Consider the following 459,406-nt stretch of genomic DNA (forward strand, 5'->3'; position numbering starts at 1 on the left):
ATGCATCACATAGAACGGGTGTTCTCTATGAGAAATCAAATAAATTAGTTTGGAAAGCAACCTGAAAAGCTGCTCATTTTCGATGTCTCTGAGCACTGCCTGCTCCGCTCTGGACACTACCCCCGCTACATAGGCTGAGTCTGTTACCAAGTTGATTTGCTCTCAGAAGTTCTCAAAGGCTCTCACAACTGCTGCCAGTTCAGCTATCTGGGGTGACCCCTCCGCAAACTCAACATCCGCCTCCCAATGCTGAGTCTTGGGATTTTTCCAAGTCATCACTGACTTTTGGGACACCCCAGATGCATCCGTGAACACTGTGAGATCTTTGAGTGGTCTCTGACTCCTCTTCTCTTGAGGAATGAGGTGGAATTCCTCATTAAACAGCTTGTGAGAAGGGGCATGGACTGATATTTGTCCTCTGTAGGTGTCCAGGGCTAATTGGAGACTGGCATTGCTCTGGAGCAAGTGCTCAAATATCTCTTTAGTCAATCTTTCAGGAGAGTTCCGTCTCTCCTCAGACAGTTTAACAAGGAGGTGAATACATGTGAAGTCACAACCAGCTAGTTCATACAGTCTCATCCTTGCTTTCTGAATCAGCTGAGCTATTAACTCTTGTGGCTTAGTGATAGTTTTGGATCTTTGGTGGGAGAGGAAGACCCACTCTATGATTAAGAGTGACTCTCTCTGCAGCTGGCTCCATTGGAATATTAACTTGTGTAAGTGTGGTAGTTTTCCTCGGACAATGAATTTGAAGGGCAGATTGGGCTGATAACTGCGAACTTGCCTCTCTCCTAAAGTCTTTTGTACCTTTTCGATTTCCGTCTTTGCCTCTGGGGTCAGTTCCCTGGGAGAAAGCATCTCTCTCTCCCCCTTCAATACATTGAAGAGAGGTTCTAGGTCCTCATTACTGAGGCCTAGCCAGGGCCTAACCCAATTCAATGACCCACACAGGGAATGGAGATCTGCTAAGGTTTTTGGATTACAATTAATTTCCAATTTCAGCAGAACAATGGTCCGTGCAGTAATTTCCAAGCCCAGGTACTTCCAAGGTGGCATCCTATGGACTTTGTCCTCCGGCAATTCAAATCCAGCAGAGGTTAAAACTTTAACCACTAGGTCAAGTGTGTCTTGGAGTAGAGAGTTATCGGGGGCACACACACTCTTGGACTTTTTTTTTCACTCGATTTCCTCTTTCAGTAAAATGCCCTTAAGTATCACTTTGCTCCCCACCTGGCTTTTTTTTTTCAATGACACCTTTTCACTGTTTCGTGTTGGGCCTTTGCTTCTTCAAGTCCAGCAGCCTCCTTGTCTGAGCATTATGGAGCTTTCTTTACAGCTTCATCACTATGCAAAAAGCCATAAATTACTGTGTTCCATCTCACATACCATCAAGTATCACACTAATATTCCCTCTGCTGAATAGCTGATTGGCTTACATAGACCAGCCAAATACCAGGAAATCTAGATGGCAACAAGAATCTTGTAGACTACTCCCGCTGTTCATTGAAACTCTGGAGAAGTCACGTGAGGTATCACATTCTCTTGAAAGAAGTGTATATCATCTCGGACATTCTAGAATGGGCTATTAATATTGTCATGAGTTTCTGGCTAGAATTTTTCGTATGCAAATTCAAATTCAAATGATCTGAAATGATAGAACTTCAAGAAATTTTTTTTCCTAGAATCGAAGTATGATGGAGTTACATAGGGAGAATCTTAGTTATTCTATTCCATCTCACATCATGGCTGGGGGCAGGGAGAAGGGAGTATCTTTGGGGGAAAATGGGTTCCGGTATAGTCAGTAAGTGGGGTAGAGGAGCCATCAGGTATTGTCTGTTGTTGGGGGGGCGGATTTCATGTGAACTCATCCTTTCTTGTACCCTGCCACTAGTATTGTTGCTAAAATTGTTTGTTTTCTCATCCAAGTGACAAAATCAGCACACTTAATGAGGGATGAAGAGGGAGCAGCGACCTCAGAACAGGAGGAAGAAGAAGCAGAGCCTGCTGTCCTCCAGAAGAAAAAAACACTACCAGCCAACTTTGCATCATCTGTGAACTTCCTGGGCGTGTACTCCATTCCCTTGTCCAGATCACTGAAAAAGATATTAAACAGGACTGGGCCCAAGACTGAGCCTTGGGGACCAGCTGGATGAACTCTATTTCCCACCACTCTGTGGGCCTGGCCATCACCCAGTTTGTCACCCAGCAAACAGCCCACCCATCCAAACCATAAGCAGACAGTTTCTTTAGGAGAATGATGTGAGACTCATTGCAAAAAAGATCAGGGAGATGCCTAGGAAGAGTCTCAGGTGAATCCAGGAGACTATAGTGGAGGACTATTCAGTTTTCCAATCAATTTGCGTAAAAAACTCTACAAAACCCTTAATAAAAAACCAACCAAACAAACAAAAAAAGCAGACCAAAGAAACACACAAAAAACTCCAACCAATTATCCCCAAAGAGACAAAAAATCCCACAAAAAAACCCACCCAAAACTGAAAAAAAACTCCAAACCCAACACATCAAAAAATCAGGGTGAATGTTTTTAGTAACTTCAAAAATAACAAAACAAAACAAAAAAACCCCAGAAAGTCACATTTCTAAAGGTGCTGTCCCAGCCTCTTCTCTCAGCAGGGAGGACATCCTGAAGTGGAGCCAGTTGGAAGAAAGTGGGACAGGGCAGCACCCGGGCCATTGTCACAGGACGGCCCTGTGGCTGCCCCATTGCCAAAACCTGGTCACATAAATCAAACACAGGTATGCACATGTGCTTAGACACAGCAAAAATATATTTGTCTGAAAAGAATACTGGTCCATTTATATCACTGGAAAGAGCATAATGCCTCATCTCAGCTTTCTTTTCAGTCATTACAAATGTTTGGAAAATATAGGAGTGCAGAAAATGGAAATATCCAAGATCAACATGAGGACCAATAACAAAGATTCCATTTTTGAAACTGCATTGGGAATCCTCTGCAGAAATTGACTCAGAGCTCTAAGATTTACAAAAAAGACCAAGAGTATTGGAGTCAATACAACACAGTGTCTGGAGAATTCAGCTGGTTGCCTTGATTTCTCAAATATGATGGAGGAAGCACCTTAGCAACTACAGCTGCCAGTTCTCTCAGGGCCCTGACATGCCTCTGGGTGGGTCCCATGGTCTTGCATGCTCAGGTTCCTCAAGTGGTCTGAAAGCTGACCTGCTACTATGGCTTAGAATCAAGTCCACCAGTCCAATAACCTGAGAGATGTGGAAATGGTGACTGGCAGTAAAAATTGAGACCAACACTTGTTGAGAACTTCTGCCTTCTCCTTGTCTGTTGTCACTAGTCCTGTCTGGCTTATGGGGGTGGGGGTTAATAGGGGAGGTGTGATAGGTTTCTTTTCATCTTCCTTTTCCCACTAAAATACCCGTAGGTACTTTTATTATTCTTATTCTTAGCATGCTTTTCCAAATTCAGATTCAACTGAGCCTTAGCTATACTGATCCCATCCTCACACACTCATGTGTTACCACTGTATTTTTCCCATGATTTGTCTCGCTGTGTATTGTCTGCATATTACCTACTTGCATCACATCTATTAATTTTTAATAACCTTCTGGCTTTAACTTGTTTTCAAAAAAAAACCTTTTGAACCTTTTCACCTCAGAAATTCACCTGGAAAACACAAAATCCCCAAAATTCACCCCGAAGTCCCCCCTGGGATGCCCAGCACTCACCTTGCAACTCCCAGAACTCCAGAAATTCACCCCAAAAATCATGGGGGACCACCAAATCCCAGGGCTTCACCCCAAAATCCCACCTGCAACCCCCAAAATCCCTCAAATCACCCCTGAGGCCCAGTCCCCCCAACACCTCCCAAATTCACCCCAAAATGTCTCCAATCCCCCTCAAAACCCACCCAGATACCCCCAAATACACCAAATTCACTCCAAGACCCAGCTGGGACTCCCAAAAATCACTAAATTTCACAGGAAAATCCACCTGCATCACCCCAAATTCATCCCAGAATTCTGCCATGACTGCCAAATGCTCACGTGGATACCCCAAAATCGACAGAATTCACCCCAAAATCAGCCTGGCATCCCCAAAACTCACCTGAGAACCCTAAAAATCACATGTATACCCTAAAATTCACCAAATTCCCCCCCCAAATTCCCCTGAGCTTCCTAGAATTCCACAAATTCCCCCTACAATTCAACTGGGACTCCCCTCATTCCAGAAATTCACCCCAGTCCTGTGGTACAATGCAAAAATGTGTATTCTATCACCATCTGTTAAAATGTGGGAGGGGTGGTGATCCTTATCTCTGTGGGAGATATCCTCTGCTGATGTATTGGGAATCCAAATCGCCCTGGGATTCTGGAAATAATTACAAACTGGCCTGAAGGTGAGAGTTTTGGATTGTCTTCTGAAGAAGAAGAGGAGCAAGTGGCACGTGCTGAGGAAGCCCCAACATATAATGAGCTACCGGAGACTGAAAGACGATATGCCCTCTTCACTGATGGTTCCTGCCGAATTGTAGGCACTAACCGGAAATGGAAAGCTGCAGTAGGGAGCCCCACACGACAAGTTGCACAAGCTACCGAGGGACAAGGTGGATCGAGTCAGGTCGCAGAGCTAAAAGCCGTCCAGTTGGCTTTGGATATTGCTGAACGAGAGAAGTGGCCAAGGCTTTATCTCTACACTGACTCATGGATGGTAGCTAATGCTCTGTGGGGATGGCTGGATCGCTGGAAAAAGGCCAACTGGCAGCGCAGAGGGAAACCCATCTGGGCAGCTGAGATTTGGCAGGACATTGCTGCCTGAGTAGAGAAATTGACCATAAAGGTTCGACACGTGGATGCACATGTACCCAAAAGCCGGGCTAATGAAGAACATCACAACAACGAGCAGGTGGACCGAGCTGCCAAAGTGAAAGTATCACAGGTGGATCTAGACCGGCAGCACAAGGGAGAATCATTCCTAGCTCGTTGGGCCCATGATGCCTCTGGTCATCAGGGGAGAGATGCAACATACCGATGGGCCCGTGACCGAGGGGTGGACCTTACCATGGACAGCATCTCACAGGTCATCCACGACTGCGAGACCTGTGCTGCAATCAAACAGGCCAAGCGGGTGAAGCCTCTGTGGTACGGTGGACGATGGTCAAAGTACAGGTATGGGGAAGCCTGGAAAATTGACTAAATCACCCTTCCCCAAACCCACCAGGGCAAGCGCTACGTACTTACCATGGTGGAAGCAACTACAGGATGGTTAGAAACCTACGCTGTGCCTCATGCCACTGCCCGGAACACCACCTTGGGCCTAGAAAAACAAGTCCTTTGGAGGCATGGTACCCCTGAGAGAATTGAATCAGACAAGGGAACCCATTTCAAGAACGGCCTTATCAACACCTGGGCCAAAGAACATGGTATTGAATGGATATATCATATCCCTTACCACGCGCCAGCTGCCGGGAAAGTTGAACGGTCTAATGGACTCCTTAAGACTACTTTGAAAGCACCAGGTGGTGGAACCTTGAGAAATTGGGAAATTAACTTGGCCAAAGCCACCTGGATGGTTAACACCCGAGGGTCCATCAATTGAGCCGGTCCTGCCCACTCTGAACCCCTGCACACAGTGGATGGAAACAAGGTCCCTGTGGCACACATGAAAGGTATTTTAAGAAAGACTGTTTGGATTAATCCCACCACAGGCAAAGGCAAACCTATCTGTGGGATTGTTTTTGCTCAAGGACCTGGTTGGACTAGGTGGGTAATGCAGAAAGATGGGGAAACCCGTTGTGTACTGCAAGGAGACCTAATTTTTAGTGAGAACTGTATGTAAGGTTTCATTTTGAATTATATATCTGTAACAGGGTATTGGTTTGGGTATGATGTAGATGGTAATAGAATAAGGGGTGGATTATGTCCTTGGGTACAATGCAAAAATGCGTATTCTATCACCATCTGTTAAAATGTGGGAGGGGTGGTGATCCTTATCTCTGGGAGATATCCCCTGCTGATGTGCCATCTGATAAGATCAGGGGGATGATCATCGTTATCTTTTCACAACCCATCCTTTCTCCAAAAGATATATTCTGTTAATGGGCCATTAAGTCCTCTTGTGTGAGTGATTACATCATCCCATTGGGAGATGCTCCAGCCAGGGGGAGGAGCCAAACATTTCCTACCAAGATAAAAACTGAGATTTGGAACACCAAGGCTGTCCTTTCCACTGGATCCCACAGGAAAGTCGGACCTTTTTCCACATCATCGCTGGATCTTCAGAGGAAAACTGCACCTTCTACAGGAGCAATGCTTAAATTGAACCACATCTGCCATCCAGGAAGACTGCAGCCACGATTTATACGGACTGCTACCAACACCCTGACTGACAGGGTGTCAGGTTGTATTTCTGACTGTGTTGGTGGTTGTTTCTTTTATATTATTGCATGTATTTTATTTTTTTTCTTTTCTCCTATTAAATTGTATAACTGACTTGGAGTCTCGCACTGCTTTTACTTTCAAACCAACACAACCCCAAGCCTCGCTACCCGGGATCCCCCATAATTCCACAAATTCTCCCCCAAAATCAACCTGGGACCCCTCAAAACTCACCTGGATCTCCCCGAATCCCCCCCGCCCCAAATTCTCCTGGGAACCCCCAAATCCCCAGAATTCAAACCAAAGTTCACGTGGGACCCCAAAAACCTCCAAATTCACACCAAAATGATTGGCAACTTTACACACTCCATTTTCCCACAAAAGGATCTAGAGCTGAACCATTAAAAAACCCCGTATAATCACGGACAAAGACCCTCTAACTAATTAAAGTTAGAAAGTGGTATGTTTATTCACCAGCGGGCAGCACAGGAGTCACCTCCGAAAGGCATGACGGCCCTGAACAAGGTTCTTTGCCATCTATTTATTCCCCAAGATCTTACATACAATACATATGCATAACCCCAGCACATCCCATCCCATATTAAAACGAGCCCATTAGTCCTTTACGCGTGCACAGCTCTTCTCTTGAATTGGGTCGGTGGTCTCGAAATGGGTCAGTGGTCTCGAAGGATGAAGTCAGGAGAGTCTTCATCAAGTCTCAGTGACCCTCTGGCACGATCCAAGGCTCCGTGCTTCATGGTTAGCAGTTTACTTATTTTACGTTCTTCTGTACAGAACTTTATAATAGCAGATAATTACACCAATTAGCTCTAGCCTAAGCATCTAGTAATTATTAACCTACCATTTACCTACCTAAGTTACATCCTGGCCATGGAAATTACTTCTACTCTTAGCAAAAACCTTAACTTTTTAAAACCATGATTCAGAGCCCTGAGTGCTTCATATACAAACTAAATGGAAAAAAACTTTCTATTCATTCTCAGCAAAAAGACTTCCTATTCCTCCTTCTTTTGGACAAAACTGCCTTCACTTTCAAACTTATTCTCTTGCTCACTTAGCTGCATAATGCTTAGTCCCTGTTCTCCATGCTTATTTTATTCACTTTTACAAGGAATCCTCTCCTCATCTACTTCTTCCTCTGCTTCTTCCATTTCCTGTGCCAAGATCACCTGTTTCTCTGTTAGATTTGTTTCTCCAGCTGGTTTTTGACAACTGTGCCGAACTTGTGGCACCGCTCGCTCGAGAGAGGTGATTGCCCTGCTCTGCTCTGGGCTGGGACTGCGCTCTCTTCAAGCCCTGGGGGCAATTTTGGATGCCACAACGTCAGAAAGACCTCAGGCTATTGGAGAAATGTCCAAAGGAGGGACACAGAGATAGAGAAGGGGCTGGAAAGGAAGCCATACGAAGAGTGGCTGAGGGCATTTGGTTCAGCTGCAGAGAGGACACTGAGCTCACACCTCACTTGGGACCTCAGCTCCTCTCAAGGGCAGCACAGGGACAGCTTTGCTCTCTGCTCTCTGCGACCAGGGACAGGAGCCAAGGGAATGCCAGGAGCTGTGTCAGGGGACGATTAGGCTAGCTATCAGGGAAAGGTTTTTTTCCTCAGAGGCTGGTCAGGCACTGAATAGGTTCTCCAGGCAATGGGCACAGCCCCAAGGCTGCCAGAGATCCAGGAGCGTTTGGCCAACGCTCTCAGGGATGCAGAGGGTGGGACTGTTGGAGTGTCTGTGCAGGGCCAGGAGTTGGACTTTGACGATCCCTAGGGGTCCCTTCCGACTCAGGAAACTCTTACCATTTTCCCCTCTTTCCTCTCCTTGCACAATGCTCTCAGCTTACTGTTCCACCGTATGTTCCACTTCTGAAACCTCCGCTACTTCTTTCCAGTTCAAGCACAGTTCTACTGGGTACAATCCAAAGATATACCGATTGAAAAACAACCAAAAAAGAAACACCGGCTTGGAATGTCGTGGTCTTATTTGGATCTCGAACTATGAAGTCGATTGTGCCTTGCAAGTTCTAAAAGCTAAACAACAACCAAAAACACCCACCACACCGTTTTAACATAGGGATTTGCTTTCTTCTAAGAAATCCATATCCCTTCTCAAAATGGATCTATTTCAGTAAGAGATCATCTTGAATAGATCACTTACTATCTAAAGAACCTGGAACACTCAAATCTGTAATGATAAGCCTGTTACCTTGTCGTTTTCTTTTCCAAAGGCAAATGAATTTGCTCAAGTGCCGTTTGTAACAAGGACAGAGTGCAAAGTGTGTCTCTGAGAAATGTTTTGGTTTCCCTCTCCTATCTCTGTCAAAAGCATTCTTCAATGGCTGAAACAATACTTGATATAGACTGAATTTTAAAGGTCATGAAAATTTTCTCAAAAGTGAAAAATTAATATAGCAGTCAGGTTTTAAACCAATGGGAATTTTTGTTTTACCTATTTGAAGATTTCCTTCACACTAAAATGCTGGCTGATGGATACCTAGAAGGAATCAATTCCCACAAAATGCTTCCGGGTAAGCCATTACGTCATCCATTACAATTTGCTTCAGTGCCCCGTTCCTGTCCAATTGAAGGTCCCTATTTAAGAGACTCAAGTACGGGGAGAAATAAAATTAAATATGACTACAGTGCCTTTAAAGCTAAATCGAACTTCCTGATCAATCTCATAAAACCTTTAGGCTAAATGTTGCCATTGATCTGTTTCTTCTGAACACAATCACGTCCTGGCTTGTTAGAGATTAGTTCATTACAAAGAAAGAAATGCACAGAAGTTAAAATATTTCCAAAGAGGCATTTGACATCCTTCCTTTTGGATGGGGAACCATTCCAACACTGCTTACATAAGAGGTCAATTTACTGTCTTCCATGTTAGTTCTGCACTGTGCTCAGCGAAGCCTTTCTGGTTTATTGGCCTTTGACTTGGACATAAAGCTGAGTCTTGATTCAAGAAAAATCAATATTCACACTTGTTTTCATTTACACCGACATTGGCTTGGTCTCCTAAACAAAGAGAATGATGGGGAATTTATGTAGGTGTTTAGATAGGTAACATTCTCTTTGTGCAACATGGCATTGCATTTTCACTTGGTCTGTTACCTCGGGCTTTGTTTTAACAGCTCAAATTATTAGGAAGAGTATCAAACCTCCAGCTCTAACCACAGTCCCACTGCGAGGTGTGTGAAGGTATGTGCATCTGCCCCTCAGGTCCATACTGCTCTTCTAATGTGCCTCAGATCGAGCAGGTAAGAAAGACCTCCTGGGTGTGTGAACAGTGCTGCTTCCTCTATGGCTTCAGAGCTGCTGCTAAGATCTTCAGGAAGGAGAGCGGTATTGTACCAATTTTTAGATTTTTTTTAAAGTTGCCAGTGCTTGGCTATCTTAAATGTCTGAGTTCCTAGAACTTTGAATGAGATCAAATCTAGGAGTGTAGAGATGATGGTGCAGAACAACTTCTGAATCCGGTGATCCAAGAATCTGCGCTGCTAATTTAACCTTCTGAATAAGGAATGGAGGTGATGGTATGCACTGTAATACTGATGTGCTATGGTTTTTGAATGATAGCAGTCTTCCTTTGTCCCATTCCTAAACCGTGGGCATTATTTGCCTTAACCTTGTTCAGTAGGGACATTATTCTATATTCTTACGTGAAGTGAAAAGCACTCTTTTTCCATACCTTCACACAACAGCATTAAAACAAGGCCTAAGTAGTGCAACCAATGATCAAAGACGATCGACCGTTTAAGTTGACTATACAAAATTCATACCTTGTTCTAATTTGATCTCAAGAAGAAAGGGTGTTCTCCAAATACTCCTTCAGCTCTTCCTCACAGCTCACCATTTTCCTTTTTTCTAAAATTGTATCCAGATCACTTTCATCATCTAAGGCCACATAAAAAAGCTAGTAAAAATGGCTGCGTAGATGCTAAAATCTCCCCAACTATTTAGGATTCAAGGAAGTTAATTATGCACATATATTCTACACCCAGAAGAGAAAGCTACCTCAGCAAAACTCATCGCCTATGAAAATCTTCCTAGATAATGAACACCTCTGACACTGCCACCCCAAGGTGCTTGTTGAAACAATGAGAACCTCACATCCAGACTCTAGACCTGCACAAGATCTCGTAATAGCAACTTGCAGCCACTTTCTACAGAAAGCAGCAGTGATCTCTATCACTGTTGCCATACCAAGAATAAGACAGGACTGTCCATTCAGCGTGAATCAAGCAGTTAGCAAAAATGCACCTGACAGAATGAAACTGAAGAGTAGAAATTCCCATCTAAAAGTCAAAGATCACATTTTTAATTTTATAGCAGGTATTTTGAATTTCAGAGGGCTCTTTGCATTAAGAAGTCCTGTCTTTATAGCACACCCTTGTTTTTATGTTTCTACCTGAATTATGGCCATTTAGCCGTCTCCTTAAAATCACTCCAAAGAAAAACATTCAAGTGAACAAGTTCTTTCTAAACTGCTGGAAGGTGAAATGAATGAGTAAGAGGATATGTAACATGATAAAAGGCTGTCTGGAATTTTACGACTGGTATCCAACATGGCGTCTTCTATCTGGAGAGTAAAAAATAACAGTCTCCAAGGAAACTGCTAAGAACGCGGATTATCCAAACTTCTGTTTATTCTGGCACCATAAAGCACAAAATCACATTCTATAATTTATCCCTTTAGAAACAACCGCCCGACTTTTTTTATGTATAGAAAAGATTGGAAGACATTTGGGAGATCATTTCCAGCTATTCCTAAGTCTGATCTTAAAGAGGCTGGGCCATATGTCATTCATCGCTATCATATGTATTTCAGATAAAAATGATCATAAAAATACAATCTATTTATATTACAAATAATAAACACAAGAATTATGAACACTTCCACATGAATCTCTTCCACACCAAACTGTTTCTTTGGAGTATTTTGTCACACTATTGACCTCTTTCTAAGGGGACATCAATAGCCTACCACGCAGAAGGCATTGCAGGTGGGAGCACAGGAAGAAGAGACTAATCCCAAGGAGTGATGAAAATACATGTCATCAAATAAAAGAAATGTACATCCACGTGCTCCACTTCTTCTTCAAACCTACATTGTAGTTTTTCAGTCATCTGAAGCATGTTGGAGTACACGACTTCAGAATCTTCTGCTGTGCAAATGTTCATATCCAACAGGGTCATCTGAAGGAAAAGAAGAACAAATTATTGACATGCACAGAAGAAATACTGATTTCATGTAGGACAGCAATCCCTTCATTACCGGTATGTGATACAACTTTTCCACATTTCAAGTACAAATACCAACTACTACTTTGAAACCAAACGGATGGCTAACTTTTTGAACAGAGTAAGGCAGAGGTTAAAAAGGAATTCCACTCGTTATCTCAATGTTTGGTGCATCCTCAGACGCATTTTACTCGAATGACACATTGGACCACGGCTATCACAGCCAAAAGCTGTGGCACTCAACTTGCACATCTGCCCTTTCTCCTGACATTTGCCCTCGACCAGCTCATACTGGATGCTCATTTTCTCCACACACTCCACATTAGGGCTGTCTGAATGCTATGGAGCAGACCACAGTCAAAATTCCCATCTTTCATAGTGCAGTGTGACATGGAAACATGACAGAGGCCATGTGCTGAATCTCAGCACACGGAACAGATCCCAGCAGTGCCTACAGACCTTTGCCTACAGACACCAGACACTACCAGCCAAAGAAATCGAGACATTTTCATACACAGCTCTTTAACATTATGCTTCAAAGTAGCAAGGTACTTACAATCGCAACCAACTTCTTTGCTACCATACAGGCTACAAACATCCCAACAGGATGTGCTCTGGAGCAAGAGAAGGCAGACACAGAGAGGGAAGGCATGCTGCAAGGACACAGAGAAAGGAAGTATCTCCAATACTTCCCCTCTTCTTCTCATACTTCCCCTCTTCTTCTCCAAGAGTTAAAAAGGAGTATTTTTGTATGATTGAGAAGGGATCCATGTCAAAATTAACTTTTGCTTTCCCCCAGATTCATTCTAACTGAGCCAGTTCCTGATAGATCTCACCATGCACAGGTGTTTGTACTGGCCAAAGGAAAGCCATGCCACAGGCACCTTCTTTGGCTCTTACTGCCACCTCCAAGCAACTGAGAAGGTATGTGGGAACACACGGAACAAAGAATAGAGCAAACATGCACTCTCAAAGCAACTGTCTGCCTCATCGTTGCCCGGGAGAAAAGAAAATATTGCTTGAATTCCAAACTGTTCTCAGGATTTCCCGACCTACCTAGACTTTTGTTTCAATTCTCCAGAGTTCTGCACCATTCGTTTCCATCAGATTTGGCAAGTGTTGGAGGCAACAAGGTGCTATCAAAGTAGGAAACAAGAGTCAGGTATCCTAAAATACAAACCACTCAGTACTTCAAAGATAAAATTATGAATCCGAATATCCATACTGCTGGGCTTTCTTTTATTTACAGCCATCGTGGCAATGAAAATAAACCTGAGATTGTTGTTGTTCAAGGCCAACTGTTTACTGCCCAATAAGGAACTAACTGTCATCTACCTTTTTCCTACATCCACCGTAAAAAACCTCCCTGTAAAGATCATAATGCATTGCACCCACACCAATGCGTCTTGTGTTCAGGATGTATATTCAAAGGTAGCAATGTTAGATTTCTATCCAGACTCCTCTCTTAATTTATTGCGCACATAAAATCCCACGCCATGGAGAAAAAATGCCTTGACAAAAGCTCCAACTTCTAGCACTCCACCCATCTTTGCCCATTTCTACTATGTTTCAAGATTTACTTCTGCATTCCTCCATTTTTAGAGCCTGGTCGCCACCTATTAAGTGTAGCTGGGGCACTGAAAATCAAGAATGCGTTTTCTCCATTCAAAAGAGCTGTGCAGATATATATGTAGCCCCTGCCTTATTGCTGAATTTAGCAATCACACATTGACAGGAAGCAAAGTGCATTTTGTAGCCACGTCCTTCATTAACTCCAGCAACAATTGTTTTCCTTTATGCTATACCCTCTTTTGCCATACCCGATATATTGCAAAACCTTCAGTCTCTGTTCACTGAGTACCAACTGCTCCTTTATCAACTTTTCCATTTCCATATTCACAGTTGGGGGATTCTGTATTTCTTCACTTGCCATAAATTCTCTGCAGGATGGAAAGTAGATATGTAGAATGGAATCACATGATATATGTGATATCATACGTGATATCACGTAGAAAGAAAAAATGACCAAGTATTTCTTTGATAGAAACCAAAGGCGAACACAAGCCACTTTGTGTTGCCCATTGTCCAAAAGAAGACTGCCACATTTCTGACCTGAAACTCGGAACTACGCTTTACTTTTGCATGAGCTTCCAGTCCTTGACTCTCCCTTGCCATTTCAGTTGTTGCCATTTTTGTTTCTCAAGCTCTGATTTCGTTCGATTCAAGAGTAGCTTGGCAGTTGCCATCTCACTATCCAGCAGTGCTCTCTTTACATTCTGTGTATTAAAAAATAAAACCAGAAGTAGAAGCAGCATTCGACATGCAAAAACAAACACAAAATTGTCTCTTCTACAGAAAATGAGGGGAGAAAAGAACACAAATGATAACCAATACGCTGCCAAGTAGAAATTTCTTCTATATTTCAGTGATTGATAGGCATTAAAATTGGATTTCATTTGGGGAAAGAAAGACATTCTAGGAATATTCATACTGCTATCTTGCCCCAGGTAAAACATTTACCATGGCCTTAGCGTTAATGAGCTTGTGAACATCAGCTGCCAAGAGGAAGGACATTTCCTCCAGTTTCACAGAATACTTGGTCAGTACATCTGCTCTCTGTGCAATCAAAGAATACAGAAAAGCAACAACAATGAAAAGTAGAACTCAAAGATCAATTTCCCAAGTTAAAATCTACATGAACAAGACAATTTTTCCATTCAAGTGAATTCGATTTAATTAATTCATTAACTACATAAGTATCATTCTCACGTTCAAGAATAGAATTCAAAGAATCAACGTTGCTTCTTCTGAGATATTGAAGCCTCAATAGATCCCAACTTCAAATCTATTAGGACGGCATGAAAGCAATACCTGCTATATTTAGTACATGTAAACTACAAAGACATCTAGAACAGCTCTAAAAGATGAACAAACCCATGAACTTTGAAGGAGACGCTAGCAAGAAATGTGGAAATAGGCTTTATCTGCCCAGTGCTTTTCCCAAAAGCTTGGGCACTCCTTGGCGTCAGTGAGTGTCTCTGTCTCATTATTCAGCAGCTGTCTTAGGGTAAAAAAAGATGCATGCAATCACTTCATTCCTGTTCATGACATAAACTTACTGCATGATCACAGAAGCCATTTACTTGGAAATATAGCCTAAAAAATAGGTGTCAGACTGGGTACATATGTAGATTGCTATAAGCAAAACCAATTTCTTTTTAACAGGAAAGCCATACAATATGCCTGCCATGGCAAATATTAGTCTACTAGCCCTGCACTTCAACGGGCAGTGAGCAGTTCATTACACCAAATTTACATTTGGCAAGGAGACAGTCTGTTTATTACAAGCCCCTAGTTCTAGAACCAAGAATTCAGGAGTTGCTCATTCCCAATGAAAATCTGTCCATTTCATACCTTTGGGGTTTTATGCTTCTGTTCTTTGCTGGTCTTGAGTGCGGCTTTCTTGTGAAGTCACTGATGGGTGTTTTTCCAACACATTTCTGCTGATTACACGGTAATTGCATGGCATCAGCAGACATCTCTGAATGTCTCTTTAAAGTATGCTTTTTACTCTTCTACAAGCTGGGAGCCAAGAGATACAACACTTCACTTGGAAAAGGGCCTTCCATGAATCCTAGAATCCCAGAATTGTTTGGACTGGAAGCGACCTTAGAGATGATAGATTCTCTTCTTCCCACATCCTGACATGGGCAGGGACACTTTTCCACTAGTCCAGGTTGCTCCATGTCCGCTCCAGCCTGGCCCTGGACACTTCCTGCCATGGGGCTCCCACACAGCCTCTTTGAGCAACATGTGCCAGGCCTCAGCACCCACACAAGGAAGAATTCCTTTCCAATATCCCATCTACCCCAGCCCTCTGGCAGTTTGAAGCTATTCCCCCTTCTCCTGCGAGTCCAGACCCTTTTCCAAAGTCCCTCCCCAGCTATCTTGGAGCCCCAGCAGGCACTGCAAGGGGCTCGAAGGTCTCCCTGGAGCCTTCTGTTCTCCAGATTGGACACCCTCAGCTCTCCCAGTCTGTCCTAGAGCAGAGGAGCTCCAGCTTTCAAAGCAGCTTAGCAGCCTCCTACCCCTGAAACTCAACACCACCGCAGGTCTTCCAGGCTCTACGGATATAGCTTCCGGTGTCGCTCGTGGTCACTCCCAGCTCTCGCCCCGCCCCCCATGGGGCCCTCAGGTGATGCCGCTCGGACGCCATTCCTGCAGCTGTCAGACCAACGGTGGCGGGGGCCCAGCCCAGCCTCATCCACAATCCACAGTGTCCTCGGAGGCTGCTGCGGCCTCATGGCGGCCTGCACACCCGGAAGCATACGTCTGGAACAGAGGATCATAGCCCCACATTTGTGTTCGTCTCTGCAGAAGGCAGGCCAGAAATGCCATGCCCAGACTTTTCAGTTCAGCACGAGAATGGGAATACACAAGCGTCATGGGGGAGGAAACCTCTAAAGACTCCCTCATATGTGGTCTCTCCACTTAATGCCTAGGCACTTGCCAATACTGAGGCTACACTAACACCTTTTTTACCTAGTGGGTAAGAAATGCCATTGTTCTGGTGTGCAGCTAAAGGCGCAGCAGAGGCAGGCCAGGCCAAAAACGGGGGCAGTGCCCTTCCTCACACATTCACTGTGGTGTTCTCCATGCTGCTAGAGAGAAGTGAGAAGGGCCCGAGGAAGAAGAAGGCGTTCTTAAAGTAGCCCGCTGTCAGCAGCCCTGAAAGGATGCATAACACACGGCATCTCGCTGCCCTCCATTCTACATACTCGCAGCTCCCTTTGCCGACTTGCAAAAGTTGCTACCAGAGTAGAGAAGGCCAGATTGAAGAGGAAGTGCCTAGGTTCACCTTCTACTCAGTGCACGTAAGCCCCCTCCAGCTCCTCGCGGCATTCTGTATTTCCCTTCTCCGCGGCATTTACCGTGGTGCTGTCTGCAACTCGGCGCCTACAAGTGACCGCCAATGTTTCCACAGAGGGCTGCAAGGGAACCAAGGAGCAGCACAAGCAGCAGTGCTTCAGCTTGCTCCTTCGGACTGCTAAGGGCACTTGGGAAGGCAAGCGAGAGGCAGCCACAGTCCTCTCCTAGTAGCCTGTAACGTGGTGTGTGAGGATTCTGGGGACCTCCGGGTGCCTCTTGTGCACCCACACTCTTAGGCTACTTCTTCTTTTATGTAAAAAGCAAAGCAGCTAATAGTAGCTGTAAAGTTATTTATTTCCGAAGCACATCAGTCTCAAATGCAGAGTCAAAGCTAACAAAGTCCATTCCAGGTTCTAGCTCAATCCCAAACAGAAGCAGAAGCTCCCCGTGGTCCCAGCAGGGCCGGAGGAGCCTGGCAGCTCCTATCTTCTTCTCGGGTCTTGATTTCAGCGGCGAAAACAAAAGCAGAGCAAAAGCTGTGGAATAAAAGCAATGGCTAAAAGCAATGTCTCTTTCCAAGCCTCTTCTTTTATAGAAACTTACGAGCAAACTAAGACGTAGAATCAGACCAGACTCGGACCACTACTTCTTAACCTATTAGAATTCTAATTTCTTAACACGCCAAGCTACGTATAAATTACTTTCATGGCCTATCTTGTTCTAACTGAAAAATGTCAGCAATTTTCTTAACTCTAACTCTATTATGTCTAAAGCTAAATTCTTGGAGCCTCTAAGAAAACACTAGCATGTTTTTCAACCTTCACTAGAACATGTTCTACTTCTTTGTCATCCAAGACCTTTTGCTCACTAAAAGCACTTAAAACTTATTCCATTTACTTACTTATTTTCCTTCTCTTATGTTATAGCTTAAGTCTACACCTCTGCCTTATAAGAGGCCTAATATACTTCAATCCATCCAAAGGTTTCAACTCAATCCCTGCATTCTGATCTCTCCCTGAAGGATTCAGAGAAACTCCTGACTTACACAGCGAGACAAATCATGGGAAAAATACAGTGGTAACACATGAGTGTGTGAGGATGGGATCAGTATAGCTAAGGCTCAGTTGAAGTTGAATTTGGAAAAGCATGCCAAAAATAAGAATAATAAAGGCACCTACTGGTATTTCAGTGGGAAAAGGAAGATGAAAAGAAACCTATCACACCTCCCCTATTCTCCCCCACCCCCATAAGCCAGACAAGACTAGTGACAACAGACCATGAGAAGGCTGAGGTACTCAACAAGTGTTGGTCTCAGTTTTTACTGCCAGTCACCATTTCCACATCTCTCAGGTTATTGGACTGGTGGACTTGCTCCTAAGCCATAATAGCAGGTCAGCTTTCAGACCACTTGAGGAACCTGAGCATGCAAGACCATGGGACCCACCCAGAGGCATGTCAGGGCCCTGAGAGAACTGGCAGCTGTAGTTGCTAAAGTGTTCCTCCATCATATTTGAGAAATCAAGGCAACCAGCTGAATTCTCCAGACACTGTGTTGTATTGACTCCAATACTCTTGGTCTTTTTTGTAAATCTTAGAGCTCTGAGTCAATTTCTGCAGAGGATTCCCAATGCAGTTTCAAAAATGGAATCTTTGTTATTGGTCCTCATGTTGATCTTGGATATTTCCATTTTCTGCACTCCTATATTTTCGAAGCATTTGTAATGACTGAAAAGAAAGCTGAGACGAGGCATTATGCTCTTTCCAGTGATATAAATGGACCAGTATTCTTTTCAGAAAAATATATTTTTGCTGTGTCTAAGCACTTGTGTATACATGTGCTTGATTTATGTGTCCAGGTTTTGGCAATGGGGCAGCCACAAGGCCGTCCTGTGACAATGGCCCAGGTGCTGCCCTGTGCCGCTTTCTTCCAACTAGCTCCACTTCAGGATGTCCTCCCTGCTGAGAGAAGAGGCTGGGACAGCACCTTTAGAAATTTGACTTTCTGGTTTTTTTTGTTTTGTTTTGTTATTTTTAAAGTTACTAAAAACCTTCACACTGATTTTTTGATGTGTTGGGTTTGGAGTTTTTTTTCAGTTTTGGGTGGATTTTTTGGGGGGCTTTTTTGTCTCTTTGGGGATTTTTGGTTGGGGTTTTTTGTGGGTTTGATCGGTCTGCTTTTTTTGTTTGTTTGTTTGTTTGATTTATTATTACTGTTTTGTAGAGTTTTTCAAGCAAATCTATTGGAAAACTGAATAGTCCTCCACTATAGTCTCCTGGATTCACCTGAGACTCTTCCTAGGCATCTCCCTGATCCTTTGTGCAATGAGTCTCACATCATTTTCCTGAAAAAACTGTCTGCTTATGGTTTGGATGGGTGGGCTGTTTGCTGGGTGGCAAACTGGGTGATGGCCAGGCCCACAGAGTGGTGGGAAATAGAGTTCATCCAGCTGGTCCCCAAGGCTCAGTCTTGGGCCCAGTCCTGTTTAATATATTTATCAGTGATCTGGACAAGGGGATAGAGTACACGCCCAGGAAGTTCACAGATGATGCAAAGTTGGCTGGTAGTGTTTTTTTCTTCTGGAGGACAGCAGGCTCTGCTTCTTCTTCCTCCTGTTCTGAGGTCGCTGCTCCCTCTTCATCCCTCATTAAGCGTGCTGATTTTGTCACTTGGATGAGAAAACAAACAATTTTAGCAACAATACTAGTGGCAGGGTACAAGAAAGGAAGAGTTCACATGAATCCCCCCAGAACAACAGACAATACCTGATGGCTCCTCTGCCCAGCTTACTGACTACACCAGAACCCACTGTCCCCCAAAGATACTCCCTTCTCCCTGCCCCCAGCCATGATGTGAGATGGAATAGAATAACTAAGATTAAGATTCTCCCTATGTAACTCCATCATACTTCGATTCTGGGAAAAAAAATTTCTTGAAGTTCTATCATTTCAGATCATTTGAATTTGAATTTGCATACGAAAAATTCTAGCCAGAAACTCATGACAATATTAATAGCCCATTCTAGAATGTCTGAGATGATATACACTTCTTTCAAGACAATGTGATACCTCACGTGACTTCTCCAGAATTTCAATGAACAGCGGGAGTAGTCTACAAGATTCTTGCTGCCATCTGGATTTCCTGGTATTTGGCTGGTCTATGTAAGCCAACCAGCTATTCAGCAGAGGGAATATTAGAGTGATACTTGATGGTATGTGAGATGGAACACAGTAATTTATGCCTTTTTGCATAGTGATGAAGCTGTAAAGAAAGCTCCATAATGCTCAGACAAGGAGGCTGCTGGACTCCAAGCAGCAAAGGCCCAAAACGAACCAGGGAAATGGTGTCATTTAAACCCAAAAAAAACGCCAGGTGGGGAGCAAAGTGATACTTAAGGGCATTTTACTGAAAGAGGAAATCTGGTGAAAAAAAAAGTCCAAGAGTGAAGGAATAAGAGGGAAAATGAAACTAAGGAAGGAAATCAATCTCAGCTCATCATTTCAGAAGCTAACAAGTTGTCATTGCAATGATGCATAAAGTGAGAAATAATAAATATGTCTGCGCCAAAATCTGAAATATGAACTTTATTGCATTCTGTCTTTCACGGAATCATACAACAGTCTGTGATTAAAGATCATCTAGTCCAACTTCCTTGCCAGGTAGATCTTACAGTCGATCAAATTACTCAAGACTAGCCAAACTGATAAGGAGCACTCTCAATGATGGGGCATCCACAACTTCTCTGGAAGACCCGTTTGAGTGTCTCACCAGCTTCATTGTAGAAAAGTTTTTCCTTTTAGCCAATCTATACCTAGTCTCAGTTTGAAAGCATGGCCTCTTGTCCCGTCTCTGCAAACCTTCCTAAAAAGTCTTTCTCCATTTGTCTTATACCCTCTTTACATATTCAAAGGCCACAATACTGTCTCTCCAGAAACCTCTCTTCTCCAGGCTAAAAGATCCTACTTTTCACAAGAACCAAGTCATAAACTGAGATGGATGACATCTCAGGAGATCACATCATCCAACAGCTCAGCGTAAGCATAACTCTGAAATCAGATCAACTAGCTTAGGGCTGTGTCTGTTTGAATTTTGAAAATTACCAGGAATTGAAATGCTTCAAGGAAGAGAACTCTGTGTGGCTCCAGAAACAGCCTGAGAAACTGGAGCAAACTCGAAACCTCAGAAACTACCACTGCTTTCTCTCCCTCAGCCCAAGCAGTCACAAAGAAGAAGTGTTCCCAGCAGGCTGGGATAGCACACGTATACACTACATATACATGACAGGCATCGCCAGCAGCCACATCCTGCTCCTTTCTGTGGCTGGCAAGAGTGAGACTGGATGTTTACATGTGAGCAAACTGGGTCCCTCCAGCAGCTCAGACACTCAGCCTGCCCAGTGACCCCACTGAATTCCAGTATTCGCAGTGTCCCAAGGCCACAGCACTACTCCGCTTGCTGGCACAGACCATCACACGCCTCCTAAATCAGTCAGGACTCCCCTGGTCCCACAGCCAGCACCCCACTTGCTCTCCCCCAGGCCACTGCCATTGTTCACCAACTTCTCCACTTTGATCTTTGCTGGTGCTCTCAACACTGGCACAGCCAGATGTTCTGCAGCTGTTGTCTCCTGGTGGAAAGGACTTGTAAAGCCATGTTTCCTAACAGGACTTCCACAACCTTTCAAAGCAACCTTTTCTGGGGTATGAACAATCTCATTCAAATGGCAGCATTTCTTTTCCCATATGTGAAATCAGAATTTCCTTCTTCCGGGCATGCCCAAAACAAGGCACAAACTACATTGTGCCTTCTGTTTCACATGTTGACTTGTTTGTAAACAATGCTAGGAGAATACCTGTTTTGATCCAAGCTAATATCTGGCCCTTATAGTGCTTTTGCTAGTTAGTTTTGCTTTGCTATTTACTTGATGTCCCATTGAATTCTTGAATCATAAACAGACTATCTGTCTGTATAGCAGCATAGCAGCAATGAATAAATTCAAGAGAAGGGGCAAGGTGATTGTTTGCTTGACTCTTCCTAGAAACTGAGAAATCTGTTACTTAATGCTGACCACAGCAGATGGAAGAAGCATCCTACATGATGTCAAAGCAATGAAACTGTAATGACTTTTATGATTACAGTCAAGGCACTGCTTTTGCCGCCATAAGTGGAGTGCAGGGAATCTTAAAAGATGACACTGTAACTGTTGTCCGTGCTCACTGAGAAAATAAGGCTTTTACAGCATAGCAGGTCTCACCGCAGCTAAATCATGGCTTCAACTGTACACCGCCTTCAAAAAAGCCCACAAAAACACAAATGAAAGGATTTGGAACCCAAGGGAATCTCCGATGGTGACATCAGTTCACTTATGTTTCTTTCCAAATTCTCAATTCCATTTTCTTCCTAGCCAGTTATCCCACCTAACCTGAGATGTAATTTATGGATTTCCAACACATCTAGTTACTTTAGAATTGGATTGCCACTAGGCAAAAAGACAGGAACAAGCAGTTAATTTCAGACTGAAACCAAGGGTGTTTAGAAGAGCAATACTTGGAAGTAACTATTTTTAATAAAACCAAAACTTTTAGGACTTACCCATGAAATTTTTGGAGTAGGAAAAAGTTTTACATCCAGAAATCCCTTGGGAGTTCTCACTCAGTGCAATGTGCCTGGAGAGGTGCTCTCGCTCGTCATTAAAAAAACGATTCGTCACAGCAGAGGCAGCAGGAGCACAAGATGGCCGACGAGAAGGGGCAGTGTAGAACTCTCTGTCTGTCTCTGTCTCTACTCAGTGTAGAACGTCTCTGCCCTGGCACATTTTCGCGTGCTCTATGTCCCTCCAAGTCCTTGGTCCTTGCGAAGCTCTATGTACTGTGAGCGCTGCTACTTGAAGGTGAACCTAGGCACTGCCTCTTCAATCTGACCCCCTCTGCTCTGGTAGCAACTTTTGCAAGTCGGCAAAGGGAGCTGCAAGTATGTAGAATGGAGGGCAGAGAGACGCCGTGAGTCATGCGCCCTTTCAGCACTGCTGACAGAGGGCTGCTTTAAGAACGCCTTCTTCTTCCTCGCGTCTTTCTCGCATCGCTCAAGCTGCATGGAGTACACCACAGCGAAGGTGTGAGGAAGGGCACTGCGCCAGCTTTTCCCCTGGCGTGCAATGGCTGTGTGCTACTTTTCCAAGCAGCAAGATCACTGAGAAGCGAAAGCGATTCTGAAGGAGCTCTTTGTCGGCTTGTGTGCTCTTCGCTGTGATGCGCTCGATATCCCGGTGCCCTGTGGCTTCATTATTCGCCTTCATTAGCATTTAAAGCGGATTTGAACACCTTGTAGACTGGTGGGGTGAAGTGCAAAATTACGAGATGGGTTGGGAGAAGATTTCACCTGCTGCCTCTTCCTCGCAATAAGTACCATTATTGAAGTAGCCCCAGAAACACACACTTAGAGTCCGATAGCTCTGAATCCATTTTGCCATCTTCCAGAGAAAATTAAAAATCCATGAATTCCTCAACTGATCAACCCACAAAATGAACCCAATAATAGCCACAGTAACCTTGGTTATGAGACTCATGGTTAAAAAATGGCTTGCAAATGGGAGAGATATTGCAGTGAACACATGGAGGCCAATCCAGGGTAAGCTGGACAGCATGGTGTCACCTACCACAAGCTTGGGTAATTCAAGAACTGTTATCCGCTTTTCTACCCCTCTCTCAATGCCCTCAGGCAATGCCTCACGTTCCGGGAGCCAAAATCTGGCTTGGTTTGAAAGACAGGTATGGTCTAAGGAAAGGTAAGAGCCCGTTTCCTGCGATGCAGAATGCAACCCTCCTCCCTTTTAATTACTTTAGGTACAAATGAGAGGACTTCATGCAGGAGATGTGGGGATTAAAAGAACAGTTCTTTTCTGATATCTAACAAGGCAGAAAACGACAGCTATAAAAATTGACAACAGAACAGACCAGTATCACTCAGTTCCAGTCCCTTTTGGCCTCAGGCCGCCTCCCTGTGCTCAGTTACAGCTGCTGTGGAGGCAGGTAAGGTCTCGCGCAGTTGAGGAGGGCTGGAGTGACAGAGGCAGAGGCTCAGTGGTGAGAGGGATGGGGAAAGTGACTCCCTCCGCACGGTGTCGGTTGTGGTGCTCAGCAGAGTGTCTGGAGGTAGTATGGTGAGGTGGGAGAGCAGCAGAGCGATGTCCAAAGGCAGGGAATGTGGATCTCAGGGCTGGGTTGGCAGGGAAGATGCCAGATCGGAGCCCAGGCTGTCTTCCCACTCCACGATCCAAGAGAGAGAGCCCGCCCGCTCCAGACCCCCAGTCCCACCTTTCCTTTTCCGGTTCACCCCCTCCCCCTCCACCCACCCCCCTATGTGAGAACATTATCTATTGTTTATGCCTGTGTTATGCCCCCTTTCAGGGCTGGTGACAGGGGGCTACTCTAAGAACGCCTTCTTCTCCCTCGTATCCTTCTCGCTTCGCTCTAGCTGCATGCAGTACACCACAGAGAAGGTGTGAGGAAGGGCAGTGCCCCAGCTTTTGCCCTGTCGTGCAATGGCTGGGTGCTACTTTTCCAAGCAGCAAGAGCACTGAGATGTGAAAGTGATTGTGAAGGAGATCTTTGGCAGCTCGTGATGTCTTTGCTGCACTGCGCTCGCAAGCGGCTTCGTTCTTCGCCTTCTGCCTTCTGGACAGATCTGAAGTCCAGTGGTCAGTTTCAGCTCTGCCCAACAGCTTGTTCTCAGTTCTGCGGGCAAGCACGCCCTGTTGCCTTGGCTCCCAGTGCAAAGTCCCTAGCGAGCTCTCACTCAGTGCAATGCGCCCAGAAAGACGCTCTCGCTCGTCTTTCAAGGAGCGATTCCTAACAGCAGAAGCAGCAGAAGCACAAACTGGATGACGAGAAGGGACAATGTAGAACACGTCTTTGTCCTGACACATTTTTGTGTGTGATATGTCCCACCATTTCCTCGGTCCATGCAAAGCTCTATGTACTGTGAGCACTGCTACTTGCAGCTGAGAAGGACCGTGGAGCTAGCAGCGAATTCGGAGAGCACTGAGCATGTAGTCAAGGAGCGAGAAGTGCCCCTGCAATGCGGTGTTAATACCAGCTTCCTCGCGTTGGGGGCGAGCTCTGGCCACAAGACCTTCTCGTCCTGGCGACAGATCTCTGTGAAGGGCGTAGGGTAAAAGCTTTCGTTTTCCATTCGAACTGCGAGAGAGGCAGACTGTTGCACGGAGCTCAGAGAACAAACGTTCACGCCCTAGGCGGGCTTGGGCAGAAGCAGCGTTCTGGAGCGCTTGGCTGCCGGCACACTGCTGGCTGTGTGGTGCCGCTTCAGCGGTTTCTGGCCGCCGGGGAGTGAAAGCGGCGCCAGGCCCTGGGGCGAGTGGTGAACGAAGCCGCACAAGTAACGTGCTTGTGTGCAGCACTGTTGGAGTCAGTAAGTCAGGAGATTCTCTGAATCCTTCAGGGAGAGATCAGAATGCAGGTATTGAGTTGAATCCTTTGAATGGATTGAAGTATATTAGGCCTCTTATAAGGCAGAGGTGTAGACTTAAGCTATAACATAAGAGAAGGAAAATAAGTAAGTAAATGGAATAAGTTTTAAGTGCTTTTAGTGAGCAAAAGGTCTTAGATGCCTAAGAAGTAGTACATGTTCTAGTGAAGGTTGAAAAACATACTAGTGTTTTCTTAGAGGCCCCAAGAATTTAGCTTTAGACATAATAGAGTTAAGAAAATTGCTAACATTTTTCAGTTAGAACAAGATAGGCCATGAACGCAATTTATACGTAGCTTGGCGTGTTAAGAAATTAGAATTCTAATAGGTTAAGAAGTAGTGGTCCCAGTCTGGTCCGATTCTAGGTCTTAGTTTGCTCGTTAGTTTCTATAAAAGAAGAGGCTTGGAAAGAGACATTGCTCCCTCCTAAGAACTTGTTTTTCCAGGCCCAAGATGGTGTTCCAAGCAGTGGCATCAGCCACAGGGTAGGTCTCTAACCATCCAGTGGTGGCTTCCACCATGGTCAGTACATAGCACTTGTCCTGGCGGGTTTGAGTCAATCTGCCAGGCCTCTCCATACTTATATTTGGCCCATCGCCCCCCTAACCAGAGGGGCTTCATCCGCTTGGCCTGCTTGATGGCAGCACACATCTCACAGTCATGGATAACTTGAGAAATACTGTCCATGGTTAGATCCCCCCCTTGGTCTCGTGCCCACTTATAGGTGGCATCTCTGCCCTGATGACCTGAGGCATCATGGGCCCACCGAGCCAGGAACACTCTCCCTTGTGCTGTCAATCTAAATCTATCTTCGACACCTCTATCTGTGCAGCCTCATCTACCTGCTCATTGTGTCGGTGTTCCTCATTAGCCCGACTCTTGGGGACATGTGACGTTTCTTCCACCCACTGCCCACCTCACCTGGGCTATCGGCTAGCTCCGGGAAGCCTACGTCGGTGAGTGGCCCCTCCCCGGCACCACTCCAGGAGCCGCAGCAGGGGTGTAGCAAGAGCTACGCCTGGGCGAGTCGTCAGGGAGGGATAAAGAGTCGCAGGAGAGACCTTTTACGGTTCTGGGGGAAGGGATTTATTGAAGGAAAAGGTAACAAGTCCGGAGGTTGGGAGGGGGAACCGCAAAAGGCAGTTAGACGGGGTTCTACACAGGCTTAAGTACGGGGGAGGAGCAAGGGGATGGCACAAAACTCTGGCCAATAACGGTTAACGGGGAGAGGTACAGAAGGCGGGGAAAGGCGTACATTGAGCCAATAAGGCAAACCGAGGGTGGGGATACATACAATATAACCAATCATGAATACAAGAGGGAATGCTTGACACAGAAACTTCTAGAAAAAAGGGATGGGCTACAAAGGATTGACATCCCGTGGGGCAGGGTTTAGGGTGAGGGACAGGGAAGGTTCCAGATAAAGGGGAGGGGTTTAGGATGACTGACTAGGACAAGGGCCGGTAAAGGGAAAAACCATTATGTACTTAACTTAGGGGAAAGAAACTGCGATGAACCATCAACACAGAAGGAAAATTAAAATTAAACAACATAACACAACAGACATGGGCATCTACTTGACGGACTTTCAGAGGCAGCTTCTCTACCCGGGTGTCAATGTCTTTCCATTCATTGGCAGTCCAGATTGGTTTTCCCCTACGTTGCCCGTTAGCCTTTTTCCACCTTTCCGGCCAACCCCACAGAGCATTGGCTACCATCCATGAATCAGTGTAAAAGTAGAGTTTTGGCCACTTCTCTCTTTCAGCAATGTCCAGGGCCGGCTGAAGAGCTTTGAGTTCAGCAAGTTGACTCGATCCACCTTCTCCTTCGGTAGCTTGTGCAACCTGTCGTGTGGGGCTCCATACGGCTGCTTTCCACTTCTGGTTCATCCCCACGATGCGGCAGGAACCATCAGTGAAAAGAGCATAGCATGTTTCATCTGCTGGCAGTTGGTTATATGGTGGGACTTCTTCAGCCCAGGTCACTTGTTCCTGTTCCTCTTCGTCGGCAAGACCAAAGTCTTCCCCTTCCGGACAGTTGGCAATTATCTCCAAAATCCCAGGGCGATTCGGGTTTCCAATACGGGCGCGTTGCGTGATGAGGGCAATCCATTTGCTCCATGTGGAGTCAGTGGCATGGTGGGTTGAGGGAACCTTTCCTTTAAACATCCACCCCAGCACTGGCAGTCGGGGTGCCAGGAGGAGTTGTTTCCGTGCCAACCACATCTGAGGCAGCTTGAACCCCTTCATAGGCGGCCAAGATCTCCCTCTCCGTTGGAGTATAGTTGGCCTCGGACCCTCTGTAGCTTCGACTCCAGAACCCCAGTGGTCGGCCACGCGTCTCACCAGGCACCTTCTGCCACAGGCTCCAGGACAGACCATGGTTCCCGGCTGCAGAGTAGAGCACGTTCTTCACATCTGGAGTCCCGTCCTGACTGGGCCAAGGGCTACTGCATGAGCAATCTCCTGCTTGATCTGGGCAAAGGCTTGCTGCTGCTCGGGGCCCCAGTTGAAATCGTTCTTCTTGCGGGTGACCAGGTAAAGAGGGCTCACAATCTGGCTGTACTCAGGAATGTGCATTCTCCAAAAGCCTATGGCACCTACGAAGGCTTGTGTTTCCTTCTTGCTGGTTGGTGGAGACATTGCAGTGATCTTATTGATGACCTCACTGGGAATCTGGCGCTGTCCATCTTGCCAGTTTACTCCCAGGAACTGGATCTCTTGGGCAGGCCCTTTGACTTTGCTCTTTTGAATGGCGAAGCCGGCTCCCAGCAGAATCTCAATGATCTTTTCTCCTTTCTGAAATACCTCCATTGCCCTGTCCCCCCACACAATGATGTCATCAATGTACTGCAGATGTTCTGGAGATTTGCTCCTCTCCAGTGTAGCCTGGATCAATCCATGACAGATGGTGGGGCTGTATTTCCACCCCTGGGGCAGTCGATTCCACGTGTATTGCACACCCCTCCAGGTGAAAGCAAACTGAGGCCTGCACTCTACTGCCAGAGGAATGGAGAAAAATGCATTGGCGATGTCAGTGGTGGAGTACCACTTTGCTCCCTTGGACTCCAGCTCATACTGGAGTTCCAGCATGTCCGGCACAGCAGCTCTCAGGGGTGGAGTCATTTCATTCAATGCTCGATAGTCCACGGTTAATCTCCATTCTCCTTCAGATTTACGCACAGGCCAGATGGGGCTGTTGAAGGGTGAGTGGGTTTTACTGACCACCCCTTTGCTCTCCAGCTCACGGATCATCTTGTGGATGGGGATCATGGCATCTCGATTCGTCCCGTACTGCCCGTCGTGCACTGTTGAGGTAGCAATTGGCACCTGTTGCTCTTTCACCCTGAGGAGTCCCACTGCAGATGGGTTTTCTGATAGCCCAGGCAGGGTGTTCAATTGCTTAATGCCCTCTGCCGCCACAGCAGCTATTCCAAAAGCCCACCTGAGTCCCTTTGTGTCTTTGTAATAGCCGCTCCTGAGGAAGTCTAGGCCTAGGAGACATGGTGCCTCTGGGCCAGTCACAACTGGATGTTTCTGCCACTCTTTCCCAGTCAGGCTCACCTCAGCCTCCAGCAAAGTCAATTCCTGACATCCCCCCATAACCCCAGCAATTGAAACAGGTTCCTCCCCGACATATCCCAATGGTATTAATGTACACTGTGAACCAGTGTCAACCAATGCTCTGTGTTCCTGTGGCTCTGATGTGCCAGGCCATCGGATCCACACCATCCAAAAGATCCGGTTTTCCCGTGCCTCTCCCTGGCTAGAGGCAGGGCCCCTCTAGCCCTGGTTATTATTTCTCTCCTGGGCATACATAGTGGAGGTTCCTTCAAGGGTATCTGACAGATCATCTTCCCTTCTGTAATACCCTGCACCTTGGTCATGGGACGCTGAGGCTACCTTCACTTTAGTGGAGTTCCCTCTGTTAGTGTTCCCCTCCCTGAGTGGGCGCACCCGTGCTGCCAGGACAGAAGTCGGTTTCCAATCCCTCCTTCTCATGTCTTCCCCGTGGTCACGTAGAAAAAAACACAGGTCAGCACGTGGGGTGTACCCTTTCTCCCTAGCTGGGGGGCGTTGGGCTCTGCTTTTGGGGTCCATGACTCGCACTGGTGCTGCACTGATCTTCCTCACCTCTTCCCTTATCTCCTTCATCTCCTCCTTAAACTCCTCTCTGAGGTCCTTAACCACAGCAGAGACATGAGCCTGCATTGGGCCAGCCATCATACTCTGATAATTCCTGAGCCTTTTGGCAACAGAACCCACTGTCACTTGGTTGGTATCAGCATTAATCATTGCAATAAAGGGTGTATATTGAGATGGGCCCAGGTTTGCCAGGTTCCACAACCTCTGCCCTGTGCACCTGACCTTGTCAGGGTCATTGTCATGCTGTCCATCCCTCCCAAAGAGCACCTCCAGTACTGCCACTTCTCTCAGCTGTTGGATCCCTTCCTCAAGGGTATTCCAACGTGTTCTCTGGTGGTGCTCCTGCATTCTTTCCCTGTGGACAAATCTCTCTCTCACACTCATTAAAAGTCGCTCCCAGAGGGAAAGGAGACCTGTCTCCCTTACAAATACTTGGTCCACACCTGAGTCCTGGGTCAAGGCTCCCAAATTCCTTGCCTCAGTACCATCCAGTTGCACACCTGTGCCCATAAGGCCCCAGACCCGCAGTAACCAGGTTGTAAAAGGCTAACGGCCCCGTCATACAATGTCTTTTCGCAGGTTACGGAGACTCTCGTATGACGGGGACTCGGTGATGATCTCAACTTCTGGCTCCCCAGCTGGTTGTGAGGGGCCCCCTTCCTGACCCTTATTATCTGGGTGCCTTGTTTTCATCTTAGACTTCCTAGTTTCCACAGGGGTAATTGCTGCTGCTGAGCGCCCTTGCAGTTCAGCTGGAACCTGGACAGATGTAACGTCTGTGGGTCCCACTGCTGCACCATCAGAGTCTCCCTCTTTAAGGTAGGGGGAGGGTTTCTCACCAGCTGCGGAGAGGTACTCCTTCAGAATCTGGCCCATCTCATGTATCTCCTTCGATAGCACCCCCACCCATTATGGGTGGTTCCTTTCCAAGGTGGGCTGTGGGGCAGGGTCAAATGCTGGGTTAATATCTGTAGTCTCTGGAACAGGGTCAGTCTCTGGGGTAACCTCCCTAAACTCATAAACAAGATCAGGCTCTTGAGTAACATCCCTAGCCTCTTGGATAGGATCAGGCTCTGGGGTAACATCCCTAGTCCCTGTGGTAGGTATCAGGGTCGTTATCCAAGTCAATCTCCCCTTATCTCTGAATGTTAGATAGAACAGGTTTAACAGGGATATAAGCAACACTAGCCACAGTATAATGTCATTAGCATTTAAAGCGGATTGGAACCCCTGGAAGACTGGTGGGTTGAACTTCAAAAACCGTGTGATGGGTTGGGAGAAGATTTCCCATGCTGCCACTTCCTCACAGTAAGTACCATTATTGAAGTAGCCCCAGAAACACACACTGAGATTGCGATAGCTCTGAATCCATGTGGCCATCTTCCAGAGAAAATTAAAAATCCATGAATTCCTCAACTGATCAACCCACAAAATGAACCGGATAATAGCCACAGTAACCTTGGTTATGAGACTTATGTTTAAAAAAGGCCTTGCAAATGGGAGAGATATAGCAGTGACCACATGGAGGCCAATCCAGGGTAAGCTGGACAACATGGTGTCACCTACCACAAGCTTGGGTAATTCAAGAACTGTTATCCCCTTTTCTACCCCTCTCTCAATGTCCTCAGGTAATGCCTCACGTTCCGGGCGCCAAAATATGTCTTGGTTTGAAAGACAGGTATGGTCTAAGGAAAGGCAAGAGCCCCCTTCCTGAGATGCAGAATGCAACCCCCTCCCTTTTAATTATTTTAGTTCCAAATCAGAGGCCTTCAGGGAGGAAATGTGGGGATAAGAATAACAGTTCTCTACTGATATCTAACAAGGCAGAAAACAACAACAGCTATAAAAATTGACAACAGAACAGTATAACTCAGTTCCAGTCCCTTTTGGCCACAGGCCATCTCCCTGTGCTCAGTTACCGGTGCTGTGTGGGCAGGGCAGGTCCCGCGCAGTTGAAGAGGGCTGGAGTGACGGCGGCAGCGGCCCAGGGGTCAGAGGGATGGGGAAAGTGTCTCCCCCCTCACGGTGTCGGTCGTGGTGCTCGGCAGAGTGTCCGGAGGTAGTAGGGTAAGGTGGGAGAGCAGCAGAGCGATGTCCAAAGGCAGGGAGCGTGGATCTCAGCGCTGGGGTGGCAGGGGAGATGCCAGATCCGAGCACGGGGCGTCCTCTCCCTCCACGAGCCAAACGAGAGAGTTTTCCAGCCCGCTCCCGAAACCTGTCCCACCCTTCCTTTTTCCAGTTTCCCGCCCGCCCTCTCTCCACCCACCTCCCTGCAAGAGAACATTACCTTAAGGTGTAGCCACTTAGCATAACAATGGGAGAAATTCCACAGAAAGAAAAGGGAAGCATTCAACCCCCAACAATGGAGTACACCACAACGAAGGTGTGAGGAAGGGCACTGCCCCAGATTTTGCCCTGCCGTGCAACGGCTGTGTGCTACTTTTCCAAGCAGCAAGATCACTGAGAAGTGAAAGCGATTGTGAAGGAGCTATTAGACTGCTTGTGTGCTCTTTGCTGCACTGCGCCCGCAAGCCTGGTGCCCTGCGGCTTCGTTCTTCGCCTTCTGCTATCCAGACAGGTCTGAACTCCAGCGGTCAGTTTCAGTTCTGCCCAACAGCTTGTCCTCAGTTCTGCGGGCAAGCACGCCCTGTTGCCTTGGCTCCCAGTGCAAAGTCCCTAGCGAGCTCTCACTCAGTGCAATGCACCCAGAAAGATGCTCTCGCTCGTCTTTCAAGGAGCAATTTCTAAGAGCAGAAGCAGCAGAAGCACAAACGGGATGACGATTAGGGATGATGTAGTACACGACTCTCTCCTGGCACATTTTCGTGTGCGATATGTCCCTCCAGGTCCTCGGTCCATGCGAAGCTCTATGTACTGTGATCACTGCTACTTGCAGCTGAGAAGGACCATGGAGCTAGCAGCGAATTCGGAGAGGGCTGAGCACGTAGTCAGGGAGCGCGAAGTGCCCCTGCAATGCGGTGCTAAGAGCAGCTTCCTCGTGTCGGTGGCTGTAAGGGTCGGTCCGAAGTTCCCCTCGATTTTGCCTCCTGAGCCTGGAAGGAGAACTCGATGACCCCCACCCAGGCTGAATCTGAACAATGGTTTCCTGGCCCGGCCAAGGTGGATGCTCGTGACTGTGTGCTGGTGTATTGTGTTCACTGGACTGTGCTGTCATGGCACCAACCAGAGGTTGTGTTGTACCACCAACTGAGGAGTGCTTCACCGTACTTGTCTCCTGCAGCACCACACAATGGTCCATAAATCTTCCCACCTCTTTGCCAGAGGCCACTCGCTTTGGAGAAGGACTATAAAAGAGCGATCCTCTGAGAAAGACCCTTTGAGATCTCTCCACTGATGAAGACCCGTCTATCCCCTGGAGAAGACCCCTGAGATCTCCCCACGGATGAAGACTCGTCTATCGGATGACCAGTGAGGACGCCCGTCTCATCTGTTGGTAGCTATTTTCCCATCCCTTTCTTTCCTTCCCCTCTCCCTATACTTTGTTTCCTATACCTCTCCCCCTTACCGTAACTGAGTTGTTGGCATTTGATGAAATGCATTGCTGTTGTTGAATAAACTGATTTTCTGCTGTTGAATAAACTGATTTTGTCCCCTGCACTTTGCCTGTTTGCACCTTTAAGATGAAAAGAACCATCATGACCCCTGCTCTGTATTAATAGTGGATCGTGACATTAAATTGGCGTCACGGACAGGATATTCTGGCAGACAGAAGGGATGCAAGGTTATGTGTAGTCTGTATCAGGGGAAGGAAGTCTTACTCCAGCCGCACCTAGCTGGCCACCTTGAATGGGTGAGCCTGTCTAGAAAGCAAGGGGGGTTTTTCTGATTTCCCGCAGACTGCAGACACCTTGGTGTGGAGCATCCCCAGACTCGCTTGGGGGCTCTGTCGTCAGAATTTCACAAAAGATCTACTGGTGCAAAAGGCGGTACACTGTTTTTGTTGTTGTTGTTGTTGTTGTTTATTACGATGTTTTTGATACTTGGTGTAGTGAAGAGACAACCTGGTGTTTTGTAACTAAGGAGTGCCTCCCAAGTAGTTTGGTCTCTTCATCCGCGAAGGGGGGCACACAGCTGAAGCTGTTTCGTTGTGTGTGGTAACTTAAGCAATAGACCTCCCAGTTGTGGTTTTTACTTATCCCTTCACAAAATGACTGAGAATTCCACTGTAACAGATAAAGGTGCATTTTATGCTCTATTAGCTAAGTATAGCGCCAGACCGTCCTAAGGTGGGGAGGAATGGGCGAACAGTAATTGGTTTAATCTGGAGAATGTGACTGATAGAATATATTCTTTGCAACATGAATCAAAGTTCAAACTGGGCAAAAATAAAGCCATACTCTGCTCAGTTTTGGGAGCTTGTCTTACGGCAGACATAGAAACTCAGTCTAAGCGAGTTAGTGAAGAAAGTACAATTATAGATTCTTTGCAAAATCTTGTTCAAATTCTGCAAAAACAATTAGATCAAGAAAGGAACGAGAACCGTTTGTTGCGAGATGAAAATCATTTGCTACAGGCTGCCCTAAGAGAAGAAAGTACCAAGAAAGTAAGACAGAATGAAACACACGCAGAAACAGAAGAGAAGGAGATTGTTCACATTAATCAAATTTATCCCCAAAAGGAGTTAACTATAATGAAAAATCTTGTGGAACACTGCTGTCCGAAGTTGAGACCTATGGTTAAAACACAATATGCTAATCTTGGTCCTGATGATTTTGTACCAAACTTTTCTACAAAAGAAATCCCATATTCTGCCACTGAATTAGCAAAACTGACAAAGGAATATGGGCGACTCCCTCATGAAACAGAGACTGAATATGTATTTCGAGTGTCTCTTACTGGGGGAGATGAGATTAAATTATCAGAAAGTGAAGCTAGTGGGTATCGGGGACATGGGGTCTTCTTAACAACCGGAGATAAGAGCTACCCATGGTCCTTGACCCAACGTGCAGCTTTTTGGGCCGGGGGGCTTAACCCCCTGGAAAGGGGAGACCCTATAGCTTTAGTTGGTACTCCCGACCAACTTTTGGAAAACATTCACAAAGCTGCTTGCCTGCAAATGATACATGAGAGAAAACTGACTACCACCTATGAATCACCTATGCAATTGCCTGTAATGCCTGAAATCATGACCCCTTTAATTCGTGGTCTCCCAGAAACACTCAAATCTACCGCAATTCTCCTTCAAAAAACTATCGCATCCATGACACCTGTAGAAAGATTAGATCGATTTCTTGGAAACTCACGTGAGCTATCTGGTTCCGTGGACTCTTTCCCTCCCTATGAATCCCCCTCTAGACGGACTCCAGAATCTCCTGACAATAACCGTAAAGTTTGGACATGGAGCGAAGTTGCAGAGGAATTGTTGAATTACAGCAGGAAATATGGACCCGTAAAAGTCCCAGAGGATAAAGTGGAGAAAACTAAAGGTGTTAGACACGTTGTTTCTCCTAGTGATAAGCCAGAAAAGGGGAAATTGAATACTCCCCGTCAGTACTGGTTGTCGTTGGGATTAAAGAAACAAATTCCTAAAGATGTTATGGATGGCTTACCACTTGACAAGTTGATAAAAATTGTTGTGAATTGGCATTGCCCTAAGATCCTTACATCAAACTCTCCTACTGTCCAGCCTAGTGCACCTCCTCCTCCACCGGTTGTGGTCAGTGACTCAAACTTAACCCCTCCACAGATTCTGGGCAGTGAGCCAAATCAATCTCCTCCACAGGTTCTGAGAGCTGAGTCAGAGTTTCCTCCTTCTCAGTTTTTGGGAATGGAACTGAAACAGCTTCAGAAGCAGGGAAACTAGAAACCCCGTCTCTCGTGGGTGGGCAGAGGCATGGGGGGGGGAACTGGTTATTCATTAGAACGCTCACCAGAAATCCTAATACTGGGGACCTCCTGATAACAGCAATGGTTGGCCCTAAAAGGTCACCTGTTACCTTTGTGGTTGACACTGGAGCCCAAATTTCTGCACTAACAAGAAAAGCTGCGCAGAAATGTGGAGTTGTTCCAACAAGGAGACAATGCTTTGTTCTCAATGCCTTGGGGACCACAGAAGCTATGGATATAGCTCTGATAAAAATCTTACTACCTGGAGAGGAGAATTTGTTACTTATCAAAATTGTAATTGGAGATATTCCAAATGATTTATTGGGAATGGATGTCCTTGCTGGAAGACAGTGGGAAGACGAGGAGGGTTGTCTCTGGTCCTTTGGCACACCACGTTTTAATATTAATCTGCTTCAATCCGCACCTTCCTTACCTTTCAGTAAAATTACTAATGTGAAACAATACCCACTTCCCACTGGTGCCAAAGAAGGAATCAAGCCAGTTATTCAGGACCTGAGAGATCAGGGAGTGATAATTGACACTCATTCTCCCTTTAACTCTCCAGTGTGGCCAGTCCGTAAACCTAACGGAAAGTGGAGGCTGACAGTAGATTTTCGCAGACTAAATGCAAACACAGATCCTCTCACAGCAGCTGTCCCAAATTTAGCTGAACTTATAACTTCAATTCAGGAGAAGGCTCATACAATCATGGCAACTATAGATGTCAAAGACATGTTCTTTATGATACCTATACAGCCAGAGGACATGGACTGTTTTGCCTTCACGTGGGAAGGACAGCAATACACCTTCACTAGGCTTCCTCAAGGGTACAAACACTCCCCTACTCTAGCCCACCATGCTTTAGCACAGGAATTAGAAAAGATACCCAAACCTGACAATGTAGCTGTCTATCAATACATTGATGATATTCTGGTGGGGGGAGATGAAATAGAAGTAGTGGGGGATAGCCAACAGAAAATAATCTCTCATCTGGAAAGCCTTGACTTACAAATTCCCCCAGAGAAAATTCAGAAACCTTCTCAGGAGGTGAAGTTTTTGGGGATTTGGTGGAAAGGAGGTATGACATGCATTCCACCTGATACCCTAACCTCCCTAGATCAAATTAAAATGCCTGGATCCAGGAAAGAGCTTCAACAAGCTCTGGGATTATTAGTGTTTTGAAGAAAACACATCCCTGATTTTTCAATTATTGCTAGACCTCTTTATGACTTGCTGAGGAAAAAGGTAAAATGGGATTGGACTCCTTCTCAGGAGGAAGCATTACAACTGCTGATTTTTGAAGGAACTGCACATCAAGCTCTAGGCCCTATTCATCCCACAGATCCTTTCCAGGTAGAATGGGGATTTGCCACCTCTGGGTTGTCAGTGCACATATGGCAACAGGGCCCAGAAGGCCCTACAAGGCCTGTTGGTTTTTTTTCTCGTGGTTTTAAAGATGCTGAAAAAAGATACACTACCTGGGAAAAGGGGCTTTTTGTTGTCAGCATAGCTCTCATAGAAGTGGAGAAAATTACACGTCAGCAACCAGTTGTATTAAGAGGCCCTTTTAAAGTTATTAAAACAGTCACCAGCGGGACCCCTCCCCCTGATGGGATGGCCCAGAGATCCTCAGTTAGGAAGTGGTATGCCCAGATAGAACATTACTGTAACATCTTCTCTGTAACAGAAGGAGCTGTAAAAAATCTGGCTATACAAGAAACTGAGAACTTGGCTAGCAGCCACGATAAACCTGCCTCAGTAATTAAAGTGGCCCCTCCTTTCTCCCCTGAACAATCAGTGAATTCTTGGTTTACTGATGCTTCTGCTAGACGAGAAGGAAAGGTGTGGAAATACAGGGCAGTAGCTCTCCATATTTCATCTGGTGAACGAATTATTACTGAGGGAGAAGGCAGTGCTCACGTTGGTGAGCTGATTGCTGTATGGAGTGTTTTCAAGCATGAGGTACATAATACCTCTCTTGTTTGTATTTACACTGACTCCTATGCTGTGTTTAAAGGATGTACAGAGTGGCTTCCTTTCTGGCAGCAAAATGATTGGGAAGTTAACAGGATCCCAGTATGGCATAAGGAAAAATGGCAAGAAATTCTAGATATAGCCAATCAAGGAAACTTTGCTGTGGGGTGGGTGGCTTCTCATCAGACAGATGGAAATTTAGCTAGTGAGTGGAATAATGCTGCTGATGAGTTAGCAAGACTAAGTCCCCTGAAAAAGGAACAAATTACAGAGGATTGGGAGCACCTGCTAGAATGGCTGCATATAAAAAGACAACATACAGGTGTGAAAGATTTGTACAAAGAAGCCCTTGCTCGTGGCTGGCCTGTCACCAGGGAAATGTGTAAAACATGCATATCAGCTTGTGAACAATGCCGCAGACGACTAGAAAGGCATCCTTTGGAAGATGACCCTTTGCACTTAAGGAAAGGTAAAGGCTTATGGGACGCGTGGCAGGTAGATTATATCGGTCCCTTTAAGAAGTCTGGTGGTAAACATTTCGTGCTGGTAGGAGTGGAAATAATATCAGGGTTAGCTCAAGCTGAAGCCTTTAACAGAGCTACGGGAGAAAACACTGTTAAGGCATTACAAGAATGGTTTGGAACTTTTCCAAAGCCACAGGAGATTCAATCTGATAATGGGTCTCACTTTACTGCTAAAGTAGTACAGGAATGGGCAAGGGAGGAAGGAATAAAGTGGACTTTTCACACCCCCTATTACCCTCAAGCCAACGGGATTGTAGAAAGGACAAATGGTCTTCTGAAGCGACTCCTAAAACCACATGAGGGAAGTTGGGATCTTCGATTATGGCAAGCTGTAAAAGGTATAAATGATAGATGGGGGGTAAACGGGTGTCCCAAAATAACTGCTTTTTGTCCAAAAGCCCCAAGCATCATTCCTGCACTACAGGGACCTAATGATCCTAAAAATCCAGCCCATTACCCTGGGCAACCTGTTTTAGTAAACCTCCCTACTGTAGGAGAAGTACCACTGGTACTAAAAACTCCTCTGAATAAATATGCATGGGTAGCCACCAATGCTCTGGGAAAGGAGCATCGGATAAGTACCCGTTGGATTGTTCCATCATTTTGACCTCCTGCCTCTTGGTGGCAGACTCTGTTGTGTTTACTTTTCACAGAAGAACGCCCAGGGACATGGGAACCGGACATACCATGATGACCTTTTTGATACTTCTCTGTATCCTACCACAACACCATGGCCAAAACTCGGCCGAGTGGCCGTGGTCTGAAGCTTCCATCAGATATACCAGTGCTTTAGGACCCTACCCCAGAGATCGTCACCCAAGCCTTGCGACCACAGTACTGCAGGATTTTGAGGCATACCGTTCAAGTGACTGGGGTTGGGACAAAAAGGACTGGGCTAGGGCACTAATAGGAACAATTGGTGAAGAAATCAAGGTAGGATGCAGAAAAGGGGAGAAATCCCTTCATGAGAAAGCCACTACCATTGCAATCGCCGGGAATTACTTAAAATCAGATATAACTAGAAGCTTGCACCCTAACATCACGGCGAGTCTCTGCCCCATGACAGTATGGACATGTAAAAAGCAAGTCCCCCTAATACTGTGCTGTGGCCAAAGGAAGGTTGGTAACTATACCTTGGACCCTGACGCCAACAACGTCGAAGTTACAAAGCTTTGTGCGGATGAACTTACTGACTGTTGGCATAACTTTACTTTAACCAGACCAACCTATGTAACATGCTCCTGGCAGAATAACACAACAGAGGAGTCCAGCTTGAAAGGTCTGACCTATAGGTTCAAAATAAATGCCATAGAAAAACCCACACTGACCGCAGTAATTGCATACCATGGTGTAAGCACCCCCTTAGTGTTGGATGACAAAAACAAGGTTTTCCCTCCTTTCATGGTGACGCAAGGTGATGACATCACAATAACTTGTAAATTAGTGGCTGGATCCGTCACCGAACCTGCATACAGTTATGGCATAGGACCCCATGGCCGGACTTTATATTGTAGAACCCAAAATCAAGACTGTTGGCTAAATTTAACTGCTATACAATTTTCCTATAAACTCATGTGTGGAAAAAAAAATACAAAATTCTGGGGAGAACTTGATGTTAATGTTGTAACACCTGCCACCCAACCACCGGTTGTGTTGAGCCCTACGATTTTAGAATTTGGGCCATACGTAATTAGAAAAACTGGCCAACAACAAATATTGTTTAATCCGGCATGGTCTCTCAAACAAATCAAATTGCTGATGCAAAATAATGTCTCAGAAGTTCAGCCAGCTTGTTCACCCTTTCTACAGACTTCTTTTGAGGGATGGACAACCTGGTTGCAGAAACGGAATCCTTCCAAAATACGAATGTCAAGAGACATAACCGGTGTTGTGGGAACAGGATTGGGAATTTTGAATAGCATTGATTCAGAAGTACTAATGAATAAATTGGCTACCACAGCTGGAGATGTAACCAAATTACAACGGCCCCTGCAAACTGCCTTAACAGCTTTGGGGACCCAAGAATGGTTGTTATCAAACATATTACCAAGTTGGGAAAAGGTAAATGTAAATGACCACAAATTGATAATCGATGCACTTGGTGCTACTCAAAATAACATCTCTTTGGCTCTCAGTTGTATCCAGGCCCAGTTGTGGATGCAGTCGGTTGCTGCTTTAATTATAAGATAAGGTGAGGAAGGCACTTTTCCCACTGAAATTCGAAAGATAGTCTGGGACAGTGCCACTGATTTTGAAAAAGAATTCCAGTCCTGGTGGAACTTAGTAAATTTTACCTATGATCCCAGCACAAACACTGCCACAGCATTTGTACTGACAATACGTAATGCTTCAGTACATTCAATATTCCCCATCATTGCATTAGGGTTGAACCATGACGGAGCTATTCTCTATCCTTTCGAGCATAGGGAATGGGCCCGTCAAATTGGTGGGAGGTGGCAAACTGTCAATTTGGAAACTTGCATTTTCCGGGAATAACAAGGATTTATCTGTGAAAGTAATGCAATTAGAACTCAAGATATCTGCTTGGACACAGAACAGAACGTTTGCAATTTTGAAATTCATCCAAACGAGATTCCTGAAACAGTACTGGTATATGTAGGCAATGGGTGTGCATGCTTTAGAACTGCTTGTGATAGTGTTTTCATAGAAAATTTGGTAGTGAATACTAAGAATCATTCAAACTTTTGTGTCTGTAACTTTACTAGGATTTCAGGATGTGATTTTTCCTATGTAGCCCCAGTTACTTGTCACCATCTTTTGCAGTCAAATTACACACTGATCCACCATCTATTGCCCACTCCAATTGGAATGAACCTCTCTCTGGTGAAGCAATTGTTGCTCCACCAAGATCTGATCGAAATTTTGGAGAAGATCAAGAAAAACGGACAGAAAACTCTAATAGCTGTTCATCACAATGTGGAAAAAATACATCGTGTTTTGGAAAGGGTAAAGACAGATGCTGAACACAGGTGGTGGGATACTCTATTTGGGTGGTCACCTACTGCTACAGGTGTCCTGAACAAATTGTGTCATCCCACCATTGTTCTCTTGATTTTGGATTTAATTGGTTTTGTTTTATCAGCAATCCTATACATCGTGAGTTTTAGAATAATGAAACGGTTAGCACAATTGGCATCTGTGACAAATGTATCCAGATCGGTTACTGTTGGCATCCCTAGGGTTATTGACACAAGGTTTTAAATAGGATAAAATATGATTTTTAACTAGAATTGATAATCTTCAAATTGCAATTAAAATTGTTTAATCAAAATTTTGCTTTAAAAATTTGATTTATTTCTAATCAAAAATTGAAAAATTAAAGAATTGAAAAAATTGTTTAAGATTGTTAGTAATCAAAAATTAAATATAATTGATCTGTTTTGTTTTCCTTTTTTCTCCTTTTCCTTATCCTGTCCCTTATCTTTTTCCTACTTTCCTGTCTCTGTTTTCCAGGATATGCTACCAACTTGGACGAGTCCTGAAGACACCACAACTGAAGACTCCACCACGACTGTACAAAGGGGTGCTCTTGACAACGATCGTGAGTCACGGGGTGGTGTAAGGGTCGGTCTGAATTTCCCCTCGATTTTGCCTCCCGACCGTAGCAAGGAGACCTCGAGGACCCCCACCCAGGCTGACTCTGAACAGTGGTTTCCTGGCCTGGCCAAGGTGGATGCTCGTGACTCTGTGCTGGTGTATTGTGTTCACTGGACTGTGCTGTCATGGCACCAACCAGAGGTTGTGTTGTACCACCAACTGAGGACTGCTTGACCGTACCTGTCTCCTGCAGCACCACACAATGGTCCATAAATCTTCTCACCTCTTGGCCAGAAGCCACTCGCTTTGGAGAAGGAATATAAAAGAGTTACTCTCTGAGAAAGACCCTTTGAGATCTCTCCACTGATGAAGACCCGTCTATCCCCTGGAGAAGACCCCTGAGATCTCCCCACGGACAAAGACTCGTCTATCGGATGACCCGTGAGGACGCCCGTCTCATCTGTTGGTAGCTATTTTCCCATCCCTTTCTTTCCTTCCCCTCTCCCTATACTTTGTTTCCTATACCTCTCCCCCTTACCGTAACTGAGTTGTTGGCATTTGATGAAATGCATTGCTGTTGTTGAATAAACTGATTTTCTGCTGTTGAATAAACTGATTTTGTCCCCTGCACTTTGCGTGTTTGCACCTTTAAGATCAAAAGAACCATCATGACCCCCGCTCTGTACTAATAGTGGATCGTGAAAGCGGCGCCAGGCGTGGGAGAGGGCGGTGAACGAAGCCACACAAGTACCGTGCTTCTGTACACCACGTTACAGGCTACTAGGAGAGGAAGGTGGCTGCCTCTCACTTGCCTTCCCAAGTGCCCTTAGCAGTTGGAAGGAGAAAGCTGAAGCACTGCTGCTTGTGTTGCTCCTTGGTTCCCTTTTAGCCCGCTGTGGAAACATTGGCGGTCACTTCGAGGCGCCAAGTTGCAGAGAGCACCACGGTAAATGCCGCGGAGAAGGGAAATACAGAGCGCAGCGAGGAGCTGGACGTGGCTTACGTGCAATAAGTAGAAGGTGAACCTAGGCACTGCCTCTTCAATCTGGCCCCCTCTGCTCTGGAAGCAACTTTTGCAAGGTTGCAAAGGGAGCTGTGGGTATGTAAAATGGAGGGAAGCAAGACGCCATGTGTTATGCGCCCTTTCAGGGCTGCTTGACAGAGGGTTACTTTAACAACGCCTTCTTCTTCCTTGCGTCCTTCTCGCTTCGCTCTAGCTGCATGGAGTACACCACAGCGAAGGCGTGAGGAAGGGCACTTCCCCAGCTTTTGCCATGACGTGCAACGGCTGTGTGCTACTTTTCCAAGCAGCAAGAGCACTGAGAAGTGAAAGCGGTTGTGAAGGAGCTCTTTGAGTGTTCATGTTCTCTTCGCTGCACGGCGCTCAGAAGCCCGGTGCCCTGTGGCTTTGTTCTTTGCCTTCTGCTATCCAGACAGGTCTGAACTCCAGCGGTCAGTTTCAGTTCTGCCCAACAGCTTGTCCTCAGTTCTGCGGGCAAGCACGCCCTGTTGCCTTGGCTCCCAATGCAAAGTCCCTAGCGAGCTCTCACTCAGTGCAATGCACCCAGAAAGATGCTCTCGCTCGTCTTTCAAGGAGCAATTTCTAAGAGCAGAAGCAGCAGAAGCACAAACAGGATGACGATTAGGGATGATGTAGTACACGACTCTCTCCTGGCACATTTTCGTGTGCGATATGTCCCTCCAGGTCCTCGGTCCATGCGAAGCTCTGTGTACTGTGATCACTGCTACTTGCAGCTGAGAAGGACTGGGGAGCTAGCAGCGAATTCGGAAAGAGCTGAGCCAGTATTCAAGGAGCGAGAAGTGCCCCAGCAATGAGGTGCTAATATCAGCTTCCTCGCGGCGGGGGAAAGCTCCGGCCACAAGAACTTCTTATCCGGGCAACAGATCACTGTGAAGGGCGTAGGCGAAAAGCTTTCGTTTTCCATTTGAACTGCGAGAAAGGCAGAATGTTGCAAGGAGCTCGGAGAACAAAATACACGTCCTAGGCGTTGGTCTGACAGCAACAGGAGTGGCGTCCAAGTGGCATCACCTGAGGGCCCCATGGGGTGTGGGGATAGAGTCGGGAGTGACCCCGAGTGACACTGGAAGTGATATCCGTAGGTCCTGGAAGGCGAGCAGTGGAGTGGAGTTTCACGGGTAAGAGGCTGCTATGCTGCTTTGAAAGCTGGAGCTCCTCTGCTCTAGGACAGACTGGGAGAGCCGAGGGTGTCCAATCTGGAGAACAGAAGGCTCCAGGGAGACCTTCGAGCCCCTTGCAGTGCCTGCTGGGGCTCCAAGATAGCTGGGGAGGGACTTTGGAAAAGGGTCTGTACTCGCAGGACAAGGGGGAATAGCTTCAAACTGCCAGAGGGATGGGGTAGATGGGATATTGCAAAGGAATTCTTCCTTGTGTGGGTGCTGAGGCCTGGCACATGTTGCTCAAAGAGGCTGTGTGGGAGCCCCATGGCAGGAAGTGTCCAGGGCCAGGCTGGAGCGGACATGGAGCAACCTGGACTAGTGGAAAAGTGTCCCTGCCCATGTCAGGATATGGGAAGAAGATAATCTATCTCTAAGGTCGCTTCCAGTCCAAACCATTCTGGGATTCTAGGATTCATGAAAAGCCCTTTTCCAAGTGAAGTGTTGTATCTCTTGGCTCCCAGCTTGTAGTTGCCAGTTCTTCTGGAAGCAGGCCTCGCCAAGCAGCTGTGATGTGCCATGGGTTCTCAATAGGACGAGTGTGATATATTTGCAGAGAGGAAGGCTGCAGACAGATCTTCAAGGCCCAGGTAAAACAAGCAAAGGATTGAATAAAAGACAAAGGTTGGTTGTGTTAGTCAGTTTTCTGGCTGTTGAAATGGCCCCAGGTCATTTTCAACATTTCTAATTTGGATTTGTTTGAGTAAAAAATGAATGTGTTACCTCCAGCATAGGCTCTCCAATGCATCTCCATGTGCTCGCATCTCTTTGTTGTATATCAGGTTCTATTGACTGAAGACAGAATCATAACACAGTAGTAAAACATTTAGAGGTGTAGTTAGCCAGCTTCAAGAGTTTTCAACGCTGCTGTTGACTTTTCTGGTAATTGTAAGCAAGGCAACACAATCCAGTTACTCCACTTTTCCTCTCTGAGGAAAAGATGATCATTTTTTTTTCTCAGTTTGAAAATAGCCTCGAATGAAGAGAGTTATGCATGTGGCATGTAGGATTCATTATTTTACCTTTCTCTTCTGCTGTCTTTCGCGTACTAGTTTTTTTAAGTTTTTTTTCGCTCTTCTCCATTCAGTAGGTTTGAAAGAATTCTAATTGTTGAGAAGATGGTTCTTTGAATGTTGCGTTTCCTAAATACATTGTAAATGGTACATCCCGTGACCCCTGCTGTGCCCGGTATCTTGGTCCCTTTCCCCTCCTGGGCACACAGAGCTGGCTGGGATCCAATTTCTCCCCGCCCCCCCTTTCCAGACCCTAGAAAAGGTCAGTACCCGCTGGCCTCGCTCTCTTACCCTTTTCTCTTGCCCCCGCTCCCTTTTTCCCCCGCTCTCTTCCCTCTTACCCCGCACTTTTCTCTCTTTTCTCCCCACGCTCTTACCCTGATCTTCCCCCTCTTTTCTCTTCCCCCACTCTTTTCACTTCCCTTTTCACTCACTACCCACGAGAAATAAACCTGTAACTTTATTAGGGGAAAGAGCCTCTTTTGATATCTTAACTACGTCCATGCGGCTAGGGCCCAGGGGAATTTCACCCTAACACCTGAGCTAGACCGGAGGAAGGGTCAAAGACCCTGTTTTGGGCCGAGAAAAAGCCGACATTTGAAGGCTCACTTAGCCCACCTTTTTGGTGAAGGAAAGAAGAAGACAAGTTTCTCTAAGAAGAGTAAAAAGCATACTTTAAAGAGACATTCAGAGAAGTCTGCTGATGCCATGCAATTACCGTGTAATCAGCAGAAATCTGTTGGAAAAACACCCATCAGTGACTTCACAAGAAAGCCACACTCAAGACAGGTAAAGAACAGAAGCATAAAACCCCAAAGGTATGAAATGGACAGATTTTCATTGGGAATGAGCAACTCCTGAATTCTTGGTTCTAGAACTAGGGGCTTGTAATAAATAGACTGTCTCCTTGCCAAACGTAAATTTGGTGTAATGAACTGCTCACTGCCCGTTGAAGCGCAGGGCTAGTAGACTAATATATGCCATGGCAGGCATATTGTATGGCTTTCCTGTTAAAAAGAAATTGGTTTTGCTCATAGCAATCTAGATATGTACCCAGTCTGACACCTATTTTTTAGGCTATATTTCCAAGTAAATCGTTTCCATGATGATGCAGTAAGTTTATGTCATGAACAGGAATGAAGTGATTGCATGCATCCTTTTTTACCCTAAGCCAGCTGCTGAATAATGAGACAGAGACTCTCACTGACGCCAAGGAGTGCCCAAGCTTTTGGGAAAAGCACTGGGCAGATAAAGCCTATTTCCACATTTCTTGCTAGCATCTACTTCAAAGTTCATGGGTTTGTTCATCTTTTAGAGCTGTTCTAGATGTCTTTGTAGATTACAAGTACTAAGTGTAGCAGGTATTGCTTTCGTGCCCTCCTAATAGATTTGAAGTTGGGATCTATTGAGGCTTCAATGTCTCAGAAGAAGCAACGTTGATTCTTTGAATTCTATTCTTGAACGTTAGAATGGTACTTATGTAGTTAATGAATTAATTAAATCGAATTCACTTGAATGGAAAAATTGTCTTGTTCATGTAGATTTTAACTTGGGAAATTGATATTTGAGTTCTACTTTTCATTGTTGTTGCTTTTCTGTATTCTTTGCACAGATAGCAGATGTACTGACCAAGTATTCTGTGAAACTGGAGGAAATATCCTTCCTCCTGGCAGCTGATGTTCACAAGCTCATTAACGCTAAGGCCATGGTAAATGTTTTACCTGGGGCAAGATATCAGTCTGAATATTCCTAGAATGTCTTTCTTTCCCCAAATGAAATTGATTTTTTCTGCCTATCAATCACTGAAATATAGAAGAAATTTCTACTTGGCAGGGTGTTGTCACGATCCACTATTAATGCAGAGCGGGGGTCGTGATGGTTCTTTTTATCTCAAAGGTGCAAACAGCCAAAATGCAGGGGACAAAATCAGTTTATTTAACAGCAGAAAATCAGTTTAATCAACAACAGCAATGCGTTTCTTCAAATGCCAACAATTCAGTTATGGTAAAGGGGAGAGGTATAGGATAGGGAGAGGGGAAGAAAAGGAAGGGATGGGAGAATAGCTACCAACAAACGAGACGGGCGTCCTCGCAGGTCATCCGATAGACGAGTCTTCATCCGTGGGGAGATTTCAGGGGTCTTCTCCAGGGGGTCTTCATCAGTGGAGAGATCTCAAAGGGTCTTTTCCAAAGGGTCGCGCTTTTATAGTCCTTCTCCAAAGCGAGTGGCTTCTGGCCAAAAGGTGGGAAGATTTATGGACCATTGTGTGGTGCTGCAGGAGACAGGTACGGTCAAACAGTCCTCAGCTGATACAACGCAGTCTCTGTTTGGCGCCACAACAGCACAGTCCAGTGAACACAATACACCAGCACACAGTCATGAGCATCCACCCGGCCCGGCCAGTAAACCATTGTTCAGAGTCAGCCTGGGTGGGGGTCCTCGAGGTCTCCTTGCGACGGTCGGGAGGCAAAGTCTAGGGGAACTTCGGACCGACCCTTACACCACCCCGTGACTCACGATCATTGTCAAGAGCACCCCTTTGTAGAGTTGTATTGAAGTCTTCAGTTGTGGTGTCTTCAGGACTCGTCCGAGTTGGTAGCACATCTCAGAAAACAGAGACAGGAAAGTAGGAAAAAGATAAGGGACAGGATAAGGAAAAGGAGAAAAGGGAAAACAAAACAGATTAATTATATTCAATTTTTTTTTTGATTGCTCAAACGATTTGTTCAATTCTTTAAATTTTTTCAATTTTTATTAGAAATAAATCAATTTTTAAAGCAAGTTTTTGATTAAAAAAAAAATTCTAATTGAAAGTAGAAGATAAAAAAAAGAAAGAAAATAATCATTTTTTATTTTATTTGAAACCTTGTGTCAATAACCCTAGGGATGTCAACAGTATCCGATCTGGGTATATCTGTCACACATGCCAATTGTGTTAATCATTTCGTTATTCTCCAAGTCATGATGTATAGAATTGCTGACAAAACAAAACCAATTAAAACTAAAATCAAAAGAACAATGGTGGGATGACACAATTTGTTTAGGACACCTGTAGCAGTAGGTGACCACCCAAATAGAGTATCCCACCACCTGAGTTCAGCATCTGTCTTTACTCTTTCTAAAACATGATGTATTTTTTCCACATTGTGATGAACAGCTATTAGAGTTTTCTGTCCGTTTTTCTTGATCTTCTCCAAAATTTCGATCAGATCTTGGTGGAGCAACAATTGCTTCACCAGAGAGAGGTTCATTCCAATTGGAGTGGGCAATAGATGGTGAATCAGTGTGTAATTTGACTGCAAAAGATGGTGAGAAGTAACTGGGGCTACATAGGAAAAATCACATCCTGAAATCCTAGTAAAGTTACAGACGCAAAAGTTTGAATGATTTTTAGTATTCACTACCAAATTTTCTATAAAAACACTATCACAAGCAGTTCTAAAGCATGCACATCCATTGCCTATATATACTAATACAGTTTCAGGAATCTCATTTGGTTGAATTTCAAAGTTATAAACATTCTGTTCTGTGTCCAAGCAGATATCTTGAGCTCTAATTGCATTACTTTCACAGATAAATCCTTGTTATTCCCGGAAAATGCAAGTTTCCAAATTGACAGTTTGCCACCTCCCACCAATTTGACGGGCCCATTCCCTGTGCTCGAAAGGATAGAGAATAGCTCCGTCATGATTCAACCCCAATGCAATGATGGGGAATATTGAATGCACTGAAACATTACGAATTGTCAGCACAAAGGCTGTGGCAGTGTTTGTGCTGGGATCATAGTTAAAATTTACTAAGTTCCACCAGGCCTGGAATTCCTTTTCAAAATCAGTGGCACTGTCCCAGACTATTTTTTTCAAATTTCAGTGGGAAAAGTGCCTTCCTCACCTTATCTTATAATTAATGCTGCAACTGACTGCATCCACAACTGGGCCTGGATACAACTGAGAGCCAAAGAGATGTTATTTTGAGTAGCACCAAGTGCATCGATTATCAATTTGTGGTCATTTACGTTTACCTTTTCCCAACTTGGTAATATGTTTGATAACAACCATTGTTGGGTCCCCAAAGCTGTTAAGGCAGTTTGCAGGGGCCGTTGTAATTTGATTACATCTCCAGCTGTGGTAGCCAATTTATTCATTAGTACTTCTGAATCGATGCTATTCAAAATTCCCAATCCTGTTCCCACAACACCGGTTATGTCTCTTGCCATTCGTTTTTTAGAAGGATTTCGTTTGCCCAGCCAGGTTGTCCATCTCTCAAAAGAAGTCTGTAGAAAGGGTGAACAAGCTGGTTGGACTTCTGAGACATTATTTTGCATCAGCAATTTGATTTGTTTGAGAGACCATGCCGGATTAAACAATATTTGTTGTTGGCCAGTTTTTCTAATTACATAAGGTCCAAATTGAAAAATCGTAGGGCTTAGCACAACCGGTGGTTGGGTAGTAGGTGTTACAACATTAACATCAAGTTCTCCCCAGTATTTTGTATCATTTTTTCCACAAATGATTTTATAGGAAAATTGTACAGCAGTTAGGTTTAGCCAACAGTCTTGATTTTGGGTTTTGCAATATAAAGTCCAGCCATGAGATCCTATGCCATAACTGTATGCAGGTTCGGTGTGGGATCCAGCCACTAATTTACAAGTTATTGTGACATCATCACCTTGTGTCACCATGAAAGGGGGAAAAAACCTTGTTTTTGTCATCCATCACTAATGGGGTGCTTCTTCATGTCCCTCCGTGTTCTTCTGTGAAAAGTAAACACAAACAGAGTCTGCCTCCAGGAGGCAGGAGATTAAAATGATGGAACTAACATGTGTGTAGCGTGGACTGGAATTCTGTTAACTTCCCAGTCATTTTGCTGCTGAAAAGGAGGCCACTCTGTACCTCCTTTAAACACAGCACAGGAGTCAGTGTAGATGTAAACAAGAGAGATATTCTGTACCTCAAGTCGGAAAACACTCCAAACAACTGTCAGCTCATCGGTCTGAGAGCTGCCTTCTCCCTCAGTAATAATTTGTTCACCAGCAGAAGTGGGGAGGGCTACTGCCCTGTATTTCCCCACCTTTCCCTCTCGTTTGGCAGAGGCATCAGTAAACCAAGAATTCACTGATTGTTTAGGGGAGAAAGGAGGGGCCACTTTAATTACTGAGGCCGGTTTATCGTGGCTTCTAGCCAAGTTCTCAGTTTCTTGTATAGCCAGATTTTTTACAGCTCCTTCTGTTACAGAGAAGATGTTACAGTAATGTTCTATCTGGGCATACCACTTCCTAACTGAGGATCTCTGGGCCATCCCATCAGGGGGAGGGGTCCCGCTGGTGACTGTTTTAATAACTTTAAAAGGGCCTCTTAATACAATTGGTTGTTGACGTGTAATTTTCTCCACTTCTATGAGAGCTATGCTGACAACAAAAAGCCCCTTTTCCCAGGTAGTGTATCTTTTTTCAGCATCTTTAAAACCACGAGAAAAAAAACCAACAGGCCTTGTAGGGCCTTCTGGGCCCTGTTGCCATATGTGCACTGATAGTCCCGAGGTAGCAAATCCCCACTCTACCTGGAAAGGATGTGTGGGATGAATAGGGCCTAGAGCTTGATGTGCAGTTCCTTCAAAAATCAGCAGTTGTAGTGCTTCCTCCTGAGGAGGTTTTTGAATTTTCTCTGAGGAAATTTGCAAATCAGGGTTTTCCAAATGAGAGATTATTTTTTGTTGGGTATCCCCCACTACTTTTATTTCATCCCCTCCCACCAGAATATCATCAATGTATTGATAGACAGCTGTATTGTCAGGTTTGGGTATCTTTTCTAATTCCTGGGCTAAAGTGTGGTGGGCGGAAGTGGGGGAATGTTCAGACCCTTGGGAAAGCCCAGTGCAGGTGTACTGCTTTGGCTCAACTCCCAGAGCCTGTGCAGGAGATTGATTTGGTGCATTGTTCAGAACTTGGGGAGAAGTTTGCTCTGGTACACTGCCCAGAACCTGAGGAGAAGGTTGCTCTGGGGGTGCATCACTGATATAATCATATTCTATTTTAATCACAGGTTTCAAGTTGGGGCAGCAGTGTTGCCCACAATTTTTCATCAAAATTGGGTCTTTTGGAGAGTACATTGGATTAATGTGAATAGCTTCCTTCTCCTGTGTTCCTTTTGGTGAATCAGCATGCTTTGAATTTTCGTCCTATTCTTCTCTTAAGGCAGCTTTTAACAAATTATTTTCATCTCGCAACAAATGGTTCTCATTCCTTTCTTGATTTAATTGTTTTTGCAAAATTTGAACAAGATTTTGTAGAGTCTATAATTGATCTTTCCTCATTTCTGCACTCAGAGCGAGTTTCTATAGCTGCCGTAAGACAAGCACCTAAAACCGAGCAGAGCATGGTTTTATCTTTGCCCACTTTGAACTTTGACTCATGTTGCAGAGAATATATTCTATCAATCACATTCTCCAGATTAAACCAATTACTGTTCGCCCATTCCTCCCCACCTTGGGACGGTCTGGCGCTATACTTAGCTAATAGAGCATAAAATGCAGCTTTATCTGTTACAGTGGAATTCTCAGTCATTTTGTGAAGGGATAAGTAAAAACCACAACAGGGCGGTCTATTGCTTAAGTTACCACACACAACGAAACAGCTTTTGCTGTGTGCCCCCCTTCGCTTCCCTCTGTGGGTGAAGAGACCAAACTACTTGGGAGGTACTCCTTAGTTACAAAACACCAGGTTGTCTCTTCACTGCACCAAGTAGTCAAACATCATAAAAAACAACAACAACAACAACAACAACAACAACAACAACAACAGTGTACCGCCTTTTGCACCAGTAGATCTTTTGTGAAATTCTGACGACAGAACCCTCAAGCGAGTCTGGGGATGCTCCACACCAAGGTGTCTGCAGTCTGCGGGAAATCAGAAAAACCCCCCTTGCTTTCTAGACAGGCTCACCCATTCAAGGTGGCCAGCTAGGTGCGGCTGGAGTAAGACTTCCTTCCCCTGATACAGACTACACATAACCTTGCATCCCTTCTGTCTGCCAGAATATCCTGTCCGTGATGCCAATTTAATGTCACGATCCGCTATTAATGCAGAGCGGGGGTCATGATGTTTCTTTTGATCTCAAAGGTGCAAACAGGCAAAATGCAGGGGACAAAATCAGTTTATTCAACAGCAGAAAATCAGTTTAATCAACAACAGCAATGCGTTTCATCAAATGCCAACAATTCAGTTAGGTAAAGGGGAGAGGTATAGGATAGGGAGAGGGGAAGAAAAGGAAGGGATGGGAGAATAGCTACCAACAAACGAGACGGGCGTCCTCGCAGGTCATCCGATAGACGAGTCTTCATCCGTGGGGAGATCTCAGGGGTCTTCTCCAGGGGGTCTTCATCAGTGGAGAGATCTCAAAGGGTCTTTTCCAAAGGGTAGCTCTTTTATAGTCCTTCTCCAAAGCGAGTGGCTTCTGGCCAAAAGGTGGGAAGATTTATGGACCATTGTGTGGTGCTGCAGGAGACTGGTATGGACAAGCAGTCCTCAGTTGAGACAACACAGTCTCTGGTTGGCGCCACAACTGCACGGTCCAGTGAACACAATACACCAGCACACAGTCATGAGCATCCACCTGGCCCAGCCAGTAAACCATTGTTCGGAGTCAGCCTGGGTGGGGATCCTCGAGGTCTCCTTGCTACGTCGGGAAGCAAAGTCGAGGGGAACTTCGGACTGACCCTTACAGGTATTGGTTATCATTTGTGTTCTTTTCTCCCCTCATTTTCTGTAGAAGAGACAATTTTGTGTTTGTTTTTGCATGTCGAATGCTGCTTCTACTTCTGGTTTTATTTTTTAATACACAGAATATAAAGAGAGCACTGCTGGATAATGAGAGGGCAACTGCCAAGCTACTCTTGAATCGAATGAAACCAGAGCTTGAGAAAGAAAAATGGCATCAACTGAACTGGCAAGGGAGAGTCAAGGACTGGAAGCTCATGCAAAAGAAGTGTGTAGTTCAGAGTTTCACGTCAGAAATTTGGCAGTCTTCTTTTGGACAATGAGCAACACAAAGTAGCTAGTGTTCACTTTTGGTTTCTATCAAAGTAATACTTGATCATTTTTTCTTTCTGCGTGATATCACACATGATATCACATATATCATGTGATTCAATTCTACATATCTACTTTCCATCCTGCAGAGAATTTATGGCAAGTGAAGAAATACAGAATCCCCCAACTCTGAATATGGAAATGGAAATGTTGATAAAGGAGCAGCTGGTACTCAGTGAACAGAGACTGAAGGTTTTGCAATATATCGGGTATGGCAAAAGAGGGTATAGCATAAAGGAAAACAATTGTTGCTGGAGTTAATGAAGGACTTGGCTACAAAATGCACTTTGCTTCCTGTCAATGTGCGATTGCTAAATCCAGCAATAAGGCAGCGTCTACATCTATTTCTGCACAGCTCTTTAGAATGGAGAAAATGCATTCTTGATTTTCAGTCCCCCAGCTACACTTAATAGGTGGCGATCAGGCTCTAAAAATGGAGGAATGCAGAAGTGAATCTTGAAACATAGTAGAAATGGGCAAAGATGGGTGGAGAGCTAGAAGTTGGTGCTTTTGTCAAGGCATTTTTTCTCCATGGCGTGGGATTTTATTTGCGTAATAAATTAAGAGAGGAGGCTGGATAGAAATCTAACGTTGCTACGTTTGAATATCCATCCTGAACACAAGACGCATTGGTGTGGGTGCAATGCATTTGGATCTTTACAGGGAGGTTTTTTACGGTGGATGTAGGAACATGGTAGATGACAGTTAGTTCCTTATCGGGCAGTAAACAGTTGGCCTGGAACAACAACAATCTCAGGTTTATTTTCATTGCCAAGATGGCTGTAAATAAAAGAAAGCCCAGTAGTATGGATATTCGGATTCATAATTTTGTATTTGAAGTACTGACTGGTTTGTATTTTAGGATACCTGACTCTCGTTTCCTACTTTGATAGCACCTTGTTGCCTCCAACACGTGCCAAATCTGATGGAAGCGAATGGTGCAGAACTCTGGAGAATTGAAACAAAAGTCTAGGTAGGTCGGGAAATCCTAAGAACAGTCTGGAATTCAAGCAATATTTTCTTTTCTCCCGGGCAACAATGAGGCAGACAGTTGCTTTGAGAGTGCATGTTTGCGCTATTCTTTGTTCCGTGTGTTCCCACATCCCTTCTCAGTTGCTTGGAGGTGGCAGCAAGAGACAAAGAAGCTGCCTGTGGCATGGCTTTCCTTTGGCCAGTAGAAACAACTGTGCATGGTGAGATCTATCAGGAACTGGCTCGGTTAGAATGAATCTGGGGGAAATCAAAAGTTAATTTTGACATGGATCCCTTCTCAATCATACAAAAATACTCCTATTTAACTCTTGCAAAAGAAGAGGGGAAGTATTGGAGATACTTCCTTTCTCTGTGTCCTTGCAGCATGCCTTCCCTCTCTCTGTCTGGTGTCTGTAGGCAAAGGTCTGTAGGCACTGCTGGCATCTGTTCCGTGTGCTGAGATTCAGCACATGGCCTCTGTCATGTTTCCATGTCACACTGCACTATGAAAGATGGGAATTTTGACTGTGGTCTGTTCCATATCATTCAGACAGCCCTAATGTGGAGTGCGTGGAGAAAATGAGCATGCAGTATGAGCTGGTCGAGGGCAAATGTCAGGAGAAAGGACAGATGTGCAAGTTGAGTGCCACAGCTTTTGCTGTGATAGTCGTGGTCGAATGTGTCATTAGAGTAAAATGTGTCTGAGGATGCACCAAACATGGAGATAACAAGTGGAATTCCTTTTTAACCTCTGCCTTACTCTGTTCAAAAAGTAAGCCATCCGTTTGGTTTCACAGTAGTAGTTGGTATTTGTACTTGAAATGTGGAAAAGCCGTAACAAATGCTGGTAATGAAAGGAGTGCTGTCCTATGTGAATGTGGAAGATGCAAGGAGCCTCAGACCTTGTGCTAAATCTGTCTTATCTTGGGAAAGAAATTCCACCTCTGCCTCGATTTCTCCCTTTGTGTCCAACCAGATGGTATTGTTTACTAATCTAATATGGCATGTAGGAGGTTGAATCTATCTCTGTCCATCACAAGAAAAGAAACACTACGTTTAGCCAGGCTCTCTGAAAGCCACACAGTATTACTTCTGTGCATGTCAATAATTTGTTCTTCTTTTCCTTCAGATGACCCTGTTGGATATGAACATTTGCACAGCGGAAGATGCGGAAGTTGTGCACTCCAACATGCTTCAGATGACTGAGAAACTAAAATGTAGGTTTGAAGAAGAAGTGGAGTACGTGGATGTATTACGTTTCTTCCACCCACTGCCCACCTCACCTGGGCTACCGGCTAGCTCCGGGAAGCCTGCGTCAGTGAGTGGCCCCTCCCCGGCACCGCTCCGGATGCCGCAGAAGAGGCGTAGCAACAGCTACGCCTGTGCGAGTTGTCAGGGAGGGACAAAGAGGCGCAGGAGAGACCTTTTACGGTTCTGGGGGAAGGGATTTATTGAAGGAAGAGGTAACAGGTCAGGAGGTTGGGAGAGGGAACCTCAAAAGGCAGTTTGAGGGGTTCTACACAGGCTTAAGTACGGGGAAGGAGCAAGGGGATGGCACAAAACTCTGGCCAATAACGGTTAACGCGGGGAGGTACAGAAGGCGGGGAAAGGGGTACATTGAGTCAATAAGGTTAACCGTGGCGGGGATACATACAATATAACCTATCATGAATACAAGAGGGAATGCTTGACACAGAAACTTCTAGAACAAAGGGAGGGGCTACAAAGGATTGACACCCAGTGGGGCAGGGTTTAGGGTGAGGGACAGGGAAGGTTCCAGATAAAGGGGAGGGGTTTAGGATGACTGACTAGGGCAAAGGCAGGAAAGGGAAAAACCATTATGTACTTAACTTAGGGGACAGAAACTGGGACCAACCATCAACACAGAAGGAAAATTAACATTAAACAACACAACACTACATCTCCCCCTTTCTTTTTAAACAGAAGTGTCATTTTCGAAGTCCTCGCCAGAGGTGAGCCCATCCTTCTCTTCCTCAACTGCTTTCATGTCTTCACCAGTTGGGGGATCTTCGAGATCCCAATCCAGTATAGGCCCCACCTCTGCACGGTTAACTTGGGGTGATGGGGAGATGTTGCGGACAACTAAGGTCTTAATAATGGGGATAGCAATACAAACGAGAATAATAACAAGGACAATAGAAATAATGGTTTTGACAACTGAAGCCAGCCAACCCGAAAGTCCCCAGCCTTTAAAGATGTTTCTCAGCCAGTCTTCGGATTCCTCCTTGATGTTCGTGACAAGACTTCGTATTTGCTGTATCTTGGAGTGGACACTGCTGCTCCGAGATGACAAGTTGAGACAGCAGAGGCCTTTGAAGTCCTCGCAGACGTTGCCATGCGCAAGCAACAGGAAATCTATTGCTGCCTGATTTTGTAGGGTCGCCTGCCTGGTAATTTCCTCATCTGCTAGGAGGTCGCTTAAGGCCGCTGACGTAAGGTTTGCCTGTTTCGCTACCCAGCACTCTAGGTGGCCCAATTCACCTAGGGCTTTAGCCGCTGCCACCCACGGTAAAAAAATGGAGACAGCAACTCTTTTGGACTTAGACCAATGAAAAACATCTGCATTGCAATTTTCGTCCAAATTATGAGCTTCTCTCTTTTGGATTGCCGATTTCGTGTTTTTAGATTTCCAATTCGAAATTTGGGTATGGTTAGGCGAAAACAGGGTCAGTTGTCCAAGGGTGCACAGCCCTCCTATCAGGCGAGAGGAGATGCCTGCCCACGCCCGGTCGCCACAGATCAAGAAGACCCCCTTACCTAGCTGACGAGGTTGGTCTACAGGGGTCCCCTCAATCTGGGCTGTGGCGTTGCACCACGCGGCAGCTCTATAGTCAAGGTTGGGTTGGATAACGTTTGGGTATGATTTGGGGTTGGACCATCTATAATAATTCTGAACACAAAAAGGGGATGGGGCTGAACCAAGTAACTCTAATTCCTGAGGTTCCTCGGGTGCTTTGGGAAGGTCTTTAGACCACTCCCGCCACACCCAGAGGGGGTTGGTCATAGGATAGGAGGCATAGGACGGGTGCCACCGCCAGGGGTTAAAATCATCCCGCGTGTTGATGATTGTCTTGGGATATTCGTCAGGCTGAAATGGGATCCCCACCAGGCAGGTTGAAAGTGGATTCCCTGTTGCCGCAGTTGATAAGCAGAGATGGTCCTGCTGCATTGCCTGGGCCAGGGTGACCCACACGTTCTTCCTCGGCTGCGGGACTATCCACTCCACCGAAGACTGGCAGAGGCACGCCCAGATGACAAGGGCGTACCACATCCTGGGGCTCCGGGTGGCTGACTAAAACAGAACAGGAAAAGGGAATGGGTTACTCAAATAAGTCCTGAACTTCAGGGGGAGGAAACAACTTGGAGAAGGGGCTGTCCCGCCCTCTGGGGGACCCTTGGTGTTCCAGGGAGGGGCGCCGGCGACGACGAAGCGCTGCATATTTGACATCTCTGCAGGTTGGCCCTGACAGATGTCCCTGACTGGCAGTATAGGGCCGGACCCACCTTTGAGGGACCCACCTCAATCCAAAGGGCGTGGATACGCAAGCGTACCCACGACCCCAGGTGACTAACTCATGTGGGCCCTCCATATTACCGGTCTCCGGGTTCTTCACCATCACGGGAGGGTGTTTTCTCAACCGTAATGATGAAGAGTTCGCGTAGTGCCTCACAATGGGAGGACTCAGCACTTCCAAGGAGCAGTTAAGAAAGTTGATGGTAAAAAGGGCTTTATGCAATTTAGTATGAGGTGTATCAAATTGAGTATCATCCTGTTGCTGCTCCAGGACCCGTTTGAGCGTTTGGTGGGCGCGCTCAACCATGCCCTGTCCTGCGGGGGAATAACGGGATGCCAGTCTTATGTTTGATTCCCCACCTCTGCAGGAACTCCCGGAAGGCCGTGGAAGCATATGCTGGGCCATTGTCCAATTTCAATTCCCTTGGGATCCCCAACACAGAGAAGGCCTGTACAAGGTGTTTCTGTACGTCCTTGGCCTTCTCCCCTGTGTGGGCAGAAGCGAAGACTGCCCCGGAAAAGGTGTCCACACTCACATGTACATATTTCAACCTGCCGAATTGCGGAACGTGGGTGACATCAATCTGCCATAACTCACAGCTCTCAAGGCCTCTAGGATTGACGCCAGAGCTCAGGGTTGGCACCCCGAGCTTCTGGCACTGGGGACACGTGGCCACAATGTCCTTGGCCTGGTCACGGCTTAGTTGGAATTGCCATACCAAGCCAGGCGCATTCTGATGGAATTTCTGATGGCTCAGCTTTGCCTGTTGGTAAATATCAGGAATCCTGGCCATATCAGCTGGTGCGGCCAGGGTGTCCGCTCTCTGGTTACCCTTGGCGATAAAGCCTGGCAGGTCTGTGTGCGATCTTACGTGCATCACGAAGTATGGATGTTCTCAGTTGGAGACAGCATATATCAGCTTCGAGAGCAGACCGTGGAGGTTCAGATTAGAGACTTCTTTCAAAACAGCGTTCTCTGCCCTTGACACCACACCCGCCACATAGGCCAAATCTGTAACCATATTAAGTAGCTCTGAGAACCTCTCGAAAGCTCTAACGACTGCATCTAACTCAGCAATTTGAGGGGAACCCTCAACAACCTTAACATCTGCCTCCCACTGCTGAGTCTGGGGGTTCTTCCAAGTCATGACTTAGTTGTGCCAAGCCCCAGATGCGTCTGTAAAAACAGTTAGAGCTCTGAGTGGCACCCGGCTCAATTTTTCTTTTGGGACCAGATTGAAATTTGAATTAAATAATTTATGACTTTGGTGTTGGACAGATGTTTGTCCTGTGTAGCTATCAAGGGCAAAGAGAAGAGTCTCATTCTCCTGGAGCAAATGCTCCAAAACCTCCTTAGTCAGCTTGCCTGATGATAAGGCAAGTGGTACTCGGATGAACGCAAAATCGCAACCTGCCAGCTCTCGCAAACGGGCTCTGGCCTTCCTGATCAGCTACGCCATCAGCTCCTGTGGCCTGGTGATACTTTTCGACCTCTGATGACTGAGGAACACCCACTCTATAATCAAGAGGGGGTCCCTCTGGTCCTGGTCCCACTGGTAAATGAAGCCGTGGAGGTGCGGCAGCCGTCCCAGGATAATAAACTCAAATTGCAGGTTCGGCAGGTAGCGATGGGCTTGTCTCGTCCCCATTGCCTTCTCTACCTTTTCCAGAGCTGCCCTCGCATCTGGGGTCAGCACCCTAGGAGAAAGTAACTCATCTCCCCCTTTCAATAAATTGAAAAGGGGAGCTAGGTCCTCGGTGGTCAATCCTAGACAGGGTCTAACCCAATTCAATGACCCACACAGCTGGTGGAAATCCGCAAGTGTTTTTGGCTTGGTGTTAATTGCCAATTTCTGTGGGACAATAGTCCTGCTGTTAATTTGGAGCCTGAGATACTTCCACAGGGGCATACTCTGAACTTTCTCCTTCTGGAGCTCAAACCCTGCAGAGATCAAAACCTCGATGACAAGGTCAAGGACATACTGCAGTATGTTGTCCGTGGGGGCACAAATTAGCACGTCATCCATATAGTGCAGGATGACGGCCTCCCCTGCCTTGGCGCGGACAGGAGACAGCAATGAGGCCACGTACTATTGACAGATACTGGGGCTGTTCTTCATGCCCTGAGGCAGTACCCGCCAATGGAAGCGCCTCATTGGGGCTTCCCGGTTGATGGATGGAACCGAGAAGGCAAACCGTGGTGCATCCTCGGGTTTGAGGGGAATTTGGAAAAAACAATCCTTGATATCTAGGACTGCCAGATTCCAATTTTGCGGCAGCATTGAGGGTGAGGGCATACCTGGTTGCAGAGACCCCATGTCTTCTATCTTTTTATTTATTTCACAAAGGTCGTGAAGGAGCCGCCACTTGTCCTTCCCCGGCTTTTTGATGATGAAGACCGGAGAATTCCAAGGGCTCCAGGTTGGCTCGATGTTACCTTTGGCTAACTGCTCCTCCACGATTTCGTTGAGCGCCTGCAATTTCTGTTTGTTAAGCGACCACTGATCTATCCATACTGGTTCATCAGATAGCCAATTCAGTTTCTGGACAGGGCGCTCCACAGTGGCCACTAAGAAAAATCCCGCGGGGTTTTCGGGATGTCAATACGAACACCCCATTGCGACATGGCATCTCTGCCCCACAGGGGAGCTTTATACTCCATAACAAAATGGCGGACATTAGCCACCTGCCCTTCAGGTCCCTCAATTTTAATTACGCTTTTTGACTGCCGAGCCAATTGGGCCCCCCTGACTCCTTGTATTCTGCCAGCCACGGGTTGCAACTCCCAATGTGATGGCCAATTCTCGGTTGGTATAATTGTCACATCTGCTCCTGTATCGAAGAGTCCGTCGAGGTAAAAGTAGTCTTCACCCCGACGGAGTCCGCATCCAATGATTGGTTTATCCTCACCAATGACTTCCGCCCAATAGACGCAGGGATTAGCCGGTTTCGCCACGATGGTGTTGGGCACCGGAATCGCCTGCGCTACTAGTTGTTCCTTTGGCAGGAAGTATGGTGGCTGGATGCACCGTGCCAGGAGAGAGAAACGGTCCGGACACAAAAGCTGCGTCTGCGGCACGATTTCAATCTCCGGAGGGGTACCCATTGTATCCCCAAGCACGACATACGTGCAGTCGAGTCCAGCGAACAAACCCTGTGATGTGGGCTTCACCGACACCAACCGCCAGTCCTGTGTTTCAAAATAAGTGTTATCTGTCAGGACCAAGCTCAGGGGAGGATGAGGAGTCCACCCTGGCGCTATTCGTCGTGTTCGGTAAATGTCGGATCCGGTGGGAATGTCACATCCGGTATTAGTTTTGTCCCCCCCAAGGTCCCCCTTGGGCTCTCCTCATTTTTGTTTTCACGCGAGGCGGGGTCGCTCTCCCCAGTTCATTTTTTTTTGCTTGTTTCTTTCCTCCCACCTCCCCCTGCCCCTGCCCGTTATCGATTTTATTTTTAAGAGGGCACACGAGTGCGATGTGACCAAGCTGGTTGCAGAGGAAGCAGCGCACAGGGAAAGTCTTTGCAGCTGTAGTCATCGCCGCCATCTTCACTCCTCCTCTGGTGGGAATAGGTGGCGCTGTCACAACTGCGCACTTGACACAGGCCTCCACTATAAGCTGGAGAGACGGCTCAGGGTAGAGAGGTAGAGATGTTATAACCTGTTTACATGCATCGTTAGCATTTAACTTTATCATTTCCATTATTAGTTCTTCTAGGGTGTCCTGGTTTTTCACTTGCTTTTCAATATCTATCTTTAGCCTCTTCACGAACTCAGTGATAGGTTCCGCCGGCCCCTGTTTGATGGAGGCATAGTGGACACGGGGCTCGGTGGTCGGCATCACCATGAATGCCTTCTCGGCAGCAGCTTGAATTTTTAAAATCACAGGCTTTGGGATTTTTTTCTGCCTGTGCTTCTGCCTGGGACCACTGCCCTTCGCCTCACAAATGATCCATCGTGATCGGTTTTTTGTCTGCGTCAATGGCACACTCGGGGGTCTATAAGAGCTCAGGCAGGAGTTCCCCTAGCATCCTTTTCCATGTGTCCTCCCACAATCTGTACTCAATTGATAGGAGGAGACATTTAAACAATCCTTTCAAGTCGCTAGGGACCACGATATTGGAGGAGAAAGTAGCTTCCAATAAGCCTTTAAAATATTCGCTCTTTCTCCCGAACTCCTTCTGTGTCCTACAGAGCTCCTTTTTATGGGAGTATTCAAATAGCCGCCAATTTGGAATACCCCTTTGCCAAGAATAAAAAACCGGAGAGGCAATGAGTGTGGTCTCCGGTTCCGGGTTCCGATCCCCTGGCCTGTCACTTCCGGTTTCCGGAGCGTGGGAACCGGAAGGAGGGGCGTGGGAATCGGAAGTCGGAAGCGGAGGGGCAGGACCGCTTACCGAGGAGGAGCCAGAACACTGGCAACATTCATGGTGATGGGTGGGACCTGTTGAGCTTGGGGGCTGCCTCTCTGGGGGTGGAGTAAGAGGAGGAGTTTTAGTAGGAGGAGGAGGAGGAGGACCCTGGGGAGGACGAACACCCCTCCCGTGGGAGGAGACAGGGGCAGGACATGGGGAAGGAGGCGGGAACAGAAAGGGGTTGGGACACGGGGTAGGGGGCGAAGCCACAGTCGGAGGAGGGTACTAATCAATGAGGAAGGGATTCTGGGAAGTAAAAGGAGCCAGAGCACAAGGGACCAACCACACCATGTGGCCGGGGCCATCTTGTGTGCCGGAGTCCAGGAGGCTATTTTGTGGCTCCGGGGGGGATGACTGGAACCTGACTGACTTTGGGATTTTTGGGGTAGAGCCTGGGAGAGGAGCGGGGGAGGGTTTTCGGGGTACATTTACAAACTTTACAACTCTTTAAAACAGTTTTCAGGGTAGAACTCGGGGTGCAACTGGGAGAGACGGAACTGCGGGAAGAGGGATTAGGGGAAGGCTCCCTGACGGCTGGCGCCTTGCCGCCCCGGCTAGGGTATCGGGAGGACTGAGAGGGGCCAGGCGAGCAGCGGCTGGTCTCCCTGGCCGGGCAGGTGTGCAATCGTTGCCGAGCTGCCCGTCTCGGATCCCCCGATGCAGGGGAAGAGGGATTGGAATGAGGGTTAAGAGAGGGGGGAACAACTGGAGGAACCTGGGATGGCTTGCTTCCCTCCCCTGCCCTCTCCTGGCGGGGTGGGGCCGGGCGCGCGCTCCCCGCCTTTTCTTTTACAGCTGTAGGAATTTGAATGTATAAACTGAAAAGCCGATCCACGGAGGTGTCGTCCTGATTGCTCAACGCCATGAGCCTTTGTCCTACTAGTTCCCAAAATTGGACCGACTCCATTTTCTGGGGTGACACCCCGGGGAATTGGGAAGCAAGCCATTTTATGAACTTCTTTAACGAACCCCGTGAAAACTTTTTTTTCCCTCCCTCCAGGGTACCCACAACTTGGAAAAACATCTCCCGCTGCTGTGTGGACAGCTTTGCACCCATTATGGTGTGCCTACCCACACAGCAGAACTCACTCTATCACTGCAGCAAAGGAAAACTGAAACAACTGAGAATAAGGGTCCCAGGGCCAGTGAGTCCCCCACCCTCAGGGACTAAAGGAAGGGGTGTTTTTACGGGCCCCCACACCTAGGGCTGGACACCCCGCCCCGCCTAATGGTAAGCCTCCCTGCACCCCGTTGGGGGATACTTACCGGCTCCATCGGCCTCTGGAACAGGAGCTGCAACAGGAGGTCCCTCCCTCGAAAGTGGTCCTCCGGGCGCAAAGGTTTGCCACCTTCTCCCCGGGAGCGCTGCCGACCTGGCCTGCTCCGACCAGAGTAGTCCACGCCCAATGCCTCTGATCCTCAGATCTAAGAGGCTCTTCGTGGGGTCACCAGCGAAGTGGCCCCGCGGTGAGCGCCAAACTGACGTTTCTTCCACCCACTGCCCACCTCACCTGGGCTACCGTCTAGCTCCGGGAAGCTTGCGTCAGTGAGTGGCCCCTCCCCGGCACCACTCTGGGAGCCGCAAAAGAGATGTAGCAACAGCTACGCCTGGGCGAGTCGTCAGGGAGGGACAAAGAGGTGCAGGAGAGACCTTTTATGGTTCTGGGGGAAGGGATTTATTGAAGGAAGAGGTAACAGGTCAGGAGGTTGGGAGAGGGAACCGCAAAAGGCAGTTTGAGGGGTTCAACACAGGCTTAAGTACTGGGGAGGAGCGGGGGGAGGGCCAATAACGATTAACGGGGGGAGGTACAGTAGGCGGGGAAAGGGGTACATTGAGCCAATAAGGCAAACCGAGGGTGGAGATACATACAATATAACCAACCATGAATACAAAAGGGAATGCTTGACACAGAAACTTCTAGAACAAAGGGAGGGGCTACAAAGGATTGACATCCGATGGGGCAGGGTTTAGGGTGAGGGACAGGGAAGATTCCAGATAAAGGGGAGGGGTTTAGGATGACTGACTAGGGAAAAGGTGGGAAAGGGAGAAACCATTATGTACTTAACTTAGGGGAACAAAACTGGGACCAACAATCAATACAGAAGGAATATTAACATTAAACAATGCAACACAACAGATGTATGTTACTTTAACTGGTGACATATATTTTCATCACTCCTTGGGATTAGTCTGCTCTTCCTGTGCTCCCACCTGCAATGCCTTCTGCGTGGTAGGCTATTCATGTCACCTTAGAAAGGGGTCCATAGTGTGACAAAACACTCCAAAGAAACAGTTTGGTGTGGAAGAGTTTCACGTGGAAGTGTTCATAATTCTTGTGTTTATTATTTGTAATATAAATAGATTGTATGTTTATGATCATTTCTATCTGAAATACATATGATAGCGATGAATGACGGATGGCCCAGTCTGCTTAAGATCAGACTTGAGGAATAGCTGGAAATGATCTCCCAAATGTCTTCCAATCTTTTCTATACATAAAAAAAGTCGGGCAGTTGTTTCTAAAGGGATAAATTATAGAATGTGATTTGGTGCTTTATGGTGCCAGAATAAACAGAAGTTTTGATAATCCACATTCTTAGCAGTTTACTTGGAGTTGATTTTTTTTACTCTCCAGATAGAAGACGCCATGTTGGATACCAGTCATAAAATTCCAGGCAGCCTTTTATCATGTTACATATCCTCTTACTCATTCATTTCACCTTCCAGCAGTTTAGAAAGAACTTGTTCACTTGAATGGTATTTTTGGAGTGATTTTAAGGAGATGGCTAAATGGCCATAATACAGGTAGAAACATAAAATCAAGGGTGTGCTATAAAGACAGGACTTCTCAATGATAAGAGCCCTCTGAAATTCAAAATACCTGCTATAAAATTAAAAATGTGATCTTTGACTTTTAGATGGGAATTTCTACTCTTCAGTTTCATTCTGTCAGGTGCATTTTTGCTAACTGCTTGATTCACGCTGAATGGACAGTCCTGTCTTATTCTTGGTATGGCAACAGTGATAGAGATCACTGCTGCTTTCTGTTGAAAGGGGCTGCAAGTTGCTCTTAGGAGATCTTGTGCAGGTGTCCTGGTTTTGGGCAAATTTGGGGGGAAAACCTCCAGAAGGAGCCCCCAGACAGCAAACCCCACGACTCCTCCCCCCCCACCCCACCGGGTTCGGGAAGAATTTCCTCGGAGAAGAGTGGGAGAAAAAACCTGTTTATTTAACAAGCAAGACACTCCCCAGCACAGGGAAAAAAGACAACACCAGCTGACAAAAAAACTCTTTCACCGTTCCGAAGGGATGACAAACTCAGTTTCTCTGGCGAGTGGTCGCTCAGTTATCAGTCTCTGGCGCTGGGGATGACTGCTGCCGGTGACAGAGTGTAGACTCCCGGTGTTTCTTGGGGTTTCCCAGGTCCCCGTCCGGAACAGGTTCAGATGGTATCCAGGAGAGGGAGGGGACGGGGTGGAAGAGAAAACAGTCCAGGGAAAAGGTTGGACTGCCTAGCTGAACTAACTAATAAGGAAAAAGCAAGGGCAAAGCGAAGGAAAGAAAAAGAGGCAGAAGCGAGCAAGCAGGCAAGCAAGCAGGCAAGCAAGCAGGCCGAGCTAAAACCTCTCCTAAACATACACCATGGGGGAGGTGAGCCGGCTGATAACAAGAAAAAACAAAGCTTCACTCTCAGACTCAGTCCTGGAAGCACAGGACATAATACCAAACATAATCAGGACACACGATTGGAGATACAAACACCATAACATCACCCTAGGACAGCAGGTCTAGAGTCTGATTGGATGTGTTGTTTCAACAACCACCTCGGGGTGGCAGTGTCAGAGGTGTTCATTATCTAGGAAGATTTTCGTAGACGATGAGTTTTGCTCAGGTAGCTTTCTCTTCTGGGTGTAGAATATATGTGCATAATTAACTTCCTTGAATCCTAAATAGTTGGGGAGATTTTACTAGCTACGAAACCATTTTTACTAGCTTTTTTATGTGGCCTTAGATGATGAAAGTGATCTGGATACAATTTTAGAAAAAAGGAAAACGGTGAGCTGTGAGGAAGAGCTGAAGGAGTATTTGGAGAACACCCTTTCTTCTTGAGATCAAATGAGAACAAGGTATGAATTTTGTATCGTCAACTGTGTTGGTTTGAAAGTATAACCAGTGCAAGACTCCAAGCCAGTAATACAATTTAATAGGAGAAAAGAGAAAAAAAATAAAATACATGCAATAATATAAAAGAAACAACCACCAACAAAGTCAGAAATACAACCTGACACCCTGTCAGTCAGGGTCTTGGTAGCAGTCCGTATAAATGGTGGCTGCAGTCCTCCTGGATGACAGATGTGGTTCTGTTGAAGCAGTGCTCCTGTAGAAGGTGCAGTTTTCCTCCGAAGATCCAGCAATGATGTGGAAAAAGGTCCGACTTTCCTCTGGGATCCAGTAGAAAGGTCTGCCCTCGGGTCCCAAACCCCAGTTTTTATCTAGGTAGGAAAGGCTTGGCTCCTGCCCCTGGTTGGGGCATCTCCCAATGGGATGATGTAATCTTATCAGTCACACAATAGGACTTAATGGCCCATTAACGGAATATATCTTCTGGAGGAAGGATGGGTTGCGAATAGATAACGATGATCATCCCCCCATCTTATCAGATGGCACATCAGCAGAGGATATCTCCCACAGAGATAAGGATCACCACCCCTCCCACATTTTAACAGATGGTGATAGAATACACATTTTTGCATTGTACCCCAGGACATCAACGTAAAAGGTAGAGCATCTTTGAACATTGGTTGTACTACTTAGGCCTTGTTTTAATGCTGTTGTGTGAAGGTATGGAAAAAGAGAGCTTTTCACTTCGTGTAAGAATATAGAATAATGTCCCTAGTGAACAAGGTTAAGGCAAATAATGCCCACGGTTTAGGAATGGGACAAAGGAAGACTGATATCATTCAAAAACCATAGCACATCAGTATTACTGTGCATACCATCACCTCCATTCCTTATTCAGAAGGTAAAAGGAGTAGCGCAGATTCTTGGATCACCGGAATCAGAAGTTGGTCTGCACCATCATCTCTTCACTCATAGATTTGATCTCATTCAAAGTTCTAGGAACTCAGACGTTTAAGATAGCCAAGCACTTGCAACTTTAAAAACCATCTAAAAATTGGTACAATACCCCTGTCCTTCCTGAAGATCTTAGCAGCAGTTCTGAAGCCATAGAGGAAGCAGCACTGTTCACACACCCAGGAGGAAAGAGAATGTTACCTATCTGAACAACGACATAAATTCCCCATCATTCTCTTTGTTTAGGAGACCAAGCCAATGTACGTGTAAATGAAAACAAGTGTGAATATTGATTTTTCTTGAATCAAGACTCAGCTTTATGTCCAAGTCAAAGGCCAATAAACTCCGCTAAGCACATCGCAGAACAAACATGGAAGACAGTAATTTGACCTCTTATGTAAGCAGTGTTGGAATGGTTCCCCATGCAAAAGGAAGGATGTCAAATGCTTCTTTGGAAATATTTTAACTTCTGTGCATTTCTTTCTTTGTAATGAACTAATCTCCAAAAAGCCAGGAAGTGATTGTGTTCAGTAGAAACAGATCAATGGCAACATTTAGCCTAAAGGTTTTATGAGATTGATTAGGAAGTTCGATTTAGATTTAAAGGCACTGTAGTTATATTTAATTTTTTTTCTCTCCGTACTTGAGACTCTTAAACAGGGACCTTCAATTGGACAGGAACGGGGCACTGAAGCAAATTGTAATGGATGACGTAATGGCTTACCCGGAAGCATTTTGTGGGAATTGATTTCTTCTAGGTATCCATCAGCCAGCATTTTAGTGTGAAGGAAATCTTCCAACAGGTAAAACAAAAATTCCCGTTGGTTTAAAAGCTGACTGCTATATTAATTTTTCACTTTTGAGAAAATTTTCATGACCTTTAAAATTCAGACTATTTCAAGTATTGTTTCAGCCATTGAAGAAAGTGCTTTTGATAGAGATAGGAGAGGGAAACCAAAACATTTCTCAGAGCCACACTTTGAACTCTGTCCTTGTTACAAACGGCACTTGAGCAAATTCATTTGCCTTTGGAACAGAAAACGACAAGGCAACAGGCTTATCATTACAGATTTGAGTGTTCCAGGTTCTTTAGATAGTAAGTGATCTATTCAAGATGATCTCTTACTGAAATAGATCCATTTTGAGAAGGGATATGGATTTCTTAGAAGAAAGCAAATCCCTATGTTAAAATGGTGTGGTGGGTGTTTTTTGTTGTTGTTTTGCTTTTAGAACTTGCAAGGCACAATCGACTTCATAGTTCGAGATCCAAAGAAGACCACGACATTCCAAGCCGGTGTTTCTTTTTTGGTTGTTTTTCAATCTGTATATCTTTGGATTGTAACCAGTAGAACTGTGCTTGAACTGGAAAGAAGTAGCGGAGGTTTCAGAAGTGGAACATACGGTGGAACAGTAAGCTGAGAGCATTGTGCAAGGAGAGGAAAGAGGGGAAAATGGTAAGAGTTTCCTGAGTCGGAAGGGACCCCTAGGGATCGTCAAAGTCCAACTCCTGGCCCTGCACAGACACTCCAACAGTCCCACCCTCTGCATCCCTGAGAGCATTGGCCAAACGCTCCTGGATCTCTGGCAGCCTTGGAGCTGTGCCCATTGCCTGGAGAACCTATTCAGTGCCTGACCAGCCTCTGAGGAAAAAAACCTTTCCCTGATAGCCAGCCTAATCGTCCCCTGACACAGCTCCTGGCATTCCCTTGGCTGCTGTCCCTGGTCGCAGAGAGCAGAGAGCAAAGCTGTCCCTGTGCTGCCCTTGAGAGGAGCTGAGAGGTCCCAAGTGAGGTGTGAGCTCAGTGTCCTCTCTGCAGCTGAACCAAATGCCCTCAGCGACTCTTTGTATGGCTTCCCCTCCAGCGCCTTCATGGTCACTATGTCCCTCCTTTGGACATATCTCCAATAGCCTGAGGTCTTTCTGACGTTGTGGCATCCAAAATTGCCTCCAGGGCTTGAAGAGAGCGCTGTCCCAGCCCAGAGCAGAGCAGGACAATCACCTCTCTCGAGCGAGCGGTGCCACAAGATAGGGACAGTTGTCAAAAATCAGCTGGAGAAACAAATCTAACAGAGAAACAGGTGATCTAGGCACAGGAAATGGAAGAACCAGGGGAAGAAGAAGATGAGGAGACGATACCTTGTAAAAGTGAAGAAAATGAGCATGCAGAACAGGGACTAAGCATCATGCAGGTAAGTGAGCAAGAGAATAAGTTTGAAAGTGAAGGCAGTTTTTTCCAAAAGAAGGAGGAATAGGAAGTCTTTTTGCTGAGAATGAATAGAAAGTTTTTTCCTTTTAGTTTGTATACGAAGCGCACAGGGCTCTAGATCCTTTTGCGGAAAGGTGGAGTGTGTAAAGTTGCCAATCATTTTGGAGCGAATTTGGAGGTTTTTGTGGTCCCAGGTGAATTCTGGGTTGAATTCTGGGGATTTGGGGTTCCCAGGTGAATTGGAGGGGGGGGGGGATTTGGGGAGATCCAGGTGAGTTTTGAGTGGTCCCAGGTTGATTTTGGGGGACAATTTGTGGAATTTTGGGGGATCCCGGGTAGTGAGGTTTGGGATTGTGTTGGTTTGAAAGTAAAACCAATGCGAGACTCCCAGTCAGTAATACAATTTAATAGGAGAAAAGAGAAAAAATAAAATACATGCAATAATACAAAAGAAAAAACCACCAACAAAGTCAGAAATACAACCTGACACCCTGTCAGTCAGGATGTTGGTCGCAGTCCGTATAAATGGTGGCTGCAGTCCTCCTGGATGACAGTTGTGGTTCAGTAGAAGCAGTGGTCCTGTAGCAGGTGCAGTTTTCCTCCGAAGATTCAGCGATGATGTGGAAAAAGGTCCGACTTTCCTCTGGGATCCAGTGGAAAGGACTGCCTTTGTATTCCAAATCTCAGTTTTGATCTAGGTAGGAAATGTTTGGCTCCTCCCCCTGGCTGGAGCGTCTCCCAATGGGATGATGTAATCTTATCAGTCACACAATAGGACTTAATGGCCCATTAACAGAATATATCTTCTGGAGGAAGGATGGGTTGTGAAAAGATAAGGATGATCATCCCCCTGATCTTATCAGATGGCACATCAGCAGGGGATATCTCCCACAGAGATAAGGATCACCACCCCTCCCACATTTTAACAGATGGTGATAGAACACACATTTTTGCATTGTACCCCAGGACAGGCATGAATTTGTAGAATGAGGGGAGTCCCAGCTGAATTTAGGGGGAATTTGTGGAATTCTAGGTATCTCAGGGGAATTTTGGGGGGAATTTGGTGAATTTTAGGGTATACATGTGAGTTTTAGGGTTCTCAGGTGAGTTTTGGGGATGCCAGGCCTATTTTGGCGTGAATTCTGTTGATTTTGGGGTATCTAGGTGAGCATTTGGGAGTCATGGGAGAATTTTGGGATGAATTTGGGGGCATGCAGGTGGATATTCCAGGGAATTTTGGAGATTTTTGGGAGTCCCAGATGGGTCTTGGAGTGAATTTGGTGGTTTTGGTTGTATCTGGGTGGGTTTTGAGGGGGATTGGAGAGATTTTGGGGTGAATTTGGGAGGTGTTGGGGGGACTGGATCTTGGGGATGATTTGAGGGATTTTGGGGGTTGCAGGTTGGATTTTGGGGTGAAGCCCTGGGATTTGGGGGTCCCCCGTGAATTTTGGAGTGAATTTGTGGAATTCTGGGAGTTGCCAGGTGAGTGCTGGGCATCCCAGGGGGGACTTCGGGGTGAATTTTGGGGATTTTGGGTTTCCCAGGTGATTTGCTGGGGTGAAAACGTTCGAAAAGGTTTCATTTTGAAAACAAGTTAAAGCCAGAAGGTTATTGAAAATTAATAGATGTGATGCAAGTAGCTAATATGCAGACAATACACAGCGAGACAAATGGTGGGAAAAATACAGTGGTAACACATGAGTGTGTGAGGATGGGATCACTATAGCTAAGGCTCAGTTGGTGCTGAATTTGGAAAAGCATGCCAAAAATAAGAATAATAAAGGTACCTACGGGTATTTCAGTGGGAAAAGGAAGATGAAAAGAAACCTATCACACCTACCCTATTCTCCCCCACCCCTTAAAGCCAGACAGAACTAGCGACAACAGACAAGGAGAAGGCTGAGGTACTCAACAAGTGTTGGTCTCAGTTTTTACTGCCAGACACCATTTCCACATCTCTCAGGTTATTGGACTGGTGGACTTGATTCTAAGCCATAGTAGCAGGTCAGCTTTCAGACCACTTGAGGAACCTGAGCATGCAAGACCATGGGACCCAGCCAGAGGCATGTCAGGGCCCTGAGAGAAGTGGCAGCTGTAGTTGCTAAGGTGCTTCCTCCATCATATTTGAGAAATCAAGGCAACCAGCTGAAGTCTCCAGACACTGTGTTGTATTGACTCCAATACTCTTGGTCGTTTTTGTAAATCTTAGAGCTCTGAGTCAATTTCTGCAGAGGATTCCCAATGCAGTTTCAAAAATGGAATCTTTGTTATTGGTCCTCATGTTGATCTTGGATATTTCAATTTTCTGCACACCTATATTTTCGAAACATTTGTAATGACTGAAAAGAAAGCTGAGATGAGGCATTATGCTCTTTCCAGTGATATAAATGGACCAGTGTTCTTTTCAGATAAATATGTTTTTGCTGTGTCTAAGCACATGTGCATACCTGTGTTTGATTTATGTGTCCAGGTTTTGGCAATGGGGCAGCCACAGGGCCGTCCAGTGACAATGGCCAAGGTGCTGCCCTGTCCCGCATTCTTCCAACTGGCTCCACTTCAGGATGTCCTCCCTGCTGAGAGAAGAGGCTGGGACAGCACCTTTAGAAATGTGAATTTCTGGGGTTTTTTTGTGTTGTTTTGTTATTTCTAAAGTTACTAAAAACCTTCACCCTGATTTTTTGATGTATTGGGTTGGGGGTTTTTTCCAGTTTTGGGTGGTTTTTAGTGGGCTTTTTTGTGGGCTTTTTTGTCTCTTTGGGGATTTTTGGTTGGGGTTTTTTGTGTGTTTGTTTGGTCTCCTTGTTTGTTTGTTTGTTTGTTTGTTTGTTTGTTTATTATGGTTTTGTAGAGTTTTTTAAGCAAATTCATTGGAATACTGATTAGTCCTCAACTATAGTCTCCTGGATTCACCTGAGACTCTTCCTAGGCATCTCCCTGATCCTTTTTGCAAGAAGTCTCACATATTTCTCCTGAAGAAACTGTCTGCTTATGGTCTGGATGGGTGGGCTGTTTGCTGGGTGGCAAACTGGGTGATGGCCAGGCCCACAGAGTGGTGGGAAATAGAGTTCATCCAGCTGGTCCCCAAGGCTCAGTCTTGGGCCCAGTCCTGTTTAATATCTTTATCAGCGATCTGGACAAGGGGATAGAGTACACGCCCAGGAAGTTCACAGATGATGCAAAGTTGGCTGGTAGTGTTTTTTTCTTCTGGAGGACAGCAGGCTCTGCTTCTTCTTCCTCCTGTTCTGAGGTCGCTGCTTCCTCTTCATCCCTCATTAAGTGTGCTGATTTTGTCACTTGGATGAGAAAACAAACAATTTTAGCAACAATACTAGTGGCAGGGTACAAGAAAGGATGAGTTCACGTGAATCTCCCCCAAACAACAGACAATACCTGATGGCTCCTCTGCCCAGCTTACTGACTACACCGGAACCCACTGTCCCCCAAAGATACTCCCTTCTCCCTGCCCCCAGCCATGATGTGAGATGGAATAGAATAACTAAGATTAAGATTCTCCCTATGTAACTCCATCATACTTCGATTCTGGGAAAAAAAATTTCTTGAAGTTCTATCATTTCAGATCATTTGAATTTGAATTTGCATACTAAAAATCTAACCAGAAACTCATGACAAGATTAATAGCCCATTCTAGAATGTCTGAGATGATATACACTTCTTTCAAGAGAATGTGATACCTCACGTGACTTCTCCAGTATTTCAGTGAACAGTGGGAGTAGTCTACAAGATTCTTGCTGCCATCTGGATTTCCTGGTATTTGGCTGGTCTATGTAAGCCAACCAGCTATTCAGCAGAGGGAATATTAGTGTGATACTTGATGGTATGTGAGATGGAACACAGTAATATATGGCTTTTTGCATAGTGATGAAGCTGTAAAGAAAGCTCCATAATGCTCAGACAAGGAGGCTGCTGGACTTCAAGCAGCAAAGGCCCAAAACGAACCAGTGAAAAGGTGTCATTGAAAAAAAAAGCCAGGTGGGGAGCAAAGTGATACTTAAGGGCAGTTTACTAAAAGAGGAAACCTAGTGAAAAAAAAAGTCCAAGAGTAAAGGAATAACAGGGAAAATGAAACTAAGGAAGGAAATCAATCTCAGCTCATCATTTCAGAAGCTAACAAGTTGTCCTTGCAATGATGCATAAAGTGAGAAATAATAAATATGTCTGAGCCAAAATCTGAAATATGAACTTTATTGCATTCTGTCTTTCATGGAATCATACAACAGTCTGTGATTCAAGATCATCTAGTCCAACTTCCTTGCCAGGTAGATCTTACAGTCGATCAAATTGCTCAGGATTAGCCAAACTGATAAGGAGCACTCTCAATGATGGGGCATCCACAACTTCTCTGGAACACCCATTTGAGTGTCTCACCAGCTTCATTGCAGAAAAGCTTTCCCTTTTAGCCAATCTAAACCTAGTCTCAGTTTGAAAGCATGGCCCCTTGTCCTGCCTCTGCAAACCTTCCTAAAAAGTCTTTCTCCATTTGTCTTATACCCTCTTTACATATTCAAAGGCCACCATACTGTCTCTTGTGATAGGTTGACTTAGGAAGAAGAAACTCAGAAGAGATTCTTCCTAAGGGAATTTCCTCTGTGGGGGTTGGGATACCTGCAACAGCCAATTAGAGAAAGTTAGTTCGCTCCGTGAACACACATTTTGAGGAAGGTAATCCGGAATTGACCCTCTTTGTCTTCCGGCGGCTGAGCAGGTAACATCAACCCGAGCATCCACCTCCCTCATGTGGGGGGGGAGGCTCGGGAGGCCGCTTGGGCCCCGTTTGCCAACGAGGGGGACCCGATGGCCGGGGGGAGAAAAAGTTGTGTGATAAGACCTTCACGGCTTTTTCCTCCACGGGCCTGCGGCTCTGGCGTGGGGGGAGGCCGATTCTTGCTGCTGCCGGACGGGCCCGGCCTGCCCGGGTGGCAATGAGCAGTGTGGGGCTGCAGCCCAGCCCCAGAAAGGCTGATTAACACCTCGGCTGCCTCCCAGCTTGGCCTGAGCCTGGCCCAACTCCTGTAGTTGTGTTAAACTTTAACTCTTTAGTGCTCAGATAAGATTTGCAAAGCCTCCAGCCTTTCCTTTGAATATGAAAGGGAATAAGAAGATTTCTGAACTCAGTGATGTAAGAGCTAAGTTTTTAAGATGGAAGGAGAATGAGAAGATGCTGAAATGGCTGAAAATCTTTTTGTGAAATTGTAGGAATGAACTGATGTACTGAATATTCCTATAAACCATGAAAAGAGACATGGGGGGATGGAAATGTTCCATTTAATAGATGATTTGACTAAAGAGCACCTGTGTTGAAAATTTCTGTCCTGAGAAAAGAAGGGTATTTTGGTTTTCTGAAGATGAAGCCTGAGCAGAAAAAAGGAGACAGAAAGAATCTTTGCGGTTGAACATTTCATTCTTAAAAGTAATACCCCATGGAGCAGACATGGCCCACATCTACAACTTTGGGACGGCTGTAGAGTTGGGAAGAGCGTCACGGATGCAGGTTCCCGGGCGGATGCAAATCCTGAAAGATAAAACCACAAGAGAACTGTCTTTTTCCTTCTTGTGGGAAAAATCCCGACAACTTCAACAAGAAGAAGCTTCTCTCTCCAAGACTGAACTGAGAAAGACTATATTAGACACTGACCTAAGTATTTGTTATATGTTTGTTTTGTTGTTATGAAGATTGGGAGAGGGAGGGAAGGAGTGATCTAAAAAATCTTATTCTGAAATTTTTTTTTCCTCTCTTTTTGTTTGTGTAGTTAATAAATTTTCTTTTATACTCTCTCAAGTTTTAGGCCTGCCTTGCTCTTTCGCTCCTGGTTCTGTCTCACAACAAGAAAAATAAGTTTATTCAAATTGGCAACTCAAACTCAAGACATTAATTTGGTGCGTTGGCCGGGAAAGTCAAAATTAAACCAACACAGTAGCGAGGGCGCAGAGGGTGCCGTAGGTTCCGGGGGTGCAAAGGAAGGCACATTATGAACATCAGTAGGGTCCCAGGGTGGTATTAAATCATCATAGGGCCACGGGCCGCAGGGGCTGACACGTACGCGGGTGGGACAGTAGCAGACTCTTGGGTGAGTTTACCAGCTACGGCAGTGACTATGGTCTGTGCTGTGAGTTCCAGCTCAATTTCAGCACCCATTTGTTCAATTAACAAGCGCAGCTGCCGGTACGTAGGAGCTAAGGATTTTACCTCCTTATACCCAGTTTGTATAGCTTCCCACAAATCTGCCCCGACTTCTTGCCAAGTAGTCTCTTTAAAAACATCGGTAGAGTCTTTTAAAAAAACACGACGTCTAGCCCAATACAGTAAATTCACGAGCGAACACCGATCAACAGTCTCTCCTTACTTTTGGGCAAGTTTCATTAAGGCATAAGCAGTAGCCTTCTCGATAGCTGATACCGTGTTTCCCATCCCGCAAATTTTTTACAGCCGTCTAAGGCTCAGACTCACCGGTCGACAGTGGCCACTCGCGCCTCTCTCGGACGCCCAGAGGCAACCGCTGCGGGAAGTGAACGTTCTCCTAGGGGGCACGCACAGACACCCTCCACATAAAAGTCCGTCTGTTAAGCAATCTGGCCCCTTCAGATCATCACGTCGGGGTCACCAAGATGCTGGGGTTTTCATGCTGGAGAACAGGAATCAATAACACGCACTCAATATGAATGCAAAGAGCAGAGTCTTTATTTTTAACAAAGAGATTATTTTTATACGTTTTCAGTGGTTACTTAGAGTTTGTTACAAAGAGTACGATTGGTTACACAAAAGGCGTATATATGTTAATAGTAATTCTATTGGTTCATCTAAGATCTATCTTTCTACAGTCTAGTTATTGCGTAAGATACTCTTTGAAGTGGACATGGTATGTCAACTAAACAGGATCTTGCTTCCCCAGATGTCTTTTCCTTTGTTCTTGCTTATCTAAACTTTAAAATTGATGATTTTGTTTTTCTCCTATAGTCACGCCAAGGACACGGTAACCTTGAACAGGCCTTTAACAAAACTAAGGTAGTTTTCTATAGACAGACTGCAGAGCCAGAGCTCCGACTAGGCCGCCAACAGTGTTGGAATGGTTCCCCATCCAAAAGAAAGGATGTCAAATGCTTCTTTGGAAATATTTTAACTTCTGTGCATTTCTTTCTTTGTAATGAACGAATCTGTAACAAGCCAGGACGTGATTGTGTTCAAAAGAAACAGATCAATGGCAACATTTAGCCTAAAGGTTTTATGAGATTGATCAGGAAGTTCGATTTAGATTTAAAGGCACTGTAGTCATATTTAATTTTATTTCTCTCCGTACTTGAGTCTCTTAAACAGGGACCTTCAATTGGACAGGAACGGGGCAGTGAAGCAAATTGTAATGGATGACGTAATGGCTTACCCGGAAGCATTTTGTGGGAATTGATTTCTTCTAGGTATCCATCAGCCAGCATTTTGGTGTGAAGGAAATCTTCAAACAGGTAAAACAAAAATTCCCGTTGGTTTAAAAGCTGACTGCTACATTAATTTTTCACTTTTGAGAAAATTTTCATGACCTTTAAAATTCAGACTATATCAAGTATTGTTTCAGGCATTGAAGAAAGGGCTTTTGATAGAGATAGGAGAGGAAAACCAAAATATTTCTCAGAGCCACACTTTCAACTCTGTCCTTGTTACAAACGGCACTTGAGCAAATTCATTTGCCTTTGGAACAGAAGACGACAAGGTAACAGGCTTATCATTACGGATTTGAGTGTTCCAGGTTCTTTAGATAGTAAGTGATCTATTCAAGATGATCTCTTACTGAAATAGATCCATTTTGAGAAGGGATATGGATTTCTTAGAAGAAAGCAAATCCCTATGTTAAAACAGTGTGGTGGGTGTTTTTTGTTGTTGTTTTGCTTTTAGAACTTGCAAGGCACAATCGACTTCAAAGTTGAAGATCCAAATAAGACCACGACATTCCAAACAGGTGTTTCTTTTTGGTTGTTTTTCAATCTGTATATCTTTGGATTGTAACCAGTAGAACTGTGCTTGAACTGGAAAGAAGTAGCGGAGGTTTCAGAAGTGGAACATACGGTGGAACAGTAAGCTGAGAGCATTGTGCAAGGAGAGGAAAGAGGGGAAAATGGTAAGAGTTTCCTGAGTCAGAAGGGACCCCTAGGGATCATCAAAGTCCAACTCCTGGCCCTGCACAGACACTCCAACAGTCCCACCCTCTGCATCCCTGAGAGCATTGGCCAAACGCTCCTGGATCTCTGGCAGCCTTGGAGCTGTGCCCATTGCCTGGAGAACCTATTCAGTGCCTGACCAGCCTCTGAGGAAAAAAACCTTTCCCTGATAGCCAGCCTAATCGTCCCCTGACACAGCTCCTGGCATTCCCTTGGCTGCTGTCCCTGGTCGCAGAGAGCAGAGAGCAAAGCTGTCCCTGTGCTGCCCTTGAGAGGAGCTGAGAGGTCCCAAGTGAGGTGTGAGCTCAGTGTCCTCTCTGCAGCTGAACCAAATGCCCTCAGCGACTCTTTGTATGGCTTCCCCTCCAGCCTCTTCACTATCTCTGTGTCCCTTCTTTGGATATTTCTCCAATAGCCTGAGGTCTTTCTGACATTGTGGCATCCAAAATTGCCTCCAGGGCTTGAAGAGAGCGCTGTCCCAGCCCAGAGCAGAGCAGGACAATCACCTCTCTCGAGCCAGCGGTGCCACAAGATAGGGACAGTTGTCAAAAATCAGCTGGAGAAACAAATCTAAAAGAGAAACAGGTGATCTAGGCACAGGAAATGGAAGAACCAGGGGAAGAAGAAGATGAGGAGACGATACCTTGTAAAAGTGAAGAAAATGAGCATGCAGAACAGGGACTAAGCATTATGGAGGTAAGTGAGCAAGAGAATAAGTTTGAAAGTGAAGGCAGTTTTTTCCAAAAGAAGGAGGAATAGGAAGTCTTTTTGCTGAGAATGAATAGAAAGTTTTTTTTCCGTTTAGTTTGTATACGAAGCGCACAGGGCTCTAGATCCTTTTGCGGAAAGGTGGAGTGTGTAAAGTTGTGTCTTGGGGTGACTGTATGATGCCTATATCCCCAAATCGTCTGTTCTGTTGGTGTTGAATATTAAATTCTGCAACTTTAAGACTGGTTCCAGGAGTGAAAGGGCAGAGGGGGGAAGAAGAAGAACTGCAGAGTTTGTTATCAGAGACTGCACTGGCTCCCCGGCATTCCTGCTCTCATACCGTGTTGTCTGCGGTGGACAGCGAGAGAGAGAGCTCTCCTTTGCTCTTGGTTAGTTTTTTGGCTAGCTGAGGCAGAGAAGCCCCCTGGATTATTTTTTTTGTTTTTTTTGGGGTTTTTTTTCATTTTTTTTTCCTTCTATTTTCCTGGAACTGTTTGAACCTGCTTTGGACTGAAAACCCAGAAGAGCACCGGGAGCTCACACCTGTGGCCCACCGGGCCTGGCCTGGGCCGCGGCATCCCCAGCACAGGAGGGACTGAGAGCAGACTGAGTGAGCCGGACAGCCACGGAAAGAACTCTTCTAAATCTGCCGTCTCTTCGGAACAGATAGAGGTTTTGCTGTTTGATATTGTTCATTGTTGTGCTGGGAGGTGTGTTGCCTGTTGAGTAAACAGTTCTTTTTTTTCCACTTCTCTCCAATTTTTTTTTCCTTTTTCCCGAGGGACCTCATTCAGAGGTTTCCTCCCAAATTTGCCCTAAACCAGGACAAGTTGGTAAAAATTTTGGAGCGAATTTGGAGGTTTTTGGGGTCCCAGGTGAATTTTGGGTTGAATTCTGGGGACTTGGTGGTTCCCAGGTGAATTGGGGGGCGGGGGGGGGAGGGGTGATTTGGGGAGATCCTGGTGAGTTTGAGGGGTCCCAGGTTGATTTTGGGGGAGAATTTGTGGAATTTTGGGAGATCTCGGGTAGCGAGGTTTGGGGTTGTGTTGGTCTGAATGAAAAACCAGTGCCAGACTCCAAGTCAGTAATACAATTTCATAGGGGAAAAGAGAAAAAATAAAATACATGCAGTAATATAAAAGAAAAACCACCAACAAAGTCAGAAATACAACCTGATACCCTGTCAGTCAGGGTGTTGGTAGCAGTCCGTATAAATGGTGGCTGCAGTCCTCCTGGATGACAGATGTGGTTCAGTAGAAGCAGTGGTCCTGTAGCAGGTGCAGTTTTCCTCCGAAGATTCAGCGATGATGCGGAAAAAAGTCCTACTTTCCTCTGGGATCCAGTGGAAAGGACTGCATTGGTGTTCCAAATCTCAGTTTTTATCTTGGTAGGAAATGTTTGGCTCCTCCCCCTGGCTGGAGCATCTCCCAATGGGATGATGTAATCTTATCAGTCACACAATAGGACTTAATGGCCCATTAACAGAATATATCTTCTGGAGGAAGGATGGGTTGTGAAAAGATAATGATGATCATCCCTCTGATCTTATCAGATGGCACATCAGCAGGGGATATCTCCCACAGAGATAAGGATCATCACCGTTCCCACATTTTAACAGATGGTGATAGAATACACATTTTTGCATTGTACTCCAGGACATAATCCACCCCTTATGCTATTACCATCTACATCAGACCCAAACCAATACCATGTTACAGATATATAATACAAAATGAAACCTTACATACAGTTCTCACTAAAAATTAGGTCTCCTTGCTGTACACAACGGGTTTCCCCATCTTTCTGCATTACCCACCAAGTGCAACCAGGTCCTTGAGTAAAAAAAAATCCCACGAATTGGTATGGCTTTGCTTGTGGTGGGATTAATCCAAACAGTCTTTCTTAAAATACCTTTCATGTGTGCCACAGGGACCTTGTTCCGGTCCACTGTGTGCAGGGGTTCAGAGTGGGCAGGACCAGCTCCATTTATGGACCCTCGGGTGTTAACCATCCAGGTGGCTTTGGCCAAGTTAATTTCCCAATTTCTCAAGGTTCCACCACCTGGTGCTTTCAAAGTAGTCTTAAGGAGTCCATTAGACCGTTCAACTTTCCCGGCAGCTGGCGCGTGGTAAGGGATATGATATATCCATTCAATACTATGTTCTTTGGCCCAGGTGTTGATAAGGCCGTTCTTGAAATGGGTTCCCTTGTCTGATTCAATTCTCTCAGGGGTACCATGCCTCCAAAGGACTTGTTTTTCTAGGCCCAAGATGGTGTTCCGGACAGTGGCATGAGGCACAGGGTAGGTTTCTAACCATCCTGTAGTTGCTTCCACCATGGTCAGTACGTAGCGCTTGCCCTGGTGGGTTTGGGAAAGGGTGATGTAGTCAATTTGCCAGGCTTCCCCATACCTGTACTTTGACCATCGTCCACCGTACCACAGAGGCTTCACCCGCTTGGTCTGTTTGATTGCAATACAGGTCTCGCAGTCGTGGATGATTTGTGAGATGCTGTCCATGGTAAGGTCCACCCCTCGGTCACGGGCCCATCGGTATGTTGCATCTCTCCCCTGATGACCAGAGGCATCATGGGCCCAACGAGCTAGGAATGATTCTCCCTTGTGCTGCCAGTCTAGATCCACCTGTGATACTTTCACTTTGGCAGCTCGGTCCACCTGCTCGTTGTTGTGATGTTCTTCATTAGCCCGGCTTTTGTGTACATGTGCATCCACGTGTCGAACCTTTATGGTCAATTTCTCTACTCGGGCAGCAATGTCCTGCCAAATCTCAGCTGCCCAGATGGGTTTCCCTCTGCGCTGCCACTTGGCCTTTTTCCAGCGATCCAGCCATCCCCACAGAGCATTAGCTACCATCCATGAGTCAGTGTAGAGATAAAGCCTTGGCCACTTCTCTCGTTCAGCAATATCCAAAGCCAACTGGACGGCTTTTAGCTCTGCGACCTGACTCGATCCACCTTGTCCCTCGGTAGCTTGTGCAACTTGTCGTGTGGGGCTCCATACTGCAGCTTTCCATTTCCGGTTAGTGCCTACAATTCGGCAGGAACCATCAGTGAAGAGGGCATATCGTCTTTCAGTCTCCGGTAGCTCATTATATGTTGGGGCTTCCGCAGCAGGTGCCACTTGTTCCTCTTCTTCAGAAGACAATCCAAAACTCTCACCTTCAGGCCAGTTTGTAATTATTTCCAGAATCCCAGGGCGATTTGGATTCCCAATACGGGGGTGCTGAGTGATGAGGGCAATCCACTTGCTCCATGTGGTGTCAGTGGCGTGATGTGTGGAAGGCACCTTTCCCTTGAACATCCAGCCCAGCACTGGTAGTCGGGGTGCCAGGAGGAGTTGTGTTTCTGTGCCAATCACCTCTGAGGCAGCTTGAACTCCTTCATAGGCGGCCAAGATCTCCTTCTCTGTGGGAGTGTAGTTGGCTTCAGATCCTTTGTAGCTTCTGCTCCAGAATCCCAGTGGTCAACCCCGAGTTTCACCAGGCACCTTCTGTCAAAGGCTCCAGGACAGACCATGGTTCCCGGCTGCAGAGTAGAGCATTTTCTTCGCATCTGGTCCCGTCCTGACTGGGCCAAGAGCTACTGCATGAGCAATCTCCTGCTTGATCTGGGCAAAGGCTTGCTGCTGCTCAGGGCCCCAGCGGAAATCATTCCTCTTGCAGGTAACCAGGTAGAGAGGGCTCACAGTCTGACTGTACTCAGGAATGTGCATTCTCCAAAAGCCTATGGCACCTAGGAAAGCTTGTCTTTCCTTCTTGTTGGTAGGTGGAGACATAGCGGTGATCTTATTAATTACCTCTGTTGGGATCTGACGACGTCCATCTTGCCACTTGACTCCTAGAAACTGAATTTCCTGAGCTGGTCCTTTAACTTTACTTCGCTTAATGGCAAAACTGGCTTTCAGCAGAATCTGGATAATCTTCTCTCCTTTCTCGAAGACTTCCCCTGATGTGTTGCCCCATACAATGATGTCATCGATATACTGTAGATGTTCGGGGGCTTCACCCTTTTCCAGTGCAACCTGGATCAGTCCATGACAGATGGTGGAACTGTGCCTCCACCCCTGGGGCAGATGATTCCAGGTGTACTGCACGCCCCTCCAGGTGAAAGCAAACTGAGGCCTGCATTCTGCTGCCAGAGGAATGGAGAAAAATGCATTGGCGATGTCAGTGGTGGCGTACCACTTTGCTGCCTTGGACTCCAGCTCGTACTGGAGTTCCAGCATGTCCAGCACAGCAGCGCTCAGCGGTGGAGTCACCTCACTCAATGCACGATAATCTACGGTCAATCTCCATTCTCCTTCAGATTTACGCACAGGCCAGATGGTGCTGTTGAAGGGTGAGTGGGTTTTGCTGACCACCCCTTGACTCTCCAGTTTACGGATCATTTCATGGATGGGAATCACTGAGTCTCTGTCAGTATGGTATTGCCGACGGTGTACTGTTGTTCTGGCGATTGGTACCTGTTGCTCTTCAACTCTCAGTAGTCCCACTGCAGAGGGGTCATCTGCAAGACCAGGCAAGGTGTTCCGTTTTCTAATATTGTCTGTCTCTACCGCAGCTATCCCGAAAGCCCAGCGATATCCTTTTGGGTCTTTGAAGTATCCATTTCTAAGATAGTCTATGCCAAGGATGCATGGGGCCTCTGGGCCAGTCACGATGGGGTGATTCTGCCACCTGTTCCCAGTTAAACTCACTTTGGCCTCCACTACAGTCAGCTGCTGGGATCCTCCTGTTACCCCAGAAATAGAGATGGATTCTTCTCCTACATACTTTGATGGCATCAGAGTACATTGGGTGCCGGTGACAACCAAAGCCTTATGTTTTTATGGGTCGGATGTGCCAGGCCATCGGGTCCACACAGTCCAATTGATCCGATTATCACTCTCCTCTACCTGGCTAGAGGCAGGGCTCCTCTATTCCTGATCTTGGTACATGTCGCTCTCTTCCTGTAAATAGGTTCTTGAAGTCCCTTCAAGAGGATCAGTCATATCATCATTCTGATACTGTCTGGAGTTCTGTACACGAGAGACTGGAGCAGCATTGACTCTAGATGAGCTTCTTGTGGTAGGTGTCCCTCTTTTCAGCTCACGTACCCGGGCTGCTAAAGAGGAGGTGGGTTTTCCATCCCACTTCCTCATGTCTTCTCCATGCTCCTGAAGGAAAAACCAGAGGTTACCTCGTGGAGTGTGTCTTCTCTCCCTGCCTGAGGATTGCCGGCTCCTAATGGCAGAAACTCTTGTTGGTTCTGGAGAGATCTGGTAGTTGTTTTCCTTAAGTTCTTTTTTTAGTTTCTGATGGCCCTCTTCAATCAAGCTTCGGACTTGCTCCACCAGCCTTGTTTCCACTGATGAGACATGGGTACGAAATGGGGCTGTGACAGTGTCCTCATAAATTCTTAGTTTATTGGCCAAGACGCCTACCATGTCCTCACCTTCCCTCCACTGCAGCATTGCCAGGTAATGGGAATACATCTCTGATCTAAGCCATGCAAATCTCAACCACATCTGTGACGTGCACCGGACACAGTCTAGGCTCTTAGGAAATCTCTCATCTTCTGAGAAAATAATCTCCAGCACGGCCAATTCCCTCAGGCATCGGATACCTTGTTCTATTGTGCTCCATTTTCCTTGGTGCACCTGGAGATCTTCTTTACAAAGCTATCTGTCTTTCACACTTGTCAGCAGTCGCCTCCAGAGGCTGAGAGTTTCTTGGGTTCTCCCAATCCCCTGGTCAATGACCACATCCCTGGACAGAGATCCCAGTTGCCTGGCCTCACTTCCATCCAGAATGGTGTCATTGGCTGCAGCGCCCCGGTGCGGGGCAGCCAGATCAAGATGGACTCATTTGTCTGGCGGGTGAATTCCCTCCGCAGGTCACGCAGCTCACCCAGGGATAGAGAGCGAGTGATGATTTCTGTCTCTGTCTCTTCCGCTGGGTCCGAAGGTCCTGACACGTCCTCGTCAGTCACTATGTGGACTGATTTGCTCTTTGATTTCTTCTTCTGAACGGGGGCAACTGCTACTGGTCTAGGCTGTTCTGCTGCAGTGATGGTTTGTGTGGAGATGCTGATGGCGCTTCTGGCTTTTTTTCTCCTCTGTGGCAGTCTGCATAGACACGGACACTGTTGCTTTGCTTTTGGCTTTTTCCTCCTCTGTGGCAGTCTGCATAGACACGGACACTGTTGCTTTGTGTTTGGTTCTTCTCCTCTTTGTGATATTGCGTGCAGACGTGGACGAAGTTGATTTGTTTCTTCTTCCTCTTCCTCAAGAATACGCAGCAATACACCATGTAGTGTTTTATTTCTAAGCATGTTGTAGGCTGTGCAGAGGAGACAAAGCAGAACTAACAACAATATTATGCTGTCCTTAGCATCCAGCGGGAACTCAACATTTCCAAAAACTACTGAATCAGGCTGGAAAGATTGGAAAAATCATTCTTTACCCCTCCCCCGAAGGGCTGGGTGTGATTGTTAAAACCCCGGATGTAGCAACCTGGACTAGGACAAGCAAACAAAGTCGAGTGTATATTCCGAATTATGTTCATTTCCTCAGAGGTTATCATGCAGTAGACATAATAGGCCAATAAAGCAATTTTTATACCATATCCTGGTCTACACAGGAGCATTACAGCTGGCAGATAGTTCCCCATGTGCGGAAAAATATAGAGAACAAGATATAAAACCCATGTAAGCATGTTGAGAATCATGGTGAATACAAAATTGTAATACTGACCTTTCTCAGTACCCTTCGTGCCCCACGTTGGGCGCCAATAAATGTGTTGGTTGGAAAGTAAAACCAGTGCGAGATTCCAAGTCAGTAATACAATTTAATAGGAGAAAAGAGAAAAAATAAAATACATGCAATAATATAAAAGAAAAAACCACCAACAAAGTCAGAAATACAACCTGACACCCTGTCAGTCAGGGTCTTGGTAGCAGTCCGTATAAATGGTGGCTGCAGTCCTACTGGATGACAAATGTGGTTCAGTTGAAGCAGTGCTCCTGTAGAAGGTGCAGTTTTCCTCCAAAGATCCAGCGATGTTGTGGAAAAAGGTCCAACTTTCCTCTGGGATCCAGTGGAAAGGACTGCCTTGGTGTTCCAAATCTCAGCATTTATCTTGGTAGGAAATGTTTGGCTCCTCCCCCTGTCTGGAGCGTCTCCCAATGGGATGATGTAATCTTATCAGTCACACAATAGGACTTAATGGCCCATTAACAGAATATATCTTCTGGAGGAAGGATGGTGTTGGGGGTTGAATGCTTCCGTTTTCTTTCTGTGCAATTTTCTCCCATTGTTATGCTAAGTAATTGCGGCTACACCTTAAAACGACAGATAATGTTCTCTCGTAGGGGGGTGGGTGAAGGGGGAGGGAGGGGGGAAACCGGAAAAGGAAAGGTGGAAGGGGGGCTGGAGCAGGCGGCTCTCTCTCGCTTGGCTCGTGGAGTGGGAGTACAGCCCGGGGCTCCGGTCTGGCATCTCCCCTGCCATCCCTGCACTGAGATCCATGCTCCTTGCCATTGGACATCGCTCTGCTGCTCTCCCATCTCCCAATACTATTTCCAGACACCCTGCTGAGCATAACGAACGACACCGTGAGGGGGAGTCACTTTCCCAGCCTCTCTCTCCCCTGGGATGCCGCCGCCATCACTCCAGCCCTCTTCAACTGTACGGGACCTGCCCTGCCACAACAGCACCGGTAACTGAGTGCAGGGAGACGGCCTGCCGCCAAAAGGGACTGGAGCTGAGCTATACTGTTCTGTTCTGTTTTCAGTTTTTATAGCTGTTGTTGTTTTTTCTGCCTTGTTAGATATCAGTAAAGAACTGTTACCCTTATACCCACATCTCCTGCCTGAAGGCTTCTGATTTGGACCTAAAATAATTAAAAGGGAGGGGGTTGCATTCCGCATCTCCGGAAAGGGGCTCTTGCCTTTCCTTAGCATATACCTGTCTTTCAAACCAAGACAATAATACAACATAATATAACATAACAAGGTGATTTTAAACAGAATTATTTAATCATATAATTTCCTTTATCTAGTGTCCATGCTTCACTTCAGAGCTTAGTATTCTGGTTTATGCAAACCCCAATGCTTTTGTGATTAACACGAATCTTTTATCAATTGTCACAATTTCCCCACTTCTCTTTTTTTATCCCATTGATTCATGTTCTGGTTTCAAATTTTGTCAGTACCTCTTGTACTGACATTAATTTTGTTGCCTTCTCAGGGTCTACTGGTATTGTAGCAACTTGCATTCCTTGAACCACCGACTGGATTAGTCGAATGAAGCATGGAACAAGACAAGGGATGAACAGTAGTCCTAATAATGCACATGTTAACATAAATCCTAATTTCTTCCACCAAGTTTCCCCCAAGAGGTTATTCTGTCAATTATCATTAAGCATAGAGTTCCCGGTTTGTACAGGTACATGGGCTATTCATTTTATTTCTTCTGCAATTTTAGTAATTACTTCACCATTATCATCAATTTCTAAGCAGCATTCAGAATTATTAAACTTTCCACACACTCCCCCTTCTTCAGCTAACAGATAGTCTAGAGCCAGTCGGTTTTGATATACTGCTGCTCTAGTTTGGGTAAGTTGTTTAGCTATCAATTTCATTGCTCGGACTGTCCGGTTTGAAGTAATTTCTACCACGGCTTGTAGCCTGATAATTCTATTTAGCATATAAATTGGAGTGTGATAGCCCCAGCTCCCATCCTGAGCCCAGGTAGCTGGTCCATAATATTCAATAATTCGTTCTGGGGGCCATTCATCATCCTTCCAGATTTGTGTTCCCCCTATGCCTCTGCTCCTTTTATTTCGATACAAAGTTTCATATAAGGGAACTCCTGACACTCTATTACCCTTTTCCTTTGGTAATGTAAAAAACGCAGGCTGGATAATCCCTAGAGTACATGTCCCTCTCCACCTTTTTGGTAGGGTATTATAAGCTTTTTTCCCACAGATCTAAAATATTCCATCTGGGGCTTTCCAGCTTAATTTAACTGATTCGGGTTGTTGCCAATAGGTCCTTACACTTTTTACTTCTTCATATGGGTTGGCTCTATTTTTATTATACCAGCATAGTCCTGTAAAATTGTTCTTTATACAATTACCTTTACTTAACTTTCCCCAATATCCTTCTGGAGCTTTGGGCCACCAAGACTGTTTGCTTGCATTTGTAATCAGGATAGTCTTACAGAGGGTGTGCCCCACATATTGGGTAAAGTTAGTTCCCTGACATGTTATACATACCTCTCCTATTACCTCGTGACTTAGAACCCACCCTTCAGGTCTATTGACTCCCCTCGATATTTCCGTTTGATTCCACTGTAACAACTGCTCTGGGCCCAATCCCTCCCCCCTCCATGGCCATTGTTCAGTCATTTGCATTCCTCCACAGATCCAACAGTGAGTTCAGTTCAGTTCAGTAGTGATTTCTTTCATTAATTCTACAAATAAATTTTTTCCCAAGGTGGGTAAGTCCCGTTCACTGAGTTGTTGTTTTGTTTTCTCATACAAGTTAAAATTTCCCCCATGGTTTGTCTTTGTTCCTTTGAACACCTTAGTTATATTTTTTATCAATTCTTCCTTGTAGTGATCTTGCACTCCTCCCTGATCTGAATATCCCCACATACCTTCTTTTGTGAAGCAGAGGTGTGTCTCTCCTACTGGACAACTTTGGTATGCTGATGGAGCCCACCCTCCTTTTCCCAAATTGGTGGTTACCCAGTAACTTCTTCCCATAATAGTGCAAGTTTCTAACTTGTGTTTATTATAGCAGGCCGAATTGATATGTGTATGGAAGGCAAGGGTGGATACCGTGCGTCTGCCATACTTAATTGTCTGGTAACACTTGGAACAAGCATCAGCACTATTTCCTTTTATCATCATTAGCAATAGGATGACTCCCATGACCATTTTCATCCCTCTGCCTCCCTCAAGGCCTACGGGGTTGCTGCCAGTAGCTGAGGTTTGTTTAATCTTCTCGGCAGCAGGGAATATGTCCTGGGGTCTCCCACATTGTGTTTCTCTTTTGGTAGTGTTTCTTAATTTTGTCCCAGCTTTTAGCTTTAACATTCCAGTACAAGGTACAGCAGTAACAGCACAGTATACACAACCCTTCTGACACTTTCTTGTCAATACCTCTGCTCTGGCTCTCTTTGTTTTCCTTATTCCTCCCACCAGTTATGATCATCAATTTCGATTTCTCCTTGTGCTGATAGGGTATTAATACTTTAATAGATTTCCTTACATTCATTTCTTCTGCACTGGACACATAATGCGAATGGGGGATACCCACCATAGGAATAACACCACAACAACTCAGTACAATATGGACACCTTTTCTTGATGAACAGGCTACACCCGGGTTTGGGGCAGGTGACTTTCAGTCCTGATTAGGAGACCTTTGAGACGAATTGATCCGGTATTGACATCAAGTCTTCCGAATTCGCACTTTGAGGTCTCCAGGCTCAGATGTCACTGTCCAACCTGCAGTAGGAGGGGTTACAGGACCCTTGCCTCTACTCACGTGTCCATCCCTTTTCAGCTGTCCTCACAGCTGTTTCAGTCGTTAACAGAACTAAATACGGTCCTTCCCATTTTGGAGCTAGATTTTCTTCTTTCCATACTTTCATTAACACATGTTGTCCTGGCTTAATTTTATGTATGGTAAATCCTAGAGGGACAGTTTGAGCTAAAATCCCCTTCTCTCTTAATTCTTCCAAGTTTTTGCTGATTGTTATTATGTAATTCTGAAGAGAAGGGTCCTGAACTAAGGTCGGATCAAGGTGTACTCCTTTAGGGTAAGGCATACCATACGGCATTTCATATGGTGAAATCCCTGTTTTTGAATTTGGCATTGTTCGTATATTAGACAGGGCTAGTGGGAGGCGCTTTGTCCATGGCATTTTAGTCTCAATCATTAATTTTGACAGCTGTTGTTTTAATGTTTGATTCATCCTTTCAACCCTCCCAGAACTCTGAGGGTGCCAAGGTGTATGATACTCCCAGATGATGCCCAGCGCCGAGGTCAGTAACTTAAGCACCTTTGATGTAAAGTGCGTCCCCTGGTCTGAGTCTATTGCTCGAACCAGGCCATACCTTGGGATTATGTGTTCCAACAATATTTTGGCTACCACTTGTGATGTGGCCCTAGCTGCAGGGTATGCCTCTACCCAGTGGGTTAATTGGTCTACTCTCACTAGTAAGTATTTCCACCTTCCTATTTTTGGTAATTCTGTAAAATCTACTTGTATTCTTTCAAAGGGCCTGTAAGCAGTTTTCCGTCCTCCTGACGGACCTTGTCGCATACCTTTTTTATTAATTTTCTGACAAGTTAAACAACCCTGTACGCTCTGCTTTGCAATATCAAAAATGCCGATGCATCCAAAAAATTTTAAAAATTGGTCTGCTAGCGCTCTGGTTCCCCAATGTGTTTGTTGGTGTAATTGTTCAATAATTTGTCTGGCCTGGGTCTTAGGTAAAATTTCCCTGCCATCTGGTAAAACCCATTTGTGCTCATGCTGTTCTGCCTGTAATTTTTTTATCGCTTCTTTTTCCTGAGGAGTAAATAGCTTCTGTAATTCCTGGTTGGGGCTGAGATCTTTAACTGTAGTACTTAATACAGAAACCAGTTTTTGCTCCAATGCTGCTTTTTTTGCTTCTTTGTCAGCCAGATTATTCCCCCTTGTATGGTAGCTTGTTCCTTTTTGGTGCCCTCTTATATGGACCACAGCAATTTCAGTGGGGCCCCTAAGAGCCTCTAGTATTCTAACAATTAATTCTTGATATATCAACCCCCATCCTTGAGTGTTAATTAACCCCCTTTCTTCCCAAATTTTACCAAATGTGTGGACTATGCCATAGGCATACTTAGAATCTGTATATATCATCCCTTTTTTACCTTCTAAATAAGATAATGCCCTATAAAGAGCAAGTAGTTCACAAGCCTGAGCGGACCATGCTGCGTTTAAGGGTCCGGATTCTACTAATTTCAATTCTTCTCCTCCTACTATGGCATATCCCGATTTTCGTTTTCCTTCCACCACTCGAGAAGATCCATCTATAAACAATTTTACTCCATCCTTAAATTCAACTTCTCCCAAGTCAGGTCTAATTTTTGTTTGTAATTCTATAACATCCACACAATCATGTTCTAAATTTTCTCCTGGTTCCCCATATAGGAATTGTGCAGGACTTTGAGCAGTTGTTGTTTTTAGCTCCAAATCTGGGGAAGTGATTAGAATAGCTTCATATTTTAATATTGGGGCATCGGTTAAGCATTTCTCAGCTTTTTGATTCAGAATTCCCCTTGCGTTATGAGGGGTGTGGACCACTAGGGGTGCCCCAAAGGTAATTTTTCGGGCTTCTTCAATTAAAAGTGCTGTGACCACTAGGGCCGGGAGGCATGTGGGCCAACCCCGACTGACAGGGTCGAGCAGTTTAGAATAATATCCCACTGGCTTTCGACTGCCTGCCCATTCCTGGATGAGTACCCCATATGCTGTTTGATCAGAGGTATTTACAAAAAACTGAAATGGCCTCTCCAAGTCTGGGAGACTGAGTACAGGGGCTTGAATTAAAGCATGTTTGACCTTTTCAAAACTTTTATCATCCTCTTCTGTCCATTTTAGGCGATTAGTGGTAAGTTTTTCATATAGAAATTTTACTTTCTCACTAAATCCCTCTATCCATTGGCGACAATATCCCAGCAATCCCAAAATTTTCCTCACGTCTTTTTTGGTTTTTGGAGGTCCCAGACTTAATATTCCAGAGATTCTATTAGGATCCAATTTCTTTTTCCCTTTACTTAGCCAATGTCCCAAATATTTTACTTCTGGTTCTGTGAACTGTAATTTGGCTTTGGATACCTTCAATCCCTGTTGTCCCAAAAAGTTTAAAAGTTTTATAGTCCCATTTCTAGTAGATTTCTCATCCTTTCCTGCTATTAATAGATCATCTACATATTGTAACAATTTCACCCCATCTGGTGACTCAAAAGACTGCATTAATTCTTCTAGGGCTTGTCCAAAGAGATTAGGGAATTCTGTAAAGCCCTGAGGCAATACTGTCCAAAGCAGTTGTTGTTTCCTGCCCTTATCAGGATCTTCCCATTCAAAGGCAAAGTAATCTCTACTACTTTCTTCTAATGGGCATGCCCAGAAGGCATCTTTTAGATCTATTACACTATACCAAGTGTAGTCAGGGGACAACTGGCTTAAGAGTGTGTAAGGGTTTGCTACTACGGGAAATTTGGTAACAGTTTGCTGATTTATAGCTCTCAAATCCTGTACCAATCTGTAATTCCCGTCTGTCTTTTTGACAGGCAGAATAGGAGTATTATGTGGGGACATACATGGTTCCAAAGCCCCCTGTTGCAAAAGGTTTTCTATGAGAGGCTTAAGGCCCCATCTCCCTTCCAGAGATATTGGATATTGACGAACTCGGATAGGCAAATTGGGATCAGTGATTTTCACTTTGATAGGTTTCATTTTTAACTTCCCTATTTCTCCAGGGGTGTACCACACCTCAGGACATATTTGCTCCTCGTCCTTTTGAGTTAAAGCAAAAATTTTAAGCTGACCTTAGGATACTTCAATTTTCAAATCCAATGCTATTATTAAATCCCTCCCCAATAAATTGTTTTCTGCCTCTGGCAGTAACAGCAGATCTTTTAATTCACTTTTGGTTTGGGTCTCAATTTGCACATTTTTAATAATAGGGACCCGAAATGGTTCACCTTTTGCTCCAACCACGAGTGCTGTTTCTCTACTAGGTTTACACCCTTTTGGTAGGTGTTTAATTGTGGATTTTTCAGCTCCTGTATCTACTAAAAATTCCACCTCCTCCCCCTGGGGACCAATCTTTAAATTTGTCAAGGGCTCTTTGGATGGTATGGTCCCTAATACATACAGCCCCTGACACCCCTATACATCTTCCTGGAACATTTTTTCATCCCGTATCCGTTCTTTACAATTTTTCTTTATATGACCTTTCTTGTTACAGTAAAAGCAGGTTCGCCTTGGTGAATTATTTCCTGCTTCATTTCCTTGTTTTGGTGGGGGTTTTCGTGGTTTCCCTCCCCCTTTCTGCTGGGTTTCTTTCTGTGTTTCACGAACTGCAGCTATAAAGATTTTTGCTTTTGCTTTCTGCTTCTCTTCATCCCTCCTTACATAAACTTTTTGTGCTTCTCTTAGCAATTCTTGTAACCCCCGATCTTGCCAATCATCTAACTTGTCTAATTTCTTTCTAATATCATCCCATGATGGAGCAACAAATTGGGTTTTGAGGAGTGCCTGACCCACTTGTGTATCAGGGTCTATCCCGGAGTACATTTGGAGATCTTTCCTCAGCCGCTCCAACCAGTCAGTCGGGGATTCATCCTTTTTTTGTTGTTCACTGAAGGCTTTATTAATATTTTGTCCTTTAGGAACTGATTCTCGGATACCTTTAACGAGTATCCATCTTAAGTCCATCATATTCTGGCAATGGACATCATTCTGATTATCCAGTTAGGATTATTTAATGGCCCTTTCTGGTCTCCCCTAGGTCCAATCTGATGCTCCCGGTCCCATACCCTCATTCCAGCCTGTCTGATCATTTCCCGTTCTTCCGTGGTGAATAGGATACTTAATATAGATTGTAATTCCATCCAAGTATACATACTTGGTCCGAGGAATTGATCTAGTCTCTCTGATACCCCTATAGGATCTTTTAATAGTTTTCCCATTTCTTTTTTAAAGTTTCTCACTTCCCCTGTGTTCAAGGGAACATTTACAAATCCAATTAAGCCAGCCTGTTGTCCTGCTAATGGCACTTCCCACAGGGGGTAAAGGCTAGCCTTTGTATTGTTATCTCCCTCCTCTCTGGTGATACTATCTCTCCTGGCATTCCTTTGACTGGAGCGAGTTCTTAGAGCTATGGGAGTACCAGGAGGAGAAGTGGGTGAGTGGGGGGGGGGGGGGGGGTCTCATGTATTTTCTGTATTATACGGAGGTGGGAGATTATCGAGGGGTTCCCAGGTAACCTTTTTTTTTATCTTCATTCTCTTTTTCTTTTAAAGTATATATCAAGGATGGCTTGGACTGTTTTTCCCACAGGGCAGCATACTCACATTCCTCTCTGTTAAATGGTTCTTTATGAGCCACATATGTGTTTAATGCCCGACAAATCCAACCCTCAAATGATCCGAACATGGGCCAGTATAGGTTATCTTTAGGGATCATTTCTCTGGTCCATTCCACCATGCAATATTGAATCAATTTTTCTTTACTTTTTCCTCTGTATACCACCCCTGTGTCCCAACATTTTAATATTACTCCCAAAGGGCTGCCTGGTGGTATTTCTGGCAACCTACTTGTCTTGTCTTTATTTTCCCAGTCTCCTTGTGGACCAAATGAACTTGAACCTCTTCGTGGGTCCCTGGGACTCAGAATCTTACTCCCTCTTTTTCCCATTTTTACCTCAAAGGACTGTCTTGAGGTGTTTGTACTCCCCGATTTGTTCTGCCCGAACCCCTGCCTCTCCTTGGGTCAGGATGGACTGGAACCCGCCTCTACCTGGGCTGGGATGGGAAAAGCAGCTTTTCCCTTCTCCCTCAGTGACTGGTGTGTTGCAATCTGCTTTTCTTTTCCTCCCCCTTCCCCCCTCGCCCCCCCCCCCTTCCCAGGTACTGCCTTAGCCTGGACTAGGATGGGAAGGACCTAGCCTCTACCTGGACGAGGATGGGAAGGACTTAGCCTCTACCTGGGCTAGGACAAGAAAATCTGTCTCTCCCTTTGTGCTCACTCACTTCGTTCGGTCACCGGCCAGGTCCCTCGCGGGATGCTGGAAACGCAGATAGAAGGACTCCACTCTCGCTTCGCAGCAAAGGCCACGTCTCATTCAGACAAACACACAGTCATCCCCACCAAACCAGACAGATACTCACAGTCTGATGCTCCTGTCTGGGTCTTCGTGCACAAGCATTACAGGTGATTTTGCCGCGGTCTTCCGGGGAGATTTTCCTTGCTCAGTCTATATGGTGCGGTACCTCGATGGGTACCGAGAATCACTAACGAACCAGGGCCAGAGCAGTGGGTCACCTCCCCGAAATCGCAGAGCCTCTCAGGGCTCCAAGGACGCCCCGGGGTTCGGCACCAAATTGTTATAAATGAGAGACAAAAGTCTCGATATTCAGCACAATTTTGGATTGCTTTATTTGATATAGAAAGAGCATGCAGCTCGCTGGGGAACACGAGGGGTCACCGCCCACTCCACGCTCCACCGAACCTTGGTTTGCAGCCTCTTCTTACACTGTGGTTCCTCGTTGTAATCAATAATTTTTGGGTTTTTTTTGCTGTCATAATTTTGCCAGGTAAGCAGTGGTGGACGAATAAACATCCTTACACAAATTCACAAAGCCACCGGGCGATAATCAGACACAGATAGCCATCTGGTCCTTGTAGATAACCACCAGAGAAGTTCTGGATGTCTGGTCCTTGAGATAAGCAGTATTGATCAGACAAAGACAGGAAGGGCTTTTTGGGTGGTCCGATTTCGCAAGCTGGTAGACGATACAACTTATTTGATAAACATAACATCATATAACATAATGTAATGTAACATAATACAATATAATATAACATAACAAGGTGATTTTAAACAGAATTATTCAATCATATAATTTCCTTTATCAAGTGTCCATGCTTCACTTCAGAGCTTAGTATTCTGGTTTATGCAAACCCCAATGCTTTTGTGATTAACATGAATCTTTTATCAATTGTCACATCTGCTTCCGGGTGTGTGGGCCACCATGAGCCTGCAGCAGCCGCCGAGGACACTGTGGATTGTGGATGAGGCTGGGCTGGCCCCCCGCGCCTCGTTGGTCTGACAGCGGCAGAAGTGGCCTCCGAGCGGCATTTCCTGAGGGCCCGATGCGGGGGGGGGGGGGGGGGGGGCGGGAGAGAGCCGGGAGTGACCCTGGGCGACACTGGAAGTAATATCCGTAGTGCCCGGAAGACCAGCAGTGGCGTCGACTTTCGCGGGTAGGAGGCTGCTAAGCTGCTTTAAAAGCTGGAGCTCCTCTGCTCTAGGACAGACTGGGAGAGCAGTGGGTGTCCAATCTGGAGAACAGAAGGCTCCAGGGACACCTTCGAACCCCGTGCAGTGCCTGCTGGGGCTCCAAGATAGCTGGGGAGGGACTTTGGAAAGGGTCTGGACTCGGAGGACATGGGGGAATAGCTCCAAACTGCCAGAGGGCTGGGGTAGATGGGATATTGGAAAAGAATTTTTCCTTGTGTGGGTGCTGAGGCCTGGCACATATTGCTCAAAGAGGCTGTGTGGGAGCCCCATGGCAGGAAGTGTCCAGGGCCAGGCTGGAGCGGACATGGAGCAACCTGGACTAGTGGAAAAGTGTCCCTGCCCATGTCAGGATGTGGGAAGAAGATAATCTATCTCTAAGGTCGCTTCCAGTCAAAACCATTCTGGGATTCTAGGATTCATGGAAGGCCCTTTTCCAAGTGAAGTGTTGTATCTCTTGGCTCCCAGCTTGTAGTTGCCAGTTCTTCTGGAAGCAGGCCTGGCCAAGCAGCTGCGATGAGCCATGGCTTCTCAATAGGACAAGTGTGATATATTTGCAGAGAGGAAGGCTGCAGACAGATCTTCAAGGCCCAGGTAAAACAAACAAAGGATTGAATAAAAGCCAAAGCTTGGTTGTGTTAGTCAGTTTGCTGGCTGTTGAAATGGCCCCAGGTCATTTTCAACATTTCTAATTTGGATTTGTTTGAGTAAAAAATGAATGTGTTACCTCCAGCGTGGGCTCTCCAATGCATCTCCATGTGCTCCCATCTCTTTGTTGTATATCAGGTTCTATTAACTGAAGACAGAATCATAACACAGTAGTAAAACATTTAGAGGTGTAGTTAGCCAGCTTCAGGAGTTTTCAACTCTGCTGTTGACTTTCATGGTAACTGTAAGCAAGGCAACACAATCCAGTTACTCCACTTTTCCTCTCGGAGGAAAAGATGATCTTTTATTTTTTCTAATTTTGAAAATAGCCTCGAATGAAGAGAGTTATGCATGTGGCATGTAGGATTCATTATTTCACCTTTCTCTTCTGCTGTCTTTCCCCTACTAGTTTTTTTAAATTTTTTTGTTGCTGTTCTCCATTCAGTAGGTTTGAAAGAATTCTAATTGTTGAGATAATGGTTCTTTGAAGGCTCACTTAGCCCACCTTTTGGGTGAAGGAAAGAAGAAGACAAGTTCCTCTAAGAAGAGTAAAAAGCATACTTTAAAGAGACATGCAGAGATGTCTGCTGATGCCATGCAATTACCGTGTAATCAGCAGAAATGTGTTGGAAAAACACCCATCAGTGACTTCACAAGAAAGCCACACTCAAGGCAGGTAAAGAACAGAAGCATAAAACCCCAAAGGTATGAAATGGACAGATTTTCATTGGGAATGAGCAACTCCTGAATTCTTGGTTCTAGAATTAGGGGCCTGTAATAAATAGACTGACTCCTTGTCAAACGTAAATTTGGTGTAATGAATTGCTCACTGCCCGTTGAAGTGCAGGGCTAGTAGACTAATATTTGCCATGGCAGGCATATTGTATGGCTTTCCTGTTAAAAAGAAATTGGTTTTGCTCATAGCAACCTAGATATGTACCCAGTCTGACACCTATTTTTTAGGCTATATTTCCAAGTAAATGGCTTCCATGGTGATGCAATAAGTTTATGTCATGAACAGAAAATAAGGGATTGCATGCATCCTTTTTTACCCTAAGCCAGCTGCTGAATAATGAGACAGAGACTCTCACTGATGCCAAGGAGTGCCCAAGCTTTTGGGAAAAGCACTGGGCAGATAAAGCCTATTTCCACATTTCTTGCTAGCATGTCCTTCAACGTTCATGGGCTTGTTCATCTTTTAGAGCTGTTCTAGATGTCTTTGTAGTTTACATGTACTAAATGTAGCAGGTATTGCTTTCATGCCGTCCTAATAGATTTGAAGTTGGCATCTACACAGGCTTCAATGTCTCAGAAGAAGCAACGTTGGTTCTTTGAATTCTATTATTGAACGTGAGAATGTTACTTATGTAGTTAATGAATTAATTAAATCGAATTCACTTGAATGGAAAAATTGTCTTGTTCATGTAGATTTTAACTTGGGAAATTGATATTTGAGTTCTACTTTTCATTGTTGTTGCTTTTCTGTATTCTTTGATTGCACAGAGAGCAGATGTACTGACCAAGTATTCTGTGAAACTGGAGGAAATGTCCTTCCTCTTGGCAGCTGATGTTCACAAGCTCATTAATGCTAAGGCCATGGTAAATGTTTTACCTGGGGAAGATAGCAGTCTGAATATTCCTAGAATGTTTTTCTTTCCCCAAATGAAATTCATTTTTTCTGCCTATCAATCGCTGAAATATAGAAGAAATTTGTACTTGGCAGCGTATTGGTTATCATTTGTGTTCTTTTCTACCCTCATTTTCTGTAGAATAGACAATTTTTTGTTTGTTTTTGCATGTCGTATGCTACTTCTACTTCTGGTTTTATTTTTTACTACACAGAATGTAAAGAGAGCACTGCTGGATTATGAGAGGAGAAGTGCCAAGCTACTCTTGAATCGAATGAAATCAGAGCTTGAGAAAGAAAAATGGCATCAACTAAAATGGCAAGGGAGAGTCAAGGACTGGAAGCTCATGCAAAAGAAGTGTGTAGTTCAGAGTTTCAGGTCAGAAATGTGGCAGTCTTCTTTTGGACAATGAGCAACACAAAGTGGCTAGTGTTCACTTTTGGTTTCTATCAAAGTAATAGTTGATCATTTTTTCTTTCTACGTGATATCACGTATGATATCACATATATCATGTGATTCCATTCTACATATCTTCTTTCCATCCTACAGAGACTTTATGGCAAGTGAAGAAATACAGAATCCCCCAACTGTGAATATGGAAAATTTGGTAAAGGAGCAGATGGTACTCAGTGAACAGAGACTGAAGGTTTTGCAATATATCGGGTATGGCAAAAGCGGGTATAGCATAATGGAAAACAATTGTTGCTGGAGTTAATGAAGGACTTGGCTACAAAATGCACTTTGCTTCCTGTCATTGTGTGATTGCTAAATGCAGCAGTAAGGCAGGTTCTACATCTATTTCTGTACAGCTCTTTTGAATGGAGAAAATGCATTCTTGATTTTCAGTGCCCCAGCTACACTTAATAGGTGGCGATCAGGCTCTAAAAATGGAGGAATGCAGAAGTAAATCTTGAAACCTAGTAGAAATGTGCAAAGATGGGTGGAGAGCTAGAAGATGGTGGTTTTGTCAAGGCATTTGTTCTCCATGGCGTGGGATTTTATTTGCGTAATAAATTAAGAGAGGAGTCTGGATAGAAATCTAACGTTGCTACGTTTGAATATCCATCCTGAGCACAAGACACACTGGTGTGGGTGCAATGCATTCCGATCTTTACAGGGAGGTTTTTTACGGTGGATGTAGGAACAAGGTAGATGACAGTTAGTTCCTTATCGGGCAGTAAACAGTTGGCCTTGAACAACAACAATCTCAGGTTTATTTTCATTGCCAAGATGGCTGTAAATAAAAGAAAGCCCAGTAGTATGGATATTCGGATTCATAATTTTATATTTGAAGTACTGAGTGGTTTGTATTTTAGGATACCTGACTCTTGTTTCCTACTTTGATAGCACCTTGTTGCCTCCAACACATGCCAAATCTGATGGAAACGAATGGTGCAGAACTCTGGAGAATTGAAACAAAAGTCTAGGTAGGTCAGGAAATCCTAGGAACAGTCTGGAATTCAAGCAATATTTTCTTTTCTCCCGGGCAACGATGAGGCAGACAGTTGCTTTGAGAGTGCATGTTTGCTCTATTCTTTGTTCCGTGTTTTCCCACATACCTTCTCAGTTGCTTGGAGGTGGCAGTAAGAGCCAAAGAAGCTGCCTGTGGCATGGGTTTCCATTGGCCAGTACAAACACCTGTGCATGGTGAGATCTGCCAGGAACTGGCTAGGTTAGAATGAATCTGGGGGAAATCAAAAGTTAATTTTGACATGGATCCCTTCTCAATCATACAAAAATACTCCTTTTTAACTCTTGCAGAAGAAGAGGGGAAGTATGAGAAGAAGAGGGGAAGTATTGGAGATACTTCCTTTCTCTGTGTCCTTGCAGCATGCCTTCCCTCTCTGTGTCTGCCTTCTCTTGCTCCAGAGCACATCCTGTTGGGATGTTTGTAGCCTGCATGGTAGCAAAGAAGTCGGTAGCGATTGTAAGGACCTTGCTACTTTGAAGCATGATGATAAAGAGCTGTGTATGAAAATGTCTTGATTTCTTTGGCTGGTAGTGTCTGGTGTCTGTAGGCAAAGGTCTGTAGGCACTGCTGGGATCTGTTCCGTGTGCTGGGATTCAGCACATGGCCTCTGTCATGTTTCCATGTCACACTGCATTATGAAAGATGGGAACTTTGACTGTGGTCAGTTCCACAGCATACATACAGCCCTAATGTGGAGTGCGTGGAGAAAATGAGCATCCAGTATGAGCTGGTCGAGGGCATATGTCAGGAGAAAGGGCAGATGGGCAAGTTGAGTGCCACAGCTTTTGGCTGTGATAGCCGTGGTCCAATGTGTCATTAGAGTGAAATGCGTCTGAGGATGCACCAAACATTGAGATAACAAGTGGAATTCCTTTTTAACCTCTGCCTTACTCTGTTCAAAAAGTAAGTCATCTGTTTGGCTTCACAGTAGTAGTTGTTATTTGTACTTGAAATGTGGAAAAGTTGTAACAAATGCCGGTAATGAAGGGAGTGCTGTCCTACATGAAATCAGTATTTCTTCTGTGCATGTCAATCATTTGTTCTTCTTTTCCTTCAGATGACTCTGCTGGATATGAACATTTGCACAGCTGAAGATGCTGTGGCCATAATACAGGAAGAAACATAAAAACCAGGGTGTGCTATAAAGACAGGACTTCTTAATGCAAACAGCCCTCTGAAATTCAAAATACCTGCTATAAAACTAAAAACGTAATATTTGACTTTTAGATGGGAATTTCTAGTCTTCAGTTTCATTCTGTCAGGTGCATTTTTGCTAACTGCTTGATTCACGCTGAATGGACAGTCCTGTCTTATTCTTGGTATGGCAACAGTGATAGAGATCACTGCTGCTTTCTGTAGAAAGTGGCTGCAAGTTGCTATTACGAGATCTTGTGCAGGTCTAGAGTCTGATTGGACGTGAGGTTCTCATTGTTTCAACAACCAGCTTGGGGTGGCAGTGTCAGAGGTGTTCATTATCTAGGAAGATTTTCATAGGCGATGAGTTTTGCTGAGGTAGCTTTCTCTTCTGGGTGTAGAATATATGTGCATAACTAACTTCCTTGAATCCTAAATAGTTGGGGAGATTTTAGTAGCTACGAAACCATTTTTACTAGCTTTTTTATGTGGCCTTAGATGATGAAAGTGATCTGGATACAATTTTACATAAAAGGAAAACAGTGAGCTGTGAGGAAGAGCTGAAGGAGTATTTGGAGAACACCCTTTCTTCGTGAGATCAAATTAGAACAAAGTATGAATTTTGTATCATCAACTTAAAAGGTAGAGCATCTTTGAACATTGGTTGTACTACTTAGGCCCTGTTTTAATGCTGTTGTGTGAAGGTATGGAAAAAGAGTGCTTTTCACTTCATGTAAGAATATAGAATAATGTCCCTACTGAACAAGGTTAAGGCAAATAATGCCCACGGTTTAGGAATGGGACAAAGGACGACTGCTATCATTCAAAAACCATAGCACATCAGTATTACTGTGCATACCATCACATCCATGCCTTATTCAGAAGGTAAAAGAAGTAGTGCAGATTCTTGGATCACCGGAATCAGAAGTTGGTCTGCACCATCATCTCTTCACTCATAGATTTGATCTCATTCAAAGTTCTAGGACTTCAGATGTTTAAGATAGGCAAGCACTTGCAACTTTAAAAACCATCTAAAAATTGCTACAATACTCCTCTCCTTCCTGTAGATGTTATCAGCAGCTCTGAAGCCATAGAGGAAGCAGCACTGTTCGCACACCCAGGAGGTCTTTCCTACATGCTCCATCAGAGGAACATTAGAAGGGCAGTATGGACCTGAGGGGCAAATGCACATACCTTCACACACCTCGCAGTGGGACTGTGGTTAGAGCTGGAGGTTTGATACTCTTCCTAATAATTTGAGCCGTTAAAACAAAGCCAGAGGTAACAGACCAAGTGAAAATACAATGCCAGGTTGGGGAAAGAGAATCTTACCTATCTGAACACCTACATAAATTCCCCATCATTCTCTTGGTTTAGGAGACCAAGCCAATGTCCGTGTAAATGAAAACAAGTGTGAATATTGATTTTTCTTGAATCAAGACTCAGCTTTATGTCCAAGTCAAAGGCAAATAAACCAGAAAGGCTCCGCTGAGCCCAGTGCTGAACTAACATGGAAGACAGTAATTTGACTTCTTATGTAAGCAGTGTTGGAATGGTTCTGCATCCAAAAGGAAGGATGTCAAATACTTCTTTGGAAATATTTTAACTTCTGTGCATTTCTTTCTTTGTAATGAACTAATCTCTAACAAGCCAGGACGTGATTGTCTTCAGTAGAAACAGATCAATGGCAACATTTAGCCTAAAGGTATTATGAGACTGATCAGGAAGTTCGATTTAGATTTAAAGGCACTGTAGTCATAATTAATTTTATTTCTCTCCGTACTTTGAGGCTTTTTCTTGGCCCCAAAATGGGGGTTTTCACCCTTCCTCCGGTCTAGCTCAGGTGTTAGGGTGAAGTTCCCCTGGGCCCTTGCCTCATGGACGTAAATAAGATATCAAAAGAGGCTCTTTCCCCTAATAAAGTTACAGGTTTATTTCTCGTGGGTAGCGAGGGAAAACGGGAGGGGGAAAAAGGAAGGAAAAAGAGGGAAAAAAGAGAGCGAGGCCAGGGGGTACGGACCTTTTCTAGGGTCTGGAAAGGGGGGGGCGAGGAGAAATTGGATCCCAGACAGCTCTGTGTGGCCAGGAGGGGAGAGGGGCCGAGATACAGGGCACAGCAGGGGGCACGGAATATACCATTTACAATGTATCTCGGAAACGCAACAGTACTTGAGTCTCTTAAACAGGGACCTTCAATTGGACAGGAACGGGACACTGAAGCAAATTGTAATGGATGACGTAATGGCTTACCCAGAAGCATTTTGTATGAATTGATTTCTTCTAGGTATCCATCAGCCAGCATTTTAGTGTGAAGGAAATCTTCAAACAGGTAAAACAAAAATTCCCGTTGGTTTAAAACCTGACTGCTATATTAATTTTTCACTTTTGAGAAAATTCTCATGACCTTTAAAATTCAGACTATATGAAGTATTGTTTCAGCCATTGAAGAAAGTGCTTTTGATACAGACAGGAGAGGGAAACCAAAACATTTCTCAGAGCCACACTTTGAACTCTGTCCTTGTTACAAACGGCACTTGAGCAAATTCATTTGCCTTTGGAACAGAAAACGACAAGGCAACAGGCTTATCATTACGGATTTGAGTGTTCCAGGTTCTTTAGATAGTAAGTGATCTATTCAAGATGATCTCTTACTGAAATAGATCCCTTTTGAGAAGGGCTATGGATTTCTTAGAAGAAAGCAAATCCCTATGTTAAAATGGTGTGGTGGGTGTTTATTGTTGTTTTGTTTTTAGAACTTGCAAGGCACAATGGACTTCGTAGTTCGAGATCCAAATAAGACCACGACATTCCAAACAGGTGTTTCTTTTTGGTAGTTTTTCAATCTGTATATCTTTGGATTGCAACCAGTAGAACTGTGCTTGAACTGGAAAGAAGTAGCGGAGGTTTCAGAAGTGGAACATACGGTGGAACGGTAAGCTGAGAGCATTGTGCAAGGAGAGGAAAGGGGGGGAAAATGGTAAGAGTTTCCTGAGTCGGAAGGGACCCCTGGGGATCGTCAAAGTCCAACTCCTGGCCCTGCACAGACACTCCAACAGTCCCACCCTCTGCATCCCTGAGAGCATTGGCCAAACGCTCCTGGATCTCTGGCAGCCTTGGGGCTGTGCCCATTGCCTGGAGAACCTATTCAGTGCCTGACCAGCCTCTGAGGGAAAAAACCTTTCCCTGATAGACAGCCTAATCGTCCCCTGACACAGCTCCTGGCATTCCCTTGGCTCCTGTCCCTGGTCGCAGAGAGCAGAGAGCAAAGCTGTCCCTGTGCTGCCCTTGAGAGGAGCTGAGGTCCCAAGTGAGGTGTGAGCTCAGTGTCCTCTCTGCAGCTGAACCAAATGCCCTCAGCCACTCTTTGTATGGCTTCCCCTCCAGCCTCTTCACTATCTCTGTGTCCCTCCTTTGGACATTTCTCCAATAGCCTGAGGTCTTTCTGACGTTGTGGCATCCAAAATTGCCCCCAGGGCTTGAAGAGAGCTCAGTCCCAGCCCAGAGCAGAGCAGGACAATCACCTCTCTCGAGCGAGCGGTGCCACAAGATAGGGACAGTTGTCAAAAATCAGCTGGAGAAACAAATCTAACAGAGAAACAGGTGATCTTGGCACAGGAAATGGAAGAAGCAGAGGAAGAAGTAGATGAGGAGAGTATTCCTTGTAAAAGTGAAGAAAATGAGCATGCAGAACAGGGACTAAGCATTATGCAGGTAAGTGAGCAAGAGAATAAGCTTGAAAGTGAAGGCAGTTTTGTCCAAAAGAAGGAGGAATAGGAAGTCTTTTTGCTGAGAATGAATATAAAGGGTTTTTCCGTTTAGTTTTCATACGAAGCGCACAGGGCTCTAGATCCTTTTGTGGGAAAATGAAGTGTGTAAAATTGCCAATCATTTTGGAGCGAATTTGGAGGTTTTTGTGGTCCCAGGTGAATTATGGGTTGAATTCTGGGGATTTGGGGGTTCCCAGGTGAATTTGGGGGGGGGGGGGTTGTGGAGATCCAGGTGAGTTTTGAGGGGTCCCAGGTTGATTTTGAGGGAGAATTTGTGCAATTTTGGGGGATCCCGGGTAGCGAGGTTTGGGGTTGTGTTGGTTTGAAAGTAAAACCAGTGCAACACTCCAAGTCAGTAATACAATTTTATCGGAGAAAAGAGAAAAAATAAAATACATGCAATAATATAAAAGAAAAAACACCAACAAAGTCAGAAATACAACCTGATACCCTGTCAGTCAGGGTGTTGGTAGCAGTCTGTATAAATGGTGGCTGCAGTCCTCCTGGATAACAGATGTGGTTCAGTTGAAGCAGTGCTCCTGTAGCAGGTGCAGTTTTCCTCCGAAGATCCAGCGATGATGTGCAAAAAGGTCCGACTTTCCTCTGGGATCCAGTGGAAAGGACTGCCTTGGTGTTCCAAATCTCAGTTTTTATCTAGGTAGGAAATGTTTGGCTCCTCCCCCTGGCTGGAGCCTCTCCCAAAGGGGTGATGTAATCTTATCACTCAGACAATAGGACTTAAGGGCCCATTAACAGAATATATCTTCTGGAGGAAGGATGGGTTGTGAAAAGATAACGATGACCATCCCCCTGATCTTATCAGATGGCAGATCAGCAGGGGATATCTCCCACAGAGATAAGGATCACCACCCCTCCCACATTTTAACAGATGGTGATAGAATACACATTTTTGCATTGTACCCCAGGACATAATCCACCCCTTATTCTATTACCATCTACATCATACCCAAACCAATACCCTGTTACAGATATATGATACAAATTGAAACCTTACATACAGTTCTTACTAAAAATTAGGTCTCCTTGCTGTACACAAAGGGTTTCCCCATCTTTCTGCATTACCCACGAAGTGCAACCAGGTCCTTGAGCAAAAACAATCCCACGGATCGGTTTGCCTTTGCCTGTGGTGGGATTAATCCAAACAGTCTTTCCTAAAATACCTTTCATGTGTGCCACAGGGACCTTGTCCCCATCCACTGTGTGCAGGGGTTCAGAGTGGGCAGGACCGGTTCGATTGATGGACCCTCGGGTGTTGACCATCCAGGTGGCTTTGGCCAAGTTCATTTCCCAATTTCTCAAGGTTCCACCACTTAGTGCTTTCAAAGTAGTCTGAAGGAGTCCATTAGACCTTTCAACTTTCCCGGCAGCTGGCGCATGGTAAGGGATATGATATATCCATTCAATACCATGTTCTTTGGCCCAAGTGTTGACAAGGCCGTTCTTGAAATGGGTTCCCTTGTCTGATTCAATTCTCTCAGGGGTACCATGCCTCCAAAGGACTTGTTTTTCTTGGCCCAAGATGGTGTTCTGGGCAGTGGAATGAGGCACAGGGTAGGTTTCTAACCATCCTGTAGTTGCTTCCACCATGGTCAGTATTAGCGCTTGCCCTGGTGGGTTTGGGGAAGGGTGATGTAGTCAATTTGCCAGGCTTCCCCATACCTGTACTTTGACCATCGTCCACCGTACCACAGAGGCTTCACCTGCTTGGCCTGTTTGATTGCAGCACAGGTCTCGCAGTCGTGGATGATTTGTGAGATGCTGTCCATGGTAAGGTCCACCCCTCGGTCACGGGCCCATCGGTATGTTGCATCTCTCCCCTGATGACCAGAGGCATCATGGGCCCAACGAGCTAGGAATGAGTCTCCCTTGTGCTGCCAGTCTAGATCTACCTGTGATACTTTCACTTTGGCAGCTCGGTCCACCTGCTCTTTGTTGTGATGTTCTTCATTAGCCCAGCTTTTGGGTTCATGTGCATTCACGTGTCGAACCTTTATGGTCAATTTGTCTACTCAGGCAGCAATGTCCTGCCAAATCTCAGCTGCCCAGATGGGTTTCCCTCTGCGCTGCCAGTTGGCCTTTTTCCAGCGATCCAGCCATCCCCACAGAGCATTAGCTACCATCCATGAGTCAGTGTAGAGATAAAGCCTTGGCCACTTCTCTAGTTCAGCAATATCCAAAGCCAACTGGACGGCTTTTAGCTCTGCGACCTTACGCGATCCACCTTGTCCCTCGGTAGCTTGTGCAACTTGTCGTGTGGGGCTCCCTACTGCAGCTTTCCATTTCCGGTTAGTGCCTACAATTCGGCAGGAACCATCAGTGAAGAGGGCATATCGTCTTTCAGTCTCCGGTAGCTCATTATATGGTGGGGCTTCCTCAGCACGTGCCACTTGCTCCTCTTCTTCTTCAGAAGACAATCCAAAACTCTCACCTTCAGGCCAGTTTGTAATTATTTCCAGAATCCCAGGGCGATTTGGATTCCCAGTACATCCGCTGAGGATATCTCCCACAGAGATAAGGATCACCACCCCTCCCACATTTTAGCAGATTGTGATAGAATACACATTTTTGCTTTGTACCCGAAGACTGGGGAGAAATTGTAGAATGTGGGGAGTCCCAGTTGAATTGTAGGGGGAATTTGTGGAATTTTAGTGATCTCAGGGGAATTTTGGGGGGAATTTGGTGAATTTTAGGTTATACATGAGAATTTTAGGGTTCTCAGGTGAGTTTTGGGGATCCCAGGTGGATTTTGGGGTGAATTCTGTCAATTTTGGGGTATCCAGGTGAGCATTTGGGAGTCATGGGAGAATTTTGGGATCAATTTGGGGGCACGCATGGGGATTTTCCAGGGAATTTTGGTGATTTTTGGGAGTCCCAGCTGGGTCTTGGAGTGAATTTGGTGGATTTGGGGGTATCTGGGTGGTTTTTGAGGGGGATTGGAGACATTTAGGGGTGAATTTGGGAGGTGTTGGGGGGACTGGGTCTTGGGGGTGATTTGAGGGATTTTGGGGGTTGCAGGTGGGATTTTGGGGTGAAGCCCGGGGATTTGGGGGTCCCCCGAGAATTTGGGGGTGAATTTGTGGAATTTTGGGAGTTGCCAGGTGAGTGCTGGGCATCCCAGGGGGGACTTCGGGGTGAATTTTGGGGATTTTGCGTTTCCCAGGTGAATTTCTGAGGTGAAAAGTTTCAAAAAGGTTTTTTTTTACAACAAGTTAAAGCCAGAAGGTTATTGAAAATTAATAGATGTGATGCAAGTAGGTAATATGCAGACAATACACAGCGAGACAAATCATGGGAAAAATACAGTGGTAACATATGAGTGTGTGAGGATGGGATCACTATAGCTAAGGCTCAGTTGAAGCTGAATTTGGAAAAGCATGCCAAAAATAAGAATAATAAAGGCACCTACGGGTATTTCAGTGGGAAAAGGAAGATGAAAAGAAGCCTATCACACCTCCCCTATTCCCCCCCCCCCTTACCCCCATAAGCCAGACAAGACCAGTGACAACAGACAAGGAGAAGGCTGAGGTACTCAACAAGTGTTGGTCTCAATTTTTACTGCCAGTCACTATTTCCACATCTGTCAGGTTATTGGACTGGTGGACTTGATTCTAAGCCATAGTAGCAGTTCAGCTTTCAGACCACTTGAGGAACCTGAGTATGCAAGACCATGGGACCCACCCAGAGTCATGTCAGGGCCCTGAGTGAACTGGCACCTGTAGTTGCTAAGGTGCTTCCTCCATCATATTTGAGAAATCAAGGCAACCAGCTGAAGCCTCCAGACACTGTGTTGTATTGACTCCAATACTCTTGGTCTTTTTTATAAATCTTAGAGCTCTGAGTCAATTTCTGCAGAGGATTCCCAATGAAGTTTCAAAAATGGAATGTTTGTTATTGGTCCTTATGTTGATCGTGGATATTTCCATTTTCTGCACTCCTATATTTTCAAAACATTTGTAATGACTGAAAAGAAAGCTGAGATGAGGCATTATGCTCTTTCCAGTGATATAAATGGACCAGTATTCTTTTCAGACAAATATATTTTTGCTGTGTCTAAGCACATGTGCATACCTGTGTTTGATTTATGTGTCCAGGTTTTGGCAATGGGGCAGCCACAGGGCAGTCCTGTGACAATGGCCGAGGTGCTGCCCTGTCCCGCTTTCTTCCAACTGGCTCCACTTCAGGATGTCCTCCCTGCTGAGAGAAGAGGCTGGGACAGCACCTTTAGAAATGTGACCTTCTGTTTTTTGGGGTTTTTTTTTGTTTTGTTTTGTTTTGTTTCGTTTTGTTTTGTTATTTTTAAAGTTACTAAAAACATGCACCCTGATTTTTTGATGTGTTGGGTTTGGAGGGTTTTTTTTTTCAGTTTTGGGTGGGGTTTTTTGTGGGCTTTTTTTGAGGCGTTTTTTTGTCTCTTTGGGGATTATTGGTTGGGGTTTTTGTGCGTTTGTTTGGTCTGCTTTGTTTGTTTGTTTGTTACGGTTTTGTAGATTTTTTTAAGCAAATTGATTGGAAAACTGTATAGTCCTCCACTATAGTCTCCTGGATTCACCTGAGACTGTTCCTAGGCATCTCCCTGATCCTTTTTGCAATGAGTCTCACATCATTCTCCTGAGGAAACTGTCTGCTTCTGGTTTGGAATTGGTGGGTTGTTTGCTGGGTGACAAACTGGGTGATGGCCAGGCCCACAGAGTGGTGGGAAATAGAGTTCATCCAGCTGGTCCCCAAGGCTCAGTCTTGGGCCCAGTCCTGTTTAATATCTTTATCAGTGATCTGGACAAGGGGATAGAGCACAAGCCCAGGAAGTTCACAGATGATGCAAAGTTGGCTGGTAGTGTTTTTTTCTTCTGGAGGACAGAAGGCTCTGCTTCTTCTTCCTCCTGTTCTGAGGTCGCTGCTCCCTCTTCATCCCTCATTAAGTGTGCTGATTTTGTCACTTGGATGAGAAAACAAACAATTTTAGCAACAATACTAGTGGCAGGGTACAGGAAAGGAAGAGTTCACATGAATCCTCCCCCCCCCAAAAAAAATAGACAATACCTGATGGCTCCTCTGCCCAGCTTACTGAGTACACCGGAACCCATTGTCCCCCAAAGATACTCCCTTCTCCCTGCCCCCAGCCATGATGTGAGATGGAATAGAATAACTAAGATTAAGATTCTCCCTATGTAACTCCATCATACTTCGAATCTGGGAAAAAAATTTCTTGAAGTTCTATCATTACAGATCATTGGAATTTGAATTTGCATACTAACAAGTCTAGCTAGAAGCTCATTACAATATTAATAGCCCATTCTAGAATGTCCGAGATGATATACACTTCTTTCAAGAGCATGTGATACCTCATGTGACTTCTCCAGAATTTAAATGAACAGCGGGAGTAGTCTACAAGATTCTTGCTGCCATCTGGGTTTCCTGGTATTTGGCTGGTCTATGTAAGCCAACCAGCTATTCAGCAGAGGGAATATTAGTGTGATACTTGATGGTATGTGAGATGGAACACAGTAATTTATGCCTTTTTGCATAGTGATGAAGCTGTAAAGAAAGCTCCATAATGCTCAGACAAGGAGGCTGCTGGACTTCAAGCAGCAAAGGCCCAAAACAAACCAGTGAAAAGGTGTCATTGAAAAAAAAAAGCCAGGTGGGGAGCAAAGTGATACTTAAGGGCAGTTTACTAAAAGAGGAAACCTAGTGAAAAAAAAAGTCCAAGAGTAAAGGAATAACAGGGAAAATGAAACTAAGGAAGGAAATCAATCTCAGCTCATCATTTCAGAAGCTAACAAGTTGTCCTTGCAATGATGCATAAAGTGAGAAATAATAAATATGTCTGAGCCAAAATCTGAAATATGAACTTTATTGCATTCTGTCTTTCACGGAATCATAAAACAGTCTGTGATTAAAGATCATCTAGTCCAACTTTCTTGCCAGGTAGATCTTACATTCGATCAAATTACTCAAGACTAGCCAAACTGATAAGGAGCACTCTCAATGATGGGGCATCCACAGCTTCTCTGGAACACCCGTTTGAGTGTCTCACCAGCTTCATTGTTGAAAAGTTTTTCCTTTTAGCCAATCTTAACCTAGTCTCAGTTTGAAAGCATGGCCCCTTGTCCTGTCTCTGCAAACCTTCCTAAAAAGTCTTTCTCCATTTGTCTTATACCCTCTTTACATATTCAAAGGCCACCATACTGTCTCTCCAGAAACCTCTCTTCTCCAGGCTAAAAGATCCTACTTTTCACAAGAATCAGGTCATAAACTGAGATGGAAGACATCTCAGGAGATCAGATCATCCAACAGCTCAGCGAAAGAAGAGCTCTGAAGTCAGATCAACTAGCTTAGGGCTGTGTATCTTTGAATTTTGAAAATTACCAGGAATTGAAATGCTTCAAGGAAGAGAACTCTGGGTGGCTCCAGAAACAGCCTGATAAACTCGAGCAAACTCGAAACCTCAGAAACTACCGCTGCTTTCTCTCCCTAAGCCCAAGCAGTCACAAAGAAGAAGTGTTCCCAGCAGGCTGGGATAGCACACATATACACTACATATACATGACAGGCAGCGCCAGCAGTCACATCCTGCTCCTTTCAGTGGCTGGCAAGAGTGAGACTGGATGTTTACATGTGGGCAAACTGGGTCCCTCCAGCAGCTCAGACACTCAGCCTGCCCAGTGACCCCACTGAATTCCAGTATTGGCAGTGTCCCAAGGCCACAGCACTACTCAGCTTGCTGGCACAGACCATCACACGCCTCCTAAATCAGCCAGGACTCCCCTGGTTCCACAGCCAGCACCCGACTTGCTCTCCCCCAGGCCACTGCCATTGTTCACCAACTTCTCCACTTTGATCTTTGCTGGTGCTCTCAACACTGGCACACCCAGATGTTCTGCAGCTGTTGTCTCCTGGTGGAAAGGACTTGTAAAGCCATGTTTCCTAAGAGGACTTCCACAACCTTTCAAAGCAACCTTTTCTGGGGTATGAACAATCTCATTCAAATGTCAACATTTCTTTTCCCATATGTGAAATCAGAATTTCCTTCTTCCAGCCGTGCCCAAAACAAGGCACAAACATGATTGTGCCTCCAGTTTCACATGTTGACTTGTTTGTAAACAATGCTAGGAGAATACCTGTTTTGATCCAAGCTAATCTCTGGCCCGTATAGTGCATTCGGTAGTTAGATTTGCTTTGCTATTTTCTTGATGTCGCATTGAATTGTTGAATCATAAACAGACTATCTGACAGTATAGCAGCATAGCAGTGATGAATAAATGCAAGTACCATCTGCTCCTTTACCAACTTTTCCATTTCCATATTCACAATTGGGGGATTCTGTATGTCTTCACTTGCCATAAATTCTCTGCAGGATGGAAAGTAGATATGTAGAATGGAATCACATGATATATGTGATATCATACGTGATATCACGTAGAAAGAAAAAATGATCAAGTATTACTTTGATAGAAACCAAAAGTGAACATTAGCCACTTTGTGTTGCTCATTGTCCAAAAGAAGACTGCCACATTTCTGACCTGAAACTCTGAACTACACACTTCTTTTGCATGAGCTTCCAGTCCTTGACTCTCCCTTGCCATTTTAGTTGATGCCATTTTTCTTTCTCAAGCTCTGATTTCATTCGATTCAAGAGTAGCTTGGCAGTTGCCCTCTCATTATCCAGCAGTGCTCTCTTTACATTCTGTGTATTAAAAAATAAAACCAGAAGTAGAAGCAGCATATGACATGCAAAAACAAACAAAACATTGTCTCTTCTACAGAAAATGAGGGGAGAAAAGATCACAAATGATAACCAATACCCTGCCAAGTAAAATTTTCTTCTATATTTCAGTGATTGATAGGCAGAAAAATTGAATTTCATTTGGGGAAAGAAAGACATTCTAGGAATATTCAGACTGCTATTTTGCCCCAGGTAAAACATTTACCATGGCCTTAGCGTTAATGAGCTTGTGAACATCAGCTGCCAAGAGGAAGGACATTTCCTCCAGTTTCACAGAATACTTGGTCAGTACATCTGCTATCTGTGCAATCAAAGAATACAGAAAAGCAACAACAATGAAAAGTAGAACTCAAATATCAATTTCCCAAGTTAAAATCTACATGAACAAGACAATTTTTCCATTCAAGTGAATTCGATTTAATTAATTCATTAACTACATAAGTATCATTCTCACATTCAAGAATAGAATTCAACGAATAGACGTTGCTTCTTCTGAGACATTGAAGCCTCAGTAGATCGCAACTTCAAATCTATTAGGACGGCATGAAAGCAATACCTGCTACATTTAGTACATGTAAACTACAAAGACATCTAGAACAGCTCTAAAAGATGAACAAACCCATGAACTTTGAAGGAGACGCTAGCAAGAAATGTGGAAATAGGCTTTATCTGCCCAGGGCTTTTCCCAAAAGCTTGGGCACTCCATGGCGTCACTGAGCGTCTCTGTCTCATTATTCAGCAGCTGGCTTAGGGTAAAATGGATGCATGCAATCACTTCATTCCTGTTCGTGACATAAACTTACTGCATCATCACGGAAGCCATTTACTTGGAAATATAGACTAAAAAATAGGTGCCAGACTGGGTACATATCTAGATTGCTATGAGCAAAACCAATTTCTTTTTAACCGGAAAGCCATACAATATGCCTGCCTTGGCAAATATTAGTCTACTAGCCCTGCAATTCAACAGGCAGTGAGCAGTTCATTACACCAAATTTACGTTTGGCAAGGAGACAGTCTATTTATTACAAGCCCCTAGTTCTAGAATCAAGAATTCAGGAGTTGCTCATTCCCAATGAAAATCTGTCCATTTCATACCTTTGGGGTTTTATGCTTCTGTTCTTTACCTGCCTTGAGTGTGGCTTTCTTGTGAAGTCACTGATGGGTGTTTTTCCAACACATTTCTGCTGATTACACGGTAATTGCATGGCATCAGCAGACATCTCTGCATGTCTCTTTAAAGTATGCTTTTTACTCTTCTTAGAGGACCTTGTCTTCTTCTTTCCTTCACCCAAAAGGTGGGCTAAGTGAGCCTTCAAAGAACCATCATCTCAACAATTAGAATTCTTTCAAACCTACTGAATGGAGAACAGCCACAAAAAAAAATTTAAAAAAAAACCTAGTACGCGAAAGACAGCAGAAGAGAAAGGTAAAATAATGAATCCTACATGCCTCATGCATAACTCTCTTCATTCGAGGCTATTTTCAAAATGAGAAACAAAAAAAAAATCGTCTTTTCCTCCGAGAGGAAAAGTGGAGTAACTGGATTGTGTTGCCTTGCTTACAGTTACCAGAAAAGTCAACAGCAGAGTTGAAAACTCCTGAAGCTGGCTAACTACACCTCTAAATGTTTTACTACTGTGTTATGATTCTGTCTTCAGTTAATAGAACCTGATATACAACAAAGAGATGGGATCACATGGAGATGCATTGGAGAGCCTATGCTGGAGGTAACACATTCAATTTCTACTCAAACAAATCCAAATTAGAAATGTTGAAAATGACCTGGGGCCATTTCAACAGCCAGCAAACTGACTAACACAACCAACCTTTGGCTTTTATTCAATCCTTTGCTTGTTTTACCTGGGCCTTGAAGATCTGTCTGCAGCCTTCCTCTCTGCAAATATATCACAGTCGTCCTATTGAGAACCCATGGCTCATCACAGCAGCTTGGCGAGGCCTGCTTCCAGAAGAACTGGCAACTACAAGCTGGGAGCCAAGAGATACAACACTTCACTTGGAAAAGGGCCTTCCATGAATCCCAGAATCCCAGAATGGTTTGGACTGGAAGCGACCTTAGAGATAGATTATCTTCTTCCCACATCCTGACATGGGCAGGGACACTTTTCCACTAGTCCAGGTTGCTCCATGTCCGCTCCAGCCTGGCCCTGGACACTTCCTGCCATGGGGCTCCCACACAGCCTCTTTGAGCAACATGTGCCAGGCCTCAGCACCCACACAAGGAAGAATTCTTTTGCAATATCCCATCTACCCCAGCCCTCTGGCAGTTTGGAGCTATTCCCCCTTGTCCTGAGAGTTTAGATCCTTTTGCAAAGTCACTCCCCGGCTATCTTGGAGCCCCAGCAGGCACTGCAAGGGGCTCTAATGTCTCCCTGGAGCCTTCTGTTCGCCACATTGGACACCCTCAGCTCTCCCAGTCTGTCCTAGAGTAGAGGAGCTACAGCTTTAAAAGCAGCTTAGCAGCCTCCTACCCGCGAAACTCGACGCCACTGCTGGTCTTCCGGGCCCTACGGATATCGCTTCCGGTGTCGCTTGGGGTCACTCCCGGCTCTCTCCCTGCCCCCCATGGGGCCCTCAGGTGATGCAGCTCGGACGCCACTCCTGCCCCTGTCATACCAACGCCTAGGGCGTGCACCTTTGTTCTCAGAGCTCCGTGCAACATTCTGCCTTTCTCACAGTTCGAATGGAAAACGAAAGCTATTTGCCTACGCCCTTCACAGATATCTGTTGCCAGGACGAGGTCTTTTGTTCGGAGCTCGCCCCCGCCGCGAGGAAGCTGCTATTAGCACCGCATTGCAGGGGCGCTTCTCGCTCCTTTAATACGTGCTCTGTGCTCTCCAAATTCGCTGCTAGCTCCACGGTTCTTCTCAGCTGCAAGTAGCAGCGTTCACAGTACATAGAGCTTCTCATGAACTGAGGACCTGGAGGGACATATCGCACAGGAAAATGTGCTAGGAGAGTGACGTGTACTACATCATCCCTAATCGTCATCCAGTTTGTGCTTCTGCTGCTTCTGCTCTTAGAAATCGCTCCTTGAAAGACGAGCAAGAGCATCTTTCTGGGTGCATGGCACTGAGTGACAGCTGGCTAGGGACTTTGCACTCGGAGCCAAGGCAACAGGGCGTGCTTTCCAGCAGAACTGAGGACAAGCTCTTGGGCAGAACTGAAACTGACCGCTGTAGTTCAGACCTTTCTGGAAGGCAGAGGCGAAGAACGAAGCCACAGAGCACCAGGCTTGTGAGCGCCGTGCAGCGAAGAGGACACGAACGCTCAAAGAGCTCCTTCACAGCCGCTTTCATTTCCCAGTGCTCTTGCTGCTTGGAAAAGTAGCACACAGCCGTTCCACGCCATGGCAAAAGCTGGGAAAGTGCCCTTCCTCACACCTTTGCTGTGGTGTACTCCGAGCAGCTAGAGCGAAGTGAGAAGGATGCGTGGAAGAAGAAGGCGTTCTTAAAGTAGCGCTCTGTCAAGCAGCCCTGAAAGGGCGCATAACGCATGGCGTCTCGCTTCCCTCCATTCTACATACTCTCAGCTCCCTTTGCAACCTTGCAAAAGTTGCTTCCAGAGCAGAGGGGGCCAGATTGAAGAGGCAGTGCCTAGGTTCACCTTCTACTTATTGCACGTAAGCCACGTCCAGCTCCTCACTGCACTCTGTATTTCCCTTCTCCGCGGCATTTCCCGTTGTGGTCTCTGCAACTTGGCGCCTCAAAGTGACCGCCAATGTTTCCACAGCGGGCTGCAAGGGAAGCAAGGAGCAACACAAGCAGCAGTGCTTCAGCTTGCTCCTTCCAACTGCTAAGGGCACTTGGGAAGGCAAGCGAGAGGCAGCCACCTTCCTCTCCTAGTAGCCTGTAACGTGCTGCACACAAGCACGGTACTTGTGCGGCTTCGTTCACGGCCCTCGCCCACTCCAGGCGCCCCTTTCACTCCCCGGCGGCCAGAAGCCGCTGAAGCGGCGCCACACAGCCAGCAGTGTGCCGGCAGCCAAGCGATCGAGAACGCTGCTTCTGCCCAAGCTTGCCTAGGGCGTGCACCTTTGCTCTCAGAGCTCCATGCAACAGTCTGCCTCTCTCGCAGTTCGAATGGAAAACGAAAGCTTTTCGCCTATGCCCTTCACAGAGATCTGTTGCCAGGAGGTGAAGGTCTTGTGGCCGGAGCTCCGCCTCCCAGCGGGGAAGCTGCTATTAGCATTGCATTGCAGGCGCGCATCTCGCTCCTTGACTACATGCTCAGCGCTCTCCGAATTCGCTGCTAGCTCCACGGTCCTTCTCAGCTGCAAGTAGCAGCGCTCACAATACATAGAGCTTCGTATGTTCCGAAGACCTTGAGGGACATATCGCCCACGAAACTGTGTCACGACAGTGACGTGTTCTGCATTGTCCCTTCTCGTCATCCAGCTTGTGCTCCTGCTGCCTCTGTTGTGATGAATTGTGCCTTGAAAGACGAACGAGAGCTCCTTTCCAGGCACATTGCACTGAGTGAGAGCACCCTAGGGACTTCTGGATGTAAAACTTTTTCCACCTCCAAAAATACATGGCTAAGTCCTAAAAGTTTTGGTTTTATTAAGAATTGTTTCGTCCAAGTATTTCTGTTCTATAACACCCTTGTTTTCAGTCTGAAATTAACTGCTTATTTCTGTCTTTTTGCCTAGTGGCAATCTATTTCTAAGGTAACTAGATGTCTTGGAAATCCATAAATTACATCTCAGGTTAGGTGGGATAATTGGCTCAGGAGAAAATGGAATTGAGAATGTGGAAAGAATCCAAAGGGAGCTGATGTCACCATCTGTAAGGGTCAGTCCGAAGTTTCCCTCGATTTTGCCTCCCGAATGTCGCAAGGAGACCTCGAGGACCCCCACCCAGGCTGACTGAACAATGGTTTCCTGGCCGGGCCAGATGGATGCTCATGACTGTGTGCTGGTGTATTGTGTTCACTGGACTGTGCTGTTGTGACACCAACGAGAGGTTTTGTTGTATCAACTGAGGACTGCTTGACCGTACCTGTCTCCTGCAGCACCACACAATGGTCCATAAATCTCCCCACCTCTTGGCCAGAGGCCACTCGCTTTGGAGAAGGACTATAAAAGAGCGACCCTCTGGGAAGAACCCTTTGAGATCTCTCCACTGATAAAGACCCCCTGGAGAAGACCCCTGAGATCTCCCCACGGACGAAGACTCGTCTATCGGATGACCCGTGAGGACGCCCGTCTCGTCTGTTGGTAGCTATCTTCCCATCCCTTCCATTCCTTCCCCTTTCCTTACACCTCTCCCCTTTACCGTAACAGAATTGTTGGCATTTAATGAAATGCATTGCTGTTGTTGAATAAACTGATTTTCTGCTGTTGAATAAACTGATTTTGTCCCCTGCATTTTGTCCCCTGCCTGTTTGTACCTTTAAGATCAAAAGAACCATCACGACCCCCGCTCTGCATTAATAGCGGATCGTGACACCATCCGAGATTCCCTTGGGTTCCAAATCGTTTCATTCGTGGTTTTGTAAGATTTTTTGAAGGCGGTGTACAGTTGAAGCCATGATTTAGCTGCGGTGAGACCTGCTCCACTGTAAAAGCATTATTTTCTCAGTGAGCATGGACAACAGTTACAGTGTCGTCTTTTAAGATTCCCTGCACTCCACTTATGGTGGCAAAAGCAGTGCCTTGACTGTAATCATAAAAGCGATTACAGTTTGATTGCTTTGACATCATGTAGGATGCTTCCTCCATCTGCTGTGGTCAGCATTAAGTAACAGATTTCTCAGTTTCTAGGAAGAGTCTAGCAAACAATCACCTTGCCCCTTCTCTTGCATTTATTCATCACTGCTATGCTGCTATACGGACAGGTAGTCTGTTTATGATTCAAGAATTCAATGGGACATCAAGTAAATAGCAAAGCAAAACTAACTACCGAAAGCACTATAAGGGCCAGATATTAGCTTGGATCAAAACAGGTATTCTCCTAGCATTGTTTACAAACAAGTCAGCATGTGAAACAGAAGGGACAATGTAGTTTGTGCCTTGTTTCGGGCTTGCCCGGAAGAAGGAAATTCTGATTTCACATATGGGAAAAGAAATGCTGACATTTGAATGAGATTGTTCATACCCCAGAAAAGGTTGCTTTGAAAGGTTGTGGAAGTCCTGTTAGGAAACATGGCTTTACAAGTCCTTTCCACCAGGAGACAATAGCTGCAGAACATCTGGGTGTGCCAGTGTTGAGAGCACCAGCAAAGATCAAAGTAGAGAAGTTGGTGAACAATGGCAGTGGCCCGGGGGAAAGCAAGTGGGGTGCTGGCTGTGGGACCAGGGGAGTCCTGACTGATTTAGGAGGCGTGTGATGGTCTGTGCCAGCAAGCTGAGTAGTGCTGTGGCCTTGGGACACTGCCAATACTGGAATTCAGTGGGGTCACTGGGCAGGCTGAGTGTCTGAGCTGCTGGAGGGACCCAGTTTGCCCACATGTAAACATCCAGTCTCACTCTTGCCAGCCACAGAAAGGAGCAGGATGTGGCTGCTGGCGATGCCTGTCATGTATATGTAGTGTGCATGTGTGCTATCCTAGCCTGCTGGGAACACTTCTTCTTTGTGACTGCTTGGGCTGAGGGAGAGAAAGCAGTGGTAGTTTCTGAGGTTTCGAGTTTGCTCGAGTTTATCAGGCTGTTTCTGGAGCCACCCAGAGTTCTCTTCCTTGAAGCATTTCAATTCCTGGTAATTTTCAAAATTCAAACAGACACAGCCCTAAGCTAGTTGATCTGATTTCAGAGCTATTCTTACGCTGAGCTGTTGGATGATCTGATCTCCTGAGATGTCTTCCATCTCAGTTTATGACCTGGTTCTTGTGAAAAGTAGGGTCTTTTAGCCTGGAGAAGAGAGGTTTCTGGAGAGACAGTATTGTGGCCTTTGAATATGTAAAGAGGGTATAAGACAAATGGAGAAAGACTTTTTAGGAAGGTTTGCAGAGACTGGACAAGAGGCCATGCTTTCAAACTGAGACTAGGTGTAGATTGGCTAAAAGGAAAAACTTTTCAACAATGAAGCTGGTGAGACACTCAAATGGGTGTTCCAGAGAAGTTGTGGATGCCCCATCATTGAGAGTGCTCCTTATCAGTTTGGCTAGTCTTGAGCAATTTGATCGACTGTAAGATCTACCTGGCAAGGAAGTTGGACTAGATGATCTTTAATCACAGACTGTTGTACGATTCCATAAAAGACAGAATGCAATAAAGTTCATATTTTAGATTTTGGCGCTGACATATTTATTATTTCTCACTTTATGCATCATTGCAATGACAACTTGTTAGCTTCTGAAATGATGAGCTGAGATTGATTTCCTTCCTTAGTTTCATTTTCCCTCTTATTCCTTCACTCTTGGACTTTTTTTTTCACCAGATTTCCTCTTTCAGTCAACTGCCCTTAAGTATCCCTTTGCTCCCCACCTGGCCTTTTTTTTGTTTCAATGACACCTTTTCACTGGTTCGTTTTGGGCCTTTGCTGCTTGAAGCCCAGCAGCCTCCTTGTCTGAGCATTATGGACCTTTCTTTACAGCTTCATCACTTTGCAAAAAGCCATAAATTACTGTGTTCCATCTCACATACCATCAAGTATCACACTAATATTCCCTCTGCTGAATAGCTGGTTGGCTTACATAGACCAGCCAAATACCAGGAAATCCAGATGGCAGCAAGAATCTTGTAGACTACTCCCGCTGTTCTTTGAAATTCTGGAGAAGTCACGTGAGGTATCACATTCTCTTGAAAGAAGTGTATATCATCTCAGACATTCTAGAATGGGCTACTGTCGGCTTTTTCTCGGCCCAAAATAGGGTCTTTTACCCTTCCTCCGGTCTAGCTCAGGTGTTAGGGTGAAATTCCCCTGGGCCCTAGCCACAGGGACGTAGTTAAGATATCAAAAGAGGCTCTTTCCAGTAATAAAGTTACAGGTTTATTTCTCGTGGGTAGTGAGTGAAAAGGGAAGGGAAAAAGCGGGGGAAGAGAGAAAAAAGTGCGGGGTAAGAGAAAAAGAGAGGGAAAAAGCAGGGTAAGAGAAAAAAGACGGGGTAAGAGATAAAGGATGGAGGTAAGAGAGCGAGGCCAGCGGGTCCTGACCTTTTCTAGGGTCTGGAAAGGGGGGGCGGGGAGAAATTGGATCCCAGCCAGCTCTGTGTGGCCAGGAGGGGAGAGGGACCAAGATAGAGGGCACAGCAGGGGTCACGGGATGTACCATTTACAATTTATCTAGGAAACGCAACATCTCCCGGTTTTTTGTTTAACAAAGTTGAAAGAAGGATATTGGTATCATTCAAATTACGATTTTGCCCACCACTTGTAGCTGGCGGGAGGGTTAGATTGTTTCAAGTCTTTCATTTCTATGTGATTGACTACTGAGGTAGAGGGAATGAGACTATGAATAGCCTTGAAAACCAAGTGACGTAGGATCCCGAATGCCATTATTACAAGGAAAAGAGTAACAAAAATTAACATAATTGTTTTGACTATAGATGTCCACCACCCTGTGAGTCCCCAGCCTTTGAACAGTCCATTGAACCAATCTTCAGATTCTTGCTTCACTTGTCCGATTAAGTTGTTCATGTTTCGGAGGGCAGCATGGATGTTAGGAGCTCTCGAGGTCAGGTCCATACAGCAAAGTCCTTCAAATTCCTGGCACTCATGTCCGTGTAGTAGCAAGAGAAAATCTATTTTGTTGTTGGAGCGTCTGTGCCAGGGTCACCCAGATGTTCTGACGTGGCTGAGGGACAATCCATGCAGCTGCTAGACTGTTCAGTGTTTGCAGGAAGACAGCTTGGATGGGGTTCATTACGGGACTGAGAGAAGAGAAGCTTTTCTCTAGAAGGAAAAACAAACATTATAAAACCTATTAAAAGTCTCTATCTGCCGGAATGCCACCTTCTATGAGGATTTCTTTTCCTTTTTTCCGGCGGCGTCTTCTTTTTGAAGCCACAGCTACCTGCTCCTCGTTCTCCTCAGTTGGAGCAGGATGTTTGGGAACAAACGGTTTCACCCACTTTTGGGGAATCCACCGAGGGCCTGAGGGAGTGGATACACACGCATAGCCACGCCCCCAGGTAACAAGCTCATAGGGACCTTTGATTTCCCAGGTTTCTGGGTCCCTAATCAAAACTGGAGGATGTTGGGATAACTTGAATTGTTTACTACTATAAAAGTGACGTACCACAGGTGGACTCATGTTTTCAAATGAACAATTCAGGAAATTGATAGTAAACATGGCTTTGCAGAGCTTCTGCTGTGGAGACATCCACGCATTTGAACTGCTCTGTTTAGCCAAAACCTGTCTGAGCGTCTGATTGGCTCGCTCAACTACACCTTGGCCTGTGGGGGAGTGGGAGGTGCCAGTTTTATGTTCCACTCCCCACTGCTGGACGAATTCCAGGAACTCCTTGGACTTATACGCTGCGCCCTTATCAGTTTTGATTTCCTTAGGGATCCCCAACACTGAAAAGGCTTGCACTAGGTGTTGTTTAGCATGCATAGCCCTTTCTCCTGTGTGGGCAGAGGCATAGACTGTGCCTGAATATGTGTCAATGCTAACATGCACATATTTGAGGCGACCAAAACTAGGAATGTGTGTGATGTCTGTCTGCCATACCTCACAACTGCCAAGACCTCGGGGGTTAACCCCCATGCCTATTGAGGGCATGGTGTGCAGCTGACAGTTGGGACACGTGGCCACAATGGCTCGAGCCTGACTCCGTGTTAGCTGGAACTGACGCATTAGACCTGGTGTATTCTGGTGATACTGCTGGTGGCTCAGCTTTGCCTGTTGGAAGATGACAGGAAGGCGTGCTTGTTCTGCTGGGGTTGCTTGTTCTGCTGGTGTTGCAAGGGAGTCTCCCTGACAGTTCCCTTCTGCAATTTCGCCTGGCAAATCTGTGTGTGATCTCACATGCATCACATAGAACGGGTGTTCTCTATGAGAAATCAAATAAATTAGTTTGGAAAGCAACCTGAATAGCTGCTCATTTTCGATGTTTCTGAGCACTGCCTGCTCTGCCCGGGACACTATCCCCGCTACATAGGCTGAGTCTGTCACCAAGTTTATTGGCTCTGAGAACTTTTCAAAGGCTCTCACGACTGCTGCCAGTTCAGCTATCTGGGGTGATCCTTCCACAAACTCAACATCAGCTTCCCAATGCTGAGTCTGAGGATCTCTCCAAGTCATCACCGACTTGTGGGATGCCCCAGATGCATCCGTGAACACTGTGAGAGCTTTGAGTGGTCTACGACTCCTCACGAGGAATGAGGTGGAATTCCTCATTGAACAGCTTGTGAGACGGGGCATGGACTGATATTTGTCCTCTGTAGCTGTCCAGGCCTAATTGGAGACTGGCATTGCTCTGGAGCAAATGCTCAAACATCTCTTTAGTCAATTTGTCAGGAGAGTTCTTTCCCTCCTCAGACACTTTAACAGGGAGGTGAATACATGTGAAGTCACAACCAGCTAGTTCATACAGTGTCATCCTTGCTTTCCGAATCAGCTGATCTATCATTTCTTGTGGCTAAGTGATAGTTTTGGATCTTTGGTGGGAGAGGAAGACCCACTCTATCATTAAGAGTGACTCTCTCTGCTCCTTGATCCATTGGAATATTAACCCGTGTAAGTGTGGCAGTTTTCCTAGGACAATGAATTTGAAGGGCAGCTCGGGCTGGTAACTGTGAGCTTGCCTCTCTCCTAAGGTCTTTTGTACCTTTTCGATTGCAGTCTTTGCCTCTGGGGTCAGTTCCCTGGGAGAAAGCAGCTCTCTCTCCCCTTTCAATAAATTGAAGAGAGGTTCTAGGTCTTCATTAGTGAGGCCTAGCCAGGGCCTAACCCAATTCAATGACCCACACAGGGAATGGAGATCTGCTGAGGTTTTTGGATTACAATTAATTTCCAATTTCTGCGGAACAATGGTCCGTGCAGTAATTTCCAGGCCCAGGTACTTCCAAGGTGGCATCCTTTGGACTTTGTCCTCCTGCAATTCAAATCCAGCAGAGGTTAAAACTTTAACCACTAGGTCAAGTGTGTCTTGGAGTAGAGAGTTATCGGGTGCACACACTAGCACATCATCCATGTAATGAAGGATGATGGCCTCCCCTCTCTGGGCACGCACCTGGGACAGCAATGAGGCCACATACCACTGGCAGATGGAGGGACTACATTTTAATCCCTGGGGCAGTACTCTCCAGTGGTAGCGCTTCATTGGGGCCTCCCGATTGATGGTAGGAACCGAGAAGGCGAACCTTGGGGCATCCTCTGGGTGTAGGGGAATATGGAAGAAACAGTCCTTTATGTCTAGAACAGCCAATTGCCAATCTCTGGGAAGCATTGTTGGAGAAGGCATTCCAGGTTGGAGAGACCCCATCCATGACCTCAATTACTTTGTTTATTTCCCGGAGGTCGTGGAGCAGCCTCCACTTGTCTTTCCCTGGTTTCTTTATCATAAAAATCGGGAAATTCCACGCACTTGTGGTCTCTTCTATGTGGCCTTTAGCCAATTGTTCCTCCACAAGCTCCTCAAGCGCCTTGAGCTTCTCCTTACTCATCGGCCACTGTGCTACCCACTTTGGGGTATCATGTAGCCATTTCAACTTTTGGGTAGGTGTGCCCCACAGTGGCCGCATCTAAAAATCTTGAGGAGTTTTAGGAATAATCAAATTCACCCCCCACTGGGACATGGTGTGTCTCCCCCATAGAGGGCATTTATAATCTGTAACAAATGGACGGATGCTAGCCAATTTTCCATCCGGCCCCTCAATTTGTACGATGCTTTTTGATATTTTTGCCAGTTTTACTCCTCCTACACCTTAGATTCTGCCTGCCACAGGCTGAAGTTCCCAATGTGACGGCCACATGCTTTCGGGTATGATAGTCACATCAGCACCTGTGTCCAGTACCCCCTCCGCATGGAGGTGACCTGATCCACGGGTTAGGATGCACGCCAGAGAGGGCTTGTCCTCACCCACCACTTCTGCCCAGTAGACTTCAGGTGATTTTCCATCTACTGGGAACTCCTGTGGAACAGGAATGGCCTGGGCAAGGATTTGTCCCTCAAACAGGTAATATGGTGGTAGAGGACATCGTGCCAGGAGAATGAGGCCAGTTATGCTTCCCTTGATGGTCATGGGAACCACCTCAATCTCTGGGGGTGTGTGTGCTGTGTCACCGACAGCAAAGTACTCACTGTCCAGTTTCATGTGGTTTAACGTCACGTCCTGTGTACTGTTAGGTAAGTCCACTGTAATGACTGTCCAATCAGGTGACCTGAAATGAAAACCTCAGGTAGTCACAAGCCTAAAACGGCCTAGTGGCTTCCAAACCTTGTTAATTGAACATTTGATATTTTCATTGCCATACATCCTCACACCCTCTATCCCATCCTCCCCCTTTTTGTTTATTAAGAGAGAGTCTTTTGCGAGTGTGGAGCCCGCACTACTTATAGCCGAGCGCGCTATGGTGTTAATGGCGGGTACGCGCTGTAAAGCTAGTTTTTTTGTTTGTTGGTCTTCTTCTGTTTCTGGTTGTGTGGACAGTCCCTGGCAAAGTGTCCTGGCTGCTTGCACTGGAAGCAGATGATGTGCTGCAGTTGCTCTGGTGACATTGGTTGCTTCTTGGCTTCTGGTGTTACAGCTGCCATGGTTCTTGGGTGTGCCACTCCTGGATTTCTTTCGTGTCCACTGAACAGTTCTGCTTTTCTGGAACAGGCTTCTATCATCTGTGCTAAGCTAGGTGCTGGCTCCAGGGGAAGGCCAAGGATAACCCTACGGCAGGTTTCATTAGCATTCCTCTGAGCCATTTCTTTAATTAATTCCGCTTGTAATACTGGATCAGACACTTGTCTTTCTACTTGCATACAAAGGCGGTCCACAAACTGTAAGAAATTCTCGGAAGTTAACTGTTTAATGTTAATATAACTGCCTTTAGTATCTACTGTTGGTAATTGATTAAAGGCTTTTTCTGCAGCATTGCATATTTTATCTCGGACAGACTTAGATAGTACTCTGGTTTGGTTTTCAGGGCAATGCCAATCTTTTTCCCCACATAGGTGTTCATATGTCATATCATTTTTATCAGCATCTTTTGCATTATCTGAGCTTTTTAAAAGCTCTTGTAAAAGCACTTTTAAAGATCTTTTCCACAGGCTTTCCCATAGATCATATTCTGAAGGAGTTAACAGACACCGGAAAAGCTCTTTGATATCATATGGAACCAGTTCGTTTGAGTTAAAAGTGGCTCTCATCATGCCTTTAAAAATTTCACTATTCCTACCAAATTCTCTTTGTACTTTACAAATTTCTTTTTTATCTTGATAGGACAAAGGTTGATAACTTCTTTTTCTGTTTCTCTTACCAAGATAAACTACAGGAACAACTGATGGTATATACTCTTTCTCCTGGTGTTCACTTTCAGGGTTGGGCATCCCCCATCCCACCCGGCCCGGGAGGCTCGCCACCCCCCCCACCACGGGAGCACCATCCATCCCCCAGGGGCTGTGAGCTGATCCCTCCCCACCCCCACCCCCACCGGCACTGAAACTAGCAGGGGCTCCACTGCCCTCCCCCACCCCACAGCAGCTTGGAGGGAAGGAATGTGAAACCGGAGAGGGGGAGGGGTGGTGGAATCCAGGGTTGCAACACCTGTGGGCGGGGTCGCCAGGTACCGTGCAGGGCAGGGTCTTGGAGGGGGGAGGGGGCGGTGGAGCCGAGGGCAGGGATGAGTTATGGGAGGGGACAGGCTTAGGGGCTGGGACTGGAGGGTAAAGGGGGTTGCGGGATGAAGGAGGAGACACGTGGCTGTCACCATATCGGCCCCCCCCCACTCCCTGAACCGCATGTCCTGAGCTATCTGGGACCCCGACCCTGACCTGTCCAGATACGGCCACGTGTCTGTGGCCCGCGGGGGAAGGGAACAAGGAAGGAGAGCTGATAATTTTCGAAAAATTGTCAGAACCGGGATACTGGGGAGGATTTGGGGGTTCAGAACAGTTACAGCCGTGCTGGGCACCGTGCATTTCCAAGGGAGACCCAAGGGTGCTTTCCAGGTTATGGTTATAGGGATTTTTGGAAAGGGAAGGTGAGTTTGAATCATTTTGCTGCTGCTGTCTGTTGTTTTCTGTCTGAATTAAAACCTTCCGAATTTGTAAGAATATTGGGAGGAATACAGAGGCCATTGTATCTCCATTTTCTACTTTTAAAGTTAATAAATCCCCTATTTCATCCCAAAATGAAATCGAATTTATATTTTGCAATTCCAGGTCAGATATTTCAACAGACAGCCAGCTGGCAAAACGGGCTAATTTTTTATTAGATATTAAAACATTTCCTGAACTTAGTATTTCCTTGAGTTGTTTTGTTATACTCTTTTGTAAGGCAGATTGCTGTATGCCCATGGTATTAGCAATTTGCACTATATCTACCCCACTACAGTTAAAACACAGGAAAGGAGTTAGTTGTTAAGACGTGCTAAGTACACTACGGTTTTCAGGCGTTACTAGATGCGGAACCGATGTTAATTTCACCGGTTTTCGTCAGCAAAACCTATGTGGCGCCCGCGCCGCTGTAGGGATCGCCCCCGCCGCAAAAACCCGTAAAAACCGCAAAAACTGCAAAAAAACTCCCTGTGCCGCAGCCTTGAAACCGATCAAAGCTGCCTGCCTGCCGCGCCGCGCCTGGGGTGGCCGCGTCCAGCCCCCCCCCAGCCCCCGCGCCGCACCACGTGGCCGAGGGCTTCCGAGCCGCGCGCACGCTGCAGACACACCCGCTCCGCCTCTCCTCCCGAGAACAGTGCAGGGCCGGCAAAATGCCACCGGTGAGACCCCCCCCGCGGAGCTCCGGGAACCACCCGCCGCAAAGGGATGCTTCACTCACCTTTTCTCTTGCAGGAAGAGACGTCTGTGTACACGGTAGTGGATCCACGTCCCGAACCGACCTGTCTGGGCACCTGACAGGCTGCCGGTTCGTGCTGAAAAGTCTTCGAATTGCACAAAATGCCTCTTAAAGAAATTTGAGCTAGTTGATCAGCTCCAATGCTGGTCGAATCCCGAAAATAGGAGTCACAGCGAAACGTGGGTGCTTTGTAGAAACCACGCACGTGGAGCGCAAACTGTCGGCTTTTTCTTGGCCCAAAATAGGGTCTTTCACCCTTCCTCCGGTCTAGCTCAGGTGTTAGGGTGAAATTCCCCTGGGCCCTAGCCACAGGGACGTAGTTAAGATATCAAAAGAGGCTCTTTCCCCTAATAAAGTTACAGGTTTATTTCTCGTGGGTAGTGAGTGAAAAGGGAAGGGAAAAGAGCGGGGGAAGAGAGAAAAAAGTGCGGGGTAAGAGAGCAGGGGAAGAGAGAAAAGTGCGGGATAAGAGAAAAAGAGAGGGAAAAAGCAGGGTAAGAGAAAAAAGACGGGGTAAGAGAAAAAGGACGGGGGTAAGAGAGCGAGGCCAGCGGGTCCTGAACTTTTCTAGGGTCAGGAAAGGGGGGGCAGGGAGAAATTGGATCCCAGCCAGCTCTGTGTGGCCAGGAGGGGAGAGGGACCAAGATAGAGGGTACAGCAGGGGTCACGGGATGTACCATTTACAATTTATCTAGGAAACGCAATAGGCTACTAATATTGTCATGAGTTTCTGGCTAGACTTTTTCGTACGCAAATTCAAATTCAAATGATCTGAAATGATAGAACTTCAAGAAATTTTTTTTCCCTGAATCGAAGTATGATGGAGTTACATAGGGAGAATCTTAATCTTAGTTATTCTATTCCACCTCACGTCATGGCTGGGGGCAGGGAGAAGGGAGTATCTTTGGGGGACAGTGGGTTCTGGTGTAGTCAGTAAGCTGGGCAGAGGAGCCATCAGGTATTGTCTGTTGTTCTGGGAGGATTCATGTGAACTCTTCCTTTCTTGTACCCTGCCACTAGTATTGTTGCTAAAATTGTTTGTTTTCTCATCCAAGTGACAAAATCAGCACACTTAAGGAGGGATGAAGAGGGAGCAGTGACCTCAGAACAGGTGGAATAAGAAGCAGAGCCTGCTGTCCTCCAGAAGAAAAAAACACTACCAGCCAATTTTGCATCATCTGTGAACTTCCTGGGCGTGTACTCTATCCCCTTGTCCAGATCACTGATAAAGATATTAAACAGGACTGGGCCCAAGACTGAGCCTTGGGGACCAGCTGGATGAACTCTATTTCCCACCACTCTGTGGGCCTGGCCATCACCAAGTTTGCCACCCAGCAAACAGCCCACCCATCCAAACCATAAGCAGACAGTTTCCTCAGGAGAATGATGTGAGACTCATTGCAAAAAGGATCAGGGAGATGCCTAGGAAGAGTCTCAGGTGAATCCAGGAGACTATAGTGGAGGACTATACAGTTTTCCAATCAATTTGCTTAAAAAACTCGACAAAGCCGTAATAAAAAAACAAACAAACAAACAAACAAAGCAGACCGAACAAACACACATAAAACCCCAACCAATAATCCACAAAGAGACAAAAAAGGCCCCAAAAAAAGCTACAAAAAAACCCACCCAAAACTGAAAAAAAACCTCAAAACCCAACACATCAAAAAATCAGGGTGAATGTTTATAGTAACCTAAAAAATAACAAAACAAAACAAAAAAAAAAAAAACCCAGAAAGTCACATTTCTAAAGGTGCTGTCCCAGCCTCTTCTCTCAGCAGGGAGGACATCCTGAAGTGGAGCTTGTTGGAAGAAAGCGGGACAGGGCGGCACCCGGGCCATTGTCACAGGACGGCCCTGTGGCTGCCCCATTGCCAAAACCTGGACACATAAATCAAACACAGGTATGCACATGTGCTTAGACACAGCAAAAATATATTTGTCTAAAAAGAACACTGGTCCATTTATATCACTGGAAAGAGCATAATGCCTCGTCTCAGCTTTCTTTTCAGTCATTACAAATGTTTCGAAAATATAGGTGTGCAGAAAATGGAAATATCCAAGATCAACATGAGGACCAATAACAAAGATTCCATTTTTGTAACTGCATTGGGAATCCTCTGCAGAAATTGACTCAGAGCTCTAAGATTTGCAGAAACGACCAGGAGTATTGGAGTCAATACAACACAGTGTCTGGAGACTTCAGCTGGTTGCCTTGATTTCTCAAATATGATGGAGGAAGCACCTTAGCAACTACAGCTGCCAGTTCTCTCAGGACCCTGACATGCCTCTGGGTGGGTCCCATGGTCTTGCATGCTCAGGTTCCTCAAGTGGTCTGAAAGCTGACCTGCTACTATGGCTTAGAATCAAGTCCACCAGTCCAGTAACCTGACAGATGTGGAAATAGTGACTGGCAGTAAAAATTGAGACCAACACTTGTTGAGTACCTCAGCCTTCTCCTTGTCTGTTGTCACTCGTCCTGTCTGGCTTATGGGGGTGGGGGGGAATAGCGTAGGTGTGATTGGTTTCTTTTCATCTCCCTTTTCCCACTGAAATACCCGTAGGTGCCTTTATTATTCTTATTTTTGGCATGCTTTTCCAAATTCAACTTCAACTGAGCCTTAGCTCTATTGATGCCATCCTCACACACTCATGTGTTACCACTATTTTTCCCATGATTTGTCTCCCTGTGTAAGTCAGGAGTTTCTCTGAATCCTTCAGGGAGAGATCAGAATGCAGGGATTGAGTTGAAACCTTTGGATGGATTGAAGTATATTAGGCCTCTTATAAGGCAGAGGTGTAGACTTAAGCTATAACATAAGAGAAGGAAAATAAGTAAGTAAATGGAATAAGTTTTAAGTGCTTTTAGTGAGCAAAAGGTCTTAGATGACAAAGAAGTAGAACATGTTCTAGTGAAGGTTGAAAAACATGCTAGTGTTTTCTTAGAGGCTCCAAGAATTTAGCTTTAGACATAATAGAGTTAGAGTTAAGAAAATTGCTGACATTTTTCAGTTAGAACAAGATAGGCCATGAAAGTAATTTATACGTAGCTTGGCGTGTTAAGAAATTAGAATTCTAATAGGTTAAGAAGTAGTGGTCCGAGTCTGGTCTGATTCTACGTCTTAGTTTGCTCGTAAGTTTCTATAAAAGAAGAGGCTTGGAAAGAGACATTGCTTTTAGCCATTGCCTTTATGCCACAGCTTTTGCTCTGCTTTTGTTTTCGCCACTGAAATCAAGACCCGAGAAGAAGATAGGAGCTGCCCGGCTCCTCCGGCCCTGCTGGGACCACGGGGAGCTTCTGCTTCTGTTTGGGATTGAGCTAGAACCTGGAATGGACTTTGTTAGTTTTGACTCTGCATTTGAGACTGATGTGCTTCTGCAATAAATAACTTAACAGCTACTATTAGCTGCTTTGCTTTTTACATAAAAGAAGAAGTAGCCTGAGAGTGTGGGTGCACAAGAGGCACCCGGAGGTCCCCAGAAACCTGACACACCACGTTACAGGCTACTAGGAGAGGAAGGTGGCTGCCTCTCACTTGCCTTCCCAAGTGCCCTTAGCAGTCCGAAGGAGAAAGATGAAGCGCTGCTGCTTGTGCTGCTCCTTGGTTCCCTTGCAGCCCTCTGTGGAAACATTGGTGGTCACTTCTAGGCTCTGAGTTGCAGACAGCACCAAGGTAAATGCCGCAGAGAAGGGAAATACAGAGTGCAGCGAGGAGCTGGACATGGCTTACGTGCAATAAGTAGAAGGTTAACCTAGGCACTGCCTCTTGAATCTGGCCCCCTCTGCTCTGGTAGCAACTTTTGCAACTCGGCAAAGGGAGCTGCGAGTATGTAGAATGGAGGGCAGGGAGATGCCGTGTGATATGTGTGCTTTCAGGGCTGCTTGACAGAGGGATACTTTAAGAACACCTTCTTCTTCCACGCATCTTTCTTGCTTCGCTCTAGCTGCAGGGAGTACAGCACAGCAAAGGTGTGTGGAAGGGCACTGCCCCAGCTTTTGCCCTGGCGTGCAACGGCTGTGTGCTACTTTTCCAAGCAGCAAGAGCACTGAGAAGTGAAAGCGATTGTGAAGAAGCTCTTTGGCTGCTCGTGTGCTCTTCGCTGCACTGCGCTTGCAAGCCCGGTGCCTGCGGCTTCGTTCTTCGCCGTCATTAGCATTTAAACCCGATTTGAACACCTTGAAGACTGGTGGGGTGAACTTCAAAAACCGTGTGATGAGTTAGGAGAAGATTTCACCTGCTGCCACTTCCTGACAGTAAGTACCATTATTGAAGTAGCCCCAGAAACACACACTTAGAGTGCGATAGCTCTGAATCCATGTGGCCATCTTCCAGAGAAAATTAAAAATCCATGAATTCCTCAACTGCTCAACCCACAAAATGAACCGGATAATAGCCACAGTAACCTTGGTTATGAGACTCATGTTTACAAAAGGCCTTGCAAATGGGAGAGATATAGCAGTGACCACATGGAAGCCAATCCAGGGTAAGCTGGACAGCATGGTGTCTCCTACCACAAGCTTGGGTAATCCAAGAACTGTTATCCCCTTTTCTACCCCTCTCTCAATGCCCTCAGGCAATGCCTCACGTTCTGGGCGCCAAAATCTGTCTTGGTTTGAAAGACAGGTATGGTCTAAGGAAAGGCAAGAGCCCCTTTCCTGTGATGCAGAGTGCAACCCCCCTCCCTTTTAATTATTTTAGGTGCAAATCAGAGGCCTTCAGGCTTGGGAATGTGGGGATAAGAATAACAGTTCTCTACTGATATCTAACAAGGCAGAAAACAACAACAGCTATAAAAATTGACAACAGAACAGAACAGTATAACTCCCTTCCAGTCCCTTTTGGCCGCAGGCCATCTCCCTGTGCTCAGTTACCGGTGCTGTGGGGGCAGGGCAGGTCCTGCGCAGTTGAAGAGGGCTGGAGTGACGGCGACAGCGGCCCAGGGGTGAGAGGGATGGGGAAAGTGACTCCCCCCTCACGGGGTCGGTCGTGGTGCTTGGCAGAGTGTCCCGAGGTAGTAGGGTGAGGTGGGAGAGCAGCAGAGGGATGTCCAACGGCAGGGAGCGTGGATCTCAGCGCTGGGGTGGCAGGGGAGATGCCAAATCCGAGCACGGGGCGTCCTCTCCCTACACGAGCCAAACGAGAGAGTTTTCCAGCCTGCTCCCGACCCCCGTCCCACCTTTCCTTTTTCCGGTTTCACCCCCCCCCTCCCTCCACCCACCTCCCTGCGAGAGAACATTACCTTAAGGTGTAGCCACTTAGCATAACAATGGGATAAATTCCACAGAAAGAAAAGGGAAGCATTCAACCCCCAACAATGGAATACACAACAGCGAAGGTGTGAGGAAGAGCACTGCCCCAGCTTTTGCCCTGGCGTGCAACGGCTGTGTGCTACTTTTCCAAGCAGCAAGAGCACAGAGAAGGGAAAGCAATTGTGAAGGAGCTCTTTGGCTGCTCATGTGCTCTTCGCTGCACTGCGCTCGCAAGCGGCTTTGTTCTTAGCCTTCTGCCGTCCAGACAAATCTGATCTCCAGCGGTTAGTTTCAGTTCTGCCCAACAGCTTGTCCTCAGTTCTGCGGGCAAGCACGCCCTGTTGCCTTGGGTCCGAGTTCAAATCCCATAGCGAGCTCTCACTCAGTGCACTGCACCCAGCAAGACGCTCTCGCTTGTCTTTCAAGGAGCGATTCCTAACAGCAGAAGCAGCAGAAGCACAAACTGGGTGTCGAGAAGGGACAATGTAGAATACATCTCTGTCCTGACACATTTTGGTGTGCGATATGTTCCTCCAGGTCCTCAGTCGATGCGAAGCTCTATGTACTGTGAGCGCTGCTACTTGCAGCTGAGAAGGACCGTGGAGCTAGCAGTGAATTCGGAGAGGGCTGAGCATGTAGTCAAGGAGCGAGAAGTGCCCCTGCAATGCGGTGCTAATAGCAGCTTCCTCGCGGCGGGGGCGAGCTCCGGCCACAAGACCTTCTCATCCAGGCAACGGATCTCTGTGAAGGGCGTAGGCGAAAAGGTTTCGTTTTCCATTCGAACTGCAAGAGATGCAAACTGTTGCACGGAACTCTGAGAACAAAGGTGCACACCCTAGGCGGGCTTGGGCAGAAGCAGCGTTCTCGATTGCTTGGCTGCCGGCACACTGCTGGATGTGTGGCGCTGCTTCAGCGATTCTGGCTGCCGGGGAGTGAAAGCGGGGCCAGTCGTGGGCGAGTGCTGAGAACGAAGCCACATAAGTACCGTGCTTGTGTGCACTACGATACAGGCTACTAGGAGAGGAAGGTGGCTGCCTCTCACTTGCCTTCCCAAGTGCCCTTAGCAGTCGGAAGGAGAAAGATGAAGCACTGCTGCTTGTGCTGCTCCTTGGTTCCCTTGCAGCCCGCTGTGGAAACATTGGCGGTCACTTCTATGCACCGAGTTGCAGAGAGCACCACGGTAAATGCCGTGGAGAAGGGAAATACAGAGTGCAGTGAGGAGCTGGACGTGGCTTACGTGCAATGAGTAGAAGGTTAACCTAGGCACTTCCTCTTCAATCTGGCCTTCTCTACTCTGTTAGCAACTTTTGCAAGTCGGCAAAGGGAGCTGCGAGTATGTAGAATGGAGAGCAGCGAGACTCCATGTGTTATGCGCCCTTTCAGGGCTGCTGACAGAGGGCTACTTTAAGAATGCCTTCTTCTTCCTCGTGTCCTTCTCGCTTTGCTCTAGCTGCATGGAGTATACCACAGTGAAGGTGTGAGGAAGGGCACTGCCCCAGCTTTTGGCCTCGCCTACCTGTGCTGCTCCTTTAGCTGCACACCAGAACAATGGCATTTCTTACCCTCAAGGTAAAAAAGGTGTTAGTGTAGCCTAAGGATTGGCAAGTGCCTAGTCATTAAGTTGAGAGACCATATATGAGGGAATCTTTAGCGGTTTCCTCCCCCATGGCGCTGGTGTATTCCCATTCTCTTGCTTAACTGAAAAGTCCGGGCATGGCAATTCTGGCCCGCCTTGTGCAGAGACGAACACAAATGTGTGGCTATTATCCTCTGTTCTGGACCTCTGTGTTATTAATGAGAGACAAAAGTATCGATATTCATCAAAATTCTGGATTGCTTTATTTGATATAGAAAGAGCAAGCAGCGCGCTGGGGAACATGAGGGGTCACCGCCCACTCCAAGCTCCACCGAACCTTGGTTTGCAGCCTCTTCTTGTGCTGTGGTTCCTCGTTGTAATCAATAATTTTGGGGTTTTTTTTGCTGTCATAATTTTGCCAGGTAAGCAGTGGTGGTCGAATAAACATCCTTACACAAATTCACAAAGCCTCCGGGCGATCATCAGTCACAGATAGCCATCTGGTCCTTGTAGATAACCACCAGAGAAGTTCTGGATGTCTGGTCCTTGAGATAAGCAGTATTGATCAGACAAAGACAGGAACGGCTTTTTGGGAAGTCAGATTTCGCAAGCTGGTAGCCGATACAACTTATTTGATAAACATAACATAATATAACATAATGTAATGTAACATAATACAACATAATATAACATAACAAGGTGATTTTAAACAGAATTATTTAATCATATAATTTCCTTTATCTAGTGTCCATGCTTCACTTCAGAGCTTAGTATTCTGGTTTATGTAAACCCCAATGCTTTTGTGATTAACACGAATCTTTTATCAATTGTCACAATTTCCCCACTTCTCTTTTTTTATCCCATTGATTCGTGTTCTGGTTTCAAATTTTGTCAGCACCTTTTGTACTGCCATTAATTTTGTTGCCTTCTCAGGGTCTATTAGTATTTTAGCAACTTGCATTCCTTGAACCACCGACTGGATTAGTCGAATGAAGCATGGAACAAGACAAGGGATGAACAGTAGTCCTAATAATGCACATGTTAACATAAATCCTAATTTCTTCCACCAAGTTTCCCCCAACAGGTTATTTCACCAATTATCATTAAGCATAGAGTTCCCGGTTTGTACAGGTACATGGGCTATTCGTTTTATTTCTTCTGCAATTTTAGTAATTACTTCACCATTATCATTAATTTCTAAGCAGCATTCAGAATTATTAAACTTTCCACACACTCCCCCTTCTTCAGCTAACAGATAGTCTAGAGCCAGTCGGTTTTGATATACTGCTGCTCTAGTTTGGGTAAGTTGTTTAGCTATCAATTCCATTGCTCGGGCTGTCCGGTTTGAAGTAATTTCTACCACGGCTTGTAGCCTGATAATTCTATTTAGCATATAATTTGGAGTGCGATAGCCCCAGCTCCCATCTTGAGCCCAGGTAGCTGGTCCATAATATTCAATAATTCGTTCTGGGGGCCATTCATCATCCTTCCAGATTTGTGTTCCCCCTATGCCTCTGCTCCTTTTATTTCGATACAAAGTTTCATATAAGGGAACTCCTGACACTCTATTACCCTTTTCCTTTGGTAATGTAAAAAACGCAGGCTGGATAATCCCTAGAGTACATGTCCCTCTCCATCTTTTTGGTAGGGTATTATAAGCTTTTTTCCCACAGATCTAAAATATTCCATCTGGGGCTTTCCAGCTTAGTTTAACTGATTCGGGTTGTTGCCAATAGGTCCTTACACTTTTTACTTCTTCATATGGGTTGGCTCTATTTTTATTATACCAGCATAGTCCTGTAAAATTGTTCTTTATACAATTACCTTTACTTAACTTTCCCCAATACCCTTCTGGAGCTTTGGGCCACCAAGACTGTTTGCTTGCATTTGTAATCAGGATAGTCTTACAGGGGGTGTGCCCCACATATTGGGTAAAGTTAGTTCCCTGACATGTTATACATACCTCTCCTATTACCTCATGACTTAGAACCCACCCTTCAGGTCTATTGACTCCCCTTGATATTTCCGTTTGATTCCACTGTAACAACTGCTCTGGGCCCAATCCCTCCCCCCTCCATGGCCATTGTTCAGTCATTTGCATTCCTCCACAGATCCAACAGTGAGTTCAGTTCAGTTCAGTAGTGATTTCTTTTATTAATTCTACAAATAAATTTTTTCCCAAGGTGGGTAAGTCCCGTTAGCTGAGTTGTTGTTTTATTTTTTTCATACAACTTAATATTTCCCCCATGGTTTGTCTTTGTTCCTTTGAACACCTTAGTTATATTTTTATCAATTCTTCCTTGTAGTGATCTTGCACTCCTCCCTGATCTGAATATCCCCACATACCTTCTTTTGTGAAGCAGAGGTGTGTCTCTCCTACTGGACAACTTTGGTATACTGATGGAGCCCACCCTCCTTTTCCCAAATTGGTGGTTACCCAGTAACTTCTTCCCATAATAGTGCAAGTTTCTAACTTGTGTTTATTATAGCAGGCCGAATTGATATGTGTATGGAAGGCAAGGGTGGATACCGTGCGTCTGCCATACTTAATTGTCTGGTAACACTTGGAACAAGCATCAGCACTATTTCCTTTTATCATCATTAGCAATAGGATGACTGCCATGACCATTTTCATCCCTCTGCCTCCCTCAAGGCCTACGGGGTTGCTGCCAGTAGCTGAGGTTTGTTTAATCTTCTCGGCAGCAGGGAATATGTCCTGGGGTCTCCCACACTGTCTTTCTCTTTTGGTAGTGTTTCTTAATTTTGTCCCAGCTTTTAGCTTTAACATTCCAGTACAAGGTACAGCAGTAACAGCACAGTATACACAACCCTTCTGACACTTTCTTGTCAATACCTCTGCTCTGGCTCTCTTTTTTTTCCTTATTCCTCCCACCAGTTATGATCATCAATTTCGATTTCTCCTTGTGCTGATAGGGTATTAATACTTTAATAGTTTCCTTACATTCATTTCTTCTACACTGGACACATAATGCGAATGGGGGATACCCACCATAGGAATAACACCACAACAACTCAGTACAATATGGACACCTTTTCTTGATGAACAGGCTACACCCGGGTTTGGGGCAGGTGACTTTCAGTCCTGATTAGGAGACCTTTGAGACGAATTGATCCGGTATTGACATCAAGTCTTCCGAATTCGCACTTTGAGGTCTCCAGGCTCAGATGTCACTGTCCAACCTGCAGTAGGAGGGGTTACAGGACCCTTGCCTCTACTCACATGTGTCCATCCCTTTTCAGCTGTCCTCACAGCTGTTTCAGTCGTTAACAGAACTAAATACGGTCCTTCCCATTTTGGAGCTAGATTTTCTTCTTTCCATACTTTCATTAACACATGTTGTCCTGGCTTAATTTTATGTATGGCAAATCCTAGAGGGACAGTTTGAGCTAAAATCCCCTTCTCTCTTAATTCTTCCAAGTTTTTGCTGATTGTTATTATGTAATTCTGAAGAGAAGGGTCCTGAACTAAGGTCGGATCAAGGTGTACTCCTTTAGGGTAAGGCATACCATACAGCATTTCATATGGTGAAATCCCTGTTTTTGAATTTGGCATTGTTGGTATATTAGACAGGGCTAGTGGGAGGCACTTTGTCCATAGCATTTTAGTCTCAATCATTAATTTTGACAGCTGTTGTTTTAATGTTTGATTCATCCTTTCAACCCTCCCAGAACTCTGAGGGTGCCAAGGTGTATGATACTCCCAGCTGATGCCCAGCGCCGAGGTCAGTAACTTAAGCACCTTTGATGTAAAGTGCGTCCCCTGGTCTGAGTCTATTGCTCGAACCAGGCCATACCTTGGGATTATGTGTTCCAACAATATTTTGGCTACCACTTGTGATGTGGCCCTAGCTGCAGGGTATGCCTCTACCCAGTGGGTTAATTGGTCTACTCTCACTAGTAAGTATTTCCACCTTCCTATTTTTGGTAATTCTGTAAAATCTACTTGTATTCTTTCAAAGGGCCTGTAAGCAGTTTTCCATCCTCCTGACGGACCTTGTCGCATACCTTATTTATTAATTTTCTGACAAGTTAAACAACCCTGTACGCTCTGCTTTGCAATATCAAAAATGCCGATGCATCCAAAAAAATTTTAAAAATTGGTCTGCTAGCGCTCTGGTTCCCCAATGTGTTTGTTGGTGTAATTGTTCAATAATTTGTCTGGCCTGGGTCTTAGGTAAAATTTCCCTGCCATCTGGTAAAACCCATTTGTTCTCATGCTGTTCTGCCTGTAATTTTTTTATCGCTTCTTTTTCCTGAGGAGTAAATAGCTTCTGTAATTCCTGGTTGGGGCTGAGATCTTTAACTGTAGTACTTAATACAGAAACCGGTTTTTGCTCCAATGCTGCTTTTTTTGCTTCTTTGTCAGCCAGATTATTCCCCCTTGTATGGTAGCTTGTTCCTTTTTGGTGCCCTCTTATATGGACCACAGCAATTTCAGTGGGGCCCCTAAGAGCCTGTAGTATTCTAACAATTAATTCTTGATGTATCAACCCCCGTCCTTGAGTGTTAATTAACCCCCTTTCTTCCCAAATTTTACCAAATGTGTGGACTATGCCATAGGCATATTTAGAAATCATATATATCATCCCTTTTTTACCTTCTAAATAAGATAATGCCCTATAAAGAGCAAGTAGTTCACAAGCCTGAGCGGACCATGCTGCGTTTAAGGGTCCGGATTCTACTAATTTCAATTCTTCTCCTCCTACTATGGCATATCCTGATTTTCGTTTTCCTTCCACCACTCGAGAAGATCCATCTATAAACAATTTTACTCCATCCTTAAATTCAACTTCTCCCAAGTCGGGTCTAATTTTTGTTTGTAATTCTATAACATCCACACAATCATGTTCTAAATTTTCTCCTGGTTCCCCATATAGGAATTGTGCAGGACTTTGAGCAGTTGTTGTTTTTAGCTCCAAATCTGGGGAAGTGATTAGAATAGCTTCATATTTTAATATTGGGGCATCGGTTAACCATTTCTCAGCTTTTTAATTCAGAATTCCCCTTGCGTTATGAGGGGTGTGGACCACTAGGGGTGCCCCAAAAGTAATTTTTCGGACTTCTTCAATTAAAAGTGCTGTGGCCACTAGGGCCTGGAGGCATGTGGGCCAACCCCGACTGACAGGGTAGAGCAGTTTAGAATAATATCCCACTGGCTTTCGATTGCCTGCCCATTCCTGGATGAGTACCCCATATGCTGTTTGATCAGAGGTATTTACAAATAACTGAAATGGCCTCTCCAAGTCTGGGAGACTGAGTACAGGGGCTTGAATTAAAGCATGTTTGACCTTTTCAAAACTTTTATCATCCTCTTCTGTCCATTTTAGGCGATTAGTGGTAAGTTTTTCATATAGAAATTTTACTTTCTCACTAAATCCCTCTATCCATTGGCGACAATATCCCAGCAATCCCAAAATTTTCCTCACTTCTTTTTTGGTTTTTGGAGGTCCCAGACTTAATATTCCAGAGATTCTATTAGGATCCAATTTCTTTTTCCCTTTACTTAGCCAATGTCCCAAATATTTTACTTCTGGTTCTGTGAATTGTAATTTGGCTTTGGATGCCTTCAATCCCTGTTGTCCCAAAAAGTTTAAAAGTTTTATAGTCCCATTTCTAGTAGATTTCTCATCCTTTCCTGCTATTAATAGATCATCTACATATTGTAACAATTTCACCCCATCTGGTGACTCAAAAGACTGCATGAATTCTTCTAGGGCTTGTCCAAAGAGATTAGGGAATTCTGTAAAGCCCTGAGGCAATACTGTCCAAAGCAGTTGTTGTTTCCTGCCCTTATCAGGATCTTCCCATTCAAAGGCAAAGTAATCTCTACTACTTTCTTCTAAAGGGCATGCCCAGAAGGCATCTTTTAGATCTATTACACTATACCAAGTGTAGTCAGGGGACAACTGGCTTAAGAGTGTGTAAGGGTTTGCTACTACGGGAAATTTGGTAACAGTTTGCTGATTTATAGCTCTCAAATCCTGTACCAATCTGTAATTCCCGTCTGTCTTTTTGACAGGCAGAATAGGAGTATTATGTGGGGACATACATGGTTCCAAAGCCCCCTGTTGCACAAGGTTTTCTATGAGAGGCTTAAGGCCCCATCTCCCTTCCAGAGATATTGGATATTGACGAACTCGGATAGGCAAATTGGGATCAGTGATTTTCACTTTGATAGGTTTCATTTTTAACTTCCCCATTTCTCCAGAGGTGTACCACACCTCAGGACATATTTGCTCCTCGTCCTTTTGAGTTAAAGCAAAAATTTTAAGCTGACCTTAGGATACTTCAATTTTCAAATCCAATGCTATTATTAAATCCCTCCCCAATAAATTGTTTTCTGCCTCTGGCAGTAACAGCAGATCTTTTAATTCACTTTTGGTTTGGGTCTCAATTTGCACATTTTTAATAATAGGGACCCGAAATGGTTCACCTTTTGCTCCAACCACGAGTGCTGTTTCTCTACTAGGTTTACACCCTTTTGGTAGGTGTTTAATTGTGGATTTTTCGGCTCCTGTATCTACTAAAAATTCCACCTCCTCCCCCTGGGGACCAATCTTTAAATTTATCAAGGGCTCTTTGGATGGTATGGTCCCTAATACATACAGCCCCTGACACCCCTATTCATCTTCCTGGAACATTTTTTCATCCCGTATCCGTTCTTTACAATTTTTCTTTATATGACCTTTCTTGTTACAGTAAAAGCAGGTTCACCTTGGTGAATTATTTCCTGCTTCATTTCCTTGTTTTGGTGGGGGTTTTCGTGGTTTCCCTCCCCCTTTCTGCTGGGTTTCTTTCTGTGTTTCACGAACTGCAGCTATAAAGATTTTTGCTTTTGCTTTCTGCTTCTCTTCATCCCTCCTTACATAAACTTTTTGTGCTTCTCTTAGCAATTCCTGTAACCCCCGATCTTGCCAATCATCTAACTTGTCTAATTTCTTTCTAATATCTCCCCATGATGGAGCAACAAATTGGGTTTTGAGGAGTGCCTGACCCACTTGTGTATCAGGGTCTATCCCGGAGTACATTTGGAGATCTTTCCTCAGCCGCTCCAACCAGTCAGTCGGGGATTCATCCTTTTTTTGTTGTTCACTAAAGGCTTTATTAATATTTTGTCCTTTAGGAACTGATTCTCAGATACCTTTAACGAGTATCCATCTTAAGTCCATCATATTCTGGCAATGGACATCATTCTGATTATCCCAGTGTTATAGGTTGACTTATGTCAGGAAAATTAATCCACAAACACCAGAGGTTTATGTCCAAAAAGGAGACAGAGGAGTCCTTTTTGCTTTATTCGAATAAAGGGAGAGGCCATGGGACATTCCCCTGGGATCTCTCAAATTTTCGGAGGACGCAGCCTCCTTTTTATCCTATTTTCCCGGCCGCATTTCCCTCTCTCTTTCCCCATTGGCTTAGGTACTTGAGAGGCACAGACTTCCCGGAACGCCTGATACCTGAAATTCCCCTCTAATGTATAACCCTCCCTTTTAATTTTTAATTCTTATAGAATTCATAGTTTTCCCCCCGTTGCTTCTTTCATCTTTCGATATCCAATTTCATTTATCAGCAGCCCTACAGTTTGTTTGTAAAGGCAAATATCTCTTTCCATTCATCAATCAGTGGAATCCATCCCATTGTTTCTTTTATCTCTCAGTGCTAGCCTTATCTACAGGCTGATCCACAACTCATTTGTAAAGACAAATTCAACATTCCTCTCAATCCCTCCTCTTTTATTTTTAATAATTGTCTTTACAAACTTTAGCTATCATTTACTTAATATTTTGTTCCTGAGTCTTTTTTTTTTTTTTGGTTTTGTAATTATTTGGAGTGACATCAATTTCTATCCTTTTGTAATCATTTCTGGATCAGTAGGCGTGGCTGTTACCTGCATCCCTTTGAGCACATGTTGAATAAGTTGTACTAAGCAAGGGATCTTGCATGGTAAAAAGATTAGAGTTGCTACAGCACATAAGAGGAAAAAAAAGCAATTGTTTAACCTATAGTCCACCAGGTAGCCAAGAAAACATGTCCCATTCCCATAAAGGTTTTTGCTACTTTTTCTCCTAAGATAAAAACAATTATTTTCCCATTCTTGGCTCCAACCTAACTGATAATATAAAGGTAACATTATTAAGAGAAACATTCTGATTGTGTAATCTAATTTCCTGACTTAATTTTTACTTTCACGTTGTCTTTCACAGCACTTGTGGCGAGTGAAGGCACAGAAACAGCTTAACATAAAGAAAACAATGACAGCAAGGGTTGGCCCCCAGTGACTGGAGATCTGAGAGGAGGGATGCCCACACAAACTATTTCAGCAGGCACTCTGTGGGTGGGCACACGAGGCTTCCCCCGATGTCGACGCACTGGCTGCTGCTCCAGTCCACTCCTGCGGAGTGTCAGTCGCGGCTTCCCGTCCTTCTCCTCCAGCTGAGATGTCCAAACCTCTGGGGCTGCAGAGACCTTGGCCCGAGTGTGATGGGTCCACCCGTGTTCAGCTGTCTTGACGGCTGTTTCTGTGGTCAGCAACACCTGGAAAGGTCCACGCCACTTGGCCACCAGTGGTGCTTCTTTCCACTCCTTAACTAGGACCCAGTCTCCCGGTTGGATGTTGTGAACAGCAAAGTCCAAAGGCAGGGTCTGTGCCAGCTGAGCTTCCTGTAGAAGAGATTTCACAAGAGACAGTATCCGAGCCACATATTGTTTCAAATACACATCACTTATCTCTATTCCCGCACTCGGCTGAGAATTACAAGGGTAAGGAATTCCAAACATCAATTCAAAGGGAGATAATTTAATATCTCCCCTGGGTCTGGCTCTTATCCTTGCTAAAGCCAGGGGCAGGAGCCGTACCCATGGCATTTTAGTTTCTATCACCAGCTTCAGGAGATGTTTCTTTATTTTTCCATTCATCCTCTCAACCTGGCCCGAACTCTGTGGGTGCCAGGGGGTATGGAGGTTCCACCGTATTCCTAAAGCAGTCATAACTCCTTGAAGAATTTTTCCTGTAAAATGAGTTTCCCTATCTGAATCTATCGCTTCCACCATCCCATATCTTGGAATTTTTTGTTCCAAAAATATTTTAACAACTGATCCTGTAGTTGCTGACACAGTTGGAAATGCTTCTGGCTACCCGGTTAATTGACATACTATTACCAGAAGATATTTAAATCTTGCCACTCGAGGCATTTCAGTAAAATCCACCTGGCATCTCTGGAAGGGACTTACTGCCCAACGCCTCCCTCCCCTGGCCAGTTTCTTTGTAACTTTGTTGTTGGTTTTAGCACAAGTCAAACAGCCTTCAGTGGCTCGCTTTGCCAGGCTAAAGAGACCAACAGCAGTGTTTATTTTGAGGAAGGCTTCTGCCAGTCCTCGGGAGCCCCAATGACTCCCTTCATGAAGCTGTTTTAACAATTGTAAGGCTAGAGCTTTTGGTATCCACTGCTTACCATCCCTTGTAAACCAATTATTTTCTCTTTCCTCTGCCCCACTCTTTTTAATTATTTCAAGTTCTTCTGGTGGAAAAGAGAGTTTTTCTGGCAGCGGTGCAGTTACTGGGAGCATAGGCAGGATCTTAGAGACTTCTGGCAACAATGCAGCTTTCCGAGCTTCTTCATCAGCTAGTCGGTTTCCTATTGCCTCCTCCGACATCCCGCCTGATGCCCCTTAATGTGGATTATCGCCACCTTTTTTTGGTAAATTCACTGCCTCTAATAGGGGAGAGATTAAGTTCTCGTGAGCTAATGTCGTTCCTTTGCAGCTTAATAAACCTCTTTCTTCCCATAGTTTTCCAAATGCATGTATTACCCCATATGCATATTTAGAATCAGTAAAGATATTTACTGTCTTGTCCTGGTATAATTTACAGGCTCTCACAAGCGCGTACAGCTCTGCTGTCTGAGCTGACCAGGTGTCTGGTAACCTCCCCCCTTCCTTTAATTGCTTCCCACTCACGATAGAGTATCCTGTAAATCGTTTCCCTTCTACCACCTTGGAGGACCCATCAATGAACACATTCTCTCCCTCAGGCCAGGGAATATCCCGTAGATCTTCCCTAACCCGTGTCTGGAGGTCTATAACCTGGATACAATCATGGATTTCTTCCTGGCCCCCCTTTTCTCCAGGGCCATTTAAATAAGAGGCTGGATTAAAAATTTCCCCACCTTTAAATTCTAAATCCTCCTGTTCCATTAAACAAGATTCATACTGTAATAATCGAGCACTCGTCATCCACTTAGAGGCTCTCTCAGTTAACAAAGCTTTAATCTGATGTGGGACTTTAACAATGAGATACCCTCCCCTTGTCAGCTTTCGGGCTTCAGCCACCATCAGAGCTGTGGCTGCACAGTTCTGCAGACAATGGGGCCAGCCTCTGGCCACCGGGTCTAACAATTTAGAAAAATAGGCAACAGGCCTCCGTGTTCCCCCATGCTCTTGCACCAAAATTCCTTTAGCATGACCCTGTTTGACATCCACATATAGCTGAAATTCTTTTTCTGCATCTGGAAGAGCCAAGACTGGGGCCTTAACCAATTTGTCTTTTAATTTCTTAAAGCTCTTCTCTCCTTCTGGTGTCCATACCACGACATTAGGACTGTTTTGAGTTAAAAAGTTATATAAAGGTCTGGCCACCACAGAAAAATCCTCGATCCATGCTCTACAGTACCCCACCAACCCTAAAAACCGCTGTAACTCCTTTTTAGTCTGGGGTAATGGTACCTGTAAAATCCCTTTTTTGCAAGAAAATTAAGCAGCTTTACAGTAGCCTCTTCAACCACCTTTTCCTGTTCCCCTGATAAGAGCAAATCATCTACATACTGCAACAACTTGACTCCTAAGGGTGGAGTAAACTCTCTTAATATTTTCTGCAAAGCTTGCCCAAACAGAATTGGTGACTCTGTATATCCTTGAGGGAGTACTGTCCATGGCAATTGTTGTTTTATCATTTTCGCTCCTTTCTCTTGTTCCCACTCAAAAGCAAAATACTGTTTACTATCTTCTGTGATTGGACACCCCCAGAAAGCATCCTTCAAATCCAGTACAGAATAATACTGATGTGAAGAAGGGATTTGATTCAGGATTGTGTATGGATCTGGAACTGTAGGATGCCTTGGTTTGACAATATTATTTATTATTTTTAAATCCTGCACCATTTTGTAGGTTTCATCTGGTTTCTTAACCGGCAGGATAGGAGTGTTATAGGGAGACATACACGGGTTTAAAAGACCTGCTTTTAGCAGGGACTCAATAACAGGCTGTAACCCCTTCTTTCCCTCCCTTGAAAGAGGGCATTGCTTTTTAGACACCACTTGTCCTGGTTGCTTCAAAGTAATTTGGAGAGGCTCTATGTCCAGTTTCCCATATTTCCCTGGAGCTGCCCATACTTCCGGATTTATTTTAGCATAAGCCTTTTCAGACATTTTACACAAAGATATCACAGTTTCGGACTCCGTGTCACTTCGTACAATACTAATTTGCATTCCCATTCTAGCCATTAAATCTCTTCCCAGTAAATTACAATCACAATTAGGAACAAACAAGAATTCATGCAGTTCAAATCTGTCCCCCACATCTATTAACAGCGGTTGAATAAAATGCACTCGCCCATCCTTCCCGCTTACTCCTTGAATAACCAAGGATCTTTTTGACAATTTCCCCCCCTTAGGTATAAAATTTAAGGTGGACCGAGACGCCCCCGTGTCTACTAAAAAACACACCTCCTCTCGATCCGGACCCACCTTAAAAGTTATCAAGGGCTCTTGAGTGGTGGGTCTTTGGTATAATAGGAGCCCCTGACACCCCTAACAATCCATTTATATTATTCTCTGGACTTCCTCCTCCTGAGGGTCCAGTTGTTTTTGCGGACACTCGTTTTTCCAATGCCCTTCTGCCCTGCAGACATCACACTGGTTCTTCCCCAGCCGCTGTTTGGGTCGGCTGTCCCCTGCCGAGGAGGGAATCCCTCTGCCCCTTCCTTGTGGCCGACCCCGTCCCCTCTGTCGCTGGGGACCCCTTGGACCCTGCGGTTTATTCCTCCGGGGTGCAAAAACTCTGCCATCATCCTTACTTTAGCTTTTGCCTTTTCCTCATCCCTTCTTACATATATCTGCTGTGTTTTTCTAACCAATTCCTCTAGAGGCTTATTTTGCCACTTTTCATCTTTCTGTACTCCTTTCCTTATATCAGGCCAGGCCTTAGTAACAAATTGCACCTTAAGCAATGTGTTGAAGGCTGGCCCTTCAGGATCCATCCCCCTGTGCTTCCTCAAGGCATCCCTAATCCTCTCCAACCAATGAGGGCTTTCCTGTTTCTCCTGTTCTAACGACAGAGCCTTAGCTCTGTTGTTCGTTCTGGGAGCCACTGACTTGATTGCCCTAATCAAATAAGCACGGTAATCACGGTGAGCCAGACTGGCCTGGTTATTTGGGTCCCACTGGGGGTCTGCCTGGGGGATGGCATCACCCACTGTAGGTGCATTGGGTCCAGCCCCCCCTGCTGCTTGTGGATGTTCATCCTCCCACAGCTGCCGAGCTTTTTGCAAAATCATTTGTTTCTCTGATGACTCAAACAAAATTCTCAAAAGAAAATCCCAATCCTTCCATGTATAATCCGCATTTCCCAAATATTCCTCTATCTTTTCCCCCACCCCTATGGGATCATCCAAATATGGGGGTAATTCTTTTTTCAACCTTCTTATATCCTGGGTAGTAAGTGGTACAATTACAAACCCAAATCCTCCCCCTTGACCCCCCAAAGGAACTTGACGGAGTGGCATCTGGTGTACCCCTGTCTCTTGGGGGGCTTCTGATGCCCTAAACTGAGTTCCTCTTCTAGTTCTGGGGGGTGATACAACATGCTGCTCCCCTCCCCCTACACCATTATCCTTCTCAGGTGGGGCTGTAGGAATAACATTTCCCTGATCCCCTTGCTCTGAAAGTTGAGGATACAGACGACCTGCAGCTGGCTCTGAGTCAGCTAGCAACACTGGAGGACAAGACGGGGAAAGGTGCTGAAAAACATTCCAATCCTCACCACTTTCCTCTAAATACCTTCACAAAATTCGACACAAATGAATTTTATCTGTTCCATAAGTAGCCATATAAGTCCCCTTGCCAACTTATACTCTGGCCACACAAAATAACAATATTTTACCATAATTTCCATAGTTACTTCTGGGTGAATATACAATCTCTCCCAAGACCTCAGCATTCACCCCAAGGGACTCTCCGGGGGTATTATGGGATCGTCATCCCATTTGTCGGGGCCCCTTCGCGGCTTCACCTTTCCAACCCTCTCTGGGTGCCCCGTTTTACCTGTGCTACCCTCCATGGGTGCCCTCTCAGGTTTACCTGTGCTACCCTCCATGGGTGCCCTCCCAGGTTTGCTCCCCGAAGATCCCATTTTACTCAGCGGTGAGATTTTCAGTAGTCCTTCCCTGCGGACTCTTCATGGATCCCCCTGGTCCGCCACTCGTCTGTCTCCTGGACAGTCTCGGGAACCCAATCAATCGCCCGGTGCTGGCCGGCACCAAGGGGAGCTGATCACCGAAACTGGGTGAGGCGCCTTCAGCTCCGCTCGCCGCCCGCCGCCCCGGACGGTGGAAAGATCCCGGACGAGCCCCCAAATTGTCAGGAAAATTAATCCACAAACACCAGAGGTTTATGTCCAAAAGGAGACAGAGGAGTCCTTTTTTGCTTTATTCGAATAAAGGGAGAGGCCATGGGACATTCCCCTGGGATCTCTCAAATTTTCGGAGGACGCAGCCTCCTTTTTATCCTATTTTCCCGGCCGCATTTCCCTCTCTCTTTCCCCATTGGCTTAGGTACTTGAGAGGCACAGACTTCCCGGAACGCCTGATACCTGAAATTCCCCTCTAATGTATAACCCTCCCTTTTAATTTTTAATTCTTATAGAATTCATAGTTTTCCCCCCGTTGCTTCTTTCATCTTTCGATATCCAATTTCATTTATCAGCAGCCCTACAGTTTGTTTGTAAAGGCAAATATCTCTTTCCATTCATCAATCAGTGGAATCCATCCCATTGTTTCTTTTATCTCTCAGTGCTAGCCTTATCTACAGGCTGATCCACAACTCATTTGTAAAGACAAATTCAACATTCCTCTCACTTAGGAAGAAGAAACTCACAAGAGATTCTTCCTAAGGGAATTTCCTCTGTGGGGGTTGGGATACCTGCAACAGCCAATTAGAGAAAGTTAGTTCACTCCATGAACACACATTTTGAGGAAGGTAATCCGGAACTGACTCTCTTGGTCTTTCCGGAGGCTGAGCAGGTAACATCAACCCGAGCTTCCCCCTCCCCCATGCGGGGGGGGGAGGCTCGGGAGGCCGCTTGGGCCCCGTTTGCCAACAAGGGGACCCGATGGCCGGGGGGAGAAAAAGTTGTGTGATAAGACCTTCACGGCTTCCTCCTCCACAGGCCTGCGGCTCTGGCGTGGGAGGGGAGGCCGACTCTTGCTGCTGCCGGCCGGGCCGGGCCTGCCCGGATGGCCATGAGCACTGTGGGGCTGCAGCCCAGCCCCAGAAAGGCTGATTAACACCTCAGCTGCCCTCCCCAGCACGGCCTGAGCCTGGCCCAACTCGTGTAGTTGTGTTAAACTTTAACTCTTTAGTGTTCAGATAAGATTTGCAAAGCCTCCAGCCTTTCTTTTGAATATGAAAGGGAATAAGAAGATTTCTGAACTCAGTGATGTAAGAGCTAAGTTTTTAAGATAGAAGGAGAATGAGAAGATGCTGAAATGGCTGAAAATCTTTTCGTGAAATTGTAGGAATGACCTGATGTACTGAATATTCCTATAAACCATGGAAAGAGACATGGGGGGATGGAAATGTTCCATTTAATAGATGATTTGACTAAAAAAGCACCTGTGTTGAGAATTTCTGCCCTGACAAAAAAGAAGTGGATTTTGGTTTTCTGAGATGAAGCCTGAGCAGAGAGAAAGGAGACAGAGAGAATCTTTGTGGTTGAACATTTCATTCTTAAAAGTAATACCCCATGGAGCAGACATGGCCCACATCTACAACTTTGGGACGGCTGTAGAGTTGGGAGGAGCGTCACGGTTGCAGGTTCCCGGGCGGATGCAAATCGTGAAAGATAAAACCACAAGAGAACTGTTTTTTTCCTTCTTGTGGGAAAAATCCCTACAACTTCAACAAGAAGAAGCTTCTCTCTCCAGAAGTGAACTGAGAAAGACTAAATTGGGCACTGACCGAAGTATTTGTTATATGTTTGTTTTGTTGTTATGAAGTTTGGGAGAGGGAGGGAAGGAGTGATCTAAAAAATCTTATTCTGAAATTTTTTTCCTCTCTTTTTGTTTGTGTAGTTAATAAATTTTCTTTTATACTCTCTCAAGTTTTAGGCCTGCCTTGCTCTTTTGCTCCTGGTTCTGTCTCACAACAGGAAAAATAAGTTTATTCAAATTGGCAACTCAAACTCAAGACATTAATTTGGTGCATTGGCCGGGAAAGTCAAAATTAAACCAAGACACCCAGTTAGGATTATTTAATGGCCATTTCTGGTCTCCCCTAGGTTCAATCTGATGCTCCCGGTCCCATACCCTCATTCCAGCCTGTCTGATCATTTCCCATTCTTCCGTGGTGAATAGGATACTTAATATAGATTGTAATTCCATCCAAGTATACATACTTGGTCCGAGGAATTGATCTAGTCTCTCTGATACCCCTATAGGATCTTTTAATAGTTTTCCCATTTCTTTTTTAAAGTTTCTCACTTCCCATGTGTTCAAGGGAACATTTACAAATCCAATTAAGCCAGCCTGTTGTCCTGCTAATGGAACTTCCCACAGGGGGTAAAGGCTAGCCTTTGTATTGTTATCTCCCTCCTCTCTGGTGATACTATCTCTCCTGGTATTCCTTTGACTGGAGCGAGTTCTTAGAGCTATGGGAGTACCAGGAGGAGAAGTGGGTGCGTGGGGGGGGGTCTCCTGTATTTTCTGTATTATACGGAGGTGGGAGATTATCGAGGGGTTCCCAGGTAACCTTTTTTTTATCTTCATCCTCTTTTTCTTTTAAAGTATATATCAAGGATGCCTTGGACTGTTTTGCCCACAGGGCAGCATACTCACATTCCTCTCTGTTAAATGGTTCTTTATGAGCCACATATGTGTTTAATGCCCGACAAATCCAACCCTCAAATGATCCGAACATGGGCCAGTATAGGTTATCTTTAGGGATCATTTCTCTGGTCCACTCCACCATGCAATATTGAATCAATTTTTCTTTACTTTTCCCTCTGTATACCACCCCTGTGTCCCAACATTTTAATATTACTCCCAAAGGGCTGCCTGCTGGTATTTCTGGCAACCTACTTGTCTTGTCTTTATTTTCCCAGTCTCCTTGTGGACCAAATGAACTTGAACATCTTCGTGGGTCCCTGGGACTCAGAATCTTACTCCCTCTTTTTCCCATTTTTACCTCAAAGGACTGTCTTGAGGTGTTTGTACTCCCCGATGTGTTCTGCCCGAACCCCTGCCTCTCCTTGGGTCAGGATGGACTGGAACCCGCCTCTACCTGGGCTGGGATGGGAAAAGCAGCTTTTCCCTTCTCCCTCCGTGACTGGTGTGTTGCAATCTGCTTTTCTTTTCCTCCCCCTTCCCAGCGCCCCCCCCCCCCCCCCCCCCCCGCTCCGTTCCCGGGTCCTGCCTTTGCCTGGACTAGGATGGGAAGGACTTAGCCTCTACCTGGGCTAGGACAAGAAAATGTCTCTCCCTTTGTGCTCACTCACTTTGTCCGGTCACCGGCCAGGTCCCTCGCGGGATGCTGGAAACGCAGAGAGAAGGACTCCACTCTCGCTTCGCAGCAAAGGCCACGTCTCATTCAGACAAACACACAGTCATCCCCACCAAACCAGACAGATACTCACAGTCTGATGCTCCTGTCTGGGTCTTCGTGCACAAGAATTACAGGTGATTTTACCGCGGTCTTCCGGGGAGATGTTCCTTGCTCAGTCTATATGGTGCGGTACGTCCAAGGGTCCTGAGAATCACTGATGAACCGGGGCCAGAGCAGTGGGGCGCCTCCCCGAAATCACAGTGCCTCTCAGGGCTCCAAGGACGCCCCGGGGTTCGGCACCAAATTGTTATAAATGAGAGACAAAAGTCTCGATATTCAGCAAAATTTTGGATTGCTTTATTTGATATAGAAAGAGCAAGCAGTGCGCTGGGGAACACGAGGGGTCACCGCCCACTCCACGCTCCACCGAACCTTGGTTTGCAGCCTCTTCTTATACTGTGTTTCCTCGTTGTAATCAATAATTTTTGGGGTTTTTTTGCTGTCATAATTTTGCCAGGTAAGCAGTGGTGGTCGAATAAACATCCTTACACAAATTCACAATGCCTCCGGGCGATAATCAGTCACAGATAGCCATCTGGTCCTTGTAGATAACCACCAGAGAAGTTCTGGAAGTCTGGTCCTTGAGATAAGCAGTATTGACCAGACAAAGGCAGGAAGGGCTTTTTGGGAAGTCAGATTTCGCAAGCTGGTAGCCGATACAACTTATTTGAAAAGCATAACATAATATAACATAATGTAATGTAACATAATACAACAGAATATAACATAACAAGGTGATTTTAAACAGAATTATTCAATCATATAATTTCCTTTATCAAGTGTCCATGCTTCACTTCAGAGCTTAGCATTCTGGTTTATGCAAACCCCAATGCTTTTGTGATTAACATGAATCTTTTATCAATTGTCACATCTGCTTCCAGGTGTATGAGCCACCATGAGCCCGCAGCAGCCGCCGAGGACACTGTGGATTGTGGAGGAGGCTGGGCTGGCCCCCCGCGCCCCCCCTTGGTCTGAAAGCGGCAGGAGTGGCGTCCGAGCGGCATCGACTGAGGGCCCCATGGAGGGGGGGGAGAGAACCGGGAGTGACCCTGAGCGACACCGGAAGCGATATCCGTAGGGCCCGGAAGGCCAGCGGTGGCGTCGAGTTTCACGGGTAGGAGGCTGCTAAGCTGCTTTTAAAGCTGTAGCTCCTCTACTCTAGGACAGACTGGGAGAGCTGAGGGTGTCCAATCTGGAGAACAAAAGGCTCCAGGGAGACCTTGGAGCCCCTTGCAGTGCCTGCTGGGGCTCCAAGATATCTGGGGAGGGACTTTGGAAAAGGGTCTGAACTCACAGGACAAGGGGGAATAGCTTGAAACTGCCAGAGGGCTGGGGTAGATGGGATATTGGAAAGGAATTCTTCCTTGTGTGGGTGCTGAGGCCTGGCACATGTTGCTCAAAGAGGCTGTGTGGGAGCCCCATGGCAGGAAGTGTCCAGGGCCAGGCGGGAGTGGACATGGAGCAACCTGGACTAGTGGAAAAGTGTCCCTGCCCATGTCAGGATGTGGGAAGAAGATAATCTATCTCTAAGGTCGCTTCCAGTCCAAACCATTCTGGGATTCTGGGATTCATGGAAGGCCCTTTTCCAAGTGAAGTGTTGTATCTCTTGGCTCCCAGCTTGTAGTTGCCAGTTCTTCTGGAAGCAGGCCTCGCCAAGCTGCTGTGATGAGCCATGGGTTCTCAATAGGACGACTGTGATATATTTGCAGAGAGGAAGGCTGCAGACAGATCTTCAAGGCCCAGGTAAAACAAGCAAAGGATTGAATAAAAGACAAAGGTTGGTTGTGTTAGTCAGTTTGCTGGCTGTTTTAATGGCCCCAGGTCATTTTCAACATTTCTAATTTGGATTTGTTTGAGTAGAAATTGAATGTGTTACCTTCAGCATAGGCTCTCCAATGCATCTCCATGTGATCCCATCTCTTTGTTGTATATCAGGTTCTATTAACTGAAGACAGAATCATAACACAGTAGTAAAACATTTAGAGGTGTATTTAGCCAGCTTCAGGAGTTTTCAACTCTGCTGTTGACTTTTCTGGTAACTGTAAGCAAGGCAACACAATCCAGTTACTCCACTTTTCCTCTCGGAGGAAAAGGTGATCTTTTTTTTGTTTCTCATTTTGAAAATAGCCTCGAATGAAGAGAGTTATGCATGTGGCATGTAGGATTCATTATTTTACCTTTCTCTTCTGCTGTCTTTCGCGTACTAGTTTTTTGTAAATTTTTTTTTGTGGCTGTTCTCCATTCAGTAGGTTTGAAAGAATTCTAATTGTTGAGATGATGGTTCTTTGAAGGCTCACTTAGCCCACCTTTTGGGTGAAGGAAAGAAGAAGACAAGGTCCTCTAAGAAGAGTAAAAAGCATACTTTAAAGAGACATGCAGAGATGTCTGCTGATGCCATGCAATTACCGTGTAATCAGCAGAAATGTGTTGGAAAAACACCCATCAGTGACTTCACAAGAAAGCCACACTCAAGGCAGGTAAAGAACAGAAGCATAAAACCCCAAAGGTATGAAATGGACAGATTTTCATTGGGAATGAGCAACTCCTGAATTCTTGGTTCTAGAACTAGGGGCTTGTAATAAATAGACTGTCTCCTTGCCAAACGTAAATTTGGTGTCATGAACTGCTCACTGCCCGTGGAAGTGCAGGGCTAGTAGACTAATATTTGCCATGGCAGGCATATTGTATGGCTTTCCGGTTAAAAAGAAATTGGTTTTGCTCATAGCAATCTAGATATGTACCCAGTCTGACACCTATTTTTTAGTCTATATTTCCAAGTAAATGGCTTCCGTGATGATGCAGTAAGTTTATGTCATGAACAGGAAGGATGTGATTGCATGCATCCTTTTTTACCCTAAGCCAGCTGCTGAATAATGAGACAGACTCTCACTGACGCCAAGGAGTGCCCAAGCTTTTGGGAAAAGCACTGGGCAGATAAAGCCTATTTCCGCATTTCTTGCTAGCGTCTCCTTCAAAGTTCATGGGTTTGTTCATCTTTTAGAGCTGTTCTAGATGTCTTTGTAGTTTACATGTACTAAATGTAGCAGGTATTGCTTTCATGCCGTCCTAATAGATTTGACGTTGGCATCTACGGAGGCTTCAATGTCTCAGAAGAAGCAACGTTGATTCTTTGAATTCTATTCTTGAACGTGAGAATGATACTTATGTAGTTAATGAATTAATTAAATCGAATTCACTTGAATGGAAAAATTGTCTTGTTCATGTAGATTTTAACTTGGGAAATTGATATTTGAGTTCTACTTTTCATTGTTGTTGCTTTTCTGTATTCTTTGATTGCACAGATAGCAGATGTACTGACCGAGTATTCTGTGAAACTGGAGGAAATGTCCTTCCTCTTGGCAGCTGATGTTCACGAGCTCATTAACACTAAGGCCATGGTAAATGTTTTACCTGGGGCAAGATAGCAGTCTGAATATTCCTAGAATATCTTTCTTTCCCCAAATGAAATTCATTTTTTCTGCCTATCAATCACTGAAATATAGAAGAAATTTCTACTTGGCATGGTATTGGTTATCATTTGTGTTCTTTTCTCCCCACATTTTCTGTAGAAGACACAATTTTTTTGTTTGTTTTTGCATGTTGTATGCTGCTTCTACTTCTGGTTTTATTTTTTAATACACAGAACGTAAAAAGAGCACTGCTGGATAATGAGAGGGCAACTGCCAAGCTACTCTTGAATCGAATGAAATCAGAGCTTGAGAAAGAAAAATGGCATCAACTGAAATGGCAAGGGAGAGTCAAGGACTGGAAGCTCATGCAAAAGAAGTGTGTAGTTCAGAGTTTCAGGTCAGAAATTTGGCAGTCTTCTTTTGGACAATGAGCAACACAAAGAGGCTAGTGTTCACTTTTGGTTTCTATCATAGTAATACTTGATCATTTTTTCTTTCTACGTGATATCACGTATGATATCACATATATCATGTGATTCCAATCTACATATCTACTTTCCGTCCTGCAGAGAATTTATGGCAAGTGAAGAAATACAGAATCCCCCAACTGTGAATATGGAAATGGAAAAGTTGGTAAAGGAGCAGATGGTACTCAGTGAACAGAGACTGAAGGTTTTTCAATATATCGGGTATGGCAAAAGAGGGTATAGCATAAAGGAAAACAATTGTTGCTGGAGTTAATGAAGGACTTGGCTGCAAAATGCACTTTGCTTCCTGTCATTGTGTGACTGCTAAATGCAGCAATAAGGCAGGGTCTACATCTATTTCTGCACAGCTCTTTTGAATGGAAAAAACGCATTCTTGATTTTCAGTGCCCTAGCTACACTTAATAGGTGGCGACCAGGCTCTAAAAATGGAGGAATGCAGAAGTAAATCTTGAAACATAGTAGAAATGGGCAAAGATGGGTGGAGAGCTAGAAGTTGGTGCTTTTGTCAAGGCATTTTTTCTCCGTGGCGTGGGATTTTATTTGCGTAATAAATTAAGAGAGGAGTCTGGATAGAAATCGAACATTGCTACTTTTGAATATCCATCCTGAACACAAGACACACGGGTGTGGGTGCAATGCATTACGATCTTTACAGGGATGTTTTTTACGGTGGATGTAGGAACAAGGTAGATGACAGTTAGTTCCTTATCGGGCAGTAAACTGTTGGCCTTGAACAACAACAATCTCAGGTTTATTTTCATTGCCAAGATGGCTGTAAATAAAAGAAAGCCCAGTAGTATGGATATTCGGATTCATAATTTTATATTTGAAGTACTGACTGGTTTGTATTTTAGGATACCTGACTCTTGTTTCCTACTTTGATAGCACCTTGTTGCCTCCAACACGTGCCAAATCTGATGGAAACGAATGGTGCAGAACTCTGGAGAATTGAAACAAAAGTCTAGGTTGGTCGGGAAATCCTGAGTACACTCTGGAATTCAAGCAATATTTTCTTTTCCCCGGGCAATGATGAGGCAGACAGTTGCTTTGAGAGTGCATGTTTGCTCTATTCTTTGTTCCGTGTGTTCCCACATACCTTCTCAGTTGCTTGGAGGTGGCAGTAAGAGCCAAAGAAGCTGCCTGTGGCATGGCTTTCCTTTGGCCTGTACAAACACCTGTGTGTGGTGAGATCAAGCAGGAACTGGCTTGGTTAGAATGAATCTGGGGGAAATCAAAAGTTAATTTTGACATGGATCCCTTCTCAATCATACAAAAATACTCCTTTTTAACTCTTGGAGAAGAAGAGGGGAAGTATGAGAAGAAGAGGGGAAGTATTGGAGATACTTCCTTTCTCTGTGTCCTTGCAGCATGCCTTCCCTCTCTGTGTCTGCCTTCTCTTGCTCCAGAGCACATCCTGTTGGGATGTTTGTAGCCTGTATGGCAGCAAAGAAGTTGGTAGCGATTTTAAGTACCTTGCTACTTTGAAGCATAATGATAAAGAGCTGTGTATGAAAATGTCTTGATTTCTTTGGCTGGTAGTGTCTGGTGTCTGTAGGCAAAGGTCTGTAGGCACTGCTGGGATCTGTTCCGTGTGCTGGGATTCAGCACGTGGCCTCTGTCATGTTTCCATGTCACACTGCACTATGAAAGATGGGAATTTTGACTGTGGTCTGTTCCATAGCATTCAGACAGCCCGAATCTGGACTGAGTGGAGAAAATGAGCATCCAGTATGAGCTGGTCGAGGGCAAATGTCAGGAGAAAGGGCAGATGTGCAAGTTGAGTGCCACAGCTTTTGGCTGTGATAGCCTTGGTCCAATGTGTCATTCGAGTAAAATGCGTCTGAGGATGCGCCAAACATTGAGATAACAAGTGGAATTCCTTTTTAACCTCTGCCTTACTCTCTTCAAAAAGTGAGCCAGCCGTTTGTTTTCAAAGTAGTAGTTGGTATTTGTACTTGAAATGTGGAAAAGCCGTAACAAATGCTGGTTATGAAGGGAGTGCTGTCCTACATGAAATCAGTATTTCTTCTGTGCATGTCAATAATTTGTTCTTCTTTTCCTGCAGATGACCCTGTTGGATATGAATATTTGCACAGCAGAAGATGCTGAAGTTGTGCACTCCACCATGCTTCAGATGACTGAGAAACTAAATGTCGGTTTGAAGAAGTGGAGCACATGGATGTACGTTTCTTTTATTTGATTACATATATTTTCATCACTCCTTGGGATTAGTCTGTTCTTCCTGTGCTCCCACCTGCAATGCCTTCTGCGTGGTAGGCTATTGATGTCACCTTAAAAAGAGGTCCATAGTGTGACAAAACACTCCCAAGAAACAGTTTGGTGTGGAAGAGTTTCATGTGGAAGTGTTCATAATTCTTGTGTTTTTTATTTGTAATATAAATAGATTGTATTTTTATGATCATTTCTATCTGAAATACATATGATAACCATGAATGACGTATGGCCCAGCCTGCTTAAGATTAGACTTTAGGAATAGCTGGATATGATCTCCCAAAGGTCTTCCAATCTTTTCTATACATAAAAAATGTGGGGCAGTTGTTTCTAAAGGGATAAATTATAGAATGTGATTTGGTGTTTATGGTGCCAGAATAAACAGAAGTTTTGATAATCCGCATTCTTAGCAGTTTACTTGGAGACTGATTTTTTTTACTCTCCAGATAGAAGACGCCATGTTGCATACCAGTCGTAAAATTCCAGGCAGCCTTTTATCATGTTACATATCCTCTTACTCATTCATTTCACCTTCCAGCAGTTTAGAAAGAACTTGTTCACTTGAATGTTTTTCTTTGGAGTGATTTCAAGGAGACGGCTAAATGGCCATAATACAGGTAGAAACATAAAAACAAGGGTGTGCTATAAAGACAGGACTTCTTAATGCAAAGAGCCCTCTGAAATTGAAAATACCTGCTATAAAATTAAAAATGTAATCTTTGACTTTTAGATGGGAATTTCTACTCTTCAGTTTCATTCTGTCAGGTGCATTTTTGCTAACTGCTTGATTCACGCTGAATGGACAGTCCTGTCTTATTCTTGGTATGGCAACAGTGATAGAGGTCACTGCTGCTTTCTGTCGAAAGTGGCTGCAAGTTGCTTTTAAGAGATCTTGTGCAGGTCTAGAGTCTGGATGTGAGGTTCTCATTGTTTCAACAAGCAACTTGGGGTGGCAGTGTCAGAGGTGTTCATTATCTAGGAAGATTTTCATATGGGATGAGTTTTGCTGAGGTAGCTTTCTCTTCTGGGTGTAGAATATATGTGCATAATTAACTTCCTTGAATCCTAAATAGTTGGGGAGATTTTAGTATCTACGAAACCATATTTACTAGCTTTTTTATGTGGCCTTAGATGATGAAAGTGATCTGGATACAATTTTAGATAAAAGGAAAACAGTGAGCTCTGAGGAATAGCTGAAGGAGTATTTGGAGAACACCCTTTCTTCCTGAGATCAAATTAGAACAAGGTATGAATGTTGTATTGTCAACTTAAAAGGTAGAGCATCTTTGAACATTGGTTGTACTACTTAGGCCTTGTTTTAATGCTGTTGTGTGAAGGTATGGAAAAAGAGTGCTTTTCACTTCATGTAAGAATATAGAATCATGTCCCTAGTGAACAAGGTTAAGGCAAATAATGCCCACGGTTTAGGAATGGGACAAAGGAAGACTGCTATCATTCAAAAACCATAGCACATCAGTATTACTGTGCATACCATCTCATCCATGCTTTATTCAGAAGGCCAAAGTAGTAGTGCGGATTCTTGGATCACCGGAATCAGATGTTGGTCTGCACTATCATCTCTTCACTCATAGATTTGATCTCATTCAAAGTTCTAGGAACTCAGAAGTTTAAGATAGCCAAGCACTTGCAACTTTAAAAACCATCTAAAAATTGGTACAATACATCTCTCCTTCCTGAAGATCTTAGCAGCAGCTCTGAAGCCATAGAGGAAGCAGCACTGTTCACACACCCAGGAGGTGTTTTGAGGCTTTTTCTCAGCCCTAAAATGGTGTTCTTCACCCTTTCTCTGGTCTAGCTCAGGTGTTAGGGTGATGGTTCCCGGGGCCGTTGCCGCATGGACTTAAATAAGATAACAAAAGAGGCTCTTTTCCCTGATGAAATTACAGGGTTTATTTCTCATGGGTAGCGAGGAAAAGAGGGAGCAAGAGAAAAAGAGACAGGGGACAGGGGGCACAGATCTTTTCTAGGGTCTGAAAAGGGGGGCGGGGAGAAATTGGATCCCAGCCAGCCCTGTATGGCCAGGAGGGGAGAGGAACCAAGCCACAGGGCATAGCAGGGGGCACAGAATGTACCATTTACAATGCATCTAGGAAATGCAACATCTCCCGGTTTTTTGTTTAACAAAGTTGAAAGAAGGATATTAGTTTCATTCAAATTATGGTTTTGCCCACCACTTGCAGTTGGTGGGACTGTGGTTAGATTGTTCGAAGTTTTTTATATCTATGTGATTGACTACTGAGGTAGAGGGAATGAGACCATTAATAGCCTTGAAAACTAAGTGACGTAGGATCCCGAACGCCATTATTACAAGGAAAAGAATAACAAAAATTAACATAATTGTTTTGATTATAGATGTCCACCACCCTGTGAGTCCCCAGCCTTTGAACAGTCCATTGAACCAATCTTCAGATTCTTGCTTCACTTGTCCCATCAAGTTGTTCATGTTTCGGAGAGCAGCATGGATGTTAGGAGCTCTCGAGGTCAGGTCCATACAGCAAAGTCCTTCAAATTCCTGGCACTCATGTCCATGCAGTACTAAGAGAAAATCTATAGCAGCACGATTTTGTAGTGTGGCCTGTGTGGTAATTTCCTCGTCTTCTAGGAGGGAGCTGATTGCGGTGTATGTTAAGTTTGCCTGTTTGACTACCCAACACTCTAGGTGGCCCAATTCGCCTAGAGCTTTAGCTGCTGCAACACACGGAAGAAAAAGGGAAGCAGCAATTCTTTTGGACTTGGCCCAATGGAAAATTTCAGAATCACAGTTTGGGTCCAAATTGTATGCACTTCTTTTTTGGATTTTATTACCCGATTTGTTTTTGTGCATCCAATCGTTAATTAAGGTTTCGTTGGGTGCCAACAGGGACAACCGACTGAAGGTGCATGGCCCTCCTAAGAGCCGAGAAGGGATCCCTGCCCACGCCCGGTCTCCACAAATTAAGAACAATCCCTTTGGGAGGCTTTTGGGGCTTGAATAAGTTGGGGTATCAGCTGCAATATGGCTTATAGTATTGCACCACCTTTTGGCAGTGAATTCCCCACGATATTGCATTATGTTGTGGAATTCTTTTATGCTAGAAGGTTTTGGGAAGATCCTAAAGTGAATGCAATATTGTGCTGGGTAGGAACCTAATAGCTCTAATTTTTGGGGTTCCTGAGTTGATTTGGGCAAACTTGGCAGCAACTCCTCTATGGGGTTTTTACTTACTCCAGCTTGCTGCCTATGATTTTTGTGTGATGAAATGGTGTGTGACTCAGGAATTTCACTGGATATTTGTGTTTCAAAACTGGCTGAATATTCTCCAGCCTTCAATGGGATTCCTACCAGGCAGGTGGACATAGGGTTTGCTGTTGCTGCTGTGGACAGACATATGTTTTCTTGTTGGAGCGTCTGTGCCAGGGTCACCCAAATGTTCTGACGTGGTTGAGGGTCGATCCATGCAGTTGCCAGACTGTTCAGTGTTAACAGGAAGACAGCTTGGATGGGGTTCATCACGGGACTGAGAGAAGAGAAGCTTTTCTCTAAAAGGAAAGACAAACATTATAAAACCTGTTAAAAGTCTCTATCTGCCGGAATGCCATCATTTGGGAGGATTTCTTTTTCTTTTTTTCCGGTGGAGTCTTCTTTTTGAAGCCACAGCCACCTGCTCCTCATTCCCATCAGTTGGACCAGGATGTTTGGGGACATACGGTTTTACCCACTTTTGGGGAATCCACCGAGGGCCTGAGGGAGTGTATACGCACGCATAGCCACGTCCCCAGGTAACGAGCTCATAGGGACCTTTGATTTCCCAGGTTTCTGGGTCCCTAATCAAAACTGGAGGATGTTGGGATAACTTGAACTGTTTACCACTGTTAAAGTGACGTACCACAAGTGGACTCATGTTTTCAAATGAACAATTCAGGAAATTGATAGTAAACATGGCTTTGCAGAGCTTCTGCTGAGGAGACATCCGTGCAGTTGAACTGCTCTCTTTAGCCAAAACCTGCTTGAGCGTCTGATTGGCTCGCTCAACAACACCTTGGCCTGTGGGGGAGTGAGAGGTGCCAGTTTTATGTTCCACTCCCCACTGCTGGATGAATTCCAGGAACTGCTTGGACTTATATGCTGGGCCCTGATCACTTTTGATTTCCCTAGGGATCCCCAATACTGAAAAGGCTTGCACTAGGTGTTGTTTGGCGTGCATTGCCCTTTCTCCTGTGTGGGCAGAGGCATAGACTGCGCCTGAATATATGTCAATGCTAACATGCACATATTTGAGGCGACCGAAACTAGGAATGTGTGTGATGTCTGTCTGCCATACCTCACAACTGCCAAGACCTCGGGGGTTTACCCCCATGCCCATTGAGGGCATGGTCTGGAGCTGGCAGTTGGGACAGGTGGGCACAATGTCTCTAGCCTGACTCCGTGTTAGCTGGAACTGACGCATTAGACCTGGTGTATTCTGGTGATACTGCTGGTGGCTCAGCTTTGCCTGTTGGAAGATGTCAGGAAAGTGTGCTTGTTCTGCTGGGGTTGCAAGGGAGTCTGCCTGACGGTTCCCTTCTGCAATTTCGCCTGGCAACTCTGTGTGTGACCTCACATGCATCACATAGAACGGGTGTTCTCTAGGAGAAATCAAATAAATTAGTTTGGAAAGCAACCTGAAAAGCTGCTCATTCTCGATGTCTCTGAGCACTGCCTGCTCCGCCCTGGACACTACCCGTGCTACATAGGCTGAGTCTGTTACCAAGTTGATTGGCTCTGAGAACTTCTCAAAGGCTCTCATGACTGCTGCCAGTTCAGCTACCTGGGGTGATACTTCCACAAACTCAACATCAACTTCCAAATGCTGAGTCTGAGGATTTCTCCAAGTCATCACCAACTTGTGGGACGTGCCGGATGCATCCGTGAACACTGTGAGAGCTTTGAGTGGTCTCCGACTCCTCTTCTCACGAGGAATGAGGTGGAATTCCTCATTGAACAGCTTGTGAGACTGGGCATGGACTGATATTTGTCCTCTGTAGGTGTCCAGGGCTAATTGGAGACTGGCATTGCTCTGGAGCAAGTGCTCAAACATCTCTTTAGTCAGTCTTTCGGGAGAGTTCCTTCCCTCCTCAGACAGTTTAACAGGGAGGTGAATACCTGTGAAGTCACAAACAGCTAGTTCATACAGTCTCATCCTTTCTCTCCGAATCAGCTGAGCTATTAACTCTTGTGGCTTAGTGATAGTTTTGGATCTCTGGTGGGAGAGGAAGACCCACTCTATGATTAAGAGTGACTCTCTCTGCTCCTTGATCCATTGGAATATTAACCTGTGTAAGTGTGGCAGTTTTCCTAGGACAATGAATTTGAAGGGCAGCTCGGGCTGATAACGGTGAGCTTGCCTCTCTCCTAAAGTCTTTTGGACCTTTTTGATTGCCGTCTTTGCCTCTGGGGTCAGTTTCCTGGGAGAAAGCAGCTCTCTCTCCCCCTTCAATAAATTGAAGAGATGTTCTAGGTCCACATTAGTGAGGCCTAGCCAGGGCCTAACCCAATTCAATGACCCACACAGGGAATGGAGATCTGCTGAGGTTTTCGGATTACAATTAATTTCCAATTTCTGTGGAACAATGGTCCGTGTAGTAATTTCCAAGCCCAGGTACTTCCAAGGTGGCATCCTTTGGACTTTGTCCTCCTGCAATTCAAATCCAGCAGAGGTTAAAACTTTAACCACTAGGTCAAGTGTGTCTTGGAGTAGAGAGTTATCGGGGGCACACACAAGCACATCATCCATGTAATGAAGGATGATGGCCTCCCCTCTCTGGGCACGCACCTGGGACAGCAATGAGGCCACTTGGCACTGGCAGATGGAGGGACTACATTTTAATCCCTGGGGCAGTACTCTCCAGTGGTAGCGCTTCATTGGGGCCTCCCGATTGATGGTAGGAACCGAGAAGGCGAACCGTGGGGCATCCTCTGGGTGTAGGGGAATGTGGAAGAAACAGTCCTTTATGTCTAGAACAGCCAATTGCCAATCTCTGGGAAGCATTGTTGGAGAAGGCATTCCAGGTTGGAGAGACCCCATCCATGTCCTCAATTACTTTGTTTATTTCCCGGAGGTCGTGGTCCAGCCTCCACTTGTCCTTCCCAGGTTTCTTTATCACAAAAACCGGAAAATTCCATGCAGTTGTGGTCTCCTCTATGTGGCCTTTAGCCAATTCCTCCTCCACAAGCTCCTCAAGCGCCTTGAGCTTCTCCTTACTCATCGGCCACTGTGCTCCCACTTTGGGGTATCATCTAGCCATTTCACCTTTTGGGTAGGGTGCTGTACAGTGGCCGCTTCTAAAAATCCCGACGAGTTTTAGGAATAATTGATTTCACCCCCCCCGGGACATGGTGTTTCTTCCCCATAGAGGGCATTTATACTCTGTAACAAATGGACGGATGCTAGCCAATTTTCCATCCGGCCCCTCAATTTGTACGATGCTTTTTGATATTTTTGCCAATTTTACTCCTCCTACACCTTGGATTCTGCCTGCCACAGGCTGAAGTTCCCAATGTGACGGCCACATTCTTTCGGGTATGATAGTCACATCAGCACCTGTGTCCAGTACCCCCTCCACATGGAGCTGATCTGATCCACGGGTTAGGTTGCATGCCAGAGAAGGTTTGTCCTCACCCACCACTTCTGCCCAGTAGACTTCAGGTGATTTTCCATCTACTGGGACCTCCTGTGGAACAGGAATGGCCTGGGCAAGGATTTGTCCCTCAACCAGGTAATATGGTGGTAGAGGACATCGTGCCAGGAGAATGAGGCCAGTTATGCTTCCCTTGATGGTCATGGGAACCACCTCAATCTCTGGGTGTGTGTGTGCTGTGTCACCGACAGCAAAGTACTCACTGTCCAGTTTCATGTGGTTTAACGTCACGTCCTGTGTACTGTTAGGTAAGTCCACTGTAATGACTGTCCAATCAGGTGACCTGAAATGAAAACCTCAGGTAGTCACAAGCCAAAAACGGCCTAGTGGCTTCCAAACCTTGTTAATTGAACATTTAATATTTTGATTGCCATGCATCCCCACACCCTCTATCCCATCCTCCCCCTTTTTGTTTATTAAGAGAGAGTCTTTTGCGAGTGTGGAGCCCGCACTACTTATAGCCGAGCGCGCTATTGTGTTAATGGCGGGTACGCGCTGTAAAGCTAGTTTTTTTGTTTGTTGGTCTTCTTCTGTTTCTGGTTGTGTGGACAGTCTCTGGCAAAGTGTCCTGGCTGCTTGCACTGGAAGCAGATGATGTGCTGCAGTTGCTCTGCTGACATTGGTTGCTTCTTGGCTTCTGGTGTTACAGCTGCCATGGTTCTTGGGTGTGCCACTCCTGGATTTCTTTCGTGTCCACTGAACAGTTCTGCTTTTCTGGAACAGGCTTCTATCATCTGTGCTAAGCTAGGTGCTGGCTCCAGGGGAAGGCCAAGGATAACCCTACGGCAGGTTTCATTAGCATTCCTCTGAGCCATTTCTTTAATTAATTCCGCTTGTAATACTGGATCAGACACTTGTCTTTCTACTTGCATACGAAGGCGGTCCACAAACTGTAAGAAATTCTCAGAAGTAAACGGTTTAATGTTAACATAACAGCCTTTAGTATCTACTGTTGGTAATTGATTAAAAGCCTTTTCTGCAACATTGCATATTTTATCCAGGACAGACTTGGATAGTACTCTGGTTTGGCTTTCAGGGCAATGCCAATCCTTTTCCCCACATAGGTGTTCATATGTTATGTCATTATTATCAGCATCTTTTGCATCATCTGAGCTTTTTAAAAGCTCTAGTAAAAGCACTTTCAAAGATCTTTTCCACAGGCTTTCCCATAGATCATATTCTGAAGGAGTTAACAGACATCGGAAAAGCTCTTTGATATCATATGGAACCAGTTCGTTTGAGTTAAAGGTGGCTCTCATCATGCCTTTAAAGATTTCACTATTTCTACCAAATTCTCTCTGTACTTTACAAATTTCCTTTTTTATCTTGATAGGACAAAGGTTGATAACTTCTTCTACCATTCCTCTTACCAAGATAAACTACAGGAGCAACTGATGGTATATACTCTTTTTCCTGGTGTTGACTTTCAGGGCTGGGCATCCCCCCCTCACCCGGCCCGGGAGGCTGCCCACCCCCCCCCCCCACTAGGGGAACACCATCCGTTCCGCAGGGGCTGTGAACTGATCCCTCCCCACCCCCACCCCTACCGGCACTGAATTCAGCAGGGGCTCCACTGCCCTTCCCCACCCTGCAGCAACTTGGAGGGAAGGAATGTGAAACCGGAGCGGGGGAGGGGTGGCGGGATTCAGGGTTGCAACACCTGTGGGCGGGGTCGCTGGGTGCCGTGCAGGGCAGGGTCTTGGAGGGGGGAGGGGGAGTGGAGCCGAGGGCGGGGATGGGTTATGGGAGGGGACAGGCTTAGGGGCAGGGACAAGAGGGTGAAGAGGGTTGCGGGATGAAGGAGGAAACACGTGGCTGCCACCATATGGGACCCCCCCCTACGAGCAGTATCACATGGCCAGAGCTATCTGGGCCACCGACACCTTCAGGTGTAGCCACGTGGCCGTTGCCCAGAGGGGAAGGGAACAAGGAAGGAGTGCTGACAATTTTCAAAAAATTATCAGAACCGGGATACCGGGGAGGACCCAGGGACTCAGAGCAGCCACAGCCGTGCTGGGCGCCCTGCACCCCCCAGGGAGACCCGTGGGTCCCCTCCAGGTCCGGGTTATAGGGTTTTCGGGGAAGGGAAGGTGAGTCTGAACCATTTTGCTGCTGCTGTCTGTTGTTTTCTGTCTGAATTAAAAGTTTCCAAATTTGTAAGAAAATCGGGAGGAATACAGAAGTTGTTTTATCTCCATTTTCCACTTTTAAAGTTAATAAATCCCCTATTTCATCCCAAAATGAAATCGAATTTATATTTTGCAATTCAAGGTCCAATATTTCAACAGACAGCCAGCTGGCAAAACGGGCTAATTTTTTCTTAGATATTAAAACATTTCCTGAACTTAATATTTCCCTTAGTTGGTTTCTTATACTCTTTTGTAAGGCAGATTGCTGTAATCCCATGATGTTTATCAATTTGCCACTATATCTAGCCCACTACAGTTAAAAACACAGGAAGAGAGTTAGTTGTTAAAACGTGCCAGGTACACTACAGTTTTCAGGCTTTACTGGATGAGGAGCCAATGTTAATTTCACCGTTCCTGTCGGTAAAACCCACGTGGTGCCTGCGCTGTGGTAGGGACTGACCCCGCCGCAAAAACCCGCAAAAACTGCAAAAAAACGCAAAAGAACCTCTGTGGCACTGCTTTGAAACTGATCAAAGATGCCTGCCTGCCGCTGCCCCTAGGTGACTGCGTCCAGCCCACCCCAGTCCGCTCGCTACACCTCGTGGCCGTGGGCACACAGAGCCAGGTGCACAATGTGCACACTCCCGCGCCGTCTCTCTTCCCCAGAGCTGCGCCGCGCCGGCCAAATGCCGCTGGTGAGACACCCCCGGGGATCACCAGGAACCCACGAACCGCGAAAGGAGGCTTCCACTCACCTTTTTTTTTCTTGCAGGCAGATGCGTCTGAGTAACTGCAGTGGGTCTACGTCCAGAACCGACCTGCCTGGGCTTCTGACAGGCTCCCAGTTTGTGCTTAAAACTCTTCGAACTGCACAAAATGCAGCTTAAAGAAATTTAAGCTAATTGATCAGCTCCAAGGCTACTTGAATCCTGAAAATAGGAGTCACAGACAAACGTGGGGTGCCCTGTAGAGACTATTCACGTTGGGACGCCAAGTGAGGCTTTTTCTCGGCCCTAAAATGGGCTTCTTCACCCTTCCTCCGGTCTAGCTCAGGTGTTAGGGTGATGGCTCCCGGGGCCCTTGCCTCATGGACGTAAATAAGAGAACAAAAGAGGCTCTTTCCCCTGATGAAGTTACAGGGTTTATTTCTCGTGGGTAGCGAGAAAAAGAGGTAACAAGAGAAAAAGAGACAGAGGTCAGGGGGCACAGATCTTTTCAAGGGTCTGAAAAGGGGGGCGGGGAGAAATTGGATCCCAGCCAGCCCTGTATGGCCAGGAGGGGAGAGGGACCAAGCTACAGGGCATAGCAGGGGTCACGGAGAGTACGATTTACAATGCATCTAGGAAATGCAACAGTCTTTCCTACCTGCTCGATCAGAGGCACATTAGAAGAGCAGTATGGACCTGAGGGGCAGATGCACATACCGTCACACACCTCGCAGTGGGACTGTGGTTAGAGCTGGAGGTTTGATACTCTTCCTAATAATTTGAGCCGTTAAAACAAAGCCAGAGGTAACAGGCCAAGTGAAAATACAATGCCAGGTTTCAGAAAGAGAATGTTACCTATCTGAACACCTACATAAATTCCCCATCATTCTCTTTGTTTGGTAGACCAAGCCAATGCCCGTGTAAATGAAAACAAGTGTGAATATTGATTTTCCTTGAATCAAGACTCAGCTTTATGTCCAAGTCAAAGGCAAATAAACCAGAAAGGCTCCGCTGAGCACAGTGCACAACTAACATGGAAGACAGTAATTTGACCTCTTATGTAAGCAGTGTTGGAATGGTTCCCCATCCAAAAGGAAGGATGTCAAATGCTTCTTTGGAAATATTTTAACTTCTGTGCATTTCTTTCTTTGTAATGAACTAATCTCTAACAAGCCAGGATGTGATTGTGTTCAGTAGAAACAGATCAATGGCAACATTTAGCCTAAAGGTTTTATGAGATTGATCAGGAAGTTCGATTTAGATTTAAAGGCACTGTAGTCATATTTAATTTTATTTCTCTCTGTACTTGAGTCACTTAAACAGGGACCTTCAATTGGACAGGAACGGGACACTGAAGCAAATTGTAATGGATGACGTAATGGCTTACCCGGGAGCATTTTGTGAGAATTGATTTCTTCTAGGTATCCATCAGCCAGCATTTTAGTGTGAAGGAAATCTTCAAACAGGTAAAACAAAAATTCCCGTTGGTTTCAAACCTGACTGCTATATTAATTTTTCATTTTTGAGAAAATGTTCATGACCTTTAAAATTCAGACTATATCAAATATTGTTTCAGCCATTGAAGAAAGGGCTTTTGATAGAGATAGGAGAGGGAAACCAAAACATTTATCAGAGCCACACTTTGAACTCAGTACTTGTTACAAACGGCACTTGAGCAAATTCATTTGCCTTTGGAACAGAAAACGACAAGGTAACAGGCTTATCATTACGGATTTGAGTGTTCCAGGTTCTTTAGATAGTAAGTGATCTATTCAAGATGATCTCTTACTGAAATAGATCCATTTTGAGAAGGGCTATGGATTTCTTAGAAGAAAGCAAATCCCTATGTTAAAACGGTGTGGTGGGTGTTTTTTGTTGTTTTGCTTTTAGAACTTGCAAGGCACAATCGACTTCATAGTTCGAGATCCAAATAAGACCACGACATTCCAAACAGGTGTTTCTTTTTTGGTTGTTTTTCAATCTGTATATCTTTGGATTGTAACCAGTAGAACTGTGCTTGAACTGGAAAGAAGTAGTGGAGGTTTCAGAAGTGGAACATATGGTGGAACAGTAAGCTGAGAGCATTGTGCAAGGAGAGGAAAGAGGGGAAAATGGTAAGAGTTTCCTGAGTTGGAAGGGACCCCTAGGGATCGTCAAAGTCCAACTCCTGGCCCTGCACAGACACTCCAACAGTCCCACCCTCTGCATCCCTGAGAGCATTGGCCAAACACTCCTGGATCTCTGGCAGCCTTGGGGCTGTGCCCATTGCCTGGAGAACCTATTCAGTGCCTGACCAGCCTCTGAGGAAAAAACCTTTCCCTGATAGCCAGCCTAATAGTCCCCTGACACAGCTCCTGGCATTCCCTTGGCTCCTGTCCCTGGTTGCAGAGAGCAGAGAGCAAAGCTGTCCCTGTGCTGCCCTTGAGAGGAGCTGAGAGGTCCCAAGCGAGGTGTGAGCTCAGTGTCCTCTCTGCATCTGAACCAAATGCCCTCAGCCACTCTTTGTATGGCTTCCCCTCCAGCCTCTTCACTATCTCTGTGTCCCTCCTTTGGACATTTCTCCAATAGCCTGAGGTCTTTCTGACGTTGTGACATCCAAAATTGCCCCCAGGGCTTGAAGAGAGCGCAGTCCCAGCCCAGAGCAGAGCAGGACAATCACCTCTCTCGAGTGAGCGGTGCCACAAGATAGGGACAGTTGTCAAAATTCAGCTGTAGAAACAAATCTAACAGTGAAACAGGTGATCTAGGCAGAAGAAATAGAAGAACTAGGGGAAGAAGAAGATGAGGAGAGTATTCCTTGTAAAAGTGAAGAAAATGAGCATGCAGAACAGGGACTAAGCATTATGCAGCTAAGTGAGCAAGAGAATAAGTTTGAAAGTGAAGGCAGTTTTGTCCAAAAGAAGGAGGAATAGGAAGTCTTTTTGCTGAGAATGAATACAAAATTTTTTTCCGTTTAGTTTGTATATGAAGCACCCAGGGCTCTAGATCCTTTTGTGGGAAAATGGAGTGTGTAAAGTTGCCAATCATTTTTGAGCGAATTTGTAGGTTTTTGGGGTCACAGGTGAATTTTGGGTTGAATTCTGGGGATTTGGGCGTTCCCAGGTGAATTGGAGGGGGGGGGGGGGAATCTGGGGAGATCAAGGTGAGTTTTGAGGGGAGCCAGGTTGATTTTGGGGGAGAATTTGTGGAATTTTGGGGGATCCCGGTTAGCGAGGTTTGGGGTGAATTTGTGGAATGTGAGCACTACCAGTTGAATTTTAGGGGGAATTTGTGGAATTCTAGGGATCTCAGGAAAATTTTGGGGTGAATTTGGTGAATTTTAGGGTATACATGGGAATTTTAGGGTTCTCAGGTGAGTTTTGGGGATGCCAGGAAGATTTTGGGGTATATTCTGTCGATTTTGGGGTATCCAGGTAAGAATTTGGGAGTCGTGGGAGAATTTTTGGATGAATTTGGGGGGATGCAGGTGGATTTTCAGGGGAATATTGGTGATTTTTGGGAGTCCCAGCTGGTTCTTGGAGTGAATTTGGTGGATTTGGGGGTATCTGGGTGGTTTTGAGGTGGATTGGAGACATTTTGGGGTGAATTTGGGAGGTGTTGGGGAAACTGGGTCTTGGGGGTGATTTGAGGGATTTTGGGGGTTGCAGGTGGGATTTTGGCGTGAAGCCCTGGGATTTGGGGGTCCCCCGTGAATTTTGGGGTGAATTTGTGGAATTCTGGGAGTTGCCAGGCGAGTGCTGGGCATCGCAGGGGGGACTTCGGGGTGTATTTTGGGGATTTTGGGTTTCCCAGGTGAATTTCTGAGGAGAACAGGTTCAAAAAGTGTTTTTTTTGAAAACAAATTAAAGCCAGAAGGTTATTGAAAATTAATAGATGTGATGCAAGTAGGTAATATGCAGTCAATACACAGGGAGACAAATCATGGGAAAAATACAGTGGTAACACGAGTGTGTGAGGATGGTATCAGTATAGCTAATGCTCACTTGAAGCTGAATTTGGAAAAGCATGCCAAAAATAAGAATAATAAAGGCACCTACGGGTATTTCAGTGGGAAAAGGAAGATGAAAAGAAACCTATCACACCTCCCCTATTCCCCCCCACCCCCATAAGCCAGACAAGACTAGTGACAACAGACAAGGACAAGGCTGAGGTACTCAACAAGAGTTGGTCTCAATTTTTACTGCCAGTCACTATTTCCACATCTGTCAGGTTATTGGACTGGTGGACTTGATTCTAAGCCATAGTAGCAGGTCAGCTTTCAGACCACTTGAGGAACCTGAGCATGCAAGACCATGGGACCCACCCAGAGGCATGTCAGGGTCCTGAGAGAACTGGCAGCTGTAGTTGCTAAGGTGCTTCCTCCATCATATTTGAAAAATCAAGGCAACCAGCTGAAGTCTCCAGACACTGTGTTGTATTGACTCCAATACTCTTGGTCTTTTTTTGTAAATCTTCGAGCTTTGAGTCAATTTCTGCAGAGGATTCCCAATGCAGTTTCAAAAATGGAATCTTTGTTATTGGTCCTCATGTTGATCTTGGATATTTCCATTTTCTGCACTCCTATATTTTCGAAGCATTTGTAATGACTGAAAAGAAAGCTGAGAGGAGGCATTATGCTCTTTCCAGTGATATAAATGGACCAGTATTCTTTTCAGACAAATATATTTTTGCTGTGTCTAAGCACATGTGCATACTTGTGTTTGATTTATGTGTCCAGGTTTTGGCAATGGGGCAGCCACAAGGCCGTCCTGTGACAATGGCCCAGGTGCTGCCCTGTGCCGCTTTCTTCCAACTGGCTCCACTTCAGGATGTCCTCCCTGCTGAGGAAGAGGCTGGGACAGCACCTTTAGAAATGTGACTTTCTGGTTTTGTTTTGTTTTGTTTTGTTTTGTTATTTTTAAAGATAATAACAACATTCACCCTAATTTTTTGATGTGTTGGGTTTGGAGGTTTTTTTCAGTTTAGGGTGGATTTTTTTGTGGGCTTTTTTTGGGGCCTTTTTTGTCTCTTTGTGGATTATTGGTTGGGATTTTTTCTGTGTTTGTTTGGTCTGCTTTGTTTGTTCATTTGTTTGTTTGTTTGTTTGTTATGGTGTTGTAGAGTTTTTTAAGCAAATTGATTGGAAAACTCAATAGTCCTCCACTATAGTCTCCTGGATTCACCTGAGACTCTTCCTAGGCATCTCCCTGATCCTTTTTGCAATGAGTCCCACATCATTCTCCTGAGGAAACTGTCTGCTTATGGTTTGGATGGGTGGGCTGTTTGCTGGGTGACAAACTGGGTGATGGCCAGGCCCACAGACTGGTGGGAAATAGAGTTCATCCAGCTGGTCCCCAAGGCTCAGTCTTGGGCCCAGTCCTGTTTAATATATTTATCAGTGATCTGGACAAGGGGATAGAGTACACGCCCAGGAAGCTCACAGATGATGCAAAGTTGGCTGGTAGTGTTTTTTTCTTCTGGAGGACAGCAGGCTCTGCTTCTTTTTCCTCCTGTTCTGAGGTCGCTGCTCCCTCTTCATCCCTCCTTAAGTGTGCTGATTTTGTCACTTGGATGAGAAAACAAACAATTTTAGCAACAATACTAGTGGCAGGGTACAAGAAAGGAAGAGTTCACATGAATCGCCCCCCCAACAACAGACAATACCTGAAGGCTCTTCTTCCCCGCTTGCTGACTACACCGGAACCCATTGTCCCCGTCTCCTAGGGTGATGTTATGGTGTTTCTATCTCCAATCATGTGTTCTGATTATGTTTGGTATTATGTCCTGTGCTTCTAGGACTGTTTCTGAAAGTGAAGCTTTGTTTTGTCTTGTTATCAGCCGGCTCACCTCCCCCATTGTCTATGTTTAGGAGGGTTTTAGCTCGGCTTGCTTGCTTGCTTGCTTGCCTGCTTGCTTGCCTGCTTGCTCGCTTCTGCCTCTTTTTCTTTCCTTCACTTTGCCCTTGCTTTTTGCTTATTAGTTAGTTCAGCTAGGCAGTCCAACTTTTTCCCTGGACTGTTTTCTTTTCCACCCCGTCCCCTCCCTCTCCTGGATACCATCTGAACCTGTTCTGGACGGGGACCTGGGAAACCCCAAGAAACACCGGGAGTCTGCATTCTGTCACCTGCAGCAGTCATTCCCCAGCGCCGGAGACTGATAACTGAGCAACCACCCGACAATAAAACTAAGTTTGTCATCCCTTCAGAACGGTGAAAGAGTTTTTTTGTCAGCTGGTGTTGTCTTTTTCCCTGTGCTGGGGAGTGTCTTGCTTGTTAAATAAACAAGTTTTTTCTCCCACTCTTCTCTGAGGAAATTCTTCCCGAACCCGGTGGGGGGGGAGGAGTCGTGGGGTTTGCTGTCTGGGGGCTCCTTCTGGAAGTTTTCCCCCAAATTTGCCCAAAACCAGGACAAATATATTGGCGCCCATCTTGGGGCTTGAGAAAGTGGGAAAAAACCCCTGTTCTAATAATAATTAGGTTCAAATTATTTTGTGTTGGTATAAAGCAGTTATTGGCTATGTTGTTGGAATTCATGTCTTTTGAGGTGGAGGCCTGCATGGGTTTTTGGTCCTAAGGGTTTTTTGGGGTCTTAATACCTTAAAAGCTTTCATTTTCCATTCGAACTGCGAGAGAGGCAGACTGTTGCACGGAGGTCTGAGAACAAAGGTGCACGCCCTAGGCGGGCTTGGGCAGAAGCAGCGTTCTCAAGCGCTTGGCTGCGGGCACACTGCTGGCTGTGTGGTGCCGCTTCTGCAGCTTCTGGGCGCTGGGGAGTGAAAAAAGCGCCAGGCGTGGGTGAGTGCAGTGAACGAAGCCGCACAAGTACTGTGCTTGTGTGCACCACGTTACAGGCTACTAGGAGAGGAAGGTGGCTGCCTCTCGCTTGCTTTCCCAAGTGCCCTTATCAGTGCAAAGGAGCAACCTAAAGCACTGCTACTTGTACTGCTCCTTGGTTCCACTTGCAGCCCGCTGTGGAAACATTGGCGGTCACTTCTAGGCGCCGAGTTGCAGAGAGCACCACGGTAAATGCCGCGGAGAAGGGAAATACAGAGTGCAGCGAGGAGCTGCGCGTGGCTTACATGCAAAAAGGAGAAGGTGAACCTAGGCACTGCCTCTTCAATCTGGCCCCCTCTGCTCTGGAAGCAACTTTTGCAAGGTTGCAAAGGGAGCTGCGAGTATGTAGAATGGAGGGCAGCGAGACGCCATGTGTTATGCGCCCTTTCAGGGCTGCTGGCAGAAGGCTACTTTAGGAATGCCTTCTTCTTCCTCGCGTCCTTCTCGCTTCGCTCTAGCTGCATGGAGTGCACCACAGCGAAGGTGTGAGGAAGGGCACTGCGCCAGCTTTTCCAGTGGCGTGCAATGGCTGTGTGCTACTTTTCTAAGCAGCATGAGCACTGAGAAATTAAAGCGATTGTCAAGGAGCTCTTTGACTGCTCATGTTCTCTTCGCTGCACTGTGCTCGCAAGCCAGGTGCCCTTTGGCTTCATTCTTCGCCTTCATTAGCATTTCAAGCGGATTTGAACACCTTGAAGACTGGTGGGGTGAACTTCAAAAACCGTGTGATGGGTTGGGAGAAGATTTCACCTGCTGCCACATCCTCGCCGTAAGTACCATTATTGAAGTAGCCCCAGAAACACACAGAGTGCGATAGCTCTGAATCCATGTGGCCATCTGCCAGAGAAAATTAAAAATCCATTAATTCCTCAACAGATCAACTCACAAAATGAACCGGGTAATACCCACAGTAACCTTGGTTATGAGACTCATGTTTAAAAAAGGCCTTGCAAATGGGAGAGATATAGCAGTGACCACATGGAGGCCAATCCAGGGTAAGCTGGACAGCATGGTGTCACCTACCACAAGCTTGGGTAATTCAAGAACTGTTATCCCCTTTTCTACCCGTCTCTCAATGCCCTCAGGCAATGCCTCACGTTCCGGGCGCCAAAATCTGTCTTGGTTTGAAAGACAGGTATGGTCTAAGGAAAGGCAAGAGCACCTTTCCAGCGATGCAGAGTGCAAACCCCCTCCCTTTTAATTATTTTAGGTCCAAATCAGAGGCCTTCAGGCAGGAGATGTGGGGATAAGAATAACAGTTCTTTGCTGATATCTAACAAGGCAGGAAATCAGCAACAACTATAAAAATTGACAACAGACCATAACAGTATGACTCAGTTCCAGTCCCTTTTGGCCGCAGGCCGTCTTCCTGTGCTCATTTACCGGTGCTGTGGGGGCAGGGCAGGTCCTGCGCAGTTGAAGAGGGCTGGAGTGACGGCGACAGCGGCCCAGGGGTGAGAGGGATGGGGAAAGTGACTCCCCCCTCACGGTGTCAGTCGTGGTCCTCGGCAGTGTCCGGAGGTAGCAGGGTGAGGTGGGAGAGCAGCAGAGGGATGTCCAAAGGCAGGGAGTGTGGATCTCAGTGCTGGGGTGGCAGGGGAGATGCCAGATGGGAGCAGGAGACGTCGACTCCCTCCATGAGCCAAACGAGAGAGTTTTCCAGCCCACTCCCGACCCCCGTCCCACCTCTCCTTTTTCCGGTTTCCCCCCTCCCCCTCCCTCCACCCACCTCCCTTCGAGAGATCATTACCTTAAGGTGTAGCCACTTAGCATAACAATGGGAGAAATTCCACAGAAAGAAAAGGGAAGCATTCAACCCCCAACATTATCCACCCCTTTGTTTCTCCCATACTAATATGCTATATCAAATTAAACCGTTACATTATATATACATACATGCAGTTAGAGACATAGGCACAGTACTATAGGTATTTCACCCTAAAACAAGGTCTCCTTGGGGTATGCATTGGGTCTCTCCACTCTTTTGCATCACCCTCCAGGTGCAACCTGGTCCCTGAGCGAATACAACTCCACAGATGGGATTGTCTTTGCTGGAGGCAGGATTCACCCAAACAGTTTTTCCTAGCATACCTCTCATGTGTACCACTGGAACCTTATCTCCATCTGATATTCCCAAGGGCTCAGATTGGGCAGGGCCTGCTCGGTTAGTGGAACCTCGGGTGTTCACTAACCAGGTGGCCTTTGGTAGATTAATCTCCCAGTTCTTCAAAGTTCCCCTACCCAGTGCCTTCAAGGTGGTTTTAAGCAGGCCATTGCACCTTTCAACTTTCCCTGCAGCTGGTGCATGGTAGGGGATATGGTACACCCACTCAATGCCGTGTTCTCTAGCCCAGGTGTGTATAAGGCTGTTCTTGAAATGAGTCCCATTGTCTGACTCAGTTCTCTCAGGGGTACCATGCCTCCCAAGAACTTGTTTTTTCCAGGCCCAAGATGGTGTTCCGAGCAGTGGCATGAGGCACAGGGTAGGTCTCTAACCATCCAGTGGTGGCTTCCACCATGGTCAGTACATAGCGCTTGCCCTGGCGGGTTTGAGGCAGTGTGATGTAGTCAATCTGCCAGGCCTCTCCATACTTATATTTGGCCCATCGCCCCCCATACCAGAGGGGCTTCACCCGCTTGGCCTGCTTGATGGCAGCACACATCTCACAGTCTTGGATAACTTGAGAAATACTGTCCATGGTTAGATCCACCCCTCGGTCTCGTGCCCACTTATAGGTGGCATCTCTGCCCTGATGACCTGAGGCATCATGGGCCCATCGAGCCAGGAACAACTCTCCCTTGTGCTGCCAATCTAAATCTATCTTCGACACCTCTATCTGTGCAGCCTCATCTACCTGCTCATTGTGTCGGTGTTCCTCATTAGCCCGACTCTTGGGGACATGGGTATCTATGTGACGGACTTTCACAGGCAACTTCTCTACCCGGGTGGCAATATCTTTCCATTCATCGGCAGCCCAGATTGGTTTTCCCCTACGTTGCCAGTTAGCCTTTTTCCACCTTTCAAGCCAACCCCACAGAGCATTGGCTACCATCCATGAATCAGTGTAAAGGTAGAGTTTTGGCCACTTCTCTCTTTCAGCAATGTCCAGGGCCAGCTGAACAGCTTTGAGTTCAGCAAGTTGACTTGATCCACCTTCTCCTTCGGTAGCTTGTGCAACCTGTCGTGTGGGGCTCCATACGGCTGCTTTCCACTTCTGGTTCATCCCCACGATGCGGCAGGAACCATCAGTGAAAAGAGCATAGCATGTTTCATCTGCTGGCAGTTGGTTATACGGTGCGGCTTCTTCAGCCCAGGTCACTTGTTCCTGTTCCTCTTCCTCGGCAAAACCAAAGTCTTCCCCTTCCGGCCAGTTGGTAATTATCTCCAAAATCCCAGGGCGATTCGGGTTTCAAATACGGGCGCGTTGTGTGATGAGGGCAATCCATTTGCTCCATGTGGCGTCAGTGGCATGGTGGGTTGAGGGAACCTTTCCTTTAAACATCCACCCCAGCACTGGCAGTCGGGGTGCCAGGAGGGTTGTGTTTCCGTGCCAACCACCTCTGAGGCAGCTTGAACCCCTTCATAGGCGTCCAAGATCTCCCTCTCCTTTGGAGTATAGTTGGCCTCGGACCCTCTGTAGCTTCGACTCCAGAACCCCAGTGGTCGGCCTTGCATCTCACCAGGCACCTTCTGCCACAGGCTCCAGGACAGACCATGGTTCCCTGCTGCAGAGTAGAGCACGTCCTTCACCTCTGGTCCCTTCCTTACTGGGCCAAGGGCTACTGCATGAGCAATCTCCTGCTTGATCTGGGCAAAGGCTTGCTGCTGCTCAGGGCCCCAGTGGAAATTGTTCTTCTTGTGGGTGACCAGGTAAAGAGGGCTCACAATCTGGCTGTACTCAGGAATGTGCATTCTCCAAAAGCCTATGGCACCTACGAAGGCTTGTGTTTCCTTCTTGCTGGTTGGTGGAGACATTGCAGTGATCTTATTGATGACCTCACTGGGAATCTGGCGCCGTCCATCTTGCCACTTTACTCCCAGGAACTGGATCTATTGGGCAGGCTTTTTGACTTTGCTCTTTTGAATGGCGAAGCCAGCTCCCAGCAGAATCTCAATGATATTTTCTCCTTTCTGAAATACCTCCATTGCCCTGTCCCCCCACACAATGATGTCATCAATGTACTGCAGAAGTACTGGAGATCCACCCCTCTCCAGAGTAGCCTGGATCAATCCATGACAGATGGTGGGGCTGTGTTTCCACGCCTGGGGCAGTCGGTTCCACGTGTATTGCACACCCCTCCAGGTGAAAGCAAACTGAGTCCTGCACTCTACTGCCAGAGGAATGGAGAAAAATGCATTGGCGATGTCAATGTTGGCGTACCACTTTGCTGCCTTGGACTACAGCTCGTACTGGAGTTCCAGCATGTCCGGCGCAGCAGCACTCAGTGGTGGAGTTGTAAGGGTCTGTCCAAAGTTCCCCTGGATTTTGCCTCCTGACCGTCGCAAGGAGACCTCCAGGACCCCCCACCGAGGCTGACTCCGAACAATGGTTTCCTGGCCTGGCCAAGATGGATGCTCGTGACTGTGTGCTAGTGTATTGTGCTCACTGGACTGTGCTGTCATGGCACCAAGCAGAGGTTGTGTTGTAGCGCCAACTGAGGACTGCTTGAACGTACCTGTCTCCTGCAGCACCACACAATGGTCCATAAATCTTCCCACCTCTTGGCCAGAGGCCACTCGCTTTGGAGAAGGACTATAAAAGAGCGACCCTCAGGAAAAGAACTTTCGAGATCTCTCCACTGATGAAGACCCATCTACCCCTTCTAGAAGACCCCTGAAATCTCCCCACGGACGAAGACTCGTCTATCGGATGACCCGTGAGGACGCCCGTCTCGTCTGTTGGTAGCTATTTTCCCATCCCTTCCTTTCCTTCCCCTTTCCCTATACTTTGTTTCCTATACCTCTCCCCACTACCGTAATTGAATTGTTGGCATTTGATGAAATGCATTGCTGTTGTTGAATAAACTGATTTTCTGCTGTTGAATAAACTGAATCTGTCCCCTGCACTTTGCCTGTTTGCACCTTTAAGATGAAAAGAACCATCACGACCCCCGCTCTGCATTAATAGCGGATCGTGACATTAAATTGGCGTCACGGACAGGATTTTCTGGCAGACAGAAGGGATGCAGGGTTGTCTGTAGTCTGTATCGGGGAAGGAAGTCTTACTCCAGCCGCACCTAGCTGGCCACCTTGGATGAGTGAGCCTGTCTAGAAAGCAAGGGGGGTTTTTCTGATTTCCCGCAGACTGCAGACACCTTGGTGTGGAGCATCCCCAGACTCGCTTGAGGGCTCTGTCGTCAGAATTTCACAAAAGATCTACTGGTGCAAAAGGCGGGACACTGTTGTTGTTGTTGTTGTTTTTTATGATGTTTTTGATACTTGGTGTAGTGAAGAGACAACCTGGTGTTTTGTAACTAAGGAGTACCTCCCAAGTAGTTTGGTCTCCTCACCCGCACAGGGAAGCGAAGGGGGGCACACAGCGGAAGCTGTTTCTTTGTGTGTCGTAACTTAAGCAATAGACCTCCCTGTTGTGGTTTTTACTTATCCCTTCACAAAATGACTGAGAATTCCACCGTAACAGATAAAGCTGCATTTTATGCTCTATTAGCTAAGTGTAGCGCCAGACCGTCCCAAGGTGGGGAGGAATGGGCGAACAATAATTGGTTTAATCTGGAGAATGTGATTGATAGAATATATTCTTTGCAACATGAGTCAAAGTTCAAACTGGGCAAAAATAAAACCATGCTCTGCTCAGTTTTAGGAGCTTGTCTTACGGCAGCTATAGAAACTCGCTCTGAGTGCAGAAATGAGGAAAGAACAATTATAGACTCTCTACAAAATCTTGTTCAAATTCTGCAAAAACGATTAGATCAAGAAAGGAATGAGAACCATTTGTTGCTAGATGAAAATAATTTGTTAAAAGCTGCCTTAAGAGAAGAATGGGAGAAAAATTCAACGCAGGGTGTAACACCAAAAGAAACACAGGAGAAGGAAGCTATTCACATTAATCCAATACACTCTCAAAAAGACCTAATTTTGATGAAAAATTGTGGGCAACACTTCTGCCTCAACTTGAAACCTGTGATTAAAATAGAATATGATTATATCAGTGATGCACCCCCCAAGCAACCTTCTCCACAGGTTCTGGGCAGTGTACCAGAGCAAACTTCTCCACAAGTTCTGAACAATGTACCAAATCAATCTCCTCCACAGGCTCTGGGAGTTGAACCAAAGCAGTACACCTGCACTGGCCTTTCCCAAGGGTCTGAACATTCCCCCACTTCAACCCACCACACTTTAGCCCAGGAATTAGAAAAGATACCCAAACCTGACAATACAGCTGTCTATCAATACATTGATGATATTCTGGTGGGAGGGGATGAAATAAAAGTAGTGGGGGATAGCCAACAGAAAATAATCTCTCGTTTGGAAAACCCTGATTTGCAAATTTCCTCAGAGAAAATTCAAAAACCTTCTCAGGAGGTGAAGTTTTTGGGAATTTGGTGGAAAGGAAGTATGACATGTATTCCACCTGATACTCTAACCTCCCTGGATCAAATTAAATTGCCTGAATCCAGGAAAGAGATCCAACAGGCTCTAGAATTATTAGTGTTCTGGAGAAAACGCATCACAGTCACTATTGAGACCCCTCCCCCTGACGGGGTGGCCCAAAGATCCTCAGTTGGGAAGTGGTATGCCCAGATAAAACATTCCTGTAACATCTTCTCAGTGATAGAAAGAGCTGTAAAAAATCTGGCAATACAAGAAACTGAGAGCTTGGCAAATAGCCATGACAAACCTGCCTTGGTAAGTAAAGTAGCCACTCCTTTCTCCCCTGAACAATCAGTGAATTCTTGGTTCACTTATGCTTCTGCCAAACGAGAGGGAAAGATGGGGAGATATAGGGCAGTAGCCCTCCCCACTTATGCTGGTGAACAAATTATTACTGAGGGAGAAGGCAGCTCTCAGACCGGTGAGCTGACAGTTGTTTGGAGTGTTTTCCAACTTGAGGTACAGAATATCTCTCTTGTTTACATCTACACTGACTCCTATGCTGTGTTTAAAGGAGGTACAGAGTGGCCTCCTTTTGCTGTGTTTAAAGGAGGTACAGAGTGGCCCCCTTTTCAGCAGCAAAATGATTGGTAAGTTAACAGAATTCCAGTCCACGCTACACACTGGATAGTTCCATCATTTTAATCTCCTGCCTCCTGGAGGCAGACTCTGTTTGTGTTTACTTTTCACAGAAGAACACCGAGGGACATGAAGAAGCACCCCCCTTAGTGGTGGATGACAAAAACAAGGTTTTCCCTCCTTTCATGGTGACACAAGGTGATGATGTCGCAATGACTTGTAAATTAGTGGCTGGATGCCTCACCGAACCTGCATACAGTTATGGCATAGGACCTCATGGCCGGACTTTATATTGTAGAACCCAAAATCAAGACTGTTGGATAAATCTAACTGCTATACAATTTTCCTATAAAATCATGTGTGGAAAAAATGATACAAAATACTGGGGGGAACTTGATGTTAATGTTGTAACACCTACTACCCAACCACCGGTTGTGTTGAGCCCTACGATTTTTCAATTTGGACCATATGTAATTAAAAACACTGGCCAACAACAAATATTGTTTAATCCGGCATGGTCTCTCAAACAAATCAAATTGCTGATGCAAAATAATGTCTCAGAAGTTCAGCCAGCTTGTTCACCCTTTCTACAGACTTCTTTTGAGGGATGGACAACCTGGTTGCGGAAATTGAATCCTTCCAAAAAACGAATGGCAAGAGACATAACCGGTGTTGTGGGAACAGGATTGGGAATTTTGAATAGCATCGATTCAGAAGTACTAATGAATAAATTGGCTACCACAGCTGGAGATGTAACCAAATTACAACGGCCCCTGCAAACAGCCTTAACAGCTTTGGGGACCCAACAGTGGTTGTTACCAAACATATTACCAAGTTGGGAAAAGGTAAATGTAAATGACCACAAATTGATAACCGATGCACTTGGTGCTACACAAAATAACATCTCTTTGGCTCTCAGTTGTATCCAGGCCCAGTTGTGGATGCAGTCGGTTGCTGCTTTAATTATAAGAGAAGGTGAGGAAGGCACTTTTCCCACTGAAATTTGAAAAAAATAGTCTGGGACAGTGCCACTGATTTTGAAAAAGAATTCCAGTCCTGGTGGAACTTAGTAAATTTTACCTATGATCCCAGCACAAACACAGCCACAGCCTTTGTACTGACTATACGTAATGTTTCAGTGCATTCAATATTCCCCATCATTGCATTAGGGTTGAACCATGACGGAGCTATTCTCTATCCTTTTGAGCATAGGGAATGGGCCCGTCAAATTGGTGGGAGGTGGCAAACTGTCAATTTGGAAACTTGCATTGTCCGGGAACAACAAGGGTTTATTTGTGAAAGTAATGCAATCAGAGCTCAAGATATCTGCTTGGACACAGAACAGAACGTTTGCAATTTTGAAATTCATCCAAACGAGATTCCTGAAACAGTACTGGTATATGTAGGCAATGGATGTGCATGCTTTAGAACTGCTTGTGATAGTGTTTTCATAGAAAATTTGGTAGTGAATACTAAGAATCATTCAAACTTTTGTGTCTGTAACTTTACTAGGATTTCAGGATGTGATTTTTCCTATGTAGCCCCAGTTACTTCTCACCATCTTTTGCAGTCAAATTACACACTGATCCACCATCTATTGCCCACTCCAATTAGAATGAACCTCTCTCTGGTGAAGCAATTGTTGCTCCACCAAGATTTGATCGAAATTTTGGAGAAGATCAAGAAAATGGGACAGAAAACTCTAATAGCTGTAAATCACAATGTGGAAAAAATACATCGTGTTTTGGAAAGGGTAAAGACAGATGCTGAACACAGGTGGTGGGGTACTCTATTTGGGTGGTCACCTACTGCTACAGGTGTCCTGAACAAATTGTGACATCCCACCATTGTTCTCTTGATTTTGGTTTTAATTGGTTTTGTTTTATCAGCAATCCTATACATTATGAGTTGGAGAATAATGAAACGGTTAGCACAATTGGCATCTGTGACTAATGTATCCAGATCGGTTACTGTTGACATCCCTAGGGTTATTGACACAAGGTTTTAAATAGGATAAAATATGATTTTTAACTAGAATTGATTATCTTCAAATTGCAATTAAAATTGTTTAATCAAAAACTTGCTTAAAAATTTTTTTGATTTATTTCTAATCAAAATTGAAAAAATTAAAGAATTGAACAAATTGTTTGAAATTGTTAGGAATCAAAAAATTGAATATAATTAACCTGTTTTGTTTTCCCTTTTCTCCTTTTCCTTATCCTGTCCACAATCTTTTTCCTACTTTCCTGTCTCTGTTTTCCGGGATGTGCTACCAAATTGGACGAGTCCTGAAGACACCACAAGTGAAGACTTCACTACAACTCTACAAAGGGGCGCTCTTGACGACGATCGTGAGTCATGGGGTGGTGTAAGGGTCGGTCCGAAGTTCCCCTCGATTTTAACTCCTGACCGTCGCAAGGAGACCTCGAGGACCCCCCACTGAGGCTGACTCTGAACAATGGTTTCCTGGCCCGGCCAAGGTGGATGCTCGTGACTGTGTGCTGTTGTATTGTGTTCACTGGACTGTGCTGTCATGGCACCAAGCAGAGGTTGTGTTGTAGCGCCAACTGAGGACTGCTTGAACGTACCTGTCTCCTGCAGCACCACACAATGGTCCATAAATCTTCCCACCTCTTGGCCAGAGGCCACTCGCTTTGGAGAAGGACTATAAAAGAGTAACTCTCTGAGAAAGACCCTTTGAGATCTCTCCACTGATGAAGACCCGTCTACCCCCTAGAGAAGACCCCTGAGATCTCCCCACGGACAAAGACTCGTCTATCGGATGACCCGTGAGGACGCCCGTCTCGTCTGTTGGTAGCTATTTTCCCATCCCTTTCTTTCCTTCCCCTCTCCCTATACTTTGTTTCCTATACCTCTCCCCCTTACCGTAACTGAGTTGTTGGCATTTGATGAAATGCATTGCTGTTGTTGAATAAACCGATTTTCTGCTGTTGAATAAACTGATTTTGTCCCCTGCACTTTGCCTGTTTGCACCTTTAAGATGAAAAGAACCATCATGACCCCCGCTATGCATTAATAGTGGATCGTGTAAGCGGCGCCAGGCGTGGGGGAGGGCGGTGAACGAAGCCGCAAAAATACCGTGCTTGTGTGCACCACGTTTCAGGCTACTAGGAGAGGAAGGTGGCTGCCTCTCGCTTGCCTTCCCAAGTGCCCTTAGCAGTCGGAAGGAGCAAGCTGAAGCACTGCTGCTTGTGCTGCGATTGGTTCCAGTTGCAGCCCCCTGTGGTAACATTGGCAGTCACTTCTAGGCTCCGAGTTGCAGATTGAAGTATATTAGGCCTCTTACTTATAAGGCAGAGGTGTAGACTTAAGCTATAAAATAAGAGAAAGAAAATAAGTAAGTAAATGGAAGAAGTTTTAAGTGCTTTTAGTGACCAAAAGGTCTTAGATGACAAAGAAGTAGAACATGTTCTAGTGAAGGTTGAAAAACATGCTAGTGTTTTCTTAGAGGCCCCAAGAACTTAGCTTTAGACATAATAGAGTTAGAGTTAAGAAAATTGCTTACATTTTTCAGTTCGAACAAGATAGGCCATGAACGTAATTTATACGTAGCTTGGCGTGTTAAGAAATTAGAATTCTAATAGGTTAAGAAGTAGTGGTCCGAGTCTGGTCCGATTCTATGTCTTAGTTTGCTTGTAAGTTTCTATAAAAGAAGAGGCTTGGAAAGAGACATTCTTTCAGCCCTTGCTTTTATGCCACAGCTTTTGCTCTGCTTTGATTTTCGCCGCTGAAATCAAGACCCGAGAAGAAGATAGGAGCTGCCCAGCTCCTCCTGCCCTGCTGGGACCACGGGGAGCTTCTGCTTCTGTTTGGGACTTTGAGCTAGAACCAAGAATGGACTTTGTTAGCTTTGACTCTGCATTTGAGACTGATGTGGTTCTGCAATAAATAACTTTACAGCTACTATTAGCCGCTTTGCTTTTTACATAAAAGAAGAAGTAGTCTGAGAGTGTGGGTGCACAAGAGGCACCCGGAGGTCCCCAGAAACCTGACACACCACGTTACAGGCTACTAGGAGAGGAAGGTGGCTGCCTCTCGCTTGCCTTCCCAAGTGCCCTTAGCAGTTGGAAGGAGACAGCTGAAGCACTACTGCTTGTGTTGCTCCTTGGTTCCCTTGCAGCCCACTGTGGAATCATTGGTGGTCACTTCTAGGCACCGAGTTGCAGAGAGCACCACGGTAAATGCCGTGGAGAAGGGAAATACAGAGTGCAGCGAGGAGCTGGACGTGGCTTACGTGCAATAAGTAGAAGGTGAGCCTAGGCACTGCATCTCCAATCTGGCCCCCTCTGCTCTGGTAGCAACTTTTGCATGTCGACAAAGGGAGCTGCGAGTATGTAGAATGGAGAGCAGCGAGACTCCATGTGTTATGCGCCCTTTCAGGGCTGCTGACAGATGGCTACTTTAAGAACGCCTTCTTCTTCCTAGCGTCCTTCTCACTTTGCTTTAGCTGCATGGAGTACACCACAGTGATAGTGTGAGGAAGGGCACTTCCCCAGCTTTTGGGCTGGCCTGCCTGTGCTGCGCCTTTAGCTGCACACCTGAACAATGGCATTTCTTACCCACAAGATAAAAAAGGTGTTAGTGTAGCCTCAGTATTGGCAAGTGCCTAGGCATTAAGTGGAGAGACCACGAATGAGGGAGTCTTTAGAGGTTTCCTCCCCCATGGCGCAGGTGTATTCTCATTCTCGGGCTGAACTGAAAAGTCTGGGCATGGCAATTCTGGCCTGCATTGTGCAGAGACGAACAAAAATGTGGGGCTATGATCCTCTGTTCCAGACGTATGCTTCCGGGTCTGAGGGCCGCCATGAGCCAGCAGCAGCTGCAGAGGACACTGTGGATTGTGGATGAGGCTGGGCTGTCCGCCCCCCCCCCCCCCCCCCCCCCCCCGTTGGTCAGACAGCGGCAGGAATGGCGTCCGAGCTGCAACACCTGAGGGCCCCATGGGGGGCAGGGAGAGAGCCGGGAGTGACCCCGAGCGACACCGGAAGCGATATCCGTAGGGCCCGGAAGGCCTGCGGTGACGTCGAATTTCACGGGTAGGAGGCTGCTAAGCTGATTTGAAAGCTGGAGCTCCTCTGCTCTAGGACAGACTGGAAGAGCTGAGGGTGTCCAATCTGGAGAACAGAAGGCTCCAGGGAGACCTTGGAGCCCCTGGCAGTGCCTGCTGGGGCTCCAAGATAGCTGGGGAGGGACTTTGGAAAAGGGTCTGGACTCAAAGGACAAGGGGGAATAGCTTCAAACTGCCAGAGGGCTGGGGTAAATGGGATATAGGATAGGAATTCTTCCTTGTGTGGGTGCTGAGGCCTGGCACATGTTGCTCAAAGAGGCTGTGTGGGAGCCCCATGGCAGAAAGTGTCCAGGGCCAGGCTGGAGCGGACATGGAGCAACATGGACTAGTGGAAAAGTGTCCCTGCCCATGTCAGGATGTGGGAAGAAGATAATCTATCTCTAGGTCGCTTCGAGTCCAAACCATTCTGGGATTCTGGAATTCATGGAAGGCCCTTTTCCAAGTGAAGTCTTGTATCTCTTGGCTCCCAGCTTGTAGTTGCCAGTTCTTCTGGAAGCAGGCCTGGCCAAGCAGCTGTGATGAGCTATGGGTTCTCATTAGGATGAGTGTGATATATTTGCAGAGAGGAAGGCTGCAGACAGATCTTCAAGGCCCAGGTAAAACAAGCAAAGGATTGAATAAAAGCCAAAGACTGGTTGTGTTAGTCATTTTTCTGGCTGTTGAAATGGCCCCAGGTCATTTTCAACATTTCTAATTTGGATATGTTTGAGTAAAAAATGAATGTGTTACCTCCAGCATAGGCTCTCCAATGCATCTCCATGTGATCCCATCTCTTTGTTGTATATCAGGTTCTATTAACTGAAGACAGAATCATAACACAGTAGTAAAACATTTAGAGGTGTAGTTAGCCAGCTTCAGGAGTTTTCAACTCTGCTGTTGACTTTTCTGGTAACTGTAAGCAAGGCAACACAATCCAGTTACTCCAGTTCAGAGTTTCAGGTCAAAAATTTGGCGGTCTTCTTTTGGACAATGAGCAACATAAAGTGGCTAGTGTTCACTTTTTGTTTCTATCAAAGTAATACTTGATCATTTTTTCTTTCTACATGATATCACGTATGACATCGCATATATCATGTGATTCCATTCTACATATCTACTTTCCATCCTGCAGAGAATTTATGGCAAGTGAAGAAATACAGAATCCCACAACTGTGAATATGGAAATGGAAAAGCTGATAAAGGAGCAGATGGTACTCAGTGAACAGAGACTGAAGGTTTTGCAATATGTCGGGTATGGCAAAAGAGGGTATAGCATAAAGGAAAACAATTGTTGCTGGAGTTAATGAAGGACTTGGCTGCAAAATGCACTTTGCTTCCTGTCATTGCGTGACTGCTAAATGCAGCAATAAGGCAGGACTACATCTATTTCTGTACGGCTCTTTTGAATGGAGAAAATGCATTCTTGATTTTCAGTGCCCCAGCTACACTTAATAGGTGGAGATCAGGCTCTAAAAATGGAGGAATGCAGAAGTAAATCTTGAAACATAGCAGAATTGGGCAAAGATGGGTGGAGAGCCAGAGGTTGGTGCTTGTGTCAAGGCATTTGTTCTCCATGGCGTGGGATTTTATTTGCGTAATAAATTAAGAGAGGAGTCTGGATAGAAATCTAACGTTGCTACGTTTGAATATCCATCCTGAACACAAGACACATTGGTGTGGGTGCAATGCATTCCGATCTTTACAGGGAGGTTTTTTACGGTGGATGTAGGAACAAGGCAGATGACAGTTAGTTCCTTATCGGGCAGTAAACAGTTGGCCTTGAACAACAACAATCTCAGGTTTATTTTCATTGCCAAGATGGCTGTAAATAAAAGAAAGCCCAGTAGTATGGATATTCGGATTCATAATTTTATATTTGAAGTACTGACTGGTTTGTATTTTAGGATACCTGACTCTTGTTTCCTACTTTGATAGCACCTTGTTGCCTCCAACACGTGCCAAATCTGATGGAAACGAATGGTGCAGAACTCTGGAAAATTGAAACAAAGGTCGAGGTAGGTCGGGAAATCCTGAGAACAGTCTGGAATTCAAGCAATATTTTCTTTTCTCCTGGGCAACGATGAGGCAGACAGGTGCTTTGAGAGTGCATGTTTGCTCTATTCTTTGTTCCGTGTGTTCCCACATACCTTCTCAGTTGCTTGGAGGTGGCAGAAAGAGCCAAAGAAGCTGCTTGTGGCATGGCTCTCCTTTGGCCAGTACAAACACCTGTGCATTGTGAGATCTAGCAGGAACTGGCTTGGTTAGAATGAATCTGGGGGAAATCAAAAGTTAATTTTGACATGGATCCCTTCTCAATCATACAAAAATACTCCTTTTTAACTCTTGGAGAAGAAGAGGGGAAGTATGAGAAGAAGAGGGGAAGTATTGGAGATACTTCCTTTCTCTGTGTCCTTGCAGCATGCCTTCCCTCTCTGTGTCTGCCTTCTGTTGCTCCAGAGCACATCCTGTTGGGATGTTTGTAGCCTGTATGGTAGCAAAGGAGTTGGTAGCGATTGTAAGTACCTTGCTACTTTGAAGCATAATGATAAAGAGCTGTGTATGAAAATGTCTTGATTTCTTTGGCTGGTAGTGTCTGGTGTCTGTAGGCAAAGGTCTGTAGGCACTGCTGGGATCTGTTCCGTGTGCTGAGATTCAGCACGTGGCCTCTGTCATGTTTCCATGTCACACTGCACTATGAAAGATGGGAATTTTGACTGTGGTCAGTTCCATAGCATTCAGAGAGCCCTAATGTGGAGTGCGTGGAGAAAATGAGCGTCCAGTATGAGCTGCTCGACGGCAAAAGTCAGGAGAAAGGGCAGATGTGCAAGTTGAGTGCCACAGCTTTTGGCTGTGATAGCCGTGGTCCAATGTGTCATTCGAGTAAAATGCGTCTGAGGATGCAAGTGGAATTCCTTTTTAAACTCCACCTTACTCTGTTCAAAAAGTAAGCCATCCCTTTGGTTTCACAGTAGTAGTTGGTATTTGTACTTGAAATGTGGAAAAGCCTTAACAAATGCCGGTAATGGAGTGCTGTCCTACGTGAATGTGGAAGATGCAAGGAGCCTCAGCCCTTGTGCTAAATCTGTCTTATCTTGGGAAAGAAATTCCACCTCTGCCTCACTTTCTCCTTTTATGTCCAACCAGATGGTATTGTTTACTAATCTAATATGGCATGTAGGAGGCTGAATCTATATCTGTCCATCACAAGAAAAGAAACACTACGTTTAGCCAGGCTCTCTGAAAGCCACACAGTATTTCTTCTGTGCATGTCAATAATTTATTCTTCTTTTCCTTCAGATGACCCTGTTGGATATGAACATTTGCACAGCAGAAGATGCTGAAGTTGTGCACTCCAACATGCTCCAGATGACTGAGAAACTAAAAAGTAGGTTTGAAGAAGAAATGGAGCACATGGATGTACATTTCTTTTATTTGATGACATATGTTTCCATCACTCCTTGGGATTAGTCGGTTCTTCCTGGGCTCCCACCTGCAATGCCTTCTGCGTGGTAGGCTATTGATGTCACCTTAGAATGAGGTCCATAGTGTCACAAAACACTCCAAAGAAACAATTTGGTGTGGAGGAGTTTCATGTGGAAGTGTTCATAATTCTTGTGTTTATTATTTGTAATATAAATAGATTGTATTTTTATGAACATTTCTATCTGAAATACATATGATAGCGATGAATGACGTATGGCCCAGCCTGCTTAAGATCAGACTTTAGGAATAGCTGGAAATGATCTCCCAAATGTCTTCCATTCTTTTCTATACATAAAAAAAGTCGGGCAGTTGTTTCAAAAGGGATAAATTATAGAATGTGATTTGGTGCTTTATGGTGCCAGAATAAACAGAAGTTTTGGTAATCCACATTCTTAGCAGTTTACTTGGAGACTGATTATTATTACTCTCCAGATCGAAGACGCCATGTTGGATACCAGTCATAAAATTCCAGGCAGCCTTTTACCATGTTACATATTCTCTTACTCATTCATTTCACCTTCCAGCAGTTTAGAAAGAACTTGTTCACTTGAATGTTTTTCTTTGGAGTGATTTTAAGGAGACAGCTAAATGGCCATAATGCAGGTAGAAACATAAAAACAAGGGTGTGCTATAAAGACAGGACTTCTTAATGCAAAGAGCCCTCTGAAATTCAAAATACCTGCTATAAAATTAAAAATGTAATCTTTGACTTTTAGATGGGAATTTCTACTCTTCAGTTTCATTCTGTCAGGTGCAATTTTGCTAACTGCTTGATTCACGCTGAATGGACAGTCCTGTCTTATTCTTGGTATGGCAACAGTGATAGAGATCACTGCTGCTTTCTGTAGAAAGTGGCTGCAAGTTGCTATTACGAGATCTTGTGCAGGTCTAGAGACTGATTGGATGTGAGGTTCTCATTGTTTCAACAAGCAACTTGGGGTGGCAGTGTCAGAGGTGTTCATTATCTAGGAAGATTTTCATATGGGATGAGTTTTGCTGAGGTAGCTTTCTCTTCTGGGTGTAGAATATATGTGCATAATTAACTTCCTTGAATCCTAAATAGTTGGGGAGATTTTAGTATCTACGAAACCATATTTACTAGCTTTTTTATGTGGCCTTAGATGATGAAAGTGATCTGGATACAATTTTAGATAAAAGGAAAACAGTGAGCTCTGAGGAATAGCTGAAGGAGTATTTGGAGAACACCCTTTCTTCCTGAGATCAAATTAGAACAAGGTATGAATGTTGTATTGTCAACTTAAAAGGTAGAGCATCTTTGAACATTGGTTGTACTACTTAGGCCTTGTTTTAATGCTGTTGTGTGAAGGTATGGAAAAAGAGTGCTTTTCACTTCATTTAAGAATATAGAATAATGTCCCTAGTGAACAAGGTTAAGGCAAATAATTCCCACGGTTTAGGAATGGGACAAAGGAAGACTGCTATCATTCAAAAACCATAGCACATCAGTATTACTGTGCATACCATCACATCCATGCCTTATTCAGAAGGTAAAAGTAGTAGTGCAGATTCTTGGATCACCGGAATCAGATGTTGGTCTGCACCATCATCTCTTCACTCATAGATTTGATCTCATTCAAAGTTCTAGGAAATCAGACATTTAAGATAGCCAAGCACTTGCAACTTTAAAAGTCATCTAAAAATTGGTACAATACTGCTCTCCTTCCTGTAGATCTTAGCAGCAGCTCTGAAGCCATAGAGGAAGCAGCACTGTTCGCACACCCAGGAATTCTTTCATGCCTGCTCGATCTGAGGCACATTAGACTAGCAGTATGGACCTGAGGGGCAGATGCACATACCTTCACACACCTCGCAGTGGGACTGTGGTTAGAGCTGGAGGTTTGATACTCTTCCTAATAATTTGAGCCATTAAATAAAGCCAGAGGTAACGGACCAAGTGAAAATACAATGCCAGGTTGCGGAAAGAGAATGTTACCTATCTGAACACCTACATAAATTCCCCATCATTCTCTTTGTTTCGGAGACCAAGCCAATGTCCTTGTAAATGAAAACAAGTGTGAATATTGATTTTTCTTGAATCAAGACTCAGCTTTATGTCCAAATCAAAGGCCAATAAACCAGAAAGGCTCCGCTGAGCACAGTGCACAACTAACATGGAAGACAGTAATTTGACCTCTTATGTTAGCAGTGTTTGCTGGGGTCTTCATGCTGGAGGACAGGAATCAATAACACGCACTCAATATGAATGCAAAGAGCAGAGTCTTTATTTTTAACAAAGAGATGATTTTTATACGTTTTCAGTGGTTACTTAGAGTTTGTTACAAAGAGTACGATTGGTTACACAAAAGATGTATATATGTTAATAGTAATTCTATTGGTTCATCTAAGATCTATCTTTCTACAGTCTAGTTATTGCATAAGATACTCTTTGAAGTGGACATGGTATGTCAACTAAACAGGATCTTGCTTCCCCAGATGTCTTTTCCTTTGTTCTTGCTTATCTCAACGTTAAAATTTATGATTTTGTTTTTCTCCTATAGTCACGCCAAGGACACGGTAACCTTGAACAGACCTTTAACATAACTAAGGTAGTTTTCTATAGACAGGCTGCAGAGCCAGAGCTCCTACTAGGCCGCCAACATCTCCCCCTTTCTTTTCAAAAATAGCATTGGCCATACGTCGAATTTGAAAGGAAAAACACTGGATGATGCAAGTTCCCATACATAACACAGTTACTACAATTAGTACAATAATAATTCCTATCTTAAGGATATCTTTTACCCATGCAGAAATCTCAAAAGACATTAACCCGTCATCAAGGGGGTTGTGATTGACAGTAATCTTCTTAGCGTGATCTTGAAGCCATTCTAGCTGCTGATGGATTGAATCACTATGATCGGACAAGTTAAAACGACACATTCCTTCAAAATCTTCACAGCCTTTACTTTGGGCCAACAAAAGGTAACCAATAGCTGCTCTGTTTTGAAGAATAGCTTGTCAGAGACTACTCATATCTTGAGCCATTTGGGACAGAACTTGTGTAGTGACATTGGCCTGTTTAGCTGTCCAGCACGCTAGGTATTCCTTGCCAGGCTCTATCTCCACAGATTAAATATAGACCTTGAGGTAGGGAAAGGGGCTTAGAAATGTCTAAGTCAATATGACCTGAACCCCACCCATAGGGGGATGATCCACAATGTTCACTACTATTGTAAAACTTACGAGGGGTTAGCCAGACTTGTTTTTTAGATTCGTTAATGTTCCAACTAGTCTGCCCAAAATACACACATCCGGAGTGATTTGCTTTTTGGCTGTCTAGTAAATTTAACTCTTGAGGATCCCATGGCAGGGTTGTATTTAGAGATTTGAATATTTTTGCCAGGCAGTGACTGTTGTTTTTACTTCTGAGCAATTGATAGGGGGGGCTATAGTGATTTCTTGTGGTTGTACCGGTGACCCAATGAGGCAAGTTTTAAATGGGTCAGTGGCTGCACTAAGATGTAAACAAAAATTTGTGTTACCAGTTTTGCTGGCCCAAGCGATCCAGAAGTTCTCTTGAGGGAGGTTGATTGATTGCGAAAAGCACTGGGTAAGGGTCAAACATAGTGTTAGTAGCTTAATTAGCATCATTATTGCTATGGATTTTGCAGGCAACAGTATATTGGCTAGATATAGTAATAGTACACCAAGCAGTCTCAACTAGCTTTGTATAATTTAAAATATACCACGCATACAATGCTAAATTCCTTTCTTCTATTGATTCAAATAGGCTTATAGCTTCACTAACAGTTAAGTCAAGCAGTTTTAACCACTTTCTAAGTGATTCTAAAGGTCTTACTGATTGGCGTTCCTGACATTCCTTACATCCCAAAAAGCAAGTATAAATATCACTGGAGTTATACTCCCTTTTACAATTTCCACATAAGAAAGTTCCTAATTTCCATACTACACAACCGCAACGAGGAAATAATACTTCTTGTATTCTAGACCTAAGATATTTCTGTACTAGTCTACGCAAATCAATCACATCTGGAAAGTCTGGGATATTAGGGTGTGTTCTTATTGGTTCCTTGAGAATAATGATTAGGATCGGGATAAGATCTTGCACTCTATTCGTCCACCGTTGAATTTGGCTCTGTGTCTTCTCCAGTTTCCTCAATCTTTGATATCCAAGGCTTGACCCATTTGGCTGGGATCCAATTAGGTTTAGCACCTGTTAATACACAAGCATAACCCCGTCCCCATGTCAATAATTGGTGGGGACCAGTCCATTGTTGTGATTGGGGTTCCCATACAGATACTTGTATCTTATGAACAGTCAAAGATTCATCCTTGCAAAAATGCAGTGTAATGGGCAACATTTGGGTTTTTAGCTCAGGGCGTTCCATCCACATTTTCCAATTGTGGACATACAATGTTTTTGCTACGATTTCTTGTGGAGAGAGGGTGACATTCCCCTCCCTTTGTAAAGCAGAGAAAAGGCGTTTAAGGTCTTGATGTTTGCGTTCTACAATAGCTTGCCCAGTACTATTGTGAGGTACTCCTGTGACATGGGTAATGTTCCATCTACGTAGGAACTCATGTGAAGTAGAACTAACATAATTAGGACCGTTATCTGTTTTTATTTGTTGTGGGACACCAAGCACTGCAAAAGCTTCTAACCAGTGTCTGCAGGTTGCCTTACTTTTGGCGTTTATCATAGGCGTTGCCCATACTAGTCTGCTACAGGTATCAACAGTGACATGTACATGTTTAAAGCGTCCAAATGATGGCACGATTGTGACATCTGATTGAAACAATGTTCTAGGGTGGAGGCCACGAGGGTTCACTCCTTGTGACTGGATTGGGGGTAGTTTTGCACAATCAGGACAACATGCTATGATACCTCGTTCCTCTCGTTTTGTTAGATGGAATTCCTTCTGTAGGCTTAATGCTGACTGGTGAAAAAAGGCATGAGAGGCAACGGCAAGGTCAAAATTACTGAGTCCAATGGCTGGTGAGGATACGATTTGGTCAATTTTTGCGTTTCCTTCTGATAAAAACCCTGGTAGATTGAGATGGCTGTGGATATGTGTTGAGAAAAAGGCATGGTGCCTGATATTAATTACATTTACTAGAAGAACGAGTTCATGATAAATTAAGGAGTTTGAGATTCGACCTATTAATGCGTCCTCAATTCTTTCCAAGATAGAGGCAACATACAAGGAATCGCTAACGAGATTAATTTCTTGAAAGTCAAAGTGTTGAAAAGCTAAGGTTACAGCCTTGAGTTCAAGTAATTGTACTGATCCTTCCGGATGTTGGTAAACTACGACATCCCAGTTGCCATTTTTCCATATTGCATATCCGAACCTTTTGGTCCTTCCACTGGCATCAGTAAAAACAGTGATCGCATTGGGAACTGGCTTAGAGTTTCGCAATGTTTGACCTTTTAGTGGGAGGTTAGTGGAAAACAAGGCATGTGACAGATAATGATTGTCAAGTTCTAAGCCAATAGTGGCTGTAGCGAATGTATACGATAGTGATTGCCATTCAGTGCAAAGAGACAAATTATTTATGGGCATATAAAGAGAAGATGCATCAACTCCAAAAACAGTACGCACTCGTTGGAGTGCTTTTAGAATTAAGGAACCTAAATGATCAATACATCTTGTAACAGAGGAAGTGGGGCTACATGCTAAAAACACCCATTCCAATAAGAAGAAAGTCTTGAATGATTCCTGCCCAATTATAGCAATTTGTTCAGCAGGGTAGTTAATGATATAAAGGTTTATTGGTATGGTAGGATCAAACCTAAAAGCAGTTGTACAATGCAACTTTTTAGCAATTATTTGTAGTGCTTGTTTCCCTTCTTGGGTTAATTCCCTTTTTGATGTGTTATGTTGTTTAATGTTAATTTTCCTTCTGTGTTGATGGTTCATCCAAGTTTCTTTCCCCTAAGTTAAGTGCATAATGGTTTTTCCCTTTCCCGCCCTTGTCCTAGTCAGTCATCCTAAACCCCTCCCCTTTATCTGGAACCTTCCCTGTCCTTCACCCTAAACCCTGCCCCACAGGATGTCAATCCTTTGTAGCCCCTCCCTTTGTTCTAGAAGTTTCTGTGTCAAGCATTCCCTCTTGTATTCATGATTGGTTATATTGTATGTATCCCCACCCTCGGTTTCCCTTATTGGCTCAATGTACCCCTTTCCCCACCCTCTGTACCTCCCCCCGTTAACCGTTATTGGCCAGAGTTTTGTGCCTTCCCCTTGCTCCTCCCCCGTACTTAGGCCTGTGTAGAACCCATTCTAACTGCCTTTTGCGGTTCCCCCTCCTAACCTCCGGACTTGTTACCTTTTCCTTCAATAAATCCCTTCCCCCAGAACCGTAAAAGGTCTCTCCTGCGACTCTTTATCCCTCCCTGATGACTCGCCCAGGCGTAGCTGTTGCTACACCCCTTCTGCGGCTCCCAGAGTGGTGCCGGGGAGGGGCCACTCACTGACGTAGGCTTCCCGGAGCTAGCCGGTAGCCCAGGTGAGGTGGGCAGCGGGTGGAAGAAAGGTCACCTTTTATCATTAATGTCCTTTGAACCTTGTAACAATTTTCTTAAAGGATCTAAGTCTTGATTTGAAATACCTGCCCATGCACGTATGCTTTGAATATCTCCTAGAAGCTTTTGCACATCATTGACTGTTTCAATATTTGCATGTAAAGTTACCTTTTGAGGCACAAAGCGAGCTTGTGTTATTTTAAAGCCCAAGTAAGACCAAGGGTCGGAGAATTGCACCTTTTTTTCTGCCACTTTCAATCCCCACTTTTCTAATTCTAGCAATAATTCCTTTTGTTTTAAGTGGGGTAATGGAAATTCACTTGCGACTAAAATGTCATCCATATAATGATATGTTAGAAAATTTGGATTATTAAGTCTCCATTGATGTAAGGCTTGGTCTACAAACCATTGACAAATTGTAGGACTATTTTTCATACCTTGAGGGAGTACCACCCACTCATATCTTTTCATAGGTGCACTGTGATTAATGGAGGGCACACTAAATGCAAATCGTTTGGTATCTTCAGGGTGCAACAGAATGCTAAAAAAGCAATCTTTGACATCAATAATAAACAGGTGATAGTTTTTTGGTAAACCAGCTGGCGATGGCAAACCTGGTTGCAGAATTCCTAAAGAGTGCATTTGATTATTGACTGCCCTTAAGTCATGTAAAAATCTCCATTTTCCCGACTTTTTTTGTATAACAAAAACGGGGGTATTCCAGGGACTCATAGAAGGTTGTAAATGACCAAAGGCTAATTGTTCCTGTACTAATGAATGGAGATGCTCTAATTTATCTTTAGTGATGGGCCACTGAGCCACCCATACTGGTTGGTCAGATTTCCATGTTAGTTGTATAGTGGGTCGAGCACCTATTGGCTCAGTGGCCGCCCCTGAAAATGTTGGTTGGTTAAAATGACATTCCATTGACTAAGCATGTCTCTACCAAGGATCCAAAGAGGAGTGTCTAGTACATAAGGTTTTACTACAGCCTTGTTTCCCTCTTTATCAGTAATTTCTACGAATTCCTAACTTTGTAAAGTACGGGTGGTTCCAGCAACTCCTAAGATTTGCTCATTTAAGAGTGTAGTGGGCCACTGCTGAGGCCAAGCAATTAGTGGTATTATGGTGACGTCTGACCCAGTGTCTAGCATCATTGAATGTTCAAGCATTTTGGAATCATCGATATTATCAGAATACAATTTTACGGTTACTTGCCGGGTCGGTCTATCACTAGTCATGACTTGAGCAAAGGCAATTAAGGGTCCGGTACTACCAAAACCACCAGATCTTTGTGAATTAGTAGCTGTTGGAACCTGGGGAAGAAAAGGAACAAGTTGAGCAATTACACTACCTTGTGGAATGAACATTGGTGGGGAAAAGACTTTCACTACTATTCTGATAATACCACTATAATCAGCATCAATTACACCAGGTAAAACGAAAATGCTGTCTAAAGTGGCCGACGATCTCCCTAGCAATAATGCGGCCATACCGCCACCTAGTGGACCTTTGGTAGTACTATCGATGACGGTATCAGAATCATCAAAAATAGTCACGGAGTCTCTAGTTACCAAATAGACTCCAGCGCTCCTTTTTGTGGCGGGGAGCATGTTGTAGAGACAGCCATGGCTACTGAGGGGTTCTTTTTGTTCGCCGCCCCCCCTTGCGGCTCATCTCGTTTCCCGCCAACGGTGTCCCATCCTTTTTAAATTTGGATCGGCATTCATTTGCCTTGTGGCCAAACTTTTCGCATCGGCGGCAAGTGCCGACAAATGATGTAGATGTGAGGTTCGTATTGTTATTTTGTTGTTGTTTTGCCAAACTTGAAGGACAATGCTTTCTAATATGTCCGGTATGACCGCAATTATAGCATGTATTGGGAGGGCCTTTGTCCCCGTTCCCTTGCTTGTGTGCTTGAGTAATGGCTGCAGCTAAAGCAGCAGCATGAATTCGAGCTTTCTCCTTTTCAATTTCTAAAGGGGCTCGTGAACATTGTTCAATCATTTGTATTATTGTCATACGAGCTGGTAATGCTGCTAATAATCGCTTGCAGGTGGCATTTGCATTTTGCATAGCTATTTCTTTTACTAAAGTATCTTTCATATCAGGAGGGACATCTGGTGCTGCCTCTACTCCTTCTGTAATCCTGTCCACAAAAGACAAAAAGGATTCATCTTCCTTTTGCTGAATATGTAAATAAGGTTGTCGAGGCTTACCTACTTGGGGCAAGTTGTTAAAAGCTTCTAAAGCAGCAGACTTGCTTTGAGCTAAAATGCGAGCCCCTAACATTGCCTGTCTTTGTGGATCGATGAATTGACCATTTCCCATAAGCATATCTAGCGTGGCAAAGCGTAGAGGATCACCTTGCAGCAAATTGACATTATCTAATTGTTTAAGCGCCAATCTTTGTTGCCACTTTGCTAAAAATAACATATAACTAGTAGGTCCTAGTATAAGCTCAAACATAGCCTTAAGGTCGGCAGGGACGAGTTCTTGATATTTTAGCAATGCTTCTACTTGCCGCCTTACCAAGCGATTATCAACACCGTAGTCCATTACAGATTTTTGAACCCTTGCTATCATTTGCCAGTCTAAGGGCTGCCAAGCATTATTACCACCAGTTCCTCGCACCACCGGAGCTGAGACAAACTGAAAATCTCCCGTCAACTCAGCATTTGTTACCACTCCTTTCCACCTCTTATTCATGTCAAAAGAAGGGTCTTTGGGGATGGAAGTTTTGTCAGGACCTTTCCCTGAGCCTCCCAAGCCTCCCGAGCCTCCCAAGCCTCCCGAGCCTCCCGAGCCTCCCGAGCCTCCTTTGTTCCACCAATGCTGAAAAGAGTCATTAAAGGTAGTTAACAATCCCGTCCCTTCCTTTTCTGTAGAATGAGAAACATTTGTGTTTTCAATTTCGGAAAGCATTATTGGGGGTAAACCTTTAGATGTTAGAAATTGATTTGCAGTAGGCATATCCCACTCCCCCGCCTTAACCAAATTGATAATGTTCTGTCAGCATTGAGATGTAGAAGTATTCGGTGCAGAAAAAGAATTTTCCTCTAAAGTTTTGAGGCTAGAGAGAAAGGCGTTATGGGCCTTTTTATATGCTTCCCCAATCGTTTTACTTTTGGAACCCTTATCAAGCCGCTTCATTTCATCTAACAGTTCAAGCATGGTTTCGGTCTGCTTTTGCAGTGTGGACTGTAAATCGTCCCTGTCCATTCCTGTTTCTTTGGGAAGAGGCACAATCGCTGGGTCGAAAGTGGGAGATGAGGGCAGATGTAACACGGGGTCAGTATTAGTGGGATTAGCGGGCGCTACGCTCATTGTTACTGGGGGTGCCGTAGGTACCGAGGGCGCAGAGGGTGCCGTAGGTTCCGGGGGTGCAAAGGAAGGCACATTATGATCATCGGTAGGGTCCCAGGGTGGTATTAAATCATCATAGGGGCCACGGGCCGCAGGGGCTGACACGTACGGGGGTGGGACAGTAGCAGACTCTTGGGTGAGTTTACCAGCTACGGCAGTGACCATGGTCTGTGCTGTGAGTTCCAGCTCAATTTCAGCACCCATTTGTTCAATTAACATGCGCAGCTGCCAGTACGTAGGAGCTAAGGATTTTACCTCCTTATTCCCTGTTTGTATAGCTTCCCACAAATCTGCCCCGACTTCTTGCCAAGTAGTCTCTTTAAAAACATCGGTAGAGTCTTTTAAAAAAACACGATGTTTAGCCCAATACAGTAAATTCACGAGCGAAGACCGATCAACAGTCTCTCCTTACTTTTGGGCAAGTTTCATTAAGGCATCAACAGTAGCCTTCTCAATAGCTGATACCGTGTTTCCCATCCCGCAAATTTTTTACAGCCGTCTAAGGCTCCAACTCACTGGTCGACAGTGGCCACTCGAGCCTCTCTCGGAAGCCCGGTCAGAACCGCTGCGGGAAGTCAACGTTCCCATAGGTGGCACGCACAGAGACCCTCCACATAAAAGTCCGACTGTTAAGCAATCTGGCCCCTTCGGATCATCACGTGGGGGTCACCAAGATGCTGGGGTCTTCATGCTGGAGAACAGGAATAAATAACACACACTCAATATGAATGCAAAGAGCAGAGTCTTTATTTTTAACAAAGAGATGATTTTTATACGTTTTCAGTGGTTACTTAGAGTTTGTTACAAAGAGTACGATTGGTTACACAAAAGATGTATATATGTTAATAGTAATTCTATTGGTTCATCTAAGATCTATCTTTCTACAGACTAGTTATTGCGTAAGATACTCTTTGAAGTGGACATGGTATGTCAACTAAACAGGATCTTGCTTCCCCAGATGTCTTTTCCTTTGTTCTTGCTTATCTCAACGAGAAAATTTATGATTTTGTTTTTCTCCTATAGTCACACCAAAGACACGGTAACCTTGAACGGACCTTTAACATAACTAAGGTAGTTTTCTATAGACAGGCTGCAGAGCCAGAGCTCCTACTAGGCGGCCAACAGTGTTGGAATGGTTCCCCATCCAAAAGGAAGGATGTCAAATGCTTCTTTGGAAATATTTTAACTTCTGTGCATTTCTTTCTTTGTAATGAAATAACCTGTAACAAGCCAGGACGTGATTGTGTTCAGTAGAAACAGATCAATGGCATCATTTAGCCTAAAGGTTTTATGAGATTGATCAGGAAGTTTAATTTAGATTTAAAGGCACTGTAGTCATATTTAATTTTATTTCTCTCCATACTTGAGTCTCTTAAACAGGGACCTTCAATTGGACAGGAACGGGACACTGAAGCAAATTGTAATGGATGACGTAATGGCTTACCCGGAAGCATTTTGTGGGAATTGATTTCTGCTAGGTATCCATCAGCCAGGATTTTAGTGTGAAGGAAATCTTCAAAAAGGTAAAACAAAAATTCTCGTTGGTTTAAAACCTGACTGCTATATTAATATTCCACTTTTGAGAAAATTTTCATGACCTTTAAAATTCAGACTATTTCAAGTATTGTTTCAGCCATTGAAGAAAGTGCTTTTAATAGAGATAGGAGAGGGAAACCAAAACATTTCTCAGAGCCACACTTTGAACTCTCCTTGTTACAAACGGCACTTGAGCAAATTCATTTGCCTTTGGAACAGAAGACGACAAGGTAACAGGCTTATCATTACGGATTTGAGTGTTCCATGTTCTTTAGATAGTAAGTGATCTATTCAAGATGATCTCTTACTGAAATAGATCCATTTTGAGAAGGGATATGGATTTCTTAGAAGAAAGCAAATCCCTATGTTAAAACGGTGTGGTGGGTGTTTTTTGTTGTTGTTTAGCTTTTAGAACTTGCAAGGCACAATCGACTTCATAGTTCGAGATCCAAATAAGACCACGACATTCCAAACAGGTGTTTCTTTTTGGTTGTTTTTCAATCTGTATATCTTTGGATTGTAACCAGTAGAACTGTGCTTGAACTGGAAAGAAGTAGCTGAGGTTTCAGAAGAGGAACATATAGTGGAACGGTAAGCTGAGAGCATTGTGCAAGGAGAGGAAAGAGGGGAAAATGGTAAGAGTTTCCTGAGTCGGAAGGGACCCCTAGGGATCGTCAAAGTCCAACTCCTGGCCCTGCACAGACACTCCAACAGTCCCACCCTCTGCATCCCTGAGAGCATTGGCCAAACGCTCCTGGATCTCTGGCAGCCTTGGGGTTGTGCCCATTGCCTGGAGAACCTATTCAGTGCCTGACCAGCCTCTGAGGGAAAAAACCTTTCCCTGATAGCCAGCCTAATCGTCCCCTGACACAGCTCCTGGCATTCCCTTGGCTCCTGTCCCTGGTCGCAGAGAGCAGAGAGTAAAGCTGTCCCTGTGCTGCCCTTGAGAGGAGCTGAGAGGTCCCAAGTGAGGTGTGAGGTCAGTGTCCTCTATGCAGCTGAACCAAATGCCCTCAGCCACTCTTTGTATGGCTTCCCCTCCAGCCCCTCCATGGTCTCTATGTCCTTCCTTTGGACATTTCTCCAATAGCCTGAGGTCTTTCTGAAGTTGTGGCATCGAAAATTGCCCCCAGGTCTTGAAGAGAGGGCAGTCCCAGCCCACAGCAGAGCAGGACAATCACCTCTCTCGAGCGAGCGGTGCCACAAGATAGGGACAGTTATCAAAAATCAGCTGGAGAAACAAATCTAACAGTGAAACAGGTGATCTAGGCACAGGAAATGGAAGAAGCAGGGGAAGAAGAAGATGAGGAGAGGATTCCTTGTAAAAGTGAAGAAAATGAGCATGCAGAACAGGGACTAAGCATTATGGAGGTAAGTGAGCAAGAGAATAAGTTTGAAAGTGAGGGCAGTTTTGTCAAAAAGAAGGAGGAATAGGAATTCTTTTTGCTGAGAATGAATATAAAGGTTTTTTCTGTTTAGTTTGTATATGAAGCACCCAGGGCTCTAGATCCTTTTGTAGGAAAATGGAGTGTGTAAAGTTGCCGGTCATTATGGAGCGAATTTAAAGGTTTTTAGGGTCCCAGGTGAATTTTGGGTAGAATTCTGGGGATTTGGGGGTTCCCACGTGAATTGGGGGGGGGGGTTTGGGGAGATCCAGGTGAGTTTTGAAAGGTCCCAAGTTGATTTTGGGGAATAATTTTTGGAATTTTGGGGGATCCCAGGGGGCGAGGTTTGGGGTTGTGTTGGTTTGAAAGTAAAACCAGTGCAAGACTCCAAGTCAGTAATAGAGTTTAATAGGAGAAAAGAGAAAAAATAAAATACATGCAATAATATAAAAGAAAAACCACCAACAAAGTCAGAAATACAACCTGACACCCTGTCAGTCAGGGTGTTGGTAGCAGTCTGTATAAATGGTGGCAGCAGTCCTCCTGTGTAAGGCTTTTTCTCGGCCCAAAACAGGGTCTTTCACCCTTCCTCTGGTCTAGCTCAAGTGTTAGGGTGAAATTCCCCTGGGCCCTAGCCACAGAGACGTAGTTAAGGTATCAAAAGAGGCTCTTTCCCCTGATAAAGTTACAGGTTTATTTCTCGTGGGTAGTGAGTGAAAAGGGAAGGGAAAAGAGCGGGGGAAGAGAGAGAAAAGAGGGGGAAAAAGAGCACGGGGGAAGAGAGTGGGGGGAAAAAGAGAGAACGGGGGAAGAAAGGAGCGGGGGCAAGCGGACGGGAGAAAAGCGCGGGGGAAAAAGAGTGGGGGGAAAAAGAGAGAACGGGGAAGAGAGCGAGGTCAGAGGGTCCTGACCTTTTCTAGGGTCTGGAAAGGGGGGGCGGGGAGAAATTGGATCCCAGCCAGGTCTGTGTGGCCAGGAGGGGAGAGGGACCAAGATACAGGGCACAGCAGGGGTCACGGGATGTACCATTTACAATGTATCTAGGAAACGCAACACTCCTGGAAGACAGATGTGGTTCAGTTGATGCAGTGCTCCTGTAGAAGGTGCAGTTTTCCTCCGAAGATCCAGAGATGATGTGGAAAAAGGTCCGACTTTCCTCGGGGATCCAGTGGAAAGGACTGCCTTGGTGTTCCAAATCTCAGTGTTTATCTAGGTAGGAAATGTTTGGCTCCTCCCCCTGGCTGGAGCATCTCCCAATGGGATGATGTAATCTTATCAGTCACACAATAGGACTTAATGGCCCATTAACAGAATATATCTTCTGGAGGAAGGATGGGTTGTGAAAAGATAACGATGACCATCCCCCTGATCTTATCAGATGGCAGATCAGCAGGGGATATCTCCCACAGAGATAAGGATCACCACTCCTCCCACATTTTAACAGATGGTGATAGAATACACATTTTTGCATTGTACCCCAGGACATAATCCACCCCTTATTCTATTACCATCTACATCATACTCAAACCAATACCCTGTTACAGATATATGATACAAATTGAAACCTTACATACAGTTCTCACTAAAAAATAGGTCTCCTTGCTGTACACAAAGGGTTTCCCCATCTTTCTGCATTACCCACCAAGTGCAACCAGGTCCTTGAGCAAAAACAATCCCACGGATTGGTTTGCCTTTGCCTGTGGTGGGATTAATCCAAACAGTCTTTCCTAAAATACCTTTCATGTGTGCCACAGGGACCTTGTCCCCATCCACTGTGTGCAGGGGTTCAGAGTGGGCAGGACCGGTTCGATTGATGGACCCTCGGGTGTTAACCATCCAGGTGGCTTTGGCCAAGTTCATTTCCCAATTTCTGAAGGTTCCACCACCTGGTGCTTTCAAAGTAGTCTGAAGGAGTCCATTAGACCGTTCAACTTTCCCGGCCGCTGGCGCGTGGTAAGGGATATGATATATCCATTCAATACCATGTTCTTTGGCCCAGGTGTTGATAAGGCCGTTCTTGAAATGGGTTCCGTTGTATGATTCAATTCTCTCAGGGGTACCATGCCTCCAAAGGACTTGTTTTTCTAGGCCCAAGATGGTGTTCCAGGCAGTGGAATGAGGCACAGGGTAGGTTTCCAACCATCCTGTAGTTGCTTCCACCATGCTCAGTACGTAGCGCTTGCCCTGGTGGGTTTGGGGAAGGGTGATGTAGTCAATTTGCCAGGCTTCCCCATACCTGTACTTTGACCATCATCCACCGTACCACAGAGGCTTCACCCGCTTGGCCTGTTTGATTGCGGCACAGGTCTCGCAGTCGTGGATGATTTGTGAGATGCTGTCCATGGTAAGGTCCACCCCTCGGTCACGGGCCCATCGGTATGTTGCATCTCTCCCCTGATGACCAGAGGCATCATGGGCCCAACGAGCTAGGAATGCTTCTCCCTTGTGCTGCCAGTCTAGATCCACCTGTGATACTTTCACTTTGGCAGCTCGGTCCACCTGCTCGTTGTTGTGATGTTCTTCATTAGCCCGGCTTTTGGGTGCATGTGCATCCACGTGTCAAACCTTTATGGTCAATTTCTCTACTCAGGCAGCAACGTCCTGCCAAATCTCAGCTGCCCAGATGGGTTTCCCTCTGCGCTGCCACTTGGCCTTTTTCCAGCGATCCAGCCATCCCCACAGAGCATTAGCTACCATCCATGAGTCAGTGTAGAGATAAAGCCTTGGCCACTTCTCTCGTTCAGCAATATCCAAAGCCAACTGGACGGCTTTTAGCTCTGCGACCTGACTCGATCCACCTTGTCCCTCGGTAGCTTGTGCAACTTGTCGTGTGGGGCTCCATACTGCAGCTTTCCATTTCCGGTTAGTGCCTACAATTCGGCAGGAACCATCAGTGAAGAGGGCATATCGTCTTTCAGTCTCCGGTAGCTCATTATATGGTGGGGCTTCCTCAGCACGTGCCACTTGCTCCTCTTCTTCTTCAGAAGACAATCCAAAACTCTCACCTTCAGGCCAGTTTGTAATTATTTCCAGAATCCCAGGGCGATATGGATTCCCAATACATCAGCATAGGATATCTCCCACAGAGATATGGATCACCACCCCTCCCACATTTTAAGACATGATGATAGAATACACATTTTTGCATTGTACCCCAGGACTGGGGTGAATTTGTAGAATGTGGGGAGTCCCAGTTGAATTGTAGGGGGAATTTGTGGAATTTTAGTGATCTCAGGGGAATTTTGGGGGGAATTTGGTGAATTTTAGGGTTCTCAGGTGAGTTTTGGGTATGCCAGGTGGATTTTGGGGTGAATTCTGTCAATTTTGGGGTATCCAGGTGAGCATTTGGGAGTCATGGGAGAATTTTGGGATGAATTTGGGGGGATGCAGGTGGATTTTCCAGGGAATTTTGGTGATTTTTGGGAGTCCCAGCTGGGTCTTGGAGTGAATTTGGTGTATTTGGGGTATCTGGATGGGTTTGGAGGAGGATTGTAGAGATTTTGGGGTGAATTTGGGAGGTGTTGGGGGGACTGGGTCTTGGGGGTGATTTGAGGGATTTTGGGGGTTGCAGGTGGGATTTTGGGTTGAAACCCTGGGATTTGGTGGTCCCCCGTGAATTTTGGGGTGAATTTGTGGAATTTTGGGAGTTGCCAGGTGAGTGCTCAGCATCCCAGGGGGGACTTCGGGGTGAATTTTGGGGACTTTGGGTTTCCCAGGTGAATTTCTGAGGTGAAAAGGTTCAAAAAGTGTTTTTTGAAAACAAGTTAAAGCCAGAAGGTTATTGAAAATTAATAGATGTGATGCAAGAAGGTAATATGCAGACAATACACAGCGAGACAAATCATGGGAAAAATACAGTGGTGACACATGAGTGTGTGAGGACGGGATCAGTATAGCTAAGGCTCAGATGAAGCTGAATTTGGAAAAGCATGCCAAAAATAAGAATAATAAAGGCACCTACGGGTATTTCAGTGGGAAAAGGAAGATGAAAGGAACCTATCACACCTCCCTTATTCCCCCCCACTGCCATAAGCCAGACAGGACTAGTGACAACAGACAAGGAGAAGGCTGAGGTACTCAACAAGTGTTGGTCTCAATTTTTACTGCCAGTCACTATTTCCACATCTCTCAGGTTACTGGACTGGTGGACTTGATTCTAAGCCATAGTAGCAGGTCAGCTTTCAGACCACTTGAGGAACCTGAGGATGCAAGACCATGGGACCCACCCAGAGGCATGTCAGGGCCCTGAGAGAACTGGCAGCTGTAGTTGCTAAGGTGCTTCCTCCATCATATTTGAGAAATCAAGGCAACCAGCTGAAGCCTCCAGACACTGTGTTGTATTGACTCCAATACTCTTGGTCTTTTTTATAAATCTTAGAGCTCTGAGTCAATTTCTGCCGAGGATTCCCAATGCAGTTTCAAAAATGGAATCTTTGTTATTGGTCCTCATGTTGATCTTGGATATTTCCATTTTCTGCACACCTATATTTTCGAAACATTTGTAATGACTGAAAAGAAAGCTGAGATGAGGCATTATGCTCTTTCCAGTGATATAAATGGACCAGTATTCTTTTCCGACAAATATGTTTTTGCTGTGTCTAAGCACATGTGCATACCTGTGTTTGATTTATGTGTCCAGGTTTTGGCAATGGGGCAGCCACAGGGCAGTCCTGTGACAATGGCCCAGGTGCTGCCCTGTCCCGCTTTCTTCCATCTGGCTCCACTTCAGGATGTCCTCCCTGCTGAGGAAGAGGTTGGGATAGCACCTTTAGAAATGTGACTTTCTGGTTTTTTTTGGTTTTTTTTGTTTTGTTATTTCTAAAGTTACTAGAAACCTTCACCCTGATTTTTGATGTGTTGGGTTTGGGGTTTTTTTTCAGTTTTGGGTGGGTTTTTTTGGGTGCATTTTTCAGGTTTTTTTTTTGTCTCCTTGGTGATTATTGTTTGGGGTTTTTTGTGTGTTTGTTTGGTCTGCTTTGTTTGTTTGTTTGTTTGGTTTTTTATTACGTTTTTGTAGATATTTTTAAGCAAATTGATTGGAAAACTGAATAGTCCTCCACTATAGTCTCCTGGGTTCACCTGAGACTGTTCCTAGGCATCTCCCTGATCCTTTTTGCGATGAGTCTCACATCATTCTCCCGAGGAAACTGTCTGCTTATGGTTTGGATGGGTGGGCTGTTTGCTGGGTGACAAACTGGGTGATGGCCAGGCCCACAGAGTGGTGGGAAATAGAGTTCATCCAGCTGGTCCCCAAGGCTCAGTCTTGGGCCAAGTCCTGTTTAATATCTTTATCAGTGATCTGGACAAGGGGATAGAGTACATGCCCAGGAAGTTCACAGATGATGCAAAGTTGGCTGGTAGTGTTTTTTTCTTCTGGAGGACAGCAGGCTCTGCTTCTTCTTCCTCCTGTTCTGAGGTCACTGCTCCCTCTTCATCCCTCATTAAGTGTGCTGATTTTGTCACTTGGATGAGAAAACAAACAATTTTAGCAACAATACTAGTGGCAGGGAAGAAGAAAGGAAGAGTTCACATGAATCCTCCCCCCCCAAAAAAAACAGACAATACCTGATGGCTCCTCTGCCCCGCTTACTGAGTACACCGGAACCCACTGTCCCCCAAAGATACTCCCTTCTCCCTGCCCCCAGCCATGATGTGAGATGGAATAGAATAACTAAGATTAAGATTCTCCCTATGTAACTCCATCATACTTCGATTCTGGGAAAAAAAATTTCTTGAAGTTCTATCATTTCAGATCATTTGAATTTGAATTTGCATACTAAAAAGTCTAGCCAGAAACTCATGACAATATTAATAGCCCATTCTAGAATGTCTGAGATGATATACACTTCTTTCAAGAGAATGTGATACCTCACGTGACTTCTCCAGAATTTCAAAGAACAGCGGGAGTAGTCTACAAGATTCTTGCTGCCATCTGGATTTCCTGGTATTTGGCTGGTCTATGTAAGCCAACCAGCTATTCAGCAGAGGCAATATTAGTGTGATACTTGATGGTATGTGAGATGGAACACAGTAATTTATGCCTTTTTGCATAGTGATGAAGCTGTAAAGAAAGCTCCATAATGCTCAGACAAGGAGGCTGCTGGACTTCAAGCAGCAAAGGCCCAAAACGAACCAGTGAAAAGGTGTCATTGAAAAAAAAAGCCAGGTGGGGAGCAAAGTGATGCTATAGGGCAGTTTACTAAAAGAGGAAATCAAGTGGAAAAAAAAGTCCAAGAGTAAAGGACTAACAGGGAAAATGAAACTAAGGAAGGAAATCAATCTCAGCTCATCATTTCAGAAGCTAACATGTTCTCATTGCAATGATGCATAAAGTGAGAAATAATAAATATGTCTGCGCCAAAATCTGAAATATGAACTTTATTGCATTCTGTCTTTCATGGAATCATACAACAGTCTGTGATTAAAGATCATCTAGTCCAACTTCCTTGCCAGGTAGATCTTACAGTCGATCAAATTGCTCAAGATTAGCCAAACTGATAAGGAGCACTCTCAATGATGGGGCATCCACAACTTCTCTGGAAGACCCGTTTGAGTGTCTCACCAGCTTCATTGTAGAAAAGCTTTTCCTTTTAGCCAATCTAAACCTAGTCTCAGTTTGAAAGCATGGCCCCTTGTCCTGCCTCTGCAAACCTTCCGAAAAAGTCTTTCTCCATTTGTCTTATACCCTCTTTACATATTCAAAGGCCACCATACTGTCTCTTGTGATAGGTTGACTTAGGAAGAAGAAACTCAGAAGAGATTCTTCCTAAGGGAATTTCCTCTGTGGGGGTTGGGATACCTGCAACAGCCAATTAGATAAAGTTAGTTCGCTCCGTGAACACACATTTTGAGGAAGGTAATCCGGAACTGACCCTCTTTGTCTTCCGGCGGCTGAGCAGGTAACACCAACCCGAGCTTCCCCCTCCCCCATGCGGGGGGGGGGGGGGGTTCGGGAGGCCGCTTGGGCCCCGTTTGCCAACTAGGGGGACCCGATGGCCGGGGGGAGAAAAAGTTGTGTGATAAGACCTTCATGGCTTCCTCCTCCACGGGCCTGCGGCTCTGGCGTGGGGGGAGGCCGACTCTTGCTGCTGCTGGCCAGGCTGGGCCTGCCCGGGTGGCCATGAGCAGGGTGGGGCTGCAGCCCAGCCCCAGAAAGGCTGATTAACACCTCGGCTGCCCCCCCCAGCACAGCCTGAGCCTGGCCCAACTCCTGTAGTTGTGTTAAACTTTAACTCTTTAGTGCTCAGATGAGATTTGCAAAGCCTCCAGCCTTTCCTTTGAATATGAAAGGGAATAAGAAGATTTCTGAAGTCAGTGATGTAAGAGCTAAGTTTTTAAGATGGAAAGAGAATGAGAAGATGCTGAAATGGCTGAAAATCTTTTTGTGAAATTGTAGGAATGACCTGATGTACTGAATATTCCTATAAACCATGGAAAGAGACATGGGGGGATGGAAATGTTCCATTTAATAGATGATTTAAGTAAAGAGCACCTGTGTTGAGAATTTCTGTTCTGAGAAAAGAAGGAGATTTTGGTTTTCTGAAGATGAAGCCTGAGCAGAGAAAAAGGAGACAGAGAGAATCTTTGCGGTTGAACATTTCATTCTTAAAAGTAATACCCCATGAGACAGACATGGCCCACATCTAAAACTTTGGGACGGTTGTAGAGTTGGGAGGAGCGTCACGGTTGCAGGTTCCCGGGCGGATGCAAATAGTGAAAGATAAAACCACAAGAGAACTGTTTTTTTCCTTCTTGTGGGAAAAATCCCTACAACTTCAACAAGAAGAAGCTTCTCTCTCCAGAAGTGAACTGAGAAAGACTAAATTGGGCACTGACCGAAGTATTTGTTATATGTTTGTTTTGTTGTTATGAAGTTTGGGAGAGGGAGGGAAGGAGTGATCTAAAAAATCTTATTCTGAATTTTTTTTTTCCTCTCTTTTTGTTTGTGTAGTTAATGAATTTTCTTTTATACTCTCTCAAGTTTTAGGCCTGCCTTGCTCTTTTGCTCCTGGTTCTGTCTCACAACAAGAAAAATAAGTTTATTCAAATTGGCAACTCAAACTCAAGACATTAATTTGGTGCGTTGGCCGGGAAAGTCAAAATTAAACCAAGACACTCTCCAGAAACCTCTCTTCTCCAGGATAAAAGATCCTACTTTTCACAAGAACCAGTTCATAAACTGAGATGGAAGACATCTCAGGAGATCAGATCATCCAACAGCTCAGCGTAAGAATAGCTCTGAAGTCAGATCAACTAGCTTAGGGCTGTGTCTGTTTGAATTTTGAAAATTACCAGGAATTGAAATGCTTCAAGGAAGAGAACTCTGGGTGGCTCCAGAAACAGCCTGATAAACTCGAGCAAACTCGAAACCTCAGAAACTACCACTGCTTTCTCTCCCTCAGCCCAAGCAGTCACAAAGAAGAAGTGTTCCCAGCAGGCTAGGATAGCACACATATACACTACATATACATGACAGGCATCGCCAGCAGCCACATCCTGCTCCTTTCTGTGGCTGGCAAGAGTGAGACTGGATGTTTACATGTGAGCAAACTGGGTCCCTCCAGCAGCTCAGACACTCAGCCTGCCCAGTGACCCCACTGAATTCCAGTATTTGCACTGTCCCAAGGCCACAGCACTACTCCCCTTGCTGGCACAGACCATCACACGCCTCCTAAATCAGTCAGGACTCCCCTGGTTCCACAGCCACCACCCCACTTGCTCTCCCCCAGGCCACTGCCATTGTTCACCAACTTCTCCACTTTGATCTTTGCTGGTGCTCTCAACACTGGCACACCCAGATGTTCTGCAGCTGTTGTCTCCTGGTGGAAAGGACTTGTAAAGCCATGTTTCCTTAGAGGACTTCCACAACCTTTCAAAGCAACCTTTTCTGGGGTATGAACAATCTCATTCAAATGTCAACATTTCTTTTCCCATATGTGAAATCAGAATTTCCTTCTTCCAGGCATGCTCAAAACAAGGCACAAACTACATTGTGCCTTCTGTTTCACATGCTGACTTGTTTGTAAACAATGCTAGGAGAATACCTGTTTTGATCCAAGCTAATCTCTGGCCCTTATAGTGCATTCGGTAGTTAGTTTTGCTTTGCGATTTACTTGATGTCGCATTGAATTGTTGAATCATAAACAGACTATCTGACAGTATAGCAGCATAGCAGTGATGAATAAATGCAAGTACCATCTGCTCCTTTACCAACTTTTCCATTTCCATATTCACAGTTGGGGGATTCAGTATTTCTTCACTTGCCATAAATTCTCTGCAGGATGGAAAGTAGATATGTAGAATGGAATCACATGATATATGTCATATCATATGTGATATTACATAGAAAGAAAAAATGATCAAGTATTACTTTGATAGAAACCAAAAGTGAACACTAGCCACTTTGTGTTGCTCATTGTCCAAAAGAAGACTGCCACATTTCTGACTTGATCTCTAAACTACACACTTCTTTTGCATGAGCTTCCAGTCCTTGACTCTCCCTTGCCATTTCAGTTGATGCCATTTTTCTTTCTCAAGCTCTGATTTCATTCGATTCAAGAGTAGCTTGGCAGTTGCCCTCTCATTATCCTGCAGTGCTCTCTTTACATTCTGTGTATTAAAAAATAAAAGCAGAAGTAGAAGCAGCATACGACATGCAAAAAGAAACAAAAAATTGTCTATTCTACAGAAAATGAGGGGAGAAAAGAACACAAATGATAACCAATACCCTGCCAAGTAGAAATTTCTTCTATATTTCAATGATTGATAGGCAGAAAAAATGAATTTCATTTGGGGAAAGAAAGACATTCTAGGAATATTCAGACTGCTATCTTGCCCCAGGTAAAACATTTACCATGGCCTCAGCGTTAATGAGCTTGTGAACATCAGCTGCCAAGAGGAAGGACATTTCCTCCAGTTTCACAGAATACTTGGTCAGTACATCTGCTATCTGTGCAATCAAAGAATACAGAAAAGCAACCACAATGAAAAGTAGAACTCAAATATCAATTTCCCAAGTTAAAATCTACATGAACTGACGGCTTTTTCTCTGCCCCAAAATAGGGTTTTTCACCCTTCCTCCGGTCTAGCTCAGGTGTTAGGGTGAAATTCCCCTGGGCCCTAGCCTCAGGGACGTAGTTAAGATATCAAAAGAGGCTCTTTCCCCTAATAAAGTTACAGGTTTATTTCTCGTGGGTAGTGAGTGAAAAAAGGGAAAGGAAAAAGGGAGAAAAGAGCGGGGGAAGAGGGAAAGGTGCGGGGTAAAAGAGAGGGGGAAGAGCGCGGGTAAGAGCGTGGGGGGGGAAAAGAGCGGGGTAAGAGAGAGAAAAGAGGGGGAAGAGAACGGGGGAAGAGACCGGGAGAAGAGCGCGGGGGAAGAGAGCGAGGCCAGGGGGTACTGAGCTTTGCTAGGGTCTGGAAAGGGGGGGCGGGGAGAAATTGGATCCCAGCCTGCTCTGCGTGGCCAGGAGGGGAAAGGGACCAAGATACAGGGCAGAGCAGGGGTCACAGGATGTACCATTTACAATGTATCTAGGAAACGCAACATGAACAAGACAATTTTTCCATTCAAGTGAATTCAATTTAATTAATTCATTAACTACATCGGTATCATTCTCATGTTCAAGAATAGAATTCAAAGAATCAACGTTGCTTCTTCTGAGACATTGAAGCCTCAGTAGATCGCAACTTCAAATCTATTAGGACGGCATGAAAGCAATACCTGCTACATTTAGTACATGTAAACTACAAAGACATCTAGAACAGCTCTAAAAGATGAACAAACCCATGAACTTTGAAGGAGACGCTAGCAAGAAATGTGGAAATAGGCTTTATCAGCCCAGTGCTTTTCCCAAAAGCCTGGGCTCTCCTTGGCGTCAGTGAGAGTCTCTGTCTCATTATTCAGCAGCTGGCTTAGGGTAAAAAAGGATGCATGCAATCACTTCATTCCTGTTCATGACATAAACTTACTGCATCATCACGGAAGCCATTTACTTGGAAATATAGCCTAAAAAATATGTGTCAGACTGGGTACATATCTAGATTTCTATGAGCAAAACCAATTTCTTTTTAACCGGAAAGCCATACAATATGCCTGCCATGGCAAATATTAGTCTACTAGCCCTGCAATTCAACAGGCAGTAAGCAGTTCATTACACCAAATTTACGTTTGGCAAGGAGACAGTCTATTTATTACAAGCCCCGAGTTCTAGAACCAAGAATTCAGGAGTTGCTCATTCCCAATGAAAATCTGTCCATTTCATACCTTTGGGGTTTTATGCTTCTGTTCTTTACCTGCCTTGAGTGTGGCTTTCTTGTGAAGTCACTGACAGGTGTTTTTCCAACACATTTCTGCTGATTACATGGTAATTGCATGGCATCAGCAGACATCTCTGCATGTCTCTTTAAAGTATGCTTTTTACTCTTCTTAGAGGACCTTGTCTTCTTTCCTTCACCCAAAAGGTGGGCTAAGTGAGCCTTCAAAGAACCATCATCTCAACAATTAGAATTCTTTCAAACCTACTGAATGGAGAACAGCCACAAAAAAAAATTTAAAATAAAACCTAGTACGCGAAAGACAGCAGAAGAGAAAGGTAAAATAATGAATCCTACATGCCACATGCATAACTCTCTTCATTCGAGGCTATTTTCAAAATGAGAAAACAAAAAAAAAATCATCTTTTCCTCCGAGAGGAAAAGTGGAGTAACTGGATTGTGTTGCCTTGCTTACAGTTACCAGAAAAGTCAACAGCAGAGTTGAAAACTCCTGAAGCTGGCTAACTACACCTCTAAATGTTTTACTACTGTGTTATGATTCTGTCTTCAGTTAATAGAACCTGATATACAACAAAGAGATGGGAGCACATGGACATGCATTGGAGAGCCTATGCTGGAGGTAACACATTCAATTTCTACTCAAAGAAATCCAAATTAGAAATGTTGAAAATGACCTGGGGCCATTTCAACAGCCAGCAAACTGACTAACACAACCAACCTTTGGCTTTTATTCAATCCTTTGCTTGTTTTACCTGGGCCTTGAAGATCTGTCTGCAGCCTTCCTCTCTGCAAATATATCACAGTCGTCCTATTGAGAACCCATGGCTCATCACAGCAGCTTGGCGAGGCCGGCTTCCAGAAGAACTGGCAACTACAAGCTGGGAGCCAAGAGATACAACACTTCACTTGGAAAAGGGCCTTCCATGAATCCTAGAATCCCAGAATGGTTTGGACTGGAAGCGACCTTAGAGATGATAGATTATCTTCTTCCCACATCCTGACATGGGCAGGGACACTTTTCCACTAGTCCAGGTTGCTCCATGTCCGCTCCAGCCGGGCCCTGGACACCTCCTGCCATGGGGCTCCCACACAGCCTCTTTGAGCAACATGTGCCAGGCCTCAGCACCCACACAAGGAAGAATTCCTATCCTATATCCCATTTACCCCCGCCCTCTGGCACTTTGAAGCTATGCCCCCTTGTCCTTTGAGTCCAGACCCATTTCCAAAGTCCCTCCCCAGCTATCTTGGAGCCCCAGCAGGCACTGCAAGGGGCTTGAAGTCCGCCCTGGAGCCTTCTGTTCGCCAGATTGGACACCCACAGCTCTCCCAGTCTGTCCTAGAGCAGAGGAGCTCCAGCTTTCAAAGCAGCTTAGCAGCCTCCTACCCGCGAAACTCGACGCCACTGCTGGTCTTCCGGGCCCTACGGATATCGCTTCCGGTGTCGCTCAGGGTCACTCCCGGCTCTCTCCCTGCCCCCCATGGGGCCCTCAGGTGTTGCAGCTCGGACGCCAGTCCTGCCGCTGTCATACCAACGCCTAGGGCGTGCACCTTTGTTCTCAGAGCTCCGTGCAACCTTCTGCCTTTCTCACAGTTCGAATGGAAAACGAAAGCTATTTGCCTACGCCCTTCACAGATATCTGTTGCCAGGACGAGGAAGCTGCTATTAGCGCCGCATTGCAGGGGCGCTTCTCGCTCCTTTAATACGTGCTCTGTGCTCTCCAAATTCGCTGCTAGCTCCACGGTTCTTCTCAGCTGCAAGTTGCAGCGTTCACAGTACATAGAGCTTCTCATGAACTGAGGACCTCGAGGGACATATCGCACAGGAAAATGTGCTAGGAGAGTGACGTGTACTACATCATCCCTAATAGTCATCCAGTTTGTGCTTCTGCTGCTTCTGCTCTTCGAAATCACTCCTTGAAAGACGAGCAAGAGGATCTTTCTGGGTGCATTGCACTGAGTGACAGCTGGCTAGGGACTTTGCACTCGGAGCCAAGGCAACAGGGCGTGCTTTCCAGCAGAACTGAGGACAAGTTCTTGGGCAGAACTGAAACTGACCGCTGTAGTTCAGACCTTTCTGGAAGGCAGAGGCGAAGAACGAAGCCACAGAGCACCGGGCTTGTGAGCGCAGTGCAGCGAAGAGCACACGAGCAGTCAAAGAGCTCCTTCACAGCCGCTTTCATTTCCCAGTGCTCTTGCTGCTTGGAAAAGTAGCACACAGCCTTTGCAGGCCATGGCAAAAGCTGGGAAAGTGCCCTTCCTCACACCTTTGCTGTGGTGTACTCCGTGCAGCTAGAGCGAAGTGAGAAGGATGCGAGGAAGTAGAAGGCGTTCTTAAAGTAGCGCTCTGTCAAGCAGCCCTGAAAGGGCGCATAACGCATGGCGTCTCGCTTCCCTCCATTCTACATACTCGCAGCTCCTTTTGCAACCTTGCAAAAGTTGCTTCCAGAGCAGAGGGGGCCAGATTGAAGAGGCAGTGCCTAGGTTCACCTTCTACTTATTGCGCGTAAGCCACGTCCAGCTCCTCACTGCACTCTGTATTTCCCTTCTCCGTGGCATTTCCCGTTGTGCTCTCTGCAACTTGGCGCCTCGAAGTGACCGCCAATGTTTCCACAGCGGGCTGCAAGGGAACCAAGGAGCAGCACAAGCAGCAGTGCTTCAGCTTGCTCCTTCCAACTGCTAAGGGCACTTGGGAAGGCAAGCAAGAGGCAGCCACCTTCCTCTCCTAGTAGCCTGTAACGTGGTGCACACAAGCACGGTACTTGTGCGGCTTCGTTCACGGCCCTCCCCCACGCCTGGCGCCGCTTTCACGATCCACTCTTAATACAGAGCAGGGGTCATGATGGTTCTTTTGATCTCAAAGGTGCAAACAGGTAAAGTGCAGGGGACAAAATCAGTTTATTCAACAGCAGAAAATCAGTTTATTCAACAACAGCAATGCATTTCATCAAATGCCAACAACTCAGTTACGGTAAGGGGGAGAGGTATAGGAAACAAAGTATAGGGAGAGGGGAAGGTAAGAAAGGGATGGGAAAATAGCTTCCAACAGACGAGACGGGCGTCCTCACGGGTCATCCGATAGACGAGTCTTCATCCGTGGGGAGATCTCAAAGGGTCTTTCTCAGAGAGTCGCTCTTTTATAGTCCTTCTCCAAAGCGAGTGGCCTCTGGCCAAGAGGTGGGAAGATTTATGGACCATTGTGTGGTGCTGCAGGAGACAGGTGCGGTCAAGCACTCCTCAGTTGGTGGTACAACAGAAACTCTGGTTGGTGCCATGACAGCACAGTCCAGTGAACACAATACAACAGCACACAGTCACGGGCATCCACCTTGGCCGGGCCAGGAAACCATTGTTCAGAGTCAGCCTGGGTGGGGGTCCTCGAGTTCTCCTTGCGACGGTTGGGAGGCAAAATCGAGGGGAACTTCGGACCGACCCTTACACAACCCCGTGACTCACGATCGTCGTCAAGAGCACCCCTTTGTACAGTCGTGGTGGAGTCTTCAGTTGTGGTGTCTTCAGGACTCGTCCAAATTGGTAGCATATCCTGGAAAACAGAGACAGGAAAGTAGGAAAAAGATAAGGGACAGGATAAGGAAAAGGAGAAAAAAGGAAAACAAAACAGATCAATTATATTCAATTTTTGATTACTAACAATCTTAAACAATTTGTTCAATTCTTTAATTTTTCAATTTTTTGATTAGAAATAAATCAAATTTTTAAAGCAAAATTTTGATTAAACAATTTTAATTGCAATTTGAAGATAATCAATTCTAGTTAAAAATCATATTTTATCCTATTTAAAATCTTGTGTCAATAACCCTAGGGATGCCAACAGTAACCGATCTGGATACATTAGTCACAGATGCCAATTGTGCTAACCGTTTCATTATTCTCCAACTCATAATGTATAGGATTGCTGATAAAACAAAACCAATTAAAACCAAAATCAAGAGAACAATGGTGGGATGTCACAATTTGTTCAGGACACCTGTAGCAGTAGGTGACCACCCAAATAGAGTACCCCACCACCTGTGTTCAGCATCTGTCTTTACCCTTTCCAAAACACGATGTATTTTTTCCACATTGTGATGAACAGCTATTAGAGTTTTCTGTCCGTTTTTCTTGATCTTCTCCAAAATTTCGATCAAATCTTGGTGGAGCAACAATTGCTTCACCAGAGACAGGTTCATTCCAATTGGAGTGGGCAATAGATGGTGGATCAGTGTGTAATTTGACTGCAAAAGATGGTGAGAAGTAACTGGGGCTACATAGGAAAAATCACATCCTGAAATCCTAGTAAAGTTACAGACACAAAAGTTTGAATGATTCTTAGTATTCACTACCAAATTTTCTATGAAAACACTATCACAAGCAGTTCTAAAGCATGCACATCCATTGCCTACACATACCAGTACTGTTTCAGGAATCTCGTTTAGGTGAATTTCAAAATTGCAAACGTTCTGTTCTGTGTCCAAGCAGATATCTTGAGCTCTAATTGCATTACTTTCACAGATAAACCCTTGTTGTTCCCGGACAATGCAAGTTTCCAAATTGACAGTTTGCCACCTCCCACCAATTTGACGGGCCCATTCCCTATGCTCGAAAGGATAGAGAATAGCTCCGTCATGGTTCAACCCTAATGCAATGATGGGGAATATTGAATGCACTGAAACATTACGTATAGTCAGTACAAAGGCTGTGGCTGTGTTTGTGCTGGGATCATAGGTAAAATTTACTAAGTTCCACCAGGACTGGAATTCTTTTTCAAAATCAGTGGCACTGTCCCAGACTATCTTTCGAATTTCAGTGGGAAAAGTGCCTTCCTCACCTTCTCTTATAATTAAAGCAGCAACCGACTGCATCCACAACTGGGCCTGGATACAACTGAGAGCCAAAGAGATGTTATTTTGTGTAGCACCAAGTGCATCGATTATCAATTTGTGGTCATTTACATTTACCTTTTCCCAACTTGGTAATATGTTTGATAACAACCACTGTTGAGTCCCCAAAGCTGTTAAGGTTGTTTGCAGGGGCCGTTGTAATTTGGTTACATCTCCAGCTGTGGTAGCCAATTTATTCATTAGTACTTCTGAATCGATGCTATTCAAAATTCCCAATCCTGTTCCCACAACACCGGTTATGTCTCTTGCCATTCGTTTTTTGGAAGGATTCAATTTCCGCAACCAGGTTGTCCATCCCTCAAAAGAAGTCTGTAGAAAGGGTGAACAAGCTGGCTGAACTTCTGAGACATTATTTTGCATCAGCAATTTGATTTGTTTGAGAGACCATGCCGGATTAAACAATATTTGTTGTTGACCAGTTTTTCTAATTACGTATGGCCTAAATTGAAAAATCGTAGGGCTCAACACAACCGGTGGTTGGGTGGTAGGTGTTACAACATTAACATCAAGTTCTCCCCAGTATTTTGTATTGTTTTTTCCACACATGACTTTATAGGAAAATTGTATAGCAGTTAAATTTAGCCAACAGTCTTGATTTTGGGTTCTACAATATAAAGTCCGGCCATGGGGTCCTATGCCATAACTGTATGCAGGTTCAGTGAGGGATCCAGCCACTAATTTACAAGTTACTGCGACGTCATCACCTTGCGTCACCACGAAAGGAGGGAAAACCTTGTTTTTGTCATCCAACACTAAGGGGGTGCTTACACCATGGTATGCAACTACTGCGGTCTGTGTGGGTTTTTCTATGGCATTTATTTTGAACCTATAGGTCAGACCTTTCAAGCTGGACTCATCTGTTGTGTTATTCTGCCAGGAGCATGTTACATAGGTTGGTCTGGTTAAAGTTATGCCAACAGTCAGTAAGTTCATCCGCACAAAGCTTTGTAACTTCGACGTTGTTGGCGTCAGGGTCCAAGGTATAGTTACCAACCTTCCTTTGGCCACAGCACAGTATTAGGGGGACTTGCTTTTTACATGTCCATACTGTCGTGGGGCAGAGACTCGCCGTGATGTTAGGGTGCAAGCTACTAGTTATATCTGATTTTAAGTAATTCCCAGCGATTGCAATGGTAGTGGCTTTCTCATGAAGGGATTTCTCCACTTTTCTGCATCCTACCTTGATTTCTTCACCAATTGTTCCTATTAGTACCCTAGCCCAGTCCTTTTTGTCCCAACCCCAGTCACTTGAACGGTATACCTCAAAATCGTGCAGTACTGTGGTCGCAAGGCTTGGGTGACGATCTCTGGGGTAGGGTCCTAAAGCACTGGTATATCTGATGGAAGCTTCAGACCACGGCCACTCGGCCGAGTTTTGGCCATGGTGTTGTGGTAGGATAGAGAGAAGTATCAAAAAGGTGATCATGGTTTGTCCGGTTCCCATGTCCCTCGGCGTTCTTCTGTGAAAAGTAAACACAACAGAGTCTGCCACCAAGAGGCAGGAGGTCAAAATGATGGAACAATCCAACGGGTACTTATCCAATGCTCCTTTCCCAGGGCCTTCTGGGCCTCGTTGCCATATGTGCACTGACAACCCCGAGGTGGCAAATCCCCATTCTACCTGGAAAGGATCTGTGGGATGAATAGGGCCTAGAGCTTGATGTGCAGTTGCTTCAAAAATCAGCAGTTGTAATGCTTCCTCCTGAGAAGGAGTCCAATCCCATATTACCTTTTTCCTCAGCAAGTCATAAAGAGGTCTAGCAATAATTGAAAAATCAGGGATGTGTTTTCTCCAAAACACTAATAATCCCAGAGCTTGTTGAAGCTCTTTCCTGGATCCAGGCATTTTAATTTGATCTAGGGAGGTCAGGGTATCAGGTGGAATGCATGTCATACCTCCTTTCCACCAAATCCCCAAAAACTTCACCTCCTGAGAAGGTTTCTGAATTTTCTCTGGGGGAATTTGTAAGTCAAGGCTTTCCAGATGAGAGATTATTTTCCGTTGGCTATCCCCCACTACTTCTATTTCATCTCCCCCCACCAGAATATCATCAATGTATTGATAGACAGCTACATTGTCAGGTTTGGGTATCTTTTCTAATTCCTGTGCTAAAGCATGGTGGGCTAGAGTAGGGGAGTGTTTGTACCCTTGAGGAAGCCTAGTGAAGGTGTATTGCTGTCCTTCCCACTTGAAGGCAAAACAGTCCATGTCCTCTGGCTGTATAGGTATCATAAAGAACATGTCTTTGACATCTATAGTTGTCATGATTGTATGAGTCTTCTCCTGAATTGAAGTTATAAGTTCAGCTAAATTTGGGACAGGTGCTGTGAGAGGATCTGTGTTTGCATTTAGTCTGCGAAAATCTACTGTCAGCCTCCACTTTCCGTTAGGTTTACGGACTGGCCACACTGGAGAGTTAAAGGGAGAATGAGTGTCAATTATCACTCCCTGATCTCTCAGGTCCTGAATAATTGGCTTGATTCCTTCTTTGGCACCAGTGGGAAGTGGGTATTGTTTCACATTAGTAATTTTACTGAAAGGTAAGGAAGGTGCTGATTGAAGCAGATTAATATTAAAACGTGGTGTGCCAAAGGACCAGAGACCACCCTCCTCGTCTTCCCACTGTCTTCCAGCAAGGACATCCATTCCCAATAAATCATTTGGAATATCTCCAATTACAATTTTGATAAGTAACAAATTCTCCTCTCCAGGTAGTTAGATTTTTATCAGAGCTATATCCATAGCTTCTGTGGTCCCCAAGGCATTGAGAACAAAGCAATGTCTCCTTGTTGGAACAACTCCACATTTCTGCGCAGCTTTTCTTGTTAGTGCAGAAATTTGGGCTCCAGTGTCAACCACAAAGGTAACAGGTGACCTTTTAGGGCCAACCATTGCTGTTATCAGGAGGTCCCCAGTATTAGGATTTCTGGTGAGCGTTCTAATGAATAACCAGTTCCCCTCTGCCATGCCTCTGCCCACCCACGAGAGACGGGGTTTCTAGTTTCCCTGCTTCTGAAGCCGTTTCAGTTCCTTTCCCAAAAACTGAGAAGGAGGAAACTCTGACTCAGCTCTCAGAACCTGTGAAGGAGATTGATTTGGCTCACTGCCCAGAATCTGTGGAGGGGTTAAGTTTGACTCACTGACCACAACCGGTGGAGGAGGAGGTGCACTAGGCTGGACAGTAGGAGAGTTTGATGTAAGTATCTTACGGCAATGCCAATTCACAACAATTTTTATCAACTTGTCAAGTGGTAAGCCATCCATAACATCTTTAGGAATTTGTTTCTTTAACCCCAACGACCACCAGTACTGACGGGGAATATTCAATTTCCCCTTTTCTGGCTTATCACTAGGAGAAACAACGTGTCTAACACCTTTAGTTTTCTCCACTTTATCCTATGGGACTTTTACGGGTCCATATTTCCTGCTGTAATTCAACAATTCCTCTGCAACTTCGCTCCATGTCCAAACTTTACGGTTATTTTCAGGAGACTCTGGAGTCCGTCTAGAGGGGGATTCATAGGGAGGGAAAGAGTCCACGGAACCAGATAGCTCACGTGAGTTTCCAAGAAATCGATCTAATCTTTCTACAGGTGTCATGGATGCAATAGTTTTTTGAAGGAGAATTGCGGTAGATTTGAGTGTTTCTGGGAGACCACAAATTAAAGGGGTCATGATTTCAGGCATTACAGGCAATTGCATAGGTGATTCATAGGTGGTAGTCAGTTTTCTCTCATGTATCATTTGCAGGCAAGCAGCTTTGTGAATGTTTTCCAAAAGTTGGTCGGGAGTACCAACTAAAGCTATAGGGTCTCCCCTTTCCAGGGGGTTAAGCCCCCCAGCCCAAAAAGCTGCACGTTGGGTCAAGGACCATGGGTAGCTCTTATCTCCGGTTGTTAAGAAGACCCCATGTCCCCAATACCCACTAGCTTCACTTTCTGATAATTTAATCTCATCTCCCCCAGTAAGAAACACTCGAAATACATATTCAGTCTCTGTTTCATGAGGGAGTCGCCCATATTCCTTTGTCAGTTTTGCTAATTCAGTGGCAGAATATGGGATTTCTTTTGTAGAAATGTTTGGTTCAAAATCATCAGGACCAAGATAAGTATATTGTGTTTTAATCATAGGTCTCAACTTCGGACAGCAGTGTTCCCCAAGATTTTTCATTATAGTTAACTCCTTTTGGAGATAAATTTGATTAATGTGAATAATCTCCTTCTCTTCTGTTTTTGCGTGTGTTTCATTCTGCTTTACTTTTTTGGTACTTTCTTCTCTTAGGGCAGCCTGTAGCAAATGATTTTCATCTCGCAACAAACAGTTCTCATTCCTTTCTTGATCTAATTGTTTTTGCAGAATTTGAACAAGATTTTGCAAAGAATCTATAATTGTACTTTCTTCACTAACTCGCTTAGAGCGAGTTTCTATGGCTGCCGTAAGACAAGCTCCCAAAACTGAGCAGAGTATGGTTTTATTTTTGCCCAGTTTGAACTTTGATTCATGTTGCAAAGAATATATTCTATCAGTCACATTCTCCAGATTAAACCAATTACTGTTGGCCCATTCCTCCCCACCTTGGGACGGTCTGGCGCTACACTTAGCTAATAGAGCATAAAATGCAGCTTTATCTGTTACGGTGGAATTCTCAGTCATTTTGTGAAGGGATAAGTAAAAACCACAGCAGGGAGGTCTATTGCTTAAGTTACCACACACAGCGAAACAGCTTTCGCTGTGTGCCCCCCTTCGCTTCCCTGTGCGGGTGAAGAGACCAAACTACTTGGGAGGCACTCCTTAGTTACAAAACACCAGGTTGTCTCTTCACTACACCAAGTATCAAAAACATCATAAAAAAAAACAACGTGTTCTACATTGTCCCTTCTCGTCATCCAGTTTGTGCTTCTGCTGCTTCTGATGTTAGGAATCGCTCCTTGAAAGACGAGCGAGAGCGTCTTTCTGGGTGCATTGCACTGAGTGAGAGCTCGCTAGGGACTTTGCACTCGGAGCCAAGGCAACAGGGAGTGCTTGCCCGCAGAACTGAGGACAAGATGTTGGGCAGAGCTGAAACTGAGCGCTGGAGTTCAGCTCTGTCAGGACGGCAGAAGGCAAAGGACGAAGCCGCTTCCCAGTGCCGTGCAGCAAAGAGCACATGAGCAGTCAAAAAGCCCCTTCACAATCGCTTTCACTTCTCAGTGCTCTTGCTGCTTGGAAAAGTAGCACACAGCCGTTGCACGCCAGTGCCCTTCCTCACACCTTCGCTGTGGTGTACTCCATTGTTGGGGGTTGAATGCTTCCCTTTTCTTTCTGTGGAATTTCTCCCCTTGTTATGCTAAGTGGCTGCACCTTAAGGTAATGTTCTCTCGCAGGGAAGTGGGTGGAGGGAGGGGGGGGGGGGAAACCGGAAAAAGGAAAGGTGGGACGGGGGTCTGGATCGGGCTGGAAAACTCACTCGTTTGGCTCTTGGAGGGAGGGGACGCCCCGTGCTCCGATCTGGCATCTCCCCTGCCACCCCAGCGCTGAGATCCACGCTCCCTGCCGTTGGACATCGCTCTGCTGCTCTCCCACCTCACCCTACGACCTCCAGACACTCTGCCGAGCACCACGACCGACACCGTGAGGGGGGAGTCACTTTCCCCATCCCTCTCACCCCTGGGCCGCTGTCACTGTCACTCCAGCCCTCTTCAACGGCGCGGGACCTGCCCTGCTCCCACAGCACCGGTAACTGAGCACAGGGAGACGGCCTGCGGCCAAAAGGGACTGGAACTGAGTCATACTGTTCTGTTGTCAATTTTTATAGCTGTTGTTGTTTTCTGCCTTGTTAGATATCTGTAAAGAACTGTTATTCTTATCCCCACATCTCCTGCCTGAAGGCGTCTGATTTGGACCTAAAATAATTAAAAGGGAGGGGGGTTGCACTCTGCATCGCAGGAAAGGGGCTCTTCCCTTTCCTTAGACCATACCTGTCTTTCAAACCCAGACAGATTTTGGCGCCCGGAACGTGAGGCATTGCCTGAGGGCATTGAGAGAGGGTTAGAAAAGGGGATAACAGTTCTTGAATTACCCAAGCTTGTGGTAGGTGACACCATGCTGTCCAGCTTACCCTGGATTGGCCTCCATGTGGTCACTGCTATATCTCTCCCATTTGCAAGGCCTTTTTTAAACATGAGTCTCATAACCAAGGTTACTGTGGCTATTATCCGGTTCATTTTGTGGGTTGATCAGTTGAGGAATTCATGGATTTTTACTTTTCTCTGGAAGATGGCCACATGGATTCAGAGCTATCGCACTCTAAGTGTGTGTTTCTGGGGCTACTTCAATAATGGTACTTACTGTGAGGAAGTGGCAGCATGTGAAATCTTCTCCCAACCCATCACACATTTTTGAAGTTCACCCCACCAGGCTTCAAGGGCTTCAAATCCGCTTTAAATGCTAATGAAGGCAAAGGAGGAAGCCACAGGGCACCGGGCTTGCAAGGACAGTGCAGCAAAGAGAACATGAGCAGCCAAAGAGCTCCTTCATAATCGCTTTCACTTCTCAGTGCTCCTGCTGCTTGGAAAAGTAGTACACAGCCGTTGCAAGCCAAGGGAAAAGCTGGTGCAGTGCCGTTCCTCACTTCTTCTCTGTGGTGTACTCCATGCAGCTAGAGCGAAGCGAGAAGGACGCGAGGAAGAAGAAGGCGTTCTTAAAGTAGCCCCCTGTCAGCAGCCCTGAAAGGGCGCATAACACACGGCGTCTCACTGCCCTCCATTCTACATACTCGCAGCTCCCTTTGCCGACTTGCAAAAGTGGCTGCCAGAACTGAGGGGGCCAGATTGAAGAGGCAGTGCCTAGGTTCACCTTCAACTTATTGCACGTAAGCCATGTGCAGCTCCTTCTTGCAGCCTGTATTTCCCTACTCGGCGACATTTACCATGGTTCTCTCTGCGACTCGGAGCCTAGAAGTGACCGCCAATGTGTCCACAGCCTGCTGGAAGTGGAACCAAGGAGCAGCACAAGCAGCAGTGCTTCAGCTTGCTCCTTCCGACTGCTAAGGGCACTTGGGAAGGCAAGCAAGAGGCAGCCACCTTCCTCTCCTAGTAGCCTGTAACGTGCTGCACACAAGCACGGTACTTGTGCGGCTTCGTTCACCGCCCTCACCCACGCCTGGCGACACTTTCACTCCCCGGCGGCCAGAAGCCTCTGAAGCGGCTCCACGCAGCCAGCAGTGTGCCGGCAGCCTAGCGCTCGAGAACGCTGCTTCTGCCCAAGTCTGCTTATTGCGTGCACCTTTGTTCTCAGAGCTCCTTGCAACAGTCTGCCTCTCTCGCAGTTGGAATGGAAAACGAAAGCTTTTCGCCTACGCCCTTCACAGAGAACTGTTGCCAGGACGAGAAGGTCTTGTGGCAGGAACTCGCCCCCGCCGCGGGGAAGCTGCTAGTAGCACAGCATTGCAGGGGCACTTCTTGCTCCTTGACTACGTGCTCAGCGCTCTCCGAATTCGCTGCTAGCTCCCCTGTCCTTCTCAGCTGCAAGTAGCAGCGCTCACAGTACATAAAGCTTAGCAAGGACCAAAGTCCTGGAGGGACATATCGCACACGAAAATGTGCCAGGGCAGAGACGTTCTACACTGAGTAGAGACAGAGACAGACAGAGAGTTCTACACTGCCCCTTTTTGTCAACCGTCTTGTGCTCTGGGTGCCTCTGCTGTGACAAAGCGTTCCTTGAATGACGGGCTAGAGCGCCTCTCCAGGCATATTGCACTGAGTGAGAGCTCCCTAGGGACTTTTGGATGTAAAACTTTTTCCACCTCCAAAAATACATGGGTGAGTCCTAAAAGTTTTGGTTTTATTAAGAATAGTTACGTCCAAATATTGCTGTTACAAACACCCTTGGTTTCAGTCTGAAATTAACTGCTTCTTTCTGTCCTTTTGCCTAGTGGCAATCTAATTCTAAGGTAACTAGATGTGTTGGAAATCCATAAATTACATCTCAGGTTAGGTGGGATAATTGGCTCGGAAGAAAATGGAATTGAGAATTTGGAAAGAATCCAAAGTGAGCTGATGTCACCATCTGAGATTCCCTTGGGTTCCAAATCCTTTCATTTGTGTTTTTGTGGGCTTTTTTGAAGGCGGTGTACAGTTGAAGCCATGATTTAGCTGCGGTGAGGCCTGCTGTGCTGTAAAAGCATTATTTTCTCAGTGAGAATGGACAACAGTTACAGTGTAGTCTTTTAAGATTCCCTGCACTCCACTTATGGTGGCAAAAGCAGTGCCTTGACTGTAATCATAAATGTGATTATACTTTAATTGCTTTGACATCATGTAGGATGCTTCCTCCATCTGCTGTGGTCAGCATTAAGTAACAGACTTCTCAGTTTCTAGGAAGAGTCTAGCAAACAATCACCTTGCTCCTTCTCTTGCATTTATTCATCACTGCTATGCTGCTATACAGACAGATAGTCTGTTTATGATTCAAGAATTCAATGGGACATCAAGTAAATAGCAAAGCAAAACTAACTAGCGAAAGCACTATAAGGGCCAGAGATTAGCTTGGATCAAAACAGGTATTCTCCTAGCATTGTTTACAAACAAGTCAGCATGTGAAACAGAAGGCACAATGTAGTTTGTGCCTTGTTTTGGGCATGCCCGGAAGAAGGAAATTCTGATTTCACATATGGGAAAAGAAATGTTGACATTTGAATGAGATTGTTCATACCCCAGAAAAGGTTGCTTTGAAAGATTGTGGAAGTCCTGTTAGGAAACATGGCTTTACAAGTCCTTTCCACCAGGAGACAACAGCTGCAGAACATCTGGGTGTGCCAGTGTTGAGAGCACCAGCAAAGATCAAAGTGGAGAAGTTGGTGAACAATGGCAGTGGCCTGGGGGAGAGCAAGTGGGGTGCTGGCTGTGGAACCAGGGGAGTCCTGACTGATTTAGGAGGCGTGTGATGGTCTGTGCCAGCAAGGGGAGTAGTGCTGTGGCCTTGGGACACTGCCAATACTGGAATTCAGTGGGGTCACTGGGCAGGCTGAGTGTCTGAGCTGCTGGAGGGACCCAGTTTGCTCACATGTAAACATCCAGTCTCACTCTTGCCAGCCACAGAAAGGAGCAGGATGTGACTGCTGGCGCTGCCTGTCATGTATATGTAGTGTATATGTGTGCTATCCCAGCCTGCTGGGAACACTTCTTCTTTGTGACTGCTTGGGCTGAGGGAGAGAAAGCAGTGGTAGTTTCTGAGGTTTCGAGTTTGCTCGAGTTTATCAGGCTGTTTCTGGAGCCACCCAGAGTTCTCTTCCTTGAAGCATTTCAATTCCTGGTACTTTTCAAAATTCAAACAGACACAGCCCTAAGCTAGTTGATCTGACTTCAGAGCTATTCTTACGCTTAGCTGTTGGATGATCTGATCTCCTGAGATGTCTTCCATCTCAGTTTATGACCTGGTTCTTGTGAAAAGTAGGATCTTTTAGCCTGGAGAAGAGAGGTTTCTGGAGAGACAGTATGGTGGCCTTTGAATATGTAAAGAGGGTATAAGACAAATGGAGAAAGACTTTTTAGGAAGGTTTGCAGAGACAGGACAAGGGGCCATGCTTTCAAACTGAGACTAGGTTTAGATTGGCTGAAAGGAAAAACTTTTCTACAATGAAGCTGGTGAGACTCAAACAGGTGTTCCAGAGAAGTTGTGGATGCCCCATCATTGAGAGTGCTCCTTATCAGTTTGGCTAGTCTAGAGCAATTTGATCTATTGTAAGATCTACCTGGCAAGGAAGTTGGACTAGATGATCTTTAATCACAGACTGTTTTATGATTCCATGAAAGACAGAATGCAATAAAGTTCATAATTCAGATTTTGGCACAGACATATTTATAATTTCTCACTTGTTATCAGCGTCTTTTGCATCATCTGAGCTTTTTAAAAGCTCTAGTAAAAGCACTTTCAAAGATCTTTTCCACAGGCTTTCCCATAGATCATATTCTGAAGGAGTTAACAGACATTGGAAAAGCTCTTTGATATCATATGGAACCACTTAGTTTGAGGTAAAGGTGGCTCTCATCATGCCTTTAAAGATTTCACTATTTCTACTAAATTCTCTCTGTATTTTACAAATTTCCTTTTTTATCTTGATAGGACAAAGCTTGATAACTTCGTCTACCATTCCTCTTACCAAGATAAACTACACGAGCACCTGATGGTATATGCTCTTTTTCCTGGTGTTGACTTTCAGGGCTGGGCATCCCCCCCCACCCGGACCGGGAGGCTGCCCACCCCCCCCCCCCCCACCACGGGGACACCATCCATCCCGCAGGGGCTGTGAGCTGATCCCTCCCCACCCCCACCGGCACTGAACTCAGCAGGGGCTCCACTGCCCTCCCCCACCCCGCAGCAGCTTGGAGGGAAGGAATGTGAAACCGGAGCGGGGGAGGGGTGGTGGAATCCAGGGTTGCAACACCTGTGGGCGGGGTCGCTGGGTGCCGTGTAGGGCTGGGTCTTGGAGGGGGGAGGGGGCAGCGGAGCCGAGGGCAGGGATGGGTTATGGGAGGGGACAGGCTTAGGGGCAGGGGCCGGAGCGTGAAGGGGGTTGTGGGATGAAGGAGGAGAGACGTGGCTGCCACCATATGGGACCCCCCGCTACGGGCTGTATCGCATGGCCAGAGATATCTGGGACCCCGACACGTTCTGGTGTAACCACGTGGCCGTTGCCCAGAGGGGAAGGGAACAAGGAAGGAGTGCTGACAATTTTCGAAAAATTATCAGAACAGGGATACTGGGGAGGACCCAGGGACTCAGAGCAGCCACAGCAGTGCTGGGAGCCCTGCACCCCCCAGGGAGACCCGTAGGTCCCCTCCAGGTCCGGGTTATAGGGTTTTCGGGAAAGGGAAGGTGAGTCTGAACCGTTTTGCTGCTGCTGTCTGTTGTTGTCTGTCTGAATTAAAAGTTTCAGATTTTGTAAAAAATTCGGGAGGAATACAGAAGCTGTTTTATCTCCATTTTCCACTTTTAAAGTTAATAAATCCGCTATTTCATCCCAAAATGAAATCGAATTTATATTTTGCAATTCAAGGTCAGATTTTTCAACAGACAGCCAGCTAGCAAAACGGGCTAAATTTTCTTAGATATTAAAACATTTCCTGAACTTAATATCTCCCTGAGTTGGTTTCTTATACTCTTTTGTAAGGCAGATTGCTGTAAGCCCATGATGTTTAGCAATTTGCCACTATATCTACCCCACTACTGTTGAAAACACAGGTAGAGAGTTTGTTGTTAAACCGTGCCAGGTACACTATGGTTTTCAGGCTTTACTGGATGCCGAGCCGATGTTGATTTCGTTAATTTAGCCTGCGCCACTATAGGGACCGACCCCGCAGCAAAAACCCACAAAAACCACAAAAAAACCTCCGTGCCACCGCTTTGAAACCGATCAAAGCTTCCTGCCTGCTGCCGCGCCTGGGTGACTGAGTCCAGCGCCCACCAGTCCGCACGCCACACCACGTGGTCGCGGGTACACCGAGCCGTCACGCAGGCCACGCACACGCCCGCCACGTGTCTCTCCTTGAGAGCGGCGCCACGCCAGCCAAATGCCAGCCGTGAGACCCCCACGCGGAGCTCCAGGAACTCACCCGCCGCAAAAGGAGGCTTCCACGCACCTTTTTTTTGCTTGCAGACAGAGGCATCTGAGTAACTGTAGTGGGTCTACGTCCAGAACCGACCTGCGTGGGCTTCTGACAGGCTCCCGGTTCGTGCTCAAAAGTCTTCGAACTGCACAAAATGCAGCTAAAAGAAATTTAAGCTAGTTGATCAGCTCCAAGGCTTCTTGAATCCTGAAAATAGGAGTCACAGATGAACATGGGCTGCTCTGTAGAGACCATTCACTTAGGGAGCCAACTGAGGCTTTTTCTCGGCCCTAAAATGGGGTTCTTCGCCTTTCCTCCGGTCTAGCTCAGGTGTTAGGGTGATGGCTCCCGGGGCACTTGCCTCATGGACGTAAATGAGATAACAAAAGAGGCTCTTTTCCCTGATGAAGTTAGAGGGTTTATTTCTCGTGAGTAGCGAGGAAAAGAGGGAGCAAGAGAAAAAGAGGGAAAAAGAGACAGAGGTCAGGGGGCACAGAACTTTTCTAGGGTCTGCAAAGGGTGGCGGGGAGAAACTGGATCCAAGCCAGCCCTGTATGACCAGGAGGGGAGAGGGACCAAGCTACAGGGCATAGCAGGGGTCATGGAATGTACCATTTACAATGCATCTAGGAAATGCAACAGTCTTTCCTACCTGCTTGATCAGGGGCACATTAAAAGAGCAGTATGGACCTGAGGGGCAGATGCACATACCTTCACACACCTCGCAGTGGGAATGTGGCTAGAGCTGGAGGTTTGATATTCTTCCTGATAATTTGAGCCGTTAAAACAAAGCCGGAGGTAAGAGACCAAGTGAAAATACAATGCCAGGTTGCGGAAAGAGAATGTTACCTATCTGAACACCTACATAAATTCCCCATCATTCTCTTTGTTTCGGAGACCAAGCCAATGTCCGTGTAAATGAAAACAAGTGTGAATATTGATTTTTCTTGAATCAAGACTCAGCTTTATGTCCAAGATAAAGGCAAATAAACCAGAAAGGCTCCGCTGAGCACAGTGCACAACTAACATGGAAGACAGTAATTTGACCTCTTATGTAAGCAGTGTTGGAATGGTTCCGCATCCAAAAGGAAAGATGTCAAATGCTTCTTTGGAAATATTTTAACTTCTGTGCATTTCTTTCTTTGTAATGAACTAATCTGTAACAAGCCAGGACGTGATTGTGTTCAGTAGAAACAGATCAGTGGCAGCATTTACCCTAAAGGTATTATGAGATTGATCAGGAAGTTCGATTTAGATTTAAAGGCACTGTAGTCATATTTAATTTTATTTCTCTCCGTACTTGAGCCTCTTAAACAGGGACCTTCAATTGGACAGGAACGGGACACTGAAGCAAATTGTAATCGATGACGTAATGGCTTACCCGGAAGCATTTTGTGGGAATTGATTTCTTCTAGGTATCCATCAGCCAGGATTTTGGTGTGAAGGAAATCTTCAAACAGGTAAAACAAAAATTCACGTTGGTTTAAAACCTGACGGCTATATTAATTTTTCCCTTTTGAGAAAATTTTCATTACCATTAAAATTCAGACTATATCAGGTATTGTTTCAGCCATTGAAGAAAGTGCTTTTGATAGAGATAGGAGAGGGAAACCAAAACATTTCTCAGAGCCACACTTTGAACTCTGTCCTTGTTACAAATGGCTCTTGAGCAAATTCATTTGCCTTTGGAACAGAAAACGACAAGGTAACAGGCTTATCATTACGGATTTGAGTGTTCCAGGTTCTTTAGATAGTGAGTGATCTATTCAAGATGATCTCTTACTGAAATAGATCCATTTTGAGAAGGGATATGGATTTCTTAGAAGAAAGCAAATCCCTATGTTAAAACGGTGTGGTGGGTGGTTTTTGTTGTTGTTTTGCTTTTAGAACTTGCAAGGCACAATCGACTTCATAGTTTGAGATACGAATAAGACCACGACATTCCAAAGAGGTGTTTCTTTTTGGTTGTTTTTCAATCTGTATATCTTTGCATTGTAACCAGTAGAACTGTGCTTGAACTGGAAAGAAGTAGCTGAGGTTTCAGAAGTGGAACATACGGTGGAACGGTAAGCTGAGAGCATTGTGCAAGGACAGGAAAGAGGGGAAAATGGTAAGAGTTTCCTGAGTCGGAAGGGACCCCTGGGGATCGTCAACGACCAACTCCTGGCCCTGCACAGACACTCCAACAGTCCCACCCTCTGCATCCTTGAGAGCATTGGCCAAACGCTCCTGGATCTCTGGCAGCCTTGGGGCTGTGCTCATTGCCTGGAGAACCTATTCAGTGCCTGAGCAGCCTCTGAGGAAAAAAAAATTTCCCTGATAGCCAGCCTAATCGTCCCCTGACACATCTCCTGGCATTCCCTTGGCTCCTGTCCCTGGTCGCAGAGAGCAGAGAGCAAAGCTGTCCCTGTGCTGCCCTTGAGAGAAGCTGAGAGATCCAAAGTGAGGTGTGAGCTCAGTGTACTCTCTGCAGCTGAACCAAATGCCCTCAGCCACTCTTTGTATGGCTTCCCCTCCTGCCCCTCCATGGTCTTTATGTCCTTCCTTTGAACATTTCTCCAATAGCCTGAGGTCTTTCTGATGTTGTGGCATCCAAAATTGCCCCCAGGGCTTGAAGAGAGCGCAGTCCCAGCTCAGAGCAGAGCAGGACAATCACCTCTCTCGAGCGTGCGGTGCCACAAGAAAGGGGCAGTTGTCAAAATCAGCTGGAGAAACAAATCTAAAAGAGAAACAGGTGATCTTGGCACAGGAAATGGAAGAAGCAGAGGAAGAAGAAGATGCGGAGAGGATGCCTTGTTAAAGTGAATAAAATGAGCATGCAGAACAGGGACTAGGCATTATGCAGGTAAGTGAGCAAGAGAATAAGTTTGAAAGTGAAGGCACTTTTGTCCAAAATAAGTAGATATAGGAAGTCTTTTTGCTGAGAATGAATAGAAAGTTTTTTTCTGTTTAGTTTGTATATGAAGCACCCAGGGCTCTGAATCATGTTTTTAAAAAGTTAAGATTTTTGCTAAGAGTAGAAGTAGTTTCCATGACCAAGATGTAAGTTAGGTAGTGTCCTGGTTTTGGGCAAATTTGGGGGAAAACCTCCAGAAGGAGCCCCCAGACAGCAACCCCCACGACTCCTCCCCCACCCCACCGGGTTCGGGAAGAATTTCCTTGGAGAAGAGTGGGAGAAAAAACCTGTTTATTTAACAAGCAAGACACTCCCCAGCACAGGAAAAAAAAAAAAAAAACAACACCAGCTGACAAAAAAAACTCTTTCACCGTTCTGAAGGGATGACAAACTCAGTCTCTCCGGCGAGTGGTCGCTCAGTTATCAGTCTCCGGTGCTGGGGATGACTGCTGCAGGTGACAAACTGTAGACTCCCGGTGTTTCTTGGGGTTTCCCAGGTCCCCGTCCAGAACAGGTTCAGATGGTATCCAGGAGAGGGAGGGGAAGGGGTGGAAAAGAAAACAGTCCAGGGAAAAGGTTGGACTGCCTAGCTGAACTAACTAATAAGCAAAAAGCAAGGGCAAAGCGAAGGAAAGAAAAAGAGGCAGAAGCGAGCAAGCAGGCAAGCAAGCAGGCAAGCAAGCAAGCAAGCAAGCCGAGCTAAAACCTCTCCTAAACATAGACCATGGGGGAGGTGAGCCGGCTGATAACAAGACAAAACAAAGCTTCACTTTCAGAGTCAGTCCTGGAAGCACAGGACATAATACCAAACATAATCAAAACACACGATTGGAGATACAAACACCATAACATCACCCTAGGACATTCCACCCCTTATCTCCATATCGTGAACATACTAATCAGCATGTAAAACTTCAGCAAGTAGAAATTTCCATCTTTCACTTACTCGGACACATTTTCTTCCATCTCACTTGCTCAAACCTTCGACACTTACACATTTCCTTCTATCTCACTTGCTCAGACCTTTGACACTTACGCATTTCCTTCTGTCTCATGCTGCCTCACCCCACAATCAGATGTCCCTGAGGTACACATCGTGTTGTTCCATCTCTCTGCATTATCCACCATGTACAACCTGGTCCTTGAGCAAAGACAATCCCACGAATGGGTTTGTCTGTACTCGGGGCAGAATTGATCCAAACTGCCTTCCCTAACAAACCTCTGATATGTGCCACTGGGACTTTGTCTCCATCTACTATATTCAGGGACTCAGACTGGGCAGGGCCCGCTCGGTTGGTGGAACCTCGGGTGTTAACTAACCAAGTGGCCTTTGCTAAATGCTGCTCCCAGTTTTTGAAAGATCCCCCACCCAATGCTCTCAAGGTGGTTTTTAACAGTCCATTGTACCTTTCCACTTTCCCTGCAGCTGGTGCATGGTAGGGGATATGGTACACCCACTCAATGCCGTGTTCCCTAGCCCAGGTGTTGATAAGGCTATTCTTGAAATGAGTCCCATTGTCTGACTCAATCCTCTCAGGGGTACCATGCCTCCAAAGGACCTGCTTTTCAAGGCCCAGGATGGTGTTACGGGCTGTAGCATGAGACACAGGGTAGATTTCCAACCATCCAGTGGTGGCTTCTACCATGGTGAGCACATAGCGCTTGCCTTGGCATGTCTGGGGCAGTGTGATGTAATCAATCTGCCAGGCCTCCCCATACTTGTACTTGGACCACCGCCCCCCATACCAGAGGGGCTTCACCCGCTTGGCTTGCTTGATGGCAGCGCACGTCTCACAGTCATGGATAACTTGAGAAATACTGTCCATGGTTAGATCCACCCCTCGGTCTCGTGCCCACTTATAGGTGGCATCTCTACCCTGGTGGCCTGAGGCATCATGGGCCCATCCTGCTAGGAACAACTCTCCCTTGTGTTCCCAATCAAGGTCTATCTTCGACACCCCTATCTTTGCAGCCTGATCTTCCTGCTGATTGTTTTGCTGCTCTTCATTAGCCCTACTTCTGGGAACATGGGCATCTACATGGCGAACCTTCACAGGTAGTTTCTCTAACCGGGTAGCGATATCTTTCCACTCTTCGGCAGCCCAAATTGGTTTTCCTCTACGCTGCCAGTTAGCCTCTTTCCATCTCTCCAACCATCCCCACAGAGCATTGGCTACCATCCATGAATCGGTATAAAGGTAAAGCTTTGGCCACCTCTCTCTTTCTGCAATGTCTAAGGCCAGTTGAACCGCTTTGAGTTCAGCAAGTTGACTGGATCCACCCTCTCCTTCAGTGCCCTCTGCTACCTGTCGTGTGGGGCTCCATACAGCTGCTTTCCACCTCCGATTCATCCCCACAATGCGACAGGAACCGTCGGTGAATAGAGCATAGCGTGTTTCCTCTGCTGGCAGTTGGTTATATGGTGGAGCTTCTTCAGCCCGTGTCACTGGTTCTTGCTCCTCATCTGTGACACCAAAACTTTCACCTTCAGGTCAATTTGTAATTACTTCCAAAATCCCAGGGCGATTCAGTTTTCCGATCCGGGCGCGCTGTGTAATGAGGGCAATCCACTTGCTCCATGTAGCACTGGTGGCATGGTGGGTGGAGGGAACCTTTCCTCTGAACATCCACCCCAGCACCGGTAGTCGGGGTGCCAGAAGGAGTTGTGCTTCTGTGCCAACCACCTCTGAGGCTGCTTGGACTCCTTCGTAGGCGGCCAAGATTTCCTTCTCTGTTGGGTTGTAGTTAGCTTCAGACCCTCTGTAGCTCCGACTCCAAAATCCTAATGGTCGGCCTCGAGTCTCACCAGGCACCTTCTGCCAAAGGCTCCAGGACAGACCATGGTTCCTGGCTGCAGAGTAGAGCACATTCTTCACATCTGGCCCCATCCTGACTGGGCCAAGGGCTACTGCATGAGCAATTTCCTGCTTTATCTGGGCAAAAGCTTGTTGCTGCTCAGGGCCCCTATGGAAATCGTTCTTCTTGCGGGTAACCAGCTAAAGAGGGCTCACGATCTGACTGTACTCAGGAATGTGCATCCTCCAAAAACCTATGGCGCCTAAGAAAGCTTGTGTCTCCTTCTTGTTGGTTGGTGGGGACATAGCTGTGATTTTGTTGATGACATCAGTAGGAATCTGACGCCGTCCATCTTGCCACTTCACTCCCAGGAACTGGATCTCTCGATCAGGTCCCTTAACTTTACTCTTCTTGATGGCGAAGCCGGCTTCCAGGAGGATTCGGATGATTCTCTCTCCTTTCTTGAACACTTCTGCTGCTGTGTTCCCCCACACAATGATATCATCAATATATTGTAAATGTTCTGGAGCCTCACCTTCTTCTAGTGTAGTCTGGATCAGTCCATGGCAGATGGTAGGACTGTGCTTCCACCCCTGGGGCAGTCGATTCCAGGTGTACTGCACTCCCCTCCATGTGAAAGCAAACTGAGGCCTGCATTCTGCTGCCAGAGGAATGGAGAAAAATGCATTGGCAATATCGATAGTGGCGTACCACTTTGCTGCCTTGGACTCCAGCTCGTACTGCAGTTCCAGCATGTCCGGCACAGCAGCACTCAGTGGTGGAGTCACTTCATTCAATGCACGATAGTCTACGGTCAATCTCCATTCTCCTTCAGATTTACGCACAGGCTAGATGGGGCTGTTGAAGGGTGAGTGGGTTTTGCTGACCACCCCTTGGCTCTCCAGCTCACAGATCATTTTATGGATGGGAACCACAGCATCTCGAGTTGTTCTGTATTGTCGGCGATGCACTATGGAAGTGGCAATTGGTACCTTTTGCTCTTCTCCCTTCAGAAGTCCTACTGTACTTGGATTCTCAGACAGTCCAGACAAGGTGTTCAATTGCTGGATGCCCTCTGTCACCACAGCTGCTATCCCAAATGCCCACCTGAATCCTTTTGGATCTTTAAAATACCCCCTTCGGAGGTAACCTATGCCCAAAATGCATGGGGCCTCTGGGCCAGTCACAATAGGATGTTTTTTCCATTCATGTCCAGTCAAGCTCACATCAGCTTCCACCAAGGTAAAGTCCTGTGATCCACCTGTCACACCAGCAATAGAAACAGATTCTGCCCCCACATATCTTGATGGGACTAATATGCATTGGGCACCAGTATCAACCAAAGCTTTATACTTTTGTGGTTCTGATGTGCCAGGCCAACGAATCCACACAGTCCAGAAAACACGATTTTCCCTCGCCTCTCCCTGGCTAGAGGCAGGGCCCCTCTAAGCCTGTTTATCCTTCTCTCCTTGGGCATATGTCTTAGAGGTTCCTTCAAGGGGATCAGACATATCATCATCATCATCATACTTGGCAGCTTGGCTACAGGCAACTGGAGCTGCTCTCCTTTTGGTGGAACTTCCTCTTTGAGTCTTGCCTTCCTTCAATTCACGCACCCGTTGTGCCAGAGCAGCAGTAGATTTTCCATCCCATCTCCTCATGTTTTCTCCGCAATCACATAGGAAGAACCACAGCTCAGCTCGTGGGGTGTACCTCCTCTCCCCATCAGGGGAACGTCTGCGTTGGATACCAGGGCCTCTAATTTGTACTGCTGAGATTTGGAGAAGGTTCTCTTTAATCTCCTCCCTGAGTCTTCTATGATTCTCCTCTATCTTGTCTTCTAATTTCTGCAGACGTGTTTCCACAGCTGCAATTCTGGCATGTGTTGGGCCATGCACAGCATCTGCATATGCTCGGAGCTTCTTTGCCATATCAAGCACGGTCTCATCCCTCTCGTCCCGCTTCATTATTGCTGAAGCAGAAGCGTATTCATGGGGCCCAAGCCGCACAAGTTTTCGCCACATCACAGATGTACACGGTACCAAGTCCGGATTCCTAGTTGTTATGTCATCTGAGAAGATAATCTCTGCCACTGCCATTTCTCTCAGGCGTTGGATCCCTTGTTCTATCGTCTTCCACTGGGTCTGCTGCATATAAAGATCGTCTGCACACAGGTATCTTTGTGCTACACTGTCCAGGACCCGTGCCCAGAGGCTGTGAGGGTTAGGCCCCCTCATCATTCCTTGGTCAATAACTGGATCATGTGACACAGATCCCAAATGCCTGGCTTCAGTGCCATCCAGAATTGTAGCCTTGCCTGCAGCATCCCAAAGACGGACCAACCAACTAATTATAGATTCATCAGGTCGTCGGGTGTAATCCTTTCTTAGGCCACGAAGGTCTTTCAGAGATAGGGACTCAATATTGGCCTCTGATCTTGTACCAGTTGCTTTGACTCCTGGTTTTATGTCAGGAGGCGTTGAGGGTCCTTCTCCTGCATCATCATCGTCATCCACTGGTCAATCAGTCTTGTCTGTGCACTTTCCACTTCTCGTGCTGGTAGCAACCGCCTTTGGTTGAGGCTTACTGACAGGTTTAGCTGCTGGCTTAGGCTCACTGTCTGGTGTAGTTGTTGGCCTCGAGCCTGGGGTGTTGGCTGCAGCCTGAGTGACTGGGATAGTGGCTGATTTATCTGCCTGTCCCCCTTCCTCTGTCTGCTGCCCTACAGTATCTAGCAGGGTACGGTAAGCATATGCCAGGGCCCAGCTGACTGCAATGATCTTCTTCTCCTTAGAATTACCATGGCACTTCTCTTTCAGGTACTTTGCCACCTCAGCTGGGTTCTGAATTTGTTTGTTACCGTATGGACTAGAAATCCTGAATATTAGAATATAAAGTGTATAAACCATAATAGTAGTAGTAATGCTAAGGCTTGAAGACTGCAGTTCCCAGAGTAGGCCCTGGGAAACTAACTTAAGAATGTGCTGTGCTGAGAGCATGCAGAACCGTTAGTGATAAAGTTAAAGTATAAACATAAATAAAGTACTGGTGGTGGGCAGTGGCATAAGAGAGAGATTGAGGGGGAGAACACTATAGTCCTAAGATAAGCAACCATGTAGGATTTATGACGCCAAAATGCTATCTTCAAGGTGAATGTATCTACAGAAGAATGTGTACTTCTGCACATAAACCATTTGTAAAAAGGGTATAAAAAAAACCCTCTAAAAAGGGAACCAGCGGGATCCTGACTTGGGACGCGAGTCCGCAGGTCCCCGGGCCCTGAATAAAGCACCGCATAAACTGACACTCTGTTAGTTTGTGTTTTACTTGGGGTTTCGGGCAGCATGTTCACATGGAAAATCCCAGGATGTAGGGTCAGAAAATTCCTTTAAGATTTGGCCCATATCCTCCCATTTCCCACACCACTCAGGATTTCTCACGCCTGGCTCTACTCTGGGGTCAGAGGTCTCAGCCCCTCTAGAAATCTCAGCTCTCATTCTAGAGAAACTGCAGACTGTATAGAGAAAGCTTACCATATTAAACACCAGAAAGATGGTCTCTTTAACATTTAGGGGAAACTGAGCATTAATAAGGATGTAAAAAATTCAGAGGAGAAGAAGGAAAACAAAGGCTGAAAAGCCTCATCCCCTGCTTCTCCTCTAACAAACTGAGTACACAACCACAACCAAGAACCATACATTCCTGGAACAGACTCCAGCACCTTTATAAATCTCCTGCAGGCCATTAAAACCAAGCCCAGCCCGATGGATATTTTGGTCAATGCCCCTCTGCTACAGAAACTACGTGTCAGGGACAATACCGGAGCTATTTCTGGATAAGCAAATAAACCTAGGGACCACAGAGGTATTAAGACCTAAAAAAACCCTAGGGACCAAAAACCCATGCAGGCCTCCACCCCAAAAGACATGAATTCCAACAACATAGCCAATAACTTCTTTATACCAACACAAAATAATTTGAACCAAATTATTATTAGAACAGGGTTTTTTTTCCCACTTTCTCAAGCCCCGAGATGGGCGCCAATATATATTTGTCCTGGTTTTGGGCAAATTTGGGGGAAAACCTCCAGAAGGAGCCCCCAGACAGCAAACCCCACGACTCCTCCCCCACCACCACCGGGTTCGGGAAGAAATTCCTCAGAGAAGAGTGGGAGAAAAAACCTGTTTATTTAACAAGCAAGACACTCCCCAGCACAGGAAAAAAAAAAAAAAAAACAACACCAGCTGACAAAAAAACCTCTTTCACCGTTCTGAAGGGATGACAAACTCAGTCTCTCCGGCGAGTGGTCGCTCAGTTATCAGTCTCCGGTGCTGGGGATGACTGCTGCAGGTGACAAACTGTAGACTCCCGGTGTTTCTTGGGGTTTCCCAGGTCCCCGTCCAGAACAGGTTCAGATGGTATCCAGGAGAGGGAGGGGAAGGGGTGGAAAAGAAAACAGTCCAGGGAAAAGGTTGGACTGCCTAGCTGAACTAACTAATAAGCAAAAAGCAAGGGCAAAGCGAAGGAAAGAAAAAGAGGCAGAAGCGAGCAAGCAGGCAAGCAAGCAGGCAAGCAAGCAAGCAAGCAAGCCGAGCTAAAACCTCTCCTAAACATAGACCATGGGGGAGGTGAGCCGGCTGATAACAAGACAAAACAAAGCTTCACTTTCAGAGTCAGTCCTGGAAGCACAGGACATAATACCAAACATAATCAAAACACACGATTGGAGATACAAACACCATAACATCACCCTAGGACAGGTAGGTAAATGGTAGGTTAATAATTACTAGATGCTTAGGCTAGAGCTAATTGGCATAATTATCTGCTATTATAAATTTACGTACAGAAGAACGTAAAATAAGTAAACTGCTAACCATGAAGCACGGAGCCTTGGATAGTGCCAGAGGGTCACTGAGACCTGATGAAGACTCTCCTGATTTCATCCTTCGAGACCACTGACCTATTTCGAGACCACCGACCCAATTCAAGAGAAGAGCTGTGCACGCGTGAAGGACTAATGGGCTCATTTTAATATGGGATGGGAGGTGCTGGGGTTATGCATATGTATTGTATGTAAGATCTTGGGGAATAAATAGATGGCAAAGAACGTTGTTCGGGGCGGTCACGCCTTTCAGAGGTGACTCCCGTGCCGCCCGCCGGTGAATAAACATAGCACTTTCTAACTTTAATTAGTTAGAGGGTGTTTGTCAGGGGTTATACCTGGATTTTTAATGATTCAGCTCTAGATCCTTTTATGGGAAAATGGAGTGTGTAAAGTTGCCAATCATTTTGGTGTGAATTTGGAGGTTTCTGGGGTCCCAGGAGAATTTTTGGTTGAATTCTGGGGATTTGGGGGTTCCCAGGTGAATTGGGGGGGATTTGGGGACATCCAGGTAAGTTTTGAGGGGTCCCAGGTTGATTTTGGGGGAGAATTTGTGGAATTTTGGGGGATCCCGGGTAGCGAGGTTTGGGGTTGTGTTGGTTTGAAAGTAAAACCAGTGCAACACTCCAAGTCAGTAATACAATTTTATTGGAGAAAAGAGAAAAAATAAAATACGTGCAATAATATAGAAGAAAAACCAGCAACAAAGTCAGAAATACAACCTGACACCCTGTCAGTCAGGGTGTTGGTAGCAGTCCATATAAATGGTGGCTGCAGTCCTCCTGGATGACAGATGTGGTTCAGTTGAAACAGTGCTCCTGTAGAAGGTGCAGTTTTCCTCCGAAGATCCAGCGATGATGTGGAAAAAGGTCCGACTTTCCTCTGGGATCCAGTGGAAAGGACTGCCTTGGTGTTCCAAATCTCAGTTTTTATCTAGGTAGGAAATGTTTGGCTCCTCCCCCTGGCTGGAGCCTCTCCCAAAGGGGTGATGTAATCTTATCACTCAGACAATAGGACTTAATGGCCCATTAACAGAATATATCTTCTGGAGGAAGGATGGGTTGTGAAAAGATAACGATGATCATCCCCCTGATCTTATCAGATGGCACATCAGCAGAGGATATTTCCCACAGAGATAAGGATCACCACCCCTCCCACATTTTAACAGATGGTGATAGAATACACATTTTTGCATTGTACACCAGGACATAATCCACCCCTTATTCTTTTACCATCTACATCAGACCCAAACCAATACCCTGTTACAGATATATAATACAAAATGAAACCTTACATACAGTTCTCACTAAAAATTAGGTCTCCTTGCAGTACACAACGGGTTTCCCCATCTTTCTGCATTACCCACGAAGTGCAACCAGGTCCTTGAGCAAAAACAATCCCACGGATTGGTTTGCCTTTGCCTGTGGTGGGATTAATCCAAACAGTCTTTCCTAAAATACCTTTCATGTGTGCCACAGGGACCTTGTCCCCATCCACTGTGTGCAGGGGTTCAGAGTGGGCAGGACCGGTTCGATTGATGGACCCTCGGGTGTTAACCATCCAGGTGGCTTTGGCCAAGTTCATTTCCCAATTTCTCAAGGTTCCACCACCTAGTGCTTTCAAAGTAGTCTGAAGGAGTCCATTAGACCATTCAACTTTCCCGGCAGCTGGCGCATGGTAAGGGATATGATATATCCATTCAATACCATGTTCTTTGGCCCAGGTGTTTATAAGGCCCTTCTTGAAATGGGTTCCCTTGTCTGATTCAATTCTCTCAGGGGTACGATGCCTCCAAAGGACGTGTTTTTCTTGGCCCAAGATGGTGTTCCGGGCAGTGGCATGAGGCACAGGGTAGGTTTCTAACCATCCTGTAGTTGCTTCCACCATGGTCAGTATTAGCGCTTGCCCTGGTGGGTTTGGGGAAGGGTGATGTAGTCAATTTGCCAGGCTTCCCCATACCTGTACTTTGACCATCGTCCACCGTACCACAGAGGCTTCACCCGCTTGGCCTGTTTGATTGCGGCACAGGTCTCGCAGTCGTGGATGACCTGTGAGATGCTGTCCATGGTAAGGTCCACCCCTCGGTCACGGGCCCATCCGTATGTTGCGTCTCTCCCCTCATGACCAGAGGCATCATGGGCCCAACGAGCTAGGAATGATTCTCCCTTGTGCTGCCACTCTAGATCTACCTGTGATACTTTCACTTTGGCAGCTCGGTCCACCTGCTCTTTGTTGTGATGTTCTTCATTAGCCCGGCTTTTGGGTTCATGTGCATCCACGTGTCAAACCTTTATGGTCAATTTCTCTACTCAGGCAGCAACGTCCTGCCAAATCTCAGCTGCCCAGATGGGTTTCCCTCTGCGCTGCCAGTTGGCCTTTTTCCAGCGATCCAGCCATCCCCACAGAGCATTAGCTACCATCCATGAGTCAGTGTAGAGATAAAGCCTCGGCCACTTCTCTCGTTCAGCAATATCCAAAGCCAACTGGATGGCTTTTAGCTCTGCGACCTGACTCGATCCACCTTGTCCCTCGGTAGCTTGTGCAACTTGTCGTGTGGGGCTCCATACTGCAGCTTTCCATTTCCGGTTAGTGCCTACAATTTGGCAGGAACCATCAGTGAAGAGGGCATATCGTCTTTCAGTCTCCGGTAGCTCATTATATGGTGGGGCTTCCTCAGCACGTGCCACTTGCTCCTCTTCTTCTTCAGAAGACAATCCAAAACTCTCACCTTCAGGCCAGTTTGTAATTATTTCCAGAATCCCAGGGCGATTTGGATTCCCAACACGAGCACGCTGAGTGATGAGGGCAATCCACTTGCTCCATGTGGTGTCAGTGGCGTGATGTGTGGAAGGCACCTTTCCTTTATACATCCAACCCAGCACTGGTAGTCTGGGTGCCAGGAGGAGTTGTGTTTCCGTGCCAATCACCTCTGAGGCAGCTTGAACTCCCTCATAGGCGGCCAAGATCTCCTTCTCTGTGGGAGTGTAGTTGTTTTCAGATCCTTTGTAGCTTCTGCTCCAGAATCCCAGTGGTCGACCCCGAGTCTCACCAGGCACCTTCTGCCAAAGGCTCCAGGACAGACCATGGTTCCCGGCTGCAGAGTAGAGCATGTTCTTCACATCTGGTCCTGTCCTGACTGGTCCGAGGGCTACTGCATGAGCAATCTCCTGGTTGATCTGGGCGAAGGCTTGCTGCTGCTCAGGGCCCCAGCGGAAATCATTCCTCTTGCAGGTAACCAGGTAGAGAGGGCTCACAATCTGACTGTACTCAGGAATGTGCATTCTCCAAAAGCCTATGGCACCTAGAAAAGCTTGTGTTTCCTTCTTGTTGGTAGGTGGAGACATAGCGGTGATCTTATTAATTACCTCTGTTGGGATCTGACGACGTCCATCTTGCCACTTGACTCCCAGAAACTGAATTTCCTGAGCCGGTCCCTTAACTTTATTTTGCTTAATGGCAAAACCACCTTTCAGCAGAATCTGGATAATCTTCTCTCCTTTCTCGAAGACTTCCCCTGCTGTGCTGCCCCATAAAATGATGTCATGGACACACTGATGATGTTTGGGGGCTTCACCCTTTTCCAGTGCAGCCTGAATCAGTCCATGACAGATGGTGGGACTGTGCTTCCACCCCTGGGGCAGTCGATTCCAGGTGTACTGCACGCCCCTCCAGGTGAAAGCAAACTGAGGCCTGCATTCTGCTGCCAGAGGAATGGAGAAAACTGCATTGGCGATGTCAATGGTGGCGTACCACTTTGCTGCCTTGAACTCCAGCTCGTACTGGAGTTCCAGCATGTCCGGCACTGCAGCTCTCAGTGGTGGAGTCATTTCATTCAATGCACGATAGTCCACGGTTAATCTCCATTCTCCTTCAGATTTACGCACAGGCCAGATGGGGCTGTTGAAGGGTGAGTGGGTTTTACTGACCACCCCTTGGCTCTCCAGCTCATGGATCATCTTGTGGATGGGGATCACGGCATCTCGATTCGTCCGGTACTGCTGGCGGTGCACTGTTGAGGTAGCAATTGGCACCTGTTGCACTTTCACCCTGAGGAGTCCCATTGCAGATGGGTTTTCTGATAGCCCAGGCAGGGTGTTGAACTTCTTAATGCCCTCTGCCGCCACAGCAGCTATTCCAAAAGCCCACCTGAGTCCCTTTGGGTCTATGTAATAGCTGCTCCTGAGGAAGTCTATGCCTAGGATACATGGTGCCTCTGGGCCAGTCACAACTGGATGTTTCTGCCACTCTTTCCCAGTCAGGCTCACCTCAGCCTCCAGCAAAGTCAATTCCTGAGATCCCCCCGTAACCCCAGCAATTGAAACAGGTTCCTCCCCGACATGCCCCGATGGTATTAATGTACACTGTGAACCAGTGTCAACCAATGCAATATGTTCCTGTGGCTCTGATGTGCCAGGCCATCGGATCCACACTGTCCAAAAGATCCGGTTTTCCCGTGCCTCTCCCTGGCTAGAGGCAGGGCCCCTCTAGCCCTGGATATTATTTCTCTCCTGGGCATACATAGTGGAGGTTCCTTCAAGGGGATCTGACAGATCATCTTCCCTTCTCTAATACCCTGCACCTTGGTCATGGGAGGCTGAGGCTACCTTCACTTTAGTGGAGTTCCCTCTGTTAGTGTTCCCCTCCCTGAGTTGGCGCACCCGTGCTGCCAGGACAGAAGTGGGTTTCCCATCCCACCTTCTCATGTCTTCCCCGTGGTCACGTAGAAAAAACCACAGGTCAGCACGTGGGGTGTACCCTCTCTCCCTAGCTGGGGGGCGTTGGGCTCTGCTTTTGAGGTCCATGACTCGCACTGGTGCTGCATTGATCTTCCTCACCTCTTCCCTTATCTCTTTCATCTCCTCCTTAAACTCCTCTCTGAGGTCCGTAACCACAGCAGAGACATGAGCCTGCATTGGGCCAGCCATCATACTCTGAAAATTCCTGAGCCTGTTGGCAAGAGAACCCACTGTCACTTGGTTGGTATCAGCATTAATCATTGCAATAAAGGGGGTATATTGAGATGGGCCCAGGTTTGCCAGATTCCACAACCTCTGCCCTGTGCACCTGACCTTGTCAGGGTCATTGTCATGCTGTCCATCCCTCCCAAAGAGCACCTCCAGTACTGCCACTTCTCTCAGCTGTTGGATCCCTTCCTTAAGGGTATTCCAAGGCATTCTCTGGTGGTGCTCCTGCATTCTTTCCCTGTGGACAAATCTCTCTCTCACACTCATTAAAAGTCGCACCCAGAGGGAAAGGAGACCTGTCTCCCTTACAAGTACTTGGTCCACACCTGAGTCCTGGGTCAAGGTTCCCAAATTCCTTGCCTCAGTACCATCCAGTTGCACACCTGTGCCCATAAGGTCCCAGACCCGCAGTAACCAGATTGTAAAAGGCTCACGGCCCCATCATACAATGTCTTTTCGCAGGTTATGGAGACTCTCGTATGACAGGGACTCAGTGATGATCTCAACTCCTGGCTCCCCTGCTGGTTGTGAGGAGCCCCCTTCCTGACCCTTATTATCTGGGTGCCTTGTTTTCATCTTAGACTTCCTAGTTTCCACAGGGGCAATTGCTGCTGCTGAGTGCCCTTGCAGTTCAGCTGGAACCTGGACAGATGTAACATCTGTGGGTCCCACTGCTGCACCATCAGAGTCTCCCTCTTTAAGGCAGGGGGAGGGCTTCTCACCAGCTGGGGAGAGGTACTCCTTCAGCATCTGGCCCATCTCATGTATCTCCTTCGCTAGCACTCCCAGCCATTACAGGTGGTTCCTTTCCAAGGTGGGCTGTGGGGCAGGGTCAAACTCTGGGTTAATATCCCTAGTCTCTGGAACACGGCCAGGCTCTGGGGTAACCTCCCTAATCTCATAAACAGGATCAGGCTCTGGGGTAACATCCCTAGTCCCTGTGGTAGGTATCAGGGTCGTTATCCAAGTCAATCTCCCCTTATCTCTGAATGTTAGATAGAACAGGTTTAACAGGGATATAAGCAACACTAGCCACAGTATAATGTCATTAGCATTTAAAGCAGATTGGAACCCCTTGACGACTGGTGGGGTGAACTTCAAAAACCCTGTGATGGGTTTGGAGAAGATTTCACCTGCTGCCACTACCTCACAGTGAGCACCATTATTGAAGTAGCCCCAGAAACACACACTTAGAGAGTGATAGCTCTAAATCCATGTGGCCATCTTCCAGTGAAAATTAAAAATCCATGAATTCCTCAACTGATCAACCCACAGAAGGAACCGGGTAATAGCCACAGTAACCTTGGTTATGAGACTCATGTTTAAAAAAGGCCTTGCAAATGGGAGAGATATAGCAGTGACCACATGGAGGCCAATCCGGGGTAAGCTGGACAGCATGGTGTCACCTACCACAAGCTTGGGTAATTCAAGAACTGTTATCCCCTTTTCTAACCCTCTCTCAATGCCCTCAGGCAATGCCTCATGTTCCGGGCGCCAATATCTGTCTTGGTTTGAAAGACAGGTATGGTCTAAGGAAAGGGAAGAGCCCCTTTCCTGCGATGCAGAGTGCAACCCCCCTCCCTTTTAATTATTTCAGGTCCAAATCAGGGGCCTTCAGGCAGGAGATGTGGGGATAAGTGTAACAGTTCTTTACAGATATCTAACAAGACAGAAAACAACAACAGCTATAAAAATTGACAACAGAACCGAACAGTATGACTCAGTTCCAGTCCCTTTTGGCCGCAGGCCGTCTCCCTGTGCTCAGTTACCGGTGCTGTGGGAGCAGGGCAGGTCCCGCAGAGTTGAAGAGGGCTGCAGCCCAGGGGTGAGAGGGATGGGGAAAGTGACTCCCCGTTCACGGTGTCGGTCGTGGTGCTCGGCAGAGTGTCCGGAGGTAGTAGGGTGAGGTGGGAGAGCAGCAGAGCGATGTCCAAAGGCAGGGAGCGTGGATCTCAGCGCTGGGGGTGGCAGGGGAGATGCCAGATAGGAGCACGGGGCGTCGTCTCCCTCCATGGGCCAAACAAGTGTGTTTTCCAGCCCACGTTTGCTTTTTCCCGTTTCATCCCCCCTCCCTCAACACATCTCCCTGCGAGAGAACATTACCTAAAGATGAAGCCAATTAGCATAAAAATGGGATAAATTCCACAGAAAGAAAAGGGAAGCATTCAACCCCCAACAATGTAGTACATCACAGCGAAGGTGTGGGGAACGGCACTGCCCCAGCTTTTGCCCTGGTGTGCAACGGCTGTGAGCTACTTTTCCAAGCAGCAAGGGCAATGAGAAGTGAAAGCAATTGTGAAGGAGCTCTTTGACTGCTCATGTGCTCTTTGCTGCACGGCACTGGGAAGCGGCTTCGTCCTTTGCCTTCTGCTGTCCGGACAGAGCTGAACTCCAGCGCTCAGTTTCAGCTCTGCCCAACAGCTTGTCCTCAGTTCTGCGGGCAAGCACGCCCTGTTGCCTTGGCTCCGAGTGCAAAGTCCCTAGCGAGCTCTCACTCAGTGCAATGCACCCAGAAAGACGCTCTCGCTCGTCTTTGAAGGAGCGATTCCTAACAGCAGAAGCAACAGAAGCACAAACTGGATGACAAGAAGGGACAATGTAGAACACGTCACAGTCCTGGCACATTTTCGTGTGTGATATGTCCCTCCAGGTCCTAGGTCCATGCGAAGATCTATGTACTGTGAGTGCTGATAATTGCACCTGAGAAGGACCGTGGAGCTAGCAGAGAATTCGGAGAGGGCTGAGCACGTAGTCAAGGAGCGAGAAGTGCCCCTGCAATGCCGTGCTAATAGCAGCTTCCTCGCATCGGGGGCAAGCTCTGGCACAAGACCTTCTCGTCCCGGTAACAGATCTCTATGAAAGGCGTAGGCGAAAAGCTTTCGTTTTCCATTCGAACTGCGAGAGAGGCAGACTGTTGCACGGAGCTCTGAGAACAAAGGAGCAAGCCCTAGGCGGGCTTGGGCAGAAGCAGCGTTCTCGAGCACTTGGCTGCTGGCACACTGCTGGCTGTGTGGCGCTGCCTCTGCGGCTTCTGGCTGCCGGGGAGTGAATGCGGCGCCAGGCATGGGCGAGGGCTGTGAACAAAGCCGCACAAGTACCGTGCTTGTGTGCACCACGTTACAGGCTACTAGGAGAGGAAGGTGGCTGCCTCTCGCTTGCCTTCCCAAGTGCCCTTAGCAGTCAGAAGGAGCAAGATGAAGCACTGCTGCTTGTGCTGCTCCTTGGTTCCCCTGCAGCCCGCTGTGGAAACATTGGCGGTCACTTCGAGGCTCCGAGTTGCAGAGAGCACCACGGTAAATGACGCGGAGAAGGGAAATACAGAGTGCAGCGAGGAGCTGGAGGGGGCTTATGTGCAATAAGTAGAAGGTGAACTTAGGCACTGCCTCTTCAATCTGGCGCCCTCTGCGCTGGTAGCAACTTTTGCAAGACAGGAAAAGGGGCTGCGAGTGTGTAGAACGTAGGGTAGCAAGACGCCGTGTGTTATGCGCCATTTCAGGGCTGCTTGACAGAGGTCTAATTTAAGAATGCCCTCCTCTTCCTCGCGTCCTTCTCGCTTCGCTCTAGCTGCATGGAGTACACCACAGCGAAGGTGTGATGAAGGGCACTGCCCCAGCTTTTGCCTAGGCCTGCCTGTGCTGCGCCTTTAGCTGCACACAAAAACAATGGCTTTTCTTACCCTCAAGGTAAAAAAGGCGTTAGTGTAGCCTCAGGAATGGCAAGTGCCTAGGCATAACGTAGGGAGACCACGTATGAGGGAGTCTTTAGAGGATTCCTCCCCCATGCTGCTGGTGTATTCTCATTCTCGTGCTGAACTGAAAAGTCTGGGCATGGCAATTCTGGCCTGCCTTGTGCAGAGACGAACACAAATGTGGGGCTATGATGCTCTGTTCCGGAGATCTGCTTCCGGGTGTGTGGGGTGCCATGAGCCTTCAGCAGCCGCCGAGGACACTGTGGATTGTGGATGAGGCTGAGCTGGCTCCCCGGCCCCAGTTGGTCTGAGAGCAGCAGGAGTGGCGTCGGAGCGGCATCGCCTGAGGGCCCCATGGGGGGCGGGGAGAGAGCCGGGAGTGACCCCAAGCGACACCGGAAGCGATATCCATAGGGCCCCGAAGGCCAGCGGTGGCAACGAGTTTCACGGGGAGGAGGCTGCTAAGCTGCTTGGAAAGCTGGAGCTCCTCTGCTCTAGGACAGACTGGGAGAGCTGTGGGTGTCCAATCTGGCGAACAGAAGGCTCCAGGGCGGCCTTCAAGCCCCTTGCAGTGCCTGCTGGGGCTCCAAGATAGCTGGGGAGGGACTTTGGAAATGGGTCTGGACTCAAAGGACAAGGGGGCATAGCTTCAAAGTGCCAGAGGGCGGGGGTAAATGGGATATAGGATAGGAATTCTTCCTTGTGTGGGTGCTGAGGCCTGGCACATGTTGCTCAAAGAGGCTGTGTGGGAGCCCCATGGCAGGAAGTGTCCAGGGCCAGGCTGGAGCGGACATGGAGCAACCTGGACTAGTGGAAAAGTGTCCCTGCCCATGTCAGGATGTGGGAAGAAGATAATCTATCTCTAAGGTCGCTTCCAGTCAAAACCATTCTGGGATTCTAGGATTCATGGAAGGCCCTTTTCCAAGTGAAGTGTTGTATCTCTTGGCTCCCAGCTTGTAGTTGCCAGTTCTTCTGGAAGCAGGCCTGGCCAAGCAGCTGTGATAAGCCATGGCTTCTCAATAGGACGACAGTGATATATTTGCAGAGAGGAAGGCTGCAGACAGATCTTCAAGGCCCAGGTAAAACAAGCAAAGGATTGAATAAAAGCCAAAGGTTGGTTGTGTTAGTCAGTTTGCTGGCTGCTGAAATGGCCCCAGGTCATTTTCAACATTTCTAATTTGGATTTGTTTGAGTAAAAAATGAATGTGTTACCTCCAGCGTGGGCTCTCCAATGCATCTCCATGTGCTCCCATCTCTTTGTTGTATATCAGGTTCTATTAACTGAAGACAGAATCATAACACAGTAGTAAAACATTTAGAGCTGTAGCTAGCCAGCTTCATGAGTTTTCAACTCTGCTGTTGACTTTCGTGGTAACTGTAAGCAAGGCAACACAATCCAGTTACTCCACTTTTCCTCTCTGAGAAAAGATGATTTTTTTTTTGTTTTCTCATTTTGAAAATAGCCTCGAATGAAGAGAGTTATGCATGTGGCATGTAGGATTCATTATTTTACCTTTCTCTTCTGCTGTCTTTCACGTACTAGGTTTTTTTTTTTTTAATTTTTTTTGTGGCTGTTCTCCATTCAGTATGTTTGAAAGAATTCTAATCGTTGAGATGATGGTTCTTTGAAGGCTCACTTAGCCCACCTTTTGGGTGAAGGAAAGAAGAAGACAAGGTCCTCTAAGAAGAGTAAAAAGCATACTTTAAAGAGACATGCAGAGATGTCTGCTGATGCCATGCAATTACCATGTAATCAGCAGAAATGTGTTGGAAAAGCACCCATCAGTGACTTCACAAGAAAGCCACACTCAAGACAGGTAAAGAACAGAAGCATAAAACCCCAAAGGTATGAAATGGACAGATTTTCATTGGGAATGAGCAACTCCTGAATTCTTGGTTCTAGAACTAGGGGCCTGTAATAAATAGACTGACTCCTTGCCAAACGTAAATTTGGTGTAATGAACTGCTCACGGCCTGTTGAAGTGCAGGGCTAGTAGACTAATATTTGCCATGGCAGGCATATTGTATGGCTTTCCAGTTAAAAAGAAATTGGTTTTGCTCATAGCAACCTAGATATGTACCCAGTCTGACACCTATTTTTTAGGCTATATTTCCAAGTAAATGGCTTCCGTGATGATGCAGTAAGTTTATGTCATGAACAGGAATGAAGTGATTGCATGCATCCTTTTTTACCCTAAGCCAGCTGCTGAATAATGAGACAGAGACTCTCACTGACGCCAAGGAGTGCCCAAGCTTTTGGGAAAAGCCCTGGGCAGATAAAGCCTATTTCCATATTTCTTGCTAGCATCTCCTTCAAAGTTCATGGGTTTGTTCATCTTTTAGAGCTGTTCTAGATGTCTTTGTAGTTTACATGTACTAAATGTAGCAGGTATTGCTTTCATGCCGTCCTAATAGATTTGACGTTGGGATCTACGGAGGCTTCAATGTCTCAGAAGAAGCAACGTTGATTCCTTGAATTCTATTCTTGAATGTGAGAATGATACTTATGTAGTTAATGAATTAATTAAATCGAATTCACTTGAATGGAAAAATTGTCTTGTTCATGTCGATTTTAACTTGGGAAATTGATATTTGAGTTCTACTTTTCATTGTTGTTGCTTTTCTGTATTCTTTGATTGCACAGATAGCAGATGTACTGACCAAGTATTCTGTGAAACTGGAGGAAATGTCCTTCCTCTTGGCAGCTGATGTTCACAAGCTCATTAACGCTAAGGCCATGGTAAATGTTTTACCTGGGGCAAGATAGCAGTCTGAATATTCCTAGAATGTCTTTCTTTCCCCAAATGAAATTCAATTTTTCTGCCTATCAATCACTGAAATATAGAAGAAATTTCTACTTGGCAGCGTATTGGTTATCATTTGTGTTCTTTTCTACCCTCATTTTCTGTAGAAGAGACAATGTTTTGTTTGTTTTTGCATGTCATATGCTATTTCTACTTCTGGTTTTATTTTTTAATACACAGAATGTAAAGACAGCACTGCAGGATAATGAGAGGGCAACTGCCAAGCTACTCTTGAATCGAATGAAATCAGAGCTTGAGAAAGAAAAATGGCATCAACTGAAATGGCAAGGGAGAGTCAAGGACTGGAAGCTCATGCAAAAGAAGTGTGTAGTTTAGAGATCAAGTCAGAAATGTGGCAGTCTTCTTTTGGACAATGAGCAACACAAAGTGGCTGGTGTTCACTTTTGGTTTCTATCAAAGTAATACTTGATCATTTTTTCTTTCTACGTGATATCACGTATGATATCACATATATCATGTGATTCCATTCTACATATCTACTTTCCATCCTGCAGAGACTTTATGGCAAGTGAAGAAATACAGAATCCCCCAACTGTGAATATGGAAATGGAAAAGTTGGTAAAGGAGCAGATGGTACTTGCATTTATTCATCACTGCTATGCTGCTATACAGACAAATAGTCTGTATATGATTCAAAAATTCAATGCGACATCAAGTAAATAGCAAAGCAAAACTAACAACCGAATGCACTATAAAGGCCAGAGATTGGCTTGGACCAAAACAGTTATTCTCCTAGCATTTTTTACAAACAATTCAGCATGTGAAACTGAAGGCACAATCTGGTTTGTGCCTTGTTTTGGGCATGCCCAGAAGAAGGAAATTCTGATTTCACATATGAGAATAGAAATGTTGACATTTGAATGAGATTGTTCATACCCCAGAAAAGGTTGCTTTGAAAGATTGTGGAAGTCCTGTTAGGAAACATGGCTTTACAAGTCCTTTCCACCAGGAGACAACAGCTGCAGAACATCTGGGTGTGCCAGTGTTGAGAGCACCAGCAAAGATCAAAGTGGAGAAGTTGGTGAACAATGGCAGTGGCCTGGGGGAGAGCAAGTGGGGTGCTGGCTGTGGAACCAGGGGAGTCCTGACTGATTTAGGAGGCGTGTGATGGTCTGTGCCAGCAAGCGGAGTAGTGCTGTGGCCTTGGGACACTGCCAATACTGGAATTCAGTGGGGTCACTGGGCAGGCTGAGTGTCTGAGCTGCTGGAGGGGCCCAGTTTGCTCACATGTAAACATCCAGTCTCACTCTTGCCAGCCACAGAAAGGAGCAGGATGTGACTGCTGGCGCTGCCTGTCATGTATATGTAGTGTATATGTGTGCTATCCCAGCCTGCTGGGAACACTTCTTTGTGACTGCTTGGGCTGAGGGAGAGAAAGCAGTGGTAGTTTCTGAGGTTTCGAGTTTGCTCGAGTTTATCAGGCTGTTTCTCGAGCCACCCAGAGTTCTCTTCCTTGAAGCATTTCAATTCCTGGTAATTTTCAAAATTCAAACAGACACAGCCCTAAGCTAGTTGATCTGACTTCAGAGCTATTCTTACGCTGAGCTGTTGGATGATCTGATCTCCTGAGATGTCTTCCATCTCAGTTTATGAACTGGTTCTTGTGAAAAGTAGGATCTTTTAGCCTGGAGAAGAGAGGTTTCTGGAGAGACAGTATTGTGGCCTTTGAATATGTAAAGAGGGTATAAGACAAATGGAGAAAGACTTTTTAGGAAGGTTTGCAGAGACAGGACAAGGGGCCATGCTTTCAAACTGAGACTAGGTTTAGATTGGCTGAAAGGAAAAACTTTCCTACAATGAAGCTGGTGAGACACTCAAACGGGTGTTCCAGAGAAGCTGTGGATGCCCCATCATTGAGAGTGCTCCTTATCAGTTTGGCTAGTCTTGAGCAATTTGATCGAATGTAAGATCTACCTGGCAAGAAAGTTGGACTAGATGATCTTTAATCACAGACTGTTGTATGATTCCGTGAAAGACAGAATGCAATAAAGTTCATATTTCAGAATTTGGCTCAGACATATTTATTATTTCTCACTTTATGCATCATTGCAAGGACAACTTGTTAGCTTCTGAAATGATGAGCTGAGATTGATTTCCTTCCTTAGTTTCATTTTCCCTGTTAGTCCTTTACTCTTGGACTTTTTTTTTCACTAGGTTTCCTCTTACAATAAACTGCCCTTAAGTATCACTTTGCTCCCCACCTGGCTTTTTTTTTTCAATGACACCTTTTCACTGGTTCGTTTTGGGCCTTTGCTGCTTGAAGTCCAGCAGCCTCCTTGTCTGAGCATTATGGAGCTTTCTTTACAGCTTCATCACTATGCAAAAAGGCATAAATTACTGTGTTCCATCTCACATACCATCAAGTATCACACTAATATTCCCGCTGCTGAATAGCTGGTTGGCTTACATAGACCAGCCAAATACCAGGAAACCCAGATGGCAGCAAGAATCTTGTAGACTACTCCCGCTGTTCATTTAAATTCTGGAGAAGTCACATGAGGTATCACATTCTCTTGAAAGAAGTGTATATCATCTCGGACATTCTAGAATGGGCTATTAATATTGTAATGAGTTTCTGGCTAGACTTGTTAGTATGCAAATTCAAATTCCAATGATCTGTAATGATAGAACTTCAAGAAATTTTTTTCCCAGATTCGAAGTATGATAGAGTTACATAGGGAGAATCTTAATCATAGTTATTCTATTCCATCTCACATCATGGCTGGGGGCAGGGAGAAGGGAGTATCTTTGGGGGACAGTGGGTTCCGGGTTAGTCAGTAAGCTGGGCAGAGGAGCCATCAGGTATTGTCTAGTTTTTTGGGGGGGGGGAGGATTCATGTGAACTCTTCCTTTCTTGTACCCTGCCACTAGTATTGTTGCTAAAATTGTTTGTTTTCTCATCCAAGTGACAAAATCAGCACACTTAATGAGGGATGAAGAGGGAGCAGCGACCTCAGAACAGGAGGAAGAAGAAGCAGAGCCTGCTGTCCTCCAGAAGAAAAAAACACTACCAGCCAACTTTGCATCATCTGTGAACTTCCTGGGCTTGTGCTCTATCCCCTTGTCCAGATCACTGATAAAGATATTAAACAGGACTGGGCCCAAGACTGAGCCTTGGGGACCAGCTGAATGAACTCTATTTCCCACCACTCTGTGGGCCTGGCCATCACCCAGTTTACCACCCAGCAAACAGCCCACCCATCCAAAACCATAAGCAGACAGTTTCCTCAGGAGAATGATGTGAGACTCATTGCAAAAAGGATCAGGGAGATGCCTAGGAACAGTCTCAGGTGAATCCAGGAGACTATAGTGGAGGACTATACAGTTTTCCAATCAATTTGCTTAAAAAAATCTACAAAACCGTAACAAACAAACAAACAAACAAACAAAGCAGACCAAACAAACACACATAAAACCCCAACCAATAATCCACAAAGAGACAAAAAAGGACACCAAAAAAGCCCACAAAAAACCCCCCATACTGGAAAAAACCCCAAACCCAACACATCAAAAAATCAAGGTGAAGGTTTTTAGTAACTTTAAAAATAACAAAACGAAACAAAAAAAACAAACCCAGAAAGTCACATTTCTAAAGGTGCTGTCCCAGCCTCTTCTCTCAGCAGGGAGGACATCCTGAAGTGGAGCCAGTTGGAAGAAAGCAGGACAGGGCAGCACCTGGGCCATTGTCACAGGACGGCCCTGTGGCTGCCCCATTGCCAAAACCTGGACACATAAATCAAACACAGGTATGCACATGTGCTTAGACACAGCAAAAATATATTTGTCTGAAAAGAATACTGGTCCATTTATATCACTGGAAAGAGCATTATGCCTCATCTCAGCTTTCATTTCAGTCATTATAAATGTTTCGAAAATATAGGAGTGCAGAAAATGGAAATATCCAAGATCAACATGAGGACCAATAACAAACATTCCATTTTTGAAACTTCATTGGGAATCCTCTGCAGAAATTGACTCAGAGCTCTAAGATTTACAAAAAAGACCAAGAGTATTGGAGTCAATACAACACAGTGTCTGGAGACTTCAGCTGGTTGCCTTGATTTCTCAAATATGATGGAGGAAGCACCTTAGCAACTACAGCTGCCAGTTCTCTCAGGGCCCTGACATGCCTCTGGGTGGGTCCCATGGTCTTGCATACTCAGGTTCCTCAAGTGGTCTGAAAGCTGACCTGCTACTATGGCTTAGAATCAAGTCCACCAGTCCAATAACCTGAGAGATGTGGAAATAGTGACTGGCAGTAAAAATTGAGACCAACACTTGTTGAGTATCTCAGCCTTCTCCTTGTCTGTTGTCACTAGTCTTGTCTGGCTTATGGGGGTGGGGGGGAATAGGGGAGGTGTGATAGGTTTCTTTTCATCTTCCTTTTCCCACTGAAATACCCGTAGGTACTTTTATTCTTCTTATTTTTGGCATGCTTTTCCAAATTCAGCTTCAACTGAGCCTTAGCTATACTGATCCCATCCTCACACACTCATGTGTTACCACTGTATTTTCCCCATGATTTGTCTCACTGTGTATTGTCTGCATATTACCTACTTGCATCACATCTATTAATTTTCAATAACCTTCTGGCTTTAACTTGTTTTCAAAAAAAAACCTTTTGAACCTTTTCACCTCAGAAATTCACCTGGGAAACCCAAAATCCCCAAAATTCACCCCGAAGTCCTCCCTGGGATGCCCAGCACTCACCTGGCAACTCCCAGAATTCCACAAATTAAGCCCAAAATTCACGGGGGGCCCCCAAATCCCAGGGCTTCACCCCAAAATCCCACCTGCAACCCCAAAAATCCCTCAAATCACCCCAAGACCCAGTCCCCCCAACACCTCCCAAATTCACCCCAATATCTCTCCAATCCCCCTCAAAACCCACCCAGATACCTCAAATCCATCAAATTCACTCCAAGACACATCTGGTACTCCCAAAAATCACCAAAATCCCCTGGAAAATCCACCTGCATCCCCCCAAATTCATCCCAAAATTCTCCCATGACTCCCAAATGCCCACGTGGATACCCCAAAATCGACAGAATTCACCCCAAAATCTACCTTGCATCCCTGAACTCACCTGAGAACCCTCAAATTCACATGTATGCCCTAAAATTCACCAAATTCCCCCCAAAATTCCCCTGAGATTCCTAGAATTCCACAAATTCCCCCTAAAATTCAACTGGGACTCCCCACATTCTACAAATTCACCCCAGTCTTCGGGTACAAAGCAAAAATGTGTATTCTATCACAATCTGCTAAAATGTGGGAGGTGTGGTGATCCATATCTCTGTGGGAGATATCCTCAGCGGATGTACTGGGAATCCAAATCGCCCTGGGATTCTGGAAATAATTACAAACTGGCCTGAAGGTGAGAGTTTTGGATTGTCTTCTGAAGAAGAAGAGGAGCAAGTGGCACGTGCTGAGGAAGCCCCACCATATAATGAGCTACCGGAGACTGAAAGACGATATGCCCTCTTCACTGATGGTTCCTGCCAAATTGTAGGCACTAACCGGAAATGGAAAGCTGCAGTATGGAGCCCCACACGACAAGTTGCACAAGCTACCGAGGGACAAGGTGGATCGAGTCAGGTCGCAGAGCTAAAAGCCGTCCAGTTGGCTTTGGATATTGCTGAACTAGAGAAGTGGCCAAGGCTTTATCTCTACACTGACTCATGGATGGTAGCTAATGCTCTGTGGGGATGGCTGGATCGCTGGAAAAAGGCCAACTGGCAGCGCAGAGGGAAACCCATCTGGGCAGCTGAGATTTGGCAGGACGTTGCTGCCTGAGTAGAGAAATTGACCATAAAGGTTTGACACGTGGATGCACATGAACCCAAAAGCCGGGCTAATGAAGAACATCACAACAAAGAGCAGGTGGACCGAGCTGCCAAAGTGAATGTATCACAGGTAGATCTAGACTGGCAGCACAAGGGAGACTCATTCCTAGCTCGTTGGGCCCATGATGCCTCTGGTCATCAGGGGAGAGATGCAACATACCGATGGGCCCGTGACCGAGGGGTGGACCTTACCATGGACAGCATCTCACAAGTCATCCACGACTGCGAGACCTGTGCCGCAATCAAACAGGCCAAGCGGGTGAAGCCTCTGTGGTACGGTGGACGATGGTCAAAGTACAGGTATGGGGAAGCCTGGCAAATTGACTACATCACCCTTCCCCAAACCCACCAGTGCAAGCGCTAATACTGACCATGGTGGAAGCAACTACAGGATGGTTAGAAACCTACCCTGTGCCTCATGCCACTGCCCAGAACACCATCTTGGGCCAAGAAAAACAAGTCCTTTGGAGGTATGGTACCCCTGAGAGAATTGAATCAGACAAGGGAACCCATTTCAAGAACGGCCTTGTCAACACTTGGGCCAAAGAACATGGTATTGAATGGATATATCATATCCCTTACCACGCGCCAGCTGCTGGGAAAGTTGAATGGTCTAATGGACTCCTTCAGACTACTTTGAAAGCACTAGGTGGTGGAACCTTGAGAAATTGGGAAATGAACTTGGCCAAAGCCACCTGGATGGTTAACACCCGAGGGTCCATCAATCGAACCGGTCCTGCCCACTCTGAACCCCTGCACACAGTGGATGGGGACAAGGTCCCTGTGGCACACATGAAAGGTATTTTAGGAAAGACTGTTTGGATTAATCCCACCACAGGCAAAGGCAAACCTATCCGTGGGATTGTTTTTGCTCAAGGACCTGGTTGCACTTCGTGGGTAATGCAGAAAGATGGGGAAACCCGTTGTGTACTGCAAGGACACCTAATTTTTAGTGAGAACTGTATGTAAGGTTTCATTTTGTATTATATATCTGTAACAGGGTATTGGTTTGGGTCTGATGTAGATGGTAAAAGAATAAGGGGTGGATTATGTCCTGGTGTACAATGCAAAAATGTGTATTCTATCACCATCTGTTAAAATGTGGGAGGGGTGGTGGTCCTTATCTCTGTGGGAGATATCCTCTGCTGATGTGCCATCTGATAAGATCAGGGGGATGATCATCGTTATCTTTTCACAACCCATCCTTCCTCCAGAAGATATATTCTGTTAATGGGCCATTAAGTCCTATTGTCTGAGTGATAAGATTACATCACCCCTTTGGGAGAGGCTCCAGCCAGGGGGAGGAGCCAAACATTTCCTACCTAGATAAAAACTGAGATTTGGAACACCAAGGCAGTCCTTTCCACTGGATCCCAGAGGAAAGTCGGACCTTTTTCCACATCATCGCTGGATCTTCGGAGGAAAACTGCACCTTCTACAGGAGCACTGTTTCAACTGAACCACATCTGTCATCCAGGAGGACTGCAGCCACCATTTATATGGACTGCTACCAACACCCTGACTGACAGGGTGTCAGGTTGTATTTCTGACTTTGTTGCTGGTTTTTCTTCTATATTATTGCACGTATTTTATTTTTTCTCTTTTCTCCAATAAAATTGTATTACTGACTTGGAGTGTTGCACTGGTTTTACTTTCAAACCAACACAACCCCAAACCTCGCTACCCGGGATCCCCCAAAATTCCACAAATTCTCCCCCAAAATCAACCTGGGACCCCTCAAAACTTACCTGGATGTCCCCAAATCCCCCCCAATTCACCTGGGAACCCCCAAATCCCCAGAATTCAACCCATAATTCACCTGGGACCCCAAAAACCTCCAAATTCGCTCAAAAATGATTGGCAACTTTACACACTCCATTTTCCCACAAAAGGATCTAGAGTCCAGTGCGCTTCGTATACAAACTAAACGGAAAATACCTTTCTATTCTTTCTCAGCAAAAAGACTTCCTATTCCTCCTTCTTTTGGACAAAACTGCCTTCACTTTCAAAATTATTCTCTTGCTCACTTACATGCATAATTCTTAGTCCCTGTTCTGCATGCTCATTTTCTTCACTTTTACAAGGAATCGTCTCCTCATCTTCTTCTTCCCCTGGTTCTTCCATTTCCTGTGCCTAGATCACCTGTTTCTCTGTTAGATTTGTTTCTCCAGCTGATTTTTGACAACTGTCCCTATCTTGTGGCACCGCTCACTCGAGAGAGGTGATTGTCCTGCTCTTTTCTGGGCTGGGACTGAGCTTTCTTCAAGCCCTGGGGGCAATTTTGGATCCCACAACGTCAGAAAGACCTCAGGCTATTGGAGAAATGTCCAAAGGAGGGACACAGAGATAGTGAAGAGGCTGGAGGGGAAGCCATACAAAGAGTGGCTGAGGGCATTTGGCTCAGCTGCAGAGAGTACACTGAGCTCACACCTCACTTTGGACCTCTCAGCTTCTCTCAAGGGCAGCACAGGGACAGCTTTGCTCTCTGCTCTCTGCGACCTGGGACAGGAGCCAAGGGAATGCCAGGAGCTGTGTCAGGGGACGATTAGGCTGGCTATCAGGGAAAGGTTTTTTTCCTCAGAGGCTGGTCAGGCACTGAATAGGTTCTCCAGGCAATGGGCACAGCCCCAAGGCTGCCAGAGATCCAGGAGTGTTTGGCCAATGCTCTCAGGGATGCAGAGGGTGGGACTGTTGGAGTGTCTGTGCAGGGCCAGGAGTTGGACTTTGACGATCCCTAGGGGTCCCTTCCGACTCAGGAAACTCTTACCATTTTCCCCTCTTTCCTGTCCTTGCACAATGCTCTCAGCTTACCGTTCCACCGTATGTTCCACTTCTGAAACCTCAGCTACTTCTTTCCAGTTCAAGCACAGTTCTACTGGTTACAATCCAAAGATATACAGATTGAAAAACAACCAAAAAAGAAACACCTGTTTGGAATGTCGTGGTCTTCTTTGGATCTTCAACTTTGAAGTCGATTGTGCCTTGCAAGTTCTAAAAGCAAAACAACAACCAAAAACACCCACCACACCGTTTTAACATAGGGATTTGCTTTCTTCTAAGAAATCCATAGCCCTTCTCAAAATGGATCTATTTCAGTAAGAGATCATCTTGAATAGATCACTTACTATCTAAAGAACCTGGAACACTCAAATCCGTAATGATAAGCCTGTTACCTTGTCGTTTACTGTTCCAAAGGCAAATGAATTTGCTCAAGTGCCATTTGTAACAAGGACAGAGTTCAAAGTGTGGCTCTGAGAAATATTTTGGTTTTCCTCTCCTATCTCTATCAAAAGCCCTTTCTTCAATGCCTGAAACAATACTTGATATAGTCTGAATTTTAAAGGTCATGAACATTTTCTCAAAAGTGAAAAATTAATGTAGCAGTCAGCTTTTAAACCAACGGGAATTTTTGTTTTACCTGTTTGAAGATTTCCTTCACACCAAAATCCTGGCTGATGGATACCTAGAAGAAGTCCACACAAAATGCTTCCGGGTAAGCCATTACGTCATCCATTACAATTTGCTTCAGTGTCCCGTTCCTGTCCAATTGAAGGTCCCTGTTTCAGAGACTCAAGTACGGAGAGAAATAAAATTAAATATGACTACAGTGCCTTTAAATCGAACTTCCTGATCAATCTCATAAAACCTTTAGGCTAAATGTTGCCATTGATCTGTTTCTACTGAAAACAATCACATCCTGGCTTGTTACAGATTAGTTCATTACAAAGAATGAAATGCACAGAAGTTAAAATATTTCCAAAGAAGCATTTGACATCTTTCCTTTTGGATGTGGAACCATTCCAACACTGCTTACATAGGAGGTCAAATTACTGTCTTCCATGTTACTTCTGCACTCGGCTCAGCGGAGCCTTTCTGGTTTCTTTGCCTTTGACTTGGACATAAAGCTGAGTCTTGATTCAAGAAAAATCAATATTCATACTTGTTTTCATTTACACGGACATTGGCTTGGTCTCCTAAACAAAGAGAATGATGGGGAATTTATGTAGGTGTTCAGATAGGTAACATTCTCTTTCCGCAACCTGGCATTGTATTTTCACTTGGTCTGTTACCTCTGGCTTTATTTTAACGGCTCAAATTATTAGGAAGAGTATCAAACCTCCAGCTCTAACCACAGTCTGACTGCTAGGTGTGTCAAGGCATGTGCATCTGCCCCTCAGGTCCATACTGCTCTTCTAATGTGCCTCTGATCGAGCATGTAGGAAAGACCACCTGTATGTGTGAACAGTGCTGCTTCCTCTATGGCTTCAGAGCTGCTGATAACATCTTCAGGAAGGAGAGCAGTATTGTACCAATTTTTAGATGGTTTTTGAAGTTGCAAGTGCTTGCCTATCTTAAACGTCTGAGTTCCTAGAACTTTGAATGAGATCAAATCTATGAGTGAAGAGATGATGGTGCAGACCAACTTCTGATTCCGGTGATCCAAGAATCTGCGCTACTACTTTTACCTTCTGAATAAGGCATGGATGTGATGGTATGCGCAGTAATACTGACGTGCTATGGTTTTTGAATGATAGCAGTCTTCCTTTGTCCCATTCCTAAACCGTGGGCATTATTTGCCTTAACCTTGTTCAGTAGGGACATTATTCTATATTCTTACACGAAGTGAAAAGCACTCTTTTTCCATACCTTCACACAACAGCATTAAAACAAGGCCTAAGTTGTACAACCAATGTTCAAAGATGCTCTACCTTTTAATTTGTCGATAAAAAATTCATACCTTGTTCTAATTTGATCTCAAGAAGAAAGGGTGTTCTCCAAATACTCCTTCAGGTCTTCCTCACAGCTCACCATTTTCCTTTTTTCTAAAATTGTATCCAGATCACTTTCATCATCTAAGGCCACATAAAAAAGCTAGTAAAAATGGTTTCGTAGCTACTAAAATCTCCCCCACTATTTAGGATTCAAGGAAATTAATTATGAACATATATTCTACACCCAGAAGAGAAAGCTACCTCAGCAAAACTCATTGCCTATGAAAATCTTCCTAGATAATGAACACCTCTGACACTGCCACCCCAAGTTGCTTGTTGAAACAATGAGAACCTCACATCCAATCAGACTCTAGACCTGCACAAGATCTCGTAATAGCAACTTGCAGCCACTTTCTACAGAAAGCAGCAGTGATCTCTATCACTGTTGCCATACCAAGAATTAAACAGGACTGTCCATTCAGCGTGAATCAAGTAGTTAGCAAAAATGCACCTGACAGAATGAAACTGAAGAGTAGAAATTCCCATCTAAAAGTCAAAGATTACATTTTTAATTTTATAGCAGGTATTTGGAATTTCAGAGGGCTCTTTGCATTAAGAAGTCCTGTCTTTATAGCACACCCTTGATTTTATGTTTCTACCTGTATTATGGCCATTTAGCCGTCTCCTTAAAATCACTCCAAAGAAAAACATTCTAGTGAACAAGTTCTTTCTAAACTGCTGGAAGGTTAAATGAATGAATAAGAGGATATGTAACATGATAAAAGGCTGCCTGGAATTTTACGACTGGTATGCAACATGGCGTCTTCGATCTGGAGAGTAAAAAAATCAGTATCCAAGTAAACTGCTAAGAATGCGGATAATCAAAACTTCTGTTTATTCTGGCACCATAAAGCACCAAATCACATTCTATAATTTATCCCTTTAGAAACAACTGCCCGACTTTTTTTATGTATAGAAAAGAATGGAAGACCTTTGGGAGATCATTTCCAGCTATTCCTAAAGTCTGATCTTAAGCAGGCTGGGCCATACGTCATTCATCGCTATCATATGTATTTCAGATAGAAATGATCATAAAAATACAATCTATTTATATTACAAATAATAAACAGAAGAATTATGAACACTTCCACATGAAACTCTTCCACACCAAACTGTTTCTTTGGATTGATCTGCCACACTATGGACCTCTTTCTAAGGTGACATCAATAGCCTACCACGCAGAAGGCATTGCAGGTGGGAGCCCAGGAAGAACAGACTAATCCCAAGGAGTGATGAAAATATATGTAATCAAATAAAAGAAACGTACATCCACGTGCTCCACTTCTTCTTCAAACCTACATTATATTTTCTCAGTCATCTGAAGCATGTTGGAGTGCACAGCTTCAGCATCTTCTGCTGTGCAAATGTTCATATCCAACAGGGTCATCTGAAGAAAAAGAAGAACAAATTATTGACATGCACAGAATACATACTGAGTGGCTTTCAGAGAGCCTGGCTAAACGTAGTGTTTCTTTTCTTGTGACGGACAGAGATAGATTCAACCTCCTACATGCCATATTAGATTAGTAAAGAATACCATCTGGTTGGACACAAAGGGAGAAATTGAGGCAGAGGAGGAATTTCTTTCCCAAGATAAGACAGATTTAGCACAAGGGCTGAGGCTCCCTGCATCTTCCACATTCACGTAGAACAGCACTCCCTTCATTACCGGCATTTGTTACGGCTTTTCCACATTTCAAGTACAAATAACAACTACTACTGTGAAACCAAACAGATGACTTACTTTTTGAACAGAGTAAGGCGGAGGTTAAAAAGGAATTCCACTTGTTATCTCAATGTTTGGTGCATCCTCAGACGCATTTCACTCTAATGACACATTGGACCAAGGCTATCACAGCCAAAAGCTGTGGCACTCAACTTGCCCATCTGCCTTTTCTCCTGACATTTGCCCTCGACCAGCTCATACTGGATGCTCATTTTCTCCACGCACTCCACATTAGGGCTGTCTGTATGCTGTGGAACTGACCACAGTCAAAATTCCCATCTTTCATAATGCAGTGTGACATGGAAACATGACAGAGGCCATGTGCTGAATCTCAGCACACGGAACAGATCCCAGCAGCGCCTACAGACCTTTGCCTACAGACACCAGACACTACCAGCCAACGAAATCAAGACATTTTCATACACAGCTCTTTATCATTATGCTTCAAAGCAGCAAGGTACTTACAATCGCTACCAACTTCTTTGCTGCTATACAGGCTCCAAACATCCCAACAGGATGTGCTCTGGAGCAAGAGAAGGCAGACACAGAGAGGGAAGGCATGCTGCAAGGACACAGAGAAAGGAAGTATCTCCAATACTTCCCCTCTTCTTCTCATACTTCCCCTCTTCTTCTGCAAGAGTTAAAAAGGAGTATTTTTGTACGATTGAGAAGGGATCCATGTCAAAATTAACTTTTGATTTCCCCCAGATTCATTCTAACCAAGCCAGTTCCTGCTAGATCTCACCATGCACAGGTGTTTGTACTGGCCAAAGGAAAGCCATGCCACAGGCAGCTTCTTTGGCTCTTACTGCCACCTCCAAGCAACTGAGAAGGTATGTGGGAAAACACGGAACAAAGAATAGAGCAAACATGCACTCTCAAAGCAACTGTCTGCCTCATCGTTGCCCGGGAAAAAGAAAATATTGCTTGAATTCCAGACTGTTCCTAGGATTTCCCGACCTACCTAGACTTTTGTTTCAATTCTCCAGAGTTCTGCACCATTGGCTTCCATCAGATTTGGCACGTGTTGGAGGCAACAAGGTGCTATCAAAGTAGGAAACAAGAGTCAGGTATCCTAAAGTACAAACCACTCAGTACTTCACATATAAAATTATGAATCCGAATATCCATACTACTGGGCTTTCTTTTATTTACAGCCATCTTGGCAATGAAAATAAACCTGAGATTGTTGTTGTTCAAGGCCAACTGTTTACTGCCCGATAAGGAACTAACTGTCATCTACCTTGTTCCTACATCCACCGTAAAAAACCTCCCTGTAAAGATGGTAATGCATTGCACCCACACCAATGCGTCTTGTGTTCAGGATGGATATTCAAACGTAGCAACTTTAGATTTCTATCCAGACTCCTCTCTTAATGTATTACGCAAATAAAATCCCACGCCATGGAGAAAAAATGCCTTGACAAGAGCACCAACTTCTAGCTCTCCACCCATATTTGCCCATTTCTAGTAGGTTTCAAGATTTTCTTCTGCATTCCTCCATTTTTAGAGTTTGATCGCCACCTATTAAGTGTAGCAGGGGGACTGAAAATCAAGAATGCATTTTCTCCATTCAAAAGAGTTGTACAGAAATAGATGTAGACCCTGCCTTATTGCTGCATTTAGCAATCACACATTGACAGGAAGCAAAGTGCATTTTGTAGCCAAGTCCTTCATTAACGCCAGCAACAATTGTTTTCCATTATGCTATACCCTCTTTTGCCATACCCAATATATTGCAAAACCTTCAGTCTCTGTTCACTGAGTACCATCTGCTCCTTTACCAACTGTTCCATTTCCATATTCACAGTTGGGGGATTCAGTATTTCTTCACTTGCCATAAATTCTCTGTAGGATGGAAAGAAGATATGTAGAATGGAATCACATGATATATGTGATATCATACGTGATATCACGTAGAAAGAAAAAATGATCAAGTATTACTTTGATAGAAACCAAAAGTGAACACTAGCCACTTTGTGTTTCTCATTGTCCAAAAGAAGACTGCCACATTTCTGACCTGAAACTCTGAACTACACACTTCTTTTGCATGAGCTTCCAGCCCTTGACTCTCCCTTGCCATTTCAGTTGACGCCATTTTTCTTTCTCAAGCTCTGATTTCATTCGATTCAAGAGTAGCTTGGCAGTTGCCCTCTCATAATCCAGCAGTGCTCTCTTTACATTCTGTGTAGTAAAAAATAAAACCAGAAGTAGAAATAGCATACGACATGCAAAAACAAACAAAACATTGTCTCTTCTACAGAAAATGAGGGGAGAAAAGAACACAAATGATAACCAATACGCTGCCAAGTAGAAATTTCTTCTATATTTCAGTGATTGATAGGCAGAAAAAATGAATTTCATTTGGGGAAAGAAAGACATTCTAGGAATATTCAGACTGCTATCTTGCCCCAGGTAAAACATTTACCATGGCCTTAGTGTTAATGAGCTTGTGAACATCAGCTGCCAAGAGGAAGGACATTTCCTCCAGTTTCACAGAATACTTGGTCAGTACATCTGCTATCTGTGCAATCAAAGAATACAGAAAAGCAACAACAATGAAAAGTAGAACTCAAATATCAATTTCCCAAGTTAAAATCTACATGAACAAGACAATTTTTCCATTCAAGTGAATTCGAATTAATTAATTCATTAACTACATAAGTAACATTCTCACGTTGAATAATAGAATTCAAAGAAACAACGTTGCTTCTTCTGAGACATTGAAGCCTGAGTAGATGCCAACTTCAAATCTATTAGGATGGCATGAAAGCAATACCTGCTACATTTAGTACATGTAAACTACAGACATCTAGAACAGCTCTAAAAGATGAACAAGCCCATGAACTTTGAAGGAGATGCTAGCAAGAAATGTGGAAATAGGCTTTATCTGCCCAGGGCTTTTCCCAAAAGCTTGGGCACTCCTTGGCATCAGTGAGAGTCTCTGTCTCATTATTCAGCAGCTGGCTTAGGGTAAAAAAGGATGCATGCAATCACTTCATTCCTGTTCATGACATAAACTTACTGCATCATCATGGAAGCCCTTTACTTGGAAATATAGCCTAAAAAATAGGTGTCAGACTGGGTACATATCTAGGTTGCTATGAGCAAAACCAATTTCTTTTTAACCGGAAAGCCATACAATATGCCTGCCATGGCAAATATTAGTCTACTAGCCCTGCACTTCCAACGGGAAGTGAGCAATTCATTACACCAAATTTACGTTTGGCAAGGAGACAGTCTATTTATTACAAGCCCCTAATTCTAGAACCAAGAATTCAGGAGTTGCTCATTCCCAATGAAAATCTGTCCATTTCATACCTTTGGGGTTTTATGCTTCTGTTCTTTACCTGCCTTGAGTGTGGCTTTCTTCTGAAGTCACTGATGGGTGTTTTTCCAACACATTTCTGCTGATTACACGGTAATTGCATGGCATCAGCAGACATCTCTGAATGTCTCTTCAAAGTATGCTTTTTACTCTTCTTAGAGGACCTTGTCTTCTTCTTTCCTTCACCCAAAAGGTGGGCTAAGTGAGCCTTCAAATAACCATTATCTCAACAATTAGAATTCTTTCAAACCTACTGAATGGAGAACAGCCACAAAAAAAATTTAAAAAAACTAGTAGGGGAAAGACAGCAGAAGAGAAAGGTGAAGTAATGAATCCTACATGCCACATGCATAACTCTCTTCATTCGAGGCTATTTTCAAAATGAGAAAAAAGAAAAGATCATATTTTCCTCAGAGAGGAAAAGTGGAGTAACTGGATTGTGTTGCCTTGCTTACAGTTACCAGAAAAGTCAACAGCAGAGTTGAAAACTCCTGAAGCTGGCTAGCTACAGCTCTAAATGTTTTACTACTGTGTTATGATTCTGTCTTCAGTTAATAGAACCTGATATACAACAAAGAGATGGGAGCACATGGACATGCATTGGAGAGCCTATGCTGGAGGTAACACAATCAATTTCTACTCAAAGAAATCCAAATTAGAAATGTTGAAAATGACCTGGGGCCATTTCAACAGCCAGCAAACTGACTAACACAACCAACCTTTGGCTTTTATTCAATCCTTTGCTTGTTTTACCTGGGCCTTGAAGATCTGTCTGCAGCCTTCCTCTCTGCAAATATATCACTGTCGTCCTATTGAGAAGCCATGGCTTATCACAGCTGCTTGGCCAGGCCTGCTTCCAGAAGAACTGGCAACTACAAGCTGGGAGCCAAGAGATACAACACTTCACTTGGAAAAGGGCCTTCCATGAATCCTAGAATCCCAGAATGGTTTTGACTGGAAGCGACCTTAGAGATAGATTATCTTCTTCCCACATCCTGACATGGGCAGGGACACTTTTCCACTAGTCCAGGTTGCTCCATGTCCGCTCCAGCCTGGCCCTGGACACTTCCTGCCATGGGGCTCCCACACAGCCTCTTTGAGCAACATGTGCCAGGCCTCAGCACCCACACAAGGAAGAAGTCCTTTCCAATATCCCATCTACCCCAGCCCTCTGGCAGTTTGGAGCTATTCCCCCGTGTCCTCCGAGTCCAGACCCTTTCCAAAGTCCCTCCCCAGCTATCTTGGAGCCCCAGCAGGCACTGCAAGGGGTTCGAAGGTGTCCCTGGAGCCTTCTGTTCTCCAGATTGGACACCCACTGCTCTCCCAGTCTGTCCTAGAGCAGAGGAGCTCCAGCTTTTAAAGCAGCTTAGCAGCCTCCTCCCCGTGAAACTCGACGACGCCGCTGCCCTTTTGGGCACTACGGATATTACTTCCAGTGTCGCCCAGGGTCACTCCCGGCTCTCTTCCGCCCCCCCCCCCCCATCGGGCCCTCAGGAAATGCCGCTCCGAGGCCACTTCTGCCGCTGTCAGACCAACGAGGCGCGGGGGGCCAGCCCAGCCTCATCCACAATCCACAGTGTCCTCGGCGGCTGCTGCAGGCTCATGTTGGCCCACACACCCGGAAGCAGATGTGACAATTGATAAAAGATTCACGTTAATCACAAAAGCATTGGGGTTTGCATAAACCAGAATACTAAGCTCTGAAGTGAAGCATGGACACTTGATAAAGGAAATTATATGATTGAATAATTCTGTTTAAAATCACCTTGTTATGTTATATTATATTGTATTATGTTACATTACATTATGTTATATGATGTTATGTTTATCAAATAAGTTGTATCGTCTACCAGCTTGCGAAATCGGACCACCCAAAAAGCCCTTCCTGTCTTTGTCTGATCAATACTGCTTATCTCAAGGACCAGACTTCCAGAACTTCTCTGGTGGTTATCTACAAGGACCAGATGGCTATCTGTGTCTGATTATCGCCCGGTGGCTTTGTGAATTTGTGTAAGGATATTTATTCGTCCACCACTGCTTACCTGGCAAAATTATAACAGCAAAAAAACCCCAAAAATTATTGATTACAACGGGGAACCACAGTGTAAGAAGAGGCTGCAAACCAAGGTTAGGTGGAGCGTGGAGTGGGCGGTGACCCCTCGTGTTCCCCAGTGCGCTGCTTGCTCTTTCTATATCAAATAAAGCAATCCAAAATTGTGCTGAATATCGAGACTTTTGTCTCTCATTTATAACAGTTTGGTGCCGAACCCCGGGACGTCCTTGGAGCCCTGAGAGGCTCTGTGATTTCGGGGAGGCGCCCCACTGCTCTGGCCCTGGTTCGTTAGTGATTCTCGGTACCCATCGAGGTACCGCACCATATAGACTGAGCAAGGAAAATCTCCCCGGAAGACCGCGGCAAAATCAGCTGTAATGCTTGTGCACGAAGACCCAGACAGGAGCATCAGACTGTGAGTATCTGTCTGGTTTGGTGCGGATGACTGTGTGTTTGTCTGAATGAGACGTGGCCTTTGCTGCGAAGCGAGAGTGGAGTCCTTCTATCTGCGTTTCCAGCATCCCGCGAGGGACCTGGCCGGTGACCGGACGAAGTGAGTGAGCACAAAGGGAGAGACAGATTTTCTTGTCCTAGCCCAGGTAGAGGCTAAGTCCTTCCCATCCTCGTCCAGGTAGAGGCTAGGTCCTTCCCATCCTAGTCCAGGCTAAGGCAGTACCTGGGAAGGGGGGGGGGGGGGCGGGGGGGGAAGGGGGAGGAAAAGAAAATCAGATTGCAACACACCAGTCACGGAGGGAGAAGGGAAAAGCTGCTTTTCCCATCCCAGCCCAGGTAGAGGCGGGTTCCAGTCCATCCTGACCCAAGGAGAGGCAGGGGTTCGGGCAGAACACATCGGGGAGTACAAACACCTCAAGACAGTCCTTTGAGGTAAAAATGGGAAAAAGAGGGAGTAAGATTCTGAGTCCCAGGGACCCACGAAGAGGTTCAAGTTCATTTGGTCCACAAAGAGACTGGGAAAATAAAGACAAGACAAGTAGGTTGCCAGAAATACCACCAGGCAGCCCTTTGGGAGTAATATTAAAATGTTGGGACACAGAGGTGGTATACAGAGGGAAAAGTAAAGAAAAACTGATTCAATATTGCATGGTGGAATGGACCAGAGAAATGATCCCTAAAGATAACCTATACTGGCCCATGTTCGGATCATTTGAGGGTTGGATTTGTCGGGCATTAAACACATATGTGGCTCATAAAGAACCATTTAACAGAGAGGAATGTGAGTATGCTGCCCTGTGGGCAAAACAGTCCAAGGCATCCTTGATATATACTTTAAAAGAAAAAGAGGATGAAGATAAAAAAAAGGTTACCTGGGAACCCCTCGATAATCTCCCACCTCCGTATAATACAGAAAATACATGAGACCCCCCCCCCCACTCACCCACTTCTCCTCCTGGTACTCCCATAGTTCTAAGAACTCGTTCCAGTCAAAGGAATACCAGGAGAGATAGTATCACCAGAGAGGAGGGAGATAACAATACAAAGGCTCGCCTTTACCCCCTGAGGGAAGTTCCATTAGCAGGACAACAGGCTGGCTTAATTGGATTTGTAAATGTTCCCTTGAACACAGGGGAAGTGAGAAACTTTAAAAAAGAAATGGGAAAACTATTAAAAGATCCTATAGGGGTATCAGAGAGACTAGATCAATTCCTCGGACCAAGTATGTATACTTGGATGGAATTACAATCTATATTAAGTATCCTATTCACCACGGAAGAACGGGAAATGATCAGACAGGCTGGAATGAGGGTATGGGACCGGGAGCATCAGATTGGACCTAGGGGAGACCAGAAAGGGCCATTAAATAATCCTAACTGGGATAATCAGAATGATGTCCATTGCCAGAATATGATGGACTTAAGATGGATACTCGTTAAAGGTATCCGAGAATCAGTTCCTAAAGGACAAAATATTAATAAAGCCTTTAGTGAACAACAAAAAAAGGATGAATCCCCGACTGATTGGTTGGAGTGGCTGAGGAAAGATCTCCAAATGTACTCCGGGATAGACCCTGATACACAAGTGGGTCAGGCACTCCTCAAAACCCAATTTGTTGCTCCATCATGGGATGATATTAGAAAGAAATTAGACAAGTTAGATGATTGGCAAGATCGGGGGTTACAAGAATTGCTAAGAGAAGCACAAAAAGTTTATGTAAGGAGGGATGAAGAGAAGCAGAAAGCAAAAGCAAAAATCTTTATAGCTGCAGTTCGTGAAACACAGAAAGAAACCCAGCAGAAAGGGGGAGGAAAACCACGAAAACCCCCACCAAAACAAGGAAATGAAGCAGGAAATAATTCACCAAGGCGAACCTGCTTTTACTGTAACAAGAAAGGTCATATAAAGAAAAATTGTAAAGAACGGATACGGGATGAAAAAATGTTCCAGGAAGATGAATAGGGGTGTCAGGGGCTGTATGTATTAGGGACCATACCATCCAAAGAGCCCTTGATAAATTTAAAGATTGGTCCCCAGGGGGAGGAGGTGGAATTTTTAGTAGATACAGGAGCTGAAAAATCCACAATTAAACACCTACCAAAAGGGTGTAAACCTAGTAGAGAAACAGCACTCGTGGTTGGAGCAAAAGGTGAACCATTTCGGGTCCCTATTATTAAAAATGTGCAAATTGAGACCCAAACCAAAAGTGAATTAAAAGATCTGCTGTTACTGCCAGAGGCAGAAAACAATTTATTGGGGAGGGATTTAATAATAGCATTGGATTTGAAAATTGAAGTATCCTGAGGTCAGCTTAAAATTTTTGCTTTAACTCAAAAGGACGAGGAGCAAATATGTCCTGAGGTGTGGTACACCCCTGGAGAAATAGGGAAGTTAAAAATGAAACCTATCAAAGTGAAAATCACTGATCCCAATTTGCCTATCCGAGTTCGTCAATATCCAATATCTCTGGAAGGGAGATGGGGCCTTAAGCCTCTCATAGAAAACCTTTTGCAACAGGGGGCTTTGGAACCATGTATGTCCCCACATAATACTCCTATTCTGCCTGTCAAAAAGACAGACGGGAATTACAGATTGGTACAGGATTTGAGAGCTATAAATCAGCAAACTGTTACCAAATTTCCCGTAGTAGCAAACCCTTACACACTCTTAAGCCAGTTGTCCCCTGACTACACTTGGTATAGTGTAATAGATCTAAAAGATGCCTTCTGGGCATGCCCTTTAGAAGAAAGTAGTAGAGATTACTTTGCCTTTGAATGGGAAGATCCTGATAAGGGCAGGAAACAACAACTGCTTTGGACAGTATTGCCTCAGGGCTTTACAGAATTCCCTAATCTCTTTGGACAAGCCCTAGAAGAATTCATGCAGTCTTTTGAGTCACCAGATGGGGTGAAATTGTTACAATATGTAGATGATCTATTAATAGCAGGAAAGGATGAGAAATCTACTAGAAATGGGACTATAAAACTTTTAAACTTTTTGGGACAACAGGGATTGAAGGTATCCAAAGCCAAATTACAGTTCACAGAACCAGAAGTAAAATATTTGGGACATTGGCTAAGTAAAGGGAAAAAGAAATTGGATCCTAATAGAATCTCTGGAATATTAAGTCTGGGACCTCCAAAAACCAAAAAAGAAGTGAGGAAAATTTTGGGATTGCTGGGATATTGTCGCCAATGGATAGAGGGATTTAGTGAGAAAGTAAAATTTCTATATGAAAAACTTACCACTAATCGCCTAAAATGGACAGAAGAGGATGATAAAAGTTTTGAAAAGGTCAAACATGCTTTAATTCAAGCCCCTGTACTCAGTCTCCCAGACTTGGAGAGGCCATTTCAGTTATTTGTAAATACCTCTGATCAAACAGCATATGGGGTACTCATCCAGGAATGGGCAGGCAATCGAAAGCCAGTGGGATATTATTCTAAACTGCTCTACCCTGTCAGTCGGGGTTGGCCCACATGCCTCCAGGCCCTAGTGGCCACAGCACTTTTAATTGAAGAAGCCCGAAAAATTACCTTTGGGGCACCCCTAGTGGTCCACACCCCTCATAACGCAAGGGGAATTCTGAATCAAAAAGCTGAGAAATGCTTAACCGATGCCCCAATATTAAAATATGAAGCTATTCTAATCACTTCCCCAGATTTGGAGCTAAAAACAACAACTGCTCAAAGTCCTGCACAATTCCTATATGGGGAACCAGGAGAAAATTTAGAACATGATTGTGTGGATGTTATAGAATTACAAACAAAAATTAGACCTGACTTGGGAGAAGTTGAATTTAAGGATGGAGTAAAATTGTTTATAGATGGATCTTCTCGAGTGGTGGAAGGAAAACGAAAATCGGGATATGCCATAGTAAGAGGAGAAGAATTGAAATTAGTAGAATCCGGACCCTTAAACGCAGCATGGTCCGCTCAGGCTTGTGAACTATTTGCTCTTTATAGGGCATTATCTTATTTAGAAGGTAAAAAAGGGATGATATATACAGATTCTAAGTATGCCTATGGCATAGTCCACACATTTGGTTAAATATGGGAAGAAAGGGGGTTAATTAACACTCAAGGATGGGGGTTGATATATCAAGAATTAATTGTTAGAATACTAGAGGCTCTTAGGGGCCCCACTGAAATTGCTGTGGTCCATATAAGAGGGCACCAAAAAGGAACAAGCTACCATACAAGGGGGAATAATCTGGCTGACAAAGAAGCAAAAAAAGCAGCATTGGAGCAAAAACCGGTTTCTGTATTAAGTACTACAGTTAAAGATCTCAGCCCCAACCAGGAATTACAGAAGCTATTTACTCCTCAGGAAAAAGAAGCGATAAAAAAATTACAGGCAGAACAGCATGAGAACAAATGGGTTTTACCAGATGGCAGGGAAATTTTATCTAAGACCCAGGCCAGACAAATTATTGAACAATTACACCAACAAACACATTGGGGAACCAGAGCGCTAGCACACCAATTTTTAAAATTTTTTGGATGCATCGGCATTTTTGATATTGCAAAGCAGAGCGTACAGGGTTGTTTAACTTGTCAGAAAATTAATAAAAAAGCTATGCGACAAGGTCCGTCAGGAGGACGGAAAACTGCTTACAGGCCCTTTGAAAGAATACAAGTAGATTTTACAGAATTACCAAAAATAGGAAGGTGGAAATACTTACTAGTGAGAGTAGACCAATTAACCCACTGGGTAGAGGCATACCCTGCAGCTAGGGCCACATCACAAGTGGTAGCCAAAATATTGTTGGAACACATAATCCCAAGGTATGGCCTGGTTCGAGCAATAGACTCAGACCAGGGGACGCACTTTACATCAAAGGTGCTTAAGTTACTGACCTCGGCGCTGGGCATCAGCTGGGAGTATCATACACCTTGGCACCCTCAGAGTTCTGGGAGGGTTGAAAGGATGAATCAAACATTAAAACAACAGCTGTCAAAATTAATGATTGAGACTAAAATGCCATGGACAAAGCGCCTCCCACTAGCCCTGTCTAATATACCAACAATGCCAAATTCAAAAACAGGGATTTCACCATATGAAATGCTGTATGGTATGCCTTACCCTAAAGGAGTACACCTTGATCCGACCTTAGTTCAGGACCCTTCTCTTCAGAATTACATAATAACAATCAGCAAAAACTTGGAAGAATTAAGAGAGAAGGGGATTTTAGCTCAAACTGTCCCTCTAGGATTTACCATACATAAAATTAAGCCAGGACAACATGTGTTAATGAAAGTATGGAAAGAAGAAAATCTAGCTCCAAAATGGGAAGGACCGTATTTAGTTCTGTTAACGACTGAAACAGCTGTGAGGACAGCTGAAAAGGGATGGACACATGTGAGTAGAGGCAAGGGTCCTGTAACCCCTCCTACTGCAGGTTGGACAGTGACATCTGAGCCTGGAGACCTCAAAGTGCGAATTCGGAAGACTTGATGTCAATACCGGATCAGTTCGTCTACAAAGGTCTCCTAATCAGGACTGAAAGTCTCCTGCCCCAAACCCGGGTGTAGCCTGTTCATTAAGAAAAGGTGTCCATATTGTACTGAGTTGTTGTGGTGTTATTCCTATGGTGGGTATCCCCCATTCGCATTATGTGTCCAGTGTAGAAGAAATGAATGTAAGGAAACTATTAAAGTATTAATACCCTATCAGCACAAGGAGAAATCGAAATTGATGATCATAACTGGTGGGAGGAATAAGGAAAAAAAAGAGAGCCAGAGCAGAGGTATTGACAAGAAAGTGTCAGAAGGGTTGTGTATACTGTGCTGTTACTGCTGTACCTTGTACTGGAATGTTAAAGCTAAAAGCTGGGACAAAATTAAGAAACACCACCAAAAGAGAAAGACAATGTGGGAGACCCCAGGACATATTCCCTGCTGCCGAGAAGATTAAACAAACCACAGCTACTGGCAGCAACCCCGTAGGCCTTGAGGGAGGCAGAGGGATGAAAATGGTCATGGCAGTCATCCTATTGCTAATGATGATAAAAGGAAATAGTGCTGATGCTTGTTCCAAGTGTTACCAGACAATTAAGTATGGCAGACGCACGGTATCCACCCTTGCCTTCCATACACATATCAATTCGGCCTGCTATAATAAACACAACTTAGAAACTTGCACTATTATGGGAAGAAGTTACTGGGTAGCCACCAATTTGGGAAAAGGAGGGTGGGCTCCATCAGCATACCAAAGTTGTCCAGTAGGAGAGACACACCTCTGCTTCACAAAAGAAGGTATGTGGGGATATTCAGATCAGGGAGGAGTGCAAGATCACTACAAGGAAGAATTGATAAAAAATATAACTAAGGTGTTCAAAGGAACAAAGACAAACCATGGGGGAAATTTTAACTTGTATGAGAAAACAAAACAACAACTCAGCGAACGGGACTTACCCACCTTGGGAAAAAATTTATTTGTAGAATTAATGAAAGAAATCACTACTGAACTGAACTGAACTCACTGTTGGATCTGTGGAGGAATGCAAATGACTGAACAATGGCCATGGAGGGGGGAGGGATTGGGCCCAGAGCAGTTGTTAGAGTGGAATCAAACGGAAATATCGAGGGGAGTCAATAGACCTGAAGGGTGGGTTCTAAGTCATGAGGTAATAGGAGAGGTATGTATAACATGTCAGGGAACTAACTTTACCCAATATGTGGGGCACACCCTCTGTAAGACTATCCTGATTACAAATGCAAGCAAACAGTCTTGGTGGCCCAAAGCTCCAGAAGGATATTGGGGAAAGTTAAGTAAAGGTAATTGTATAAAGAACAATTTTACAGGACTATGCTGGTATAATAAAAATAGAGCCAACCCATATGAAGAAGTAAAAAGTGTAAGGACCTATTGGCAACAACCTGAATCAGTTAAACTAAGCTGGAAAGCCCCAGATGGAATATTTTGGATCTGTGGGGAAAAAAGCTTATAATACCCTACCAAAAAGGTGGAGAGGGACATGTACTCTAGGGATTATCCAGCCTGCGTTTTTTACATTACCAAAGGAAAAGGGTAATAGAGTGTTAAGAGTTCCCTTGTATGAAACTTTGTATCAAAATAAAAGGAGCACAGACATAGGGGGAACACAAATATGGAAGGATGATGAATGGCCCCCAGAACGAATTATTGAATATTATGGACCAGCTACCTGGGCTCAGGATGGGAGCTGGGGCTATCGCACTCCAATTTATATGCTAAATAGAATTATCAGGCTACAAGCCGTGGTAGAAATTACTTCAAACCGGACAGCCCGAGCAATGGAATTGATAGCTAAACAACTTACCCAAACTAGAGCAGCAGTATATCAAAACCGACTGGCTCTAGACTATCTGTTAGCTGAAGAAGGGGGAGTGTGTGGAAAGTTTAATAATTCTGAATGCTGCTTAGAAATTGATGATAATGGTGAAGTAATTACTAAAACTGCAGAAGAAATAAAACGAATAGCCCATGTACCTGTACAAACCGGGAACTCTATGTTTAATGATAATTGACGGAATAACCTGTTGGGGGAAACTTGGTGGAAGAAATTAGGATTTATGTTAACATGTGCATTATTAGGACTACTGTTCATCCCTTGTCTTGTTCCATGCTTCATTCGACTAATCCAGTCGGTGGTTCAAGGAATGCAAGTTGCTACAATACCAGTAGACCCTGAGAAGGCAACAAAATTAATGGCAGTACAAGAGGTACTGACAAAATTTGAAACCAGAACACGAATCAATGGGATAAAAAAAGAGAAGTGGGGAAATTGTGACAATTGATAAAAGATTCGTGTTAATCACAAAAGCATTGGGGTTTGCATAAACCAGAATACTAAGCTCTGAAGTGAAGCATGGACACTAGATAAAGGAAATTATATGATTAAATAATTCTGTTTAAAATCACCTTGTTATGTTATATTATGTTGTATTATTGTCTTGGTTTGAAAGACAGGTATATGCTAAGGAAAGGCAAGAGCCCCTTTCCTGAGATGCGGAATGCAACCCCCTCCCTTTTAATTATTTTAGGTCCAAATCAGAAGCCTTCAGGCAGGAGATGTGGGCATAAGGGTAACAGTTCTTTACTGATATCTAACAAGGCAGAAAAAACAACAACAGCTATAAAAACTGAAAACAGAACAGAACAGTATAGCTCAGCTCCAGTCCCTTTTGGCGGCAGGCCGTCTCCCTGCACTCAGTTACCGGTGCTGTTGTGGCAGGGCAGGTCCCTTACAGTTGAAGAGGGCTGGAGTGATGGCGTGGTGTCCCAGGGGTGAGAGAGGCTGGGAAAGTGACTCCCCCTCACGGTGTCGTTCGTTATGCTCAGCAGGGTGTCTGGAAATAGTAGGGGGAGATGGGAGAGCAGCAGAGCGATGTCCAATGGCAAGGAGCGTGGATCTCAGTGCAGGGATGGCAGGGAAGATGCCAGACCGGAGCCCCGGGCTGTACTCCCACTCCACAAGCCAAGCGAGAGAGAGCCGCCTGCTCCAGCCCCCTTTCCACCTTTCCTTTTCCGGTTTCCCCCCTCCCTCCCCCTCCACCCACCCCCCTAAGAGAGAACATTATCTGTCGTTTTAAGGTGTAGCCGCAATTACTTAGCATAACAATGGGAGAAAATTGCACAGAAAGAAAACGGAAGCATTCAACCCCCAACACCATCCTTCCTCCAGAAGATATATTCTGTTAATGGGCCATTAAGTCCTACTGTGTGACTGATAAGATTACATCATCCCATTGGGAGACGCTCCAGACAGGGGGAGGAGCCAAACATTTCCTACCAAGATAAATACTGAGATTTGGAACACCAAGGCAGTCCTTTCCACTCGATCCCAGAGGAAAGTCGGACCTTTTTCCACATCATCGCTGGATCTTCGGAGGAAAACTGCACCTTCTACAGGAGCACTGTTTCAACTGAACCACATCTGTCATCCAGGAGGACTGCAGCCACCATTTATATGGACTGCTACCAACACCGTGACTGACAGGGTGTCAGGTTGTATTTCTGACTTTGTTGGTGGTTTTTTCTTTTATATTATTGCATGTATTTTATTTTTTCTCTTTTCTCCTATTAAATTGTATTACTGACTTGGAATCTCGCACTGGTTTTACTTTCCAACCAACACATTTATTGGCGCCCAACGTGGGGCACGAAGGGTACTGAGAAAGGTCAGTATTACAATTTTGTATTCACCATGATTCTCAACATGCTTACATGGGTTTTATATCTTGTTCTCTATATTTTTCCGCACATGGGGAACTATCTGCCAGCTGTAATGCTCCTGTGTAGACCAGGATATGGTATAAAAATTGCTTTATTGGCCTATTATGTCTACTGCATGATAACCTCTGAGGCAATGAACATAATTCGGAATATATACTCGACTTTGTTTGCTTGTCCTAGTCTAGGTTGCTACATCCGGGGTTTTAACAATCACACCCAGCCCTTCGGGGGAGGGGTAAAGAATGATTTTTCCAATCTTTCCGGCCTGATTCAGTAGTTTTTGGAAATGTTGAGTTCCCGCTGGATGCTAAGGACAGCATAATATTGTTGTTAGTTCTGCTTTGTCTCCTCTGCACAGCCTACAACATGCTTAGAAATAAAACACAACATGGTGTATTGCTGCGTATTCTTGAGGAAGAGGAAAAAGAAACAAATCAACTTTGTCCACGTCTGCACGCAATATCACAAAGAGGAGAAGAACCAAACACAAAGCAACAGTGTCCGTGTCTATGCAGACTGCCACAGAGGAGAAAAAAAGCCAGAAGCGCCATCAGCATCTCCACACAAACCATCACTGCACCAGAACAGCCTAGACTAGTAGCAGTTGCCCCCGTTCAGAAGAAGAAATCAAAGAGCAAATCAGTCCACATAGTGACTGACGAGGACGTGTCAGGACCTTCGGACCCAGCGGAAGAGACAGAGACAGAAATCATCACTCGCTCTCTATCCCTGGGTGAGCTGCGTGACCTGCAGAGGGAATTCACCCACCAGACAAATGAGTCCATCTTGATCTGGCTGCCCCGCACCGGGGCGCTGCAGCCAATGACACCATTCTGGATGGAAGTGAGGCCAGGCAACTGGGATCTCTGTCCAGGGATGTGGTCATTGACCAGGGGATTGGGAGAACCCAAGAAACTCTCAGCCTCTGGAGGCGACTGCTGACAAGTGTGAAAGACAGATAGCTTTGTAAAGAAGATCTCCAGGTGCACCAAGGAAAATGGAGCACAATAGAACAAGGTATCGGATGCCTGAGGGAATTGGCTGTGCTGGAGATCATTTTCTCAGAAGATGAGAGATTTCCTAAGAGCCTAGACTGTGTCCGGTGCACGTCACAGATGTGGTTGAGATTTGCATGGCTTAGATCAGAGATGTATTCCCATTTCCTGGCAACGCTGCAGTGGAGGGAAGGTGAGGACATGGTAGGCGTCTTGGCCAATAAACTAAGAATTTATGAGGACACTGTCACAGCCCCATTTAGTACCCATGTCTCATCAGTGGAAACAAGGCTGGTGGAGCAAGTCTGAAGATTGATTGAAGAGGGCCATCAGAAACTAAAAAAAGAACTTAAGGAAAACAACTGCCATATCTCTCCAGAACCAACAAGAGTTTCTGCCATTAGGAGCCGGCAATCCTCAGGCAGGGAGAGAAGACACACTCCAAGAGGTAACCTCTGGTTTTTCCTTCAGGAGCATGGAGAAGACATGAGGAAGTGGGATGGAAAACCCACCTCCTCCTTAGCAGCCCGGGTACGTGAGCTGAAAAGAGGGACACCTACCACAAGAAGCTCATCTAGAGTCAATGCTGCTCCAGTCTCTCGTGTACAGAACTCCAGACAGTATCAGAATGATGATATGACTGATCCTCTTGAAGGGACCTCAAGAACCTATTTACAGGAAGAGAGCGACATGTACCACGATCAGGAATAAAGGAGCCCTGCCTCTAGCCAGGTAGAGGAGAGTGATAATCGGATCTATTGGACTGTGTGGACCCGATGGCCTGGCACATCCGACCCATAAAAACATAAGGCTTTGGTTGTCACCGGCGCCCAGTGTACTCTGATGCCATCAAAGTATGTAGGAGAAGAATCCATCTCTATTTCTGGGGTAACAGGAGGATCCCAGCAGCTGACTGTAGTGGAGGCCAAAGTGAGTTTAACTGGGAACAGGTGGCACAATCACCCCATCGTGACTGGCCCAGAGGCCCCATGCATCCTTGGCATAGACTATCTTAGAAATGGATACTTCAAAGACCCAAAAGGATATCGCTGGGCTTTCGGGATAGCTGCGGTAGAGACAGACAACATTAGAAAACGGAACACCTTGCCTGGTCTTGCAGATGACCTCTCTGCTGTGGGACTACTGAGAGTTGAAGAGCAACAGGTACCAATCGCCAGAACAACAGTACACCATCGGCAATACCATACTGACAGAGACTCAGTGATTCGCATCCATTAAATGATCCGTAAACTGGAGAGTCAAGGGGTGGTCAGCAAAACCCACTCACCCTTCAACAGCGCCATCTGGCCTGTGCGTAAATCTGAAGGAAAATGGAGATTGACCGTAGACTATCGTGCATTGAATGAGGTGACTCCACCGCTGAGCGCTGCTGTGCTGGACATGCTGGAACTCCAGTACGAGCTGAAGTCCAAGGCAGAAAAGTGGTACGCCACCATTGACATCGCCAATGCATTTTTCTCCATTCCTCTGGCAGCAGAATGCAGGCCTCAGTTTGCTTTCACCTGGAGGGGCGTGCAGTACACCTGCAATTGTCTGCCCCAGGGGTGGAAGCACAGTCCCACCATCTGTCATGGACTGATCCAGGCTGCACTGGAAAAGGGTGAAGCCCCCGAACATCATCAGTGTATCCATGACATCATTTTATGGGGCAGCACAGCAGGGGAAGTCTTCGAGAAAGGAAAGAAGATTATCCAGATTCTGCTGAAAGGTGGTTTTGCCATTAAGCAAAATAAAGTTAAGGGACCAGCTCAGGAAATTCAGTTTCTGGGAGTCAAGTGGCAAGATGGACGTCGTCAGATCCCAACAGAGGTAATTAATAAGATCACCGCTATGTCTCCACCTACCAACAAGAAGGAAACACAAGCTTTTCTAGGTGCCATAGGCTTTTGGAGAATGCACATTCCTGAGTACAGTCAGATTGTGAGCCTTCTCTACCTGGCTACCCGGAAGAGGAACGATTTCCACTGGGGCCCTGAGCAGCAGCAAGCCTTCGCCCAGATCAAGCAGGAGATTGCTCATGCAGTAGCCCTTGGCCCAGTCAGGACCGGACCAGATGTGAAGAACATGCTCTACTCTGCAGCCGGGAACCATGGTCTGTCCTGGAGCCTTTGGCAGAAGGTGCCTGGTGAAACTCGGGGTCAACCACTGGGATTCTGGAGCAGAAGCTACAAAGGATCTGAAGCCAACTACACTCCCACAGAGAAGGAGATCTTGGCCGCCGATGAAGGAGTTCAAGCTGCCTCAGAGGTGATTGGCACAGAAACACAACTCCTCCTGGCACCCAGACTACCAGTGCTGGGTTGGATGTATAAAGGAAAGGTGCCTTCCACACATCACGCCACTGACACCACATGGAGCAAGTGGATTGCCCTCATCACTCAGCACCCCCGTATTGGGAATCCAAATCGCCCTGGGATTCTGGAAATAATTACAAACTGGCCTGAAGGTGAGAGTTTTGGATTGTCTTCTGAAGAAGAGGAGCAAGTGGCACGTGCTGAGGAAGCCCCAACATATAATGAGCTACCGGAGACCGAAAGACGATATGCCCTCTTCACTGATGGTTCCTGCCGAATTGTAGGCACTAACCGGAAATGGAAAGCTGCAGTATGGAGCCCCACACGACAAGTTGCACAAGCTACCGAGGGACAAGGTGGATCGAGTCAGGTCGCAGAGCTAAAAGCCGTCCAGTTGGCTTTGGATATTGCTGAACGAGAGAAGTGGCCAAGGCTTTATCTCTACACTGACTCATGGATGGTAGCTAATGCTCTGTGGGGATGGCTGGAAAGCTGGAAAAAGGCCAACTGGCAGCGCAGAGGGAAACCCATCTGGGCAGCTGAGATTTGGCAGGACGTTGCTGCCTGAGTAGAGAAATTGACCATAAAGGTTTGACACATGGATGCACATGTACCCAAAAGCCGGGCTAATGAAGAACATCACAACAAAGAGCAGGTGGACCGAGCTGCCAAAGTGAAAGTATCACAGGTGGATCTAGACTGGCAGCACAAGGGAGAAGCATTCCTAGCTCGTTGGGCCCATGATGCCTCTGGTCATCAGGGGAGAGATGCAACATACCGATGGGCCCGTGACCGAGGGGTGGACCTTACCATGGACAGCATCTCACAGGTCATCCACGACTGCGAGACCTGTGCCGCAATCAAACAGGCCAAGCGGGTGAAGCCTCTGTGGTACGGTGGACGATGGTCAAAGTACAGGTATGGGGAAGCCTGGCAAATTGACTACATCACCCTTTCCCAAACCCACCAGGGCAAGCGCTACGTACTGACCATGGTGGAAGCAACTACAGGATGGTTAGAAACCTACCCTGTGCCTCATGCCACTCTCCGGAACACCATCTTGGGCCTAGAAAAACAAGTCCTTTGGAGGCATGGTACCCCTGAGAGAATTGAATCAGACAAGGGAACCCATTTCAAGAACGGCCTTATCAACACCTGGGCCAAAGAACATAGTATTGAATGGATATATCATATCCCTTACCACGCACCAGCTGCCGGGAAAATTGAACGGTCTAATGGACTCCTTAAGACTACTTTGAAAGCACCAGGTGGTGGAACATTCAGAAATTGGGAAATGAACTTGGCCAAAGTGACGTGGATGGTTAACACCCGAGGGTCCATAAATGGAGCTGGTCCTGCCCACTCTGAACCCCTGCACACAGTGGACGGGAACAAGGTCCCTGTGGCACACATGAAAGGTATTTTAAGAAAGACTGTTTGGATTAATCCCACCACAAGCAAAGCCATACCAATCCGTGGGATTTTTTCTTTACTCAAGGACCTGGTTGCACTTGGTGGGTAATGCAGAAAGATGGGGAAACCCGTTGTGTACAGCAAGGACACCTAATTTTTAGTGAGAACTGTATGTAAGGTTTCATTTTGTATTATAGATCTGTAACAGGGTATTGGTTTGGGTCTGATGTAGATGGTAATAGAATAAGGGGTGGATTATGTCCTGGGGGACAATGCAAAAATGTGTATTCTATCACCATCTGTTAAAATGTGGGAGGGGTGATGATCCTTATCTCTGTGGGAGATATCCTCTGCTGATGTGCCATCTGATAAGATCAGGGAGATGATCATCGTTATCTTTTCACAACCCATCCTTCCTCCAGAAGATATATTCTGTTAATGGGCCATTAAGTCCTATTGTGTGACTGATAAGATTACATCATCCCATTGGGAGATGCTCCAGCCAGGGGGAGGAGCCAAACATTTCCTACCAAGATAAAAACTGAGATTTGTAACACCAAGGCAGTCCTTTCCACTGGATCCCAGAGGAAAGTAGGAGTTTTTTCCACATCATCGCTGGATCTTCGAAGGAAAACTGCACCTTCTACAGGAGCACTGCTTCAACTCAACCACATCTGTCATCCAGGAGTACTGCAGCCACCATTTATATGGACTGCTACCAACACCCTGACTGACAGGGTGTCAGGTTGTATTTCTGACTTTGTTGCTGGTTTTTCTTTTATATTACTGCATGTATTTTATTTTTTCTCTTTTCCCCTATGAAATTGTATTACTGACTTGGAGTCTCGCACTGGTTTTTCATTCAGACCAACACAACCCCAAACCTCGCTACCCGAGATGTCCCAAAATTCCACAAATTCTCCCCCAAAATCAACCTGGGACCCCTCAAACTCACCAGGATCTCCCCAAATCACCCCTCCCCCCCCCCCCCCCGCCCCCCAATTCACCTGGGAACCACCAAGTCCCCAGAATTCCACCCAAAATTCACCGGGGACCCCAAAAACCTCCAAATTCGCTCCAAAATGATTACCAACTTGTCCTGGTTTAGGGCAAATTTGGGAGGTAACCTCTGAATGAGCTCCCTCGGGAAAAAGGAAAACAAAATTGGAGAGAAGTGGAAAAAAAAGAACTGTTTACTCAATAGGCAACACACTTCCCAGCACACCAATGAACAATATCAAACAGCAAAACCTCTCGCTGTTCCGAAGAGACGGCAGATTTAGAAGAGTTCTTTCCGTGGCTGCCCGGCTCACTCAGTCTGCTCTCAGTCCCTCCTGTGCTGGGGATGCCTCGGCCCAGGCCAGGCCCGGTGGGCCACAGGTGTGAGCTCCCGGTGCTCTTCTGGGTTTTCAGTCCAAAGCAGGTTCAAACAGTTCCAGGAAAATAGAAGGAAAAAAAAAATGAAAAAAAACCCCCAAAAAACAAAAACAAAAAAAATCCAGGGGGCTTCTCTGCCTCAGCTAGCCAAAAAACTAACCAAGAGCAAAGGAGAGCTCTCTCTCTCGCTGTCCACCGCAGACAACACAGTCTGAGAGCAGGAATGCGGGGGAGCCAGTGCAGTCTCTGATAACAAATTCTGCAGTTCTTCTTCTTCCCCCCTCTGCCCTTTCACTCCTGGAACCAGTCTTAAAGTTGCAGAATTTAATATTCAACACCAACAGAACAGACGATTTGGGGATATAGCCATCATACAATCACCCCAAGACACAACTTTACACACTCCACCTTTCCGCAAAAGGATCTAGAGCCCTGTGCACTTCGTATACAAACTAAACGGAAAAAAACTTTCTATTCATTCTCAGCAAAAAGACTTCCTATTCCTCCTTCTTTTGGACAAAACTGCCTTCACTTTCAAACTTATTCTCTTGCTCACTTAGCTGCATAATGCTTAGTCCCTGTTCAGCATGCTCATTTTCTTCACTTTTACAAGGAATCGTCTCCTCATCTTCTTCTTCCCCTGGTTCTTCCATTTCCTGTGCCTAGATCACCTGTTTCTCTGTTAGATTTGTTTCTCCAGCTGATTTTTGACAACTGTCCCTATCTTGTGGCACCGCTCACTCGAGAGAGGTGATTGTCCTGCTCTTTTCTGGGCTGGGACTGAGCTTTCTTCAAGCCCTGGGGGCAATTTTGGACGCCACAACATCAGAAAGACCTCAGACTATTGGAGAAATATCCAAAGGAGGGACACAGAGATAGTGAAGAGGCTGGAGGGGAAGCCATACAAAGAGTGGCTGAGGGCATTTGGTTCAGCTGCAGAGAGGACACTGAGCTCACACCTCACTTGGCACCTCTCAGCTCCTCTCAAGGGCAGCACAGGGACAGCTTTGCTCTCTGCTCTCTGCGACCTGGGACAGGAGCCAAGGGAATGCCAGGAGATGTGTCAGGGGACGATTAGGCTGGCTATCAGGGAAAGGTTTTTTTCCTCAGAGTCTGGTCAGGCACTGAATAGGTTCTCCAGGCAATGGGCACAGCCCCAAGGCTGCCAGAGATCCAGGAGTGTTTGGCCAATGCTCTCAGGGATGCAGAGGGTGGGACTCTTGGAGTGTCTGTGCAGGGCCAGGAGTTGGACTTTGACGATCCCTAGGGGTCCCTTCCGACTCAGGAAACTCTTACCATTTTCCCCTCTTTCCTCTCCTTGCACAATGCTCTCAGCTTACTGTTCCACCGTATGTTCCACTTCTGAAACCTCAGCTACTTCTTTCCAGTTCAAGGACAGTTCTACTGGTTACAATCCAAAGATATACAGATTGAAAAACAACCAAAAAAGAAACACCTGTTTGGAATGTCGTGGTCTTCTTTGGATCTTCAACTTTGAAGTCGATTGTGCCTTGCAAGTTCTAAAAGCAAAACAACAACCAAAAACACCCACCACACCGTTTTAACATAGGGATTTGCTTTCTTCTAAGAAATCCATATCCCTTCTCAAAATGGATCTATTTCAGTAAGAGATCATCTTGAATAGATCACTTACTATCTAAAGAACCTGGAACACTCAAATCCGTAATGATAAGCCTGTTACCTTGTCGTTTTCTGTTCCAAAGGCAAATGAATTTGCTCAAGTGCCGTTTGTAACAAGGACAGAGTTGAAAGTGTGGCTCTGAGAAATATTTTGGTTTTCCTCTCCTATCTCTATCAAAAGCCCTTTCTTCAATGCCTGAAACAATACTTGATATAGTCTGAATTTTAAAGGTCATGAACATTTTCTCAAAAGTGAAAAATTAATGTAGCAGTTAGCTTTTAAACCAACGGGAATTTTTGTTTTACCTGTTTGAAGATTTCCTTCACACCAAAATCCTGGCTGATGGATACCTAGAAGAAGTCCACACAAAATGCTTCCGGGTAAGCCATTACGTCATCCATTACAATTTGCTTCAGTGTCCCGTTCCTGTCCAATTGAAGGTCCCTGTTTCAGAGACTCAAGTACGGAGAGAAATAAAATTAAATATGACTACAGTGCCTTTAAATCTAAATCGAACTTCCTGATCAATCTCATAAAACCTTTAGGCTAAATGTTGCCATTGATCTGTTTCTACTGAACACAATCACGTCCTGGCTTGTTAGAGATTAGTTCATTACAAAGAAAGAAATGCACAGAAGTTAAAATATTTCCAAAGAAGCATTTGACATCCTTCCTTTTGGATGGGGAAACATTCCAACACTGTTGGCGGCCTAGTAGGAGCTCTGGCTCTGCAGTCTGTCTATAGAAAACTACCTTAGTTATGTTAAAGGCCTGTACAAGGTTACCGTGTCCTTGGCGTGACTATAGGAGAAAAACAAAATCATAAATTTTAACGTTGAGATAAGCAAGAACAAAGGAAAAGACATCTGGGGAAGCAAGATCCTGTTTAGTTGACATACCATGTCCACTTCAAAGAGTATCTTACGCAATAACTAGACTGTAGAAAGATAGATCTTAGATGAACCAATAGAATTACTATTAACATATATACGTCTTTTGTGTAACCAATCGTCCTCTTTGTAACAAACTCTAAGTAACCACTGAAAACGTATAAAAATCATCTCTTTGTTAAAAATAAAGACTCTGCTCTTTGCATTCATATTGAGTGCGTGTTATTGATTCCTGTTCTCCAGCATGAAGGCCCCAGCATCTTGGTGACCCCGACGTGATGATCCGAAGGGGCCAGATTGCTTAACAGACTGACTTTTATGTGGAGGGTGTCTGTGCGTGCCCCCTAGGAGAACGTTCACTTCCCGCAGCGGTTGCGTCTGGGCGTCCGAGAGAGGCGCGAGTGGCCACTGTCGACCAGTGAGTCGGAGCCTTAGACGGCTGTAAAAAATTTGCGGGATGGGAAACACGGTATCAGCTATCGAGAAGGCTACTGTTGATGCCTTAATGAAACTTGCCCAAAAGTAAGGAGAGACTGTTGATCGGTCTTCGCTCATGAATTTACTGTATTGGGCTAAACATCGTGTTTTTTTAAAAGACTCTACCGATGTTTTTAAAGAGACTACTTGGCAAGAAGTCGGGGCAGATTTGTGGGAAGCTATACAAACAGGGAATAAGGAGGTAAAATCCTTAGCTCCTACGTACCGGCAGCTGTGCATGTTAATTGAACAAATGGGTGCTGAAATTGAGCTGGAACTCGCAGCACAGACCATGGTCACTGCCGTAGCTGGTAAACTCACCCAAGAGTCTGCTACTGTCCCACCCGCGTACGTGTCAGCCCCTGCGGCCCGTGGCCCCTATGATGATTTAATACCACCCTGGGACCCTACCGATGTTCATAATGTGCCTTCCTTTGCACCCCCGGAACCTACGGCACCCTCTGCGCCCTCGGTACCTACGGCACCCCCAGTAACAATGAGCGTAGCGCCCGCTAATCCCACTAATACTGACCCCGTGTTACATCTGCCCTCACCTCCGACTTTCCACCCAGCGACTGTGCCTCTTCCTGAAGAAACAGAAATGGACATGGACGATTTACAGTCCACACTGCAAAAGCAGACCGAAACCATGCTTGAACTGTTAGGTGAAATGAAGCGTCTTGATAAGGGTTCCAAAAGTAAAACGATTCGGGAAGCATATAAAAAGGCCCATAACGCCATTCTCTCCAGCCTCAAAACTTTAGAGGAAAATTCTTTTTCTGCACCGAATACTTCTACATCTCAACGCCCACAGAACATTATCAGTTTGGTTAAGGCGGGGGGGTGGGATATGCCTACTGCAAATCAATTTCTAACATCTAAAGGTTTACCCCCAATAATGCTTTCCGAAATTGAAAACACAAATGTTTCTCATTCTACAGAAAAGGAAGGGACGGGATTGTTAACTACCTCTAATGACTCTTTTCAGCGTTGGTGGAACAAAGGAGGGGAGGGAGGCTCGGGAGGCTCGGGAGGCTTGGGAGGCTCGGGAGGCTCAGGAGGCTCAGGGAAAGGTCCTGACAAAACTTCCATCCCCAAAGACCCTTCTTTTGACATGAATAAGAGGTGGAAAGGAGTGGTAACAAATGCTGAGTTGACGGGAGATTTTCAGTTTGTCTCAGCTCCGGTGGTGCGAGGAACTGGTGGTAATAATGCTTGGCAGCCCTTAGACTGGCAAATGATAGCAAGGGTTCAAAAATCTGTAATGGACTACGGTGTTGATAATCGCTTGGTAAGGCGGCAAGTAGAAGCATTGCTAAAATATCAAGAACTCGTCCCTGCCGACCTTAAGGCTATGTTTGAGCTTATACTAGGACCTACTAGTTATATGTTATTTTTAGCAAAGTGGCAACAAAGATTGGAGCTTAAACAATTAGATAATGTCAATTTGCCGCAAGGTGATCCTCTACGCTTTGCCACGCTAGATATGCTTATGGGAAATGGTCAATTCATCGATCCACAAAGACAGGCAATGTTAGGGGCTCGCATTTTAGCTCAAAGCAAGTCTGCTGCTTTAGAAGCTTTTAACAACTTGCCCCAAGTAGGTAAGCCTCGACAACCTTATTTACATATTCAGCAAAAGGAAGATGAATCCTTTTTGTCTTTTGTGGACAGGATTAAAGAAGGAGTAGAGGTAGCACCAGATGTCCCTCCTGATATGAAAGATACTTTAGTAAAAGAAATAGCTATGCAAAATGCAAATGCCACCTGCAAGCGATTATTAGCAGCATTACCAGCTCGTATGACAATAATACAAATGATTGAACAATGTTCACGAGCCCCTTTAGAAATTGAAAAGGACAAAGCTCGAATTCATGCTGCTGCTTTAGCTGCAGCCATTACTCAAGCACACAAGCAAGGGAACGGGGACAAAGGCCCTCCCAATACATGCTATAATTGCGGTCATACCGGACATATTAGAAAGCATTGTCCTTCAAGTTTGGCAAAACAACAACAAAATAACAATACGAACCTCACATCTACATCATTTGTCGGCACTTGCCGCCGATGCGAAAAGTTTGGCCACAAGGCAAATGAATGCCGATCCAAATTTAAAAAGGATGGGACACCGTTGGCGGGAAACGAGATGAGCCGCAAGGGGGGGGCGGCGAACAAAAAGAACCCCTCAGTAGCCATGGCTGTCTCTACAACATGCTCCCCGCCACAAAAAGGAGCGCTGGAGTCTATTTGGTAACTAGAGACTCCGTGACTATTTTTGATGATTCTGTTACCGTCATCGATAGTACTACCAAAGGTCCACTAGGTGGCGGTATGGCCGCATTATTGCTAGGGAGATCGTCGGCCACTTTAGACAGCATTTTCGTTTTACCTGGTGTAATTGATGCTGATTATAGTGGTATTATCAGAATAGTAGTGAAAGTCTTTTCCCCACCAATGTTCATTCCACAAGGTAGTGTAATTGCTCAACTTGTTCCTTTTCTTCCCCAGGTTCCAACAGCTACTAATTCACAAAGATCTGGTGGTTTTGGTAGTACCGGACCCTTAATTGCCTTTGCTCAAGTCATGACTAGTGATAGACCGACCCGGCAAGTAACCGTAAAATTGTATTCTGATAATATCGATGATTCCAAAATGCTTGAACATTCAATGATGCTAGACACTGGGTCAGACGTCACCATAATACCACTAATTGCTTGGCCTCAGCAGTGGCCCACTACACTCTTAAATGAGCAAATCTTAGGAGTTGCTGGAACCACCCGTACTTTACAAAGTTAGGAATTCGTAGAAATTACTGATAAAGAGGGAAACAAGGCTGTAGTAAAACCTTATGTACTAGACACTCCTCTTTGGATCCTTGGTAGAGACATGCTTAGTCAATGGAATGTCATTTTAACCAACCAACATTTTCAGGGGCGGCCACTGAGCCGATAGGTGCTCGACCCACTATACAACTAACATGGAAATCTGACCAACCAGTATGGGTGGCTCAGTGGCCCATCACTAAAGATAAATTAGAGCATCTCCATTCATTAGTACAAGAACAATTAGCCTTTGGTCATTTACAACCTTCTATGAGTCCCTGGAATACCCCCGTTTTTGTTATACAAAAAAAGTCGGGAAAATGGAGATTTTTACATGACTTAAGGGCAGTCAATAATCAAATGCACTCTTTAGGAATTCTGCAACCAGGTTTGCCATCGCCAGCTGGTTTACCAAAAAACTATCACCTGTTTATTATTGATGTCAAAGATTGCTTTTTTAGCATTCTGTTGCACCCTGAAGATACCAAACGATTTGCATTTAGTGTGCCCTCCATTAATCACAGTGCACCTATGAAAAGATATGAGTGGGTGGTACTCCCTCAAGGTATGAAAAATAGTCCTACAATTTGTCAATGGTTTGTAGACCAAGCCTTACATCAATGGAGACTTAATAATCCAAATTTTCTAACATATCATTATATGGATGACATTTTAGTTGCAAGTGAATTTCCATTACCCCACTTAAAACAAAAGGAATTATTGCTAGAATTAGAAAAGTGGGGATTGAAAGTGGCAGAAAAAAAGGTGCAATTCTCCGACCCTTGGTCTTACTTGGGCTTTAAAATAACACAAGCTCGCTTTGTGCCTCAAAAGGTAACTTTACATGCAAATATTGAAACAGTCAATGATGTGCAAAAGCTTCTAGGAGACATTCAAAGCATACGTGCATGGGCAGGTATTTCAAATCAAGACTTAGATCCTTTAAGAAAATTGTTACAAGGTTCAAAGGACATTAATGATAAAAGGTGACCTTTCTTCCACCCGCTGCCCACCTCACCTGGGCTACCGGCTAGCTCCGGGAAGCCTACGTCAGTGAGTGGCCCCTCCCCGGCACCACTCTGGGAGCCGCAGAAGGGGTGTAGCAACAGCTACGCCTGGGCGAGTCATCAGGGAGGGATAAAGAGTCGCAGGAGAGACCTTTTACGGTTCTGGGGGAAGGGATTTATTGAAGGAAAAGGTAACAAGTCCGGAGGTTAGGAGGGGGAACCGCAAAAGGCAGTTAGAATGGGTTCTACACAGGCCTAAGTACGGGGGAGGAGCAAGGGGAAGGCACAAAACTCTGGCCAATAACGGTTAACGGGGGGAGGTACAGAGGGTGGGGAAAGGGGTACATTGAGCCAATAAGGTAAACCGAGGGTGGGGATACATACAATATAACCAATCATGAATACAAGAGGGAATGCTTGACACAGAAACTTCTAGAACAAAGGGAGGGGCTACAAAGGATTGACATCCTGTGGGGCAGGGTTTAGGGTGAAGGACAGGGAAGGTTCCAGATAAAGGGGAGGGGTTTAGGATGACTGACTAGGACAAGGGCGGGAAAGGGAAAAACCATTATGCACTTAACTTAGGGGAAAGAAACTTGGATGAACCATCAACACAGAAGGAAAATTAACATTAAACAACATAACACATCAAAAAGGGAATTAACCCAAGAAGGGAAACAAGCACTACAAATAATTGCTAAAAAGTTGCATTGTACAACTGCTTTTAGGTTTGATCCTACCATACCAATAAACCTTTATATCATTAACTACCCTGCTGAACAAATTGCTATAATTGGGCAGGAATCATTCAAGACTTTCTTCTTATTGGAATGGGTGTTTTTAGCATGTAGCCCCACTTCCTCTGTTACAAGATGTATTGATCATTTAGGTTCCTTAATTCTGAAAGCACGCCAACGAGTGCGTACTGGTTTTGGAGTTGATGCATCTTCTCTTTATGTGCCCATAAATAATTTGTCTCTTTGCACTGAATGGCAATCACTATTGTATACATTTGCTACAGCCACTATTGGCTTAGAACTTGACAATCATTATCTGTCACATGCCTTGTTTTCCACTAACCTCCCACTAAAAGGTCAAACATTGCGAAACTCTAAGCCAATTCCCAATGCGATCACTGTTTTTACTGATGCCAGTGGAAGGACCAAAAGGTTCGGATATGCAATATGGAAAAATGGCAACTGGGATGTCGTAGTTTACCAACATCCGGAAGGATCAGTACAATTACTTGAACTCAAGGCTGTAACCTTAGCTTTTCAACACTTTGACTTTCAAGAAATTAATCTCGTTAGCGATTCCTTGTATGTTGCCTCTATCTTGGAAAGAATTGAGGACGCATTAATAGGTCGAATTTCAAACTCTTTAATTTATCATGAACTCGTTCTTCTAGTAAATGTAATTAATATCAGGCACCATGCCTTTTTCTCAACACATATCTGCAGCCATCTCAATCTACCAGGGTTTTTATCAGAAGGAAACACCAAAATTGACCAAATCGTATCCTCACCAGCCATTGGACTCAGTAATTTTGACCTTGCCGTTGCCTCTCATGCCTTTTTTCACCAGTCAGCATTAAGCCTACAGAAGGAATTCCATCTAACAAAATGAGAGGCACGAGGTATCATAGCATGTTGTCCTGATTGTGCAAAACTACCCTCAATCCAGTTACAAGGAGTGAACCCTCGTGGTCTCCATCCTAGAACATTGTTTCAATCAGATGTCACAATCGTGCCATCATTTGGACGCTTTAAACATGTACATGTCACTGTTGATACCTGTAGCAGACTAGTATGGGCAACGCCTATGATAAACGCCAAAAGTAAGGCAACCTGCAGACACTGGTTAGAAGCTTTTGCAGTGCTTGGTGTCCCACAACAAATAAAAACAGATAACGGTCCTAATTATGTTAGTTCTACTTCACGTGAGTTCCTACGTAGATGGAACATTACCCATGTCACAGGAGTACCTCACAATAGTACTGGGCAAGCTATTGTAGAACGCAAACATCAAGACCTTAAACGCTTTTTCTCTGCTTTACAAAGGGAGGGGAATGTCACCCTCTCTCCACAAGAAATCGTAGCAAAAACATTGTATGTCCACAATTGGAAAATGTGGATGGAACGCCCTGAGCTAAAAACCCAAATGTTGCCCATTACACTGCATTTTTGCAAGGATGAATCTTTGACTGTTCATAAGATACAAGTATTTGTATGGGAACCCCAATCACAACAATGGACTGGTCCCCACCAATTATTGACATGGGGACGGGGTTATGCTTGTGTATTAACAGGTGCTAAACCTAATTGGATCCCAGCCAAATGGGTCAAGCCTTGGATATCAAAGATTGAGGAAACTGGAGAAGACACAGAGCCAAATTCAACGGTGGACGAATAGAGTGCAAGATCTTATCCCGATCCTAATCATTATTCTTAAGGAACCAATAAGAACACACCCTAATATCCCAGACTTTCCAGATGTGATTGATTTGCGTAGACTAGTACAGAAATATCTTAGGTCTAGAATACAAGAAGTATTATTTCCTCGTTGCGGTTGTGTAGTATGGAAATTAGGAACTTTCTTATGTGGAAATTGTAAAAGGGAGTATAACTCCAGTGATATTTATACTTGCTTTTTGGGATGTAAGGAATGTCAGGAACGCCAATCAGTAAGACCTTTAGAATCACTTAGAAAGTGGTTAAAACTGCCTGACTTAACTGTTAGTGAAGCTATAAGCCTATTTGAATCAATAGAAGAAAGGAATTTAGCATTGTATGCGTGGTATATTTTAAATTATACAAAGCTAGTTGAGACTGCTTGGTGTACTATTATTATATCTAGCCAATATACTGTTGCCTGCAAAATCCATAGCAATAATGATGCTAATTAAGCTACTAACACTATGTTTGACTCTTACCCAGTGCTTTTTGCAATCAATCAACCTCCCTCAAGAGAACTTCTGGATTGCTTGGGCCAGCAAAACTGGTAACACAAATTTTTGTTTACATCTTAGTGCAGCCACTGACCCATTTAAAACTTGCCTCATTGGGTCACCGGTACAACCACAAGAAATCACTATAGCCCCCCCTATCAATTGCTCAGAAGTAAAAACAACAGTCACTGCCTGGCAAAAATATTCAAATCTCTAAATACAACCCTGCCATGGGATCCTCAAGAGTTAAATTTACTAGACAGCCAAAAAGCAAATCACTCCGGATGTGTGTATTTTGGGCAGACTAGTTGGAACATTAACGAATCTAAAAAACAAGTCTGGCTAACCCCTCGTAAGTTTTACAATAGTAGTGAACATTGTGGATCATCCCCCTATGGGTGGGGTTCAGGTCATATTCACTTAGACATTTCTAAGCCCTTTCCCTTCCTCAAGGCCTATATTTAATCTGTGGAGATAGAGCCTGGCAAGGAATACCTAGCTTGCTGGACAGCTAAACAGGCCAATGTCACTACACAAGTTCTGTTCCAAATGGCTCAAGATATGAGTAGTCTCTGACAAGCTATTCTTCAAAACAGAGCAGCTATTGATTACCTTTTGTTGGCCCAAAGTAAAGGCTGTGAAGATTTTGAAGGAATGTGTCGTTTTAACTTGTCCGATCATAGTGATTCAATCCATCAGCAGCTAGAATGGCTTCAAGATCACGCTAAGAAGATTACTGTCAATCACAACCCCCTTAATGACGGGTTAATGTCTTGTTTCTGCATGGGTAAAAGATATCCTTAAGATAGGAATTATTATTGTACTAATTGTAGTAATTGTGTTATGTATGGGACCTTGCATCATCCAGTGTTTTTCCTTTCAAATTCGACATATGGCCAATGCTGTTTTTGAAAAGAAAGGGGGAGATGCTGGCGGCCTAGTAGGAGCTCTGGCTCTGCAGCCTGTCTATTGAAAACTACCTTAGTTATGTTAAAGGCCTGTTCAAGGTTACCGTGTCCTTGGCGTGACTATAGGAGAAAAACAAAATCATAAATTTTAACGTTGAGATAAGCAAGAACAAAGGAAAAGACATCTGGGGAAGCAAGATCCTGTTTAGTTGACATACCATGTCCACTTCAAAGAGTATCTTACGCAATAACTAGACTGTAGAAAGATAGATCTTAGATGAACCAATAGAATTACTATTAACATATATACGTCTTTTGTGTAACCAATCGTCCTCTTTGTAACAAACTCTAAGTAACCACTGAAAACGTATAAAAATCATCTCTTTGTTAAAAATAAAGACTCTGCTCTTTGCATTCATATTGAGTGCGTGTTATTGATTCCTGTTCTCCAGCATGAAGGCCCCAGCAAACACTGCTTACATAAGAGGTCAAATTACTGTCTTCCGTGTTAGTTCTGCACTGTGCTCAGCGGAGCCTTTCTGGTTTATTTGCCTTTGACTTGGACATAAAGCTGAGTCTTGATTCAAGAAAAATCAATATTCACACTTGTTTTCATTTACAAGGACATTGGCTTGGTCTCCTAAACAAAGAGAATGATGGGGAATTTATGTAGGTGTTCAGATAGGTAACATTCTCTTTCCTCAACCTGGCATTGTATTTTCACTTGGTCTGTTACCTCTGGCTTTGTTTTAACGGCTCAAATTATTAGGAAGAGTATCAAACCTCCAGCTCTAACCACAGTCCCACTGCGAGGTGTGTAAAGGTATGTGCATCTGCCCCTCAGGTCCCTACTGCTCTTCTAATGTGCCTCTGATCCAGCAGGTAGGAAAGACTGTTGCATTTCCTAGATGCATTGTAAATGGTACATTCCGTGACCCCTGCTATGCCCTGTAGCTTGGTCCCTCTCCCCTCCTGGCCATACAGGGCTGGCTTGGATCCAGTTTCTCCCTGCCACCCTTTGCAGACCCTAGAAAAGTTCTGTGCCCCCTGACCTCTGTCTCATTCTCTCTTGCTCCCTCTTTTCCTCTATACCCACGAGAAATAAACCCTGTAACTTCATCAGGGAAAAGAGCCTCTTTTGTTATCTAATTTACATCCATGAGCCAAGGGCCCCGGGAGCCATCACCCTAACACCTGAGCTAGACCAGAGGAAGGGCGAAGAACCCCATTTTAGGGCTGAGAAAAAGCCTCAGTTGGCGCCCAACTTGAATGGTCTCTACAGAGCACACCACGTCCGGCTGTGACTCCTATTTTCGGGATTCAAGATGCCTTGGAGCTGATAAACTAGCTTAAATTTCTTTTAGCTGCATTTTGTGCAGTTCGATGACCTTTAAGCACGAACTGGGAGCCTGTCAGAAGCCCAGGCAGGTCGGTTCTGGACGTAGACCCACTACAGTTACTCAGATGCCTCTGCCTGCAAGAAAAAAAAAGGTGAGTGGAAGCCTCCCTTCACAGCGGGTGGGTTCCTGGAGTTCCACCGGGGGTTCTCACCAGTGGCATTTGGCCAGCGCGGCACAGATCTCGAGGAGAGAGACGGCGGGGGCGTGTGCGGGGCATGCGCGCGGCTCAGTGTGCCTGCGGCCACGTGGTGTGGCGCGCGGACTGGGGGGGGCTGGACGCAGTCACCCAGGCGCAGCAGCAGGCAGGCAGCTTTGATCGGTTTCAAAGCGGTGCCACAGAGGTTTTTTTTGCGTTTTTTTGAGGCGGGATCGGTCCCTACAGCGCTGTGGGCGCCACTTGGGTTTTACCGACAGAAACGGCAAAATTAACATCGGCTCCGCATCCAGTAAAGCCTGAAAACCGTAGTGTACCTGGCACGTTTTAACAACTAACTCTCTTCCTGTGTTTTTAACTGTAGTAGGGTAGATATAGCGGCAAATTGCTAAACATCATGGGCTTACAGCAATCTGCCTTACAAAAGAGCATAAGAAACCAACTAAGGGAAATATTAAGTTCAGGAAATGTTTTAATATCTAAGAAAAAATTAGCCCGTTTTGCCAGCTGGCTGTCTGTTGAAAAATCTGACCTTGAATTGCAAAATATGAATTCGATTTCGTTTTGGGATGAAATAGGGGATTTATTAACTTTAAAAGTGGAAAATGGAGATAAAACAGCTTCTGTATTCCTCCCGATTTTCTTACAAATTCGGAAACTTAATTCAGAGAGAAAACAACAGACAGCAGCAGAAAAACGGTTCAGACTCACCTTCCCTTTTCCCAAAACCCTATAACCCGGACCTGGAGGGGACCCACGGGTCTCCCTGGGGGGTGCAGGGCGCCCAGCACTGCTGTGGCTGCTCTGAGTCCCTGGGTCCTCCCTGGTATCCCGGTTCTGATAATTTTTCAAAAATTGTCAGCACTCCTTCCTTGTTCCCTTCCCCTCTGGGCAATGGCCAGGTGGCTACACCAGAAGGTGTCGGGGTCCCAGATAGCTCTGGCCATGCGATACAGCCCGTAGGGGGGGTCCCATATGGTGGCAGCCACGTGTCTCCTCCTTCATCCCGCAACCCCCTTCACCCTCCGTTCCCTGCCCCTAAGCCTGTCCCCTCCCATAACCCATCCCTGCCCTCGGCTCCACTGTCCCCTCCCCCCTCAAAGACCCCTCCCTGCACGGCACCCAGCGACCCCGCCCACAGGTGTTGCAACCCTGAATCCCGCCACCCCTCCCCCGCTCCAGTTTCACATTCCTTCCCTCCAAGCTGCTGTGGGGTGGGGGAGGGCAGTGGAGCCCCTGCTGAGTTCAGTGCCGGTGGGGGTGGGGGTGGGGAGGGATCAGCTCACAGCCCCTGCGGAACGGATGGTGTCCCCGTGGTGGAAGGGGGTGGGCAGCCTCCCGGTCCGGGTGGGGGGGGATGCCCAGCCATGAAAGTCAACACCAGGAAAAAGAGTATATACCATCAGTTGCTCCTGTAGTTTATCTTGGTAAGAGGAATGGTAGAAGAAGTTATCAAACTTTGTCCTATCAAGATAAAAAAGGAAATTTGTAAAGTACAGAGAGAATTTGGTAGAAATAGTGAAATCTTAAGGGCATGATGAGAGCCACCTTTAACTCAAACGAACTGGTTCCATATGATATCAAAGAGCTTTTCCAATGTCTGTTAACTCCTTCAGAATATGATCTATGGGAAAGCCTGTGGAAAAGATCTTTGAAAGTGCTTTTACTAGAGCTTTTAAAAAGCTCAGATGATGCAAAAGATGCTGATAATAATGACATAACATATGAACACCTATGTGGGGAAAAGGATTGGCATTGCCCCGAAAGCCAAACCAGAGTACTATCCAAGTCTGTCCTGGATAAAATATGCAATGTTGCAGAAAAGGCTTTTAATCAATTACCAACAGTAGATACTAAAGGCAGTTATGTTAACATTAAACAGTTTGCTTCTGAGAGTATCTTACAGTTTGTGGACCGCCTTCGTGTGCAAGTGGAAAGACAGGTGTCTGATCCAGTGGTACAAGCTGAATTAATTAAAGAAATGGCTCAGAGGAATGCTAATGAAACCTGCCGTAGGGTTATTCTTGGCCTTCCCCTCGAGCCAGCACCTAGCTTAGCACAGATGATAGAAGCCTACACCAGGAAAGCAGAAATGCTCAGTGGACACGAGAGAAATCCAGGACTGGCACGCCCAAAAACCACGGCAGCTGTAACACCAGAAGCCAAGTAGCAACCAATGTCACCAGAGCAGCTGCAGCACATCCTCTGCTTCCAGTGCAAGCAGCCAGGACACTTCGCCAGAGACTGTCCACACAACCAGAAACAGAAGAAGACCAACAAACAAAAAAACTAGCTTTACATCGCGTACCCACCATTAACACAATAGCATGCTCGTTTATAAATACTGTGGGCTCCACACTCGCGAAAGACTCTCTCTTAATAAACAAAAAGGGGGAGGATGGGGTAGAGGGTGTGGGGACGCATGGCAATGAAAATATTAAATGTTCAATTAACAAGGTTTGGAAGCCACTAGGCCGTTTTAGGCTTGTGACTACCAAAGGTTTTCATTTCAAGTCACCTGATTGGACAGTCATTACAGTGGACTTACCTAACAGTACACAGGACGTGACGTTAAACCACATGAAACTGGACAGTGAGTACTTTGCTGTCGGGGACACAGCACACACACCCCCAGAGACTGAGGTGGTTCCCATGACCATCAAGGGAAGCATAACTGGCCTCATTCTCCTGGCACGATGTCCTCTACCACCATATTGCCTGGTTGAGGGACAAATCCTTGCCCAGGCCATTCCGGTTCCAGCAAAGGTCCCAGTAGATGGAAAATCACCTGAAGTCTACTGGGCAGAAGTGGTGGGTGAGGACAAACCTTCTCTGGCATGCAACCTATCCAGTGGATCAGATCACCTCCATGTGGAGGGGGTACTGGACACAGGTGCTGATGTGACTATCATACCCGAAAGGATGTGGCCGTCACACTGGGAACTTCAGTCTGTGGCAGGCAGAATCCAAGGTGTAGGAGGAGTAAAATTGGCAAAAATATCAAAAAGCATCGTGCAAATTGAGGGGCCGGATGGAAAATTGGCTAGCATCCGTCCATTTGTTACAGACTATAAATGCCCTCTATGGGGAAGAGACACCATGTCCCACTGGGGGGTAAAATTGATTATTCCTAAGACTCCTCGGGATTTTTTGAGGCACCCACTGTAGAGCGCCCTACCCAAAAGTTGAAATGGCTAGATGATATCCCAAAGTGGGTAGCACAGTGGCCGATGAATAAGGAGAAGCTCAAGGCGCTTGAAGAGCTTGTGGAGGAGCATTTGGCTAAAGGCCACATAGAAGAGAGCACAAGTGCGTAGAATTTCCCGGTTTTTGTGATAAAGAAACTGGGGAAGGACAAGTGGAGGCTGCTCCACGACCTCCGGGAAATAAACAAAGTATTTGAGGACATGGATGGGGTCTCTCCAACCTGGAATGCCTTCTCCAACAATGCTTCCTAAAGATTGTCAATTGGCTGTTCTAGACATCAAGGACTGTTTCTTCCATATTCCCCTACACCCAGAGGATGCCCCACGGTTCACCTTCTCCGTTCCTACCATCAATCGAGAAGCCCCAATGAAGGGCTACCACTGGAAGGTTTTGCCCCAGGGATTAAAATGTAGTCCCTCCATCTGCCAGTGGCATGTGTCCTCATTGCTGTCCCAGGTGTGTGCCCAGAGAGGGGAGGCCATCATCCTTCATTACATGGATGATGTGCTTGTGTGTGCCCCCGATAACTCTCTACTCCAAGACACACCTGACCTAGTGGTTAAAGTTTTAACCTCTGCTGGATGTGAATTGCAGGAGGACAAAGTCCAAAGGATGCCACCTTGGAAGCACCTGGGCTTGGAAATTACTGCACGGACCATTGTTCCGCAGAAATTGGAAATTAATTGTAATCCAAAAACCTTAGCAGATCTCCATTCCCTGTGTGGGTCATTGAATTGGGTTAGGCCCTGGCTAGGCATCACTAATGGGGACCTAGAACCTCTCTTCAATTTATTGAAGGGGGAGAGAGAGCTGCTTTCTCCCATGGAACTGACCCCAGAGGCAAAGACAGCAATCGAAAAGGTACAAAACACCTTAGGAGAGAGGCAAGCTCACCGTTACCAGCCCGAGCTGCCCTTCAAATTCATTGTCCTAGGAAAACTGCCACACTTACACGGGTAAATATTACAATGGATCCAGGGGCAGAGAGAGTCACTCTTAATCATAGAGTGGGTCTTCCTCTCCCACCACAGATCGAAAACTATCACTAAGCCACAAGAAATTACAGCTCAGCTGATTTGGAAAGCAAGGATGACACTGTATGAACTAGCTGTTTGTGACTTCACATGTATTCACCTCCCTGTTAAACTGTCTGAAGAGGGAAGGAACTCTCCTGAAAGATTGACTAAAGAGATGTTTGAGCACTTGCTCCAGAGCAATGCCAGTCTCCAATTAGCCCTGGACAGCTATAGAGGACAAATATCAGTCCATGCCCCGTCTCACAAGCTGTTCAATGAGGAATTCCACCTCATTCCTCGTGAGGAGTCGTAGACCACTCAAAGCTCTCACAGTGTTCACGGATGCATCTGGGGCGTCCCTCAAGTTGGTGATGACTTGGAGAAATCCTCAGACTCAGCATTGGGAAGTTGATGTTGAGTTTGTGGAGGGATCACCCCAGATAGCTGAACTGGCAGCAGTTGTGAGAGCCTTTGAGAAGTTATCAGAGCCAATCAACTTGGTAACAGACTCAGCCTATGTAGTAGGGTTAGTGTCCAGGGCGGAGTAGGCAGTGCTCAGAGACATTGAGAATGAGCAGCTTTTCAGGTAGCTTTCCAAACTAATTTATTTGATTTCTCCTAGAGAACACCCGTTCTATGTGATGCATGTGAGGTCACACACAGATTTGCCAGGTGAAATTGCAGAAAGGAACCGTCAGGCAGACTCCCTTGCAATACCAGCAGAACAAGCACGCCTTCCTGACATCTTCCAACAGGCAAAGCTGAGCCACCAGCAGTATCACCAGAATACACCAGGTCTAATGCGTCAGTTCCAGCTAACACGGAGTCAGGCTCAAGCCATTGTGGCCACCTGTCCCAACTGTCATCTGCACACCATGCCTTCAATGGGCATGGGGGTAAACCCCCGAGGTCTTGGCAGTTGTGAGGTATGGCAGACAGACATCACACGCATTCCTAGTTCCGGTCGCCTCAAATATGTGCGTGTTAGCATTGACACATATTCAGGCACAGTCTATGCCTCTGCCCACCCAGGAGAAAGGGCAATGCACACCAAACAACACCTAGTGCAAGCCTTTTCAGTATTGGGGATCCCTAGGGAAATCTTAACTGATCAGGGCGCAGCATATAAGTCCAAGGAGTTCCTGGAATTCATCCAGCAGTAGGGAGTGGAACATAAAACTGGCACCTCTCACTCCCCCACAGGCCAAGGTGTAGTTGAGCGAGCCAATCAGATGCTCAAGTAGGTTTTGGCTAAACAGAGCAGTTCAACTGCATGGATGTCTCCACAGCAGAAGCTCTGCAAAGCCATGTTTACTATCAATTTCCTGAATTGTTCATTTGAGAACATGAGTCCACCTGTGGTACGTCACTTTAACAGTGGTAAACAGTTCAAGTTATCCTCTCATCCTCCAGTTTTGATTAGGGACCCAGAAACCTGGGAAATCAAAGGTCCCTATGAGCTCGTAACCTGGGGACGTGGCTATGCGTATGTATCCACTCCCTCAGGCCCTCGGTGGATTCCCCAACATGGGTAAAACCGTATGTCCCCAAACATTCTGCTCCAACTGAGGGGAATGAGGAGCAGGTGGCTGTGGCTTCAAAAAGAAGACGCCGCCAGAAAAAAGGAAAAGAAATCCTCCTAAAGGATGACATTCCGGCAGATAGAGACTTTTAACAGGTTTTATAATGTTTGTATTTCCTTTTAGAGAAAAGCTTCTCTTCTCTCAGTCCCGTGATGAACCCCATCCAAGCTGTCTTCCTGTTAACACTGAACAGTCTGGCAGCTGCATGGATCGTCCCTCAACCACATCAGAACATTTGGGTGACCCTGGCACAGACGCTCCAACAAGAAAACATATGGCTCTCCACAGCAGCAACTGCCTCTTAGGAGGGCCATGCACCTTCGGTCGGTTGTCCCTGTTGGCACCCAACGAAACCTTAATTAACGATTGGACTCACAAAAACAAATCGGGTAATAAAATCCAAAAAAGAAGTGCAGACAATTTGGACCCAAACTGTGATTCTGAAATTTTCCATTGGGCCAAGTCCAAAAGAATTGCTGTGTCCCTGTTTCTTCCGTGGGTTGCAGCAGCTAAAGCTCTAGGCAAATTGGGCCCCCTAGAGTGTTGGGTAGTCAAACAGGCAAACTTAACATCCACCGCAATCAGTTCCCTCCTAGAAGACGAGGAAATTACCAGGCAGGCCACACTACGAAATCATGCTGCTATAGATTTTCTCTTACTACTACACGGACATGAGTGCCAGGAATTTGAAGGACTTTGCTGTATGGACCTGACCTCGAGAGCTCCTAACATCCATGCTGCTCTCCGAAACATGAACAACTTGATGGGACAAGTGAAGCAAGAATCAGAAGACTGTTTCAAGGGACTGTTCAAAGGCTGAGGACTCACAGGGGGTGGACATCTATAGTCAAAACAATTATGTTAATTTTTGTTATTCTTTTCCTTGGAATAATGGCGTTCGGGATCCTACGTCACTTAGTTTTCAAGGCTATTAATGGTCTCATTCCCTCTACCTCAGTAGTCAATCACATAGATATGAAAAACTTCGAACAATCTAACCCTCCCACCAACTGCAAGTGGTGGGCAAAACCATAATTTGAATGAAACTAATATCCTTCTTTCAACTTTGTTAAACAAAAAACCGGGAGATGTTGCATTTCCTAGATGCATTGTAAATGGTACTCTCCGTGACCCCTGCTATGCCCTGTAGCTTGGTCCCTCTCCCCTCCTGGCCATACAGGGCTGGCTGGGATCCAATTTCTCCCCACCCCCCTTTTCAGACCCTAGGAAAGATCTGTGCCTCCTGACCTCTGCCTCTTTTTCTCTTGCTGCCTCTTTTCCTCGCTACCCATGAGAAATAAACCCTGTAACTTCATCAGGGAAAAGAGCCTCTTTTGTTATCTTATTTAAGTCCATGAGGCAAGGGCCCTGGGAGCCATCACCCTAACACCTGAGCTAGACCGGAGGAAGGGTGAAGAACCTCATTTTAGGGCCGAGAAAAAGCCTCAAAAGACCTCCTGAGTGTGTGAACAGTGCTGCTTCCTCTATGGCTTCAGAGCTGTGGCTAAGATCTTCAGGAAGGAGACCGGTATTGTACCAATTTTTAGATGGTTTTTAAAGTTGCAAGTGCTTGGCTATCTTAAACTTCTGTGTTCCTAGAACTTTGAATGAGATCAAATCTATGAGTGAAGAGATGATGGTGCAGACCAACTTCTGATTCCAGTGATCCAAGAATCTGCACTACGACTTTGACCTTCTGAATAAGGCATGGAGGTGATGGTATGCACCATAATACGGATGTGCTATGGTTTTTGAATGATAGCAGTCTTCCTTTGTCCCATTCCTAAACCGTGGGCATTATTTGCCTTAACCTTGTTCAGTAGGGACTTTATTCTATATTGTTACATGAAGTGAAAAGCACTCTTTTTCCATACCTTCACACAACAGCATTAAAACAAGGATTAAATAGTACAACCAATGTTCAAAAATGCTCTACCTTATAAGTTGACGATACAAAATTCATACCTTGTTCTAATTTGATCTCAAGAAGAAAGGGTGTTCTCCAAATACTCCTTCAGCTCTTCCTCACAGCTCACCGTTTTCCTTTTTTCTAAAATTGTATCCAGATCACTTTCATCATCTAAGGCCACATAAAAAAGCTAGTAAAAATGGTTTCGTAGATACTAAAATCTCCCCAACTATTTAGGATTCAAGGAAGTTAATTATGCACATATATTCTACACCCAGAAGAGAAAGCTACCTCAGCAAAACTCATGGCGTATGAAAATGTTCCTAGATAAGGAACAGCTCTGACACTGCCACACCAAGTAGGTTGTTGAAACAATGAGACCCTCACATCCAATCAGACTCTAGACCTGCACAAGATCTCGTAATAGAAACTTGCAGCCACTTTCTACAGAAAGCAGCAGTGATCTCTATCACTGTTGCCATACCAAGAATAAGACAGGACTGTCCGTTCAGCATGAATCAAGCAGTTAGCAAAAATGCACCTGACAGAATGAAACTGAAGAGTAGAAATTCCCATCTAAAAGTCAAAGATTACGTTTTTAATTTTATAGCAGGTATTTTGAATTTCAGAGGGCTGTTTGCATTAAGAAGTCCTGTCTTTATAGCACACCGTTGTTTTTATGTTTCTACCTGTATTATGGCCACAGCATCTTCTGCTGTGCAAATGTTCATATCCAGCAGGGTCATCTGAAGGAAAAGAAGAACAAATGATTGACATGCACAGAAGAAATACTGATTTCATGTAGGACAGCACTCCCTTCATTACCGGCATTTGTTACAACTTTTCCACATTTCAAGTACAAATACCAACTACTACTGTGAAACCAAACAGATGGCTTACTTTTTGAACAGAGTAAGGCGGAGGTTAAAAAGGAATTCCACTTGTTATCTCAATGTTTGGTGCATTCTCAGACGCATTTCACTCTAATGACGCATTTGACCACGGCCATCACAGCCAAAAGCTGTGGCACTCAACTTGCACATCTGCCCTTTCCCCTGACATTTGCCCTCGACCAGCTCAATCTGGATGCTCATTTTCTCCACGCACTCCACATTAGGGCTGTCTGAATGCTATGGAACTGACCACAGTCAAAATTCCAATCTTTGATAATGCAGTATGACATGGAAACATGACAGAGGCCACGTGCTGAATCCCAGCACACGGAACAGATCCCAGCAGTGCCTACAGACCTTTGCCTACAGACACCAAACAATACCAGCCAACGAAATCAAGACATTTTCATACACAGCTCTTTATCATTATGCTTCAAAGCAGCAAGGTACTTACAATCGCTACCAACTTCTTTTCTACCATACAGGCTCCAAACATCCCAACAGGATGTGCTCTGGAGCAAGAGAAGGCAGACACAGAGAGGGAAGGCATGCTGCAAGGACACAGAGAAAGGAAGTATCTCCAATACTTCCCCTCTTCTTCTGCAAGAGTTAAAAAGGAGTATTTTTGTATGATTGAGAAGGGATCCATGTCAAAATTAACTTTAGATTTCCCCCAGATTCATTCTAACCAAGCCAGTTCCTGCTAGATCTCACCATGCACAGGTGTTTGTACTGGCCAAAGGAAAGCCATGCCACAGGCAGCTTCTTTGGCTCTTACTGCCACCTCCAAGCAACTGAGAAGGTATGTGGGAAAACACGGAACAAAGAATAGAGCAAACATGCACTCTCAAAGCAACTGTCTGCCTCATCATTGCCCGGGAAAAAGAAAATATTGCTTGAATTCCAGACTGTTCTCAGGATTTCCCGACCTACCTAGACTTTTGTTTCAATTCTCCAGAGTTCTGCACCATTGGCTTCCATCAGATTTGGCACGTGTTGGAGGCAACAAGGTGCTATCAAAGTAGGAAACAAGAGTCAGGTATCCTAAAGTACAAACCACTCAGTACTTCACATATAAAATTATGAATCCGAATATCCATACTACTGGGCTTTCTTTTATTTACAGCCATCTTGGCAATGAAAATAAACCTGAGATTGTTGTTGTTCAAGGCCAACTGTTTACTGCCCGATAAGGAACTAACTGTCATCTACCTTGTTCCTACATCCACCGTAAAAAACCTCCCTGTAAAGATGGTAATGCATTGCACCCACACCAATGCGTCTTGTGTTCAGGATGGATATTCAAACGTAGCAACTTTAGATTTCTATCCAGACTCCTCTCTTAATTTATTACGCAAATAAAATCCCACGCCATGGAGAAAAAATGCCTTGACACAAGCACCATCTTCTAGCTCTCCACCCATCTTTGCCCATTTCTACTAGGTTTCAAGATTTACTTCTGCATTCCTCCATTTTTAGAGCCTGATCGCCACCTATTAAGTGTAGCTGGGGCACTGAAAATCAAGAATGCATTTTTTCCATTCAAAAGAGCTGTACAGAAATACATGTAGTCCCTGCCTTACCGCTGCATTTAGCAATCGCACATTGACAGGAAGCAAAGTGCATTTTGTAGCCAAGTCCTTCATTAACTCCAGCAACAATTGTTTTCCTTTATGCTTTACCCTCTTTTGCCATACCCGATATATTGCAAAACCTTCAGTCTCTGTTCACTGAGTACCAGCTGCTCCTTTATCAACATTTCCATTTCCATATTCACAGTTGGGGGATTCAGTATTTCTTCACTTGCCATATATTCTCTGCAGAATGGAAAGTAGATATGTAGAATGGGATCACATGATAGATGTGATATCATACGTGATATCACGTAGAAAGAAAAAATGATCAAGTATTACTTTGATAGAAACCAAAAGTGAACACTAGCCACTTTGTGTTGCTCATTGTCCAAAAGAAGACTGCCACATTTCTGACCTGAAACTCTGAACTAACACTTCTTTTGCATGAGCTTCCAGTCCTTGACTCTCCCTTGCCATTTCAGTTGATGCCGTTTTTCTTTTTCAAGCTCTGATTTCATTCGATTCAAGAGTAGCTTGGCAGTTGCCCTCTCATTATCCAGCAGTGCTCTCTTTACATTCTGTGTATTAAAAAAGAAAAGCAGAAGTAGAAGCAGCATACGACATTCAAAAACAAACAAAAAATTGTCTCTTCTACAGAAAATGAGGGGAGAAAAGAACACAAATGATAACCAATACCTGTAAGGGTCGGTCCGAAGTTCCCCTCGACTTTGCTTCCCGACCGTAGCAAGGAGACCTCGAGGATCCCCACCCAGGCTGACTCCGAACAATGGTTTACTGGCCGGGCCAGGTGGATGCTCATGACTGTGTGCTGGTGTATTGTGTTCACTGGACCGTGCTGTTGTGGCGCCAACCAGAGACTGTGTTGTCTCAACTGAGGACTGTTTGACCGTACCTGTCTCCTGCAGCACTACACAATGGTCCATAAATCTTCCCACCTTTTGGCCAGAAGCCACTTGCTTTGGAGAAGGACTGTAAAAGAGCGACCCTTTGGAAAAGACCCTTTGAGATCTCTCCACTGATGAAGACCCCCTGGAGAAGACCCCTGAGATCTCCCCACGGATGAAGACTCGTCTATGGGATGACCTGCGAGGACGCCCGGTCTCGTCTCTTGGTAGCTATTCTCCCATCCCTTCCTTTCCTTCCCCTCTCCCTATCCTATACCTCTCCCCTTTACCGTAACTGAATTGTTGGCATTTGATGAAATGCATTGCTGTTGTTGATTAAACTGATTTTCTGCTGTTGAATAAACTGATTTTGTCCCCTGCATTTTGCCTGTTTGCACCGTTGAGATCAAAAGAACCATCACGACCCCCGCTCTGCATTAATAGCGGATCGTGACATTAAATTGGTGTCACGGACAGGATATTCTGGCAGACAGAAGGGATGCAAGGTTGTCTGTAGTCTGTATCAGGGGACGGAAGTCTTACTCCAGCTGCGCCTAGCTGGCCACCTTGAATGGGTGAGCCTGTCTAGAAAGCAAGGGGGGGTTTTCTGATTTCCCGCAGACTGCAGACACCTTGGTGTGGAGCATCCCCAGACTCGCTTGAGGGTTCTGTCGTCAGAATTTCACAAAAGATCTACTGGTGCAATAGGCGGGACACTGCTGTTGTTGTTGTTTTATGATGTTTTTGATACTTGGTGTAGTGAAGAGACAACCTGGTGTTTTGTAACTAAGGAGTGCCTCCCAAGTAGTTTGGTCTCCTCACCCGCACAGGGAAGCGAAGGGGGGCACACAGCAAAAGCTGCTTCGTTGTGTGTGGTAACTTAAGCAATAGACCTCCCTGTTGTGGTTTTTACTTATCCCTTCACAAAATGACTGAGAATTCCACTGTAACAGATAATGCTGCATTTTATGCTCTATTAGCTAAGTATAGCGCCAGACCGTCCCAAGGTGGGGAGGAATGGGCGAACAGTAATTGGTTTAATCTGGAGAATGTGATTGATAGAATATATTCCCTGCAACATGAGTCAAAGTTCAAAGTGGGCAAAGATAAAACCATGCTCTGCTCGGTTTTAGGTGCTTGTCTTACGGCAGCTATAGAAACTCGCTCTGAGAGCAGAAATGAGGATAGATCAATTATAGACTCTACAAAATCTTGTTCAAATTTTGCAAAAACAATTAGATCAAGAAAGGAATGAGAACCATTTGTTGCGAGATGAAAATAATTTGTTAAAAGCTGCCTTAAGAGAAGAATGGGACGAAAATTCAAAGCATGCTGATTCACCAAAAGGAACACAGGAGAAGGAAGCTATTCACATTAATCCAATGTACTCTCCAAAAGACCCAATTTTGATGAAAAATTCTGGGGAACACTGCTGCCCCAACTTGAAACCTGTGATTAAAATAGAATATGATTATATCAGTGATGCACCCCCCGAGCAACCTTCTCCTCAGGTTCTGGGCAGTGTACCAGAGCAAACTTGTCCACAAGTTCTGAACAATGCACCAAATCAATCTCCTGCACCGGCTCTGGGAGTTGAGCCAAAGCAGTACACCTGCACTGGGCTTTCCCAAGGGTCTGAACATTCCCCCACTTCCGCCCACCACACTTTAGCCCAGGAATTAGAAAAGATACCCAAACCTGACAATACAGCTGTCTATCAATACATTGATGATATTCTGGTGGGAGGGGATGAAATAAAAGTAGTGGGGGATACCCAACAAAAAATAATCTCTCATTTGGAAAACCCTGATTTGCAAATTTCCTCAGAGATAATTCAAAAACCTTCTCAGGAGGAAGCACTACAACTTCTGATTTTTGAAGAAACTGCACATCAAGCCCTAGGCCCTATTCATCCCACAGATCCTTTCCAGGTAGAGTGGGGATTTGCTACCTCGGGACTATCAGTGCACATATGGCAACAGGGCCCAGAAGGCCCTACAAGACCGGTTGGTTTTTATTCTCGTGGTTTTAAAGATGCTGAAAAAAGATACACTACCTGGGAAAAGGGGCTTTTTGTTGTTAGTATAGCTCTCATAGAAGTGGGGAAAATTACACGTCAACAACCAATTGTATTAAGAGGCCCCTTCAAAATTATTAAAGCAGTCACCAGCGGGACCCCTCCCCCTGACGGGGTGGCCCAGAGATCCTCAGTCAGGAAGTGGTATGCCCAGATAGAACATTACTGTAACATCTTCTCTGTAACAGAAGGAGCTGTAAAAAATCTGGCTATACAAGAAACTGAGAATTTGGCTAGCAGCCACGATAAACCGGCCTCAGTAATTAAAGTGGCCCCTCCTTTCTCCCCTAAACAATCAGTGAATTCCTGGTTTACTGATGCCTCTGCCAAACAAGATGGAAAGGTGGGGAAATACAGGGCAGTAGCCCTCCCCACTTCTGCTGGTGAACAAATTATTACTGAGGGAGAAGGCAGCTCTCAGACCGGTGAGCTGACAGTTGTTTGGAGTGTTTTCCGACTTGAGGTACAGAATATCTCTCTTGTTTACATCTACACTGACTCCTGTGCTGTGTTTAAAGGAGGTACAGAGTGGCCTCCTTTTCAGCAGCAAAATGACTGGGAAGTTAACAGAATTCCAGTCCATGCTACACACTGGATAGTTCCATCATTTTAATCTCCTGCCTCCTGGAGGCAGACTCTGTTTGTGTTTACTTTTCACAGAAGAACACCGAGGGACATGAAGAAGCACCCCCTTAGTGTTGGATGACAAAAACAAGGTTTTTTCCTCCTTTCATGGTGACACAAGGTGATGATGTCACAATAACTTGTAAATTAGTGGCTGGATCCCACACCGAACCTGCATACAGTTATGGCATAGGATCTCATGGCCGGACTTTATATTGCAAAACCCAAAATCAAGACTGTTGGCTAAACCTAACTGCTGTACAATTTTCCTATAAAATCATTTGTGGAAAAAATGATACAAAATACTGGGGAGAACTTGATGATAATGTTGTAACACCTACTACCCAACCACCGGTTGTGCTAAGCCCTACGATTTTTCAATTTGGACCTTATGTAATTAGAAAAACTGGCCAACAACAAATATTGTTTAATCCGGCATGGTCTCTCAAACAAATCAAATTACTGATGCAAAATAATGTCTCAGAAGTCCAACCAGCTTGTTCACCCTTTCTACAGACTTCTTTTGAGGGATGGACAACCTGGTTGCGGAAACGAAATCCTTCTAAAAAACGAATGGCAAGAGACATAACCGGTGTTGTGGGAACAGGATTGGGAATTTTGAATAGCATCGATTCGGATGTACTAATGAATAAATTGGCTACCACAGCTGGAGATGTAATCAAATTACAACGGCCCCTGCAAACTGCCTTAACAGCTTTGGGGACCCAACAATGGTTGTTATCAAACATATTACCAAGTTGGGAAAAGGTAAACGTAAATGACCACAAATTGATAATAGATGCACTTGGTGCTACTCAAAATAACATCTCTTTGGCTCTCAGTTGTATCCAGGCCCAGTTGTGGATGCAGTCGGTTGCTGCTTTAATTATAAGAGAAGGTGAGGAAGGCACTTTTCCCACTGAAATTTGAAAAAAATAGTCTGGGACAGTGCCACTGATTTTGAAAAGGAATTCCAGTCCTGGTGGAACTTAGTAAATTTTACCTATGATCCCAGCACAAACACTGCCACAGCCTTTGTGCTGACAATTCGTAATGTTTCAGTGCATTCAATATTCCCCATCATTGCATTGGGGTTGAATCATGACGGAGCTATTCTCTATCCTTTCGAGCACAGGGAATGGGCCCGTCAAATTGGTGGGAGGTGGCAAACTGTCAATTTGGAAACTTGCATTTTCCGGGAATAACAAGGATTTATCTGTGAAAGTAATGCAATTAGAGCTCAAGATATCTGCTTGGACACAGAACAGAATGTTTTCAATTTTGAAATTCATCCAAATGAGATTCCTGAAACTGTATTAGTATATATAGGCAATGGATGTGCATGCTTTAGAACTGCTTGTGATAGTGTTTTTATAGAAAATTGGGTACTGAATACTAAAAATCATTCAAACTTTTGCGTCTGTAACTTTACTAGGATTTCAGGATGTGATTTTTCCTATGTAGCCCCAGTTACTTGTCACCATCTTTTGCAGTCAAATTACACACTGATCCACCATCTATTGCCCACTCCAATTGGAATGAACCTCTCTCTGGTGAAGCAATTGTTGCTCCACCAAGATCTGATCGAAATTTTGGAGAAGATCAAGAAAAACGGACAGAAAACTCTAATAGCTGTTCATCACAATGTGGAAAAAATACATCGTGTTTTAGAAAGGGTAAAGACAGATGCTGAACACAGGTGGTGGGATACTCTATTTGGGTGGTCACCTACTGCTACAGGTGTCCTGAACAAATCGTGTCATCCCACCATTGTTCTTTTGATTTTAGTTTTAATTGGTTTTGTTTTGTCAGCAATTCAATAGATCATGACTTGGAGAATAACGAAATGATTAACACAATTGGCATCTGTGAGAGATATACCCAGATCGGATACTGTTGACATCCCTAGGGTTATTGACACAAGGTTTCAAATAAAATAAAAAATGATTATTTTCTTTCTTTTTTTTATCTTCTAAATTCAATTAGAATTTTTTTTAATCAAAAACTTGCTTTAAAAATTGATTTATTTCCAATAAAAATTGAAAAAATTTAAAGAATTGAACAAATCGTTTGAGCAATCAAAAAAAAAACTGAATATAATTAATCTGTTTTGTTTTCCCTTTTCTCCTTTTCCTTATCCTGTCCCTTATCTTTTTTACTTTCATGTCTCTGTTTTCCGGGATATACTACCAACTCGGACGAGTCCTGAAGACACCACAACTGAAGACTTCAATACAACTCTACAAAGGGGTGCTCTTGACAACGATCGTGAGTCACGGGGTGGTGTAAGGGTCGGTCCGAAGTTCCCCTCGACTTTGCCTCCCGACCGTCGCAAGGACACCTCGAGGACCCCCACCCAGGCTGACTCCGAACAATGGTTTACTGGCCGGGCCAGGTGGATGCTCATGACTGTGTGCTGGTGTATTGTGTTCACTGGACTGTGCTGTTGTGGCGCCAACCAGAGACTGTGTAGTATCCACTGAGGACTGTTTGACCGTACCTGTCTCCTGCAGCACCACACAATGGTCCATAAATCTTCCCACCTTTTGGCCAGAAGCCACTTGCTTTGGAGAAGGACTATAAAAGAGTGACCCTTTGGAAAAGACCCTTTGAGATCTCTCCACTGATGAAGACCCCCTGGAGAAGACCCCTGAGATCTCCCCACGGATGAAGACTCATCTATCGGATGACCTGCGAGGACGCCCGGTCTCGTCTCTTGGTAGCTATTCTCCCATCCCTTCCTTTCCTTCCCCTTTCCCTATCCTATACCTCTCCCCTTTACCGTAACTGAATTGTTGGCATTTGATGAAATGCATTGCTGTTGTTGATTAAACTGATTTTCTGCTGTTAAAAAAACTGATTTTGTCCCCTGCATTTTGCCTGTTTGCACCTTTGAGATCAAAAGAACCATCACGACCCCCGCTCTGCATTAATAGCGGATCGTGACAATACCCTGCCAAGTAGAAATTTCTTCTATATTTCAGTGATTGATAGGCAGAAAAAATGAATTTCATTTGGGGAAAGAAAGACATTCTAGGGATATTTAGACTGCTATCTTGCCCCAGGTAAAACATTTACCATGGCCTTAGCGTTAATGAGCTTGTGAACATCAGCTGCCAGGAGGAAGGATATTTCCTCCAGTTTCACAGAATACTTGGTCAGTACATCTGCTATCTGTGCAAAGAATACAGAAAAGCAACAACAATGAAAAGTAGAACTCAAAGATCAATTTCCCAAGTTAAAATCTACATGAACAAGACAATTTTTCCATTCAAGTGAATTCGATTTAATTAATTCATTAACTACATAAGTAGCATTCTCACGTTCAAGAATAGAATTCAAAGAATCAACGTTTCTTCTTCTGAGACATTGAAGCCTGAGTAGATCCCAACTTCAAATCTATTAGGACGGCATGAAAGCAATACCTGCTACATTTAGTACATGTAAACTACAAAGACATCTAGAACAGCTCTAAAAGATGAACAAACCCACGAACTTTGAAGGAGATGCTAGCAAGAAATGTGGAAATAGAATTTATCTGCCCAGTGCTTTTCCCAAAAGCTTGGGCACTCCTTGGCGTCAGTGAGAGTCTCTGTCTCATTATTCAGCAGCTGGCTTAGGGTAAAAAAGGATGCATGCAATCACTTCATTCCTGTTCATGACATAAACTTACTGCATCATCATGGAAGCCATTTACTTGGAAATATAGCCTAAAAAATAGGTGTCAGACTGGGTACATATCTAGGTTGCTATGAGCAAAACCAATTTCTTTTTAACCGGAAAGCCATACAATATGCCTGCCATGGCAAATATTAGTCTACTAGCCCTGCACTTCAACGGGCAGTGAGGAGTTCATTACACCAAATTTACGTTTGGCAAGGAGACAGTCTATTTATTACAGGCCCCTAATTCTAGAACCAAGAATTCAGGAGTTGCTCATTCCCAATGAAAATCTGTCCATTTCATACCTTTGGGGTTTTATGCTTCTGTTCTTTACCTGTCTTGAGTGTGGCTTTCTTGTGAAGTCACTGATGGGTGTTTTTCCAACATATTTCTGCTGATTACACGGAAATTGCATGGCATCAGCAGACTTCTCTGAATGTCTCTTTAAAGTATGCTTTTTACTCTTCTTAGAGGACCTTGTCTTCTTCTTTCCTTCACCCAAAAGGTGGGCTAAGTGAGCCTTCAAAGAACCATCTTCTCAACAATTAGAATTCTTTCAAACCTACTGAATGGAGAAGAGCGAAAAAAAAAAAAATTTAAAAAAACTATTACGCGAAAGACAGCAGAAGAGAAAGGTAAAATAATGAATCCTACATGCCACATGCATAACTCTCTTCATTCGAGGCTATTTTCAAACTGAGAAAAAAAAAAAAGATCATCTTTTCCTCAGAGAGGAAAAGTGGAGTAACTGGATTGTGTTGCCTTGCTTACAGTTACCAGAAAAGTCAACAGCAGAGTTGAAAACTCTTGAAGCTGGCTAGCTACACCTCTAAATGTTTTACTACTGTGTTATGATTCTGTCTTCAGTTAATAGAACCTGATATACAACAAAGAGATGGGAGCACATGGAGATGCATTGGAGAGCCCACGCTGGAGGTAACACATTCATTTTTTACTCAAACAAATCCAAATTAGAAATGTTGAAAATGACCTGGGGCCATTTCAGCAGCCAGCAAACTGACTAACACAACCAAGCTTTGGCTTTTATTCAATCCTTTGCTTGTTTTACCTGGGCCTTGAAGATCTGTCTGCAGCCTTCCTCTCTGCAAATATATCACAGTCGTCCTATTGAGAACCCATGGCTCATCACAGCAGCTTGGCGAGGCCTGCTTCCAGAAGAACTGGCAACTACAAGCTGGGAGCCAAGAGATACAACACTTCACTTGGAAAAGGGCCTTCCATGAATCCTCGAATCCCAGAATGGTTTGGACTCGAAGCGACCTTAGAGATGATAGATTATCTTCTTCCCACATCCTGACATGGGCAGGGACACTTTTCCACTAGTCCAGGTTGCTCCATGTCCGCTCCAGCCTGGCCCTGGACACTTCCTGCCATGGGGCTCCCACACAGCCTCTTTGAGCAACATGTGCCAGGCCTCAGCACCCACACAAGGAAGAATTCCTTTCCAATATCCCATCTACCCCAGCCCTCTGGCAGTTTGAAGCTATTCCCCCTTGTCCTGCGAGTCCAGACCCTTTTCCAAAGTCCCTCCCCATCTATCTTGGAGCCCCAGCAGGCACTGCAAGGGGCTCAAAGGTCTCCCTGGAGCCTTCTGTTCGCCAGATTGGACACCCACAGCTCTCCCAGTCTGTCCTAGAGCAGAGAACCTCCAGCTTTCAAAGCAGCTTAGCTGCCTCCTCCCCGTGAAACTCGATGCCACCGCTGGCCTTTTGGGCCCTACGGATATCGCTTCCGGTGTCGCTCAGGGTCACTCCCGGCTCTATCCCCGCCCCCCATGGGGCCCTCAGGCGATGCCGTTCAGCTGCCACTCCTGCAGCTGTCTGACCAACAGGGGTCTGGCAGCCGGCCCAGCCACATCCACAATCCACAGTGTCCTCGGAGGCAGCTGCAGGCTCATGGTGGCCCACACACCCGGAAGCAGAGCTCCGGAACAGAGGATCATAGCCCCACATTTGTGTTCATCCCTGCACAAGGAAGGCCGGAATTGCCATGCCGGGACATTGCAGTTCAGCACGAGAATGAGAATACACCCGCACCATGGGGGAGGAATCCTCTAAAGACTCCCTCATACGTGGTCTCTCTACGTTATGCCTAGGCACTTGCCATACCTGAGGCTTCACGAACGCCTTTTTTACCTTGAGGGTACGAAATGCCATTGTTCTGGTATGCAGCTAAAGGTGCAGCACAGGCAGGACTAGGCAAGAGCTGGGGCAGTGCCCTTCCTCACACCTTCGCTGTGGTGTACTCCATGCAGCTAGAGCGAAGCGAGAAGGACGTGAGGAAGAGGAAGGCATTCTTAAAGTAGCCCTCTGTCAAGCAGCTCTGAAAGGGCGCATACCACACGGCGTCTTGCTGCTCTACATTCTACGTACTCTCAGCTCCCTTTGCCGACTTGCAAAAGTTGCTAACAGAGCAGAGGGGGCCAGATTGGAGATGCAGTGCCTAAGTTCACCTTCTACTTATTGCACGTAAGCCACGTCCAGCTCCTCCCTGCACTCTGTATTTCCCTTCTCCACGGCATTTCCCGTTGTGCTCTCTGCAACTTGGCGCCTCGAAGTGACCACCAATGTTTCCACAGCAGGCTGCAAGGGAACCAAGGAGCAGCACAAGCAGCAGTGCTTCAGCTTGCTCCTTCCGACTGCTAAGGGCACTTGGGAAGGCAAGCGAGAGGCAGCCACCTTCCTCTCCTAGTAGCCCGTAACGTGGTGTGTGAGGTTTCTGGGGACCTCCGGGTGCCTCTTGTGCACCCACACTCTCAGGCTACTTCTTCTTTTATGTAAAAAGCAAAGCAGCTAATAGTAGCTGTAAAGTTATTTATTGCAGAAGCACATCAGTCTCAAATGCAGAGTCAAAGCTAACAAAGTCCATTCTTGGTTCTAGCTCAAAGTCCCAAACAGAAGCAGAAGCTCCCCGTGGTCCCAGAAGGGCCGGAGGAGCCGGGCAGCTCCTATCTTCTTCTCGGGTCTTGATTTCAGTGGCGAAAACAAAAGCAGAGCAAAAGCTTTGGCATAAAAGCAAGGGCTGAAAGAATGTCTCTTTCCAAGCCTCTTCTTTTATAGAAACTTACGAGCAAACTAAGACATAGAATCGGACCAGACTCGGACCACTACTTCTTAACCTATTAGAATTCTAATTTCTTAACACGCCAAGCTACGTATAAATTACGTTCATGGCCTATCTTGTTCGAACTGAAAAATGTAAGCAATTTTCTTAACTCTAACTCTATTATGTCTAAAGCTAAGTTCTTGGGGCCTCTAAGAAAACACTAGCATGTTTTTCAACCTTCACTAGAACATGTTCTACTTCTTTGTCATCTAAGACCTTTTGCTCACTAAAAGCACTTAAAACTTCTTCCATTTACTTACTTATTTTCTTTCTCTTATTTTATAGCTTAAGTCTACACCTCTGCCTTATAAGTAAGAGGCCTAATATACTTCAATCTGCAACTCGGAGCCTAGAAGTGACTGCCAATGTTACCACAGGGGGCTGCAACTGGAACCAATCGCAGCACAAGCAGCAGTGCTTCAGCTTGCTCCTTCCAACTGCTAAGGGCACTTGGGAAGGCAAGCGAGAGGCAGCCACCTTCCTCTCCTAGTAGCCTGTAACGTGGTGGACATCAGCACGGTACTTGTGCGGCATCGTTCACAGCCTTCGCCCACGCCTGGCACCGCTTTCAGTCCCCGGCGGCCAGAAGCCGCTGAGGCAGCGACACACAGCGAGCAGTCTGCCAGCAGCCAAGCGCTCAAGAACGCTGCTTCTGCCCAAGCCCGCCTAGGGCGTGCACCTTTGTTCTCAGAGCTCCGTGCAACAGTCTGCCTTTCTCGCAGTTCAAATGGAAAACGAAAGCTTTTCGCCTACGCCTTTCACAAAGATCTGTTGCCAGGACGAGAAGGTCTTGTGGCCGGAGTTCTCCCCCACCGCGAGGAAGCTGCTATTAGCACCGCATTGCAGGGGCACTTCTCGCTCCTTGACTACATGCTCAGCCCTCTCCGAATTCGCTGCTAACTCCACGGTCCTTCTATGCTGCAAGTAGCAGCGCTCACAGTACATAGAGATTCGCCAAGACCGAAGACCTGGAGGGACATATCCCACAAGAAAATGTGTCAGGACAGAGACGTGTTCTACATTGTCCCTTCTCGTCATCCAGTTTGTGCTTCTGCTGCTTCTGCTGTTAGGAATCGCTCCTTGAAAAACGAGCGAGAGCGTCTTTCTGGGCGCATTGCACTGAGTGAGAGTCTGCTAGGAACTTTGCACTAGGAGCCAAGACAACAGGGCGTGCTTGCCCGCAGAACTGAGGACAGGCTGTTGGGCAGAGCTGAAACTGACCCCAGGAGTTGAGCTCTGTCTGGACGGCAGAAGGTGAAGAATGAAGCCACTTGGGAGCGCAGTGCAGCGAAGAGCACACGAGCAGTCAAATAGCTCCTTCACAATCCCTTTCACTTCTCAGTGCCCTTGCTGCTTGGAAAAGTAGCTCACAGTGTTGCATGCCAGGGGAAAAGCTGGGGCAGTGCCCTTCCTCACACCTTCGCTGTGGTGTACTCCATTGCTGGGGGTTGAATGCTTCCCTTTTCTTTCTGTGGAATTTATCCCATTTTTATGCTAATTGGCTACATCTTTAGGTAATGTTCTCTCCCAGGGAGGTGTGTGGAGGGAGGGGGGGTGAAATGGGAAAAAGGAAAGGTGGGATGGAAAACTCTCTCGTTTGGCTCGTGGAGGGAGAGGACGCCCCGTGCTCAGATCTGGCATCTCCCCTGCCACCCTAGAGCTGAGATCCACGCTCCCTGCCTTTGGATATCGCTCTGCTGCTCTCCCATCTCACCCTACTACCTCCGGACACTCTGCCGAGCACCATGACCGACACCGTGAGGGGGGAGTCACTTTCCCCATCCCTCTCACCCCTGGGCCGCTGTCGCCGTCACGCCAGCCCTCTTCAACTGCGTGGGACCTGCCCTGCCCCCACAGCACCGGTAACTGAGTACAGGGAGATGGCCTGCGGCCAAAAGGGACTGGAAGTGAGTTACACTGTTCTGTTGTCAATTTTTATAGCTGTTGTTGTTTTCTGCCTTGTTAGATATCAGTAAAGAACTGTTACCCTTATCCCCACATCTCCTGCCTAAAGGCCTCTGATTTAAAACTAAAATAATAAAAAGGGAGGGGGTTTGCACTCTGCATCGCAGGAAAGGGGCTCTTGCCTTTCCTTAGACCATACCTGTCTTTCAAACCAAGACATATTTTGGCACCCGGAACTTGAGGCATTCCCTGAGGGTATTGAGAGAGGGGTAGAAAAGGGCATAACAGTTCTTGAATTACCCAAGCTTGTGGTAGGTGACACCATGTTGTCCAGCTTACCCTGGACTGGCCTCCATGTGGTCACTGCTATATCTCTCCCATTTGCAAGGCCTTTTTTAAACATGAGTCTCATAACCAAGGTTACTGTGGCTATTATCCGGTTCATTTTGTGGATTGATCAGTTGAGGAATTCATGGATTTTTACTTTTCTCTGGAAGATGGCCACATGGATTCAGAGCTATCGCACTCTAAGTGTGTGTTTCTGGGGCTACTTCAATAATGGTACTTACTGTGAGGAAGTGGCAGCATGTGAAATCTTCTCCCAATCCATCACACGGATATTGAAGTTCACCCCACCAGTCTTCAAGGGATTCAAATCTGCTTTAAATGGTAATGAAGGCGAAGAACGAAGCCGCAGGGCACCGGGATTGCAAGCGCAGCGCAGCGAAGAGCACACGAGCAGTCAACGAGTTTCTTCACAATTGCTTTCACTTCTCAGCACTCTTGCTGCTTGGAAAAGTAGCATACAGCCGTTGCACGCAAGGGCAAAAGCTGGGGCAGTGCCTTTGCTTACACCTTCGCTGTGGTGTTCTCCATGCAGCTAGAGCGAAGCGAGAAGGACGCGAGGAAGAAAAAGGCGTTCTTAAAGTAGCCCTCTGTCAGCATCCCTGAAAGGGCACATAACACAAGGCGTCTTGCTGCCCTCTATTCTACATACTTGCAGCTCCCTTTGCCGACGTGCAAAAGTTGCTACCAGAGCAGAGGGGGCCAGATTGAAGAGGCAATGCCTCGGTTCACCTTCTATTTATTGCACGTAAGCCACGTCCAGCTCCTCGCTGCACTCTGTATTTCCCTTCTCCACGGCATTTACTGTGGTGCTCTCTGCAACTCGGCGCCTATAAGTGACCACCAATGTTTCCACAACGGGCTGCAAGGGAACCAAGAAGCAGCACAAGCAGCAGTGCTGAGGCTATTTCTTGGTCCTAAAAATGGGGTCTTCAGCTTTTCCTCTGGTCTAGCTCAGGGACCTAAATAAGATAACATAAGACGCTCTTTTCCCTGATGAAGTTGCAGGGTTTATTTCTTATGGGTAGCGAGGAAAAGAGGCAGCAAGAGAGGGAGAAAGACACAGAGCTCAGGGGGTACAGATCTTTTCTAGGGTCTGAAAAGTTCGGTGGGGAGAAATTGGATCCCAGGCAGCCCTGTATGGCCAGGAGGGTAAGCGACCAAGCTACAGGGCATAGCAGGGGTCACAGAATGTACCATTTACATTCCACCTAGGAAATGCAATATCTCCCTGTTTTTTGTTTTACAAAGTTGAAAGAAGGATATTAGTTTCATTTAAATTATGACTTTGCCCACCGCCCTGTGAATCCCGAGCCTTTGAACAGTCCATTGAACCAATCTTCAGATTAGGGTAGCATGGATGTTAGGAGCTCCCGAGGTCAGATCCATACAGCAAAGTCCTTCAAATTCCTGGCACTCATGTCCGTGCAGTAGCAGGAGAAAATTTATTACGGCACGATTTTGGAGTGTGTGTGCCAGGTTCATCTAGATGTTTTGACGTGGCTGAAGGACAATTGATGCAGCTGCTAAACTGTTCAGTGTTAACAGGAAGACAACTTGAATGGGGTTCCTCGCAGGACCTAGAGAAGGGAAGCTTTTCTCTACAAGGAAAGACAAACATTATAAAACCTGTTAAAAGACTCTATCTGCCATAATGTCATCCTTTAGGAGGATTTCTTTTTCTTTTTTCTGGCAGCGTCTTCTTTTTGAAGCCACAGCCACCTGCTCCTCGTTCCCCTCAGTTGGAGCAGGATGTTTGGGGACATACGGTTTTACCCATGTTGGGGAATCCACCGAGGGCCTGAGGGAGTGGATACATACGCATAGCCACGTCCCCAGGTTACGAGCTCATAGGGACCTTTGATTTCCCAGGTTTCTGGGTCCCTAATCAAAACTGGAGGATGAGAGGATAACTTGAACTGTTTACCACTGTTAAAGTGACGTACCACAGGTGGACTCATGTTCTCAAATGAACAATTCAGGATATTGATAGTAAACATGGCTTTGCAGAGCTTCTGCTGTGGAGACATCCATGCAGTTGAATTGCTCTGTTTAGCCAAAACCTGCTTGAGCATCTGATTGGCTCGCTCAACTACACCATGGCCTGTGGGGGAGTGGGAGGTGCCAGTTTTATGTTCCACTCCCCACTGCTGGACGAATTCCAGGAACTCCTTGGACTTATATGCTGCGCCCTGATCAGTTAAGATTTCCCTAGGGATCCCCAATACTGAAAAGGCTTCCACTAGTTGTTTTTTGGCGTGAATTGCCCTTTCTCCTGAGTGGGCAGAGGCATAGACTGCGCCTGAATATGTGTCAATGCTAACATGCACATATTTGAGGTGACCAAAACTAGGAATGCGTGTGATGTCTGTCTGCCATACCTCACAACTGCCAAGACCTCGGGGGTTAACCCCCATGCCCATTGAGGGCATGGTGTGCATCTGACAGGTGGGACAGGTGGCCACAATGGCTTGAGCCTGACTCCGTGTTAGCTGGAACTGACGCATTAGACCTGGTGCATTTTGGTGATACTGCTGGTGGCTCAGCTTTGCCTGTTGGAAGATGTCAGGAAGGTGTGCTTGTTCTGCTGGGGTTGCAAGGGAGTCTCCCTGACAGTTCCCTTCTGCAATTTCGCCTGGCAAATCTGTGTGTGACCTCACATGCATCCCATAGAACGGGTGTTCTCTAGGAGAAATCAAATAAATTAGTTTGGAAAGCTACCTGAAAAGCTGCTCATTCTCGATGTCTCTGAGCACTGCCTACTCCGCTCTGGACACTAACCCCGCTACATAGGCTGAGTGTTACCAAGTTGATTGGCTCTGAGAACTTCTCAAAGGCTCTCACAACTGCTGCCAGTTCAACTATCTGGGGTGACCCCTCCGCAAACTCAACATCCGCCTCCCAATGCTGAGTCTTGGGATTTTTCCAAGTCATCACCTTCTTGTGGGACGCCCCAGATGCATCCGTGAACACTGTGAGAGCTTTGAGTGGTCTCTGACTCCTCTGCTCTTGAGGAATGAGGTGGAATTCCTCATTAAACAGCTTGTGAGACGGGGCATGGACTGATATTTGTCCTCTGTAGGTGTCCAGGGCTAATTGGAGACTGGCATTGCTCTGGAGCAAGTGCTCAAACATCTCTTTAGTCAATCTTTCAGGAGAGTTCCTTCCCCCCTCAGACAGTTTAACAGGGAGGTGAATACATGTGAAGTCACAACCAGCTAGTTCATACAGTCTCATCCTTGCTTTCTGAATCAGCTGAGCTATTAACTCTTGTGGCTTAGTGATAGTTTTGGATCTTTGGTGGGAGAGGAAGACCCACTCTATGATTAAGAGTGACTCTCTCTGCAGCTGGCTCCATTGGAATATTAACTTGTGTAAGTGTGGTAGTTTTCCTCGGACAATAAATTTGAAGGGCAGATCGGGCTGATAACTGCGAACTTGCCTCTCTCCTAAGGTGTTTTGTACCTTTTCGATTGCTGTCTTTGCCTCTGGGGTCAGTTCCCTGGGAGAAAGCAGCTCTCTCTCCCCCTTCAATAAATTGAAGAGAGGTTCTAGGTCCTCATTAGTGAGGCCTAGCCAGGGCCTAACCCAATTCAATGACCCACCTAGGGAATGGAGATCTGCTAATGTTTTTGGATTACAATTAATTTCCAATTTCAGCAGAACAATGGTCCGTGCAGTAATTTCCAAGCCCAGGTACTTCCAAGGTGGCATCCTTTGGACTTTGTCCTCCTGCAATTCAAATCCAGCAGAGGTTAAAACTTTAACCACTAGGTGAAGTGTGTCTTGGAGTAGAGAGTTATCGGGGGCACACACATTCTTGGACTTTTTTTTCACTCGATTTCGTCTTACAGTAAAATGCCCTTAAGTATCACTTTGCTCCCCACCTGGCTTTTTTTTTTCAATGACACCTTTTCACTGTTTCGTTTTGGGCCTTTGCTGCTTCAAGTCCAGCAGCCTCCTTGTCTGAGCATTATGGAGCTTTCTTTACAGCTTCATCACTATTCAAAAGGCCAAAAATTACTGTGTTCCATCTCACATACCATCAAGTATCACACTAATATTCCCTCTGCTGAATAGCTGATTGGCTTACATAGACCAGCCATATACCAGGAAATCCAGATGGCAACAAGAATCTTGTAGACTACTCCCGCTGTTCATTGAAACTCTGGAGAAGTCACGTGAGGTATCACATGCTCTTGAAAGAAGTGTATATCATCTCAGACATTCTAGAATGGGCTATTAATATTGTCATGAGTTTCTGGCTAGACTTTTTAGTATGCAAATTCAAATTCAAATGATCTGAAATGATAGAACTTCAAGAAATTTTATTTCCCAGAATCGAAGTATGATGGAGTTACATAGGGAGAATCTTAATCTTAGTTATTCTATTCCATCTCACATCATGGCTGGGGGCAGGGAGAAGGGAGTATCTTTGGGGGAAAATGGGTTCCGGTGTAGTCAGTAAGCGGGGCAGAGGAGCCATCAGGTATTGTCTGTTGTTGGGGGGGGATTTCATGTGAACACTTCCTTTCTTGTACCCTGCCACTAGTATTGTTGCTAAAATTGTTTGTTTTCTCATCCAAGTGACAAAATCAGCACACTTAATGAGGGATGAAGAGGGAGCAGCGACCTCAGAACAGGAGGAAGAAGAAGCAGAGCCTGCTGCCCTCCAGAAGAAAATAACACTACCAGCCAACTTTGCACCATCTGTGAACTTCCTGGGCGTGTACTCTATCCCCTTGTCCAGATCACTGATAAAGATATTAAACAGGACTGGGCCCAAGACTGAGCCTTGGGGACCAGCTGGATGAACTCTATTTCCCACCACTCTGTGGGCCTGGCCATCACCCAGTTTGTCACCCAGCAAACAGCCCACCCATCCAAACCATAAGCAGACAGTTTCCTCAGGAGAATGATGTGAGACTCATTGCAAAAAGGATCAGGGAGATGCCTAGGAAGAGTCTCAGGTGAATCCAGGAGACTATAGTGGAGGACTATTCAGTTTTCCAATCAATTTGCTTAAAAAACTCTACAAAACCGTAATTAAAAACCAACCAACCAAACAAAAAAAGCAGACCAAAGAAACACACAAAAAACCCCAACCAATTATCCCCAAAGAGACAAAAAATCCCACAAAAAAACCCACCCTAAACTGAAAAAAACTCCAAACCCAACACATCAAAAAATCAGGGTGCATGTTTTTACTAACTTTAAAAATAACAAAACAAAACAAAAAAAAACAGAAAGTCACATTTCTAAAGGTGCTGTCCCAGCCTCTTCTCTCAGCAGGGAGGACATCCTGAAGTGGAGCCAGTTGGAAGAAAGCGGGACAGGGCAGCACCTGGGCCATTGTCACAGGACTGCCCTGTGGCTGCCCCATTGCCAAAACCTGGACACATAAATCAAACACAGGTATGCACATGTGCTTAGACACAGCAAAAACATATTTGTCTGAAAAGAATACTGGTCCATTTATATCACTGGAAAGAGCATAATGCCTCATCTCAGCTTTCTTTTCAGTCATTACAAATGTTTTGAAAATATAGGAGTGCAGAAAATGGAAATATCCAAGATCAACATGAGGACCAATAACAAAGATTCCATTTTTGAAACTGCATTGGGAATCCTCTGCAGAAATTGACTCAGTGCTGTAAGATTTACAAAAAAGACCAAGAGTATTGGAGTCAATACAACACAGTGTCTGGAGACTTCAGCTGGTTGCCTTGATTTCTCAAATATGATGGAGGAAGCACATTAGCAACTACAGTTGCCAGTTCTCTCAGGGCCCTGACATGCCTCTGGGTGGGTCCCATGGTCTTGCATGCTCAGGTTCCTCAAGTGGTCTGAAAGCTGACCTGCTACTATGGCTTAGAATCAAGTCCACCAGTCCAATAACCTGAGAGATGTGGAAATGGTGACTGGCAGTAAAAATTGAGACCAACACTTGTTGAGTACTTCTGCCTTCTCCTTGTCTGTTGTCACTTGTCCTGTTTGGCTTATGGGGATGGGGGGGGAATAGGGGAGTTGTGATAGGTTTCTTTTCATCTTCCTTTTCCCACTGAAATACCCGTAGGTACTTTTATTCTTCTTATTTTTAGCATGCTTTTCCAAATTCAGCTTCAACTGAGCCTTAGCTATACTGATCCCATCCTCACACACTCATGTGTTACCACTGTATTTTTCCCATGATTTGTCTCGCTGTGTATTGTCTGCATATTACCTACTTGCATCACATCTATTAATTTTTAATAACCTTCTGGCTTTAACTTGTTTTCAAAAAAAAACCTTTTGAACCTTTTCACCTCAGAAATTCACCTGGGAAACCCAAAATCCCCAAAATTCACCCCGAAGTCCCCCCTGGGATGCTCAGCACTCACCTGGCAACTCCCAGAATTCCACAAATTCACCCCAAAATTCACGGGGGACCCCCAAATCCCAGGGCTTCACGCCAAAATCCCACCTGCAACCCCCAAAATCCCTCAAATCACCCCTGAGACCCAGTCCCCCCAACACCTCCCAAATTCACACCAAAATCTCTCCAATCCCCCTCAAAACCCACCCAGATACCCCAAATCCATCAATTTCACTCCAAGAGCCATCTGGGACTCCCAAAAATCACCAAATTTCCCAGGAAAATCCACCTGCATCACCCCAAATTCATCCCAGAATTCTCCCAGGACTCCCAAATGCTCACCTGGATACCCCAAAATCGACAGAATTCACCCCAAAATCAGCCTGGCATCCCCAAAACTCACCTGAGAACCCTAAAAATCACATGTATACCCTAAAATTCACCAAATTCCCCCCAAAATTCCCCTGAGATCCCTAGAATTCCACAAATTCCCCCTAAAATTCAACTGGGACTCCCCACATTCTACAAATTCACCCCAGTCTTCGGGTACAAAGTAAAAATGTGTATTCTATCACAATCTGCTAAAATGTGGGAGGGGTGGTGATCCTTATCTCTGTGGGAGATATCCTCAGCGGATGTACTGGGAATCCAAATCGCCCTGGGATTCTGGAAATAATTACAAACTGGCCTGAAGGTGAGAGTTTTGGATTGTCTTCTGAAGAAGAAGAGGAGCAAGTGGCACGTGCTGAGGAAGCCCCACCATATAATGAGCTACCGGAGACTGAAAGACGATATGCCCTCTTCACTGATGGCTCCTGCCGAACTGTAGGCACTAACCGGAAATGGAAAGCTGCAGTATGGAGCCCCACACGACAAGTTGCACAAGCTACCGAGGGACAAGGTGGATCGAGTCAGGTTGCAGAGCTAAAAGCCGTCCAGTTGGCTTTGGATATTGCTGAACTAGAGAAGTGGCCAAGGCTTTATCTCTACACTGACTCATGGATGGTAGCTAATGCTCTGTGGGGATGGCTGGATCGCTGGAAAAAGGCCAAGTGGCAGCGCAGAGGGAAACCCATCTGGGCAGCTGAGATTTGGCAGGACATTGCTGCCTGAGTAGAAAAATTGACCATAAAGGTTCGACACGTGGATGCACATGTACCCAAAAGCTGGGCTAATGAAGAACATCACAACAACGAGCAGGTGGACTGAGCTGCCAAAGTGAAAGTATCACAGGTGGATCTAGACTGGCAGCACAAGGGAGAAGCATTCCTAGCTCGTTGGGCCCATGATGCCTCTGGTCATCAGGGGAGAGATGCAACATACCGATGGGCCCGTGACCGAGGGGTGGACCTTACCATGGACAGCATCTCACAGGTCATCCACGACTGCGAGACCTGTGCCGCAATCAAACAGGCCAAGCGGGTGAAGCCTCTGTGGTACGGTGGACGATGGTCAAAGTACAGGTATGGGGAAGCCCGGAAAATTGACTACATCACCCTTTCCCAAACCCACCAGGGCAAGCGCTACGTACTGACCATGGTGGAAGCAACTACAGGATGGTTAGAAACCTATGCTGTGCCTCATGCCACTCTCCGGAACACCATCTTGGGCCTAGAAAAACAAGTCCTTTGGAGGCATGGTACCCCTGAGAGAACTGAATCAGACAAGGGAACCCATTTCAAGAACGGCCTTATCAACACCTGGGCCAAAGAACATGGTATTGAATGGATATATCATATCCCTTACCACGCGCCAGCTGCCGGGAAAGTTGAACAGTCTAACGGACTCCTTAAGACTACTTTGAAAGCACCAGGTGGTGGAACCTTCAGAAATTGGGAAATGAACTTGGCCAAAGCCACCTGGATGGTTAACACCCGAGGGTCCATCAATCCAACCGGTCCTGCCCACTCTGAACCCCTGCACACAGTGGATGGGGACAAGGTCCCTGTGGCACACATGAAAGGTATTTTAGGAAAGACTGTTTGGATTAATCCCACCACAGGCAAAGGCAAACCGATCCGTGGGATTGTTTTTGCTCAAGGACCTGGTTGCACTTGGTGGGTAATGCAGAAAGATGGGGAAACCCGTTGTGTACTGCAAGGAGACCTAATTTTTAGTGAGAACTGTATGTAAGGTTTCATTTTGAATTATATATCTGTAACAGGGTATTGGTTTGGGTATGATGTAGATGGTAATAGAATAAGGGGTGGATTATGTCCTTGGGTACAATGCAAAAATGCGTATTCTATCACCATCTGTTAAAATGTGGGAGGGGTGGTGATCCTTATCTCTGGGAGATATCCCCTGCTGATGTGCCATCTGATAAGATCAGGGGGATGATCATCGTTATCTTTTCACAACCCATCCTTCCTCCAGAAGATATATTCTGTTAATGGGCCATCAAGTCCTCTTGTGTGAGTCATTACATCATCCCATTGGGAGATGCTCCAGCCTGGGGGAGGAGCCAAACATTTCCTACCTAGATAAAAACTGAGATTTGGAACACCAAAGCAGTCCTTTCCACTGGATCCCAGAGGAAGTCGGACCTTTTTCCACATCATCGCTGGATCTTCAGAGGAAAACTGCACCTTCTACAGGAGCACTGCTTCAACTGAACCACATCTGTCATTCAGGAGGACTGCAGCCACCATTTATACGGACTGCTACCAACACCCTGACTGACAGGGTGACAGGTTGTATTTCTGACTTTGTTGGTGGTTTTTCTTTTATATTATTGCATGTATTTTATTTTTTCTCTTTTCTCCTATTAAATTGTATTACTGACTTGGAATCTCGCACTGGTTTTACTTTCAAACCAACACAACCCCAAACCTCGCTATCCGGGATCCACCAAAATTCCAAAAACTCTCCCCCAAAATCAACCTGGGACCCCTCAAAACTCATCTGAATCTCCCCAAATCCCCCCCGCTCCAAATTCTCCTGGGAACCCCCAAATCCCCAGAATTCAACCCAAAATTCACCTGGGACCCCAAAAACCTCCAAATTCGCTCCAAAATGATTGGCAACTTTACACACTCCATTTTCCCACAAAAGGATCTAGAGCTGAATCATTAAAAAACCCGGTATAATCACAAAGACCCTCTAACTAATTAAAGTTAGAAAGTGGTATGTTTATTCATCGGCGCGCGGCACGGGAGTCACCTCCGAAAGGCGTGACACCCCTGAACAAGGTTCTTTTCCATCTATTTATTCCCCAAGATCTTACATACAATACATATGCATAACCCCAGCACCTCCCATCCCCATCCCCATCCCATATTAAAATGAGCCCATTAGTCCTTTACGCGTGCACAGCTCTTCTCTTGAATTGGGTCGGTGATCGCAAAATGGGTCAGCGGTCTCGAAGGATGAAGTCAGGAGAGTCTTCATCAGGTCTCAGTGACCCTCTGGCACGATCCAAGGCTCCGTGCTTCATGGTTAGCAGTTTACTTACTTTATGTTCTTCTGTACGTAAATTTATAATAGCAGATAATTATACCAATTAGCTCTAGCCTAAGCATCTAGTAATTATTAACCTACCATTTACCTGCCTAACTTACATCTTGGCCATGGAAACTACTTCTACTCTTAGCAAAAATCTTAACTTTTTAAAACCATGATTCATTCCCCACTCCTTCTTCAAAGTTAGTAAATTCTTTTCCTAATAACAATGCTTTGGTTACTTTTCATGCTTTGACAGTTTTGGTAGGGAAAGTTTCTGGCCACCCTGAAAAGGTACCTATTAATACCAATAGGTATTGTTACCCCCCTCTCCTGGGTAGTTCTGAAAAATCAATTTGCCATTGTTGCCCAGGCCCATAGCCTTTTTCAATTTGTCCAGGCTTTGGTTTAGGAATATTCTTGGGATTAGTTTGGAGGCAAGGCTACATTGGCAAGTCACCTGAATTACTGCACTTTGCAAGTTTCTGGCCATGATTTGATCTTTCAAATAATTGTGCAGAGCATCAATTCCCCAATGTGTTTTCTCATGGTCCTTTTTCACTAATAACCATAACATGTAGGAGGGGATCACAAGCCTACCTTTTCCTCTGTCTGTAATAGCCCACCCCTCTTGGTTATAAGTCCTGTTTTCTTCTCTAATGAGCTTTTTGTCCCTTTTATTGTATCTTGGCTTACCTTCCATAGAAATTTGCCCATCTAGAATTAAAGCTGCCTCAATTGTTTTAATAATTACCTTACCTTTAGCTGTTTCTTTTGCCTTTCTCTCCACCAGCTCATTTCCTTTTTCCAATTCAGAGCTCACTTTTTGGTGTATACATGTTGATTTCTTTTCTTTTAGCTAGCTCTAAGGCCTGGGTTAAAGTGATTATTTCAGCCTTCTGTGCAGAGGTGTTTGTTGGCAATGGTCCAGACTCTATCACCTCTCTATTGTGGTATCCGCATACCCAGCATATCTTTTTCCACTGATGATGTAGATGCTCCCATCAGTGAACCAAGTTGCAGCGTCCTCGAGAGGGGTGTCCTTCAGATCCAGGCGACTGGAGTAAGTGGCTTCAATGGTCTCCCGGCAGTCATGGATCACTGGTTCTCCCATACTCCCGCTGAGGAAAGAAGCTGGATTGACAGTGTTAGTTACCACAATTTCAACATCATCTTGTTCTACTAGTATGGCCTGGTACTTTAGAAATCTTTGTGGGGAAAGCCAATGTCTTCCTTTCACCTCCAGGACTGCAGCTTCTGGCCTAGGGTGAATTTGTGTGCCTCCTACTGCTGCAACAGCTCTGAGGCACCCTGACCACCCCTTGGCTGCCGTGTCCAGCTGTTTGGAGAGGTAGGCGACTGCCCTCCAGTACGGGCCCAGGTCTTGTGCTGGTATTCCCAGAGCAATCCCCTGCTTTTTGTGAGAAAACAGAAAGAATGGTTTACTCACATCTGGAAGTCCCAGGGCTGGAGCTGACATGAGAGCCTTCTTTAGTTGGTCAAAGGCTCATGTTGCTTCTTTCATCCGTTGGAGATCTCTGCTTCCTTCCATAATCAAGGTATATAGGGGTTTGACTAACAGCCCATAATTGTAAATCCACAGTCTGCACCACCCTGTCATGCCCAAGAAGGTTCTCAGTTCTTTCACTGTTTGGGGTTTTGGGGTCTGGCATATTGTTTCCTTGCAATCCCGTCCCAAGCTTCTTTGTCCAGCACTAATCTCATAGCCGGGATAGACAACTGTTCGTCTCACCATCTGGGCTTTCTTCTGGGATACTCGATACCCCTGTAGACCCCAAAAAATTTAGGAGGTTTACCGTCCACTCCATACATGCTTCTTGAATTTTGCTAGCTATCAGGAGGTCCTCCACATACTGTAACAGCTGTCCTTCTCTTGATGGAGCTTCCCAGGATTCTAGATCTTTTGCCAGCTCTTCTCCAAATATGGTAGGGGAATTCTTGAACTCCTGGGGTAGTACACACCATGTGAGCTGAGTTTTACCTCCAGTTTTGGGATTTTCCCATTCAAATGCAAAAATTTTCTGGCTGGTTTCATGGAGAGGAAGGCAAAAAAAAGCATCCTTTAAATCTAAAACAGTAAACCAGGTTAGTTTGGATGTTAAACGAGTTAACAAGGTGTAGGGGTTGGCTACCGCTGGTAACAGCTCGCAAATCTTGTACTAACCTGTATGATCCATCGGGCTTTTTTACGGACAAAATAGGAGTATTAAAATCAGATTGACATTTTTTTAGTAGTCCTATTTGCAAAAAGTTCTTAATTACTGGACTAATCCCTTCCCTACTTTCCTTTTTTAAGGGGTATTGTCTAATTTTAACTGGTTGTTTTCCTTCTTTAAGCCGGATTTGTACTGGTAGAGCATTCTTTGCTCTCGCTGGTATATTGGAGGCCCACACCCCAGGGAGCAGCTGATCTATTATTTTCTTAATAATTTTTCTTTGTTTTCAGCCACAATATCTTTGGTTATTAGCATTACATTTAACAGTTCCACGTATTGCTGATCATTTACCTCCAAACTAATTTCCCCATTTTTGAATATTATTTTTGTTTTTAATAGTTCCAATAGATTCTTACCCAAAAGTGCTAATGGAGCATTGGGCATATATAAAAACCTGTGAATTCCCCATTGTTTCCCAAACTTATATTTCAATGGGCTACAAAAATAAGCCCTTTCAGATTGGCCAGTTGCCCCCTTTACCATGACATAATCATCTGTTATTGGTATTAAGGCTTTATTTAACATCCAATATGTTGCTCCTGTGTTTATCAATTTTTTTTTTCTTTTTTCCCTACTTTTATTATAACCAGAGGATCTCCTAGGGTAAGATCCTCTGCTCCATTCCTCTTTTCAATCTCCTCTTCTTTGATCATCACCTTTTCTTCCTTCTGGATACTGGAGTTGAAATAGAAATTGCTTTAACTAGAGTGGGGGATGGAACATAGGCTGGAGTCTGGATAGGAGAAGAAATCTCAGGAGGTGGAATGGGACTGGAGTGGGGGATGGGACATAGAAATTTCAGGAGGTGGAATGAGGGAATAGGAGCTGAAGTAACGCGAGCTGGCTTTTTTTCAGAAGTAGAAGGTAAAGCAGGAGTTGAGGTTAATAACCGTCTCAAATTTGCTTCCCCTCTCACCCCGCTTTGCCTTTTAGCGGGTGGTTCAAACAAATTCCCCAATTATTATTCCAGAGGGTTAGCTGGATACACCTTATCAGGGTGTGTGCAGTGTTGGTTTATGGAGCATGTACTACAACATTATTTTAACTTAGCCTCGTTGTCTTTTTCTAAGACCAATACCAAGGGGTCAGAGGGGGATCTGAGTCCACAATCTTTCTGCCAGTCAAGGTGATTCAGGAGAAAAAAAACCCAAAAAACCAAAACAGTCAGAGTAAGTTGCCTCCTCCCATTTCTGTGTCTGAAAAATAACAGAAGCTGTAACAAAGTTTCATAATGTAAATATCCAACTGAGGGCCACCTGGCCCCCCCCTCAAGTTTATAAAGTGGCCACCATTGTGTACAAAACTTTACAAGTGTCTTTTGGTTCTCTGAGTCTCCATACCCCACTAGCTCCTTCCAATGTGCCAAAACGCACCCCAAAGGACAAGTTTTAGGGATCTCTTTACTCTGGTTAGTTCCCGTCATCCCTCCTTAACAAAACTGGTACTCTGCTTTAATTCTTATTATCTTGTCCATTGCTTCTTGTCCTGCTTTTCACTCAGCAAGTGAAAAGTCAGTCCTTTCCCTAGACATTTCTTACAGCCCACAGCTCAGGTACTAAATGTAACTTTCCACTTATCAGCTCGATCAAGGAGCTGTTGTTTACATTTACTGTGCTGGTTAGCAGAAGAACGATAGTAATAGCACCCAGGCACAAGGCCAACCTCTAGATGCACCAAAAACTGCAGGAAAATTCTTACAAATACAACCTATTTCATTCACTCTTTCTTAACTTTCTAAATTTTCCACAGCTTGTTGCTCCCAATCCAAAGCCACAAGTCCTCCAGCAGATGTCTGATGTAAACTTTTAAAATATGTTTTCTTATTTCTCCTATCTGTCCACTAGTTTACTGAATTCACAAACTCCTATGGGTCAAGCCCAAACCACTGAGGTAAAGGAATTCTTTCTATTCATCTGGTTAGATTGGATCCTTAAACTGACACTGCTCTTATTCTGATTTCAACAGTCTACAAACACAGCCTCTGTACTTAAAAATCATAACTAAACTCTTGTCAAGGACTTTTTCCTTCCCAAACTGGTCCTGTCTTTTGTCTTCCATTTACTTCACTAGTATTCATGTCTCATTTCCTAATAAACTCTTTCACTCAGGCTGTGCTTCCCTTATAATTTTTTGCACAAGTCAAAAGGCACTATTGCCTCAGAAATACAGTTATAGTGAATAGTGTCTTTGGTAACCAGAGCACACACACCACAGTCACAGCAGGGAGGGAGTTTTTAAGGATTTCATGCACCCCACTTGCTTCGTTTTTCCCCGGCCGTTTCAGTCGCCCAAGATCGGAACCACGGGTCCAAACTCCCACTCACTTCGTGCTAATAGCACGTCTCAACAAGCTCTCTCTCAACCACTCTCACAATCAGGACACACTCACACAGTTCAACAACCATACACCAGGATTTTTCCTTTACAATGGCTAGTCCCACAATGCTAGCGAACAAAGCACTTTACGGCACAACAAACGGCAAAATCTACTGCCAGCAACTACAGACCGAGCCCTTTCGGCTCGGTATAACAAGATTCTCTGCTGGCAACCAAGTACAAGCAAATACCAAACAAGTCTTTCAAGCACACAGAGGCACAAGTTGTGCGTGGGACGTCTCCCACGACTTACCAATGGCCTTACCTGACCACGCGCACGCCTTACAGGTCACAAGTTAAATTGTTTCAATTTTTAAACATACCCTTTTGTCCGGAGTTTTGGAAGTCAGGAGTCCTTGTCTGCTGCTGGATCAACAGTCCCGGTGGCGGAGCCCTCTCTTCCAGGAATATCCCGGGGGCGCCCCGAGGGGTCCACTACCCGGGCTGGTCTCACACCTGAGCAGAGCCTCCTCCTGGCCTGGCTCGCCAAATGAATCATTAAAAAAACCCGGTATAATCACAAAGACCCTCTAACTAATTAAAGTTAGAAAGTGGTATGTTTATTCACCGGCGCGCGGCACAGGAGTCACCTCTGAAAGGCGTGACGCCCCTGAACAAGGTTCTTTTCCATCTATTTATTCCCCAAGATCTTACATACAACACATATGCATAACCCCAGCACCTCCCATCCCCATCCCCATCCCATATTAAAATGAGCCCATTAGTCCTTCACACGTGCACAGCTCTTCTCTTGAATTGGGTCGGTGGTCGCAAAATGGGTCAGCGGTCTCGAAGGATGAAGTCAGGAGAGTCTTCATCAGGTCTCAGTGACCCTCTGGCACGATCCAAGGCTCCGTGCTTCATGGTTAGCAGTTTACTTACTTTACGTTCTTCTGTACGTAAATTTATAATAGCAGATAATTATACCAATTAGCTCTAGCCTAAGCATCTAATAAATATTAACCCACCATTTACCTGCCTAACTTACATCTTGGCCATGGAAACTACTTCTACTCTTAGCAAAAACCTTAACTTTTTAAAACAATGATTCAGAGCCCTGGGTGCTTCATATACAAACGAAACGGAAAAAAACTTTCTATTCATTCTCAACAAAAAGACTTCCTATTCCTCCTTCTTCTGGACAAAACTGCCTTCACTTTCAAACTTATTCTCTTGCTCACTTACCTGCATAATGCTTAGTCCCTGTTCTGCATGCTCATTTTCTTCACTTTTACAAGGAATCCACTCCTCATCTTCTTCTTCCTCTGCTTCTTCCATTTCCTGAGCCTAGATCACCTGTTTCTCTGTTAGATTTGTTTCTCCAGCTGGTTTTTGACAACTGTCCCTATCTTGTGGCACCGCTCGCTCGAGAGAGGTGATTGTCCCGCTCTGCTCTGAGCTGGGACTGCGCTCTCTTCAAGCCCTGGGGGCAATTTTGGATGCCACAACCTCAGAAAGACCTCAGGCTATTGGAGAAATGTCCAAAGGAGGGACACCGAGATAGTGAAGAGGCTGGAGGGGAAGCCATACAAAGAGTGGCTGAGGGCATTTGGTTCAGCTGCAGAGAGGACACTGAGCTCACACCTCACTTGGCACCTCGCAGCTCCTCTCAAGGGCAGCACAGGGACAGCTTTGCTCTCTGCTCTCTGCGACCAGGAACAGGAGCCAAGGGAATGCCAGGAGCTGTGTCAGGGGACGATTAGGCTGGCTATCAGGGAAATTTTTTTTTCCTCAGAGGCTGCTCAGGCACTGAATAGGTTCTCCAGGCAATGGGCACAGCCCCAAGGCTGCCAGAGATCCAGGAGCGTTTGGCCAATGCTCTCAGGGATGCAGAGGGTGGGACTGTTGGAGTGTCTGTGCAGGGCCAGGAGTTGGACTTTGACGATCCCTAGGGGTCCCTTCCGACTCAGGAAACTCTTACCATTTTCCCCTCTTTCCTCTCCTTGCACAATGCTCTCAGCTTACGGTTCCACCATATGTTCCACTTCTGAAACCTCCGCTACTTCTTTCCAGTTCAAGCACAGTTCTACTGGTCACAATCCAAAGATATACAGATTGAAAAACTACCAAAAAGAAACACCTGTTTGGAATGTCGTGGTCTTATTTGGATCTCGAACTATAAAGTCGATTGTGCCTTGCAAGTTCTAAAAGCAAAACAACAACCAAAAAGACCCACCATACCATTTTAACATAGGGATTTGCTTTCTTCTAAGAAATCCATAGCCCTTCTCAAAATGGATCTATTTCAGTAAGAGATCATCTTGAATAGATCACTTACTATCTAAAGAACCTGGAACACTCAAATCCGTAATGATAAGCCTGTTACCTTGTCGTTTTCTGTTCCAAAGGCAAATGAATTTGCTCAAGTGCCATTTGTAACAAGGACAGAGTTCAAAGTGCGGCTCTGAGAAATGTTTTGGTTTCCCTCTCCTATCTCTATCAAAAGCACTTTCTTCAATGGCTGAAACAATACTTGATATAGTCTGAATTTTAAAGGTCATGAAAATTTTCTCAAAAGTGAAAAATTAATATAGCAGTCAGGTTTTAAACCAACAGGAATTTTTGTTTTACCTGTTTGAAGATTTCCTTCCCCCTAAAATGCTGGCTGATGGATACTTAGAAGAAATCAATTCCAACAAAATGCTTCTGGGAAAGCCATTACGTCATCCATTACAATTTCCTTCAGTGTCCTGTTCCTGTCCAATTGAAGGTCCCTGTTTAAGAGACTCAAGTACGGAGAGAAATAAAATTAAATTTGACTACAGTTCCTTTAAATCTAAATCGAACTTCCTGATCAATCTCATAAAACCTTTAGGCTGAATGTTGCCATTGATCTGTTTCTACTGAACACAATCACTTCCTGGCTTGTTAGAGATTAGTTCATTACAAAGAAAGAAATGCACAGAAGTTAAAATATTTCCAAAGAAGCATTTGACATCTTTCCTTTTGGATGGGGAACCATTCCAACACTGCTTACATAAGAGGTCAAATTACTGTCTTCCATGTTAGTTGTGCACTGTGCTCAGCGGAGCCTTTCTGGTTTATTTGCCTTTGATTTGGACATAAAGCTGAGTCTTGATTCAAGAAAAATCAATATTCACACTTGTTTTCATTTACACCGACATTGGCTTGGTCTCCTAAACAAAGAGAATGATGGGGAATTTATGTAGGTGTTCAGATAGGTAACATTCTCTTTCCTCAACCTGGCATTGTATTTTCACTTGGTCCATTACCTCTGGCTTTGTTTTAACGGCTCAAATTATTAGGAAGAGTATCAAACCTCCAGCTCTAACCACAGTCCCACTGCGAGGTGTGTGAAGGTATGTGCATCTGCCCCTCAGGTCCATACTGCTCTTCTAATGTGCCTCTGATCCAGCAGGTAGGAAAGACCTCCTGAGTGTGTGAACAGTGCTGCTTCCTCTATGGCTTCAGAGCTGCTGCTAAGATCTTCAGGAAGGAGAGCTGTATTGTACCAATTTTTAGATGTTTTTTAAAGTTGCAAGTCCTTGGCTATCTTAAACGTCTGGGTTCCTACAACTTTGAATGAGATTAAATGTATGAGTGAAGAGATGATGGTGCAGACCAACTTCTGATTCCAGTGATCCAAGAATCTGCACTACGACTTTCTACTACTTTGACCTTCTGAATAAGACATGGATGTGATGGTATGCGCAGTAATACTGATGTGCTATGGTTTTTGAATGATAGCAGTCTTCCTTTGTCCCATTCCTAAACCGTGGGCATTATTTGCCTTAACCTTGTTCAGTAGGGACATTATTCTATATTCTTACATGAAGTGAAAAGCACACTTTTCCCATACCTTCACACAACAGCATTAAAACAAGTCCTAAGTAGTACCACCTATGTTCAAAGATGCTCTACCTTATAAGTTGACAATACAAAACTCATACCTTGTTCTAATTTGATCTCAAGAAGAAAGGGTGTTCTCCAAATACTCCTTCAGCTCTTCCTCACAGCTCACCGTTTTCCTTTTTTCTAAAATTGTATCCAGTTCACTTTCATCATCTAAGGCCAGATAAAAAAGCTAGTAAAAATGGTTTCGTAGATACTAAAATCTCCCCAACTATTTAGGATTCAGGGAAGTTAATTATGCACATATATTCTACACCCAGAAGAGAAAGCTACCTCAGCAAAACTCATCGCCTATGAAAATCTTCCTAGATAATGAACACCTCTGACACTGCCACCCCAAGTTGCTTGTTGAAACGATGAGAACCTCACATCCAATCAGACTCTAGACCTGCACAAGATCTCCTAATAGCAACTTGCAGCCACTTTCTACAGAAAGCAGCAGTGATCTCTATCACTGTTGCCATACCAAGAATAAGACAGGACTGTCCATTCAGCATGAATCAAGCAGTTAGCAAAAATGCACCTGACAGAATGAAACTGAAGAGTAGAAATTCCCATCTAAAAGTCAAAGATTACATTTTTAATTTTATAGCAGGTATTTGGAATTTCAGAGGGCTCTTTGCATTAAGAAGTCCTGTCTTTATAGCACACCCTTGTTTTTATGTTTCTACCTGCATTATGGCCATTTAGCCGTCTCCTTAAAATCACTCCAAAGAAAAACATTCAAGTGAACAAGTTCTTTCTAAACTGCTGGAAGGTGAAAGGAATGAGTAAGACGATATGCAAGATGATAAATGGCTGCCTGGAATTTTATGACTGGTATCCAACATGGCATCTTCTATCTGGAGAGTAAAAAAAATCAGTCTCCAAGTAAACTGCTAAGACTGCGGATTATCAAAATTTCTGTTTATTCTGGCACCATAAAGCACCAAATCACATTCTATAATTTATTCCTTTAGAAACAACTGCCCGACGTTTTTATGTATAGAAAAGATTGGAAGACATTTGGGAGATCATTTCCAGCTATTCCTAAAGTCTGATCTTAAGCAGACTGGGCCATACGTCATTCATGGTTATCATATGTATTTCAGATAGAAATGATCATAAAAATACAATCTATTTATATTTCAAATAATAAACACAAGAATTATGAACACTTCCACATGAAACTCTTCCACACCAAACTGTTTCTTTGGAGTGTTTTGTCACACTATGGAAATCTAACTAAGGTGACATCAGTAGCCTACCACGCAGAAGGCATTGCAGGTGGGAGCACAGGAAGAACAGAATAATCCCAAGGAGTGATGAAAATATATGTCATCAAATAAAAGAAACGCACATCCACATGCTCCACTTCTTCTTCAAACATACATTTTAGTTTCTCAGTCATCTGAAGCATTTTGGAGTGCACAATTTCAGCATCTTCTGCTGTGCAAATGTTCATATCCAACAGGGTCATCTGAAGGAAAAGAAGAACAAATTATTGACATGCACAGAAGAAATATTGTGTGGCTTTCAGAGAGCCTGGCTAAACGTAGTGTTTCTTTTCTTGTGATGGACAGGGATAGATTCAGCCTCCTACATGACATATTAGATTAGTAAACAATACCATCTGGTTGGACACAATGGGAGAAATTGAGGCAGAGGTGGAATTTCTTTCCCAAGATAAGACAGATTTAGCACAAGGGCTGAGGCCCCTAGCTTCTTCCACATTCACGTAGGACAGCACTCCCTTCATTACCGGCATGTGTTACGGCTCTTCCACATTTCAAGTACAAATACCAACTACTACTTTGAAAACAAACAGATGCCTTACTTTTTGAACAGAGCAAGGCAGAGGTTAAAAAGGAATTCCACTTGTTATCTCAATGTTTGGTGAATCCTCAGGCGCATTTTATTCGAATGACACATTGGACCACAGCTATCACAGCCAAAACTTGTGGCACTCAACTTGCACATCTGCCCTTTCTCCTGACATTTGCCCTCGACCAGCTCATACTGGATGCTCATTTTCTCCACGCACTCCACATTAGGGCTCTCTGAATGCTATGGAACTGACCACAGTCAAAATTCCAATCTTTGATAATGCAGTGTGACATGGAAACATGACAGAGGCCACGTGCTGAATCCCAGCACACGGAACAGATCCCAGCAGTGCCTACAGACCTTTGCCTACAGACACCAGACACTACCAGCCAAAGAAATCAAGACATTTTCATACACAGCTCTTTATCATTATGCTTCAAAGTAGCAAGGTACTTAAAATCGCTACCAACTTCTTGGCTACCATACAGGCTACAAACATCCCAACAGGATGTGCTCTGGAGCAAGAGAAGGCAGACACAGAGAGGGAAGGCATGCTGCAAGGACACAGAGAAAGGAAGTATCTCCAATACTTCCCCTCTTCTTCTGCAAGAGTTAAAAAGGAGTATTTTTGTATGATTGAGAAGGGATCCATGTCAAAATTAACTTTAGATTTCCCCCAGATTCATTCTAACCAAGCCAGTTCCTGCTAGATCTCACCATGCACAGGTGTTTGTACTGGCCAAAGGAAAGCCATGCCACAGGCAGCTTCTTTGGCTCTTACTGCCACCTCCAAGCAACTGAGAAGGTATGTGGGAAAACACGGAACAAAGAATAGAGCAAACATGCACTCTCAAAGCAACTGTCTGCCTCATCATTGCCCAGGAAAAAGAAAATATTGCTTGAATTCCAGACTGTTCTCAGGATTTCCCGACCTACCTAGACTTTTGTTTCAATTCTCCAGAGTTCTGCACCATTGGCTTCCATCAGATTTGGCACGTGTTGGAGGCAACAAGGTGCTATCAAAGTAGGAAACAAGAGTCAGGTATCCTAAAGTACAAACCACTCAGTACTTCACATATAAAATTATGAATCCGAATATCCATACTACTGGGCTTTCTTTTATTTACAGCCATCTTGGCAATGAAAATAAACCTGAGATTGTTGTTGTTCAAGGCCAACTGTTTACTGCCCGATAAGGAACTAACTGTCATCTACCTTGTTCCTACATCCACCGTAAAAAACCTCCCTGTAAAGATGGTAATGCATTGCACCCACACCAATGCGTCTTGTGTTCAGGATGGATATTCAAACGTAGCAACTTTAGATTTCTATCCAGACTCCTCTCTTAATTTATTACGCAAATAAAATCCCACGCCATGGAGAAAAAATGCCTTGACAAGAGCACCAACTTCTAGCTCTCCACCCATATTTGCCCATTTCTACTATGTTTCGAGATTTTCTTCTGCATTCCTCCATTTTTAGAGTTTGATCGCCACCTATTAAGTGTAGCAGGGGGACTGAAAATCAAGAATGCATTTTCTCCATTCAAAAGAGTTGTACAGAAATAGATGTAGACCCTGCCTTATTGCTGCATTTAGCAATCACACATTGACAGGAAGCAAAGTGCATTTTGTAGCCAAGTCCTTCATTAACTCCAGCAACAATTGTTTTCCTTTATGCTATCCCCTCTTTTGCCATTCCCGATATATTGCAAAGCCTTCAGTCTCTGTTCACTAAGTACCATCTGCTCCTTTACCAAATTTTCCATATTCACAGTTGGGGGATTCTGTATTTCTTCACTTGCCATAAAGTCTCTGCAGGATGGAAAGTAGATATGTAGAATGGAATCACATGATATATGCGATGTCATACGTGATATCACGTAGAAAGAAAAAATGATCAAGTATTACTTTGATAGAAATCAAAAGTGAACACTAGCCACTTTGTGTTGCTCATTGTCCAAAAGAAGACTGCCACATTTCTGACCTGAAACTCTGAACTACACGCTTCTTTTGCATGAGCCTCCAGCCCTTGACTCTCCCTTGCCATTTCAGTTGATGCCATTTTTCTTTCTCAAGCTCTGATTTCATTCGATTCAAGAGTAGCTTGGCAGTTGCCCTCTCATTATCCAGCAGTGCTCTGTTTATATTGTGCATTAAAAAATAAAATCAGAAGTAGAAGCAGCATACAACATGCAAAAACAAACAAAAAATTGTCTCGCCTACAGAAAATGAGGGGAGAAAAGAACACAAATGATAACCAATACCCTGCCAAGTAGAAATTTCTTCTATATTTCAGTGATTGATAGGAAGAAAAATTGAATTTCATATGGGGAAAGGAAGACATTCTAGGAATATTCAGACTGCTATCTTCCCCAGGTAAAACATTTACCATGGCCTCAGAGTTAATGAGCTTGTGAACATCAGCTGCCAAGAGGAAGGACATTTCCTCCAGTTTCACAGAATACTTGGTCAGTACATCTGCTATCTGTGCAATCAAAGAATACAGAAAAGCAACAACAATGAAAAGTAGAACTCAAATATTAATTTCCCAAGTTAAAATCTACATGAACAAGACAATTTTTCCGTTCAAGTGAATTCGATTTAATTAATTCATTAACTATATAAGTATCATTCTCACGTTCAAGAATAGAATTCAAAGAATCAACGTTTCTTCTTCTGACACATTGAAGCCTGAGTAGATGCCAACTTCAAATCAATTAGGACGGCATGAAAGCAATACCTGCTACATTTAGTACATGTAAACTACAAAGACATCTAGAACAGCTCTAAAAGATGAACAAACCCATGAACTTTGAAGGAGACGCAAGCAAGAAATGGGGAAATAGGCTTTATCTGCCCAGTGCTTTTCCCAAAAGCTTGGGCACTCCTTGCCTTGGCGTCAGTGAGAGTCTCTGTCTCATTATTCGTCAGCTGGCTTAGGGTAAAAAAGGATGCATGCAATCACTTCATTCCTGTTCATGACATAAACTTACTGCATCATCATGGAAGCCATTTACTTGGAAATATAGCCTAAAAAATCGGTGTCAGACTGGGTACATATCTAGATTGCTATGAGCAAAACCAATTTATTTTTAACAAGAAAGCCATACAATATGCCTGCCATGGAAAATATTAGTCTACTAGCCCTGCGCTTCAACGGGCAGTGAGCTGCTCATTACACCAAATTTACGTTTGGCAAGGAGACAGTCTGTTTATTACAAGCCCCTAGTTCTAAAACCAAGAATTCAGGAGTTGCTCATTCCCAATGAAAATCTGTCCATTTAGTACCTTTGGGGTTTTATGCTTCTGTTCTTTACCTGTCTTGAGTGTGGCTTTCTTGTGAAGTCGCTGATGGGTGTTTTTCCAACACATTTCTGCTGATTACATGGTAATTGCATGGCATCAGCAGACATCTCTGCATGTCTCTTTAAAGTATGCTTTTTACTCTTCTTAGAGGACCTTGTCTTCTTCTTTCCTTCACCCAAAAGGTGGGCTAAGTGAGCCTTCAAAGAACCATCATCTCAACAATTAGAATCCTTTCAAACCTACTGAATGGAGAACGGCAACAAAAAAAAATTAAAAAAACTAGTACGTGAAAGACAGCAGAAGAGAAAGGTAAAATAATGAATCCTACATGCCACATGCATAACTCTCTTCATTCAAGGCTATTTTCACAATGAGAAAAAAAGCACCGCATTGCAGGGGCGCTTCTCGCTCCTTTAATACGTGCTCAGTGCTCTCCATATTCGCTGCTAGCTCCACGGTTCTTCTCAGCTGCAAGTAGCAGCGTTCACAGTACATAGAGCTTCTCATGAACTGAAGACCTGGAGGGACATATCCCACAGGAAAATGTGCTAGGAGAGTGACGTGTACTACATCATCCCTAATCGTCATCCAGTTTGTGCTTCTGCTGCTTCTGCTCTTAGAAATCGCTCCTTGAAAGACGAGCAAGAGCATCTTTCTGGGTGCATTGCACTGAGTGACAGCTGGCTCGGGACTTTGCACTCGGAGCCAAGGCAACAGGGCGTGCTTTCCAGCAGAACTGAGGACAAGCTCTTGGGCAGAACTGAAACTGACCGCTGTAGTTCAGACCTTTCTGGAAGGCAGAGGCGAAGAACGAAGCCACAGAGCACCGGGCTTGTGAGCGCCGTGCAGCGAAGAGGACACGAACACTCAAAGAGCTCCTTCACAGCCGCTTTCATTTCCCAGTGCTCTTGCTGCTTGGAAAAGTAGCACACAGCCTTTGCAGGCCATGGCAAAAGCTGGGAAAGTGCCCTTCCTCACAGCTTTGCTGTGGTGTACTCCGTGCAGCTAGAGCGAAGTGAGAAGGATGCGAGGAAAAAGAAGGCGTTCTTAAAGTAGCCCTCTGTCAAGCAGCCCTGAAAGGGCGCATAACGCATGGCGTCTCGCTTCCCTCCATTCTACATACTTGCAGCTCCCTTTGCAACCTTGCAAAAGTTGCTTCCAGAGCAGAGGGGGCCAGATTGAAGAGGCAGTGCCTAGGTTCACCTTCTACTTATTGCGCGTAAGCCACGTCCAGCTCCTCACTGCACTCTGTATTTCCCTTCTCCGTGGCATTTCCCGTTGTGCTCTCTGCAACTTGGCGCCTCGAAGTGACCGCCAATGTTTCCACAGCAGGCTGCAAGGGAACCAAGGAGCAACACAAGCAGCAGTGCTTCAGCTTGCTCCTTCCAACTGCTAAGGGCACTTGGGAAGGCAAGCGAGAGGCAGCCACCTTCCTCTCCTAGTAGCCTGTAACGTGGTGCACACAAGCACGGTACTTGTGCGGCTTCGTTCACCTCCCTCCCCTACGCCTGGCGCCGCTTTCACGATCCACTCTTAATACAGAGCAGGGGTCATGATGGTTCTTTTGATCTTAAAGGTGCAAACAGGTAAAGTGCAGGGGACAAAATCAGTTTATTCAACAGCAGAAAATCAGTTTATTCAACAACAGCAATGCATTTCATCAAATGCCAACAACTCAGTTACGGTAAGGTGGAGAGGTATAGGAAACAAAGTATAGGGAGAGGGGAAGGTAAGAAAGGGATGGGAAAATAGCTTCCAACAGATGAGACGGGCGTCCTCACGGGTCATCCGATAGATGAGTCTTCATCCGTGGGGAGATCTCAAAGGGTCTTTCTCAGAGAGTCGCTCTTTTATAGTCCTTCTCCAAAGCGAGTGGCCTCTGGCCAAGAGGTAGGAAGATTTATGGACCATTGTGTGGTGCTGCAGGAGACAGGTGCGGTCAAGCACTCCTCAGTTGGTGGTACAACAGAAACTCTGGTTGGTGCCATGACAACACAGTCCAGTGAACACAATACAACAGCACACAGTCACGGGCATCCACCTTGGCCGGGCCAGTAAACCATTGTTCAGAGTCAGCCTGGGTGGGGGTCCTCGAGTTCTCCTTGCGACGGTCGGGAGGCAAAATCGAGGGGAACTTCGGACCGACCCTTACACAACCCCGTGACTCACGATCGTCGTCAAGAGCATCCCTTTGTACAGTCGTGGTGGAGTCTTCAGTTGTGGTGTCTTCAGGACTCGTCCAAGTTGGTAGCATATCCTGGAAAACAGAGACAGGAAAGTAGGAAAAAGATAAGGGACAGGATAAGGAAAAGGAGAAAAAAGGAAAACAAAAAAGATCAATTATATTCAATTTTTGATTTCTAACAATCTTAAACAATTTGTTCAATTCTTTAATTTTTCAATTTTTTTTATTAGAAATAAATCAAATTTTTAAAGCAAAATTTTGATTAAACAATTTTAATTGCAATTTGAAGATAATCAATTCTAGTTAAAAATCATATTTTATCCTATTTAAAATCTTGTGTCAATAACCCTAGGGATGCCAACAGTAACCGATCTGGATACATTAGTCACAGATGCCAATTGTGCTAACCGTTTCATTATTCTCCAACTCATAATGTATAGGATTGCTGATAAAACAAAACCAATTAAAACCAAAATCAAGAGAACAATGGTGGGATGTCACAATTTGTTCAGGACACCTGTAGCAGTAGGTGACCACCCAAATAGAGTATCCCACCACCTGTGTTCAGCATCTGTCTTTACCCTTTCCAAAACACGATGTATTTTTTCCACATTGTGATGAACAGCTATTAGAGTTTTCTGTCCATTTTTCTTGATCTTCTCCAAAATTTCGATCAAATCTTGGTGGAGCAACAATTGCTTCACCAGAGACAGGTTCATTCCAATTGGAGTGGGCAATAGATGGTGGATCAGTGTGTAATTTGACTGCAAAAGATGGTGAGAAGTAACTGGGGCTACATAGGAAAAATCACATCCTGAAATCCTAGTAAAGTTACAGACACAAAAGTTTGAATAATTCTTAGTATTCACTACCAAATTTTCTATGAAAACACTATCACAAGCAGTTCTAAAGCATGCACATCCATTGCCTACACATACCAGTACTGTTTCAGGAATCTCGTTTAGGTGAATTTCAAAATTGCAAACGTTCTGTTCTGTGTCCAAGCAGATATCTTGAGCTCTACTTGCATTACTTTCACAGATAAACCCTTGTTGTTCCCGGACAATGCAAGTTTCCAAATTGACAGTTTGCCACCTCCCACCAATTTGACGGGCCCATTCCCTATGCTCGAAAGGATAGAGAATAGCTCCGTCATGGTTCAACCCTAATGCAATGATGGGGAATATTGAATGCACTGAAGCATTACGTATAGTCAGTACAAAGGCTGTGGCTGTGTTTGTGCTGGGATCATAGGTAAAATTTACTAAGTTCCACCAGGACTGGAATTCTTTTTCAAAATCAGTGGCACTGTCCCAGACTATCTTTCGAATTTCAGTGGGAAAAGTGCCTTCCTCACCTTCTCTTATAATTAAAGTAGCAACCGACTGCATCCACAACTGGGCCTGGATACAACTGAGAGCCAAAGAGATGTTATTTTGTGTAGCACCAAGTGCATCGATTATCAATTTGTGGTCATTTACATTTACCTTTTCCCAACTTGGTAATATGTTTGATAACAACCACTGTTGAGTCCCCAAAGCTGTTAAGTTTGTTTGCAGGGGCCGTTGTAATTTGGTTACATCTCCAGCTGTGGTAGCCAATTTATTCATTAGTACTTCTGAATCGATGCTATTCAAAATTCCCAATCCTGTTCCCACAACAACGGTTATGTCTCTTGCCATTCGTATTTTGGAAGGATTCCGTTTCCGCAACCAGGTTGTCCATCCCTCAAAAGAAGTCTGTAGAAAGGGTGAACAAGCTGGCTGAACTTCTGAGACATTATTTTGCATCAGCAATTTGATTTGTTTGAGAGACCATGCCGGATTAAACAATATTTGTTGTTGACCAGTTTTTCTAATTACGTATGGCCTAAATTGAAAAATCGTAGGGCTCAACACAACCGGTGGTTGGGTGGTAGGTATTACAACATTAACATCAAGTTCCCCCCAGTATTTTGTATTGTTTTTTCCACACATGACTTTATAGGAAAATTGTATAGCAGTTAAATTTAGCCAACAGTCTTGATTTTGGGTTCTACAATATAAAGTCTGGCCATGGGGTCCTATGCCATAACTGTATGCAGGTTCGGTGAGGGATCCAGCCACTAATTTACAAGTTATTGCAACGTCATCACCTTGCGTCACTACGAAAGGAGGGAAAACCTTGTTTTTGTCATCCAACACTAAGGGGGTGCTTACACCATGGTATGCAACTACTGCGGTCAGTGTGGGTTTTTCTATGGCATTTATTTTGAACCTATAGGTCAGACCTTTCAAGCTGGACTCATCTGTTGTGTTATTCTGCCAGGAGCATGTTACATAGGTTGGTCTGGTTAAAGTTATGCCAACAGTCAGTAAGTTCATCCGCACAAAGCTTTGTAACTTCGACGTTGTTGGCGTCAGGGTCCAAGGTATAGTTACCAACCTTCCTTTGGCCACAGCACAGTATTAGGGGGACTTGCTTTTTACATGTCCATACTGTCGTGGGGCAGAGACTCGCCGTGATGTTAGGGTGCAAGCTACTAGTTATATCTGATTTTAAGTAATTCCCGGCGATTGCAATGGTAGTGGCTTTCTCATGAAGGGATTTCTCCACTTTTCTGCATCCTACCTTGATTTCTTCACCAATTGTTCCTATTAGTACCCTAGCCCAGTCCTTTTTGTCCCAACCCCAGTCACTTGAACGGTATACCTCAAAATCGTGCAGTACTGTGGTCGCAAGGCTTGGGTGACGATCTCTGGGGTAGGGTCCTAAAGCACTGGTATATCTGATGGAAGCCTCAGACCACGGCCACTCGGCCGAGTTTTGGCCATGGTGTTGTGGTAGGATACAGAGAAGTATCAAAAAGGTGATCATGGTTTGTCTGGTTCCCATGTCCCTCGGCGTTCTTCTGTGAAAAGTAAACACAACAGAGTCTGCCACCAAGAGGCAGGAGGTCAAAATGATGGAACAATCCAACGGGTACTTATCCAATGCTCCTTTCCCAGAGCATTGGTGGCTACCCATGCATATTTATTCAGAGGAGTTTTTAGTACCAGTGGTACTTCTCCTACAGTAGGGAGGTTTACTAAAACAGGTTGCCCAGGGTAATGGACTGGATTTTTAGGATCATTAGGTCCCTGTAGTGCAGGAATGATGCTTGGGGCTTTTGGACCAAAAGCAGTTATTTTGGGACACCCGTTTACTCCCCATCTATCATTTATACCTTTTACAGCTTGCCATAATCGAAGATCCCAACTTCCCTCATGTGGTTTTAGGAGTCGCTTCAGAAGACCATTTGTCCTTTCTACAATCCCGTTGGCTTGAGGGTAATAGGGGGTGTGAAAAGTCCACTTTATTCCTTCCTCCCTTGCCCATTCCTGTACTACTTTAGCAGTAAAGTGAGACTCATTATCAGATTGAATCTCCTGTGGCTTTGGAAAAGTTCCAAATCATTCTTGTAATGCCTTAACAGTGTTTTCTCCCGTAGCTCTGTTAAAGGCTTCAGCTTGAGCTAACCCTGATATTATTTCCACTCCTACCAGCACGAAATGTTTACCACCAGACTTCTTAAAGGGACCGATATAATCTACCTGCCACGCGTCCCATAAGCCTTTACCTTTCCTTAAGTGCAAAGGGTCATCTTCCAAAGGATGCCTTTCTAGTCGTCTGCGGCATTGATCACAAGCTGATATGCATGTTTTACACATTTCCCTGGTGACAGGCCAGCCACGAGCAAGGGCTTCTTTGTACAAATCTTTCGCACCTGTATGTTGTCTTTTTATATGCAGCCATTCTAGCAGGTGCTCCCAATCCTCTGTAATTTGTTCCTTTTTCAGGGGACTTAGTCTTGCTAACTCATCAGCAGCATTATTCCACTCACCAGCTAAATTTCCATCTGTCTGATGAGAAGCTACCCATCCCACAGCAAAGTTTCCTTGATTGGCTATATCTAGAATTTCTTGCCATTTTTCCTTATGCCATACTGGGATCCTGTTAACTTCCCAATCATTTTGCTGCCAGAAAGGAAGCCACTCTGTACATCCTTTAAACACAGCATAGGAGTCAGTGTAAATACAAACGAGGTATTATGTACCTCATGCTTGAAAACACTCCATACAGCAATCAGCTCACCAACCTGAGCACTGCCTTCTCCCTCAGTAATAATTCGTTCACCAGATGAAGTATGGAGAGCTACTGCCCTGTATTTCCACACCTTTCCTTCTCGTTTAGCAGAAGCATCAGTAAACCAAGAATTCACTGATTGTTTAGGGGAGAAAGGAGGGGCCACTTTAATTACTGAGGCCGGTTTATCGTGGCTGCTAGCTAAGTTCTCAGTTTCTTGTATAGCCAGATTTTTTACAGCTCCTTCTGTTACAGAGAAGATGTTACAGTAATGTTCTATCTGGGCATACCACTTCCTAACTGAGGATCTCTGGGCCACCCCGTCAGGGGGAGGGGTCCCGCTGGTGACTGTTTTAATAACTTTAAAAGGGCCTCTTAATACAATTGGTTGCTGACGTGTAATTTTCTCCACTTCTATGAGAGCTATGCTGACAACAAAAAGCCCCTTTTCCCAGGTAGTGTATCTTTTTTCAGCATCTTTAAAACCACGAGAATAAAAACCAACAGGCCTTGTAGGGCCTTCTGGGCCTCGTTGCCATATGTGCACTGACAACCCCGAGGTGGCAAATCCCCATTCTACCTGGAAAGGATCTGTGGGATGAATAGGGCCTAGAGCTTGATGTGCAGTTGCTTCAAAAATCAGCAGTTGTAATGCTTCCTCCTGAGAAGGAGTCCAATCCCATTTTACCTTTTTCCTCAGCAAGTCATAAAGAGGTCTAGCAATAATTGAAAAATCAGGGATGTGTTTTCTCCAAAACACTAATAATCCCAGAGCTTGTTGAAGCTCTTTCCTGGATCCAGGCATTTTAATTTGATCTAGGGAGGTTAGGGTATCAGGTGGAATGCATGTCATACCTCCTTTCCACCAAATCCCCAAAAACTTCACCTCCTGAGAAGGTTTCTGAATTTTCTCTGGGGGAATTTGTAAGTCAAGGCTTTCCAGATGAGAGATTATTTTCCGTTGGCTATCCCCCACTACTTCTATTTCATCTCCCCCCACCAGAATATCATCAATGTATTGATAGACAGCTACATTGTCAGGTTTGGGTATCTTTTCTAATTCCTGTGCTAAAGCATGGTGGGCTAGAGTAGGGGAGTGTTTGTACCCTTGAGGAAGCCTAGTGAAGGTGTATTGCTGTCCTTCCCATGTGAAGGCAAAACAGTCCATGTCCTCTGGCTGTATAGGTATCATAAAGAACATGTCTTTGACATCTATAGTTGCCATGATTGTATGAGCCTTCTCCTGAATTGAAGTTATAAGTTCAGCTAAATTTGGGACAGCTGCTGTGAGAGTCTGCGAAAATCTACTGTCAGCCTCCACTTTCCGTTCGGTTTACGGACTGGCCAAACTGGAGAGTTAAAGGGAGAATGAGTGTCAATTATCACTCCCTGATCTCTCAGGTCCTGAATAACTGGCTTGATTCCTTCTTTGGCACCAGTGGGAAGTGGGTATTGTTTCACATTAGTAATTTTACTGAAAGGTAAGGAAGGTGCTGATTGAAGCAGATTAATATTAAAACGTGGTGTGCCAAAGGACCAGAGACAACCCTCCTCATCTTCCCACTGTCTTCCCGCAAGGACATACATTCCCAATAAATCATTTGGAATATCTCCAATTACAATTTTGATAAGTAACAAATTCTCCTCTCCAGGTAGTAAGATTTTTATCAGAGCTATATCCATAGCTTCTGTGGTCCCCAAGGCATTGAGAAAAAAGCATTGTCTCCTTGTTGGAACAACTCCACATTTCTGAACAGCTTTTCTTGTTAGTGCAGAAATTTGGGCTCCAGTGTCAACCACAAAGGTAACAGGTGACCTTTTAGGGCCAACCATTGCTGTTATCAGGAGGTCCCCAGTATTAGGATTTCTGGTGAGCGTTCTAATAAATAACCAGTTCCCACCCCCCCCCCCGCCATGCCTCTGCCCACCCACGAGAGACGGGGTTTCTAGTTTCCCTGCTTCTGAAGCCGTTTCAGTTCCTTTCCCAAAAACTGAGAAGGAGGAAACTCTGACTCAGCTCTCAGAACCTGTGAAGGAGATTGATTTGGCTCACTGCCCAGAATCTGTGGAGGGGTTAAGTTTGACTCACTGACCACAACCGGTGGAGGAGGAGGTGCACTAGGCTGGACAGTAGGAGAGTTTGATGTAAGGATCTTAGGGCAATGCCAATTCACAATTTTTATCAACTTGTCAAGTGGTAAGCCATCCATAACATCTTTAGGAATTTGTTTCTTTAACCCCAACGACCACCAGTACTGACGAGAAGTAATCAATTTCCCCCTTTCTGGCTTATCACTAGGAGAAACAATGTGTCTAACACCTTTAGTTTTCTCCACTTTATCCTATGGGACTTTTACGGGTCCATATTTCCTGCTGTAATTCAACAATTCCTCTGCAACTTCGCTCCATGTCCAAACTTTACGGTTATTGTCAGGAGACTCTGGAGTCCGTCTAGAGGGGGATTCATAGGGAGGGAAAGAGTCCACGGAACCAGATAGCTCAAGTGAGTTTCCAAGAAATCGATCTAATCTTTCTACAGGTGTCATGGGTGCGATAGTTTTTTGAAGGAGAATTGCAGTAGATTTGAGTGTTTCTGGGAGACCACGAATTAAAGGGGTCATGATTTCAGGCATTACAGGCAATTGCATAGGTGATTCATAGGTGGTAGTCAGTTTTCTCTCATGTATCATTTGCAGGCAAGCAGCTTTGTGAATGTTTTCCAAAAGTTGGTCGGGAGTACCAACTAAAGCTATAGGGTCTCCCCTTTCCAGGGGGTTAAGCCCCCCAGCCCAAAAAGCTGCACGTTGGGTCAAGGACCATGGGTAGCTCTTATCTCCGGTTGTTAAGAAGACCCCATGTCCCCAATACCCACTAGCTTCACTTTCTGATAATTTAATCTCATCTCCCCCAGTAAGAGACACTCGAAATACATATTCAGTCTCTGTTTCATGAGGGTGTTGCATTTCCTAGATACATTGTAAATGGTACATTCCGTTACCCCTGCTGTGCCCTGTGTCTTGGTCCCTCTCCCCTCCTGGTCATACAGGGCTGGCTGGGATCCAATTTCTCCCCGACCCCCCTTTCCAGACCCTAGAAAAGGTCGGTACCCCCTGGCCTCTGTCTCTTTTTCCCCTCTTTTCTCCCCCTCCCTCTTTCCCTCGCTACCCACGAGAAATAAACCCTGTAACTTCATTAGTGAAAAGAGCCTCCTTTGTTATCTTATTTACGTCCATGAGGCAAGGGCCCAGGGAAACTTCACCCTAACACCTGAGCTAGACCGGAAGAAGGGTGAAAAACCCCATTTTAGGGCCAAGTAAAAGCCTCAGTTGGTGCCCCAACGTGGTTAGTCTCTACAGAGCACCCCACGTTCAGCTGTGACTCCTAGTTTCAGGATTCAAGAAGCCTTGGAGCTGATCAACTAACTTAAATTTCTTTAAGCTGCATTTTGTACAGTTCGAAGACTTTTAAGCACGAACCAGGAGCCTGTCAGAAACCCAGGCAGGTCGGTTCTGGACGTAGACCCACAACAGTTACACAGACGCCTCTTCCTACAACAGAAAAAGTGAGTTAAAGCCTCCTTTCGGGGCGGGTCGGTTCCCAAAGCTCCGCGGGGAGGTCACACGGGTGGCATTTTTTCCGGCCCGGCGCCGTTCTCGGGAAAAGAGAGAGCGGGCGTTTTTGCAGTGTGCTCGCGGCTCGGTGTGCCCGGGGCCAAGTGGTGTGGCACGGGCCTGGGGGAGGCTAGACACGGCCACCCAGGCACGGTGCGGCAGGCAGACATCTTTGATCTGTTTCAAAGCTGCGGCACAGGGTTTTTCTTTTGCGTTTTTTTGCAGTTTTGAAGGATTTTTGCGGCAGGGTCGATCCCTACAGCGGCGCGGGCGACACGTAAGTTTTACGAAACGGCGAAATTAACATTGGCTCCGCATCCAGTAAAGCCTGACAACCGTGGTGTAGCTGGCACGTCTTAACAACTAACTCCTTTCCTGTGTTTTAACTGTAATGCGGTGAATATAGTGCAAATTGCTCAACACGATAGGCTTACAGCAATCTGCCTTACAAAAGAGTATAAAAAACCAACTCAGGGAAATATTAAGTTCAGGAAATGTTTTAATATCTAAGAAAAAATTAGCCCGTTTTGCCAGCTGGCTGTCTGTTGAAAAATCTGACCTTGAATTGCAAAAGATAAATTCAATTTCATTTTGGGATGAAATAGGGGATTTATTAACTTTAAAAGTGGAGAATGGAAATAAAACAGCCTCTGTATTCCTCCCGATATTCTTACAAATTCGGAAACTTTAATTCAGACAGACAACAACAGACAGCAGCAGCAAAACCGTTCAGACTCACCTTCCCTTTCCCCAAAACCCTATAACCCGGACCTGGAGGGTACCCACGGGTCTCCCTGGGACACGCAGGGCATCCAGCACGGCCGTAACTGTTCTAAGTCCCTGTGTCCTCCCCAGTATCCCGGTTCTGATAATTTTTCGAAAATTGTCAGCACTCCTTCCTTGTTCCCTTCCCCTCTGGGCAACGGCCACGTGGCTACGTGTGTCAGGGTCCCAGATAGGCCTGACCATGCGGTACAGAGGGTGGGGGGGGGTCCCATATGGTGGCAGCCACGTGTCTCCTCCTTCATCCCGCAACCCCCTTCACCCTCCGGTCCCTGCCCCTAAGCCTGTCCCCTCCCATAACCCATCCCTGCCCTCTGCTCCACCGCCCCCTCCCCCCTCCAAGACCCTGCCCTGCACGGCACCCGGCGACCCCGCCCACAGGTGTTGCAACCCTGAATCCCACCACCACACCCCTGCTCCGGTTTCACATTCCTCCCCTCCAAGCTGCTGCGGGGTGGGGGAGGGCAGTGGAGCCCCTGCTGAGTTCAGTGCCGGTGGGGGTGGGGACGGGGAGGGATCAGCTCACAGCCCCTGCGGGACAGATGGTGCCCCCGTGGTGGGGGGGAGGGTGCCCAGCCCTGAAAGTCAACACCAGGAAAAAGAGTATATACCATCAGTTGCTCCTGTAGTTTATCTTGGTAAAAGAAACGGTAAATAAAGTTAGCAACCTTTGTCCTATCAAGATAAAAAAGAAATTTGTAAAGTACAAAGAGAATTTGGTAGGAAGAGTGAAATCTTTAAAGGCATGATGAGATCCACCTTTAACTCAAATGAACTAGTTCCTTATGATATCAAAGAGCTTTTCCGATGTCTGTTAACTCCTTCAGAATATGATCTATGGGAAAGCCTGTGGAAAAGATCTTTAAAAGTGCTTTTACAAGAGCTTTTAAAAAGCTCAGATAATGCAAAGGATGCTGATATTAATGATATAACATATGAACACCTATGTGGAGAAAAGGATTGGCATTGCCCTGAAAGCCAAAGCAGAGTACTATCCAAGTCTGTCCTGGGTAAAATATGCAATGTTGCAGAAAAGGCTTTTAATCAATTACCAACAGTAGATACTAAAGGCAGTTATGTTAACATTAAACAGTTTGCTTCTGAGAATTTCTTACAGTTTGTGGACCGCCTTCGTACGCAAGTAGAAAGTCAGGTGTCTGACCCAGTGGTACAAGCTGAATTAATTAAAGAAAAGGCTCAGAGGAATGCTAATGAAACCTGCCATAGGCTTATTCTTGGCCTTCCCCTGGAACCAGCGCCTAGCTTAGCACAGATGATAGAAGCCTGCGCCAGGAAAGAAGAACTGCTCAGTGGACACAAAAGAAATCCAGGACTGGCACGCCCAAAGACCATGGCAGCTGTAACACCAGAAGCCAAGAAGCAACCAATGTCACCAGAGCAGCTGCAGCACATCCTCTGCTTCCAGTGCAAGCAGCCAGGACACTTCGCCAAAGACTGTCCACACAACCAGAAACAGAAGAAGACCAACAAACAAAAAAACTAGCTTTACATCGCGTACCCGCCATTAACACAATAGCACCCACGGCTATAAATGCGGTGGGCTCCACACTCGCAAAGGACTCTCTCTTAATAAACAAAAAGGGGGAGGATGGGAGAGAGGGTGTGGGGATGTATGGCAATGAAAACATTAAATGTTCAGTTAACAAGGTTTGGAAACCACTAGGCCGTTTTAGGCTTGTGACTACCAGAGGTTTTCATTTCAGGTCACCTGATTGGACAGTCATTACAGTGGACTTACCTAACAGTACACAGGACATGACGTTAAACCACATGAAACTGGACAGTGAGTACTTTGTTGTCGGTGACACAGCACACACACCCCCAGAGATTGAGGTAGCTCCCATGACCATCAAGGGAAGCATAACTGGCCTCATTCTCCTGGCACGATGTCCTCTACCACCATATTACCTGGTTGAGGGACAAATCCTTGCCCAGGCCATTCCTGTTTTAGCGGAGGTCCCAGTAGATGGAAAATCACCTGAAGTCTACTGGGCAGAAGTGGTGGGTGAGGACAAACCTTCTCTGGCATGCAACCTTACCCGGGGATCAGATCAGCTCCATGTGGAGGGGGTACTGGACACAGGTGCTGATGTGACTATCATACCCGAAAGGATGTGGCCGTCACATTGGGAACTTCAGCCTGTGGCAGGCAGAATCCAAGGTGTAGGAGGAGTAAAATTGGCAAAAATATCAAAAAGCATCGTACAAATTGAGGGGCCGGATGGAAAATTGGCTAGCATCCGTCCATTTGTTACAGACTATAAATGCCCTCTATGGGGAAGAGACACCATGTCCCGGGGGGGGGGGGTGAAATTAATTATTCCTAAAACTCGTCGGGATTTTTAGAAGCGGCCACTGTACAGCACCCTACCCAAAAGTTGAAATGGCTAGATGATACCCCAAAGTGGGTAGCACAGTGGCCGATGAGTAAGGATAAGTTCAGGGCGCTTGAGGAGCTTGTGGAAGAGCAATTGGCTAAAGGTCACATAGAGGAGACCACAAGTGCGTGGAATTTCCCGGTTTTTGTGATAAAGAAACTGGGGAAGGACAAGTGGAGGCTGCTCCACAACCTCCGGGAAATAAACAAAGTAATTGAGGACATGGGGTCTCTCCAACCTGGAATGCCTTCTCCAACAATACTTCCCAGAGATTGGCAATTGGCTGTTCTAGACATCAAGGACTGTTTCTTCCACATTCCCCTACACCCAGAAGATGCCCCTCGGTTCGCCTTCTCAGTTCCTACCATCAATCGAGAAGCCCCAATGAAGCACTACCACTGGAACGTTTTGCCCCAGGGATTAAAATGTAGTCCCTCCATCTGCCAGTGGCATGTGGCCTCATTGCTGTCCCAGGTGCGTGCCCAGAGAGGGGAGGCCATCATCCTTCATTACATGGATGATCTGCTAGTGTGTGCACCCGATAACTCTCTACTCCAAGACACACTTGACCTATTGGTTAAAGTTTTAACCTCTGCTGGATTTGAACTGCAGGAGGACAAAGTCCAAAGGATGCCACCTTGGAAGCACCTGGGCTTGGAAATTACTGCACGGACCATTGTTCCACAGAAATTGGAAATTAATTGTAATCCAAAAACCTTAGCAGATCTCCATTCCCTAGGTGGGTCATTGAATTGGGTCAGGCCCTGGCTAGGCCTCACTAATGGGGACCTAGAACATCTCTTCAATTTATTGAAGGGGGAGAGAGAGCTGCTTTCTCCCAGGAAACTGACCCCAGAGGCAAAGACGGAAATCGAAAAGGTACAAAAGACTTTAGGAGAGAGGCAAGCTCACTGTTGCCAGCCTGAGCGGCCCTTCAAATTCATTGTCCTAGGAAAACTGCCACACTTACACGGGTTAATATTCCAATGGATCAAGGAGCAGAGAGAGTCACTCTTAATCATAGAGTGGGTCTTCCTCTCCCACCAAAGATCCAAAACTATCACTAAGCCACAAGAGTTAATAGCTCAGCTGATTCGGAGAGAAAGGCTGAGACTGTATGAACTAGCTGGTTGTGACTTCACATGTATTCACCTCCCTGTTAAACTGTCTGAGGAGGGAAGGAACTCTCCCGAAAGACTGACTAAAGAGATGTTTGAGCACTTGCTCCAGAGCAATGCCAGTCTCCAATTAGCCCTGGACATCTACAGAGGACAAATATCAGTCCATGCCCAGTCTCACAAGCTGTTCAATGAGGAATTCCACCTCATTCCTCCTGAGAAGAGGAGTCGGAGACCACTCAAAGCTCTCACAGTGTTCACGGATGCATCTGGGGCGTCCCACAAGTTGGTGATGACTTGGAGAAATCCTCAGACTCAGCATTTGGAAGTTGATGTTGAGTTTGTGGAAGTATCACCCCAGGTAGCTGAACTGGCAGCAGTCATGAGAGCCTTTGAGAAGTTCTCAGAGCCAATCAACTTGGTAACAGACTCAGCCTATGTAGCACGGGTAGTGTCCAGGGCGGAGCAGGCAGTGCTCAGAGACATCGAGAATGAGCAGCTTTTCAGGTTGCTTTCCAAACTAATTTATTTCATTTCTCCTAGAGAACACCCGTTCTATGTGATGCATGTGAGGTCACACACAGAGTTGCCAGGCGAAATTGCAGAAGGGAACCGTCAGGCAGACTCCCTTGCAACCCCACCAGAACAAGCACACCTTCCTGACATCTTCCAAAAGGCAAAGCTGAGCCACCAGCAGTATCACCAGAATACACCAGGTCTAATGCGTCAGTTCCAGCTAACACGGAGTCAGGCTCCAGCCCTTGTGGCCTCCTGTCCCAACTGTCCGCTGCACACCATGCCCTCAATGGGCATGGCGGTTAACCCCCGAGGTCTTGGCAGTTGTGAAGTATGGCAGACAGACATCACACACATTCCTACTTTCGGTGGCCTCAAATATGTTCATGTTAGCATTGACACATATTCAGGCGCAGTCTATGCCTCTGCCCATGCAGGAGAAAGGGCAATGCACGCCGAACAACATCTAATGCAAGCCTTTTCAGTGTTGGGGGTCCCTAAAGAAATCAAAACTGATAAGGGCGCAACATATAAGTCCAAGGAGTTCCTGGAATTCGTCCAGCAGTGGGGAGTGGAACATAAAACTGGCACCTCCCACTCCCCCACAGGCTAAGGTGTAGTTGAGCGAGCCAATCAGACGCTCAAGCATGTTTTGGCTAAACAGAGCAGTTCAACTGCACGGATGTCTCCACAGCAGAAGCTCTGCAAAGCCATGTTTACTATCAATTTCCTGAATTGTTCATTTGAGAACATGAGTCCACCTGTGGTATGTCACTTTAACAGTGGTAAACAGTTCAAGTTATCCCAACATCATCCAGTTTTGATTAGGGACCCAGAAACCTGGGAAATCAAAGGTCCCTATGAGCTCGTTACCTGGGGGCATGGCTATGCGTGCATATCCACTCCCTCAGGCCCTCGGTGGATTCCCCAAAAGTGGGTGAAATCGTATGTTCCCAAACATCCTGCTCCAACTGAGGGGAACGAGGAGCAGGTGGCTGTGGCTTCAAAAAGAAGACGCCGCCGGAAAAAAGGAAAAAAATCCTCATAGAGGGTGGCATTCCGGCAGATAGAGACTTTTAACAGGTTTTATAATGTTTGTCTTTCCTTCTCGAGAAAAGCTTCTCTTCTCTAGGTCCCGTGATAAACCCCATCCAAGCTGTCTTCCTGTAAACACTGAACAGTCTGGCAGCTGCATGGATCGTCCCTCAACCACGTCAGAACATATGGGTGACTCTGTTACAAACGCTCCAACAAGAAAACATATGTCTGTCCGCAGCAGCAACAGCAAACCTTATGTCCACCTGCCTGGTAGGAATCCCATTGAAGGCTGGAGAATATTCAGCCATTTTTAAAACACACTTGTCCAATGAAATTCCTGAGTCACACACCATTTCATCACACAAAAATCATAGGCAGCAAGCTGGGGTAAGTAAGAACCCCAGAGAGGAGTTGCTGCCAAGTTTGCCCAAATCAACTCAGGAACCCCAAGAACTAGAGCTGTTATGTTCCTACCCAGCACAATATTGCATTCACTTTAGGATCTTCCCAAAACCTTCTAGCATAAAAGAATTCCACAACATAATGCAATATCGTGGGGAATTCACTGCCAAAAGGTGGTGCAATACTATAAGCCATATTGCAGCTGACACCCCAACTTATGCAAGCCCCAAAAGCCTCCCTAAGGGATTGTTCTTAATTTGTGGAGACCAGGCGTGGGCAGGGATTCCTTCTAGGCTCTTAGGAGGGACATGCACCTTCAGTCGGTTGTCCCTGTTGGCACCCAACGAAACCTTAATTAACGATTGGACTCACAAAAACAAATCAGGTAATAAAATCCAAAAAAGAAGTGCATACAATTTGGACCCAAACTGTGATTCTGAAATTTTCCATTGGGCCAAGTCCAAAAGAATTGCTGTGTCCCTGTTTCTTCCGTGGGTTGCAGCAGCTAAAGCTCTAGGCCAATTGGGCCACCTAAAGTATTGGGTAGTCAAACAAGCAAACTTAAAATGCACCGCAATCAGCTCCCTCCTAGAAGACGAGGAAATTACCAGACAGGCCACACTACAAAATCGTGCTGCTATAGATTTTCTCTTGGTACTGCATGGACATGAGTGCCAGGAATTTGAAGGACTTTGCTGTATGGACCTGACCTCGAGAGCTCCTAACATCCATGCTGCTCTCCGAAACATGAACAACTTGATGGGACAAGTGAAACAAGAATCTGAAGATTGGTTCAATGGACTGTCCAAAAGCTGGGGACTTACAGGGTGGTGGACATCTATAGTCGAAACAATTATGTTAATTTTTCTTATTCTTTTCCTTGTAATAACGGCGTTTGGGATCCTACGTCACTTAGTTTTCAAGGCCATTAATGGTCTCATTCCCTCTACCTCAGTAGTCAATCACATAGAAATGAAAAACTTAGAACAATCTAACCCTCCCACCAACTGCAAGTGGTGGGCAACATCATAATTTGAATGAAACTAATATCCTTCTTTCAACTTTGTTAAATAAAAAAGGGGGAGATGTTGCATTTCCTAGATGCATTGTAAATGGTACATTCTGTTACCCCTGCTGTGCCCTGTATCTTGGTCCCTCTCCCCTCCTGGCCATACAGGGCTGGCTGGGATCCAATTTCTCCCCGACCCCCTTTCCAGACCCTAGAAAAGGTCGGTACCCCCTGGCCTCTGTCTCTTTTTCCCCTCTTTTCTCCCCCTCCCTCTTTCCCTTGCTACCCACGAGAAATAAACCCTGTAACTTCATTAGTGAAAAGAGCCTCCTTTGTTATCTTATTTACGTCCATGAGGCAAGGGCCCAGGGAAACTTCACCCTAACACCTGAGCTAGACCGGAAGAAGGGTGAAAAACCCCATTTTAGGGCCAAGTAAAAGCCTCATGATGGAGTCACCCATATTCCTTTGTCAGTTTTGCTAATTCAGTGGCAGAATATGGGATTTCTTTTGTAGAAATTTTTGGTACAAAATCATCAGGACCAAGATAAGTATGTTGTGTTTTAACCATAGGTCTCAACTTCAGACAGCAGTGTTCCCCAAGATTTTTCATTATAGTTAACTCCTTTTGGGGATAAATTTGATTAATGTGAACAATCTCCTTCTGTTTCTGCGCGTGCTTCATTCTGCTTTACTTTTTTGGTACTTTCTTCTCTTAGGGCAGCCTGTAGCAAATGATTTTAATCTCGCAACAAACGGTTCTCATTCCTTTCTTGATCTAATTGTTTTTGTAGAATTTGAACAAGATTTTGCAAAGAATCTATAATTGTACTTTATTCACTAACTCACTTAGAGCGAGTTTCTATGGCTGCTGTAAGACAAGCTCCCAAAACTGAGCAGAGTAAGGTTTTATTTTTGCCCAGTTTGAACTTTGATTGATGTTGCAAAGAATATATTCTATCAGTCACATTCTCCAGATTAAACCAATTACTGTTCGCCCATTCCTCCCCACCTTGGGACAGTCTGGCGCTATACTTAGCTAATAGAGCATAAAATGCACCTTTATCTGTTACAGTGGAATTCTCAGTCATTTTGTGAAGGGATAAGTAAAAACCACAACAGGGAGGTCTATTGCTTAAGTTACCACACACAACGAAACAGCTTTCGCTGTGTGCCCCCCTTCGCGGGTGAAGAGACCAAACTACTTGGGAGGCACTCCTTAGTTACAAAACACCAGGTTGTCTCTTCACTACACCAAGTATCAAAAACATCATAAAACAACAACAACAGCAGTGTCCCGCCTATTGCACCAGTAGATCTTTTGTGAAATTCTGACGACAGAGCCCTCAAGTGAGTCTGGGGATGCTCCACACCAAGGTGTCTGCAGTCTGCGGGAAATCAGAAAAACCCCCCTTGCTTTCTAGACAGGCTCACTCATCCAAGGTGGCCAGCTAGGTGCGGCTGGAGTAAGACTTCCTTCCCCTGATACAGACTACAGACAACCTTGCATCCCTTCTGTCTGTCAGAATATCCTGTCCGTGACGCTAATTTAATGTCACCATCCACTATTAATACAGAGGGGGGTCGTGATGGTTCTTTTGATCTTAAAGGTGCAAACAGGCAAAGTGCAGGGGACAAAATCAGTTTATTCAACAGCAGAAAATCAGTTTATTCAACAACAGCAATGCATTTCATCAAATGCCAACAACTCAGTTACGGTAAGGGGGAGAGGTATAGGAAACAAAGTATAGGGAGAGGGGAAGGAAAGAAAGGGATGGGAAAATAGCTACCAACAGACGAGACGGGCGTCCTCACGGGTCATCCGATAGACGGGTCTTCATCAGTGGAGAGATCTCAAAGGGTCTTTTTCAGAGGATCGCTCTTTTATAGTCCTTCTCCAAAGCGAGTGGCCTCTGGCCAAGAGGTGTGAAGATTTATGGACCATTGTGTGGTGCTGCAGGAGACAGGTACGGTCAAGCACTCTTCAGTTGGTGGTACAACACAAACTCTGGTTGGAATCGCTCCTTGAAAGACAAGGGAGAGCGTCTTTCCAGGTGCATTGCATTGAGTGAGAGCTCGCTAGGGACTTTGCACTCGGAGCCAAGGCAACAGGGCGTGCTTGCCCGCAGAACTGAGGACAAGCTGTTGGGCAGAGCTGAAACTGACTGCTGGAGTTCAGCTCTGTCTGGACTGCAGAAGGCGAAGAACGAAGCTGCAGGGCACCGGGCTGGCGAGGGCAGTGCAGCAAAGAGCACACGAGCAGCCAAATAGCTCCTTCACAATCACTTTCACTTCTCAGTGCTCTCGCTGCTTGGAAAAGTAGCACACAGCCGTTGCACGCCAGGGCAAAAGCTGAGGCAGTGCCCTTCTTCACACGTTCACTGTGGTGTACTCCATGCAGCTAGAGTGAAGCGAGAAGGACGCGAGGAAGAAGAAGGCGTTCATAAAGTCGCCCTCTGTCAAGCAGCGCTGAAAGGGCGCCTAACACACGGCATCTCGTTGCCCTCTCTTCTACATACTAGCAGCTGCCTTTGCCTACTTGCAAAAGTTGCTACCAAAACTGAGGGGGCCAGATTGAAGAGGCAGTGCCAAGGTTCACCTTCTACTTATTGCACGCAAGCCACGTCCAGCTCCTCACTTCACTGTGTGTTTCCCTTCTCCGCGGCATTTACCGTGGTGCTGTCTGCAACTCGGAGCCTAGAAGTGACCGCCAATGTTTCCACAACAGGCTGCAAGGGAAGCAAGGAGCAGCACAAGCAGCAGTGTTTCAGCTTGCTCCTTCAGACTGCTAAGGGCACTTGGGAAGGCAAGCGAGAGGCAGCCACCTTCCTCTCCTAGTAGCCTGTAACGTGGTGCACACAGGCACGGTACTTGTGCTGCTTCGTTCACCTCCCTCGCCCACTCCAGGCGCCCCTTTCACTCCCCGGCGGCCAGAAGCCGCTGAAGCTGCGCCACACAGCCAGCAGTGTGCCGGCAGCCAAGCTCTCGAGAACGCTGCTTCTGCCCAAGCTCGCCTAGGGCGTGCACCTTTGCTCTCAGAGCTCCATGCAACAGTCTGCCTCTCTCGCAGTTCGAATGGAAAACGAAAGCTTTTCGCCTATGCCCTTCACAGAGATCTGTTGCCAGGAGGTGAAGGTCTTGTGGCCGGAGCTCCGCCCCCCAGCGGGGAAGCTGCTATTAGCCTTGCATTGCAGGCGCACATCTCGCTCCTTGACTACCTGCTCAGCGCTCTCCGAATTCGCTGCTAGCTCCACGGTCCTTCTCAGATGCAAGTAGCAGCGCTCACAGTACATAGAGCTTCTCATGTTCCGAAGACCTTGAGGGACATATCGCCCACGAAACTGTGTCACGACAGAGACGTGTTCTGCATTGTCCCTTCTCGTCATCCAGCTTGTGCTCCTGCTGCCTCTGTTGTCATGAATTGTTCCTTGAAAGACGAAGGAGAGCTCCTTTCCAGGCACATTGCACTGAGTGAGAGCACCCTAGGGACTTCTGGATGTAAAACTTTTTCCACCTCCAAAAATACATGGGTAAGTCCTAAAAGTTTTGGTTTTATTAAGAATAGTTTCGTCCAAGTATTTCTGTTCTATAACACCCTTGTTTTCAGTCTGAAATTAACTGCTTGTTTCTGTCTTTTTGCCTAGTGGCAATCTATTTCTAAGGTAACTAGATGTCTTGGAAATCCATAAATTACATCTCAGGTTAGGTGGGATAATTGGCTCGGGAGAAAATGGAATTGAGAATGTGGAAAGAATCCAAAGGGAGCTGATGTCACCATCTGTAAGGGTCGGTCCGAAGTTTCCCTCGATTTTGCCTCCCGAATGTCACAAGGAGACCTCGAGGACCCCCACCCAGGCTGACTGAACAATGGTTTCCTGGCCGGGCCAGATGGATGCTCATAACTGTGTGCTGGTGTATTGTGTTCACTGGACTGTGCTGTTGTGACACCAACCAGAGGTTTTGTTGTATCACCTGAGGACTGCTTGACCGTACCTGTCTCCTGCAGCACCACACAATGGTCCATAAATCTCCCCACCTCTTGGCCAGAGGCCACTCGCTTTGGAGAAGGACTATAAAAGAGCGACCCTCTGGGAAGAACCCTTTGAGATCTCTCCACTGATAAAGACCCCCTGCAGAAGACCCCTGAGATCTCCCCACGGACAAAGACTCGTCTATCGGATGACCCGTGAGGACGCCCGTCTCGTCTGTTGGTAGCTATCTTCCCATCCCTTCCATTCCTTCCCCTTTCCCTATACCTCTCCCCTTTACCGTAACAGAATTGTTGGCATTTGATGAAATGCATTGCTGTTGTTGAATAAACTGATTTTCTGCTGTTGAATAAACTGATTTTGTCCCCTGCATTTTGCCTGTTTGTACCTTTAAGATCAAAAGAACCATCACGACCCCCGCTCTGCATTAATAGCGGATCGTGACACCATCCGAGATTCCCTTGGGTTCCAAATCGTTTCATTCGTGGTTTTGTAAGATTTTTTGAAGGCGGTGTACAGTTGAAGCCATGATTTAGCTGCGGTGAGACCTGCTCCACTGTAAAAGCATTATTTTCTCAGTGAGCATGGACAACAGTTACAGTGTCGTCTTTTAAGATTCCCTGCACTCCACTTATGGTGGCAAAAGCAGTGCCTTGACTGTAATCATAAAAGTGATTACAGTTTGATTGCTTTGACATCATGTCGGAAGCTTCTTCCATCTGCTGTGGTCAGCATGAAGTAACAGATTTCTCAGTTTCTAGGAAGAGTCTAGCAAACAATCACCTTGCTCCTTCTCTTGCATTTATTCATCACTGCTATGCTGCTATACAGACAGATAGTCTGTTTATGATTCAACAATTCAATGGGACATCAAGTAAATAGCAAAGCAAAACTAACTACCGAAAGCACTATAAGTGCCAGATATTAGCTTGGATCAAAACAGGTATTCTCCTTGCATTGTTTACAAACAAGTCAGCATGTGAAACAGAAGGGATAACGTAAATTGTGCCTTGTTTTGGGCTTGCCCGGAAGAAGGAAATTCTGATTTCACATATGGGAAAAGAAATGTTGACATTTGACTGAGATTGTTCATACACCCGGAAAGGTTGCTTTGAAAGGTTGTGGAAGTCCTCTTAGGAAACATGGCTTTACAAGTCCTTTCCACCAGGAGACAACAGCTGCAGAACATCTGGGTGTGCCAGTGTTGAGAGCACCAGCAAAGATCAAAGTGGAGAAGTTGGTGAACAATGGCAGTGGCCTGGGGGAGAACACGTGAGGTGCTGGCTGTGGGACCCGGGCAGTCCTGACTGATTTAGGAGGCGTGTGATGGTCTGTGCCAGCAAGCGGAGTAGTGCTCTGGCCTTGGGACACTGCGAATACTGGAATTCAGTGGGGTCACTGGGCAGGCTGAGTGTCTGAGCTGCTGGAGGGACCCAGTTTGCCCACATGTAAACATCCAGTCTCACTCCTGCCAGGCACAGAAAGGAGCAGGATGTGCCTGCTGGCGATGCCTGTCATGTAGCGTATACGTGTGCTATCCCAGCCTGCTGGGAACACTTCTTCTTTGTGACTGCTTGGGCTGAGGGAGAGAAAGCAGTGGTAGTTTCTGAGGTTTCGAGTTTGCTCGAGTTTATCAGGCTGTTTCTCGAGCCACCCAGAGTTCTCTTCCTTGAAGCATTTCAATTCCTGGTAATTTTCAAAATTCAAACAGACACAGCCCTAAGCTAGTTGATCTGACTTGAGAGCTATTCTTACGCTGAGCTGTTGGATGATCTGATCTCCTGAGATGTCTTCCATCTCAGTTTATGACCTGGTTCTTGTGAAAAGTAGGGTCTTTTAGCCTGGAGAAGAGAGGTTTCTGGAGAGACAGTATTGTGGCCTTTGAATATGTAAAGAGGGAATAAGACAAATGGACAAAGACTTTTTAGGAAGGTTTGCAGAGACAGGACAAGGGGCCATGCTTTCAAACTGAGACTAGGTTTAGATTGGCTAAAAGGAAAAACTTTTCAACAATGAAGCTGGTGAGACACTCAAACGGGTCTTCCAGAGAAGCTGTGGATGCCCCATCATTGAGAGTGCTCCTTATCAGTTTGGCTAGTCTTGAGCAATTTGATCTACTGTAAGATGTACCTGGCAAGGAAGTTGGACTAGATGATCTTTAATCACAGACTGTTGTATGATTCCGTGAAAGACAGAATGCAATAAAGTTCATATTTCAGATTTTGGCACAGACATATTTATTATTTCTCACTTTATGCATCATTGCAATGACAACTTGTTAGCTTCTGAAATGATGAGCTGAGATTGATTTTCTTCCTTAGTTTCATTTCCCCTGTTATTCCTTCACTCTTGGACTTTTTTTTTTTCACTAGATTTCCTCTTTCAGTAAACTGCCCTTAAGTATCACTTTGCTCCCCACCTGGCCTTTTTTTTTTTTTTTTTCAATTACAACTTTTCACTGGTTTGTTTTGGGCCTTTGCTGCTTGAAGTCCAGCAGCCTCCTTGTCTGAGCATTATGGAGCTTTCTTTACAGCTTCATCACTATGCAAAAAGCCATAAATTACTGTGTTCCATCTCACATACCATCAAGCATCACATTAATATTCCCTCTGCTGAATAGCTCGTTGGCTTACATAGACCAGCCGACTACCAGGAAATCCAGATGGCAGCAAGAATCTTGCAGACTACTCCCGCTCGTCATTTAAATTCTGGAGAAGTCACGTGAGGTATCACATTCTCTTGAAAGAAGTGTATATCATCTCAGACATTCTAGAATGGTCTATTAGTATAGTCATGAATTTCTGGCTAGACTTTTTATTATGCAGATTCAAATTCAAATGATCTGAAATGATAGAACTTCAAGAAATTTTTTTCCCCAGAATCGAAGTATGATGGCGTTACATAGGGAGAATCTTAACCTTAGTTATTCTATTCCATCTCACACCATGGCTGGGGGCAGGGAGAAGGGAGTATCTTTGGGGGACAATGGGTTCTGGTGTAGTGAGTAAGCTGGGCAGAGGAGCCATCAGGTATTGTCTGTTGTTGGGGGGGGATTCATGTGAACTCTTCCTTTCTTCTTCCCTGCCTCTAGTATTGTTGCTAAAATTGTTTGTTTTCTCATCCAAGCGACAAAATCAGCACACTTAATGAGGGATGAAGAGGAGCTGCGACCTGAGAACAGGAGGAAGAAGAAGCAGAGCCTGCTGTCCTCCAGAAGAAAAAAACACTACCAGCCAACTTTGCATCATCTGTGAACTTCCTGGGTGTGTACTCTATCCCCTTGTCCAGATCACTGATAAAGATATTAAACAGGACTGGGCCCAAGACTGAGCCTTGGGGACCAGCTGGATGAACTCTATTTCCCACCACTCTGTGGGCCTGGCCATCACCAAGTTTCCCACCCAGCAAACAGCCCACCCATCCAAACCATAAGCAGACAGTTTCCTCAGGAGAATGATGTGAGACTCATTGCAAAAAGGATCAGGGAGATGCCTAGGAAGAGTCTCAGGTGAATCCAGGAGACTATAGTGGAGGACTATTCAGTTTTCCAATCAATTTGCTTAAAAAACTCGACAAAGCCGTAAAAAAAAAACCAAACAAACAAACAAACAAAGCAGACCGAACAAACACACATAAAACCCCAACCAATAATCCACAAAGAGACAAAAATGGCCCCAAAAAAAACTACAAAAAAACCCACCCAAAACTGAAAAAAAAACTCAAAACCCAACACATCAAAAAATCTGGGTGAATGTTTATAGTAACCTAAAAAATAACAAAACAAAACAAAACAAAACCCAGAAAGTCACATTTCTAAAGGTGCTGTCCCAGCCCCTTCTCTCAGCAGGGAGGACATCCTGAAGTGGAGCTTGTTGGAAGAAAGCGGGACAGGGCGGCACCCGGGCCATTGTCACAGGACGGCCCTGTGGCTGCCCCATTGCCAAAACCTGGACACATAAATCAAACACAGGTATGCACATGTGCTTAGACACAGCAAAAACATATTTGTCTGAAAAGAACACTGGTCCATTTATATCACTGGAAAGAGCATAATGCCTCGTCTCAGCTTTCTTTTCAGTCATTACAAATGTTTCGAAAATATAGGTGTGCAGAAAATGGAAATATCCAAGATCAACATGAGGACCAATAACAAAGATTCCATTTTTGAAACTGCATTGGGAATCCTCTGCAGAAATTGACTCAGAGCTCTAAGATTTGCAAAAACGACCAGGAGTATTGGAGTCAATACAGTACAGTGTCTGGAGACTTCAGCTGGTTGCCTTGATTTCTCAAATATGATGGAGGAAGCACCTTAGCAACTGGAGCTGCCAGTTCTCTCAGGGCCCTGACATGCCTCTGGGTGGGTCCCATGGTCTTGCATGCTCAGGTTCCTCAAGTGGTCTGAAAGCTGACCTGCTACTATGGCTTAGGATCAAGTCCACCAGTCCAATAACCTGAGAGATGTGGAAATAGTGACTGGCAGTAAAAACTGAGACCAACTCTTGTTGAGTACCTCAGCCTTGTCCTTGTCTGTTGTCACTAGTCTTGTCTGGCTTATGGGGGTGGGGGAGAATAGGGGAGGTGTGATAGGTTTCTTTTCATCTTCCTTTTCCCACTGAAATACCCGTAGGTGCCTTTATTATTCTTATTTTTGGCATGCTTTTCCAAATTCAACTTCAACTGAGCCTTAGCTATACTGATCCCGTCCTCACACACTCATGTGTTACCACTGTATTTTTCCCATGATTTGTCTCGCTGTGTAAGTCAGGAGTTTCTCTGAATCCTTCAGGGAGAGATCAGAATGCAGGGATTGAGTTGAAACCTTTGGATGGATTGAAGTATATTAGGCCTCTTATAAGGCAGAGGTGTAGACTTAAGCTATAACATAAGAGAAGGAAAATAAGTAAGTAAATGGAATAAGTTTTAAGTGCTTTTAGTGAGCAAAAGGTCTTAGATGATAAAGAAGTAGAACATGTTCTAGTGAAGGTTGAAAAACATGCTAGTGTTTTCTTAGAGGCTCCAAGAATTTTGCTTTAGACATAATAGAGTTAGAGTTAAGAAAATTGCTGACATTTTTCAGTTAGAACAAGATAGGCCATGAACGTAATTTAGACGTAGCTTGGCGTGTTAATAAATTAGAATTCTAATAGGTTAAGAAGTAGTGGTCCGAGTCTGGTCCGATTCTACGTCTTAGTTTGCTCGTAAGTTTCTATAAAAGAAGAGGCTTGGAAAGAGACATTGTTTTAGCCCTTGCTTTTATGCCACAGCTTTTGCTCTGCTTTTGTTTTCGCCACTGAAATCAAGACCCGAGAAGAAGATAGGAGCTGCCCGGCTCCTCCGGCCCTTCTGGGACCACGGGGAGCTTCTGCTTCTGTTTGGGATTGAGATAGAACCTGGAATGGACTTTGTTAGCTTTGACTCTGCATTTGAGACTGATGTGCTTCTGCAATAAATAACTTAACAGCTACTATTAGCTGCTTTGCTTTTTACATAAAAGAAGAAGTAGCCTGAGAGTGTGGGTGCACAAGAGGCACCCGGAGGTCCCCAGAATCCTCACACACCACGTTACAGGCTACTAGGAGAGGACTGTGGCTGCCTCTCACTTGCCTTCCCAAGTGCCCTTAGCAGTCCGAAGGAGAAAGATGAAGCACTGCTGCTTGTGCTGCTCCTTGGTTCCCTTGCAGCCCGCTGTGGAAACATTGGCGGTCACTTCTAGGCTCCGAGTTGCAGACAGCAGCATGGTAAATGCCGCAGAGAAGGGAAATACAGAGTGCAGCGAGGAGCTGGACATGGCTTACGTGCAATAAGTAGAAGGTTAACCTAGGCACTGCCTCTTCAATCTGGCCCCCTCTGCTCTGGAAGCAACTTTTGCAAGGTTGCAAAGGGAGCTGCAAGTATGTAGAATGGAGGGAAGCGAGACGCCATGCGTTATGCGCCCTTTCAGGGCTGCTTGACAGAGGGATACTTTAAGAACGCCTTCTTCTTCCACGCATCCTTCTTGCTTCGCTCTAGCTGCAGGGAGTACAGCACAGCAAAGGTGTGTGGAAGGGCACTTTCCCAGCTTTTGCCCTGGCGTGCAACGGCTGTGTGCTACTTTTCCAAGCAGCAAGAGCACTGAGAAGTGAAAGCGATTGTGAAGAAGCTCTTTGGCTGCTCGTGTGCTCTTTGCTGCACTGCGCTCGCAAACCCGGTGCCTGCAGCTTCGTTCTTCGCCTTCATTAGCATTTAAAGCCGATTTGAACACCTTGAAGACTGGTGGGGTGAACTTCAAAAACCGTGTGATGTGTTAGGAGAAGATTTCACCTGCTGCCACTTCCTGACAGTAAGTACCATTATTGAAGTAGCCCCAGAAACACACACTTAGAGTGCGATAGCTCTGAATCCATGTGGCCATCTTCCAGAGAAAATTAAAAATCCATGAATTCCTCAACTGATCAACCCACAAAATGAACCGGATAATAGCCACAGTAACCTTGGTTATGAGACTCATGTTTACAAAAGGGCTTGCAAATGGGAGAGATATAGCAGTGACCACATGGAGGCCAGTCCAGGGTAAGCTGGACAGCATGGTGTCACCTACCACAAGCTTGGGTAATTCAAGAACTGTTAACCCCTTTTCTACCCCTCTCTCAATGCCCTCAGGCAATGCCTCACGTTCCGGGCGCCAAAATCTGTCTTGGTTTGAAAGACAGGTATGGTCTAAGGAAAGGCAAGAGCCCCTTTCCTGTGATGCAGAGTGCAACCCCCCTCCCTTTTAATTATTTTAGGTCCAAATCAGAGGCCTTCAGGCTTGGGAATGTGGGGATAAGAATAACAGTTCTCTACTGATATCTAACAAGGCAGAAAACAACAACAGCTATAAAAATTGACAACAGAACAGAACAGTATAACTCCCTTCCAGTCCCTTTTGGCCGCAGGCCATCTCCCTGTGCTCAGTTACCGGTGCTGTGGGGGCAGGGCAGGTCCTGCGCAGTTGAAGAGGGCTGGAGTGACGGCGACAGCGGCCCAGGGGTGAGAGGGATGGGGAAAGTGACTCCCTCCTCACGGGGTCGGTCGTGGTGCTTGGCAGAGTGTCCCGAGGTAGTAGGGTGAGGTGGGAGAGCAGCAGAGGGATGTCCAACGGCAGGGAGCGTGGATCTCAGCGCTGGGGTGGCAGGGGAGATGCCAAATCCGAGCACGGGGCGTCCTCTCCCTACACGAGCCAAACGAGAGAGTTTTCCAGCCTGCTCCTGACCCCCGTCCCACCTTTCCTTTTTCCGGTTTCACCCCCCCCTCCCTCCACCCACCTCCCTGGGAGAGAACATTACCTTAAGGTGTAGCCACTTAGCATAACAATGGGAGAAATTCCACAGAAAGAAAAGGGAAGCATTCAACCCCCAACAATGGAATACACAACAGAGAAGGTGTGAGGAAGAGCACTGCCCCAGCTTTTGCCCTGGCGTGCAACGGCTGTGTGCTACTTTTCCAAGCAGCAAGAGCACAGAGAAGGGAAAGCGATTGTGAAGGAGCTCTTTGGCTGCTCATGTGCTCTTCGCTGCACTGCGCTCGCAAGCGGCTTTGTTCTTAGCCTTCTGCCGTCCAGACAAATCTGATCTCCAGCGGTTAGTTTCAGTTCTGCCCAACAGCTTGTCCTCAGTTCTGCGGGCAAGCACGCCCTGTTGCCTTGGGTCCGAGTTCAAATCCCATAGCGAGCTCTCACTCAGTGCAATGCACCCAGAAAGACGCTCTCGCTTGTCTTTCAAGGAGCGATTCCTAACAGCAGAAGCAGCAGAAGCACAAACTGGGTGTCGACAAGGGACAATGTAGAATACATGTCTGTCCTGACACATTTTGGTGTGCGATATGTTCCTCCAGGTCCTCAGTCGATGCGAAGCTCTATGTACTGTGAGCGCTGCTACTTGCAGCTGAGAAGGACCGTGGAGCTAGCAGCGAATTCGGAGAGGGCTGAGCATGTAGTCAAGGAGCGAGAAGGGCCCCTGCAATGCGGTGCTAATAGCAGCTTCCTCGCGGCGGGGGCGAGCTCCGGCCACAAGACCTTCTCATCCAGGCAACGGATCTCTGTGAAGGGCGTAGGCGAAAAGCTTTCGTTTTCCATTCGAACTGCCAGAGAGGCAGACTGTTGCACGGAACTCTGAGAACAAAGGTGCACGCCCGAGGTGGGATTGGGCAGAAGCAGCGTTCTCCATGGCTTGGCTGCCGGCGCACTGGTGGATGTGCGGCGCCGCTTCAGCGATTCTGGCTGCCGGGGAGTGAAAGCGGGGCCAGTCGTGGGCGAGTGCTGAGAACGAAGCCGCATAAGTACCGTGCTTGTGTGCACTACGATACAGGCTACTAGGAGAGGAAGGTGGCTGCCTCTCACTTGCCTTCCCAAGTGCCCTTAGCAGTCCGAAGGAGAAAGATGAAGCACTGCTGCTTGTGCTGCTCCTTGGTTCCCTTGCAGCCCGCTGTGGAAACATTGGCGGTCACTTCTATGCACCGAGTTGCAGAGACCACCACGGTAAATGCCGTGGAGAAGGGAAATACAGAGTGCAGTGAGGAGCTGGACGTGGCTTACGTGCAATGAGTAGAAGGTGAACCTAGGCACTGCCTCTTCAATCTGGCCTTCTCTACTCTGGTAGCAACTTTTGCAAGTCGGCAAAGGGAGCTGCGAGTATGTCGAATGGAGGGCAGCGAGACGCCGTGTGTTATGCGCCCTTTCAGGGCTGCTGACAGAGGGCTACTTTAAGAATGCCTTCTTCTTCCTCGTGTCCTTCTCGCTTTGCTCTAGCTGCATGGAGTATACCACAGTGAAGGTGTGAGGAAGGGCACTGCCCCAGCTTTTGGCCTCGCCTACCTGTGCTGCGCCTTTAGCTGCACACCAGAACAATGGCATTTCTTACCCTCAAGGTAAAAAAGGTGTTAGTGTAGCCTAAGGATTGGCAAGTGCCTAGTCATTAAGTTGAGAGACCATATATGAGGGAATCTTTAGCGGTTTCCTCCCCCATGGCGCTGGTGTATTCGCATTCTCTTGCTTAACTGAAAAGTCCGGGCATGGCAATTCTGGCCCGCCTTGTGCAGAGACGAACACAAATGTGTGGCTATTATCCTCTGTTCTGGACCTCTGTGTTATTAATGAGAGACAAAAGTATCGATATTCATCAAAATTCTGGATTGCTTTATTTGATATAGAAAGAGCAAGCAGCGCGCTGGGGAACATGAGGGGTCACTGCCCACTCCAAGCTCCACCGAACCTTGGTTTGCAGCCTCTTCTTGTGCTGTGGTTCCTCGTTGTAATCAATAATTTTGGGGTTTTTTTTGCTGTCATAATTTTGCCAGGTAAGCAGTGGTGGTCGAATAAACATCCTTACACATATTCACAAAGCCTCCGGGCGATCATCAGTCACAGATAGCCATCTGGTCCTTGTAGATAACCACCAGAGAAGTTCTGGAAGTCTGGTCCTTGAGATAAGCAGTATTGATCAGATAAAGACAGGAACGGCTTTTTGGGAAGTCAGATTTCGCAAGCTGGTAGCCGATACAACTTATTTGATAAACATAACATAATATAATGTAATGTAATGTAACATAATACAACATAATATAACATAACAAGGTGATTTTAAACAGAATTATTTAATCATATAATTTCCTTTATCTAGTGTCCATGCTTCACTTCAGAGCTTAGTATTCTGGTTTATGCAAACCCCAATGCTTTTGTGATTAACACGAATCTTTTATCAATTGTCACAATTTCCCCACTTCTCTTTTTTTATCCCATTGATTCGTGTTCTGGTTTCAAATTTTGTCAGCACCTTTTGTACTGCCATTAATTTTGTTGCCTTCTCAGGGTCTATTAGTATTGTAGCAACTTGCATTCCTTGAACCACCGACTGGATTAGTCGAATGAAGCATGGAACAAGACAAGGGATGAACAGTACTCCTAATAATGCACATGTTAACATAAATCCTAATTTCTTCCACCAAGTTTCCCCCAACAGGTTATTTCACCAATTATCATTAAGCATAGAGTTCCCGGTTTGTACAGGTACATGGGCTATTCATTTTATTTCTTCTGCAATTTTAGTAATTACTTCACCATTATCATCAATTTCTAAGCAGCATTCAGAATTATTAAACTTTCCACACACTCCCCCTTCTTCAGCTAACAGATAGTCTAGAGCCAGTCGGTTTTGATATACTGCTGCTCTAGTTTGGGTAAGTTGTTTAGCTATCAATTCCATTGCTCGGGCTGTCCGGTTTGAAGTAATTTCTACCACGGCTTGTAGCCTGATAATTCTATTTAGCATATAAATTGGAGTGCGATAGCCCCAGCTCCCATCCTGAGCCCAGGTAGCTGGTCCATAATATTCAATAATTCGTTCTGGGGGCCATTCATCATCCTTCCAGATTTGTGTTCCCCCTATGCCTCTGCTCCTTTTATTTCGATACAAAGTTTCATATAAGGGAACTCCTGACACTCTATTACCCTTTTCCTTTGGTAATGTAAAAAACGCAGGCTGGATAATCCCTAGAGTACATGTCCCTCTCCATCTTTTTGGTAGGGTATTATAAGCTTTTTTCCCACAGATCCAAAATATTCCATCTGGGGCTTTCCAGCTTAGTTTAACTGATTCAGGTTGTTGCCAATAGGTCCTTACACTTTTTACTTCTTCATATGGGCTGGCTCTATTTTTATTATACCAGCATAGTCCTGTAAAATTGTTCTTTATACAATTACCTTTACTTAACTTTCCCCAATATCCTTCTGGAGCTTTGGGCCACCAAGACTGTTTGCTTGCATTTGTAATCAGGATAGTCTTACAGGGGGTGTGCCCCACATATTGGGTAAAGTTAGTTCCCTGACATGTTATACATACCTCTCCTATTACCTCATGACTTAGAACCCACCCTTCAGGTCTATTGACTCCCCTCGATATTTCCGTTTGATTCCACTCTAACAACTGCTCTGGGCCAAATCCCTCCCCCCTCCATGGCCATTGTTCAGTCATTTGCATTCCTCCACAGATCCAACAGTGAGTTCAGTTCAGTTCAGTAGTGATTTCTTTCATTAATTCTACAAATAATTTTTTTCCCAAGGTGGGTAAGTCCCGTTCACTGAGTTGTTGTTTTGTTTTCTCATACAAGTTAAAATTTCCCCCATGGTTTGTCTTTGTTCCTTTGAACACCTTAGTTATATTTTTTATCAATTCTTCCTTGTAGTGATCTTGCACTCCTCCCTGATCTGAATATCCCCACATACCTTCTTTTGTGAAGCAGAGGTGTGTCTCTCCTACTGGACAACTTTGGTATGCTGATGGAGCCCACCCTCCTTTTCCCAAATTGGTGGCTACCCAGTAACTTCTTCCCATAATAGTGCAAGTTTCTAAGTTGTGTTTATTATAGCAGGCCGAATTGATATGTGTATGGAAGGCAAGGGTGGATACCGTGCGTCTGCCATACTTAATTGTCTGGTAACACTTGGAACAAGCATCAGCACTATTTCCTTTTATCATCATTAGCAATAGGATGACTGCCATGACCATTTTCATCCCTCTGCCTCCCTCAAGGCCTACGGGGTTGCTGCCAGTAGCTGTGGTTTGTTTAATCTTCTCGGCAGCAGGGAATATGTCCTGGGGTCTCCCACATTGTCTTTCTCTTTTGGTAGTGTTTCTTAATTTTGTCCCAGCTTTTAGCTTTAACATTCCAGTACAAGGTACAGCAGTAACAGCACAGTATACACAACCCTTCTGACACTTTCTTGTCAATACCTCTGCTCTGGCTCTCTTTTTTATCCTTATTCCTCCCACCAGTTATGATCATCAATTTCGATTTCTCCTTGTGCTGATAGGGTATTAATACTTTAATAGTTTCCTTACATTCATTTCTTCTACACTGGACACATAATGCGAATGGGGGATACCCACCATAGGAATAACACCACAACAACTCAGTACAATATGGACACCTTTTCTTGATGAACAGGCTACACCCGGGTTTGGGGCAGGTGACTTTCAGTCCTGATTAGGAGACCTTTGAGACGAATTGATCCGGTATTGACATCAAGTCTTCCGAATTCGCACTTTGAGGTCTCCAGGCTCAGATGTCACTGTCCAACCTGCAGTAGGAGGGGTTACAGGACCCTTGCCTCTACTCACATGTGTCCATCCCTTTTCAGCTGTCCTCACAGCTGTTTCAGTCGTTAACAGAACTAAATACGGTCCTTCCCATTTTGGAGCTAGATTTTCTTCTTTCCATACTTTCATTAACACATGTTGTCCTGGCTTAATTTTATGTATGGCAAATCCTAGAGGGACAGTTTGAGCTAAAATCCCCTTCTCTCTTAATTCTTCCAAGTTTTTGCTGATTGTTATTATGTAATTCTGAAGAGAAGGGTCCTGAACTAAGGTCGGATCAAGGTGTGCTCCTTTAGGGTAAGGCATACCATACAGCATTTCATATGGTGAAATCCCTGTTTTTGAATTTGGCATTGTTGGTATATTAGACAGGGCTAGTGGGAGGCGCTTTGTCCATGGCATTTTAGTCTCAATCATTAATTTTGACAGCTGTTGTTTTAATGTTTGATTCATCCTTTCAACCCTCCCAGAACTCTGAGGGTGCCAAGGTGTATGATATTCCCAGTTGATGCCCAGCGCCGAGGTCAGTAACTTAAGCACCTTTGATGTAAAGTGCGTCCCCTGGTCTGAGTCTATTGCTCGAACCAGGCCATACCTTGGGATTATGTGTTCCAACAATATTTTGGCTACCACTTGTGATGTGGCCCTAGCTGCAGGGTATGCCTCTACCCAGTGGGTTAATTGGTCTACTCTCACTAGTAAGTATTTCCACCTTCCTATTTTTGGTAATTCTGTAAAATCTACTTGTATTCTTTCAAAGGGCCTGTAAGCAGTTTTCCGTCCTCCTGACGGACCTTGTCGCATACCTTTTTTATTAATTTTCTGACAAGTTAAACAACCCTGTACGCTCTGCTTTGCAATATCAAAAATGCCGATGCATCCAAAAAATTTTAAAAATTGGTCTGCTAGCACTCTGGTTCCCCAATGTGTTTGTTGGTGTAATTGTTCAATAATTTGTCTGGCCTGGGTCTTAGATAAAATTTCCCTGCCATCTGGTAAAACCCATTTGTTCTCATGCTGTTCTGCCTTTAATTTTTTTATCGCTTCTTTTTCCTGAGGAGTAAATAGCTTCTGTAATTCCTGGTTGGGGCTGAGATCTTTAACTGTAGTACTTAATACAGAAACCGGTTTTTGCTCCAATGCTGCTTTTTTTGCTTCTTTGTCTTATATGGACCACAGCAATTTCAGTGGGGCCCCTAAGAGCCTCTAGTATTCTAACAATTAATTCTTGATATATCAACCCCCATCCTTGAGTGTTAATTAACCCCCTTTCTTCCCAAATTTTACCAAATGTGTGGACTATGCCATAGGCATACTTAGAATCCGTATATATCATCCCTTTTTTACCTTCTAAATAAGATAATGCCCTATAAAGAGCAAATAGTTCACAAGCCTGAGCGGACCATGCTGCGTTTAAGGGTCCGGATTCTACTAATTTCAATTCTTCTTCTCCTACTATGGCATATCCCGATTTTCGTTTTCCTTCCACCACTCGAGAAGATCCATCTATAAACAATTTTACTCCATCCTTAAATTCAACTTCTCCCAAGTCAGGTCTAATTTTTGTTTGTAATTCTATAACATCCACACAATCATGTTCTAAATTTTCTCCTGGTTCCCCATATAGGAATTGTGCAGGACTTTGAGCAGTTGTTGTTTTTAGCTCCAAATCTGGGGAAGTGATTAGAATAGCTTCATATTTTAATATTGGGGCATCGGTTAAGCATTTCTCAGCTTTTTGATTCAGAATTCCCCTTGCGTTATGAGGGGTGTGGACCACTAGGGGTGCCCCAAAGGTAATTTTTCGGGCTTCTTCAATTAAAAGTGCTGTGGCCACTAGGGCCTGGAGGCATGTGGGCCAACCCCGACTGACAGGGTAGAGCAGTTTAGAATAATATCCCACTGGCTTTCGATTGCCTGCCCATTCCTGGATGAGTACCCCATATGCTGTTTGATCAGAGGTATTTACAAATAACTGAAATGGCCTCTCCAAGTCTGGGAGACTGAGTACAGGGGCTTGAATTAAAGCATGTTTGACCTTTTCAAAACTTTTATCATCCTCTTCTGTCCATTTTAGGCGATTAGTGGTAAGTTTTTCATATAGAAATTTTACTTTCTCACTAAATCCCTCTATCCATTGGCGACAATATCCCAGCAATCCCAAAATTTTCCTCACTTCTTTTTTGGTTTTTGGAGGTCCCAGACTTAATATTCCAGAGATTCTATTAGGATCCAATTTCTTTTTCCCTTTACTTAGCCAATGTCCCAAATATTTTACTTCTGGTTCTGTGAATTGTAATTTGGCTTTGGATGCCTTCAATCCCTGTTGTCCCAAAAAGTTTAAAAGTTTTATAGTCCCATTTCTAGTAGATTTCTCATCCTTTCCTGCTATTAATAGATCATCTACATATTGTAACAATTTCACCCCATCTGGTGACTCAAAAGACTGCATGAATTCTTCTAGGGCTTGTCCAAAGAGATTAGGGGATTCTGTAAAGCCCTGAGGCAATACTGTCCAAAGCAGTTGTTGTTTCCTGCCCTTATCAGGATCTTCCCATTCAAAGGCAAAGTAATCTCTACTACTTTCTTCTAAAGGGCATGCCCAGAAGGCATCTTTTAGATCTATTACACTATACCAAGTGTAGTCAGGGGACAACTGGCTTAAGAGTGTGTAAGGGTTTGCTACTACGGGAAATTTGGTAACAGTTTGCTGATTTATAGCTCTCAAATCCTGTACCAATCTGTAATTCCCGTCTGTCTTTTTGACAGGCAGAATAGGAGTATTATGTGGGGACATACATGGTTCCAAAGCCCCCTGTTGCAAAAGGTTTTCTATGAGAGGCTTAAGGCCCCATCTCCCTTCCAGAGATATTGGATATTGACGAACTCGGATAGGCAAATTGGGATCAGTGATTTTCACTTTGATAGGTTTCATTTTTAACTTCCCCATTTCTCCAGAGGTGTACCACACCTCAGGACATATTTGCTCCTCGTCCTTTTGAGTTAAAGCAAAAATTTTAAGCTGACCTTAGGATACTTCAATTTTCAAATCCAATGCTATTATTAAATCCCTCCCCAATAAATTGTTTTCTGCCTCTGACAGTAACAGCAGATCTTTTAATTCACTTTTGGTTTGGGTCTCAATTTGCACATTTTTAATAATAGGGACCCGAAATGGTTCACCTTTTGCTCCAACCACGAGTGCTGTTTCTCTACTAGGTTTACACCCTTTTGGTAGGTGTTTAATTGTGGATTTTTCGGCTCCTGTATCTACTAAAAATTCCACCTCCTCCCCCTGGGGACCAATCTTTAAATTTATCAAGGGCTCTTTGGATGGTATGGTCCCTAATACATACAGCCCCTGACACCCCTATTCATCTTCCTGGAACATTTTTTCATCCCGTATCCGTTCTTTACAATTTTTCTTTATATGACCTTTCTTGTTACAGTAAAAGCAGGTTCACCTTGGTGAATTATTTCCTGCTTCATTTCCTTGTTTTGGTGGGGGTTTTCGTGGTTTCCCTCCCCCTTTCTGCTGGGTTTCTTTCTGTGTTTCACGAACTGCAGCTATAAAGATTTTTGCTTTTGCTTTCTGCTTCTCTTCATCCCTCCTTACATAAACTTTTTGTGCTTCTCTTAGCAATTCTTGTAACCCCCGATCTTGCCAATCATCTAACTTGTCTAATTTCTTTCTAATATCTCCCCATGATGGAGCAACAAATTGGGTTTTGAGGAGTGCCTGACCCACTTGTGTATCAGGGTCTATCCCGGAGTACATTTGGAGATCTTTCCTCAGCCGCTCCAACCAGTCAGTCGGGGATTCATCCTTTTTTTGTTGTTCACTAAAGGCTTTATTAATATTTTGTCCTTTAGGAACTGATTCTCAGATACCTTTAACGAGTATCCATTTAAGTCCATCATATTCTGGCAATGGACATCATTCTGATTATCCCAGTGTTATAGGTTGACTTAGGAAGAAGAAACTCACAAGAGATTCTTCCTAAGGGAATTTCCTCTGTGGGGGTTGGGATACCTGCAACAGCCAATTAGAGAAAGTTAGTTCGCTCTGTGAACACACATTTTGAGGAAGGTAATCCGGAACTGACTCTCTTGGTCTTTCCGGAGGCTGAGCAGGTAACATCAACCCGAGCTTCCCCCTCCCCCATGCGGGGGGGGGGGGGGGGGTGAGGCTCGGGAGGCCGCTTGGGCCCCGTTTGCCAACAAGGGGACCCGATGGCCGGGGGGAGAAAAAGTTGTGTGATAAGACCTTCACGGCTTCCTCCTCCACAGGCCTGCGGCTCTGGCGTGGGAGGGGAGGCCGACTCTTGCTGCTGCCGGCCGGGCCGGGCCTGCCCGGATGGCCATGAGCACTGTGGGGCTGCAGCCCAGCCCCAGAAAGGCTGATTAACACCTCAGCTGCCCTCCCCAGCACGGCCTGAGCCTGGCCCACCTCGAGTAGTTGTGTTAAACTTTAACTCTTTAGTGTTCAGATAAGATTTGCAAAGCCTCCAGCCTTTCTTTTGAATATGAAAGGGAATAAGAAGATTTCTGAACTCAGTGATGTAAGAGCTAAGTTTTTAAGATGGAAGGAGAATGAGAAGATGCTGAAATGGCTGAAAATCTTTTTGTGAAATTGTAGGAATGACCTGATGTACTGAATATTCCTATAAACCATGGAAAGAGACATGGGGGGATGGAAATGTTCCATTTAATAGATGATTTGACTAAAAAAGCACCTGTGTTGAGAATTTCTGCCCTGAGAAAAAAGAAGGGGATTTTGGTTTTCAGAGATGAAGCCTGAGCAGAGAGAAAGGAGACAGAGAGAATCTTTGTGGTTGAACATTTCATTCTTAAAAGTAATACCCCATGGAGCAGACATGGCCCACATCTACAACTTTGGGACGGGTGTAGAGTTGGGAGGAGCGTCACGGTTGCAGGTTCCCGGGCGGATGCAAATCATGAAAGATAAAACCACAAGAGAACTGTTTTTTTCCTTCTTGTGGGAAAAATCCCTACAACTTCAACAAGAAGAGGCTTCTCTCTCCAGAAGTGAACTGAGAAAGACTAAATTGGGCACTGACCGAAGTATTTGTTATATGTTTGTTTTGTTGTTATGAAGTTTGGGAGAGGGAGGGAAGGAGTGATCTAAAAAATCTTATTCTGAAATTTTTTTCCTCTCTTTTTGTTTGTGTAGTTAATAAATTTTCTTTTATACTCTCTCAAGTTTTAGGCCTGCCTTGCTCTTTTGCTCCTGGTTCTGTCTCACAACAGGAAAAATAAGTTTATTCAAATTGGCAACTCAAACTCAAGACATTAATTTGGTGCATTGGCCGGGAAAGTCAAAATTAAACCAAGACACCCAGTTAGGATTATTTAATGGCCATTTCTGGTCTCCCCTAGGTCCAATCTGATGCTCCCGGTCCCATACCCTCATTCCAGCCTGTCTGATCATTTCCCGTTCTTCCGTGGTGAATAGGATACTTAATATAGATTGTAATTCCATCCAAGTATACATACTTGGTCCGAGGAATTGATCTAGTCTCTCTGATACCCCTATAGGATCTTTTAATAGTTTTCCCATTTCTTTTTTAAAGTTTCTCACTTCCCATGTGTTCAAGGGAACATTTACAAATCCAATTAAGCCAGCCTGTTGTCCTGCTAATGGAACTTCCCTCAGGGGGTAAAGGCTAGCCTTTGTATTGTTATCTCCCTCCTCTCTGGTGATACTATCTCTCCTGGTATTCCTTTGACTGGAGCGAGTTCTTAGAGCTATGGGAGTACCAGGAGGAGAAGTGGGTGCGTGGGGGTGGGGTCTCCTGTATTTTCTGTATTATACGGAGGTGGGAGATTATCGAGGGGTTCCCAGGTAACCTTTTTTTTATCTTCATCCTCTTTTTCTTTTAAAGTATATATCAAGGATGCCTTGGACTGTTTTGCCCACAGGGCAGCATACTCACATTCCTCTCTATTAAATGGTTCTTTATGAGCCACATATGTGTTTAATGCCCGACAAATCCAACCCTCAAATGAGCCGAACATGGGCCAGTATAGGTTATCTTTAGGGATCATTTCTCTGGTCCACTCCACCATGCAATATTGAATCAATTTTTCTTTACTTTTCCCTCTGTATACCACCCCTGTGTCCCAACATTTTAATATTACTCCCAAAGGGCTGCCTGGTGGTATTTCTGGCAACCTACTTGTCTTGTCTTTATTTTCCCAGTCTCCTTGTGGACCAAATGAACTTGAACCTCTTCGTGGGTCCCTGGGACTCAGAATCTTACTCCCTCTTTTTCCCATTTTTACCTCAAGGGACTGTCTTGAGGTGTTTGTACTCCCCGATGTGTTCTGCCCGAACCCCTGCCTCTCCTTGGGTCAGGATGGACTGGAACCCGCCTCTACCTGGGCTGGGATGGGAAAAGCAGCTTTTCCCTTCTCCCTCCGTGACTGGTGTGTTGCAATCTGCTTTTCTTTTCCTCCCCCTTCCCAGCCCCCCCCCCCCCCCTCCATTCCCGGGTACTGCCTTTGCCTGGACTAGGATGGGAAGGACTTAGCCTCTACCTGGGCTAGGACAAGAAAATCAGTCTCTCCCTTTGTGCTCACTCATTTTGTCCGGTCACCGGCCAGGTCCCTCGCGGGATGCTGGAAACGCAGATAGCAGGACTCCACTCTCGCTTCGCAGCAAAGGCCACGTCTCATTCAGACAAACACACAGTCATCCCCACCAAACCACACAGATACTCACAGACCGATGCTCCTGTCTGAGTCTTCGTGCACAAGAATTACAGGTGATTTTGCCGCGGTCTTCCGGGGAGATGTTCCTTGCTCAGTCTATATGGTGCATTACGTCAATGGGTCCTGAAAATCACTGACAAACCGGGGCCAGAGCAGTGGGGCGCCTCCCTGAAATCGCAGTGCCTCTCAGGGCTCCAAGGACGCCCCGGGGTTCGGCACCAAATTGTTATAAATGAGAGACAAAAGTCTCGATATTCATCAAAATTTTGGATTGCTTTATTTGATCTAGAAAGAGTAAGCAGTGCGCTGGGGAACACGAGGGGTCACTGCCCACTCCAAGCTCCACCGAACCTTGGTTTGCAGCCTCTTCTTGTGCTGTGGTTCCTCGTTGTAATCAATAATTTTGGGGTTTTTTTTGCTGTCATAATTTTGCCAGGTAAGCAGTGGTGGTCGAATAAACATCCTTACACATATTCACAAAGCGTCCGGGCGATCATCAGTCACAGATAGCCATCTGGTCCTTGTAGATAACCACCAGAGAAGTTCTGGAAGTCTGGTCCTTGAGATAAGCAGTATTGACCAGACAAAGGCAGGAAGGGCTTTTTGGGAAGTCAGATTTCGCAAGCTGGTAGCCGATACAACTTATTTGAAAAGCATAACATAATATAACATAATGTAATGTAACATAATACAACAGAATATAACATAACAAGGTGATTTTAAACAGAATTATTCAATCATATAATTTCCTTTATCAAGTGTCCATGCTTCACTTCAGAGCTTAGTATTCTGGTTTATGCAAACCCCAATGCTTTTGCGATTAACATGAATCTTGTATCACATCTGCTTCCAGGTGTATGAGCCACCATGAGCCCGCAGCAGCCGCCGAGGACACTGTGGATTGTGGAGGAGGCTGGGCTGGCCCCGCGCCCCGCCTTGGTCTGACAGCGGCAGGAGTGGCGTCTGAGCGGCATCGACTGAGGGCCCCATGGAGGGGGGGAGAGAGCCGGGAGTGACCCTGAGCGACACCGGAAACGATATCCGTAGGGCCCAAAAGGCCAGCGGTGGCGTCGAGTTTCACGGGGAGGAGGCTGCTAAGCTGCTTTTAAAGCTGTAGCTCCTCTACTCTAGGACAGACTGGGAGAGCTGAGGGTGTCCAATCTGGAGAACAGAAGGCTCCAGGGAGACCTTGGAGCCCCTTGCAGTGCCTGCTGGGGCTCCAAGATATCTGGGGAGGGACTTTGGAAAAGGGTCTGGACTCACAGGACAAGGGGGAATAGCTTCAAACTGCCAGAGGGCTGGGGTAGATGGGATATTGGAAAGGAATTCTTCCTTGTGTGGGTGCTGAGGCCTGGCACATGTTGCTCAAAGAGGCTGTGTGGGAGCCCCATGGCAGGAAGTGTCCAGGGCCAGGCTGGAGCGGACATGGAGCAACCTGGACTAGTGGAAAAGTGTCCCTGCCCATGTCAGGATGTGGGAAGAAGATAATCTATCTCTAAGGTCGCTTCCAGTCCAAACCATTCTGGGATTCTGGGATTCATGGAAGGACCTTTTCCAAGTGAAGTGTTGTATCTCTTGGCTCCCAGCTTGTAGTTGCCAGTTCTTCTGGAAGCCGGCCTCGCCAAGCAGCTGTGATGAGCCATGGGTTCTCAATAAGACGACTGTGATATATTTGCAGAGAGGAAGGCTGCAGACAGATCTTCAAGGCCCAGGTAAAACAAGCAAAGGATTGAATAAAAGCCAAAGCTTGGTTGTGTTAGTCAGTTTGCTGGCTTTTGAAATGGCCCCAGGTCATTTTCAAATTTTCTAATTTGGATTTGTTTGAGAAAAAATTGAATGTGTGAACTCCAGCATAGGCTCTCCAATGCATCTCCATGTGCTCCCATCTCTTTGTTGTATATCAGGTTCTATTAACTGAAGACAGAATCATAGCACAGCAGTAAAACATTTAGAGGTGTAGTTAGCCAGCTTCAGGAGTTTTCAACTCTGCTGTTGACTTTTCTGGTAAGTGTAAGCAAGGCAACACAATCCACTTACTCCACTTTTCCTCGCTGACTAAAAGGTGATTTTTTTTTTCTCATTGTGAAAATAGCCTTGAATGAAGAGAGTTATGCATGTGGCATGTAGGATTCATTATTTTACCTTTCTCTTCTGCTGTCTTTCGCGTACTAGTTTTTTGTAAATTTTTTTGTCGCTGTTCTCCATTCAGTAGGTTTGAAAGAATTCTAATTGTTGAGATGATGGTTCTTTAAAGGCTCACTTAGCCCACCTTTTGGGTGAAGGAAAGAAGAAGACAAGGTCCTCTAAGAAGAGTAAAAAGCATACTTTAAAGAGACATTCAGAGATGTCTGCTGATGCCATGCAATTTCCGTGTAATCAGCAGAAATGTGTTGGAAAAACACCCATCAGTGGCTTCACAAGAAAGCCACACTCAAGGCAGGTAAAGAACAGAAGCATAAAACCCCAAAGGTATGAAATGGACAGATTTTCATTGGGAATGAGCAACTCCTGAATTCTTGGTTCTAGAACTAGGGGCTTGTAATAAATAGACTGTCTCCTTGCCAAACGTAAATTTGGTGTAATCAACTGCTCACTGCCCGTTGAAGTGCAGGGCTAGTAGACTAATATTTGCCATGGCAGGCATATTGTATGGCTTTCTGGTTAAAAAGAAATTGGTTTTGCTCATAGCAACCTAGATATGTACCCAGTCTGACACCAATTTTTTAGGCTATATTTCCAAGTAAATGGCTTCCGTGATGATGCAGTAAGTTTATGTCATGAACCGGAATGAAGTGATTGCATGCATCCTTTTTTACCCTAAGCCAGCTGACGAATAATGAGACAGAGACTCTCACTGACGCCAAGGAGTGCCCAAGCTCTTGGGAAAAGCACTGGGCAGATAAAGCCTATTTCCGCATTTCTTGCTAGCGTCTCCTTCAAAGTTCATGGGTTTGTTCATCTTTTAGAGCTGTTCTAGATGTCTTTGTAGTTTACATGTACTAAATATAGCAGGTATTGCTTTCATGCCGTCCTAATAGATTTGAAGTTGGGATCTACGGAGGCTTCAATGTCTCAGAAGAAGCAACGTTGATTCTTTGAATTCTATTCCTGAACGTGAGAATGATACTTACGTAGTTAATGAATTAATTAAATCGAATTCACTTGAATGGAAAAATTGTCTTGTTCATGTAAATTTTAACTTGGGAAATTGATATTTGAGTTCTACTTTTCATTGTTGTTGCTTTTCTGTATTCTTTGATTGCACAGATAGCAGATGTACTGACCAAGTATTCTGTGAAACTGGAGGAAATGTCCTTCCTCTTGGCAGCTGATGTTCACAAGCTCATTAACGCTGAGGCCATGGTAAATGTTTTACCTGGGGCAAGATACCAGTCTGAATAGTCTTAGAATGTCTTCCTGTGTTGGTTTGAAAGTAAAACCAGTGCGAGACTCCAAGTCAGTAATACAATTTAATAGGAGAAAAGAGAAAAAAAAATAAAATACATGCAATAATATAAAAGAAACAACCACCAACACAGTCAGAAATACAACCTGACACCCTGTCAGTCAGGGTGTTGGTAGCAGTCCGTATAAATGGTGGCTGCAGGCCTCCTGGATGACAGATGTGGTTCTGTTGAAGCAGTGCTCCTGTAGAAGGTGCAGTTTTCCTCCGAAGATCCAGCAATGATGTGGAAAAAGGTCCGACTTTCCTCTGGGATCCAGTAGAAAGGTCTGTCCTCGGGTCCCAAACCCCAGTTTTTTTATCTAGGTAGGAAAGGCTTGGCTCCTGCCCCTGGTTGGGGCATCTCCCAATGGGGTGATGTAATCTTATCAGTCACACAATAGGACTTAATGGCCCATTAACAGAATATATCTTCTGGAGGAAGGATGGGTTGTGAATAGATAACGATGATCATCCCCCCATCTTATCAGATGGCACATCAGCAGAGGATATCTCCCACAGAGATAAGGATCACCACCCCTCCCACATTTTAACAGATGGTGATAGAATACACATTTTTGCATTGTACCCCAGGACATAATCCACCCCTTATTCTATTACCATCTACATCACACCCAAACCAATACCCTCTTACAGATATATAATACAAAATGAAACCTTACATACAGTTCTCACTAAAAATTAGGTCTCTTTGCGGTACACAACGGGTTTCCCCATCTTTCTGCATTTCCCACCAGGTGCAACCAGGTCCTTGAGCAAAAACAATCCCACGGATTGGTTTGCCTTTGCCTGTGGTGGGATTAATCCAAACAGTCTTTCCTAAAATACCTTTCATGTGTACCACTGGGACCTTGTCCCCATCCACTGTGTGCAGGGGTTCAGAGTGGGCAGGACCGGCTCGACTGATGGACCCTCGGGTGTTAACCATCCAGGTGGCTTTGGCCAAGTTCATTTCCCAATTTCTGAAGGTTCCACCACCAAGTGCTTTCAAAGTAGTCTTAAGGAGTCCATTACACCGTTCAACTTTCCCGGCAGCTGGCGCATGGTAAGGAATATGATATATCCATTCAATGCCATGTTCTCTGGCCCACGTGTTGATAAGGCCGTTCTTGAAATGGGTTCCGTTGTCTGATTCAATTCTCTCAGGGGTACCATGCCTCCAAAGGACTTGTTTTTCTAGGCCCAAGATGGTGTTCCGGGCAGTGGCATGAGGCACAGGGTAGGTCTCTAACCATCCTGTAGTTGCTTCCACCATGGTCAGTACGTAGCGTTTGCCCTGGCGGGTTTGGGGAAGGGTGATATAGTCAATTTGCCAGGCTTCCCCATACCTGTACTTCGACCATCGTCCACCATACCACAGAGGCTTCACCCGCTTGGCCTGTTTGATTGCGGCACAGGTCTCGCAGTCGTGGATGACCTGTGAGATACTGTCCATGGTAAGGTCCACCCCTCGGTCACGGGCCCATCCGTATGTTGCATCTCTCCCCTGATGACCAGAGGCATCATGGGCCCAACGAGCTAGGAATGATTCTCCCTTGTGCTGCCAGTCTAGATCCACCTGTGATACTTTCACTTTGGCAGCTCGGTCCACCTGCTCGTTGTTGTGATGTTCTTCATTAGCCCGGCTTTTGGGTACGTGTGCATCCACATGTCGAACCTTTATGGTCAGTTTCTCTATTCGGGCAGCAATGTCCTGCCAAATCTCAGCTGCCCAGATGGGTTTCCCTCTGCGTTGCCAGTTGGCCTTTTCCCAGCGATCCAGCCAACCCCACAGAGCATTAGCTACCATCCATGAGTCAGTGTAGAGATAGAGCCTTGGCCACTTCTCTCGTTCAGCAATATCCAAAGCCAACTGGATGGCTTTTAGCTCTGCGACCTGACTCGATCCACCTTGTCCCTCGGTAGCTTGTGCAACTTGTCGTGTGGGGCTCCATACTGCAGCTTTCCATTTCCGGTTAGTGCCTACAATTCGGCAGGAACCATCAGTGAAGAGGGCATATCGTCTTTCAGTCTCTGGTAGCTCATTATATGTTGGGGCTTCCGCAGCACGTGCCACTTGCTCCTCTTCTTCTTCAGAAGACAATCCAAAAGTCTCACCTTCAGGCCAGTTTGTAATTATTTCCAGAATCCCAGGGCGATTTGGATTCCCAATACGGGCGCGCTGAGTGATGAGGGCAATCCACTTGCTCCATGTGGTGTCAGTGGCGTGATGTGTGGAAGGCACCTTTCCCTTGAACATCCAGCCCAGCACTGGTAGTCGGGGTGCCAGGAGGAGTTGTGTTTCTGTGACAATCACCTCTGAGGCAGCTTGAACTCCTTCATAGGCGGCCAAGATCTCCTTCTCTGTGGGAGTGTAGTTGGCTTCAGATCCTTTGTAGCTTCTGCTCCAGAATCCCAGTGGTCGACCCCGAGTCTCACCAGGCACCTTCTGCCACAGGCTCCAAGACAAACCATGGTTCCCGGCTGCAGAGTAGAGCACGTTCTTCACATCTGGTCCCGTCCTGACTGGGCCAAGGGCTACTGCATGAGCAATCTCTTGCTTGATCTGGGCAAAGGCTTGCTGCTGCTCAGGGCCCCAGTGGAAATCATTCTTCTTGCGGGTAACCAGGTAGAGAGGGCTCACAATCTGACTGTACTCAGGAATGTGCATTCTCCAAAAGCCTATGGCACCTAGGAAGGCTTGTGTTTCCTTCTTGCTGGTAGGTGGAGACATAGCAGTGATCTTATTAATTACCTCTGTTGGGATCTGACGACGTCCATCTTGCCACTTGACTCCTAGAAACTGAATTTCCTGAGCTGGTCCCTTAACTTTACTTCGCTTAATGGCAAAACCAGCTTTCAGCAGAATCTGGATAATCTTCTCTCCTTTCTCGAAGACTTCCCCTGCTGTGCTGCCCCATACAATGATGTCATCGATATACTGTAGATGTTCGGGGGCCTCACCCTTCTCCAGTGCAGCCTGGATCAGCCCATGACAGATGGTGGGACTGTGCTTCCACCCCTGGGGCAGACGATTCCAGGTGTACTGCACGCCCCTCCAGGTGAAAGCAAACTGAGGCCTGCATTCTGCTGCCAGAGGAATGGAGAAAAATGCATTGGCGATATCGATAGTGGCGTACCACTTTGCTGCCTTGGACTCCAGCTCGTACTGCAGTTCCAGCATGTCTGGCACAGCAGCGCTCAGCGGTGGAGTCACCTCATTCAATGCACGATAGTCCACTGTCAATCTCCATTCTCCTTCAGATTTACGCACAGGCCAGATGGGGCTGTTGAAGGGTGAGTGGGTTTTGCTGACCACCCCTTGGCTCTCCAGTTTACGGATCATTTCATGGATGGGAATCACTGAGTCTCTGTCAGTACGGTATTGCCGGCGGTGTACTGTTGTTCTGGCAATTGGTACCTGTTGCCCTTCAACTCTCAGTAGTCCCACAGCAGAGGGGTCATCTGCAAGACCAGGCAAGGTGCTCAGTTTTCTAATGCCGTCTGTCTCTACAGCAGCTATCCCGAAAGCCCAGCGATATCCTTTTGGGTCTTTGAAGTATCCATTTCTAAGATAGTCTATGCCAAGGATGCATGGGGCCTCTGGGCCAGTCACGATGGGGTGTTTCTGCCACCTGTTCCCAGTTAAACTCACTTCGGCCTCCACTACAGTCAGCTGCTGGGATCCTCCTGTTACCCCAGAAATAGAGATGGATTCTTCTCCTACATACTTTGATGGCATCAGAGTACACTGGGCGCCGGTGTCAACCAAAGCCTTATGTTTTTGTGGGTCGGATGTGCCAGGCCATCGGATCCACACAGTCCAATAGATCCGATTATCCCTCTCCTCTACCTGGCTAGAGGCAGGGCTCCTCTATTCCTGATCCTGGTACACGTTGCTCTCTCCCTGTAAATAGGTTCTTGAGGTTCCTTCAAGAGGATCAGTCATATCATCATTCTGATACTGTCTGGAGTTCTGTACACGAGAGACTGGAGCAGCATTGACTCTAGATGAACTTCTTGGGGTAGGTGTCCCTCTTTTCAGCTCACGTACCCGGGCTGCTAAGGAGGAGGTGGGTTTTCCATCCCACTTCCTCATGTCTTCTCCATGCTCCTGAAGGAAAAACCAGAGGTTACCTCGTGGAGTGTGTCCTCTCTCCCTGCCTGAGGAATGCCGGCTCCTAATGGCAGAAACTCTTGTTGGTTCAGGAGAGATCTGGTAGTTGTTTTCCTTAAGTTCTTTTTTTAGTTTCTGATGGCCCTCTTCAATAAGGCTTCGGACTTGCTCCACCAGCCGTGTTTCCACGGATGAGACATGGGTACGAAATGGGGCTGTGACAGTGTCCTCATAAATTCTTAGTTTATTGGCCAAGACGCCTACCATGTCCTCACCTTCCCTCCACTGCAGCGTTGCCAGGTAACGGGAATACATCTCTGGTCCAAGTCGTGCAAATCTCAACCACATCTGTGACGTGCACCGGACACAGTCTGGGCTCTTAGGAAATCTCTCATCTTCTGAGAAAATGATCTCTAGCACGGCCAATTCCCTCAGGCATCGGATACCTTGTTCTATTGTGCTCCATTTTCCTTGGTGCACCTGAAGATCTTCTTTACAAAGGTATCTGTCCTTCACACTTGTCAGCAGTCGCCGCCAGAGGCTGAGAGTTTCTTGGGTTCTCCCAATCCCCTGGTCAATGACCACATCCCGGGACAGAGATCCCAGTTGCCTGGCCTCACATCCATCCAGAATGGTGTCATTGGCTGCAGCGTCCCAGATGCGGAGCAGCCAGGTCAAGATGGACTCATTTGTCTGGCGGGTGAATTCCCTCCGCAGGTCACGCAGCTCACCCAGGGACAGAGAGCGAGTGATGATTTCTGGCTCTGTCACTTCTGCTGGGTGTGAAGGTCCTGCCACGTCCTCGTCAGTCACTATGCGAACTGATTTGCTCTTTGATTTCTTCTTCTGAACGGGCGCAACTGCTACTGGTCTAGGCTGTTCTGGCTCAGTGATGGTTTGTGTGGAGATGCTGATGGTGCTTCTGTCTTTTTTCTCCTCTGTGGCAGACTGCATAGACACGGACACTGTTGCTTTGCTTTTGGCTTTTTCCTCCTCTGTGGCAGTCTGCGTAGACACGGACACTGTTGCTTTTTGTTTGGTTCTTCTCCTCTTTGTGACATTCTGTGCAGTCCTGGACGAAGTTGATTTGTTTCTTTTTTCCTCTTCCTCAAGAATACACATCAATACGCCATGTAGTGTTCTGTTTCTAAGCATGTTGTAGGCTGTAAAGGCTGTGCAGAGGAGACAAAGCAGAACTAACAACAATATTATGCTGTCCTTAGCATCCAGCGGGAACTCAACATTTCCAAAAACTACTGTATCAGGCCGGAAAGATTGGAAAAAATCATCCTTTACCCCTCCCCCCAAGGGCTGGGTGTGATTGTTAAAACCCCGGATGTAGCAACCTAGACTAGGACAAGCAAACAAAGTCGAGTATATATTCCGGATTATGTTCATTGCCTCAGAGGTTATCATGCAGTAGACATAATAGGCCAGTAAAGCAATTTTTATACCATATCCTGGTCTACACAGGAGCATTACAGCTGGCAGATAGTTCCCCATGTGTGGAAAAATATAGAGAGCAAGATATAAAACCCATGTAAGCATGTTGAGAATCATGGTGAAAACAAAATTGTAATACTGACTTTCCTCAGTACCCTTCGTGCCCCACGTTGGGCGCCAATTAATGTGTTGGTTTGAAAGTAAAACCAGTGCGAGACTCCAAGTCAGTAATACAATTTAATAGGAGAAAAGAGAAAAAAAATAAAATACATGCAATAATATAAAAGAAACAACCACCAACACAGTCAGAAATACAACCTGACACCCTGTCAGTCAGGGTGTTGGTAGCAGTCCGTATAAATGGTGGCTGCAGGCCTCCTGGATGACAGATGTGGTTCTGTTGAAGCAGTGCTCCTGTAGAAGGTGCAGTTTTCCTCCGAAGATCCAGCAATGATGTGGAAAAAGGTCCGACTTTCCTCTGGGATCCAGTAGAAAGGTCTGTCCTCGGGTCCCAAACCCCAGTTTTTTTATCTAGGTAGGAAAGGCTTGGCTCCTGCCCCTGGTTGGGGCATCTCCCAATGGGGTGATGTAATCTTATCAGTCACACAATAGGACTTAATGGCCCATTAACAGAATATATCTTCTGGAGGAAGGATGGGTTGTGAATAGATAACGATGATCATCCCCCCATCTTATCAGATGGCACATCAGCAGAGGATATCTCCCACAGAGATAAGGATCACCACCCCTCCCACATTTTAACAGATGGTGATAGAATACACATTTTTGCATTGTACCCCAGGACACTTCCTTTCCCCAAATGAAATTCATTTTTTCTGCCTATCAATCACTGAAATATAGAAGAAATTTCTACTTGGCATGGTATTGGTTATCATTTGTGTTCTTTTCTCCCCACATTTTCTGCAGAAGACACAATTTTTTGTTTGTTTTTACATGTTGTATGCTGCTTCTACTTCTGGTTTTATTTTTTAATACACAGAACGTAAACAGAGTACTGCTGGGTAATGAGAGGGCAACTGCCAAGCTACTCTTGAATCGAATGAAATCAGAGCTTGAGAAGGAAAAATGGCATCAACTGAAATGGCAAGGGAGAGTCAAGGACTGGAACCTCATGCAAAAGAAGTGTGTAGTTCAGAGTTTCAGGTCAGAAATTTGGCAGTCTTCTTTTGGACAATGGGCAACACAAAGTGGCTAGTGTTCACTTTTGGTTTCTATCAAAGTAATACTTGATCATTTTTTCTTTCTGCGTGATATCACGTATGATATCACATATATCATGTGATTCCATTCTACATATCTACTTTCCCTCCTGCAGAGAATTTATGGGAAGTGAAGAAATACAGAATCCCCCAACTGTGAATATGGAAATGGAAAAGTTGATAAAGGAGCAGATGGTACTCAGTGAACAGAGACTGAAGGTTTTCCAATATATCAGGTATGGCAAAAGAGGGTATAGCATAAAGGAAAACAATTGTTGCTGGAGTTAATGAAGGACTTGGCTACAAAATGCACTTTGCTTCCTGTCAATGTGTGATTGCTAAATGCAGCAATAAGGCAGGATCTACATCTATTTTTGCACAGCTCTTTAGAATGGAGAAAATGCATTCTTGATTTTCAGTGCCCCAGCTACACTTAATAGGTGGCGATCAGGCTCTAAAAATGGAGGACAGCAGAAGTAAATCTTGAAACATAGTAGAAATGGGCAAAGATGGGTGGAGAGCTAGAAGTTGGTGCTTTTGTCAAGGCATTTTTTCTCCATGGCGTGGGATTTTATTTGCGTAATAAATTAAGAGAGGAGTCTGGATAGAAATCTAACTTTGCTAAGTTTGAATATCCATCCTGAACACAAGACGCATTGGTGTGGGTGCAATGCATTACGATCTTTACAGGGAGGTTTTTTACGGTGGATGGAGGAACAAGGTAGAGGACAGTTAGTTCCTTATCGGGCAGTAAACAGTTGGCCTTGAACAACAACAATCTCAGGTTTATTTTCATTGCCAAGATGGCTGTAAATAAAAGAAAGCCCAGTAGTATGGATATTCGGATTCATAATTTTATATTTGAAGTACTGAGTGGTTTGTATTTTAGGATACCTGACTCTTGTTTCCTACTTTCATAGCACCTTGTTGCCTCCAACACGTGCCAAATCTGATGGAAACGAATGGTGCAGAACTCTGGAGAATTGAAACAAATGTCTAAGTAGGTCGGGAAATCCTGAGAACAGTCTGGAATTCAAGCAATATTTTCTTTTCTCCCGGGCAACGATGAGGCAGACAGTTGCTTTGAGAGTGCATGTTTGCTCTATTCTTTGTTCCATGTGTTCCCACATCCCTTCTCAGTTGCTTGGAGTTGGCAGTAAGAGCCAAAGAAGGTGCCTGTGGCATGGCTTTCCTTTGGCCAGTACAAACACCTGTGCATGGTGAGATCTAGCAGGAACTGGCTTGGTTAGAATGAATCTGGGGGAAATCAAAAGTTAATTTTGACATGGATCCCTTCTCAATCATACAAAAATACTCCTTTTTAACTCTTGCAGAAGAAGAGGGGAAGTATGAGAAGAAGAGGGGAAGTATTGGAGATACTTCCTTTCTCTGTGTCCTTGCAGCATGCCTTCCCTCTCTGTGTCTGCCTTCTGTTGCTCCAGAGCACATCCTGTTGGGATGTTTGTAGCCTGTATGGCAGCAAAGAAGTTGGTAGCGATTTTAAGTACCTTGCTACTTTGAAGCATAATGATAAAGAGCTGTGTATGAAAATGTCTTGATTTCTTTGGCTGGTAGTGTCTGGTGTCTGTAGGCAAAGGTCTGTAGGCACTGCTGGGATCTGTTCCGTGTGCTGGGATTCAGCACATGGCCTCTGTCATGTTTCCATGTCACACTGCACTATGAAAGATGGGAATTTTGACTGTGGTCTGTTCCATAGCATTCAGACAGCCCTAATCTGGACTGAGTGGAGAAAATGAGCATCCAGTATGAGCTGGTCGAGGGCAAATGTCAGGAGAAAGGGCAGATGTGCAAGTTGAGTGCCACAGCTTTTGGCTGTGATAGCCTTGGTCCAATGTGTCATTCGAGTAAAATGCGTCTGAGGATGCGCCAAACATTGAGATAACAAGTGGAATTCCTTTTTAACCTCTGCCTTACTCTGTTCAAAAAGTGAGCCATCTGTTTGTTTTCAAAGTAGTAGTTGGTATTTGTACTTGAAATGTGGAAAAGACGTAACAAATGCTGGTTATGAAGGGAGTGCTGTCCTACATGAAATCAGTATTTCTTCTGTGCATGTCAATAATTTGTTCTTCTTTTCCTGCAGATGACCCTGTTGGATATGAATATTTGCACAGCAGAAGATGCTGAAGTTGTGCACTCCAACATGCTTCAGATGACTGAGAAACTAAATGTCGGTTTGAAGAAGTGGAGCACATGGATGTACGTTTCTTTTATTTGATGACATATATTTTCATCACTCCTTGGGATTAGTCTGTTCTTCCTGTGCTCCCACCTGCAATGCCTTCTGCGTTGTAGGCTATTGATGTCACCTTAGAAAGAGGTCCATAGTGTGACAAAACACTCCCAAGAAACAGTTTGGTGTGGAAGAGTTTCATGTGGAAGTGTTCATAATTCTTGTGTTTTTTATTTGTAATATAAATAGATTGTATTTTTATGATCATTTCTATCTGAAATACATATGATAGCGATGAATGACGTATGGCCCAGCCTGCTTAAGATCAGACTTTAGGAATAGCTGGATATGATCTCCCAAAGGTCTTCCAATCTTTTCTATACATAAAAAAAGTCGGGCAGTTGTTTCTAAAGGGATAAATTATAGAATGTGATTTGGTGCTTTATGGTGCCAGAATAAACAGAAGTTTTGATTATCCGCATTCTTAGCAGTTTACTTGGAGACTGATTTTTTTACTCTCCAGATAGAAGACGCCATGTTGCATACCAGTCGTAAAATTCCAGGCAGCCTTTTATCATGTTGCATATCCTCTTACTCATTCATTTCACCTTCCAGCAGTTTAGAAAGAACTTGTTCACTTGAATGTTTTTCTTTGGAGTGATTTTAAGGAGACGGCTAAATGGCCATTGTATAGGTAGAAACATAAAAACAAGGGTGTGCTATAAAGACAGGACTTCTTAATGCAAAGAGCCCTCTGAAATTCAAAATACCTGCTATAAAATTAAAAATGTAATCTTTGACTTTTAGATGGGAATTTCTACTCTTCAGTTTCATTCTGTCAGGTGCATTTTTGCTAACTACTTGATTCACGCTGAATGGACAGTCCTGTCTTATTCTTGGTATGGCAACAGTGATAGAGGTCACTGCTGCTTTCTGTCGAAAGCGGCTGCAAGTTGCTATTAAGAGATCTTGTGCAGGTCTAGAGTCTGGATGTGAGGTTCTCATTGTTTCAACAACCTACTTGGTGTGGCAGTGTCAGAGGTGTTCCTTATCTAGGAATATTTTCATAGGCGATGAGTTTTGCTGAGGTAGCTTTCTCTTCTGGGTGTAGAATATATGTGCATAATTAACTTCCTTGAATCCTAAATAGTGGGGGAGATTTTAGTATCTACGAAACCATATTTACTAGCTTTTTTATGTGGCCTTAGATGATGAAAGTGATCTGGATACAATTTTAGATAAAAGGAAAACAGTGAGCTCTGAGGAATAGCTGAAGGAGTATTTGGAGAACACCCTTTCTTCTTGAGATCAAATTAGAACAAGGTATGAATGTTGTATTGTCAACTTAAAAGGTAGAGCATCTTTGAACATTGGTTGTACTACTTAGGCCTTGTTTTAATGCTGTTGTGTGAAGGTATGGAAAAAGAGTGCTTTTCACTTCATGTAAGAATATAGAATAATGTCCCTACTGAACAAGGTTAAGGCAAATAATGCCCACGGTTTAGGAATGGGACAAAGGAAGACTGCTATCATTCAAAAACCATAGCACATCAGTATTACTGTGCATACCATCTCATCCATGCTTTATTCAGAAGGCCAAAGTAGTAGTGCAGATTCTTGGATCACCGGAATCAGAAGTTGGTCTGCACTATCATCTCTTCACTCATAGATTTGATCTCATTCAAAGTTCTAGGAACACAGAAGTTTAAGATAGCCAAGCATTTGCAACTTTAAAAACCATCTAAAAATTGGTACAATGCATCTCTCCTTCCTGAAGATCTTAGCAGCAGCTCTGAAGCCATAGAGGAAGCAGCACTGTTCACACACCCAGGAGGTCTTTTGAGGCTTTTTCTCAGGCCTAAAATGGTGTTCTTCACCCTTTCTCTGGTCTAGCTCAGGTGTTAGGGTGATGGTTCCCGGGGCCGTTGCCGCATGGACTTAAATAAGATAACAAAAGAGGCTCTTTTCCCTGATGAAATTACAGGGTTTATTTCTCATGGGTAGCGAGGAAAAGAGGGAGCAAGAGAAAAAGAGACAGGGGACAGGGGGCACAGGTCTTTTCTAGGGTCTGAAAAGGGGGGCGGGGAGAAATTGGATCCCAGCCAGCCCTGTATGGCCAGGAGGGGAGAGGGACCAAGCTACAGGGCATAGCAGGGGGCACAGAATGTACCATTTACAATGCATCTAGGAAATGCAACATCTCCCGGTTTTTTGTTTAACAAACTTGAAAGAAGGATATTAGTTTCATGCAAATTATGGTTTTGCCCACCACTTGCAGTTGGTGGGAGGGTTAGATTGTTCGAAGTTTTTCATATCTATGTGATTGACTACTGAGGTAGAGGGAATGAGACCATTAATGGCTTTGAAAACTAAGTGACGTAGGATCCCGAACGCCATTATTCCAAGGAAAAGAATAACAAAAATTAACATAATTGTTTTGATTATAGATGTCCACCACCCTGTGAGTCCCCAGCCTTTGAACAGTCCATTGAACCAATCTTCAGATTCTTGCTTCACTTGTCCCATCTAGTTGTTCATGTTTCGGAGAGCAGCATGGATGTTAGGAGCTCTCGAGGTCAGGTCCATACAGCAAAGTCCTTCAAATTCCTGGCACTCATGTCCATGCAGTACTAAGAGAAAATCTATAGCAGCACGATTTTGTAGTGTGGCCTGTGTGGTAATTTCCTCGTCTTCTAGGAGGGAACTGATTGCGGTGGATGTTAAGTTTGCCTGTTTGACTAACCAACACTCTAGGTGGCCCAATTCGCCTAGAGCTTTAGCTGCTGCAACACACGGAAGAAAAAGGGAAGCAGCAATTCTTTTGGACTTGGCCTGATGGAAAATTTCAGAATCACAGTTTGGGTCCAAATTGTATGCACTTCTTTTTTGGATTTTATTACCCGATTTGTTTTTGTGCATCCAATCGTTAATTAAGGTTTCGTTGGGTGCCAACAGGGACAACCGACTGAAGGTGCATGGCCCTCCTAAGAGCCGAGAAGGGATCCCTGCCCACGCCCGGTCTCCACAAATTAAGAACAATCCCTTTGGGAGGCTTTTGGGGCTTGAATAAGTTGGGGTATCAGCTGCAATATGGCTTATAGTATTGCACCACCTTTTGGCAGTGAATTCCCCACGATATTGCATTATGTTGTGGAATTCTTTTATGCTAGAAGGTTTTGGGAAGATCCTAAAGTGAATGCAATATTGTGCTGGGTAGGAACTTAACAGCTCTAATTTTTGGGGTTCCTGAGCTGCTTTGGGCAAACTTGGCAGCAACTCCTCTATGTGGTTTTTACTTACTCCAGATTGCTGCCTATGATTTTTGTGTGATGAAATGGTGTGTGACTCAGGAATTTCATTGGACATTTGTGTTTCAAAACTGGCTGAATATTCTCCAGCCTTCAATGGGATTCCTACCAGGCAGGTGGACATAGGGTTTGCTGTTGCTGCTGTGGACAGACATGTTTTCTTGTTGGAGCGTCTGTGCCAGGGTCACCCAAATGTTCTGACGTGGTTGAGGGACGATCCATGCAGTTGCCAGACTGTTCAGTGTTAACAGGAAGACAGCTTGGATGGGGTTCATCACGGGACTGAGAGAAGAGAAGCTTTTCTCTAAAAGGAAAGACAAACATTATAAAACCTGTTAAAAGTCTCTATCTGCCGGAATGCCATCATTTGGGAGGATTTCTTTTTCTTTTTTTCCGGTGGAGTCTTCTTTTTGAAGCCACAGCCACCTGCTCCTCATTCCCATCAGTTGGACCAGGATGTTTGGGGACATACGGTTTTACCCACTTTTGGGGAATCCACTGAGGGCCTGAGGGAGTGTATACGCACGCATAGCCACGTCCCCAGGTAACGAGCTCATAGGGACCTTTGATTTCCCAGGTTTCTGGGTCCCTAATCAAAACTGGAGGATGTTGGGATAACTTGAACTGTTTACCACTGTTAAAGTGACGTACCACAAGTGGACTCATGTTTTCAAATGAACAATTCAGGAAATTGATAGTAAACATGGCTTTGCAGAGCTTCTGCTGAGGAGACATCCGTGCAGTTGAACTGCTCTGTTTAGCCAAAACCTGCTTGAGCGTCTGATTGGCTCGCTCAACAACACCTTGGCCTGTGGGGGAGTGAGAGGTGCCAGTTTTATGTTCCACTCCCCACTGCTGGATGAATTCCAGGAACTCCTTGGACTTATATGCTGGGCCCTGATCACTTTTGACTTCCCTAGGGATCCCCAATACTGAAAAGGCTTGCACTAGGTGTTGTTTGGCGTGCATTGCCCTTTCTCCTTTGTGAGCAGAGGCATAGACTGCGCCTGAATATATGTCAATGCTAACATGCACATATTTGAGGCGACCGAAACTAGGAATGTGTGTGATGTCTGTCTGCCATACCTCACAACTGCCAAGACCTCGGGGGTTTACCCCCATGCCCATTGAGGGCATGGTCTGGAGCTGGCAGTTGGGACAGGTGGGCACAATGTCTCTAGCCTGACTCCGTGTTAGCTGGAACTGACGCATTAGACCTGGTGTATTCTGGTGATACTGCTGGTGGCTCAGCTTTGCCTTTTGGAAGATGTCAGGAAGGTGTGCTTGTTCTGGTGGGGTTGCAAGGGAGTCTGCCTGACGGTTCCCTTCTGCAATTTCGCCTGGCAACTCTGTGTGTGACCTCACATGCATCACATAGAACGGGTGTTCTCTAGGAGAAATGAAATAAATTAGTTTGGAAAGCAACCTGAAAAGCTGCTCATTCTCGATGTCTCTGAGCACTGCCTGCTCCGCCCTGGACACTACCCGTGCTACATAGGCTGAGTCTGTTACCAAGTTGATTGGCTCTGAGAACTTCTCAAAGGCTCTCATGACTGCTGCCAGTTCAGCTACCTGGGGTGATACTTCCACAAACTCAACATCAACTTCCAAATGCTGAGTCTGAGGATTTCTCCAAGTCATCACCAACTTGTGGGACGCCCCAGATGCATCCGTGAACACTGTGAGAGCTTTGAGTGGTCTCCGACTCCTCTTCTCAGGAGGAATGAGGTGGAATTCCTCATTGAACAGCTTGTGAGACTGGGCATGGACTGATATTTGTCCTCTGTAGATGTCCAGGGCTAATTGGAGACTGGCATTGCTCTGGAGCAAGTGCTCAAACATCTCTTTAGTCAGTCTTTCGGGAGAGTTCCTTCCCTCCTCAGACAGTTTAACAGGGAGGTGAATACATGTGAAGTCACAACCAGCTAGTTCATACAGTCTCAGCCTTTCTCTCCGAATCAGCTGAGCTATTAACTCTTGTGGCTTAGTGATAGTTTTGGATCTTTGGTGGGAGAGGAAGACCCACTCTATGATTAAGAGTGACTCTCTCTGCTCCTTGATCCATTGGAATATTAACCCGTGTAAGTGTGGCAGTTTTCCTAGGACAATGAATTTGAAGGGCAGCTCGGGCTGGTAACGGTGAGCTTGCCTCTCTCCTAAAGTCTTTTGGACCTTTTTGATTGCCGTCTTTGCCTCTGGGGTCAGTTTCCTGGGAGAAAGCAGCTCTCTCTCCCCCTTCAATAAATTGAAGAGATGTTCTAGGTCCACATTAGTGAGGCCTAGCCAGGGCCTAACCCAATTCAATGACCCACACAGGGAATGGAGATCTGCTAAGGTTTTTGGATTACAATTAATTTCCAATTTCAGCGGAACAATGGTCCGTGCAGTAATTTCCAAGCCCAGGTACTTCCAAGGTGGCATCCTTTGGACTTTGTCCTCCTGCAATTCAAATCCAGCAGAGGTTAAAACTTTAACCACTAGGTCAAGTGTGTCTTGGAGTAGAGAGTTATCGGGGGCACATACAAGCACATCATCCATGTAATGAAGGATGATGGCCTCCCCTCTCTGGGCACGCACCTGGGACAGCAATGAGGCCACATGGCACTGGCAGATGGAGGGACTACATTTTAATCCCTGGGGCAAAACGTTCCAGTGGTAGTGCTTCATTGGGGCTTCTCGATTGATGGTAGGAACCGAGAAGGCGAACCGAGGGGCATCCTCTGGGTGTAGGGGAATGTGGAAGAAACAGTCCTTTATGTCTAGAACAGCCAATTGCCAATCTCTGGGAAGCATTTTTGGAGAAGGCATTCCAGGTTGGAGAAACCCCATCCATGTCCTCAATTACTTTGTTTATTTCCCGGAGGTCGTGGACCAGCCTCCACTTGTCCTTCCCAGGTTTCTTTATCACAAAAACCGGAAAATTCCATGCAGTTGTGGTCTCCTCTATGTGGCCTTTAGCCAATTCCTCCTCCACAAGCTCCTCAAGCGCCTTGAGCTTCTCCTTACTCATCGGCCACTGTGCTCCCACTTTGGGGTATCATCTAGCCATTTCACCTTTTGGGTAGGGTGCTGTACAGTGGCCGCTTCTAAAAATCCCGACGAGTTTTAGGAATAATTAATTTCACCCCCCAATGGGACATGGTGTTTCTTCCCCATAGAGGGCATTTATAGTCTGTAACAAATGGACGGATGCTAGCCAATTTTCCATCCGGCCCCTCAATTTGCACGATGCTTTTTGATATTTTTGCCAATTTTACTCCTCCTACACCTTGGATTCTGCCTGCCACAGGCTGAAGTTCCCAATGTGACGGCCACATCCTTTCGGGTATGATAGTCACATCAGCACCTGTGTCCAGTACCCTCTCCACATGGAGGTGATCTGATCCACGGGTTAGGTTGCATGCCAGAGAAGGTTTGTCCTCACCCACCACTTCTGCCCAGTAGACTTCAGGTGATTTTCCATCTACTGGGACCTCCACTGGAACAGGAATGGCCTGGGCAAGGATTTGTCCCTCAACCAGGTAATATGGTGGTAGAGGACATCGTGCCAGGAGAATGAGGCCAGTTATGCTTCCCTTGATGGTCATGGGAGCTACCTCAATCTCTGGGTGTGTGTGTGCTGTGTCCCCGACAACAAAGTGCTCACTGTCCAGTTTCATGTGGTTTAACGTCACGTCCTGTGTACTGTTAGGTAAGTCCACTGTAATGACTGTCCAATCAGGTGACCTGAAATGAAAACCTTTGGTAGTCACAAGCCTAAACCGGCCTAGTGGCTTCCAAACCTTGTTAATTGAACATTTAATATTTTGATTGCCATGCATCCCCACACTTTCTATCCCATCCTCCCCCTTTTTGTTTATTAAGAGAGAGTCTTTTGCGAGTGTGGAGCCCGCACTACTTATAGCCGAGCGCGCTATTGTGTTAATGGCGGGTACGCGCTGTAAAGCTAGTTTTTTGTTTGTTGGTCTTCTTCTGTTTCTGGTTGTGTGGACAGTCTCTGGCGAAGTGTCCTGGCTGCTTGCACTGGAAGCAGATGATGTGCTGCAGTTGCTCTGGTGACATTGGTTGCTTCTTGGCTTCTGGTGTTACAGCTGCCATGGTCCTTGGGTGTGCCAATCCTGGATTTCTTTCGTGTCCACTGAACAGTTCTGCTTTTCTGGCACAGGCTTCTATCATCTGTGCTAAGCTAGGTGCTGGCTCCAGGGGAAGGCCAATAATAACCCTACGGCAGGTTTCATTAGCATTCCTCTGAGCCATTTCTTTAATTAATTCCGCTTTTAATACTGGATCAGACACTTGTCTTTCTGCTTGCATACGACGGCGGTCCACAAACTGTAAGAAATTCTCAGAAGTAAACGGTTTAATGTTAACATAACAGCCTTTAGTATCTACTGTTGGTAATTGATTAAAAGCCTTTTCTGCAACATTGCATATTTTATCCAGGACAGACTTGGATAGTACTCTGGTTTGGCTTTCGGGGCAATGCCAATCCTTTTCCCCACATAGGTGTTCATATGTTATGTCATTATTATCAGCATCTTTTGCATCATCTGAGCTTTTTAAAAGCTCTAGTAAAAGCTCTTTCAAAGATCTTTTCCACAGGCTTTCCCATAGATCATATTCTGAAGGAGTTAACAGACATCGGAAAAGCTCTTTGATATCATATGGAACCAGTTCGTTTGAGTTAAAGGTGGCTCTCATCATGCCTTTAAAGATTTCACTATTTTCCCCTCACCTGGCCCGGGAGGCTGCCCACCCCCCCCCCCCACTAGGGGAACACTATCTGTTCCACAGGGGCTGTGAACTGATCCCTCCCCACCCCCACCCCTACCGGCACTGAATTCAGCAGGGGCTCCACTGCCCTTCCCCACCCTGCAGCAACTTGGAGGGAAGGAATGTGAAACCGGAGCGGGGGTGGGGTGGCGGGATTCAGGGTTGCAATACCTGTGGGCGGGGTCGCTGGGTGCCGTGCAGGGCGGGGTCTTGGAGGGGGGAGGGGGAGTGGAGCCAAGGGCGGGGATGGGTTATGGGAGGGGACAGGCTTAGGGGCAGGGACAAGAGGGTGAAGAGGGTTGCGGGATGAAGGAGGAAACACGTGGCTGCCAACATATGGGACCCCCCCTACGAGCAGTATCACATGGCCAGAGCTATCTGGGCCACCGACGCCTTCAGGCGTAGCCACGTGGCCGTTGCCCAGAGGGGAAGGGAACAAGGAAGGAGTGCTGACAATTTTCAAAAAATTATCAGAACCGGGATACTGGGGAGGACCCAGGGACTCAGAGCAGCCACAGCCGTGCTGGGCGCCCTGCACCCCCTAGGGAGACCCGTGGGTCCCCTCCAGGTCTGGGTTATAGGGTTTTCGGGGAAGGGAAGGTGAGTCTGAACCGTTTTGCTGCTGCTGTCTGTTGTTTTCTGTCTGAATTAAAAGTTTCCAAATTTGTAAGAAAATCGGGAGGAATACAGAAGTTGTTTTATCTCCATTTTCCACTTTTAAAGTTAATAAATCCCCTATTTCATCCCAAAATGAAATCAAATTTATATTTTGCAATTCAAGGTCAGATTTTTCAACAGACAGCCAGCTGGCAAAACGGGCTAATTTTTTCTTAGATATTAAAACATTTCCTGAACTTAATATCTCCCTTAGTTGGTTTCTTATACTCTTTTGTAAGGCAGATTGCTGTAATCCCATGATGTTTATCAATTTGCCGCTATATCTAGCCCACTACAGTTAAAAACACAGGAAGAGAGTTAGTTGTTAAAACGTGCCAGGTACACTACAGTTTTCAGGCTTTACTGGATGAGGAGCCAATGTTAATTTCACCGTTCCTGTCGGTAAAACCCACGTGGTGCCTGCGCTGTGGTAGGGACTGACCCCGCAGCAAAAACCCGCAAAAACCACAAAAAAACGCAAAAGAACCTCTGTGGCACTGCTTTCAAACTGATCAAAGATACCTGCCTGCCGCTGCCCCTAGGAGACTGCGTCCAGCCCACCCCAGTCCGCGCGCTACACCACGTGGCCGTGGGTACACAGAGCCGGGCGCACACCGTGCACACTGCCGTGCCGTCTCTCTTCCCCAGAGCTGCGCCGCGCTGGCCAAATGCCGCCGGTGAGACACCCCCGGGGATCACCAGGAACCCACGAACCGCGAAAGGAGTCTTCCACTCACCTTTTTTTTTCTTGCAGGCAGATGCGTCTGAGTAACTGCAGTGGGTCTACGTCCAGAACCGACCTGCCTGGGCTTCTGACAGGCTCCCGGTTGTGCTTAAAAGTCTTCGAGCTGCACAAAATGCAGCTTAAAGAAATTTAAGCTAGTTTATCAGCTCCAAGGCTACTTGAATCCCGAAAATAGGAGTCACAGCCAAACGTGGGGTGCCCTGTAGAGACCATTCACATTGGGACGCCAAGTGAGGCTTTTTCTCGGCCCTAAAATGGGCTTCTTCACCCTTCCTCCGGTCTAGCTCAGGTGTTCGGGTGATGGCTCCCGGGGCCCTTGCCTCATGGACGTAAATAAGACAACAAAAGAGGCTCTTTCCCCTGATGAAGTTACAGGGTTTATTTCTCGTGGGTAGAGAGAAAAAGAGGTAGCAAGAGAAAAAGAGACAGAGGTCAGGGGGCACAGATCTTTTCAAGGGTCTGAAAAGGGGGGCGGGGAGAAATTGGATCCCAGCCAGCCCTGTATGGCCAGGAGGGGAGAGGGACCAAGCTACAGGGCATAGCAGGGGTCACGGAGAGTACGATTTACAATGCATCTAGGAAATGCAACAGTCTTTCCTACCTGCTCGATCAGGGGCACATTAGAAGAGCAGTATGGACCTGAGGGGCAGATGCACATACCTTCACACACCTCGCAGTGGGACTGTGGTTAGAGCTGGAGGTTTGATACTCTTCCTAATAATTTGAGCCGTTAAAACAAAGCCAGAGGTAATGGACCAAGTGAAAATACAATGCCAGGTTTCAGAAAGAGAATGTTACCTATCTGAACACCTACATAAATTCCCCATCATTCTCTTTGTTTGGTAGACCAAGCCAATGTCTGTGTAAATGAAAACAAGTGTGAATATTGATTTTCCTTGAATCAAGACTCAGCTTTATGTCCAAGTCAAAGGCAAATAAACCAGAAAGGCTCCCTGAGCACAGTGCAGAACTAACATGGAAGACAGTAATTTGACCTCTTATGTAAGCAGTGTTGGAATGGTTCCTCATCCAAAAGGAAGGATGTCAAATGCTTCTTTGGAAATATTTTAACTTCTGTGCATTTCTTTCTTTGTAATGAACTAATCTCTAACAAGCCAGGACGTGATTGTGTTCAGTAGAAACAGATCAATGGCAACATTTAGCCTAAAGGTTTTATGAGATTGATCAGGAAGTTCGATTTAGATTTAAAGGCACTGTAGTCATATTTAATTTTATTTCTCTCTGTACTTGTGTCACTTAAACAGGGACCTTCAATTGGACAGGAACGGGACACTGAAGCAAATTGTAATGGATGACGTAATGGCTTACCCGGGAGCATTTTGTGAGAATTGATTTCTTCTAGGTATCCATCAGCCAGCATTTTAGTGTGAAGGAAATCTTCAAACAGGTAAAACAAAAATTCCCGTTGGTTTCAAACCTGACTGCTATATTAATTTTTCACTTTTGAGAAAATTTTCATGACCTTTAAAATTCAGACTATATCAAATATTGTTTCAGCCATTGAAGAAAGGGCTTTTGATAGAGATAGGAGAGGGAAACCAAAACATTTATCAGAGCCACACTTTGAACTCTGTCCTTGTTACAAACGGCACTTGAGCAAATTCATTTGCCTTTGGAACAGAAAACGACAAGGTAACAGGCTTATCATTATGGATTTGAGTGTTCCAGGTTCTTTAGATAGTAAGTGATCTATTCAAGATGATCTCTTACTGAAATAGATCCATTTTGAGAAGGGATATGGATTTCTTAGAAGAAAGCAAATCCCTATGTTAAAACGGTGTGGTGGGTGTTTTTTGTTGTTTTGCTTTTAGAACTTGCAAGGCACAATGGACTTCATAGTTCGAGATCCAAATAAGACCACGACATTCCAAACAGGTGTTTCTTTTTGGTTGTTTTTCAATCTGTATATCTTTGGATTGTGACCAGTAGAACTGTGCTTGAACTGGAAAGAAGTAGCGGAGGTTTCAGAAGTGGAACATATGGTGGAACAGTAAGCTGAGAGCATTGTGCAAGGAGAGGAAAGAGGGGAAAATGGTAAGAGTTTCCTGAGTCGGAAGGGACCCCTAGGGATCGTCAAAGTCCAACTCCTGGCCCTGCACAGACACTCCAAGAGTCCCACCCTCTGCATCCCTGAGAGCATTGGCCAAACGCTCCTGGATCTCTGGCAGCCTTGGGGCTGTGCCCATTGCCTGGAGAACCTATTCAGTGCCTGACCAGCCTCTGAGGAAAAAACCTTTCCCTGATAGCCAGCCTAATAGTCCCCTGACACAGCTCCTGGCATTCCCTTGGCTCCTGTCCCTGGTCGCAGAGAGCAGAGAGCAAAGCTGTCCCTGTGCTGCCCTTGAGAGGAGCTGAGAGGTGCCAAGTGAGGTGTGAGCTCAGTGTCCTCTCTGCATCTGAACCAAATGCCCTCAGCCACTCTTTGTATGGCTTCCCCTCCAGCCTCTTCACTATCTCTGTGTCCCTCCTTTGGACATTTCTCCAATAGCCTGAGGTCTTTCTGACGTTGTGACATCCAAAATTGCCCCCAGGGCTTGAAGAGAGCGCAGTCCCAGCCCAGAGCAGAGCAGGACAATCACCTCTCTCGAGCGAGCGGTGCCACAAGATAAGGACAGTTGTCAAAAATCAGCTGTAGAAACAAATGTAACAGCGAAACAGGTGATCTAGGCACAAGAAATTGAAGAACTAGGGGAAGAAGAAGATGAGGAGAGGATTCCTTGTAAAAGTGAAGAAAATGAGCATGCAGAACAGGGACTAAGCATTATGCAGGTAAGTGAGCAAGAGAATAAGTTTGAAAGTGAAGGCAGTTTTGTCCAAAAGAAGGAGGAATAGGAAGTCTTTTTGCTGAGAATGAATACAAAATTTTTTTCCGTTTAGTTTGTATATGAAGCATCCAGGGCTCTAGATCCTTTTGTGGGAAAATGGAGTGTGTAAAGTTGCCAATCATTTTTGAGTGAATTTGTAGGTTTTTGGGGTCCCAGGTGAATTTTGGGTTGAATTCTGGGGATTTGGGGGTTCCCAGGTGAATTGGAGGGGGGGGGGGGAATCTGGGGCGATCAAGGTGAGTTTTGAGGGGAGCCAGGTTGATTTTGGGGGAAAATTTGTGGAATTTTGGGGGATCCCGGTTAGCCAGGTTTGGGGTGAATTTGTGGAATGTGAGCACTACCAGTTGAATTTTAGGGGGAATTTGTGGAATTCTAGGGATCTCAGGAAAATTTTGGGGTGAACTTGGTGAATTTTAGGGTATACATGTGAATTTTAGGCTTCTCAGGTGAGTTTTGGGGATGCCAGGAAGATTTTGGGGTATATTCTGTCGATTTTGGGGTATCCAGGTAAGAATTTGGGAGTCGTGGGAGAATTTTGGGATGAATTTGGGGGGTTGCAGGTGGATTTTCAGGGGAATATTGGTGATTTTTGGGAGTCCCAGATGGGTCTTGGAGTGAATTTGGTGGATTTGGAGGTATCTGGGTGGTTTTGAGGTGGATTGGAGAGATTTTGGGGTGAATTTGGGAGGTGTTGGGGGGACTGGGTCTTGGGGGTGATTTGAGGGATTTTGGGGGTTGCAGGTGGGATTTTGGGGTGAAGCCCTGGGATTTGGGGGTCCCCCGTGAATTTTGGGGTGAATTTGTGGAATTCTGGGAGTTGCCAGGTGAGTGCTGGGCATCGCAGGGGGGACTTCGGGGTGTATTTTGGGGATTTTGGGTTTCCCAGGTGAATTTCTGAGGAGAAAAGGTTCAAAAAGTGTTTTTTTTGAAAACAAATTAAAGCCAGAAGGTTATTGAAAATTAATAGATGTGATGCAAGAAGGTAATATGCAGACAATACACAGCGAGACAAATCATGGGAAAAATACAGTGGTAACACATGAGTGTGTGAGGACGGGATCAGTATAGCTAAGGCTCAGTTGAAGTTGAATTTGGAAAAGCATGCCAAAAATAAGAATAATAAAGGCACCTACGGGTATTTCAGTGGGAAAAGGAAGATGAAAAGAAACCTATCACAACTCCCCTATTCCCCCCCACCCCCATAAGCCAGACAAGACTAGTGACAACAGACAAGGACAAGGCTGAGGTACTCAACAAGAGTTGGTCTCAGTTTTTACTGCCAGTCACTATTTCCACATCTGTCAGGTTATTGGACTGGTGGACTTGATTCTAAGCCATAGTAGCAGGTCAGCTTTCAGACCACTTGAGGAACCTGAGCATGCAAGACCATGGGACCCACCCAGAGGCATGTCAGGGCCCTGAGAGAACTGGCAACTGTTGTTGCTAAGGTGCTTCCTCCATCATATTTGAAAAATCAAGGCAACCAGCTGAAGTCTCCAGACACTGTGTTGTATTGACTCTAATACTCTTGGTCTTTTTTGTAAATCTTCGAGCTTTGAGTCAATTTCTGCAGAGGATTCCCAATGCAGTTTCAAAAATGGAATCTTTTTTATTGGTCCTCATGTTGATCTTGGATATTTCCATTTTCTGCACTCCTATATTTTCAAAACATTTGTAATGACTGAAAAGAAAGCTGAGAGGAGGCATTATGCTCTTTCCAGTGATAGAAATGGACCAGTATTCTTTTCAGACAAATATATTTTTGCTGTGTCTAAGCACATGTGCATACCTGTGTTTGATTTATGTGTCCAGGTTTTGGCAATGGGGCAGCCACAGGGCCGTCCTGTGACAATGGCCCAGGTGCTGCCCTGTCCCGCTTTCTTCCAACTGGCTCCACTTCAGGATGTCCTCCCTGCTGAGAGAAGAGGCTGGAACAGCACCTTTAGAAATGTGACTTTCTGGGTTTGTTTGTTTTGTTTTGTTTTGTTATTTTTAAAATTAATAAAAACATTCACCCTAATTTTTTGATGTGTTGGGTTTGGAGGTTTTTTTCAGTTTAGGGTGTATTTTCTTGTGGGCTTTTTTTGGGGCCTTTTTTCTCTCTTTATGGATTATTGGTTGGAATTTTTTCTGTGTTTGTTTGGTCTGCTTTGTTTGTTCATTTGTTTGTTTGTTTGTTTCGGTGTTGTAGAGTTTTTTAAGCAAATTGATTGGAAAACTGAATAGTCCTCCACTATAGTCTCCTGGATTCACCTGAGACTCTTCCTAGGCATCTCCCTGATCCTTTTTGCAATGAGTCTCACATCATTCTCCTGAGAAAACTGTCTGCTTATGGTTTGGATGGGTGGGCTGTTTGCTGGGTGACAAACTGGGTGATGGCCAGGCCCACAGACTGGTGGGAAATAGAGTTCATCCAGCTGGTCCCCAAGGCTCAGTCTTGGGCCCAGTCCTGTTTAATATCTTTATCAGTGATCTGGACAAGGGGATAGAGTACACGCCCAGGAAGTTCACAGATGATGCAAAGTTGGCTGGTAGTGTTTTTTTCTTCTGGAGGACAGCAGGCTCTGCTTCTTCTTCCTCCTGTTCTGAGGTCGCTGCTCCCTCTTCATCCCTCATTAAGTGTGCTGATTTTGTCACTTGGATGAGAAAACAAACAATTTTAGCAACAATACTAGTGGCAGGGTACAAGAAAGGAAGAGTTCACATGAATCGCCCCCCCAACAACAGACAATACCTGAAGGCTCTTCTTCCCCGCTTGCTGACTACACCGGAACCCATTGTCCCCGTGTCCTAGGGTGATGTTATGGTGTTTCTATCTCCAATCGTGTGTTCTGATTATGTTTGGTATTATGTCCTGTGCTTCTAGGACTGTTTCTGAAAGTGAAGCTTTGTTTTGTCTTGTTATCAGCCGGCTCACCTCCCCCATTGTCTATGTTTAGGAGGGTTTTAGCTCGGCTTGCTTGCTTCCTTGCTTGCCTGCTTGCTTGCCTGCTTGCTCGCTTCTGCCTCTTTTTCTTTCCTTCACTTTGCCCTTGCTTTTTGCTTATTAGTTAGTTCAGCTAGGCAGTCCAACTTTTTCCCTGGACTGTTTTCTTTTCCACCCCGTCCCCTCCCTCTCCTGGATACCATCTGAACCTGTTCTGGACGGGGACCTGGGAAACTCCAAGAAACACCGGGAGTCTGCATTCTGTCACCTGCAGCAGTCATTCCCCAGCGCCGGAGACTGATAACTGAGCAACCACTCGACAAAAAAACTACGTTTGTCATCCCTTCAGAACGGTGAAAGAGTTTTTTTGTCAGCTGGTGTTGTCTTTTTCCCTGTGCTGGGGAGTGTCTTGCTTGTTAAATAAAGAGGTTTTTTCTCCCACTCTTCTCTGAGGAAATTCTTCCCAAACCCGGTGGGGGGGGAGGAGTCGTGGTGTTTGCTGTCTGGGGGCTCCTTCTGGAAGTTTTCCCCCAAATTTGCCCAAAACCAGGACAAATATATTGGCGCCCATCTTGGGGCTTGCGAAAGTGGGAAAAACCCCTGTTCTAATAATAATTAGGTTCAAATTATTTTGTGTTGGTATAAAGCAGTTATTGGCTATGTTGTTGGAATTCATGTCTTTTGGGGTGGAGGCCTGCATGGGTTTTTGGTCCTAAGGGTTTTTTGGGGTCTTAATACCTTAAAAGCTTTCATTTTCCATTCGAAATGCGAGAGAGGCAGACTGTTGCACGGAGGTCTGAGAACAAAGGTGCACGCCCTAGGCGGGCTTGGGCAGAAGCAGCGTTCTCAAGCGCTTGGCTGCGGGCACACTGCTGGCTGTGTGGTGCCGCTTCTGCGGCTCTGGGCGCTGGGGAGTGAAAACAGCGCCAGGCGTGGGTGAGTGCAGTGAACGAAGCCGCACAAGTACTGTGCTTGTGTGCACCACGTTACAGGCTACTAGGAGAGGAAGGTGGCTGCCTCTCGCTTGCGTTCCCAAGTGCCCTTATCAGTCCAAAGGAGCAACCTGAAGCACTGCTACTTGTACTGCTCCTTGGTTCCACTTGCAGCCCGCTGTGGAAACATTGGCGGTCACTTCTAGGCGCCGAGTTGCAGAGAGCACCACGGTAAATGCCGCGGAGAAGGGAAATACAGAGTGCAGCGAGGAGCTGCGCGTGGCTTACATGCAAAAAGGAGAAGGTGAACCTAGGCACTGCCTCTTCAATCTGGCCCCCTCAGTTATGGTTGCAACTTTTGCAAGTCGTCAAAGGGAGCTGCGAGTATGTAGAATGGAGGGCAGCGAGACGCCATGTGTTATGCGCCCTTTCAGGGCTGCTGGCAGAGGGCTACTTTAGGAATGCCTTCTTCTTCCTCGCGTCCTTCTCGCTTCGCTCTAGCTGCATGGAGTACACCACAGCGAAGGTGTGAGGAAGGGCACTGCGCCAGCTTTTCCAGTGGCGTGCAATGGCTGTGTGCTACTTTTCTAAGCAGCATGAGCACTGAGAAGTTAAAGCGATTGTCAAGGAGCTCTTTGACTGCTCATGTTCTCTTCGCTGCACTGTGCTCGCAAGCCAGGTGCCCTGTGGCTTCGTTCTTCGCCTTCATTAGCATTTCAAGCGGATTTGAACACCTTGTAGACTGGTGGGGTGAACTTCAAAAACCGTGTGATGGTTTGGGAGAAGATTTCACCTGCTGCCACTTCCTCGCAGTAAGTACCATTATTGAAGTAGCCCCAGAAAGACACACTGAGAGTGCGATAGCTCTGAATCCATGTGGCCATCTTCCAGAGAAAATTAAAAATCCATGAATTCCTCAACTGATCAACCCACAAAATGAACCGGATAATAGCCACAGTAACCTTGGTTATGAGACTCATGTTTACAAAAGGGCTTGCAAATGGGAGAGATATAGCAGTGACCACATGGAGGCCAATCCAGGGTAAGCTGGACAGCATGGTGTCACCTACCACAAGCTTGGGTAATTCAAGAACTGTTAACCCCTTTTCTACCCCTCTCTCAATGCCCTCAGGCAATGCCTCACGTTCCGGGCACCAAAATCTGTCTTGCTTTGAAAGACAGGTATGGTCTAAGGAAAGGCAAGAGCCCCTTTCCTGCGATGCAGAGTGCAACCCCCCTCCCTTTTAATTATTTTAGGTCCAAATCAGAGGCCTTCAGGCAGGAGATGTGGGGATAAGAATAACAGTTCTTTGCTGATATCTAACAAGGCAGAAAACAACAACAGCTATAAAAATTGACAACAGAACAGAACAGTGTAACTCACTTCCAGTCCCTTTTGGCCACAGGCCGTCTTCCTGTGCTCAGTTACCGGTGCTGTGGGGGCAGGGCAGGTCCTGCGCAGTTGAAGAGGGCTGGAGTGACGGCGGCAGCGGCCCAGGGGTGAGAGGGATGGGGAAAGTGACTCCCTCCTCACGGTGTCAGTCGTGGTGCTCGGCAGTGTCCGGAGGTAGCAGGGTGAGGTGGGAGAGCAGCAGAGGAATGCCCAAAGGCAGGGAGCGTGGATCTCAGTGCTGGGGTGGCAGGGGAGATGCCAGATAGGAGCAGGAGGCGTCGTCTCCCTCCATGAGCCAAACGAGAGAGTTTTCCAGCCCACTCCCGACCCCCGTCCCACCTTTCCTTTTTCCGGTTTCCCCCCTCCCCCTCCCTCCACCCACCTCCCTTCGAGAGATCATTACCTTAAGGTGTAGCCACTTAGCATAACAATGGGAGAAATTCCACAGAAAGAAAAGGGAAGCATTCAACCCCCAACATTATCCACCCCTTTGTTTCTCCCATACTAATATGCTATATCAAATTAAACCGTTACATTATATATACGTACATGCAGTTAGAGACATACGCACAGTACTATAGGTATTTCACCCTAAAACAAGGTCTCCTTGGGGTATGCATTGGGTCTCTCCACTCTTTTGCATCACCCTCCAGGTGCAACCTGGTCCCTGAGCGAATACAACTCCACAGATGGGATTGTCTTTGCTGGAGGCAGGATTCACCCAAACAGTTTTTCCTAGCATACCTCTCATGTGTACCACTGGAACCTTATCTCCATCTGATATTCCCAAGGGCTCAGATTGGGCAGGGCCTGCTCGGTTAGTGGAACCTCGGGTGTTCACTAACCATGTGGCCTTTGGTAGATTAATCTCCCAGTTCTTCAAAGTTCCCCTACCCAGTGCCTTCAAGGTGGTTTTAAGCAGGCCATTGAACCTTTCAACTTTCCCTGCAGCTGGTGCATGGTAGGGGATATGGTACACCCACTCAATGCCGTGTTCTCTAGCCCAGGTGTGTATAAGGCTGTTCTTGAAATGAGTCCCATTGTCTGACTCAGTTCTCTCAGGGGTACCATGCCACCCAAGAACTTGTTTTTTCCAGGCCCAAGATGGTGTTCCGAGCAGTGGCATGAGGCACAGGGTAGGTCTCTAACCATCCAGTGGTGGCTTCCACCATGGTCAGTACATAGCGCTTGCCCTGGCGGGTTTGAGGCAGTGTGATGTAGTCAATCTGCCAGGCCTCTCCATACTTATATTTGGCCCATCGCCCCCCATACCAGAGGGGCTTCACCCGCTTGGCCTGCTTGATGGCAGCACACATCTCACAGTCATGGATAACTTGAGAAATACTGTCCATGGTTAGATCCACCCCTCGGTCTCGTGCCCACTTATAGGTGGCATCTCTGCCCTGATGACCTGAGGCATCATGGGCCCATTGAGCCAGGAACAACTCTCCCTTGTGCTGCCAATCTAAATCTATCTTCGACACCTCTATCTGTGCAGCCTGATCTACCTGCTCATTGTGTCGGTGTTCCTCATTAGCCCGACTTTTGAGGACATGGGTATCTATGTGACGGACTTTCACAGGCAGCTTCTCTACCCGGGTGGCAATATCTTTCCATTCATCGGCAGCCCAGATTGGCTTTCCCCTACGTTGCCAGTTAGCCTTTTTCCACCTTTCCAGGAAACCCCACAGAGCATTGGCTATCATCCATGAATCAGTGTAAAGGTAGAGTTTTGGCCACTTCTCTCTTTCAGCAATGTCCAGGGCCAGCTGAACAGCTTTGAGTTCAGCAAGTTGACTTGATCCACCTTCTCCTTCGGTAGCTTGTGCAACCTGTCGTGTGGGGCTCCATACGGCTGCTTTCCACTTCTGGTTCATCCCCACGATGCGGCAGGAACCATCAGTGAAAAGAGCATAGCATGTTTCATCTGCTGGCAGTTGGTTATACGGTGCGGCTTCTTCATCCCAGGTCACTTGTTCCTGTTCCTCTTCCTCGGCAAAACCAAAGTCTTCCCCTTCCGGCCAGTTGGTAATTATCTCCAAAATCCCAGGGCGATTCGGGTTTCAAATACGGGCGCGTTGTGTGATGAGGGCAATCCATTTGCTCCATGTGGAGTCAGTGGTATGGTGGGTTGAGGGAACCTTTCCTTTAAACATCCACCCCAGCACTGGCAGTCGGGGTGCCAGGAGGAGTTGTGATTCCGTGCCAACCACCTCTGAGGCAGCTTGAACCCCTTCATAGGCGTCCAAGATCTCCCTCTCCTTTGGAGTATAGTTGGCCTTGGACCCTGTGTAGCTTCGACTCCAGAACCCCAGTGGTCCGCCTTGCGTCTCACCAGGCACCTTCTGCCACAGGCTCCAGGACAGACCATGGTTCCCGGCTGCAGAGTAGAGCACGTCCTTCACCTCTGGTCCCTTCCTTACTGGACCAAGGGCTACTGCATGAGCAATCTCCTGCTTGATCTGGGCAAAGGCTTGCTGCTGCTCAGGGCCCCAGTGGAAATTGTTCTTCTTGCGGGTGACCAGGTAAAGAGGGCTCACAATCCGGCTGTACTCAGGAATGTGCATTCTCCAAAAGCCTATGGCACCTACGAAGGCTTGTGTTTCCTTCTTGCTGGTTGGTGGAGACATTGCAGTGATCTTATTGATGACCTCACTGGGAATCTGGTGCCGTCCATCTTGCCACTTTACTCCCAGGAACTCGATCTCTTGGGCAGGCCCTTTGACCTTGCTCTTTTGAATGGCGAAGCCGGCTCCCAGCAGAATCTCAATGATATTTTCTCCTTTCTGAAATACCTCCATTGCCCTATCCCCCCACACAATGATGTCATCAATGTACTGCAGAAGTACTGGAGATCCACCCCTCTCCAGTGTTGCCTGGATCAATCCATGACAGATGGTGGGGCTGTGTTTCCACGCCTGGGGCAGTCGGTTCCACGTGTATTGCACACCGCTCCAGGTGAAAGCAAACTGAGGCCTGCACTCTACTGCCAGAGGAATGGAGAAAAATGCATTGGTGATGTCAATGGTGGCCTACCACTTTGCTGCCTTGGACTACAGCTCGTACTGGAGTTCCAGCATGTCCAGCACAGCAGCACTCAGTGGTGGAGTTGTAAGGGTCTGTCCAAAGTTCCCCTGGATTTTGCCTCCTGACCGTCGCAAGGAGACCTCCAGGACCCCCCACCGAGGCTGACTCCGAACAATGGTTTCCTGGCCTGGCCAAGATGGATGCTCGTGACTGTGTGCTAGTGTATTGTGCTCACTGGACTGCGCTGTCATGGCACCAACCAGAGGTTGTGTTGTACCAATTGAGGACTGCTTGACCGTACCTGTCTCCTGCAGCACCACACAATGGTCCATAAATCTTCCCACCTCTTGGCCAGAGGCCACTCACTTTGGAGAAGGAGTATAAAGAGCGACCCTCTGGAAAAGACCTTTCGAGATCTCTCCACTGATGAAGACCCATCTACCCCTTCTAGAAGACCCCTGAAATCTCCACACGGATGAAGACTCGTCTATCGGATGACCCGTGAGGACGCCCGTCTCGTCTGTTGGTAGCTATTTTCCCATCCCTTCCTTTCCTTCCCCTTTCCCTATACTTTGTTTCCTATACCTCTCCCCACTACCGTAATTGAATTGTTGGCATTTGATGAAATGCATTGCTGTTGTTGAATAAACTGATTTTCTGCTGTTGAATAAACTGATTCTGTCCCCTGCACTTTGCCTGTTTGCACCTTTAAGATGAAAAGAACCATCACGACCCCCGCTCTGCATTAATAGCGGATCGTGACATTAAATTGGCGTCATGGACAGGATTTTCTGGCAGACAGAAGGGATGCAGGGTTGTCTGTAGTCTGTATCAGGGGAAGGAAGTCTTACTCCAGCCGCACCTAGCTGGCCACCTTGAATGCTTGAGCCTGTCTAGAAAGCAAGGGGGGTTTTTCTGATTTCCCGCAGACTGCAGACACCTTGGTGTGGAGCATCCCCAGACTCGCTTGAGGGCTCTGTCGTCAGAATTTCACAAAAGATCTACTGGTGCAAAAGGCGGCACACTGTTGTTGTTGTTGTTGCTGTTGTTTTATGATGTTTGACTACTTGGTGTAGTGAAGAGACAACCTGGTGTTTTGTAACTAAGGAGTGCCTCCCAAGTAGTTTGGTCTCCTCACCCGCACAGGGAAGCGAAGGGGGGCACACAGCGGACGCTGTTTCTTTGTGTGTAGTAACTTAAGCAATAGACCTCCCTGTTGTGGTTTTTACTTATCCCTTCACAAAATGACTGAGAATTCCACTGTAACAGATAAAGCTGCATTTTATGCTCTATTAGCTAAGTATAGCGCCAGACCGTCCCAAGGTGGGGAGGAATGGGCGAACAATAATTGGTTTAATCTGGAGAATGTGATTGATAGAATATATTCTTTGCAACATGAGTCAAAGTTCAAACTGGGCAAAAATAAAACCATGCTCTGCTCAGTTTTAGGAGCTTGTCTTACGGCAGCTATAGAAACTCGCTCTGAGTGCAGAAATGAGGAAAGAACAATTATAGACTCTCTACAAAATCTTGTTCAAATTTTGCAAAAACGATTAGATCAAGAAAGGAATGAGAACCATTTGTTGCTAGATGAAAATAATTTGTTAAAAGCTGCCTTAAGAGAAGAATGGGAGAAAAATTCAACGCAGGGTGTAACACCAAAAGAAACACAGGAGAAGGAAGCTATTCACATTAATCCAATACACTCTCAAAAAGACGTAATTTTGATGAAAAATTGTGGGCAACACTGCTGCCCCAACTTGAAACCTGTGATTAAAATAGAATATGATTATATCAGTGATGCACCCCCCAAGCAACCTTCTCCACAGGTTCTGGGCAGTGTACCAGAGCAAACTTCTCCACAAGTTCTGAACAATGTACCAAATCAATCTCCTGCACAGGCTCTGGGAGTTGAACCAAAGCAGTACACCTGCACTGGCCTTTCCCAAGGGTCTGAACATTCCCCCACTTCAACCCACCACACTTTAGCCCAGGAATTAGAAAAGATACCCAAACCTGACAATACAGCTGTCTATCAATACATTGATGATATTCTGGTGGGAGGGGATGAAATAAAAGTAGTGGGGGATAGCCAACAGAAAATAATCTCTCGTTTGGAAAACCCTGATTTGCAAATTTCCTCAGAGAAAATTCAAAAACCTTCTCAGGAGGTGAAGTTGTTGGGAATTTGGTGGAAAGGAAGTATGACATGTATTCCACCTGATACTCTAACCTCCCTGGATCGAATTAAATTGCCTGAATCCAGGAAAGAGATCCAACAGGCTCTAGAATTATTAGTGTTCTGGAGAAAACGCATCACAGTCACTATTGAGACCCCTCCCCCTGACGGGGTGGCCCAAAGATCCTCAGTTGGGAAGTGGTATGCCCAGATAAAACATTCCTGTAACATCTTCTCAGTGATAGAAAGAGCTGTAAAAAATCTGGCAATACAAGAAACTGAGAGCTTGGCAAATAGCCATGACAAACCTGCCTTGGTAAGTAAAGTAGCCACTCCTTTCTCCCCTGAACAATCAGCAAATTCTTGGTTCACTGATGCTTCTGCCAAACGAGAGGGAAAGATGGGGAGATACAGGGCAGTAGCCCTCCCCACTTCTGCTGGTGAACAAATTATTACTGAGGGAGAAGGCAGCTCTCAGACCGGTGAGCTGACAGTTGTTTGGAGTGTTTTCCAACTTGAGGTACAGAATATCTCTCTTGTTTACATCTACACTGACTCCTATGCTGTGTTTAAAGGAGGTACAGAGTGGCCTCCTTTTGCTGTGTTTAAAGGAGGTACAGAGTGGCCCCCTTTTCAGCAGCAAAATGATTGGTAAGTTAACAGAATTCCAGTCCACGCTACACACTGGATAGTTCCATCATTTTAATCTCCTGCCTCCTGGAGGCAGACTCTGTTTGTGTTTACTTTTCACAGAAGAACACCGAGGGACATGAAGAAGCACCCCCCTTAGTGGTGGATGACAAAAACAAGGTTTTCCCTCCTTTCATGGTGACACAAGGTGATGATGTCGCAATGACTTGTAAATTAGTGGCTGGATGCCTCACCGAACCTGCATACAGTTATGGCATAAGACCTCATGGCCGGACTTTATACTGTAGAACCCAAAATCAAGACTGTTGGATAAATCTAACTGCTATACAATTTTCCTATAAAATCATGTGTGGAAAAAATGATACAAAATACTGGGGGGAACTTGATGTTAATGTTGTAACACCTACTACCCAACCACCGGTTGTGTTGAGCCCTACGATTTTTCAATTTGGACCATATGTAATTAAAAACACTGGCCAACAACAAATATTGTTTAATCCGGCATGGTCTCTCAAACAAATCAAATTGCTGATGCAAAATAATGTCTCAGAAGTTCAGCCAGCTTGTTCACCCTTTCTACAGACTTCTTTTAAGGGATGGACAACCTGGTTGCGGAAACGGAATCCTTCCAAAATACGAATGGCAAGAGACATAACCGTTGTTGTGGGAACAGGATTGGGAATTTTGAATAGCATCGATTCAGAAGTACTAATGAATAAATTGGCTACCACAGCTGGAGATGTAACCAAATTACAACGGCCCCTGCAAACAGCCTTAACAGCTTTGGGGACCCAACAGTGGTTGTTACCAAACATATTACCAAGTTGGGAAAAGGTAAATGTAAATGACCACAAATTGATAACCGATGCACTTGGTGCTACACAAAATAACATCTCTTTGGCTCTCAGTTGTATCCAGGCCCAGTTGTGGATGCAGTCGGTTGCTGCTTTAATTATAAGAGAAGGTAAGGAAGGCACTTTTCCCACTGAAATTTGAAAAAAATAGTCTGGGACAGTGCCACTGATTTTGAAAAGGAATTCCAGTCCTGGTGGAACTTAGTAAATTTTACCTATGATCCCAGCACAAACACAGCCACAGCCTTTGTACTGACTATACGTAATGCTTCAGTGCATTCAATATTCCCCATCATTGCATTAGGGTTGAACCATGACGGAGCTATTCTCTATCCTTTTGAGCATAGGGAATGGGCCCGTCAAATTGGTGGGAGGTGGCAACCTGTCAATTTGGAAACTTGCATTGTCCGGGAACAACAAGGGTTTATTTGTGAAAGTAATGCAATCAGAGCTCAAGATATCTGCTTGGACACAGAACAGAACGTTTGCAATTTTGAAATTCATCCAAACGAGATTCCTGAAACAGTACTGGTATATGTAGGCAATGGATGTGCATGCTTTAGAACTGCTTGTGATAGTGTTTTCATAGAAAATTTGGTAGTGAATACTAAGAATCATTCAAACTTTTGTGTCTGTAACTTTACTAGGATTTCAGGATGTGATTTTTCCTATGTAGCCCCAGTTACTTCTCACCATCTTTTGCAGTCAAATTACACACTGATCCACCATCTATTGCCCACTCCAATTAGAATGAACCTCTCTCTGGTGAAGCAATTGTTGCTCCACCAAGATTTGATCGAAATTTTGGAGAAGATCAAGAAAATGGGACAGAAAACTCTAATAGCTGTAAATCACAATGTGGAAAAAATACATCGTGTTTTGGAAAGGGTAAAGACAGATGCTGAACACAGGTGGTGGGATACTCTATTTGGGTGGTCACCTACTGCTACAGGTGTCCTGAACAAATTGTGTCATCCCACCATTGTTCTCTTGATTTTGGTTTTAATTGGTTTTGTTTTATAAGCAATTCTATACATTATGACTTGGAGAATAATGAAACGGTTAGCACAATTGGCATCTATGACAGATGTATCCAGATCGGTTACTGTTGACATCCCTAGGGTTATTGACACAAGGTTTTAAATAGGATAAAATATGATTTTTAACTAGAATTGATTATCTTCAAATTGCAATTAAAATTGTTTAATCAAAAACTTGCTTAAAAATTTTTTTGATTTATTTCTAATCAAAATTGAAAAAATTAAAGAATTGAACAAATTGTTTGAAATTGTTAGGAATCAAAAAATTGAATATAATTAACCTGTTTTGTTTTCCCTTTTCTCCTTTTCCTTATCCTGTCCACAATCTTTTTCCTACTTTCCTGTCTCTGTTTTCCGGGATGTGCTACCAAATTGGACGAGTCCTGAAGACACCACAAGGGAAGACTTCACTACAACTCTACAAAGGGGCGCTCTTGATGACGATTGTGAGTCACTGGGTGGTGTAAAGGTCGGTCCGAAGTTCCCCTCGATTTTAACTCCTGACCGTCGCAAGGAGACCTCCAGGACCCCCCACCGAGGCTGACTCCGAACAATGGTTTCCTGGCCCGGCCAAGGTGGATGCTCGTGACTGTGTGCTGTTGTATTGTGTTCACTGGACTGTGCTGTCATGGCACCAAGCAGAGGTTGTGTTGTAGCGCCAACTGAGGACTGCTTGAACGTACCTGTCTCCTGCAGCACCACACAATGGTCCATAAATCTTCCCACCTCTTGGCCAGAGGCCACTCGCTTTGGAGAAGGACTATAAAAGAGTAACTCTCTGAGAAAGACCCTTTGAGATCTCTCCACTGATGAAGACCCGTCTACCCCCTAGAGAAGACCCCTGAGATCTCCCCACGGACAAAGACTCGTCTATCGGATGACCCGTGAGGACGCCCGTCTCGTCTGTTGGTAGCTATTTTCCCATCCCTTCCTTTCCTTCCCCTCTCCCTATACTTTGTTTCCTATACCTCTCCCCCTTACCGTAACTGAGTTGTTGGCATTTGATGAAATGCATTGCTGTTGTTGAATAAACCGATTTTCTGCTGTTGAATAAACTGATTTTGTCCCCTGCACTTTGCCTGTTTGCACCTTTAAGATGAAAAGAACCATCATGACCCCCGCTCTGCATTAATAGTGGATCGTGTAAGCGGCGCCAGGCGTGGGGGAGGGCCGTGAACAAAGCCGCACAAATACCGTGCTTGTGTGCACCACGTTACAGGCTACTAGGAGAGGAAGGTGGCTGCCTCTCGCTTGCCTTCCCAAGTGCCCTTAGCAGTTGGAAGGAGCAAGCTGAAGCACTGCTGCTTGTCTTGCTCCTTGGTTCCCTTGCAGCCTGCTGTGGAAACATTGGCGGTCACTTCGAGGCTCCGAGTTGCAGACAGCCCCACGGTAAATGCCGCGGAGAAGGGAAATGCAGAGTGCAGCGAGGAGCTGGACGTGGCTTACGTGCAATAAGTAGAAGGTGAACCTAGGCACCGCCTCTTCAATCTGGCCCCCTCTGGTCTGGAAGCATCTTTTGCAAGGTTGCAAAGGGAGCTGTGAGTATGCAGAATGGAGGGCAGCGAGACGCCATGCGTCATGCGCCCTTTCAGGGCTCCTTGACAGAGGGCTATTTTAAGAACGCCTTCTTCTTCCTCGCGTCCTTCTCGCTTTGCTCTAGCTGCATGGAGTACACCACAGCGAAGGTGTGAGGAAGGGCACTTCCCCAGCTTTTGCCATGGCGTGCAACGGCTGTGTGCTGCTTTTCCAAACAGCAAGAGCACTTAGAAGTGAAAGCGGTTGTGAAGGAGCTCTTTGGCTGCTCGTGTGCTCTTTGCTGCACTGCACTCGCAAGCCCGGTGCCCTGCGGATTCGTTCTTCGCCTTCTGACTTCCGGACAGAGCTGAACTTTAGCGGTCAGTTTCAGTTCTGCCCAACAGCTTGTCCTCAGTTCTGCGGGCAAGCACGCCCTGTTGCCTTGGCTCCGAGTGCAAAGTCCCTAGCGAGCTCTCACTCAGTGCAATGCACCCAGAAAGACGCTCTCTCTTGTATTTCAAGGAGGGATTCCTAACAGCAGAAACAGCAGAAGCACAAACTGGATGACGAGAAGGGACAATGTAGAACACGTCTCTGTCCTGGCACATTTTCGTGTGCGATATGTCCCTCCAGGTCCTCGGTCCATGCGAAGCTCTATGTACTGTGAGCGCTGCTACTTGCAGCTGAGAAGGACCGTGGAGGTAGCAGCGAATTCGGAGAGCGCTGAACATGTAGTCAAGTTGCGAGAAGTGCCCCTGCATTGCGGTGCTAATATCAGCTTCCTCGCGGCGGGGGCGGTCACTTCTAGGCGCCGAGTTGCAGAGAGCACCACGGTAAATGCCGCGGAGAAGGGAAATACAGAGTGCAGCGAGGAGCTGGACGTGGCTTACGTGCAATAAGTAGAAGGTGAACCTAGGCACTGCCTCTTCAATCTGGCCCCCCCTGCGCTGGTAGCAACTTTTGCAAGTCGTCAAAGGGAGCTGCGAGTATGTAGAATGTAGAGCAGCGAGACGCCGTGTGTTATGCACCCTTTCAGGGCTGCTGACAGAGGGCTACTTTAAGAACGCCTTCTTCTTCCTCGCGTCCTTCTCGCTTTGCTCTAGCTGCATGGAGTACACCACAGTGAAGGAGTGAGGAAGGGCACTGCCCCAGCTTTTGGCCTGGCCTGCCTCTGCTGCGCCTTTAGCTGCACACCAGAACAATGGCATTTCTTATCCTCAAGGTAAAAAAGCTGTTAGTAGCCTCAGTATTGGCAAGTGCTAGGCATTAAGTGGAGCGACCACGTATGAGGGAGTCTTTAGAGGTTTCCTCCCCCATGGCGCAGGTGTACTCTCATTCTCGTGCTGAACTGATAAGTCCAGGCAAGGCAATTCTGGCCTGCCTTGTGCAGAGACGAACACAAATGTGGGGCTATGATCCTCTGTTCCGGACCTCTGCTTCTGCGTGTGCGGGCCGCCATGAGCCCACAGCAGCCGCCGAGGACTCTGTGGATTGCGGCTGAAGCTGGGCTGGCTCCCTGCCCCTCGTTGGTCTGACAGCGGCAGGAATGGCATCCGAGCGGCATTGCCTGAGGGCCCCATGGGGGGCGGGGAGAGAGCTGTGAGTGACCCTGAGCGACACCGGAAGTGATATCCGTAGGGCCCGGAAGACGTGCGGTGGCTTCGAGTTTCATGGGTAGGAGTCTGCTAAGCTGCTTTGAAAGCTGGAGCTCCTCTGCTCCAGGACAGACTGGGAGAGCTGTGGGTGTCCAATGTGGAGAACAGAAGGCTCCAGGGAGACCTTGGAGCCCCTTGCATTGCCTGCTGGGGCTCCAAGATAGCTGGGGAGGGACTTTGGAAAAGGGTCTGGCCTCGCAGGACAAGGGGGAATAGCTTCAAACTGCCAGAGGGCTGGGGTAGATGGGATATTGGAAAGGAATTCTTCCTTGTGTGGGTGCTGAGGCCTGGCACATGTTGCTCAAAGAGGCTGTGTGGGAGCCCCATGGCAGGAAGTGTCCAGGGCCAGGCTGGAGCGGACATGGAGCAACCTGGACTAGTGGAAAAGTATCCCTGCCCATGTCAGGATGTGGGAAGAAGATAATCTATCATCTCTAAGGTTGCTTCCAGTCCAAACCATTCTGGGATTCTAGGATTCATGGAAGGCCCTTTTCCAAGTGAAGTGTTGTATCTCTTGGCTCCCAGCTTGTAGTTGCCAGTTCTTCTGGAAGCAGGCCTCGCCAAGCTGCTGTGATGAGCCATGGCTTCTCAATAGGACGACTGCGATATATTTGCAGAGGAAGGCTCCAGACAGATCTTCATGGCCCAGGTAAAACAAGCAAAGGATTGAATAAAAGCCAAAGCTTGGTTGTGTTAGTCAGTTTGCTGGCTGTTGAAATGGCCCCAGGTCATTTTCAACATTTCTAATTTGGATTTGATTGAGTAAAAAATGAATGTGTTACCTCCAGCGTGGGCTCTCCAATGCATCTCCATGTGCTCCCATCTCTTTGTTGTATATCAGGTTCTATTAACTGAAGACAGAATCATAACACAGTAGTAAAATATTTAGAGGTGTAGTTAGCCAGCTTCAGGAGTTTTCAACTCTGCTGTTGACTTTTCTGGTAACTGTAAGCAAGGCAACACAATCCAGTTACTCCACTTTTCCTCTCTGAGGAAAGATGATCTTTTTTTTTTTTTTTTTTTTTCTCATTTTGAAAATAGCCTCGAATGAACAGAGTTATGCATGTGGCATATAGGATTCATTATTTTACCTTTCACTTCTGCTGTCTTTCGCGTACTAGTTTTTTGTAAATTTTTTTGTCACTGTTCTCCATTCAGTAGGTTTGAAAGAATTCTAATTGTTGAGATGATGGTTCTTTAAAGGTTCACTTAGCCCACCTTTTGGGTGAAGGAAAGAAGAAGACATGATCCTCTAAGAAGAGTAAAAAGCATACTTTAAAGAGACATTCAGAGATGTCTGCTGATGCCATGCAATTACCGTGTAATCAGCAGAAATGTGTTGGAAAAACACCTGTCAGTGACTTCACAAGAAAGCCACACTCAAGGCAGGTAAAGAACAGAAGCATAAAACCCCAAAGGTATGAAATGGACAGATTTTCATTGGGAATGAGCAACTCCTGAATTCTTGGTTCTAGAACTAGGGGCTTGTAATAAATAGACTGTCTCCTTGCCAAACGTAAATTTGGTGTAATGAGCAGCTCACTGCCCGTTGAAGCGCAGGGCTAGTAGACTAATATTTTCCATGGCAGGCATATTGAATGGCTTTCCTGTTAAAAAGAAATTGGTTTTGCTCATAGCAATCTAGATATGTACCCAGTCTGACACCTATTTTTTAGGCTATATTTCCAAGTAAATGGCTTCCATGATGATGCAGTAAGTTTATGTCATGAACAGGAATGAAGTGATTGCATGCATCCTTTTTTACCCTAAGCCAGCTGCTGAATAATAGGACAGAGACTCTCACAGACGCCAAGGAGTGCCCAAGCTTTTGGGAAAAGCACTGGGCAGATAAAGCCTATTTCCCCATTTCTTGCTTGCGTCTCCTTCAAAGTTCATGGGTTTGTTCATCTTTTAGAGCTGTTCTAGATGTCTTTGTAGTTTACATGTACTAAATATAGCAGGTATTGCTTTCATGCCGTCCTAATAGATTTGAAGTTGGGATCTATTGAGGCTTCAATGTCTCAGAAGAAGCAACGTTGATTCTTTGAATTCTGTTCTTGAACGTGAGAATGATACTTATGTAGTTAATGAATTAATTAAATCTAATTCACTTTGTCCTGGTTTTGGGCAAATTTGGGGGAAAACCTCCAGAAGGAGCTCCCAGACAGCAAACCCCACGACTCCTCCCCCCCCCACCACCGGGTTCGGGAAGAATTTCCTCAGAGAAGAGTGGGAGAAAAAACCTCTTTATTTAACAAGCAAGACACTCCCCAGCACAGGGAAAAAGACAACACCAGCTGACAAAAAAACTCTTTCACCGTTCTGAAGGGATGACAAGTTCAGTCTCTCCGGCGAGTGGTCGCTCAGTTATCAGTCTCTGGAGCTGGGGATGACTGCTGCAGGTGACAAAGTGTAGACTCCCGGTGTTTCTTGGCGTTTCCCAGGTCCCCGTCCGGAACAGGTTCAGATGGTATCCAGGAGAGGGAGGGAACGGGGTGGAAGAGAAAACAGTCCAGGGAAAAAGTTGGACTGCCTAGCTGAACTAACTAATAAGCAAAAAGCAAGGGCAAAGCGAAGGAAAGAAAGAAAAAGAGGCAGAAGCGAGCAAGCAGGCAAGCAAGCAGGCAAGCAAGCAAGCAAGCAAGCCGAGCTAAAACCTCTCCTAAACATAGACCATGGGGGAGGTGAGCTGGCTGATAACAAGACAAAACAAAGCTTCACTCTCAGAGTCAGTCCTAGAAGCACAGGACATAATACCAAACATAATCAGGACACACGATTGGAGATACAAACACCATAACATCACCCTAGGACAACTTGAATGGAAAAATTCTCTTGTTCATGAAGATTTTAACTTGGGAAATTGATATTTGAGTTCTACTTTTCATTGTTGTTGCTTTTCTGTATTCTTTGATTGCACAGATAGCAGATGTACTGACCGAGTATTCTGTGAAACTGGAGGAAATGTCCTTCCTCTTGGCAGTTGATGTTCACGAGCTCATTAACACTAAGGCCATGGTAAATGTTTTACCTGGGGCAAGATACCAGTCTGAATAGTCTTAGAATGTCTTCCTTTCCCCAAATGAAATTCATTTTTTCTGCCTATCAATCACTGAAATATAGAAGAAATTTCTACTTGGCATGGTATTGGTTGTCATTTGTGTTCTTTTCTCCCCACATTTTCTGCAGAAGACACAATTTTTTGTTTGTTTTTGCATGTTGTATGCTGCTTCTACTTCTGGTTTTATTTTTTAATACACAGAACCTAAACAGAGCACTGCTGGGTAATGAGAGGGCAACTGCCAAGCTACTCTTGAATCGAATGAAATCAGAGCTTGAGAAAGAAAAATGGCATCAACTGAAATGGCAAGGGAGAGTCAAGGACTGGAAGCTCATGCAAAAGAAGTGTGTAGTTCAGAGTTTCAGGTCAGAAATTTGGCAGTCTTCTTTTGGACAATGGGCAACACAAAGTGGCTAGTGTTCACTTTTGGTTTCTATCAAAGTAATACTTGATCATTTTTTCTTTCTGCGTGATATCACGTATGATATCACATATATCATGTGATTCCATTCTACATATCTACTTTCCCTCCTGCAGAGAATTTATGGGAAGTGAAGAAATACAGAATCCCTCAACTGTGAATATGGAAATGGAAAAGTTGGTAAAGGAGCAGATGGTACTCAGTGAACAGAGACTGAAGGTTTTGCAATATATCGGGTATGGCAAAAGAGGGTAAAGCATAAAGGAAAACAATTGTTGCTGGAGTTAATGAAGGACTTGGCTACAAAATGCACTTTGCTTCCTGTCAATGTGTGATTGCTAAATGCAGCGGTAAGGCAGGGTCTACATCTATTTTTGCACAGCTCTTTAGAATGGAGAAAATGCATTCTTGATTTTCAGTGCCCCAGCTACACTTAATAGGTGGCGATCAGGCTCTAAAAATGGAGGACAGCAGAAGTAAATCTTGAAACATAGTAGAAATGGGCAAAGATGGGTGGAGAGCTAGAAGTTGGTGCTTTTGTCAAGGCATTTTTTCTCCATGGCGTGGGATTTTATTTGCGTAATAAATTAAGAGAGGAGTCTGGATAGAAATCTAACTTTGCTACGTTTGAATATCCATCCTGAACACAAGACACATTGGTGTGGGTGCAATGCATTACGATCTTTACAGGGAGGTTTTTTACGGTGGATGGAGGAACAAGGTAGAGGACAGTTAGTTCCTTATCAGGCAGTAAACAGTTGGCCTTGAACAACAACAATCTCAGGTTTATTATCATTGCCAAGATGGCTGTAAATAAAAGAAAGCCCAGTAGTATGGATATTCCCATTCATAATTTTATATTTGAAGTACTGAGTGGTTTGTATTTTAGGATACCTGACTCTTGTTTCCTACTTTGATAGCACCTTGTTGCCTCCAACACGTGCCAAATCTGATGGAAACGAATGGTGCAGAACTCTGGAGAATTGAAACAAATGTCTAGGTAGGTCGGGAAATCCTGAGAACAGTCTGGAATTCAAGCAATATTTTCTTTTCTCCCGGGCAATGATGAGGCAGACAGTTGCTTTGAGAGTGCATGTTTGCTCTATTCTTTGTTCCGTGTGTTCCCACATACCTTCTCAGTTGTTTGGAGGTGGCAGTAAGAGCCAAAGAAGGTGCCTGTGGCATGGCTTTCCTTTGGCCAGTACAAACACCTGTGCATGGTGAGATCTAGCAGGAACTGGCTTGGTTAGAATGAATCTGGGGGAAATCAAAAGTTAATTTTGACATGGATCCCTTCTCAATCATACAAAAATACTCCTTTTTAACTCTTGCAGAAGAAGAGGGGAAGTATGAGAAGAAGAGGGGAAGTATTGGAGATACTTCCTTTCTCTGTGTCCTTGCAGCATGCCTTCCCTCTCTGTGTCTGCCTTCTCTTGCTCCAGAGCACATCCTGTTGGGATGTTTGTAGCCTGTATGGCAGCAAAGAAGTTGGTAGCGATTTTAAGTACCTTGCTACTTTGAAGCATAATGATAAAGAGCTGTGTATGAAAATGTCTTGATTTCTTTGGCTGGTAGTGTCTGGTGTCTATAGGCAAAGGTCTGTAGGCACTGCTGGGATCTGTTCCGTGTGCTGGGATTCAGCACATGGCCTCTGTCATGTTTCCATGTCACACTGCACTATGAAAGGTGGGAATTTTGACTGTGGTCAGTTCCATAGCATTCAAACAGCCCTAATGTGGAGTGTGTGGAGAAAATGAGCATCCAGTATGAGCTGGTCGAGGGCAAATGTCAGAAGAAAGGGCAGATGTGCAAGTTGAGTGCCACAGCTTTTGGCTGTGATAGCCTTGGTCCAATGTGTCATTCGAGTAAAATGCGTCTGAGGATGCGCCAAACATTGAGATAACAAGTGGAATTCCTTTTTAACCTCTGCCTTACTCTTTTCAAAAAGTGAGCCATCCGTTTGTTTTCACAGTAGTAGTTGGTATTTGTACTTGAAATGTGGAAAAGACGTAACAAATGCCGGTAATGAAGGGAGTGCTGTCCTACATGAAATCAGTATTTCTTCTGTGCATGTCAATAATTTGTTCTTCTTTTCCTTCAGATGACCCTTTTGCATATGAACATTTGCACAGCAGAAGATGCTGAAGTTGTGCACTCCAACGTGCTTCAGATGACTGAGAAACTAAATGTCGGTTTGAAGAAGTGGAGCACGTGGATGTACGTTTCTTTTATTTGATTACATATATTTTCATCACTCCTTGGGATTAGTCTGTTCTTCCTGTGCTCCCACCTGCAATGCCTTCTGCGTGGTAGGCTATTGATGTCACCTTAGAAAGAGGTCCATAGTGTGACAAAACACTTCCAAGATACAGTTTGGTGTGGAAGAGTTTCATGAGGAAGTGTTCATAAATCTTGTGTTTATTATTTGTAATATAAATAGATTGTATTTTTATGATCATTTCTATCTGAAATACCTATGATAGGGATGAATGATGTATGGCCCAGCCTGCTTAAGATCAGACTTTAGGAATAGCTGGAAATGATCTCCCAAATGTCTTCCAATCTTTACTATACAAAAAAAAAAGTCGGGCAGTTGTTTCTAAAGGGATAAATTATAGAATGTGATTTGGTTCTTTATGGTGCCAGAATAAACAGATGATTGAGAATCCGCATTCTTACCAGTTTACTTGGAGAATGATTTTTTTTTACTCTCCAGATAGAAGACACCGTGTTGGATACCAGTCGTAAAATTCCAGGCAGCCTTTTATCATGTTGCATATCCTCTTACTCATTCATTTCACCTTCGAGCAGTTTAGAAAGAACTTGTTCACTTCAATGTTTTTCTTTGGAGTGATTTTAAGGAGACGGCTACATGGCCATAATACAGGTAGAAACATAAAAACAAGGGTGTGCTATTGTCTTGGTTTGAAAGACAGGTATGGTCTAAGGAAAGGCAAGAGCCCCTTTTCTGCAATGCAGAGTGCAACCCCCCTCCCTTTTAATTATTTTAGGTCCAAATCAGACGCCTTCAGGCAGGAGATATGGGGATAAGAATAACAGTTCTTTACTGGTATCTAAGAAGGCAGAAAACAACATCAGGTATAAAAATTGGCAACAGAACAGTTTAGCTCCACTCCAGTCCCTTTTGGCCGCAGGCCGTCTCCCTGCGCTCAGTTACCGGTGCTGTGGGCAGGGCAGGTCCCACGCAGTTGAAGAGGGCTGGAGTGATGGCGGCGGAGGCGCAGGGGGTGAGAGGGGATGGGAAAGTGACTCCCCCTCACGGTGTCAGTCGTGGTGCTCAGCAGAGTGTCCGGAGATAGTAGGGTGAGATGGGAGAGCAGCAGAGCGATGTCCAAAGGCAGGGAGCGTGGATCTCAGTGCTGGGATGGCAGGGGGAGATGCCAGAGCGGAGCCCAGGTGGTCTTCCCACTCCACGAGCCAAACGAGAGCGAGAGCCCCGCTCCAGACCCCCCATCCCACCTTTCCTTTTCCGGTTCCCCCCCCACGTCGCCCTCTCCCCACACCTCTACGAGAGAACATTATCTGTCGTTTCAAGGTGTAGCCACAATTACTTAGCATAACAATGGGAGGAATTCCACAGAAAGAAAAGGGGAACAATCCAACCCCCAACAGCTATAAGGACAGGACTTCTTAATGCAAAGAACCCTCTGAAATTCAAAATACCTGCTATAAAATTAAAAATGTAATCTTTGACTTTTAGATGGGAATTTCTACTCTTCAGTTTCATTCTGTCAGGTGCATTTCTGCTAACTGCTTGATTCACGCTGAATGGACAGTCCTGTCTTATTCTTGGTATGGCAACAGTGATAGAGATCACTGCTGCTTTCTGTAGAAAGTGACTGCAAGTTGCTATTAGGAGATCTTGTGCAGGTCTACAGTCTGATTGGATGTGAGGTTCTCATTGTTACAACAAGCAACTTGGGGTGGCAGTGTCAGAGGTGTTCATTATCTAGGAAGATTTTCATAGGCGATGAGATTTGCTGAGGTAGCTTTCTCTTCTGGGTGTAGAATATATGTGCATAATTAACTTCCTTGAATCCTAAATAGTGGGGGAGATTTTAGTATTTACGAAACCATTTTTACTAGCTTTTTTATGTGGCCATAGATGATGAAAGTGATCTGGATACAATTTAAAAAAAAAGGAAAACAGTGAGCTGTGAGGAAGAGCTGAAGGATTATTTGGAGAACACCCTTTCTTCTTGAGATCAAATTAGAATAAAGTATGAATTTTGTATCGTCAACTTAAAAGGTAGAGCATCTTTGAACATTGGTTGTACTACTTAGGCCTTGTTTTAATGCTGTTGTGTGAAGGTATGGAAAAAGAGTGCTTTTCACTTCATGTAAGAATATAGAATAATGTCCCTACTGAACAAGGTTAAGGCAAATAATGCCCACGGTTTAGGAATGGGACAAAGGAAGACTGCTATCATTCAAAAACCATAGCACATCAGTATTACTGTGCATACCATCACATCCATGCCTTATTCAGAAGGTAAAAGTAGTAGTGCAGATTCTTGGATCACCGGAATCAGAAGTTGGTCTGCACCATCATCTCTTCACTCATAGATTTGATCTCATTCAAAGTTGTAGGAACTCAGATGTTTAAGATAGCCAAGCACTTGCAACTTTAAAAACCATCTAAAAATTGGTACCATACCGCTCTCCTTCCTGAAGATCTTAGCAGCAGCTCTGAAGCCATAGAGGAAGCAGCACTGTTCACACACCCAGGAAATCTTTTGAGGCTTTTTCTCGGCCCTAAAATGGGGTTCTTCACCCGGTCCCCACAAATTAAGAACAATCCCTTTGGGAGGCTTTTGGGGCTTGAATAAGTTGGGGTATCAGCTGCAATATGGCTTATAGTATTGCACCACCTTTTGGCAGTGAATTCCCCACGATATTGCATTATGTTGTGGAATTCTTTTATGCTAGAAGGTTTTGGGCAGATCCTAATGTGAATGCAATATTGTGCTGGGTAGGAACCTAACAGCTCTAATTCTTGGGATTCCTGAGCTGCTTTGGCAAATTTGGCAGCAACTCCTCTATGTGGTTTTTACTTACTCCAGATTGCTGCCTATGATTTTTGTGTGATGAAATGGTATGTGACTCAGGAATTTCATTGGACATTTGTGTTTCAAAACTGGCTGAATATTCTCCAGCCTTCAATGGGATTCCTACCAGGCAGGTGGACATAGGGTTTGCTGTTGCTGCTGTGGACAGACATATGTTTTCTTGTTGGAGTGTCTGTGCCAGGGTCACCCAAATGTTCTGATGTGGTTGAGGGACGATCCATGCAGTTGCCAGACTGTTCAGTGTTAACAGGAAGACAGCTTGGATGGGGTTCATCACGGGACTGAGAGAAGAGAAGCTTTTCTCTAAAAGGAAAGACAAACATTATAAAACCTGTTAAAAGTCTCTATCTGCCGGAATGCCACCGTTTAGGAGGATTTCTTTTTCTTTTTTCCGGTGGCGTCTTCTTTTTGAAGCCACAACCACCTGCTCCTCATTCCCCTCAGCTGGAGCAGGAGGTTTGGGGACATACGGTTTCACCCACTTTTGGGGAATCCACCGAGGGCCTGAGGGAGTGGGTACGCACGCATAGCCACGTCCCCAGGTATTGAGCTCATAGGGACCTTTGATTTCCCAGGTTTCTGGGTCCCTAATCAAAACTGGATGATGTTGGGATAACTTGAACTGTTTACCACTGTTAAAGTGACGTACCACAGGTGGACTCATGTTCTCAAATGAACAATTCAGGAAATTGATAGTAAACATGGCTTTGCAGAGCTTCTGCTGAGGAGACATCCGTGCAGTTGAACTGCTCTGTTTAGCCAAAACCTGCTTGAGCGTCTGATTGGCTCGCTCAACAACACCTTGGCCTGTGGGGGAGTGAGAGGTGCCAGTTTTATGTTCCACTCCCCACTGCTGGATGAATTCCAGGAACTGCTTGGACTTATATGCTGGGCCCTGATCACTTTTGACTTCCCTAGGGATCCCCAATACTGAAAAGGCTTGCACTAGGTGTTGTTTGGCGTGCATTGCCCTTTCTCCTTTGTGAGCAGAGGCATAGACTGCGCCTGAATATGTGTCAATGCTAACATGCACATATTTGAGGCGACCGAAACTAGGAATGTGTGTGATGTCTGTCTGCCATACCTCACAACTGCCAAGACCTCGGGGGTTTACCCCCATGCCCATTGAGGGCATGGTCTGGAGCTGGCACTTGGGACAGGTGGGCACAATGTCTCTAGCCTGACTCTGTGTTAGCTGGAACTGACGCATTAGACCTGGTGTATTCTGGTGATACTGCTGGTGGCTCAGCTTTGCCTGTTGGAAGATGTCAGGAAAGTGTGCTTGTTCTGCTGGGGTTGCTTGTTTTGGTGGGTTTGCAAGGGAGTCTGCCTGACGGTTCCCTTCTGCAATTTCGCCTGGCAAATCTGTGTGTGACCTCACATGCATCACATAGAACGGGTGTTCTCTATGAGAAATCAAATAAATTAATTTGGAAAGCAACCTGAAAAGCTGCTCATTCTCGATGTCTCTGAGCACTGCCTGCTCTGCCCTGGACACTACACGTGCTACATAGGCTGAGTCTGTTACCAAGTTGATTGGCTCTGAGAACTTCTCAAAGGATCTCACGACTGCTGCCAGTTCAGCTATCTGGGGTCACCCCTCCGCAAACTCAACATCAGTTTCCCAATGCTGAGTCTGAGGATTTCTCCAAGTCATCACCAACTTGAGGGACGCCCCAGATGCATCCGTGAACACTGTGAGAGCTTTGAGTGGTCTCTGACTCCTCTTCTCTTGAGGAATGAGGTGGAATTCCTCATTGAACAGCTTGTGAGAGGGGGCATGGACTGATATTTGTCCTCTATAGCTGTCCATGGCTAATTGGAGACTGGCATTGCTCTGGAGCAAGTGCTCAAATATCTCTTTAGTCATTCTTTCAGGAGAGTTCTTTCCCTCCTCAGACAGTTTAACAGGGAGGTGAATACATGTGAAGTCACAACCAGCTAGTTCATACAGTCTCATCCTTGCTTTCTGAATCAGCTGAGCTATTAACTCTTGTGGCTTAGTGATAGTTTTGGATCTTTGGTGGGAGAGGAAGACCCACTCTATGATTTAGAGTGACTCTCTCTGCTCCTTGATCCATTGGAATATTAACCTGTGTAAGTGTGGCAGTTTTCCTAGGACAATAAATTTGAAGGGCAGCTCGGGCTGGTAACCGTGAACTTGCCTCTCTGCTAAAGTCTTTTGAACCTTTTCGATTTCCGTCTTTGCCTCTGGGGTCAGTTTCCTGGGAGAAAGCAGCTCTCTCTCCCCCTTCAGTAAATTGAAGAGAGGTTCTAGGTCCTCATTAGTGAGGCCTAGCCAGGGCCTAACCCAATTCAATGACCCACACAGGGAATGGAGATCTGCTAAGGTTTTTGGATTACAATTAATTTCCAATTTCAGCGGAACAATGGTCCGTGCAGTAATTTCCAAGCCCAGGTACTTCCAAGGTGGCATCCTTTGGACTTTGTCCTCCTGCAATTCAAATCCAGCAGAGGATAAACTTTAACCACTAGGTCAAGTGTGTCTTGGAGTAGAGAGTTATCGGGGGCACACACTAGCACATCATCCATGTAATGAAGGATGATGGCCTCCCCTCTCTGGGCGCGCACCTGGGACAGTAATGAGGCCACATGGCACTGGCAGATGGAGGGACTACATTTTAATCCCTCGGGCAAAACCTTCCAGTGGTAGCGCTCCATTGGGGCTTCTCGATTAATGGTAGGAACTGAGAAGGTGAACCGAGGGGCATCCTCTGGGTGTAGGGGAATGTGGAAGAAACAGTCCTTGATGTCTAGAACAGCCAATTGCCAATCTCTGGGAAGCATTGTTGGAGAAGGCATTCCAGGTTGGAGAGACCCCATCCATGTCCTCAATTACTTTGTTTATTTCCCGGAGGTCGTGGAGCAGCCTCCACTTGTCCTTCCCCAGTATCTTTACCACAAAAACCGGGAAATTCCACGCACTTGTGGTCTCCTCTATGTGGCTTTTAGCCAATTGCTCCCCCAGAAGCTCGTCAAGCGCCCTGAGCTTCTCCTTACTCATCGGCCACTGTGCTACCCACTTTGGGGTATCATCTAGCCATTTCAACTTTCGGGTAGGGCTCTGTACAGTGGCCGCCTCTAAAAATCCCGAGGAGTCTTAGGAATAATCAATTTTACCCCCCACTGGGACATGGTGTCTCTCCCCCATAGAGGGCATTTATAGTCTGTAACAAATGGACGGATGCTAGCCAATTTTCCATCCGGCCCCTCAATCTGCACGATGCTTTTTGATATTTTTGCCAATTTTACTCCTCCTACACCTTGGATTCTGCCAGTCACAGGCTGAAGTTTCCAATGCGAGGGCCACATCCTTTCGGGTATGATAGTCACATCAGCACCTGTGTCCAGTACCCCCTCCACATGGAGGTGATCTGATCCACGGGTTAGATTGCATGCCAGAGAAGGTTTGTCCTCACCCACCACTTCTGCCCAGTAGACTTCAGGTGATTTTCCATCTACTGGGACCTCCACTGGAACAGGAATGGCCTGGGCAAGGATTTGTCCCTCAACCAGGTAATATGGTGGTAGAGGACATCGTGCCAGGAGAATGAGGCCAGTTATGCTTCCCTTGATGGTCATGGGAGCTACCTCAATCTCTGGGTGTGTGTGTGCTGTGTCCCCGACAACAAAGTGCTCACTGTCCAGTTTCATGTGGTTTAATGTCACGTCCTGTGTACTGTTAGGCAAGTCCACTGTAATGACTGTCCAATCAGGTGACCTGAAATGAAAACCTCTGGTAGTCACAAGCCTAAAACGGCCTAGTGGTTTCCAAACCTTGTTAATTGAACATTTAATATTTTCATTGCCATACATCCCCACACCCTCTCTCCCATCCTCCCCCTTTTTGTTTATTAAGAGCGAGTCCTTTGCGAGTGTGGAGCCCACCGCATTTATAGCCGAGGGTGCTATTGTGTTAATGGCGGGTACGCGATGTAAAGCTAGTTTTTTTGTTTGTTGGTCTTCTTCTGTTTCTGGTTGTGTGGACAGTCTCTGGCGAAGTGTCCTGGCTGCTTGCACTGGAAGCAGAGGATGTGCTGCAGCTGCTCTGGTGACATTGGTTGCTTCTTGGCTTCTGGTGTTACAGCTGCCATGGTCTTTGGGTGTGCCAGTCCTGGATTTCTCTTGTGTCCACTGAGCAGTACTGCTTTCCTGGCGCAGGCTTCTATCATCTGTGCTAAGCTAGGTGCTGGCTCGAGGGGAAGGCCAAGAATAACCCTACGGCAGGTTTCATTAGCATTCCTCTGAGCCATTTCTTTAATTAATTCAGCTTGTACCACTGGATCAGACACTTGTCTTTCTACTTGCATACGAAGGCAGTCCACAAACTGTAAGAAATTCTCAGAAGCAAACGGTTTAATGTTAACATAACAGCCTTTAGTATCTACTGTTGGTAATTGATTAAAAGCCTTTTCTGCAACATTGCATATTTTATCCAGGACAGACTTGGATAGCACTCTGGTTTGGCTTTCGGGGCAATGCCAATCCTTTTCCCCACATAGGTGTTCATATGTTATGTCATTATTATCAGCATCTTTTGCATCATCTGAGCTTTTTAAAAGCTCTAGTAAAAGCACTTTCAAAGATCTTTTCCACAGGCTTTCCCATAGATCATATTCTGAAGGAGTTAACAGACATCGGAAAAGCTCTTTGATATCATATGGAACCAGTTCGTTTGAGTTAAAGGTGGCTCTCATCATGCCTTTAAAGATTTCACTATTTTTACCAAATTCTCTCTGTACTTTACAAATTTCCTTTTTTATCTTGATAGGACAAAGGTTGATAACTTCTTCTACCATTCCTCTTACCAAGATAAACTACAGGAGCAACTGATGGTATATACTCTTTTTCCTGGTGTTGACTTTCAGGGCTGGGCATCCCCCCCTCACCTGGCCCGGGACGCTGCCCACCCCCTTCCACCACGGGGACACCATCCGTCCCGCAGGGGCTGTGAGCTGATCCCTCCCCACCCCCACCCCCACCGGCACTGAACTCATCAGGGGCTCCACTGCCCTCCCCCACCCCGCAGCAGCTTGGAAGGAAGGAATGTGAAACCAGAGCGGGGGTGGGGTGGTGGGATTCAGGGTTCCAACACCTGTGGGCAGGGTCGCTGTGTGCCGTGCAGGGAGAGTTCTTGCAGGGGGGAAAGGGCAGTGGAGCCGAGGGCAGGGATGCGTTATGGGAGGGGACAGGCTTAGGGGCAGGGACAAGAGGTTGAAGGGGGTTGGGGGATGAAGGAGAAAACTCGTGGCTGCCACCATATGGGCCCCCCCCCTACGGTCTGTATCGCATGGCCAGAGCTATCTGGGACCCCGACACCTTCAGGTGTAGCCACGCGGCCGTGGCCCAGAGGGGAAGGGAACAAGGAAGGAGTGCTGACAATTTTCAAAAAATTATCAGAACCGGGATACCAGGGAGGACCCAGGGACTCAGAGCAGCCACAGCAGTGCTGGGCGCCCTGCACCCCCCAGGGAGACCCGTGGGTCCCCTCCAGGTCCGGGTTATAGGGTTTTCGGGGAAGGGAAGGTGAGTCTGAACCGTTTTGCTGCTGCTGTCTGTTGTTTTCTGTCTGAATTAAAAGTTTCCAAATTTGTAAGAAAATCGGGAGGAATACAGAAGTTGTTTTATCTCCATTTTCCACTTTTAAAGTTAATAAATCCCCTATTTCATCCCAAAATGAAATCGAATTTATATTTTGCAATTCAACTTCAGATTTTTCAGCAGACAGCCAGCTGGCAAAACGGGCTAATTTTTTCTTAGATATTAAAACATTTCCTGAACTTAATATCTCCCTTAGTTGGTTTCTTATACTCTTTTGTAAGGCAGATTGCTGTAATCCCATGATGTTTATCAATTTGCCGCTATATCTAGCCCACTACAGTTAAAAACACAGGAAGAGAGTTAGTTGTTAAAACGTGCCAGGTACACTATGTTTTTCAGGCTTTACTGGATGCGGAGCCGATGTTAATTTCGCCGTTTCTGTTGGTAAAACCCAGGTTGCGCCCGCAGCACTCTAGGGACCAACCCGGCGGCAAAAACGGGCAAAAACAGCAAAAAACCGCAAATAAACCCTCCGTGCCACCGCTTTGAAACCGATCAAAGCTGCCTGCCTGCCGCTGCGCCTGGGTGACTGCATCCAGCCCCCCCAGTCTGCGCGCCACACCACGTGGTCGCGGGAACACCGAGCCGTGCTCATGACGCACACACACCCGCGCCGTCTCTCTCCTCGAGAGCTGTGCCGCGCCGGCCAAATGCAACCGGTGAGAACCCCCCGCAGACCTCCAGGAACCCACCCGCCTCGAAAGGAGGCTTCCACTCACCTTTTTTTTTCTTGCAGGCAGAGGGGTCTGAGTAACTGTAGTGGGTCAATGTCCAGAACTGACCTGCCGGGGCTTTTGACAGGCTCCCGGTTCGTGCTTAAAAGTCTTTGAACTCCAAAAAATGCAGCTAAAAGAAATTTAAGCTAGTTGATCAACTCCAAGGCTTCTTGTATCCCGAAAATAGGAGTCACAGCCGAAAGTGGGGTGCTCTGTAGAGACCATTCACGTTGGGCGCCAACTGAGGCTTTTTCTCAGCCCTAAAATGGGGTTCTTCACCCTTCCTCTGTTCTAGCTCAGGTGTTAGGGTGATGGCTTCCGGGGCCCTTGCCTCATGGATGTAAATAAGATAACAAAAGAGGCTCTTTCCCCCGATGAAGTTAGAGGGTTTATTTCTCGTGGGTAGCGAGGAAAAGAGGGAGCAAGAGAAAAAGAGAGAGAGGTCAGGAAGCACAGTTCTTTTCTAGGGTCTGAAAAAGGGGGCTGGAAGAAATTGGATCCCAGCCAGCCCTGTATGGCCAGAAGGGGAGAGGGACCAAGCTAGAGGGCATAGCAGGGGTCACAGAATGTACCATTTACAATGCATCTAGGAAACGCAACAGTCTTTCCTACCTGCTCGATCAGAGGCACATTAGAAGAGCAGTATGGACCTGAGGGGCAGATGCGCATACCTTCACACACCTCGCAGTGGGACTGTGGTTAGAGCTGGAGGTTTGATACTCTTCCTAATAATTTGAGCCGTTAAAACAAAGCCAGAGGTAACAGGCCAAGTGAAAATACAATGCCAGGTTGCGGAAAGAGAATGTTACCTATCTGAACACCTACATAAATTCACCATCAAGCCAATGTCAGTGTAAATGAAAACAAGTGTGAATATTGATTTTTCTTGAATCAAGACTCAGCTTTATGTCCAAGTCAAAGGCAAATAAACCAGAAAGGCTCCGCTGAGCACAGTGCAGAACTAACATGGAAAAGAGTCATTTGACCTCTTATGTAAGCAGTGTTGGAATGGTTCCCCATCCAAATGGAAGGATGTCAAATGCTTCTTTGGAAATATTTTAACTTCTCTGTAATTTCTTTGTAATGAACTAATCTCTAACAAGCCAGGACGTGATTGTGTTCAGTAGAAACAGATCAATGGCAACATTTAGCCTAAAGGTTTTATGAGATTGATCAGGAAGTTCAATTTAGATTTAAAGGCGCTGTAGTCATATTTAATTTTATTTCTCTCCGTACTTGAGTGTCTTAAACAGGGACCTTCAATTGGACAGGAACGGGACACTGAAGCAAATTGTAATGGATGACGTAATGGCTTACCCGGGAGCATTTTATGGGAATTGATTTCTTCTAGGTATCCATCAGCCAGCATTTTGGTGTGAAGGAAATCTTCAAACAGGTAAAACAAAAATTCCCGTTGGTTTAAAACCTGACTGCTATATTAATTTTTCATTTTTGAGAAAATTTTCATGACCTTTAAAATTCAGACTATATCAAGTATTGTTTCAGCCATTGAAGAAAGTGCTTTTGATAGAGATAGGAGAGGGAAACCAAAACATTTCTCAGAGCCGCACTTTGAACTCTGTCCTTGTTACAAATGGCACTTGAGCAAATTGGCCTTTGGAACAGAAAACGACACGGTAACAGGCTTATCATTACAGATTTGAGTGTTCCAGGTTCTTTAGATAGTAAGCGATCTATTCAAGATGATCTCTTACTGAAATAGATCCATTTTGAGAAGGGATATGGATTTCTTAGACGAAAGCAAATCCCTATGTTAAAACGTTGTGGTGGATGTTTTTTGTTGTTGTTTTGCTTTTAGAACTTGCAAGGCACAATCAACTTCATAGTTCAAGATCCAAATAAGACCACGACATTCCAAACAGGTGTTTCTTTTTGGTAGTTTTTCAATCTGTATATCTTTGGATTGTGACCAGTAGAACTGTGCTTGAACTGGAAAGAAGTAGAGGAGGTTTCAGAAGTGGAACATATGGTGGAACAGTAAGCTGAGTGCATTGTGCAAGGAGAGGAAAGAGAGGAAAATGGTAAGAGTTTCCTGAGTCGGAAGGGATCCCTAGGGATCGTCAAAGTCCAACTCCTGGCCCTGCACAGACACTCCAACAGTCCCACCCTCTGCATCCCTGAGAGCATTGGCCAAACGCTCCTGGATCTCTGGCAGCCTTGGGGCTGTGCCCATTGCCTGGAGAACCTATTCAGTGCCTGACCAGCCTCTGAGGGAAAAAACCTTTCCCTGATAGCCAGCCTAATCGTCCCCTGACACAGCTCCTGGCATTCCCTTGGCTCCTGTTCCTGGTCGCAGAGAGCAGAGAGCAAAGCTGTCCCTGTGCTGCCCTTGAGAGGAGCTGAGAGGTGCCAAGTGAGGTGTGAGCTCAGTGTCCTCTCTGCATCTGAACCAAATGCCCTCAGCCACTCTTTGTATGGCTTCCCCTCCAGCCTCTTCACTATCTCGGTGTCCCTCCTTTGGACATTTCTCCAATAGCCTGAGGTCTTTCTGACGTTCTGACATCCAAAATTGCCCCCAGGGCTTGAACAGAGCACAGTCCCAGCCCAGAGCAGAGCAGGACAATCACCTCTCTCGAGCGAGCGGTGCCACAAGATAGGGACAGTTGTCAAAAACCAGCTGGAGAAACAAATCTAAGAGAGAAACAGGTGATCTTGGCACAGGAAATGGAAGAAGCAGAGGAAGAAGAAGATGAGGAGAGGATTCCTTGTAAAAGTGAAGAAAATGAGCATGCAGAACAGGGACTAAGCATTATGCAGGTAAGTGAGCAAGAGAATAAGCTTGAAAGTGAAGGCAGTTTTGTCCAAAAGAAGGAGGAATAAGAAGTCTTTTTGCTGAGAATGAATAGAAAGGTTTTTTCCGTTTAGTTTGTATACGAAGCGCACAGGGCTCTAGATCCTTTTGTGGGAAAATGGAGTGTGTAATGTTGCCAATCATTTTTGAGCGATTTTGTAGGTTTTTGGGGTCCCAGGTGAATTGGGGGGGGGGGATTTGGGGAGATCCAGGTGAGTTTTGAGGCATCCCAGGTCGATTTTGGGGGAGAATTTGTGGAATTTTGGGGGATCCCAGGCAGCGAGGTTTGGGGTTGTGTTGGTTTGAAAGTAAAACCAATGCGAGACTCCAAGTCAGTAATACAATTTAATAGGAGAAAAGAGAAAAAATAAAATACATGCAATAATACAAAAGAAAAAACCACCAACAAAGTCAGAAATACAACCTGACACCCTGTCAGTCAGGGTCTTGGTAGCAGTCCGTATAAATGCTGGCTGCAGTCCTCCTGGATGACAGATGTGGTTCAGTTGAAGCAGTGCTCCTGTAGAAGGTGCAGTTTTCCTCCGAAGATCCAGCGATGATGTGGAAAAAGGTCCGACTTTCCTCTGGGATCCAGTGGAAAGGACTGCTTTGGTGTTCCAAATCTCAGTTTTTATCTAGGTAGGAAATGTTTGGCTCCTCCCCCTGGCTGAAGCATCTCCCAATGGGATGATGTAATCTTATCAGTCACACAATAGGACTTAATGGCCCATTAACAGAATATATCTTCTGGAGGAAGGATGGGTAGTGAAAAGATAACGATGATCATCCCCCTGATCTTATCAGATGGCACATCAGCAGGGGATATCTCCCACAGAGATAAGGATCACCACCCCTCCCACATTTTAACAGATGGTGATAGAATACACATTTTTGCATGGTACCCGAGGACAGGGGTGAATTTGTAGAATGTGGGGAGTCCCAGTTGAATTTCAGGGGGAATTTGTGGAATTCTAGGGATCTCAGGGGAATTTTGGGGTAAATTTGGTGAATTTTAGGGTATACATGCGAATTTTAGGGCTCTCAGGTGAGTTTTGGGGATGCCAGGAAGGCTTTGGGGTATCCAGGTGAGCATTTGGGAGTCATGGGAGAATTTTGGGATGAATTTGGGGCATGCAGGTGGATTTTCCAGGGAATTTTGGTGATTTTTGGGAGTCTCGGATGGGTCTTTGAGTTAATTTGGTGGATTTGGGGGTATCTGGGTGGGTTTTGAGGGGGATTGGAGACATTTTGGGGTGAATTTGGAAGTTGTTGGAAGGACTGGGTCTTGGGGGTCATTTGAGGGTTTTTGGGAGTTGCAGGTGGGATTTTGGGCTGAAGCCCTGGGATTTGGTGGTCCCAGGTGAATTTTGGGGTGAATTTGTGGAATTTTGGGAGTTGCCAGGTGAGTGCTGGGCATCCCAGGCAGGACTTCGGGTTGAATTTTGGGCATTTTGTGTTTCCCAGGTGAATTTCTGAGGTGAAAAGGTTGAAAAAGGTTTTTTTTGAAAACAAGGTAAAGCCAGAAGGTTATTGAAAATTAATAGATGTGATGCAAGACGGTAATATGCAGACAATATACAGCGAGACAAATCATGGGAAAAATACAGTGGTAACACATGAGTGTGTGAGGATGTTATCAGTATAGCTAAGGCTCAGTTGAAGCTGAATTTGGAAAAGCATGCCAAAAATAAGAATAATAAAGGCACCTACGGGTATTTCAGTGGGAAAAGGAAGATGAAAAGAAACCTATCACACCTCCCCTATTTCCCCCCCCCCCCCACCCCCATAAGCCAGACAGGACTAGTGACAACAGACAAGGACAAGGCTGAGGTACTCAACAAGTGTTGGTCTCAATTTTTACTGCCAGTCACTATTTCCACATCTCTCAGGTTATTGGTCTGGTGGACTTGATTCTAAGCCGTAGTAGCAGGTCAGCTTTCAGACCACTTGAGGAACCTGAGCATGCAAGACCATGGGACCCACCCAGAGGCATGTCAGGGCCCTGAGAGAACTGGCAGCTGCAGTTGCTATGGTGCTTCTACCATCATATTTGAGAAATCAAGGCAACCAGCTGAAGTCTCCAGACACTGTGTTGTATTGACTCCAATACTCTTGGTCTTTTTTGTAAATCTTAGAGCTCTGAGTCAATTTCTGCAGAGGATTCCCAATGCAGTTTCAAAAATGGAATCTTTGTTATTGGTCCTCATGTTGATCTTGGATATTCCCATTTTCTTCACTCCTATATTTTCAAAACATTTGTAATGACTGAAAAGAAAGATGAGACGAGGCATTATGCTCTTTCCAGTGATAGAAATGGACCAGTATTCTTTTCAGACAAATATATTTTTGCTGTGTCTAAGCACATGTGCATACCTGTGTTTGATTTATGTGTCCAGGTTTTGGCAATGGGGCAGCCACAGGGCCGTCCTGTGACAATGGCCCAGGTGCTGCCCTGTCCCGCATTCTACCAACTGGCTGCACTTCAGTATGTCCTCCCTGCTGAGAGAAGAGGCTGGGACAGCACCTTTAGAAATGTGACTTTCTGGGGTTTTTTTGTTTATTTTGTTATTTTTAAAGTTACAAAAAACCTTCAACCTGTTTTTTTCATGTGTTGGGTTTGGGTTTTTTTTCAGTTTTGAGTGGGTTTTTTGGGGGGCTTTTTTGGGGGCTTTTTTTGTCTCTTTGGGGATTATTGGTTGGGGTTTTTTGTGTGTTTGTTTGGTCTGGTTTTTTTGTTTTTTTGTTTGTTTGTTTTTTTATTACGATTTTGTACAGTTTTTTAAGCAAATTGATTGGAAAACTGAATAGTCCTCCACTATAGTCTCCTGGATTCACCTGAGACTCTTCCTAGGCATCTCCCTGATCCTTTTTGCAATGAGTCTCACATCATTCTCCTGAGGAAACTGTCTGCTTATGGTTTGGATGGGTGGGCTTTTTGCAATGAGTCTCTGTCTTGGTTTGAAAGACAGGTATGGTCTAAGGAAAGGCAAGAGCCCCCTTCCTGAGATGCAGAATGCAACCCCCTCCCTTTTAATTATTTTAGATCCAAATCAGTCGCTTTCAGGCTGGAGATGTGGGGATAAGAATAACAGTTTTTTACTGATAGCTAACAAGACCGGAAAACAACAACAGCTATAAAAATTGACAACAGAACAGAACAGTATTGCTCAGCTCCAGTCCGTTTTAGCCTCAGGCCGTCTCTCTGTGCTCAGTTACCGGTGCTGTGGGCTGGACAGGTCCCGCGCAGTCGAAGAGGGCTGGAGTGATGGCGGCGGCCCAGGGGTGAGCGGGATGGGAAAGTGACTCCCCCCTCACGGTGTCAGTCGTTGTGCTCAGCCGAGTGTCCAGAGGTAGTAGGGTGAGGTGGGAGAGCAGCAGAGGGACGTCCAACGGCAGGGAGTGTGGATCTCAGCTCTGGGATGGCAGGGGAGATGCCAGACCGGAGCCCGGGCTGTCCTCCCACTCCAGGAGCCAAGCGAGAGAGTGTCCCCCGCTCCAGACCCCCTGTCCCACCTTTCCTTTTCCGTTTTCCCCCCCTCCCCCTCCACCCACCCCCCTACCAGAGAACATTATCTATCGTTTTAAGGTGTAGCCACAACTACTTAGCATAACAATGGGAGAAATTCCACAGAAAGAAAAGGGAAGCATTCAACCCCCAACATTATCCACCCCTTTGTTTCTCCCATACTAATATGCTATATCAAATTAAACCGTTACATTATATATACATACATGCAGCTAGAGTCATAGGCTCAGTACTATATAGGTATTTCACCCTAAAACAAGGTCTCCTTGGGGTATGCATTGGTTCTCTCCACTCTTTTGCATCACCCACCAGGTGCAACCTGGTCCCTGAGCGAATACAACTCCACGGATGGGATTGTCTTTGCTGGAGGCAGGATTCACCCAAACAGTTTTTCCTAGCATACCTCTCATGTGTACCACTGGAACCTTATCTCCATCTGATATTCCCAAGGGCTCAGATTGGGCAGGGCCTGCTCGGTTAGTGGAACCTCGGGTGTTCACTAACCATGTGGCCTTTGTTAGATTAATCTCCCAGTTCTTCAAAGTTCCCCTACCCAGTGCCTTCAAGGTGGTTTTAAGCAGGCGATTGCACCGTTCAACTTTCCCTGCAGCTGGTGCATGGTAGGGGATATGGTACACCCACTCAATGCCGTGTTCTCTAGCCCAGGTGTGTATAAGGCTGTTCTTGAAATGAGTCCCATTGTCTGACTCAGTTCTCTCAGGGGTACCATGCCTCCCAAGAACTTGTTTTTTCCAGGCCCAAGATGGTGTTCCGAGCAGTGGCATGAGGCACAGGGTAGGTCTCTAACCATCCAGTGGTGGCTTCCACCATGGTCAGTACATAGCGCTTGCCCTGGCGGGTTTGAGGCAGTGTGATGTAGTCAATCTGCCAGGCCTCTCCATACTTATATTTGGCCCATCGCTCCCCATACCAGAGGGGCTTCACCCGCTTGGCCTGCTTGATGGCAGCACACATCTCACAGTCATGGATAACTTGAGAAATACTGTCCATGGTTAGATCCACCCCTCGGTCTCGTGCCCACTTATAGGTGGCATCTCTGCCCTGATGACCTGAGGCATCATGGGCCCATCGAGCCAGGAACAACTCTCCCTTGTGCTGCCAATCTAAATCTATCTTCGACACCTCTATCTGTGCAGCCTGATCTACCTGCTCATTGTGTCGGTGTTTCTCATTAGCCCGACTCTTGGGGACATGGGCATCTACGTGACGGACTTTCACAGGCAGCTTCTCTACCCGGGTGGCAATGTCTTTCCATTCATCGGCAGCCCAGGATGGCTTTCCCCTACGTTGCCAGTTAGCCTTTTTCCACCTTTCCAGGAAACCCCACAGAGCATTGGCTACCATCCTTGAATCAGTGTAAAGGTAGAGTTTTGGCCACTTCTCTCTTTCAGCAATGTCCAGGGCCAGCTGAACAGCTTTGAGTTCAGCAAGTTGACTTGATCCACCTTCTCCTTCGGTAGCTTGTGCAACCTGTCATGTGGGGCTCCATACGGCTGCTTTCCACTTCTGGTTCATCCCCACGATGCGGCAGGAACCATCAGTGAAAAGAGCATAGCATGTTTCATCTGCTGGCAGTTGGTTATACGGTGCGGCTTCTTCAGCCCAGGTCACTTGTTCCTGTTCCTCTTCCTCGGCAAAACCAAAGTCTTCCCCTTCCGGCCAGTTGGTAATTATCTCCAAAATCCCAGGGTGATTCGGGTTTCAAATACGGGCGCGTTGTGTGATGAGGGCAATCCATTTGCTCCATGTGGCGTCAGTGGCATGGTGGGTTGAGGGAACCTTTCCTTTAAACATCCACCCCAGCACTGGCAGTTGGGGTGCCTGGAGGAGTTGTGTTTCCGTGTCAACCACCTCTGAGGCAGCTTGAACCCCTTCATAGGCGTCCAAGATCTCCCTCTCCGTTGGAGTATACTTGGCCTTGGACCCTGTGTAGCTTCGACTCCAGAACCCCAGTGGTCGGCCTCGCGTCTCACCAGGCACCTTCTGCCACAGGCTCCAGGACAGACCTTTGCGCCTGGCTGCAGAGTAGAGCACGTTCTTCACATCTGGTCCCGTCCTGACTGGGCCAAGGGCTACTGCATGAGCAATCTCCTGCTTGATCTGGGCAAAGGCTTGCTGCTGCTCGGGGTCCCAGTGGAAATCGTTCTTCCTGCGGGTGACCAGGTAAAGAGGGCTCACAATCCGGCTGTACTCAGGAATGTGCATTCTCCAAAAGCCTATGGCACCTACGAAGGCTTGTGTTTCCTTCTTGCTGGTTGGTGGAGACATTGCAGTGATCTTATTGATGACCTCACTGGGAATCTGGTGCCGTCCATCTTGCCACTTTACTCCCAGGAACTGGATCTCTTGGGCAGGCCCTTTGACTTTGCTCTTTTGAATGGCGAAGCCGGCTCCCAGCAGAATCTCAATGATATTTTCTCCTTTCTGAAATACCTCCATTGCCGTATCCCCCCACACAATGATGTTATCAACGTGCTGCAGATCTTCTGGAGATCCACCCCTCTCCAGTGTAGCCTGGATCAATCCATGACATATGGTGGGGCTGTGTTTCCACCCCTGGGGCAGTCGGTTCCACGTGTATTGCACACACCTCCAGGTGAAAGCAAAATGAGGCCTGCACTCTACAGCCAGAGGAATGGAGAAAAATGCATTGGCAATGTCAATGGTGGCGTACCACTTTGCTGCCTTGAACTCCAGCTCGTACTGGAGTTCCAGCATGTCCGGCACAGCAGCGCTCAGTGGTGGAGTCATTTCATTCAGTGCACGAGAGTCCACGGTTAATCTTCATTCTCCTTCAGATTTACGCACAGGCCAGATGGGGCTGTTGAAGGGTGAGTGGGTTTTACTGACCACCCCTTGACTCTCCAGCTCACGGATTATCTTCTGGATGGGGATCACGGCATCTCGATTCGTCCGGTACTGCCGGCGGTGCACTGTTGAGGTAGCAATTGGCACCTGTTGCTCTTTCACCCTGAGGACTCCCACTGCAGATGGGTTTTCTGATAGCCCAGGCAGGGTGTTCAACTGCTTAATGCCCTCTGCCGCCACAGCAGCTATTCCAAAAGCCCACCTGAGTCCCTTTGGGTTTTTGTAATAGCCACTCCTGAGGAAGTCTATGCCTAGGATACATGGTGCCTCTGGGCCAGTCACAATTGGATGTTTCTGCCACTCTTTCCCAGTCAGGCTCACCTCAGCCTCCAGCAAAGTCAATTCCTGAGATCCCCCCGTAATTGAAACAGGTTCCTCCCCGACATGTCCCGATGGTACTAATGTACACTGTGAACCAGTGTCAACCAATGCACTGTGTTCCTGTGGCTCTGATGTGCCAGGCCATGGGATCCACACCATCCAAAAGATCCGGTTTTCCCGTGCCTCTCCCTGGCTAGAGGCAGGGCCCCTCTAGCCCTGGTTATTATTTCTCTCCTGGGCATACATAGTGGAGGTTCCTTCAAGGGGATCTGACAGATCATCTTCCCTTCTGTAATACCCTGCACCTTGGTCATGGGAGGCTGAGGCTACCTTCACTTTAGTGGAGTTCCCTCTGTTAGTGTTCCCCTCCCTGAGTGGGCGCACCCGTGCTGCCAGGACAGAAGTGGGTTTCCCATCCCACCTTCTCATGTCTTCCCCCTGGTCACGTAGAAAACAACACAGGTCAGCACGTGGGGTGTACCCTCTCTCCCTAGTTGGGGTGCGTTGGGCTCTGCTTTTGGGGTCCATGACTCGCACTGGTGCTGCACTGATCTTCCTCACCTCTTCCCTTATCTCCTTCATGTCCTCCTTAATCTCCTCTCTGAGGGCCTTAACCACAGCAGAGACATGAGCCTGCATTGGGCCAGCCATCATACTCTGAAAATTCCTGAGCCTGTTGGCAACAGAACCCACTGTCACTTGGTTGGTATCAGCATTAATCATTGCAATACAGGGGGTATATTGAGATGGGCCCAGGTTTGCCAGATTCCACAACCTCTGCCCTGTGCACCTGACCTTGTCGGGGTCATTGTCATGCTGTCCATCCCTCCCAAAGAGCACCTCCAGTACTGCCACTTGTCTCAGCTGTTGGATCCCTTCCTCAAGGGTATTCCAACACGTTCTCTGGTGGTGCTCCTGCATTCTTTCCCTGTGGACAAATCTCTCTCTCACACTCATTAAAAGTTGCTCCCAGAGGGAAAGGAGACCTGTCTCCCTTACAAATACTTGGTCCACACCTGAGTCCTGGGTCAAGGTTCCCAAATTCCATGCCTCAGTACCATCCAGTTGCACACCTGTGCCCATAAGGTCCCAGACCCGCAGTAACCAGGTTGTAAAAGGCTCATGGCCCCGTCGTACAATGTCTTTTTGCAGGTTACGGAGACACTCATATGACAGGGTCTCGGTGATGATCTCAACTTCTGGCTCCCCTGCTGGTTGTGAGGGGCCCCCTTCCTGACCCTTATTATCTAGGTGCCTTGTTTTCCTCATAGACTTCCTAGTTTCCACAGGGGCAACTGCTGCTGCTGAGTGCCCTTGCAGTTCAGCTGTAACCTGTACAGATGTTGGGAGAAGATTTCACCTGCTGCCACTTCCTCACAGTAAGTACCATTATTGAAGTAGCCCCAGATACACACAGAGTGCGATAGCTCTGAATCCATGTGGCCATCTTCCAGAGAAAAGTAAAAATCCATGAATTCCTCAACTGCTCAACCCACAAAATGAACCGGATAATAGCCACAGTAACCTTGGTTATGAGACTCATGTTTAAAAAAGGCCTTGCAAATGGGAGAGATATAGCAGTGACCACATGGAGGCCAATCCAGGGTAAGCTGGACAGCATGGTGTCACCTACCACAAGCTTGGGTAATTCAAGAACTGTTATCCCCTTTTCTACCCCTCTCTCAATGCCCTCAGGCAATGCCTCACGTTCCGGGCACCAAAATCTGTCTTGCTTTGAAAGACAGGTATGGTCTAAGGAAAGGCAAGAGCACCTTTCCAGCGATTCAGAGTGCAACCCCCCTCCCTTTTAATTATTTTAGGTCCAAATCAGAGGCCTTCAGGCAGGAGATGTGGGGATAAGAATAACAGTTCTTTGCTGATATCTAACAAGGCAGGAAATCAGCAACAACTATAAAAATTGACAACAGACCATAACAGTATGACTCAGTTCCAGTCCCTTTTGGCCGCAGGCGGTCTCCCTGTGCTCAGTTATTGGTGCTGTGGGGGCAGGGCAGGTCCCGCGCAGTTGAAGAGGGCGGCGGCCCAGGGGTGAGAGGGATGGGGAAAGTGACTCCCCCTTCACGGTGTCAGTCGTGGTGCTCGGCAGAGTGTCCGGAAGTAGTAGGGTGAGGTGGGAGAGCAGCAGAGGGATGTCCAACGGCAAGGAGCGGGGATCTCAGCGCTGGGGTGGCAGGGGAGATGCCAGATAGGAGCAGGGGGCGTCGACTCCCTCCATGAGCCAAACGAGAGAGTTTTCCAGCCCACTCCGGACCCCCGTCCGGCCTTTCCTTTTTCCCGTTTCACCCCCCCCCCCACCCTCCACCCACCTCCCTTCGAGAGAACTTTAACTTAAGGTGTGGCCAATTAGCATAACAATGGGAGAAATACCACAGAAAGAAAAGGGAAGCATGCAACCCCCAACAATGGAGTACACCACAGAAAAGGTGTGTGAAAGGGCACTGCCCCAGCTTTTGCCCTGGTGTGCAACGGCTGTGTGCTACTTTTCCAAGCAGCAAGAGCACTGAGAAGTGAAAGCGATTGTGAAGGAGCTCTTTAGCTGCTCGTGTGCTCTTCGCTGCACTGCGCTCCCAAGCCCGTTGCCCTGCGGCTTCCTTCTTGGCCTTCTGCTGTCCGGACAGAGCTGAACTCCAGCGGCCACTTTCAGCTCTGCCAAACAGCTTGTTCTCAGTTCTGCGGGCAAGCACGCCCTGATGCCTTGGCTCCGAGTGCAAAGTCCCTAGCGAGCTCTCATTCAGTGCAATGCACCCAGAAAGACGCTCTCGCTCGTCTTTCAAGGAGCGATTCCTAACAGCAGAAACAGCAGAAGCACAAACTGGATGACGAGTAGGGACAATGTAGAACACGTCCCTTTCCTGGCACATTTTCATGTGAGATAGGTCCCTCCAGGTGCTCGGTCCATGCCAAGCTCTATGTACTGTGAGCGCTGCTACTTGCAGCTGAGAAGGACCGTGGAGCTAGCAGCGAATTTGGAGAGCGCTGAGCAAGTAGTCAAGGAGCGAGAAGTGCCCCTGCAATGCGGTGCTAATAGCAGCTTCCTCGAGCGAGCTCCTGCCACCAGACATTCTCGTCCTGGTAACAGATCTCTCTGAAGGGCGTAGGCGAAAAGCTTTCGTTTTCCATTTGAACTGCGAGAGTGGCAGACTGTTGCAAGGAACTCTGAGAACAAAGGTGCACGCCCTAGGCGGGCTTGGGCAGAAGCAGCGTTCTCGAGCGTTTGGCTGCCGGCACACTGCTGGCTATGTGGCGCTGCTTCAGAGGCTTCTGTCTGTCGGGGAGTGAAAGCGGTGCCAGGCGTTGCCGAGGGCAGTGATCGGAGCCGCACGAGTACCGTGCTTGTGTGCAGCACTGTTGGAGTCAGTAAGTCAGGAGTTTCTCTGAATCCTTCAGGGAGAGATCAGAATGCAGGGATTGAGTTGAAACCTTTGGATGGATTGAAGTATATTAGGCCTCTTACTTATAAGGCACAGGTGTAGACTTAAGCTATAACATAAGAGAAAGAAAATAAGTAAGTAAACGGAATGAGTTTTAAGTGCTTTTAGTGAGCAAAACGTCTTAGATGCCTAAGAAGTAGTACATGTTGTAGTGAAGGTTGAAAAACATGCTAGTGTTTTCTTAGAGGCTCCAAGAACTTAGCTTTAGACATAATAGAGTTAGAGTTAAGAAAATTGCTTACATTTTTCAGTTAAAACAAGATAGGCCATGAACGTAATTTAGACGTAGCTTGGCGTGTTAAGAAATTAGAATTCTAATAGGTTAAGAAGTAGTGGTCCGAGTCTGGTACGATTCTACGTCTTAGTTTGCTCGTAAGTTTCTATAAAAGAAGAGGCTTGGAAAGAGACATTCTTTCAGCCCTTGCTTTTATGCCAAAGTTTTGCTCTGCTTTGGTTTTCGCCGCTGAAATCAAGACCCGAGAAGAAGATAGGAGCTGCCCGGCTCCTCCTGCCCTGCTGGGACCACGGGGAGCTTCTGCTTCTGTTTGGGACTTTGAGCTAGAACCTGAAATGGACTTTGTTAGCTTTGACTCTGCATTTGAGACTTATGTGCTTCTGCAATAAATAACTTTACAGCTACTATTAGCTGCTTTGCTTTTTACATAGAAGAAGAAGTAGCCTGAGAGTGTGGGTGCACAAGAGGCACCCGGAGGTCCACAGAATCCTCACACACCACGTTACACGCTACTAGGAGAGGAAGGTGGCTGCCTCTCGCTTGCCTTCCCAAGTGCCCTTAGCAGTCGGAAGGAGCAAGCTGAAGCACTGCTGCTTGTGCTGCTCCTTGGTTCCCTTGCAGGCTGCTGTGGAATCACTGGCGATCACTTCTAGGCGCCGAGTTGCAGACAGCACCACGGAAAATGCCGCGGAGAAGGGAAATACAGAGTGCAGTGAGGAGGTGGACGTGGCTTACGTGCAATAAGTAGAAGTTGAACCTAGGTCCTGCCTCTTCAATCTGGCCCCCCTCTGCTCTGGTAGCAACTTTTGCAAGTCGGCAAAGGGAGCTGCGAGTATGTAGAATAGAGGGCAGCGAGATGCCGTGTGTTATGCGCCCTTTCAGGGCTGCTGACAGAGGGCTACTTTAAGAACGCCTTCTTGTTCCTCGCGTCCTTCTCACTTCGCTGTAGCTGCATGGAGTACACCACAGAGAAGGTGTGAGGAAGGGCACTGCCCAGCTTTTGGCCAGGCCTGCCTTTGCTGCGCCTTTAGCTGCAGACCAGACAATAGCATTTCTTACCCTCAAGGTAAAAAAGTCGTTAGTGTAGCCTCAGGAATGGCAAGTGCCTAGGCATTAAGTTGAGAGACAGCACATATGAGGGAGTCTTTAGAGGTTTCCTACTTCGTGGCGCTGGTGTATTCTCATTCTCGTGATGAACTGAAAAGTCCGGGCATGGCAAGTCTGGCCTGCCTTGTGCAGGGACGAACACAAATGTGGGACTATGATCCTCTGTTCTGGACCTCTGCTTCCAGGTTTGTGGGCCGCCATGAAACCGCAGCAGCCGCCGAGAACACTGTGGATTGTGGATGCCGCTGGGTTGGCCCCCCAGCCCCCGGTGGTCTAACAGCGGCAGGAGTGGCGTCCAAGCGGCGTCGCCTGAGGGCCCCATGGGGGGCGGGGAGAGAGCTGGGAGTGCCCCCGAGCGACACCGGAAGCGATATCCGTAGGGTCCGGAAGGCCAGCGGTGGCACTGAGTTTCACGGGGAGGAGGCTGCTAAGCTGCTTTGAAAGCTGGAGCTCCTCTGCTTTAGGGCAGACTGGGAGAGCTGAGGGTGTCCAATCTGGAGAACAGAAGGCTCCAGGGAGACCTTCGAGCCCCTTGCAGTGCCTGCTGGGGCTCCAAGATAGATGGGGAGGGACTTTCAAAAAGGATCTGGACTCGCAGGACAAGGGGGAATAGCTTCAAACTGCCAGAGGGCTGGGGTAGATGGGATATTGGAAAGGAATTCTTCCTTGTGTGGGTGCTGAGGCCTGGCACATGTTGCTCAAAGAGGCTGTGTGGGAGCCCCATGGCAGGAAGTGTCCAGGGCCAGGCTGGAGCGGACATGGAGCAACTTGGACTAGTGGAAAAGTGTCCCTGCCCATGTCAGGATGTGGGAAGAAGATAATCTATCTCTAAGGTCGCTTCAAGTCCAAACGATTCTGGGATTCTGGGATTCATGGAAGGCCCTTTTCCAAGTGAAGTGTTGTATCTCTTGGCTCCCAGCTTGTAGTTGCCAGTTCTTCTGGAAGCAGGCCTGGCCAAGCAGCTGTGATGAGCCATGGGTTCGCAATAGGATGATTGTGATATATTTGCAGAGAGGAAGGCTGCAGACAGATCTTCAAGGCCCAGGTAAAACAAGCAAAGGATTGAATAAAAGCCAAAGGTTGGTTGTGTTAGTCAGTTTGCTGGCTGTTGAAATGGCCCCAGGTCATTTTCAACATTTCTAATTTGGATTTGTTTGAGTAAAAAATGAATGTGTTACCTCCAGCGTGGGCTCTCCAATGCATCTCCATGTGCTCCCATCTCTTTGTTGTATATCAGGTTCTATTAACTGAAGACAGAATCATAACACAGCAGTAAAATATTTAGAGGTGTAGTTAGCCAGCTTCAGCAGTTTTCAACTCTGCTGTTGACTTTTCTGGTAAGTGTAAGCAAAGCAACACAATCCACTTACTCCACTTTTCCTCTCTGACTAAAAGGTGATTTTTTTTTTTTCTCATTGTGAAAATAGCCTTGAATGAAGAGAGTTATGCATGTGGCATGTAGGATTCATTATTTTACCTTTCACTTCTGCTGTCTTTCGCGTACTAGTTTTTTAAAATTTTTTTGTCTCTGTTCTCCATTTAGTAGGCTTGAAAGAATTCTAATTGTTGAGATGATGGTTCTTTGAAGGCTCACTTAGCCCACCTTTTGGGTGAAGGAAAGAAGAATACAAGGTCCTCTAAGAAGAGTAAAAAGCATACTTTAAAGAAACATGCAGAGATGTCTGCTGATGCCATGCAATTACCATGTAATCAGCAGAAATGTGTTGGAAAAACACCCATCAGTGACTTCACAAGAAAGCCACACTCAAGACAGGTAAAGAACAGAAGCATAAAACCCCAAAGGTACTAAATGGACAGATTTTCATTGGGAATGAGCAACTCCTGAATTCTTGGTTTTAGAACTAGGGGCTTGTAATAAACAGACTGTCTCCTTGCCAAACGTAAATTTGGTGTAATGAGCAGCTCACTGCCCGTTGAAGTGCAGGGCTAGTAGACTAATATTTTCCATGGCAGGCATATTGAATGGCTTTCCTGTTAAAAAGAAATTGGTTTTGCTCATAGAAATCTAGATATGTACCCAGTCTGACACCTATTTTTTAGGCTATATTTCCAAGTGAATGGCTTCCATGATGATGCAGTAAGTTTATGTCATGAACAGGAATGAAGTGATTGCATGCATCCTTTTTTACCCTAAGCCAGCTGCCGAATAATGAGACAGAGAGACTCACTGACGCCAAGGCAAGGAGTGCCCAAGCTTTTGGGAAAAGCACTGGGCAGATAAAGCCTATTTCCCCATTTCTTGCTTGCGTCTCCTTCAAAGTTCGTGGGTTTGTTCATCTTTTAGAGCTGTTCTAGATGTCTTTGTAGCTTACATGTACTAAATGTAGCAGGTATTGCTTTCATGCCGTCCTAATTGATTTGAAGTTGGGATCTACTCAGGCTTCAATGTCTCAGAAGAAGCAACGTTGATTCTTTGAATTCTATTCTTGAACGTGAGAATGATACTTATGTAGTTAATGAATTAATTAAATCGAATTCACTTGAATGGAAAAAATGTCTTGTTCATGTAGATTTTAACTTGGGAAATTAATATTTGAGTTCTACTTTTCATTGTTGTTGCTTTTCTGTATTCTTTGATTGCACAGATAGCAGATGTACTGACCAAGTATTCTGTGAAACTGGAGGAAATGTCCTTCCTCTTGGCAGCTGATGTTCACAAGCTCATTAACGCTAAGGCCATGGTAAATGTTTTACCTGGGGAAGATAGCAGTCTGAATATTCCTAGAATGTCTTCCTTTCCCCATATGAAATTCATTTTTTCTGCCTATCAATCACTGAAATATAGAAGAAATTTCTACTTGGCAGGGTATTGGTTATCCTTTGTGTTCTTTTCTCCCCTCGTTTTCTGTAGAAGAGACAATTTTTTGTTTGTTTTTGCATGTTGTATGCTGCTTCTACTTCTGGTTTTATTTTTAAATACACAGAATATAAACAGAGCACTGCTGGATAATGAGAGGGCAACTGCCAAGCTACTCTTGAATCGAATGAAATCAGAGCTTGAGAAAGAAAAATGGCATCAACTGAAATGGCAAGGGAGAGTCAAGGACTGGAGTCTCATGCAAAAGAAGTGTGTAGTTCAGAGTTTCAGGTTAGAAATGTGTCAGTCTTCTTTTGGACAATGAGCAACACAAAGTGGCTAGTGTTCACTTTTGGTTTCTATCAAAGTAATACTGGATCATTTTTTCTTTTGAAGTGATATCACATATGACATCGCATATATCATGTGATTCCATTCTACATATCTACTTTCCATTCTGCAGAGAATATATGGCAAGTGAAGAAATACAGAATCCCCCAACTGTGAATATGGAAATGGAAATGTTGATAAAGGAGCAGCTGGTACTCAGTGAACAGAGACTGAAGGTTTTGCAATATATCGGGTATGGCAAAAGAGGGTAAAGCATAAAGGAAAACAATTGTTGCTGGAGTTAATGAAGGACTTGGCTACAAAATGCACTTTGCTTCCTGTCAATGTGCGATTGCTAAATGCAGCGGTAAGGCAGGGACTACATCTATTTCTGTACAGCTCTTTTGAATGGAAAAAATGCATTCTTGATTTTCAGTGCCCCAGCTACACTTAATAGGTGGCGATCAAACTCTAAAAATGGAGGAATGCAGAAGTAAATCTTGAAACATAGTAGAAATGGGCAAATATGGGTGGAGAGCTAGAAGTTGGTGCTCTTGTCAAGGCATTTTTTCTCCATGGCGTGGGATTTTATTTGCGTAATAAATTAAGAGAGGAGTCTGGATAGAAATCTAAAGTTGCTACGTTTGAATATCCATCCTGAACACAAGACGCATTGGTGTGGGTGCAATGCATTACCATCTTTACAGGGAGGTTTTTTACGGTGGATGTAGGAACAAGGTAGATGACAGTTAGTTCTTAATCGGGCAGTAAACAGTTGGCCTTGAACAACAACAATCTCAGGTTTATTTTCATTGCCAAGATGGCTGTAAATAAAAGAAAGCCCAGTAGTATGGATATTCGGATTCATAATTTTATATGTGAAGTACTGAGTGGTTTGTACTTTAGGATACCTGACTCTTGTTTCCTACTTTGATAGCACCTTGTTGCCCCCAACACGTGCCAAATCTGATGGAAGCGAATGGTGCAGAACTCTGGAGAATTGAAGCAAAAGTCTAGGTAGGTCGGGAAATCCTAAGAACAGTCTGGAATTCAAGCAATATTTTCTTTTCTCCCGGGCAACGATGAGGCAGACAGTTGCTTTGAGAGTGCATGTTTGCTCTATTCTTTGTTCCATGTGTTCCCACATACCTTCTCAGTTGCTTGGAGGTGGCAGTAAGAGCCAAAGAAGCTGCCTGTGGCATGGCTTTCCTTTGGCCAGTACAAACAACTGTGCATGGTGAGATCTAGCAGGAACGGCTTGGTTAAAATGAATATGGGGGAAATCAAAAGTTAATTTTGACATGGTTCCCTTCTCAATCATACAAAAATACTCCTTTTTAACTCTTGCAGAAGAAGAGGGGAAGTATGAGAAGAAGAGGGGAAGTGTTGGAGATACTTCCTTTCTCTGTGTCCTTGCAGCATGCCTTCCCTCTCTGTGTCTGCCTTCTCTTGCTCCAGAGCTCAATCTGTTGGGATGTTTGTAGCCTATATAGCAGCAAAGAAGTTGGTAGCGATTGTAAGTACCTTGCTACTTTGAAGCATAATGATAAAGAGCTGTGTATGAAAATGTCTTGATTTCTTTGGCTGGTAGTGTCTGGTGTCTGTAGGCAAAGGTCTGTAGGCACTGCTGGGATCTGTTCCGTGTGCTGAGATTCAGCACGTGGCCTCTGTCATGTTTCCATGTCACACTGCACTATGAAAGATGGGAATTTTGACTGTGGTCTGTTCCATAGCATTCAGACAGCCCTAATGTGGAGTGCGTGGAGAAAATGAGCATCCAGTATGAGCTGGTCCACCGAAGACTGGCAGAAGCACGCCCAGATGAAAAGGGCGTACCACATCCTGGGGCTCCGGGTGGCTGACTAAAACAGAACAGGAAAAGGGAATGGGTTACTTAAATAGGTCCTGAACTTCAGGGGGAGGAAACAACTTGGAAAAGGGGCTGTCCAGCCCTCTGGGGGACCCTTGGTGTTCCAGGGAGGGGCACCGGCGAAGACAAAGCGCTGCATATTTGACATCTCCAGAGGTTAACCCTGACCGTTGTCCCTGACTGGCAGTATAGGGCCGGACCCACCTTTGAGGGACCCACCTCAATCCAAAGGGCGTGGATACGCAAGCGTACCCACTACCCCAGGTGACTAACTCATGTGGGCCCTCCATATTACCGGTCTCCGGGTTCTTCCCCATCACGGGAGGGTGTTTTCTCAACCGTAATGATGAAGAGTTCGTGAAGTGCCTCACAATGGGAGGACTCAGTACTTCGAAGGAGCAGTTAAGAAAGTTGATGGTAAAAAGGGCTTTATGCAATTTAGTGAGAGGTGTATCGAATTGAGTTGCTGCTCCAGGACCCGTTTGAGCATTTGGTGGGCGCGCTCAACCATGCCCTGACCTGCGGGAGAATAACGGGATGCCAGTCTTATGTTTGATTCCCCACCTCTGCAGGAACTCCCGGAAGGCCGTGGAAGCATACGCTGGGCCATTGTCCGATTTCAATTCCCTTGGGATCCCCAACACAGAGAAGGCCTGTACAAGGTGTTCCTGTACGTCCTTGGCCTTCTCCCCTGTGTGGGCAGAAGCGAAGACTGCCCCAGAAAAGGTGTCCACACTCACATGTACATATTTCAACCTGCCGAACTGCGGAACGTGGGTGACATCATTCTGCCATAACTCACAGCTCTCCAGGCCTCTAGGATTGATGCCAGAGCTCAGGGTTGGCACCCCAAGCTTCTGGCACTGGGGACATGTGGCCACAATGTCCTTGGCCTGGTCACGGCTTAGTTGGAATTGCCATACCAAGCCAGGCACATTCTGATGGAATTTCTGATGGCTCAGCTTTGCCTGTTGGTAAATATCAGGAATCCTGGCCATATCAGCTGGTGCGGCCTGAGTGTCCGCTCTCTGGTTACCCTCGGCGATAAAGCCTGGCAGGTCTGTGTGCGATCTTACGTGCATCATGAAGTACGGATGCTCTCGGTGGGAGACAGCATATATCAGCTTTGAGAGCAGACCGTGGAGGTTCTGATTGGAGACTTCTTTCAAAACAGCATTCTCTGCCCTTGACACCACACCCGCCACATAGGCCGAATCTGTAACCAAATTAAGTGGCTCTGAGAACCTCTCGAAAGCTCTAATGACTGCATCTAACTCAGCAATTTGAGGGGAACCCTCAACAACCTTAACATCTGCCTCCCACTGCTGAGTCTGGGGGTTCTTCCAAGTCATGACTGACTTGTGCGAAGCCCCAGATGCGTCTGTAAAAACAGTTAGAGCTTTGAGCGGCACCCGGCTCAATTTTTCTTTCGGGACCAGATTGAAATTTGAATTAAATAATTTATGACTTTGGTGGTGGACTGATGTTTGTCCTGTGTAGCTATCAAGGGCAAAGAGAAGAGTCTCATTCTCCTGGAGCAAATGCTCCAAAACCTCCTTAGTCAGCTTGCCTGATGATAAGGCAAGTGGTACTCGGATGAAGGCAAAATCGCAACCCGCCAGCTCTCCCAAACAGGCCCTGGCCTTCCTGATCAGCTGCGCCATCAGCTCCTGTGGCCTGGTGATAGTTTTGGACCTCTAATGACTGAGGAACACCCACTCTATAATCAAGAGGGGGTCCCTCTGGTCCTGGTCCCACTGGTAAATGAGGCCGTGGAGGTGCGGCAGCCATCCCAGGATAATAAACTCAAATTGCAGGTTCGGCAGGTAGCGATGGGCTTGTCTCGTCCCCATAGCCTTCTCTACCTTTTCCAGATCTGCCCTCGCATCTGGGGTCAGCACCCTAGGAGAAAGTAACTCATCTCCCCGTTTCAATAAATTGAAAAGGGGA

The 459,406-nt window shown here is 45.6% G+C and overlaps 2 protein-coding genes across 2 annotated transcripts; one reads left to right on the plus strand and one right to left on the minus strand.

Moving 5' to 3' along the window:
- Positions 1-195,839: 195,839 nt before the first annotated feature.
- LOC148220192 (endogenous retrovirus group K member 8 Gag polyprotein-like) lies at positions 195,840-256,523 on the minus strand. The gene is made up of 2 exons (XM_088155796.1): positions 256,499-256,523; positions 195,840-196,963 (listed from the first exon to the last, which is right to left on the minus strand). Exons 1-2 carry the CDS (start codon positions 256,521-256,523, stop codon positions 195,840-195,842), a joined length of 1,149 nt encoding a protein of 382 aa, XP_088011922.1.
- A 4,106-nt stretch (positions 256,524-260,629) lies between these two features.
- Positions 260,630-452,715, plus strand: LOC148220193 (endogenous retrovirus group K member 8 Gag polyprotein-like). The gene is made up of 4 exons (XM_088155797.1): positions 260,630-260,641; positions 286,681-286,750; positions 287,868-288,962; positions 452,624-452,715. The coding sequence occupies exons 1-4, from the start codon at positions 260,630-260,632 to the stop codon at positions 452,713-452,715; spliced, it is 1,269 nt and encodes a 422-aa protein (XP_088011923.1).
- Positions 452,716-459,406: the final 6,691 nt, after the last annotated feature.

This window comes from Sturnus vulgaris, chromosome W, assembly GCF_052056855.1.
Source record: "Sturnus vulgaris isolate bStuVul1 chromosome W, bStuVul1.hap1, whole genome shotgun sequence".
Classification (NCBI taxonomy): Eukaryota; Metazoa; Chordata; class Aves; order Passeriformes; family Sturnidae; genus Sturnus; species Sturnus vulgaris.

Coding starts and splice junctions, on each gene's coding strand:
- LOC148220192 (XM_088155796.1), bottom strand. CDS start 256,523: ATGGTCAGTATTAGCGCTTGCACTG. Junction 196,964..256,498: donor CAGTATTAGCGCTTGCACTG/GTGGGTTTGGGG, acceptor TGGGAGGCTCAG/GGAAAGGTCCTGACAAAACT.
- LOC148220193 (XM_088155797.1), top strand. Junction 286,751..287,867: donor CGAGTGGCCACTGTCGACCA/GTGAGTCGGAGC, acceptor CGGGAGGCTCAG/GAGGCTCAGGGAAAGGTCCT. Junction 288,963..452,623: donor GGCGGGAAACGAGATGAGCC/GCAAGGGGGGGG, acceptor CTCTGCTTCCAG/GTTTGTGGGCCGCCATGAAA.